This window comes from Zootermopsis nevadensis, unplaced genomic scaffold (assembly GCF_977971745.1).
Source record: "Zootermopsis nevadensis isolate Lab colony 2312 unplaced genomic scaffold, Znev_1.0 Znev_ptg000022l, whole genome shotgun sequence".
NCBI lineage: Eukaryota > Metazoa > Arthropoda > Insecta > Blattodea > Termopsidae > Zootermopsis > Zootermopsis nevadensis.
Window position 1 is genome coordinate 23,683,026 of NW_028259154.1, and position 488,215 is coordinate 24,171,240.

Below are 488,215 nucleotides of genomic sequence, written 5' to 3' on the forward strand. Positions count from 1 at the left end.
GATCATTCTCAAGCAGTTTCACTCGTTTGCCACCCCTTATAACTTTTAAATATCATCCTTCAATTCTGAGCTATTACTTATCAGAACTTATTATTATTGGAGACAAACCATAGACAGCATATTTTTTAGATATACCTTCCCTCTTACTTCAATATTAATGCAACCTTAACAGTTTCCACATCTCACCTTTGCACCTTTCAATAAAATGTTTAAATATTAAAGCTGTTAAGTAGCTATTGGTGTATAAATGCCAATACTTAATAATGAGATTCTCATTCTACTGATACTTCTCAACTCACCATGCACTCGGAAACCACAATGTCAACATAGCAGCAGATTCTTTTTACTCAAAGGTTCCTTAATGTAATATAAGTTTGAAGCCTCCTTTCTTTTTACAAGAATTATGTACAATAAATATTCAGAAATTCAGTTCTAGGCATAATGAGAACATTTATCCAAACTGTTAGACTTAAAAACCAAATTTCACGGCATTTCCTTTGAATTTCTGAATGCTTGTTGGAATTTTCTTAGTAGATTCAATTTCATCATGTTTAAATATTAAATTTATATCAAGAATCTTATATCTTTCAAGGCTCTATAAACAAATGATAAATTACTTACATATACACACTTTGATGTGAGTCTGGACTGAACACTATGCTACAGAAACAAATTCTGTACATAATACTTCACCCCCATGCTTAATTTCTGTGAGAGTATCATGCATTTGCTTGGTTTAACATGAAGGTCCCCATGTTTAAACAAAAACAGCAGAAGTTGAAGATGATGTACCTACACACCATGAGCTGCTTTTAACCTGTTTATCCACAGCTGTCCTATTTACCCGCACTGCATCATCCTCAAGACTTCATATTATTTATAAACGATAAAGGACATGTCTATCGACAACGTTTAGTTGCTTTCTTTTCAACACACAGAAATGTTTTGAAAAGTAAAGGTTCATCAAAACATTAAGTATAGATTCTCACAAACAAAGCATTCCTCTGCTCTGGAATCACTTCACAGAGATTACAACTCCAGCTGTTGCTTCCTCACATTTCTAATGTTACTTGAGCAATTCAAAAGTTGATGTGTCCTGATGTTCACATGTTTTCAAATTGCAGATAAAATGTGTCCAAGTTGCATAAATTTGCATTGCATATTTCTTACACCCCAAGTAAGTCCACTTGCATTAAAATGTACTAGGATCAAAAATCAACACATAACATAAATATTACATAATAAGCCTTATGAGAGAAATCGACACAAGCAGAAGCCTTATTAATTTCTTATCAGATAATTCAAAGTATCAGCTATTCCAAAGTTGTTGCATGTCTTCAACAATTGTTTTTAAATTGACTGCAAGTTTTACTAATATCTGATGAGTTACCTGGAAGAATAGTAAAGAAGGTTCAGTAAGCAGGTCCACTTTTGGGTTTATAATCAATCAAAAGCGATGGAAGAATATAACTGTTCCTTCAACTGTATGAAGACCAAGTTAAGTACCATCTTTATAAATGGAGCTGTGTGAACCTTCGGTGTCTCCAATTTTCTGATGCTTGCAAAGTCAGTAGTTTGTTTAAATAGATACATTTAATTATCTAAACTTTAATCTGTTTCAAAGCAGTAAATGTATGAACATAGAACCACACAGCTACATCAAAACCACAACATTTTTAAACCATCATCAGTCTTGACATGCAGGAATTCAAATTTAGAAACACACTTCCTACACCAATATAATCTTATGGTAGTAAAGCTTATGTCATACACAGAACTTAAGAGAATATGAGCAGTGGGTTAACTCCTTTTAAATACAAAACAAATATACATAATTACATATTTTACGGGCTACAGATTTTATAAACATCATTAACAGATATTGGAAAAGAGCATGTTTGATAATATCCCTTCAAAATAATATTGAACCGGAAGATGGTTAGGATGACCTCAAAAACAGGTGGAAAGGCATATTTTTAATACCTAAAACATTTTAACTAGGCCTACATCCAAGAAGGCTGATGATAATCTAGATTGAAAACTGTCTAAACTTCAGTCACGACTTAAATATTTATAGCCCTCTTATGAAGCATAAGGTCATTGTAAAGATAAGGAAGTTCATTAACACTGAGAATTTACCTACCTCTTCTTTCGGAGGAAACACACTGTTCAGAAATAAAAGAAAATGTTGGAAACTATGGTTTATGATACTTTGAATTTCAAATTAACACGACTTTCCACTAAACATGCTATTCTGACTTATTTGGGGAGTGGAGAAGAAAATTATATCTATTTCTTGCTTGCTGAAAACTATCACAGGACACTGTTATATCTGTGGCACAGAATGCTATAAAATTACATATTAACATAAAGATACCTGAGAGTGAGTGCACACCAATTCTGTTTCTAAACTGCACTTTGTGCATTTCTGTATCAATAATTCATGCAATATTTAACTCTTTGCGGTTCAACACAAAACAGAATTCAACATGCAAACCTGTATTGTGGATTACCATTGAACCGCAAAGGGTTGAAAGGATTGATATTACTTCATGTATGTTCGTTACATTTATGTTCCGAAGTGAGCAAGATACCTAGTTGAGCACATGGCAGTGCATACATTTCATAGTGAGACTAATTTATATGCAAGATTTGTACCTTTCAGGCTGTTCTTATACATTTAAATGTCCAGACTCCATTTCTATTAAAATCCTCTTAGAAGAGAGACTAATTTCTTCTCAAAGATACAATCGTATGCAAGAATTACAGGCATCAATTCTTGTTTTGTCAAAAGCATGTGAACAAATTTTTATGCAAAAGTATACTATAACAGACCTAATAAAACCACAAAATTCAGACTTGATGAGTTTTAGAATATTATGTCTCACAGACATCAACAGGACAACTGTTACCTTACAGTATATATACAAAGTTCCAATTATAATTAGATGATTACTTTTGGTGTTGTATGCATCTAAGCCAGAACTATGAGAAGTATATACGAAATGTATTCTATTAAAAATAATAACTGCTTTCCAAATACAAAACTTAAAAAGAGAGAGAAAAAAAGATTTATCTAGTGACAACACTATTCTGACTGTGAGATAATGCCATGCTTTAGCCCTTTGATAAGAATGAATATACATGAAGATTTCTGTCTTCTGGGTTGTTGCGCTGTGCAGTCTGGTCGATGTTAACCAACATTTCAGAGGTCATACTGCCTCCATCATCATCACCCTGATAACGGAGGCAGTATGACCTCTGAAACGTTGGTTAACATCGACCAGACTACACAGCGCAACAACCCAGAAGACAGAAATCTTCATACTCACCGCTGTGAAAACCTCAAATCTTACATGAATATACATGTACTTCAGCTAGGATGAAAGAACATTTACATTTGCTTGGTTTTCAGTCATTAATCATGTGCCTTTGATAACTTAGTGATATTAATCTGATGTCATGTACTCTAAGACACTGCAGTTATTAAATAATACTCTATATAAAAAAACCATCCATCAATATTATCTGCAGTCATGACGACATGGGAGAATGGGAAAGAATGTAATTGCTGACAGTTTGTAAATTGTGAGAAACATTGAATTACAAATATACTGTTTATCATTTCTAATATTTAAATACCTGTTTTACGCAAACACGGATATAAAAAATTATTGCTTCTATTTTTAATCCACAAAAAGGTATGTGAAGAAATGCCAGATGGAATCGCAAGTTAATACTTGCAGGATAGTAACATCTGGCTTGACAAGAACAGCCAAACAGATTGGGAAGAACAATGACCACAACAAAAGCAGTCCATCTTACACAAGGCGCCTTGATATTTAAATAGAAGGGAAACATACTTCATCAGTAAATATGAAATTGGAACACTAATACTGACTACAGACTAATTCCATAGAAATGGCACTAGATATTTTATATTTTTAATAAGTACAACAGTGACAATACAAGCAAAGAACACAGTATTGATGCACTAGATTTATTGTATGTCATACGTAAAAAAACCATCCTCTGCAGACACTTAGTAACATTATATTCCAACATGGGCATTCTTATTCTTGTGGTCAGTTTTAAAGTTCATGAGAGCAGAGTGGAGTAACTAAAACCATATGTTTACTTATCACCTACTGCATAAAACAGCAATAATGTTCTGTACTCTTTATCACCATTATCTGACGTGAATTAATTTCAAAAAGTAACTGTAATTATTAATTGATTATGCAACCATAAAATATGGTAACAATATTATTATTTCACTGTACAGCATACACACAACTTGCTGGAATTTGTGTAACAGACAAATTTTGTCATGGCATGTTAATTCAGACTTTGCGCTAACATAGAAAATGTTTCTATGATTGCAAATACAATGTTTCTGCTAAGGACAAAACTTTCCAACTAATCCTCTGCCATGCTGCACACAGCAGTAAATGTTCGCTCTACCGCCATTCTCAATGTAATACAGATTGAAAGAGTACTTAATCAATTGGGCTACCACAGCGGGCACCTAGATTTGAATAGCATGGCAAAGGGTTATGTACTGAAAAATAGATTCAATTTATATGAACTAGTCTTGTATTTCCAAATATTTTGTCTCTTTACAGATCCAAGTTTCTGTGAATATAAAATACAATAAAAACAAACCCATAATAACTATACCAAGTGTAGGCTGCCAAAACGACAATTACTCATGTAACAAGGAAGTCAACTATGCATGAAACCACCACTACTTAATGTATTTAAAATTATTTCATTTGGAACTGAAAACAACAAAATTCATATTTTGTATAAATAAATATCACGTCCTGACATTCTGTATTTAATATTCAAATGTGAGATATTATTTATGAATGTCTAATCCATTCCTAAGCAGAAAGAAAGAAAACTTATGATGTCATGTCAACTACAACTTAATTTGATTACGATCATAAGTCAAATTCCTGTCAAACTTTGACCTGTAAACAATAAGACTCACAGACTTCAGTGTAATAACACCACTCGCTGTAGACCGTTTTGGATAGATACCCTTTTCTAACAGAGAACCACATGAGCCAAATAGACAGGTTGTCTGCTTTATGTAAATCATATTTGCTTGAGACAGCCAAACCATAAAAAATACAATTTTCAACACTCCATACTTTAGGCACAGACCAACAGTATGGAAATTCTTCCACAGCACATCAAAAGAGGCTTAGCAGTAATAGGGTTAAATATGAAACCCTTCTTTTTGGGCTCTCAGTTTACTGTTATTCCAACTTTACAATCAATACCAAATTAGCCTGCATAACACCACAACGTTGAATTGGAATATCAAACTATAACCACCATATTCCATTCTTTTTAACTTGCTGTAAATGAATAAACACAAACGAATGAAGATGAATAATCAATTCACTCAATAAGTATAGGAGTTAACATGTATAAAGTAGAGGATAAGAATTCAATTTAAATTTTAAAAAATCAGATCCTACAAGAATGTTATTGAAAATACATACCTATAGCTTGCTTGAAGCATGTTTCTGGGGTACTTCCCGCCTCTCAAGCCTATGTAACATTCTTGTTCACATCTGTTCACCCTTCCCTTATTATAAGATAAAAAATGCAATGACTACATGCTACATATACATTATGAATACATTTTGCAAAGAAATTACTGTGTTACAACTAACTTCTGCAGCCAATCTTCAATACAATCTTCTCTTCCATTCCTTGATGGATGCAATCCTCTTGCTTTACAATCTTCCCTGATAATCTTCACAATGTTGAGAAATACTGCAGACTTGATGACAGATTCAACTGAAGCAACCTACACTAGTACTATCTAGCAACATAGTTTCATGAATCAATATTTCCCGACACAAATATGCTCCCAAATACCACATCTCACTGGTCTCCGATGTTCTACAATGTACTTAAAGTATAAATCCAAATGACACAACTTGCTCAGATATGAAGATGGCTGTCTGAAATGGTGCATTATGTAGTCTGGTACATACAAAGAGGCTTAGTGCATCTACCCATCACATTATGTGGCGGAACATTACGAAAGACATCCATCTTCATACACATTACTGTAAGAATCTAAAATCTCACTTTGTTTAGATATGTTTCATTAAATGGAGTACAAATTTAGATGCTTGAAATATGGTGTTGTGTTGCCGAATTATACATAAATTACTACTCTGACATTTAAATTTACTGTACTATAATGTTTTTGCCAAGGTGGTTAACATTCTCCAATAAGACATCTCCTATGCTTCCCTTAATCTCCTTTATACATCATCTGCCAACATAAGAACAGTATTCTGGATAAATTTATTTTAAAGAAATCTGTTTTTCTGAATCCTTACTATAATGTATGGAGCACATTCTGCCTTCATTCAACAAGACTTCATTGGGTAACACCACTTTAAATAAAGTCTTACAGACAGTTCTGGATATACTAGTTTCCCCATTACTGCATTATCTTTGAAATTAAACCAATTCACAGTCAACTACAGTCTTTCCAAGTTTACGTTAACATTAGGTCAACATGAATTAAGTATTCAAAAACTGACAAACTAGTAAATCCTCTAATTTTTGTAGGGTCATGCCAATTCTTTAGTCAATAAATTCCACAAGAAACTGAAGATAAAATTATCCAAACTGAGCAAAACTCACTACAAAGACATGAGTTGTGCTACTTGGTTTAGAGTTCATATTCACATTGTGTGGGTAGTATTTATGGAGATTATAATTATCTTCAAGGAAGCTTTAATGAAAAGAGAGCAAAAGAGAGAATACCCAACAAATTACATCTCAGTGCCTTTGTCAATACATACACGACATACATAAACATCAATTATATTACTGGGAAATGTGAATTGGTACAAGAAAACATCAGAATGTTAATGAACCTAACACATAATTCTCAAATTAAATTTCACATCATTCAGACTTGTATGACATCCCATAACAATATACTCCTGCAAACACTTACATAGTCATTTCCTACTGTAAATTCACTATTTTAAAACACACTACACCTATATAATATACTATCTAATTCTCAAGATATGAAGGTGGTACAAACTAGAATAATCTGGAAACACAAAGATGAAGCAATCTGAACATTTTTTCACACCATTATAAAGAGAAACAACTTACACGCATTCTGATTCACCTCCAATTACATAAACTGGAACCAGAAGTGGTGTTGCTCTTTCTCCAATGCCCCCACTGTCTAAAGAATGGTAATTAGTGACGTGAGCTGCGATGAGAGGACTCTCTTTCCTCCCTACGTTCACGTTCTCTGTCCCTCTCTCTCTCGCGTTCAGGATCTCGTCGGGTGGTCTCCCGTTCTCTATCCCTCTCACGTTCACGCTCCCGGTCTCTATCATAGTAGTACCTGAAGCAACATTTACATTGCTATTAGAATATAACGAGCTTGAAAATGAAAATGTGTGTTAAAAACTGTCTGAAATAAACTTAGGTTAAACAAACACTGGTCATTACTGTTGAGCTGTTCTGTCCCAGAAAAAATTGATGAAAACCAATGGAAACAAAAATAAACAACAAAGGGCTAACAGAAAACAGCTAACTGAAAATGTCATTATGTATTGATAAAACTGTGTTTCTTGATTTATTTGATGCCACTTTCGAATGTGGGGATTGAATGATAGGATGACTAATAATGAATCAGAAATGGCATGGAAGGAAGCAGTAGTGGCCCAATTTACAATACTATCCTGGAATTTACTTGGGGAAAAAGAAGCTAGAACAGTGGTCTTTGCACTAGGATTAAACACCTGGAATTGCCTTCCTAAACACGAGTGCTAATCACCCAACTATGATCTTCCTTTCAAAATGAAAGAGAGTAGGAAATCCGTACTATACAGTACAAGAAACACATTCACTGGTGTTACTATCTTTGTGACATGGATCATAAATTAAGATACATATTGTTTAATATTTTTACCCACATATAAGAGTTGTTGGATAGCTGTCCAGAGCAGAAATATAATTTTTTGGTCCCTTTGTTTTATATTTTGTTATAAGCAGGTTACTGCAATAAAGTTATCAGACCATATATTTTGTTTCACATAATTATTTTTTGACACATATATAATTCCATCAGGAATCAACAGTTCAGTATTCTGCTACTACAGAATCCAAGGTTTATCATCAGAAAACCCTGGCTCAACACCCTAACCTATGCCACGGCAGCAGAATCACACTGTCAAACTATTTCCCCAAAATAGGTGTTATTAACCTTCCCTTCAGCATCCAACTTATAAGTGATTTTCTCCACTATGTTTCTATACATAAACAGAAACAAATAACCCCTACTGCCACAAACTGTTTTTCAAACAGCATGACAAAACAAAGGAGAAATAAATTAACTTTATATATGGAGTAACTACACGATCCATACTCTTTTCCTGGCATAAAATGTTGTAAGTTAAATATGCAGCCCAAATAGGGGAACAGTAAAAAATATACAGAATTTAGAAGAAGGAATAATAGGGAAAATGTCCACTCAACCATCAGCCAATCATAGCAGTCTGACATAAACATCTACTGTTAAAAAAATATATATATATAAAGCTTTATTCTTGGAGAGAATGTTTCAGGGAATCACAACACACACATTCACTCCTCTGGATAGACAGCTAATGCTGTATATTATTAATACCAAAACATATTTAACTGAATGCCCTATAAATATTCTAAATAACTTAGGACTTCTGCAAATTAAACACAAACTTTTAAAAACCTTATCTGGACAAACTAATAGTTTTACAAGTTATATTAATACCAACTGAAACAGCAATTAAAAGATATTGTATTCTAACGCGGCAAGTTACTTGGTATTAATACACATGTGACACACTTCAAATATAAACAATTCCTGAAAGATGTATTAGCCATGCAAACCATAAACCAAGACCCTTAAATCTCAAGAACCAATTCCTTGTCTTTCTTAATTAATGTTTCCATTAATACTAATATAACTTCTGTAGGACCATTAGGTTATTCATGATGAATTTTTAAAAGTGCTTATTCCTGGTACTAATTAATATATTTGGAAGAAAACTCACTGCATTCCACATGCAATGAGTTGAATCCCAATATGGCCTTTACATTCCTGCACTGCAGGAAAGGACTGATGGGAACATTTACGACTAAGCTGTGCACAGGTGAAAATAAAACAAGTTAGGAAATCTGAGATTTGAGGTTCTCACAGTGGTGAAGATGCTGACTGTGGTCTTCTATGTTATGACACTGTGTGGTCTTGTAGGTGGCTACCAACATTTTAGAGGAATGTATTGCCTCCATCTTCAGGGTGAAGTGACTGAAGGAGACCACTATCAAGAAATTAGAAAATTTATGCACAGTGTTAACAATTCTGACATTTTTGTTCTGTTTCTGTCTTTTGATTTTTAATTTTTGCAAGCATTATAAGTATTCTTGATAAGGTTTTCTTTGTAAAATGTCTTTTATTGCTGCCTGATTTTTTAAAAAAGTTAAAATGTTAACAAAATTTCATATAAAAAAATCCCCACATCAAAATGCATGATATTCCAATCAATGGTCCTTGAACTGTTACACACAGCAGCCAGACATGGTGCAGCTAACAGACACATTTTGTACAACTTAAATATAAACATATCTAAAAATTGTGGGATAGGGGCAATGGTTCATACCTGGACTTGGAGCTCATGACAGCAGCTGTATCAGGTGGCTCAGGTGACTTGGCCCTGGGGCGAACAGCCTGGCGTGTTGAACTGGAATAGATACTGGTACTGAATCAATGGGACACAAGGAAAACACAAAGCATGCCACACCTAACCAAGAGATTATGAGTGCATCTCATACTTCACAAGCACATAAAAATGTTCTCACAAAACCCTGAAATACCACCTCAATTCTTTCAATCTCAGAAAATTACAGTCAATCTAATAAAAGAAAACTACATGTATTTAAAGGAGGACATTAATCTCAAACAAAGAGGCAAATGATTTAATTCTAAAAACAATAATTACCTGTCTTCACGACTACGTTCACGATAATCACGTTCCCTTTCTCTTTCTCTGCTGCGAGACCGGTCTCTAGGATAACTATCAGCGTAGTAGCGGTCACGATCCCTCTCTCTCTCCCTATCCCTCTCTCTCTCTCGACTCCGTTCCCGATACTCTCGATCTCTGCTGCGAGATCGTTCTCTACGCCGGCGATGTGAGCGATCCCGCTCTCGAGAACGAGACCGTTCTACAACAGTAAACCAACATTGTTCAAATTACAAATTAGAAAGAGTAAAAAACAAAAACATGTAAAAAAGAGAGAAATAAAGAGGCAGTGAACGGCATGCTATAGTTCGTAACCACTTCACCTGTTTTATAATATTCCTAACTATCACCAATTTTTTTTTGTACAGGAGGCAAAATATCTTCTTCAACCTTGGAAAGAAACCTAACAAGTAAGATAACCTTCCAGTGAAATACTTGCCTCTACGTGCAGATCCATAGCTTTTTGTCTCAACCCCATGCAGTGTATCTTGGAGTGAACTTATCAGTATCTTGCATCTATCATCATTTGCAACCTTAGACTGTTTTATCAGAGATATTGCCGTCACCAATGTTTCAATAGCACTTGCATATTCACCTGTAAGAATGTTTAATATGGTGTAGGAATGCACATACTTTCTAACACAACTTCTACAAAACAAATATGATAAATTAATTTTGTAATAAAACATGTTTTTAGACAAATTAATTAATTATTTTTGACAATTTAAATTCTTCATCCCAACTCTCAACTAATTTCGTTCATCCTAACACCAAAAACCATACAACTAAAATGCTTATAGAAAAACTTAAGAATCTTTCAATAAATAATACCACACTATGTAAAGACTGAATTCCTGTGTCCTATGTTAGAAATTGATGGATGTACAATTACCTGCAGCAGCATCAGAAACGGCTCGTGCAATAGCAGAACTTGATACAGTTCGATTCCGTCCCATTATCTCTTCAAATTCAGCTTCGCTTAGCGGGGGTGGCCCTTCAGGGCGATGTTCTGGAGGTGGTGCCCCATACTGTGGCTGAGATGAAAGTAAATTATTTACATCTACGCAGACGTAAGGTATATAGCTGCTTAAGCATCTGTCATCACATAGGAGTCTTCTGTTTATATTTTCACCCATAACACATACATATCAAACAAAATAATTTCTACTTGTAATTCACTTGTATTTGAAATAGGAACAACTAGAAAGTGCACAGAAGGTAAAAAACTACAAATGAAAATTAATCTTTAAAGAGTAAATTTTTTTAATGCCAATTCATGACAAAAAAAATCTTTTTATGTAAATCTTCTTCTTCTTCTTCTCCTATGGCTCTCTGGTCCATGGCCTCCTCAATTCTCCTCTTCATGTTTTATGCATGACAGCCCCACAACAAACCATGTAGAAAATATCAGTACTTTTTTTGCACATGCTCCAAAATAGGCTCTGTCCAATTAAACATGTGAATGAGATTTGAGGTTCTTGCAGCAGTGAAGAGAATGAATGTTTTTCTGGGTTTTGGCACCATGTGGACTCACAGGCAGATACCAACATGTATGTTTCTATGAAAAGTTGGTATCTACCTATGAATTCCATAGTGTCATAACACAGGACAAATTGTCATACCTGCATATATATAGTATGAATTCTTAAACAACGTGGAAATCCAAATCAGCACCTCCTCTTATCAAAAATAAACAGATTCCCTGTTCTATTTACATCACACGCTCATATATTTATACCTTAAATATTACTGACCTAAGAAATTAACAACATTACTGTTATGCTTCATTAAAGTGGATAAAACATTAAATAACTATGATACTAGTTCAGGTTAGTCATCTAGGTTGTGACATGTGGATTTACAGGTAGGTACCAATGTCTTGGAATAACATACTGACTCCATCTTCAGGGTTGAAGAAGTTCCCCTGAAATACTTGAACCCACCTGTAAAATCAATAACAAACCTTGACACCTTCACTTCCAACCTCAGATGTCAAAATTCTGTTACCTGAGATGTAGGAGGTGGCCCATAACCATGAGGTGGACCATGTGGGGGCGGTGGACCCTGATGAGGAGGACCTTGGTGTGGTGGGCCACCTCCTTGCTGGAAAAAGGCTGGATTTACATGAGGAGCAGGTGGGCCTTGAGGTGGACCTCCATGTACTGGAGGACCTCCATGTCCTGGTGGAGGACCTCCTGGACCTGAAACAAACAAGTTGTCAAAGAAGAACAATGAAACCTCAACTGCACTGCATCAATTATCTGTGGTGAGGAAAGTTCAGCTATGGTCTACAAGTCTCCTGCACTGTGACAAAATGATGCAACTGCTTTATTTATAAAATCAAGCTCCAATGAAAAGTGCACCGTAAATGTTCGAAGAGTAGCCCAAGCTACTAAACTCCAATACAGGTAAACCTCGATTTACGCCGGGGATGCATTCCTGGACAAACCGGCGTAAACTGAAACTCTTTTTACAATGTAAAACAATGGGAAGTCAATGACATGCGTTCACGGCACCCAAACACTGACAACATAAGTTCCTCAAAAATTGACTTCGCCTTATCCGTGATAGCAATTTCAGTCAAGGGCATGTTTTTTCAATTCATGTCATCTACCCATAACAACAGTAATTTCTCCATTCTTTCTAAAAGTTTACTTCTGCTATAACTCACTTGTGTTGCACTTACTTTCGTAGCCTGTTGCATTGACTGTTTTATTTTATATGAAGTTTTCATTATGGTAGCCACAGTGGAAGGAGGCAACTTCATACTTCTGCACACATTACGACGGGTATCACCATCTTCTATTCTACGAATTATGTCCATCTTAACTTCTAACGCAATAGACCTACGTAACTTTTTAGCAACCCATTTACTTCTCTTACCAGACATGGTGGCTCTTCTACACTTTATAGATATAAAACAGTTACTGCAGAATATTGGTTGAACACAAACACATTTAGCACAGTTTTCAGCACATTCAATGTGTCAATACGCACGTGACTGTTGCGCAACGGCGGATTTTTAAGAGATTATCTCGCAACTACTTAGCAATGAGTGCAGAGGTGACTATATTTATATTTTTTATTCAAAATCAGCTATGTAAGAATTACGATTTAGTAGAAGAATCAGTACGAGAAACATTGTAAAACATTATAAATAATAGTAAAATATATTTTTTCCACTTTGACTTGCTAGTTTCAAAAGCGGTGCAAATCGAGGTTTACTATTATACAAAAATAAATCCTTTGTGGTCCTATGACCTACTATAAAATAAATATGCCAAAAAGGGTAAATACAGGCTTCACAATTATCATATAGTCTCAATTTATGCTTTGAATATAAGACAAATACATATCTATGCTATACTTATTTCATCTTTCCTTCTCTTCTACTTCATTCATCATTTTTATTATTTAACTGATTTTTTGTTCTATTCTTTCCTTTCACATTTATTTTTTTCTACCTCACCTGTTTACAATTTCTGTTACTATTCTAATTCATTGACTCTCTGAGACCAATCCATTACTAACAATGTGTGCACTGCCCATGTCCATTTTCTTGGCACCTTAACTTCACAGCGGGAACTTCGCCTCTGCTCACTCTGACATGGTCTATGCAACTGAACAGCAAATTAGGTACTTACAGACCAAGTAACATTTTGATGGAAGTTTTCATTCCAATGGTGCCTGTAAACATTGTTGACACTGCATACAATTGAGAAATGTTATTTTTGTTGGTAATAATAGAGTACAGAGGGTGTCATATTATCCTACTTCCCTCCCTCCCACACTCCCTTCCTCAAAATGCCAAGATAGATGGCACAGACCATACTAGACCTGGCCACAACCAAAGCCCAGTCCACTATTTTAATACTGGAAAATGAACATTCTAACTAACTAACTAGATGGCTTACCGAACCCGAAGGTTCATCACCGAATTAACCAAAGCCCTCCACCGGACCCTGTCCTGGGCCAAATGTCCTTTTTCAATTGCCATGGTCGTGCCAAAGAGTCCGTCCTGATCCGAGGCTTGGTTGATTTTTTCGTAACACATCTTTTTTTAAAGGTGAAAGGTTGTTAGCCCTACACCCAACCTGGAGGACCAGGGTATCACTCTTAGTCTAGCGCATCTCCTTAGACCTGTCCGGCTTGGGTGACCCTACCATGAGCCGAAGCTCAGGCCGGCATAGCCCTAAGGGTCATTTGAGCACGCAAGCCTCCTCACCCGGCAGATTGTCTTCGACAAGGTGGTGATACCTCATTCACAGTGCATAAATTATGTTATGACCTCATGCCAATCTTTCTATTCCGTCAGTAAGAAACCAAACCAAACCAATATTTAGTTACACCTGTTTGCCTCGGCATGGGAGACGTGCAGACAAACGTACCTCCCATCTGTCCAGGTGGTGGGCCTCTAGGCGGGGGTCCCTGGCCAGGTGGGGGGCCCTGCATAGGCGGTGGCTGATTGTGGGGTGGGAAGCCTGGGCCAGGATGGTGGTGTGGCATGCCTAGAGGTAACATAAAAAACAAGGTAACATGTCAAATACTAGTCACCCAATCCAAAACTTTGTTGTATAACTGGGAAACACATTGTAGATTCATGGAGTATTTTACCAAAATGTTACTCCCTTAAATATGAATTGTGCATACAAACCTATCTGATTTAACAAAGGTTAATAATGTTACTAAAACAAAGTTTTGGATCAGCTGAACTAGAACAGAATGATGTTCCGACTTCTTTGCTCAAATATAATTTAACAATCTTCCACCTACCTGGACCAGGTGGTCTGTTCCAATCTGGTCGAGGTGGAGGGCCTCGAGGATCTGGAGGCATGCTGCCAGGAGGAGGCCCTCTGGGGGGTCCCTGACCAGGAGGTGGGCCTTGGAATGGCTGTGAACGTAACATATGCAGAAAGAGCTAAAATAATGTTTTTATTCTATTAAATGAGACAACAAATATCTGGACACAAATGACGCACAAAACATTTCATTTGCACCTGAACAAAAATAAGATGGTTTCTCTTAATTCGGAATTTGGAAAATGATGGGGTGTCTTATCATGCACCAAAATACTTCACTAAGATAACTGCTTAGGTCTTCTTCTTCTATGGTGCAACAGCCTGAAGTCGAGCCTTGGCCTCCTCCCTTGTGAGAAGTTTCTCTGTCTTTGAAGTGTGCATTAGAGAGTAGTGAGTGACAAGTCCACTGCCTCTGCACAATTTCTACTCAATCCTGATTTGTCTGCTAGAGCCATCTAGTAGTGAATCAGGAGAGACTTGGGTGAGAAATGGTCGCTGAATTTTGCTTACGAAACATCTCGTTCTTGCTCATAAGGTTCTTTTACATGCCATAAATCTACGACATGGGACTGCTGGCTTTACTTCCCTTCCGAAGGTAGTTGTGCTATGGATTTTTATCACCCTTAAAAATCCGTCGACCTCGGCAGGGTTTGAACCCGCGAACCTTGGGTCCAGTGGTGAGCACGCTAACAATTAGTCCACCGAGGCCGACAACTGCTTAGGTCACCTGCAGTATAAGCACTAAGTGCATGTAAAAGTGCTTGTTATAGCATAGGCAAGCCATTATTCATTTCCTGCACACATAATGCATAGCAACACAGTATCGTTACTAAGCAAACACACACAGGAAATGAGCACAGAGTAGAAAGCAGTGATCCTGAATGCTTTCACACCACAAATGAAATTAATAAAGTGTTATCTGACAGTGATAAAAGAAGCAAGTGGGATTAAGGACTACAAACAATAGAACCTGATCAAAGACAAATTATTTCGTACATTAATTCTAATGGTTCCCTGAATATGAATATATAAGTTTTATAACTGCTCTGTGGCATTCTAGACTGTGATACCATGGTCTTGTAGATGTCACTATGTCCGAATGGAGACAAAACAATGCAAACCACAAGACTACAGTGTTATATTTTCAACACTGTGAATGTTACATGTCCCAAATATTAATTCATATTTAGAAGTGATTCTCACACACACACACAAAAGCTTTGTAACCTTTGTGCATGGCAGCTATAGTGCCTAAAAGTTTCTGCACATTATTCTGACAGTTCTGTATTTTTGCTCATGTCCAAATTCAAGCCACACAGTTCTGATACCATCACAAAGGTGACAATTTCAGCAGAGGCAATTAAATGTATGTAAATGTTATTTTCTTTTCTGACATATATATTTTTGAAGGTGGGTCCTAAATTTGTAGGAAATCTGCGCTGGCCTGCAACAATAGACAAAACAAATAACAGCTGAAATGTGCTTAATCTACAAGAATAAGAAAGTGTTTTCCATAAATAGGTGGGTTTTGTGAAGACTGACTATCATATACTCAGTTATACATCATTACAGGTACTCACCATTCCTGGTGGTGGCCTCTGTTGAGGTCCTTGTGGATGAGGGCCTTGTGGAGGAGGACCAGGACGAGGAGGGCCTGTGACAAATTAAGTATTTATTAATACAGTTCTGCCATTCTAAATATTAAATTCTTCTGAAGTCCACAGAAATGCAACACAAATAACTTCTGGGAGACACACACTCTAAGCCTGAATGTTGTGCCAATACTGTGTCTGGAAAGTATGAAAATGCACATACAGATCCTGTAACTGCAGAGAGGAGAAATGGTGGTACAAGGCACGGTGACATTTGACAAATGGTGCAGAGTAAACTTAACATGACGTCTGAACTTATTTATCAGTTCCTGTCCATAATGTAACAAAATAAGAAAATTTCACACAAATTTTCTCATTCGCACATCTTAAGGTGTAAAAACCTGTCCAGCTACATGCCATGTAGGTCATTTGGGGAGAGTGGAGGTATAGCTCCTACTCTTTGACCTCAGCACTAAATGGGGGTGAGTGGTCAGCAAGTCCAAGAGAAGCTTGCCTCTTGAAGTCCAAAAATAAACTCTCTACAAGTTTGTATCTTCAAGACAGTGAACCTAGCACTTTAATGTCAATTTTTCAAATGTCTGAGAAAATATTTTGCCCTTCAGACCACAGCTTGCAATAAACAAATGGATTTCCCAATAAAAACAAAATTCGCACACAAATTGTGAGACAAACAAAGCACTATACTAGAACACTATCACTATTCTCCTTGCAATTGATTCTTGTTTCTAAGACTAAACAATGAAACTAAAGTAACTCACATTGCAGGGCTAAGATTGCTGAGTTAAATGACCAACTAAAAAATGACTTCAAAGTGTCCTTTGAAGAATAGCAACAATGTTGCCAAATATATGACTTTCAGGGGATTATAATGAAGATGACAACAAACAATACAATTTTTCCTTGCTCTAATCTTGGAATTGCAATTTCATCCAAAACTTTTAGTGCACAAAGAAATAAATAACAGAATATCTAAAATGGAGTACACTGCATACCATTGGATCCAGGACCATTCCAATTACCATGTTGGAATCCTGGTGGTGGGTGTCCTTGGTTTGGAGGGCCAGGAGGATGTCCATGACCAGGTGGACCTCCATGTCCCATGGGAGGACCAGGCATTCGAGGTCCTGGACCAGGAGGAGGCATCCCTGGGGGTGGCATCCTTGGTCTCATACCCTGAGGAGGCCCCATCATCATTCTTGGAGGATGGGCATGTGGATGTGGATGAGGATTTCGAGGGCCTGGGTTTGGAGGTGGCACTGGTCGGGTTTTTGACTGCGCTTCAAACTGAAAACAATACAAAATAATGTGATCATGAAATGTGACATGACTGCAATGATTCGCAAAAGCAAATAAAAGCCATATATTCGGAATTGACTCACCTGATTTAATGCCTGCTTTGTTGGAAATGTAACCACTGGACACTGGCCATGCAATTCCTTCTTTGGTAGCCTTTCCATACACATCCTCATGCTTGGTTCTGAGCCCAGTGTGATTACACAAAATCCTTTAGATTGTCCATTTGCACGGTTTTCAAAAAATTTTACTTCCACAAAGTCAGTAACTCCTATTCCAAGAACTGCATCTGTAATGTCTTGGTCTGTAGTCCACTGTAAAATTATCAATATAGGACATACAACATGATTCTCCAAAATACTGGTAACCAAGCCAACATAGTTTTATAGCCCAGAAGACCAACATAAAAATTTTCACTGCCATGAGAAAATCAGATCTCACATGGTAGAAGTATGTCATCTAATACAACTAAAATGAATACAGTCTTACAAAGGCACTCAGATGGAAGCTTTAAAGAACAAAAATCAACAACTTATTGGGAGCTAAACATACAGAGTAAACTATAAAGATCCTCATGACTTTCTTTTTGGAAACCAACCCTAAACCTAATTGACAGCTGAAAATGGGGGCCTACAGTTTATCTAAAATTCTAAATTATTGGGGAGGGGGGGTAATACTACAGCAATCTCAATTACCACCATCATCAAATAAATGCAACATAATGTATGCAGAACAGTAAGAACCAGTAGATGCAAACATGAGGATAATAGTTTATGGAAATAGTTTTGTTTTATGGCAATGAAAATGAAAACAAAAAAGAGAAGTTAAGTTGATTTTGATATACTATATACAGGATTCCTGAAAGCCAAAGCATAAATTTATATCACTTTCAAATTTTTACATCTCATATACTGACAATTAATGTGACTACACGACTTACATGGAACTTTCAAGTAATGAAAGAGCTATGGACAAACCACAGATATATGGAAATAAAGGAACCACAATTGCACATGTCCATCCAGTTAAGATGGTGCAGCAGCCCATAATGTCCATCCTGAATCTTATAAGTTTACAACTTCCTGGAGAAAAAACTGAGAACGCTGTCGTGTCCTCCATAACATCTTATAAATTAGCATTGTCTGTGCACAATACTTACCCATGTTAAGTTGCCAACATACAGCTGATGGCGACGTCCCACTTGATTGGGTTGTATATTGTTACCCATTTGATGATATGGTGGATTGGCATTGTTTGGTGAATGCCCATCAGAGTTTTGGATTGGAGGTCCTGGAGTATGAGGGGGTTGAGAATTCTCATCTCCACCCCCTCCTGTGCTTGGAGGTGCTGCTATTACATCATCATAAAGATCCACACCATCTCCAGCAAATTCATCCTAATGAAATATTTGTGCAAAGTTCTGGATGTCAATGTAAATCAGTAATTATATGTGTGGAGGAAATAACTTCAAACTGATAAATAAGAAAAAAAATGTTCATTTTAAATTCCTTTACTTTAGCTGTGGATTATAAACACAAGAAACTTAGTTTTTCTATCCTTTTAGGAATTTATTCAAACCCTAGTATAACACATCAGCACAGAAAGATATCATTTGGAACAGTACCATATGAGAAATTATGGAGTGGGCAGCAAATTCTACATGTTATTCAACAGCCAAAGAACTGAACTGGATGAATGCTGTTAATACCATTGGGATATGTTAGATAAGTTATTCTAATTTAGTTACTATTGTTTTTGTATTTCCTTTGTGCATGGAGGGTTCAGAAAGCAATGGTCATGAGACATAATGCAGACCAGTACTATACACAAACATGTTTCCAAATTAACACACAAAACAACCCTAATCAAGCAGTTGTCTGCAACCTGCATACAGCACATTCTGTTGATTACAAAAACAAACAAGAGTTTGAAAACCCATTACTAGCAAATGTCTCCACAAGTATTCCATAATCATGTCAAAATATGTTTCAAACATCAGATAATGCTTTATAATAATCTAGCAATTGTTTACATTATAGACGGCCTATCAAACATTTTTAGGGCCACAAGCCCAATTCATATATAGCAATGAAGGGGAAAATAATATACATACACTTTAGTAACATGAATACAGGTGATTTGTTTATTAAAGTTGATGTGGGTAAACATATGATACTTTTCCAGTTATTAGCAAAATGAAATGAGCAGATTCAACCTTACAGTTTCTTAATTTCGCTACACAATATGCCATCACTAAAGTATAAGAATGAGGGAGGATTGGACTGTATGACTTACATCAGGTAGTTCTTTATGCAAATTATGTTAATTTGTTGGTATACAATATAGTTAAACCCCACATTTACTCAACAAACAGCCAAACGATGCATCTAATCTGAAACATGTTTTTGATTAAGAAATTTGTAATAGGTGTAATGGCTAAGAAATCGCACTGCATTGATTTGTTTGTAAAATTTCTGTTTACAGATTGGACAATTTTTTCATTCGGTACAACAAGAACCTCAGAAACAATGTCACTAATATCAAGGTCTTAAAATTGTTTAAAATAAGGGCAACAATATTATCAAGTCTTCTGATATGTTGCATCATAGAGTCTGGTAGATAATGAATGTTTTAAAGGACTTTACTGCTTCCATCATCATCATCATCATCAATATTTACCAGACTCCATCTCATGTCTCATCATAAAGATTTTTTTTTTATTTACAAGTTCCAAGAATCCAATAGTGGATATAGAACACGTCACAAACTCAAGTATAAAAACATAAAATACATACATTAAAAAATTACATCTAGACAAGCAGCGTACTAAATTCAAGACAATATAATTAGTATTTTTATTACAATAGTTATCCAATTAAGTACTCATCCACAGTGTAAAACAAGTGAGTAATTAAGAAATGCCTTAATGCAACCTTAAACTTTTTAAAATTATTTGAGGTATTCTTAACCTCTGTGGGTAATTTATTAAATATCTTTATACCCGCATAGTGAACTCCTTTCTGATAAATAGTTAAATTGGCTTGGGGTAGATACAAATTTTCTCTCTGTCTAGTATCAATAGTATGAGAGTCAATGTTTGATGGAAAAAGAGTTTTGTTTTGTAATACAAACAATAATAAAGAAAATATATATTGTGATGCCAACGGTAAGATATCTAATTCTTTGAATATATTTCTACACGATACTCTATTGCTACATCCCATCATTGTTCTAATTGCCTTTTTCTGAAGGAGAAAAATAGTGTAACTACTAGATGAATTTCCCCAGAAAATGATGCCATAGCTCATTAAGGAATGAAAGAAAGCATAATAAATTGTCTTTAGTACTGAAATAGACATATATGGTTTCATATTTCTAATTACATAGCAAGCCTTGCTCAATTTTTTAATAAGTAGATCAATATGACTCTTCCAAGTTAATGCACCATCAATCATAATTCCCAAGAATTTAGTACAGAAGATATTATTAATGAATTTATTATTATAACTTATTGTGACAGTATCTGACATTTTTCTCTTAATTTTAAAATTAATATGTGTCTTATTAAAGTTTAGTGATAATCTGTTCATTCTAAACCATCTATTTATATTTTCAAATGTTGTATGAATGTGTTTATTAAAATCGTTTGTATTAGAATGAGAAAATAAGATGCTAGTATCATCAGCAAAAATTATAGGTGTAGCAAATTTAGTTATTATACTGGGTAAATCATTTATGTATAAAAGAAACAACAAAGGTCCCAATATAGATCCTTGTGGAACTCCATATCTAACTTTAAGCCAATCCGAGGCTGTATTGTTACTGTCATTAGTATGTAATACTGTTCTAATGTATCTGTTATTTAAGTAAGATTCATAGAGTGCGTGATCTTTCCCATTGATACCATAAAATTTAAGCTTAAATAACAAAATTTCATGAACAACACAATCAAAAGCTTTTTCCAAATCACAGAAGATGCCTCCCACTATTTGTTTGTTATTCATGGCATTTAAAATCTCTGTAGTCAATTTATAGATTGCATTATCTGTTTTTAATCCTTTCCTAAATCCATATTGTTCAGTACTTAAAATATTGTATTTATTGAGATGATCCAAAATTCTTGAGTACATTATAGTTTCAAATATTTTTGAAAAAGATGTTAAAAGTGATATAGGTCTATAATTAGACACATCATATATATCACCATTCTTATATAATGGTTTTATTAATGCATATTTTAATCTATCCGGAAATACTCCTCTCCTTAACATTTTATTGCATATATAATTTATAGGTAAACTTATAAATGACGAGCTTATTTTTAAAATCATAGGTGGTATCTCATCATATCCATGCAAATTTTTTAGTTTAAGGGATTTTATTATTTTTTTTATTTCTTTGTTCGTACAGCATTTGGAATTCATATTTGGGTATGGATTAGAAAAAGCTTGGTTCATGAAATGAATATAATTTTCATCATCATTAATATCATTTGCAATTACGGGATTATTAATATCTTGTAGTTTTATTTTCTCTGCAATGTTAACAAAATAATTATTAAATTTTTCAGCAATAGTTTGTTGGTTATTGAACTTCTTACCATCAATTTTTAGTGTTTTTATTTCAACTCTATTTGTATTTCTACCTGCTTCTTTATTTATAATACCCCAAGTAGTTTTAATTTTATTATCAGAATTTAGAATGCACTTATCATACTCCATTCTTTTTGCCTCTTTTATAACTGTGGTCAATATTTTAGAGTAATTTCTGTAATAAGTTTTAAGAGTAGGATCCTTATTATTCCTTAATTTATTACAAAGTTCTCGTTTATGTTTACAGGACATTAATATTCCTGGTGTAATCCAAGAATTATTTTTCTGTTTACATTTTATCTGTGTCAAAGGGAAGCTGGAATAGTAAATTTTTAAGAAAATATTTAAAAATGTGTTAAAACTATTATTAATATCATTTTCATCAAAAACTAATTCCCATGTTTCCTGACTTAGTTTTAATTGAAAATCTGTTATAGTATCGTTATTTATTAACCGTTTTATATAAGTATGATATCCTTTTCCCTGTTCCTGTGCCTTATGAAGTATTAATACTTGGGCATCATGATCTGATAGACCATTTATAGAGGGGTATATCTCATATTTTCCAATACTGCTTATATCAATGAAAAAATTATCAATTACAGTGCATGAGGAGATGCCAACTCTAGTGGGGAATGTTACAATACTAGTAAGATTATATGATTGTAGGACAGCATCAAGTTGCTTCTTTCTGTTATCATCATTTAAATAATTTACATTTATATCACCACATATAATTATATTATATCTCTCATGATATAATTTCTGTAGAATCATATCTAATCTTTCCAGGAAATTTGTAAAATTACCCATAGGAGATCTGTAAATAGTTAGTATACAATTTTTTTTTGTTCTTGGTAAGTTCTTAGTCAGCTGAATTGCACACGCTTCGATGTCCTTGTCTACAGTAAATTCTTCTAAATTTATGGTCTTAAATTTTAAATTTCTATATACAAATATACTTACACCTCCTTTTTGAAAAAATTTCCTACAATATTTAGCACCTAATGAGTAGTCATTTAAATGTATCAGTTGAAGTTCTGAATCTCCAAGATGATGTTCAGACAAGCACATAATATGTGGTAGATCATGTAGTAAGTACTGGAAGTAGCATGTGATATTCTTGTAAATGAATACTGATATTATTTTGTAATGGTAATATTTTGAATGTAGTGAAATTTTGTCGTTTCAGAGTAAAAAGCAAAAGTGATGAACTGTAGGTGGTCTGTGTGCTATTCCATCTACTGTGGTGTATTTTATTTTAGGAAACATAATGTAATTGTACTGTATTACTGGTTATTTTATAAATGCTATACATTTTTATCTGGTATATCCTACATTCTGCTTTCTTCGAACAGTGTGATGCGTCTGTGTATCATGCAGTCACAACCAGCCACGAGCCACGCTAAGCAGGCGAAGCCAAGTTACAGACACTAAGCAGCGCGATTCCCAAAACGACGTTGTTTTATATCAAAGCCACAAACCTACAATTATACACAAAATAACACAACGCGATTCCCTAAAAGAGCTTCATATGTGGCACTACTATAAGGTTTGATACGCACAAATTTGATGCACCAAACCGGCAAATACATTCGTTACACTTTACAATGGCTCCAAAGAATATTTTCGAAACCTTTTATGCCATGCTTAGTGCACTTCTGTTTAAAAAAACATAATCGTAAGAATACATGTATGTATATATATATATACATTACCTGTGCAAAATCTTGCTCAATATCATCAGCGTACAAATCAATGTCTACTCCATCCGCCATTTTATCTTCAGGCGTCCTCGCAGTAACAAAACACCCCCGTGAGCTTGTATGTGACTGTATTCCATTAGGAATGTAGCATGCTTTGTGAACAGTTGAGTTGGTTGCATATGTCTCTTTTAATATAAGTTTGTTAAAATTGAAAGTCGTGAATCACATTATTTTGTTTGGGTTGAACGAATAAAAGTTTTAGTTTGTTCTATTGCTAAGCAAAAATGTATTTACAAAACGCTGATCGCACAGTCATTTTCTGAACGCACTCCCAGAGGTTTGCAGGTGTCTGCAGTGTATTCAGTAAAATCAAACTTTTTATGTCCATGTATTTCTCTGTAATGACCAAAATTACATTTTAATAAATATCCACCTTTCTTTCCTTAATGCTGTTAATATGTGTCATCCAAATGATTTTAATGTTGATCATGCTTTCAGGTGCTCTTACTGCCTGGAAGTTTATTGTGTTGCCATTTTGGAACAATATCCTTCTTCTTGAGTAGGTGACATTGTTCCATCCTGCACACTTCCCCCCCTGAAGATGGAGGCAAAATATTCCTCCATAACATTGGTAACACCGCCTACTTCCATATCGTGCTGGTGTCCACAAACAGGAACAACTCACCATGACAACTAAAAATCCATCATTTCAATGATTCTTGACATGGTGTTTATTTGGGATTCATCAATGCTTACTCAGTACTCTTCCTAAGTTGGGATTCTCCAATAATCAGATGACAGGTGGTCATTACTGAATGGTAGTGAATTAAAACATGAGTACACTGGAAAACATTCAGGAAATTAAATTATTGTTATACTCCCACATGAGGAAGGATGTTCTTATCACCTAATTTAAGGTACTACCTGGAACATGCCTACAGATAATTGCTCTTGAAACTGGCAATAATAAAGAATAATTCAATAAACTCTAAAATACTTTAAACAAAATAAAAAAATATATAAATCTTAGGCCTGTTTCTCACTATATTTTTGTAACAGATGTCAAAACTGGCAGTCCCTTTTGTGCCTAAGTGATTTCTTATGGCTCTCAAAATCAACATCCTCTTATGAAAAACAGATGGGGCAGTAATACATTACCCAGTAAAAGAAACATATTGTCAATCTCTGCATCAACTGTTTATTCACAATCTGATGGCACAATACTAATGAAATAACAGAGACCAACCAATAAAACCAAAAATACCTTTCAACACAATATGTTTATCTAGTGGATATCCTGTAATTCTGGGACACAAATCAAAACAAGTTTGAAACCACATTTTGCAACTGAGCTATCAGTGTTAGTTACTTCAACACATTTAACTCTTTTGACAAGTTCAAATCCCAGACATCTACATGGCCTTAAAATCTTTTAGTGAGTTATTGTCACTGTATGCGATTGTCCATATAGATGCTTGTATTTCATTCATTTATGAACAGTGCAAACACAATGATTTCAAAATCCCTTCTTCTAACACTCACTCATGGACAGGCAATATTTAATAATGCTGAATTTCACTAATCAGTGGAAAGAATTTCCACATGAAACTTGTATATCACTTAACTTCACCTGTCTGCACTTCCACACAAATGTCTCACTCAACTTAACCCAGTACCTATGATTTTGAGTTCTTTTTTACATACACAGAAATATGGCTGACTGACCCCTCCTTATACATTCTATGCAATAAAATGGTTTTACAATATTCATGAAAATAAAGAAGAAAAAAGTTACACATTTAGAACTTTTCATGGCACTTTAATGCAACTGAAACAGTTTCACCCAGTACCATTAAAACCAATGAACTGTTTCTCTCTCTCACACATGCCCAGCACTCCTATTGGTCCCCACCCACTCCTGATTTGACACCTGCTCCCATTGGTTGGGGGCAGGCTACTCCATTCACTGTCCACCTAGCCCCACCCACCCAATTGGCACATTCATCGCCCTGATGATGGAGGCAGTATGACCTCTGAAATGCTGGTAAACATCTACCATACTACACAGCACAACAACCCAGAAGACAGAAATCTTCAATGAACTGTTGATCTGACATCCATTAGAAATCATATTGTGAGAAAACATTCTATTGCAACACGTGAAAGACCAGCCTTCCCTATGGACCACCAATTTCAATATGTCGGAAAAAAGTATCGTGTGAAATGGGCCTAAGTTTATTGTTAACAGAACAGGAAAACTGTTTATCTCAGACTTTCAACAAAAAATTAGAAGCACATATTGACTTTCCAGATGATAAAAAGAATATTTTTACAAGTTTTGGTTATTAGTGGAAAGCTGAAAAATTGTATGCTAACATTACTGATGAATTACAGTATTATGATATAGGATCAAATGATGCAACAATAACAGACTCATTAATTACATTTCACTGTTAAGTTAAATTGTTTTGAGGACTCCTGACGTAAATACTCAACAATAAACACTATCTACCACAATTCTATTTTTAAAAAATAATACTTTATTTCTTCCTCATAAATCAGATGTGGCAATTTTTGAATTAGGTAAATTATGCAAATAAATATGGTATACAGAAATGGAAAATATGGAAGAATGTTGTCTAAATATACAGAAAACATGTTTGTGATCTGAACTTTATTCTCTACTACTACTCAATCTCTGCAGAGTAAAATCCTCTCTTGGAGGAAATCACATACCAGGTATGAAACAAAAATACATTAGTACTATAATATGTACAAGTAAACTAGAGAATGTAAATAGACATCTGACAAAAGAAAATGCTTACATTCATTTCGCAGTTTCATTGCTGAACAGCAAGCACATACAGAACAACTTCTGCATAATGGATGACTCAGAGAAGTCAGTCACTAAACATGGGTCAATTCCTCCCCCATCTGAATCAGCTCTCTCTCTCTCTCTCTCTCTGACACAAACAAACAGGCACACATACTAAACTTGATTCCGATGATAACAAATATGGTACACCTGAGGCTAGCCAGGATGGGACAAGGGAATAACATACTTCACTGAGTAGTGAAGAAGGAAATGGAGAGGGGTGCATGAAATAGAAGAAAACAACTTATTTCACTTGGACACAAACAGCTAATACTAAACACATGTGAACAATTTTAAGGTACCTGAATTAATCTGTGGTTGATACTAGGAACAAAGTAAATGTCAAAAATTCAATTCATCATTCTATACAAAATTATTAATTCCTGATGACAATGAAGAAGAGGAAATATCATGCAGATGAAAGCACAGTTTAACTGATAATATATCTGTATATATTATAAGTGTATTTATCTTTATAATATTTATGAACTGCATTTTTATAATAAACCAACTTTCCATTCAACAGTTTTCTCTACTTATTTACGACGGACATTTTAACACTGGATTTATTAATTTGCACAGAAGTAGGCCACTATTTTGTCTCATTATTTTTCTTTCTTTAAAAATCATACCAATTTATTTCAGCACTCGTCAGAAGTTCAACCTATCAGTGGAGTTATACACTACTTAAAAATTACTGCCACATTATTTGCCGTGACTTTTTCACCGGATGAAAAAGAAAACAGACCAAACTGATCAGCCTGTTGTAACATTATTCACACAATAAACAAATGCTAGTCTGACCACCTGGACACTGCTGGTATAGTAACTGGGCGATTTCCTGGGAACTTCATTCTGTGCCATACCTAGGCTTCAGTATATTGTGACAATAAACATTATATAATGAAGTAAGCTATGCATAGCATATTCCCAAAATGTCTTCAAATTGCGCAATTATGTTCACCAAAAACAATGCACAATTTTGTATATGCTTGCCAATCATTGACATTTAAAGTTGAGCTATGACAGCTAATTCTAATACCTAGTGCTCTGCCATTAAAATATTTAGAAATGGTGTCAATTAAATCAGTTCAGTAATTAATAACAATAAATTACTTTTTCACTTACATAAAAGATCTTTCTAGATTCAATTGCTGTGTACATATCAAATTAATTTAAAAATGTTCATACTTTACCATGAATTCAATGATGCCAGATGTGACACTGGAACTACAGACCTGAATGTATACATTAATATTATGTGATGAAATATAACATTTTCCAGTCAAAGCAATTTCATAAATAATGAACACTTGTCAATTGGCCAGTTAATCCCACAGTTGATATCACCACACAGACAAAATGAGCAGAAACACATCTGTGTTAAGAGCTATGGACAGACAAAATATAAGAGTATTTTTAACATTTCTTAAAAAATTTCTTCAAGCACAATAAATGTCAAATAATATTATACACATACAATTCATCAAAAAAATGTGTAAAACAAGGATGAAAATAAAAAAAATTAAAACTGTTCCTAGTAAGTAACTGAATCCAAAGAACAATGAAACAATTTCATAGCTCCACGAGGAGTGGAACTACAACCAGATTTTACTCCTCAGCCCCTTGACTGCATGACCAAATACACATTTAAAGTTCTTTAAACTACCTGAATATCACAACAATATGAAAATCTCACAACAAGACTTATGGCAGGCAGGTAGTTCCACAATATAACCCCCCTATTCCTGTCTGCTTGGCAGTCTTGGACTAACGGGCCATCTGAATGCATCATGGGCCATTTGAATGCACTGTGGTACCAGCACACTGCTTATTTGCACATCTGTAATCTTCAGAAGCATAATAATCTCAGAGCAGTCGAAAACATAACATCAATCCAATATAAGTACACTAAGTCCTGCTTTGAACCATATCCTATGCTTCCACTTTATGCAAGCTATGACCACTGTCTTCTTCATTCAGGGATACTTCAGTTCATACTGGATACAGGTTCCTGTGCACTTGTACTGGTGCCCATGGCACTGATTACAGAATACAGCATGATGCAGAGCAGCACGTACTCCCCCCACCCTTGCTCTTCTGCCGTTGGTCTGTAACACAGTATGAGTGAAAACCATTCATAAGAACTGAAATTAAGATTTACCATTAATATAAATTCATTGGAAGTTACAGTATTATCTTTTCTTTGATCTGAATAGGATAAATATTTAATCACAATTCTGAGTTTCCTGTAATACAAGAATAATCTGAAAATCATTAATTACTCAAAAAAGATAAAGGCAAAGTTTCCTCAGAGCTTAGACACCACGGCATGAAGACATACAGGTGGTGTGGGGACAAAGTTCAATAGTAGTCATCAGCTTCATCCTGACTGATTTACCCTCGTGGAATTATCACAGGTACAAGGTGAAGAGAAGAATCCTGCCAGAAATTTACGCACAACATATTACAAAGTCTCTTTAATTATTAAGCTTCTAATGCAGCCCACTGGAGCAAGGATTATATCTGTCTGCAAGTAATATTTTATACTTATATAGTGTAATTCAGGAGAAGTCTATTGAACTTTGTAGATACATTAATCAAGTGATTATAAGTAAAATAATTACTATTAACTTGGGTCAAAGTTGAAAAGTCGTTGCAGTCCGTAAGAAAGAAAAATATTAAACTAAAATTTGTCTAATGATGAAACATGAAAGACAATACAAATTCTACGGTAATTTCAACATTAAAATGCAATAAGTGTTACTTAATAATGGAACAAGTTATAAAGTGTTTAAAGTGTTGGCCCGCAACTTAAATGCACATTTGAGCAATGTGTAACTGAAGTTACATCCTCAAGATCTGAAGGTTGTTTTGAATTTCATTTTCAGCAACCAGAATTGTCTGAAGGAGTGTATTTCTGTCATTTGTTCTTTGCATATAGGCTAGATGCTTTGTGTCACCCAAAGATAAGATATAGGATTAAAACTGGTGAATCATGATGGTGAAGCAGGTGGTTCTCCTTAGCTAATCTAATGATTTGGACACTTATGATAAACATACTCTAACACCAGCTGTTCATTTTGTAAAAAGGCAAAGCAAACACCCTCTGTGAGCATGTCCAGTCAGTACAAATTCAATTCACTACAAAAATGCAAAAATACAGTATTTTCTATGGCTCTCTGGTCCATATTCGGTCCATGACCTCCTCAATTCTCCTCTTCCATTAGGTCCGTCTGTCCGAGGCTTTGATCGAGATTTCGAAACATCTTCCTTTTTACGGTGCAAGGTTGTTAGCCTTGCGACCAACCCCCAACCTGGAGGACCAGGGTACCTGTCTTAGTCTGACCTCTCCCCCCCGACCAATCTGGCTAGGGAGGCCCTACCAGTAGCTATGCTACCGCCAGCATAGCTCGTATCTGTCATGTGAAAATTAAATATCTCCACTGTCATTGTCACACATCTCTTTCAGCACACGTATGCTATCTTGTTTTGCCATCACAGATGTACGTACAGCCCATCGAAAACTCCTATCATTGCTCCTACATCACATTGCCTTTTCACACTGAATGATTAATAACCAGTTACCTTGTGAATTTGGTTCTGGCAGGTTTTCTCGTGGCACCAGATGCATGACAGTGGTCTTGCCAAATGGTAAACCAAGTGCTCCAAGTGTGACATTGCTATGTAAAAAGCGACCCTGGTAGATAAGTCGCAAAATCTCTGCCTTTGCCACAGCTTCCTCGGCCCAATCTGTAGTGTTAACAAAAGAAAAATGTATCAGCTATAACTGAATAACACTGCATTTGTTGATGAAGATGGAGGCCATATGTACTTCCATAATGGTGGTATCTACCTATCTTCACTGTCATTAAGAGCCTTAAATCCTAGAGTAACTGGTGTCTGCCTTGGGTTCTCACCTGTCAACGCTATCAACCGTGTCCAACACATAGTTTTCTGTCAAAGCCTAACTGAATTGTTATGGTTTAATGTAAGTGGATCACCTACATTTTTATGGTAATCAGTTACTTAATATTGGTAATATCAACACAGCAGTCATGCCAACTTCTGAAGTCGAAGTGAGATGTCATTAAATTATACACAGAAACAGAATCATCATCATCAGTGGCTCTACAACCCGTGTGGGTCTTGGCCACCTCTCTACGGAGGTTTCTCGGTCTTTAAATTATACACGGAAATCACTGCTAATCTGTACAATAATCATTTTATTAAGTTTGCCTTTGAGTCACAATTAGATGTCTGTAGAGATGATTTGTGATCTATGGGTCACAGGCTAAATACTAGTTTGATAGTGAAAACCCCACTGGATAGCACGCTGGACTTGGTCATGGTCAAAAACAAAAACAAAAAGTAGTGATTATCTGTTCATATATGTAAGGGGATACTTTTAACAGCAATGGTCATGTGACATACTACAAGCACTAATGGAGTTACCACCCAGAAGACCAACATTGACATGTTCAAAGCTGTCAGAACCTCAAATCTCACCTACAGTCTACATGATGCTACACCTAGAAAACCACAGTCCACAGGATTCTCCCTGATCAACACAATCATAACTCCACTGGAGACGAGAGACACCAAATCAGACAGCTGTTCTGTACATGCTGAATGATGAAATTCATATTTCCATCAACAGGCAAAAGAAGCATGCCAGTCCCCGAAATTTCTATTCCTAACACAATACAACCAAAATGAGTCACAGAATACTATTCCACTTGCAACTGTACAGCACAAATATATTTCACCTTCTGGCCAATTATCAAATACTGTCTGCGCAATGTCCCCTGCAGAATCGCTGGGGCTAAACAGGAACTCTTTCGTCTTCCCGCTGACCAGGATCAACCGCAGGTTGATCTAAAAAAAGAAACAGGATGACATTAATTCAACCCATCACAGTATTGTTTGACACAAAACATACAAGACCAGATGTAAATAAAATCATCACACAAGGATGTAATATAACAAATTTCATATTGATCATATGCTTCTGCCTCCCACACACACCACAGGCAAGACAATAAGTTATAATACCCCACAAATTTTACTGCCGCACACTATACTTTTACCGTTTAGATTACAACCATGGAAGAAGATAGTAGTTTAACACAAAAATGATTCTTCGTTAGTTTCTTTTACTCTGTGCTTGATTTCCCACATCCGTGTTGTTTTACGATGGGTTAGGTTGTCAGGGAGAATTTCTAGCGTGTTCATCGGGTGGTCGTGGGGATGTCCTGGAGAATTGCTGGAGAAGTCCTAGAATAATGTTGGAGACGTCCTGGTGACGATATATGGAAATTTCTTGGAGTATTGCTAGAGAAGTAATGGAAGATTATTTGGAAGTCCTTAAGCGGTGGTGGGTTTGATCCTATGCGGTTCGGTTATTTTGGATTCGTTTAAGTTTGAGTGGGATAGGTTACATTGGCTTAGGTTGCGTTTTGGGTTAGGTTATGTTAAGTTAGGTTAGGTTTGGTTAAGTCAGGTAAGCTGAGGGTAGGTTATATAAGGTTGTTGTTTTACCATGGGTTGGGTTGTCCTGGAGAATTTCTATCGTGTTCATCGGGTGGTCGTGAGGATGTCCTGGAGAATCCTGGTGAATTCCAGGCAAATTCACTACACCAAAGTACCAAGTATCTGAATAGGAGGCATCTTAAAAGCAACCGAATCTTTATCTGTACGTATCGGAACTCGGCAGTGTCAGCAATATAACCTCACGTATCGACAACCAAACCAAACACCGCTTTGCGAAGCAATATCGGAATATGAACTCGCCCAAACTCACAAACGAGAGGTCAGGAATAAAACCACGGGCTGTAGCTACCTCTAAATCTCGGGGAACATTCCAGTATACCGACAGCCGCCGGCGGTTCGAACTGGAGCAGCCAGAGCGCTAGCGTACTAGAACCTGCACCCCACGTCCATTCTGCGCCAGCGCAACATAAAGACAGATTCTGTGCCGTCCTCCTAGTTCGGCCAGCCCTCACCCATTCCCGACGTCGCTCCCATTACTTCTCAGCACTCAAGAGCCGACAGGTCGGCTCAAACTTCTTTATTATGAACACAAACATTTCACATTGTGGCTTATTTTGTATGGCTGTGTTAGCTGTCTGATGCCCTGCGGCGAACAACCCAGAAGACAGCCATAATCTTCCCTTCCCTTCCCTTCTCTTTTGTACTCGAAGTGGCCGTTTCCTAATTTATTCCCCGTCTAAATTCAGTTCCAGTTTGCAGCTTTCACATTTAATCTATATGTTCAGCCTGTCGTAATACCCCGGATTTGATTTCGCAGAAGATTACAGGCGGTAGGCATGAATAACAAAAGTTCCTCATCATAAACAGCAACTTCATGTTAACATTCATAGGATCGCAATGTCCGTGTATAATGTGAAGATGGAAGGGAATTGGTCTAGCCAAGCGACCATCAGCTTTTAACGGGCTCAGCTCCATAGAGTTATGAATCGTGTGTAGGGGGACTTAGCATCAGCGGAGAGGAACCTTGGCATTCCTGTGCCGCCTGTTTGGAGTTGAAAGGTCAGCCCAGCCTCTTCACCACGTCCTGTCGGCCCCAATAACTCCACTCGCTCGGCTCTCCCTTCCGCCAAAAGAATGAAGGAAGAAACTCCCCACACAATGAAAGCAATACGCAGATACGACTGGACACTGCTATCAAAGTTCAGCGCCTTCCATTAGGGGCTATAATAATCACCTGCTCATGCAGGTTCAAGTACCAACACGCCTCAGGTCTTCATGGTCTATTATTGATACTTTAACTCTACATAATTGCGACTGTTGCAATGCTTCAAGCTGTTTTATTTCGATACACGTCCGCTTATAGAGGGCAACTTACTTGATGACCCCACCAAAAAAAAATGTGTGGGCAAATTTAAATTCTTTCTTAGTTAAGACATTCATCGCCTTGAAACCGAACCTTCTTACCTGCATTACATATTTGTGTATCGTTTACTGAAAAAGCATGGCTTGCCACCTCTGAACACATGAAACCAACGATTACGTGAAAAATCCAGCAAAGTGAATTACTTTTACTACGAAAATACAAAATAATAGAATTTGCTGCCGTCGAAATCTTAGCACTGAAATAATTTAAAGATTTGGCGATGAAAGGATCAGCGTTTGCGATAACGCTTATTACGAATCAAGAGTGGAAAAGTGTGGGGGATCGATTGAAGTTCAAGTATCTTCCAAATCCGTTCCTTCTGATATTAAACACCGCATTAGCCTTTAATGCCAACTCACTGCACATCCAAAACTATGCGTTCATGAACAGATTTTCTTTACATTTTGTTAAATGCACAACACACTCTGAAGATCTTAATGAAATCTGCATTTTATGTAGAGCCCACGTGACTATAAAACATAAAATATATAAGAGCCTTTCCCTTGCATATGGCAACGAACCGATTGAACCGATGGCACATGTTCTATCTACTGGGTCTGCCATGATCAGATCTGGCAAGTTCCGAAAGACTGATTTTCTAAATAGTGCAAATAGCGCACGAATACGTCAGAGGGACGGCACAGCCTTACAGCATATTTGTTTTCAAGGCGTTCTGCTGTTTTATCTTTAACCCAGAAAGATATCTCTATTGGTAAATGCCTGGCACCATTCTGGCACATTAACGGGGTCAAAATGTGGCACGGCGACGATAACACCGGCTACATTTACATTAACGTAGTAATTAAAACCCAACGATGTTTCCGATAACTCCAAAGAGTTTATCGCCAACTCCATTACATTATCTGCTCTGGTATTGTTTCACTTCGTTTCTCAACTCCCCTCATTTACAAGGGGGAAAAAAGACGGTGAGATCAGCGGGCATGTTCCCCTTCTAACTTTGTAACCAAAAGACAGAACATCTCAGAAGACAGGCGTCTCTGTATGATTATGATTCTGGTTAGAATTCGAAGGAATTGCTTTCCAGAAAGCCTTGTTTGCATAAAACACGAAATTGCATAGAAAAGAAAGGATAATTTTTCACTCTTCATTCCTTTCTTTCCAAACAAAAGGCGATAAAGAGAGAACAAAAGACAGAAAGAAAGGAAGGGAAAAAGTACGCGCTTACTCTGTCGCGTCACGTTTTGATCGGAAAGAGGGAAGACTACACATTTTGACTTAGACACACTCGAGCTGAGACTTACTTTTTCAGTCGCAAGGGCGTGAAGAATGATAAAGATTAATGGTGAGCATGAGCAGGCCTTTGTGAGAAGCAAAAATGCCACACAAATTCCAGCTCCTTCTACGGTTCACAAACTGAAGTCGGAATCGGCCATCGGATCCGGGAGACGTCGACAGGCGATCAAAACGTCTTAAATTGTAATGGCTTTAGAATGAAGGCGAACCTGGTGGAATTGGAGTGAATATGGTTCTTGAAAGATACGAGAACATTTCTTTGAAAAGAATACTTGTTGGTCATACTATTAAGACTATTTTCGAGACTCCAGTGCTTGGAGAGACAGTTTTCTGGCAATAAGTCGATCGATATGCCTCGGGAAAGAACGCTGTTTTTATTAACGTGTGTGATACTGACTATTTAGTACAGTCACAGCCGAATCTGATGACTGTCCGGATCAAAATAACGCTGGCCCATATACAAGAAATAAGTACAAAACATGAAAACACAAGATTTCTGTCTTCTGCGTTGTTGCGCTGTGTAGTCTGGTCGATGTTAACCAACGTTTCAGAGGTCATACTGCCTCCGTCATCAGGGCGGTGAGTATGAAGATTTCTGTCTTCTGGGTTGTTGCGCTGTGTAGTCTGGTCGATGTCAACCAACGTTTCAGAGGTCATACTGCCTCCGTCATCAGGGCGATGAGTATGAAGATTTCTGTCTTCTGGGTTGTTGCGCTGTGTAGTCTGGTCGATGTCAACCAACGTTTCAGAGGTCATACTGCCTCCGTCATCAGGGCGATTAGTATGAAGATTTCTGTCTTCTGGGTTGTTGCGCTGTGTAGTCTGGTCGATGTTAACCAACGTTTCAGAGGTCATACTGCCTCCGTCATCAGGGCGGTGAGTATGAAGATTTCTGTCTTCTGGGTTGTTGCGCTGTGTAGTCTGGTCGATGTCAACCAACGTTTCAGAGGTCATACTGCCTCCGTCATCAGGGCGATGAGTATGAAGATTTCTGTCTTCTGGGTTGTTGCGCTGTGTAGTCTGGTCGATGTCAACCAACGTTTCAGAGGTCATACTGCCTCCGTCATCAGGGCGATTAGTATGAAGATTTCTGTCTTCTGGGTTGTTGCGCTGTGTAGTCTGGTCGATGTTTACCAACGTTTCAGAGGTCATACTGCCTCCGTCATCAGGGCGATGAGTATGAAGATTTCTGTCTTCTGGGTTGTTGCGCTGTGTAGTCTGGTCGATGTCAACCAACGTTTCAGAGGTCATACTGCCTCCGTCATCATCGCAACAACCCAGAAGACAGAAATCTTCATACTCACCGCTGTGAAAACCTCAAATCTTACATGAAAACACAAGTTATTTGAAAGCTATGCCGTTCCGGTATGGTGAATAGTTCTACACACGCAAACATTTTTGTACACTTAAGTAGCGTGATTAGCTCTGGAACAGCAGATCTGTATCCACAACAGACACCAGATCAACTTCATATCTGTGATTTCTTTTTGTTTTGTGTGCGGTTTCTGGAGTATCTCTCGAAGACGTCATCAGTTCAGCTGTCAAAAGAATTCTAGACTGTTGGTTTGGTAACCACTTTAACGAAATGGGAAAAAAGATGATCTGAGAATTCGTAAACAGCAAAAAGAAGACCAACTTCAGACGCTACAGCAACAAAAGCTGTCTAACCAAAGTGATCTTCTGCTAGCCGACGGATCACCACGCAGTCGGACAGCCTAGAACACTTTTCCGGACGCACAAGCTGAACGAACAATGACGCAAATTCAGTTGCCGGCATACGAGATCCCTGCTCTTGAAAACCATTTCTTCTTTTCCGCTGATGCAAGCATTAATGTGCGGGATCCTTCACTCAAGACCACGTACGGAATACATAAAGCCCTTTCGTTCAGTGTTCCTCCTTTCTCCATCTCCATCTTGGCTGGGTTATAGCGCAAAAGCAATATATGTCCACATCTTTTTCGATGTTTGGTAATCGTGTAACGTACTGCCGTAACAAATATGCCATATACTTATTTCGGTATCGCTTATTTCAAGAAACTCCCACGCAAAACTCGGCGATTTCTAAGTGTATGGGTAACGGAAGGAACTGGAAATGCCCTGGTGATAATTAATAATGAAGCTGCATTTCTCTTACGGACAAATAAATTCAACCTCAAATAAACAATGTCAACAGTCATTTAAGAAGCAGCTGGAAACCGTGTACCGAAACAAGACTTAACTTTCGCATCCAAGTATATCTTGGTTAGAAAGTTAGGTGGGACATAACTCGTTTCTGGCAGGCGGTCTGATCTGACGACACTTTCTGCATCCATACGCACATCACGAACGTTGTCGAAATAGACTGACGGTGTTACATTACTGAACGCAGTCAGTCGGATGTTCAACAGTGATTAATTTTTGTTTGTTTAACACACTTTCAATAGTTCAGATTGCCCTGTATCGTCAAATGATATAATTAGAGCGAATAATGAATTGGAGAGGATGAGGAAGGAAGTGGTTATGGCCTTATTTAAAATACTACTATTCCTTTATTTACCTGTAGGGACCGAGGTAAATCACAAAAATCCTCACAGTCATATCAGCTGATCCCCAGGCCCTAATTTAAACCTGGGACCTCGTCCAAAGCAATGCTAACCATTCAAACGCTACGTTCGGTATCAGTGTCTGAATTTTCGTCTTCGGTGACGAGGATGACGTTGGTTCTCGAAACGTCGGCGTTTTCTTCTTTGAGTCACCTTACACGGCTGGTAGCCCGAGAAGAATTCATTATACTTGTCGCCTTGAAAGCTTCAGATCATATACGATCAATAAATTGCCTACTGGTTTAGGGCCTAAATTTCACAACTGTCATTACAAAATCCCGTAGCTGGACTCTTATCCAAGCCAGTTTAATCCAATTTACATATAGCAACTATTTCTCCAGGCCTATCCATTTTAGTATTGCCCTCCCATCTGTAAGTCTAGGCCCCCAACCGGCCAAAATGTCGAATGCATTTCTTTGTTTCCTCTGCACAACTTATCCTGGAGACCAATCATTCTTGAGAAGCCACCTACTACTGGATGTCTTCCGTGAGAAATACGCCTGTCAGGTGGGCAACAGAGCAGCACACAACACCAAGTCACCTCACTGTGATCGCAACCCTGAGAGAAAGTATCTTCATCTTGGTCATTTCCTTCCTGCTTTCTTCCCGCTGGTCGAATTGAACGTCGTGAGAAGTTAAGAAGGTAGACCGGCGCGGAACGGAATCAAAGTCACGGCCGTATAGAATCAATACCAACTGCTGTGGTATACGTTCTACGTCTACTGAAATTCCACGGTCTCCCAAGCTGTCCCCTCCCGTCTCCACCCAAAGTTATGGAGACCCTGAAAAATGGGCGAATCCACGCCAGTATAGCTAGTAATATGACAGAAAATTATTTGCAGGCGGTTTTTATTCAGAAGTCTCCTCAAGAACTTAATCATGCTTATGTGCTAAAATCTGGATATCGATTAAAACTTCAGTGACTGCAAGTGTATGGAATTAGTTATCCCCCCCCCTCATGTGCTACACAGCAATAAGGTGTTTCTTGGCTTAACAACCATTTCCCAATTGCACCGAGTGGGACGACGACTGTAAATGATGAATGAAAAACAAATTCAACAAAGGGATCGTGGTATATTTTAACGTTACCATTTCAAGCATTTTTCTGGAGCGGCTGAGGAAAGCTACGAAAACCCAAGGCCAGACTGCCAGATTTCGGACTTAAAATCAAATCTGTACCACGAGGAGTGATACTCGTCTGGACGTTCAGTAGCACGTCATATGAGAAGGAGTCAATGTAAATTACGTAACGAGAAGCTTTATAGTTTGCACTTAACACATGTGTTTCCAGGATTATTATAACACAGAGATTATGACAAGCAAAACACACTACTGATACCGTGAGAAACCTCAAGATAGACGGTCTCCGGGCCGAGATTTGAAGTCGGGACCTCCAGAGTACGAAGCGCTAATACAAACCACATGACATCGAAGTTCGGTGGGTGGATATTACTATAACGGGTCTTCAAGAAACAGATATAAGTGAGTGAACTGGATTCAGTTGGCTCATGAGGGAGTCCAATGGCGGGTTCTCGCAAACACTGTAATGAGCCTCCAGGTTCCATGTAAGGCGAAAGATTTCTTGAACCAAGACTTTGCAAGAAAGATTCTGTTCCATCGAGGTAGTTTCAGAATTTTCAATTGCACAAGCTACAGACTAAAAGGACCTGTGTTTGATCGTCGGCAGGACAGAACTTTTCTCTTCAGACCGGTTCTGGGGCTAATCCAGCCTCCTAGGGTTCTTTCCTCGGGAATAAAGCAGCGACCGGCTCACCTCCATCTACTGCCGAAGTTACGAATGCATGCAAGGACGCTTACTTAATCACCTGGGCAACTTAACACGTGTTTTAATGTTAATGTGTGCGTGTTCCGATACATACAACAGGCACTGTCCAAAATAACTCCAGTACACTCTGTATAATTGTGAGAGTCAGAAAGCATCGGTTGTTTGCCAATCAGCAGCCAGGCAAGTAAGTCCCTGCACGTTTAAATTACCATGTAACACGAGAGCAGCAAACCTACGAACCTGAGCCTTTGGGGAGGGGGGGGGGGGGGGTGCCCGGCCGGACAGCCCCTACAGGGATACAAGAAAGGGCTCAATGGGTCGGGTGGGTGGGGCTGGATCGATAGAGTACCATACTGGAGCATGAAACGAGAGTGGGAGGGATAAAATGAGACAGCTAGATGGAACTGCAATTCCTGTCGACCCCAGAGACCGATACGCATGCACGCACAAGCCCTGAACCCGACAATTAATTAGGTCACTTCTTGAACTGCAGGTTAACAACTTTCTGCAAGCAATTAGGCCTAATGTTACCGGGAACATTCTTGTCAGAGACTATATTAGACTTAGGGAGAATTGTAAACGCGAATGAAGCCGGGGGAACACCGAGGGCGAGTTTCAAGCTCTGATGTACGGCGTAGAAGGGCAGCGGTTTTACAACTCCTACTTCGAATATGGACATTTGTAAAAACCGCTCATTCTCGCATTCTAACCGGAGGAGGAGGAGGGCAATGCTTGTGACGCAAGCAGCAGTTAACAAATTAGTGGCTGGTGACAAGTGCCTATGGGAAATCTGGGTCTTACTGGAAATGACCTTTGACATACCGCTGCGTACTGTAACGAACAACACTTCAAGATGAAAATTATAATCTACACTTACAGAAGTCTATCAGATAGGTACGTTAGGTCACACATAAGTGTTGGGTAAGTTTCTCCGATGCTTATCACCACACCATGAAGGCTTATAGGGGATGCAGATAAGGGTTAGACGCGTTCTTGAGCTGGGCATCAGATGGAGGTGAATTATTTACTTCACGTTGAATTAAGACTAGTGTACGTTCGGAATACAGTGACAGGTGAGTGAAAGCGACAAAACAGAGGCGTGAGGAGTCGTCCAGTCTTCTGAATAATCTCCGTCTTATCAACACATGAGTGCGACAAGAACCATGATGTGAACATCCACACATTGCTATGCTACATGTAACCCACAGCGCGAAATACCCAGTCGCACATGTGCGGACAACCACGATTACTCTACAGAGCAGGGAAACTGTGGACGGTAATTGGTAAAGTAAAGTTTGTCCCACTATACGCCATGTAGGCGTTTGGGGTGAGAGGAGGTATAGCTCCTCTCTTCCTTGACCTCGGCACTAGATGGGGGTGAGTGGACAGCATCACGCCCCGGCCGGCTTTACCCCCGGGAAAGGACCCCGGTACCCATTGTAGAGGAGGCTGGGTGGGCCCCAGAGCCGGTCTGGACGCAGAGGCTAGAGGAAAAATCCTCTGCCCCTGTCGGGGATCGAACCCCGGTCGTCCAGCCCGTAGCTAGTCACTATACTTACTGAGTTATCCCGGCTCGGACGGTAAAAGGTACACAATTTATTAAGTTCGGATACGCCAAAGCTGCGGTTCAATAAATAGTGATCATTGTAACGCATGTGGGGACCACTAATATCTAGAGCCAACGAATTTTGTTTTCCTGGCGTGAAAGCAGCCTTGAAAATATTTTACTGCATAAAAGGCAAATGATGATTTACATCATCTGACACTTAACAGATTACGTAATTTACTTATATGCACATATGTAAAAAGTTAACAGCAAACGATCAGAAGTCAATCACAATGGTACAAGTTTAGAAATGTTTAACACGTATAATCACAACACACTACAAGGTCTTCCAGCTGGAACATTTTCACACGAATCGTATGTAAAGCACTGTAAATAATTTGTATACACAAAGACGTGGAAAACCGGCCAATTCCAAGTTATCGCTCCTTAACAAAGCAAACTCTATTAAGCAGGGTATTTCCACAAAAGCTGATAGTAGCATTTGAACGCCGTGCAACAACACGCAAGTCGGCCTGCGCCAGAATTTTTTTCTGCCAAAGGATATACAAACTGGAACAGAAAACTAAGAAGTAACAAAATGTTCTTACAGAAACCCCACATTTTTAACATTTAAAGAATTTATCGTTTCCAAATTAGTTTTTATCATAATCATTTGAATATAACAAGCATGCATGCATACATATACACACACATGCGCGCTCTTTTAAGTGAACTGCTAAAATATTAGAATAGCCGGACGTCACATACAAATGAAAATCCCCTTAGGAACGCAGAACAACTGTAGTTCGATTCTTAGTGTCATAATAAAGCAAATACCGTTTTGTAAGAATAAGAATCGACCTAGACCTGGAATCTGGACGTTTGCCAGCGCCGTCATAATGTGCAAGGTTCTCTGAGAAAGTAGCGGGATGCGTCTCATTCATTGATCGAAGGTTCACTCGCCGATGTTGCTGACGGAGTCTGTCTCATCACATGTAGGTCAGCACGTTTGCAGGTCTGCAGATCTACAAGCCAACGACGGCCCTCTATCGAAGCACCGTGCTAAAACGGCGTATCGAGGCAAAGAAATATCCCTGCTCATGCAGGGAATCGAACCTCAGCCTCACAGCTCACAGCCAGTGAAGTTACAATACGTGGGTATTCCAGTAAGACTGAACTTGAGGCTCTGGATGCATGGATGTATTTATTATTTAGTGTTCTGTCTGACGACAGGTCCATATGAACAGGATCCTTCCATCCTTTTCTCGGACTGGGACCTGTTCATATACGTTCTTGGCAGATGATCCAGAAGTGGTTTGCCATTGCCTTCTTCTGTGTGTGAATGGAGTAATTGTTAGGATGCCACGGAGAAACCGGGGAAGCCCCCGGAGGAAAACTCCGTGTCGCCTACACCATGGCCTTGCCCAATACAAGTTATAAATTCGGGCACCGCCGGGAATCGAACCCGAGACCCCAGGATTGAATGCTCCGGTCTGACTATCATAGCAATGCCTGACCACTAATATACGAGAAATGTAAAAAAAAACAAGTTTTGGTACATAACAAACAGCTTGGGGGGATAATATTGTCTGCGCTCTGCTGGGTCGCAAATATACGATGTTTATATAGCAGATAGCGTGACATGTAGCCTAAATTTCAGGAGGTACTCATTCTTTGCTTGCGTTTAAGACGATTGGGAATGGAACAGAATGGAAAGCTAACGTCTGACGTAATGCTGCAACCGGACAAAGAGCGAGTACCGTTACTTATTTTAAAATGTAATAAAGGTGTAAAGCTGATGCTTTGAAATGTAGGCTACATATACCAAAATATTACGAACTGGGTTCATACGGCCCAGAGATTAAATTTAACTTAGGACATGGATGTTTCTCACCTCTGCCAAACTTCACAATCGTAACCCTTACAGTGGAAGGAGCTAGGATATTCAACACGTGGTGAAGATGAAGCATTTTTCCCCCTGCAGAATCCCGGAAGGTGGAACCCAGGGCTGAGAATATTGGGGGGGGGGGGGGGAGCACTCCGTTTTTGACTATTTCATTAAATAAATTTATACTACTATTATGCCTATCAGGTCTTCTTTGTATAAAAATAATGAACGTTCAATGACGAGGTCGTATCTGTCGACCCTCACTGCTTTTATCCACTTCGATGAAGTACGTACACTAAAAGCACGGATGTATCGGCGATAAAATACGAACAGGTACATGGAAGAGTGCACCTCAGCAAAGAACATGTGATCCACTGCTTAAAGCCAGCCTGCACAACTATTTCCAGAACGAATAAATAGAAGGCCTGCTGATATGTAAGACGTAACAATCTTACGCGATCATTTTATCCCGCATTTAAAATAACACGAGGACTACTTAAATTCGGCATATAAATGACTTCATTTGTACTGAACATCGTTAGTTGATCGATTTTTGTACCAAAAATGCTGCGTTTTCTTCGATGTAGAAACACGATTTAAATGCTGTGTAGATGAGTTTCGTACTTTAAAGGGTTAGCTGAAGTTTTCCTTTATTGAACAAAATACACAATTTACTTGTTCTCCCTTGCAAAATTCATTGCATTATGCCTACACACTTCAGAAGAAAACATATTTTTGAAATAAACCCAGAATCAGTCTATTTCGTGCTGTGATGGAACCTGAAGCATTGAATATGAAATTATCCGACATTCGTCACTGGGTGACATTAATTCTGGTTTCAGTCTGTCCATACATCTGGCAATGATTGCTTTCCTACTATTCCACTGAGATCATATTGGACAAAATGGCAGGCGGGCGGGCGGGCGGACACGGCCCTGTCAATTTACTACGCTCTCGTGAAGGGGCGAAGCACTTTGGAGCGGCAGCTGCAAATTAATCCTACCCGAGATATGGGCTTACAGGTTACTCGTAGGTGAACTTGCTATTCTGACAACCAAGAATGTCAATAACACTAATCCATACTGTTATATAACGTGAAACATAAAAAGTTTTAAGAAATTAAATTCTGTTCCACACTGACGTACATTAATGTTTTATGGTCAATAAAACTAATTTCAGAATAATTCCGAGCCATACAGACATGCCATTAAAGGTTGTCTTACACGTAAACCACACAGAACATTTCACGCGTTGTTCCACAGAGAAAAAAATCACTAACAGACACAGGGCTGAAATATCATTAAAAGTGCCCCGGCTTCGAGCCTCTTCAGAATATTACACCTGACTGACAAAATCATAAAAATTTCAATGTTCCATGTTCTTTCTATTGGATGACAGATGGACTTATTAAATAAACTAAGCCCACTGCATGGATATATCTCGTAAATACATGCAGTATGGTAACAAATTTGCCACCTTTAGAGGCGAGCACGATGGTACCGTTCTCATTGTAATTCACTGCGACGAGGAAAATCGTGATCAAATCATATTTATATAAGCTACCATCACCACAAACAAAATGGCAGATGCTTGTATGTTTTACCAGAAAAAGAAATCACACGTATTTTCCACCTGTCAGGAAGTACTTTCATTCATCACGGATCTGTACAGTAGCATGTACGATCAGGTATACGATGCACACTGCAAGGCACCCGTACGACACTGTAATCTTATGTGTAACAATTTTAATCACAAGCATTCAAACACGCGACAACATGAACATCGAGTGCTAACCGCTACACCAAAACGTTCATCAGAGTCTGCAACCCCCCTCCCAAATATATATTAAATTAAATCCGTGGCGTAACAGCTCCAGAGAGCCACAGCCGACTTCACATACCTAAGCAGAGGTGAACGATCATCCAACGAGATACAGGGTGACGTGTGGTCAACACGACGAACCCCCAGCCATTGCTAGTTTCCAAGACCGGATTGTAGCTCCCCAATTTCCTCACGATGCTGGGTTGGCACCGGTCCCATACACTGGTCGAAATCTCATGAGAAAATTTCTTCTCCCCCGAGACTCGAACCGGCGTGCATTCCGTATCACCGGTCCGAAACATGATTATATATATAAGGCGACCAGGCCGATTTCATGGGGCAGATTAAACAGTCGTAGAGAAATTTGAATCAAATTCAACAAAACTACACTACAGCCTGGGGCAGCTGTGACTCGCGTTGATGTCAATTAGCTTCTTCTGATCGCAGACAATTCTGCAGAAGACGCAACTATGGCAGCAACTGCGAAAAATACGACAAGCACCGTTACATTCGCACATACCCACGGTTATGCCAAGTTTAACGACCTCGACGGAGTCCAACGGCCATTGACGAATTACACAGAAATCGGGTCAGGATTAATAAACCAACCTCATCGCATGCAGTTCATAAACTGATATCAAGTGTTGTACAGTATTTCCTTTTATATCTAGTATTTTTTGACTCCGAAGTCCCAATTAGCCTCAGCCTGGTCTTAACTCATTAACACCGTCTGTCGTGTAATTAGGGATGCCTCCGCCCTCTGATTGCTACTGCAACCTGCCACGCGGATACTCCAGAGAGTTACCCAACTCTAGCCTCCATCTCATCTCGTTCTTTGATCAAAGCGCCATTTTGTAGCGTACAAGCATTAAAATCTATAATAGTCACTTTCTTCTATGCTAAATTTCATGCAGTTTTGGAAACACTGGAAAAACTTTTTCCTTCATACAGCTTCCTGCCTATAACAATTTATTCACAATCAACTTATTACGCCACTCCAGTGTAAATCTACGTTTGTTGTGTACAACTTAGCTCGGCAGTTTTCAGGCAAACATTTTCCGTGTCCCCAGTCAGGAACAGCAACACAAATTTGCAGTTCCAACATTCGGCTTCAAATAACGTAACGTACACGTTACAAAGCGGAGTGATTATATCTCGACACTCTTAAATCGCCGATGCACACCACGCCATAAAGACTTACAAAGGTCGTACAGGTAAACAGTTTGAACCTTCTCGGATTCAATACTAGATAGAGACAGGTGGTTAGGTTCATAATCTGGCCGCCTTTATCTCCGGTAAAAACAGCCTTCGAAATCAAATGAAGAGGCTAGCGAGATAAACTCCCTATGCGAACGAAATTATTGGGGATCATCAGTGTGGATTCAGGCGTAACAGATCAACGATTGATCAGACCTTTTGCATTCGTCAGATACTAGAGAAAAAATGGGAGATTTCAAAAAAGTCTATGACTCTGTTTTGAGAGAAGTGTTATGCAATATTCTCATTGAATTTCGTATACCAAAGAAGATGGTGAGTCTAATAAAAATGTGCTTAAATGAAACCTGTAGCAAAATTCGTATAGGTAAATATTTATCTGAGTCATTTTCCATCATGAACGGTCTGAAACGAGGAGATGCTTTGTCTCCATTGCTCTTTAACTTTGCGCTAGAATACGCCATCAGGAGCACATCAGCTATTGGCATATGCTGACGTGTCAATTTATTGGGTGACAACATAAATACAACAAAGAGGAACACAGAAGTTTTACAAGAGGCTAGTAGACAGGTGAGGCTAGAAGTAAATTCTGAAATAACTAAGTACATGTTAGTATCTCGTCGCCAGCAGACAGGCGGGCAGAATTATCTTAGGGTGGCTAATAAATCCTTTGAAAGTGTGACAAAATTAAAATATTTAGGAACAACAATAACAAATCAAAATGACACTCATGAGGAAGTTAGGAGGAGGCTAAATTCCGAAAATGTTTGCTACTTCTCAGTTCAAAATATTTTGTCTTCCCGTCTGATTTCTAAGAACCTGAAAGTTAAAGTGTACAAAACAATAATTTTGCCTGTTGTTTTGTATGGGTGCGAAACATGGTCCTTCACTCAGAGGGAGGAACACAGATTGCAGGTGTTTGAAAATAGGGTGTTGAGGAGGATATTTGGGCCTAAGAGGGTAGACGATGGGGTCTGGAGAAAACTATATAATGACCAACTTAAAAATTTGTACTCCTCCCCCAGTATTGTCAGGGTGATTAAGTCAAGAAGAATGAGATGGGCGGGGCATGTAGCGCGCATGGATGGGGCAAGAAGAGTACACCGGGTATTGGTTGGGAAGCCTGAGGGGAAGAGACTGCTGGGGAGACCTAGACGTAGATGGGAGGATAATCTCAGACGGGATCTTTGGGAGGTAGGAATTGAAGGAGACTGGATTTTGTTGGCCAGGACAGGGTCCGGTGGAGGGCTTTGGTTAATTCGGTGATGAACCTTCGGGTTCGGTAAGCCATCTAGTTAGTTCAAAGGAGTTAGGTCAAGTAACATCGGCGGCTAAGCAATCGCACCCTGTGCGGCCAATCCAACGGTTTTGAAAACGCTGACTGAGAAATAAAGTCACCTGTTTACCCAGCTAAGTGGGCTCGCCATTTCTGCAAACACAGGTCTCGCCTGGTGTGACGAGGCTCACCTTAACACACTAGCAGTTTATTTTCCAGGAAACGGAGGAAGGGCTTGGATGCCAAGCGCTCTTCAAGTACAAACGGCTCGATTAATTGGTTTCTAATAATAGCACACCACAAGGTCACCAGAAAACAGCTCTGATTATGTTTCCGTGGATGAGTGAGGATTATCGAGAGATCAGATGCGTCAATTCCATGTTTTTTTGATTCCGTCTCCATTGAACGCAGCATCGTCAGTGAATACAATCTTCGTGAGGAGCAGCTGGTTTTCAAAAGCCAGAGGAAAAACACTACACGTGCAAGGTAATCTGTTGGTTGTAGGGCCTGTACAGTTTACACATGAAAGAGGTGCAGACCATACTTCGTGAAGACTTCTCCACACTTACGTCTAGCACCAACTCGATTGAATATCCTTCGAAAACTAGTATTTGGACTGTGCTTAACAGTTTCGAGTATGCTGTCCTCCATCGCAGCAGTCTTTCACGTCTCCATTAGGGAAATTTACCACTTTCTCCAATATTCTGATGCACCAAGGTGGACAGCTACCATACTACATGGCGCAACAACCCCGAAGACAGCAATATTCAGACTCGCTGCTGTGAAACCCTCAGATTCTACAAAACAGCTGTAAATTTGACATGAATACTCTACCCCAAGTAAACACAAATTTTAATTTCCAATTTAAGGGTAAAACATGCACTGGCAGTCTTTTAAACATTTTAATTAACTCTATTAGATGTGAGAGTTGCAACTCATGAAACAGTATCTGTGTTTACCCGTGCGACTGAGAAAAATATGTCACAGAAAAACTGACTTCTGTCAGAACAAACATAATTTCGGTTGAAGTTGCAATGAAAGCATAATACAAATTACAACACAGAATGAGCCAAATCATTTGAAGTAATTTCATAAACAGCTTCATAATGTGTATGCTATGTATTCAGGACATACATACTTCAAGTTCCTACTGGGCAAAGAACATCATTAGATTTGAGGTTTTTCTTCATCCCTTCAGGCAACATTTATTTTCATTTCTCCATTAAAACAATAAATGTGTTCCTGAAAAATGTTGTATAAATGAAAAATATGTAAACCAATAGCTAAATTTCCACAGGAGGCTTATACTCCCAGTTCACAAACAACTTTTTGAAACCAAAAGTGTATAAATAAATGTATGAGCTTAATGAAATAGTACTTTTAAATAGGTTATACCACTTCCATTCCTTCCAGAGTTATAAATTGTACCATCCCACCCTAGAGGGTTAACAAACAATTTAAAAATATATATTTGAAAGAGGAAAAGTACAAAAAGGATTTAAAAATAAACCAAACATAATGTGCCATGATTAAACACAATGCAGGAGCATGTAACTTGGCCAAAATTGCAGGTTGTCGATTAATATGACTTCAGTCACCGAGTAATTCAAATTAAAAATACAGTAAACTTAACATAATCAACAAGCAATAGAAAGTTTGTAGCATAACTTATGTGACCACTTTTCTACACCAGTAAAGATACAGTTGTTAAAAATTATTAAGAGTACCACAACTTGTTATTTCACCCAAATTAAACATAGCTCAAGCAGTCACAAAACAAGATTCTTACTAGTGATAGGATATGGGGCAGGTATTTTCCATAAGTGCTTCGGTCTTGCCCTGCCAATCTTCAACCCATTGACAATCTCTACTGATACATCATACCCAAAGGTCCAACAACCATCAATCACATCACAACTTCAGTCTTAACTTCATGAGTCTCCTCTCACATGGCATTTAGCTGGACTTTGTGAAGGCATAAAAGTTCATATTGCTTTTAGGATTAAAAAAATACAGGTGTCAAATACAACCAGCATCTATTTCACTTATTTGATTTTATGGTGCTTACAAAACAGTACTGTCAGATCACAAAAATAAAGTTTGGGTGGGCCTCAAAACCATTCCAGATGCAGAGGCTAGAGGAAAAATCCTCTGCCCTTGTCGGGGATCGAACCCCGTCATCCAGTCCATAGCCAATCACTATACTAACTGAGCTCATAAAAGATAAGTAATTTGACTACTTCAAGACACTGTGCAAAAAACATACACCTAATGCTTAATACTGTATTTATTATAATTATTAACAATATATTGGCCTTATTTGGCTGTTGTCAAGCACTTAAATAAATGAATTGAATATAAACTACAAATTCAGTATAAATCATCACATACCCCTGGATGAACAAAATTTTACAGGAAATTAATTACACTGAAGTCCAGAATATGGCCACCACTACCACCAAGCTGCTACAATCACTGCTTCTGGTATTTATGTTCAGTACTATTATCTACGCTGGCACCACCGCACACGTTCTATAATATTTTATTGTTCACTAATAACTGGGTTACAGCACAGTTATATTTAGCCAGGGTAGGTTGGTATAAGTTTAATTTTTTTAACTAATAACTGCATTACGAAAGGTTAGATTAGGTAAGGGCAGGCTAGTATATTTATTTTCACGAAGTGCTAAATACTCAGTTCAGGTACTGTGGCTCAACTATGCCTTGTCACCTCTAAAAACTGTATCACTGAACCACTCTAAGAAATTCCACCATGACAAACCACGTTCAACACAATTCAGTAAGTCATGTCTCAGCCACCTAACCATATTTATTATCCACAAAATGTATCAGTTGTCAACAACAAATTGAAATAGGGGCATATGACAACCAACAGGTTCATTCCAATCATAATATTACGTCCAACTCTGTGCTAAAAAAATCGTAACTATTTACTAAACAAGGCTGCAACAAATCTGACAGTTTACTAAACACACTTAACTACATTTAAGTTAGGTTCATTTACTTTCATATACCCTTCAGATACAACTGTTTCAACAAAAGTTTCATCGAAACATATTCTAACAACTTCCACGAAAACAATCTGAAATATGCATTTAAAAAATATTGGCAATGATTCCAAATTTATAACACAGTCGCTTTTGTATAGGAACACTGATCCTGCAAAACTTACTAGAAACTATATATTTTCTAATGCTTAAAAGTGTGTCATTCTCCCATCAAAAGTCCCCTAAAACTAGCAATAATGGTTGAAAAACCATGGAACGAAAATAATCTTATCATGGGTGCGGCTACAATTTCGGTTTCTTACCTTGTCCGTTGGTATGTTTCTAGAACTCATGGTTATCACTGACACGATATTTACACAATAAGCGTACAAGTGGATGGCGAATTAACCAGGAAGATTTTTCTTTTTGGAACACCAAGCAGATGGTGATAGCAGACAACTGAGCAACATTCAACACTGTACACAAAAACTTAATGTTACGCCATTACGACGTACAGTTGAGCGATACATCGCAAATTGGAATTTATCATGTTATCTATCCATACTGTTCACGTGAAAAAACGTAGCATTTTTCATGAAGACAAGAGAACTTTCACTTAAACCTTTAAACACAAAACACAACCACTGACAACCAAAAGGCAAAATGGCGAGACTTTCTGTATCGTATTGTTCCCGTGTTGCATCCCGGGTAATATAACCGTGCCTTCTAAACTCACGTTCCTAATTTTTCAAACGTGAATGCCCAATGTGAAAAATATGCAGAGGAACGTTCATAAAATTCTCATTTTATAGTAATGGCCTATGAACACTTCCAAGCTTGATAGTGATATTTCAGATGTTCTCTCAATTACTAACCTGCATGTTTCTAAGTCACTTAGTACCTTCTTTTTGTATGAAATGCAAACGTTATGTCTTTTCTACAGAGTGGTATTTACTTGTCAGTACTTCAGAATATTTCAACCCGTGTCCTTGGTTATCTGTGACACAAAAAATATTCTGGTTACATTGATATCCCATGAACATACAAAGCCTGTGGATAATTTCCACTTTTCCTTCCATTTACCACCTCTTCGATGACAATCAGCTTTTCTTTGCAGAAGTTTGAACAGACTCCAATTGAATTCGACATCAATCTTTCTCATCCTCATAACTATTCTGATGTCATGGTTCTTCCCCTCTCAACATTATTGTGGAACCCATCCACAAAATTCTCATACATTATGATCAAACAGAACACAAATTAATTAAAACAGAGACAGAATGTACAGTTTTTTCCTTGATACTTTCACTCCAATGCAGAATTAGCTTATTTGTACTAGCATAAAGCATACAACATATTACAGAAAACCTTTTGTTACTAATTACATCTGAGAAAATGAACTAAAATCAGCTGAAATGTGTGAAAGTGAATGAAACATTACACATGTTATAGAAAAAACTTTTCCAGTGTTAACCAGAGCAGTAAACAATTTTGATTATTATTATGATGATGATAACAACAACATTTTGGGTCAAGCTCCCTCCAATATGGCATACACACAAGATCAGCCTTCAACAGTGACATGAAATACTTTGTTTATTATGACATGCCAACCTTCTATATAAATACAACTTTACACAGCATATTATTACAAATTTCTTCTTGACAATCATTTCTTAGTGTTTGGTGTATCACTTACACCATACTGTTTAAGCCCAAGAGAACTAAGAAGAGCTCTGGGTGATGGATCACGTCCTCTAAATCTTCTGAACACTTCTCCAGGATGACAGCTGCCTCCAAGAGCAAGAAATGTGGAACGGAACCTGACAACAAGGACTGGATTTTGGTTCTGCATCTTTACAGATGATTTTAAATATATCTACTACTATATCAATTAATTAATGATTGTATAATATTAGAATAAGTGGCAAGTGTTAATGCTGCTGTTAAGTGGATTTAAAACACAGTGATTATTCTGTGATTTTAAATTAATTTCCTAAGAGAGGTTCAGATGTGTCACATGTTTTTAATAAGAATCTGTAATTTCTCCTAACCTCTCAGCATAGAAATGGGACTGCGGCTGAAAGACTTCATATTATCTATGAAATTTCATCCACCAAGGGCTTCCTATTGTGTAAATGGAACAAAATTCACATAAGATAAAGAAATTCTATTGGAAACATGTTGGTATTTCAAGGTTACACTGTAGTTGCACTCACCTTCTGCCAACAGCAGAACGATCCTCTGTACTATGAAGCTCAGCCTCAAGGAATGTGCTGAACACATCTGCAGCAATAACACGTCCCCACAAGTGGCAATAGTATGCTGCACCCCATTCTTCACAGAAAATTGCTGCGAAAGAGCATGGATGCGAATCCTTGCTATCCAGAGGGAAAGCCAAGTACTGAGGCCAGAGTTTCTTCACCAAGTCCCACCAGAAATCTTTTCTACAAACACAAATAATTCACAAATGACAGCCACATGCAGTCTGGTAGAAGTTAAACAACATTTCAAAGGTACTTGCTGCCTCCATCATCAGGGCATCATCACCCTCATGGGATATATTATAGACAGAACATCATGATTACTATCAGCTACGGTGTATCATAAAGAATGCCTATGCCTTGAATTCTTCAATCTCATTTACTTGTACTTACGAAGTATGGAGCTCAAGGTCCAAAGATGCCAAGTAGAGCTCCCTGCAGAGCTCATAGCCTGCCATGTGTTTCTGGCCAAGACAAAGCTGCTGCATCATGGAGGATGGCAAGGGATCCCCAGTTTCAACATGGCCACTGATAAGATCAATTGTATTCTGGTTGTACAACCTGTAAAGAAGAAACATTTAATTTATGAGTACAGGAAACATGCAGGAACACAAACACAAGTTACAGGTATTTATGTACAACTAACCTGGTCTGGACATATTCTGTACGTATTTCCTATTAAATTTACAGAATTAAAAATAGAATGCCTGTTGTGGATCTTACAGGATGTATGTAAGCTGGAAAGTTTTATTTTAAAATAATTTATAATACATTTTGAAATATGCTACAATGTACATACTGTTTCACTTACCAATGAACCATAAAATTACTGCAGACTTCTATTGCATCCCACTCAACATTGGACAAGCCTGACACTTCCAAATAGGAGGTTCTTGTTAAAAGATGCTGCAAAGCATGGCCAAACTGAAGGCAAACACAATAATTATATTTGTCACTATCCTTTTGTAGAAGATACGAGAGAGAAAAATACATTCTTCCCTATTTTGCAAACCTCATTACTTGTTATGTTCATTTACTATAGATAAAAGTATTATTGTCAAGTCAATAACACTACACGAAGTCAGAAAATATTTTCACTTGTATTTAATTAAATATTCATTTCATAAAAAAGTTTCAATTTAAAGTTGCAGACCTTAATGAGATTTATATTTTATGCTATGTACCAATTTTTGGTGCAATAAACCATTTTTGTGAACATCAATAAAGTCTGATTTGAGATTCAAGCAACTAACACCATGAAGCACTACTCGTCTTGAGAAACTGACAGCTCCTCAGTGGGTCAATATCCAGTCAGGAAAGCTAGCAATGGCTGGGGGTTCGTCGTGCTTACCACACATTACCCTGTATCTGGTTGGATGATCGTTCACCTCTGCTTAGGCATGTGAACGTGAGGCCAGCAGTCAAGCTAGTTGGCTTTGGCTCTCTGGAGCTGCTATGCCACAGATTTATTTATTATTTATTTATTTACATGTTACGTCCGCTCTCTCAGGGCTAAATGTTGTCCTCTTATAGTGGCTTCCAGTTCACAGCAAATATTTTATCTTATTCATTGGAATGATTCAAAAGTTGCAATAGACAGACAGACTGATACTAGTTTCTTACAAGGGGCATGAGGTTAACACACCTTCTTAAATAACAGGCGAAGATCTGAGATGGAGAGTAATGCAGGCTGTCCTTCTTGAGGTTGTGGCAGGTTGAAGATGAGAGATGCCAGTGGAGTAGTATTGACTGCAGAACTGCGGCCACGTAACGCAATCACCCAACCTGCATCTTGGTATGTCCACAGCTTATCATTTCTGTAATAGTGGTGTGAGACTGATGATTTAAAATTGTCTTCTATAATATTAAATAAATAAACAAATAAATTTAGAAATAAAAGACATCCCAGAAACTGAAAGTAAGAGAGAAAAGAAGCTAATATAATTTATAGTAGCCATCAGTAATAAGATACAGACCAGAGTATTAGAGAAGACACAGATTTCTGCCCAGATTCATAATAGAAAAATATATATCAATCAAGGTTTATTATAAATTTATATCAGGTGATAATGTAGTCAGGGCTCTACATATATTTTTATTCACTCCAGTGAGTAATTTAAAAAAATCTGCAGCTAATATAAACATACCTACATACTGTGATTCTATAAACAAACAAATTTTGCCAAATAAATACCAGACTCATGTTATATAAAATCATGCATACAAACAAAACTGTTTATACACTTTGTGTTATTTAATGTGTAAACAGTTTTGTTTGTATGCATGATTTTATATATCAGTACACTGCACGGTATGCAAGGTTTTAAGTGGAGTCATGTTGTATTTCTGAAGCCTTAATTGTGGTTCTTAAGAACAGAGATTTCTTCAACTTACCTTGCATAGGGATCAAAGTAGAATCCTGCAACAGGTTCGGTGCTGTCTGGCTCCAAAATGTCAAAGTACTGGACATCAGGGTGCCATGTGCTCACCCCTTTTCGCTCCTGAATGTGCACACCAAACAGCTGCTCACACAAGGTAAATAGGCCAGCCAGAACTTTGGGTAGTGGGAAGTATTCTCTTAGCTGTTTCTCACTGTAACTTATTTAACAAACGTGAGGATACAGATAAAAGCAACTGAAAGCAAACTATACAAAAGAGTATACATATGTATATTTTAAGGATTCCATTGGAAAACAGGTGTTATATTTCAGTTAATAACAATTCTGAAATTCTTTCTTTTGATGATTTCTTATTCTATATTTAATATTATCATCTGTACATTACAATTGACATGCACTACAGCTGGCAGTGTGTTGTAGTACCATATTACTAAACCATTCAACTTGAAGTTAAATTCTGCCCGGCAGTCCTGCAGTACAGAGTCCCCTAGTTACATACGATAAAAGTTAGGTATTAACACAGTGGGACAGTGAAAGTGAACCCTGCAATACAGGTCTGCTAAACTGCATATAAGATGTAACACACAGTTCAAAAAGGTTAATGTTCTATACACTCAAGTGTTACTGTGTGTATATAGAAATGTAAAAATGCATACCTCCTTTTCAAGTAGGGATATACAGTTCAAATCAGTATGAAACAATTAAATGCAATAAAATCATCAACACTGATTATTTGTGTCACTGCAGAGCAAAACTAAACACTTCAGACACTATCTCCGCTTCCATCATCACAGATGGATGATGACGAAGACATATCATCTAAAAAATCATTGGAATTTACTGTATAATGACTGCTTGACTGCTAAGGGGATTTCATTTCTCCTGTTCAATGAACACATATCTGAACAAAACTGCCTTACCCAAACAGTGATGTGTACTGCTTCCTCTTCCAATATGGAACATCCCAGAGTTGCATTGCACCATCAAAACCCCGTGAAATAGCAAACTCCTGTAGTTCAAGTATCTCACGATCCTGGGATGGACGTGCTAAAACAACAATATAACAATTATTATTGTGGAAATTGTGTGAGAATTAAATAAGGATTATTTTGACATACTCCACCCTTTCTCAATTAATTAACAATATTTACTAGTAGTAGTTCCTCTCTTATCTTTGTCACCAGTTTTTAATCAAGAAAGGACATTTTTCATAAAATGGAAAAGTAGTGATGTTAGTCCTAAGTTCCATACACATTTACAAACAGGAGCATTATTAGGTTCATGTAGGGAAATGCTCATATACATGAAACCACTCTATCAATTCAAGTAACTGCCACAATGCGGACTGCTTGTCCAAGGGTGTACACTAACTACTTATGCTTTTGGATGGAAGCACAAGGAATTCTACAGTCTTATCATGGTTTAGCTTCCAATATGTTCTTGTCACTGATGATTTGAAAGTAAAAGGTGGGAGTTAAGCAAGTCCATGTTTACAGTACACTGTGATAAAGTGGAGATGACATTATATGGTGGTTTAAGAGTAAAATATATATTTTATTTATTTATTTTTAAAATATTTTCATATACTGTCACATAACTATTTTAATGCAAACTGAAATACAGACTGTTTGCCCCAGGTTTCTTACAATAAAATGCACTGACATAATGAAACTACTTATTTATTGTATCATACATGTTTAATTTACCCTACTTAAATTCTTATTAACTATGAGTATGTTAGATTAATCTACTACAGGAAACTTCATAAACAATGTAAGCAGCCAAAAAATACATTAACCTCATGACTGACTTTGAAAGTTTGTACACTGCAAGCAACAAGTACTGAATTATTCTCACTCATCATTAAATCCAATTAAACTGAAAGCAAGTGACATCACTAATATTTGCTAACATTTACCAGCATAGCATCACAACAACATGATGTAAGTCTTTAAGATACCAACATATAAAACTCATCAGCCTGATGACGGAGGCAGTATGACCTCTGAAACGTTGGTTAACATCGACCATACTACACAGCGCAACAACCCAGAAGACAGAAATCCTCATATAAAACTTACTGTGCTTATTTCCAGTGTGCTTACATGTTACAAGGGTAGTTAATCTACGGCTTAATAATATACCTCTATTAAATCGAGTCTGTGGAAACCTGAACACATTCTTGTGATCGTCTCACCTGTGTTTCAGGCCAAGCGTACCTCTGGCTAGAAGACTGGTAATCATTGTCTTGACATTCTCTACACTACCAGCCATCTTGGTTTCCATAGACATGGCTGCAAAACTGTCAAACCCCAGAAGAGATGCTTGGTATCTCCTGAAAAATACAACCACAGTACTTTTACTTCCAAAGAGAAATGACCTGCAAATAACAGCATTTTAAGAAAATAGTGACATATGGTGAAGTAAGGGTTAGGGATCTATGTCCAGTCATCTGAAACTATATGATGATGGACAAATGCCACTTAAGCCTCATAATGGTGTGAGAACAGCTACCACTCACAGTGCACACATGACTATATGTGTGCAATGCTTGACTGCACATACAGTATCATGAACAGAAATTATCACAGAAATAGAAATTTCACCAGCAAGGTTTTCAAGTTCTTTCTGAACATCCAGAGAAGTGAAAGATCTGTGCAAAGCAAATTTTAACAATGATCAGCGCCCCTATTTGCGTTTTTCACTTGAGACGAGTCTTCCTTTATTACAACTTACATCTACACCCAAACGGAACAGTGCATAGTACATATCAAGTGTATTTATGATTAGGTCACAACTGAATGTTTCTGACCAATGCAAATTTTTAATTTTAATTCACTTTTACATTTTCTAGCATTTCATCATAGTTTTATGCACATATTTTCAGTTTCTGTTTCTTACAGTTCCCTACCAATTTGATACTTTTATCTGCAAATCACTATTAGTTGACAGTACCTTCTGAGAAAGCTGGTGTGAAGGAAATTAAATGCCAGGCAGTTTTAACCACAATTTAATGACGAAAGAATAAAGAATCTCCAAATATTCTTAATATGTCAGTCATATATCACCTGTGATATCTCAGCTCCTCCAGATGTGTGCTGTTCTGAAGAGTTGAGTCTGAAAACTTAGAGGCTCGTCTTGTATATGCTTGCCACATGTTCCAACGCAGATCTCGGTCTGGACAATATTCGAGGAACTTGGAGTACACATGTGGGATTAGGGTGACCTTCCATGGACCAAGGTTTGGTTGTGAACTACGCATGTAAATAAAAAGAAGACAACCGGAGTAATTCAAACACTTAAGGGAAAAAATAAAACAAAAATATTTTAAGATCTATAAGTTAGCCCCAATAAACACAATTATCCTGCATGCAGCCTACAACAGGAGATTCATAAGAAGTATTACAACATTCATCAATCTCTGAGTACTTTCAGAATTCTGGAGTATTTCACGTAACTTGAGTACTAGAACTTGCAAAAATAATTATGATGTTGGTGATTATAATTATGATAAGGAATAACAAGAAAAACTGGCACTTCTAATCTAGTCTCTGGGGAGTACAAAGATGCAAAGTGAATTTGGTGACTAATGGACTTGTTTGATTATAACATAAGCCTCACTTCTACTTCAATAGCAGTCAACAAACAACAATAAAATAATTAGTTTTAACTGCACATGTCAACGTTTTTGTTCAGTCTCATCAAAAGCAAAAATTTTCAAGTACGATTAAAGGTTATGGGCACATAACTGACACTTGAGTGAAATAATATTAATGCAAATTTTTAATTTTTAAACTGATTTTCTGTCACGCAATAAAAATATTTTAAGAAACTGAACATTTAATTTAGGAATTTCACAGTACATAAATTTTAATTAATTAATCGCAAGTTAATTTACCTGTCTAATGCCAGCATCTTGAGAACACTCTCAGGAAATTCTCGTACAACTGAGTGATCAAAAATTGTGTGCTGGAATTTCTTTGTAGCCATCTGTAATGATACAAGCAGAAAACTGGGTCTGCGACCCTTTCAGCCTTCTATCCATGGCCAATGAATGCTTTTTCCCTGGGCTAAGTACATGGAATGTGAAACTGACCACCAACCTCATTACTGCATCATCTAGAATGCATGGTGCTTTGACATAGCGTGATACATGACAAGGAACATCTCTGACAGTAGACTAAGTTTTTGTGCTCCATGAACTCTAGCCGTTATTTCTAACTTACATCAATGTTATACTTGAATTTAGTCCTTTGATTAGTGATCTGCTTAATTGTTTGTTGTAGATTGATGTACTGTACGTGATCAAGATCCAAACCATTCAGACGACCCTCCAGGATGTATTTTCCCACCACTCGTTTCTGTTCTTCTGTAAAATCATTATTAAGACTTGCTTCCTACAAAAAATCATGTAAAATATTAGACATTATCCACAAATACAATACAGTACATAACAAAATTCTTCATGGATGTTGATGTGAGAGTTTGGACAGGAATAAGTGATTACTGCAGAAGAAGGCCCAAACACAAATTCTGTTCTTACTGAGAAAGTTAACAGTGGATAAAACAACAAGTGTCCAGTAAGATGCATTATACTGAATATGAAGAATAATTTACCTTGCATGCTGTATATACAGGCTTACTGTTGAACTTGATAGCTCTAAACCGGCGTGCTTTATCATGGATGTTCACATATGTTCTCCCAGGCATAAGATTTTTATTGGTAAAAAATAAGGTCTTCACAAGACCCCATGTTGTGTCCAGAGGGGCACCATGTTTCTCAAGGGGGTCCAACACTTCCGCAAATAAATTCTGTGCTGGATTTCCTGAAACGGCAATGCGCATATGAAGTGAGATATCAAACATGTATACAAGTACGAGTCACAGATATGAAACAGAAATCAGCTGTGCCTCATTAATAATAATCATGAAGTTTAAATAAACAGGAAGCATATGTCATGATACATGGAATGTATAGTTCACAATGAACTTACATCAGAATTCCTAATATTGTAATAAGGTACAGCTGTCTCCATGCTTCATTAAACAACATGAGGACATATGGATGAATGGAAATAAGGCTCCATACTTTGGCAATAAAGTGAAGTATTTTTCACCTTTACACATTGGCCACTTTAGTCCTGGCATAAGACTCTCCAATAGCCACTGAATAGGAGGCTGGAAGTATTTTTAATGATGCACCAACTTTTTTAACTCCTAATCAATGGATATAACAGTATTACTGATGTAAGTATTTACTAATGATAATTTTAACTAACATAATGGACTAATCTGAAAGTTCATTCATTGACCTGTATGGACCCAATGCAAACAAAGTGAGGAATAGGTAATATTACATAATAATAAACTGAAATCTTGGTAATTCTCATTGCATTTTTAAGGACATTAAAAAAGGACTGGTGTTGAAGCTCAAAAGCTGAAGAAATAAGAAATGCATAAAGCATGGGACATGGATATCTCTTGGATAACAATCACTCTAAAGAAAGGATAATTATGAAGATTATAGGGTACAGTACTGAATGTAAACACATGATGTGAACTGAACTGGCCAAGAACAGGGTTTGATAAGGACCTTTTATGACAACAGTAAGGGAACATTTCAGGATAACTACTAACTGTGTTGAAAAGAGCCTGTAACATACAGTAAGTTATAAAATTCATGGCTAGCACCTTTCAACTGGTCCTCAATCTTCCAAATTGCAGACTCAAAGTTTAAAGCATATTTTTTCACAGCATTTGAGCATTTTTCTGTTGACAGGCTGCTGATTTCAGGAATTCCCTGTGTTTTAAGTAGTGGATCATCTGGAACATCAGTGGGTACTTCAGGAAGCCTGAAAATAAAATAATTAATTACAGAACAATAAAGCTCAATGCACAATTATTTTCTTTACCAAATATTTTCATGTACTGGAATTGTGCTGAACATCATAAAGCAGGTGATGCTACATAGGTTTGAATTGGGAGGAGGGGGACTGCAGGGCTTTTTTTTCAGTTCCTCCAGACAAATGTTATATCATACCTTTATCTTCTCCTAGGCTAAATACTCAAAAATACTATATACACACACTTTTTATGACTGTGGGATATTTTTATTCCTTGTGTAATCCATTCATTCATTACTTTTCAGTTGCTTTTGTACTTAATTTGAAAACTAGCTTTAAATATATTTAGAAAAGCATACTGAAGACTTAAAACTTACTGTCAGTATCACTGTCTTTATAAAACAGATTCACAAGTTTCATTTTTTAATAGGAGTTGAAACTGCATGATTGTTTCATTATTTACTTTTCTGGTTCCTTGTTATAAAGGTACTACATTACTAGCTGCAGCAATATTATTAACTGCAAGATACTGGAAATTCATAATCTATAAACAATCTGTGAACTGAGAATGATTTGAGGTTCTGTCAGTGGCAAATATGAAGACTGGAAGACTGTCTTCTGGGTTGTAGCACCACGAAGTCTGGTGGAAGTTTAATAACGTTTCTGAGGTACTTGTTGCATTATCACCCTGATGATGGAAGCAGCAAGCACCTCTGAAACGTTCGTAAACTTCTATCAGACTACACGCCGGTACGACTCAGAAGGCACCGATCTTTGTATCTTGCTTTTCTCAGTCCCTCCGGGAAAATACCAGAATAGTACCTTAAATTAGGCCACGACCGCTTACTTCCGCATCCTTTTCAATTCATTATTCACTAACACCCTCTCATTCGATGATATGTAGTCTGAGGTATTGAAAAAGCGTCATTAAATAAACTATAAATAAATTAATTGTATGTACACTGCTCCCAGCTAACCTTAATGTACAAATCAATAAATGTAAAACGAAACTCACAAAATAATATAGCCACTTCTGCACGGCGTTAAAAGAAAATTATTTTTTATACATATAATTCTTCGACCTGTGAATGAAACTGCCATTATAAAAAATCTTCAAACTTTCTATGTCAAATTCTATTCACCACCAACGTCCAATTCAAAGACACAGATATACGAAGAAGGATGTATCCACAGATGACCTGTCTACTTGGTTCTGTCCTATCCACAACTATGTGCAAAGGAAAACATTCCATTATGTCGACATTCAGTCGTAGTTGTTACTCTTGCGTGTAGATGGCAGTTTCCATCGGCGAGCGAGCGACATAGGACCAGTTTCTTTTTGCAGCTGCCCTGAGGAAGAGACCAGAGATGGCTCTCGAAACGTTGGCGGAGGAAATGGTTCATTCACTATTCAGCCACCTGAAGCGGCCTGTTACCCGAGAGTCTTTCATCAACTTCGGTCGCCGCGAAAGCTTCACTTTATATAGTAGGAACGTCGAAAATATTAAGCATATACATATGTATATTCATTAGACAGAACGAGAGAATGGAATTCCGTTAAAAATTGGGATATTCTTTGACAAGCCAAGTAAACAATCGACTTTTCAATTAATTTCCTGCACCATAGAGTGAGTGAGCGACCGTGGCCTAATTCAAACTATTATCCCTGCATTTGCCTCGAGGAACTGAGGAAAACCAAAAAAAAAAACTCAGTCAGAATATCCAGTCTCCGGCCCGATATTCGAAGCCGGGACGTTCCGAATACGAAGCTAACCACGTGACCACAACATTCAGTCAAGAAATTATATATTTTGGTACATAAGTTTTATTAACTGTTAAGAACATACGAATTTTGTCTGTTTTCGTGGAGGTAACCCCCTAAGTGTTCTCAGCCTTCACACTAGACTGAGGATACATCCATACGCTCCCATTGGACAGGAGAATTGTCTACTTCTACACCTGACAAATACAGTTGTCATGGTGGTACTATTGGTTACAGCGACACTTTCTAAGATTCTGTCTTCACCATTCCAGCACCATGCCCAGACTGCTATAGCCAAGAAAATTTCACTGAGTTAACAGTATTAGTAATGTGGTGTACGATAGAGTACATGCGATAAACATTTATTTTACGTCATTCCAATTTATAACGAGTTGAAATAATTAGCTTTGTCGTCACTGCTCTAGAACATTCCGCCAGGAAAACCCAAGAGAACAGAAAAGAGCTGAAAACATATGGCCTAATGGTGCTAATTTGTTAGAAGGATAATATAAATACCACAACGAAGTTCTCAAGCATTACAGTAAAGAAATTGGTCCAGACGTAAATATAGAAATATAGAAAAAACTAACGTTTTAACATAGCACGAAACGAAAGTTAAAGAGAAAATCGTCTAATAATTTATTTAGAAACTTTAAAAATTTTAAGCAGGCTTATGTGGGAACTACATTAACAAGTAGAAATGAAGTTAACAGAAGTACAGGCTACAGTCTGGAAATTATTGTTATTCAATAAATGAATCTAATTATTATTATTATTAATATGGTACATTTATATATTTAGTTTCATTTGTTTGTTTTACTTTTATTATTATTGAAATAAATTAATTACTTATTATATTTTATCCTGTACTCTGGTTTAGTGTTTGGCTGTTATTGGCCTTTTTGGCTGTTGTCACGCACTTAAATAAATAAATTGAATTGAATTATTATTATTATTACTATTCAGTTCGAACACTTATGTTTCTTCATTCGGAATCTTACTGCATAAATATGCCAGACCCAGATCTTGATTAATCCATGTTTCTCTGGTCACATGTTCTTAAATATAGGGCCCTAAGCTATCTACGATTAATATAATTTTTCTAACCCATAAATTTCCTGAAACATGTTTAATTTGTTCTACATGAATGTTCGAAGCTAATGTAACCAACTCCTAGAGTAATTATCTTGAAGCTGACAGTTGCTCAGCAGCTTACGAAATTCCCCGTTCTTTGTAGAACCCAGGAATCGCATCTAAGTAACATAACTTTAAACACTAAAAACTGTTTTCTCTCCTGCGGGCATGGAGAACAACGGACAGTTTTGATACCTGAATCTTTATGTTCACCTACATTACAAAATCATTCACTCAATGACGTGTGAGGAAATCGTCTCCGCTTGTGGTACTGGGTGCTGTGGTTTAGGGAGTTTAAACTACAAGGGCAGTGATTCAGTGGAGCATGTATTTGGTTATATACAATAACCAGGCAGTTTATAAAATCAGTTCGTCACAGAACAAGAAGTGAAATAAAGAAGTGGTCCTACAGTGATAAAATCTATCCTGTCGTATAATCTCCGGGAATTAAAACTTAGGCCCGCAGAAAATATTTAAAACAAAACTACTATTTCTATCTATGATAATAACGCAATGTCACGTGGAATCCAGGGCTGGCTTCAGACCCTCTCTTATTATGAGTCTCTTTTTATCTTGACAACAGAGTGCCAAGAAGGCAGCAATCTCGCTAATGGCTCTTATTGGTTTCCACAAGATGGAGAAAAAGAGAGAGAACTTGCTCTTGAGAAACGACAACGGCCCCCGGGGGGGGGGGGGGGGGGAATCCACGTGTCCTGGTAGATTTATTTCTTATCCTGACGCACGACAGTTTACTTAGTGTAATGAAACCTCAGAAACAATCACACGGTACCTTACGAGTTCAAACGGTTGCCGCGATTAAGCTATAATAAATTATTGTCAACCAAAAAGGTCGCTACTTTCCACGTGGACAGGTCGAGGGGGGTAACTAACTACGCAGCGCTATAAGCTCATTTGTTTAAAACCTACTTCAAAATGATTCGCAGAAGTATTCCTGGTAAAATACGTGTTATGGCCCAACATCTGTTTCGTGTTCAACAGTCGCTAGTTTGAACCTAGGTCCGGAGATCAATTATCCTAAGTTTTTTGTCTTCAGATTGTTCTCAGAACCTCCAGCAAAGTGATGGGACGGTATATCAGAGAATTCGAAGTAACGATGTTCTCCTTTCTTTAAATGATAGTCAATAATAATTTTTAAGAACGTGACGACGTTGTGACGCTGTGTGGACTCGCAGAGGGATGTCAACGTTTTGCAGAAACATGCTGTTTCCATCTTCAGAGCTGAATTTGGAGACAGTACACAGTGTATGTTTCTCCGAAACACTGGTATGTACCTACGAGTTTACATGTCTCAGTAACCCATAGTAACATCGTCTTCTGAATCTAGGGGTGGAGATGTGTTACCTCATAGCCGTTTTGAAATTCAGAAATTGTGACGTATTAAAGTAACTAATCAGTTTTAACAGTATCCGTGAAGATCGGTCTCAAATGATGAAGATCTTGTACTCTGGTCCTGTTAGACACAGCAATGGTTACCTAACATTTGCTGCGTCCCTACTTCAGCTGCAGCATGAAGCACATTGGCCTCGGGATTATTTCCTCGTGTACAAAGGAAGAAGAGTCTGAGCTTCGTCGCAACAACGAATGGGGCGACCAGGTGCTCGAGGACTTTCGCAGGCCCACCTGGACCGCCTCACGGACATACGGAGCGTGGTCGCCGGCCAAACTTTGAGATTAGTTCCTCGGAGGTCGGAAGCCAGAATCATATATTGCTTATGCAGTTTTTTTGACATGACTGACTGATTGTGAAAAGGAAGGTGGGCGACCTTATGGTTCACTGATTGTACGTATGGCGTCAGCAGAGGTTGACCCAACGGCATGACCTTTTTCAAAGAGACAGCCCTATCACCTCACGCGGAAAAGCGGCGTATGTTACTTTCATTGCACTTTATAGAGGAGACTCATTAGAAGCGATAAAGTTTGTGTAATGGCTCTACAGTTATTATAAAACAAAACGGGCTGATTACTATTATGAAGCACCACAAATTGTTGTCAGAGTTAAGAATTCGTGGAGCTTTACCGCTATTGTCCTTTATACGCGGTGCCTAGTCACACGGAATTCTTTGTCGGATATTTACAAAATTCGTTGTGAGACGCCGTAACTGAATCTTCGGGCTGACTATGAATTTAAAGTCACTGGTTAATTACGACTGGTTAATTACGACTGAATTTAAACGTATGCGTAACTATACACGTGATTTAAGCTGCTAATGACATTACTAGGGCAAATGTTTCTTATTAATAATAATATTTCTCGTACGTAAACCGTTTGTTGAGAACTTCGTAAAATTCTGCTTTAAAGAAAACAGCATCTAACGTATGCTGTAGATGCACAGCCTATCTCTGTGCCCATATTATTCTCGCCTATTTGACCAAAAACAATAAAATAACAAAAAAATATTAACTAATAAGGCCACAGCAGGAGACCATCAGCGGTTGTAGCAGCAACGCTCGGGAGGCAGCCACAGATTTTAATCGTTTTACTCAATATTTACAGCTAAATTCCAGGATAATAAATCAAAACAGGCCATGACCGCTCCTACCAAATCCTTAACTACGAGGTAGTATTCGTATTTCTCTTTTCATTCCATTCAGTATTAACGTCTGCATCTGAAACAGCGTCGTTGACCTATACAATCCATGACTCTATATAAAACAGCTGATTTCTGTAGGAAGATAAGTGTCAAGACAGACCTTAATAGCAATTAGTTTAATCTAGTGCTTCAATACTTTGTTAAATTTCGTTATGTGGGTCACGGCCTGAGTATCATCATAACATAAGCGCAATAATGTCTGGAACAGGGGGAAGGAAATAATTTTAATCTGGCATTTATTAAGCTTCCTTCCATAAACATTGCACCTCAGACTTTTGTAACTAGAATTACTGCAGTAGAAACTTAGTGTATGAAACAACTGCTGTTTCCTTCAACTACACACCAAAGAAGTTTTAATTCAGCCGGAATTAGCGTTTGTTTGAGCTATCATTATGTCTGGGAGTACTTCAAACTACACAGCGCTCTGGAGGGAGTTCGGTGTAACAAGACGAGCTCCACTTTACACTTTCATGTCTCGTGGGAGTTTTTTTTTTTTTTACAATTGGTTTATCTAGATTTTAAGTTCGAAGTTGTACAATGTTCAGAGATTGAAGTTCCCACCGACTCATTCTCATCCCACCATTTCAAAATAAGCCGTTGATGTCACAGAACTTACATACTTAAGTTAAATAAACAAAGCAAGACATAAACTGAATTTCAGACGCTTGATAACTTCATAGCGGCGCCGATGAAATATCCAAACGAAGTTCACGCAGCGGCAATTGATCTGTCTGATCAGATCCGCCACTGCTTATTTCTTGGGGCTGATTAATCACGTGACAAGATTTATGGAGCTTACAGTTGAGAGTCACACATTCTAGATTTCAAAGGCTTATGAAGTAATAATATTTATAACGCGTGTGTACGAAGAAGATTTACACACACATACAAACACACACTCAACATGGTGATATTTATAGCTTTTAGTGGTGTTTCTGCGTTTATATCTGGCTTCCGGAAGTGAAAACAGTGTTATAAAGTAATAAAATCTGTATGTCTCCCTCCTAATAACGTCGGAACCAATTAGAATTTTATTCGATGTACATTTCCCCAAAAATCATCAAAAGCCCTTTTCCGATCTTAAATTAACCCAATATGGTGGCCATGCGAACGACGTAACATGTACGTAGATAATATAAATTTACTGGAACATCTTGAATTTGAGTGAATGTTTGTATTTAAGAAGTATAACATGTTTAATACACTGATAAATAATATAGCTACTGACTGCATAAAGCATATAGTCTACTATAGAATTTCTCTGAAACTAATGAACGAATGTTCTGTGTTAATTCACGAACCCCGAACAGAGGCATAAGTACTTTATAAATAAATTTGAGATAATGTGCTATTGAAAGACTTCAGGAGACACATCTGACTGACTTTGGCAAGTCGGTATAAGATTTTCGTTCGCGTAGTCAATGGACAATTCCGACACTCCATTTCTTAGGAGATTCATTAACTTCTTTCGATAGATCTTAGTTCATTTATAAACTAAAAATTCCACGCTACCTCATGAGATATTATACTTGTTGCATTTCTGCTTACAGAGCTCTATACGTTTGTCCGTTGTATTCCTGTTGCATGTGAAATAAAATAAAAATAAAATAGCTGGAAGAATGAGGAGGTACTTTCAGAAAATGTCACACAATTCGTTGGCTTACACACATATCAGAATTGGCTTCCCGCTATCAGACACAAAAGCTTGAATTCTGAGTCTGAGTGATGATGAAAAGTTCAAGGCACACTTCACGTGCAGAGAGTGGAGGGGCACGGTTCGAAGGCCGGCAGAGGAGGGACAGGACCAACGTGCTTATGTGAGAGAATCATTGTCATAGAATCAGATACACGAAGAAAGAAAGTAAATGAGGAGAGAATGAAGGGATGCAAGAACAATGGAAGGAAAGAGCGAAGAAGGAGAAAAGAAAGAAATTTTGGAAGAAAGGTTCTTCTGAGTCCTAAAATGCACTATGCCAGTTGTCTGTTTGCTTTATCCGGTGCATGATTACGCTTTCGTTCTCTGAATCCGTTTACTGAGAGTAAGCTGCATGCATGCAAGAATGGACTGAAAATTCTAATCATAACTGAATACCGAATCATCGGTTAATTGACCCCAGTATGTAGGAACACAAGATTCCTTAAAATTACATAGAAATAAGCACCACAGCATAGACATAGGATACATTTTCTTTTAATTTCGTTAAATGCAGCTACAGAATATCGGAAAATGTTCCAGACACAAATTGTAAAACTTAATAGGTTTATATTGCAATGAGCAATTTTTGAGAAAAATTATTAAGCTTCATTACAGCTTCAACTACGGCGATGATTCTTTTTAACAAATTTAAGAGAGAAATAAATTAGTTGAAAGAACAAAAAAGATGGATTGTGATAATAAAAAATTGACAAAAAACATGTTATCGACACTTTTCCCATCTACACGAACTTGTCAGTCGTCTCTGCTGTTGTTGTTAACATAATAAAGAGTTCTCATTAGCTCAGTCTATTAAGATTTCATTAAGACGTGCTCAGTGAGTGATCGGGGTATCACAATGACTCTACCTCCACAGGACAACCCTGACTTAATACATGCTCCAAGCGGAATTCGAAGCCGCGAGTGGCCCCAAACACCGCGAAAACAGCCAATTACGCTACATTATGGCATGGTAGGTACTAATTAAAAATTAATGATAAAGATTAAACTTTGTGTTTTAGATGTGTAAATAAGCAGTCACGAAAAGGATGTAACACTGAGATACAAAATGCTATGTTTCTTTGTCTCTCTTTGCACTCTTCTGCAGCAGAGAAATACTACGGCATAGGAAACGAGCGACTCTGAAACGAAAACAAAATACAAAACTTCCGTTAGCTCTGAACTATATACAGTAAAATACACACGCAAAGACCGACTGAAGCAAAAGTTTACACGCACACGTGGAGACGAACAGGAAAGAATTACGAGCAGTTATGTGTGGACTTGTTCTCGCCCCATTCCAGATGACAAACTTTTCTGCAATTAGTCAACTTGCTCTACTCCAATGCTAGAGAAGTTGCCTAACATTCAAGGCGTTCAAATAGCCTTCCTATGGGTAAGCAAAGATACTGCTTTCGCTGAGACCTGTGTTCATTTTCGTTACATTATTCTGTGACGAATAAGAACGTAATGTTGATGTTATTGTGTCCAATTTATTGGTACCTTCAAACTGACATAATATTTCTGATCTGCTTCGTATTCGGATGGCGTGGATTCAATTTCCAGTTCGGTTTTCTTCAGAATATTGTCTTAAATCTACTAAAATCGCTCAGCGAACAGCAGCGACTACAAATGATCGTCATTTACTGTTCTGTGTTACATCAGCAATTAGCCTATTGGAAAATTATACCGATGTTCAGCAGGAAATATATCCTTCAGGGATTTGGGTCTCAGCGATGGGTACTGTAGTTGAGCAAATATTATTTTGACCTGTCCGAACTTAAATTTGAGCTTAGTTACACTTGTTGATAAATGAAGATGTTTACTCCTACCGATATCAAAGGAGCAATCAAACCTCTGTATTACGTATTTAAAATCCTCGGACTCGCTCCCCTTTTACTGGTAGAAATAGTGAAGCATAAACTGAAATTCTATCCCATCCGTGGTCAACTCTGATGATGATGCTCCAAGTAGCAGGCACGGCTGACCTCGTGACTCTACGGGGGCACAAAAGATCTGGGTAAGATGGTGATCATGACGGCAATGTGCCATTGAACCACCTCGGAGGGACAGGGGCTCTCAGAAGTGGTGCAGAAATTACTATTGAGTCAGCTTCTAACGCCCGATGTCAAAACGGAGCAACAATTATTTGCTACGGAACTGGCACACAGTAAAGTGCGGGTCACGGCCTTCGGGTTCTACGTCGACCTTACGCGTCTGTGCGCCATGATAGGTTCAGCTGCAACGCACATTATTGTGTTAGTTTAATTCAGAAGAACCCCCCACCCCATAGAAATTGGGACAAATACAGCGACACAGTGACATTTGCTTCTCCTCTCTGAGATAATGTGCTCGGCCAGGTATGCATTGTTAGTAACATATTCAGGTACTGGAAAGGAAAAATGTTAATGCAAAATGACGCAATATTCTATTCGGTTTCAAAAACAAAGCTCATAGAAAGAAAAATAAGTCTATCGTGTTAATCTACACGTCTGTCAGGACGTTCTCGAAAGCGACTCTCTCTCTCTCTCTCTCTCTCTCTCTCTATATATATATATATATATATATATATAATTTGGTATCGAAGGTTTTTTTTTAAATTCAGATTTGGTCAGCGTTTAATGTGTCCTTACTTCAGAAGAAGGACAAATTGAGTTTTAGGCCTATCACCTGTTTGAAAGAAGTCTATGAATATGATACGAGGCATAGACCTCATTATAGCCTTCAACTTTTATTTGAAACATTCTTCGACACAGCGTTCGCATTAAATAAATACAAGGTAAGTATGTTATGGCACTGCACAGCGTAATATCTTTAGTGTGATTGGCTGCGTAGGAATAAACCTGCAACTTCGGTAAATGAAGCATGATTATCGCAAAGAACAGGTTTGCAAAACATGTTTACACCAAATTGGACTTCAGTGGGCGTCATGTTACTGCCGTCGGAAATCGTAATAATCTTAGCATATAAGCTCGCGCCCTTGCATATTAGCGGAGTATTTATACTGCAAGTGATGGGTAAAAAAATTGTTTACGCAACATTTTTGTATTTGAATCCAACTGAGATCATAAGATAGTGACAAACTAATACTCTACCGCGAATGCTTAAATAGTAACATGAAATGTGTGACTGACCAATATAGGAAAGGACAAATCAGGGAAATATTTCGGCAAATTATGGACTCTTCATAAAAAATAAGAATTACGGAAAATATTAAAAGGCTTTCATGCTGGTGTTACTGTTATAGATTTGAATATCTTATAAAGAATTATTCTGAAACACCATTAGAATTATGTGAGCGGTAAACCGAGGGAATGTAAAACTTACTACACGGAGCAGAAAACACGTGTCTTAGATGCTGGAAATTGCCGTCAAATTACAAAGCAAACAACAAATGCGTGGTATAGAAAATAAAGATCGGCACACAAAGAAGAATATCCAAGCGAGGTTGGTTGACTGCAGCCATTGTTATGGAAATCCCCTTGTGATATCGTCAGTCTCGGACACTTACTTCAACCCCGCGTGGGTGCTGTTGCTGTGGGCAATGCAGCTACACGACACTCGGAACTGTCATGTCTGACGACGCTAATAGACATCAATCAACTTGTCTTACATTACAGTTCACTTGTAATGTTACATTACGGGAGACCTGGCAGCGTTCAGTTTCAATCTCGAAACGGGACCCTCGAAAACACATGTAACCACGAGGCAGGACCCATCGCCTTGGCATGAACACGTGTAATATTTTACAGTTATGTAATCTCTGAGGTTTCGAGGGTTAAACATGTCGATGGTGGTCTTCCGGGTTTATGAAAGGTGAATCACCATCGACATATTCACAGCCATGTGGACATATAACTTCGGTAAATTTTAAGATTATTCTCCTGTCCACACCTTGCTGCTCCAAGCAGTTTTCTCCCCGTGAGGTTTTTGGATTAAATTCTTTTGTGTATTCCTCACCCCTCCCTCCCACCCTGCATCCCTCTCATCTCACCCTTCTTCTTGATTAGATCATCCTAATAATATTTGGTGTGAAGTACCAATTACGAAGCTCCTGACTACGTATTCTCCTCCAGCCTCATTTCACTTCGTTCCTCTTAGGTCCTACCACTCTCAGCAGTATCCTCTTCTCAGGCACCCTCGTATTCTACGCACAAGGCGAGAAACCTGTAGTTCTGATAATTCCGTATGGAAATACCAAACTCGTCATTTTCAGACACTGAGAATTAGGGTTTATACAAAAACTGACTTTTGAAAAAACCGGTTTTCGAATCCCAGTATTTCCAAAAAACCGGTTTTGGAATTTTTACAAAAAAAACTAAAATATAATTAAAACAGTAAAAAAATATTTATACTTATTTTAAAAAATTTCAGTTTATATAATTAGATTTTACAAATATAGCAAAAGTGTTACCAATCCAACTTGTCTTCTTTCTTGAATTCGTACTTCTAAAGCATTTAATAATTTTGAACTAATTTCAGCCTGACTCATGAAGATTAGTTTTACTACAATATGCTTGTGCCCGAGGCGATTTCAAGTCAAAATATTAACGTTTTTAATTACTTTTTACATATTAATTCTAGTATCTAAAACCAGTTTTTTAAATTTCAAAAACCGCTTTTCGAATTTTAAAAAAATTATAAAAAAAACGGTTTTTAAACCCGGTTTTTAAAAACCGACGAACTCTACTGAGAATCACAGCACCTCCTCATGTAGAATAAAAACAGAGTAAGCTGAAATGAATGTCGTATGTGCCTAAAACTGCCCATTGCATGAACATCACAGTTTAATTTTGTTAATCGGTAAAGTACAAATTTATTGTAGTTGCTGTCATTTAATCTATTTCAGGCAGCAGAGGACATTAACAACACTAAACGGCATCGAATAAGGCGCTAAGATGATAGTAAATGGTGAATAGACAGAATTATTTAGGGACAGGGAGAGAATGACGAAAAACTTTTAAAGTCTGCCACGACAGCCTTTGTACTCGCAGATCCCGTTTCTATATATTTTAAGTTTGTTTCGCAAACGATACCTTTGGAAACAAAGGTAGTCTATAAAATGAAGATATTTCCTACAGATAACCACACCATTGGTATTATTATCATATCCGGTTGAAAATTTTGTAGCAGAAATTTGATTTTCAGTGTGCAGCAGACCTCTGGTTTCTCTTCCATAATTTAATTAAAATTGAAACTGCGCACGAAAGAATTATTACAAAAGAATGAAAAAACAAAGTAAACGGAGTGGAGCTAAGTACCGTTACCGGGAAATAGAATATTAATAGGTATATTTTTTCCTTCCCGATCTGCCTGGAGATTGGTTGATGGGGTGGGATGGCGATCGGCGTGAGAGAGGCGGGGACTGAGCCAATGGTCCCGCCCGCGCTGCGCTGGTCGGGCACGCTTTCTCGGTCCGCTGCCGCTCAGTGTGGTTCCGGCCGGCAATCAGTTCGGGCAAGCAAGCAGCATCCCTCTGGCGTTCTCGCTACGCGTCGCGTGACGCGACTCAGTGCACTTCTTCAAGTATTCCCCGGCTCTGTAGGCGAGATGGGACACTTATGAATTAATTCGCATTGACACAAGCCGGTGTGACAGTTTTTCCGCGTAAAGGAGCACCTCGCAATAGCAGTGTGAGGCTGTTGGACGTCAAAACCGTACGATAAAGGTTGGCCACAGAATGTCTAAGTGCGTTTGTAAATACAGGAAGGAGCAGTTCGTTAGGAACAGCTTGTTTTAAACAGCCAGTTTCATTAATAGTACAATCATGGCGGTCGTCGTGTTCCTGGTTTTGCTGTACCCTCTCGTGGCAGAGGCAGGCAGCAGTGACAGCTTCCTCAAGATGTTCGCGGCCCAACAGACGCCTCCAGATCCTTGCTACGACGAACATCGTCCCAGGCGCTGCATCCCAGACTTCGTGAACGCGGCGTTTGGAAATCCTGTTGAAGCCTCTAGCACTTGCGGTTCTACTGTACCGGTGAGGTATTGCGACGTTTCGGAGACTCTTGGCGGAGGTGGCGGTAATGGTGGTATTTGTCACATATGCGACGAGTCTCAGCCGAAACGTCGTCACCCCGCCTCATACCTGACTGACCTGAACAATCCCAATAACGTTACTTGCTGGAGGTCGGAACCAATAGTATCTCCCGCCAGCGCCTCGAGTTTCCCGGACAACGTGACCCTAACGCTATCCCTGGGCAAGAAGTACGAGCTGACGTACGTAAGTCTCCAGTTCTGTCCTCGAGCAACCAAACCAGACTCCATTGCCATTTATAAGAGCATGGACTACGGAAAGACCTGGCAGCCCTTCCAGTTCTACTCGAGTCAGTGTCGCAAGGTGTACGGTCGTCCTAACAGGGCGACCATTACGAAGGCCAACGAACAGGAAGCCCTTTGTACGGATTCACACCGGTTCAATGGGAACGGTGGCGAGGGTGGACCAGTTGCCTCTCGCATCGCCTTTAGCACTCTGGAAGGACGACCCAGCGCCTCAGACTTCGACAACAGTCCTGTGCTGCAAGACTGGGTAACAGCAACTGATATCAAAGTAGTTTTCAACCGCCTGCATCTGCCTAACGGCTTTGAGGACGACGAGGAGGATGGAGGAATAGTTGAAAGTCATCCTCAACAGACGGCGTTAAAGTTGGGCGAGGAAGACAACTACACAAAGAGCCCGCACCAGCAGCAAGAGATAGAGAATCACGCCGCAGCGCCCCTAGAACCCGTGGCCGCCGCGAGCATTTCTGCAGACAGCGGTCCGAACGGTTTGGTTAACAGCTTTGCTCCCACTACGACCACCACGATGTCCTACCACTATGCCGTATCGGACTTCGCTGTCGGCGGCCGATGCAAGTGCAATGGGCATGCCTCCAAATGCGTGCTTGCGGGCCGCGACGGGCAACTGGCCTGCGACTGCAAGCACAACACCGCGGGCAGGGACTGCGAAAGGTGCAAGCCCTTCCACTTTGACAGGCCATGGAGCAGAGCAACGGCCAGGGACTCAAACGAATGCAAAGGTAGGCAACATTCCTCATTCTTAGGTGTTTCGGTAATGCAGTATCAGATTCTCTTCTTCAGATATCGCAAGCGCTTGGTATTCCGGTCTGCAGACAGAACGCTTAACTTGTCAACCCACGCTTTCAGATAGAGGGCTCTACAGCTTTCATTCAGTTTCTACAGCAACTCATAACTTAAATTCTTTCATCCTCATCGGATTCTTCGGGTTGTCAACACGTGACTAATACTTAAACCTATTTATTATGGCAATACTGTATAAGAAAATACAGAAGGTGACCGTATTTGCCTGTTTTTCTTTTAACAAACTTCACTAACATAATAAAATGTCTTATTTATTATGACAGTCACATGAACATATATCTCCGTTGGCAAGTTTATTGTTATTACTGGCCGTGACGCGTTTAGCGATCACGTATTAAACAGTTGCCAAGGAACAAAACAGCATTTGACATATGTCGCTTCTGTATTATAAAGCCGACTGCGTTCGCCCGGAAAACAGGTCACAGAGCGAGAGAAACAGAGAATATTACAAAATATTTTATTATTTTCGCCTATAACGCGTTTTGTACATCATCATCAACGCATCTCTGAAACGTCGGCCAACTTCTACGATACTATAAGACGCAAAATCTCAAAAGGCTGCCATCTTTAACATCTAAATTTTACCTACGCCGAATGCCATATAATTCAGTCTCGTTTAAGGTCACATTCCGCTGAAGGTGTCCTGTAACACGAGTTGGCCTAATTCCATCAGCAAAAATACGATTACAATAAAACCTATGGATCAGTGTCAGTCTTGAGAAGGGAATAAGCGCTCAGCTCGTTTTATGGTGTATAAGTGTTCATTGCCGTGCTTACAAAACCTAGCTAATGGACCCTATCCTGGGCCAGTTGAATGTAGTCCACATTTGCACATCCAAATAGTTTAAGACCCAATACAATATTATCCTTCTATCCACTCATACGTGTCTACCTTTCAAATTGTTTTCCAAAACAAACTGAACTTACATGTGTATTGCATGCATAAATTATCTCGTCTTCCTTGAAATTGTCATCGTGATTACAATTTTCTCCGGCGTCCTGTAACGTTCCCTCTTCTTGTCCAAATATTCTCAGTCTCCTGTAATCAGACACCTTCAATCTAGATTTCCTCTTAGGGCGAGTGTTCAAGTTTCGGATCCTTGAAAAACAACGAGTACAATTAAATGTCACATATGGTCTGTGGCAGACAATTACGATAATAAACTGTGCCTGGTTTTCGGACACATGAAATTTTGTTCATGTGTTTTCTGCATTTACACTGAATTCTGCCTGGCAGGAAACATTGTTCTATACATTTACTACGAAAAATTGTCAAAATAAGCTTAACGTAAAAAGAATTAATTTATTTTTCTGTTTAAATATATATTATTTAATTATTTAAATCTTGTCCGTCTAATCACAATAAATTCTTATTAAGTATTAAAATATTACAATAATTAACATTTAAAATATTTAAAATATTAAATGATGTTCTTTATCGAAATATTCGATTTACATTAGACCATCATTTTTCACGACATGTTTCAGTTCCTAAAAGAACTATCTTCAGGTGTATATAATTATATAAAGATTCAAATCAATAATAACTTAAATACAATTTCTATATATTATTTTAGCGTACATTTTTATCAGATGTTTATCAGATATCAAACGATGTTCTTTTCCAGATTTTTATTCCATTTTAATAACATATTCGATGTTGTTCTGTATATGTATATCATGCTCAATATGACTTTAGTGTGGGTGAACGTTTTTTGTTGTTTTTGTATCAGCCTGTAATGTAAATAATATAAACACTAAATGAATATTAATAAAATAGAAAATAAAATAATATATTGAAATAATGAAATATAATTTTGAAACATACCAGAAAGTAAAATTAAAACAATAAATACGGCCAGTTTTGGTATAAAGGGACTCAAAGCGGTGTAGTGGTTAGTATTCCTGAGCTGTAATCGCGAAATTTCGGCAGTTCGTGTTAATCCATTCACAGACTGATCTAGTCGCTCGCCCAGGTTCTAAACCAATGTCTCATTTACCCATTCATCCGCTGAACCACTCACATCACTTCTTCGCCCATTCCTTCATTCCTTATGTTACCCACTCGCTGAAATGGTCCCCCAATTACCGGAGACTTACTTTAAACTGTTACCTCTTCAAAAATGATTTAATGTTCGTGTAAAGAGGCTCCCTGCCCTGTGATCAAGAACCATTCAAACATTAGTTCAGTGCGTGCTGTATATAAACAAGGCATTATAATTTTGAGAAATAATGAATGTTCGAAAGCCGACTCGAGTACACGTCATGTAAATCGAGGACAGAAAATCATCTTTGCCTTCCGGCATTAACAAATATATCCAGCTTATAAAACATTCAACAGTAGTTAGTGGTAACACTGCAGTAGCATCTATCGTGATGGAAATAAAACATAACAATGGGAAAGGCAGCAAATGCCAGATGGACCAGAAACACAAGAACACGTCTGGGGGGCGTCAGGTAAATAGGAGAGTCTGGAAAAGCTGGACCAACACACAGGGAGATACGGAAAGTTTGTATCAAGAGATAGACAGTTCGCGCTAACCACTGGGAAATCATATACTGTAACCTGTTCACCGAATCGAACGAATTATATGGAGCATAATCCGCTTTGAGAAGTTAACAGTCGCTAAGCTACTCATACGCAACGTTTATGGAACCTGAAGGTCTATTATCGTGTTCACAAGAGCCGCCACTGATCTTTATTCTGAGCCAGATGAATCCAGGTTACAACCTCAACTCTACTTATCCTCCCATCATCCTACAGTACACGTCTAAGTAGTCTATTCATTTTAGGTTTCCCAACTAAAATTTCGTAGGCACTTTTCGCCTGTCCAGTGCGTGCTATATGACCCGTCCATAGCATTTTCCTTGAGCCCATTATGAAATGTGCACCCATACGTCATTTTAGTGTTATGGGCTATCGTACTGAGCTGAATGTGCCCGTCCGTGTCCCACGATTCGATTACTGATATCGGAATTACAGTCACGAAGAAAACACTCTTTGTACCTGGTTCGATTCGCGTTCAGGAATAAGACCATGTTCACTCATGTCACCTGTGTAAAACAGGAGCTGTGTTTTGCTTGTACGAACTCAAAATTAACTTATCTCGACAACTCTGGGTCGAGAGTCTTTCCTAATTCTATAAGTTTAAATACTGCACGCAGTTACAGGCACTGCATAAAACAGGCAAGACACTTCACACCCAGCCAGCAAGGCGTTTTGTTTGCGTAAATAATTATTCACGAGTCAACACCGACATAACAGTTAATCACTGCATTTTCACGGACTCTGAACGTTGGCGGGAGAATAAAAAATAAAAATATTGCCGCAAACACGCAACTAAAAACACGTTCCTTAGGCCTATCACAAGCTACAGGCTGCCTGTGGATTCTTTTCGTTTATTTAAGAATATATTATAGGATTTTAGATAATAGTACTGTGTCGTCTTTGGACACTGTCCTCTCCCAGGACGAGTCAAATTTTGCTGGAACGGATGAAGTAAATCCATAGCGTGCTTTATATGTCCTATTTAAATTAAGACGACAAACAAATCATGACCATGATATTGCCGAGAGACGAGGCATTTTCTTTGTTTGTTTGTATTATTACGCGTTCTTTTCACGAAGTGCACAGCGAGAACGCATTATGGGCTGGTCGTACATATCCTTCTGTCCAGTCGATTCAACTCGAGAACCACAGGACGGATTTTAATTAAATTAAATGTGGAGGTTGTGCTATTCTGAACTACCCCAAGATCGTATTCTTGAATATCCCAAGGGGAGTGATAACAAAATTACGGATGACAAAATTCGTAAAGAAGAACTGAGGTGCTGCGATCAGGTGGCCAAAGTGGTAACTATCGAATAAGGCGGGTTTAATACTTCTAAATGCACGTCGCAAAGAACTCATGAGAATAATATGTCTATTCTGGCACCTTCCAATTTATAAGTACGTACTAACGTATGGAGAGACGCGTTCATAAATTGTTCTAAAACGCGCCTGCTATAAAATCATTCTTACAATTTTTTTAAAATAAATGGGTAATATAAACGAATAATAAGGTATTTTACTGTCGTTAAATTTAATCTTTGATAATACTCGGTGAAATATGGAGTTTCAGGTCTACCATTGAAGTTACCGGGCGGGACAGATACATTTATTTTTCAGGTGCTTTCACAGTCTTCATAATAAACTATCAGTTTCAACAACAGGGACCTGCATGTGCTTGGACACTGACTCTGTTCGTGTGGAGCATTCACGACAGTTGGTCTACCAGGGAACGGGAGTATCCGTCCCTCGTTCCCGCGAATGATCACGCCACGCCGAATTCCCGCGGGGCGCTGCGTCCAAATTTCCATGGCGTCTACATTCTTTTACAAGCAGCAACTTGGCTTCTGCTCCTCGCAGTACAAGCTAGCTTTGTTATTGCAGCTGTCTGTTCCAATCTCGTCACAAAAGGTTCTCAGTCAGTTTATTAGGTAACTTTTGTTTTCTGCTTAATGAATGTTTGGCAGTGGCGTAACTTGGCTCAGATTGTGGCTTGAGATGTCTAGGGCACACGGGGACTCTGAATATCAAACTTCACTGCTGATCTTTGACATAAAACATTGGATAATTTATATATATATATATATATATATGTATATATAAAAAATGCACTTAATGTAGGGTGAATTTCCAATCGTTCATATGTAACTGGCATTGCAGACAATTTTGGATAGGTGTAGCAACAGGCCCATGAAGCCTGTATATTATACATACGAAGTTGTTAAACTTTAATGTAATATCTGAAATCTTGAATAAAATTTTTCTTGGATATTATCCATCGTCTAGTAAATATAAAACGTAAAATGACGTTTCGGAGATGGGACTCTATCTCCGTTTTCAGGTTCCTACTCAGTTGGGCCCACTAGACAAAGTATCATGTCCGGAGATAGGGATTAGCTCTATCTAGTGGGCCCAACTGAGTAGGAACCTGAAGACGGAGATAGAGTCCCATCTCCGAAACGTCGTTTTACGTTTTATATTTACTAGACGATGGATAATATCCAAGAAAAATTTTATTCAATTGACTCTTCACCATCGTCAAGAAGTTTTAGATTTGATAGAAATAGTCTTGTTTCCATTTACTGTGTATCAGTTATCCTACTTGCATCAAGCACAGAAGTTATGTAATGTCAAATCAGATTTGAGGATGACCTTGGATTATAAGCAGAAAGGGATACGGTTAGAATACGTCAGGTTCTACCTGGAGCCTGAATAATCCGACGAAAACTGCGAACAACGCTGTCAAATAACAGATTCTCCGATCGGTATAAGAACACGGTTACAGGAGGAACTGAAGACCCTTCACTGATTCCGGGCTCAGCTCTGTCATTTCGGTTCGCCAGCACCTCTCCGCGTCTACACAAAAATACAAACATGGCAACTTGCTTCACGGTCGGCTACAACACTCACAGAGATATATTTAGAGTTTCAGGGAAATATGAATAGAAGAGCGTTATCTTAAGCTAAAAACTTGTTCAAAAGATCAAAAGCAGACTAGGTTTTATATGAAGGAGCACGTTTATTCTCCAAAGCAGAAGAATTACTAATTTATTATCCTATCTTGGGGCATCTGTCACCATTACCCACTAGAAGCTGTGGCCGATGAAGTCAGAGAACCGTCAGGGTGTGATCCTGGTTTTATACAGTCTGTGTTACTTAATCATAATTACTTGAGTCATGAAAGAAAGAGAAACATCTCTGAGCCTTTATGTTACTGAGTTTATTTATAGAAATGAGCTCAATAATATCACACTTTCCTTATATAACCATTATGTATTTAGCTCTCCTCCGAAGTTGAATAGAGCACCTTTAGACACTGACATGAAATAAGGCAATATAAGATTAACAATTTATAAAATTAGAAGCCACTTTATCAGCTTTTTTCCTTCTATAATTCCAAATCAGTTTCTTCAATATTTCAATTTTCTCTACGGATTCTTTGGATTAACGTTAATTTGTACTGGCTCTTAGGGACTTATAATTAACTTTCAGATATTCTTTTTTTAATAATGATCTCCTGCGATCGAGCATGACTGCGGCTTCTTCAGCTGTTAGCTCGACTCGTACATCTCTTCTACGCCATGAATGACAGCAGAACGATTACGATACGGACAAGTTTGCCTCTTGTCATTATATTCAAGTCGCTTTGCATATTGCATAGCCAAAATGGTGATTATGCTGGCAATGGATTCTGTTTATCATACACTTAAAACTTGAAAATGAATAAGCAATTCATCCGGAGCCACAATATCTTCTATGTGGAACATATGAATGCGACATGTGTTGATACCGAGAATCATAAGTTGCTACGAACGGAACGCAAGTTATCACCATATCTTATTCAAACGACATATAAGAGGAGATGAGTCTGTCAGTCCGCATTCCACATGATTTACTTCAGAAACTACTCAAAGGATTTTGATTACATTCTTACTGAGCGCCTACAGCCTAATAAATTTTGTGGACGAATTATATTTTGGTATAAATAGGTTCGATATAACATCTACTTTGCATGGAATTTTAACATAACTTTATCAGCGTTCTAAGAATAACCCACCATTGAAAAGTTATGCATAATTTTAAATACAGAGCTCATTAAAATCTCCGAGTACGATACATGTAAAATTACCCCAGTGCTTGAGTATTATGCCGTAAAGACGTATAACCGTGTAGAGTGAAGCTCCATGCATCTTTAAACTCGGTATTAGATGAAGGTGAGTGGTCGGCTTCACGTTCTGGCCGTTTAACCCTGGGTCCTTCATTAACCTGCAGCTTAACAAATTATCTGCGGTGGTGAAGAAATGTCTCGAAGTAAGGTCATATAGAAGACGAGGAAGAGATGTAAGGTTAACAGAAAGGCAGATCATAGTTACTGAACGCCAACTCAGGTGGTACATATTAGTTGACCACTGTGATTGGAAGAGATGGACGTCAAATATAATTTCTGCTAATTTCAACTGAGCTCTTTTTCTCTAATTAGTACACCAACATTCTGCCACTCTATAATACCGCACAGCCTGTCATACGGCTTGTTTCTATCCGTATTCCCTTGTTTCATAAAATCCCATGTAGCATATTCCTCGCCACTCCTTGAGACCCAAAATCCCTCCTCATGGCGGTTTCGCAACCCCTAGCCGAGGCCACTGAAATTACAAGGGTAAAGATCCCCTCACAGAACATAAAACAACATACAAACACAAACTCATGTGCATTTGCTCCGGAAGGGGAGGAAACTTGTGACGTACCGCGTTCTCTTTTACGGCAAAATAAAAAGAATTCGAGCCGTGGAACCCCCATTCGGTTACATAATCTTCAACACCTGAAACCTGATGCTCGTTTGTTGCGTTTGATGTTTTAATTAGTCCAAATACGGTTCAACCAAGTGGAAGGCGGTCCATTCGCGACTGTCGGCTTCCAACAGCATGATGGAAATCCTGTTATATCTGCCCGAGGGCTTCCAGAACGGTAGACCACACGAGATTACAATTATTCACGTCGGAGCCCATTACAGGGGCGCCGGATGTCATCAATGCTCTCCTTTTTAAAGGAGAGTTTGCAAAAGGCACGCGCTATTCGTGCGCCTGTCAGCCCGTCTCTCAGTCCGCTTGCAAGCACGAAGCAATTCCGGTCTCGACGAGATTTCAGGTTCTCAAGACGAACGAGTATGATCTGTGATCTTGCGCCATGTAGTCTGCTACCAGACATCAGCGGTTTTGTTGTAAACTGGAGTGTACTTCTTGATATTCCACGCTGAAGAGCCACGAGTCATAACGACTTGTTCAGGCTCGTTTCTAATTGAACACTAATATTATTAAGTTTCTCTTCAGTTAGTACACGCCTTCTTACGATTTCTTTTTATCTTAATCCCGTAGTACGAAACTTCGCCAGTACTCTGTAAATTGTATCTTTGGAAGGCATTACACGTTCAGTAAATTTTCTATGAACCAATTTTCGACGTTTCTTCCACGGCGCTTTAAAAACGTATCTTATATAAATTATCTGTCGAACGCCACATTTCATCACAACACACATGCACAGTCACATACCATGTTATAAGAGCGATTGTGCACTGATCTGGGCCAGCGGAGGTAAAGCGGGCCGAGGCGTGATGCTGACCACTCACTCCCATCTAGTGCCGAGGTCAAGAAAGAGAGGAGCTATACCTCCTCTCACCCCAAGCGCCTGTATGGCACGTAGCGGGACAAACTTTACTTACTTGCCGGGAAGAAGTAGCTAGCCCGCCGACTCAGATTTCAAGGCCGCCGGTCTCATGATAAACTGAAGTCTCTGTAGAACATCCGACAGCGAAAATATGCATCACTAGTCGACATGCTTCACTGAGCAGCTATAGTGTGCAATGATTGTATTTTAACTCCAGAATCAAGGCCACCAAAAATTAATCGCGTCAGAGAAGTCACGATCCTGAATATTACAATTGGGAATGAGAACAACGTTGCACAGTCATAATCACTTGGGACGATGTCGTTAAAATGTGTTTATTACGACTCTTAAATTGAAGCGGTCGTTTTCGTTGTCCGTTTTACTTACCGGTCATAAATGAAATACAGAGGCCGTGAATTTAAATGACTTTGTCTCTTTTGCCCAGGTTTACAATTTCGAATGTGTTGCAAGAGGTTGTGCAAACTTTGAAGCGAAATTCTGTGTGAAATTTTCAAGAGCGAGACTTGCGTAAAAGATTTCATATTACGAGATAAAAAGGGAGTTCTGTGCGTCATATCATCATTCGGTTACTTACATCTAATCGTACTGAAGACGTCTGGAGCAAAACGAGATGTGCCACTAGATGCAAGAGGGCGGGCTGAAGTCTGAGCCCAGCTCAGCGGGTATGTAATAGTTGTGTTCGTGCGCTTGTAATAGGCGCCTATTAGCTTGTTCTCTTGCTCTGAAATCAGCCGTTGAGGGTAAGACTGGAATATATCGCACATAACTTTGTTCGTTCAAAACACATTTGACGCAGGAGACATGATGAGCTGTTTGCCTTGAAATGTTGGTGGCCACGCAGATCCTCCGCGCTTCTACATAACCCGAATGGTCATCACCGTGTTTACAAAAGCTCAGCACTTAATCTATCTTTTTTTTTTAAATTCAATCAGGATACGCCTTTGTGAAAACACTTTTTCAATTTTTAATGCTTTTCTAGTATTTTTCTCACCTCGCCGTCCTAACTTCTTTACTCTGCTGAGTTTCAAGACGTTTTCTCGCTATTCACAAACTCGGAGGCTGTCACCATAAATATCTAATTCCGCCCAAATTTATTTCAATGCAATACAGAAACTGGTTTTAAAATCCTCTAGGTTTAAAATGACACTAAAGTACGAGCATTTCGCAAAAGGTCGACATCAAATTTCAACATGCCAATATTTAATTAATCATCTGAAGACGTGTTACAGTGCAAGTACGTGGAAAGAACTGTCATACATACTGAACAAGTAGATTCGTACAGGTTCAGCAAGTTCATAACCTCTACATTACATGAAGTTCGAGTAGACATTTCCAGTTTTTATGAACAGCTGGTTGTAAAAAAAATTAGCTGGTATATGACATAAAATAGCAGAACTCATTACTATATACAAGTTTCATTTTAGATATTAGTCTCAAACGCAAGTCAGTGTAGCGAGCAATAACTGCACGGCTCAGTGACCTTTTTAAGAAGCTGACTGTTGCTCAACTATTCAAAAAATTCCTCTCCTTTTGTGGAGTCCGAGGGTTTATTCCGTATTTACAGGAACTAGTCGCTTTAACCCAATGTTGAGCCACTCAAATCGAGAAAACATCCATCTTCACTATTAATTACTTTCATTTTGTAAGGCCACGCCTGTATTTAATCCAGATATACCTAGAAAGGGTGGACTGAGCGGTGAAGAACTTACTACATAACACTTCAGCAAAACAATGCATAGAACAGATCACTCATTTGTATAGAAACGAAGATATTTTCAAAAGGAGTTTATTTTTATATAATCATAAACATATTTATTTGTAGTTGATCTTATGGGTCTGTCTCACGATGCGACGTGACGTCACTCACCTACCCACACCTTCTTGTTTGAATCAGACAATAACTGTTGGTGGTGACTTACAGAGGAAAAAATTATCTTTTAGGAGGGAAAGTCTGGCACAGTGGCCTCAGGGGAATAAGATAAGCAAGCTTCTAGGTTACTCTTTTTCGAGAGGACAATGTCTCCTCCTGATGTAGCTGATCACCAACTCTAATGTCTGGATTATATCTCCTCTGACATGGAAATAAGTAAGAATGTTCCTCTTTCTACTCTTGAGTATCATGCTGACATCTGTGACCAAAGAAATGGCCGTAGTTGAGCTTATCACTTCACTAAAATCTTCTTAACGAGATTAACCATCCCACGGAAGTTTATAACAATTATGAAGCGTTATACACACAAACCAACGGGAAGTATATATATATACATAGCACATTGTCGGCTTCAGTTATGATATTATAAGTATAAACACAGCTGACACAACAGAATTCACGACTTCCTTACTACAATTTGTTTTCCTTTAAAATTCACATATTAGGCCCTCTTGTCTCTTCTTATTTCGAATTAGTTCCGAAACAATCCCTCGTTCTTTTCGTAGAAATACCTCGACGGAAAATCGACTCATCGCGAGTAGCGAGTGTTTCGATTTCATTACGCCAACAAAACTTCCTCTGTAGTTTATGACAATCAGGGATCGAACCTCATTCCTCTGGATCCATCACCGTCGTATGTACAAATTTACTGGCGTGTTTACAATCTCAGTTGTTGCCAAATTCCATGCGGGTAGCTGGAGTGTTCTGCCAGTTACCTTCATGGTTAGATTATTGAAAGAATTAAATGGTACGAATAAACACATTTTGCAGCCGAAGAAATGGTTAGTATGGAACGTTTACTGAGAAACAACCCATTTCTAGGCAACAGGAATTTGTTGTGCTTTGGTTCGTTGAATTTAATGGCCATCAAAATATTATGCGGAACAAATAAAGAATTAGACGGGGCAAGTAACACGCGTGGGAGGAGTTTATGTCGCAATCCTTCAAGCCTTAAACATGGCTAGAATGTTGTGAACTCCCTACAAATGTTTAATAATCATTCAGCAAGATTGCTACTGGTAAGTGCGAGACCACTACCACGACGTTCCACTTTCTCGAGGCATGAGAAGTGAAGACAGTAGATCTCCTGCCGAGATTCGAACCCGGTACCAACTGAATGGTACTTAGCCATTTTGCCACTGATCTACTCTTCACAATAGTTCTGCCTTCTTTTCTATACATTCAATAGTCTTAGGTCTACATCGGATAATGAGAAGATATCTTTGCTTTTATCCACCTGTCTTTCAAGAGTGCTAATTTGCATATTCCATTCCTCTGCATTATATCTGCTTTGATAGTCAAGATGTTTCAGTAAACATTGGTTCACTATTGCCAATTCCACTTTCAGCCAATTAAAAGTGCGAAGCTTATAACATCGAAATATTGTATTCAAACTGAAGCTTCCATGTCAACAGACGAATTGAATTTGAAATGCTAGATCTATTTTTTCATGATATTTGGTCATTCTGACATTAAAATGTGACAAAGAACAGGTTTCAGTGTCTGAAATACAACTGCAACACGCAAATAAATACAGCTGGAACAGGATTTTAGGAATTCTAAAGAAACTGACAAATAAAAGAGTCAAAACTAGTTGAAAAGTTATTGAATTGGTGTTGCTCTCTCTCGCTGCTACATGGAACAGCGCAAAGGGCCGTCATGTAGAAATCACGATTCCTGTCAGATTGCGCGATCGGGAGATAACGTCGCACTGAATAACAGATGCTCGTTTGTTCCTTTCTGATCATAAATTTAATCTTGACAAGTGTAAAGCGTAGCGCGTTTTGCGCTAGAGGAAGAAATCAGCAGACTGCATGTCTCTCTCTCTCTCTGTCTGTCGGTGTCGAGCAAGAGCCATGCCTCGTCATGCTAGCCAGCCACTCCGTCAACCCCCATCGCCGTTTGACGCAAGAAACCGTTGCCACCTTGCCAGATGACTGACGAAAAGACAAGTGGCGACGGACGCGGCCAATTCTTCACAGAAAGGGAAATAGAAAAGTATTTCGATTTGGAACAACGCTTTGCTTGTCTTTGATTCTTCAGTATACAGTTCACGAACAAACAAACGGATAAGATATTAATTATAAACACATCCGCGGTTTCAAAACAGAAGTCGGACGTTTCTGATTTGATTCATGAATAATTTAATGCGCTACGCTGACTTTGGCTTTTGAGGGGCCGCAGACCTGCCAGTGTGAAGTGGCCCGCTCTTCAATCAAAACGGTGGTAACAAACATCGGTGGTTTTATGTTGATAGAAACATGTAAATCTGTTCCTAAAAATTTTAACAGAACCCGCGAGCTAACGCCGCAGAGCAAATTTCTCCACAAGCTAACAGTCGCTTGCTAATCAGAAAATTCCTCTCAATTTACGAAACAGGATGGTTTGTTAACGTGTTAACAAGAGCCTGACACTGGCCTCTATCCTTAATCAGATGTGTTCAGTTCATAGCTTCTCATACTACTTCTCGAAATCCATTTAAATATTATCCTCCCAACCATGCCTGGGTCTTTCAAGTTATCTCCTCCCTTCAGGTTTTCCGACCAACATTTTTACGCGCCCATTTCGTACTTGATTTGACGAACCTAAAAATACACGAAGAGTGCGAAGAATTAAACTCGTAATCAAGAAATTGTCTTCGGTCTCCTGTCCCTTCCGTGTCCTTAGGCTTATAATTAGAGAAAAATACACGTTGTAACCTATTCAAATTTGACTTGTAGCAACAACAAATTTCTGTGTTTCTGTATTTTTTTTAGAAACTGACAAAGTATGTAATTGATCAACTGTTACGTTAATTAACGAGACTTTTTTTCAATTCCGTCCAATAAGATAAAGAGACGGCCATGCGATAGTACGATAGCCGGTGGACCTGTGGAGATTAGAATAGGGTACCTCAGGGATTTATTTAGGGTTTAGCATATTTCCATAATAATTTTAATAACTTCCAGGATATCGAACAATTCGTAAAGGGTTATAAGGCCACAAACACAGGCAGATAGATTTCTCTAGTCCTTCTTGGTCCATCCGAGCGGCTGTAATTCCGAACCACCACTTAGAGACAGAACACAGGCTGAAATCGGAATGTCTTTAATCAACAGCGTGAGTAAGGTTTGCGGGTGTTTTCCGCTGGTTCGTCTGAGTGATTCAAATAATTCCGAACAGCCTTAAAACGCTTTGATTTCTTTGCGGCCAACCTCATGAGTGACGAATTACAGAAGCTTCTTCCTGGCAGCGAGATGACTAGATGTTGAATCATGGTTAACGTCCAAGAAAACGAGCAAAATATTGTGAGACGGTTACTGGCTCTCTTAGCTCTTCTAAGAACTGGTTTCCGTAACCAAACACTAAATTCAGAGAGATCCCTTCACTCTTTGACTGTGGGACTTTTTTAAAGTCCCAAATGTTACAGTAAGAGGAGACTCGAATTCTCAACATCGGAGTATTTTATAGAAAACGTAAGTACACATTAAGGATCTTCATAATTTGTAGGTCGTACACTTCAGGAAGTTGTGAAGATGCGACATGTGGCAAGCATGAGCGAAAAACCTCAAGGGATGACCTAGGCACTTATGAAAGAGTAATATTAAAATTTAAGTTAAAGTATCAGGATATTAAGATGTGGACTGGAAGCAATATCTCAAGATATGGGTGGCGGCGGGTTCTTACGGACACAGTAATGAACTTTTGGGTTCAAGAAACGGTTGAGAGGTTTCTGACCAGCTGGCGGCTATCAACTTTTCAATACAGACTCCATTTATTTATACGCAGGCAAACAGAATGAGTCCTTTCTCTGTGTTTTTCTTGTTTCCCTTATTTCATATCAAACTGCTAAAGAATGCGCTGCAGGCGCACTTCATGCAGGTCCTTCTCGCCTGTCGGTAAATGAACGAAATCTGAGAAATTGTACGTTTTTTGTGTTTAAAAAAATCGTCTTCTGAATCTGACTGAAAGGCAGACTGCGTCTGACGTAATAATTCAGTCCGGGGGTGGGGTGGGGTGGGGTGGGGGAGGGTATCACAGACGTAACTTTAGGCTGTTCATCCTCTCATACGCTCGCATATAAAACCCTGTAACGTTTACAGCTTGGACCACAAGTCGAGCAGAAAATTAGTACCGACGTTTTTATACCGCAGAGGAGCGAGACAGATAATAAAAGGGAGAGGAAAAAGCGCGGATTACGGCATACCAACATGCAGTTATAGAAGCCCAAAACATAATACGCCCGACCATACAGAAGCCAGCCTACAGCGAACAGAGCTGAATAGGAAGAATTCATCTTTTGCACATAACGGATTTCGTGTTTTGCAAATAACTCACTCTCTGCGTCCAAAGATTTCTTTTAAAATGGTTTCACTTTCAGAAAACTCTTCAAGACTTTACATTCACTGATGTGAACAGGTCATTCTATTGAACTAACTGTAAATTCGTGATCTGATTTCCGGTAGATCTCCCCTTATCTGTGGTCATGAATGAGTCAAACTAATGTCGCCGCAGGTTGGGCGCGGTTCTGCTTAATTAAGGTGAGTTCGCCCTCATGTCATCGGCGAGCCATCAGCTGAACCCAAAGAATAAGTTCCTGACCAACATCAGGATGAATTATTAATCGGAATTCTGATTTAAGCCAGCCACTCTACGGACACACCAGTAAAACGACTACTTTTGTATAAGAAAATCATCTGGAATTTTAATTTTTATAAGAAGACTGCCATCTTCGTACTCACCACCGTGAGAACCTCAAAACCTATTTAATTTTTACGAGTTAAGAAAACAGTTAATTCTGTTCTGTTTGACTGATGGTCTGCTTGATGCATAAAGCGATCTACACGTATCAGCGCATCGATTATATACAGTTTAATGCATTCAAGGATTTGCTTAGAATTTTATCACTATGGAGTACCAAGTCTTTAAATAAAAGACGTGCGATGTTGAGTATTAATCTTTAGATTATTGATTCGCTGGAAAAAAGAACAATTCAATGAATTTTTTCGGGCCACCGGCCGTGTTGGGTGGTTGAATGGAGAAAACGCCAACGTTTCGAGTACCATCTTCGTACTCGTCCTCGGGTTGTTTCCTCCATTAAACCACCTGACACGGCTGGTAGCCCGAGAAAAAATCATCATACTTAGTCGCCGTGAAAGCTTCAGGTCATACAAGAACAATTCAGTGTTTGCTTTTTACAATGCACTGACATTCTTAAGCCACTTCACATGTTAAAGTGATCGTCACGAAATACAACTGCCAAGGCACAACTGATAATTATTAAACCAATAAAAAAAATCTCTAATTTATCGAACCAGGACGTTCGTTATCGTGTCCATGAAATTCCGCCACTGGGCAATTCTTAAAGAATTCTTCTAATCATATTTTCAAACGCACCGATAAGCATTTCTCTTTTGTCCCATTCATGTGACCCGTCCATTCCATCCTCCTTAATTTTATCAACCTAGAAATATTTAGGAAGGAGTAGAAATTATGAAGCTGCTTGCTGCATAGCTATTTCCATCATCTTGTTACTGCCTGTCTCCTTCTAAATATTCTCTTCAGCACTCTGTTTTCAGACGCCATCGATATATTTTATTTCCTTAACCCACCCGTACAAAATAACGGGATATTTTATACTTTCGTGTATTTTAATCTGTAGTCACTTAACTGAAGATTGGCAAGCTTACCCCGAATTTAATCTCATCTCATTTCTTTTTTCGATGTCAATTAAAATTATTACCGTCTTTCCCATGAATTTCAACTCTACTATGATTCTGTTTTGCATCCTGGTGACAAAAAAAGTGAGTTTAACAGGTACTGAAAGTACTAAAATATCATGATAGAGACTTCCAGCGCCAAATACAGAGATTGGATTGTCGTCAAGAATTCGTTTTCCTCTTGAGACGTCTCTGACAGAAGTGACCTCCCTTATCTCTCGAATAAAACCGGTCCTTCCATATGAGGTTTACACTCTCACAAAACAAAATCATAAGTGACAGAATGAACAAAATGATAAACTCTTTGCTTTCTGTCATCTTGCTTGCGTAATTGAAACAGACAGTGTAATGCATTTAGATTTCAGAAAAACACGGCTCGATGAATAGTCATCAGACACACAAGTGAAGTGTATCAGACAAGTAGTAATTGCATTGCTTAACTGTTCATTAAATTATAAAAGAAACTTTGAATAAGAAGTTCTCGTTTGAACTTGCATCGAACAGGTAAATGTAGCTGTAACGCTCTATACCTGACTTAAGAGACACGCGATTTGAATCTCCGCTGAATTTGTGACCGACATTTTCCATGGTTTTCCTCAGTCTTTCCAGGGTAATGCCAGAGCGATAACTTGAAGTAGCACACGTCCGTATCCTTCTAAATGTTTGCGTACTCATAATTCATTATCATCTTAGCATTTCATTTGAACCGTTGAATGTTGAGCGTAATTTAAACTCACTTTTACAAACAAAGGCTAAAATTTTCTTCCCGGTCACCCAGGATTCGACAAGAAATGTACTAAGTAAATATCTGAAGTAAAAATTACTGAAATGTCAAACTCATATTTAGAATTTTTTCTAGAACTGAATTTATCTGCACATTGTTCGCACGCACGCACGCACACAAGAAATTCTATTCAGCCTTATGTAAATATTTGTCTTCTCCCAGAATAATAAATTCCATAGCTCTAACAAGGCGGTTTATCTGTCATGGTCATGAAATTAAACAATCTGATATAATCTTATATTCTACTTTAGAGAAGTGATCAAAACAAAACTTTGAATGTTTTAAGAATTCTCCGTACCATTTAACAAAACCACAACTGTTTCTGTTAATATGGTGTTAAAAATTCAATGCACTCTTTTCATGAATTTCATGTAACCGACAAATGGGTTACGATCCCTTGGGGTCACTTTTCCCACTTTGGGATAATTGTGTGATTATCAAAACCACATAAATTCATTAAATCTAGGTGCCACCCATTAAACAGATTTGTTCTCCTTTGTTAGATACATTTCAGAGAAGTTCCTGTCCAGTAATAATGTATCCCGTTTCAACGAATGAGCGTACTGACAATAGAATGTCGAAGGGGTATATTTATTTATCTCGTGACATAATCCGTTCTATTCCACAGCCTTCTATACTCGTTGGATTTAATTACGTTTGCAGGATCTGTTGATCATTCACATTGTTGTTTGGATATTGATTCGGAAATGCTTTATTCCAATAATTTTACCTATAAGGCTTGTAATTATTTGAGCATTTAATTGCAACATGATTGTAATTTCCTACTATGCAGTTAGTTCATGTAAAAATGTATTTAAAACGACAGAATTTATCTCGCAAATACAGAAATATTGAATACACAAGAATGGACCAGGTATACTGAAATGCTTTCTCTGAATTTAATTGTATTTTCTCATGATTTCCGTTTGCTACTATTTGTACATTTTATTAGTCGAAGTATCTCACATAATTCGATGGAGCAGAGTCTTTGAGAATAATAGTTTCTCGGCTGACTAAGAATTTATGGAAACCCAAGATTCACTACTGCGTTCAAAACAGCTCGCATCGTGTCGTGTCCTGAGCCAGGTGAATCCATTTCTAAATATTTTATCCTATTTCTATAAGGTACATTTTAATATGAACCTCCCATATGCGCCTAGGTCTCTCAAATAATCTCATCCCTTCAAATTTTGTGACTAAAGATTTGTATGTATTTGTTTTAGCTTCTAAACGTGCTGCATGCCTCGTCAATCTCAATTTGATTTGATCACACTATTAATAGGCCAGTTTTGACAGAAAGTACGAACCATGAATTCTCTCGTTTTGCAATTTTCTCCAGCGTTTTTTTTATTTCTTTCCTCTTAGGTCCAAGCAGATCTATTTTCCTAAGTGCTGCGATCATGTCAAAGAAAGGAATATACGAAATTGGAGTGAATGAAAATTTAACACGTCATATGCTCAATTTTATTGATTCGGTGGTCTAGGATTCTCAGTACAGTGTAACAGCGTTTCTGAATAAAATATCACCACAAACTTGGCGACTTTAACGTTTGAACAACAGAATAGATTTATTGGATAAGGTTACGTAACATCCTGACAGGAAGCGCGCGTCCAAACTCTCACTGTTTCGGAAAAACGAACATGGGTTGCAGGATTCAGCCTCCCAAATTACTATTCACAGTCAATGTGAAAAAATGAATAAAGCAGGGGCCCTTAACTTGGACTTTGTCTGACGTCCTGTGCACTGATTAGGATTAATTATATCATCTTTACGCGGTAAAGTATTTAGGTCTACGTTTTCACAATTCTGGAATATTAAACATTACAAACTACCCTGATGGCAGTGTGCTTAAGCTGTATGCTGGCCTAGACATAGTTATCCTCCTATTGCAACCATCAGATTTATTTATTTTTATTTATTAAGTGTTCTGTCTGACGACAGGTCCATATGAACAGGATCCTTCCATCCTTTTCTCGGACTGGGACCTGTTCATATACGTTCTTGGCAGATGATCCAGAAGTTGTTTGCCATTGCCTTCTTCTGTGTGTGAATGGAGTAATTGTTGGGATGCCACGGAGAAACCGGGGAAGCGCCCGGAGGAAAACTCCGTGTTGCCTAGACCACGGCCTTGCCCAACACAAGTTCATTATCAGAACAAAAAATAGTCAGCACACAGAATATAAAGGCTGTAAGTCGCAGAGCACGTAATAATTGCGTACAGTGATTTTTCTACAAGCAGTAATTCAGCCGACCTTTTCTTGACAATCTAGGACACCTAACACCTACAAGTGTCTTACGTCTTCCCTTCAAACTTCCATCCATAAGTCGTGTGGTGACAAAGGTATAACTGCCCTTGTGCATAATTAAGCACCACGCCGTTAAGACGGAGGTATAGCTCCATGGAGGCGGTACCCGTTGGATAAGAGGCTGGCTCGGCCTCCGAGCTGATCTAGACGCGGCGTCGAAGACAAAATTGACTGTCCCCGCCGGAACTGAACCAGTGTCATCCAGCCAAGGTGTCACAGAAATATAGGAAGGCCGAAAGGAGGCTTGAACGTAATTCGTGGAGGGCAAGAGGGGAAAAAGGAGGAAATTAGGCCTAAATATGAAGACTTGAGAGGAAGCAGCTACGTCCATACATGTCTGAACTGTGCGGACAATGCAAATGTCGTGTTTCCTGCCGATTCTCAACAGACCTGTGACAAAGAATTGTTCAGCACATCAATCTTTTGTTGAGAATTGCCCGAGATCAGAAGCACGAGTAACACACACGAAGTTTTGGGAATTTTTATTCTTCTCTCGTCTCGGAATGTCTGGTTGCCATTATACCGAAATGACAGATCTGTTTTGATGTTCTTTTATTTTAAGACCACGGTGGTGGCCTATTCAAAAGATATCTTGTTCGAAATAAATATTCGCCACTGGTTTTAAAACAAAAAATAAAACTGTATTATAGAATCGACGGGAACGGAGTGAACTCTCGAAACGTAAAATAGGCCTGTAACATATTATCTCTGACAAACATAATAATGGTAGCCAGAGGTATGTTGCTCGAAATTTTTCTCAGATACACCCAGACAATACTCAACACATTCTGCTTGGAAAGACCGACCGTAATTCAAAAGCAGACTATAGTTTTTTATGTTGTCTGACACTTTAAGCAGATCGCCCCTTGAATGGTCTGTTACTAATAGCGGACGGATGAATCAAGATGTGAGTTTCTGTGCGGGGAGTAAAACGACTATAGTGCGGGATCAGAAGGGGGGGGGGGGTTCCAGACAGATCATTTCGGTTGAAGGAATAATATTTCGATGTTGGAACGAAACATTTTCAATAGGCAATTTCGTCCCTGACTGCACGCGCAAGGTTTCTGGAAAGCAATTCATGGGCACTCTACTATCGTCTGCAAAAGCATTAGTTCTCAACACGGAGATGAAATTTCATTTTAAATCCTAGCGCGTCACTTTAACGCCCGGCGTGTATGTCTCTTAGTGATTTATTCACGATACTTCATCAACTACAGTACGGTAATCGCCTTGTGTAGATTATATTACACATAATGTAAAATTTAGAACAAATAGAATTTGTGAAAGTGGAACATTTACAGCCCTATTCACAAGGAAATTAATTTGTTTTTAAATACATGTTAAAACTAATGACTGTCAAGTAATGCATTTCTTTTGTGAAACGAGGAGGTTGTGACGATCCAATTTGTTCTTTCTGAGAAGAAATAACAGATTTCCGCAAATAAAATCCGCACTTAAATACAATTTGTCTCGTTCAAATTGTCTGCATGGCACTTGAATGTTGTGTGCTCCACTGTTCCTATACGGTATGACCATTTATATATATATATATCAAATCTAAAACTTCTTGACGATGGTGAAGAGTCAATTGAATAAAAATTTCCTTGGATATTATCCATCGTCTAGTAAATATAAAACGTAAAACGACGTTTCGGAGATGGGACTCTATCTAGTGGGCCCAACTGTGTAGGAACCTGAAGACGGAGACAGAGTCCCATCTCCGAAACGTCGTTTTACGTTTTATATTTACTAGACGATGGATAATATCCAAGGAAATTTTTATTCATTTATATATAGTTCATGACCTTAAACCACACTGAAACATAAAGCATAAATAAATATGATTTAATGTAGACCCCGACAATGGCCTGAACATCTGAACTCAAAAGACAGTGTACAGTGAGAAACTTAGTAATTTGTACTCCAAAAAATATTTTCGGGTAATCAAATGAATGAAGAAGAGACGGGTTGGGTATGTAACACGCAAGGCGGAGATCATAAATGCATACAAAAATTTGGTCGGTAAGCTGAAAGGATGAGATCACTTGCAATGAGAGGATGATATTACAGTGGGTATTAAAGTAACAGACGAGGATGGTGCAGACTGGACTCATCTGGCTCAGGTCAGCATCCAGCTGGCTCCTGTAAATACGGTAACGACCTTCATGTTCCATTAGCAACTAATGTCTTCTCGAGAAGGATTCCACTCCATGGAGTTGGGCTTATAGTAGCATCACGTCCTACGTGTTTCCATCCTCCACTGAACTTCGAACCAAACGACAGATATTCGTCTTGTTTTGGCCCAATGTGAAAAACAAATGTAGGACTACAGCTTCATTTCTAGCATACTTTCTTAATTTCCTGTCTAGCGAACTAAATGCCGGGTACTATTACTTTTGTGTATGTGGAAACGAACTGTTAAATACTGACAACTATTAACGTAATTTTGCACAGAACTTAAAAGAACATGTTTAATACTCGCTTTCCTTTCGCTCTGATGACAATAACCAACGAAATAGTGTTAATACAGTACAGTTTTGTACAGATATATATCATAAACATACCTTAAATAGTTTATGAAAGATTAGTTTATGTTAACAATTACAAACACTGCAATCGTGCAAAATTTTTATGATATATGTGACCAAATGTACATAATGGGAATTCTTACGAGTTAAAAGTGTGCACGTATATTGGTCCAAAATTAGTTTACAGTCCCACCCAGCCTTTTGATATAGAGCAAAGCAGGGCAACTCAGTAAGTTATTCCCAGAACCAGGCCAGAGAGTCTGTATGTCTAAATCGCCCGTCTGATGATGATTCAGTCACAGACATCCGTGTTCCGCGAAACTCACAAGATCACTGTCATATTCTGGCACAGATCAATGATATCAACTTGATGGCCTACGACGATAACGCTTTCAACTGCAGGATCGTAGCTTTGTACGATCGCCACAGAAAAATTAGTATTTCTGTTGGATTTTGAAAACTATCAAGAACAAAGTTTTTAAAGGGAAAAATACCAATGTTGAAACTTCTAAGGCAGGCACATTCTAACTAATGTTTATTCCAAGCGCATGTTCCAGCTATATTCTGCAGACACTTGTTTATGGTTGTTTCAATATCTGATTTAGTATGTTGCTGCTTCTCCAAACAAGGCATACATAATCTGTAGTCTATTACATACTAAGCAGTTACAAATGACAGCGGTCGTGAAAAAGTTAACATCGAAGGAGATGCATTCTTTGCATACCTTAGACTTGCAAAAGGTATCTGCATTATCAGGCCAGTGGAGACTAGGCATGTCAAACTTAACGACTACTGAGGCCACTTAAAAAATATGACTGTTATGAGGGCTGTCACATGGGCCAGGAAAAACACAAATGTCTACGCATATTTCAACTTAAAATTCTGCATATTTTACGTTACTGTTTTCCCCGAGCACACATAAATGTGAATAACATTGAAACATATTTATACGTCATTTAACAAATGAAATTTTCTGCTGAAGTACGACTACGTAAAGAAAGTATCCCACAGCTTCTGTACGCCCATAATATCATAATATATTATTTTTTCCTTAAATAAGGACGCCCAAATGCTTTTCGCATTTCTGCTCGTTATTGTCTGTAAGTAATTCAGGCATTTATATTTATATTTGCGTGTGTAATATCACATAGGGAAACATGCTACCTCCTTTCGACAGACAAAACAAAAGTGTGAATAAGGTAGTATATTTGCGTCATATTTTGAATTAGGTTAATATTTTAATATTTTCCGTCAAATCACAATTTTAATAAGATAATAAAATATAAAATATTTAAAATATAATTTCACGTTCCGCATCGAATGATCGATTTACAAATTGGAACGTATCTTACGACATGTTTTGGTTATATTTAACCGTCCTCAGGTATAAATTAGATTGGTACTCGTTTACAGTAATACTTCTAGATGTCTTCCTCCAGACACGTCATGTCTCTATCAACTCATCACCGACTAATATTGAACATCAGATGAACCACGCCATATAAAAAACAATACTTTCGTTCTAATATATAAGAGTAATCTGATAAGAACATTTCAATAAACTGCATAACATTGTAAATGATAGTAATTCGAGTTTTAAATTTACCAATCTAATTTATACCTGAGGACGGTTAAATATAACCGAAACATGTCGTAAGAGACGTTCCAATTTGTAAATCGATCATTCGATGCGGAACGTGAAATGATATTTTATATTTTATTATCTTATTAAAAATTGTGATTTGACGGAAAATATTAAAATATAAAAGTGTGAATCTCAAAAACACAATCAGCATTTACTGTTACCATAAATAAAATCCATAATAATACATTCTTTCCATTTTTTTCAATTGACCTGTATCGAAACGTTATAATGTATTTGTCAGGTTTAAACATAAAACATTTCACTAAGCTAGGCCTACATAATTATCCTTTACATACGATAATAATTGTATATAACGTCTTAGGTACCTCCCTCATTCCATTTCTTACCGTCTTTCCAGGCTACCGTAATATATGCTAATGTGCAAGAGCAATCTATGTCCACTATTATTTCTATTTCCTTCTTTATCAACAGTTTGACGCATCAAGATATCACTACGCAGCGTCATAGCGGAAAATATTTGAACATCGGTCAACGGGAATGGAGGTTTATAAATCTGTCATAATAAATAATTATATAAACGTAATTCTTTTAAGGAACGCACGGCGACGAAAGGGCGCTTTCGGTACTCAAGTGTTTCTTCAAAGTTTCACGTTCGACAGGTTATGAAATAATAGGGGATTGACTATAATCAAAAATGTTTACTGCTAGCTTAATTCAGCCAGATGGTTGCCTTTCAGGGTTTCACTGACAGTACCAAACCTGGTGCGAGAATTTATCGTGCAGCATAGCACCGTATTGCCTACCTGTCCCAATGCTTCGTTCGATACATCGATACATCTGTACGTAGCACGCATCTCCCTGTCGGAAATAACAACATCGATTCAATCAGAAGTTGTATGGAATTTTATTTGTATGACTAAGCTCACGCAGCGAAGGAAAAAAGAAGAAATTTATTTCTGTCGGCTGCTGCCATGTTGAGATGGTTTTTGGCTCAATCCGATAAGCTGAATTTTAATTCCACAGCTTCGAAAATGAGTTCTTACGCAAAAACTCATGCCGATATTTAGGTCTATAATGCAAAATAAATTTTGTTCTCAAGTTTTCTTCCCTTGTAACTCAGTAAGGTGGAAACAAGCCATTAACAGGAGATGAATTCTCTAAAGAAAAGGCTTTACAATGATCTGATGTTGTATCATGTCTGGAGCAAAGTTAACCAAGATTCAATTAGGACAACATCGTCTTTGTCATCCGCCCGCGGCCCTTTCATAGGTCAATGATTGTCCTTGAAGGTGGGACGGATCTGCAATTATGTACAAACTAACCGAATCACTCGGACGATAATGTAAAGAGTGGTAGTCTCTGAGACGTTGGACTTCGAGTGCTCACTGACGCGACTGATTGCCCGAGAAGATGCTACTTTCTTCCGTCACAGTGAAAGCTTCGAGTCACACAAGAAGCTAACTTATAATTTGAATTCTAGACATTTCAATTCCAGTTCAGGAGTTCATGACTTGTTTATTTACGTTTCTGTGTATGACTGCAACGCCGTTTGCACTTGTAGGTAGATACCAATGTTTCGGAGAAACATACCACCTCCATCTTCAGGGCGAAGAGTTCTATATAGGAGTATATTTTGTCATATTAAATTTTTGCATACTTAAACGTTTTTGAGAGAATCGCTGAAGTTTAGTTTGTACTTGTAAGTGAAGAGTTAGCCTACAAGAAAATAATAAGTTGTGCTAAGGATAGGGATGTGAGGAATACAGGGAATTTCCTGTATAAAATAATATATATATGGCAGAGTAAAATTAGGAATTTGGAATTGGAATTGGTAGGGAAGGTACAGTGGTAATAAGGGATAGGCGTAGTAAATAAGTAGTGTTAATGGAGCTAGGTATTTGAGGACTGTGGCCGCGAAAACCGGGTGTTAGGCGACCACAGATCACTGTCTGGAGAACTCAACCAAATAAATAAATAAATAAATTCACTTCGTGATAAGAAAATACCAAATTTCACAGATATGAAGCAAAATTATATTTTCTTGATAACATTGTAGTGCAGATCCCTCGGTAGGTAATTCTATCGAAATACATTCAGTAGTTTCGGATTCATAACATGCGGACTGACTTAAATTAGTTTCTCTTTGTTCTGTCTACTAAGTCAGCGTCTCTTTATTTTATGCTATATCTTTCTCTTTAAGTCTTTCTTTCTTTCTTTATTTCTGCCGAAAATCGTGCCCACTAGGTGCTAGATCAGTATTTTCTTTGTGAAACAAACTGACGTCTTCAGAACCAAGTACACGCATTTCGTTGTCAATTTCCGTAAATACAGAAAAGAAAGGGAATTAGTGGAACTGGTGTGTGACAAGCAAGATTTAGAAGACCTGCAGTTCTTTTGTGTGACGGCAGTTTCCAGCGAGTCTGGTAAATCTGCGATTTCTTCCGCTCAGACGATTTAAGTCATCTCGTAATCGCATTACCAGTGTTGAAGGCCAATGCGCAGATGCGAAAGTAAGACTACTCACAACGAGGGCTTTAATGATGCTCAATCCAGATACTGAATGTTTTCGTTCTGGATAAAAACTGATAAAACTAAATATATGAACATGACACGAAACCATAATAAGCAACCAGCCCTCCTATATGTAACTTAATACATCATTTGAGAATGCTTAAAATTGAGTTGAGTATATCTGACTTATTACGACCCTCATCTCAGTATCGAGCATAATGGTCCAGCCGTAACGTTTCTGAAATTTATTCAAGAAATATCAAGTTCGAATTTCCAACATCATCTCTAGTGGTTTTCCTAATTGCTTCCACGTAAATTGCGCCACATTCAAATTGGCAACAACCACTTCATCTCAAGACCCACCTAGCGTTATAACTTCATACAGCAGACTCCTTATTCAGAAGCTAACTGTCGCTCAGTCAGTCAAGAAATGACCGTCTTTTATGGAACCTAAAGGTTTATTGCTGTGTGCCTGGCACTGGACGCCGTCCTAAGCCAGATGAATCCAGTCCACACCATTAGCGTCATTTTAAGACTCATTTTAGTAAGTTATTTACCGTCCCATCTTCGCCACGTGATTCTTCCCCAAATTTCCGACTAAATTTGTATGTGATTTCCATGCGTCCAACATGCCCCGCCAATCTCATCCTTCTTGTTTGATAAAAATCGCGATCTGTGACGCTCTCCATTACTTTTGAATCAGTTACGCTGGCAGTGTCCAACCCATTCGTAGCCCCTAGCGGCTTCCACATCTTCGAGTCACTGAAGAAACGCTTCGAAGGATAACATTTTCGATGAGATGATGAGATAAAAGCCAACGTGTGCCGGAGGAAGCAAACACTGAGCCCTGATTTCTCCTCCGTGGGAACTGAAAATATTTTGCATTGCAAGGAAAAACATTTTCTTTGCCTTCACTAATCAAACAACTTAACGCCTGTTCGAGTTTTAAAATCTCCCTTCTAGCGTTTCCTTGGCCTTGCCCTGTAGGTTACTCGTACGCCTGGTTGGCTTTACAACAAAATAAACATCACAGATTAAGAATAAAACTTAGAGCGAATACGCAGTCGTAACTGAAGAACTTCATGTACCGACGACTGAAATATTTTCGACATACAGTATACGATAAATTTATTAATTTTCGTATCTTGCAAGCAAGTTACATAGACCAACAGACTCACTTTTTTTTTGTTTCACATTATCTTGACAGCAGAACTGTATCAGGAGAATGTTTTAACTTCAGACTTACCACTGCAGTCACTTGGTATATACTTCACTGCGTCGGTCTCGCGCTTAAATTCATGCACGCTTCTTAAACACACTGCTACTTGCATTAAAGTAGTATTAGTAAAATGTTTAAAATTTATCACTCAAACACAAACAGATTCCATTCCTAAGGCATTCGTATACGGAGCAGGTTAGTGTAACGGCGACGTTCTGCACTTGGTCGTTTAACAGGTTAGAGTTTCGACCGATTTAGTGGCTATCCTACATCATAATTTACGCGGTTCACCTCAGTCTCTCCAGGCGAATGTGGGGTCACAGAATACAACAAATTTAGTTAGAAAATCTTAATAGTAGAAAAATGCTTTGGAGACTTACGAGTAAAATGGTGGATAATATTACAAGTGATTTTAAGATATAATATGTGAGGGTGTGGACTGGATTCATCTGACGCGACAGGTACCAGTGGTGGGCTCTTATAAACTCGACATCGGACCCTTGCATTAACTGTTTTTATTTTACATTTTACGAAATAGATAACTTAAAAAGCCGTCTTGTTTCCGAAGTTCTGTTACCACATCATTTTTCGGGGCACAATGGCGATATTAATTGTCCCACCCCAGAAGTCCCTACGGCAGTCGAAAAGGTTCTGGTGATAATAGGCACGTAGGCTCGCCTTCAGTAGCGTGATGGTCATATCGAGTGTCATAAAAGCCCAAGCGGGAAAGACACGCAACCGTGTTGACACCATAAAAGAATACGCTGTAGCCTACATTATCTATTATAAAACAAATAAAGGAGAGTAAGATTGATACAGTCTTTACGAAACTACTATCGATTATCTTAAGTCGTCCGAAATTAACCATACTTTAGCGATAATTTGTCACGTGTAACTTGGCCAATGCCCATACCATAAATGGGCACAGTCAGACATAACAGCATAGAAAATCTTTCTGTTCGTTTCAAAAGGAACTGACTGGGAAAAATCAGTCTTCTTTCATCATTTTCTTAATCGTTTAAACTACATCCTCAAACACTGACCATTCTCCCACGTGTTCCTCATAACAACAAAGTATTCAAATAATGAAAATACTTCAATGTTTAGAACGTTTGAACCGAACAGGCTGAATCACTCTTGTGTTGAACAAGGGGCATGACTGACGTGTAAAGAATAGACCACTGTTGGAATGCTGTAAATGCTAACCTCTGGGAGGATCAGACTGCCTGCCACCCACAGAGGCTCATGGCGACCCGAACCTCGCCACCTGGCCCGGATTATAACGAAGGACCTTCTTGTCGACGGCTAGACTAGGCAGGTCTGCAGGCCGGCCTCAACATTGGTCCTCGGGCTGTGCAGCAAGGCAGAGACTGAGGAGGAATTGCGGATCTGAGGGGAATGCAATAAATAACACCAGGAATGAGAAAGCGATTAAAGCAGAAGCCGGATAACTTGCGCCTTTCGATTTATACTGATACTGGGAGTAATTGAGGAAGGCTGTGGGAGTATTTCACGGATTTACTTAGTTCCTCCAGTCAAATGTTGAGTTAGTACGTTAAAATAGATCACAACCGCCTTTTTACGCACGTCATTAACCATTTATAGTATTCGTTACTTTCAACCTATAGGCCAGTAACGTACGAAGTTGAGGAAACATAATTAAACAGCAGAAACAACATGTGTAAATGTCTTGCAAAGCACATAAATCCCATACGTTTATTAAAGGCAATATGCGATGTGTTTGTAGTTACGTCTTCTTCTAAAATTTCTGGCGTTGAGTTCTTTCCTTTCTTAGTTTATTCAGAATAATAACGAATTAGCGGTAAAGTCCCTTAGACCTGCTATTAGTTAATATAGGCCTATATTTAGCTACCTATAATTATTTCCTGTAATTAGAGAACCTGAAGTTTCGTCATAAGAAAAACCCTCGTTTGGACCGTATCAGTCCAAGTCATTTCGTTGAAACAAATTTTATATTTTAACATTATCCCATAATCTAGTTTTCGTGTTTCCGCCGGGACTCCATTTATTAGGCATTTCAACAAAAATGTTGCGTGCACTTCTTGGTTTTCTACTCCGTGACAATTCCCGCCATCCCAACCTCCCGTGTTCATCATGACATAGAATTTGAATGGCTGGAATTGAATGACGGATATAAAATTTCCGTAACGTCACGACCTGCAGCCAAAGACCCCCGCTGTTCGACCTGACACTTCAGAACGTACACAGAGCTTTCTAATATTTGTAGCCAAGGTATTTGTATCTGTATATAGCGTAAGAATGCCACAAGCGTTTTTTTTTTTTTTACTCTGAAATAATTTGTTCTTAATACAACTTTTACTTTTAGAGATGATGGTGACTTAGATACGATTTTCTTAAAACTAAATGTGCGTTAAAATGAAGATGGCACAATTCTGAAAATTCGAGGTTTTGACATGTTTGGAAGAAAGACCAAAGTTAGCGCAAATGTAAAGCTCCTAACTTGATATCCGGTTCAAGTCCGGCTAGCCTGACGAAGTTGGCTGTCTTCTGTTAGAAGTTTTCCGACGTTTCAGAAGTCCTTGCTGCCTCCACCATCAGGGCCTGATAAAGACAACAAATCTTCAACCTCACTCTTTTTCCTCAGAACTCCATGCGAATATCGGGATCTCAACTTTCAAATCGGCCAACGCGACTTATTTCCTACTCCGTCCCGGCTCCTAGTCACGTCTTTCCTATAAACCCTGCACCTGATACCAAAAAGTAAAGTTTGTCCCGCTACGTGCCATACAGACGTTTGGGGGAAGTGAAGGCATAGCTCCTCTCTTCCTTGACCTCGGCACTAGATGGGGGTGAGTGGTCAGCATCACGCCCCGGCCGGCTTTACCCCCGGGAAAGGACACCGGTATCCATTGTAGAGGAGGCTGGGTGGGCCCCAGAGCCGGTCTGGACGCAGAGACTACACGAAAAATCCTCTGCCCCCGTCGGAGATCGAACCCCGGCCGTCCAGCCCGTAGCTAGTCACTATACTGACTGAGCTTACCAGCAGGTGAATGGCGCGTGGTGCGTGAATTCCACAGTTTCTGACCATGGAAAGAAATGGCTTTACCACTTAGACAGAATCCAGACACTGCGCGCAAATTAATGATGAATACAGACAGACTAGAATAAGACAAAATATGATATAAAAACTGCTTGCTAGATACTCAGATAACACTAATGTTTAATCCACAGATCTCTAACTGCATATTATGTTTATCTCACGAAAACATGGAGTTTTCTAACAATTTCTTTGTAATCATTGCCTACTGATTCTTCACATGCAAAGATTTTCCTTTGTAAATTAATCTGTGATGAAAGTTAAAATACAGAACGCGTAACAATCTGTTCCATTGTATTTAGTTTACACAAATTCTCTGAGGCAGTTCGTCGTTTATTTCTGTTCACAATTACACGCATTCCGAGAGGAACACCTCGGTGCATCTACTGGCAGAACAGAGAACTTTTCTCTCGACTATTCACGTGTATCATCTCCAGCCAGCCGTTCCCCTGCTCCTCTTAGGTAAGTGTTTGAAATGAACGTTTCCGAACACGGAACCAGCAGCAAGCAACCCGATACACGGGAGAGGAGCGAACCGCCCAGCAGACCGTGTTGTTACCGCCTTTGTCTCCATCAAAACCACGTCAGCTCCACGCGGGGCCCCGGGGCACACGTCTCTCGTCGCACTATAACGTTTGGACGACAAAGCGCTTCATTCGCACGTGAATTTTTCTTAGCGAGATTTCAGGTTTTGCGGTGGCGAGTTTGTTGGCAACGCATTGTCTTCTGGAACGCTCCGTGGCGTAGTCTCGTAGAAATTGACCGACGTTTCAGAGTTTATTAATGCATCCATCGGAGATGCTTAACGCCTCCATCATTAGGACGATGCCGATTGCTAAAGGGGATTTTAAGCTGTTTAATGATGTATTAAATTATAAGATTTGAGGTTTTCACAGCAGTGAGTATGAAGATTTCTGTCTTCTGGGTTGTTGCGCTGTGTAGTCTGGTCGATGTTAACCAACGTTTCAGAGGTCATACTGCCTCCGTCATCAGGGCGGTGAGTCTGAAGATTTCTGTCTTCTGGGTTGTTGCGCTGTGTAGTATGGTCGATGTTAACCAACGTTTCAGAGGTCATACTGCCTCCGTCATCAGGGCGATGAGTATGAAGATTTCTGTCTTCTGGGTTGTTGCGCTGTGTAGTATGGTCGATGTATCCAACGTTTCAGAGGTCATACTGCCTCCATCATCAGGGCGATGAGTATGAAGATTTCTGTCTTCTGGGTTGTTGCGCTGTGTAGTCTGGTCGATGTTAACCAACGTTTCAGAGGTCATACTGCCTCCATCATCAGGGCGATGAAGATTTCTGTCTTCTGGGTTGTTGCGCTGTGTAGTCTGGTCGATGTTAACCAACGTTTCAGAGGTCATACTGCCTCCATCATCAGGGCGATGAAGATTTCTGTCTTCTGGGTTGTTGCGCTGTGTAGTCTGGTCAATGTTAACCAACGTTTCAGAGGTCATACTGCCTCCGTCATCAGGGCGATGATCGCCCTGATGACACAGCGCAACAACCCAGAAGACAGAAATCTTCATGTATTAAATTGTTCGTGTTGTTTTATAAAGGATTCTACTTTTGAAAAATATGAATACTCAGAGTTATGAAGGCAACCGCAATATACATAAAGCACAGAATGTTCACAAGAACACGTCATTGAATACTCTCTTTTAAGGATTGTATTTCAACACACAACAAACCTTCTCGCTTTGGATGAGCGAGTCCTTCTGGTCGCTGAAGACAAACTACCATTGTCTTTAGAAGTGTCAGCCCTGACCCAGATTGTTCTAGCAACGCAAGATCAAAAGTGAACAGAAATGTACCAAGTCTTTCCAGATGCATTTTCACAAACGCTGTTATTTGAAGGGTCGTTACGACTACAATGTGTGTTAAACATTTTCGAATATTCAAGAATCCAAGCAAATAACTAACAGCCAATAAGTTATAGAGTCAAACAGTTCTTCTTCAGTACCAGGAACCAACAAATTTTTATTTTATGTAAATCTAAAGCGTGTGTTCTTTCCTCTAAGCTGAATGTTTTGTTGTTTATCAGACAAAAGTTTGTCTCCAAGCACAGATGTTAGCATTTCTGCTCTTGTTCGCCAAATGCAGAAAAGCACTTACGCTCAGACCGTCCTTAGGCTCGTATATGACGAGTAACGAGAAGAGAGCACCACTGCCCTGCAGAAACTCAGAGCTACAGAACTACACAACTACAGAGAGCACTGTCGGTCAGAATTTTGTTCCGTGAACTGTAGTTGGTGAATCGCTGGGCAGAAGCGATTCTCAACCACTGCCCTTAGCGGTTTTTACTAATACGATCAGGGGTAGAACGTTTAAATAAAAACACACAAAAGCAAAGCAAGAAGAAAATTGAAACATAAAAAACACAAAAATACACGTTAAAATACAAATGACATGCGTCTGGCGCACGTGGTGCCACTAGCAGCGGCTCGGATGAAGCTCGCACATGCCTTGCTTCAGGGCATCATACATACATACATGCATATGCACGCTGTTGTACATCAAGAGTTATACTCGTTATAATTTGTTAACTCATGTTAATAAAAGCCGTCAGGTGTAGGTTTATTTTTCACATGGGAAAGATAAAAAATGCAGACTGAAATTGAGGACGAAAACGTTAAGGCACCAGACCAATTGGAAGACCTAGGCATAGATGGGAGAATAATATTAAAATGGATCTTAAAGAGATATGTGAGGATGTAGATTAGATTAATCTGGTTAAGGATACGAACCAGTGGTGAAATTCCGTAAAAATGGCGATGGGTCTTCGAGTTTCACGAGATACGGAGAATTTGTTAACTATTAGTTCTTCGAGAAGGACTCTGTTCCATGGAGTTTGTTACATTTTCTTCTATGATACTTAAGTTGGATCTGCGAATGAGTTTAAGCGTGATGGTTCTTCATATTAGCATCAATTTATGAAGCTGGCGACTTAGTCGCTTTTCCCTCTCAAACCGTGAAGATGTTTTTTCAGGTATTTCGTCACCATCCGTACTAAATGTTCAGCCAATTTTAATATCCTTTACTTCATTATCCCACCAATAGGAAATTTCATCTAAATCAGGAATAGAAAGAAGACCACGGCCTATTTAAAAGAATTGTCGGTTTCTTAAGAGGCTCATAAGCCTGACTGCACCCCAGGGAAGTTTCTACTCCCCTGGAAGGTATGCATCCCTGCCACTAAGTAAACAGTATGACTGTGAATGAACGTGTGACGTTTTGTCTGTAGAAAAATGTTCCTGCGTTGTCCATTCAGGATAGGGCAAATTAGATCGTTTCCCTCCAGACTTCATTTAAAGACTTCAGTATTCAACAAAATGTTATTTAACGAGACAACGGGCGATCCTGGTTGGGTTGACAGGCACATTTTTTTTTAAAAGAATCATTCTGATGTTTCAGTATGACGCTGGAACTAAACTGGAAACAAAGTGACTTAATTTGAAGGAGGCAGTCGCAGTCTGTTTCGAGGTCTTACGCGCGCCTGCGGGGGCTGAGGAAAACTACGTAAAACCTTAATAACAATAGTCGGTTAACATGTGTACATTTTCTAACTTCCGTTTCCATTTTCTGGACCGAATGACTACCTCTTAAGTAGCAACAACATTTCGTCACATAAACAGTGGCGAAGGTAACCATGGCTCAGGTCTGACTGACGGAGCTCAAGCTGCTCCGAAGTCCGGAAAACCAACCACAGATCACTTTTTCACTGTGGGTAGGATTCAATAGGATTCAAGCGCTGTTAAGAAATGGGGGCGGGCCCTAATTACTGACACGGCGACAGTTATGACTCTTCTCTGAAGCCTCTAGAAACGGTGTAACATCCCAACTTCTCTAACCTTCTTAAAATATGGTATGGTAAAACCCATTTCTGAAGACTGTCGCGTACATATAGCCTCTCCCCAACACGCACCACGGATCAAGTCAGGATCTATGTCTGAAGACCGAATTGTCATCATGGCATATCAACGTACGCAACCCATTCACGGTTTTAGTGTTATTGTTAAACGAACGGAAAACACGACACATTTCTTCCAGTGCCGCCTACGACGTTCCATACATAGAAACCATTACTGTATCTCTATTAGAAATAGGTATAAAGATTATAATCTGATAAGCAGTTAGACGTAAATTATAACGACATTAAAGCGTTTAAACTTCTTGAAATAAACCATTGAGCAATAAATCCCTTTTATCTTATCAAGATCCGCGCGCTTCCACTATAAATCGTATTATGTTCCAGGATATACATTATTTCAGATATATAATTATCTTTACACGCTTATGCACGAACAACAAAATGATGTAAAATCCTATCACAATTTTTATAAAATAGAACACAAGTAAAGCCTGAATCATCTAATGTACTTCTTATAACTTACACGAAGATTCACCTTGAAGACGGGAGTAGAGCCAATTCCCGAAACGTCGTGCATATCAAACCTGTCTTATGCAATGTATAGTGTGCAACACGCTGTTTCTATAATTGCGTTAATGACCCACGGTCACGATGACAAAACTAGATCCGGCCCGAGGCTACGAAGAGGTTGCCCATGCCTTCCCAGCGCATTTCGAGTTGAATATCGGATTTACCGTAATCCACGACTCAGGACCTTTTAGCATTTTACTTTCTTTGCATGATTGTACTGCACAAACGAAAGAATATAAATAAAAAGAAGACACTTTTATGGTACAACTTCTGGATTTAAAACCTTTTGCTGTAGATTTGTGTAGTAGTGAAGCATTAGTAAAAGATTCAAAAGCTGTATTTACGGGTGTGGGAACAACAGAACTCCCCGACTAATCCTGCTTCCTGGTAAAAGCTTGAGCCCGCCCGCATAACTGCATTTTGAGATGAAAGTCGACTGTGCTCCTTAGTTTGCTCTCCATGAATTGTCTGGAACCACAGTCAGACATGCGACATCAGGGCGGACGTTTTAGCTCTATGCTATAACACAATAACATTATAATAACAGGTAATGGTAAAGTTGCGTCATATTGTGATATAATAAATGTATATTGTTTAAATCTTGTCCGTCTAATCACAATAAATTCTTATTAAATATTAAAATATTACAAAAATTAACATTTAAAATATTTAAAATATTAAATGATGTTCTTTATCGAAATATTCTATGGTCTAATGTAAATCGAATATTTCGATAAAGAACATCATTTAATATTTTAAATATTCTAAATGTTAATTATTGTAATATTTTAATATTTAATAAGAATTTATTGTGATTAGACGGACAAAATTTAAACAATATATAACAACAGGTAAGTTAGTGCAACGTAAAAGTAAAGTTGTCTCTGATGTTTAATTAAGCACCGAACCATGAAGATGTATGGGGGGAAAGGAGGTACAGTTCCACGTATTTTTAACCTCGACTGGATGGGACCCCAAGACGTGGCGAAGACAAAAATCCAGCCGTGCTGGAAACCGAACCCCGGTCATCCATCCCGTAGCCTAGTCACTATACTGATTGAGCGATCGAGTAGTCTTAACAACCGAGTTGGAATTTGAATATGTGTTAATAGAATGACAGCTTCCCAGACAAAATAATGACTAGTTCACTTGTACATGTACTCGCATTTCTCCTATGCATATTTATGGTCGTGCCATAGCTCGGGCGCTTAGGCGCCGGCTTCTCACCGCGAAGACCCCGGTTCGCTGCCAGGGCAGTCCACGTGGCATCTGTGGTGGACAAAGTGGCATTGGGACAGGCTCCTCCCCGAGTCATTTGGTTTTCTCCCGTCAATATCATTCCAAAGCTGCTCAATATCATCTGAGGGATGCACAACGGGCCTGTTAGCCGCCACAGTTCCAAAGATACATAATCTGACCACATTATATAATAATAAAAACAATAATATGTTCTTTGACAATAATCTCAGGGAAAGTTTAACTTTATTGTCTGTTTTATTTTATTATTAATTATTCTCCACATACTCAGAAGGTTAAGAATGCTGTATAGCTGTATTATATATTATGTTATATTTGCGCAATATTAACCAAATTGTAACAATAATGCGGTCTGAAGGAAGTACTCTTAAATCCAACCGGCACATTACGAATATACGACATTTATAAGAAGAAAATAATAACTACGTTACTTCCACTAATTACATGCAGCAGACCCCTTCCTGAGAAGTTGATATTCCCTCAGTTAATGAAGAAATTCTACGTCTCTAATGGAAACCAGAAATTCATTACCATCTTTACAAGATCTTGAGAGAGATGGATCCAGACAACATAAGAACACGTTATTTTTTTCCAAGATTCACTTTTATATCATTCTCCCATCTACAATTAGATCTCCCAAGTGAACTCTTCTCTTCAGGATTCCTGATGATATAAGTATTTTGTTAATATTTTTCATCTCTCCCATCCGTGCTACATGTCTCGCTCGCTCTATTAAAATCTGGTGTCGAGTGCAGCTCGGAAAGTTTGTCGATGTACAATTTTCTACACGTCCCATTACTTCTGGTCGGTTGCATACGCCGATTTTCATTTTTTTTTTAAAAAGTGCTTGATTAAACGCAAAACGTGTGTCACACATATATAAAATAATTTTCAACAAGTTACAGATCAGATGTTTTAAAAGACGGGTGAGGAGGTCCTTGGCCGGACACACAGGTTCCCGTTCTGAAACAGATGCGAGGGTTTCTGCAGAGACACGGTTGATATTTTTAGGCTTTGCTCCAGTCGAGCAGAGACGATGTTCAATGGTTGTTTCTCTAATTCAACGGACAACATAAAAGAGTAGGGAGGTAAAGCGACACTGAATCTGATGTTCTAAAGTTTTTAATTTTTCAACATGTTTCATATCCTGTTAAGCATAAAATGCCAAAGCACTAATGAACCAGGATGGCTTTCGAGTCATGGTACAGGCAGGGATTTCTCTCATTGCTATTGCTTCGAGATCGGCTTTTGATCAGAGGCACTAGGTCACCCACCTTTATCGCAGGTCAGAGGTCAAGAAAGCGTTGATTCCTTCATTGCGAGACAAATTTTTAACATTTCACGGATGTCCAGTCCCGAAAGACTTCAAGTGAAATTCGTGGTGGACGAAGTGACACTGGGGCAAATTTTTCTCCGAGTTCTTCTGTTTCCCCCCCTGCTTATCATTATTCCACTACTGCCCCATACTCATCTATCATCGCCCCATGAGATGAGGGACAGCGCTGACCAAGCAACACATTATCGTGGATGCCTCGATTCAGAGTAATCCTAAGCGTAGTTACTTACAATATGATGTGTCGCAAAACTTACGGGTGGTAGATCCGTTTTATCTGGTTATTACTTATGAAGCGTTATTTTAATCAGGCACAGACCTAATTGTCATGTCTGCAGTTTAGCTTCTTAGTTGAGTCAGCTCTGTTAATTTACAGATCTAATTATTTATGTGACATTTAACGAACCATCTATTCGGTAGTACTCCTTGGATGTGCGATGGGTTATAAATTGGAACCACTGGTTTAGTTAAAACTTAAACCAAAGTGAAATCACTTCTAATGTAATAAATTTAACCAACTCCATGGAGCATAGTCCTTTATGATAAGCTAAGGATCGTTCAGCCAGTCAAGATGTCATCCGCCTTTGTATAATAAACATACAAATGCTTAATTAGCCACGGCTGCTGACTTGTGAATGGAGCTCACAGACATTACAGCTGGATGACACGCCAAAGAAGACATCTCCATTTTTCCAAGACGCTAACGCTACGAACTCCCACGCGGCAACTGCTCGATCTATTACTTCATTTGTAACGGTGCCATAAATCATTCTTCAAACATGAAACTTGTTGACGGATCAGACAGGATCGTAAACAAATACCGACATGGTTCAGAAATTACATAAGTAGCAATTAATATTGTGACGAACTTAATTCTGTATGCATTTGTCACCACCCACGCGCGTGATACAATTACTGTTTTAATCGGACCCACCTCAGCCTCCAAGCCTGATGATCAAGATATAAAACTACGTGATTCATTACCTGGGCCCTTTCACTCAATAAACATTTTGAATTTGGACACTGTACGAGCACACTATAAATTTCCGACGGATTAAGGGATTTTAAAAAAAAATATATGATTTTTGACCGATTGTAACAACTGGTCGAGACGTCTTTAATTAGATGAACCATCTCCCAACTATTTCTACAAGGTCGAATTTAAATTAAAGCCACAACTTACATTTGGAGAGAAACATCTTAAGAAATAAAAAAGATCTGTAGTTCTAAACGTTTATCAAAATTTGTTGGGACTACACTAGACGCTTCTGAAGCATTTTTCCTACAGTACTGCATTCTTTCTCACCACACAGCGACGCAGATAAATTAGGCTGGTGGTCCACATGTGAAACTGACTTATAATGTACTCCCACCTGCGTCTAAAGGAAATTAGAGACATTTATCTGAAACATGTACCCTAACTAACACTCATGTCTGCAGATTTTGCCATGAGCATTTTGCATTTTGCTACAGACTATCAAGATCTGACATGCAGCAATTTCAAGAACAGCGGTAAGAAATTACGTGAAGTGTGAAAAGAAATACAACGAAAAATCTTCCTATCGATGAAATATTTAACTACCATAATTACTTTCAAACACCAAGTATGTGTTTATATATATATATTCATTTGCTCGTACGTATATGATGAAGATAATGCGGTAGGAGCTTAAATGACAAATTGTGCGTTCTCTCGCTCAGATTAGGAGACGCGTACAAACTTGCTTTAACAGTCGAACCTCTGGAAACACTTTATAAACGGTTACCACGCCTTCTCACTTCCACATACCATAACCATCACGTGACAAGACAAGTAGCAGTCATTTCTTATGGCCTGAGACTTAAGGACACGAAAAAGTCAACATAATATTTTTGTTTTGTTTTGAAATATGAACCAGAAGCACGATTTCTCCTGATTATTAAGTATAAACCGTCTTCACCAATACCACTCATCATAAGCTCTGTATTTGAAAAATACAACTCACCTAATTGGTTTCGTGTCTTGTATTGTAGCCATTACCACGGCTACCGCTGTACTGGCGGGTCCCTGGAGACGAGCGAGTCCTTATTCATCCATATTAACGATTGACTTACCTACGAAAGATAAACAAAACACTGTAGCTGAGATGGTATAAAACAAGTACTTAAACTTCACAATGTTAATTTTCTCACGTCAAGGTACAATTATATTTGTTTAATTTTAACCGTCTAATCACAATAAAATATTTTATTAAATATTAAAATATTAAAATATTATTGTTACAATTAACATTTAATATTTAAAATATTTAAAATATATTAAAATGATGCTCTTTCTATCGAAATGTTCGATTTACAATTAGAGAATCATCTTTTTAAAAATAAATAATAATATTTTAATATTTAATAAAATATTTTATTGTGATTAGACGGTTAAAATTAAACAATTATAATCATCACAATATGACGCAACATTATCATCTAGTACAATTATCTATCACTACAAAATCTACAGTCATGGAATTTGGTACACATGTGGTTCTGTATCAATTGTCCTTGTTCATAGCAATATACTTATAGACAGATTTTTATACGTTTTCTCATCATCATCATCATCAAATGGTCGAGGAGTTGGGTCATTTTGACCCGTTCCGGCCTCGTAGTCTACGAGTCTCTTCTGAGGTCTTCCAGGGTTTCTTCGTCCACATGGCGTCTAATTTTTTAATAATTTGGGAAGTCTGTCTCTCTGACTTCTGTTAACACGTTGAAGTCAATTGTTTTTATATTTCAAAATTATGTCTAAAATGGATTCTGTTCTTAACTCTTCAAGTACGTCTTCGTTTCTTTTATAGTCTTTCCAAGTGTAATTCCGTTTCTGTACTCCTTTTTCAATGTCAAAGTTTTCATTGCCATATAAAATTATGGGTAGTGCCAAAGTATTATATATTTTTATTCTAGTTTGTTTTTAAACTTTTGATGGTTTAAATATCCGCAACTTTCAGAAATTCTGAAAGTTTTACATCTATGTCTTTCTCTGCTTCATATGATAGGGAAAAACCGAGGTAATTGAAAGTATTTATTTAAAAAAAATTATAAATTAAAAACAACAGAAATATAGTACATTTCAAATTCCACAGAAACTTCTGGGCCAACTTGTACTCAAGTTCTAAAGTTTGTATCGGCTTTATGCGTCCTTGGTCAGATTACAACGAAGTGAATTAGCAACAATTGTATTACGAAATTGGTAAGTAAGTTTATTTCAGGGTGTAAGAAGCTTAATGAAAGAAAACGATCTTTAGATAAAAAGAGGAACTTGGAATCACACTCATCGGAGAAGCAAATATCAACGGACTGCCTGGTTAAACACATGGGTGTCACTTAGCGATCGTGTCAAAATAAATACATTAGCTTTGGTTTACATAAACAGAGATCAGCGTACAAAACGAGATCCTGAATCAATAGCAGTCTATTAGCGAATATGTTAAAGCCACTCAGAAGTTACTTCGAGAGATTCCACTCCTCTAGAAGGATAATAAAGCATTAGAGTACTATACAGCATTGTACACTACACTAAATCGCTCGCTAAATTTCCATAGTATAGGTCACAAGGAGAACATACAACTCTTTATTAACTTTCCGTTTTAAAAGAACTAGCACTTTTCAATTATATTTGCAGAGCTATTTAAATCTTCCCAAAGCGTCTTTAACTCTGTTTATTTTATTTCTGATTTCCATCAGTGCCAAACGTGTTTCGACCTCATGAGGTCATCATCAGTGGCAAAAACATTAATTTAATTCAATAGTCTGTCTATTAAATCATACAATTCATAAAACACTGAGCATAAATAGTTTTGTTTGTATTTATATATTTTAGGTAAGTAAGTAAGTGCCTGTCTATCCATTCACTCATCTTTATATCGATCTAACATTTATAATAAAGAAGCTTACACTTGGACACCAACACGAGCCATTTCGACGACTACTCTGTGACGTCTGAGAGTTCGTGTCATTGAACAGTGACGAAAACTAACACAGTATTTTACAGTACAAGAAAGATTATTTGTCAGACCTCGTTTTTTTTACAGTGACAGAATTTACACTGATATTCACGTGTCTGGAATAAATGCATGTTAAGACCAATGAGAGATGCCCATTTCGAAAACAATTGTTCTCTGCTCGACATATCAAGTCTTCGAAGTATCTCGATCTTATGGCAACTCTCTGCACATTTTTCAACAACGAATAAAATCTCAGCATGCCCACATTTTATCTCTTCGCCAGGTAAGCTACATCTCCATGAGTTTAAATATATGATGAACCTGGTAACTGGTGGTATATAGGATTTGGGACTTTCGCGGAGAGTACAGTCAATAAAATCTTCTCTGCAGGCAGTTACACAGGCGACTTCCGAGGATCCAGTCACATCAGAACCCTGAAGATGGGGACAGAGTTTTCTCCCGAAACGTCGGTTGATTGCCCGAGAAGATTTTATTGGTGTTATATAGCTTCCTGTTACAAGTTAAGTGTGAAAGGATGGAATGTACGCGTCGTGTTCGTTGGATATTCAAGTTTACTTCCTTTAAATCCCCCCCCCCCCATTTCAGATGTCGTCTTGTCTGTTTATAGCACGGCTAAATCCCACGCAAGTTCTTGTAGCACAGCCAGGCCAGACCATCGCATCATCAACAGCCTTTTGGCAAGCTAGGGCCTCTGGCGGCTGAGAGCAGCGAAACCAGTAAAAAGTTGTGTGTTGGAGCCAAGCTGTCTGCGCCAAGGACAGTTCAAGGAAACTTCATTGTAAACGCAGACACCACGACCCCGTTCGCGACTCGCGTTATTGTTCCTTGTGTTTCCGGCCGGCTTTTCAAACTCATGTCACAAGTAATTTATCCTGTCTTTTAGGTTGACATAACAATCCTGAACGCGACTCAAAAGCCGGGTTAGATCATACCCCGAAGTAAATGTCATGATGGAGTCTTTGGCGCTCAGCTTTTATTATCAACATCAGAGAAAAGTAATTTATTCGACCTGGTATTAGAAACTGGGCGAGGGCATGATCTGTCATACAGTTTCCCGCGTTTTGTAAGTGCGGTTACCGACTGAATTCGCAGTGCTGATGTGTAGAAATGCGCTGGCAGAGGTTATGAGCGAGAATGTTGATTTCAGAGTGGGATTAATCTTGATCGTGCAGCTTTTCAACAAACAATACCTGCGCAGGAATTAAATAACCAAATTAAACCACATTACCAACGGCCCATGGTCGGAATTAGATCCCGAAACCTCTCAAATAAACGTCCGATACTATGTCGCAATGTAAGGAAAGGCAATGGTATAATAAACGAAAGGAAAATACGAGGGTCCAAGAAATTTGTTACAGTGTATGCGAAAGTTTAAAATCTTATCCCATCCCGTTAAGATATCTGAAGCTGCAGTCTAAAGATTAGCGTTGATTAAAAAAATAAGTTAAAGTCCTATGATTATACACCTTATCGTCTTAATCTTAGGGGTACCTGTACTTCGAAGATGGAGGCGATACGGTCCTCCGAAACGTTGGTAACCACCAACAAGGCTGCATTGCGTCATAACCCAGAGAATCAAAATCTTCATTAGGCTTTTGTACACAGGGGCGGGTTCTCCAATTTTATATTCGCGTCACTAATCCGATTTATTCCTTTAAAACACAGCGGTTACTTTTTGTAAAGTAACATTTTACAGCTCTGAATTCTTCACATGGCATTCTCCAAATATCAGCGATTACTTCCCTAAACATTGGTCTTTGTAATGAACGCGTTGTTTTCTTTGGGGAAGGAACTGATTTTTTGAGTATTACGTAGATGAATTTACTTCAGAGGTTTACGTCATTAGCAACATGACGAAGGAACTTGACATATATCTCTTGTAATTAAGTCATTCGGTTTATCTCAACGCGAAACTGGAACGGGTCATTTCAAAGATCGACTCCGTGACCGACAACAGGTATCGGGTTTTCTCCTTAGTAGTAAAATGGCGAACGCTCATTCACCTCCATCTCAGGCAGAGGTTTCGAATTCATAGAGCTAAATCTCCACTCCCCCATACGTCTGCATGTAGAGGTGCTTAGTTAAACACCGGCGACAGCTTAACCTTCACATTAGTTACGTACATGGACAAAAGAACAGACTGATCCCATAAAGAAATTTGTATGGTAAATGTAATAACGAAGGAGGGCCGATGCTTTAAGTATTTTAAAAATTCACATACAGTGACTCAAACCAGCTTGTAAATAGTATTTTGACGAATTCCTGCGTGGAATCTCAAAAAAACAGAACATATTCATACAAAAAAGATCCTTAAGAGTGCCGTAAGTACACAACCAACGGCTCGCATACCCTGAAGGGATCTGTCGGGATCAATGGCGCGAAGCGGGCTGTGTAACCTTGGCGTTATTCCAGTCGACTGACTGACTGGCTTCGCCCCCTAATTTCATTCAACACCTAACCCTACTGTCGCTTTCTTTTTGACACAATACAACGACTACAAGCAGTTGCAATCTATCCTGAGGAAAACCAGCTTCTGCTAGTCTTCAATAACCCACCGGAATTGCTCGAGTTTGAATCTCGATCGTGTGTTAACGGTTGAGGTTTTCCTCAGACTCCCAAGGTGAATACTGCCTTCAAATAGGCCACTGTTACTTAATTCCATATCCTCATCTACTCTGGATTCATGATCTTCTCATCTTAATCGATCGCCACCAAACAGCGTCGTCCAGAAACATAAGACTTAGCCAATAACGTCCCAAGTTCAAATATAGGAGTGACAATTTTGTACTCATTGACCTAATCACGTTTTTGTATTTTGTCAAAAATGCAAATTACGAAACTCTTGAAGATTTCTGTCTTCTGGGTTGTTGCGCCGTGTAGTCTGGTCGATGTTTACCAACGTTTCAGAGGTCATACTGCATCCATCATCAGGGCGATGAGTATGAAGATTTCTGTCTTCTGGGTTGTTGCGCTGTGTAGTCTGGTCGATGTTAACCAACGTTTCAGAGGTCATACTGCCTCCGTCATCAGGGCGATGAATACTAAACTCTTCGTTACGCAGTTTTCTGTGCTCCCCGTTACTTCCTCTGTCTTAGGTTTCAATGTCGTTTCATCACTCCGTTCACACATTCCCTCATGTTGTATGTTTGCCCTTTAGGGTAATATTAAAACGGATGTCTACATTATTAAATTGTTTCAATATGGAAACGGTTGTACCAGTTTTTGCTTTGTATGTTTACATTTCCCAAAAATAAATGAAAATGTTTACTGAATCTAGAATCTGCGACTGGCTTGTGTGGGTTAAATTGTCGGAGGTAAGAGAGTAGAATTTGCTTTAAAACAGCCCATTGCCATCATCAGGGGGCGGAGGGCATTTCTGCTGCTCCTCAGATGTGATATCATCCGAGGCACTTATCTTTTATTGACAGTCGATAGATTTTCAGCTAAATTAGATTCACTATAATGACAGCTAAACAAATCCTTCGAAAATGTTACAAAGTCAAAATATTTTCGAACGACAGTTACAAATTAAAATTACATTCACGAAGAAACTAAGAGCAGATTAAATTCGAAGAATGCTTACAACCATCAAGTTCAAAATATTTTACCTTTGAGCCTCCTATCTGAAACTTAAATATTAATTTACATCCTACAAAACTATAAATTTACTTTCTTTATATGGGTGTGAAACTTGGTCTCCCACGCTAATGTAAGACCATACATAGACATACTGCGACGTTTCGGGTGTTGGCTCTTATTATCCCGACACTTGACAATGGACTATATCTAGCACACTCTGTAACGAATCAACCACGGCCACAGAATCTGCTCCATGGCGTTGTCGAGGTTCGAATCAAGTAGCTCTAGAATACAAGTCCAGAGTGTTGCTGATACTACAAGTGAATAAGCAAGTGGATAAATGGATTATTCAACTATAAATCCATTCTCTGTTTTCGAAAAGAATTTGTACGCACAATGTGCAGTACGTTTTCCAAGCAAATTAAATTATTTTGAACTACACTGAACTATGTCGTTTCTTGAATACAAATTACTCTTCTTACTTTTTTGTTAGTATTCTCGTTATCGTATCTACTTCATTGCTATGCAATTCCCGCAGAGAACGCAAATCCTTATTTCTCAGTATTTTGACCTCATTTCAAAACGACTGTATACTAAACCTGGAAGATAATGGTTATTTTTAAATGGTACGACCACCAAATGCTCCAATTAATGTAAGAGAACATACCCACAGACCCAACTGTTAATAGTCCTTGGATTAGCTAAGGCAGAACTGCTGTTTGCCAGCCAGCCTTCTGTCAGCCGTGTACCAACTGCTCTTTCCGCTGTGCTGCAATGTCCTTTCCCATCCTACAGAATGGACTTACTTTTGTCCTGGCTTCCTGCTTTCCTGTGTCGCACTGTATTGTGTATACAGAACGTCTCTACAACAAAATCCCTGTTCAACTTCAGAGGGGCAAAACTGCCGGAAATCTCTGTCGTGAATGTTGTTGTACTCTGTCCAGGAATGTGGGACGCAGGAGTGAAATCGTTTAGAAGCCAACAAGGGCAATAAAAATAGCCATTTTTGCTGCAATAATAGCTACAGGGGTTGCTTTTTGAAACGACCGGATAAGGGTGAGAATTATGATACACAAGGGTGTTGAGGAAAAAAAAAATTATAATATTTAGAAGCACATACAAAATATAGAGCGAATGGTTACTTACAGCGTGAAAATGCAGTGCTACCAACATGTGTTACTGTAACGTCAGGACAGGTGCCGTCACTTATTCAACATTTTTTGTTCGCGTACCCCCAGATATAATTTATAAATTATAAGCTGTTGATGTATAATTCAAGTTATACATAGTATATAATCTACATCCAAAATCAATTAAATAAATTACATTACTGATTATTCAGTGTTCATCATAAAATAATAATTTCTTTTAGATTTCACGTATCTCCTAAGATGTCTTTGCGTACCCCCGAGGGTACGCGTACCACTGACTTAGACATTGAAAGAAATGTTCTGCATTCAGCAAGTCTCGAGTTCGATCATATATCGATTGGATATAGATTTTATACTCCCATTGTATTTTTAGAGAAATATTTAATGCTGGTAGTCACATTTATTTACCAAAAGCAATTAAATGTGGCGGGACTGGAAGTAGTAGATTTTAATTCCCTTCACTGACTCCATGGAGCACAGTTCTTACGAAGAAGCTGATAACAAACAAAATATAAAGATCCTACGTACATTGTATGATGAAGTACTGTGTCCTCCTTCAAGACACGTAGGACTGACAAGTTTCAGTCGTTAAAACCTGGGATTAAAGTTACCAGTCACATCAGAACCCTGATAATGGGGACAGAGTTGGTTCCCGAAACGTCGATTTACTACGGTAACCAGTTGAAGCGGCTGATTGCCAGAGAAGATTTTATAAAAATGACTTCTTGATATATTTAAAATTTCATATTTATATTTAAATTAATGTCCATGTTCGCATCATTACACTATTTCTTATTTGAACACACAGTATATGTTTATTAAAGCGGTCGTGTCAGACTTAAGTGAGCTTTGCCACCTGCATTATTTCCTCGACTGCATAGATCACAAGCCTCACTCGGGTCTTCAGGTACGCGTTCTTGTGCCCACAACCATTCTGTATAAATAAATACCCCAGGTCTCTCAAACACACCTGTCCAAATCTTGAGTTCAAAGTTTCGTGCAAGTTTACTGTTTTTCATTGATTGAATTCATCAGTACTTAACCGTAGGCGAAAACTGCCCGCGGTGTGTGTTCCTATCATGGATGTCACACAGACCTTCCCATCTTCGGCCGGGGGAGACCTTGGCGTGTTCTGAGGTCACTGATCTCAGAACGCCGGAAAATATTTCTAGGGTTTAACAGCCCACATTTTAAATAAGTTATGCATCTCGATTCATTCTCGATTTATTTGACAACGAATTTTCAACTGAATAATTCATAATAGAGTGTTGAGCTATGGACTGAAGACGTTTAATTAATATGTCAAGAAACAGTTTTTTTAAAATATCGCACTTAATGGAAGTTACTATTTTTAATCTTTACCATATATTATTAGGATGACAAATTCAAAGAGTACGATGAGTCGGTCATGTAGCACTCAAAGGAAGGTATAGGAGGATAATATTAAAAGTATATTAAAGACGCACTTTGCGAGGAAGTATACTGGACTAAGCCGGCTTAGTTGCGACTTCTTATGAACACTAATGAAATTTAAGTTTATCACAAAAGTCAGGAAATTTATTTATTAAGCGAGTAATTATCACCTTCACAAGAAAGACTCTGTTCCATGGAGTTAACAAGCTATCTACCGACACCTGAATATAACGCAAACCTCTTCACAAAGGAAAATTAATGCAAAGGCGCCACACCCAGTTTTACTTTTAAATCAGTCACTGTAATAACAGATCCAACTGCTTACATCTTCTGGCATAATGATAGTGCCATACCATTGAGTGTAGTACTTGCGACAAAACACTGATCTGAATTATTTTGATTTGCTTCTGAAAATGTGATAAGCCCTCTACAGACAGATTCATTATTACTAGTGTCATCACACTATAGGTATCACACAGTTCAATCGGCATAAATCTTTTTACATAACAGCCTATTTTAAAAATGATACTTTAATCCGGTGTCACGTAAAGCAGATGCTATATTTTATAAAATAACAAATTTGCTCTACAGGACAACCCACATACAAATTTAATTTAATTCGATTTAGTGGTTTCAAAAATGTAATATATATAGACAGACCTACACGACGAGTACATTACATTTTTATGCATTTCGTTCAAAAAACACACACAATTCGTATTACATAAAACATAACCGAAATAACAATTTGCGACTTTCATAAACATATTTCACTGTGTTCTTCAACATAAACCAGGCGAAGGGTACTAATGGAAGAAGGAACGTAAGCAGATGAAATAGAATACAACTAGTAGCTTGCTTTGTTTTTTGTAGCAACAGTGGCAGGCCGACATTAAAGAGTGCTGATGAAACGTTTGGAATCGTTAATGTGTTTTATTTATAGAATATCCATCCTACTCAGTGTCTGAAATACGAGAACTTAAGTGCATTTATACAACGTGCAAAAAAATTAAAACATCAGAGATTACGTAGGAAATCTTGTCAGGTGTGCTAGAATGATACAACGCGAATACATTTATATAAAGCGTTGCTATTGTTCCAATATCCTTCAATTCTGCCGCAAGTCTGATAAAATGTTTGGTGTGATCTGGTATCTTTATGACTTCCAAAGCGTCACTAACTCTTATGAAGGCGGTTCCAGGCTAAACTGAAATTATATTTTTGTGATTAACAAGTTAAGCCCAGTCAGAAATAACCACTACTACACTATTTTATTAAAATTGGCGCAAATTACATTTCCGAATATAGCATTACTTGAAATCATAAGGACCCCTTGATTGTTAAAATAACCAAACTATTGTTGTTCTGTACTTCGATAAAGTATTACGTAACAATTAACATGTTGGCCTAATAACTCAGATACAAACGCTTATGCTCGCCCTTCAATTTTGTATTAATTTTCGAAGAAATACCATAAATAAATATGCTACTTTTGTGCTTCATGTGAAATTACGGTACCCCGTGTTCGGAGCAATTTGGGCTACCTTTTGTTTGACGACATAAATATTTACGTAATTTTAATAATTTTACGCCATTAAATAAGGTGATAAGAAGGAAAGAGTGACACCCCTGGTCCAGAGAGCGTCTACCCACGTCCTCATTCTTCCCTCGTCCTTCCAATTTGGTTCTACATGTTGGAGTGTTCTGTGTTTCACTTGGGTGTAAGAGGGATCCACCCTGAAACGAGGGAATTCTTTAGTATTCATCTGGAGTAGTAAGGTACACAATGTCTAAATAAAACGGGGAGATACGTATATAAATCTCGCTTGTACACTACAGTATGATAATGTTTGTTCTACCTAACGAGCCCACTTTGCTCATTTGGGAGACCTAGTCTCTCTCTCTCCCCTCTCATCTCATCGCTCGTTTGTACACTCCCCAAGTTTTATTGGATTGATGATCTCTCTCTGTGCATCACATAAACTCCAGCGAGAGCTGCTCTATTAACCATGGCTTCTAACTCTCACATTAACCCTCGAATTAACGAAACACAATTTTGTTGGGAGGGTTGTATGTAGTCCGGTAGCTCCAGTGCATCACGTGACACTGTATCCGGATAGAACCCGCCCTAACGAAACCTGTCTCATGTAAGTGCGACGTATTTTATGAAGCTACCCCTCACAATAATTTTACTACGTGAATGAAAAACTTTGCAACTCTTCATGTGTCTGCTTACTTTTAAAAACTGTCTGTACTGTGATGATATCGGAGGGATTTCATGTGTGGGCCAAAGGATGGGTAGATGGACAGCCTAATGGGTGCATGTTTGTGGGCATGGATCGCTAGATTGGTGGATGTTTAGATGGGTAAATGCATGAATGGATGTGTGGGTGAATAAAAAGCAATTGAATAAGCTGCAGTTTGGGTTTTACGTAAATTTAAGGTTAAAATCGAAGACGTCTGTCTTCTGGGCTGTTGCCAAGTGTAAAGTTGAAAGTTTCAGCGGTGCTCAGGTCCTGATAATGGTGGCAGTAAGTACCTGCGAAACGTCGGTAAACTTCTTCCAGACTTAACGGTTCAATATCGCAGAAGACCATCATCTTCATACTCGCCTGCGAGAGAACCTGATATCTCACGTTCACTTTAGGAATTTTAAAGCTATATTATACAGCCGTACCGAAAACAACCGATATAAGCAAACAGAGTAGTTGCACATGAAAATATTGGTGATATAATTTTCACGAAAATCTGCGTATTACATTATGTTGACTTACGTCCCCAACCCTAGAACCAGAACTGATGTGTAGCTGAGCTACCTCTTACGAACAGAAAATGTATTTTGAACTTTAAATAACTCTGGCATGTATCCTATAACATTTTACCAACTTTACATTTCTTCCTCTGTGTTTTATGAGAAAGTAAATCGCTATGAGCTCACCAGATTGTGAGTTGCCACTCAAGCGTGTACACGCTTATATTGCACCCCATCCTCCCTACCAATACTAGATTCATTCCAATCAATGCGCTCGTCTTGTCGTTCTTCTTTATTGAAGATCCTTCCTGTTCGTACTGTGGCGGCTGGTATCTGTCCGCGTCCTCCTAAGTGCGTGGACACCGCAACCAAGGGCATTCGGCTTTGAAACCCGATTGTTTTAGGTCGGGGTCTTCTCGTATAACAATTATCGCAGTCCGTTTTCACTCCTCTCCTTTGTCTCTCCTTTCTTCCTTCGGAGCAGAGGGTGTAGCGACAACGCTCGAGAGGAAAAAGGTTCGAATCTCAGTCGCGATGCCAACTATTCCAGCTGAAGTGTCTCGTAGTTGTAAGATCTTGATTAAGAATGACGAAAGAGTACAAAAGAACTAGTTACTGTTGCCTTTTTCAAATCCACATTTTTAAAGATGATATTCCCGTCACATTCAACGAGACACAACCTCCGTAGTGAAACAGCACAGCTAACACAGATTTTTACATTGTGTAATCACAGATATGGATCGCCAAAGTTTCGTAGGAACGTACTGGTTACATTTAACTTTCACTCTAAAGATGGAGGCAGTATGTTCCTCCAAAACGTTTGCACCACCAACAATAATACACGGTGCTACGACCCAGACGACCAAAATTAGAACTTTCGCCACTGTAATAACCCTGATTGCTTAGTGCCTTTCCTCTGACCGGCTGTCCCCAGGTTGACGAAGAACGAGATCGTTTTGTTGCCTGATTTAATCCATTTTTCTAAGACATTTTTTTCATTTTTGTCCAACTGACATTCCTTCTTCCTGTTATTAACAAAACTACAGAATTATTATTTAATATCGTGAAGGGAAGAGGCCACTCGAGGTATACTTATGGGGAATAATATTAGTTTGGGCCGAAGCCTATCTAAACAGTATTTAAGAAGCCATTCCGTACCGCAAAGAAAACACTTGTCAATTACAAACATCATTTGGTTAATATTGGTTGAGGAAATAATCCCTAATTACACCGATAATCACACAAAATTCAGAAAAAGACAAACTGTAGTGGTACTGATCGTTAAAACAGTTACCACCCGGCTTCAAAGGGAAACAAAAAGATACAGACCTAAGGGTGTGGACAGGATTAATCTGGTTCAGAATGGGGTCAAATAGCGGGCGCATTAAATACATTAAAGGATATCTGGGAATTTCTTTATCGGCTGGGAGACTGGTAGTTTCTGAAGAAAGACTCTGGTCCATGGAATCAGTTCGTAGGTCGGTCTGTCTGTCTTCCAAGAGCCGTCACTGTTTTTATCGAAAGCTGAGGCGGTTTCCCAGCATGTGGACACGCTTCTCGCAGGTAAACTATCCACCCGTACAAGAAGTACTCAGTTCCATCTCTGTCGGAAAAGAGAAGCGATGGGCCTTTTATTGTTTCTTCCTTTATAGTCGTTTGGAAGCAAAGTTATACTGGACGTTTTAAGCCCCCGAGTATTCGAGCTTTGAACGGCTTCATCCAGTTACTGGAACGGTTCTCGTAAATAATCTCTGGGTATTCCATTCCAGTGGGCCTCACCACTAGAGACTAAATTTAATTTTGTACGAAATATGAAAGGTAACTGTCTCCATTGGCGAATTAAAAATTTTAATCGCCTGTTTCTATAACTAAATATTAAGGTGGATTAACGAGTATCATATTTTAACAGTTTGTTGGCTTTTAGAACAAATTGGGATCACAATAATCTATATCGATATGGGAATGTTCTCATATTATTCATCCATCTACTACGCGATCTTAAAAGTGCCTGTTCTCTCCGCATACGTCAAAGTCTAGAAAAGGACTGAAACCCACAAAGCGAGTCCAGTTTTCTTTTATGTGAAGGCATATAATCACTGAAATGTGATTTGATTTTGATTCTGTTAAGGAGATATTTTTGCAAGGAAAGTGTTGGGCTGGTTCTGTACTTCTATTAAATAACACCAAACTTCAATTCAGTATTATTGTAGAAAACCTTACCTTACTCATTCACACGAAGCATATTTGAAAAAAAAGTTGAAAATACAAAGATGTAGTAACCCCTGATGACATCATGTTCATACCGTGTTTTATAGAAATCCGCGAATTGGTTTTGTTGGGGGTGGCTAACGAGGGAAGGAGTAGGAAAATTAAGTTACTGCTTGCCCAAAATTCTATCCCGGTTATGTGGCATTCCTTCACAGGGCGTAAGTATTGCGATCCCTTGATTCACGTTACAGCCCAGTATGCTATGAAGTTTTCTTTATCTTACAAGAAACAGAAGCAGTTTATATAAAATATGAACCATTACAGAACGTTTTCAGTCAGTTGCACATTCATCAAAATTCCCTAAACCACTTTATTTCAATTTTAAACCATCACAAAACATTAACCAGCAATTGGCCTATTAGGGCGACAGGAATTCGACGCAGCGTTCGTCTGGTGCGGTGGTCGTGGTTGTCCTACTGACATGTAGAACAGATAACTAACAATATTTTACGTCTATAGTACTTGAATGTGTTTCCGAGGCCTTACACGGTGAGGCCCTTTCATGAATATCGGGGATTGAAAGTAGTCAAATGGTTTGCCTCCAGGGTGAGTATGCGATGCATGGGTTCAGAGTGATCGACGACCTTCGCCCAGAATTATTCAAAACTCGTTTTTATTACTTAGATATACAAAAAGGAAACCCCAACCTTAAAATTCTAGACATAAGCCTCAATCTCTGATGACCACAGTTCCTTGTGTTTCAGTGAGTATCACACCTTTCATACGTCCTATCACTGGAGTGCTTGCGCGAAGCACAAGTGTAATTAAGTCTAGGGAGCGCAGGCCTTCTACAGTTGCTCAGCTAGTCAAGAAATTCTCTGTCGTTTATGTAACCGGTGCCTGGGTAACAAATGCTTTCTTCGCCATCAAATTTAGACATCAAGTAAGGCGTGCTCACACTCCTGCCTGTGAAATAAAGCTAATCACCTATCTCCATCTAAAGTAGAAGCCTAGAATGCGTGAATCTTTACCGCCACGCCCCCTCTACGTCTTCGTGTCGCGGTGCTTTACTAAAATTCTGATTTTATACTTCAAGACGTTTATGAAGCGGAAATAGCGAGAAACGCGGTTCACAATGAGCCGACATTTGCAGAAAGCAAGCTGCGAAATGTTGAGTACTTCTTATCACTGTTCTAAATACTGTAACGCTTATAAAGGTTCTACCGTAGAAACGCGGCCTAATAATAACGGGTGAACCACGTTTAAGGGGGATTTCCGCGGTTGGTGGCGAAGAGGTACAGTCCACAGATCAGGAGAAAATCCCTGTTAGGAATTCGATATACGCGCATGCGCAAGATTTCGCGGTGAGTGACGACCCATCCTAACAGCATTCGTTCCACAACCACTGAACGAACAACAGGCGACAGGCTTTCATGTGTTCTAATGGGTACAGCCTTAAGATTACCTCACAGTGGCACAGTCATTTAATCTAGAATATTATCGCAACACCCGCAGAACACATTAGAGGTTCACTCACTACACGCTACTCTCAACTGCTTGATGTTTTCAGTCTGTGTGTAGTAGCCTTAAACTCTGACGTATCACACTTGCCACCAATAGCAGCCCTCTAGTCCAGCTGATAAGTAACATTCCCCCAGCAGGGTTTTTCTCGTGATCTGTGGACAGTAGCTTCACTTCCTGAAGTCTGCTTAGTACTTACAGAATCAAAGGAACCATCAGCAGCTCGTCCAAGATTACATGCTGGAACAGGAAGGTCGGTTCATCTTACTATCGATCTATCGATCTCTCCCATACATAAGGAGCGCTGTGTGATTTATTGCAACTTTATGCTCGTTTGTCATTCCCCTACCTATTCTCAAATCGTATCAAAGGTATGCTCCATATCCTACACACAAAATGAAATATAGAAAACAAAATGTATCGACATGAAGTTAAAAAACAACTAATATTTAGGTTTGGCTGTACGGGGTAAAAAAATTATATATACACATGTAGCGATGGAATAAAATAAATAAAACAGACAACAAAAACGATATCAAAGCTAACAACAGAAGGCACTGACATATTCTTTCAACCTTAATGAATATGACATCAATTACATCAGAAGTAGAAGCGGAGTGCAACAACATCTGAATTGAATATCTGGGTAAAAGCAAACCGTACTGAACGAAGGCTCCTTTATACCATCCATCTTGGCAGAATGATCATCGCGATCGATTGGTTAAATTTAACCGGATGTTTCCAAGTAACTAAGCAACCAGCAAACCAAAATCACCCACTTATCCATCAACTCTCTGGTAGCAGAACTCGAAAGATCATCACTGCCGGAGCCTCCAACGGACGCGATTCTGAGACAACTTGATCCGTCATCAATTCTCATGAACTACCTAATGTTCTATATCACGGCCCTGCAACCCGGGTACCAGCATCGACGCCAAACATTCATCCTACGTTCTTATTCTCGGTTTTGCAATTGGACGGGTTGTAAGAGGCTTTCCCCCTGACGTATTTCTTGTGTTCCCTGTTCTAGTCACACGCTAAATTTATTGCAGCGTCCTTGCTACTATTGTTTTATTATTATTATTATTTATTATTATTATTAATATTATTATTTATTATTGACTGCAAATGGGTTTTCACCCACAAAAAACATTAGACACAACAAAAACAATAATACACAACAGAACAACACACCACACTCAAAATACAACAACTCATAAGATCACAAAACCATCTAACCTAAAGTACTTAATTTAAAAATTAATACCAACTAGACATAAGACAATGACAGTAATGAATTTAATTATTTATTTTTAATCCGTCTGATCACAATATAATTTTATTTAAAATTTCTTATAATTAAGATAATAAAATATCATTCATGTTCCTTATCGATAAATCGATTTACATTTGGGAACATGTAAATCGATCAATCGATAAGGAACATGAATGATATTTTATTATCTTAATTATAAGAAATTTTAAATAAAATTATATTGTGATCAGACGGATTAAAAATAAATAATTGATATAATATTCACAATATGACGCAATTACACTATCTTAGTAATGAATTTATAATATTAATTTGCCTATATATGAATTATGAATTTTTGTTATGTGATATTCTAACATCATCCATCTTGCGTCTCAATATTTCTTCACGCAATATATTTTCAAACACTGTAATTCATGTTCTTACCTCGAAATAAAAGACTTCATTTCAAACCGTGTAAGTCAGGCCACGAAAGCTCTGTGTACGTATCGCTCACTGGGTTTTTACAGCGATAATGCTTATGTACGTACAAGGATTAAACAGAAAGTCTCTCTTATTCGCACAATTTCATTCCATAAGTCATGTTAGAATAGAGTTATTGCATGAACAAATATTTACGCACAGATCTGATAGATGTTTTAAAAAATGAATGTGTTAAGTTTTATGTGTCAATCAAAACTGGCGTCTCTTCTTGATTTTGTGGTAAATATTTATAAAATTATTCATGTATACAACCGATGGCAAGCAATCATACAGCCGAAGAACATATGTTGTAATGTTTGTTTGTCATTTTATAAACATGGAGTTTGGAAACATTAGCTTATGGATCGTACACTACAGGATAAATGCATGAATGAATTTGGATTTGTGCTGAACTTCCCGTTTCTAATTTTAAGAAGATGGCTCTAAACCAGATTATCGCAAATGTTTCATAAGGTACAGCTATAATGTCGATGAAGTACACTGGACCTACCTACAACAAATTAGCAAATGGCGAAGAAAGTTTATAATCTTAACACAGTGAACAAGGATAAAGTTTCGTAACATTGTTTAAGAACGGTTATTTTAATTCACTGCCATCAACATTTATTAATAAATTTCTTAATTGTTACCTTACGCAGGACGTTCATTACTTTGGATTTATTGTCGGGATTAATAAGTCCGAAAAGGTAGGACCACGTGTGACTTGTTTCAGTTGAGAAGCCACAGTTTTTGCTTTGAAGACTGAGAACATTTTAAACGGTTTAAACAGTCGGGTCGAGTGTGACCCAGCCCTGCAAATAAATAAATCGATTAGGGCTTCATAAAAATGGATGCTTCATATGACTGATAAGAAAGAGACTGGACACACATCTTTCTAAAATAAAATTTCATCTAAATGTGTGGAAGAGATCTGAAAACGATACAGCAACTCGGAGAACAACATTTTCCCTTCATTGTGTGTTTATTTTACGTCCTTTGTGGAACGAAGGCACAAAACAAATCGATTGTGCCCACATAATTCGTTCTTACACACAATGGTGTTTGACGTCACATAACCTTGTGTAGTGCAGGAATCTGCTACCTATTAAGAATATCCAATTCGAATGTGCTCGAACTCGACCAAATTTGCTAATTATTCAGTTGATAGTGGCCACGAGGCCAGAGTAATGAATACTGGATATACCAAGAAGGGAAATTATATTACGAACCGAGAAAAAAACAGATTATATATCTTATTTGTTCATTGTATATATTACATGATGCTCCACAGATATCAGCATCGGTGGTTCAGTGGTAGAATGCTCGCCTGCCACGCGGGCGGCCCGGGTTCGATTCCCGGCCGATGCAATATTTTTATTAATTATACTAAACAAAAATTATTTGAAAATAGCAAAAATTAAACTAATTATTACGACAATCCTGCCAATGCAGTCTGTAGGAGCATCGACATCTTTAACAAAGATCCTGTTTTGCTTACTGACGTCAGTCAGCTCTTTAAACAATAATCATTGTTCTTTTTATTATTTATTTAGTATAATAATTTATTTTGTATGTTTGTCCAAAATTGAACTGATTTTAATTTAATTTTTAATTTACTTATCCATAACATTTAGCTCATTTACTTATTAATTATTTTGCAATAAATTAATATTGTACTTTATATATTTAGTTCATTGTTTGTTTGCTTTTGTATTGTAAGGTTTGTATTGTTGTTAGTGCTTGGCTGTTATTGGCCGTTTCGGCTGTTGTCAAGCACTTTAATAATTGAATTGAACTGAATTGTACAGACAATGGTGTACGTTAGTGGTTTCAAATCACATCTGAAGTAGGAAATTTTAACCTTCAGCACGAAAAATTGTTCTAGCTACTTTTTTTATTTAAAATGTTTGCATACAAATAAACTTAAAATTTTCTTTCATGAAAAAGTTAATTTGTTACGTACTAAATTCTTGTTCCTGATTCTAAATTGCCTACTTGAACTTCAAATCTGTAAACCAGAAACACAATCTGAAGTATGTTTTGACAGTTAGTCTGTGTTTGTTGCAGGTAGGATGGCAGATAACAGACACAGATGACACATTTTCTACGTCCTGTAAGTACAATTTTGATAGGACGATTAAACAAATGTGAATGAATGCAAAGGGAGATAAATACGGATGGAAGAAATAAGAAACGCGCACAAAATATCTTTCGGAAAATCGCAGGATACGAGACAATTTGGAAATTGTTGCATTACATAAGGGAAAAGCCGCTGGTCTGTTGTAACAAAATCTCTTATTGTCATTAGCCAGAAGAGCTTGGTATTTCGTTTAAACCATCTCCCATGATGTTTTGAACTGGGCTACACTCTTACGAGAGACAATTTTAATGCAATAATATCAACCACTCATGTGGGCTAAACTTTACGTGGAATTTTTACAAGCACCAAGGTCCCTAAAGTAATTACGAGTACAATATTACACAGAGACCAGCGCCTCAGTAGCTATAACACAACGCTCCTGGCTTGACCAACCGCAAACATTCCAATTACGAAATTCTTGTTAAATTCCATGGAAACATTAATTCTCTAGAAATGACTGGAACTATGACGCCCCGAGAAATATTCTGCAACGTTGAATTATTTCGGACCACAACAGAAGATACATTACTAATGCCAAACTTCCGTTTCTAGATACATTAATCTCACTCTCGTACCACCTGCAAATCAGGGAGGTTTCTGTCAATGCAACAACAAGTACGCGACGGGGATATTAAATGTGAGGATAATATTAAAATGCACGGCAAAGTATAACAAGGGCGTGAACTGGCTCAGAATTGTGTCAAATGACGGGCTGTTGTATCAGACATGATAAACGGCAATAGAACTTGAGGTTACACAAAAGGCGAGGAATTTCTTAACCTGCTAAGCATCTACAAGCTCCTCCTCAAACCAGACTGTGCTCGATGTAGATTGCTATCTCAACTAATCCACAGGATTCAACGACGTATTCAACCTTTCTCTGAGATAAATACAAGTAAACGAAAGCAACACTCCTGTATAAAACAGACGGTCTTTGGTAACAGATAATTAAGAAATTAACTATCAGGAATACGAAAGTCAATTGTGCGATAAATTTTACGGCTGTGTTAACAGTCGTTCAAGCGAATAATAGAACGGCTGTGTGTTGCTTCAAGCTGTTCCTTCACGTATTAATTATCAGGGAATGCTACTGTTCACAAATAAGAGACGTCACAGCACTGTAACGACCCATTGAAAAGAAGAACTCAAGCCTGTTCAGAACGTCTAACATACGTGCCTGTTATATTTTAATATAATATTCATTAACTCATACTGCTCCATCCATCAGACTTTTTATTAGAACACTGTCATTAGTCATGCATATTTGGGATTAGATATACAGAACGAAATACCGTAAATTAATTTATAATTAGTTTGTGAGATGGGATGAAAGAAAAACTTTTAAAACCACGCTTGCAATGCTAATATGAGGGCAAATAACAAAATCGAAGGAAATTTAGTTTACCTCGAAAAGTGATACTGGTTGTACTGAAAACGATGATCGATACAAATAACAGAAGCCTTAATTTAATTGAATTTATCAATGATAATATTGCGACGTGTCTAACATAGCTCTATTGACAATGATCTGTGGTCCGTTTTTTTTTTGTGATGAGAATATGAAAACGCGTGAAATTTAAATAAATAATGACAGAATGACAGTACGCATATGACGCAGAGCAACGTTTACGAACGGGAGGAGAGATTCTAAGAAGAACGAATCGATATTGTTGATAAGAAGGCACTGAATGTCAGTGAATTCAAGAAAATTGCTAAACCAGGTATAATTATTTGTAAATCGGCGATCGTAAAGAATCAAACATCATAAAACACAACGAGCAAACTTATTTTAAATTAAAGATATATAGATACTTTAGTACAAGTTGACAATAAAGATTGGAGTGAAGATCATTAACAGGCTAAGAAAAGATTTCACTAGAGCAACTTCACGAAATTATCTGAACTTACGCTGTTGCAGTAACATTTCTCTTACATTCTATTACCGCGGCTACTTCAAACAAGCGATTGTCATTTGTCGTTCATCTGAGCAGGAAGAAGGATCAAAATCTTGGTGACGCAGCGACCTGGGAGTTAACAGGACGGGGACAGAAATTGATGTTCTTATATGTCATCTTCTGACTAGTCGTCGCCATGAATTCATGCATGTCACAAAGGTCATCCTACAATCTTCCAATCTGGAGGTCTGGAATCACAGCCCAGTCAGCGTACGATTGGAACTACATAAGAAATGCGGGTCTCTTGTTTCTTGTCAACCCCTATCCAAGAGTATGAAAATAAAGCAACGAATTGATCAAACTGAAAAAAAAAATCGAAGTTCAAAGATGTATTTCAAGGATATGCAAAATTTTGCCGAACCGTATTCCTAGGAGAGGCCAAAGTCATGCCAAAGTCTCACAAATGTTAGGCCAATGATATGAAGAATATATGCATTTTAAATTTCAAGGTCATTTAAAGGTCATAAGGACATGCGATTTATTGCCGAACTGCAAGTCTGGGAGAGGCCAAGTTCATGTCAAGATAACACCAAGATTGGGTCAATTTCATGCCAATGTCACGTCAATATCAGGTCAAGGGCACGCTCATCATAAGCTCTATGGATATATAACAGTTACAAAAATACTAATATTTGAAGTTGCAAATCTCACGTCCCATTTCCGTGTTTAAGGATTCATCCAAATCCGCGGCTTGAGTAAAATTTCGTGACACGCCAGTATTTGGCGACGAGAAACTTATATTCCCCCTACCAACCCAAAGCTGAAGGAACACTTGTTGGCTGTTCGCAACTACCCTCAGTATCTGGAAGCCATATGTGAAATCCGCAACCTGAGGACGTGCTATGCTTTCGTGAAATGCTACTCACTTCACGCAGTATTGAAGTTATACTAGCTATGTCTATAAAAAAAAATTGAAATAATTATTATAAATCGGCGAGTACTAGTGACATTCTTGTATAATAAACGTAAAACTTCGCAATATAAAATTCACCGTTTCATGATTCAATTGTTCAACTAAAATGTTGCACGCATTTCACACGTCATGCGTCCTAGAGGTCTAGCCCTTTCAATCCTCGTTTTCGTCACTGTAACAACATTTTGTGAAAAGTAAAACCTTATAAGTATCTTCATAATGTAATTGTTGCAAATATTTTACTAAAAGTCCTATTCACACATACCCTTAAATGTGCTTCGTACGTATGCATGTAAATCAGTGTCTTGTCTAATCGCGCCGATTGTGATAAATTTAGCAGATCCAAGAGTGAATTCAGTTTAAAAGACCAACTACTCTAGGAGAGACACTTGTTTCTTGAATCGGACTGTATCGCGAGGCGGAGGAGAAGCAGGGGCAAACCGCTTTACGCTTCGAGCATGATGGCTCCCCTGCTGCTACGCGAACAGCTGGAGGCAGGTAAAAATTCTGCAGCACGGCGGTCTGATAACGATGATGACTTCTTACGAACTGTGTGATGCCTGCCCTCTTGTTACCATCCGACGTAAAGTCTTCAGAAACATCGCATTCCCCACACAGGTACAGCTGTACTTGCGGACGGGAAGGTTATCATTCTGCTTCATGTAGCGTAACCATAGGCAACCGATGCACAGACGTGTTTGATTTCAAGATTGCAAATGCAAGCTTAGGTGTATTTGGTTAGAGAGACTAGAAACATAAACTTACACGTTTTACAAAGCAATTCCGTGGGGGGGGGGCAGTCCTTGAGAACCTAATATTCGCTCATCTGGTCAAGATATTCTCTTGTGAAAACCGACGGTTTATTTCCGAGTACGCGAGCCACACCTTTGAATTCCATTTCTTTCAGATCCATAAAAATATTACCCTCCCATCTGCACCAAAGTCTCCCAAGTGATCTGTTACTTTTACATTTTCCGACTCAAATTATGCATGCATTTCAACTTTCTTATTACTGTCTTAAATCTATCTGGTCTATGGATCCTGGAAGTTCCAAGTTCCAAATCTTATGTCAAAGGACCTGTGTAAATGTTGGCATAACTGATGAGAGACGGAAATACAAACTTAGGCGTACTTTATTACAGGGCTTAAACTATAGGTACGCTTAGGCATGATTAATTAGAAACATTTGTAATCTAAAGGTAGGCATGGCTGTCGATGTAGTCTTCAATGCCGTCATAACCTCGGATGTCAGATGGGCATGACTGATTTGAAACATTCCATCGTACCGTACGTTCACATGTACAGCTAATATAGGCCTAGTTATTAGTTCTAAACCAAACGAATGAATGCTGTCATTTATCTCATAGCCCATTCATACCCACCATTTCACTGCTTTTGTTTTGAAACTTGAATACATTAATTTCTAAACTGGTTCAGCAAAGATATATTTATATTTATCTCTCTCCGATCGAATCGAACAAGTTTCATTCTTCTCATGAAAGACTAATTAGGCTACAATCTGCATTAGTAAATCGGCTTGGGCCAGGGGTGTGCAATTATTTCCAACCGCGGGCCGAAATGGGTTATTCGAACTGTCTATAGATCGAAGAATTTTCGAGAAAAAAGCATTTCTGTTATGTTTTTTAAATATCTAATAATTTTTGCACTCAGTGAACAGATTAAGACCGTACCATAATACGTAAAAATGGCGTAATTAACTCGAAAACGATATTTAATACTCTGGTTGGTGTTCTAAGGTGTAAATATAAATTGGAATGGGCCCCATACAAGATTTGATTACCACTTAGGCTATAGGCTAAGCACAGAAATTAATGCCACATGTACTAGGGTTCGCGAAACTTGAATATTTAAATGATTTTATTTACAGTCACAAATATCTTTCTGCGCTGTGTACTAGAGAGTTACAGCTTCGGAAATGTACGCACAGCGTAAACATACTCTCACGTTTGATCTGTTATTGCCCTCTTTGTCCTGCAACTAGTGCAAAAGTATTTGTTCGGGCTAATAATGACCTTTGACGCCTACAAAAAGTACCAGTGACCCCAGATTTGCCTACGGTCAGTTATGTTTGACTATATTAAGTATCTGGCTGACTAATGACGTCAACACGGGCGATTTCCTAGAGCAGGGATTCTCACCATTTTTCGCCGGCGTACCACTAATTCTAATTTAACACATTAAATATACCACTAACCAAATGCGTTCAGGGAAAACTTATTTATGTTAATATTATCTTTTGATTTTCTAACTTAGTTCGGGTACCATTGAACATTGGCTCGCGTACCATAGGTTGAGAAACGCTTTCCTAGAAGATTCTTCGACATGGTTATGTGAGCGCCTGTCTGGCTGGGGACTCCCCAATTCCCCACCTCGTCACTACGCGCGCAAACACGCGCATATGTCTTCACGTAAACGTCCGTTATCGATGTGCAATTTGAACCAAAATGTACGTGTACCGTTCCTTTGGAACGGATTTTTTTGTCATTGCGTGATCCATCTTCGTTTGCCTCCATCCATGTCACGTATTCAACTATACTTGAATGCATGGTATGTACCTGTGCCTCCAGATAACCCTAACGAGGCACGCTAATGTTATTTTAAGCAAGGAACAAGGCGTTTCTGTACAGTAAAATGTATCCTGAAAATTTACTCTGGGCCCTTAAAATTCCATTAGAAAATAATGCCCATTTGTAGTACATTAGCACGTCTGGTGAAACACAACATTTCAATTCAACGATCTAAAAGAAAGTGGTCGGGGGTAAGAGAGAAGGAAAAGCAACGACCCTGACACTGAAAAGGAAGTATAATATTAAAGTGAATCATGAACTTACTTCAGATTGTCCAGGATAGGGTCCAACGGCGAAGTTTTGTGAACATTCGACTAATCAAGGAGGCCAAACGCCATGCAACCAATTTGTCAACCAAATCTATCCCAATAAAATTTTCTCGGGAGATCAGCCGCGTCAGAAGGCTAAACGATGAAACCGACGTTTCAGGGACCATCTCTGTCCCCATCATCAAGGTTATGATGTAATCGGATTATGTGGTTGTCTCTGCCCGGCCAGAATCCAAATAGGACGCATACCTAAGGCGAACTGATAGATACCAGCTTAAAACGGCGCACTGTTTCAGATAGACACTTAAATAACGTAATATATATTAATGTGATATCGCGAAACAAATACATTTAAAATTATTTGTTATTTAATGAGATTAAAGAAGTCACTCTTGTTTTCCATGCGTTCTTTTCACTGTCCTTACAAGTGGAACTTGCGTGTACGTAAGTCATGTATGAATATGTATTTATATGCGTTTGCTTAATTTTACATTTTTATTTGTTGCCAACATATATAACATAAACTGAACACACAGCTTCTAAAAAACAGTTTTCAGTTGGACTTGGTATTGAGGTCTGCATTAATTTTGTTAATAACAATTTACTTTTATCTGCAGTTAATACAGATCGGATTCAGTGAAAGGGACAATACTAAAATAAGGTACTCGAAAATGTATGTACTCTAATTACACTGAAATTTGAGGTGATGGTGTCAGTTCATTTCGGGCAGTCTTCTACGTTGTTACCAGGGTTTAGGAAGAACACATCGTCTCCATATTCAGAGTCGAAGTTTCCCATAAGACTGCACTCGATAGTCTGACTGCTGTTGTGTCGGTTAGTCAAACTTGGTAATCATCTTAAGTTTACAACGAGTATAGAAAAAGTTGCCTTATACCGCCCGACGTTCGGATCTGCCTGCCCGCTCGCGGTCTTAAGCTAATTTAACAAATGAGTTCTACCAGCCAGCCAGCCAGCCAGCATCGTGTTTGGCGGAGGCAAGTATCGCGGAGACTGGGACGCGCTCTTATGCCTTAATCTCGAGTGTTGGTAATAAATTCATCAAGCGGCAGTAGACTTGTGTCAGGGGGGCGGGTTATTAACTTATTACAGTTGATATTACTCTCGCTTCTCTTCCATCACCAATCTCACCACCCGCTCACCTACGAGCCCAACTGCAACCACGTAAACTTGTTTCATTTGTTATTTTCATGTTGTGGACTTTAAATATAATGATTAGCTAACTAGGAACCTGAAGACGGAGATAGAGTCCCATCTCCGAAACGTCGTTTTACGTTTTATATTTACTAGACGATGGATAATATCCAAGAAAATTTTTATTCAATTGACTCTTCACCATCGTCAAGAAGTTTTAGATTTGATTAGCTAACTAGTTTATTTTATTGGTGATGTTTTCCGGATATTATCTGTTACTATTCTGTGCCTTATTAAAAAAAATAATAAATGAACGAATGATAACAATTCTTATTAAGTCCAAAACTATTTAAAATCCTTCGATGCCATTTAGTGTTGGGAAGTCTACATTACTATTTATATGGCTAATTTAAACTGGTCCATGTCAGCCCAACATAACCACTACTTTTCATTTTGGTCAAGTCAAATTTTTATATTTCGATAAAACCAGCCGTGCAACAACAAGGCACGCAAAATAAAATACCCAGGAATATCTCGTTAAGATTTACAGCATTCATTTGGGGAAATTTTCAATATGGTTTATATTAAAAAACAAGAAAACTAATTTATCGCACTGCAATGTATCTGTAATGTGATTAACTTTGTAAGAATATGGCCTACTTGTATCTGCAAAAAATGAACAACTTATTCAGCGAGGTAAGTGAAATCGGAAGGAACACACGAACAAAACATGTTTACTCCTAAACAGAGTGCACTTTCATAGTCCTGTTCAATTAATCTACTGCGTTAATTGTAATGCTTCGTCTTCTGCTGTTGAACTAAAGACGTGAGAGTGACAATGGGTTAACCTACATTTTATTAATACTGAGAAAAAAAGGAGATAAATTTAAAAGCGACTGCTGAAATTCCACTCTATAAGAATGTGAAAGACCACATTAAAAGGTAACAACCACATGTGACTTAGATCGTACACTTATAAAGAAAGACATGACAATATATGGATATTGTTTTTCCAATATTCCAGATTTCACAAATTTTTGGTTAGTCCACTGTTGCTCTGAGGTCTTCAATTACGAATGACATTCAGATTATTCTATTTTCAGCATGTAATGTTGCCAGGGCGTAATGCTCCTATTCATTTCCTGGTCCCGCTTAAGAGATTTGCTCCTTGCATTCACGAAAAGTGTAGTTTGATTCCATCACTGCAGGGGATCTTTATTTTCTCCCTTTGCGGCAGACATATCGGTTTCAGCATTCTCATCTGGGACCTCACGAAAACCCAATGGAAGCACTTTAGTAACGCTTCATCAAAGCCTCTACACCAAAAGACTGAAGAGAAAAGAGTTGAGTGAAGAGAAGGGGGGGGGGGAGGCATTGCTACAGAATGACTAGCGACAATTGCCCGGTGGTCGGCTGTCAAGGCTTGCACTAGAAGTGAGTGAGGGTGACCAAACACGCAAAACACTTTGAAATGACATTTCAAGTAAAAGCGAAGAATTATAATTATTTAAAATCGCATTCCACATCACGCTTTCACTTGAGGACGGAAAAGAACCAGATTCTGAACAGTTGTTATTTTCAGAACAGGCGTCGACGAACAAAGTTAGAACCCTTTAAACTGATTTGAGGTATTTCATTAACAGTTCGGAATACTCTGCATAGGAGCTATAACTGTTCAACTGTACAGGGAATATTTACTTACACGAAATAATGAAAACTGTCGAATTATTTGCTTTCTTATTTATTAAAATTAAATTATTTGGTTATTCTGTCAAATCACAATGTATTTAAATTAAGATAATTAAAATAATTAAAATATCATTCTGTGTTCCATATCGAATAATCGATTTACAATTGGAACAGTTTTAATTTAATAAATCACAATATGACGCAACTACACTATTTTATTTCTTATTTATGTTTATCACCGATTCAAAATTATTTTCAAGAAACATCCCCTTGGAAGTGGTTTGTTTCCCTTCTTTCGCCACCAAAGGGTGAGAAGCCCGATGTCACGAAGAGGGAAGCTTACAATTTACACTACAATGGCTCTCTCTGATGACCGGGACTGAAAGTTTCCTTGACAAGGTAATAAACTTCATCACGCCAGAGAGAACAGACAGACAGACAGACAGAGAGACAGCCTCAGGCTAGGGTTACAACATGTTAAAGGACCTATCTCTGGCTGACCAGGTGAAAATAGTCTTTTGTCTTGGTGTGACAGACTCTAGGAGCGTAGGCTACAAGTCAAAATCCTTCTATGTGCTTAATACACGCCTGTTACCAGTATTTTCTGTGGGCTTAACGTAAATATTTTCCTTTCTGAGGCGTATTCCTCTGTTTGTAACCTCCTACAGCCAATGTCTCGAGGTTTATTACCTAACCTCCTTTCATCTCGTCCTCACACCAAAAGAAGGAACACCCACTCGAAAATAAATGTCCAACACTAATACTGTATTAGTCACAGGCTCCCACATCACTGGACCTCTGAAGCTTCTCTTTGAAATGTCCAATAACATATCGAAAATACCGCAAAGAATCCACCAGATCCTGTGATCTCTTTGTCTAGAGACAGCTTCTGTGAAAATGGACATTCTTTACTGTGGCGAAAGAGAGATATTGTAACGTCAGCTGTTTCCATACCCTAATCTTACTTCACGTCTCTCACATATGGCATACGAAACAGCAGCAAGACAAAAGTTATACTGTATCGTATTTTGGCATATTTCTATTAAATGATGGGAGTCATGTCCCAAAGAGAATTCTGAATTCTGTACTACTATAAAAGGGAATGGTTGAAGAGTACGTTGAAAGAGTTCGGTTTCAAGTTCACTTTGTAACAGGACAAAAGGTTTTAAAAAAGAATGAGGTGGGCGGGATATCTAACAGGCGTGGATGGGGAGATGATTAAAAACTTCGTCGAAAAATCTAAAGGAAAGAGAGCACTTCACAACCACAGTTATACATAGGAAGAAAAATGTTAAAATAGATATTAAATAAATAACGTAAGCTGTCCCACTATACGCCATGTAGGATCTTGTGGAGACAGGAGGGGAACGTATGCGAATGTAAACAGGATTCAGTTGACTCAGAACAGGGTCCAGTGGCGGGCCGTGGTGTTCGCGGTAATGGAGGAAATCTGATCGGGGATTCCCCACTCAGTCACTTCCGCGCGAAAAGCATGCACGTCTTCTTCAGGTAATTCGCCCGTCATTACTGCTCGATCTATGCCGACAAGGATCAGTATCAAATTTCGTGGAAATCCGTTCTGCCGTTCTTGAGTTGTTACATGGGTACGGCCAGACTGCGCTCCACAGGGTTGCCAACGCGCCCGAAAATTAATTCCAAGTGTCATTCGACTTCACAGCCCGTAGAATCAAAAGGCACGACACGGATGAGTTTTACTGATACTTCAGCAACATTTCATTTGGTTGAACAGATTTTGTGTGAACGATAAATTTTCGCTAATGGGACTATTCTTAAAATAAGAAATACGAATTGTCAGTATAATAAAAACTTAAAGAAAGGAATAAGCCAAGTATCAAAACGTCGCGTATGTAAGTAAATTATTCCTCGATCATTGGTCAATGTCCAGCATAATATTGGCGTGGTGAATCAAACATTGTAACAGACTTCAGAGAATCATCAGAACTTATTTATTTCAAAAGAAAGAATGCATTTGCACGTACGCTTTCCTCTGAAACCCGACTACGAGGTTTTATTTATCTGTTTCTGTGATTTTGACACGCTGACCTTTGGGTTAATTACGAAGGCCTGTGGGGGGCAACAGACATCCTGGCAGTGCGGAGAAGTGCTGTAAAGTCGCGTCTCTCTGTGTGAGAGCACGGCACACACATGGAATAAACCCAGAGAGACGCGTGGATCCTGAAATAAATTTATGCTGCAATACTGAAGAAATTAACCAATGACTACAGAACGTTTCGGCTATATTTACGCTCTACGTAGAACAGAGCCTTATTGGCCCGATAGAATATAAATTAAATTCACACGAATGTTGGTGTAAAGTCCCCAGCATTCTACGACTGTTGAGTAGTACCAGAGGCCGACCAGACAGCCTTCAAAATTATGCGATCATTTTACGCACTTCGTTCAATTAACGCACAATAAAATCACAAACAGCAAGTCATGGAACGGAAAGCAGTCAGACGCGCTAGGTGCGAGGCTATTTGTTTCAGATTCAGAGCTGAGATACTTTGCCTGCAAGTCATCGTGGTATACGATATCGAGCCCCTGCGACTACGCAAAACAGCAACACGCGTGACAAAACACACCATATTATAAATACTTATGAATTACACCATAAGTCCCAGAAACCTTTGGCTTCACGGAGAAATGTGCACTTTAATGGGTTTCATTGGGTTCGTTAAATAACCTGCTACTATTATTCAGTACTGAAGTTTTATTTCATTCTAAACAGCCTCGGAAGAGGATACTGGATACTATAGAAAGGCGCATGATAATTTACCCACCCATATCTGAACAGTATAGAACCACATGTTTATACACACCCGCTTAGCACACGTTTTTGTGATATGTTTAGTGGTACCCCGGTAACATATCTGCAAAACGTTTCTGACACCGACAAACTCTGTATCTACTTCCATTATGCTTAATTGGAATTATTCAACTTAAAAGTCAATGTTTTTATGTGGATAGTGGTGAAAAATCTCCCGTCGGGAGATACTTCTTGATCTAATCACACATACAACTCATAAAAAAGGAGCCTCTTCCTCCAACACGAACTTGAAAGGCCAACCCCTCACGAAATATAAATTATAATAAAATGTTTGCCAGTTGTACGCTGCAAAGAAGTACTGATATGTACGACATCCTAATCCAGACATCGTAAACATTTAAGACAGGTCCACGAAAAATCTACATCCCTCTTCATAATTACCATTCAGCACCTGTTTTTTAAATAAAACTACTATTAATTTTGCAGACATCCTGTTTCTTAAATTACATTTTTTTCTATCGGAGTGTATCTAAATCAAACAACGTTTTGTTCTGTTTACGAGAACGACAATTTCACTTGCCAAATCATTCTACTACACAGTCACTAACCTTGCTTTACCCGTGCTCTCTTTGTCTCACCGGTCAACTTTATTACTGGACGATGATTGTAAATACAAACTCAAGGAGTCTTAAGAAAATAGGGCTGGAAGGGGTGAATTGGACTCATCTGCCACAGGATAGGGACCTGTGGTTAGTCTTTTTGAGTACGGTGATGAACCTTCCAGCAAGCTTCCAGATGCCATTCGAAACAACTCTGGAAAGCCGACGTCAAGCGTCAAGGAGGTTAACGCCTCGCCACGGTCGCCAAGATGGCTCCCCACAGTAACAGAGTAGACACTGCTATTATTTAATTAGTCAGTTCCTATCGCAAAGGAAGCAACACTTCAACATTACGAAGATTTTTTTATTATTCTCAACTAAGATTTATGCACGATGGTACATGAAGTAATTTAAATTGGCGTTAAATTTGGTCACTTGGGTAAAGATGTAATTGTTCATCGTTGTTAAAATACACATCCTTTGTGATATTATGGTAACAGAGTTTTCATAGCAGCGTATCAGAAATAATCAGTCTCTGCGCGCAGTTATAAACCAGGAGTGCCCAGGGGACAGACGGCTGGAGCGTGAAGTGTTTCACTTACCCTGTCTGAAGCTAGTCCAGAATGTTCTCAGATTTAATTTCACTCCCCCAATATACCCTCATGGCTTGACGCTTAGGCGCAAAGCATGAATAGACGTCACAAGCTCGGGAAAACGAATATAATAACGCAACAGGTGACACCGGTGTCAGCGTACCTAACTGTAGTGATCGATAATACAAGCCACGGGTACATCGCGATGCCCTGTCATGTCGTGTATGAAATGCATGAAGAAGGAAGTGTATAAAGCTCATAACTCATTCACTCGTGCAGGACTACGGTCCTTATGCGCTAAAGAGGATTCAGGGGTGACCACTCAACAAACACTCGACATTTGTTCGTTCCTGCGAGAGTTGCGACATTGTGGCAATCAACTTCAAGATCCAGGGTCCTTCATGAAGCCATAAAGACGCAGAGCTGTACAAGAAATTCCCCAACCTGTATATAACCTGAAGATTCATTTGCATGTTTAATAGAGCACGCCACTGAGCGCTGTCCTGGGTCAGTTCAGCCTAATCCAGACACTCACACCTATTTATTTTAAATTCTTATTAATATACACCCATCTACGTTTACATCTTTCAACTGATCTCTTTCTTCAGGTTTTCAGACTAAAATTTTGTATATTTTAAGTATTTCTACAGCTTATCTATTTACTCCTTCTATTTATTCTCATATATTTTGACATACTATACAATGGGCTCCATGATTTTTAAAATTCCTATCGATTGTAAGACCGATATCACACGCCGAATTTTACAGGTTAACAAGATCTATAACCTAAATTAGCGTGCGTTATTTTTTTCAGAATGACTGACAAGAGTTTCTGGCTTGTTCACACTGACCGTCCTTCTTATGATTTGCCTCTGTTTATTAACAACTTCCTGCACTAACGTTTATCAAGTTAAAAGTTTCGATAGACAAGACTACTTGCAAAACTGCGCTGACTTCGTCTTGATGAGTGATATCCTGAACTGTCTATTTCAAGATCTTTATGACTGACATGTTAAAGCTTTTATGACATTTTCGAGACAGGAAATGTATTAACAAAAAGAACACATTTGTGAAATTTAGAGTAAATAAAACTTTGAGTTTTGTCAACACAGAGCCTTGGTATATACACACAGCAGAAGCTAAAAAGTTAAAACACAGGAGTCGGTGACAAGCCGTTTCCTACTACGAAGAACTGACTGACTGCCACCTTCAGCGTGTCACGTCTGAGAGCTACTGTAACAAGACCAGAGAAGTTGACACAAACGGAGTACACATATTTTCTCTCCGTGTTCTTTGCAATTTTTGAGACATTACTGAAATTCATGTTCATATATCGCAGTCTAGCTAAAGCGTCCTTTCTTCGCTGAGGATTTTCTGTAAATAAAGTGTAATGAATTTGCTTGTTTATCATGACAGTGTTGTTTATAATTGTTTAATTTTAACCGTCTAATCACAATAAAATATTTTATTAAATATTAAAATATTATTACTACAATTAACATTCAATATTTAAAATATATTAAAATGATGCTCCTTCTATCGAAATGTTCGATTTACAATTAGAGCATCATCTTTTTCACGACATGTTTCGGTTTTCAATTAACCATCTTCAGGTGTATAATCGATATAAATTCAAATGTAATATTCTAAATGCAATCCTTCGTCAGATGTTTATTAAATATCAGTTATCATTTTAATATATTTTAAATATTTTAAATATTGAATGTTAATTGTAGTAATAATATTTTAATATTTAATAAAATATTTTATTGTGATTAGACGGGTAAAATTAAACAATTATAATCATCACAATATGACGCAACATTATCATCTCATGACAGTGTTATAAATGTTCATTCCCGTTGACCAGTTTTCTATCATTTACCGTCGCAGCGTCGCATAGCGATCGTTGCACGAACTATACTTCCAAATCTAAGAGGGAGAGAAAAGGATTACATTTTATAGAAGAATTGTATACATGAGAGAATACACAGAATAATATTTTATCTTCCTCAACAAACACACAGCAAAACACAAATAACGTGGAACGTTGCCACACATTTTACGCTCACATTTCATTACGAAGCTTTCTTCACCCTTAGTTTCATTCCAACTTTGTTCTGATTTAATATACCGAAGGGAAAGAGTTCTGGAAAAACTCTAAATCTGCACGCTGCTAGAATATTGACAACGGAGTGGGAACTATGCCCCAACCCAAACTTTAGGCACCCGTAATCACAGAAGCCCAGGATTATATATGAATCCCAACAGAGCAATCCTTTTGAGTCCACGCGCGTCGCTCTTCCCCTCTTTGAAATAGAATGCGTTTCACGTTTTGTAACTTTCCTGTATGTAATATGTAACGTAGTCGCATCAAGTAATGACATGCTTTATGGCTACTGAATGCGAGACACAACTCAAAACCACAGCACCCAACACCTTTACACCTAAGAGTGCAGGCCCGTGAACGGTTGGTTTCTGTAAACGCAACTTCATGCCCCTTGTATTGCGATAACAAATGTTGCTGTACTCTATGCCTGGTGCCCTAAGTGACCTCTCCCTTGTAACTTTTCATATAAAACTTTGTATGCATTTCTTATCTCCCTCATGTATGCTAACCCAGTAGTATTCAACCTGGGGTACGCGAAGACATCTTAGGGGGTACGTGAAATTTAAAAAAAAATATTATTTTATGATAAACACTGAATAATCAGTAATGTAATTTATTTAATTTATTTTAGATGTAGATTATATACTACATATAACTTGAATTATACACCAACAATTTTGGGGGGTACAAAGTTGAAGAGAAGTTATATCTGGGGGTACGCGAAGACATTTTAGGGGGTACGTGAAATTTTTAAAAATAATATATATATTTTATGATAAACACTGAAAAATCAGTAATGTAATTTATGTAATTTATTTTAGATGTAGATTATATACTATGTATAACTTGAATTATACACCAACAACTTTGGCAGTACAAAGTTGAAGAGAAATTATATCTGGGGGTACGCGAAGACATTTTAGGGGGTACGTAAAATTTAAAAAGAAAATATATTATTTTATGATAAACACTGAATAATCAGTAATGTAATTTATTTAATTTATTTTAGATGTAGATTATATACTATGTATAACTTGAATTATACACCAACAACTTTGGCAGTACAAAGTTGAGGAGTAATTATATCTGGGGGTACGCGAACAAAAAAAAGTTAAATACCACTCGTTCATCTCAGCCTCCTTCTTTGTCTCACTCTAGTAAAATGACTCTAGAAACTTGCTTTGTGTTATTTGCTGTATTTTCTTACTTTCTGCTTGCAAGTGTTAAATCCAAATCTAAACATATTTCATGATTAACGCAGTAATTAGCAATAATATGTATGCCGCAGTATATACGAGATTATATATAAAACGAAATAATTATATAACACGCAGTTTTACGAATTGCATAAAACACACACAGCAGCGCTCGCAGGCCCAATGTCGGAGAACAAATCAGGCCGCGAGCCTGTACGTAGCTTACAGGTACATACACAGTCATGTCAATTTCAGAACATATGTTCTATATAATTTTCCAATTTTCCTTTGCTGACTGTAAATAGAGATGTGATGATATTGATGTGAAAGGATTTCAATAAATTCTGGGAATTCTAGTATATTTCCAATGCTGCATCCCTTGCTGTTTCCTGCTACTCTTCCGCAAAATTAGTTGCTAAGTGTAGGCCTTTCTACCAAAATAATCAATTGCTAAAATTTTAGGTCCAGATGTAGGCCTTTTTTTATGTCTGCATGTCTACTGTGTGCTTGGCTGCGCTCTCGTGTATGTCGGTCTGTTGTTCTGCCAGAAATTTATGGTAGGAAGGGAGTGACGACGAGGAGTCTTAAGTTAAAGTTAATTAGGTTCGGTGAGACCAACTGCCCGCAGTGTGACCGCAATCGCATGATTTAGTATGCAGGTTACTCTGTTCTCTGGGTTAACTTCCTGTGCGGGTACATTGGACCTTGCATGTCGACTTCAATGGACACAGCGAAACAAGTCACCCTGAGAAATCACCAAGTTCTTCCTTCACTGATTCAGACCTACAGGTGCGAACCTGTTTGAAAATGATTTGCATATCGAACTCGTACTACTGTTACTGACGTCGCTAACTTAGTTATGTCATCGATGTTTGCCATGCTCGATAACAACTGCGTTGTATCACCTTTTTTAACTAAACACGATCTCATAAATTCCCGTTAGCCACTCACAGACTCTGATATCCCCGAATTCTCGGCATGTTAGTTTGGCATACATACTTAGAACATAAAATTACAGATCTAGTTAACAAATACAAAACTCAGGAAATAAATAAATAAGGGTAGAAAAGAGAGGGAGAACTATAAACGAAAACGGAGGTAAAGAGAAAAATACACCCATATAACGTTGAAAATGTTCGTTTCGCGGTGTAGGTATGGAATATCGCGCATTACATGCGAGGATGGCGGTAAAGGACTTTGGGGAAATACGTTCGAATGCTGGAATGACGTTAATTTTCTTTTTCTGGAACAAGAATTGCTTTGTTAGTGACAGTGAGGCACCTTAAGATTCTCATTACCATAACATCAACGGTGGAAATCACTCAGTATCGAGTGTTTATGATGTGCCACGTGTCACGCGAATGTCATGACGCAACCAACTTGTGAGTGAGCCTGTATCACTTCAGCACTCCCAGTGCAACTGATTTATGACGTAGACAGCTCAGATTTTCACATCACGAGCGAGTTCAGCGCTTGCTGGTGGGCAAACACGTAATTCGTTTTCCGTTTATGAACAACATTCCGCGTTGAATTGCATTTTACATATTAATTTGGTGAAACAGCAACTTTAAATTATTTGTACTTGCTTGATGTCCGACATTCTCTTGATACGTGAGCCGAAATGACATAACGAAGAGATGTAGCAAATTATACGGTCCCAAAGAACGATAATTTATCTTTAATTTTATGTTAATGTTTAACGTGTTAAGTTTGTGGCAATTCGCGACTTATTGTTTCTTAGACTGAGGGCCTGTTAGCTTCATATCCAGTGCCCAGACTAGACGACACCCATTCAAATACGGGGCTGTCTTCTCCATCCGAAACCTGAGGGTGTGTACAGGATTAAATTAGATCAAGACGCGGCCCAACTGCGGGCTTGTAAGCATGGCGATGACAGTTTTGGATAAGATTTCTTCGACTGCTCGAAGAAACAATTTTTAACTACTGAGTGAGCTAAAAGATTAATGTGTACAGAAGATGAATTTGTATACTGTCGTGATGCCTTATAATCACACTGAAATAACTAATACTTTTTAAAACGGCAGAAATTAATCTTACCTTAACAGATTTGAATATTATTTATTAATGTGTAAATAGTATACAATCATAGACACTGATATTATTAATAATTCGTTCAAAATGATGCCTGTTACTTGCCCTGAGACATACAAATAACTTGGATAATAAATGGTTATGAACAGCTCCCCGGAACGGGTGTGCGAATTGCTAGTGGGACGCAGGGAATTCCCCTCCCACAGTTTGAAGCGCTTTGTTTATCCCACGGGAAGGGGTTAATTTTCTCTCTTAGTTATGTAAACAGAAGTAGAGTTTCATTTACTCTACAAGTTACAAGAAGTGTGACAATAATACTTGCTCACATGACAGATCACCGGACATTCGTGTCTGGAGGTGGAAAACCAGGTTAAGAAATAAACAAAGATGGTGGGAAGATATAATTGTTTAGTAATATTTTTCTGAGCGACTGTTATGTGGCATATACTGAGCAGAATTAGATTAATTACAAACTTAAAAATCAAGTTTTGAGCCCATTTTGCTTGTAGTGATTCATAATATTAGTCGGAAAACTGTTCAAAACTTGAACCTACTAAGAATACGGCACTAGAGTGAGGAAACAGACCTCGTGTAGTTTTCCTCCTTCCCATTTTAATGATTAACTACAATTAATCACTAAAAATGCCAAGCGTTTTCTACACCGCGCACAGAACAACACGCTAAAACCAATCAGCGTCACTCCGAATCTAAACTACACAAAGATCAACATGAGAAACCTGACGCTCCGGCCAACTTAACCTCGGAAAAAAAGGTTCCGATACCCGGCTGTGTGGGCTCCAGATCAGGTCTGAACGTGGATTTTTACTATTTTGGTATTTGTTCTCCTGCGTGGTGTAGGTACCACCCCATTTCCATTTCTATCTTCTTCAGCATCCAGTTCAAAACGACGCCATCAACTAGACGCGAATACACAAACATTAGAGCTTAGATAATCCATCTTACATTAGGACATTCCAGTGTTCGTCGGTTTTATTACGTCCTGTCAACGTTCCGTTATTAATCAACTGCCAGCCTTCAAGTTGAATGAACTTGGGTCATATTACACAGTGAATCAAAACGTAAGGGAGAATACGGGAGGTTGAGAGTTACTTTATTGAATCAGGAAGTAAGGGTAGAAGGAAAGGAAATATTGTGGGTGAAGGTGAGGGGGGGTTGTTATAAGGGTGGAGGGATATCTAGGAACTAATAACATTAGCCTGGAATCACCCTAGGGATACTTCAGGGAGAGAAAGAGTAGCTAGGGACGCTCTGGAGGGGCGAGCACGACGCAAGTGGTGGCTGAGAGAAGACTCTCTTCAGCATCACCTCTCTACGACTGCAGTCCTTACTGTGATTAATTTTCTGAATCTTTATATAAATGCTGTACACTTTATTCATTGCTGGCCATTATCTTTGTCTTATAAAGTCGTTCTAACGCTCTACAATGATGGCTCTCCGAAGCACAATGCCAAAAGTGATAGCATTAAAGCAAGTTACATCACGAGAAAAATTAAATCGCAGACCTTGTTCTTATTCAAATTCAAGTTAAATCACGCATTTAAAACAGTGTAATGTTTAAAGCAGAGCATGTGTGTACGTGTGTGTGTTTAAACGTTCCTCCTGTTTTATATATCAGTTGCTTATCCTTTGAAAGAAAAAAAACCCAAAATAATCCGCTGTTTTTACGGGAAACACAAATATGCCTGAATATTCTGCTTCAGTCCACAGCACGGACTGAGATTCCTGGTACTCAAACTACAATCAGAAGACTTTGGATATTTTGTTTTTGCTTTGGGAAAGATTAATATTGCAGACACAGTTTCAGACAGAATATCTCAAGAGAAGGAAACATACACGGCAACCAGGAAGACTTTTCTCAATTTATTCGAACCAATTCCGAATGATCCTTATCAAACTTATAAAACCGTGGACATGTGCTGTTTTTATTCTTTCAAGCTGAACGTGAGTACAGTCATTCATCTGTTGCCACCAGTCCAGACCTCACACGGATAGAAGCGTTCTAATTGACCTAGACCATATATAGACGGGGTCTACACGGCATTGTAAATCATGTAAACATAGTAACACTAGCAATCCGTCACAGAAAATCTAATTAACTTTCATTTCACCAGTCTGTAAGCCCATCTCCTTTGGTTTACGATCGATCAGTAGTTCCACTTATTCAAGCCTAATTACCTGAAAATCTACTATTAAACTTATAAACAACCAATTTAAAGACACCGCTTAATCGTGCAATGAAATAATAATTAAATGATCTTAATGATTTCACTAGTTGGAAAGCTAATGTTTAATTAACGGCTGAAGCTGTAGTGTCACAACGAGATGCAGCAGGCAAATGATAAATGGGTGTAATTCTCGTTCAGACGCCGTTAGTACATTACACTGAGTAGTTGCAGTAAAATCTGCTCATAATCGAATAACAAGACACACAGTACAACACACACCCCACGTATTTATGTTACAATTCGTAAGTCTGAAGAAATTCATGCTACATGCGTACATTTCACTGTTACTGGGTAGTACACTCTTTCACTCTTTCGAGTACTGTTCATCGACTCGTTTTCTTCCTTCAGTGTTCCGTTCTGTATCTCTTCTTTCCTATTTCAATTTACTCCCGTTTTTAAATCTGTTCATATAGTATAAGTCAGTGGTATTCAACCTGGGGTACGCGAAGACATCTTAGGGGGTACGCGAAATTTAAAAAGAAATATTATTTTATTATAAACACTGAATAATCAGTAATGTAATTTATTTAATTTATTTTAGATATAGATTATATACTATGTATAACTTGAATTATACACCAACAACTTTGGGGGTAAAAAGTTGAAGAGAAATTATATCTGGGGGTACGCGAACACAAAATGGTTGAATACGACTGGTATAAGCACATTTTAAATACATTCTGCGTCAAATCTTTCTTTCTGCTTTGTGTTACAACGCCAATTTTCCGTTTACCACAAGTAATTTTAAATTGCCTTTCACTCTACATTCGCGGTATTGGACAGGTTGTCAGATAAAAGCAGGATTCCGTTGAATAAAATTATCGTCTTAAACAGACTTTACTGTGTAAACGACTCTTATTTCATTTTGCTGAAGACATGGCTTCTCACTCCACGCTTCAACATACAGTGAATTGAATAGAGGTATTAACTCCGTCAGTAATTAGTGAAGGATTGGTTACTGCACGTAAGACAAATTGTGTACTTTATTTGAAAGAGAACAGTTTTGATTTCAACGACAGGCTATTTACCTGCACGGGTCGTAAAGTCATGAAGATAAAAATGGGTTAGATATGTGATAAGAGTCTGGGATGAATAAAAAAGGCTGATGGAGATAACACGTGACAGAAAAGCCAGAATGAACGACCAATAAGGAAATAGGGACAGGAGACCATTTTATAGGCTATATAACTACGTGGTAGTAAGGTACGCACAGCACGTACTGGCCCTAAGAAACTGGACAACAGGCAAGCTTCGTCATCAAGTAACGTTTTAAACTCGCCATAACCAACTACACAATATTTTGTGCTTAAAATATATAAAAATAGATGGAAAATTGGTATAAAATTTCGGTCGAAAAAAAACAAACAAAGTGACCAACCAAGTGAACGATGCCATTTTCCAGGGTAAACTTGTAACACTTGAAGCCGAAGCTTATCTAAATTATACGTAATCAATAATTCATTCACAAAGGCAAAGAAAATATAACGCGCCTCCATCAAGTCGATCAATTGGTTACTGGTATTTTGGTAAATAGTCCCTGTTAACTTTGATAATCATAATTAACCTATAAACAGAGTTATTGATTGTTAAAGCCAAGGTACATGCAGTTACTCATGGGATTTAAATGGTTAATATTTCTCGAAATCTTTAATTTAAATTTACGCGTAGATCTGACAGTGCTGTCAATTTTCCGGGATGTAGCGTGATAGGACCGTCTTCTGTATTACCTTGAAGATTATAATAATGATGTTAAATATGTAACTGATGACACGCGGAGCCACATGATGGAGTTAAACGGAACTGGCGGCCACTAACAAGCAGAACTACGCAAATAACGTTCATGACTTAGTGGTGCTCTTCATGCAAATGTCTTGTCTATAGTAAAACGTATCTTGTTTAAAGAGATCCTACATTTTAGGCTGACATACAATACTTAGGTCCCGTGACCCCTGAAACGCGGAGGGAGTTAGGGGGCCCAAGTTCGGTCCTGATATCAGCGGACGCGGTTACGTCGTGTCGTCCATTCAAAAAGCAGGTACTATATTCTAAGGCTAAATAAATATTAAGTAATGTATCGGACATAATATTTCCTAATAAACTCGGAGCTGATAAAAAACTGATTTATTTTATGGTTTTATACTTTTTTAGCATACAACAGTGTGTGAGGACGGTAATTTTAATTAATGTGTCAAATATGGAAAGGGGCTCAACTTTAAAAATGTCTGAAAGGTATCGAAGGCGACAATATTTTCCACAGAATATAACTAATTTCTTGTTACATGAAATATCCACATACCTTCTTGTAGCAGCAGTGTTTCAAACAAGAACGGCCTGACTACAGGGAGACATCGGAGGCTGCAACATGTGGATACAAGAACCATCTTCATGTCACTTGCTCCTTCTGCTCTCGTTTCCTTCGCTACTGAATTATTCATGCTGTAGAAAGAGAAGAAGGTTCCAATCAACATTTGGAAAAAAAAAAAAAAAAAAAAAAGCTGAATATGCAAGAAAACATACACAAACTGCATTGAAACGTCAGAGTGTACAGTGCCTAATGTTTATGAACGGTCTGCTCAGAACAATCTGCTAACTAAGAACGACAAATTAAGGTACAAACAAGAGTCTTTTGGGGGAGGGGACAATGCAACATTAAAAATAAACGAAAATACATTTGGAGATCGATGTCGACTGTTTTCAAGGAAATATATGGTGAAACAGGAAATAGGGTTACAAACCAAAGACGTTGAGCACCTTGAAATCGCAAAGAAACTGGCGCAATTAGTTCTTCAAGGAACTTGTTGTTTCCTACATGTTTCTTAGCAGGAGTACTTGCTGCTTGATATTTTGCCAAAGGTCAGCACGAAGGATGGATAAATATATCGGCCAATGCCAGTTATATCCACCACATCGAAAACAAGCCCTGCAAGTTCCTGATATTGCAGACTTTTATTTCTCTTCTTGTTTTAGATGTAATTCGAATCTGTGCATCGATAATTCGCCACTTCAATATGCAAAGCTTCGCAGATCACACACAAAGTAACGAGAAGCCGTTTTCCACTATATGGTATTTTTCTCGACCGTTTTGAAGAAAATCGACAATATCTGATACAGGGACCTCCCGGCGGTCATTTCTGACCTTGACGACCATTAAAAACCTCACACGGTCCGGATCATGTGACCAAGGCAGAACACTTCCTACGGTGCCCAACAATTCATCTTATGGTTAAATTCATTCCATGAATATGTTTTTATATGGCGCATTTTCTAACAGCTTACGACTAGCTCCTACATCATGAATTAGTACAGAGCGCAAACATGTTATTGATAGCAGTATTGAACCACCTCAGAATGCAACACAGCAGCTTCCTATATTTAAAGAAAAAGGAATGAATAGAAGAAAATAAATAAGGTAATAAAGAGCTTCGCCTTCCCTTCAATCTCGAACAAAATCCTCATCCACTTGGCCTTTGGCCTGGGATAACTGCCCCCATTTGCTCTCTGCATAGCCATGTATGCTTAACTCCGTAATTCTACATGATATATCGAGGGAAGTGGAGGGGTGTATTCTTTCTAGTTACAAGCAATCCACTTCTTGAACGTCTTTGTTTCCACCCCTTGCCACTTGGCCTCGGGCTGACATGGGAATCCTCTTCGACTTGCCTTAGGGGTACAAGACCTCGCAGAGCTAATGAGGCACTGGGGTCACGACCCGAGCACGGGTGGGTTCCAGCCCAGCGACATTTCACATCTTCCGAGACATTTCCTGTGATCTTGAAGCTGCGAGTTCAGGTTCCTCCAGTAGTGGACCCTGAACAGCCGCTTCATCTTCCTGACGACAAACATCAAACGCTTGTGTGTCCCAATAAAGTTAAGTGATGCCATTATCCTTCGGTAAAGAAACACGTCACTGTTCGTACAGAAACCTGGGTAGTTATACGCTAATTCTGTGCCAATTTCCTGCTACAAAATCGAACCTTAGCCAGTATTTAATCTCTGGTGCTTCTGCACTGCATAGACAGAAATACAACATTAGTCGTGCCATAACTTGTGCAGCTAAGGGCCGAGGAGGGCCTGATTTACGCCCAGGTTAGTCTTCCTAGGATTTGTGGTGGACACAGTGGCACTGGGATAGGTTTTCCTCTTAGTCCTTCGCCTTTCCTCTGCCAATATCACCGCTGTTTAATATTAACTCATATAAATTCTGGCGGATGGACCGACTTCTACAGAGACATAATTTCACCCCATGGCGACAAGAACAATAGGAGTTATGACGATGGATTCTCAATGTGGAAAACAGAGTTCAATTCCGGTTAGTTTGTGTGGAATTCGTAGTAGATAAAGTAGGACTAGATCGTGTTTATCGCCAAGTACTTCACTCTGAGACTCATTGAACGTATACTCTGTATTCATCGGTGAACCGTCCCTGTGGCGCGCGATGGAACCGACCAGCCAGAATGTCATCACATTCTTGGTCCTCTGTTGCAGCTTCATCTCTGATCCAGCACATCGTTAAACTCGTGTGAAAGAAGGTAATTTAAGTTTATATTTCATATAGCCAAATTTGATAGAAACATAAAAATAACACAACTGAAGTATTTATGGCCGCAGAATGTCGTATTCCGTTTTGTTGTTCAATCACTAGGTTGTAATTGCAAATAGGATTCGGCTTCAGAGACACGTTATGTTATGTTGAGTTTATCTCAAAATGTAGAGGCGTACGTGTATGTCCCGAAAGGTCTTGCTGTGTAATAACACATTAGTGGATGATCAAATAACAAAGTAATTGCTGAATGCTTTATTTAGATTAGTACGTAAGTTTTATGACTTTAAGTTCTCTTGCTTTCAGTTTATGGATACAAAACTTTGCTTTTACTGAAATTGTTATTTTTTCAGCCCCTATTCCCTTTCATCACATTTCTAAACTTTTGAACTTAAACTGTGTTTAACAGACAGCTCCATCCACGTGATTCCGTCTATATCGTATAACTAAAAATATCCCTAACACAACATCATAACCAAAAAAGCCTCACTTTTGTATGCATGGAAATTAAAAAAACAATGCTCAATTTTAATAGCAACAATCTTACACTTATTGAGAATTTATTGGCTATACTGACTGAGCTACTCCAGTTGACAGTGTAAATTAGTCACTTGGCTAAAATACCAATAGATTAACAGCTTAATTAATTATATTTATTCCGGTGTCTGTGCAGTCTGAGACCACACGAAGACTGAGAACGTGAGTTCGAATCTCGACTGAGACTAGGATGTATCCCGCGATTTGCTGTGTTGTCCTTTTACGATCTGAGCAAGTTCAAACTTCTTAAGAAGAACTGTGCTCCATGGAGTCAATCTTCTTACGACAAAGACTTTACAACTGACAGATCCTTCAGTCCAAGGCGACGTACCGTAAAATTTCACGAGACGTCAGAAACTCTCCTTAAGGCTACGCGTTTACTGTGGGTCTTCTGAGCTGGAGCTGCCCCAAGTATAGTAATTTGAAGTCTCGCAAAATTAATCCAGAAATTTACACAGCAGTGAGGGCGCTGTATCTAAAGGTAATCTGAAACCTAGCTAGGGCTGTTCTGCTATGCACTAGTTCAAGGAGCGTAGGAATCAAGAAAAATGGGAAAAGGACAAGGTTCTTGTCAAATATTTCAACTTCATTCTTCAACTCAGTACCTCCTCTTCTAGCAATCCACTTTGTAATAGACACTTTCCCGTCATTTTAATAATGTAATAACAATGGCAGTTTCAGATTAAACTCTTCACACGAGACCTGATGGACTCAGACTTGATCTGTGTTCCTAAGCGATGCATTAAGCAGGTACACGACTTCTAGAGCAATCTGACTAGAGTCACCATACAGTGGTCTAATAAGAGTTAGATTTTGCTCTGCAGAGGTCACGTACCCTAAGAGAGCAGAAACTGTCAAAAATCGGACTGTTGACCGAAAGGAGAAGAATAATTGAGAACTAACAGAACACGCGAACAAGTAAGCAAGATTCGAAATCACAAGCGAGAGAGACAAAGACGATTCTCCTCATTTCAAGCACGTGTATAAGAAATATCATCGGCTTTAGAGTTGACAAACATGTGACTGAGGTCCTTAATTTTAATCCCACGCAAGAATATTTAACATGCAGCAGAAGTATCAGATAAACGCCTTTCTCTCCAGAAACAAAGAAAAATACTCGTACTTCTGAACACACACACACAGACACGTGTTTTATTTCATCTGAGGCCGACAATTGATCGCCACGTTCATAAACACATAGAATCAGTTTGTAACATGTAAATCATTCCATTTCTGCTTTCCTTATGGTCTCGAAAGACCACGTGCAAACTGTGTTAACATTTCTTATATCACCACGAGGGACAGTAGGTTTATTTTGGAAGATGTAACCGCTCCTAAAAGAGTTTACAAGTGGCTCAGCATTCCGCTCCCTTGAATTTCAAACACACTCTACTTTTCTAATAATTTATGGCTAGATATTTAGTTCCTGACGGTATAAATCATAGTTTCTATAGCGAGGATGTAACAGGGAGTGCCGGTGAGGGAAGATGACGCTTGCTGTAGCCTACGTATTCCAGCTCGTGAGTTTTACGAGGTTGGCCACACCAACGCGGCTTCAAACTGCCTAATCTGTCTCATAATCTCAAATCATTATTCATACGTGATATTGTCCTCTTACCCAAATGTCATAAATTAACTTTATAATGCGTCTTTTTTAAAACAGTTGAGTTGAAATAGCTTAATCAGTAAGGTGATACGCTACTGAGTGACCGGTCGCTATAATTCAAGTTAGGGCAGGGATGTTCCCTTTGCCATCAGGTCGAGGTCGGCTCTGAGGCACGGTCTCCTACACAATGCGTAGCGGTGGTAAAGCGGATGGAGCCTGAAGCAGGTCCGTTTTATCACAGTTTTACCACACTCTCCTACGCCTTCATGACTTTGGGCCACGGAAAAGGATTTACTTTTACGTATTATAAAACAAACGTGTGTTCAATAACAACACAACGCGACGGGTCTTCGAAAACTAGATTAAGTGTCCTAAGTCCAAAGTTTAGGCATGTGCCGGGTGTAATGTGATCCTCTAAATAAACATCGAAATTGGTCACATCTCAAAGGAGACTCTCATGACCTCCGTGAGTACACGGACAAATTAAAATAAAATTTCTTTCAGTTGTAAATACTGTCTGTTAACGAATCCAAGTTTCATTAACCCACGCAGTTATGTCCTTAAAATGAAAAAAAGATTAAATGTAAAAGAAAATGTGACACATTTAACACGGTGAAATCAAAACTACTTACCTTGATGATGAATTGAACCTGCGCATGGCCTCAAGGTCACGTATTAATGAGACGGTGAATATTATTTCATATACAATCTCTAAACGGAGACCAAGATACAAGAATCTATGTACGCAAGTCATTCAATCACGATCGCTTACAGTAATAAATACAGGCCTATAAAAATTTTATACAGAACGTTTTAAATTAAATTAATCAATTTTAAAGTTATTTATCAGCAGATTTGGTGTATTCTGGCTGCTATTAATTCATATGTCCCGGCGTTTTGGTATGCTGTTACGATATCCAAAACTTTCAAAAGCTAAATAAGTTACCAATCAAAAGAAAACGATTACAGATTTAGGTGTAAGAAAATTAAATAAGTATTACATATCTTCACTCGAAATGCACGATTACTAAATGGTAGTAGCTCATATATTTCAGTGAGCATTACTCCAGGCTTCAAACGGAATGTTGGAGATCATCATTTCTTCGAAAATGTTTTAAAAGCCATATAGCGGGACAAATAGCACTCATGGAAGTAATAAGTTATGCTTAAAAATTTTGTAAGAAAACCTGAAGTAAACAGAACCGAGGGAAAAATTGTAGGATAGTATTAAAAACATTGGTTTTAAAGAAATCGTATGAGGGCCAAGACAATGCCAATTCCTGTCTCTTCTGAGCACGGTAATGAACATTTAGATTCTACGAAAGGGGAAATTACTGTGATTACTGGTTCTCAAGAAGAACCAATGCGCGCCCATGTTATTTTTCCAATAGAAATATACCTAAATCAGTAATTAATACAATAAAATAAAGCTGATTCTTACTATTTACAACTTATGGATGGAAAAATGTCAATGACTAGCTTGGTGTTACAGCTTTGAAATAAACTGCCTGTCTATTAATTACAATGAGCAATCGATTAATTAAATAGTTGTCACGCCACGTAAGAAATGAAGACACTGATTTCTTTTGCACTATAAAACAGATTTTTGACAGAAAAATGGTGGAAGCAGACTTGATGAAAACATTCTATGTAAGAACATACTTCGGTTATTAATACACATTCATTTAATAACCTACGAGCCACGGAATGTTCTGTGGAAACCATCGCATTAAGTAATATAATTTCTTGAAGTTTTAAAGACTGCTAATGGATCTGTCCAAATTAGACTGAGTGTTGTATTATATTTCAAAACGTCTCTGAGAGATTTTCTCTCTATAGATATTATTGATTTCAGAGCTGAAAACATTTACATTTACGACTGATGTACGTACAGGCACAGGAGTAGTATCGTGTTTCATAAATAAGCCAATTATCTTTAATTTAGTTAACATTCAACCCACTCAGAACGTCTTAGCTGCAGATCGCATGAAACCGGGTTAAAATAACGTCGTCCATTTAAACCTAGCGAATGAAATGTTTTGGCTGTGCAGACTATACATCCCACGTTTTCTTCACGGTTCATATAAAGACAGAAATACGACTCAAGTACCACGACACTCTTCTTACTAATAAACGACAGTGGAGCGGTTTATTTTTCCAAACTCCTTCTGTACCTTTTGTATACCCCATCGACCATGATGTTCATGTATAGTAGATGTAAATGAATCAACTGCTCGAGGCAAATGGCGCTGTCGTATCGCACAGCTTTATCATATCCCTATTTTACACCGTTTACTAATGTTTTATACCATGAGATTTTTTTAAAACTTTTGCGAAGTTCTTGTGTAATGTAAGAGTTATAGCCGACCGGTACGCAGCAGAGGTAAATTCTCGTGACAATTTCTACGTAAATGCTAATACCAAATTTAACAGAGATCCTTTTACGGGTTACGGATATAGAACATTTGCGTGTACTGACGAACATGACAATCGATTTATGCATTTTGCGCAAATTGGTTATAAGATATAACTTTCTATAATCCTTGTTACTTCTTTAAACAAACGAACTATATAGGATTTGAGGTTTTCACGGCGTTGATTCCAAAGATGTCAATTTTCTGGGTTGTAGAGCCGTTAAGTTTGATAGAAGTAGATAAACTTCTACCTGAAGATGAGTATGAAGATTTCTGTCTTCTGGGTTGTTGCGCTGTGTAGTCTGGTCGATGTTAACCAACGTTTCAGAGGTCATACTGCCTCCGTCATCAGAGTATGAAGATTTCCGTCTTCTGGGTTGTTGCGCTGTGTAGTCTGGTCGATGTTAACCAACGTTTCAGAGGTCATACTGCCTCCATCATCAGGGCGATGAAGATTTCTGTCTTCTGGGTTGTTGCGCTGTGTAGTCTGGTCGATGTTAACCAACGTTTCAGAGGTCATACTGCCTCCGTCATCAGGGCGATGAGTATGAAGATTTCTGTCTTCTGGGTTGTTGCGCTGTGTAGTCTGGTCGATGTTAACCAACGTTTCAGAGGTCATACTGCCTCCATCATCAGGGCGATGAGTGTGAAGATTTCTGTCTTCTGGGTCGTTGCGCTGTGTAGTCTGGTCGATGTTAACCAACGTTTCAGAGGTCATACTGCCTCCGTCATCAGGGCGATGAAGATTTCTGTCTTCTGGGTTGTTGCGCTGTGTAGTCTGGTCGATGTTTACCAACGTTTCAGAGGTCATACTGCCTCCGTCATCAGAGTATGAAGATTTCTGTCTTCTGGGTCGTTGCGCTGTGTAGTCTGGTCGATGTTAACCAACGTTTCAGAGGTCATACTGCCTCCGTCATCAGGGCGATGAAGATTTCTGTCTTCTGGGTTGTTGCGCTGTGTAGTCTGGTCGATGTCAACCAACGTTTCAGAGGTCATACTGCCTCCGTCATCAGGGCGATGAGTATGAAGATTTCTGTCTTCTGGGTCGTTGCGCTGTGTAGTCTGGTCGATGTTAACCAACGTTTCAGAGGTCATACTGCCTCCGTCATCAGGGCGATGATCATCTTCATACTCACCGCTGTGAGAATCTGAAGTCTTTCAAACTTCTACGTGACTAAAGGCGCTACAACCCAGAAGACAGCCATTATATGAACCACGCTTTATAAAGTTGGATCTTCATTCGCACAATAGTCATGTATTAATGACGGGGCACACGTAACGTTAGATAAAAGTATTCACGAACAGACTTTAGTGTAAAAGCGGCCGTGGTCTATATTAATCATATGTATGAATCGTAATTGTAATTGTTTATTTTATCACAACTAAACCGTTTATTCTCAGTCCCAAATCCAATGGCATTCTTTCCCACGAGGAAAGGGAGGTGAAATGTAAATCTGATTACGATCTTCGCTTAGTAAAGAGGTTAAGAATGCATGGAACTTAACCTTCACGAACGCATACGCATTCCTATTGTGGTTGACGGGTTAAAAGGTACAAGTAAATCTTTATCGTTTCATCGCACTTATTTTATAAGGACTTTTTTTTTACGGTGATACCATTCTCTCGTATATTTAATGGTTTAGTATGTCCTTCAATGTGTTCTTAATCTCGCAGGGGATTTTTTTCTAGATCGAAAAACGCTCTAAAGAAAGTATTTTTTAAGGAACTCAGTAATTTTAACAAATTAGCTTAGTAATTAGATATTTCATTGGAACCAAACGTTAAACGCCGCCAATAGAAAAGCTTGCAATTTAATCGGTCAATAATACAGTTAAATTCAATCAACATTAATAACTCATACTTAAGAGAGTGTTGTCGAATTGCTAGGCTAATACGACTTTATTAATTACATCGTTAGACTCTGCTTACTTTCTTTAAATACTTGTTCAGTTCCTACATCGGAGTGCTGGATTCTCTGTATAAGATCTGTCGACGTTTGTGCTTATATGACAAATGCTATGCTATAATTGCATTGTATAGTCTGCTTCATATGTAATTACACAATACCACAGTAACTCAAAAAGTCCTCTTCCCTTCCCGAGCCAATGTGTTGTAGTTCAATGACCAAACCAGTTCGGCTGGCCATAGATTACACTTACGTTTAACAGAGCCGCGTCGATGAAAATTGATATTAGGCAGTACGGAAAGAGAAAGGGACTTTGCTTCCTATGGCCTGAACCATTTACATACAATGTGTTGTAAGGTCCATGCGGACAGCCTGTAGAACAAGCAAGTAGCACATAGCCTCTGCATGTCTACAGGGTTACTTGTATGAACTGCCAGTGTCACTTCTGAATGAATTGGGGTTCCTTGTACAGAAGTAATATATATGAGCAAATATAAACTTTTACATCATCATTGATTTGTTTTCTATTATAGGACTATCATTGCTGTGCGAAACTGTGTGTCCCAGCTATAAAATCTTACTGGAATGCTGACTTCGTTGTGATTCTGTTACCAATACTGTATTAATCCATCAGGAAATACACTGAGCTGCAATCTGTACCGTCCGGATTTAACGAAGATTGAAGTGATATTAAAATACAATGTCTCCAAATGAAGCTCTATAACGTTCATGCCTGTTATTGCCACGTGACAGCATTAATCCGACCAGATATAGATCACACTGAGTTCTGTAACGCGAAGCCAGTCAGGCCATTCTTTCGTATTGTTATTCCAAATAAAGAAACATTTCCGAATCGTAAAGTAAAAAAGAATTACTTTCGAACACAGGTCAGGCAGCCGCGGTGTTATTACAAAGATAAAACGTACAACTTATTATGCGTCGCACAGCAATTAATCCATTAGTCAGGCAGCAATAGAGACGTCAGTCACCCTAGTGCTGGCATGCAGTGTGAATTAGGCTCAAATGATGTAACGTCAAAGACTTAGAAAGTCGAACACACTTGATACGTAAAAGCTATCGACGTTCACCAACGCTTGAAACCAGAAAGGTAAAAGAGTAACGCTAAATATCTGTGGCGACTGTAGGTAGCCCGTAAGTCAGTCTGTCCCATGACATCCGTAGAACGATATTTGCCTCGATATCACGTATCATTCTAATAGCGTTCACTGCACGTCCTTGATCCGTGCGAAATTATGAATCGGGATCGAAAATTGATGTATGGTCCTGAAATTAGTGATGATATGAAGATATCCGTCTTCTGGGTTATTGCGCTGTGTAGTCTGGTCGATGTTAACCAACGTTTCAGAGGTCATACTGCCTCCGTCATCAGGGCGGATCGCCCTGATGACGGAGGCAGTATGACCTCTGAAACGTTGGTTAACATCGACCAGACTACACAACGCAACAACCCAGAAGACAGAAATCTTCATACTCATCGCCCTGATGACGGAGGCAGTATGACCTCTGAAACGTTGGTTAACATCGACCAGACTACACAACGCAACAACCCAGAAGACAGAAATCTTCATACTCATCGCCCTGATGACGGAGGCAGTATGACCTCTGAAACGTTGGTTAACATCGACCAGACTACACAGCGCAATAACCCAGAAGACGGATATCTTCATACTCACCGCTGTGAGAACCTCAAGTGTTACATAGTGATGATATGTTTTCGAAAATGTAAGATTTTGATTGGTGTAATTCTTCCTAGCTTCGCCATATAGACTGAAGCATTGGAAGGAAAGTGAGTACTGTAAGTTCTTCTGATAACGTCTTAGTACAGACGACTTGCTTGATTTCTAGAGGCATACACACAACGAGTACCTTCACGGAGGGACAGAAAATTCTGGAAGTCGCATGCGCACAACATTCCTTCTGCCACATTTGTTTGTTAGTATAAAACCGTTTATGATTTAAATAATCGTTCTTGTACTACGTAATTGGCTTCCTATCCTTCCCACTCACGCACACTTTTTACACGCAATTTATTCTTACAACGCATGTTCAGAGGACTAGAGATGAAACAGCCCTGTGTCCTAGAGGAAGAATCTCAACATTTAACATCACGTGACTCGACGACTAGCTCTTCTTTCAACACAAAGCATATATTCTGCCATCTGCAGTCCAAATGTGAGATAAGGGCGTATCTTGCACCCTCCTTTCCCATCACCTCGGACTTTTGTTTCTTTTAGAATTCAGAAACTATTTCTTCCTATCCACCCGTCTTCCTCCGCAGGCCGATTTTAACGCTTTCACGCTAATATAATTAGAGACTCATTGGACGTTCCAGACACGCCCGCAGTGTGGTAGCAACCAACTGTCACTGCCGTATTACTAAGGCTCGTCCATGCACATTAGAGAGTTGTATTTACTCAGAATCAGAGACGCACTGGACCCGGTTTGCAAGAGCATTTTATGTGTGTCGTTCGCAATTATTTCGTTAAAAATGATGGGTGTAAAACTTGACCTCTGAACCTAAGCGAAGAAAGTTTATGATAGCAAAGTGCAGCTGGGAATATTTGACCTAAGAGAGAGAAAGCACATACAAAACTGCATAAGGAGCGTCATAATTCATACTCTTCATCAAATATTATTAGACTGACAGCAGGCATGGGAAATGAGAATTGTGTGTAACATTCTAGTCAGAAAACCTGAAGGAAAGAGGACTTCGGAGACGAAGACGTAGATAGGATGATAATATTAAAATGTGCATTCTTCACCTCTGGTTTATGGCTCGAGTACAGAAGGCCACAATTAAAGTATTCACCTCCGCTAAAACCTTAAATCCCACATGTTAAAATGGACATTTAAGAAACAGAGTACGAGGATTCGGGCTGGATTAAGCTGACTCAGAATAGAGTCGAGTAGCGGCCTCTTGTGAATATGACAATAAAATTTAGGATTCCAGGTCTCGGGTTAAAATATCTGTCCGGATATCGGCTATTAGGGCATATTTTTCGTGGTTTCACCAAGTCCCTTCAATATAATGCCGGGATAGTACGTTAAATTTGGCTACGACTATTATTTTCATATCCTTTCTGAAATTCATCATTCACTAATTAGCCCTTCGCAGAAGCCATATGCTCAGTTACTGGCAAAAATAAACAAAGGTAATACGAATAATATGTATGTTAAAATATCAGTGAACACTAGTCATTAACGTAAAATTCTAGACCAAATTATTCAGCCTGGGGTAAGACTCCATTTATGTGTCACAGGTGGACGAACAAGCACGGCGAAACCAACTCAGTTGTTGCGAAACGTGTCTGACAACTGAAGATACGTATTTATGACCTTTATTTATGTAAACTGTTGATAATGAACATTTCTAATACCCGAAAGTTGCCGTACAATTATTATAATTTCTATACGATGCATTTGAACTTAAAAGCGTTTAGCACAAACGTTGCCAATATGTCTAAAAGAATAAATAGTCTTATTCTTCAGGGAATTTACCTGAAAAAGAAGAAATTCCATCACAGTAAATGTGCCAAGAGCAGCTGTGAGATCAGAAGCATTATAGTTTTAAATTTTACCAATCTAATTTATACCTGAGGACGGTTAAATATAACCGAAACATGTCGTAAGAGACGTTCCAATTTGTAAATCGATCATTCGATGTGGAACGTGAAATATTTTAAATATTTTATATTTTATTATCTTATTAAAATTGTGATTTGATGGAAAATATTAAAATATTAACCTAATTCACAATATGACGCAAATATACTACCGCATTATATTTTTATTATTCTCTTAGTTCAGAAAATTTTCCTGAAATGAAGTAAAACGCTCACTTAAAAAAAACCTATGATAATACCGATAAGTAATCTGAATAATTTTTTGACATCAGTTTATTTCCTCTTTTGTACTAAGATAACTCGGTTAAGACTATTCACAAGAATTAACAGTGACTGTTCTGAGACTGAACAAAAACCAATTAATTCTGCATTTGAAGAAAGCATTTTGTTTGACGAATGTAAGTTATTCAGTGGTACAAATTTTTTACACCCATTTTCTCTGCTCGTGGAGAATGGGCACCTCCTTTTGGAGGAGTGGTACACATAGCCATTCGAAATGTTGGAACCCAATACAATTCCATCCTGCCATTCAGACACAAATTCTTTAATTGTTTCCTTCTTACGCGTAACATTCCAACGACATTTTATAAAGAACATTAATTCAATTAGTTGAACGTTAATTCGAGCATTCATTTACGCCAGCCTTAGGATGGTTGTGAAAAGGAAAACGAGTAAGTGGGAACTGAATAGAGGCAAAGCAAAATATTCACGAGAGAAATTTATTTCGTAAAGGAAACTCCGTGTTCCTCTCAAAGTCGATGTACCGTCATTTAGCACCTCCCTGCCCCACACATAATAGGAACTAATTAGTGACGCTGCGTCGTGTCAGCCCCCCGTCCTTACCCCTTTCCCCGTGAAATAACTGACACATTTAAATGGCAATAAAAAGAAAATATTCCACCGGAGTTTAACATGCCAGTCACGGAATAACCTGGTTATTTCTCGGTAATGACGACATTGTGATTTCACGGTGAACGCAGAACTGTTAATTAATCCCCAGAGATGTTCATTCACTGGCGACTGTTACCGCTACTATCTCATGTGTTATGTGACCGGAATTTCGTATGAATAAATACACAAAGACGAATTAAAGCGTTCACCTATCTTCTGCTTGTTTCAAACTATGTTATTTTATGGCTTCGCATCAACTGCAGAGGTTAGCAGCTTAATATTTTCCGTACCATAAAGGAGATATCACGTTTACAAACATCATCCTGTTCTAAATATGTTTGGTGTTTGTGTAATTTAAGACACTGCTTATGAAATCTGTAACTATTTCTCACTTTTCAAGACTAGAATCTTTTAACATGGATATACAATTACAAAGAAAAAACTATTCTCTTAATAAAAAGAAATCCAGCATAGAAATGGTAAAATATGGAAGAGTTCAACTAACAAAGAACTTGGGCAATTTTACAGGGTTTGACACGTAGGCCTATAGCACGATGATGGAATTATTCCAGTGTCAATTATCTCTATGAAAAATTAAAGAACTCTGCATATAAAGAAGCTTTTTAGACGCGCAATTGCAAATAAACGAGAATGGCCACCCCTAACACCTCGGCCGCGCTTTCCCTGTGCTATTTGGGTGGTGCGTTCAGCTTCCCTTTGTCCCGACATAAGAGGGGCTCCTACAATCATGAATATACTGGTGAAAGAGAACCAAGCCTATTTAATTATGACGTCTATCCAATTAACCCACAAGCCCTCCCGCGGCGGGCGACAAAATACAATAAAAGTAACAGGTAACATGTCTACAAAAGCCTCTTAAAACTAGCTGAAAAGATGTGGCTATTTTACCAAGAATTTTAAGAAGCCAGGCAATTATACAATATTTTAAAACCTGCCTTCATATTGAGCTTATTTATCGCTGGTTGCTAATGAACACATTGTCCGGCAATAATCTTCTCACTGCAAGTATTATTACAGACAATTAAGATCCAAATCACAGCTATTTCTTACCGTCTGCAGTAGCCTGCCCACACCCATCCACTGAGGCACAACTGGGATGTCTGTGAATCCCGTGAAGTTGAATGAGCACATAAATATTGTGGCTATGTGGAAACGTACTATATTATTCTAGTCGTTAAGATGGCCAAGAAATTGTGTTTCCTGGACCCGAGAAGTCCTCTACGGCGTTCACAAGAGCCACACATTGGCCCTGTCCTGAGACAGATGACAGCAACGCGCATTCACACATCCTACTTCTATAGGATAAATTTTTGTGGGTGCCTCAGCTGGTCTCGTTTCTTCATGTTCCCCGACTAATTCACCTCATTCAGGGGAAAATGTAATTTTACCTGTATACTGAGACCACGACGATAGACTAAAGAAAACAGGGATTTTCTTGATGTGGGAATGCACCCGTAGAGTGAGGGTTCACACTGATGAATAACATACCATTCCGGTATAGTTTCAACGGAATGCATCGATTACGATAAGACTTTAAACTTAATTTACTGTCAACGGTGTCAATTACGGATCGTCGATTACGATTATCAGTGATCAGTTTTCCCGAACGAGACAGACAAAATGAACTTTCGAAGGAAGAGGTTGGTAAATAGTATAGTGTAACACGATCTTGTGGGTCCTGTGTGAAGCGATCCCTAATGAAGGGATGGATGTGAGGTCGGTTGGCCAGGTACAGCACCCTTTGAGATGTCCTCCTCCCTCCTCACAACGTCACTTAAGCGGTACTTTTGTTGAAGAAGGGGGTCTCGCTGTTGAATTCAGACTGTGATCTTACCACCACATCTCTTCATTAATCGAGGACAAGTAATTAATTATCTGTTACTAAGCTGCTTGCATGTACCACTGGTCATGGAACTATAATTCTCCGGTTAACGTCACAATGTCCCACTGACGAAGGCTATAAATAACGTAGTTAACGAAATGCAAAATTAAAGTCTTGGCTCTCTGTATTCTTTTAATCTTACTCATTTAGTCTTATTTCGTAGGATTCTGTGAATGTCAGAATTTCTGGCAGCGGATCGAACGTCTGCAAAATAGGGAGAAATTCACTACACTGCAGCGTTCACATGGTGATAGCCTTCGGTTATGGCACACAAGTCTTAAGGTTACGAACAGGGGAGACACGGACTTATTGGGACAGAAGGCAGCTACGAATATACCGATTAGACAATCTCAGGTATCTGACAAGGGGTGGTCCTCCAGCTTGGGAGTTGAGCCGAGCTAACAATCTTTTTTTTTTATATTATAAAAATTTGTGATTTGTCGTCTATCAAAAAATGACGTCATCAAACAATGTTACGTTATATTTGTTTACTCGGCATTGTTGTACCAACACAACAATGCCGAGTAAACAAATGACTTGAGTAAGACACAGGGGGGTTTGGTCAAGTGTTTTAACCCCCCATTCGGGGGGGTGGGGGGTGGGGGTGGTTGGTTTAGTTTCTTACTCAAGATTTTAAAACGCAACCAACCCCCCGAGGAGCTCCGAAAGGAGCGCTCTGTTCTAGTTACCGTAAAAATCTAGTTTGTTACGCAGGATCTCGGAAGGACACTTCTCATAACAGTTAGTTTTTCTTTCTTTTTTTCTTTTCGCTGGTATTTGTGTCTTCTAAATACGGCATTCATTTTCAATCTTCAGATAACTAAAATGATTGGTCTTATTCTACCGACTTATAAACTCCGAGAACCAAACAATTCGTCCTGGGTCTCGGCCTGTTGAAGTGTCGCCCGAGAGGTGAACCCCAGTTACAGAACAGATTGTATTAACCTGTTGGCTGTTCGGGCCAATGACACAACTCTGGAGTGATGACAGGTGAATATGGAACATGAGTGACAGGCGAAAAGCGAAGTATACTCGATCCAGTGCCACTTTGTCCATCACAAATGTCCTGGAATGGAACAGATGTCTCCTCAGTCTGAAACCCCGAAGCTTGGTGATAATGAAAACTGGACAATTTCAGAACTTTATAACAAATGTTATGTCTGCACTCTCGATAGATTCAAGTTGATCCAAATAACAAATCTGATACTATAATTTAAATAAAAATGAAACTTTTCTCTTAATTGATATAGCAATACCAACTGATGGAAATGTAATTAAGAAGGAAGCGGAGATCTTGAAATACAACGAATGTGGAAAGTAGAAACAAAAGCAACTCCAGTAATTATAGGAGCAACTGGAGCTGTCTCCAAGTCACTCAAAAAATATTTGGCCAACATCAGGGAACTTCAGAAAACCGCCATTCTAAGAATATCATACATGAATCGAAAGGGCTGATGTAAAATATATAATAATTCCTCGCACGAAATCTGTATAATACATGTTACACGGAGAGTTGACGAAAAGAGTAGAATGTTGCTGGGAGGTTAGAGTGTGATCGGCCGCCTCTGTGTGCATCTGCTTACTTCATCTGCAACTATCAAAGGGTAGCGAGGAACGCGCACGTTAAAGTCGTGACAGGGAAAGAGCAAACCATCACTACAATCTCTGTCAGGCTATCATTATGCATTACAGAGGCATCACACGGCAGGCAGTGTGTGTGTCTTTTATCGATAACTTACAGCCGTTAATTTCAAAATACTTATGTCAGAAAGTAGGCCTAAAGAACACTCGGGAGAATACGTATATGAGCCCAAGCAGATAAAAGTAACCCAAGAATAAAGTTAATCACACAATGAAGAGCTTCTTAAATCGAAAAACTTTACTAATATTGTTACGGATAACGAGATGCGTCGAATTGTTTCATCAAGATGATGAAAAGGTTAAACAGGCTGCTTCTTGTCATGTCCTCCAGAACACGCAAGTGCGAATCCGATTTCATTCTTAAACTTGTCCTAATAATAGGTTGTTGTCCACAAGGTAATGTCAGATGATAAATGAGATATTTAACTACGATTAAACGTCCCCCTAAACACTTCTGTATCAGTTCATAATTCAATACGGTAAATTCGTGTTCATTTTCGGCGTCCGACAGAGGTGTGATTACATTTAAATTGCTGACACGTGTTCTAATTCTGTCGTTTCAGCTTGTAACTGCAATCTGCACGCCAGGCGCTGTCGCTTCAACATGGAGCTGTACAAACTGTCTGGGCGCTTGAGTGGTGGTGTGTGTCTTAAGTGTCGCCACTTCACGGCGGGGAGACACTGTCATTACTGCAAGGAGGGCTACTACAGGGACCCGACCAAGCCCATCACGCACAGGAAGGCTTGCAAAGGTAGGCCAGGCAGGCACGTGACAAATGCGCTAACACGTCTTTGAAAGTAAGTAAGTGTTTTGGTTAAAGAGTTGCTCCCTGACCTTAGAAGCCTTCTGGTACAGGTCTGCGCAAACATTCCACGTCCCGGGACCATATCACACGAGCGAAAACCTATGAAGACGGCACAAGATATGAGGTCTCCCAATTAAATGATGGATATGACTTTATACAACAAAGCCCTTCCCAAAAAAACTGATAGTCAGTCTATAGAGTAAGCAAACCAACAACTATTAACACTATAATAAGACACTATTGCCATACGCGTTTCGACCTCAAGAGATCATCATCAGTGGCATCAGGGAAATTAATACATTTAGTCAAATGGTTCAAACTGGATTCAGAATTAAAATGAAAAGTTTTAAGATGATTAGTCAGTCGCTAAGGCAGAATTTCGCATTCAGAGAGGTTAGCATTCCTGTTTCGTGTTCTGGAGTTCCCGAGTTGAGACCGGCCAACCCAACTGACGTGGTTTTCCTCTCTCCAAGGAAATACCGGAATATTACCTTAAATTAAGCCACCGCAATATACAACCGTATCCCACTAAGATAGTAGTCTAAAATATAACAATAATAACGACAACACGGCCAGGCTATGTGAAGACAGGCTTCATGTATCTCTTGTACAGCCTGGCGGTGTTACCATTGACTCGAGAAAGTACCTGTCCCTGTTCGAGAATGTCGGATTTAATTATTCCTAAAATCTAAAGGCAATTGAGAACAGTTTTGTCGTGTGTATATTAACAAAAATTACTATCTTTTTACATAACTCGCGTGTACTGCTTGGCTCCAGAATTCCGAAATTAAAGTACTTCCAATGATATACAAATTCAAGGAATCCTACATCATATTTGTTTACGTACTACTAAAGAACACGTGTCTGTATCCAAACAAATACGTGGTTTTATGACTTTCTGTAGTGATCCACGAAAGAATCTAAACCAGTACTTTCGTTCTTCCTGTCAACGACATGTGTATCCGAGGCAGAGAGACGGCACAGAACTGTGTAGCTCATTCAGTTATGTTGAGTTTCACGCAATGAACAGCAAACAAACGACCTAGGAAACAGCAGTCTGCTACAAGAGCAGTACTTTTCATCAAGACAGGATAATATTTAAGGATTGTGACTGAGGGCAGCACTGTGAACAAGATCATCTTGAATTCGGAGCAGCCAAGACACAATAACAGATGTTAGACGCATAAAACAACGCCACGACAGATACTGGATGGGTGAATCAACTGGTTTCCAAGTGACCCTGAGCTGTTTCACGAATCAAGGCAATATATTAGTGTGGACAGCGTTTGGTCTCTGGGTTATGAGGCCGTATAGTCTTGTATATTGTTACCAGCGACTCGTTCCTTCGAAACATTGGTTACCACCTACAATTCCACAATGGCGTCATAAACCACAAGACCACACTCTACATTTTCACCGCTTGAACATCTACATTTCAAGACAACACGTTAAGATCATAGATTTTGAAACAGTGGGTGAGAAAACTACGGTCCTTGACAAAATTCATTCCATCTTGTGACTCTTTTTTGTTATTATTAGCCCAATAACAAGTTTCTGACTAATTTTCATTTCCTTATACATATTATACAAATGTATTGTAATCACAAAGAAAATCGAGATATTTACGTAAATGTAAGCTACTCATTTATTTAATTTGCACACTTTTAATTGGACACAAGTAAGTCGAATGGAGATCACCAGTCAGAGTTCAGGATATCATGCCCGTATTAATTACTGATAAAACAAATTTTATGTATTTTGATAATCTTTAAATTATGGTCAATCAGGCAAACAACTGATAACCCTTTAAGAACTTTTGAAATGCTGATATTTTCTCGCGAGACCCTCCAGCCCGCGGTGTCTTAGAAATAGTAGTTCTGGCCCCCCGAGTAAATAATAGCCCATCTTTGGTTACTGGATCGAAAATATGTACGGCTTTCTGGAGACTCCTTGTGTCTTCATACTCAGGTAAAAGGAACGCTTTCTACCCTGTGCGGTTCGTAAGATAAGGCTGACCCTTATCATCAGGCACTGGGTAAATATTAAATCATTGTCACAAATTCGGGGGCTCTGCCCATTGTATAGACTAACACTTATTTTGAGAAATTTACGGAAATATGTAAGATGCTAGTATGGACAGCATTAAGTGAGATCAACAGTCGCTTATTTAAAATATATTCGACCGTGACTGGCCTATGTCTAAAAAAAAACCACGAAACGCCTCAGCCTTTGGGTGAACATTTCTAAACTCACGACGAGATGAAGTTAATCGCCCCGATGACGCCATCTTTTGCTTCAAGGCTATTTAAAACGACTGCATTTTTATCGGATGATCATAAATTTATCCGTAACTGAATGATTCGAAAATACCGCAACGGTAAACACTTCTGTTCCTCGAATAAATGGCATGCAGCACGCTGTTTCTGAAAATGAAGTCTAAAGCAATAAAACAGAAACTTAGACAAATGTCCGCCATTTTATTCCAATACGCTCACCAATTGTCGTTTAGGGGAGTTCTGAAAAAGAAAGAACTTCCTGCTATATTCCTCAATGTCTTTCCATCAGCCCGTCAGTCACCAACGACGCCCCAACTGCTGGGTTGACGTCAGTCAAATTCTCTATTATGGATTAAATTATTATAACCATTTTAATTTTGTTCAGTTTGTTCCATTTTAATGGACGATTTATTTAAGAACCTAAATAAACTTTATTGCAGTCTATAAGCTTCAGTCCTTTAACAGATTTCGACGAAACTTACTTCGAATACACAGTTCAATGCAACGTCTGCCTTTCTATGCCTATGCCAAGTTTCGTGGCATTTAGACCAGATCTAATAATACTAATCTAAAACAATATATAATATAAAACGTACTTAAATCAAAACAGATGTTGGAACTGATAGTAATTTCATGAGATATAAAATCATTATTGAGATTATTTGTGATTCCCATTTAGTTTACCGGAGGGAAATTCGTACATAAATCTTGTCAAAAATCCTGAAACGAAGAGACTACTTATGAAACCTGTGAAGAATTATTATTTTCATTATTATGATGTATCAAAATTAATCTTAAAAATTTAGCATCTAAAGATGTGGACTAGATTCATCGGGCTCGTTAATGAGCCTTCATTTCTATAAAAGAGTGGAAATTTTGTTACCAGCTGAGTGACTGCCAGGTTCTCCATAAGAAGACCATGAAGTTGGTCTCCTTCGAATTGCGACATGATACGTGCGCTGCTGTTTTGTATACGCAAAATAGACCCGCGTCTGATCCCGTGCGTCAGTACGTTGTGATGCATAGCTCCGCGTTGCCTCCTGAAACCTGCGGTTCTCGCTGAAAAGAAATGTAGACGTGCCAATGATTCGCCTTGACAGGTCTGCATAGTCTGAGAGGGCAGCGAGGTATCTAGGAACAGCGCCTCGTGATGCTGCTGTGGCTTGCCACCTTTTTCTTTACAAGAGGCTGGTTCACAAGCGTCCGAAAATTACCTGCTGCTTCGTAACCGCTCTGACATTTCACGAGTCATGACCACTTCCCCGTTGCTCGTTCCCGCTTCGCAGGACAACCAAATATTTTATTTGTTGGTCTTTGGTCTCCTACCATTTTCGCATCTATTTATGCGTCTATTTTAAGCATATTTAGATGGTCTCAAAACATCTCATTCATCCATTAAGTCTCCGCCAATCGACCATATTATAGGCCACATGAATCTAATCCACACCCTCATACTTTATTTCTGTAAGAACGGTTTAATATTATTCGCCCATCTATGCCTAGGTTTTTCAAGTGGTTTCTTCCCTTCAAATTATTCTACTAACTGTTGTATGTATTTCTCATTATGCATCTTATTAAAATATTTTAATTTCCGTGTTTTAATAAGCTAGCCTTCATATCAACAGAGAGCATTTGCTCTTGGTAATGACGCGACATGCTTCCAGGAACATCTTGTTATTTTAATAAATGTCATGGTCTCCATTCTAAGATTTATCAAGGAATTACTTGTTAAAAATAAATATACATGGGAAGAAATTCTGATATTTCGGAAGATAAACAGCTTTCAACTTTATTCGCCTACAGTTAACTACCAAAATAAGCGAAACGAATGCTATTATTTTGTCAGTAAGACTGGGCATATTCGATAGCGCTTCAGATACAAAAACTTATCTTTATTTGTTCTTCTTATTCTTCCTTCCCTTATACTTGTGTTTACTTCCTTTTTATTTTAATTTTCGTCTATCATCTCCTGTAGTTAATATTATAGGGATTTATCTGTCATTTAACCTGTTAGTCAGTTCGTATTCTTCCTTATGTGGTAGATCGGCTCGTCACAAGACATCTGCCTACACAGTACGGTACATGAAAACTAGGAACACATTCGGAATTCAAATCTGCGATCCCAGCGTTCGAGCGATGCCAGACTGCGCGCTCATGAAAACATCTGCACGCACAAAATCTGTTTCTCTACTAACACTCCTAGTGCTTGGTGCCCACACTGAACAGACATCGTGGGGGTCGTAAGAGCAATGGAGCAATGCCACACGTCTCTCGTTCACGTCTATTCCTTGAAGCTATCAAACAGCATCAAAATAACGCGGCCCTATCTAATACAGTATTTTTAGCTGTTCCCACAGTCAGTGTGCAGCGGAGTCCCTGGCTTGTGTCATTAAAACGCCGTGAATGTCAATGTACAGCTAAATAATGTCTGTATTCCAAGAAATCTTTTCTTCCTCTAGCCTTTACAGATTCTCAACTTCACAGACGTAAAGGCTAAGTAATTCACACGGGGAATTATCAAGGAAGCACTACAGACCCACAACTAAATCTTTGGAACTATTAAACGAATTCCGGGCACAAATTACCAAGAAAAATCCGTCCTCGGCAGATACTTTTGTGTAGTCTATACGAATAAAATTATACTGTCCACTTTTCTACGATTCTTAGTCTCTAGCCTTGTTACCAGTCGACCACAACAGATCTTAAGGTGTCAGAAGGACATATCAGCCACCCTTGTAGCTCGGTAAACATTTAATTCATAAAGCGATTACTATGAGGAATAACGATTTAAATAATAGAATAGGTCTATTTGTCAGCACAAATATTTTGTCGTAATAAATAAGAAATTTCCATTGCAGAATAATTACGCTCCTCGGTATTTGTCAGTGACACACTGCATAGAATAACAGAATATTCTTTATATTTCCTCAGTGGAGACCCGGGTGTAGTCGTGGACGACTTCGTGCGAGATTCGTGATGGACAATGTGGCGTTGGGGCAGGTTTTTATCAAAATTAATCGGTTTTCGCCTGCCAATCAACATTCCACCATTGATCCACGCTCATCTATCACCGACCCAAGAGATGTGCGACAGAACTAACCAAGCAGCATGTTGTCACAACCTCGGTCTTAAGTTAGGGGCTACGTCTGACCCAACACATGACTGATCTTGGAGTGAAGGCAGTTTAATTTAGTATTTTGATAATATTCGACATACCAGATAATTTTTCGAGTAATAATAACTGTCTACATTTTAAGACATAGTCCTTTTGACCAATCAAGTTTTTATGCCATACGTAACGGTGGTCTAGCGGTCAGAACACTAGCCTTGTAAGCCTGGGGTCCCGGGTTCAATTCCCGGCGGTGCTCAAATTTATAACTTGTGTTGGGCAAGGCCGTGGTCTAGGCAACACGGAGTTTCCTTCCGGGGGCTTCCCCGGTTTCTCCGTGGCATCCCAACAATTACTCCACTCACACACAGAAGAAGGCAATGGCAAACCACTTCTGATCATCTCTGCCAAGAATGTATATATGTATGAGCAGGTCTCTGACAACCTGAAGAGGTTGGAAGGATTCTGTTCATAATATATGGACCTGTCGTCAGACAGAACACTACAAATAATAAAACGTATCACCAAGTACTGTCATCAGGAGGATGTTAAGAGAGTGTAGATAAGTGGCAATTAATGTGGAGGTGAAGAATGCGTACGAAACTTCGTTGCGGAAAATTCTTGAAGACCTTAAAGATGATAAGAAAATAATATTAAGATCGATTTAAATAATAAAGGTTCTGAATTCGAGACGTGGTGACAGTCGCTCATAATCGCGTCCTATGGCAGATTTCTGTTTTTAGCCTTGAACTTCCATATTCTGATACGACGGTGTTGTGAAGAAAGCATTCCAGCGATGAAACTAACTGTTCGTGCGCGTGTTAACTGAGGCTCCGGAGGTACACCGCGTCGCCACACCAAACCAAACCTTTCCAGTGGCTTTATATCATCCAGTTTGACGTATTCTTGGAATTCCTCAAACTTTTTTTGTTGCTGTTATCTGGTGTACAGTATTCTTCTCAGTGGCACCCAGACCCGCCGCTTCGTATGGAGAATAAATATACAGGGCGACGGGAAATAAATGCCAGTCTGTAAACAGCTTGACGATTCAGATATTGCAAGCGAATTGATCGGCCGAATGTTCGGGCTCCCGACCAAGACAGACAATCAGTAAATGAACACAGTGATGACACGACAGACTGGCATTCTGAAATTCTGAAGGTACTCGGTTCGAATCCTAGCGAATACTGTCTATCCCGGTCGATGTATTAGTGGGTTATTTAACAGCGTTGTTTCAATTGGAACTGTTATATAGCATCGAATGATATGGGGAAGTCATCCTGAATGGTAAGTAGGGGTCGTTTAGGAATTTTTTTCAGTGTATACGTGGTATATTTTAAGGTACTATTCTGATATTCGCCTGCAGACTCTGACGAAAGCCACTTAAAACAACCCGGACTCCGGTAGCCCTACCGAAATTCGAAGCTCCTATCTTTCCAATACAAGAGAGAGAGAGTTCCAAATTTTAAAACAGATGCAAGAGTGAACCTCACATTCGACTTCCGTTGTGATTTAACCATTTCCATGCTATGTGCAACACATTTCGTGTACTGGTCGGAATTTATTCGGTATATGAGGTCCAAAAGAGCCATCTACTACCATCTCTCAAGAGACAGAACTAAGAGCTAATTATTCGTGGCTCTTCAACAACAGAACTTACATGTTACCGTGGAAATATAGCCTAGAGACATACAGACGGACAGACTGAGAGGATGTTTATATAAAACCGCGAAGAACGTGATAAAGCTCTTCCTTCGTTCAATCCCTTTCAAGACTGAAAGGAATCATTTCTTTCCTGTCACCCTATAGATGTGAAAAAGAGGAGACTGGTGGTGATTCCATTTGGGGAAGGGAAACAGCGCGGCTGAAATTCAGTTATATTCAACTCTGGAGGTTCAGTTCTGTGATTTTTCATGTCTACGGCCTTGGACGTTGACGGACAGATCGAGAGGAGACCAACTTGCGGTTCTATTATTTTCTTACAGAAATTCCTTCTGTTGTATGCTTTTTATTTTCGTACTGCAAACCATCTACAAGAATGCACTTCAAAATAAGAAGTGCACAGCTGTTGGTAGAAGACCACAATATTCCTGCATGTCCTGTGAAAACACTCGTGGAGAGAAACCTTTAAGAATGTAGCAGAAATTGAAGTAAAAATATAACGTTGTGGGCCTATAGACTGGAAGTAGCGTCCTGCCTATTAAACTATGCAAGGACTTACTGTGGCTGAATTCTGTTGTGCCTGGCGGATAGCCCGTTGCCAGCTAGTGGGTGGCAACGGGCTGGATGGTTGGGGTTCGATTCCCCAAAGGGACAGGTATCTTGTTGCCTTCGGATCCGAATCGCCTCTGGAGTCAATCAAGCCTCATGCCCAATGGGACTGGGAGATCTGTCTGAGGGGGTAAATCAGCCGGGGCGACAGCCTAAGCGTATGGAAATTATCTGTATTCCATCCATCATGACTTTCACTTAGTCTAGGAAACACTGGTGAGCTCTTGTGACCATGATTATGAACTTCTGGATTCCTTTACGCACTAGAACAGCGACTATTAGCTTCTCAAGGAGGACTCTGTTTAACTATTATAATTTGGAAACAGTCAAATACTAAAGCCAGCGTGGTGATGTAAGGGGCAGCTTTGTGTATGGAGCAAATCTTGTAACGATCACCGAAATGGAAAAGAAAGGATTTTCACTGAGGCACTGGATAAGCCGCTGAAACTGATTTACGTAATCAAACAAAGGTGAGCGTAATGATATAAAACCGTGTAACATTACAAGATTATTAAAACTATAAGCTGCTTCATTCTCATTTCAATTATGCCTGAAATTTATACGAAAAATGTGTTCAAAAAGAAAGGACAATAAGAAGACTGTTTACAAATAACAGAATACATCGTCTGACACTTTGGGAGGTGCTAAAATGTTTTGAAGTTTTGTTACAATTCGACAGCCAGTCCCACAGTTATGAAGTAAGTTACTTCAAAAGAGAAACTGAGAGCGGGGTAACCTCATAAGAATTTCCTTTGACTTAAAAATCAACCTCCAATATGCAAATATGTAACGGGTGTTCTCTTATAAAACTGAAGCCAACTTCCCATCAAATATCCTTTAAATTAGTTTTTGCTGAGGGAAAATAAATGTATATTTTCTATTAAAATGGATCTTCCGCTCCGTTCCTCCATATGGAAGGAGGGAGGATTCTTTGATCAAGTGATCCCTTTGTGTTCCCGAGAATGGCTGATGACACTGGTGTATCGATTTATTGACAGCGGAAGTTGTTTTTGAAGACGGGAAGTGAACACAAGGAGGAGCGGCCTGTTGAATAATTAGACATGCTTATAACGGAGTACGGCTCCTGCACATGATAAATGAATTGGAAACCAAGTCCTGCTCGCTGTTCATGTTGTGAACTTCAGTTCAAGTCTCGAAGTTATTAGAGGCCTATGTAATTAAATGATTATAGCCCAATCAGATAGGCTTGGTGTGTGTTCTCACGGCAGTGAAGATGTTGATGTTGTTGTTCTGCTGGGCTGCGACGCCGTGTGGACGTGTTAGATACCGACGTTTCAGAGAAGCACAATGTATATTTGTCTGGAATACTGGTGTTTAACCAAGTCATGGTGTTACAACCCCGAAGACCAATATCGACAAATTAGTCTGTCTTCTGTCACTTCACATTTTTCTAGAACATTTCACCTAAATTTTTCAAGAATTATAAATACTAGGATAGTATTTTATCTGCATGATTTGCTGCTCCAAGGCAGAAATAATAATCTGTGGCGATGGGTAGGAAGGGAGGCGATAATTAAAAACGCGCTATATCCCAAGCAAGATTCGAACCCGCGACTTCAGCATACCCTTCACACAGAATCTTGAGGCTTAAGCTACACGGCCACTGAAATCACCACTTAATATTTTAATGCCTTTAACTCACTCTAGTATGCAAAGTGGACAAATAGACAGGGATCGAAGAATCGTCGAGGGCCGCCCTACTTCTAACACTGTATATGACTTTCACGGTTCTCTCGTTAGGCTAATTAATGGCTCCAAAGAAAACAGATTACTTAATACTGCATATCTAGAAATTAATTAAAGTTGCATACTTGCTGGGACAAAGAAAGTCCTCATTTATAGCAGTGTTTGTCCACATGAACTCAGCATCACATCTAACATTCGCTCGTTTATTACGTGGATGCCGCTGTCTGCACCCTACACAAATACACACGGGCTGCGCGGCGGAAGAGTGGCACAAGGCACCATCACGTTCATGAAAGTGTTTGTCACATGCAGACATACTCACAAAAAATGATTCTGAATGGTGAGCTGCAAAGGGGAAAAATCGCAGACTATTTCAAAGGCACAATCATGAAATTAGTCTCGAGTAACCGAAGAAAAACACGGAAAACCCCGACAAAGACAGTCGGTGCCGAGACTCGGATGAGAAGTGTTACCACTTAAGCTAACCTGTTCTTTGTGCACAGCGAGAAAGTTAAACGCCTTGTGCGAAAGTCATAGTCGTCCGTGACTTGGTAATAGGCGCCTGTTCAATTGAACGTCTGCCTTGCAGGGCACGGTCATTTCACTGACTGGATTGTCACGGGACGTACTGTGTTTAGCGTCAACACTTTTCACACTATGGAGTACTTCCTTTTCGATAGGAAATGAGGGAAATTAGAAACACCAAGGTGTAGGATAGTTCCAGGCAAGATTCGAACCGCTGTGCTGACCTGTTTAGTGGCTTCCTAGAACACAGAAAAGGGCACTTGTTCTATTAATGCTCTGAGAGCATCATCCCTCCAGAGCCTCTGGCATTTAGCTGACATCAACAGAGAAACGGAGCTTTATTAAGAAATCCGACCACCGATTACAGCAAGCAATAGCAACAATTTACTCTTTTATATAGTCGAACTGTAATCAGTTTGAGAGTGCACTTCTGGTAACAAAGCCACCGTAGACCTGTCATTGTTTGCCTTGTGCCTGGCAGCTGATACGGGTATTTGTTTGGATGATGGGGTATGATTTAGCAGGCGTCTGCCTGCATCTCCTGTGTACGCTTCCAAGGGGGAACGAATTGCCCGTGTTCCTCTTTGCAGCATGAAGGGGACTACTCCTTTCTACAAAACTGTCGAAGGCTGAATGTGACAATGTTCAAGATTCTTGGAACATGCTGATACCGACCTGGCACTAACGATGAGATGCATTAACCCTACAGACTTAAAATGAAGGGTTATGAGATCGTTTGTGCCGAGCATAGTAACTAAGCTACTAAAATAAAAGGTGAATAAAACAAGCCATATTCTGTTGAATTCTAGCATGTCTACATTTCAAGTAACAATTTGTATTTTTAAGTTACTAATGTATAATCGTATCCTCGTTGTTATGTTTGCAAGCGTAATCAATGCCAGCTACAGGTGTGCATGAGCCAATATGTTCAATACTGTATTCGGATGTACTTGACACAGACTGAGATAAATGCATAATGATCCCCATAGCTTGTAATTACTCTTCAACAAATTTTATTGCGGTATTCAAATCAACGTGAATCAGACTGAACTAACACGTAGCACGCACGCCTGAAGTGATTCTGCCCTATTTACAACAGCACTGCTGTTTCGTCGTTAAAACACCAACTACGTCTACAGAAATATGCCCCAGTTCTTCGTCTCCTCAGCATAAGAACCGCCAACATCTCATGGCTAAAGAAAAGAGATCACTTGAGAAGAATAGGTGCAGATGGAAGGGTATATTAAAACAAATTCTATGGAAATAAACTCCCTTAACTGGTTCAGGCTGACTCGTTTAAAAACACCGATAAAAATTTAGATTTTATACCAGACTGCGAAGATTTGACCAGCTAAACTCCTATTAGTTTCTCAAGAAAGACTCTACTTAATGGTGTTCGTGTTATTATTGTTGTTGTTGTTGTTGTTGTTGTACGGTAATGGAAGATGGAATGAAAACCAAAGTTTCCAAACTGAGTGATATATAATGTCGTTGCTGAGTCTACTCTGATCTTAATTTCATCATGAGTATCAGTTTTATATTTCACTGTTGTTGAACTCTTCGTCACCAGACTTAATTCCTTTGTAAAACGCAGTGTAAATACAGACTGTCACGGCTATGAACTTTACTACGACTCTGTTATACACGTGAGTCAACAGTGACGAGCTGGGACGGAACACTGAAGGGAGTCGCAGGTCCAAGAGTGGAGGGGAACGAGGAATATGTTAATATACAGCTTTAATAAAGTACGGCTCAGAAGAATTAATCAAACACACCCTCATTTCTCCTATACAGCTTACGTCTGCAGAAGTAAATGGTTTCAAGTAACTTCTATCGAACCAGCAGATTAAACATCTAACCACGCTCACATGATTCCGCGAATTGACGCTATCCTGAGTCAGATGGATACAGTTCACAAACTCACATCCTATTTCCTTACGATTCACTTTAATATTATCCTCCCACCTACGCCCATAACTCTGAAGTGTAGCTTTCCTTCAAGTTTTTAATCCGAACTGCCTTAGTACGTTAAAATCCTCAACATGGATGTGTGTATTTCGACAGCTCATACTATGCCACTGAGACAGTTGTGATATTGACTGTAATTTAAATGGTAAATAGAGGCAAAAATGTGTAACCTATTTGAATAGAATGGACAATGAATAACTCCAATAACATTCACTTCAGTACAAACCAAATGGGTATAATAGAGACACAAGAAACCCTACACGATTTGGCTGTGAAGTCGAAACAGGCTTGAACGTAATCCATGGAAGACAGAAAAAGGAGAAGACAAATTGAAATGAAGGTTCAATAGCTGAGCCCCTGAACTGTGGAACCATCACTCCTCATGACAGCAAACGGCTTCATGTACTCAACACTGCCCGGGCTTTGGATGCACTGCTTGGAGGTGCTGGGGTATCCTCCGTGCGAAGTTCGTCACTTGCCTTCGGAAAAGTCATTCAGAAGGAGACTTGAGTGTTAAAAATATGAACATGGTGAGTTTATGGCTGATAACTCTGAGTTAAAAACAAACCAATTACAAGAAATGCTGCACTCATCAACATGACAAGAACAAATGTGTACATAAAAAGTGTCTAGCAAAGTCCATTAAAAGTAACAAAAAAATCCACCACAAGCTGCCGGAAACAGCTTTAAAGAGTTTATGAATTCAAACAATATTAGTTATAACACTGGTTGGGAAGCCTGAGGGGAAGAGACCTCTGGGGAGACCTAGACGTAGATGGGAGGATAATCTCAGGCGGGATCTATGGGAGATAGGAGTTGAAGGTGACTGGATTTTGTTGGCCCAGGACAGGGTCCGGTGGAGGGCTTTGGTTAATTCGGTGATGAACCTTCGGGTTCCGTAAGCCATCTGGTTGGTTGGGTCCACTATTTGGGAAACCTGAAGGGAAGAGACCTCTGGGGAGACCTAGACGTAGATGGGAGGATAATGTCAGGCGGGATCTATGGGAGATAGGAGTTGAAGGAGGCTGGATTTTGTTGGCCCAGGACAGAGTCCGGTGGAGGGCTTTGGTTAGTTCGGTGATGAACCTTCGGGTTCGGTAAGCTATCTAGTTAGTTAGTTAGTTAGTTATAACACACGTGGGCCTAATCTTTTGAGGAGTGACAGTCCTTGAAGACAAAGTGGAACGAATCATGAGTTACAAAGAACCTATACAAAAATGACTTGGGTGCTGTCTATCGTGTAAATAACTATGTCAGCAGAAATAAAAGTTTCTCCATTAATTTGATGCATTATTTGGAATGATTAGGCGACATAAATCACCTCTGAGGCAGTTTATTTCCTAAAATTCGCTATCTGTAATATTTCTTGTGGAAGACTCAGCCATATTTGTGGAGCTTCCCTTCCTGCTTGGAGTCACTGGAGCGTGTCTGTCCGTCCATCTACCTTGACTTAGCATACAAAGCATATTTCCCCCCCTGGCCTTGTGATCATGAGGACCCGAGAAAGGGGGACGATAATCAGCCCTCAGCAAGTCAAGTGACAAGTGAGGACAGAAGCAAGAGGAGCCCTCGACCCCACCCAAGTCTCAAACGATATAAGATGTCATTGTTTAAATTATAGCTATCTGATACATGTAACTAATATCCATCGCAGACAACAATAATGCCAGTGGTCACGATTGAAGTGGGCCCTACATTTCAAGTGGGAGAACAAGTACCTAAATGTTTAATCGTTGCTTGCAGCTGGAACCACAGTCGTCCAGTCAAAGTGTTATACGAGGTAACCAACAAGAAGTTTTGGGAAGAATTTTTGTTGAGTATTATTTTTAATTATTCCTTCCGAATACAGAACCTTTAACAGTTAATAATTTTGTAAATAAGATTCTGTTTACACGACATTTGAAAAATTGCCAGTAACGTAAACTTGCATTGGATCTATTCCGAACCAGATGAATCCTGTAGCTCGCGTCCCAAACCACGAAATTATAACAATTAAATAGAAACATCTTGGGTGTTTTGCCCATTTTTTGGATATATTTCAGAGCCGGATTTTCCAATTTAGATCGTACTATTACAACAAAATTATAGTTCCTCTGCAACCCAGTGTTAGAGTCTACGTCCCCAGTGGTTAGTTACGCCATGAATCACCACTCCATCGACGTGATGTGTTTAGGGAGATTAATCTAGACTGTGGAAAACATAAGCTGGCCCCGAGGGATATGATACCAGTCATATTTCCACAGGCTTGTTGGCATAAAATGACTGGAATTCATTTCAGACAAGTTATAGTCTGTACGATGCGAATGGACACCTAGGCGCATCCCAAAATCATTTGTCATGCGATATTTCTATTTAACTGCCTTACGGGTTTCTGTACGTTAATATCAGTGATAATGAATACCCTTATTTGTTAATATATGGATATGAGAATACAACCTCTCATCATGTCTTTTACTTTGTGTTTGTACACAGAGTTTAATAAAATCTGTCTTGCTGTATTTTTTTCAAAAGTGTTTGTTCTTATAATCTGACAAAACACCAAAACAATTAAACAGATAATCTTTATTTTTAGCTAACAGAAGTCCTTTATGGTTCGCGTGCAAATGATCCGTTACCACCGTCATTATTATTACCATACCATAAGCGAAACGTTAGATTGCACAATCAAGTAATTCACAGATTTTGGTGAGATATTCCCTTGGGAGACATTCACTTGAAAGTCCGAAAAAGATACTCGAGGATAAATTAACATTCAGATGGATCGTAGAAAGACCGGTTGTGGGGATGGGAGACGAATGGAACTAGCTCAAGATCGTGTTCAATGGCGAGCTTTGGTATCACTGATGTTGATTGAACCTTTGGGTTCCCTACTGGTAATCATAGTGTTTGTTACCTTTTCAAGGAAGGCAAAGCTCTCGGATCGGAACACTGAAAAGTAAACTCCACCGGAAAAAAAATATTCTCAAGTGTATGTAAATTGCGATTTTATAATATTCCGTCTTTCTGAATTCCATTCAAATTATCGCAAGATTCTTCGTTCCTTTCTTATCGTTCTTCTCTCTTTCTTTCTTTGCTTTGTTCCTGGATTCCTCGTAATTTCGCACGAATGCTGAATTAGCATCATGAAATAATCTAATACTGCATCTCATATCCCATCCTATTCGCCATTCGTTTTATCACCCACCCCAGTCAAAAGGTTAAAGTACAGTCTGCTCCAATAAGTATCTCCGCGTTTTGAGGGTAGAATACGGGACCACAATACTGGGAGAAGCCACTGGAAACAGACACGAACTAGGTATCAAAGAATATAAGTTAAATCTCTTTCAATCACGGTCACTGGCACGTGAATCCAGAAATGTGCTCTAGAACTCACTCTGGGGGAGAAGGTAAAGTCTGAAACCAATTAAGAAAATCACATTTCATCACAAATGAATTGTAGCATTCAGACAAAATTCCGCCATCACAAAATCCTTTATTTTTCCAAATCGTTTCACTCTTCTCAAGAAAGAAGGTCGCACCGGTACACGCTCTAAATAATTGGGGATGCTATTTTACTTGAAAGAGTACAGAGATAATTAAATACCAAGCAAAGTTTCCGTTTACAAGAGGTCGCAACTGGTTCTATCCCGTGCCATTTGAATCCAGTCTGCAACCCCCACAGCCTTGTTCTTTCAGATGAATTTTAATATTATCCTCCCATTCATGTATATGAGTCCCAAGTCATCTGTCTCTCCTCTCTTCTGGTTTTCCTACCAAAATGTTTTATGCATTTCTCATCTTCCCCATGCGTGCTCAATGCTTCGCCCATTTCAGTCTCCTTCATTTTATTACCCTATTGTCGATCCGATAGATTGGAAACTGGAATTAACAATATTGTAATTCCATAATGTTATTCGATCTCTCAAATCACTTCAATTTATTCAATTCTAATCGAATCACATGAAATAAATTAAACTATGACCGCATCGAATTGGGGAATTCGTCATCTGTGATTCGAAGAAAGGCCAAAACGACCAAACGACCTCACCAGTTGATAGAATATTATAAAGTAATCCCCACAACGTGCACACGCGGAACACTCTCAGATAACCAGGTATTTCCTGATTTTCTTACAGAACTGTACGTAGGGAACAGGCCCGAAGATAATTTGTTTTCCTGATACAATCGTTCTCTTCTCTGTTCCTCCAGCGGCGTCCGCGAAACAAAACACTGGATGGAACCGCATCGCAGATCGTCACATTGGGATCTGTACTGCCCTTATGGGAGGAAGCTGGTTGGTTGGGGGTCTTTACTGCCCCCTAGGGAGTCTGGAGGGTGTTGAAAAGCAGGATGTTGGGGAAGGCAGGCAGGCAGGCAGGCAGGCCTTGTTACCGCAGTGTGCAGTGACCAGCAACATGCTGAGCTTTCAGTTTTAGTGGTTACACGGACGACCACCTTACCTCTGACGAGGTTTATTGGCAACAATATACCCTACCACAAAAGCAGAATTTGGTTCCGGTCTGGCCTGTATTGACCGGAGTAACAAGTAAGAGCAGTTAGATGCCGAACTCCACCGGCAATGTGCTCTTCAGTCGATACTGTCACCAGCTCGAGGTGATATCTACCACTACATATAGTTCGCTATTAATTCACAGTCAGGGCTGGACGACTGGAGTTCGATTCCCAACGGTGGCAGAGGGTTTTTCCTCTAGCCTCTGCGTCCAGACCGGCTCTGGGGCCCCCCAGCCTCCTATCCAATGGGTACCGGGGTCCTTTCCCGGGGGTAAAGTACGGCCGGGGCGCGACGCTGATCACTCAACCCCATCTAGTACCGAGGGCAAGAAAGAGTAGGAAATATATGTCCTTTCCTGCCCAGGTTTGTTTGTTGTAAGAGCCAATAATAGTAATAATAAATCATAATAGTAAGAGGTGTAGCAAGCATGGCGGAGTTAAGATGCGTATAAATGCATCCTGAAAAACCTGAAGGAATAAGAACACTGGAGACTTAACTAGCATCGCTGGGAAGATTAAGATGGAATGGAGGTAATGAAATTTCATCCCATCAAATGCTGAGATATTACCTTAAAATAAGGCCGCGACAGCTTCCTTCCAAATTGCTTCTAACTTATAATTAATTTATTCATCCAATCACTTGACGCTACATTCTGAGCTACTGACAGCGTCGTTAAACAAGTCACAAATAAATAAGGACGCCGTGACGGGTTCCATTAAAGCTGGGAAATTTCTCGACTTGCTGAGCAACTATTAGCTTTTTAGGAGGTCTGAACCATAGAATTAGACAGTTACCGACAGCGTCCGAGACTCACAAATTAAAGCCAAGGAGAACTTTCAGTACCTACAAAGAATTGTGAAAGTTACGTATTTCTTTTATATCTGATTGAAGCATTAACAACTGAACAATGCACATGATCGTCACTAACCTAACCTAACCTAACCTAACCTAACCTAACATAACCTAAACTAACCTAACCTAACCCAATCTATCTCAACAAAATCAAAAGTGTCGCTGTCACTCCCACTTCACAAGTCTGTGTCTGTGTCTTCATATTACCGATTGTATGAAATTAAATGTATGATTTTTGGGGTAGCCTCCAAAGATAAAACGTCCATATCAGATTTTATCGATATCCTTCAAGCTATTCTCGGGTCATGCGGAGAGACGGACGGACGTGGTCGTGTCGAACACATCGTACTAAGAACGCATAATAATAATAATAATAATAATAAATAAAACAAAGAAGACACGGCCCAAAAATGTCTTGCGCCTAAATGTATTCTGCAGTAGAATTACGGTGGAACATCTGGGGGACGTTCATTCGCTTTCCTATCGTTGCTTGCCAGCACGTTCTGTCTTCAGTATGAGGCCGACCGACCGCGGTCTGTTGTAACACCAGTTCCAATTTGTCACTGCGCTCTTTTGTACGAGATAAAGCCCATCCGGTTCCTGTTTTTGCTTCAGTGACAGTCAGGTCTCCCAGCCAGAAAGAAGAAGTTTTCATGGTTCTAAAAGACAGCTCACTAGTACACAATAGTTTTCCACACGCCAGAAAAACGAGATAATTTCAGTCATGACCAATAAATACGTGCTGCATTGTTCCTAGAAGGCAATTTTAAGACCGAGGGACGACGTGTCTAAGAAACTGCGTGTGTCAGTAGATTCACTTTTGTTTTTCTTTATAGGTTTTACAGCTGAAAGGCTGTAAAATAACAATTTATAATATTTACTTTCAGAAATTACTTCCAGTGAATTTTACGATCTGTCACTCAGAAGCTGGTATGAGCTATCTCTTGTTTTAATCCACTATCCAAATATTTTTTCTCTGATAATATCCCTAAAGATATGTACTGGGTATTTTATAAATTTACATTACTGAAAGAAATCGAAACCTAAATGCTGCTATCAACCACGAGATTAAATTATTGGACTCAGAATTTCCCCCGCACTCCATTCCTAAGAGAGTTCCAGGACATAATTTTATGTTCCCCGACTTTACAGCAAAAGGTTCTGCCTTTGAGCCCTGACTGGATACACTTCAATCCAGTACGCATTTTTCAGTTTCTTAACATCCGTTCCAATCATGTGATCTACTTCTTAGTACCCCACATGACGTAAAGGTAAACTTCAGGTGACTTCTTAAAAATTTATCTAACACAGGGATCCTTAAATCAGACCTTTATTTTGATTGGGGGGGGGGGCTGTATTCCTGGTCCTGATTAATATTATCCTGACAGGTTCATCTTATTTTATCTCTGTCCATCCGTAGATGCTGTGGCAGTATATTTATTACCTTGAATCACATCATTAACCAATTCTTGCGCACATCGTCCCCCATTCAGAAATTAACAATAATTCTCCCATTCGAGATACATAGCACGCGCAGTTAAGAACACGCTGGAAAGCAAACCAATGAAACAAGTCATTATGTGAACTGTTTACGATATGAATATGATAATCCAGTATATATAGATAGCCTATTATGTCCTGAAGTAAACCACAAGAACCTTACGACAGCTTGTAGCGGCTTAGAGTATTTCATTTCGAAAATGCCAAAAGCTAGATTACCAAAAATGTCGCATTTCATTACATAAGAGACAAATGTCCCTTTGCTTAACCGCTCTTCAAGAGACGAATTGGGAGCTGAATTAAAGCTCCAAGAATTTTTAACTTCGTCATTAAAGGGAGGTCAGTGGTCGATCTTTCCTCGCTCCTCCTACTTCTCTATTTGCCCTCAATCTCTTTCTCATTTCTTGCTGTACGTATTTCTTACTCCTCGTGTTCTCCGACCTGTTTTATCATTATTCTCCTGTTCCTTCATCTTCGTCCCTACTTACTCTCCTGCATATTCATTCCCTTCTCCTCCACTAATTCCAAGTTCTTCTGTCTCAATGTTTCGCTCGTGCAGCCTCGAGTATTGGTATTTATGAAAATCTACTTCTGGCTTCTGCAATTCCAACATGCGATAATTTGCTTAAAGAGAAGAATTATTCCCAACATGTTTCTTTCTCATTGTTTTTCTTTATTTCTTGTGCAACTGGAGTAACTTACAGAGTCAGTTTCGGATACACGTGCCAGACCGAGGGTCAATTAACACAGTCCAATAAAACATGAAGCCGTCCAAAAGAACACGAACGAACAGACCCCAGTGCGAAATTATTGAATTCCAACGCGTATTCTGAAGGGGCAAGTATTACGTTTATGTGCTTACAAATTACACACAAGGCAATGCACGTTTCTCGAAGGCCCTCTCGCACTGTTTGGATGTCACGGTGTTGAATGCCGAGGCGATGCTGCTGTGCTAATTGGCCGCAATTGGAAAGAAAGATTCTTTTTATTCTTTGCTTATTTCTTTAATGTAACGTTCTTGCTGTGAGGATGTTAATGGAAACGGTGACTGATGTTGGGTGACGGAGCAGGCGTTGATGGAGTGCAGAAAACGTTCGGGATTTTGTTTGAAGCGCATGACGGAACTGACCGACTGAGGAATTCATTATAAAACACCTGAAATTGGGGAATTAGATAAAATTCCAAGCACCACCAGTTAGAAAACTGGCATCGACTTCTGTATTGGTCCCAAGAATAAGATTTATAAAAGGCATTTTTCTTACGCCTAAGGCGCAATGCATTACAGACCTCAACGTAGATGGAAGCGAGTGACCAGAGTCATCTAGCGACATCCTCCGGTTGCTTTGCCCTCAGGGAAAGAATCCCGCCTCCGTACCTAACGCAAAAAAGGTTGATAACCAAACTGCGTGGGTTCAGATTTCGACCTGGAGACCGATTATCCTGACTGAGGTGTTTCGGGGTATTCTTTAGTACCTCCACGCAAATTCCGGGATACTACTTTAATCATCCACGACTGCTTCCTTCCACACCCTTTCCAATTCATTATTCACAATCACCCTGCCATTCTACGTTATTAGCCTAACTTATAATCTGAATTTAATAAACCATAAATAAAAAATGACTTTAAATTCTTTACAGAAAGGGACGTGAGAAGTTGTCTTACAGTTCTTTTAAGTAAAATAATAATAAGCCTCTAGATATTCGATCCCTGGCCAGAATTAGAACTGGGTATCTTCTGAACTACATTCACGATTAGCAATCAGTAACTTACTAGAGGAAGGACACCCCTGAAAGAACTCAGAAGTTATTTCCAAAATATCCCCCATCCCATCAGTACGTAAAAACATCGTCGCGTTCTATAGCGCGGTCGCCAGACGTTCTCAGGTACAGCCTGTACAGCATGGAACCCTTAATGCACTGTGTTTTACTCGTGCACTTTGTTTAGGTTGTTTGATAACAGAGTGCTGAAAGCATATTTAGACGCAAGAAAGAGAAATTAACGTATATTTAGGCCTACAGTTATATTACATGTGTATAAATATGTCATACGATGAGCCGTGAGTGATAAAGTCTATAAAGTTAAATTTGATATTCTTGTAAAGTACACAGATGCGAATCAAAATTAAACAGACTCAACGACGTTCAGAGTAGACCCTTGAATATCGTACCACATTTCGTTGAAATCCGATCAGCATTTTTGTGAAGAAACATATATATGACAGAAATGGCTTTCCTATTATGCTTTCATTTTTGCACTGCGTGCAAAGAATTGATAAAACACTGTTTAAATAGGAAAAAAAACTTTGTGAAAATGTAGGTGAGTGAAATTAATCTCCACACAAAGGCCTACAGGCAAAATTTAATGTAACCTAACATCAAGGTAAAACTTGATATTGCAAGCAAAAATGGAAAGGGAAAACTCACAAATTGCTAGCATAGGTTTCAGTAAACTGTTTATATTTTCCTGTTGGTTTTGAAAGCCTTGCGGGCGTGAAGGTAATCTACAAGTTGCTTTCCCTCGCTGCATGCGTCTATGGAGCTCAGCGCTGTTTTATGGGGAAAGCGAAATACGTTAGGACAAGAATAAACGACTATGATGGAGATGGAAACTGTCGTCTTTTTTCTGCCGAATTTTCCCTTCACTTTGTCCCGGAACCTTTTGCACATTATCCAGTTACTCGAGGTGCGTTCTCGGAACTGTTTTTCTGCATCTCCTTGGATACATTGATCCCGTTCTCTTTGTTTCTTTTGGGAATGACGAGCCCAAGTGTGACGAGGTCGTGAAATACAAATTGCTAGAAGCATATCCTATAATTTCTAACAGGATTCGATACATGTACTCCGTGAAAGTCCTTTAAAAATTGCTTTCTATGCTATTCTGCACACAGCCCATTGCTATCCCACATATTTATTTATTAACCATGCAAGTCTACTGCTGTCTGTACATGATTAACACTGCAGGGCCAGAAATTATTATTCTTGCTTAATTTTCGGCATAACGTAGCAATTCTTAATTAGAAGTTGTAATTATGATTAATTTCGGCATACCACCTTTCATGTACGATGAGCCTTTTTAAACAAACTCTGTATACTTTAAACTACATGCAAATCATGTTGCAATATGCTGAAATGAAAATTGGATTAAATAGGCGAGACATCTTTTAATGTAGACCCTCTATACTAAATTTAATCTAACTTCGTCCAGTATTCTTGAAAATAAAACACACGGACAGACGTCCCATTAACATACGCTTCTCGTGAAATGAGGACCTTGCATTGAGGGCCCTGCGTGTTCGTTCACCAGAAAGGGTAGCTTACAGTGTGTATGAAAGAGATACATGAACTGACTTAAGATTTATGCTACGCTATACATATCTAACCTGGTATACGGTCGCTTAACAAGGCAAATAATTGAAAGACAGCAACATTTATGTTTTCGTTTGTGAAGTGATGCGTGTTTCTTTTCACATTACTAAAACCATTTTACGTCAATAAAAATTAAGTTATTAATCAACATTCTTCATAAAACACTTTGTGCTTACTTCTTACATTAATTTAATGCGACTAAATTAATAAGACCTTTCGTTTCATTATAACAAGTCTGATGAATTACACTCGTTGGCACATAAACTCTAAATTCGTACAAATGTCCGTCTCTCCTCTGTGGATCTGAAGTTTTCAACACATTAAGAATAATAGTTGAACCTAAGTAGAAGCTTATTTTCGAAATTCGGAATTAAAATGAATGGAGTTTGAACCTGACCATTAATCCATCCAATCCAGATGTTTAAAAAAACCTCCATATTATTTCCCCGGCCTCTTTCCTGCCTCGGCAACGTGTTACGCATATGGATAACTTTACCAGCCACAAACCCATTTAAAACACAGAGGACTGAACTTTCTATGCATATATTCAATAACGAAGTAAGACTAATGACTCGAGGTTGGTGGGATACGCGGTGGGTGTCTAGAGCAAGGAGAGATAGAGAGAGAGAGGGGGGGGGGTGCCTCTCCCTAACTTCCCACACTTGTACACAGACGTGAGATGAGTGCCTTATATGTAAGTCCTAGAAGATAGAAGAGGACACAATCACTTTCATTCTGCTGACTCGGAAACGATATTAGAGGGACAGAGAGAGGAACACGTAGAAGCACACGAGTATACTCGTGCTGTCATCACCAGGAAACTTACAAACTCGACTTTAGACGCATCGCCTTCCATTCGTACTACTTTACCAAAACACGTGAGGAGATTTTAATACTGGTGCCTTCCTGAGAGTGGAGCAAAGCATAGCAATGCGGGAAGTGCCGCCCTGAACTAGAGACGAAGTCAATGGCAGGCCTACACCAGACGCCGACATCCTCCGTACCTTATTGTCTCACTCTCTTCAAGTTACGACTTCTGTATCATAAAACACCTTAATTTTTTTTTACATGGTGACAAAACGAGACATAGTTCAATTCAGTTTGGTAGAAACACAGCTGAACAAATATAACCAAATATGATAAATTATCAAGGCAGCAACAATTTTAAAAAAAGAAGCTGAAACAAAGGCCAGGCTTATGACGAAACATGGCAGAAGGAGCCCTAGCTATTACCACGCTTTGCGAAAGAGAATAAAAGAAATGTTCATGACATTCTGCTAAACAGAACAAAATACAGATGCAAATTACAAATTAAGAACAGAACTATCTTCCTACAACAGTCTTTTGTTTGAAATCCTTTCATCTCTCCAGTTTTTCCATTTTAGGCGATCGTAATTGATGTGTGTATAATGCATGAAGTTATCTGCGTCCACCGCTGTTTCGTTGCCTGGGAGCCGTTTAATTTACAAAGGTATCACGAAGCTCAACATCGGTAAATAATAGAACAGTTGTGCAGAGCAGCTCCTGTCATAATACACGAACAATTTCATTGTTTATCTACAGTTTATTTTAAGAAAGACGCGAGCAAGAAAAGAAACATTTCTCTTTAATTTGTAGTTTCTTCGTGTACAGGAGATCACGCACGATACAAGATCCAAGAATTGGATCACGTTCGACAAATGAATATTTTTCGCCATCTTTCTGTGTTTGCTTGTAATTGAAGACTTTGTTTGATTCCCAGTCTAAGGCGTCCAAATGCGAAATGAAGAAGTTTATTGAATAAAAATTTTCTTGGATATTATCCATCGTCTAGTAAATATAAAACGTAAAACGACGTTTCGGAGATGGGACTCTATCTCCGTCTTCAGGTTCCTACACAGTTGAGCCCACTAGATAGAGCTAATCCCTATCTCCGGACCTTTTTAAAACGACGTTTCGGAGATGGGATTCTATCTCCGTCTTCAGGTTCCTACACAGTTGAGCCCACTAGATAGAGCTAATCCCTATCTCCGGACCTTTTTAAAACGACGTTTCGGAGATGGGACTCTATCTCCGTCTTCAGGTTCCTACACAATTGGGTCCACTAGATAGAGCTAATCCCTATCTCCGGACCTTTTTAAAACGACGTTTCGGAGATGGGACTCTATCTCCGTCTTCAGGTTCCTACACAATTGGGCCCACTAGATAGAGCTAATCCCTATCTCCGGACCTTTTTAAAACGACGTTTCGGAGATGGGACTCTATCTCCGTCTTCAGGTTCCTACACAATTGGGCCCACTAGATAGAGCTAATCCCTATCTCCGGACCTTTTTAAAACGACGTTTCGGAGATGGGACTCTATCTCCGTCTTCAGGTTCCTACACAATTGGGCCCACTAGATAGAGCTAATCCCTATCTCCGGACCTTTTTAAAACGACGTTTCGGAGATGGGACTCTATCTCCGTCTTCAGGTTCCTACACAATTGGGCCCACTAGATAGAGCTAATCCCTATCTCCGGACCTTTTTAAAACGACGTTTCTGAGATGGGACTCTATCTCCGTCTTCAGGTTCCTACACAATTGGGCCCACTAGATAGAGCTAATCCCTATCTCCGGACGAAGTTTATATTCGAGAACTGATTCTGATGCGAAGTAGGACAGAGTGGTAATCAGTGAAACATAACGAGAAGAAACGTTAAACGGCCAATCTTACTGTTACTTACGAAAAGTACTTGGTCATATTGTTCAAAATACCTGTCTGTTTAGTAGGCCACTTGAGAAATGAGTAGAAGTTCTTTGTGTAATGTTAGGTCCTGGGTTGCTTGTCCGTGTTGCAGTGGAAGCAGCTTTTGCGTTATCACAAGCGAGCTGGTTCTGTCATGAGAGAGATTAGTGGCTGTTATATGATGCTAAATTATATAAGGCGGTGTTGAAAAGATAAAAGCCAAGTTTTATGTAGACCCTCTGTGTGTATTTTGTCTGTATGTGTAAAAGCTCGCTCCTCTAATACTGTACATTTGATTCAGCCAGGGTAGAACAATGAGACCTGCATTCGTACGTACATAAAGTTCAGGTCGTGTTTATTTTGTTATAAAAGGCAGACCTACCATACATGTTCAGTCACGTCAGTACTTTCAATCCGAATTCTAAGCCCCAGGGTTCAGTTCCCAGTTGAGCTCTTAACAACAGATAACAGAACGTATCTGGTGTCCTGTGCCGTTTTCAAAAAAGGATCGACTCTGTCGCGTGGTGTACGCCAGTGACTAAAAATGTGAATCCGAAATATACATCGGGATGGGGCAAAGATAACGCGTTGAATAGATTAATCGTACAGTAACAGCAATCAAAAGAATATGTCCACGCGTTATTTCAGATATCCAAGAGGATCCTGTGTTCTGCATTGAAAAACCAGTTTAACTTTAAAGTCTAATCTGTTGCGATGAATAATAATCACACGGTCTGATCTGAACAAGTTGTGTCTCTTCTATTGTGTAAGTTCGAAACCTAAAAAAATGAAACAAAAAAGAAAAGTGTCCAGACTCGATTGTAACACCATGAAGCCGACAGAACCAAAATGGGATGTACTGTCTACCAAAGTGTTTATGAATTCTATCCTGACAAAACTTGCGGTAAACTAATCCGTTATAAAATGGCTAGCCATAAGTTGTACATACCAAATTTGGTACAATGGTCGTTTAGATTTCGTACAAACAAGAAACGTTATGTATTCATGAAGGTGGAAAGACGGAAAGACATCTGATTGGAATACTGGTTTTGATATTAAAAGTTTGCTTTGATTCCTATCACTTAATGTATACGCTGCATTCGTGTCTCGATGGCTGTCAGCTGGAAAACCTAATAATTTAAACACGCAATTCTCTGAACATTTTATGTCCTAAAGCACATTTCAGGCATCACGTACCCTCGCCGTTTGTAGACAATTAAGAAATATTTTAGACAGTTTCTTGGTTCGCATCTTGCTTAAGTTACTACGACTTGCTTTCTAAGTCTCTAATTACAAATGACAATATTTGGTTGAATTTAACAACAATATTTGTAATTCGTTTACCTTTTATTTGTATTCTCTTGTAATATTTGCGGCAGTTGTGGTTTCGTCGATTAACTTTTTACGATAACGCGATTAAGACAGTAATTTACCGGCAATGAATAAATTTATAACAGAAGGTCGCGCCTGAGTGGGTAGTACTGCGTTGTAATCGAAAGATCCGGGGTTCACTTTTCAGCTTAGAGGCTTGCTAACCTGATGAGAAACTGGGTGGATTTTCTTTCTTTCTCGAGGCAAACCTTAATACAGACCCGTACTGCATCTTACCTACAATTATATTTATAAAACATACTTTATTGCGGAAGGTGTCTTATTTGTTATTGCACCTATAATAAACATATAATATGGAATATGAGGTCGCGATGCTTGTACTGTTATGCTATATACAGTGTTATCGAAAAGCCCATCAAACGAAGTATATTGGGGATTTATTTACCAAACATGTTTCGCCCCACTACGGCCATCACCAGTAGTGTTACACACATGACTACTATAAAAGTACTGCTGCTTAAAGCATGTAATAGTGTTAGCATGAAGATGGCTGTCTTCTGGGTTGTAACGCCGTGTATTCTGGTAGAAGTTTACCAGCGTTTTAGAAGTCCTTGTTGCCTCAGTGGTCAGGGAGGCAGCAAGGACCTCTGAAACGTCGGTGAACTTCTACCAGACTACACAGCACTCCAACCCAGATGATGGCAAACTTCGTAATCACCGCCACGAGAACCCTCAAATCCTACTTAGTATGAACATGGTAAAATGTACTTAATACAGGTTAAAATCTTGATAGTTAAAAAATAGTATGGATGAAAAACATTAAAATATAACACAGGCTGATGGTGTGAGTTACTTCTTATTGATCATTCATCTGAAGGTAAACATAAACAGTACGAAGCAATCATGCAGTTGATACCAGTTAAATCTTGGCGATCTTTAAAATCGCGTGATTTAAAAAAGCCACCAACACGCGTATCACCAACATGGCTGTATTATATTTTAGTTTCCCTGATAATAGGAACCTTCGGAAAACAGCTACTTGAAACATCACGGCGAAGATAGCAGAACAACGCGAAAATTTAACCTTCGAAATGTTTTATCATATTTATATCGGACTGGCTTCATTCAGGTCTGGGTAAAACGTAATTCCATAGCTCCAGACAGCAGCTCTGTTTGTTAGTCAAGACAGACAAACCTCGAAATATTTTACTTTTCCAGTTCTTTTTCATATGAAACATGAACAAGGATTTATAATATACGGAGCGGGTGAAATATCTGCATCTGGCTTTTTTTTACCCTCCAGCACAAGGCTCAGACTGTATCTAGTTTGTTATGAACAGATTTTATTACGTTCAGAATTAATATGAATAGTAGGGTTAAATTATTGTGCCCAGTATTTATTATTTTTTTTATCTGCGTCATATGGTATGACAGGGTTATTACAGCTCCAGGCAGTGTGTTTGCATACTGTTTCTGTTCGAGCTGAATAACTCTGTATTTCGTTTTAGGTACTCATACCTATTTTATGAACACACAGAAGTTGCATACGTACAATTTCGTGGTTTTAGATACGACAAAATCTGTTTCTACTTTAAACAAATAGCCACACTCGAGTTCTAGTAAAACTGGTCTCACTGATATAATTTCTTTTTATAAAGGTAGAATGTAGAATTTAAAATTTACTTGCACTTTCAAATAGCCTAATTATTTTGAAGCATTTTCGAAAAACGACAAAAATAAGAGAAGCCACTTGCGCAGACCGTCGCCAGCGCCAGAATTCGCTCGGTCGGTCTTGTCGAGCACAGTCTCGTAACTAATATCGTCGTTACCACATGTTCTTCCCCTGGTCAGATACCAGGATACACATCTCTACCTGCTATGAGTTTCAACCGATTCCACACAATAGAATTTTCCTTCAGAAATTGATTTTCACACAAATATTCAAGAAATTAACCCCCCCCCCCCCAAACTTTTATGGAACCTGAAAGTAAGTTACTGTGTACCAAAGCCACACGAATTCAGCACACACAATAACACACTGTTTCCTTAAGATACACTTTAATTCTCTCATCTATGGGTATCTTCCCTCCAAGTTTCTCATCTCCCCCTACGCAGATTACATCCCCGTCAATCGCACCCCACTTTAATTTGTTCACACTAAGAATGCTTGGTGAAAAATGCGTATTATAAAGCCCCTTATGCATTTTCCCCAGCCTTCCTTCACTTCACTTCTCTTAGGTCCGAATTTTCTGCTACGCATCCCGTTCTCGAACACCCTCAGTCTACATGTTCTTCCCCTACAGTAAGACAATTTTACAAAATGTTAAGTTCCCTTATTAGCATATTAGATAATGCAATAGTAGTTAACACAAAGGAGCAGAATGAGGAGAATGGAAGATGAAAGCGGTGACATTTCAAACTTTAATTAAAGTAGACTGATGTAACTATACTGTGATGAAAGCGGTGTCACCATGTCACCATGTCACCTGCTTCCAGCTTTGATGCAATTAAACTCCACTTTGCATTGGGTAGGAACGTGTTACATTATGTCGCGTACTGCATTATCATCGGTTTAAACATTTCATTAATAACGTCAGCTACGTTAGTGCACGAGTACTAGTTTTAAATGGCGACAGTGAAACGTGTTCCACATTACTATAGACTCTAGTGTCTATATTATAGAGCGAGTAATTTACGGCACCCAAATTTCATACATTTTGTATCTGTTCGTCTCCACACATAATTTTATACTTTACCAAAGAATTACTCTGTAAAACTTTAGTATATCACGGTGGTGTATACACAGCGTTGTCAGGCGACAATAAACATTTTTCGGTAATCACAATTTAAAATTTAAAATTTAAAATTAAGATAGTTAAAATACCATGTGATGCTCCTTATCGAAACATTCGATTTACATTTGGAACATCACTTTCTCACTACATGTTTCGGTTCTTAGATAAACCATCTTCAGGTGTGTAAAAATTAAAATTATATAAACTTAAAACTTAATCATAATTTCTTATATGCAACTTTTTTGTAGTTTTTTATCAGTTATTAGTGGTGTTCACTTCCAGATTCCATTTTAATATTATTAAAAAAGTTGCATATAAGAAATTATGATTAATATTATTAAAAAAGTTGCATATAAGAAATTATGATTAAGTTTTAAGTTTATATAATTGTAATTTTTACACACCTGAAGATGGTTCATCTAAGAACCGAAACATGTAGTGAGAAAGTGATGTTCCAAATGTAAATCGAATGTTTCGATAAGGAACATCACATGGTATTTTAACTATCTTAATTTTAAATTTTAAATTGTGATTAGACGGATAAGATTAATTAATTAAATATATATTTTCACAATATGACGCAACTCTATCATCTTATTTTTCGGTAAATCGAATGTTGTATATCTTCTCCCCACCAAAATTAAACTAATAGGCCTATTGTGAAAACATTGGTGCATTATCTAATATATAATAAATCTTATTAAAAACTGCAGCTTCTTACTTCAGAAGCAGTCATTCGGTAGTTTAAAGCCCATACAAAATCAGTGTTGGTCTGTCTGCACGTTCTGCAGTTCAAAAACGATCTATGTCAACTAATGTACTGTTGATTGGCAACCCTTAAATTCAGAAAAAGCGATACATATGAGCGATCGCCGCTGTAAAAAATTGAACATTGATCAACGTACGCACGCACTCACACACACAGGCTATATAAGACATAATCATTAGGCAATATCAGTATTTAAGGTAGTATATTTGCGTCATATTGTGAATTAGGTTAATATTTTCCGTCAAATCACAATTTTAATAAAATAATAAAATATATTATATAAAATTCACGAATGTGAAATGATATTTTAAATATTTTATATTTTATTATCTTATTAAAATTGTGATTTGACGGAAAATATTAAAATATCAGTATTTAAGTACGGTTTTTTAAAGAAGCATTAAAGCGGGCATTTCCGGCAAACTTTTATTTTGTGTATAACGTTAAATAATAAATGTAATTATTTCAGTACAGTTCATCTTAAGAACGGAGGACATCGCCTGTGGGTATAAAATGCAATTTAATAGTTCTTTTACCAAAAACTGTGTCTTTCACCGAGCCACACGCTCATCCCATCCTGACCACCCTCACAATACCAAGTGAAGGGTAAAAAATCAGGAATATTTCGAGTGGAATTTATGGAGCGACTGACACTTAGTTCGAAGAGACAGGCGTATGAACAATTCATAATAGGCTTCCGGGAGCATTTTAGAGAAAATGAGTTGCAGTCGGATAAACCGGGATCCGTACGCAACACAAGCCTGTTTGCCAAGTCATCTTAGAGAACACCTGGGACCCTGTGGGGAGGATCTCGGTCGTTCTATAGAAATCTGGCTACAATAAATACACTCCATATGATAATCCATTAGGTGTATGCGTGGACACGAGACATTTCTACGCACTGCGTGCTCACGCAACTAAACTCTTGACTAACAGCACTGGCGATGTCTCGGGGATGCTTATAATGGACGGCGATGACATTTTGTTACGCACTTCATTCATACCGCTGCATTTACAATGTCAACTGCACTGTCTTCACAGCAGTTTCCATGCTTAATGCAGGGGCAACCATCCTCGCATTTACTTCCATTCCTAAATCCTCCCATGGAAGGCCTAAAGTTCAATGCACAGGTAACAACTCGAGAACCGCTGAATAGATGATTACTTGCTTTGATTACTGTCGGATTTTATTAAAATTTGTTGATACCTCATTTTTGGTTAAGATCGGATAGTAGTAATGCTGATTTTACATGAAGACCTATTCCCGTTTCTTGACCGCAGAATAATTTGACAGGAACTTCTCATCCGGTTATTTTCCGCGTTGGAAATTAACCGGCCATTAACGAAGATCAAAGATCAAACGATCCAAAATTGATACGCCATGCACATATTTCATAACTTCTTCCTTTCAAAAGAAAGTAAATTAAAATTTAAACCTATATCCAAAACAAATTTCCTTGGATATTATCCATCGTCTAGTAAATATAAAACGTAAAAACGACGTTTCGGAGATGGGACTCTATCTCCGTCTTCAGGTTCCTACACAGTTGGGCCCACTAGATAATATCCAAGGAAATTTTTATTCAATTGACTCTTCACCATCGTCAAGAAGTTTTAGATTTGATATATATCCAAAACATTTAGCATGGCATGCTATCATTGTGTACTGTTTGGCCCTTAAAGTTACCCCGAGTTCTAACACTGCCATCTGGACAACTTATCTGTAATGTTCGATAATAAGAAGAGCCCCTTAAAGGCAGTCTACATTCTCTCGTTCAACCACGTACGTTTCAGACTACTTCGGATATTAGTTACAAAAAAAGTAACTTGCTCAAAGTATCCGTCCCGTACGTTACATTTCGTAGACATTCCCGTTTCAATCCTCATATGTTAGACAAAACTGGTCCACATCCAAAATTGATATAACCTGTATACTTTCGTAATAGCTACTGACTGTTTGACTCGTAGCAGGGGAAGAGATTTTATCTGGGGCCCCACCCCTACCATCCAATGGGTATCGGATGCTCTATTTCTCGTGGTAAGGCGGTCGGAGTGTGAAACTGTCATAGTGAAGACGTTAAGAATAGAGTTACAAAAACCTCTAACCCCTTCATCTTCATGGCGTGGCGACTAATTAATTACAGAGATAAATTTATCATTCTTTGCCTTTACTAGGTCAGTCTGAAGCTGTATTAAATGGTATATACCATCAATTTCTAAACACACGCAACGCAATATGTCAAAATAAGGGCAATGCATGTTCTGATTTCTACGATGGACAGATCTGCAGAAATGAAATTATGTGTGCGTTTAATTAATCTTGGCACGAAAACCTCAGTGAACATGCCAAATAAAACACAGACGATTCTGAAATGTAATTGTAAAAATCAGGAGCGATACAGTTAACAATCTTCTTTGTAAAAGACGCTGTCTAAATAGCGTGGACAGGCAGTTCAGAAAAGCAGTTATTATTATACGAGATCGCGTTTGACATCGCCGGATCTCTCCGCCCGAACGCATGTGGGCCTTCCAGTGCATATATCGCTGAAATCACCTACACGTTCACAGCAGTGGTGCAGTTGTGTCCCAAGAAACTCGTTCGTGCTGCTAATTAAAGACGCCACGCGCCGCGCAGGTGCAGGCGACAGAGAGAGAGAGAGAGAGAGAGAGAGTTTGGTTTTGGCGTGTGTCGTTCACGGTTGCACCAAACGAGATATTTTTACGGGTGGGGACGAAAAGACAGATGATGCAACGCGACGTATCATCTGTTGGAAATAAGCTTATGAAGTCACGACTAATTGGAACATTTTCACGCATTTACACACCCCAACGCATTACTTCATGCAAAATTCAAGCCTAAAACTTCTTGACGATGGTGAAGAGTCATTTGAATAAAAATTTCCTTGGATATTATCCATCGTCTAGTAAAATATAAAATATAAAAGGTAAAACGACGTTTCGGAGATGGGACTCTATCTCCGAAACGTCGTTTTAAATTTTATATTTTATATTTTACTAGACGATGGATAATATCCGAGAAAATTTTTATTCAAACAAAATTCAAGCATCTTCTAGTTGACAACAGTTATTATGTAGGACGATTAGTATCGTTTGGATGTATTTACTACTTTCAAATATTTTACTAGGCTTCGCTGTTAAAACCACACTAAAGTTACGAACGAGAAATTCTGGCAATATCTTCTGACGACTCCTTCCTTCAAATCCTCTAGTCTAAATGGAGGGAATGATAAGAAGTTGATAAGAACGCCATTTAAATTATGTCTGTGCCCATAATTTCTGATACTTGGTACTAATTCTTACTGTACAATTTTTTTTTTCAAAAGTAGCACAGTGAATTTTAATAAATTATATTTTAACACAACACTTTACAAATGCAACGTCGTGTATGTAAAATGACAGTGGTGAATATCCGGCATAATATTGGCATACCGAAACAATGAGGCGGGTCTCACACAAGGACTACTAAGCTAGAAAACACCTTTTGTTACTTGTTCCATTATTCCACACACCTCGCATTTTGTTCTAAACTTTTCTCTACCCCATACATTTTTTTATTTGTTGTCCACACTTCAGGTTTCAGAACACTTAGCTATTATCATTTATATGTAAAGAAAGATAAACATAATCAAAAGCAGCAGGGCAAAGATCTGATAACCGTCCTTACACAACAGATTTTATGTCAGCTGTCGGAAGTAAAGTCTCTTCAGACTGGAAGTGTTACGTGTCGTTACGAGCGTGTGAGACTGTCACTCAATGTTCATTCTGCATTTAAATTTGATTACATGTTAAAATTGGAAGTACAGAATATAAAACAGAAATCCTAACAACCTAATTAAGTGCCCTATCTGGACCTATTGAAGTGCCTACATTTTATTTTTTATTTGTAGTGTTCTGTCTGACGACAGGTCCATATGAACAGGATCCTTCCATCCTTTTCTCGGACTGGGACCTGTTCATTTACGTTCTTGGCAGATGATCCAGAAGTGGTTTGCCATTGCCTTCTTCTGTGTTACAGCGATTTCTCCCATGAAGATGAAGAAGCTATTTCGTACCTAAACTTACAGATTAAAACATACAAAACTATAATGTTAAGTTTTATGACCTCAAGGGAAGAATTCAGCTAGAGGATGTCTGCGGTGACTGAATACAGGATTTAGTCTCGATCGAAGGGCGGTAGTTCCTTCCAATTCAGTCTGAATAATATGTAATTAGATGACTGTCTTCTTATGTATTGCGCGGTGTAGTCAGGTAGAAGTTTGCCGACGTTTCAGAGACACCTGCTGCCTCCATCATCGTCCAGATTACAAACAACCGCAAGTACCTCTGAAACGTCGATAAGATTTTAGATGCGTGGCGCAACACCCCAGCAGGTAATCATCTTAACATTCGATTTCGTGAGAACTTGAAATATAATATTCTAATAAATAACTATATCATGGAGCAGAGTTCCTTTTGAATAACAGATAATCACTCGGCTGACCAAGACATTTCTCGACGTCTTTTATTGTGTCCACAAGAACCCGTCACTGGTCCCTATACCGAGCCAGATGAACGCAATGTGCAACCCTCACAACCTGTTTCTGTAAGAACCATCTTAATGCTATCGTTAAATGATAGTATAGGCCTGATATAAATTAGTTACTCAGTGTCCTATAGCAGTTTGCGGATTGTATATGATGGGTAGAAGGCAGACTGCCACAGAACCCACAGCGATATCATACATTTCTCACGAAGGGTGTTGCAACATTAACTGGACCGAAGCAAAGCATCTCATTAGAGCCATGCCGCCGAGTGGGTGGACCACCTTCGGTCCTATTTGCTGATCTTTACCGGCACCCACGCAAGAACGAACACTTTACAACTGGAAAGTATCCAACCGGTTCTTTCCCGTGAGGTTTACATACAGACACTTCACATTTATTAAAGTGTTATTCAGATGGTGAGAATGAAAAGTGGGATTCATAATATTTTAATTTCAGAATAGTCTACCAACTAAACTAGCTTCATGAAACCAATCCTTTTTGAAAACCTGATGGTACTTCAGACAGTCAAGACATTTTCCGTTTTTACAGAACCATTAAGTTTCATTACCGCGTTCAGAACACCCAAGTGGCGTCTACTTCGAGTGTTCCGACTAAAACGTCGTATGAATTTCTCATCTATCTCACGCGTGCTACATGTTCTGATAATCTCATTATGTAATTTTTCCATAAGGATGGAAGGATCCTGTTCATAATACGTCGCCAACCTCCTGTAAAGGAGACGGCCTTAATAAAGAATAAGAAGAATTTTTCCATCATCTTGGTACTTTCCCTCTCTTAGGCCTACACACTCCTCACAGCTCCCCGTTCTTAAAATCATTCAGTCTATTTTCATACCTTAAGGTTTGTTACGTGTGCGAATTACCGCGCTATCATATAAATATTGTCTGAAACACTCGAACTTCTTATGTTAAAAAATACTCGTACACCGAAAAAGTTTAAAATCTGCACGCTGAGAATAATTTCACTATGTATTCGTTTGGTTTGGGATGGAGTTTATGGCATTAAGTACTGCAGTACTAAACCCGTAGATTGTACTTCAAGTTGGAGTACGTCCTTCCAATCTCGATAAGGTACTCGGCGTTCTTAATAGGAGACTGCAACAAATCGACCACGGGAGGCATTTAAAAACTTAAATGATATAATACACACTCAGTGCTATTCTATGATGATATTTTAACAAAACCTCTTGTCCCACTTCTGCTCGCTATAGTACTTGATACAACCGGTACAGGAAAAGATCTAATCTCAGACCTGGGGTCCGGACTTTCAGCCAGTTTTCTCAGCGGTTCCCTGTGTATGACCATTCAATGCCTCAGATGCACCGAGCATTTGTGGTACCACTAGGCGGGGCGGAACCGAAAGAACGAAGTGACCTGTGAATGACGTTAAGATTCACCTAGAATCAGGGAAGATCTATGATGACCAGTCAGTTAGGACTGGGAACAAGGCGGGTTGCCTAGCTAACTAACTACCTACCTACCTGATTTTAAAAATGCAACCAACAAACAAACTAACAGTTCAGCATGTCTAACATCTTTACAATATGTTGAATTTAAGATCTGGATAAGAAGACCTTACTGAATATACCGAACGTAAAAATATTGCGAGATATCAGTTCCACAAACTTTCGGGTCAGTTAGAAGAGGATGGTAGTTGTCTGGGTTGTTGAACCGTGCGGCCATTTTATCAACGTTTTGGAAGACCATAAACTTACTGCGTCCATCCTCATTGCTGAAGATCACATCACTTCGGATCCCAAAAGAAGGAATTTACTGAGCGGCCTAATACGCATGGAAAGTCCATACAAGCGTAGCGTTAAAAGACTTTTCAAACAGTCAATCTGGCACACAATTTTTATCTCTATCCTACACAATTTTATGCCTAATATTAGAAATAACAATGCTGTCAGGCTTGTAAGTCACTTAAACATACATTACTGGACCACACAAAGTGTTCAGGCACTTGTTCCACACCTCACACTTCACACTTAATGTACGTCCATTTCACTGACACATTCGGCTAATTAACTGAACACATGAAGTTTAGGACCCAACCCAGGCCAAGTAAAGCTTCCACACGCAACGAACTTCTATTCTGCATATATTTTGAACATCTCCACAAATTATATCTAAAGTTTCAGAATATTACATATAATATGCAACATCACTGTTGTCTGCGGTTCTTTTATTTCTGAGAACACACGTGGGCACGACTGAGAATGATCTTTTAGAAATGAGAATAAAGCTACATTGTCTGGATAATAAAAGAAGCCTGCACCGACGTAATGAAGGTTAATATGTCTTAATCGCACAAAATGTATAAATAGAAAGCACAATGGCGAGGTCTGTCCGTTCGCAGGTTTCGTCTAAGAAATACCAAACAGATTTCGATTAAATTTGATGTTAGAAATATAATACATAACATTGTAAAATGTACTTAATTTTAGTATGAATCGACCAAATACACCCCACCTGTAGGCGGAGCAAACCGGAGTCATAAAAGTCTAAAAACGGTTAATCGCATAAAATATAAGTGCACGGTATAAAGTGTAGCTCTCATTAAAACCTTCAAATCTTGTTTACAACACTTTCAATTATGTTGCATATTTAATTAAATCCAAGCGAAATTAATTCGTGAGTTCGGCGTGTGATATCTGTAGAGCGATTAACTTTGTAAACAACACATTTGTATGCGCGAAACAATTACATGAAACCCATAGACAATTAAAAATTCGTGAATAAAGAATTTGAAAAATACGTGGCCACTGTGCACATGTTTTTACTCTCGAATTCCTGGGGAAGAACCAGTTTCAATGCAGTTTGTGGGGAAAGTGGACTTGTTGTGACAGTACTAAACACTTGTCCTTAATTTGTAACGTGGAAGTACTGAAGTTATGTCTTCCACCTTGTTTATAAATGTTACGATACCAGTTAAAGAGCTTGCTATTTATGCCATCATAAAATAGCGTCTTGTTAACAGACGAATAATGCAGTCAACGACAGCTCAGGGGCACGAAGGGACGTCGTTATGGTTTTATTATTTTTGAGGGGTGGGGCTAGAAATAACTGCGCGGTGTAATTTTATTTTCCTAACAGAATGCAAAGAACGTTTCTTTTCTCCCCCCCCCCAAAAAAAACAAGCAAACCAACCCCACAGAACACTACCCTTGAACAGATGATATATGCTTACCCAGTCAAGAAATTCGCCGTATGTTATGAAAACCGAAGGTTCAAGCCAGTTGCATACAGCCCACATCTCACATCCTTTTTAAGACTCATTTTAATATTATCTTCCAATTTATGACCAGGTCTTCCCTACCGGCTTCATGGCTGAAGTTTTGTAAATATTTGTCCGGTGTGATACACAGTCTCATCCTTCTGGATTTGATTATCGAAATAACATTTGGTGAAGATACACACTTTCCCTATTTTGTTATTATTATCTGTCTTCTTTGTCGCAAATATTCTCCTCAGCAAACGCCATTAATCCATATTCTGCGCTTAGGGTGAGAATCCAAGTATCACTAACTTAAAACAGGTACAATTATGGTTTTGAAACTTAAATATTTATGCAAAAAGATGGAAGATAAAAATTCTGGCGTGAATGTTGCAATTATTCTCGGAATTAATCTGATATTAACTCCGTAAACGCAAAATTGATTTGTTAATATATTTCTCAAATGTTTACAAATTTTGCTTATTTCCGAACTACTTATTAGCTGTTTTTACATTATGATTTTATCCTGCATTCTGATTGTGAGATATGGACCCAAATAACACCGTAGATGCGTCGAGAACTAAGTAACTTTCTCATTGAAACTTGTAACAGATACAATAAATTTCTTACAGTGTGTTCTGAATCCTTTGCCTTCATCACAAAAGCTGTTTAATTCCTACGCGTGTGTAGTTAATCAGTATATTGAAATAAGTTTCATGTCACAATATTTCCTATGGCTATTATCCTAAGGTTTTGCTACATATATATCCAATACTATTCAAACAAACACAGTTCTTCTGGTTTGCATACTCACAAGAGTGCAGCCATTTCCCATTCATGTTTTAAGGGGCACATGGTCGCTTATTAACAATTTTGAACCATCAATCACGTCAGCGGGGCGTCTAATAGCTACGACTCGGACATTAGAGGATGCGTACAAAAGTAACATTAAGGGCTTCATATAAAATTCCCATCAGGTTTCCGACACATAACAACTTCGAAGGCTAAGGCAGTATAATAAAACGATAGCAGATAATCAGACTGAAACAAATCTAATTCAAGATGACGTCTCTCCTTTAATTAAGGACTGTTCATACTTGCCTAATGTTGACCGTATCTTCTCTCGTCTAAAAGGATTAAGACAGAAGGATTATTCCCTCTTCAAACGTAATATAAGTTCGTCGTTGTCTGTTCATCCCATTCCGGCGACTTTTATACATTTATATTAGGCAAGAATGTGCTAAGAAATATCGCCACACCCAGATCATAGTCTCCTGGCCCAATATCGCTTCATAAGAAAATTCTTAATTGCTGGCTCGGACATATAACAAAATATTTCAATCTTCATGCGAAATACAAAACTACACAACTGAAGTAGTAATTTAAACAACGAATACTTTAAATATTAAATAGCACTTTTAATACTTGAGACATTTTATATATTCAGACTTACCATAATCCGGCAACTGTTCATTCGTTTATGTCGATAATTATGGAACTCTTCTGAAAAAGAGGAAATATTCTATATTCAGATTTATATGAAGGTATTTTAATATGTAAAGATGTCAAAGAAACAGATTATATCGCAATGACGCAAAACATTTTTTTTTTCCGCTCATTTTATGTTTGGCTGCTAAGCATATGCAGTATAAGTTGTTGAAAATTAGGCCCAAATAGGTATAACCCGAATTTAAAGGTTCAGATGTTTGTTAGCCACAGTTTTCGTGACAACACATTGCTCGCGAGCCAGCCAGCCAGCGGTTGTATACTCTCTCAGAACTCAACTGTAAATTTAAGTACGAGACATAGGTCACTCATGATTCTTTTACGATTCTCTTGGTAAGTTGCATGCATGCTAGAGTTCATATTATTTATGAATGATTTAATTGGGAGTTTTTGATTAGAAAGGCATGGAAACGAAGGTGGGAGGGATGCTGAAATACGTGGTCTGAACGTGTAATGCACACAATCTTGCGAGGTCCGGAGAATCCAGTTCATCAGCATCTACAGGCGACTAGTATATGTATTAGAGATTTAACCTAATTAGAGGAACGCTAAACTTTGATATACTGTGACATCAAAACATTTTAAAGGGTTGAAACCCCTCCTTTCACTATATTAAAATATTAACCAAGCTTGTATCATAGTACTGTCAATGTGTGGTAATCTGATCGACCCTTTTCCTTTAAAATTTTGTATTTGTAAGTCCTCTGCAACATTTAATCCAAAAACATGAGTTACACTCGAGAGAGTTCTACACAATCAGTAATAAGATTACCTCAACAGAAAGGTGACGAAATTCTGGATAAAGGATAAAGAATTGTATTCTTCTCCTGGACACACATTTTCCTATTTGTTATAAATAATTTTCAAAATGCATGGGCACAGCTGCGTGGCGATTGTTTCCATAAGGCAACTGGGTGGTTATTTCACAGAAACTAGTGGCAATTACGAGCTACTTACTTTTATTTATTCTGTAAAGTATTTTTCTTTATATTACACTGTTTCTGTGAAGATTAAATGTATAAAGACATATGTTTGTCGATATTTTTGCTTCTTTTGTAAAATAGAGGAAATCCGAGGCCCCTTAAGAATTACGTAAATGGATGGTGCCCTTCGAGGACCGACTGTTGATGCGGACGTCACACCATTCTTCTACATCACTACACCAACACATTTCAGAGTGATTGAATTGTACAAATTTTGGATGCGTTCTAAACTGTTTCATGCCAATCTGTCCTATCCCAGATAACAGCACCCAAGCCAATGTATACGGAAGTTCTGCTTTATAGTTTCACCGTGCGTAGAGTTGGAGTAGGTTTCAGGTTACACGGCAGTTCAGTGTTAAAGTGAATCTTATTTGTTTTTTTTTGTGCAAATTGATGCACTTGTCAGAAGGATTGGAACAAAGCATGTGTAAATTTCATCAGCGTTAATTCATTCAAGACCAAATGCAAAGGACTCATTTTTTGCGTACCTCAGTACTAGCCTGAGATAAAAATTCTTAAAATCAAATTTACATGAATTCACAAGATACGCATGTTTTGTCTTACACAATAATTGCATATGAAGTTCACGGATATATCGAAAATTATTAGTATGACATAAATCGACATTTTGAAGCTGAAGCTCGTATAATAATATTTAAAGATTCAGTCCTTAACGCAAAGAACACATATCACTCCTCCATAACAAAGATAAATGGTTATAATCTCTGTTTATTCTTTTAGTCATAAGAAACCTAGAAATAATAATATAACTTACCATTGGGCTTTAAAGTGTTAATCACAACAGATATGAAGTGTGCGTTATAGGAAGCATAAACAAAACTCAAATTTTAATGTCGCCACAAATGTTGCAGCTGCCTCTTATTATTTCAAGTAGAAACAGTAAATGTCTGCACGATGTTAAGTTGATATCCCCAGGGGGAAGGCCATTTAACCCGCGTGTGTCTGGAACTGCTATTGTTTGTACAAAATATTGATTGTAACGTCACAACACGCAACTCAAGTGTAACTCAGTTTCATAATGTAGTATCTATTTTATTACTAATTTCTTGGTTAAACTTTTAACATTTGATTCCAATGTGTGTTTAGTTTTCCTGTTGTTTTTGTTATTTAGAACGGCGGTTCTTGCATAGTAGTATATAGTTCAAATACAGCCAGAAACAAACACAAAATGCTCGCAGAAGATTATCAAATGCATTTCAACCAAGTACTCAGTGTCACTACACAGAGCTGCCCATTCCGGAAGTGAGACACATTTCCTCTTCTCATTCATTACATGGTCCCAAACACCATGGGCGCTACACAACTCGCTAGCGGAAAAAGGAGTCGCGTTGAATTTCAATGGGTAACGATTTCTTTCGTGTCTTAACCTCCTTTAGAAGTAATTCTTAAAGCTGAATCATTTGAAGAATAAAACATTCTGCATTGCATTCATTTTTAATGGACTATTACACATTAATGTGCCGGGTACACACAGCCTAAATATATTTATATTTACGTTTGCTAGTACGCAGTGGTTTTAGACCTACGTGATTTTACGCAAATACTGTGAATCATCTACATCAGTACTGATAAATTTCTTTAAACATTGCGTAGGCAAGATGACATCTAACGGCATTTCGTTGGTAAGTTTAAAGAAAATGTGTCATTTTAGTTAAAAATTGCTACAAGGGGATAGATACACAAATGCACACTCGAGCATGATAGCAACTATTAGGCCGGGCGCAAACGGAGCCACTAGCCACAGCTACTTGTGGCCGCCACAAGCTGCGATCTGTATTTTGTATGGAGTTTTAATAGCGCAGACACGGCGTTCGTAGTGGCCCGACCGGGCCACTCGCTGCGGTAGTGGCCGTGTCTCGCTACTTGTGGCTGCCTCCGACCACTGTTTATTCCGCTAGTGTTCGTGTTTAGCCACAAGTGGCGGCCACTAGTGGTCGTGTTTAGCCACTAGTGGCTCCGTTTGCGCCCGGCCTTATAAACGACAAACATTTTGATCTAAGCGACCAGAAATAACAGGGGGATTAAGAAAATCATATAATGAGAAAGTTCACTACTTGTATTCTTCGCTATATATCATAAGAGTAATCAAATTACGAATTATGAGAAGGAAAGAGACCAGCTGAAAGACCTAGATTTTAATGTCTCTTTTCGCAGACCATCCAGGCAAATATCGGGACAAATTCTTAAATTAGGCGTTCTTCCACGTCCTTTCAAATTCATTATACGTTAATTAGCATATTAATCGACGCTATGTAGCTGGGCTGTTGATAGTGTCATTAAATACGCACATTAACCAAGTGACCACAGTGACCACAGTGACCACAGTGAAGCACTGTCACAGATACTATGAAGGAAATCTCTTGTGGGATCTAACAGTTACTAATAAAACGTATGTAATGCCTGTGTAGCCTACATTGAGTACTTGAAGCTGTGAGCACATCTTGTGTAAACTGTGGCTGTAATTTGTAAAAGAAAAGAGGTTATTCTTCCCCAAATACTAACATGAGCTCGTGTTTTGTGCGTGTTTGTTTTCTAGCATGCGACTGCCATCCGATCGGTGCGTCGGGAAAGACGTGCAATCAGACTACTGGACAGTGCCCATGCAAGGACGGCGTTACCGGCGTCACGTGTAACCGGTGTGCCAAGGGCTACCAGCAGAGTCGCTCGCACATAGCCCCTTGCATCAGTACGTGTGACACCTCTCTTACTAATGGCATGCCTGCTACCCGCTTGTCGAGTAAAACCTGTTCATGACGGAATGAAGAGACCTGAAAACTAGGCTTCTGCTTTATGGAGGTTGCCAAATTAAAACTGAGGCAGATAAGTTACAAATTAGTAGAAAGCCTGTACACATTTCCAGTTTTATTCTTTTCTCACTCTCTTCAGAAGTTCATAAGTTTCCTGTCCACGATTCGACAGTCCTTATGTCATTCTCAGTTCAACTCAGAGAAGCACAATACTCAAATTAACAAACATTTTCTGATAAATTATTGTTTTTCCTTGCTGTTTCCGCGTTAGTCTCCACTTATCACAAATAATTTTACATTCACTCTATAAAGCCAGGTCTCCATTTCAGACAGGTTTTACTGTGCTGCATTGGTCTATCATTGATGTTTGTTCATATAATTCTGTGCATGTATTTCAGTTGAATGTTCATGCACCTTGTTACCTGTTATCCCCAAAATCTAGATCCGATCTCTACCAAGATGGCTGTCGTCTGGGTTGTAGCGCCATGAAGTCTGATGGAAATTTACCGATGTTTCAGAGGTCCACGCTGCCTCCATCATCAGATTACACGGCGCTACATCTCAGAAGACAGCTATCTTCGTACTCACAGCCGTGATAACGTCAAATCCTATTAATATTTACCAAATTTACCATGCATATTTGCCTTCACGCATTTTGCCATGTTTTACGATCAGATGAGAACATTAAAGAATGTGCAATACAGCATACCTTGAAGTCATCATTCGTAGTAGACTTTCCATTAATTTCACTATGTTTTCTTCAGGGTTGACTATCATCCTGATGCAAAACCAATAGATTTATTATTACCATAAACTTCAAATTTAAAATGTACAGACTTCAGAATTGTATAATAAGGAATGTAATTCTATGTTGAAGCAGACTTAAACGTAACTCAAATCCCTCGAAGGTCTTATCAACAATCTTACCTGGACCCACTTTCCTTGTAATCTGCCACGAGTTCATAGCGTACAAATACGTTTCAAAGATGTGTCAGGTGTCAGTCACCGCCAGCGTAGATTTACCAGTCCCGAAAACAAATTTTAATGAAGTGAACTGAACATGAAAACGATACGTTCCTCCGAAACTTTGATAACCTGCTACAAAAAAACAACCCCGAAGACCACAATTCACAATTTCACTGAAGAAGACTCTAAAAATCTTGTACTCCGCTTTTAAATTTCGTTAACTCTACGAAGTTTCTTGTGGTAGATTATGTAGAATTATGCTAATTCCTATAAATTTAAACTCCTGTATGTTTCGTCCAGGACGATGATAAAACTGACGTAATTATGAAACAGCTAGTGTAAGCTGCACTACGTCATTCTCGTACGTGGTAAAAAAAAATGTTTAAATCGGTAATTTCTATAGCTACTACTTGAAATTATTGCATAAATTCTTGTGCTACGAAAGTTCCAGGAGCCTTCTTTTATGTTCTCATGTGAAGCATGGATGTAGGTGTAGTCCCTTTTTATCACCCAAAAACAAATAAACATAAACACGTTAAGTGAATAGGTGAGGACGAGGTAAGGCCAGAGTGAAAACGATTTTATGGCAGTGGAAGTAGGCACAGTCAAATGTACATTATGCAGTTAATCTTAATGGAAAGTAAATAAATAATTAGGATCACAAAAATACATTACGCACATGAAAACGAATATGGGTTTGGCACAGAGTACTCTTTGTCCTTTATCTATTCATCTCATTCAGAAAATTTTGTCACGTAAATATCCGCTTTGTTCGCTGTACTTTGGAACTGATAAATGACAACTGGGGCCCCAAAAATTACTCTTCAGTGTCATTTTTACTTGTCCCCTGTATAAAATGCAGCTTCACTACTTTGCAGCTAGAGACTCCCGTCTTATGGTCTTCTGTTCAGTGGTACTCGCCTCATGACATGACAGAATTATAATAAATACATTATCATCTCAACACACAATTTCAAATTTTTATTTATATAATAATCATCCTTGTCCACGAAAATAAATTTGCCTTATCCGTATTTTCTTTCGAAATAGCCGTTTTAAATAGTGTACTCGCTCTGAGCGTAACTCAGGTGAATACTTCGTAAATTTTCAACAATCCATTGCTGTTCCGGTACTCACTACAGATTACAGCCTCCCTTTATTCATCTTAACGCTTGTCATGCAAATACATTTCATTGCGCTGTTCGGAGAAGTGCGAAATTATGATCGCGAATGCCACGAAAGTTCGACGAACTACTACGCCCATATTAAAACAGGCTCAAAGCCGAGAAATTACTTCATATTGTAACAAATACGGAGAGTCTGGACTCAACATAACGTCACTTACATCTTATAACCACCTCTCAATATAGTTACAAGGTGAACATTTCACATTAGTAGGCTCTGTAGTACAGCATACACACATTCAAGTCAAGCCCTTCGAGGGAATGGGATTAAGTTTAAATCTACCTTAATCCAATAAAAATATGTCCTATGCAAAATAAAATTTCCAAACCACCAATGAATAATCCCGGAAATGAAATTGAAATCGCTCCAGCACTTATAAGCGCATAAGCTGTAAACTCTTTTCTTTTCCTCCACAGAAATCCCAAAGATTTCAAACACGCAGGCAACAGCAGGGAGTGATGAGGATGGGGGCGGTGCGGGAGGCGGGAGAGGTAAGTAAGTGCAATTGTTCGTACACTTATTTTAACTTAACATTCAACAGGGATAGCTCTCATTAACCGACACTCTCCCAGTACTGGAAGGCTCACCGAAGATCGTCTCCCCAACTTGCGCAGGTAAATGTCGTGGGAGTTAACTACGAATCTGGAACTGAAATATTTCAATCAAATTTGATTTTTAGTGGAGGTGTATAGCTTAGAATTCGGCAGACGTAAATACCGGGATCGAATATCTTAACGAAATAGTCTTCAACCTACAATGCAGCGAGTTTATTCAAGTCGTGCACTTACGTACGAAATACGAACACTAATGTCACAGTTTAAGAAAGATAAAAAAAATGCACTGATTTTACAAACAATTAAATCAATTAATTTTCGCCCCTCGTACGATCGCCATGCTATGTTGTTCACTCGAAAAGAAAACGGAACAAAATGAAATCCGAAGCACCGAACTATTCGAATAAAGACATCTTGAACGTGCAAGAAATGAAGCGACGCCACGTTTGAAGTTCTATCTTCTCGTTACTGCTGTAACAGTAATTGACTCCAATCTCACCCAGGCACTTCATTCAATCCCCCGAAGACGGCGAAATCTATCTGCACCACGGCAATTCACAACTACACTAACGTCACTCTTGCCATCGTCTCCGCGCAGAATACGGTGGTCAACTCACGTCTGGATATAATCATAGCACGCCAGGTTTCTTTATTCCCATCCTCTGCTTGTTACGAGGTTACGGACTTCATGCTCTCGGACCAGGGAAAATGGCTCTAAAAAGGAACGACCATAATAGAACTGCTCCCTAGAGAACAAGCATCTAGTAATATAGCAAAGGATGCAGGACGCAGCCGTGTCGCAACTAATGAAATTTTTCATCCCTCTTCGACCTTTTTTTTTCACACGCAGTTGCTGATGTCTCAAGTGGATTTACTTCTGACACATAAGATACCGCAAAATTCTTCTTCCTTCGAATATTACATTTGCGAAGGGATAAAGAAAATTGGAGGTCAAGCTTAAAAAAAAAACAAGTTATGTAGTCTAGACACGATACCACGTTCCGGTTTCTACGGTTCACACTAAGCTGTCCGCATACCCTTTAAAGTAAGGAATCTCTGTCGTCGGAATCTCTTCATGACAGCAAAATGGCACAGAAGTAAAATTCAAATCAATGTCAATTGCTCACACATTTTATTTATATTTCAGTAGACGGACTTGGAACTACAGATTTATTCGTAGGACGCAAGGCTATTTCCTGCCAAAAAAAAAATTTGTAGCTAATTCAGTTTTAAACGTCCTAGGCACACTTTACGAATTACTGTACTTAGGCCTATTAAAACATAAGTAACAAATTAAAATTAAATTATTTGGTTATTCCGTCAAATCACAATGTATTTAAAATAAGATAATTAAAATAATTAAAATATCATTCTTTGTTCCATATCGAATAATCGATTTACAATTGGATATGGAACAAAGAATGATATTTTAATTATTTTAATTATCTTATTTTAAATACATTGTGATTTAATTATTTTAATTATCTTATTTTAAATACATTGTGATTTGACGGAATAACCAAATAATTTAATAAATCACAATATGACGCAACTACACTATTTTATAAGTAACAAAACAGAACTGAGAACAAGAAACGAAGAACGTGCAACTTGTATTCATAAAAACAAAATTCTTTAGTTCAGTAGTCTCCGTTCCTGTCTGAACTTCTGTCTCTCAGTCCGTAATTGTGTTTCGTTGCATTACGTGAGACGTCAAACTCAATAAAAAAAAGGTGACTGTACCAGGAGCGAACACAAGACAACGGAGGATCATACCCACCTACGTACTTTACCAATTCCAAACGTAAGTTTAATATAGGCCTATATTTTTCGCTCCTGTTTTCCCACATGCATACATAAATGTGAATTTAATTGAAACACACTTTCACTTTATTTAATTATTTAATATTACGCAGCGGTACACAGTCGGCTATTTGACACGAATCTAAAACTTAAAGTTTATTAAAATGTGGACATTTTGAGGCTTACAGCGTCTGTAATTCAAGAACAGAGTATGGCCGCGAGAAATATCGCGAGTGTGATTGCTTTATGTTCATCTGCCGACATTTTGCCGACATTTCATTGGCTTAGAGGGACGATGAGAGTGAAATTATATTCCTGAATGCACGGAGACAATGAATGTGTTGCAAGGTGAAGATACTTTTCCTCATCGACGTGAAAACCTCGGATCTCACATGTTGCAAGATGTTTCATAAATAGTTCCAGTACGAATTCAGATGTCTGCAAATATTAACGTTCCTCATGTTGACTACTCAACTAGCTGACTTTTCTAGTATCTGCTTACTGTTCGGTGCTGACTTAACATTTTAAGCATCTTCAGAATAACTAGGCTTCATAACTTCGACGTTGCAGAAACTATAATTTAATTCAAATCTTTTATATAGGTATAAGTTTTCTCAGCCTTAATAAATCAACAAAGCTTCGTTTTACTTTTTAATCGGTGCGAAAAGTTAGTTACAGCTATGCAAATTGATTAAGAAAAATTAGTTCTCCCCAATCAGGTTATAATTTAAGGTAAAATCTTAAAATGCTGCCTGCCGGTCTGAGCTAATTGAGACTTCCACGTACTTTAAAAAGCGCTTTGCAATATACAATTATTGCACGCGTTATTCTCTGAAACAAGGAAGGATTAATAAAAAGACTTTAGAAATAAAAATAAAAATTAAAACTTTTAAATTGATTTTTTAATTTCTCGTCCCTTCAAGTTAGGTGTAGAACCAGTCTTAGAAAATGTGTAGCACAAAAAAGATCTCCAGTATAAATGTAAAACGAGTGTCGTCTGACATCATTTATAACACATTATGAAAAAAAAAGTTTGCAACCAATTAAACGGCGGTGTGTCCCAACGAGTTAATATTATAACTTAATTAAAATTCCGATCCATTAAAGAAAACGAAAATGACAGATGAAGCAGATATATCCAGGTAGGGCTAGCCAAATCGTCTGGAAAGCGAAAGAGCTTGAAGTGCAATACACAATGTTATATCAGCTGCAAACATGCTTCCAGATCTAAGACGTACTTGTTTTATGGGTGGTAAACAATGTGTCGTGAAGAAGCAACCCTTTAACGACGAAAAATTACGCAATTTCATATCGCAAACATTTTCTTTCGCCAACGACGTCATGGCATGTGGACATGACGGCCTCGACATTGAACGTCATTTATATGGCGGTCACGAACTATCACACACACGTACTAGCGAAAATACATTATGTTTGCCCACGTTTCTCTTTAAATAAACTATAGGTCCCTAAGAAATAGTAAAACTGGCTACTTATAACATTCGTTGCAAAAATACTCTCGCCGACCGAAGAAAAATTTACTTAACCTGGCTCAAAGAATAGGTTTTTCTTAAAAAAAATACTGTAATAACGAAATCGCTTATTGATTTTGGTACTCTTGTAAATGTGATTTTTCCCGTTTAGTTTTGTATTTCGTATTTACCGCCGCGGCGCTGATAAGTGACCGCTTATTAACACCCAAGATTTGCTTACCCCTAGCCTCACACTGTTTACTGTCTCTCGTGTAAGCCATGTTGTAGTCACGCTAATTTATCGTTTTGCAGGAACAGTAGCACGACGGATAAGATGGCAGATTTCAGTGTGGAACTCGGAATAAGTTTAAAGTGCATGAATATAGCAACAATACTCAGGGAAATCAGAACGAACGCTGAACTGATCTCTCGCATTCAAGTCCAAAACTTGCTCATTCCATGTTGCATTTGAGATGTACGAACCAGAGATGATGTTCTGCATGTTCAGTATAACCTCTTCATGTCAATAAACATTGGTTAGTATTAAAAATATATTAAAATTAGCCGTCAATCACAATATAATATTATTAAAAGATTAAAATATCATTTTACGTTCCCTATCGAGTACTCGATTTACATGTGGAACATACACGACATGTTTCGGCTATATATAGCCATCATCAGGTGTTATGTATTAAAACTTTTCACTGAATTACTGATTTTTAATGATTTTTAGTCTTCATTTTTCTTATGATGTTCTTGTCCTTTATATTGTTTCTTCATTCGTTGTAGTATCACAGGTCACTAATATGTTTGTATTTCGTATTTCGTATTGATGTCAATGTTTTGTATATGGACTGTGAAGTAAAGGTTTCAAACTATTAATGAAAATTGAATATAGAAAACAAAATAAATAGTTGAAATTAATCATGTGAACTTACCCAATGATATTTTAATCTTTTAATAATATTATATCGTGATTGACGGCTAATTTTAATATATTTTTAATACTATATAAATCACAATATGACGCATCTACAATATCTTATAAACATTGGTTAGTTTATAATTTATATTTTCAACTGGCTCAGTGTAATAGAGAATTATAATTTTATTATCGAAAGCGTCGTTATTTTTCCCAGTTCTACATAAAATGGATTGCTCCGAAACAATTACATTCCTTATTTTATAACAGTCTTACGACTACTGGCCGGTTGTTAGGCATTATGGACACACCCACTTCGTCCGTTTGTCTCCTGCGTCATTCAGCGGTTGGGATCGTGCTCTTGAGGAACTTCCGATCCAGATATTGTCAAAATCTTAAGTAAACTGTGAGAATTGTCCATTGACGCATAAATATAATTATTGTACGATGACCATAAAACACATTTAATCATAATTACACAATTAAAACTGTTTCAGCCACGCAAAATCCGGATCGACGTCGTCTTCTTCCTTGTCTAGAGGCATGACACCACGGATTCTTCTTATGAAAGTATTACGCCTAGGCTGTGCAAATATACGAGTAACGCCGCCTTCGTCGTAAACACCATGGCTATGCTATTGTAATTTTGTGTGTCATAATGGTTCTCTGACTTCCACGTCACCTCAAGGCAACCTCTAAATCCGCCACTGAGATGCGGACACAGAGGGGGGGGGGGGAGGAATTGGAATGCCCGCTAATGTTCTCAGTTAATTATTCCGTTGCCTTACCCGAGACTACCCTTGTCGTCGTCACCCGGCAGTGATCCAGCGTTGTGTGATTAGCTAACAGCTTTGCGAATTTATCTCAGTCTACCTCCGACTTTATCTGAGCGTTTCAATAATTTTAACACTCCTTGTCCACGGTGTCGCAACCTCACTGCTCCAGTTTCTTACGTGAGAGAACTTGCATAATAATTATTCAGTTTAAATGAGTGGTTCTGATTACTGGATTAACTAATTGCCGAATCAGTGTCAGCTTGTAAGATAATTATTCTTCTATTTGCTAGTTCTTTAAATGCAAAAAAAACACAGGACAAGTCGTTTTAAATATTCTATAAAATATTATCGGGCAACAAGCAGTGACAGTTGCGAAAAGGATCTCAAAGTTTCAAAGATAATGACGGGGAAATGGTCCACGAAACATTGGGCTTTTGCCCAAAACTGGCACGGTTTATCGTCCGAGATTAATTTTTCGACTTCAGTCGCCGCGAAAGCTTCAAGTCCAAGACGCGATATTCCCCCTTTACTTTAAACAGCCCCATGTCCGTTGCTCAATATAATTATCAAATTAAGAAGAATGAGATGGCGGGAGATAATATGACAGATGAGGAACGCATCGGAAAATTTAGTCGAAAACTTTGAAGAGAAGAGAACTCTTTAGATACCTGGGCGTAGCCTACATGAGACGCACGCATCTTCAAAGAACATTATGTGAAGGTTTGATGTAGATTCATCTGGTTCAGAATGGAGTCCAGTGGCTGGGTCCTGTACATACGGTAATAAACCTTTGAGTTCCATTAAACGCAAGAAATTATTTATCCGGATGAAGCGATTATTAGCTTCTTAAAAAGGATTCTACTCTGCAGAGTGAGACAGTTAAAATCTCTCTTACCTAACGGTGTGAAGTGGTTCCAAATAAAAGTAAAACCTTTCCAGTCATCTTTCAAAAAACAGTGCATATCGCGAGTTATCGTAGAAAAATGCAAATAAAAATTGCATCCTACGTTTATTTAACCACTAAACATCAACATGGTGAGGGCTAAAACAGACTCATTTTAATGTTGTATTCTAAAATCACCACTGGTATTGTATTTAATTCGTCATACAGGCCATAAATAAATATTTCCACTAATTAATAACTTCAGATAACAAACGACTGTAAAATATTTAACTAAACGCTGGAAATTATGTCACATAGTTCACAGGCTACACTGTTTCATTCTGTACTAGCAAAAATACTTTATAAAAGCAAACATTGTCATGAAAAAGTTTTATATAAATGGCAGTACTTAATATCTAACAGGCAGAGTAATTTAACAGCTACTTAAAATACAAAGTTATAAATAAAAAAAAATGGCGTGAAATCACCTATTAAGATGCAAAGGAAACCCGGTGGGGATTTTATACTTTATTAAATTGTGGTGTATATGAGAATCCGACAAGATCCATTGTATACATTACATGGAACAACATCTGAAAGCTCCTAAAGCGGCCAATTAGTGGAGTCCATACTACGTAAGCCTGGCTTAGCTCTACCACTACACAATCAAATTAGCATAAAACTTCTCCTTACATTTTATAATACGCACGAGACAAGATGAGAAAGTTTACAACTAATTATGTAATATCAGTAGTAGTATAAACAAGAATCATCTTTTATGTATAAACTGAGGCTTATGCATGTAATGTAATAACTTTTTATCCAAAATCTATATGGATTATAATTAGATAATATCATTTTAATTAGAGTTTAAAAAGTCAAAGCCTATCTATATTTCAAGATAATACTCTGAAACTTGTTTAGTCCTGTGAGATATGTTACAAGTCAGTGAACTGGGTCATTTTAACAGTCATAGACCTACAACGATAATGCTATTTTAACCAGAAATTTTCAAGCAATCCCTTACCTTTGTTGCCTTCAGTTTTCAAATAACATTTTTTAGTAAAACTTCCGACGCAGATAATGAGTTTAAATTATCGGACATTGTACAAAAGAATTTTTGTTCTGGTAGGTTATTATTTAGTGTTCTGTCTGACGACAGGTCCATATGAACAGGATCCTTCCATCCTTTTCTCGGACTGGGACCTGTTCATATACGTTCTTGGCAGATGATCCAGAAGTGGTTTGCCATTGCCTTCTTCTGTGTGTGAATGGAGTAATTGTTGGGATGCCACGGAGGAAAACTCCGTGTTGCCTAGACCACGGCCTTGCCCAACACAAGTTATAAATTCGGGCACCGCCGGGAATCGAACCCGAGACCCCAGAGAGATTAATAATTCAGGTACACATTTAAGTCGGAAAAACTTGAAAGAAAAATTTTGAGATCTTTGTGTAGGTTTCTGATACTTGCATTAATTATTAAAGCAGTTGGTGTTCGCGTTTCATAATCGCTCCTTAAAAAAGTTCCAACATATACCAGGGTACACACGAAGAAAGAATGCTCTACATTCATATTGCAGCATTACGGTCCTGGATTCGAATTTAATTCCGATATTCTACACTGATTATAACTGATGAGAGCAGTAGGTTTCCACTCTTTCGTCGTCAGACCACGAAATTCAAACATCACAATTATGGAATACAATGCAGTGCGACGGACGAACATGGATATTGATTTGAGTTGATTTATCTTAGACGTAAAACTATTTTTTTCTGTGTCTGTGCCACTAACTCATGCCTGCCCAGTCGCCTATAAAAAGTCATTTTAAGTCTCAAATATATTTTACCCTCTAGAATCTTCAATCCAACGAATTTGTAATCGTGAAACTGAAAGGTAAAATATATTCTAGTTTCAAACAGTGTCAAAGTAATGGTGGACGTGAAATAGACTGCGGACAATTATATGAACAAATGCGGCGCACTGTCATGATTGCCCGAATTGTTCTGCTACCATGAAACCATGAAACTAGTGTCTTAAGAAACTGAAATCATAAAATGCATTCTCTCATATCGATTTACATAAGATTTCTTGTCAAAGAGCACTGTCTTGAAAGTCACCCTAGCCAATCCAATCACTATTGAAGAGGTTTGAGGAGAGAAAGCTGTTCTACCCCCTTTCTTCCAAATCACACTTCGGCCTAACATAATTCAATAGGGTTTATACCCATGAAGATAGGACCGGAATTAGAATACAGACTGCAGTGAAATTTGCATTCAAGTTAGAAACAGCAAGAAAGTGGAAAAGAATAAGTTTAGACAAAAGATTGATGCGAATGCAATGAGCATAAAATTTAGTCCCTTTCTAGTCCTCTAGCCCCAACAGGTTTATAAAAGGCAGGACTGAAATCGTGTTTTATTGAATGGATATGTCGACTTGGGCTTGCAAGGAAATTATTCTTGGTAAATCCGTAGGTTGGCAAATCCCCACCCAGCGCTGAATAATTCCACAGTTGGATGTAGAGAGACTGGGATTTGCTTATACGCGTACGTACGGACTATGAGTCAGCAGGCCTACTGCGTTCAGCACAAGAGGCATAACTCACTTCGGCTGATCGCCAAAGCGAACGAGAATCGTAAGGTTTCTATTTCTCTTGCAGCGAAGAATGAAAAGTAGTACCCAGGAAATGGGTCCGAGTCGACGGTGTTTTTACTTATATTCCAACGCTTTCCGTCCCGTTCAGACACCTACCCAATCACCGAGAAGCTTGATTCGACACCACAATAAAAGGAAACTTGAATTCGAGCGTCAGACCGATGCTTCGGAGTGCACAATACAATCTAATATAATGAACGAATAAGCTGAGAGATCTTACGTGTGTATTCTTGCATTTGATTAAATCCTTGGAGCTTATCCTGAACCTCACTGATGTATTTATCGTTTTGGTTTTCAGCCAGGCTAACAGAAATAAATAAATAAACAAGTTCTAGGAAGAACTTATAACGTCGAATTTCCTACAAATGTTTCAAGCCATTTAGCAGGAACTAAAAGGTGGTTCATGAGTCAATCAGCTTCGTTCACCTCCTGAACGCCTGGTCGAGTTGTAATAACATGTAAATATTGTCTTTATGTGAAGCATTACATTCTCTCGGGCAATCGGCCACGTTAAAACTATGTTCAAAATCAACGATCCGATCATCGTCGCTAATGATCGCTTGAGTGACGTTTAGTGCAATTATTCGCTGTAGAAGTTTAAAACATCAGTTACAAGATGATTTAAAAATGTCTTCCTGCGTATTTTCCTAGAATAATGAAACACTCACTACAACATCATTGTGAGGTGCAGTCGTTTGTCACAGAGTGCAGTCAACATTTCGTTTTCCTGTTTCGTCGCAGGAAGTTGCTCTGCGACGTTAGAGATCATAAAATCTTTCACGTCGCTTCCTTACTCCTTTGACCCATGAAATACACCGCAAATTTTAAATGGAATCAAACCAGCGCGATTTTTATTTCGCACTAGGGACTGGAACGAACAGTACATAACTACAGACTGCACTGGCACAATATGTGGAACTGCGCACAGCAAGAGTGGCTTCTGTCACAAGTTTATACTAAGCCATATAATGTAATAGAATATTCACCGTTATTCAAATTAAGATGGAAACTCCTTTCGTATGCACAATATCCGCCAGTTCGACAAATGTCTGCCCATTTTTCTATCTGTTGGACATTTTAATCCCTAAAATACTGTTGGATTTTAAGTCAATTTTGAGTAGGCTGCATTACTAAAACTTTGTTATAAAATGTTTAATTCCCCGCTACGGAATCTGAAAACTAAATACAACTATCACGTTTATTGAGCAGACTATCAAATTGAAGCATTTCAAATAAATTAATAAGATACATAAGTATATTTTTAAAATTTATATTAAGAGCCATTTCTTTATAGATGTTTCGAGTTTAAAACAGTAAGTACAACAGCGTGGTTTTAATTTGATAGAAAATTACACTCATGTCTAAAAAATGTAATATATTTTTTATATTTTCCGTGTTATTAAACTCCGAAAATACTCGACGAATTTCTATTAAATTTTTGTCGAAATGTCCATAACGAAATTTGTCGGGATATTTTAATTAAGTCCCTATGTGCCTTGTAGAAAGGTTACTTTACATAAAGTTCATTTCCCACGAACAAATCGTCACGTAATATAAAATACAGAGCGTATTGCGATCTGAAACGGTTATGTATTAATGTTCATTTAACGAAATGAAATTATACATGATCTGTGGCATATATGTGTTACTTGTCATGGATGAGTATCTAAAATAAATTGACATGAAAATCAATTATACATGCAAAATAGCAAAAGGGTGTTCATAAAATAAGTGTTCAATTTACATCGTCATCCTAACTATTGCGTCCTTAAACCGAACAGTAAAACTGTGAGGTACTTACGAAAAATAAAGAAATAATCTTTACTTTTCAGCTCTAGTCCCTGTTTTTCAAGTCTAGAAGAGGAAAGCAAAAATTTCGACAGTTTAAGAACGGTGGACGTACTTTTGGTTTCAAAAATTAACAGGAGATCTGTTTCGTTATTGTATTGTTTTCAATTTTCCTTCTGCTGTGAGATCATTACGTAAGACCTCCTCTCACCACAAAAAAAAAAAATAGTAACGGATGAACAAAAGTTGCAGACGTTTCAAATTGAATTTAACGACGCGTAGTCACAAAATAAAATACTGTGACTTTACAAATGTCTAGCTGCCCCACTAATAAATCATAATATTTATGTGGCGCCATGTTGTGGTTTAGGGCCCTGCACAATGAAACTGATTCTTCCCACAATTCGAAGGCACCTGTTCGAACACCAGCGGATGCGACTACAACCAATCTCGTCTGTTTTCGAATTCAAGCGTTTGTCCAATAAAGACCAGACAAGTTTATACTGAAAAGAAAAATTAATTAAGATGAAATGAACACAACTTTATTTGCATCCATAAACACGCGGTAACCTGGCTACACCATCACTCCAAGATACAAAACAAGCGTTTGATATGCCAGTCTTGCGGTAACAGAGTCATGGATGATGACATGTAGGATTACACTTCGTATTGAGAACGGAGGTGCAATCTTTCTATACGAATCAGGCACCGAGTCGTAAAATGGGTTATGTGATTTGTCTTGTTTCCTATCCCCGTCTTTTTTTCTTTTTTTTTTACAGTGCCTCTGAAATTATCATCTCCTGTCTATTTTCTATTCTTTCTGTTTTCGTTTCAGATCGGGATCAGTGTGGAAAATGCAGAGCTGGGACAAGACGATTAAATCTCAACAAATACTGCAGAAGAGACTACGGTATGTATTCCGGTAATGTGAGAAAAGTCTGAGCTTCGCAACTCGGTCTGTACAAAAATATTTACGGATAGACAAAGACTTGTCTGACCTTCGTAACAGCTTACATCCCAGTTGATCTGTTTAATTACGCTTGCATACAACGTGTCATACCTCTGAAACACGCTGAACACCTTAACTTCAAACATTATTGTATTTGTATCTTATATGCGTCATGTTTGTGTTTGATTAAATATATTTATTTTGTACAGTCTATACACAAACTTTGAAGTTTATTGGTGTTGTAAAAATTATATAATATTAAAACATTTTGTTGTATAAAATATTATATTAGCGCTCTTAATCGTAAATACGATTTTACATTATATTTTCTAGCGCTTTTTATTAAAACGACATGTTTCGACGGATAATACCGTCGTCTTCAGGTTTTTTATCAATTTAAAATATTTTAAAAAACTATTAGATATTTAATGCAATATATTATAATGATCCGTAGTTCTGTTTGTAGCTATCAATTTTCATGGTAAGTTGCTTATTGTAGTCAGACGTTATATTCATCAAGAGGTGTTGTGTAGAGTAACGTACGTCTGACGGCTGGTGAAGAGAATCTAATATAATATTTTATACAACAAAATGTTTTAATATTATATAATTTTTACAACACCAATAAACGTCAAAGTTTGTGTATAGACTGTACAAAATAAATATATTATTGTATTTACCTTTCGGCTGCTGTATCCTACAACCGTTCCTATGATGTAAAAAGCTGTGTATCTTAAAGAGATGTTTGTGTAAGCCTATTTGATGTTGGCGTACATATTTTTGGCATATTTAGCAGTTCAGTGCACACACCTAACACCAAACTTCCGTTCATTTTATTCAGTTATACAACGAACTGATGAACTAACTAACTCCCTGGTAGCAGAACCCTCAGGTCCAACACCGACAGCCACCGGCCACGATCCTGAGACAACTCCAAAGATCATTATTCAACAACTAATCAATATTATTTTGCTCATTTAACATTGATGGCAAGGTGTCTGTAATTCACTTATACCCGCAAGAAAATCACCGCACTGTTGCGCGGAAAACAGGTTAAAAGTAAAGCCAGACTAGCGCCAGAACGTAAGATAACGCGGCCCATCCTGAATGTGTTTTCTGTCTTAGGAGTTGGCTTCAGACCAACACCATCCCAAAAGAAATTCGGCTCACCGGAGAGAGTCGAGTTCCTGTGACACACACATGAGCTTTAAGTCTACTTCGTTCTCATATTGTGGTTCTTGAGTAGACACTTACATGAAAGTTCTCCCACATACAGAAAAAATAGTGATGTTTGTGTTCCTACCCTAACAACGGTAGTTACAAAAACACACCTTCCCTTACCTGTTGATTCGCTTCATTGTATTCCGTTCCCCAGTACAATCTCCACTAATTTACAGACAGTTTAAACTAGTAACCAAATAAATCATCTCATGGGTCCCTTCACAATAGTAATGTTTAATTAACTAGCAACTGCATCCTCTAGTGACCAATTAATGAAATGTACTAGCTGTCTAGTTGAGCATCAATCTAGTTTACAGTAACCACACCCATTTAAATAAGAAAGAATAAATCCAGTCAAACATATTAGCCACGACAATGTCTAATCGACAGACAAGAGTATAGAGAAGACACTAACAAGTGGTCGAGTTAGCCTTAATTTGGAATTAAAGACATTTCTGTAGTTTTGAAATTTGTTACAGTAAGATAGCAAAGATGTCAAAAAATATAAAAGTGGCATATAGGCCTACAATTAATATCCAAAGTGGTTGAATATGCAAATCACGTGGCTCTAGCATTTGTCTCGGTGTCGAATATAACGACAGGCAGCTTACACTAATCGGGATATTCGTTCCCTGCTGGTGTGCATGTTCTATAATCCCCTAATACAGACCGACAAAGAACATCGTAGTCCACAGCTGGACACAAACCTACGGCAGTTTTATCCATCTCTTCACAAGTATCGCCCTAGGAGTCACCTTAATATTATCATCCCATTTATTATTCGGTCATCAAAGTGTTGTTTCCATATGAAAACCTGTACGTATCTTTTGTTTCCCTCGGCAGAGCTACATATTCGGCCCATGAAAACCTCTTTAATTTCACTATCTTAACAATACAAAGTCACCAGAATAAATGATTGTCCCCATCATCAAGATAACCTTGATACTGGAGGAATTAAGCTACTCATAGACGCCGGTCACCGTCTACCAGAACACACGGTGCAATATCTCAGAAGACAGCCACCTCCACCTGTTGTCGTGTTCACAGGCGCATATTTATGTCTCTTCTAAACTTTTATTTGGAAACTTCTTCTTCTTCTTCGCGTTTTTAAATAATTCAAAATGTTCTTGTAGTAATAAGTTCAATTGAAATCCAGTTGTTTTAAAGATGATCTACAGAAACACCTGCCCTCTTTGCACCAGTATAAAAAAATTGCCAGAAAATAGCTTCTGAGGGACGAATAAAGTAACTTGAGCATTCTGATCGTTAGGAGCGTTTCCATTTCACCTTGCTTCTCTAGCACTGAGACGAGGAGCTGAATATCTCGCAGTAGACGAAGCTAGCAATTTGTCGTGGCAGCCAGAGAATGTTGTTATGCCGATATAAATTAACCCCTTGTCAAGTCGATGAGTGAATTCGGCGAAGAGGCAAGGCTCCCTCCCCCCCCCCCCCCCACGAGACGTTGGATGGCGGTTGCCGTTTCTCTCGCCTCGCAACAACCACGAACCACTCACATCGTTGTTTAGTGCCCCCCAGTAGCAATTTCATTTGTTTGTTCCAGAATCTCTGTGTTTCCTATGTCTTTTCTCACGTCCTTTGTCCCCAAGTATTCCCGCAGGGTTATCCCCTTGCATCAGACAGTTCATACCAATTTCCATATCCCCTCAACATCGTTTTTCTTCCTCATTTTCGGTTTTGTGGATGTGTCCTCTTCTTTTCCGCATTCATTCAATTTTCTTCCACGGTCATTCACATGCTGAGTGTCTGTGCAAGAACGATACGTGTTGTTTGAATACTTTTGGCTCATGGGCAGGCTTTCTGGTGTGTAGAGCTGAGTTCTGGACCGGAAGTTATGAATTCAATCCTTCCTTTCTAGTATAGGGCGTAACACTTTTGGATCAGAATGCGAAATTCAGAAGTAATGGAAGCCACGAAGGCTCATTCGTGACTTTTCCAGTAGACTGTCACATTACCTTGTAATTTTACCGAGCATATTTGTGTTACAGTAACGCTCTAAGAGATGTATTCCGCAGATACCAGGCATAAATTTCCGCCGAATTATGGGCTATCGTAGATTTCCTGTCTCTACAGACTACTGGGTTTGTGACCTCTGCCTGACTACAGCCGTCTTAAAAATGTTTACCTACCCAATATTCTTTGTCATCTGTTCACGTCACCCTCATACAAGATCTGCAATTAGAACAGCGTCGTTAAAAAACCAGGAATCGATCTGTAAATTTCGCTGAAGTTCACCTTTCGACCACTATTTCATGTTCTTTACGTACAGTGACAAAACTTTTGGAACTCAGAGTTCAAAACCAGGGCTCCGAACACGTTATTAACGACTTAAAAAAAATCCTCTCGTCCATAAGTTATTTTACGATCGTCGTCTGTCTGTATTGTCTCGCTCGTGGCGAATAGGAAAGCCAATTTCTGTACCCTGTCGAACATTATCTGTGCTTTGCAGATGCCAAACGTAACGAACATTGTTTTGAGACTGCAAACCTGGGAACTTCCATACAACATCGACAGCAAAAACATCCAACTCCATGCAACATGAGTCGAGTCCTGCTGTGGACCCCGTTCCTTAAACCGCCTTTGCATGACCTTGGTCCAGTAACTTCGAGATACATTTCAATAAGAATTCTATAAGCATAAAGTTATTTTACTATGAAAAAGCCAAAATGTCAGCATCATGGTAGATTTGTGAGCATAGCTAATAATATCTGCGAACACCCTGTCGATAAGCTACACTTACGAAACTCAAAGCCTCGTAAAATGCGTCTATTCTGGTCACTGCCTGCATGTTGAGTGTGGTCTGTTTGTTCACTTAGGCGTACAGTCGTTGTTACTATTTATCCACCCACGACAAGGTCTTCGGAGCAATCGATTTTTGGAGATTTTACAATCAAAATATTTAATTTTATTAACCTATCGTATTTACTATAGCCATCCCGATTTCGTCTATTCACTCTTTATAAAATACTAATTGATCAGGGGCTGATGAAACATTTAATTTCGCGTATGTTCAAATATTTTAACATCCTATTTCTCATACTCACTCTCAGAAAAACATTCACAAACGCGTAAAAATTACAACACTAAGGAGAAGCTCATACCAATTATTTTACTCAAGAGAATGAAAACTTTAAGAATAATTACGAAGATAAGTATCACGAAAATAAAATAAAAAGTAATACAAGAGGATGGCATTTTGTTCTCATACTACCATCTTCATCTACTCTCTACAGTTTACCTTACGTTCAACAGAGAACTAGGCGTTTCAAATTCCCACCTCAAAAAATAAACCAATACCAAGTCTTATTTGAGCCGGGAGCTGCCTTACACTTCGGCAAAGGCTCTTATCTTGGACGTCTGACGACACTCAGTCGTTTCATTCATTCTTGTGCATCACCCATTGTCCTTCCACTCTGTTACTCTAGCTAATCCTGGTTTGATGTCTCCGTTACTTTAACCGCCCGCCTGCAAATTATGTTTCCTTTCGTTATAAGCATTTCCGTATTTCCATTATGGGAATGTCTCTATAAAATATTCCAAGTATCGACGCTAATATTTCCTTATCGCCTGTTGCATACATTTATTTCTTCAGATCACTTCGAGTAAAAACTCTTTGATTTTGGTTTGTATATGGCAGTGATAAAACCTCCGAGACTGACAGAAATCTATTAACAAATACTTGACTGCTACTTGAGATTCCAGTGTCCCAAGACAAGACTTCTGTGCGTAAGATCAAACACGAAAATATTCTTCCATACAGTGGAACATTCCATCAATAATTACATCGAAAATGTTGCTTCTCTTTAGAATGATTTTATGTAAACATATTTTACTAATTACTCCCACACAAACATCTTCTAATAGTATTATTCAGTTGTATTATACTCACTTTTTCAGAACACTTCAGATGCCCACTGTAGTTCGGTTCACTTACACTTCCACACTTTAGTTTATTTACGTCAATAAATAAATTACGTCGTCACAAAGCACTGGGCGTTTAAAAGTACGTGGGGAAAGAATAATCCGCGAATATTCTGTCGTGACCTTCAATCCGGACGTCCAGCACCCGACTGCCTTCCGCTGTCCACTTTGTTACACTCTAAACTTTTGATATTGGACATAGAGTAAATGTCCCCGTCGAACTGTGCCTCTAAGCCCAAACCACCCCGTTTTCTTTTGAATGAACGCTTTCATTCCACAGAAACATCGTCACAAAATAAACAGTACGACCCATTACTGATCGTAGTAGCAAGTCTTTTAAGATTGTTTACAAATGTACCGCCCGTTTGACTGTTTCGTGTTTTTCAGTATCGTATTTATACGGTAGGAGTCATTAAGTAAGTTTTGGCACTTCATCTGCGTATTATTAATCAAGAGCATATACGAGTACATAAATAAAAAGTATATCAAACGCTCAACATTTAAGGAAGACCGGTTAACTTTGACTTTCAAGAAGAATGAGATGGGCGGGGCATGTAGCGCGCATGGATGGGACAAGAGGTGTGCACCGGGTATTGGTTGGGAAGCCTGAGGGGAAGAGATCGCTGGGGAGACCTAGACGTAGATGGGAGGATAATATCAGGCGGGATCTATGGGAGATAGGAGTTGAAGGAGACTGGATTTTCTTGTCATTATGTCGGCTATTGAAACCAGATAAACAGCTTTCATTGAATCCTAACCGTGACTGCTACAAAATCAGGCACATTTTTCAGGGAGACATTTTATTTGAGAGAGCGTTTACGATGATCAAAGCAAAGCAATGATAGGAGTTAAGGTTAGATTCTTTCTTGGGGGATGGGGGGGTTGCGCTTGACGTTTTATGCAGGTTTTAGTTAGCATATTCTGTCATAGAGGTCAGCAGTGCAAGCAACATCTCTGAACACAGATTGATGCCTACACTGAATAAACCTATAACAGTTATGTTGACGATTAATTTAGAAACTATACGATATGTTACTATAACAAGTCGACATGATGAAGACTGTAATCATAATCAAAAATATGCAAAATGCCCAAATAATTTTCGTGAAGGCTAAATAAAATAGTCCTCCAAATGCACGGTACATAGGTTAACCAATGAATAATTACGTTCTATGTATCTTCGAAATATGTTATGTATCATGCGTGTCAGGTGTCTAGTACATTTAATTATAATAAATTATCGAAAAAGTATTTACAATAAACAGAAAATGCAACTTACAATAGTGGCTCGGGATAGACACTGAAATCAAACGGAGGCAGGTGCAAGACGCCAGAAAAGAATTACTCTCCACCTCAGGTTATACTACACATGTTACAATCGAACTCGAAATAACTTTAGTCAATCGACTATAGGTTATTCGCTCTGCTGACGATACAAGGTACTACAATCGAACTCGAAATAACTTGAGTCAGTTAACAACACGTCAGTCATATCGAAACCGGATTCATCATAAATTGCTGGCAGAGAAAATCAATAAATATAACTTCTGAAATCATTTTAAGCTTTTACACCCTTCATGATGCTATGCACTGTCATATCCACCTCTAAACGACCATTTCATACTCCTATTACAATAAACATGTATGTTTCTAGCGGGTTTCATAGTTTCCATTTTCCTTGTCTACAGCATGCAACTATCAGGCCCAATTTCCTTTTAGCGCGTTTCATAATTGACATTACTGTCCTTACAGTAAACATCCAATGCAGGGGTTACCAATGCCTTGTTACTGCGATGCATGCAAATCACAGTACCAGACATTAAACGTAATACTGAATGTTAAATATCTTAGTAATACGTGATTTTATTAAAAAAATATTTAGTAATGTAAACCTGTTTGTAATTAGTAGAAATGTTAATAAACGGGTATGAAGATTCAATACATTGACCTAGACATAGATGGAAGTATAATCTCAGGCAGGATCTGTGGGAGATAGGAGTTGAAGGAGAATGGATTTTGTTGGCCCAGGACAGGTTCCGGTGGAGGGCTTTGGTTAATTCGGTGATGAACCTTCAGGTTCCATAGGCCATCTAGTTAGTTAACAGTATTAGGCAAATATATATAATAATGCTCATTATGCAGTAACTTCCTTCATTTCAGTACATGTTGTATGTTATCGATGCCTGATACATAATATTTCATGTTTGCAGCTATTCTAGGCAAGGTCTTGGAGCGCGAGACAGTAGAAGATTGGGTAAAGTTCTCAATGAGCATCCAGTCAGTATACAAACGAGCACGGGACTCAAGGCTGCGACGAGGAAACACGTACTTGTGGGTGCACATGAATGACTTAGCTTGCAAATGCCCCAAAGTAAAGACTAACAAGTAAGTTTCTGCTGATTAAATAAATAAATATATATCAAACTACTTTATATGTTATTACCACATCAATTTGAGACCACAAAAATCCTTCTATGGGTATAAAATTTATATGTTCCTAAATACATTTTTTATTTTGAAATAGCAAACACTAAATACACAGAACATCTTCTAATTTCAAGTTCAGTTGAAGTTATAACCCCATAAATCTGAAGCTTATACTTATTTCTGTCTATATCGAAGAAACATACCAGTACAAAAATAAAGTATTTTACATCTCATCTGTTCATTTACTCTAAAATTCATTCATTCTAAAAGTCTTAGATGTGAGGATAATAAAGAAGCTGGCATTCAAAAATAGGCTCTGAGGATGAAAACAGGATTTGTCTAGTTGAGGTTATGTTATAATCCAGTAGCAGGCTCTTGTGATAATGGTAATTAATCTGTATGTTCCATGTAAGAGCAAGGAATTTCTTGTTCATTTAAGTAATGTCTTGTTTCACCAAGGCCTGTGCTCCATTGTGTTATTTAAAGTGCCAAATTATATATTATATGAAAACATCACTTATATTATCATTTTTTTTGTAGGTTATATTTGATCTTAGGTAAAGAAAAGGAAGGGAATCACCCAGGACTGACAGCTAGTCGGCGTTCAATTGTCATTGAATGGAAAGATGAATGGCACAGGCGGATGCGTCGCTTCCAACATCGGTCACGCAAGTGCAAATAAATTGTTGCACTCTCAGAGAACATGTGAGGAGGACTTGAAGAGGATTATCGCGTAAAAGGCTGAAATGCCGCAAATAAGTAGCATGAAACCTTTGTAAAATTATCGGCTATCAGAGTCTATGCAAGGATCATGAAAATAACACAGTTTTTATAGACTTATGTTTACGTTGACATCACTGTCATTTTCGAGATTCTGGAGTTTCTTAAACTGTGTGGTGGAAGAGATTGTTGTTGGTAGATGAGAATGAAATGAAAATACTTTTTGAAACATAATAAAGTTATGAGTGTTGTATACCTTTCTCAAGAGGCTAAATAAGAAGATATGAGTATTGGTGATTGTGGTGGATGAAAGTTACCAGGACACGTTTCAAACAGGAGAAGAACAATGCATAGAACAGCCACAGTTGATGCGAGATTGTATTCGGTAGAAGCTTATAATACTGGTTAATAAAGCCTGAGTCAGTTGATTCCATGTCAAGCATTAGAAATAAGTGGGATTATTTATTTGGGTACTCTAACTATATTATACAAAGTCAGTATATTTTTTCTTAAAATAGTTTTATTAGTAATTTATTTTTCAAAATCTGGTTTCCAGGATGTTGGTATAGTTTCTTTGGTTTTGGCAGTGAAGGTTGCGTTAAACAGATGACATAGGCCACAGTCTGGAACTTGGCACAATATTTTTTGACATGTCCCAGTAATATTCTTGAGAGTTTTAAGATTTTAAAAATTGATCCAACCATGAAACAAATACACTACTAATCTGACTTTTCTCACCCACTCTGAATCAACTTCAACCTTAAAAAGATCACAAATATAATAAGGGTTAACACAAGATAAGTTGACTTCTGCTCTTGCAAATTCAATTCCATGCTTTTGTTTCTGATTAGTGTCATCACTGAAATATAATTTATAGGTCATTCATTTCAACAAAGACATACAAAGTAGCAAAGAGCTACATCTTCAAATATTTTGACCATTTACATATAATGACCCAAAATTGTGGTGCAGTGCTACTACCACTGCTTCAGATTCTGAAAGGCCTAAATCTTAATTGAGAGACCATATGTTATAACTAAAGTGTTTGATGTTTTCCTGTGGTCCTTCAGAAAAATGTCAAGGAAATATGCCATACCTGTTTCCACCCAAATCCTCCCTTTTCACAAATCAGAATCAAGCTGCATTTCTCAGTGCTTTTAAACCTTTTCAAATGGAGTTAATAAATTAAGAAATAATAAAATACATACACATGTTGCAAACTAGTGTTTCTTCCTCACCCTCTAGTATAGGGTACTTCCAGTCTTCCTGCTAATAAAAATGTAAACTTTTTAAACTTAAACTACAATATTTAAATCTAAATAAAACAGTGCAGTAATGAAACTTCTAGAAAAAACATAATTATCTTTGTGTTGCAGATTTTGCTTTTTAGAATAATGTATGGGCATTATGCAATTATAGCACAAAATCACATTTCTGAGCTAATAACAATTCAGCATGTAATAAAAACCACCAGTAAGGTTACATTATAAAGCAGTAGTAATTATTTATTGTTGAAAATTAGAAATTTTCAAAATGTAAAATCCATTGTTAGTTGGTTCAAGGCTAAAGTCACATGCTATTAAATGTGGGAGGCAGACAAAAACAGATTTTGATTTCAACTAAAGTGTGTATGTGTGCGCATGCACTTATGTGCATGTAAGCAAATTCCATCTACCTCAATACTAGATAATTTATTCATTTAAAATTAAGTAATAAAGATCTGTCAATTACTATGGTTTGAAGTGTTGAATGATGAATATCAGGGTGACACATAACTTGTAACTAAGCTGTAGAATGGATAAATTTCTCTGTCTCTCTCATGAACAAATTTAACATTTGTAGGTGTAAAGGAAATAAATATTTATTTACATTTATTTTAAAACATTTATAACAGCATTATCTTTTCCACACCAAAACTGGGAACAGTAACAAAAAATAAATTTCCGTATAATGAACTGCCTATAAAGTAATTACGATCACTTCTTTAGCAAGTGGAATTTAATTCTCCTTCATTAAAACTCAAATACTGGAGGAACACTGACAATGTACCACCAATGTTTAAATAATTTTACTTGATTTCAGTACCCATTTTAATAAGCAGTACAATTACTAAAATACTTAATGGGATGATGTAATCTGGATCCCAACAAGTGATAGGTTATGTCAACTTTCTTGTAGTAATCCCACTCCCAATTTTTCCTGACTCACAAATCATAGTCATCTCACCATCCTTCATTTAATGATTTGCAGTTTATATAGCATCATTGAAAAACTTTAAAAAGACACAAACATACAGAGTCATACAATATCAGAAACAATGGAAATTTTATTTAATTTCTTTTCTTCAAATATTCCCTTCATCATTTTGGTTTCAGATCAAGTATACTGTTAGTCCAAAGTAATAAACTATGCTTTGGTAATGGGCTTCAATACAAAACTTCACAAAGAGTTTAAGGACTTGAAAACTGAAAGACTGGCAGGAAAACAGACAAACATGAACAGCTGGTGTTTCAGATGCAGAATGTGTATGCATGTACACACATGGGATCTAAAGACTATGAACCAAAATAAAATATCAGTTTTATCCTTCCACTGCCATGTAAAATAAAGTTTTACAATTTGCCACATAAAAAATTGACAGTATTTTCTGAACATTCCTGACATTTAGGGAACTGGAGGTTATGAGCCCATCACATTTTGCCTAAATTAGTTATGCTACATTTCTTCAGTTTGTGGATGCAAATCCCAATCTAAACTAAAGTAAACTGTTACTCCATAAAAAAGTGGCTTCATACAATTACATGTATGTGTTGTCAAGTACCAGTATAAGGCAGCTTGTTGTAGTCTGCAGAGTGTGGCATATTTATTTATCAACCTTTAATTGGTCTTTGCAAGAAAAAGGTTATACTAAATTTAATGCCCATGATAATGTAATAAGGGCCTATTCAGTCAACTTTACTCAACCAAAGTAAACTAATTAACCCCAAAATTATAAGTCACATAACTCAAAAGTTAAGTTCAACTATTAATACCTCCCTTTAAATTGCATTAGATCCCACTACCTTAATGAACTGTGTGACATTGTATTGGGTGAATGATCAGAAAATAAAAATGTGCTTAGGAAAAGTATGTAATGAATTGAATGAAGAATTATTAATTTTACATCCTGCATTGAACCTATGTTTCTAAATTGAACACAGTATCAGACATTTCTTGGTAATTGAAAGTTCCGTGAATTTAATTTCTAACAAACTGTATGAATGTGTGGATGGTTTTGTAATGTGAATGAGATTGAATGAGTGTAGTAGCCTGTATCATCTGTCTGAACTTTTCATGTGCAAAGAGCAGACCTGTATATTTAATGCAATCCAATTTGAAATATAGAAGTTAACTGTGTAATGGTTGTGATGAAGTATTATATAGCTTAAGAATTAAGACAACATAAAAAAAGCTGAATGTTCATGTTGCTCCAAATGGAATGTAAGGGATGCTCTTGTCTCCTTTACTTGTTCTCTTTCCAAAATAAGAGCCTAAGAAAGCAAATACTAATATCTTGCTATGGAATAAGATCTACAGGTTGTAAAAACATTTGTGCAATGTTCCATAGAAGAAAGTAACACAAAGGCATGTTCTATCTCAAAAAATATTAAAACTGCATCCATAGTCTTCTATAGCTGCCATGGATTGGGTCATCAGGCCTATTCTAAAACCAAGAATTCTTTAGACATTTGATAATGTCTCTTGTATGGGGTATCAACCTACTGTGAGGCTTCTATGTACACATGACAATATAACACAGAGAAACATACAGATACATGAATCAAATGGGATTTGAACTTGTGGTCTCAATGTTCAAGCAGTTAGATATCATGTATGTCTCACACCATGCTGCTTCTGTGATCTGGATATTCATTTTACTATATCACCAGATATTCACATATTGTGTGAAACTTTGAGAGACATTGTTCTCAACTGCTTCATATTATAAAACAATTTTTTTTTTAAATCTCAGACAGAGGACTGGCTATTGTGGATATCTACTCTGTCTAGACATTCATATCACCCTTACATTTTGACACTACATAACCTCTGCAAGTAATAGGCAGATGAAATTACATGGGCACTGTTGTTACAAACTGAGTTTATGGAATACATAAAAACATAAAACTTCTGTATTTTCTTGGAAAGAGAACACTAATTTGTTGTACAATTAAGCTAAATTTTTAAGCTAAAGCTGTCTACATTTATAAAAAAACAGCCAATTATTCAAGAATTAACTCAGCATGTTGCTAAACCTGTCCATGGGAAATGACTTTGTATAAACAACTATTGTAATCCCCGATCTTGGTACACAGCACATATAGTGAAGAACTTGCAAGTCATGAAAGAAATTACCTGCATTCTAAGCAGAGATTGTGGGTTCAATTATCTGCCTAGATAATAAAGCATTCATTCAATCCATAATACTCAGTATGGACTAAGTATCTGTTTTCTGTTACTATGTAAATATTATTCTTTTAACTTTACATTTCACATTGTCATGTACTTTTTTCTTATATTCATTTTTTATTCATCATGCCATCATATACTAATTTACATTTTGAGGACAAAGTTGACTGTATACTTGTAACTGTGGTAATACTAATTTAAACCGTTCAAGCCTCACCCAAAAATTCGAAAGTACAAAGGTGAGGTAGGTCATAAAGATTCCCAAGATACAACTGAATATGTCGCTTTTCTATTGTAGCATGCAAGAATGTATGTGTGAGCATAATATACAGTATTAACATAACATTCTCTCTTCAAAAAATGTCTGAATAATGAGTTCTGCGCCCGAACTCCAAGCAAGTTCCTAAACTGCTACTGCGTTGCCATAATATTAAGTAATGTCACTGTTTTAGATATAGAGCTATTGGTATCTTTTAAAACTTGAAAGCTTGGGTTTTAATTAGGGCTATTATAATTAATCAATTAATTGGTCTGGTTAATCATTTTTTTAATTGACAAGTATATTATTTTGTCAAAATCAACAAGATGGACAACTTACCGCATTCATTGAAACAATTTAAAAAGAAAAATTAATCTAAAATTATTACATGCTGTATACCTGCTGACATTTCCATGCTATAGAGAAGTTGCTTGTTACCAGCTGTAAAGAATTTAAACATTTTAGCCTGAAAATTTGTCATGAGTCACTAACTTCATTTATCAGTGTCTTTTGCATAATAATAAATTGTTCCCATATTTGTGTGACAAAATTATTTTGCAGGATTAATTTACCAATTAATTGATGAATGATTAGCAGTTAATCAGTTAAAAATATTGACTGACAGCCCTAATTTAATATTTAAAGTAAAGTTAAAATTCCTTCATCATTAACCAAGAGAATATATGTGATGTTTCAATGTACTTACTATGTGATTTATAATACTAGGAAAGTCAATGTAAGATTTTTAATCTTTTCTGTGAGTTGATGCATATGTATGTGTAATATACTAAATGTATAGATCCAGGTGTTCCCTTTCAAACAGATCAATGTCATTCTTCTTTAAGTACATATCATAAATTTATTGAAGAAACTATAAAATTATGGTAATTAACCAATAATTTATTTGTCTTCAATTTATGTAAAATATTGGAACACTAATCTAGTGTAATAGGAAAATTCAAACTTACAAGGAAGATTTGAGGTTTCTCATGGTGGTGGGTCTGAAGATGGTTGTCTTCTGGATTATGGTGCTGTGTAGTCTGGTAGACTAACATTTCAGAGGTCTTTCCTGCCTCCATCATCAGAGTGATGAGTAATCTGCATGCATGGAAACAATTTGAGTTATAAGAGACTGATAGTCAAGAGAGAACTTTGGCATGACCAGTGGGGACTGAAGTCAGAACATGAGACAGACAACAAGTAAGAGAGGCACAAGAAAGCAGCCCCTATTAAGGCCCAGCAGGTGGATCACCAAACATACAGTAGGCAGGTGAATGTTATGAGGAACACAGAGAGTGGTTAGGGCCAGACAGTGTCCTGAAAAGTACATTATAGTGGCCTAGTATCCCAGACAGGATTGGCAATGTGGTATCAGAAGCTTCCTATGTCCTTTGAGAAAGTGGATGAGTGGCTCATCCTTCTTCTTCCTATTGGTTCCTGGGCCATCATCCGATTCTGATTCCAGTCCCCACTGGTCAGGCCAACACTCTACCTTGACTGTCAGTCTCCTATAACTCAAACCATTTCCACACCCACTTACTCATTGACTTGATGATGGAAGCATCAAGGACCTCTGAAACATTTGGAAAACTTCTACCACACTACATGGTGCTACAACCCATAAGAATGCCTTCTTCTTATAAGGAAGACTTTTTAAGAACATAAAACTGTATGTATACCAGTTTATACATACCTGTGTGCATTCCACATACAACTGAAATGTTATATCAAGATCATTACAGGTGAATAAATATCTTCTTCCATCATAAGCCATGGGGTTCATCTCTAGCTTCCAATTCTATTGAATTAACACAATACACTGTCACTAATAATGTCATAATTTCAGAGTTTACCAACTATGCTAATACTGCAGAAATACAACTGAAGGCTGATCAGTGTTTTATAATTATTGTATATGTGGCACTAATTAGTGTTATTAGTCTCCCCTGTATTTAGATTCATGGCTAAGTCAAATAATGTATTAACAATGTCCATTTCAATCCATGCTATGAGGACGTGTGTTGTAGCAATATTCATTAACAGTGCATCATGCCCAACATAGTATGTTATCTTTTAATTTATTTTGTGTTATTTCTGCAAAGGAACAAACACAAACAGAGTACTGTAATTTATTTGTAAAATCTATGTAGGATAAAATAATTGTATCAGATCTGTATAATATAAAAATAATGTGAATTTCTTCACACATTTCTTTTAAAAATGAAAGTAAGGAAAAGTACAACCCATTCCTCACCTTCAGAATGATTATGGTATGCTATTAATATACTTTATTTAATGTCAAGGCATTAGAAGTAGACCAGTGATCTTCTTGTAGCATGATTCAATCTTACATAGGATTGATGTTGCTAGTTCCCACACTTCTGATGAACTATGATTCCACCACCCTGAACCACCTTTTATACAATAGTCCTATATAATGATGGAGATAAATACTGCCAGAAGGCTGTGGATCATTGTGACTCCAGAGATGCCACTATACCAATATTACACACAAAAAAACTGTGTACAAGGAATAACTCAAATCCAGGTGAAACAATGCACTCACAAAACTGTTCACCAGCCAGTTACTTAGTAAATTCCAATTAAAATTAATTTAGTTCATCATGAACAACACTTGGTACAGAATCTTGTCTTCTTTCCAAACTACAAAAGATTAAAACCTACAATACTTACTTAATCCATTGTTCTGGTTGGATGCAAAATTCATGTTAAGAACCTGGCATGCACATGATTCCACATGCAAACACATAACCTAATAGAACATAGTTTTGGAGCATGTTTTTCCCAGAACTGTGACCTGGATGCTCTAGTTGGAAACAGAAACCAAATTTGTTTAGATCAGCTGTTTTTGAATGGCCAAACCACTGCCACACTGGATATAATGATGAAGTCCATGAATTTGAGTATATACTGGTCAGTGATATGGAGAAGAGAAGCTAAAGAAATCAAAGATATCTGAAATAAAGTGCTATGGAAGATCTGGAATGAAGAAACAGAAAGGCAAAGAAAATTACATGACATGATTTTACTGCATTCTATACTATATTCATATAGAAGAGCATATGTAGTCGATGTGTAGACTGTAGATACAAATACTTAACCCCTGCCATCTTTTGAAAATAATTTAAACTCTTATTTACACTTTATATAAAACCTGTGCACAAGCCCCTGTCATCTTTTAGGAAGAGTTGAAACTATATTAGCTCTTCTGGAAGCAGCATTTATGGTTGATGTGAGAATCCTGTGCCATCTTTTGAGAATAATTCAAACTATTACATTTTATATAAACTTGAGCATAAGCCTCTACCATATTTTGGTAATAGTTAGAACTATAGTACCTCCATATTATTAGCAATAGCTCAGTTTCAACTAATCCAAAAATGTTTTCACAGGCTTACGTATTCACTTATACATTAATATTGCTGTAACGGCTTAATATTATGATAATGTACTAAATTTTCTTAATATAGTGTCAATACAAACATATCTTTCATGGCCCGGCTAGCTCAGTCGGTAGAGCATGAGACTCTTAATCTCAGGGTCGTGGGTTCGAGCCCCACGTTGGGCGTAATTTTTTTTTATGCTTAATGCATTATTATTGTCATGTGCTTTCTATTCAATCTTACATAACAACCCAAGGATGCGTATCTTTCATCACAGCAGTGTCCTTGGATCACATATTTGCAGCAACAAGATTAATTTTGCTACTATTGTTGTATTTCCCTTTGTTGCCTATTGGTGTCATTGGTCATGATTTGGTGGGAAAAACACCTTGTAATTTTAAAGAACGCCTTTTCAAACACGAGACAATTTATTACCTTTACAAAATTCGTTTTTAAATATCAACCAGTAGCTTAGCGTTCATTAGTAAGTGTGCGATGGTGGTGTAATGGTGAGCATAGTTGCCTTCCAAGCAGTTGATCCGGGTTCGATTCCCGGCCATCGCACTTTTTTTTTTTTTTTTAATCTGGTATATGATATGCACTTATGTGGACAAATGCATACAAGAGACAACCAAAGGTTGATGACAAAAAGTTTTCTGTGCATAATTTGCCACACTAAGGCTTGAAGAGTATGGATGCCATTTTATTTGCACACTAAGCGTTAGTGACCCTCACTGACTTCATGTATTAGTCAAAACTAGCCATATTTTGAAACTATTACACCATGACGAATGGTTTCTTTCATGTTACCAAGTCCTTTTTGTAAACTGCGATTTTGAGGTATTATACTTATTGTGTATACACAAATTCAAATCTTGGTTGAAGCTATCATAAATTCAAGAAATTGCTGCTTCTGTGTCAGGAGACATCCAGTAATTTAATTTTGAACACAATTGTGACAGCACATCAAATTAGCATACAAGTTTATAAGAACAAAACTTTAATGTGTATAAGAACCAAAGACAAACATAAAAAATTGAACACAAGGTACTATAACTTCCAAGAATTCATTATGAGAAAGTAGAACAATAAACAAAATTGTTTAATTAGAAACATCAACAAACTGAAATGACAAAATATTTTAATTATATGATAATCTACAAGTTTTTATAACATTTTTCCCATATTGTGACACCAGTGAACTCATGTAAACAACAATCTGTAATTTACACACTGAGAAACCTTTCGCTATAAATAGATAAACTTCAAAGAACACATCATTCTCAAATAAACTTTCAGTGTTAAACTACACAAAGAAAAGTAATTATACACTGGTGTGTAATAGCTATGAATTGGTATTCATATTATATACACTTTATTAAAGAACAATTAGATCAAGAAAGCAACTCATATTAGAAGGTAATAAATAACCAATCATGAATTAAGTTTAAATCTGGTCTTATTCCAAAACTTGACATTTACACCATGTTGTACAAAATATATCCATGTCTTGTACCACAAAAAGAAAATATTTATGGTTAGCAAGACATTACAGCACCCACAGTGGTTTAGAAATGTCCAGTTCTTGAGCCTACGTCTTCAACTAGAGGTGACTAAACGAACATTTCAGAAACATGGACATTACTATCAGGAAATAGTAAATTCACAGTGTATTTCTGAACTGAATACCATTACTGCTGAAGATAAATGAGAGATGCTTCAACAAATTAAAGAACTGCAAGACTCACTATATTAAAATAGGAGTAGTCAGCCTGGAAGGGAATAAATCTAATCTGCAAGTTCACATTCCCTCTTTAAATCCCAGAGCTGTTTAGCCAAACTTCATATTTTGTATCAGGACAGCAGCTTTCTCATTGCTGGGCTGAGAGAATGCTCTAATATAAAGTAAAATGTTCACCTGGGATTCAAGCGATTTGTTGTTTCATCGCAGTTCAACAATGCCAAATATAAGAGGCCTGACTTAAAATTTCTGGAACAAAAACAAATAAAATGAAATCCTTTACCAATCACAGTTTTCCTACTATAGATTTTAAGTATCTGTGCTTTTCAATTTGTATTTGGCATTCCTAACCATAAATCCTTAAAAATGTGGCAAAGTTGAAATATTTGGGCTCAACAGTAACAAATAAAATTTACATTTATGACAAAGTTAAAAGCAGATTAAATTCAAGAAATGCTTGCTACTATTCACTCCCATCCCCTTGTCACCACTATTAGTCTTCTCTGCTTGCTTATGAATTACATTTGTCTTATTCCGTCTGGAGTTTTGTTTTGATTGTGGGTTGAGATCTGGATTTAAAAAACTTGTTGCGTGGAACTTCCTTGAAGAGGTGCGGTTTGTCAGGAGGTTGTGATAGCTGTTTCTGCAACGATACAAAGGACGTTTTGTGTTTCTTTGTCCAACATTTCAAAAAAGAAACCTTATTTACTCTAAAGAAACTTTAGTACTGGTAAATCACCATTAAATACATGCTTATCAGACAGTCATAACAGGCCACATATACTCTTAGATTCAAGCTCATCATGCCAAAGTAGGAGAAGAATGACATAATACTATGGAATGCTTAGAGAAATTGGTTCAAGTTATGTATGTTCTGAGATTTGGACTTCCAGTAAAAGACTTTTGCCCACTGACAAAAACAAAATCAGATTAAAATTAGCTAACACAATGACATGCCTTTAATTAGATATCATAAGAAATGTTATTATCATAATTCATTTAACTTGGAAAACCTGTACTAAAAGCTTTTTAAAATTGGCTTATATCAGAAACATCACAATGGGATCCTACAGTTCACTATAATAGAGAATTTATATGGACAACAGGCCATGTATTAAACAGATAAAATTCTTAGCTGATACAAATCATAAAACTATCTTACAGTCATATGTGCAAGAGATCTTAACCTTCTGTGCATATAATGTGCAATCATCATTTGATGCAGGTCTTTTCTGCATATTCATTGATGTCACATGTGGTTTGGAAAATATGGGTACATCCAACTGTAAACATCACATATAAAAACATTATTCAACAGGTCTAGTGAGTAATTATTCCTTGCACTAACCCCTCCCCCTTTCCAAAACAAAAAACCTCCATATTTAATCACAACAAAGTCATAGCTTAACTTCATAACATTAACTTATTTACCAAGTAACAAAAAATATAAATTCAGAGGTATGTACAGTTAGACATCTGCTTCTCACCATGTAAGTACAGATTAAAACTCTGATCAGTTTATGTGGCATTAACAGCTGACAAAGTGGATCATATCCTACATGGATCAGAGGAGATTTGCTCTCCATCCATTGTAGGTTCACTTGACAACATTCATTCAATGAAGCTTCATATTCATCTCTCACACCTAATCAGACAGCACATTTATCAGAATCCTTAGTCTGGTGTTCACCTCTGACTTCACACTTGGCTATCCTCAGACTGAAGAATATTTATGCACAACAATGACAGCTGACAGAGAGAGGGCTTTCAGCTTAATGTTAGCTCTGATTCAAAGTGGGTGCTAGGCGTTCTTTACATTCACAAATCTCCACTTTATCTCAGAGGTCTCTATATCGAACATGTCACAGGATGTCAGAAGAATCCTATAAGACACTGCAAGGACTCACATGAGTCCAACATTAGGCGTGCTTACCAGACTAGAGTCACTGCCACTGCTCAATCCAAAAAACTGAACTTGTTTGTTTTTGACAACTGATTCAGCTACTGGTGACTTCAATATGCCTCGCATTAACTGCTGATTACCTAATGAAGGGATCTGAAACGCAAATTACTGAGTTCAGATCATTTTTCAAAGACTTCAAATCAGTAACACCTCGAAAGGCACTATGGGGTTAAGTCTTCAATAGGCATACTGCAAGTCCTCAGCCCAAGTATAGCCAGAAAATTTCAAGGAAAGGAAAAACAAGATATAATCATAGTGTTTAATTTTTAAATTTATTTGTACAAAATTCAATTGTTTTCAGTTTCTAAAATATAAGACCTTGATTTCTAGACTATGTATGTTCTGTAAACCTGGCTCAGTCAGTACAGTGTCTAGGCTATAAGCTGTAAGAAAGAAGATTAATTCCCAATAAGACAGCATTTTTCTCTTTGTCACAATGTTTAAACCAGCCCTGGGGCTCATACAGATCCCTAACTAAATTACATGACTTACTTGCTCTGACTGCGGAAGTATCAAACTAACAGGTGTGCTGGCTGCCTGTGGTTGGTTGTCTGCTTTCTTTTTGGACAACTTCCCCTCAAGCTGGTTCAGTGTGTCCTCTAGGGTCTTCAACTCACCTTTCACCTTAGCTGCAATTCTATCCTACAGGGCATACACAATATGGAAGTCCTAATATGTGCATCAATCATCATAAAATGTACCAGCATTATTAAATTCTTTGAATGAGACTGACAACTTGACCATTTATTTGAATGTATGCATTTCTCCCATGTCAGCCTTCTTGATTTGATCACCTAATAATATTAATCAGTCCCGCGCCGTAGCCGCGCGGTCTGAGGCATCATGCTTCAGACCGGCGATACGGAATGCGCGCTGGTTCGAGTCTCGGGGGAGAAGAAATTTTCTCATGAGCTTTCGACCAGTATATGGGACCAGTGCCAACTCAGCATCGTGAGGAAATTGGGGAGCTACAATGAGTAGCGTAATCCGGTCAGGAAAGCTAGCAATGGCTGGGGGTTCATCGTGCTGACCACACGTCACCCTATATCTGGTTGGATGATCATTCACCTCTGCTTAGGCATGTGAACGTGAGGCCAGCAGTCAAGCTAGTCAGCTTAGGCTCTCTGGAGCTGTTAAGCCACGGATTTAATTTAATAATATTAATTAGGCATACAGAAACTCTGTCATTATTATCTTTCTCAGAAAAATATTATAAAGAATATCCAGAAACATCACATGAAGGTTGGCACAACTGCTGTACAAGAAGTGGCTGGAACTTATCACCTTTTCTGCAGAAGCTCTTTCCACCTGCTTGGTGAGACTGAGAAACTCATTCTTACAGGCTGTCAGAGCAGTTTCCTTCATCTCAATATGCTGCACATAGCTCTGTCTGCTCTCGTTCACCAGTATCATAGTTTCCTGCAATCAGTAACTAAGGTCAGTTATGGAATGACTAACACCATGGGGCCTGCATGTAATTTGAGGAAGTCCATTTTTTTTTGTAATGTTAACTACGCTATATTTTCTGTCAGCATGTCAACACAACTTTATTAATATGTGAATATAATTATCCTTTGGCTCTTCAATGATAACATGCCATTATCAGGTCAAAAACATGTTTTTAGTCATATATTTACAAAAATATAAGCCTACTCTTGTTATTTCTTTTACAAGTTTCTTTAATGGACAAATGTCCAACATGGTATGCAAGTCATGCTCTCAAATTTTTTGTAACAAACAGCATCTATAACACTAACAAACTCTGTATGCAGTATCACAAGTCATTAAATTTCAAATAATACAAAGTCAGGAAACAGCAAAGAATGAACATTATTTGCCTCCCACCCCCAACATTTCTAGAACAAAATTCTGGTGCGTCCTGACAGAGAAAATAAAAGATGTTTTAATTATAACTAACTTTGAACACACCTGTACCATACAATCATAGTTGGCATTACTATTGTGGAGTCGATTCAGAGCATTCTTTAGCTCTTCGTCTGTCTCAGTTTTGTCCTTGGTGACATGCTGGATAAATTCCTCATGCATTTTGTTGTGATCAGCCAGGGAGCTCCTCAGTTCCTGAAGAGATATCTCCACAGCCTTCAGTTCCTTTACTACCATCTCTTTCTGCTCAGTCTCTTCTTTTGCTAGCACCTGCAGTTCCTCAGTTCTGCTTCTGGTACTGGCAATATCTTCCCTCAACACTTCACACTACAGGTAAAAATTCCACATTTACTATATCACAGATTACACTGTATTTGTAGAGTTCCTAGAAAAAAGTGTTCTTAACTTAAACACCAGGAGTAACAAAAAACAAGTTATACCAGAGGATATTAAATTTGGCTAGTGTTTCAGACAAAAAATATAATTAAATTTGTGATCAATGACAGAACATTGGATGAATTAAAATTTCTCTTCTATCAAAAAGGGTTTGCTAAGAAAATAAGTACTAAGAAGTACACCTCATTTAATTTTCAAAACCTTAGATAAACTAATTAAATAAACACAGCAAAATCACAAGTATTGTATTTACTCGTGTACCCTTTGCACACTTTTTTTGAAAATAATTTACCCATAAAATGAGATGCATGGCTTACAAGAGTATGACTCATTGCGTACCTAATTCTATGTCTCTACCTGCTCCTTGTCCTTTAAAAGCAGGGTTGACCATTACCTGCTTCAGCTACTATTTGAAAAATGAGTTCAATGTGTATGAGATTATGGTCTTTCACAGCAAGTGAAAAATTGAAGATAGTTCGAGTGGCTGAGTAAATCGGAAATCGAGCTGCCAGGAGAAGGTTCAAGAGATTGGAGGAATAAGAAGGACCTTCTAATGGAGACTACAAGTAATCAAAGAGCCTTCAGAGGATCAAAACCAAAGTTTGAGGTAATTGAAGAGGAACTAGTGAGCTTTATTTGCGAGAAGCGGCAGTTTGAATATGCTGTATCAATAGAAATGTGCTGGATGAAAGCGCTGGAAATAGCTAGGGCCAAGCATATAACAAATTTTAAGGCAAGTCTAGGGTGGCTGGTGAGATATTTTTCCCATAAGAAGATGGACCCAGATCACACAAAGGCTACCAGATGCATATGAAGAAAAAGTTACAAACTTTTTAAATTTTTTTTACTTCCTCGAAAAATGGGGTGCGTGGCTTACATGAGTTAAATAAGATATCAGAATGTAATGATATCATATTATTGTATTATATTTTTGTAATAATGAGACAAGAATTGACAAATTTTGTGGAATATCTATCAAAGATGTGAGAACACTAGTGCTCTAGCACAGACAATGTTTGATGACGAGTGAAATCATACATAAAGTTAAGGACATACCAAGAAATCCAACCAAGTCTGAAGCCTTGTGTAACATTTTGCAGTAGATCAGTCTTTATTGTGAGAGACTGTTAACTCTTTGCTCAAAACCTAAGCTGGAAGATGTCCCTTATTGGCTGTCTGAAACTGCTTATTTAATCCTGAACATGTGTAATTGTGTAGTGCTATTTCAGTCCACACAGTAATTTTTCCATGTGAACAAATGATTAAGCCAGTCTCTTTATGTCCACAACCAAAGTTTTCTATTGCCAAAGCCTCAGAAATGAGTCCTCCTATAATAGTCCTCAAATAACCATTTGTGCTGGCTGTAATCCTGTATTATATAATTAGCATGCACCTCCTGCTCCATGCTGCTGTTGGAAACTCTGATCTCCTCCAAGCTACATAGCAGCTCACTAGCTGTCTGCTCTTCTCTCTGTAGCTCTGAATCCATATCACATGATTTCTTCTTCTCTGATTCAATCCCTTCTTCCATATCCATTATCTTTGACTTGTACTCAGAGGTAAGGGAGTCCTGCTCCAACCTGCAACACATTAAGGTTCATGATGATGCTGAACTGACAACAGTCCAGTCACTGTCTTAGCATAACATTTCAAACTGTGATTCAAAAGAGAAAAGAATCCTTACGTGCTCTCAATACATTTTCTTGGAGTTGATACATAATATATATACATACATACATGCATGAATACACAATACACATACTGTTTTGCCTGTAGTTGTTCCTGCAGACTGTTTATTTCCTCTTTTTTATTTTCACAGGATTCTTGAAGTTCACAAAGGATTCCTTTCATGTCCTTCAGTTCAAGCTCATATTGCTCAAGCTGGCTTATGAGCTCTGCTTTGAGATTCCCTTTCCTCTCCAGTATACAGTTGAGTTCATGGTTCTCCACTTCCAGAGCCAATGCTCTGGCCTTTGCCTGTCCCAACTCTTCGGAAACAATCTTAAAAGATGACAAAGGACATTATACTTTTTTAATTTTCTATGATCAGTAATAACAACATGGTGAGCATATGAATTTGTGTGAAGGGAGTAACACTGGTGCAACTACGCAATGTCCTGAAACTAAACAGTACCAGATCCTTGAAAAGATGCAATTTGTATTAAATATTTTTTTATGTAACAGCAATACGATGGTCATACATAAATTCTCATTTTACCTTGAGTCTGATTTTGAGAGCTAATAACATTTAAACTAAGAAAATTAAATTTTTCCTGAAGATAGATCACAGCTATAAATTATGTATGATATTGTTATGAGTCTATAAGTACTAATATGGCAATGCTTTAAAATTCTGAGGTTATATTCAAAGCACTTGTAATAAATTCATCCCAAAATGATGCTGTTGATAATTCAATTAAATTCATTTCATTTATTGAAGCCCTTGACAAAATAAAAAAAAACAATAACAGGCAAGCATGAAAAGAAGGCATGATATAAGGCGCATAATACATTTTTACCTGTTTTCTTTCTTCTGCCTTTCCAATTACTTGTTGTAGATGCAACACACTATTCTTTCCCAAATCCTTGTCATTGGTCACATCCTGCAGTGAAGTCTCCAACTTTGTGATGTAACTCCTCTGTCCCTCTGTAACTGCTGTTAGCTCTACATTCATCTGCTGAATTCTACTCACCTTCTCATTAACATCCTGTAGCTCCTACACAAAAATAAGTATTATCTTTATCATCTTTATGTCACTACTTAAACACAGTCCAGTTTTACATGGGGTAAAGTCTGGCTGGCAGCACTGTAGTACAAGGGTTTAAAGTTCAAATTGACTTTTCCAATATAATAAAGGTTACATATAAAATTTCAGTACAGTACAGCTATGCCTACTTTAATAATCCTAAATTTTTTAAACATTTTAATGCCTGGAACCATCAGATACCTGTTCAATTTTAGACACTAAATTCTCCTTCTTGGCAGTTTTCTGTCTAATCCTATCACTCAGTACCACATTTTGCTGTTGTAACGCAATCAATTTGGCCACTACTTCGTCAATCTTCTGATCCATTTCCATTCTCACTTTCTCTGCTAATACCTTGTCCTTCCTTCTCATTTCAATTTTTTCCAGTGCTGTGAACAGATACACAAATTTCAGTAATGTGTAATAGTGCTACTTTAAAAAAAAAACAAAGAAAGAATAATACATTCCACTTAGGCCTGGATATATTCCTTAGTATTTTCTTTTTAATATTTGCAACTGATATTAGTCTCTTGGGGTGAATACCGTCTTCAATAACACTACAAAGTGGCAGACATAATAAATGCTTTATAACAGTATCTTAATATTTCAATTTTGGAAACCAGTAAACATGTTAACAGTTTTTAAGCTAAATAATTATCATTTCCTAAACAGATTCAAATCAATATGACCCACCACTGTATTTGTTAGTGCTGTTCTCATGAATTTAACTTGTTAACAAACTTTGATGGCTGCAAGATGCTCATACATTTCAGTAGCATTAACTACTTTTACAACAGTGCAAAATTAACCAAAGTATAAATACGTTACTTGTTGGGCAAAAGATATACTACAGCTATATTGAAGTTCTGTGATGTACTTGAAATATTTATTTTGACTTAATTTAATTTATTTGAAGTAGACAAAATCAATCAGTATCTCAGTGGTTAAAATAGGAAAATAAAGAGAACAGTATTTGTGTGCACTGCCCACCATGATGTCTCCAGAGCTCCTCCTTGTTCCTTGATTCATCTTTCTGCATCTTATAGAGCTCATCATCAGCCTTCAGCTGCTGCCTAATGTGATCATAATACTGCACAATGCATTCTTTAGCTTGCACACATTTCTCAAGTGTGACAGCTGTAGAGATGCAATGTTGCTGCAGATCAGCACATACATCTTGTATCAGAGCCCCTCTGAAACATACAGAAATGATTCACCTCATATTTATTATTTAAGCTTTCAAATAACTTTGAATATTCTCAGACGTACAGTCTGGCTTAGCTTGAAGTTTGTACACCACTTTATTTGTTACTAATGAGACCAGTGAATAATGCTTTAGAAATATTTAAGTTCATGCATTACTTTCTGCCATGCAATATATATAAAACACCCATGACAGGTTAATGTATGGACAGTCTGTCTTGTATTTCAGAGGAAATTTTAATTTCATACCTTTGTAGGAAAATTAGTTTCATCCATAATAGTCCTATTAATGAAAGTTTTATTGAAAAGTAAAAATAACTTCATTTTATGGAACAAAATAATTATTGGCACTAGATGGAGGTGAATAGTCAAGCTTCTTGATCTGGCAGCTTTAACCCTGGTGAAAGAGTTACTGACATCTAATGAATAAGAGGGCTGGGAACCCAAGGGTGTCTTAACATGATGACAAAGACAGGCGCCCCTACCCCTGCTGGGAATCATAACCAGTCACTACACTCAGTTACCCCAGCTCATGTATAAACTTCAAACAAATACTACCGTGGGTAAAACATATATTACAAAAAAAGAAATCAACATATTGCAAATGTGCAGTAAACATGTGAGTATTTGGTACCAGTTCATTATAAATTGAACATGTTTTAGGCCTAAAGATTGAGGTAGTATGTTTCACCAAAACATTGGTATATACCTACAAGTCCAAACAGTGTTACTACCCAGAAGATCAACAACAGCAGACAGGCAGACAACAGCTCATCAGTTATCTTGAAAACATAACCTCAACGATTTTGTCATTGACATGTTAGGGCTTTCAACAACACATAAAATTTGGTACAAAATTTCTAAAAAAAATATTTAATACACAAAAAATAAAGGGGTGCTTTGCTTCAATGATTTATGAGTTGGCACCAAATTAATATTTCGCGCCGTCGCCATATTGTTATTTACGTTTTCCGACAAAACCATGCCAACCTTATTCAACCATCAATTAAATTTTAATTAAACTGCAAGACAATAAGTCGACTCGTGTAAGGTTATCTGATAAGAGGGTGGCACCGTCGAAAGTTTAGTTTAACCAACGTTTCTGCAGACAATGCAGTTGCCGTCTTCAAAGTGAATATGCAGTGAGTCGAGTTCTGTAAGCCTTTAAGTAACGTCAATTTATTTTACCTGTTAAGAGGGAGGGTGGGCAATAAAATAGTAATAAAAAATCAGTTCAAACAGTAGCATAAGGCTGCACGGACAAAAGCACTGTCAATTGTAGAGTATGAAATCTTACTGAGCCTCCAATTCCTGTAAATTCCTTTGTGAAATCTGTAACTCCAGGCCCATCGCTTCATTCCTATGCTTGGCTTCGGAAACATTCTTCTCTCTTGATTCCTGAACTTCGAGAAATTTTTGGATTTGTTTCTTCTGTTCTTCAGTTGACACAGTCAAATTCTTCAACTCTGCAGCGGTTTTCACACTGCATGTCCAAATGTTGGACCTCAGATTCTCCAGCAGTCCATTTTCATTGTGAAATTGGTCACTTCCACTTTCTTGTGCTTGTAAAATCGATGCGTACTGTGCAGAGATATGGCTTTTGCTTCCTGATGTGTGTTGAATGCCTTGGTTATTTACAAAATTTTCAGCATTTCGAAAAATTCTTTGTCCCTGCTGATAAACAGGCTGAACTTGATGTGTGTTATCATTTTCTCGCTGCATAGTGCAGTTGTTTATACTTACGTACAAATGTATAAAATGGGGTAAACTGGTGTTTTATTGTGCAAAAGAATTAGGAATACTGAAAATACACTTCGCACACTGATTTTTTCTTATCACGATTGTAATTTTGCACATGGATCGTCAACTATTTGCAGTAACAGTATGTCGTATTTTAATGCTTCGACGTATTCTAAGGTTAAAAATAAAATTAGACTTTACAGAGATGTGTTAAAACGCCAAGTGAATATACCGTCTTCTTCAGTAAAAATGAAAGGACTGTAAGTTTATTAATCTATTTCACACAACGCGCACTCTACCAGAAAAGTAAGAGACATTACCCATAATTCCTGTCATTGAACTACGAGAAGAAATGGAATGCGCTTTCACTGTTTGTAAATAACACGTTACCAACACTACACAAAATTTTATGACAAGATGGGGGGAGAGAAATAATTAACATAATATTAAAAATAATCTGTGTATGTAATCCATAAAATCACTTGAATTTTACAACACAGACATCAAAATTGTTATACAGTTATAGAAACTATTCGATTAAAACACAGTCTGATGCAATTAATTAATATTACTTAAAGGTCTTCATTTGAGAGGACAGGTTTCAGAAATTATATTTCCATCATCAGGTCAAAGAAATAAATATTTTTTAAGATCCTCTAAGTTGCAATCTTAATTAGTTAAAAACTAAAAAATACATAAAATTTTTAAGAATTTTTTAACATAAGTCAAAAATGATTCATCCTTGATTAGATAAACTTATATTGCAGTATTAAATTCTCCAATTTACAAATGACATTCGCGTGACCGTGGCCCAACAGAAGAACGAGGACGTCTTACCAGAATATCTTCATAAAATGCAAGTTGTTATAGTGTTCAACTCATATTTCGAAGTGTGATTGAAACATCTGGGAAATTTCCTGTACAAATTGTTTATTTATTTTAATTTCTTTAATAGTTTAAAATCTTAAAATTTGGGGGGAGAAGAGTTATAGCTCCTACTCATTCTTGACCTCAGCACTAGATGGGGGGTGAGTGGTCAGCATCACACCCCGGCTGTGCTTTATCCCCGGGAAAGGACCCCAGTACCCATTGGATAGGAGGCTGGGTGGTACGCAGAGACTAGAGGAAAAATCCTCTGCCCCCCGTTCGGGGATCGAAACCTGATCATCCAGTCCATAGCCAGTCACTATACTGACCGAGTTATGCAGGCTCATACATATACATTTCAAACAGTTAAAATTATATTTAATTTTATTCACACTTGACCTTGCATGTATTGAATGTACTCATGATGACATAGCAAACAACACCAGCTTTTCTAAAAGAAAAACAATATTTAAGAAATTAGTCTGTTTTTCACAGTCACATTTGGTTTACACATTCTTATCACATGTAAAAAACACAATGTTATAACATATTGTGAAGATCATTTTGATGATGGAGATTTGAGGTATGTTATAATTATATCTGAAAATAACCACACAAATACAAAAGAAAATAAAAAATAAATAAATATTTAATATTTTGTGGATGACAGTATATGTCATAGCATTGGTATGGTGTATAAGATGAAAGATTTTATTTTGATTAAAATTACAGATGATTCAAGACTAAAGGGAGGCATGTGTTTATGTAAATAAATATAATTATGTACACGCACCAAAGAAGCAGACTTCTTTTGTTCACAGCTGTTGAAGTTAATGCTTACATGGCATAGGTGGTCTTTTGACCTGAATAAAACATGCGCCATTTGCACCACCCTTTCTGCCACTAAACAAGATCACACATAAACCATTGTATGCCATATGTTCCCAGACTGCTTTACACCAGATATTTACTTGTCTCATAATGCTTGTATCATCATCGGTTTCGGCTAGATCAACCTGAACATGAGAGAGTGTAAATGAATGTTCTCGTGCTATGTTGCATGTCTGCGTCACCACTGTCTCATTTAGAGTTACTATACACTGAACATTTTTATTGATATTCTCATTGCTATCACTAATGCTGAACAATGTCTTTGACATGTAGTTTGAATACCCGTCAACCACTTCCTTGGAACCCACAACAGCAGCTGAAATAAAATAAAGAACTGATTCAGGTTAAAAATAACTTGCAAGCTTCGATCACTCAACTATAATTAAAGAATTAAAAACCTAAGTAATTTGACTTCTCTCTTTATTACTGATGACAACATTGTGTTTCTCCCATCAACATAGCACAATAATGTTACCTACTTAATTATATACTGAGGGACCCCAAAAAATGTACACACGACTTATAGTCATCCTTTGACGTCTGTATAAATTTAGTATTAAAGCTTTTATACAGGTTTTTGTTTTGTTGAAGTGTGTATACATTTTTTTGGGCCCCTCTGTATATATTTGTTTTGTTTTTGTCATAGGACCTCCAGTGACTGAGGTTAACTCATTTTAATAGAGTGAACTGAGTACATACTTTCCAACTTCTCACCTGAGGACTGACCCATCCAGTTTTGAAAATGACGTGGTCTTTTCAGAATACCAGATAACGGAAAAAGTCCAGAAATTCAGTATTAGTAACCGTTACATATCATCATCAGATAGAAAAGATGATGATCCCTGCTCTGACACCACAGCAGTTCATACATTGTAATAAATAATCACCTGATTTATCCAATTTAGTGACATGACTAAACAGGCTAGTGGCAATTTCTTGCTGTGCTGATGTTGGCTGTACCTGCCTCTGTCGTGCAACTGATGCTTTGTGACCAGCAAGGACTGCATCCCCATATTCAATATCTGATAAACAAAACATAAGTTCAGAACTGCCACCAATTCAAGCAAAAGGCACTAGCTACAGTAACAAAAGTAGCCTAGGCATACATAATTTTTAGCATTGTATGACATGTACTGTTACATTACAAAGACCATTTTCAATAAAACTTTACTGCTAATGTGTGATAGAAACAGAAAATCATTCAATTTAGTTTAGACATGCAACTTATTACAATCAGTTCTAAATTTTATCAGCCTTAAGTAGTTGCTTATAACAACAACTCTGAGCCCATGCACCCAGAAACTTCCCTCAATTAATAGTCTGCTAATCGGAGGGACACAGGCTCTTAGTATCCAACTCAGAAGATTAGTACAAGGAATATGGCAAGTCAGCATTCCCTTATAATTGTCTGGCAGAGTTTTACTCCTACAATGTGCACAAGTCCCGCGCCGTAGCCGCGCGGTCTGAGGCATCATGCTTTGGACCGGTGATACGGAATGCGCGCTGGTTCGAGTCTCGGGGGAGAAGAAATTTTCTCACGAGCTTTTGACCAGTGTATGGGACCTGTGCCAACCCAGCATCATGTGGAAATTGGGGAGCTACAATGAGTAGCGTAATCCGGTAAGGAAAGCTAGCAATAGCTAGGGGTTCGTCGTGCTGACCACACGTCACCCTGTATCTGGTTGGATGATCGTTCACCTCTGCTTAGGCATGTGAACATGAGGCCAGCGGTCAAGCTAGTCGGCTTTGGCTCTCTAGAGCTGTTACGTCACAGATTTAATTTTTAATGTGCACAACAGAGATCTGCCTAAATTATATAAAGTTTACTTACAATCATCAGTCTTATTTACTGATATTAGCCCTTAAAACTACTGTTCTCTGAATTTTGCAATTTGGTATACCGTTCTCCTGTGATTACTTATAGATTAGGTTAAAACTCAACATTTCTACTGATAAGATGAACTTGCATAGGTATGTATAACAAGCAGAATATACACCAAATAAAAAAATAAAAACAACAACAACAACACTGTAAGGTCCTGATATTAAAATAACAATTAAATTTCTATCTTCATAAGTTGTCACTCTATACCATTCCAAAGATTCATCATTAAAACTTGCAACTACATATGCTGTATAAAGCAAAACTACAGAAAACAGCCACATCAACATACCGTTAGCAAGTTTTAGTTGGGCAAGTTTCATACATGATGAACTGTCCTCCACAGAACAGTGTCCTTTTTTGCCCTGTTGAATTTCTTCTCCAAGAAATTTTTGTGCAAGCAATGCAAGTTTTGTCTTCCGAAAACGATTACCAGTGATATTGTAGATGACACTTGTGTCAATCACATATGGGTGCATCATCTAACAAATTAAACAACAATAAACCATTACAATTCCATTTATTACAAAAATATTAATTCTTTAACTACCACCTGTCACAAGGAATGTCATATTTCCTGCCTGGTTTATAAATACAGATATAGAAACGCATATTCCTAAGTATGAGATTACCATCAAATGAAGGAAACTGATAATAGCCTTGTTACATATCTGAAAACATTATTTTATTTAAGAAACACATCTGTATAATTTTACATTTATGTAATGTCAAACAATTATTGGCTCATTCCACAAAGGCAACTTGTATTTGAAAAAAAGTCACAATAAATGTTGTAATCACACTATACACCTTACCTTGAGTGCTATTAAGTCAAAGTTGAGTGACTGACCAACCAGAATTGCATTTGGAGGCAATAATGCTCTGATAGCTTCCTGCACATCTTCTAGTCTCACAACAACATCAGCAAGCAACTCTTTTGTGATTCCAGAAAAACGGGTAAGATAGTCTGTGATACGATTGTAAGGTTTCACAAGAGTCTCATACACAACCTGTCAATTAAAATCATACTGATTGAGTCACAAAGTACTTGTAATAAATTCAATTTACCTAGTCCATATTCTACCTAAGTGAAAGAAACAAGACGTAAATACAATCATCACACTTATAGACAACTTTAGTATGGCATAAACCACAAGTAGAAGGAAACTCCTACAGGAAATAAGAGCAAAGGAGTGTCATTCTTAATCCAGCCCAAGAGAAGAACAATCCAAAAGCCAATCAAGTGAGCATCATACGGCTGCAGGACTGCACTTACAGTGTCATGTGTACTCGACCAAGAAGAAGCAGATGACTACCAAATTTCAGTGCTGGAAGTGCAAAGTCAGGCCAGTGTTTTCATATTTACCACATAAAGGTAAATTTATACTGCAAGAAATGACAGAAACTAGAAATGCAAAGTGCTGTGCATTTTGATTTATACACATTATATTTTGCTTTATTTTAGTAATCTATCACTTTTTCACAAACAATTTTTATACTAATGAAGAATAACACAAGAAAATCAGTAATGTACTTCCTTTCAAATAATTTGTACTAGAATATGTTAGCAAGAACAGTTGCCAAGATATACACATTCTTAGTACTCATGCTGTTACTAGATAAATCCACAATTCAAAATACAGCTACCAGACCCGCATACAGCAATTTAAATCCTGCACAACATAAGTTAACGATGTTTTATATGAATTAGGTACTGTAGGTTTTACAGAACAGAAAAGTAAGATGAACATCTTATTAAAAATGGAAAGTGTTTATTTTGCAATGTATATGAGTGTAGGGGAACACTTCCTATTTTCATTTGAAGCATACCTTGATGTGTAATTGCTGTAAAATAATGTGTTAAAATTATTTTTCTGTCCAGGCAACAAAAAACTACTTAAATATTAATATTAACTAAAATTTTGTTTACATAGATGGAAATAATTTTTAACAAATGCTACTTTAGGTATGAGAAAATTTTGGAAATCTGTGGTAAGGTACCTGTACAAGAATTGGTACTTACCTCCAACTGTTCATTAACAATTGATACTCTAGTGACTTCCAAGTCTCCTGAAGTAGTACGACACATTTCACAGTCCAAACCAAACATTGGAGAATCGTGAGTTACTTCATGGTATAAGTCCTTTGTCAGGACAAATTCTTCATATCTATCAACATAATATACGAATACTTAGGAAATTATATTTAATATAAAAATAAACAAGGCAATTAGTATGGCAATGAGTATGTAGTGAATAAATATTCCCCCCCCTCCCAAAAATAATTCAAATGCATCTTATTTAATGACTTAATCACATTATACATCTATCCTTACACTGTTTAAGATCCAAATAAGTGTTCCTTTTTCTGGAATTTCACTGTATTGAAGTTTGTACCAACAAATTAAATAAGTTCACAGCAGAATTCACCTTGCACGAAACGCCCCTTTCAATGGCAGAGGATAGTTCTCTTCAATAAGCTGTGCAGGTGAAAGGAGCAGCTGTGTGCGAGAGTATTTATCAGATACAGGTCGCGGAATTTGATGTGAAATGCACGTCGATTCAACAACAGGGAATATAGCTCTCATCACTTTAATTAAATCTTCTTTGTGCTTCATGGCAACCTCTAAACTGCCAAACTCTGAATAAAAGAAATGATCACAGGTAAAACAAAACATAGCTTAGTAATAAAAATACATGCTTCTCTGCATTCCTTTACTTCTCTGTATTTGAGCTAGCTGTGCAAATATCCAACACATGTCAGTAGTAATCTAAAGCTTACATATATCTACTTCAACCTTGATAAAGTACAGTGAAACCCCTATTTTCATAGTTTTGAAGAGATGATCTAAACTTACTCTGAAATCAAGATATTATAAATTAATTAGGGAAATAAATAAAAATACATGTATTAGGAGTGCATAAACAATATAGGACAATATATTTTATTAACAAAATAAGCTCAGTTATTTTAAAGCTACTGTATTAATTATTTCAGGTTATTACCTCTTGCTCATACCAATTCTACTGGAATCTGATCAATACCATGGCGGCGTATTGGAGTTCTTAATGATAGATTCGACTGGGTTGCAAACGTCCTTGTAATTACATTTGTTGATCCGAACAGCTGGATACAGGAAGGAGATTTTGCTGGGGATGGACTGCATCTGAATGGACGAGGAAGGAGACGATTAGGACAACTGTAAGCTAGGGTTAGTGGACCCGATGGTGGAGGATGAGCATGGAGGAAGACGTGACACGTTTTGGTGGATGGCACTCACAGAACGAGGACAACCAGGGAAACGCGGCATTCATCAACTGGACAACAGAAGGCTTTGCATGAAGTAAGGGGAACAGAGATGAGTAAATTGGTGAGTAGGGAAACTGAAGCTAGGACAGGGGCTGAAACTATAACTACGGTAGCAGCATATAGGGTTGAAGGCAAGTCGCTAGTGGTGCTGCAGGTTAACTCTAGGAGTATCTATAATAAAGCCTTAGAACTTTGGAATTTAGTTGACACGTATAACCCCGATATTGTTATAGGCACAGAGTCTTGGCTTAAAGAAGATATTAGCAATGCTGAAGTTTTTAGGGCAGATTTTACAGCTTTCAGGAGAGATAGGTCTGCCCGTGGTGGTGGGGTTTTCATCTGTGTTAAACATTTCATTGCCTGTACGGAGTTATGGGTAGATGAGGATTTTGAGATGATTGCGGTAGAAGTGAAAGGAATGGATACAAAATATTCGTGGGAAATTATAGGTATATACAGAGCTCCTAACGAGGACATGCGAGTTATTGAAAGATTGGCAGCCCGAACTAGTCATTTAGGAAATTCTACGAAGCGTAGCATCATTGGAGGTGATTTAAATTTGCCCTATGCGTGTTTCAAGCTACTAATTTCGTCTTTCAAGTGTTCCCATTTTTGTTTTTGAGAATTCTGCTAGTTTCATGTCTTTTATTCAGATTATCTCCATTCATTTCATCGAGGTAAACTTACGATTCAGTAACCTATGCTTCTGTGTTCCTGTCAGAGGGACTGCTGCCAGCTCTTCTACAAGGCTGCCATTATATGCAAGGGGAGTTATAACCTCAACTCTGCTCTTGAAGACATCTGTGATTACAGGGAACATACTCTCATGAGCTTGAAAGTCATAAAGGGAAAGCCCTTCAATCAGGAGGACCACTGTATGACTTACGCGGTTGAACTTCTCTAGTTGACACCACCTGCAAGTAAATCAACATATTACAACATAACTGCAAATGTTTTTCTTTGGTTCGGTTTTTGCAGTCATTCCAAACATAAAGAATTGCGCTGTCTTCTGAGTCATGCTGAAAAATGATATGTGACAAATTGCTTAGGCTATACAGTAAAGTTTGAAAATCTGTTAATATGTGAGGATATAGCTCACACCTATGCAGGTAGCAACATCATTGCTATTTTAGAACAATTTATAAAGACTACCTCATTAACTAGAGGAGTCTCTAATTCAGTGGTCCCCAACCTTTTTGTGCCTATGGGCACATTTGAGAGTTTATGAGACCGTGGCAGGCAGCAACCAATTAACAAAGCCAAATTTTCTTTTCTCTGGACAAATAAGATATGGACACCAAATAATACACAAAAAAACACAACGTTTAATGATACAAGAAACCACGCAATCAAAAATACATATTATTATTACTCAAGTGGGAAGTTAGTGTGATGTTTGGCACTGCATTTCACTGGCCAGTTTTTCAAATTTGGGAGTGTAGGATGATGTTGCTGCTCGCAAACAATCGTCAAGATGGGCATCAGTAAGTCGAGATCTGTGCTTTGATTTTATAATGTTCATGGTTGAACAGCCTTCATTATTCAGTATAACCTCTTTCTGTAACAACGCGGGCACCCAAAAAAGCCTTGGCGGGTGCCATGGCACCCGCGGGCACTGCGTTTTGGACCACTGCTCTAACTGATTATACACATTACATCAACAAAGCAATTTTATGCCCAAGGAATACAGATGCTCATGATGAGTTACGAAGCTCTTACACTATTATACATACATATCCAGTGGTCAAATGTGTAAACTTATTGATTTCAGATGTAAGTACTTGAGCATGATTTCACTCAAATGCTCCATGCAAACATCTCCTAGGTGTATGTTTAAAAGAAAATCTTCCAATTACCAAAAAAATTCACATTCCATGATAAATACCAACTAAACATCACAAACCTAAACATACACTCACAAAACAGCAAGAATATATGAAAACAATAAACTTCCCTTGTTGCGACCTACCAGAATAATTTCAGTGCATGAAAACTGGTTGCTACATAATAGCAGTATCTTACTGTAGTACTTCAGCTTCTCCTCCATTAAATACAAATTCTGTAATAATAATTGACATATTGTTCACTCCTCACCTTGATGGCTGATACGGTGAATGATGCCCTAGCATTGAATACATCAACAAGTGTTGAATATCGCTAAGAAACAATGGTGTACGCTCTTCTTCTTTCACTGTGAGTGATGCACTTTCACCCATCTCCTTCAACCGAAATCGAGGTATACACTATAGAAAAAGAAAACAGCTATATAGTCATAATTTGCATTCATGCTTCACAAATTAAGACTCTTCAGAATGTTACCTCATGACTGAAAACATACTTTCAAGCGGTTCTTCCTTTCTCGAAGCTCATCTTTAAGTTGTGCAAACGCTTCCCCATAAAGCTGAACTTTCCCACTCTTTCCTATCACAGCCTGATCAGAAAATCCTGGAGGAAAATTATTTGGACTTGACAACATGAGCTCAGCATCACATTGTTGTTCTGAAGATTCCACTGGAGGAACTGACACATGCTGAGAACTCTCAGACACATTCCTCTCATCTGTATCCTGCTAACATAATACAAAAGTGTACAAATATACTGTAGTGATTACAAAACTCTGCTATGTGGAACACTAGATTTCCATATGTAGTTATTAGGAGATCCACAAGCCTCATTCAAATTAACAAATTGAAATAACTTTGATATTGAAGCTCACAGCATGAGGATGTCTGAGAATAAACTGTTAGCAATATTTGGACCTAAGGCAGAAAAAGTAATAGGATGAAGGAAGTTGCAAAATGAGCAGCTTCATTACTTGCACTCCTCTCCAAATATTATTAGGGCATTAAATCAAGAAGGATAAGCTAACAGGGCATGTAGCATGCACAGGGTATGAGAAATATAGTTGGAAAACTACTTGTAAGACTCAGGCATGAAACAGGAGGATAATATTAAAACAGGTCTTACAGAAAGGAGTGGAGGTATGGATCTGACTGAATCAGCTTAGGATATAGACAAAAGAAAGCTCTTGTGAAATCAAATTACATAAAAGAACTTACATATCTTACAGGAGGCTTATGTTTTCATTTCTTACAACTATTTAAAACACAGCAATAAATGTGGTTCTTTCATGATAAACTGAAGTTATGTTGCAAAACACGTCATCAGTGGTTGTTACTTAATGACAATGTTTCTTCATCTGTTGAGTTATGTAACATCAATGAGATGGTAAGATAGCTGTGATATCCACATGTTCAATGACAGCTATAAGTTTTAAAGTATCATATTTGGTCCAGTATTGCATACCACTACAGTTTCACTGTCCTTCTTATGGCGTTTCCTGCTCGGTTCTTCTTCAAGAACTGTGACACCTGCATAACTGTCAGCATCAGAGCATTCACAGTCCTCTTTGCTTGGATGCTTCAGAGTTTTGACCTGAAGTCACAGAACAAACTTTTTACGATAGAACACCATAGATCTACATTTTAATATATTAAAAAACAAAGGAATTACTTGCATATCTACACATAAGTGAAGTCATCACATCTCACTCACCTCCTTGTCCTTATCATTTAACTTTGCAATTTCCAAATAAGCTGCCAGTTTCTTGTTTTTCTTTTCTAATCGTTGCAACTGCTTTGATGTAAGTGGCTTCATCTTTGTATCTGAGAAAGTTGGCAAACTGTCCAAAATCCACACTCCAGGTAAACTACAGACACAAAGATACAGTTAGAATATTTTTATTTGTTGCTGGTTAAAAATAATGTAAATAGACATTTTATACAAAGTAGATTTAAAATTAAAACATATTTAAAATAACCATTTAATTCAAGAGTTGAATTAAAATAAATTTTACATTACAACCAGAGCTAATGGGGAAAGGTAAAGTAATACCACAGCCTATGTACCACATCATGCAAAGATGCATGGAGGCTAACACACACATATACATACATAGAAATTAAAAATGTAGAAATATGTACAAATGTAAACTGTTTAAACAACCACATCTAAATAATGCAAATTCTTTAAGGGTCATTGTCTCCAGCACCCTACATCAACATCAAGCTGACAATTCTGCCTGATACTGACCATGTAACTTTGATAAAGTTTGAACTATAACAACATAAATTAAGAAGTGACAAAAAAAGTTAAGTTAATAACAACAAATAAATGGAAAACAGAGTGAGATTATATGAGAAATAATGAGTACAACCAAAATCTTAGGTGTAAAAGCAGTTGATAAATCACTGGAAGATGGTACAAGGTGCCAAAGTCTATTGTAACTGTTACATTGCATTTTCATATCTATTTATTTGTGGTTTATTTCATGATGCTGTCAGTAGCGCAGATTACATAGCATCAAACAACAGGATGATTAATGAATGATGAATTGTAAGACATGAAGAAATCTGTCATGAACTACTTCATGATACTATCCTGGCATTTGCCTGGAAACATTGAGGAAAACCACAAACAACCTCAGGATGGCAGGTCTACAGGCCTAGGTATGAACCTGGGATCTCCTAAACATTTAGCAGGAGTGATAACAGCTGCAACAGTTGGCCATTAGATCTGTGTTATATTAAAATTGTCTTGTAGTCCTCAGTAACAACCACCACTTAAGTGATAAATTTTAAAAAATCTGAAGTAGTTCTAGCTTATTTTAATACTCTGTTTTGGTTCTATACTTTAACATGGAAATCGTTTCTATTGGTATTCATAATTTTCCAGCATCTCATGTCCAATAATATATTTGTTAAAAGCCTACTGCTCCAGAATAGAGCTATAGTTCCTATTATAATAACTACATGCATAAAAGTGATTTATCCTTCAGAAATGCTTGCAATAATGCTATTAGAAACAAAGTTATATAAAATGTTATTTCTCAGATAAACCTAATGTTAACCAAGGAATATAAATTACGACAATAATATGTCAAATATTCTACTTGAATAATAATAAATATACCTCTCTACTTTTATAAATCTGTTATAAAAAACATCTTAACACTGGCCGATAAAAGGGATTGAATAAACGTCTTAACATATATAGAGGTTATATTATTACGTAACACTTTCCCCGTACATCAGAATAATAATTTCAGAAATTAAAAAGGACACTAACTTAACATATATAAGCTCACAATCTTAAATAGGAATGCCACTTCCTTCTTCTCGTCGTGTCTTCCAAAACGCAGATTTAATAACCACGATGTTGTTCTTGGGAAATGTGCTTAACCAAACAATTCTCCAGTAGCATTAACGTCACCTAAAATCACGGATCACCTAAATAACACTCAATATTACGTTTCAGCACATGTTAATTTTCTCCAAACTCAATACGATTTAAGAAATCAGTACCTCCAATTACAAACTTAAGCATGTGAACGTCTGCACCACGCGTAAAGCCATCTCCATTCTGACCGGACGTTCATGAACAGCTGACAGTCACCGCGTCCCCTTTCATGAGCACAATAATACCAACATATGAGCCATTTGAATCCACTTCACATTCTATACATATACGATCCATTTCAACTGTAAAGTTCTTTTCAAGTCCAGGTAAATTAAAGTTATCCGCTGTGATTAACTAAGAACTACGACATGCAGACGTATGGGGGAGTGGAGATAAAGATCCACACATTCTTAACCATAGATAATTAGAGTGCTTAGATTTACGCTCCAGATGCTTCACCTGAGTAAAAAATCCCGGTACTTGTTGACTAAAGACTGATTGGGCATCAGAGCCATCTGGACATTAACACTGAGAAAAATTCTGGAATTTTACAAAACAAAAATAAATCCATTTTTTCAAACCCTTTACAATAATCTCAAGAAAAAAAATCAGCCTTTGGCAGCTGCTGGAATGAGCAAAAGGTGCTACAGCACAGAGTCAAATGTCATTGCATCTAGACAACTCTGATGTCACTGACAAGACCACACAGTATCACAATGTAGAAAACCAGAGTGCTGGATATCAGGGAGGTGGATGGAACTGGCTCAGGGTATTGTTTATTCACAAGACTGGCTTTAACTCTTTGAAGCCAAAGCTCATCTAAATAATACTTAAGAATTCAGTCTGTATCTCACCATTACAAAGATCAAGTGGTTAATAGTGTTTATAAAAATAATCTCTATTTACACTGTTAACCATATGAAATCCATAAATACAAAATGCAGTGTTACAGATTATTGCAGGAGATGGTACAAATAGTTACCACTGGGCTTCAAAGGGTTAACAGTGTTGAACCTTTGTGTTCTACTACCAGAGTGTTAGTTACACTTGAGTTCCTGTGACACTTTTGATTAAGTTTACATAAAGAGTCAGTATGTACAACATAAGTAGACTATTACACCATAACATATGTACACAAATATATATTTCTTTCAAATAAACACTTGAACAGACAAGTGCAATAAATTGCAAAGGTGCACACTAATTTAAATATACCCTAAAATAAATACAGCTGTGCATAACTTTATATTTGCTATGAGATGACTCATATCAGTTTCAAACATAATAGCAATCATTTCTTGTCATTAAAGTTTTAATTTTAAATATGCTTTCCTAACATTTATCACACAATAAGTTAAAATAATACTAATATAATGTACAAAACATGACAGAACTTTAAAAATAACTGTATTTAAAATATGCATTGAACATAAAAAATGTCCACAAAAATATAACATGTTTGATGTTGACAATATCTTTAACATATACATAAAAGTAAGAATGTCATGTGAAAAATGTATAATTTAATTATAATTCTACAAAAACTGATAACACTATTGGACAGTATTAAATAACAAAATATTGTCTTTGACACTAGTGTCAGTGGTCTAGAACTCCATATATTAGTGAGAAATTTGTACATTTTTTAAACATATGTGTTAAAAATGAGTACCTTGTATTTTAATTTCAAATCATAAAACAACCACTTTCTATTAATACAATATGCAAAATACTGAAACAGAATTATGAACATACTGAATTGCACTCAAAACTGTATATGAAAACATTTTCAAATTCAAATAGCATTTCAAAACCAATATGGCCTGTCAGGAAAGTACTTAATAAAGCATTACGTACTGCATCATCCAGAACCATGCCTGAGATCAGAATTCTAGTTCCCATGGAATGTTTCTACCACACTTCTAAATTAATATACATCTGAATAATTTTATACAATATAATCTCACAGTTTCACTTATGGTGGGCAAGCATTCAATTCAACAGATTCAAAGTGCACATAACTTCCTTTCTAAAACATTATGTTATACAGAGTTAGGAGTGTCATATTTCAGATATGCTGTAAGTGTATTCAAATTAAGACTACAAATTTGTAACAACTGCTTGTAATCTTCCACAACACATGGCATAATGCTACCAGCCTGGAACTCCATATACTTAAGCATAGTGTTTCCAATTTGAATGCAGTGGCGAGACATTCTGTGAATCCATTCCTAATGTTTTGCAAGGTTGTGACAGCAGCATTGAACCTATTGCTTGTATATCAGGTACATTGTACTTTTGTGTAAAGAAATTCGTTGAAATAAAAACGGAACACTACTGTTCCAAAATATGTAAAGGAAGTTGCTCAATGACAGCAATCAATTATGTGTGATCTTCCTGTCCATGGTTGGGAATAATATGACGGTAGTCTTTTGTTTTGTAATAAGCCTCATAGCAGCAAGTAATGAATTGGAGAGAAAAAATTTACAGTGGAACCAAGGTTCCGGAGAATCTGACGTAAATACGTCTTTGTATTTAAATTATATTTAGGCAATAAATACACGAGTTCACAAATGCAGATGAAAACATTAAATGTGATGAACAATAATAATAAATAGGAATCCCTTACCTCAAACTTACACATTGTTGGTATGGATCTTACACATTTTCCTAAAGCTGTTTTGCTGAATGACCCTTCCGTATAGATGTATTTACGTCAAAATAAGTGCAGCTATGACATGCCAACTTGTTATTGGTATTATTAAAAGAAAAATCTAGTGTTTGATATTTTTAAGCAAGGAACAAACATTGTGTCTAAGAAATTAGCATTCCTGCTTCATGTTCAAAACTTACTGAGATAAAATCTCAGCAAACAGACAGGCTTTCCTGATGTTGAGTTTTTGTGGTTTTCCTCAGTTCCTCCAGGCATATACTGGGTAGTATCATAAATTAGGCCATGATTACACCCTTCTACATCTTTCCAATTCATTATTCACTAATCATCCTATCTTTTCAATGCTATACAACTGAGTTACTGACCACAATGCTTGTTAAATAAACCATGAATAAGGAAAAAATATTTCATCATTAAAACAAAATGACTTCTTCTTTTGACAGACATACATATAACTGTACACAATGAACACCATGACTCACAAAACAAAACTGACCACTATATGCACTTAGAATATGTCAAATATGGCGTATGTACTGAAGCCTGTCCACCCCTAACCTAAAATTCCTTGATTCTGCTGGATCTAGAGGCACTTTCCTCATCCTATATCTTAATTCTACCATGTACAAATACATTCCAACAATATGGCTGTCAAACATATAATCTAAAACTTAAATCTATTCAGACAATATTATCATTTTAATATTGCACTTCAGTAAGGACATTTCTCATCTGCAATTAATATACAATAGATTCTGCCTGTGAATGCATAACATACCATTTCAACTTTTTCAAACAAAACTGTACATAGTGAAAATATGGCTGACCATCATAAGATTCTTATATTAACTAGTTTTTATGTCCTACATTTGATGTCTGATAAATCAACCTCTAGGTATGTTTAAGGGAAAATAATATTAAAATGGATCTTTAGGGTAGGTGAGTGTATACCGCATTCTTGTGGCTCAGGACAAGAACTAGTGGTGGGCTCTTGTAAACATGGTAATGAACCTTCAGGTGCCATAAAAAATGGAAATGTGTTGACTTATAAATGACTATTAGCTTATCAAGAAATATTCCACTCCATGGAGTTAGTTAGGTACATTTAAGAAATATTAAAGCCCTATATCCTTGATTCTTTTTTCTTTGAGTATACATTGACAAAGTCTGAGAGAACAAGTAAAGAGATAAATAAAAGAAACAATTTTATGCACTATAGTTGAGCATTAATTTTATCAGCATGTACAACAATAACAACATAATAAATTTATTTTTAAACCCTGAAGAGACTAGAATATCTAGAAAAGGAAGTACTGAGAATGTTTTTAAAATTTTCTACCTGGTGTATATTTCATACCAGAAAATGTATTTTGATTACATATAAGCAACTAAATTCAACTAGCTCTCAAGAAAACAAGTTACAACATTACATAATATAGGTTAGTCATTTTGTACAGAAGGGAAAGAGGCAACACATCATTAGACAACATGAAACAAACTATATATGACACTATATGAGCTCCAAAAAGTTGAGGTACAGCACACACATAACAAATGCTGGTCACTGAGCTCAAACTATTGCCAACCCATATGTCAGATTTCAGAGGAGTAGATACCTGAATCACTTAACTGATGTTTAACCAATGCATTTGTTTCCTTTACTTGCATGCATATATTTTCAGAGAATAGTAAATGGCAGCCATTCATGTTTCTCTGGATGTAATATTTATGAATACTAAATTACACAACAAAAATGTCTGCCACAAGAATAAAAGTGATTTGGAACTGGAACAGCTAAGTTAAATAGCAAACTCATGTCGGCTAAGAGTTCTACAAAGACCAACACATTTTGAATGCATATAGTTACTGAACATGTAAAAATAAATGAAAGGTTTCATTCAAAGTTGCAAGTCAGGGAAATAAATAGCAAATGCCAATCCATAGATAGTATATGGAATCCTAGAATATGTACATAGGGTTCTTTATATAACACATTTAGTTAGCTTTGTGATAAAGTCTTATGTTCATAATGTCTATCATAAAATCCTCTCCAATATCTTTCTCAGCCTCTTCAGCAAACAGGACATTACCCTGAAAAGTGCTAAGACTGTTTCTTCCCACATTTCAATATCTTGATACGCTAATTATGTAAACATTAATAATTTAATGCTATATAATTCCTTTCAAGTGGTATTAATTAACATTATCCTATTGAACATCACTGTCACGTAGATATCACTTTCGCTTCATATTTGAGAGGTATAATGTTAAATACTGACAAGGAGACAGGCTGTCCTGATAAAGTTTTTTTGGTTTTCCTCAGTCTGTCTACATAAAAGTTGAGGTACTCATCATAAACATTTGTTGTTTGTGATGGACTTGCAACAATGAATGCATTCTATCAAATGTGTTTTGTATCAATTCACTCTTTGCTTCATAATGTGTACATGCTTGAAATAAATTGTATAATGCTATAGATATTCATATGCATATAACTGTTTACACACACAGAAAACTTATTTAATCATGTTGGATCCTCTCAGGTATAATCCTTAAATGATTTTACTGTGTAATATTTTAATGTATTTTGCTTATTCACTTCAATTTTATTTCTGCAATTGTGTGTTACCAGGTGGTTGATAAACATGTAATGGCTTCTTGAGTTATAACATATAGCTAATATTTATTTTTGTAGATGGTAATACATACCTCATCACACTGATCTGTTTAGCTTATAGAAGAACACAGAGTATATGACAGTTGAAGAGAGTATTTTCAGAAATATTTTTTGTTACCCATTTAAAAGTATTTGAAGGAACATTCTTTTTCAACATGTGGTAGGAATTCTTTGCAGAAGGTTGACCCATCACAAGGCCTCTATCTACACAGAACAACACAATACCGAAATATGAGGACAAATATCATAGTCTTGAAAGAGATTTAATCCCATGATCCCAGCAACCAAGCAGCCACTGTGACTGGCAGTATGGCACTTTACAGTTGCTAAATGCATACAAAATGACTTTAATTTATTATAAAAATTAAGGGTAAAACTATTAATTTTAAATGCATGTATATCAGAAGAAACAATTATGAATTTGTTTGCATGTGTTTACTGCATGGACATGTAAAACTCTCATTATTACATTCCCTCATTTGAGCTACTTCCTGGTTCATAGGAATCAGCACCCAAAAGCATAAAACATCAAACTGTCAGTTACCAGTAGGTTTTATTTCTGTGCAATTTTACTTAAATTAAAAGTTGTCTGAATCACTGAGTACTTTAATTAGTGTTAACAATACACACAGTAGTTTAACAGCAGTGGTAGTAATAGTAATAACAGTGTACCACTCTTGACTAACTGTAAAAATATGCATTAATTTATCATGGCAATAATGTACATCCTATAGTTGAGTCAAAATCAAAATTTTGAATAAGGAAATGCTCTATGAAACTGATAACCATGTATATACAATCAAATCATAAGAAGTTTCTTATGGGAATTCTGTAAACAGAAACATATTTGGCCCAAATTTATATATTTTAAAATAATGTACTAACCTGGCTGAGAAACACAGCTGAAGCTTGTTTCACTTCCTGTTTCTAAGAACAATGGTAATGGCATGCATTATTACCATGGTTACCTACAGAAAATGTTATTACATTATTCAATACCATTAGAAAGCAAAAGTGCACGCTATAATATGAAGTTGGTGACAACTAATTTAATATATGTTACAGTAACATATCACTGACTGGTATGCTTGGTTCTGACTTTTTCCTGTCCAAAGTGGCAAAATTTTCCTGTATAACATTTCTGTAAGCATCCTGGCAAACAGGTTTGTTCGACCCATATTACTGAAACTCGTCATCTGAGCTGAGCAGCATTGTTTTCTCATTGTAATTCTGGCTGATGGTAGAGACCCGCTGGTTAGGCAGGGAACTATGTCGTCGTGATGTCCCATGTCCACCTCCTTGACTACCGACACCACCACCACCTCCTCCTCCTCCTTGTGTTGGGTCATCAGGATCATAACTGCTTATTCTCATTCCTCGATGAGAATGTGACCCACCTAATCAACATGATGATAATGCTGACATAAGTCACCTGTGTATCATGAGTTATATGAAACAGGTGATTAAAAAGGAAACACATTTATTCATTCAGTGTCTATCTTATCTTTTTCCTGCTATATGGAAAGCTGTGAGCTTTGGAAATCACAGTTCTAAGGAGAGTCTTGTGTTTTCACACAGATATCAACTCTGACCAGAAACAAACATACATAAATATCTAATTATTTGCATTTTATTCCAATTTTATTGTTGACATTCTATTTATTATCCAGGCTGTGGATTTGGTGTCATTTCCTGTTTCGGTCAAGGATGATAACGTCATAACATATTTCCTGTACAATAACTGAACTACGAAATGACTGAATATGAACTACATTTTCAACATGATACATTTATATTTAGCTGGAGAAGTCTTCTTCCAGTGTTTAAACTACTTATGTGTATTCTGGTAACCAGACTTCTTATTTCCTTTATTATTATTAAATGAAGTTATTCTTTTTACCATAAATAAATACTAAATATTAATTACTTGCGATAAGTCATCTGACGATTCTATTGGTATGCTTCAAGTAGGAAAATGACAAACTTAAAGATGTAAGAACTTCATTATCATGACAACCATCAAATACAAAATGTAAGACGTTTACATATCAATGTGAATATACATGGTGATCTTCTAGGTCACTGCACTGTGCAGTATTTTGCCTGTGTGCCAATGTTTCAGAGGAACATAACGCCCCTATCATCCCTTATGATAGGGGCAGTATGTTCCTTTAAAACACTGGAATACAGCAAAGATATTACATGGTGAATCAACCAACAAAATCATTCTCTATGTTGAATACTTTATAATAAGCTTTTACATAACCCAACATGATACAAGCTAGTCTCAGTGCTAAGGAGATACGCACAAAATAATGAAGAGAAATATACAACAGGTGTTAAGCAGGAAAAATTTACTGAAACACAAAAAGGGAGAAAATACAGAACGATGTAATGTGAGAATAAATGAAATATGAAGTATCAGACACAAAAGGCAAACAAGACACTGCATGAGCAATAAATGAAGAGGATGCAAGGCAATCAATATGTTAACACACTTTTGATTGTCAATGAAGATACGTATCTTCAACATGATGAAGACTAATTATGGATAGATGGGAAGGACAAGGCATGTATCACACATGGTAGAAGTGCAGATAAAATTTTGGTTGCTAAACCTAAGAGACCACTTCTGAATCCATCTACATCATATATTATTACTAAAGAGTGCTGGAAGTAAGATAACTAAATAGTGAAGTACGCTCTCTCCTGATGCAACCAATCATGTAAGGTTTATTGCAGAAAATTTGGGGAAGAGGAGGAGACATTTATATCAAAACTGTTACTTCAGTACTGTCTATGAATTTGTAGAGCCGACAGTGCTTTGAAGTAAATGCAAAAGAAAGAGAGTTAGAAATGACAGGACATCACTCAAGAGTGGTAGCTTGAGTCACAAGTGATTTTGACATTCTTACAATTATGACAGCAGCACATTTGATTCACATCGTGAAGTTTGAAATACATACAACCAAAACTCAGGGAAGTGCACACAAGCTGTGAAAATTGCCAACTTTGTAACACAAGTTCTATAAATTCACACGTTCTTGTGCTCTATGAAGAAATGGGTTTAGCTCACTCTTTTCTGTTGCACAATGAAGTCTGCTGGCTGTCTCAAGGTTAAGTCCTGTTATAATTCTTAGAGCTGAAAACAGAGGCAGAAACAGTTTTCAGACAGAAGTCAAATTTAGGGTTAGTCCTTGATGATGTGTGAGGATTAGAAAAATAAACTTCTCTCTCCAAGGGTGGCTAAGCAACATATGAAACACAAAAGAGAAGGCTTGAGCAAAGGGGCAGTTTTGTGGTTCCAGAGTGACATGGATCCTCTGGTAATGACAAATAATAAATAATAAACTCACTATATTTGATGAAAATAAGACCAATGCTACCACCTAAAACTTTTTAACTAAATTACATTTTAAGGCATTCAAACAACAGCCACAAAATGGTTCAGATCCTAACAGAAAGAAAACAAAATATTAAGATAAGATCTCCTAATGATATTCCAAATTCTTTCTCAAACTGGGGAACAATAGAACATGAGTTCCCCAAGGGTCAATTCTAGGGCCTTTGCTTTTCATAATATACATAAATGACCTTCCAACAATAAATAATACTGGTTATAATGGAAAGTATATAGAACACATGGTCTGATTTAAGGGATGAAATTATCAATATTTTTTTATATATTAATTCTTTCACTTTATTCCTTCATTTTAGTCTTGATTATGTCTTGAGAATGTTTCATTTTCTTCACTTCCCTTCATAAATATTTTTGTAATGGCAGTCAATCAATATTGAACTGGGAAGTTAGTATGTCCCACAATCATTATACTGACTGGTGAAATGATCAAGTCATGATTTATCAAGTCATCACTTCATCTAAAAATCACATAAACTACAGCCGGGTGAAATTAATATTTATTATAGAAATCTGTAAATGTAAATATATGCCAAGATAAATTAATTTAAACGACAGGAGGTTTCAGTTCACAGCAGAATTTTAAAAAGACCTGCAGGAAAAATAAAGAATCTTGCCAATGCTTCAGTGTTTCACTCCGTAGGTATTTTGGAGCTCTCACTCAATCTATGGTAATATCTTGAAAAGGGGAGGGAAGAAAAAAATTGGGTACTGCCTTCATCATCTGTGTAAATTAACTTTCCTTTCTGTTCCACTTGATTTGAATATTATTGTTCCCTTACCAGAAGTTAACATGTAATTAAAACAATGAAGCATATACACTGCTCAACTTTAAATTAAATTAAATCCGTGGCATGACAGCTCCAGAGAGCCAAAGCCGACTAGCTTGACTGCTGGCCTCACGTTCACATGCCTAAGCAGAGGTGAACAATCATCCAACCAGATACAGGATGACGTGTGGTCAGCACGACGATCACCCAGCCATTGCTAGCTTTCCTGACCGGATTACGCTACTCATTGTAGCTCCCCAATTTCCTCACGATGCTGGGTTGGCACCGGTCCCATACACTGGCCGAAAGCTCATGAGAAAATTTCTTCTCCCCCGAGACTCAAACCAGCGCGCATCCGTATCGCCGGTCCGAAGCACAATGCCTCAGACCACGCAGCTACGGCGCGAGACACTGCTCAACTTTTCCTACAAAAAAGTGTCTTTAACAAAAGAAGCATCTCAAAAACACTACTAAAAGAAATTATAAATGGCAAAATACACTATTTAGTGCAAAATAAACACAAAAATACCAAGTTTGAATAATAACATGCATCTCATTCCATGTGTAGAATAGTGCAAGCAGAAAGCAAAATATTATATACACATAACAAGCAAAAGTACAAAATTACTACATTGTCCATTTTATTCCATTCACACACATTATTATTGGAATCAAATAAATGATTAAAACGATTAACTACTACTTCAGTGAAACATAAAAGTTAATTATTTCCAGCATCATTTAAGAAATTGAGAACAGTCCTCACAAGTAAAAAGAAATATATGATAAATACATAATAGGTATAAAAATTATATAATTATTTATTTTATTAATCAGGACATTGTGAACTCAGTGACGAATGTAAAACGATGTCCACTTTAAGAATATATTCTGCATCAAAAATTATTTAAAATTTGTTGCACATTTAAGTAAAATGGATAAATTAATAATGTTCTGTGCACATGCTTTCACAACACTGGCATCATGCAAGGCTCGTGCTTTCTTCTGCAGATGCTAAAACCATCTCAGTATCACTGTCAACATGGTCTGACACTTTTATCTTCCCAGAATCAGCAGACAAAAAGAGGCTCAAAGCTTCTCATAAGGCAGATGTGTACTGACCTCTGAAAAAATGCAAGTTCATACAACTTAGCTTCTAAAGGCTCAAAACAATAGATAAGCATCATATGAGCACACCAATAATAAGGCATATATTAGCAAAGCTAAAAATGCATGTTATTGTTATACCCTCACAAGCATACAATTATTTAATTCGTTCATAGTTTGGCTCTTGCTAACTTGTCCTTCTTAAGAAGATGATTGCTGACTGTCTTTATTGAATGTGAAAGTTCATTACTGTTTCCGCAACAGCTCACACTTCCCTCTAGCTTCAGCCAGATAAAATTAGTCCACAATCTCACACCCTATTTTCTTAAGACACATCTCTGTATTATGTAAGATTTGAGGTTTTCAGGGCCCCGATCACATTCAACCGAACTCCCATGTCCCACCAGACGCACTTCCCGAGGCTCCCCCCCCTCTCCCTCTCTCACACTCGCCCACACACTCCTATTGGTCCACTCCCACTGGCTCGGGGCAGGCTACTCCACTCACATTCCGGCACCTATAAACCTAGCCCCATACACCCTACTGGCATATTCATCACCCTGATGACGGCGGCAGTATGACCTCTGAAACGTTGGTTAACACTGACCAGACTACACAGCGCAACAACCCAAAAAATAGAAATCTTCATCTTTGTATTACCCTTCCACCTGTGCCTTTGCTTTCATTAATACATTCAGTTCTCTTATTGTGATAGACCAGTTCTCACAATTTGTAATACAAAAAATAAAAAAGAATGCTATCAGTTGTGGTCTTCTGGGTTGTAACCCTGTAGGTGTTTATCAATGTTTTCGAGGAACATATCACCTTCATCTTCAAGACTGAAGCAGTGTTCCTCTGAAACACTGGTGACCACCCGCATGATAATGAAAATTTCCATTTTAATTAACTAGATGGACGATGAGCAGGGATAGCTCAGTCAGTATAGTGACTAGCTACTGGCTCGATGACTGGGGTTTGGTCCCTGACAGGGGCAGAGGAACCCTCAAACCTTGGGTCCAGTGGCAAGCACGCTGACCACTAGTCCACCGAGGGCGACATCATTTTATATTAACGCTGGTAAATACACATCATACAATAACTTTTTAACAGTGTCATCATTTGAAAGCCATGATGCAAATGGAGTGAACAAAAAACACATAAAGCAAAAATTAACTTCAAACAATTCCATGTGGCATATCTTCCTCCATGAAAACTAAACAATTTGCATGCTGATAACACGACTTACCAGAACTATATTGGGTGTACTGTTGGTACTGTGGGTGGAAGTTGTGAATGGCATCAGTCATTATGTCTTTAGGGTTCATTGTTTCCTGTAAGAAATAAAACTGCTTTATGAATCAGCATGTAGACACAACTAAAATGTGAATCAACAATAAATTCATGACTGTTGTCTGGGTTCTCCATAATCCTGAGAATTAATTGCAACAGTTGATCTGAAATGGAAATTAGGGTTAGAGAATGCTTCATACCTGACAGTACAAACGCAATTAATTAATTTTACACAAGAATGTATTCCTTGCAAGTAGGCTATGAAGCAAATATTTGCCAAATAAAAATAGATTTGTCACTAATTTGCATGCAGTACATAAAATACCAGGTGATTCAAAAAGGACTATACAAGTTTGAAAGTGTATAGAAATTTAATCAGAAAGCTTACAGAATCAGTTGAGGTGTCATTTTGTAGCAAAACAAATCTAGTTTGACTCACATTGTGCTGTAGTACCGAATTTCGTCACTGTAAGCGCAAGCGGCAGTGCATTTGAAAATGGCTACTTTCACAGGTGCGGAGCGCACTCGCTGTGTGAGAGAACCATCAACGGTATCGTGTATCTGGATATGCTCGAAAATTTTCTCATACCACAGTTAGACGAAGATGACCAAAAAGGACGCATTCACTTCCAGCAAGACGGCACACCACCTCACCACCTCACAGAAGTCCGGGATTTCCTCAATAACCGTTTCCCAGGTCGGTGGATTGGTCGAACAGGGTCGATAGCATGGCCACCTCGTTCTCCAGATTTGACACCTCTCAATTTTTTCTTATGGGGTTTCATTAAAGATCGTGTGTATGTTCCACCCTTACCTGCCAATCTCACTGAGCTCAAAGCTCGAATCACCGCCGCAGTTGCAGAAGTGACACCGGATATGCTGGATCGTGTTTGGCAAGAAATTGATTTCAGGTGGGATATCTGCAGTATCACCAATGGCAATCACATCGAACCAAAATGACTGAGGTAAAACTTGATTTGTTTTGCTACAAAATGACACCTCAACTGATTCTGTAAGCCTTCTGAATAAATTTCTATACACTTTCAAATTTGTAAAGTCCTTTTTGAATCACCCTGTATATTGTGGGATGAGATAATGCAGTGGATGTATAGATACAGAACAGTATATATGCATGTAAAAATATTTTTTTATTGTACATATTTCATTGCAGAAAAGTTCATTATGCAAACTGAAAATGTTTAATGCAAAAAAAGTGTTACTTATAAGGAATGTACAACAAAAATACCTCCACAGTTCACATATATGAACCTGCAGCTGGGTGTGAAAGACTACATATATGATGACCACAAACCCGGACTAGGAAAAGAAAATGGCCGTCTTCTGGTTTGTTGCACCATGTAGTCTGGTAGAAGTTTACCGACATTTCAGAGGTCCTTGCTGCCTCCATGATAAGGACTATGAAGGACCTGATGATGGAGGTAACAAACACCTCTGAAACGTCGGTAAACTTCTACCAGACTACACGGCACAACGACCCAGGAGACAGCCATCTTCAGACTCACTGCCGTGAAACCTCATATCCTACCAGACTAGATATTTTATAAACTTGAAAGAAGGGACATGAAAGTGATGATATCTGCCTAAAATGAGGCATCAAACTTTAATAAACCACTTCATTTACTCTTATCAGCAGAGTCTGGGAAAATAAAGTAATGCAATGTGACAAAAATAATATGTTTACAGCTGCTAGAGAAACACCAATAACTCTATTTTACGTTAACAACCATTAAGCAGTGGGTAACACAAAATAACATGATGCTGTTACATGTACAGCAGAAGAATCATATCTGCAATAGTTATAATACACTGTAACTCTGAATATTACTGTCAAATTCTTAATTAAAAAAAGATTATTTCTATTCAAATCAAACCATGTTCATACCTTAAGGCTACTGGAGATGCTCTGCATTGTAACACTTCGGCCATGTGAATCTGTAATGCATCCTTGGGCATAAACTTGGTATGGGAAAGCGTAACGCAGAGCGATGGCAGCATAAAACATCTCAATACAAATAAGAAAATTCTGGTAACCTGCTGACACTGTTCCTGCACTAGTTGGTTGTCCATTATCTAAAATAGGGTCAATAACCTTTGCTCTTTCAAGAACTGCCAGCAACACTCCTAGAGTAATCAGAAAGAAAGGCACATTTAAATATGAATTGTGATGTTTTACCACAAAAATAAACATATATCTTGTTCTTACGTATTTACATGCTTTTGGAGACAAATACGTACATTTATTACATAACTTATAATGACTGAAAGTAAGTTTATACATCCAAAGCTATTAAGAATAACATGATCATCTATTTATGAAAACAGAATTGGGGATTATCCTTCCTGAAAATATAGACCACATATGCTTTTTTGAAAAACTGTCATTCTGGTAAACTATAACACTACAGAATATTATTGGACTTTTGGTAACATTATGGGACGAAGAAGTATCATTCTGATCTTGCCCGACACTTCAATATTTATATACATAAAACCCCACATAAATAATGAAGCACACTTTCAGATTATAAAATTTGGAGGAGGGGGGATGAACACAATATTCATATTACAAAAGATTCAAGACAATTTACATTTATAACATCAAATTTTAAGTAATACTTACCTTGCCAGAATGAAAGGAAGATAATAGATTTCACAGTGCAGAATTTTAACACTGGTTCAAATGGCATCAAAAGATCTTTCGTAGCAAAGTAGAACAGGAAAAGACCATAAAGAGCGAGGCTGACTGAAATGTTGTAGATGATGGTGATGTACAGATATCCCCCATGGGTGCTGGAAGGAAATAACAGAATTACATTATAACTGTGTCATCATCAAACATGACCACATATGATCAATGCTGTAGAACCACACAATGTGGTAATTAGCACATCAACAGATGCCAAGGTCAATATTTGACGTGTGTGACTTTAAAAACATAAAAGAAAATCACTTTACACAGAGGCAAACAATGCTCAATAACTGAGTAACCAAGTAAACTACTGCACAACTGAGAAACATACGAAGAGTATGAAAGAACAATATTTTTCTGCACTCACCACCTGCTCACAATTTGGCTCAAATACATCAACAACTTGGCAAAACAAAAACCCTCTAAAAAGAAATGTTACAAAAGTTTGAAGCACAATACTGTAAACAACAATGTACTAAGATGTCTCACCTCCAGTTACCATCCTTGTAGTGGCCAAATGACTGCAGAATAATGATTACAAATGCCATGACAGGCTTCACCAAGCAGAACTGCAGAGTCACCTGTTTACAGAACCTCAGAAATCCAATTGTGTACGTCTTCCCAACTAGGCAGCACGTGCCATACATACAGTTTGATCTGGAAATGTGAGAAAGAGAAGATAAAATGCAAATAATGAAACATCTCAAATAAATTTCAAACTGAAGACCTATATTATCAATGTCTCTAACACATAGATGAATTCACTTCATACAGAATGAGTCCAAAAGAGACCATCAGTCTCATACGAACATACTCTGCTACAAATAGCAATGAGGAAGTAATAAAATTGTTATTGTTAGTAATACAACCATAACATGAGCCAGGATAGCTCAGTCAGTATAGTGACTAGCTAAGGGCTGGACGACCGGGGTTCGATCCCCGACGGAGGCAGAGGATTTTTCCTCTAGCCTCTGCGTCCAGACCGTTTCTGAGGCCCACCCAGCCTCCTCTACAATGGGTACCGGGGTCCTTTCCTGGGGGTAAAGCCCGCCAGGGTGTGATGCTGCCCACTCACCCCATCTAGTGCTGAGGTCAAGAATGAGTAGGAGCTACACCTCCACTCCCCCCAAGCGTCTGTATGGCACGTAGCGGGACAAACTTTTAATACAACCATAACAGATTCTGTACTACTTTTTACTCCAGATTTTACTGTAAATTGGTCTTGCCAGACACTTTTTCAATTCTAATGCCAAATTAAATTTGGAAGACAATGTGAATTTCACATCTAATCACACAGACAGAAACATTATAAAACAGTAGTCACAACTATCACACTGATTCCAGAAGACAACATTATGTAGAAACAGACACATGAAGTGGCATTTACAATGAGAGGTTTGCAGTGGGTATTATCAGGATACAGACATTTGTATGTTCTTGCAACTGCCCTAATTGTCACACCCCAATCTGAGGAGTTTTACAGTGGACCACTTACATATGTTAACCCTCTGAAATATATATTAATTTTGGAAAGTAAGTAGATTTGTGTCAAATGCTAACAAAAGCCATGCATTTTACAAGGACACGTAGACATCCCGCTGAAGGTATTTTTACAGACACCATTAACTCTACAAATAGTTAAAAATCAGTAAAGGCAATGTTTACTCTAGCTCGGAAACATAACAAGGCCGTCAGAGTATATACATGACAAACACTTGCAGTCTATATATGTCCACATCAGTATTTGATTGCTGTTGTTATTATTATTTAAAAAAAGAACACTACACAAAGAAAATGTTAAATTATTAAAGTGGTGGACCACAAAACATGATTAAATTCTGTTCATAAGTTTTAGTATGGACCAAAAATACTTCAAACTCACACAAATCATTATTACATTCATATGAAGCCCATGGAGTCACAGGTACTCGCTTAACTGCCACATACTGTGAGTATAAACTGTTCCTTACTGCAATCTACATTATAACACTGTCACAAACCTGATTGGCTTTCCTCTTATTTCACTCATAATGTTTCCTTCTCCACCCAGATACTCATAGCAAAGACTCAAGAAATTGTAGATTACAAAAGCTGAAACAAGTAACAATTACAATTAAAAGAGGCAAATTAAAGTCATCATCATCCACACCAGTAAAAGAAATTTCTACTGGAAGCTGGTATATATACCCAAGTCAAGCAGACAAAGTAAGAAAACCATTACATGTACAAAGACATACAGATTTCATTTCAACTCTAAATTTCTTCCTTCTTTTTCGTATATAGTTGATCAAGAGCACAGTGTATGCATCATAAATTCAAACAGGCTGTTTGATTTTTGTCTCCATGGATGATAAAAGTAACTTTAGTACGAAGACTGTAAAAAATCGATATAAATAATATTGGTTGTGCATGTTTCTTAAACACTTCTTATTAATTTCTACATGTTTTTTGACTTGTACAGTGAAGAAAACAAAAGTAATACTGATGAAGTTACACCCCATATGAAGAAGACAATAATGTATCAACTGCACCATCAATTATTACCTTCATAACAGTCCCTCACAGTAAAGAAATAGACATAGTAACTTTCGCTGTTGAAGAAGAGGAGGCTGACCCATGAATAGAAAGCGTAAATTGGTACAATGAACAGAATACGAACTATCCAGCGTTGCTCTGCGGGGTTTGTGTACCATCGCAAGTGTTGGTATATCTGTAAAAATTTAATACAATTATTACTACCATCATTTAAGAAGCATTCTTTTAAACACAAATCTGACAGCAATATTAGTATAGTGAAGTCTCGGCTTAATAATTCAAATTTCAGAGTGAACCAGAACGTTTTTAAACCAAAAAATTATATTTCCATCCATATGGAACAGGTAAAATTACAGTTTCGTACATTTTAATTTTTACGTCTTTAGACAGGAAGATAAGACCCATGAACTCAATGGTAGTATGATTTTTTCCAAATTTAAATTCAACATGATCTTCAAATTGGTGATTGCTATTCTAATTTTGTGAGATTTGAGGTTCTCATGGCAATAAGTAAGATGATGACCGTATTTGGAATGTACAGCAATGCAATACGGCAGGCAATGTCTGACATTTCAAAGGCGTTTACTGCATATTTTATCATGGCAAAAACGTTGGTCAGTATCTACCAGACTACATGGCACAACATCCCAAAGACGGGCACTGTTATTCTGATTTCTTACTCCATTCCGAATTGAACATTGCAACCGTTTCGAAGGATATACGAGTTTTCTTTATATTATGAATTTGTCTTATACAAAGTCTTCATTCAACCGCACATGCGCTGCAAATCAAATCTATTACCGTATGGAGCCTTAGTTTGATGATTACGAATGGTGGTATGGAGGCTACGTGGGGCAATACGCCTTTGTAATCCGTCAAAGACACCATACCGGTCATGCCTAACGAGTAAGGGAAAAACTAAACTCTTGGCGACAACTGTACCTTGAGATAGGCCATGGCTTAACACAAACTACTTCGGTGCTAACAAGAAACTAAAGACGAACAACTTTCCTATGTGCAAAGGCGTAATTTTGCAGTTGAGGAAATTGGAATTTGCGGACGGACATACACAGACCGAGGTTCGACGACTGTAAAGTTGATAAAGGGACCAACTTCGAAAGCTGTTGAAGAATAAATAAATCAACTGATCGTAACCTCGATAAACCGAAGCAGGCTCAGGTCTTCACCAGGTACTGAGCCCGGCTTTGTTACTTTCACCGTCCTTGTTACGAACCCAGACGGCGCGGCGGCGTCTACAAGTTATTTTATCCAACTGCATCTGCCGATTGCGGGGAGGCACTTTCTAACCCCCTTTCGTATCAATTTGAGTCCAGACTTCAACAACGTAAAGATTATATTCTATTTATAGTTTATTTAACAATGTTTTCAGTAGGTCAGACTATATAGCGTCAAATGCGAGTATAATAGTGAAAAATGAGTTGGAAATTATGTGGAAGGAAGCGGTAGTGGTCTGATTTAAGACACTTCCGACATCTGCCTGGAAGCCGGTCTCTGGGCGGAGACGTATGGGCTAAGATTTATCATCTCACTCTGATGGTAGAACAGGAAGCTGAGGAGAATAGTATATGGACCCAAGAGGCTGAATAAAACAGCATAATGTCAAACTTCGTACTTTGTACTTTCCACCAGACATTATTTGATTAATCAGATCAAGGAGATTTTCACGGTGGTGGAGATGTTTATGGCATCTTCTGGGCTGTAGTACCACGTGGTCTTGTAGGAGGTTACCAACGTTTCGGAGGGACGTATCGCCTTCATATTCAGGGTCAAGTACTCTTACTTGTATCAGGCAGAAATGTGTATCAGACACGTTCAACTGGAATTATGTTCGCTCGTGACTGAGATACGGTTTTGGTAAATCACGCATAGAACAATGCTGTTTAGATTAGCACACAGATGATCAACATTTTAAGGGATTTGGCACAATATGGCAATATACGCCCGAGTGATAAGACAATGATTGTAAGGCATGGTGAGCTCATGAAGCAGGAATTTGCTCCTCAAACGAGCACCTCGTTATCACCGACATCACACATATCAACCGAATTCCTCGCGTCGTCTTAAGAATTGCTGTAGGCTATATGCATCCTACGGTTTTAAAATTCAACCTCATTCACTCACATTCCATGGGGAGATGGCTTCTATAGTACATAATGTAAATGTCACCCGTAACCTAGTTATTGATCTGGAAGCTGTATCCCTACCTGGCCTTAGCAATATCCTTCCAGAACACTTTGGGGGACCTGAGAGACACTAGTAGTCATAAAATGTAACGTGTCAGAGGCATCACAGCGTCTGAGAAAGAACTTGCGGGTTCAGGTTGTTGGAATACTGCTTATGACCAGATAGACGTTTACCTCTACAAGATATAAGGTAACCGTTCAGGCACAATGGTGACGATATTTACCATCCGCTACTTTAGAGGACTATGTATTTCGCTCACCGTGTGGAGCACTGGGTTGAAAACTAAACTTACATGTTGAAGCAGGTGTTTGGAAAGACACAGCACAACCATACCAAAGAATGTCTGAAATGATCGTCACGACTCAAGGACGCTAATCACTAAACAGCAATGTACGATAAATTCAAGAAACAAATATCAGAGTGCACGTTCATTCTTCAATTAAAAGTGTTCCGATGAGGAACTTAAACTGCACTGATGGACGATACTCAACAGCAAGAAATGGTACCGGTAAAGATATGCCTAGTTTAAGGATGTCGCCACGAGGTACAGACCCACGCATTTTTGGCTTCGATAATAGCTGTCGGCTGCAAAGCTCCAACTGTTTTACTCCACGGGAAATATACCCTGTGTCCACCGAACATGAGGTTGACCCAGTCCGGATGTGGCGTTGGACGGCCACTCGCCTGAATCGAACCCACTGACACGCAGACGTGTGTATCGCCTTTCTATCGAATATCTTTGGAATTGTAATACAACACTAGAACTTAGGAAATAAAATTGTGGTTCGCCAGAATCAGACAAGCGCGACTGCTGATTAAACCGTCATTTTATTTAGAGTATGAAGTAACTCTAATGTCCAGCTAATTACACAACTTCACGCATTCCCCGTGGATCTGAAGTAGAATATTAGGTTGTACCGTCGTGCAGTCTGGTAGAAGGTCCTTGCTCATCGCCCTAATGATGGAGGCAGCAAGGACCTCTGAAACTTTGGCAAACTTCTACCAGACTACATGGCGCTACAACCCAGAATGCAGCCATCAACAGTCTGTAAGATCTGTAGTCTTTTGCTAACTCTGGATGCTCTACAGATTCAAGCGTGGACGTGAAGATGGAGAAAGCGAGGGCAAGATCGACAGGACAAATGTGTCGCCCCATACTGTAGGCAAGTACACGTTGTTGATTAAGCAAACTTGCTAACAACTTCTGTGCTAGTTCACAGCTATTGTCTGAGACCAGATCGCTATCTACAATGTCTACAAAACACCTGGCTACAGCTGAGCACAGTTTAGTGCTTTAGCCCCGGCGTTTCGTCGGATAGAGGGCTATATTAATTTTGCCTTGTCTCACTGACTTCGTGAACAGTGACAACATAATACTGCCTCAACACGAGTTGGTGTGCAGTGGTCAGCATCTATTTATCCTACATGTGACTGCGTACTAATCAGATCTTGAGTAAATATTCAAGATATATTTAAAAGGATAAGAAAAATATCTGACACGAAAATTAAGGTGGAAACATGTACAGTGCATTGAAGTAAATATGCACAGCACCCTTAAGATGAAGGCAGAGGGTCCTTCCGAATTATTTGTAACTACGAGCAGGAATAAACAGTGTCATTACCCATCAGACCGCAACCAGTTTCGTTGTCATATCATTTTCAACTAATGTGCGCCAGTAGTATTGTAGGAAATGTGGATATGTTGATCTCTTTAATATCTACGTCCTGATTTACAAACATCCTTGTAATGAAAAGAATTTTACAAGTGGGGGAATGATAAAAAGACTGCACTAAACCGCAATGTTCTGTCTAATGGATAAGAACATAACATTTAAAAGCATTTCTAAGGAGCATATCAAGTAATTTAGCCAACTGTTTCACAATATGAAATATTTCTCACTGGTGTTACAATAGGAAATAGATAAATTTATCACTCTGATGAAGAAATACGGTTCAATTTACATTCAAATAAGTTTAATGTGATCCAGATTTCTGACACGACACACATTAACATTTACGGGTCTATGACTCCATTAGATGGTTATTTTAATTTTCAAAATAATTCAAACCCATGATACATAACTTTAGTTTTAACTACATAAGTTCAACATACAACTTAGACACGACATGCGTTCGGTAACAATACTTTTAGGTGTGAGATAGTAAGGTCACATTTTTGCTTTGACCTCAATGGTAAACAATACAAGGTACACAGATGCATGCAACTATGCAAAAATCTCTTAATCCCTCGAGTATGTAAGCGTAATATGCTACTTTACATAAATGTGTAAACAAATACGTCTACATATCTACCAAACATCTCAACCAAAATTCCAGATGTCAATTAGACAAATATTACAGTACTCTAACAGCAAATTACCCCTCCAATCAATGCTCAGCACAACCAAGGATCATTAAATTGCAATCGATGTGCAATAATACCTGTAGTAGTAGCTGATAGTATGCGTTTAAGGAAATGCAGCGTAATTCCTTTCTGCCCTGAAGTACTGACGTGTTTATTACCAATAAATTCTGCAGTTTCAGCATACATGACATTTACAACAAACTTTACAAATAAATGTCTACCATCAGAAAATAAAGGTGACATTCACGAGACATTAATAATTAAAGGAACAGCAACACTGCTTGAAATAAAGCTACAGTTGCAAAGAGAGGGGTACTTGGCATAGTAAGTGGGTCACCTCTCTCTTTCCTTGAGAGACGTGAGAAATAGCAGCAAACACAGTGCATGTTGCTTAGAAATACATAGTATACAGGGTCATTCTCAATCTCTACAGTGGGTGAATTTTACTCAAAACTTTGGCTAAACAGGAATTATCATTGCCTTAAAAATTCATCTGCAGAATGTCCTACCACATTTCACAACGCTGATTGCCATCAAATACAAAACCAAACCAAGTCCATGGAGTAGTCTTGCTAGAAGTTGACAGTCAATCAGCTAGTCATCGCCCTGATAACGGAGGCAGTATGACCTCTGAAACGTTGGTTAACATCAACCAGACTACACAGCGCAACAACCCAGAAGACAGAAATCTTCTTAGTCAAATTCCCTTACTTCTAAGAAATTATTACCAAGTTGTCAAAGCCTGGGTACAAAATCTTCCAAACTTTAAGGATAATATGTTTTACATTTTCTATGAATAAAGTTGTCATACTAAACTTACAACACAAGACATGTAGAAAATCTTTGTTTTGCTTATATAAAACACTGACAGAGCCAAGCACAGACTGATCTGACCAAGGCCTGAATTACCCTTTCGCTGATAATAATTAACAAGAAAAACATTAATAATAAACTGTAAAATAATGAAGACCTCTAGAAAATTGCTCAGCAGATGGACAAACATTACAGACATCCAAAAAAAATGGACCTAGAATTGGACCATGTTATCCCATGTAGGAAATGAGCAAGCAGTAACTCTTATTATATATATATATACAATAATTTTATTCACCGTCTTTACACAAGCTTATAGATTGTTAAAATCACATAAAATTATAACATTTCAACATTTGATATTGTTACATTTTAAAATGTAAGCTTGTGTAAAGACGGTGAATAAAATTATTGTATTGAAGAACACAAGCATGACGCAATTAAGATATAAGTTATATATATATATGTTTGAGACACCCATTTTGAATTTCAAGTAAGGACCTTGTGATAGTCAGGGTCCTAGATGAAGCTTTAGGATACCAGTTCTGCATCTTACCTGCATGTAATGTGACTACCTCTTGTTTCCACGTCCCTGCAAAAACATGTAAACTTTCCAGCACATTTTACAGGAGTACCTCATGTAATCATTTAGAATAATGTTCTGCTGTTGTGGTTTATGACTTCAGACAGTCTTTAAATCACCTAGTGTCTGGCAGTGTTAAGGATGGGAGTTCATAACATAGATTAAAGAACCCATTTCGGTTGGTTCAGTGGCAGAGATGGTATCCAAGAAATAGTATGTAGACTGTACATCAAACTATCACATTTTCACTTTGTCAGACAACATGCATATGGAAAAACCTGCACCTGTTCAGAACTATCTTAAATTGGACACCTTCTGCATCTTGCCCCTAAACCACAAGGATATATTTTAATACTTAAAGGAAACAGTGATTATTTCCCTAAACAGCGTTAACTAACTGACCTTTGTAAGGAGATGTTTCCTTTACAGTAGGAACGAAGTCTTTAAACATTACTTAGGTGAGCTTTGTCTTTTAAGTACTTGCCACCCAAACTTCAGTATCATCAATAGAAAACCAGTTCCAGTTGTTACCACATAAAGAGTGGAAAATGTTGCTACTGTGATCAAAAAGCTACACTGATATTATGTACTGTACAACACCAAAAAATAATCATAATCTTGGAAGTAAATAGAAACTAATAAAGACAAACATGTATATGTAAATATAATACACTGGTAACATTCTCAAGTAGTAATTAATCTAAATGAGGGCCAGTATTTTACATTCCACAGAACCATTCTGCTTGACACTGAGATATAAAGCACAGAAGAATACAAGGCCAAACTGAAAATCAGGTACAACGCTGTGACATGCAAGGAAGCTGGGTTAAGAATAATTATATCACATTTCATGTAACCAAAAATTGTAGTTTGTTTCCTCCACCTCCTTCCTTCTTCCCTGCTCCATTCAGAATATCAGTTCTCAGCACAGATCATGCACAGACAGATGTAAACCAGATTTTTCAGCTTTTCCCTATAAAATTAAATAAATTATATATAAAATACCTGTTGGCAAGTCAAGAAAAGAGCAACCCATACAAAAGCTCCTGCTATAACCTGGGCTGCAGTAGTCTCCAGAAAAATTGGGTTGGCTTTTGCAGAAGCAGGCAAAATAGTCTGGCCAGCAGTTGTAGTCGAAATAACTTCATGGGCTATGGGGTCACTGGCTGTAGTATTCAATATACCAAGTGTACTGGCAACTGTAGTACCAACAGATCTCGAACTGTGCATTGTCATTCTGGGGGGGGAAAAAATCAATAAAAAATAGCAGAATGCAGTTTAGCCAGAGCATTGTTTCAAAAATAGAAACAATCTGATAATATAACACCAATATTATAAAACAATAATTTCACGGCCGATTTCATTAGAGAGTGGGGAAACACATACTACGCTTTTCATGTGTAAACATATGAGAGGCCTACATTTGTAAGTTCTGAAGTAAAAGGGACATATTGTACTCATCGACCATCATTTCTTCATCGCATAAATTTTTCCAAATAGTCTTGTTAAATCACGTGCACGTAACATAACAAAATGTTGGACCTAATTTACTTGTCAAGCTATATCTCTTACCTACGTAATCTGGCTACTTCCTGTCAAATCGCAAAAATCCAAACAAATGGTACGTTTACACTTAATTAAATGTTACACCACCAAGCTTGATTTTAACGCTCGTATGCACTCAGGTAAAAAGTAAACATATAACCAACATTTTGAAAACAATTAATTTCCAGCATCTTCCACAATTCTCATTTCAACACAACTGATCCAATCACATATGTAACGACAATTGTCACCATTTTTTCGCACTTGTTCTGCGCTTGCGCGACATTACCTTGTACTACGTTCAATAAATTTATGAATTCAGCTATGTTCCTACTGAGCCTTTTCATGCACGTAAACATGTTAGACAGAACTCGTAGTAAATGGAAACAACTCCCGAACAAATGCAAATATGGCGCTTGTGTATGTAGACACTGATCCCTGGTAAGGCTTTTCACTTCATTTCTTATTTTCATATATAGTGAGAACGAAAATAAATTATTTCTTAATTCTGTTGTTGAAATAGTTTTGGTTTAGTAACCACCAGTGAGTGAGGCGAATCACATAGTCAAATTAATAATTTTCATAAATATACAGGTTAAGGTTGAATTATGCTTGAACATTTTACACATTGTTTCGTATGAGAGACCGAAATATTTTAGATTTATAATGACAAAGTGAGTATTGGAAATTCGACAATTGAAACTCGGCCATACCTCCTTTGTATTGAGAGGTTAGATTAATAACATGTGTTACCACTGTGTGTATTGTGTAGGCTGTCAGAACATGAAGCTTGTGAAAAACTCTTCCGAGAGATTATGGCACAGCTCACTCTTCGCGGCACAGAACAGAAGACGTCCCAAGCATATGCTCGTCTTTCATCAGCTATTCGTTTACGGATGAAGCAATATTCATCAGAGGTGCAACAACTGAAAGACAAACTTTCTGAAGCCTCTGCTTCTCGTTCCATGTATCCTTATGAGATTATGAAGACGTAGTTATGTCGTAGAGTTTGATCTGTGATTAGTCATCTTGCATTATTTAGTTCTTTCAGCAGTTCTGACCTGGGTATTAATTCAACTCATCTAAATAAAAGGTGATACATGAGTCTTTATGTTCCCATCTGTGTTTTTGTGCAGTCATGATTCTATAGTAATTCTTGTCTTTAGCATTAAGAATTTGTTAGTGCTAAAGACAGATGTTTATATTCCTCTTTAACAGTATACTAGCACATTTCAAGAAGCAGAGAGGCGATCTAGACAAGTGGAACTGCTGCAGAGCAGAGAGGTCCAGCTTCAGCAGTTATTTAATGATAGAAACACAGTTTATGATGCAAACAGATCAAAACTGATACAGACGAGAAGCACAGTATTCGCAGATGCAGGAACGACTGGTTGGGGCCTGGATGATGATGATGATGATGCTGGATCTTACCAGACACAACACATGAGCATTGCAGAACTTCGTCAACAACAACAGAGGATGGTTCAAGGTTTATTTTGTTAACAATTTGAGTTTATATGTAGTCATTTGAACATTGACAATTTGACATCCGTTTATTTTAGTGTGATATATAAGATGTCTTGGTTTTTTTTATATTGATGTAAATTATAGGTAATTATATATTGTAGAGACTGTATTCTAGTTCCTCAGCTTTACTTCATTGTTAATATGTTATGATGAAGGAACATTAATGCTGAAGTGTATATATCTTGTACAGAAATATATGTTGAAACTGCGTGGTCTGATTAACGTGACTAGTAAATTATACATGCTTAAAAAATAAAATATCTTAATTCCCCATATTAGTTGCTTCCTATCTCCCAATTGGTTTTCAGACCAAAATTTTGAGTGAATTTCTCATCTCGCCCATTTGTGCTGCCCCTCTCATCGTCCTTGATTTGGTTGCCCTAAAAAGAATTCTATTACTCATCCCTCTTAAGTTCAGATATATTCTACAGGTAGGAGACCAAGTTTGTTTAAAACCCATACAGAGAAAATAACAGTAAAATTATAGTTTTATATATTTTAAACTTCACATCTTTAGAAGCAAATGGTAGCAAACATCCCTTGATCTTAATCTGTTATAAATTTCTCAATGAATGCATTTTGTTTGACATACCAAGGACTTTAATTGTGCAATATTTTTAAAGGATTTATTAACTATCCTTAAACTCTAATTTGTCCTCCATTGTGATGGCAAGATATGACCAAATACCGGTACTTGGTGCCTGTGTTTACTTCTAGGTAAGACAAATTTGTCCATTGCTCTTCATTCAAAATTTCTACATTTCAGATCAAGACCAAGGATTAGAAGCTCTGTCAAAAGTGATCTCAAGACAGAAGGAAATTGCAGAGACAATAGGAAATGAAGTTGACACGCAAAATGGTAAGATATTTCTGTGGTAATGCATCAAGTTAATAGTCTTTCTTGGCTTCCATCTGCCTTTGCAGTGAAGTGAGTTGATCTACTCCCCTTAATGATAATGGCTGGTAGAAGGGACTTTTAGGTTGACATGAGCTCTACACCATGATGGGGTTCTAGTATTCTTCAGTCACAAAATGTTGTCTTTGTAGGTATGAGGAAAATAAATATTTACTCTTTCTGCTAGTCTGAAACCCAGACATTTGATCCATTACCAAAATGTGTGTTGGGTGAGGATCACATGCAAGATTAAGGTAGTGTTGCAGATTATTTCAGCAGGGTGAGGACAGCATTTAGTGTTACATTGTTGAGCTCATAGATACTCTTTGTGTTTCAGAAATAATCGATGATTTGGCCGAGCATATGGACCGGACAGACAGCAGGATACGTAATGAAACAAGACAGGTCACAGTAATTGACAGAAAGGATAAGACATGTTGTAAGTTTTGTTATTTAATATGGTATATATTCATCACTTGATAAGTTTGTTTCCTAATCACCATCTACTGATTTTCATTTTCTTGTAGGCTAACTTGAATTATCATAATTTTATTATTAGTGTACACTGGCTGACGATATATAACTTATGATAGCACTTAGGTACAATGCTTTGTTCTCATTATGAAGCAGTTACAGTAAAGCCTGCTTGAAATGTTAAATGGAAATTTGAAGAGATTAAATGTGGATACAAGTAACCTTTCCGTTTGATGCACTTTGCCAAAGAACACAAAAGCCTTGTATTTCTTGCACAGTACTGTCTATGTGGGCTGATACTGAGAGGGTTAATGATATGATAAATGCAAAAAGGGCAATGAAAACATGATCATATGTGAGAGTTGCTCAAGTGAGATTATTCATGGAATTAAAGAAAATGTGAAAGTGATAACTGATAGTATAGAACATTATTTATTTTTGTTTTCTTGTTTGCAGGGTACTGGGTTGTCATTATTTTACTCTTCATTTCCATATTAATAGTTAGTTTTGTGTGAATTATCATTGAAGTATACAACTAGTACTTTATATCTGCGATAAGAAAGAGTCAAAGATTCTTTATCACAGTATGTAAACTGCCTATTTTATTAAGTATTATGTATAAATATTACCATAAAGTAAGTGAAGAGACATCATAATGAAATCTACTTTAAAGGAATTTAATGTATGGTTGTTTGTAAGTACTCTGGATTGTATTCAAGAAACAAAGTGAAGTCGAGAATATGCGAGTGTTTGTACAGTAGGGCCCCGCTTTACGGCAATTCGCTAATATGGCGCTCAACAGCTGAGTCAGAGAAGTGCGTCCGGCGCCATTTTCTCGTCGCTGATTCAGTCTGTTTACAGCTTTTGTGCGCTCCGCGTCTCTCTGTATTTCTGGCAAGTTTTTTAGTTATTACAAACTGTATATTTATATAATATTTTTGTGTTACTACAGTGTAATTACAATGGCGTCAAAGGGTAGTAGCGATAAAAAGAGGAGTCGTAAGCCTCTTACTTTAAATGCCACGTTAGAGATGATTAAACTTCGTGAACAAGGCATGTCTATGGCTTCCAAACCATCACCAAAATGAATAAGATTCGTTGAAGAGTCAGATGATGAAGATGCGCCATCTCCTTCATCCTTCCTACTATAAGCATATCAATTTTCAAATTTATATTCACCAATCACTATAAGCTGAGGACAATGTGTGTATTACTGATATTCATTTAACTTTCATATCATTTTCTTAGGCCTAGCGCTATTGTGCACTTACTATATGATAGTGTAACATCTTATTAGGCTTTGATATGCATTTGCAAGTGAAATAAGGCAAAGATCCGCTTTTCGGCGATTTTCGCTTTACGGCGGGGGTCTGGTCCCTAACCCGCCGTATAAGCGGTGCCCTACTGTACTGCATTTATTTTATAGAGAACTGTTTGAGTATGAATCAGACTCAGTAGCTGTGTGTGAGTGATAGAAGACTTGTTCTTATCAAGACTGATTGTGTATTTGTCAATTTATGAGTTATATACAAGGCCTACTTGATTAATATTGTACATATTATTTCAAAATCCTCAGTGTCAAACAAGATTTATGATGATGAGTGTTAAATACAATGTATGTAAAAATGGTCATGGCCTTTTAAAGCATAAAACTGCAGATACACATGAAAACCCAGTCCCTCATTATCGTTGTGCTTGCACAACAGAAAAATTTCAAGTTATTTACCAGTATTTTGGCAGAGTAACATTACAATTTTCAAATGCAGTCAACACTTACGCTGTTTGGCCTGAAAAAAGTTCTTGACAATATTGTATTTTAAAGTTAAAAATTTATTCATATCAAATATCTTACATAATTAATAGATACCTATTAAATAAATATGAATAGATCCTAAGGGCAATTTAAAAATCACAAACCTCCAAACAAACTGCAGCTGATAATACACACTTGTATTTCTATATATTTAAAGGAAGATACTGTCACGCATGATAATTTTTTGAAAATGCATTGTCTTTAAATGAGAGGAGAAACAATGACAAACATTTAAACTAATCCCTCCAAATAAATATAAAATTTCATCAAAACTCAGATTTTGAAGAAAACAGAAAAATGGAAGAAAAAAAACTTCTGCAATGCTGCACTATTTGATACAAAAAATCAGTTTAGAAATGGAAGACAATTCATTTAATGCTATCTTATATACCGAAATGTTAACAGGTTACACACAATGAAGCATCTTTTGCCAATTATATGAGTAGTTGCTGGAGAAGACACAGCATTTTCACAAATTTACAAAACAGGACTGTGCATTTGTTTCCTTCCAGTTACACTTTGCCTGCATTAAAAAGGTAGAAAATACTGGGGTTATATACAACTTAGGCCTAGAAGGAGATAAATTTAGAAAAATTAAAGAGATAAGTAAAAGAAAGGCCATAGGTAGACTGATATATAGATATAAAAAAGTAAACCTATTAAAACAAATATAAAATACAGGAAATATATACACTTTGGCACTGGTGTTATACTTTTTTATGTTTCATACTACATTTGCTAAATTCAGTTTTCAGTGAAGAATACATCACAACTTAAATTCCAAATCATACACACTCTTCTGATTAAAAAAAAACACAAGGGGGAAAGAAACTCGGTAGAATTGCCTATTCCTCAATCAATATAGACTGATATATTATCAACAAATAATATAAATATGGAACTGCCTAAAATTACAAACCTGTAAGTACAATTTAACATAACACAATAAGCAACAGGTTCAAATATACAGCACTAAAATCAATTATTATTGGAAAGTAGCTTGGGAACTGCCAGAACAGCTTATACCTATGTACCCTCCCCTCACTGGCAATTCCAAGAGAAAATTCAAGCTTGAAAGTTATTACTGTTTGCGTATCTCGCAATTATCACAGATGCAGAATGGATCAGCCACTTTCCTCACAGTTAACAGCCAAGATATCAAATTCATATACAATTAATTACTCTTGTTATAATTATACTACAGTAAAATAATTTCACTTCTTTCATACTGTCCTTTTAACATACTCATAGGTAAATATTCTTAAGTTCAAGTGGCAAGTAATAATGTGGACAGGGAAATAAAGACAATATTCAGAGAATTGAACAACAAAATTATGTCCTGACCTTTGCCCAGCCAAAACAAAATATGACAGGTACATTTTTAATTTCCAAATCCATATTCCCACCTTTATTACAGAAACCATTCCAAAACTTTAAATTACAGGTCCAAAAGTGTTACTGAAACCCATTTTCATAAGTTTGAAATACCTCATGCAGTAAAGTTTAGCCTTTCTTTATTAAATCTGAATGTTTACCAAAAGTGGCAGAATTTACCCACAATTTTAAAATAAATCTGCCGTGTTATATGTGAACTGAACTTCCTGCCAAAAGGTGTCACCAATGATACATATGGGTGTGTGGATTTGGAAAGAATATATTATGTGAAGACAAAATAAGCACACCTACAGAAAATTTGTATCATTTAACCAATGTTTAAATACATGTCCATATTACAACTTTTATGTTAGGAATCTGTAAGTTAAGTGCACTTTTTCCTTTTGCATCCTTGGCATACAGACTTTACACTATCAGTCCATTGAAACAAAAGATATTTTAACAACACACTGCTACACTGTTCTAGCAACACGACGACACACTTCTAACAGTTGTACTGCGATCATAGTATGCTGCAAATGTGCAAATGCATGGAACAGTTCTCCAATCAGGTAGCAATAGTAAAAATCAGAAGACTGTACAGATAAACGCTTTGGGACTGCTGGATCAGAATACTTCAAGTTTCAGCACAAACATACCTATGCGCAAGCTGAAGGAATTTTCAGCATCCACTGCCATTTTTCCATTAGTAAATAAGGCCAAGCAGAAATTGAACATGTTCCAACAATAAACTTCCCTCGTATCAGTGTCATTCACCTCGGCTACAAGTACTTGGCAATTGCAGTCATTATGAACAGGAACTATATACAACTAGTATACAACAAACATATTCACAAAGAATTGAAGAACCCTGCTAGTCTGCAAAATTAAAGAGGCTGAAAGCAGCATTAGTAAGACAACATAAACCAAACTTATTTACCATCACTTAAAGTGCTTCTGAAGTTTTCAAGTCTAGTAATTAATATTGCAGGAACAAATAATGTAATGTAAGTACAAGTCAATGCACTTACCTCGGATTTTTAAAAAATCTATCATTCATAAAATTAAACAATTTATAGTCCTTTATACTTAAAATTTTCCAGTATAGGTAAAACGAACTAGTTAAGGTTTTCCGTTATTGAATCTGGACCACCACTGCTCTAATATTACTGATTTTTTCCAAATTGTACTTTCCTGGCTTATACCATCTCCTCGCAACAGTTTTGAGGAACACAAGTAAGATCAGCACAGAATCAAAAAATTATTGTACATATTTTGCATAAATTTTGATCCTCTCTGGAAGCTTTCTGAATAAAGACTAACCTACAATATACACATACAGCACAAATTTATGCTGCATAAAGATTCCAGCAAGGCAATAATTCATGTTACAGTACATTATGTAACTTTTGTACATCTTTACTTTGCTGTCTCAAGTCCCCTTCAATTCAGTATCTAAAATATCAACAAGTTTACCATCATCTTCAAATCAAACAAGGAGACAACCACCTTAACTATCTTCCCCATATTTACAGTTCAGTGGCCATTTTGCAATCAACACTGATAAAAATGTTTTGCACTTGCACAAAGCATTGTACCACTAATGATTAACAAAGGGCAACATGCAGTCTTTGAATAAGGATAAGTCAACAGACATGTCTTCCCACAATGCTTATCAGCAGCCTTCTAACATAAGTGAACTAGAAGAGTAAAGATAGTTTACGAACAAACTTTTAAAACTACTAGTTTGAAAATTAAAATTACAAAATACTAAATTTAACAACTTCATTCAACACATTTCAAAACTATTACGCCTGGACTCTGATATTAAGTCGTAAATAAAAATGTTAAATTTCAAACACAAATACTGTAAATACTTATGCGACATCTGTTACATTATCACTGTACCTTATTAGTCACAAATGACTACTCACCAAGAACACTTTATCCCACGCACGATCATGAAGTCTATGTGATACTATGTACCTATAAGGGAGTGGCCATTTAATCACTACATACAAAATGTCAGCCTTCTGGCATTACAGGAATATATAAGCTACTCAAACAAAATTACCTGTAATTTACATAATGTTCAAGCATCTTGTAATGAAGTCACACAGCTACACTTACAGTCCATGTTTCAAATGTTCAATGGACCACTCACACCACAAACCTTCAATGTTCAAGCACGAACACAAATATTCAAAACTTATCTTGTTTTGTCAAGTGCAGGGGAAGGGGCAGGCTGAGGATTTCCAATCGTGTCACAGCGGCGATAGTAAAGTAAGTACGGGACACGAGGTCCTCGCGGGCGGAGAACATGACTCTCCTGCACTGCCTTCACGACACTGTCATCATAACGCACCCAACCTCCATAACCCACATGAAAAACATCTGTTATGTAATGCCCTTTGGAAGCTTCTTTTCCATCATGGTATACAACTGAAAGGAAGTAACATATTTTAGCATCACAATGATCTGTTGGACTTAAGGGCATAGTTACACCTTCTTTATTACATCGTATCCTTTACAGGAGGTTGGCGACATATCATGAACAGGATCCTTCCATCCTTTTCTCGGACTGGGACCTGTTCATATACGTTCTTGGCAGATGATCCAGAAGTGGTTTGCCATTGCCTTCTTCTGTGTGTGAATGGAGTAACTGTTGGGATGCCACGGAGAAACCGGGGAAGCCCCCGGAGGAAAACTCCGTGCTGCCTAGACCACGGCCTTGCCCAACACAAGTTATAAATTCGGGTACCGCCGGGAATCAAACCCAGGACCCCAGGATTACAAGGCCAGCATTCTAACTGCTAGACCACCGTGGCAGTCCAGTTACACCTACTTATATATAAAAAGAACTCTTCTGTCTCATTAGTTTTCATCCGCTGGTCATTACAAGGAGACCACACATAATAAAATGCATAAAGCAATCAGTATCCATCGCTATTTCAGCACTTGGCAACATAAATGTTTTAAAGAATAATACCACCACGTACTGCAACATCAAAATAGATGTAACATGTAAAATCCTTTCTCTTTTAGAACCTGAACATGAGAAAGATGAATTAATGAAAATGGGATGGGCACTATAAACTTACCCTTGCAATATGGCCATAACTGATTTTAGCAGGGGGCCCTACTAACAAGCCCTCAGAACGTTCTTGTCCTGAAATGGACTGCACAAGGATAATTCATTGTTGAATTTCTTGTAATGCACTCACTTTCATGTGTTATTCTGTCATAGCACTGATATATTAAAACTTACCTGCAAATAACTTATACTGCCGCTGTTTTGGCCCACACTTCTTATTTGAGGACATTAACTCTGCAAAGAGAAAAAAATTAACATGTCAAGTGACACTTCTTTTATGCATGTAAAACCTGAACCTCAAACTAATTTTAAAGAATAATTCTCTGAAAATAGTTAACTGCTATAAAAAAGCCCATGAGTACGCTCATTTGTTATTGTAATGTATTACATTATACACAGTATCTAACTGTATTAATATTATTAATACAAAATGCAAAAACAACATTTGCTGAAAGTGGAAAATCTCAGTAAGCAGTGTGCCAAACATTGTCTATTACTACGAGGGCAGACAGGGTATCACTTAAGAAGTTTTGAAGGTTAAAAAGCACTTTTCACATACACAATGTCAAAGAGTATATTATGCTTGTCTGTTCCGAAACTATGGCCTTGATACTAGCACAAGACCAACTCTCTGGAACACACCAAGGGGCTCCTATCCTTAACAACCAGAACGGCCGTGACGGAAGAAGACACCACTTGGGTAATTGCTCTACCACAGGTGTAACGCTGATACATTCACAACATAAATGTACCTGCTGACTCCATGTGGATACAAACTTCTACAACATGCAAACAAAAGTCATATTTTGATGAAGGACCTGTGTACACTATACGACAAGTTCTCAAGCTGTATCAAATAATCTTCCTTTTTTGTTGAACACAGCAATATTGCCAAATAAGGTGGTTAGGTTCAGAAAACCCCAAAATTAAGCTGAAATACACTACATTAATAAGACTAACAGTGAAAATGCACATATTATCTCATTTGTTATGTGTAAGCCTTCCAAGTTGTTTAACTTTAAATTCTAATTTTTAAAGTTTCTTATTTTATAAAATGTTTTAATGCTACAGTATTAATTTTATTCTTCTCAAATATATGTAACAAAAACAAGTGAAGATATTATAGCAGTGGCACAAGTAATTTCTGTTCATTAAAAAAGATGATTTATTTACTTACACATATCTTTAAACAAAAACACTTGGTTTGCATCACACTACAAACTGCTGTACTTACTTGGATCCACTTTAAGATCAATTGGAAATTCCACACATTTCATTATCTTAGAGGCTCCATCCAATTTGTAATCAAATAATTTCAGGTGTAAAAGAAGCACCAATGGCAGTTCTTCTAATGTTACTTGCTGCCATGCTTCTACCTCCTGATTAGTGCGTGAACAGGTCACTCCTTCCAGCTGGTCACGACCAACAAGAATTTCCAATGCATCTTTGACTGACTGGGCTTTCTGTTGGAACAATGACACAAGACAGAGTCAAAAACACATGTATTGATGAGAATTTCAACATCAATGCCAGAGCTGAGAAGTATTCTCCTTAGCACCCTGTTCTCAAACATTATGAATGTTCCTTCATCTATCTATAACCACCACACTTCCCATGCCAAGCTATAAATGATCATAAATTACTACTCTCAAATGGAAGAATACATACATTTTTTGCACTCACCAAGCCATTTTACATAAAACAAAATGTTTTTTTTAAAATAAGTGGTAGTGTCCTTTCAGGCTATGATTGATAATTTTAATGTAAACAATACCTTTACTTAAAAATTCTGGAGCACCAATTAAAAGATTCATTCAATTCACCTCAATATCAAGCTGCAAGGTGAAGAATGGCTGCACATTGTCTGTGGACTGATCACCTGCTCGCTGGACTCTAGACCGAAGCTGACCTCTGAAGATATCAGAGATTGGAGTCCGGCCAAAGTCTGCACGACGAGTGATTGATCCTTTGTTCTTCGGACCCATTACCTAAATTTGGCCATCAAAATTAATACACATTTTTCACCCACAAGTACACAAGAAAACAATGGAGTACATACCCATTCGGAAAGGCAGTCTTTCATTTGATAGGTATTCCTAGATTAGGTTATGAGAACCATGTGTTTCCTGGAATTTGCCTCAAGAGACTGAGGCAAACCACAAAACCTGTCACAACAGCTGGTTTCCAGGCCAAAGTTTGAACATGGGACCTCCTGAATATAAATTAAGTGCTAACCACTATACCATGACATGTCATATGTATCATGAGCACATTTTCCTTTAGTTTAATTAAGAACTGGGCACCATCTTATATTTTTGGAAACAATGTACAAAAATCAAACAATTCTGGGAAAGATAACTATTAAATCAATACACATGCACACAGTATATTTAGGTCTGTATTTTTGGAATAGCCTGATTACACCTAGTGGCTCAGGTTTTTAAGTATGTTACATAATGATGCAATATCCATCAAGTCTGACTCCACATTTCCATTTTCATGGAAACAAAACCAACTGGGATGGTTCTTTAGAGAGGGTCAAGTGGGGAAGAAATTGTAATTCTGGTAAAAATCACGTCATATAATTACATGACTGCTCAAAGTTCAAATAAATCAAGAACCCCCAATAAGTCACACACACAACAAAATCTCATGCACTAAGTTCTTCACAGGCCTATATATAAAAATTATAATTAATGAACATCTCTAGAAACTGACTTGAACTGATAGACAATGTTACACTTTAATATCATAATTGTCTCTGAAATTCCTTTGGCTAAAATGCTACCATACATATAGCCATACACTTTTTCAGGCTTGCTGTTCCCACCACGAGCACACCATAGCAACACTCGACATTGACCACGGCCGGCTTACTTGGGTGGGGTATGACCAAAAATCGATTTTAATTACATTTCCATCTTACCGTCCACTCTCTATCATCTTCATCCTGACTTTGAGTTGATGTATCACCATTGGTAGCAATATCACCATTGCTAAGAGTAGATTTTGTTGGAGGTTCTTCCACAAGTTTAATAAGCTGTAAACACAAACAGAAAATTAACATGCCAAAGATATACTGGAATCAAAAGCAGTGTTACAAAAGATGTTCTGCTGCCTAAAAGTCAAGGGTCTTATGACTACACTACCTTCAATAATCCTTTTGAAATTTATAACTCCAAAGACAAGATAAGGTCTGTTTCTAAATAACCGTCAGTATTCCCTAGCAAATGACAGCATTACTCTTCCCACATTGCCTAGCTTACAATTTTTTTCAGCAGTCCATTAACTGACTTACAGATGTTGAAAAATTCATATTATTAATGTGCTGAGTGTATTTATTCATACTTTAAACAAAGTAAAATAATTGTGTATAATATTTATGTATTCTTCAAACATCTGAGAACTCAGGCAACCAAGGTATCCAACATTGTTTTCTCTCCAGATATATCAGTAATGACCACATTCTGCCATCCCCTCCTATGTGCATGCTGAAACAATTACCTCAAGCATTTCATCATTAAGTGCATTCAAAAGACATCCAAGGAACTCCTCAGCATCTTCTTGCCTTCCTTCTACTTTAAAGGTGTCACTCCGAATGCAGTTCAACATCTTGTATATATAACTAGGCTCAAATGGAGTTCCACATTGAACTTCAATACTACCATCATCCTTACGTAAAGCCTTTTCCTTACGATCTCTTAGACGAGATGCAGCAGACAGAGGCATAAACTCGTCGACAAACTGGACCCTTAAAAATAAAATAATTTGTATTACTAACTTCCCTTCAACTCACTTGAAATGAGACAAAAGTTCTTGAACAGCTTATTGTAAAGTAAGGGCATTATATTGTATATTGTTATGATTAAAGTAAATAATTATGATACAAAATTACAAAGACCTCAATACATTTGGAATGCTACTAAATTTCAGTTTCAAACACTTACAGCCTCGCCCACTTACAAATGAAACAAATCCTCCTCAATGCAAATGCCAGAGGACCAAACAATACAATACTTTTACCAACCAATGATTTTTATTCCTGGATTTTATAATCATGGCATAGGAAAATGTGAAACAAAAGTGAAAAACTGAATTTTATACGTGCAATGACACAATTCTTACTACTTTCTATGTTGTCAAATTTTCACTATCAAACCAGCAGAACAACATCTGGATTCCTACACATTCATCACACACACACAACCACAATTCATGAAAATTAGGACTTGCTGTACGTATAATATGGCAGCACGACAGTAAACTGTGCATGTTAAGCCACAGGTCATAATGCTACGCAAAAGTTGGCAAAAAGCACGTAATATTTGAGGTTTTCACAGCGGTGAGTATGAAGATTTCTGTCTTCTGGGTTGTTGCGATGACGGAGGCAGTATGATCTCTGAAACGTTGGTTAACATCGACCAGACTACACAGCGCAACAACCCAGAAGACAGAAATCTTCATACTCATCACCCTGGTGACGGAGGAAGTATGACCTCTGAAACGTTGGTTAACATCGACCAGACTACACAGCGCAACAACCCAGAAATCTTCAATGTATATCACCTCTGAAGATGCATGTTCATAACAGCTAACAATCAACATTATTATTAGTTTGTAAACAAAACACCATATTAACTGGTAACTTCCAGTCATGCATGACAACAAATTATATATGCCAGCATATTCTGATCGATAAGCTACTGTTTGTTCAATGTAGTTGTTCCTGGACTATTAATTTTACTACATTACATTGACTTGCTTTTAGCACAATAGAATAACATTACTATACTAGAAATATACAAAATTATTTCTAATATTAGACTTAATTACAGTGTCTATCAGCAAACATTATTCATAACACAAAACTGATTAGCTTTCTATCATTGTTTGTAGTCATATTTTTTCCCAAAATTATGAGACAATATAAATGCTGTCAATGAAACTTCTGTTTCTAATTTCTCCTGCTCTGAAATAGTCGGGGATCCTAACTTTATGCAGAGTGAACGGAACAGACAGCCTGGCAAGTAGTCATAATTGTTAAGAGCAATAACAACATAAACCAACATGGCAACGGAAAAGACTGGTAACTGGAGCTCATCCAGTATTTAAGTATAAAGATAAAGATAAACATGCTAACATGCTTACATGCTGTCAATGATGGGAGTAGTTGACTTCCCAGAACGCTTTGGAAACAATGACAAAGCCTTCATGAGATTGTAGAAGGGTGGGCATGCCAACAGAGCCTGAAGTGTCGAGTTGATGTAACACCAATTGCTTCTATTTGTCAAACCTCGAGGTTGGAGGCTAAGAGCCTTGTGTTCCAGCTGATACTTCATCAAGAATTCTGTAAAGAAATCAATACACAATATTCAGAAGTTACAGAGCTCCTCGAATGGGGCAAGGACTGTAAAGCGTGCAAACATAGTCAGTATTCACAAATTAAATTTGAATTATGCATGCCAAAAGCTGAGAACCAATTAATAAAAGGGAAAAATTCCAGAAAGGGGGAACAGGGAAACTTTAAAATATGCAATCATAATTTATATTCACATACTACATTACATAATTTTTACAAGAATGAATCATAAAGGCTAGGAACAAATTAAACAATACAAAGAATCTCAAGACATTTAAAAGTTCAAAGCCAAACTAAATTACTAACGTGCATGTTAAACCTGTTCAATATCATGAAAATGAAGATATAACCTCAAGACATAGCTCTGTTGAAGCAGAGCTGCAATAGTGATTACATACTTAATCCTTCTCATGTTTCCATGATACCATTTTTCTGAAGAACTGAATCTTTAATATCTAGTTCTGGATAAAATAACAACCCAGATAGACAAAATTAGAAGATATATCATCATACATAATTTCAGGAATATACACTGTATGGCAGTGGTACCCAACCTTTTTGTGCCTACGGGCACATTTGAGAGTTTATGAGATCGTGGCAGGCACCAACCAATTAACAAAGCCAATTTTTCTTTTCTCTGGACAAATAAGATACAGACACCCAATAATACACAAAACAACACGACGTTTAATGATACAAGAATCATGCAATTAAAAATATGTACTTTTATAAGCACAATTATTGTTACTCAAGTGGGACGTTAGTGTGATGTTTGGCGCTGCATTTCATCGGCCAGTTTTTCAAATTTGGGAGTGTAGGATGATGTTGCTGCTCGCAAACAACCGTCAAGATGGGCGTCAGTAAGTCGAGATCTGTGCTTTGATTTTATAATGTTCATGGTTGAACAGCCTTCATTATTCAGTAAACCTCTTTCCTTATCAACGCGGGCACCCAAAAAAAAGCCTGGGCGGCTGCCATGGCACCTGCAGGCACCGCGTTGGGGACCACTGCTGTATGGTCTTTGTATCATACCAACGTTACAAAGTCAAATGTCTTGTCACACTGTATTACTAACTGCACGAAACACAAGGCTGAGGTGGTCTTCAATTTCATAATGATCATTTGCTACACAATACCATCCAACAGGAAGCTTTATAGAAAATGTTATATGTGGAATTATAAATGTAGCAAATGTCCAAATATACACTCATAAATGATGTATCACTTCAAATACACTGCACTTTCAAACCAAACACATGATCAGTACACTATAGGAGGTGCAAGAAAATCTCCATTTTATATTGCTACTGGGAAAGTAAATGTGAACGCACAGACCATTAAAACAAAGACTAAACTCCACAATGTAATTGCTAACATACAGAAGAATTCCAATGTGTGGCAAAACTTGGTTCTTTTTCATAACACTTATTTTTCAGAGAAAACCTAACATGAAGTTCACCTTCTATTAATGACCTTGCAGAGGCACAAGAACATGCAACTATTTTCCAATTAACTTTATCTTAAACTACCAAATTCTTTTTGCTCAAAAGTAAAACTGATCGGAGATGAAGAAAACCCACCTCCTAGTTGGTATAAATGTGGGTCATCAGTTGAAGAGAGGGAGTGCAACTGAGGAAAACTTTTAACATTGTCCCCTGTTGCAATGCTGACTCCATGATTTGCAGCTGGTGACTGTGGTGCTGAAGATCCCTCAGGAACTCTGAGAGATGCATCAGGAGTAACAGGAACAGCATTCTGGAATGGTTTCACACATGCTAGGGGCTTGTTGCCAGATTGAGTCCTACTTGCTGGAGATCCAGTTATCATTCCCCCAGCTGTTTTTGAATTTGGCTTGAACAGACTTGCCCATGTTTTACCAACAGGCGTTGCCACCTGAGCGTTCTGCAAGTCAATAGGATTACTACCTGGGGGCAATACAGTTACATTCTGGTGCTGAACAGCAACGGAAGTACTTGCAGGTTGGGGGCTGCTAGTAAAGGGGATAACTCCATCTACAAGAGGTCCATGTGCTGACTTTGGTGATGTTACTGCTGGCACAGGAGTATCAACATGAGATAAAGGATATTTTACATCTGTAATTTGAGACTTTTCAACAGCTGATGGAAGATCAACGCCAACAATTGTCTTCTCTCTTTTCAAATCTAATTCGCTCACTACAGCATTCCCATTAGCACTAGCCTCACTGTTTATTGTAGGTTCTTGGTTCAATGCTACATTATCATCCATAACAACACCCACAGTTGAAACGTTATCTTTTTCTGTCACAAATTTAGGCTGCACATCACTTTTTATAAAATTCTGATGTACAGTTGACTGCAGTAAGTTCCTACTTATAGAATCCACAACACCACTTTGCTTATTTTCAATAAATGGGGGAGGTTCTGTTACAATATTACTATTATTTACAACTACAGTATTCACTAGGTTTGATTGAGTGAAATCTTCTTCCTCACTCTGCTGCTGCTGGTATCTTATAGGATTTGAGTTGTCAACACCATCACTTTCCACTGCCTCAGTGTTTGAATTCAGAGACGTATGACACACTTCTGGCAGTGGCTGCGGCTGATACGAGGTCGCACAAACAGATGATGGTGGCAGCTTCTGCTGATGCATACTTGCTTCTCCAAGTTCAATATCCATATTTCCTGTAGGAAGCGGCAATCTTTCTTCAGCCCCACTGCCTTCCACTTGGTAACTTCTGAGAACAGAGGTCTCTGTGGTAGGCACTGGAGCAGTTTGTATGGCTGTAAAGGGCATGATAGGAGGGCCTCCAGGAGCCTGGTGATGTGGTGCATATGCTCTATACATATGTGGTGGTGGATATATTGGATGGCCAGGCATATAGATGGGAGGTCCAGTTGCATGCTGAGCAGATGGATGAGGGGGAAGATGTGATGCAGGATGCGCGGGTGTCGAAGGATTATAGTATGGCGTCTGAAACGGGTGAGGCAATGAATTAATGGGAAAAAATTGGGGATAGCCTTGTTGTGCTAAGCTTGAGTTTGCAGTAGATGTCTCAACAAGTGGAGATTGCTGAACTTGTATGGCTTCCTGAGTGTGTCTGCCTGAAGAGTTCCTGTCACCATACTGAACATCCATACGTTTGTTACCCAGCTTACTAGAACGTCCACGTCGTGCTTCTCGTCCACCATTCCTGACAGAAGGATTAACAGTTTCATGAGGGCCCTCAGAAGGGTAAACTTGCTGTGGAGAGATGTGTGGATATGTACTCAAATAGCCATGAACATTCACATTGGCAGTCACATTGCCAACATAAACATTAGGGAGAGGTAAACCAGATACAATCTGATGGTGATACATTGTCGTCATCACTGATGGTGGAACTGGTGCTGGAACTGATGTTGGAATTGACATAACAGATGCATCAGGATAGATTGAATTTGTAGCATGGGGACCAGCCATGGTTTGAGGCTCCTGAGAGACATCTGGAATCTGATGAGCTGCAGAGGGAGTATTTTGCTGGGCCACAGAATCACAATCACTCCCATCCAACACTGCAGTCACTGCACTTGAACTATTTACAGGCTCCCCTGGTGCTGAAAAGAAATAATTTTACAATCTACAACATAGGAAAATCTTTCGATGTCTGTAATCCATACTTTTTGGGTAACTCAAGAAACTAATTTTGATTCTCCTCATTATGCAGTGTTTTTCATCCTTCTGTTAATTCCTCTCTTAGGATCATATATTTTCCTCTTCCATTTCTATCACATCAGTCAAAATACTCATCAAGCAGATATCACAAAATTCCAAACTGTTAGCATACAATATGGGTACACAACATCCTACTTTTATCCCTATTTAGAACTGTTACAGTAACCAACAGATTACTTCAACACCTAAATAACATAATTTTGATTCAAAACGGCTATGAAATGAAAGTGTCAAAACATTTCCACATAAAGATGATTAGTGCAGCATTCCTGCTCAAGAAACAGCATACATTTGGCAGGAAAAAGTCAAATTACACTCAAAAGCAGGTTAAATAGGTAAAAAATCAGCTTAATAAAGGTCATGTACTGTAGCTGCCATTGTTCATGCACCAACATTTTTCAGAAGTAGGCAAACCAGTAACAACAGAAAACACAAAATAGTTAAAATAAACAAACGGCTCATTCCATTAAAAACAGCCAAATATTTTACAAAATCTTTGTGAGAGAGAGAGAAAGAGTTCAAAACAGGGCTGTGGAGTTGGTACTAAAACCTCCAACTCCTTCATAAAAGCTCAATATGTATTAATAATGGTAAACCTACTAAAATGGTAAATGGTACCATAAGAGATTTCATCACATATATTTAAATATAAGTCTAACGGTAATTGCAGAAATTGGTTGATTTGTAGATGGTTTGCATTCATAAGGTACTGGAGCCAAAGTTACAAAGCATTATTACCACACAATGTGGCTCAACGCATCATTGAATCTCGCTAAGCGTGAGGCCGCCGGCAGCTCACATGGTAGTGAAAGTGTTAAAATAGTATTTTCTTAAAATTTTACATCGAGGTCGGAGTCAGTACATTTTTACCGACTCGGACTCCACCTAAAACTGCTTCTGACTCCACAGCCCTGGTTCAAAACTGTACAGCTATTACATAGTTTACCCACAACTCAAATGCACAATCACAAATGTTCAGCAATTAAATAAAACACACTACAGGGTTATATCAATGTATTTTACCTGGAACTGTAGGCACAAGCCCCAGAGCCGGAGGACCTGGGGCATACATTGGTGGGGGGAGAAAGACACCCCTCAGAGTAGGGTGGGGGATGGGGGCCACAGCTATTGAGAATCAAGAAAAATCCTCTGCTCAGATATTTATTCAGACAATCATTCACTGATTGAGGAAAAATTGACTACAAATATCTATGAGTAAAACAGCTAATTTTCATAAAGATAATTTATTGAGATCTGACAAGTATATTCAGGGCTGGAAAAATTTATATGCCTGTGTGTAAGAAACAGCATGTCACAAAAAATAAAAATAACGGGTTTAAGAATGTAACATAAAAATGATTACACATCTGTCTTAAGACCAATCCAACACTAACATCTTCAAGATCAAAAAGTCATTTAACAAGTTACAGGCACAGGCCAGAGATCATGCACAAGGAAATTTTAATGTACTACTCCAATGACAAAAACTTATCCAAGAAAATGAGTGTGCTGTGTAAGTGGAAGAAGCCTGATCCCTTGAAACATATTTTAAAAGGCAGAGGCATACTATGACTACTGGCTCATAAGTTACGAAAAACCAAGACCATCTAGAAAAGTTGATCACGTCTGACTTGTGAGGTAGCCATTGGGGGCCATTCTGTTACATTAATCATCGACAGTGGATTAAAATGTTCCTTGTGACAAACGGATTGCTAACCATATTGGTGAAAATGACACGAGAAATGGATAACTTCAATAAAACCCAACCAATAGAACTTAAATTCTACACAAAACAAGCCTCAAATACAGGCTTTATGTACATTAATCAGAAAGCCAACAGCACAACCACAACCAATTTTATGACGGAAACAATATTAGAAATACACCTATTATTAACTATACCATGTTTTTTTTATCTGCTTTTAGGTAGCCCACAGTCATTGTTCAAATTGCATAACTGCATTTCATAAATAGTTGTTCAGCTTTAGCTCAGACTCTTCCAAGTACACTACGATCAAAGTCTGATGTAACCATTCACAACTGTAAAGATCCCTTCAGCAAAAATAAGTGCATATGCCATCCTTTCACAAAATAATTACTTAGAGTTTGTTTAAGTTAACAGATACAATAAAGCAGTATGAGACTGCTACTATTAGAAATAAACATTTCCCAAATTTTAGCCACAAACTCTCAGGGCACATATGCACAAACAAACATCCAGGGTCAGAAAAGTATTGTGCATGAACATATCTCTTGAACAATTTAAAGAAAAACAGCACTTTAAATCTCTTTGAAAAGGTCAGTTTATAATCCAGATGATATAACACTGACAATTTTAAATTACTAAAACCTAATATGCATCATAAAAAATATTTAAAATTTCATGTATGTCACGAATACAACTACATTTTTGCAGCCCTGAATAAAAAGCAGTATGTTAAATTTGTTTGAACATACTGAGAAATCCTTAACAGTTTGAACATATAATGCAGTTAATAAGTTAAAAAATATTTAAAAACTAAAAGAAAATAGTTGCAAACCACCTTGTACATGTAAATGTCCATCCTCATTGTACACAAGATTTAAGCCTGTATTGTACAGCTGTTCTGCTTGATAATTTGAATATTTTTGTAATATGGATCAGGATGACACCACTGGGTTAAGCAAAAGAATACCTTATTTAAACCACATCTTTAAATTGAACCCTCAATATAGCAAGTTATCATTAATATTACCAGTTAATATGATGGCAAATAACTTACGATGTCTGAAATACTGTGAATAAAGCAGAACGTGATACTTGGCATAATCATAGTACATAAAAATTACAACATGGTATGAAGAATGTGAAATACATTTAAAGCTCTTTACCGTAAGGAGCAGGTCTCCATTCTGCAGGTGTGCATGAGGAATCAGAATGTGTCACCCATGGCAATTCTGGGGAAAGCAAGTTTGGATTCCTTGGGAAAAGTGTAGTCTGAAGGAAATTACATTCTTCTTCATCAGCATCCGATAGATCAAGGAACTGGAGCTCCTGAAAGAGGAGAAACATAACAATGCCACATTAATAACTCAGTTTCTGTGAATAATCTTTTGGTTGAAAGCATTGGAGACAACAGTGGATAAATGCCAAGGTGGCACTATTTATGAAATGAAGTTCTACCACCATACTCATGGAAACATATTTGAAAACATCGAATTGCCACAGAGCAGCCAATCACTGATGAATTCATACTGGATATCCAATTAGAAACAAAATTTAATGTTCTGAGTGTGAACAAAGACATAACATTCAGACAGGGGTCACTAGTGGCTACCCAATTGAATTTCTCTCACTCAGTCCTGAGCAAGGCATATAAAATAAAGCAACTACCAATATTTCCTTGTACCACAAATTTGAAGTTCAGTAAAGTTATTTACTTGTGTTTATTAATCATATGTATTTCATAGAGATCCGACTCATAATAAGTGGTGTGACAATGAACCCAAATGCCAAAATCATTCAAGTCATCTCACTATTTCACCATATAATCCCCCAATGCTATACCCACCTACCCTAAGATGACACGAAGCAAAAACAGGTGCTGTAGCGAGCACGAACAGGAGTAGAAGTGTAAATGAGGGATATAGTGACAGCATGGCAGAATGAGGAACAGGTATATTGCAAAGAAATGTAAACTACTGCACAAACATTTAACAACGCTGTTCTGGTTTTTAGTTTCGCAGGTGGATACTTGGGCCAAATAAATTGTTCATTAAATAAGCACGTCTTCCTCTCAACTTTTAAAAAAAATACACAAATGAAAATTCCAAAAGAAAGACTTACTGACAGCCACATGGTTCACAGAATGATACCAATTGTAACTACTACACCTGAGTTTACTAAATAAGCATGGGATGCAATCAGTCACCAAAAGTCTGTTTCCTGCAATGGTGAATCAATGAAAGAATAAATTTTGCAAAAAAATCAAAAAGTTATAATGAATCAAAAATCTACATTTCACTGCAAGCACTTCTGAACACATTAACATACATTTTGGTTCCATATAAGACAGGATATTATCTTCTCAAGTACTCTCTTCTCCATGGAGTTATTTACATTTCAAAGATGGCTGTCTTTTGGGTTGTAGTACCTTGTAGTCTGGTAGAAGTTTACCGTTTCAGAGATCCTTGCTGCCTCCATCACCCTGATAATGGAGGCAGCAAGGACCTCTGAAATGTCGGTAAACTTCTACCAGACTAAAAGTCACTACAACCCAGAAGACAGACATCTTCAAAATAACTGCAATGAAAACCTCAAATCCTACTAATTACATTTCAGTCACACATACAAAGAATGATCCTAAGTAATAATGCTGAGATGAAACTAACTCTACAATGTAATTTCATTCTCTTTCTTGGTAAGCGCAACAGATAGGAAGTTTGTGGTATTTTGGTAACAATGACTGCAGAACAAAATGCCATTGTATACAGTTGAAATCCTGTATATTTTAAATATTTATAATTATTTTTATATCTATTACATGATGATTACTATATTATTAAATGATAAAGGAACAAAGAACCCCATGAACATTCATGAAAAATCCTAACACAGCACAATTCCATGGGTGATGAATCTCCAAGTATTGACTGTGACCACACAGCAGGAGGGCTATGCTTCAAAAGACAACCAACATCGTAACATATGGCTAAAATAAAAGATAAATCTGCCATAATGATTAGAACCATGCAGTAAAATTGGATAGGGAATACAGCAATAAAGATTAATACATTCTTGACCTTGACACTAGATCAGGTAAAGTTGTCATCATCAGGCTCTGGCCACTTTACCCCCAGTACCCACTGGTTAGGCACCAGGTGGATACTAGAACCAGTCTCAAATTGGTGGCAAAAATAAAAACCTCAATCCCCACTAGATTCAAACACTGGGTGTAAATACCATAGCTGAACACTTTATTTAAGCTAAACCTATAACTTATAAACCACTGAACATTACAAAAAAATACAGCATACTACCTTTACTGTGATGTCCTTTCATAATTTTAGAAAAAAATTGTCTATTTTCACATAAGTCAGTATGTATTTCACAAGTCATAATGCACATTTCTGGTACAGAAACTATTCTTCACATTTTTTTGGAATATGTAGAAAGTTCGACCAAAAATCATAAGCCTAAAATAAGTTCTTTACATAATTGAATATAAGACTTGCATGCATTTCTGAGATAGCAAACCTTTCCAACAGTCAAAACCATCTACAAATGTTGTACACAACTTCTTTTGTGCCTAGGTTTAAATATACAGGAACCATACATTGTACAATGCCAGTGACAAGTATGCTTCATACATGTAACAGCTAGCCACCTTTTTATCATAAATTGCATAGCAGTCTTTCCCCAAACTTTCCATTTTTTGAAAGGAAAAGGAATTATGGCCACCCAAAAAATCAACTCACTGGACATAAGAAATTATTTAGCATCAGTGAGGTACTAGTGGTCAAACCACATTATGATTTAGGTACAAATTAAAAAAGGATATGAGGTGAGTTACAAGTTTTACCAGTATTAATAAATTTATTAAATGTTGTTTAGATCAGAGTTCATCTGACAAGCAGAACAATTTTAAATTTATCCCCTTACTTTTCTTTATGTACCACACTTTGGGGGACTGCCTCCAATGGCACTACTGGGAAAGTAGAAGTTATATGAAAGTAATATTCTATTGGTTGTATCTATACACTAAGAGTGAGGATATACAGAAGCTGTGCTGGTGGCATGCAAGCAAAGCATTTTGTTATTGCATTAAAAATGTAGTACCTTACAAAAACCAAAGGCACAACTGCACAACAAATTTAATTTCAGGCAGTTTCATGTTAATAATACCTTTACTGTGAATCAAACTCCTCTGCATGAATAGGTTAGGTTAGTGATGTACATTCCAAGTCTTTTCCAAACAACGAAACCGCTTTACAATTTACCACGATCAGCTTATATGAATGTGGATAAAGTTCTTGGAACATGATTACAAACTTTAACAGCTCTATTTTGTAACTGAATGTCCCACAACCTATATCCTGTATCTGCAAAGTGTGTATGACTTATAGACAGCTCACCTTTACAATATCCTAACATCATTTTCCGGCGACCTTGTTCATCTAGGATAGACTGTTTTATAAGAGAACTTTACACATGAAACTGATAATCACTCTACTCACTTCAGCATATTTCTTTGAAGCATACTTGGAAGGATTATAAAATTTATACATATACTTGTAAAGTACCAGAAATATTGCCACCACGTGCGCCGACATATTTCGTCCTGCGACATTTTGAAGACTGCATGGTGACGAATCATCTTCAAGATTCAGTCTAAAATATTATAAAGTACTTACCCACTCGACAAAGAAATTGAAAATAATACATATTGAAGTTTAGGTGCGATCACCATGTAAACTTCATGTAATATTACCTGAATTGGGTAATCCATGATCCTTATTTTTAAGTCAAGTCATAACTACACGTCTGTAGCCATGTTTTACACCGTGAAGAGGAACTTCCTGTGGCTTCTATGCGCACGCGTAACAGGAAACTCAGGAAAACGAGAAGTGATTGGTAATACTGGAGGGATGCCGACTTAATTTTATCCAATCACAAAACACTGTACAACCATTAAACGATAAACTTGCCGGCATTGCAGGGGCCCTAACAGCAACCCGCTCACCTTACAGGTTTCTTGAACTGCCCCCCCCCCCTATTTTTGTTACAAAAATTAGCGGCAAAAACTTGGGGATAAATATCACAGAGATGTTTTTCAGGTGATGACTAATCAACCATTTTATCAACCGAAATGTACTTGGTGTCCAGATTTTGCAACATAAGTAATGTCCACAGCAACAAAGTATTTGCAGGAATGGAACAGATCAGAATTTACATTCCACATACAACTCACAGGCTCAAGCCAAAGATGTTATAGCTCAGACACAATTATTGGTTCTAACACATATATAAATGACAAGGTTATGACAGTCTACTACAGTATTAACACAAAAATAATGATAAAAGAAAGCATAGTCACCAATCTTTACATGTATTTTTATAGCTGAGAATTTTTGTTTGAGGTACATTCTTCTATGGAGTATAATTAGTGAGTTACGCCACACTCTTTTAGTGTTGGCTTAAACTACTCTGCAATGTGATTCAAACATTTTATAGAGGAGGGAAGATTACTGAATAGCTCAATTCCAGTATAGTAAATTCCTTTTTGATATTTTGATTATTTTGGCATATGAAGGTTAGATCTGTATCTTGTATTGTATCTGTGTTTGTTTGAAATGCTTTCTGTTGTCCTCTACAAATGATAATGAGAGCAAAAATTCATTGGCTAGTGGCTGGGAAACAAATAATAATAGCAAACAGAAGGAAGAGACCTCAAAATTTTCATTGTAGAGTGAGAGTGTCTCATATCTCCGTCAAACTCTCCAACCTGCAAATTTGTAATGCCATTGCAGAAATCATTATTACGAACTGAGAATTACAAAGAGAGTGACCATTGACACCCAATTTGTTCAGTACTCCACGTCTCCTCTGAATGGTACCTGTATAGTGGCGTGCTCTATAGAGGTATCAGGGAACTACGTCGTCGACGATGGTGCTTGTTGTTACAAGACACAACACCGTAGCGCTACCTACCACAACGGAGTCTCCTTTTTAAAACAATGTAGAGTCTATGTACCAAAACACTTTCCTTGCTTTTTATTGTATTTATCAGACTTGTGTGGCTGACAGCTCATTATCCTCTCAGATGTGATAAGTAACAGCCACCAGGATATAAACATGAAAAAACTCAGAAAAAATATGTTGGGGCATGTACAAATAAACGCGACAGACTGAAAGAATGTCGGAGGAATTATCGACAATGCTGAATCTCTTAGCAAAATGTCCAAAAACCTTTCAAGGACTACAAGTTGATCAGGTTTGGCCGTACGGAACACAACTCTAACAAATTAAAGTATAATATTCAGTCATTTAATTACAGTTATTTGGACAGGTAATAGGAATAATTCCATGTTATGTTGTAGGGTTAATTCAGCAGTGTTCTAATCGAATCTAAACCCGAACCGGTTCTGTCTACAGATTTTACTTAACTCCTTGCATGAAAATTGCAATATATTACATTAAAATAAGAAATAAAAAATCCACTTCCGTTTACAAAGAAAAGGCGTCTTGTGAAGACGTTTACTGGAGTTGAAAGTACGATCGAATCAGTGTTTAAGATTCTATATAACATCTGTTGTCCTCTCTCTCTCTCCTTTCCTTCTCTCTTACTCATTGTTTTTTCTGTTTTTTTTTATTTGTAAAACATTTTTGTCATAATTTTATTTCCTAATATAAGTGATGAAAATTCTATTGCCATCATTTGTATTTAGATTCCGCTTAGTGCAATATTATATATGATTATATGTGTTATTCGGCAAGTAAACCGATCCGTTCAACATCGTGGAAGCACTTTTTAACGCGTACAAGAAACCACGATTTGCTACTGAGTTTGTAATTTTAACTACGACAACACAAAAAGGAGGTGGTCTTGTTAGAACAAAGTAACCAAAATTTCCACTAACGCCAAACATGGACCTAGTTGTATTCTCTAAATCCACAAAATGTAACAAACCATTCTTCGCTTGTAAATACGTTAAACAGATGTAATAATTCGCCTTATAAAATAATAAAAACATTTGTAAGATATTGTAGGTGCGTCATATTGTGATTTTATTTAAATAGTATTAAAATATATTAAAATTGTCCGTCAATCACAATAAAGTAATATAAGATAATTAGATGGTTTAAATATTATCCTTTGTTCCGTATCGAGTACTCGAGTATTACTTTATTGTGATTGACGGACAATTTTAATATATTTTAATACTATTTAAAAATATTTGTGTAATATTAGTTTAATTTAATGAGAAGAAAATATTCGAATTATGTTTCACTATCGAAGATCTCAGAACCTGAAACGTCTCTCGTTTGTGACAGTTTCACGGCTCGCTATCACACCGCGTCTCACTGGTTGGGAAACACTGGTGTACCACAATTCCTGGGGCATGTGAGATACCATATCCTTCACAACCACATGCTACATTAATGTTCTAATGGTTACAATTTCATTCGACACCACCCACTGACGACGTGATGGCTGCCCCGGAAATAAGGCGGCAAAGGAAAGAGTTTAAACTTATTTTTCACATGCCTATATTCCGTGTGAAAGTCAGATTAAACGATGAAAAAACTGGTTATATGATTCAATCTGGAGACACGATTTCATCAACGTTGGTGTAAACTACCCATAATTCTGTTTACTTAATCTACAACTTTCTGTCGGAAAGAGGAAAAATCTTACTGTAATTTACACCGTACGTCTAACTGATCGATAGAAGGGTACAACCCCTCACAACGCAAAGAGAGGATCAAATTTTCAGGCAACAAAAAAGAAATCGAAGTCGGGGAGTACAAGTTGCAAAGCTCGGAGTAGCCATTCTGAAACGAGGACTCTCTCTGTATGTCTTGACGGAATAATACCAAAAAAGACCGAATCAACCATATATAAAGGTACAATTTGGCTGCACGCGACAGAGACAAGCGACCGAGGCAGGCGACAGAGTTACGAGACCGAGACTGGTCGCTTCCTGTCTGCTCTCTGTACAATCGTATGAAGTACAATTACGAGCGCGAGACAAAGACAGGCGACAGAGACAAAGCACAGGAGACCGCTCTCGGACCAGTAGTGTCTCGCGACGGGCTCAGGCAGCACGTCAGTACGTAACCAAACTGCTTATGATTCAATCTGAAATAACTCGTGAAATTATCTTCTTCTAATGATAAATGATTCTTTATTAACAGACAGAAAGATCCTTCTTCACGTCTGGTTTTGAATATTGAACTCATAGGTTTTCTTTGTTTCTTTCGCAACACATCATCTTCTTCTTATTCTTCGAGTAACCTTTTTAGAATAATTTTTATACTCATTTTTCACAGAATATGTGCACGTATGTCTCAACAAAACAAAGAAAACAAACACTTTGCCGCATGTCTCGGTCGTCACCTCAAAAGTGTGTGGCGACAAGCTGCGATGTGTCCGTCTCCCGTCTCTGTCGCTTGTCTCTGTCGCGTGAAGCCAAATTGTACCTTTAGGGAGTTACCAAATTTCGTTTTATCCGCGTGAAAACTTTACGTAAACCTAAAAGACATGTTCTTGCTACATGACTGATGGCTTAGAACGCATTAAGACCCGTTATAATCTATTTGTCAAGAAATAAGCCGCGAAAACGTTACATTTCTCTGTTAAATGCAAAGCAGAAGTGCCCTTAAGAAATTTCTCCCACTCGTCACTAAGAGAACTGAAATCCCTTGACAAATGCCGATGAAATCAGACGTCTTGAGAGAACGTGTCTCATGAAGGTATTTGGTGTCACTGTAAAAGTCTCGAAACATGTGATGAATAATCAGTATTTAATTGGAATTCCTTAAACATCTTAAAAGACCCCACTCACTCGGATTCTCAAAGGTTTATTCTGACTTACGTTCCTGTGAACAAATACGATTGACGAGGAACGACTGTAGAAAGATTTGAAAACGTCTGAGTAAATGCAATAAAACTGTAATATTCTGACGTCCAACGCAGTTGGCGTATTTGTAGTTTCTATAAAGTGTGTCATTTGTATGAAAGTTAAGTGAAACAACGAATACAGTTTCCTTGTTTCGAAAAATAAAACACCATTAACTTACTTAAGATCCATTTCAATATCACCCATTCTGTATATCTCCCAAACGAACTCTTTCCTTTAAGATTTTTAAGACTAAAATTTTGTTTGTATTTCTCATCAACCCCCCCCCCCCCCCGTTTGCGTCACATTTCCCACCAATTTCTTTCATCCCCTAATAAAATTTGGTGAACAGTACAAATTACGGAGGTTCCCATTATAAATCCTTCTGTTACCTCTGAAGTCGAAATAATCTCTTCTCGAGTACTATTTCCGTCTCGCCGTCAGAGGAATGATTTCCCCATCAAATTATTGTAATGATTTCGTGTTTATCCGATCCAAGCCGCGTGTACAGCATATTAAGACGACTGAAATCGATTAAAACAACCACTTCGTAACTTCTTCCTTTTGAAATTCACTTCGTGGTCATCGCTTCATCCGGTAAATACTTCTCACTGCTCTATAGCCTTCAGCATCATCGCCTTCGTGTCTTTTCGGAGAACCACTAGTTGTCCTTTTAGGCTTGTAAACTTTGCAAGAAATGTATTATGAACATATTTTGCAAATTGTTCACTTTGTTTTCTTGTCGCCATGAAGTGCATCGTCATTATTTCTCACCATTTCAACATGTTTGATGGGTTTTTTGTGTTTTAATCTCATGGATGGTTCCTCCAGCTGGAATATGTTTGATTTTCAAATATGGTATCTGTGGGGTTAATTAATCCCAGCATGCCCCTCCTACGCGAACTAAATTGTTGCGTTGGTTTTCGCGTGGGTCTAAGCACAGGACATGTATTGCAAGATTAGTGCATGAAGGGCATAACTCCTACCTAATCACTGAGACTGATTTTTGGTTGTTTAGGAATGACGTTTCATCTGAAGACGTGTAATAGCGGACAAACATAGGATTCACACATTATTGTAGCGACGTTACGACATGTGGTTTGTCGTAAAAAAAAAAAAAAACATATCAGGACTTCATTATAAGATAGGGAAATCTTACGAAAGTATCAAAGTAAAACCTCATAATTCCACAACTTCAGAAAACGTCTCATAAACTTTCATCCCGTGTTGGTTCAAATTATGTTTCCAGATATTTACATCTTTCTGTGAATTTTGGAATGAGAAAGAAATTAAATATCATGTCGTTACCTCCTCCAAGTGTTGCCAGCAGGGCTCAGTGCCCTGATGATGGAGGTAGCAGGAGCCTCTGAAACGTCGGTAAACTTCTACCAGACGTTACGGCGCTACAACCCAGAAGACAACCATCATCGTAATCACCGCTGTGAGAATTTTAAATCATACTTAACAGCAACAACAACAACAACCATATGTCATTAAATCAAACTTATCAGGGACAAAAGATAATTACAAATAAATAGATCGAGACTTCTACCAAATTTAAAATACGGAATGAAAGTGATGGCCCAAATTGAGACGAGTGTTGTCAGGTGTGAGAGGCTGTTTGAAAGTGAACTCTGCGTTGCTCATTTCCGTGCGTTGTTCTTGTGAAGACACAGGTAGAAATTTCGGTTTCGCACACATACGAGGGTGTGAGAACACTGTAAAATTCAAAACATTCTATCCATTAAATTTGCCTTTCCTGCGAAATGGGAAAATATCGTCGTTACTCGATGTCGGTGGCGGAAAATTTCAGCCCAGCTCGTGTAACGTCCGGTTCCGTATCTGACCAACACCGTACAGTACAGTCAAGTCTATAGATCTAATCACTAACAACACGTCTAAAGATGTCTAATTACAGCATAAAAATAATACCCTTGATATTAATTAAAGATGTGTCATAATCGTCCACACTAAATATTCCCAATTATATTTATGCAGGATGGAGAACAAAATATTTCAACTTGCAACACACAAGGATTTGCGGTCGTGACACAGCTACAGTCCACAGATCAGGAGAAAATTCCTGCTAGGAATTCGATATACGCGCATGCGCAAGATTTCGCGGTGAGTGACGACCCATCCTAAAAGCATTCGTTCCACAACCATTTAACGAACAACAGACGACAGGCTTTCATGTGTTCAAATGGGTACAGCTTTAAGATTACCTCACAGCGGCACAGCGATTTAATCTAGAATATTATCGCAACACCCACAGAACACATTAGAGGTGCACAGTCCACAGATCAGGAGAAAATTCCTGCTAGGAATTCGATATACGCGCATGCGCAAGATTTCGCGGTGAGTGACGACCCATCCTAAAAGCATTCGTTCCACAACCATTTAACGAACAACAGACGACAGGCTTTCATGTGTTCTAATGGGTACAGCTTTAAGATTACCTCACAGCGGCACAGCGATTTAATCTAGAATATTATCGCAACACCCACAGAACACATTAGAGGTGCACTACACGCTACTCTTAACGGCTTGATGTTTTCAGTCTGTGTGCAGTAGAGTAAAACTCTGACGTATCACACTTCCCACCAATAGCAGCCCTCTAGTCCAGCTGATAAGTAACATTCCCCCCGCACCGCACCACAAACGACTTCCCTCAGCAGGGCTTTTCTCGTGATCTGTGGACAGTAGCTTCCTCGTTTCATTTTCTTGTAGCGACGAATATGTATATATGACCTTATCCTGAGCCAGATAAATTCATAACTCTTACTTCTTATATTTTAATATTATCTCAATTCCTTGAAGCGGACTTGTCATGTTTAGAATATGAGATCGAATCTCTGCATTCCTTTAAAAAGAAGCACTTTTTATAACTCTTCCACGGAGTATCTGAGAGTCCTGGCAAAAGAAAGGGAGTACAGCAACCAATGAGAATATCCGAAATCACAGTAAGACCCAGTGTTTCATTTTATACAATTCAGAGTCGGACGAAAGACTCCCAACACACAAAAAGACGACTGGCTACTCGGTTGAGAAGTTAATTACACCCATTCAGAGGTTCTAGTTTATAAAATTCTAATCTGGAAAAAATCCGCTCGTTGTGGTCACATGGTTTCCGTACTCTAAGCACACACACACATGTTTGGAAAATCTTCATCATTTGCCCAACGCAATTCTGAAACTGCGTCTTTTTTTAGTCTCCCCTAAGGAATTAATTTCTGCTGAACATTTGACTCTATACGTTCTAACAGCAAACCCAGTGCAGAAAAGTAAATATTGCGACGTCATATTGGAAAAGTTGCTAAAACAATGAGTGTTGTGTGCCAGGAAGGCAAATTATTGGCTCTCCATGTGCTCTGTTTTCTGTTCCAAGAATTGTAAGAGTGAATTTTCATTATTTTCGTTATTATGGCGTTAGTTGTCCATCTCACCAAAATTAACTTCACTTTTCACAGATACAATATTTTCCATAAACCTACGGTTAGATCGCAAAAGTGAATTAAATGTTTTATATCAGTCAAACAAACTTTCAAAACCTGGGGAAATTTTAAATAGCTGTTTGACCATTGAGCGCAGATGCAATTCCATTGTACAGCATATAAATTCAGAAAATGTTTAAATGATGATGATGATTATAATAATATTTCAATTCTTTATTATTAAATATAATAATAATAATAATAATAAACCCTTTGAACCACCAAAAATATAAACATTCAACTTAAAACGTCAGTGATAATTAACTGTCCATAACCTGCAACTTGTTTTATACCAATGCATCCAGTTAGTAAGCTTAAAGTTTCATTTTTTCGGAATAAATTCAGCACATTTAACAATTATTTGAATCAGATAACATTTCCATGGATCCGTGTGATTGTTTTACAATTATTCATAATACGTATGTACCTGAAAACATAGGTAGTTTGACGCGAATGTTATGTTTTAAATATGTACATGAACAATTTAACAGTCATATCTACAACCTTTGAGCACCTAAAGAGAGCCACCTGAAGATGACTAATTAAGGTCGAAACATGAAATTGTTGTGTAGACGGACCGTCATCCGAATGATCAACACGCAACATGACGCACGGCTTAAAACTACTATTTTTCATGATTGAACAACGCGAGTTGGAATTTTTATGTTATTTTTATGAGTATGGATCTTGGTCTTTCACGGAGAGGGAGGAGCACAGATTGAGGGAGTATGAGAAGAAGCCGCAGAGGACGAAGCTAATAGGAGGTTGGGAGAAACTACATAATGAGTTTCACAATTTCTCATCTCCCGCACGCGTACGTTACATCCCATTTTTCCCTCTTTGATTTCGTCACGCTAACAATATTTGGCGAGGAGGTTACACATCATGTAATTTGCTGTACTGTCCTGTTAAGTCGAAACATTCTCCTCAGCACACTGTTCTTAAACACTCAAACTGATCTTCCCTTACCACGAGAAATCAAGATTAACACCCACATAAAACTACAGGTAAAATTACATTATATAGTATAACATACTTTATCTACGGGCTGGACGACCGGGGTTCGATCCCCGACGGGTGCAGAGGATTTTTCCTCTAGACTCTGCGTCCAGACCGGCTCTGGGGCCCACCCAGCCTCCTCTACAATGGGTACCGGGGTTCTTTCCCGGGGGTAAAGCCGGCCGGGGCGTGATGCTGACCACTCACCCCCATCTAGTGCCGAGGTCAAGGAAGAGAGGAGCTATACCTTCACTCCCCCCAAACGCCTACATGGCGTATAGTGGGACAAACTTTACTTTACTTTACTTATAATTTATCTTAATTCCTTAGTGAATATAAATTTATTTATATTTTGCTATTTTTATAAATATTAAAATTTGCTACATTTTTAAAGGAATTAGCTGTCTTTACAATATGATTGTCTGCTCTCCAGTAATGAGATACAGGTAATCAAAAAACTTATCGGATTAATCACGAATTTTAACCTGAAACATTAGTAACTAATATAAGTAATGATTATGCAATCCATTAGCTGGCCAGAATTAATTGTATTATTTCAATGTGTAGAATCACGAGCTGCAGGAATGATAAGAATTATTCATAAGCAAATTGTATTTGAATATCATTAAATAAGGTATGTTCGTATAAGTTCTTAATTTTTTCAATGAATTCCAAAAGGGGTTTTCTTCAACTGGTGGTTAGTCTATGAGATATTCTCCAGTCCGTGATGACAGAGAATACTATGTAATGTTTGCTTTACGTTTTTTTAATGCACTTGAGGCAATTTCAAAATCATACTTAATGCGTTTCCTGCTTAGCAGCGTAGCGAAAAATATTTACAAACCAGAGGCGTTTCTGTATTCCACGAAACTGGAAAAGTTTGTTTGATGGAAGAAACATGTTTTAGTATTTTTAAAACAAGGAGGCAGCCTTTATGAGTAGCAACTCTTTCTATGGAGACATTTGTAACAAAAACATGAAGAGTAGAATAAAAAATTAAAATTAAGAATCACCGAAACTACTAGACCAAATAGCGGCACTTAACCGAGGGAGAGAAGTCTGTTGCACATTTTCAAACGTTACACTGTAAGTTAGGGAACTTTGTTATATTAGGTAACGTTTTGAAAACATTCACCACGTTTCGACACTTATGGACACATCTCGTCAGGCCGTCAGGCTTGATCAAGCTTTTAAAATCTTGGTGATTTTGTAACACTTATGGTGAACTCTCTTCACGCTTTCAATGGAAGTCACGCCCAGTCACGCTTGGTCACGCGTTGTCACGCTTTTAAAATCTTGGTGATTTTGTAACACTTATGGTGAACTCTCTTCACGCTTTCAATGGAAGTCACGCCTAGTCACGCTTGGTCACGCGTTGTCACGCTTTTAAAATCTTGGTGATTTTGTAATAATTATGGTGACCTCCTGTCACGCTTTCAAAGGAAGTGACGCCGAGTCACGATTTGTCACGCTTTTAAAATCTTGGTGTTTTTGTAACACTTCTGGTGATCTCTTGTCATGCTTTCAATGGAAATAACTCCTAGTCACGCTTGGTCACGCGTGTTCACTCAGTCACGCTTCGGCACGCTTAAGTTATGGTACGTAATCCTCGGTTAATTTTGTTGCTTTGCTATACGTTAGATGAGGTTACGACAGGTTATGTTAGGTTATGTTAGGTTAGGTTAAGTTAGTTTAGGTTAGGTTGGGTTGGGTTAGGTTAGTTTGTTTCATTACGCAACGTTTTTAAAATATTAGTGACGTTTCGACACTTATGGCCATATCTCGCAATGGTGTTACAGTACGTCACGCTTGGTCACGCTTTTAAAATATTGGGTAATTTGTATCACTTATGGCGACCTCTCGTCACGCTTTCGGTGGATGTCACACCTAGTCACTTCTAGTTACGCTTTGACACGCGTGTTCACTAAGTCACGCTTCGGCACGATTACGTTATTTTACGTAATCCTCGGTTATTAATTTTTATCACATAATAAACAGGCAATTTGACTGTTAGAATGTATTTTATTTTGTGGAAAACCCGAGCGAATAACGGACGCCAGAGCTGGTAAATCAATAAATTAATTCAGTATAGTTGTTCCACTAATTTTCTCAAGATACAGACCGCCAGGCCGAAGTTGGACGCGAGCACATGGAACAGGTTTTCACGGCAATTGAACGAGGAATTTCTGCTTTACTACAGGCAGATGTAAAGTAAGACTTACCTTGAAAGGGAATCATTCAATTGTACATCCGTTACATCCGTTCCTCGATTGAACATACCTTATAATTTCCAATGGGTAATTACAGCAGGTTGTCGGCAATAGAATGCATTTTGTTTTAGCTCACTGGAGTGTCCTTGTCCTTAAGCTTCGGTGAATTACAAGGTGCCTTAAAAACAGGTCTACCCATCATCGTTTCACATGACCAGATTTGCCTTCATGAGAACACTTGCCAAATTTAAAAAAAAGCGTATACAAAATTCTGAAGAGAATATTTGGACGTAATTGAAAGAAACAAACATAAAAATTAAAGAAGATGATCCAAAATTTGCACTCATCTTCAGTGGCTGGGAAGTTCCTGTTAAGATCGAATTCTGCAACAATTCTTCATACTTCTTATCGATCTAATTTCATACTCTCTACTCTGGTTTATTGCTTGTTGATTATCCAAGACTGTGAAAGGAGAGTCTGATGGAATATGTAGTTCGCATTGGATAAATGCACCAGAAACTTTTAATTTTGAAAAACTTTGTCGGAAGAGACTATCTGGAAGAACAAAGCACAGATGGGAAAGGATCGTGACCATCGGTTTGTATGCAGTCTTAATTTCCGGTTGCAGGTTACAGCATCGTGTTGGGTTAAGTGGTTTATTTCAAGGTGGGAAAAGCACGATTCTCCGAAACATCGATAAATCAGCCCATCATGACTTGGTGTCATAACACACAAAGAGAAAGGAAATATTTTAAGACACGCTAATAAATTCAAAGAATTCCTTTAAAAATGAAATTCGACGTGAGTCAGTCAGTAAAGTGACTAGCCTACGGGTCACAATACCGGGCTTATATTCCCACTCGGCAGGGAAATGCACTTTTCTGTTCTCAACCAAGTCCTGACAGGCTCGTAAGCCACCCAGATTCCTACTCGGTCCGTACCAGGGGCTCTTTTCTCGGGAGTGAAACGGGTTGCCCGTCAATTTAACCTCAGATCTCTGTCTAGTGGTCACTGACCTCCATTTACCCGCCGACTTTAAAACTGCTTTGTGTTTAAGACCTTTGCCCTCTCAGTATGACAGTTTTGTTTCATAAGGTAAGACGTATATTATAGTTAGTCAATCAAACTCTGGAACTGAATGTTCAAATCCATAAATAAATGAATAAATACACATGCTCCCTCACGTTCTGTTGTCACGTGTAGAAAGAAACCTCTAAAGAAATCATACTAAATGTTCGATAGATTAAATGAAACATTCTGGATTGTGTTTATACATGCAATTAATCGCATTCAATCGATCGACGCTGTATTCTGTTTAGATGTCAAAAAAAAATGAATACATAACGTCGGAATGAAGAAACAACCCAGACTATACATAATTTTAATGTGACTGATTTCGGGAATGTCTCATTCAATTATTCAACTTATATTATAGCTAGGGAAATTTCAATATTTGTAACTAATTGCTTGGGTCGAAATAATTTGTTCACTAGATCAGACAGGAGGGCGCACTTTGGATCTTAAAATTGTCTTGGTCATGTAATGGAGGAATTATTTTAATGGAGAGGCCTGCGAATTTAAAGTTGTAATCAGACCTTACATTCAACGTTTAACCTGAACTGTATTTACTTCTAGAAATATAAATAAAATTTGGACACATTATAATATAATTTACACAGATTTTAATGATAACGGTAAAATAAGCACTACACAGAGTACTCTATCGAAACGGCTGGCATTGCCAAAAAGAAGATAAACTTGCCACAAAATGTCTCCAGGGACTATTAAGAACAAACTTAACTCATGATAAAGAATACCGAACCGAACATCCACTGAAGTCAGTAGAATACAATAGAATCAAGGATACAGTTCTGAAAGCGTTTTAAAGCTCAATCTACTTGCCTTGCACGTTACTCGAATTTCGCTAAATGTAGTAACGTTCTATAGAAGTGTCCCATTTACAGAGAACTAAAGATTACTCCCGAAGCAGTTCCTGTTCTTACGTAAATCACAAAATGTACTCTATTCACTAAAATGGAACTTAATATAAATTGACCAAACCTCCTCAAAAATAACTTTGTAAAATTTCTCGTCATGCAATAGTAGAACTGCTTAATCTTGTAATTCCAATTCAACAGACGTGACTACCTCAAAGTGAATTAAGTATAAGTTGCACATAAGTAAATCACTTAAAATAATTACGTCTGTAAAATGCAGTGTTTTATTATGAGTTTTTTTTTTTACAGAATTATGTTCATCTGTACTCAAATTTAATATCTCAAAGACTCCTAATCTACTCACTTTTCTGAGGTCCTCCTAGGTTAATTAGAATATCCAAGGCCCATGATAATTCTACAAAAGTTACTTAATTTGGAAGTAGGCACAGCAGACAACCTACAAAATGGATGATTTATGACAATGAATGTGATAATTAAGAGAGATGAAAGCACACATTCATATCCTTATCGCGATTTGAACACGCGGTTACGTGTTTGTCAGGGTCTTCAGTGCAACATTGAACTAACAGTAATGCATTTCAATACCAAAATATAATTGATATTTAACTGAGTAGGTCCACGGTATACGATACTCATCAGACAGCTGACAGGATTAAAGAGAGCCTCTAACTTCACGAAGCGGATTCATTCTTGAGAAGCTTATAATCGCTAAGCTAGTCAAGAAATTCTCTGCCCTTTATAGAACAAGAGAGTACACTACCATGGCATGGCTGTTCATTACATTACTATTTTGATTTTAATACAAGTAATTCATGTTGTTAGAAATTAATACGCCCGTTAGAGAACTGAACGTCAGATTCTAATGATGAAAATGAAGTAAACTACTTGATACGATATCGACCAATAGCGCGAAAGAATCGTTCCGACCGATTGGGACCAGAAGTGCCATTTCTTGCCGCAAAAGCCGATACGTGAGTTGGTGAAGAACAAATTCTGACTGGATTCCAATTTAAAGCCAAACGCGTTGTTGTTGCACGTCCGTATAATATTCAATTAAAATTTTCTAATACGTATTTTAAAAAAACAGATTTAGCCTATTTCATTTCCCTGATGAAAACAAATATAAACCATGCTTTTAAAATGTACGCACTTTCATTCATACAAATCTTGACTTTTCAATGTTATAGAAATGCAACTGCATAATACAAGTTTTTCATCGGATAATGAAACGCAGTTTAGCTCGTAGATGGTCCTTTAATCTAATAATACTTGTTATTTCTCTTTGGAAAGAAAACCAATTCTTAAATAGGCCTATAGATTTACGTTTAATTTGTCGGATATAACCTCAAACCTTCGCCTTGCATTCGCCTTTACACATTAATACAATTTATCTTCGTATCTTTTATACTTTTAGCATCAATTCCCCTCAAATCGCTGCCAAATTGAAACCCTCACCGTCCCCACCTCACAAGTACATACGTCCGCCATGTTGTTATTATCGATAGCAGGAAAGTTAATAGTAGAGACAGGTGGTATCTAATATCGTACGGTGGTACCACTCTTCAATGAAGAAATCTACTCCAGCAGGTAATTACTCTGAAAGATATTTACGGGATCTCATGATACAGCAATTACCTTTCCAGATTCTCCACAGTGTGTCAAATAAACAACTTTACAGCTGAACTTTCATTTCTCTTCAGTTTGTTTTTGTTCTTACTTCTTTTATTATTTCTTTCTCCTTTTTATTGCTATATCCGTTTCCTTCTTTCTTTCTTTCTTTCTCACATAGTTCCATGAGATTAGACATAATTTGGACAATCATAAACAATTTCCAGGAACGGGATTTTCATTGTTTCAAAGTGGATTTGCAACAAAACAAAATGTTGATTACTTAGTCCTTCATGACAAAAAGCATTATTAATAAAAAAGTTCTACGTGGCAAAGGGCGTGGAAGATCCATATGGCAAGCTCTAATTAGCTAAATAATATTGGCATTTTCATTTGTATCTATCAGTTATTACAGAAGTTATACTTTGCTGAATAAAACCTAACACCACAAAGCTGAAATTTAAACATGAAGCTAACATAAAATCCTCCGGAATAAGAAATAATGGATACTGAAATGTGTGAAAACGTCAACATTCTCTGGAGTTGATTGTAACATGCCGTAAGTTAGAAGCCACTGACTTGGAATACGTATTGTAGCTTCATTGTCGACAAAGACTGGTTGAAGTCTGAACTTTGTAGCTCATATTCTCGAATTCTCGTCATTCTGCGGCAAAGCGTGGGCATACCTCAGTTCTGACGTCACACGAGCCGTGAAACCCACGCAGAGAGAAATACACCCCTAACGCGCGAGTAGAAAATGTAAAGCCAACTGTTTAATTATCGCATTAATTCCAAAACCTTTCCCCTCAATGCACACAGATTATATAAAGAAATAAAAAACTGTGATGGAGTATGTTACTTTAGAACATACGTTTATAAATCACAGAAATAGTATTAAACACATCGACTTCGTGAGCAATGATAGTCATACATATTCGAATAAGGTATTCGAATAACAAACATTACCCGAAAATACAGTACAATTACAATAAAAAATGTTGGAATTAGTTTTCGGTATTCGACTTTACAAAGTATATCTACAGAAAATATGCGACGAAGTATCCATACATACAGCCTCTCGTTATCTTCATCAAAGATACGGCATATTCATGTTATTAATAAATACACAAATAAATAATCAGTTCGAAAATGTGTATACGACTTCAAAAAAGGACGCAATTGCTCTACTTTAACTAAAATAAACTTTAAAGAATAAAATAGAACTTAATAGTATCTGTTCTTCCCAGACTACGTAAAAGTACACAGCATGAGATGGTATTGGCAAGGAAAATGCTGATTTAGAAAGGTACATATCAGTATAACAACAATTCTTCGAGAAATATGCGACTTTGTAAATGAATTTTTTTGTAGACTGTGAAGAAACAAGATGTAGGGTTTGCGAAATCTACATTTAAATAACGATTTCATAATAAATAACTGTTGGAATATATGAACTCAGCATGCGAGATACTATATGGACGCATACCACAAACGTTCCCACCATATCAATATAGAAACATGTATTTAAAGTGAACAATTACAAACAAGGCGAAGACAATTTTTATCGGGCAATTTCAACGTCGAAGGAATCTAGTAGCGGAAATAGTCCTTGTTCTTTGGCAAGGATAACAACATTACACAAGTACTAGCTTATTGTTCTTGTTAGCAGAACCATATGGTTTTCAAGGTACATAAGCGCAATAAGTTATCCCGATAAATTATTTATTTACTTATTGTCTGCGTTAATTTACCTGGCGCCTCCATAGCAGGGATTTTGGTTCAGTTCGTTACAATTTGTTTTATGCAACGGCAATGTAAGTATTCTCAGGTCAGAACCACACTGTTCAAACTGTGCTTAAAAAGAGGACATGCTATTTTGGACTATAGTACCAAGCAGAGGCTACCACACAAATGGTCCTTCCTTGCGACCCTCTTTTTACTAAAAGCAAAGATAAAAATGACGCAAAACAGTAATAATACTGTGTTAAATACAAAGCTGAATGAGAATTTTTGAGATCGTTATGAATGGTGAGTCATGGGGAAGTATTTTTCTCAACTGATCTATTTTAAAAGGATTAGCATGAGAAAAATAGATTGTGGACCTAAGCGAATGTGGAGGGGAAACGTGACCTATTTTATTTTAAGATATTTCAAGCATTGCCTGAGAAGTCTGAGGAAAAACACGAAAAATATACCAAGACAAACTGTCATGTTAAACGTTTTCTGTTCCAGAGAACATTTGCAAGACCAGGAATATTTGTTTGCTTTCTTCCATCAAGATATAACATGACGTGTTTGCTAAACAATAGCAAGAACTAGTAATTCCGGAATTCTTCTTTTCTTACGTCACAGTATTTCACAACTCAACATTCCGATACCAGTCAAGGAAATTACGCTTGAGTGAAGACAATAAATACGTCGGGAGAACTTCGAATTACTGAGAGACACATCTGCAGAAGGAACACAAAGCACTGTATCGACTGTGCCTGTGACGGTGAGCGAGGAACACGTTCTGCTTACTAGCAGTGTCATTTAGGCCTGCTTTATATTTCATCTCCTCGTATTCCTTGGAGAGGACCAAAATGTATCATTCGTAAGCATCACTATAGCTTTTCCTGTCTGCAAACAGCGGTAAAGGACACAGGTATATTTAAAAAAACATAGAAATAAATATATAAATAAGGGAATTGAGTAAGTTTTATAATAGTATACTTGTTCGCTCTTAGCGTGGGTTTATTTTTCTCCTCGAATACTTGAAAGGACCGACCCCACCCTCATTTTTCACTGTAAAGTATCGGAATATTCCATTCCAGAAACGATGCATATGTACAGTGTTACAGACCATACCGATCTGACTCTGTGACTGATTATGAGATGGACGACGGGGGTTCGATACCCGGCAGGGACATGAATTTCTCTCTTTGCCAAGACTGCCTCGGGGGCGCACACATTCTCCTATCCAGTGGGTAGGCCTCCACGGAGATAGCTTCCCGAGGGTTAAAAGGACAGGACGTGAAACTTACCGCATAACAAAGACAAGATATATGTTATATATAGGTAAATTCTGTTTTTTTTAAATAGGAAGTCATCACTAAATATGACGCATTCTTCGCACGCAGAACATAACATAAACATACCATGGAAAAGTAGTTTACGTCTGCACTCGTGTCTTGTCTATGAGATTACTGAACAGATTTCGATTACATTCCGTCCGTAGCGAAAAAAAACAGCTGTGACTATAAATCGATATATGCATTATAAACCTTGCAACCACCAGACGGACAGGACGGAAGAAAACAGACAAGACAGAATGCATATTAATAAACAAAAGTCCATTAAATCCAATTAATTACTCTACAGATATCAGGGTCAGAAATGATTTTCATTACTGTTTTTATAAGTTTTGGCTACACGACACCGAAAAAAAAAATTAAATAAAATTTAAAGGTTTCAATGGATTCTACATTTCATTATCCCGCATAAAATTCCCCCATATTATAATCCGCGTATTAGTAAATCGTAAAATTTAATTTGAGTTTACTGTATAAGTAGGTTTTAGACTGCATGTACACGAATCACAACCTCACGCGAAATCTTGCAGTTTGAGACCCCCGACTACCAAAATTTAATTAAAATCTATCGATTGCATTTAAGAGTTAAACACAAGGATGGATGGACAGACGGGAAGACACCATATTTCCGGTATACCTTCAATTAGCGCACCACATGAAAAACCCAAGTTTTCAAACAGCAATAGTTCAATTGCCTCATTTGTATTTTCACAACTCTGAGTTAGCTGAGTTTAAAAACTGTGAGTTAGTTCGCTTCGTTTGTTTCGTGTGCTAGCGGTCACGCCCCAGAGGATGTTAATATCCGCTGTACTGAAGAAGTAATCTAATTATGTTTTAGCCTGACTTCATGTGGCTGTACGCTTGGGATTTACGGAAATTTAAAATTCTAAATCGGTTTTTGGAAATGAGGCTAAATGATCTTATCAATAGGTACACTGACCACATTATTACACTTCAAATTTGGTACCCAATTTAATTTCCTGATAACCATATTTTATAAAAATTCTTGAAAACTTTCTATATAATCTGTGTTTAAAAAGAATATTTTATAGTGAAGAAATTTACAGTTTATCTGCGTATTATTATGAATAGATCTTGCTTACTTCTTGTTTTTAGGATTTCGCGACTGGAGTTCAATGCAAAAATTGAGAATTATCTAACGTTTCGGTAAACACGGCATTTCATTACACAGAAATTATGCTGTCTAGTGAGAAACTTCTTTCGGACTTGATGTTTCTCAAACTGTGTTCCGAGGAATCATGTTGATGCATGCGATAAGACGACGGGTTCCGCAGACAAGTGCGACAAATTTCCTAATTAAAATATTAGAAACTGTATTTAAAGCAAACTAACTTAAACTGCTTGTTACTTTCTATTAATTGTTTTGTCTTGAAACACTTTTATAAGAAGTATTTAAAAAAGCAAACTTTATTTTCCTAGTTTAGTTAATTTATGTGGGTACCAATCATAAAACATTAATATATTCTATTTCTAACTTTGAAAAGCCATAAGAATATTTCTGACAAATTCCTGTATACAAATTTTTATAATCAGTTTACTTCGTGGCTCATGTCATATCATGTGGAGGGTCATAGGACCAGAAAGGGTTAAGGGTTTTATTGGTACTTTAGGAACTTAAATTGGTTCCGTGGTCAAATATCAGTTAGGAAACGTAATTCTTAGGGCGGGAAATGTCCGGGAGCTTTCGAACGAAAGGATGCATTTCCCGTGCAGAATACAAGCAAACCATCGCCAACCTATTATTCTTCACTTCTGTTGACTGTTATGCACGACTTATCTTCAAGAATTCTCCTTTCAGATCGCTGAAACTTTACTTCACAAGCATCGGTGGTTCAGTGGTAGAATGCTCGCCTGCCACGCGGGCGACCCGGGTTCGATTCCCGGCCGATGCAAATAATTTTACACTTTGTTACATTTAAGGCTCCTTCAGAACGAAATTAGGAGTTTTTATGTAAATATTTACCTTGATTCGAACACATCAATTTTATAAGAAACGAACAGACAATTTTTTTTGTGGAAGTCGGTATGATCATGCCACTGGTCAGCTGTATTTGCTGGTTCTTCGTGTGAAATTTTGAAGCCGAAGCAACAAAGCGACATTGAACAGAGGGCCATTAACCTTGTTTGGGTACGAATCTTCGAAAAGTGTGCAATTTTTAATAACGTACTTGGAAAATAACCACACTGCTGCTACACAAATTATTTTGAAGGCTGTAATCGACTACCCATTTTAACTCGCGATCTAAGATAATATAAACATGGGTGGTGTGGTCTGGATTCTTGTGGATTGGGAAATGTTCCAGTGGGAAGATTCTGTGAACACGATAATGAAGCTTCGGTTTTCATCAAATACAGAAATTTCTTAGCCACCTTCTCAAAGACTATGGTCTATGCAGTTACAAAATTAGTTATCATTAACTTCACAACAAATCTAAGACGTTTATGGGCAAATAAAAAATTGATTGGAGGAAAACTATTCCCGGGAAAATTTGCCCTTAATCGCCATTCTGTTCAGAACGGACTCGTTCCTAGCCAGCATCCTACCAACTTCTTCAGCTCAGGTTAAGTGGTCGGAACTTGAAGCTCGCTACTCGTCTCCGTCCAGCGAGAGATCGACAAGCAAAACATCGAAAATATCCTGTTGGACGGTATGCATGCCTGCTTCATTTTCGTGAAGTACCGGGTTCGATTCTTATTCCATAATCTCAATGGGTCCTGTGACCTGCAGGCATATTTATAACCTATCAGCCGAAATACTCTGCCCTGGTTTCGGTTTTACGCCATATACAGCGCGTTTATTCCTGATGAGAAGATTATCTTGTTTCCTTATGGAATTAACAAGCATATGTGCCAAACAGATTCTAGTGGAAGTGAGTGTGAACAACTCATTACTAGATATACGCCATTGTTTCTTACTTCTTAATTTCCTGACATTAATCATTCCAACATTCCGGCCTTCAGAACTTCTAAAACAGCAGAAACTAAAGTACCAGCTAACGAAGGATCCTTTTGTGATAAGATTAATAATTCTTCGAAAATTGTGTAACTTTTGTAAAGGTAAAATTCCTGTAGACTGCAAGAAGAAAGAAAGGAAGAAGAAATTATGGCTTCGTAAAATCTATAGTCAATAGTTTCCGGTCTGATGGCGATAATTAATGAGCGAATTAATGAGTGAAATTGTATATGGAGAGACAACATACACATGAAAAAATGCATGATAATAATTATAAACATGACAAAAATGCCAAACTTCGATTATCTGTAAAAATATAACGCGAAGGAAATCTTAACATATAGGATTTATGTACTAAAGTGGATCACTAAGTACTATAACTATGAATTTATAATTTTTACTGGCATTATACAAGTTTATTTAGTAAAAGTAGGCGTTATAAATCGTTTTATCAGACATGCTGTTAAGAAATATTACACAGTCGTATACAAACTTATCCGCGTTGAAGGCACACGTCATTCCACGCTTTTTCTTTATAAAATCCGATATTATTCGTCTGAATAACTCCATTGTTAGTACTCGCTCAATCGTGTATCCGGAATAAGGCAAGGAAGTAATTTGCAAGCAATTGCATTGAGACAGCATTCCTCGTCTTCTTCAGTGCTGTGTCAATATTTGATTTTCCTTAACAATAGATGAATTGAATCTGAACGTTCTATTTTTACGACAGAAACAATGTGTTAAAATGAAGAAAAATGGAGCAACTCACGCGTAAAGTTTAGTCGGGTGACCGCTCCGTCATTCTTAGCCTCATCTCCTACTTCGACTCACTTATCTGAATTACTCTATTTACATCTCGTAGAGTTTCTATTTTTTTGTGACAAATTTGTTTATTACTAAATACTGAAACAAACCACGCTATTGTCTTATAATATCGAATTGCATAAATAATTTCTAATAAACAAAGAACTATCATTAGCTTAGGTCAATAAACTTTCAATTTTGAGGTTCCTGGAGAATTTTGGTTTATTTGGAACTCTTTGTCATGTGGTCTCACGTGCCCAGCTACGACTTCTGGAGAATGAACAGCTGTTGATTATCATCATAATCACACGATATTATAACATCAGAGGTTTAGCTGATTATTCGCAGAAAAAAGCAATTACTTTAAACATTTCAGTCAGCAGAACTGCACAGCCTGCACTTAAGTACTTAATTTTTCACGCTGACATTATATAAAAAATAATACATTTATCCATGAGCATGTTGTTTAAAATACGCTGCTTAAACCTTCTCATATCAGTCACAATTGCCAATAAAATCTAAAGTACTTGAAGTTATTTGAGTCAACAGAGAAGAGTGATGACACTTCTGTGGACAGGCAAGACACAGGACTGACAGATCTTAACACATTTTAAAGTATGTTACATGAAAGCATTTCCATGCGTAAACTAAGACAAAGCTACTAAATACATGTAAGACTTGTCAGGTCAGGTTCTAACTCTGTTATCAGGAGTAAGAATAAGAAGAATTTTACAAATTTCCGTAGTAAAAGGAGAACCTACAGTCGCGCAACGTTGTCTGAAGGAAGCTTTGCGAGAACACGACAGGACTGTTTGCTACCGTAGAGGCTGAAACATTACCTCGGCACTAATTACTTCAGCCTGTGTTGATTGAATTCATTTGTTAACTGAATACACGATGCAGTACTTGAAATGGGATCTGCACACTTATGTGAAACATAGGCTGTATTACCAGCCAACGCAAAGCTCTAAGAAAATCAGGATCAGTCTCCCTTTGGGGGCACTGAGAAGCAATAAACGCGCTGTAACTGAAAATATACACGAGGAAAGAGAGGGAATAGATAAAGGAAGAGAGACAAAGATAAGAAATGAAAAAGATGAGAAAAGAATAAATACGGAAATATGTAACGACAGGAAGAGACCAAGGAAGACAAAAAGAGAGATGGAAGGCTAAACAAAAAAGAAAAAGACGGAGTACAGAGGTGAGAAGAAATAAACATAACAGAAAACATCGCTTAATAAATGAAGGATTAAAGAAATGTACAAAAATTATTAGTCTGAAAACATATAAGAAAGACAGAACATAAGAAACGAAACCGCAATTGGGAGGAAAATATCAAAACGTGTCTGAAATAAATGACGTGGGTGGGCGTTGGATAGATTAATCCAGATATGATTCAGGAAAACGTCCGTTCGCGGGCTTTTGTGAACACGGTAATGAACCTCAGTGTTCCTGTAACGAAATTTCTTGGCTACCTGAGCTACTACTAGCTTGCCAAGAAAGACCTTGCTATAAGATTTTGCCAATAAGACGGATGCGGGACATTGCAAATGTTCCTAAGACCTCGCACATGAGAAGTTCATAATGGACAAGCCAAGCGACGCCGATTGTACTGAAGTTCCCTTTTCAATAATATATCACCTTGAGTCAGAAGATAATGAACATAGCAACAGAGATAGAATAGTTCGTTCATACGGACCACCTCCCCCGCCTACTCTCTGTTACTCTAAATCTGTCTTGCTCTGAAAGTGTGAAGGGTGAAGTCAGCAACTTGGACTACGCAATTGCTTACAACTTGCGAAATAAGAAGTTGAACACCTTCCAGTGTCTTTCAACCATTAACAAGAACGTATTAAAAGAAAAGATTAAATTTTCATAAAGTGTCAATGTCAATTTCCGCCAAGTTTTTAGCCGTCTTTCCAGAGAAAATGATACGGAAATTTTGAAAATAATGTTACCAAGCCTCTTATCGTTGTTTGTAGACAGATTCAGAAAGAACTAATATGTTCGATAATCCTTACTTTTTACTACCGGAATTTTTACAAGGAATATTTGATCCTCCTCTAATTACCATTCCATAAATACACGCGTGTATAAAAATCCATTTTAAATAGTCTTTATACCGATCATTTCACAGGGTCAGTAGAATGAAAAACAAAAAAATATCCAAATTTTTACAGATGTTGGTTTTAAATGTTCGCAGTTTGTCTTAAAATTTGCGGATGTGCTAATCTAATTTCCGTTCTAATTACACTGAAGGATTTCGTGTAATAGCTTTAGTAATTATGTTCATTAAATTAATAACCATGCGTGAACGATGTACAATTCGAGGAGAGAAAACAGACCTGGAACATTTACATCAGAAAATCGCAAGGATAGAGACCGATTTGAAAGCCTAAGCGTAGAAGGAAGATAATATTAAAACTTTTCCTTAATAAACTAGCTTAGAACAAAGTCAAATAATAGGGCTTGTCTCTTCTTACAGATGGACACAATTTAAAACAAACTGGTTCCATAATTTTCCACAGAAACGTTTATAAACATGCATTAACTCTCACAGCTACAAAATAGCAACAAGTCTCGAGACGGGAAAATGTATGTTCAAACTTCGACAATACCGTTCCCCAGTGCACATTGCAAAATAAGTTTCCATGACAACGTGTGACCAATTTAATGTTTCATCAATAAACAACGGAAAAACCTAACTCAGTCTATAAAAAAACAAATACAAACTTTATTTCTATACGTGTATATGGAACGACTGATAATTATCGTACGGAATTCCAAAGAACTCAAAAACAGTTGAGTCCATTCAATGGGGAGTAAAAAAACTATTGTTTGTAATTCTTCTATTGACTCAGTAGAGACTGCCCCGTCATAGGAAAGTGAGTGTACAGGACCGATTTGGTAACGTCTAAACCAAGTAACGAATTTTAAACAAAAGTGATACAAATATAATTCCACTAAAAACCACGCCACCTTTTCACTTTATAATTCCAAATCAACACTAATACCAACATGGCGGCCGATCTAGCATCACAAGTGGGAGAGACAAGAGCAATGCCTGATGTAAAATAGTGTAAAGTTCTTATTTTTAGAAAAATTACTAATTTTTGTTGTGTTTATTTCTGTAACGTAGATGTAAGGTGATACCCCAGTATTTGCGTCGAGGGGCTGACAAAAACAGAAAGAGTTGGACACTTTTAAGCACGTGGTACAGAACGTAGTAATGTGGAAACCCCTACAGTCAGCAGGCAATGAGAAGACGCTCACTTCCACCGCCGGATAAAGTGACTCTGGGTATTTATTTTTTATTTAGTGTTCTGTCTGACGACAGGTCCATTAGAACAGGATCCTTCCATCCTTTTCTCGGACTGGGACCTGTTCATATACGTTCTTGGCAGATGATCCAGAAGTGGTTTGCCATTGCCTTCTTCTGTGTGTGAATGGAGTAATTGTTGGGATGCCACGGAGAAACCGGGGAAGCCCCCGGAGGAAAACTCCGTGTTGCCTAGACCACGGCCTGGGTATACGGCATGTAAATTTTATGTGCAACTTTAAAAGCCTTCGTAAATCCTACTTATTTAAAAAGCTGAGTGACCGCATTCATCATAATATGACGCGTAGGGAATACATACAAAGAATTGGGATTTGTCATCAGTTAGGTAATCGTACAACATTGCGTGATAGGTCCAGAGGCAGCCATCTTGAATAGAAGCGCCAGGCCGGCTGGACCTGATGGTGCCGTGACTGGGCCCCTAGGGGGTAGTGAACCGAAGAGGAGAAAGGATTTGAATGCTAAAATATAAGGAACAAGCACACACAGTCCATTTCCTCTACTGCATCACGCAATAAGTAGAATTCTTTGATTCACTTTCTTATTGCACGTTGTTTCATGAAGAACAAACACATCCGAGGTTACTTAAAAATTATTTAACATAATCTGGATTAATATAAGTATTATCCAAAATGGCTGACACCACTGACAAATGCTCTTCATTCCAAAACACAGCATTTTGCGAGAGAAGAACCTTTCAATGCTACGAGGTGCGATCGGAAAGTTTTAAGACTGTGTCAATAGAGGACGAACCGGATGTAGTACGAGCTTCTGCCGCTAGGGGGTGCGGCCTACATTCATAGTGAATCAGTGTGCCAGCCGGCATCATCAAATTAGCATTTGTTTCTTAGTTACGGGAGTTTTGGTAGGGCATTACACCGACCCTCCTGCGATTTCGGAATGGCGAATTTTCATGAACAAATCAAATTTTGCCAAAGACTCGCCAAAACGGCTACGGAAACCTATGAAATGCTAAAGCAAGCATTTGGGGAGTCCGCAATGGGTCGTGCACAAACTTTTGTGTGGCATTCACGTTTTAAAAATTGCCGAACCTCTGTCGATGATGACGAGCGTTCTGGACGACCATCTTCGAGCACAACGCCCGAAAATGTTACGAAGATTCGGCAGGCCATTCACGAAGATCGACGTCGTACCATCAACGACTTGTGCGACATTGATGGGATAGGCTATGGGACCTGTCAGCTGATTCTAAAGGAAGAACTCCACATGCGACGCATCCTGTCTGAGGACCAGAAGCAGAATCGACTTCTCGTTTGTCAGGAGCTCAAAGATCTTGCAAGAACCGACCCCAACTTCCTTTCTAAGCTCCGTGTGACTTCTTCCTCTTCCCAAAGATGAAAATTCAGCTAAAGGGAATGAGATTTGAGACGATAGAAGAGATTCAGGCAGAATCGCAGATGGTGCTTGACAGGCTGACAAAGAAAGATTTCCAGGGATGCTTCCAGGCTTGGCAGCGGCGCTGGGATCGTTTTGTTCATTCCCAGGGGAACTACTTCGAGGGTGATGGATGAATTTAATACCTGAGATAAGTGTACGGGTTTTTATAGGCGCAGTCTGGAAACTTTCCGATCGCACCTCGTATATTGTTTCTGCGTATGCGATAGTACGCAACGCTGGAGGTGGGGAAATGAACAGAAGGTAGCTTACCATAAGCTTGTTTCTTTAGCCGGATACACTGGATCATATCTACTCTCAGTAAGGTATGGAAACCTAAAGTTACTTTCCTAAATTCAACCGAGAAAGATTCACATAAGTACGAAGAGCACTCAACTTTACATTTCAATAGCATTCTCTTGAACGTGAATAAAGGATGAAGAATTTATTCGAAGGTAAATATGTCTCTTCCGCTGCTCTCGGACGAAAATCGTAGACGATGTAAAATAACGAATATAGTGTTTCATAAATAAATATCCGAAGTGGGCGAGTCCACACTGAATCGAATACTTCACTAGGACACAGAAGTTTTTAATACGCTTATATCATACACCGACATCTGAAATATTCGCTGATGATGGTCGTTTGTGTCGTGGGCACTACATTTCCTCGAATTTAAAGTCATTCCAGCTTCTGTGTTTGACTTCACATCCGTGTGATTAGATCTGTCGTGCGCTAATGCAATGATGACGTAAGGGTTCTGAGTAACGTTAGAGTAATTAATTCGTAGTTAATGAAATGATAAGGGAATGTGGATGTGATAGGATGTCTGTCATAAATTTCACCTTTTTGTACACCCTCTGTTCAAGGTACTGAAGAAGTATGTAGGTAGTACACCCGTTGGAAAAGGATACTGTGACTGTTGACTGGCTATTAATTTCTAATGATCATTCACGAAAGACAATGAACAGTGGAAAGGTGTAATTCCTGAAGAGTATGTCGTTACACAAATGTTTTCACTGAGATTCGGTCGTATATTGATTTCCCTGGATTTATATATATAGCAGCTACAAATATAACTATTAATAACAATATTGCTATTATTATGAAGCAAATATCACTACAGAGATCACATTCCTGACAGCCAGATATTATTTTTCATCATATTTTGTTAGATACTCACCATATAAAAGCAAGTTTCAAATAAATATTGTTTATTTTAGTAGGCTCTATACGATGATTCGCCTCTGAGAAAATCAAAATACTTTGATTTCAGCCCAAATTAAATTCGCCTGACAGCTATTAACACCTAATAAGATAATTAATCACATTTTGTTAATACATTTCGGAGATTAAACATGTGTACGGATAGAAGATACAGTCTCCCCATTTTGTCTTCACTTTATCCGCTTGACAAAGACAGCACAAATCTGTAGTAGGAAGATGCATAATCCTTTTAGTAATGAGATAGCCTGCCTAACTCTATGGAGCACAATCCTTGAGAAACTCGTATTTGCTCAGATAAACAAAAAAAATTCTGTCTTTTATGTAACCAAAAATTCACTGTCACCTTTATAACAGCAAAACACTAGACTATATCCTGAACCAGATGAATCTGGCCCATACCCACTCACGTTTCTTCTTCAAGATCCAGTCTAATATTACCTAATAGATCTCTGAAACAGTCTCTTCCCTCTTGAGGTTTTTCGACCATAATTTTGTATGTACATCTCATCTCCCCCTACGTATAACACATCCCACTGTTGAAAAAAACTGAGAATTCATATAGCCATTCAGAGCCAGGCCAACCGAAGCCATGTCTTCAGTACTTTAGAAAACAAATTGTACTGAAATGGTAAAGTTTTATCTATTTTTATTTATTGTGCACAAATCTATTATTATTCACCGTGGAGCGGAATACTGATCGTTATATGCATTGAGCGATAGTCAAGGAACGAAACGGTGGTCGAAATGGATCGTTTTCATATTATAAACTATGATCGCCTAGCAGATGGGGAAAGGAGAAAAGTGGATAATACCGACTATTATTCACGACAAGACTACGGCTATGAGAAGTGAAGGAAATCCAACTATGGGTTGCTTTCCTAGATACACATACGGAAAAGTTATCCAGCGAAATATTATTGATGTTATTTGTAACGATGGAAGCATAAACAAAGGCTGAAAAATCACTCCTAGGTAGCTCGGAAATAACACATATTACTTTCAAATATAGAACCAATATCAACAATAACAGTAAAATAAAAACGAAGAAAATATTCACAGTGAACCTTCAATATAGACTCTTGGAACTTCATCCAACTCTACCACCAGGTCCGAAATGTGTTCAATGAAAGTCAATTCTGCGATTCTGACGACAAGGAAATTTTTCCTTAGGCAGTTCGAACACACTAAAAATGTAAATTGTTGTGAAGTGTTTCGAAGGAAAAATATAGGCCTAAGTGAACGTATTCCTGCATTTTGAATGACGTGAAATTCTATTTCCTTCGTCATTTCCTCGTTTCTGTCTCTTTATGTCGTTCAGTTTTTGAAACGTGCAGAACGAAATATATTGGAGGAATAAACTACAGATTACCGACACTTGTTACACTGAACAGTTTTCATTAAAATCCAACTTTCCAAATATAAATAATTTCGATAATAACGTCCATGATGGCGATACATAAATGAAATTATGAACTATATTTCGGAAGTTCTTTTGCCCCCCTTTCGGTGTGAGATACGCTTTTGCGTCTAATTTCTTTGAAGCTCAAAACATGAGAAAATATAGTTAATTCGCAAACTGACTTCAGCAAACAAGGCGTGTCACACGAGCATATCGCCAAACCTCGTCTGCACTTCAGAAAGGATAAATTCGTGCCTACACAGTGTTAAGAAATTTTCCAGAATTTTTATGTTTGAAGTCTGTATCCCTGAAGACAAACTCGGTTTGGTAAAGACTTTCCAGAGACTGGATAGCAATTACTGAACCATACGCATCGTGTTTGTCCTGCCACTCACGTGCCATTCTTTCAACGACACTATCTTCGATTCTTTGTACCTCTACTCTACAGCGTCTACTCTAATTACACACAAACCATCGAGCCAAGTTACAAGAGTGCAGATGTGGCCGTATACTGGAACATGAAGAACATCAAAAGACTAGTTTATTGCGTAAATTCTACGATCAAGATTTTCGAAAAGGAAGTCTGCTCGCCACCTCAACTCGTTTTTAAACCAAAACTAGAAAGCCATCTTGTCCAGAGGAATTTTATTATGCCTGTCCTTAAGTTCCTGCGTCTAGAGTTTACCAAACAACTTCGGCTTTAGGCGATAAGCCGCATCAACTGTTGAAGGTATTTCAAAAGTTTCGACAAACATTGGAGTTGCCATCTACAGGCCTCGTCCCGGAATCCGAAATTTGACAGTAGCTTTATTACTGTTTACTAGTAGGCCGATATTTTAACAACTGGCAATTTTTCATTGACACGAAAACTAATCATAAAATCGCGCTATAAATATTCTATCTTTTGTTCTCTCGTTGATTTCACTTTCACTCTAAGCGACTATTGTAACAACAAGCTTCGATTTGTTTATACTTTATCTTCGCTTACGTAAGGCATCCTTCAGGAAGCTGGTGATAAAGAAAACAGGAACTGGATGCTTCTGTTACTTACAACACATACCCAATACTTCATGTGCTCAGTTTACGCCTAGCTCTGAATAATGTATTTAGTATAAAACTCTGACAAAATATATAAAAGGAAATTTATCCGTTGGATTTACCATTCTACTCTGGAATTCTGTACTCATCTCCGAAATATGTATTACACGTGTTAAAAGCAGGCCCTATGATGTATTTCTCTAGTTCAAATGAACTAAGATTGTTTCATATTTATTTCATTATAAGCTTTCATATACATTTCTGCTTTTCATGTCGGTTTTGATAGACTTAACATCAATTACAAAGATAATGCAGAATCGGAAAAGAATATAAAACAAATTACAAAGGTAAATTTATAATAATACAGAAGAACGTCACATAGGTTAATTTCAAGTTACTACCCCCATTACCTTACAACGAATTAAGAAACCTACAAATTTACTTAATCTTTAAGGTACAAGTTTCAATCTTTTACTGAAAGTATAAACTAGGAAGAGCGAATTTAAAATTATGATAATTTTCTTTCACCTCAAACAGCGAAGCACTCAAGAAGGATGGCAAATATAAACAATATAAACCCTCCCTGATTCACACGTACGTATTTTATTTATATTGAATTTCCATAGCGAAAATATTGTGACATTAACATGATTGCTCTGTTAACCGGATGCAACAAACAACAAAAACTTCATCTGATTTCCGTAGTCAAAGGGATTTACAAGTGCAATTTACATCTCATCATGTTTATTCATGTCTACTCTATGAAATAGGAGCAAGCTAAGGTTTTTATCACATTTAGTAATTATACAATTAATTAGCAAATAATTAAGTCATGTATTCAGAAATTATTTTACGTACATCATCCGTAGTGACACGTACAATATTTTATAAAAGTGTAAATTGAATAAAGTAATTACATAATGCTTTTTACTCAGAACTCAACTCATTAAAACTCGCTCTGGTACGACAGCAACAAATTTTAATCGCCGTTTTTACCAGACACAGCAAAAAATTCTTGATCGATCCTAATTTTTTCGTCAAAGCAGCCCCTGATGCAGTAGCAACGTGATTGTTGACAATTAAATTTATCTAATTCAGATCGCATTGGCCTGTGTGATTTTCATAAATGCTTGTTTCAACTGATTAACAATAGTTCTGCTAATTTATACGACAAATCACACACATCTATTGTAACACACAATTTAAGCTACGAACTTGATACACGATGGACATGATAAACGTCATAAATAGTGAATACCGTTCCTTTGCAAGCAATTAATAGATTGTGATTGACAGAATGATGAATGAGTTAGGAGACGAGACATCTGAATGGGTGACTATACAATGAATGAAGTGACAAATCAATGACTGAGCGAACAGGTTAAATGAATGGGTAGTATGGAAAGGAACAGAACGGTCGATCGACTTAAAGAGGGAGATTCAAAAGACAGAATGTTTCTATATTAGAGAAAGAATATTTCATCAAAATAAAATTTAAATCGCTTAACTATTAACAGAAGTTGAAAAAAAAATCCTTTAATCTTTTGATCGGACATTTCATAACATAACTAAGTTTGCTTTAGAATGAAATTAATTTGCATGCCTTATAATATAACGCCCACAGTTATAATTCCAGTATGCTTTGTGAATGCCATATTATTGTTAATACAAGAGATAAAATATGAGAGATCAGCAAGTGGACTACATGTTGCATTTCTCTGTGCTAACACAAGGCTTGGGTTGGCTTGCCACTGGTGGAGCACGTCGCCAGAGGGATTCCCGCCCAAATAAATTAATTAGGCACAAAACAGAGGCCAAGCAGAGCCACTCCCACTTCATCCTACATAGACACGGCAGGAGTAGAGAGGGAGTACACGTATTTTACACTTGCCTTCCTTGATATTTTGTGCATTGCAATAGCCTTAATGCAAATTATCTATTGACGTAAAACTATTTACATTGTACATGCCACGCACAGAGCCAGAAATTAGTTTTCTTTAAATTTTGTTAGAACTTTAACATATCAAAAAGCATTTCAAACGGACGTTGTAGAACTTAACATGCTGGTAAAATAATTCAATTTATCTGTAGTTACAGTAGCTGCATACAGATGATTTTCATAAACACGCTGCCTCCATCTTCAGGACTGAATATAACCTTCGACATATTCACCTCCATGAGAACCCCAGATCTGATTCAATTATTTAGATATTGATCCCGCTGTCTTTTACAGCAAAACGGCAGACGATCTGTCAAAATCTGCTGTTGTGTTTTGTTAATTATTCCTCCATTTCTATGGGTACCAGGAGGCATAATCTGACCCATCGCCCTGATGATGGTGGCAGGAAGAACTTCTTAAACTTTTATAAAAGTCTACCAGACTACACGTCGCAAAACCCAAGAAGACGTCATCTTCAAAGTCATAATAATTTGTTCCATTCGCTTAACGTTAAATAATGTAATTGAGATTCGCGAGACAGCCGATGTTGGAGTTGACAAATGTGTAACTTCAGCTATTCGTAAACTTTCCTCTCGCTCTTAGAGGGCAACATCGAACGGTGTGATTAATAGGTCGTGTCTTTCAAAACTGAGTTACAAAACGAACGGAGCTGAATGTATGGGTCATTCCAGGGACTAGGAAAGTTTGGTTAGGAGTAATGCAATTGTCTCACAGACTGATTCTCAGGTGTGTTGTAAAGATAAAACCTTATCTCCTGACACATATCGAATTAGCGTTTTGTCTGTTCAATAAATGACCCGATTCTAGACAAATTAATAGAGTGTTGGAAGCTTGCTGCTTAGAATCTCGATTCTCTTCTTCAAGGTGTTCTTAAATTGCTTCAATGTGGCCTACGATTTGTGCATGAAAATGGTTCGGTTAGCGCTTAGAAATCCGCGAGAGTTATATAAAAGGTGAGTAAAATTGTGTGTGACCTGACCTATTTCCTTTATTGCTGACCGTTACTTAGCAACGGCGATCTCTGTACAAATGTTTTACTAAACGAACTTACTGCGTGGTTCTAGAACCTGAACCTTCAATTCTGCTAACAATACCCCCACATGTGAATCGAGCTCGAATTACTTCAGTCAAATTCATACCACAAAAATGTATTTTCATAACGTCCAGTCAGGTATAATGCTCCCATTTCAGCCTTGATCTTATAAGATGTCTTCTCCGAAGTAAAATCATTCATCCGTTCCCACATAAAACACCAAGTACAGTTTCGCGTTTGCTGTTCAGGGAATCCAGATACTTAAATTACAGACTTCGCTGTCTGGACTCACGTTAAGTTAAAGTAGGAAACATAAAATAATTAATTTGATCAATGAAGTATGGGATAATGCTTAATGATATATTTTAGTTATTTAATAAATTTTACCTGTAATTTTGTACACGTGTGAAACTTGGTTTTTCGCCATATAGGAAGAATACATTCTGAGATAGCATAAGAACTTCCTGTAGAGGTTGTACATAATATAAAGGTAGTAAGAGAAGGCTAGAAAGAAGTTGCATATGAAGGAGCTTAACAAGAATCCTTTTGTGAAGGATTCCGTTGTTGGGAACAGTATGCAGACAAATGAATAAACGACACAACATTTTGATTTTTATTATTCAGGAGTTAATAAAACGCGAGTGATTATTACATATTAATCTCACTGAATTATTTATCATTGCTTGTGTTTGAAATATTTACGCGCTGGTTAAATATTTAATAAGCTATAGAAACCTCCAGATTCGGAAATGTACTGTCGGCTGTATTCAGTGACTCACATAAGTGGCGCTTGGTTGAGTTTTAAACTTTACGTTCAAAGTAAATTTAACTTAAGCGTGTATGCTGTTTTACCTTTCACGATTACGGCTGTATCTTAACATAATACAGTAAATTTCAGTAACAGTGTGCACATATCTAAGGATTCAGCTTTACGCAGATAACTACCACCGAATCACGAAATTCGTCTTTCAACTTAATATAGTAACAAGTTAATTAAACCCTAACAGCTTCAAGCCATAGTTATCTTGAGCACAGCCATGGGAGGGGCTTCTAACTAACTAATTAACTAACTGTGTAACTGACTGACTCCATGAAGCAGAGGCTATTTTGACATGCTGATAGTCGCTCAGGTAGTCAAGAAATTCTATTCCCTTATGGAATAAGAAAATCGGCGGTTGGACCTTATCATAAGTCAAAATAATTTATTATTGTGGAATAAAAAACCTGTGGACCACTGGATCAAACATTATCAATTAATGTTTATTCTGTTAAAACTGCCTGTAATATTGTTTCATGTTGGTCACCTTATTATCATGGTGGCATGTAAGTAAAATGTCGTGCGACTGCGTAACTTTATGAAGAAATGAACGCCTAAGGAGAAAAACACTTTTAATACGACTACTAAAAGAATTTAACTTACCCTTTGCTGTTTCTGTTGCATTCCTCACTATCGAATTCGCGATCAAGCCGGCCGCAGGTAACCCTGCAACAGAATGTTCGTAAACTGCTTGTTATACCGTCTCCCCCCCCCCCAAGCGCCTACATGGCGTACAGTGGGACAGATTTACTTTCACATATGTAGAATAACTTTTTGAATTTGTTAAAATTTTGCAAAAACCCTCTTCTATTTCACACATCAATCCTTCATTTAGTTCGTGTATACTAGTCCTAATTATAATTCGGTTTCAAAAGTTGGTACCATACCTTTGCCTCTCTAACATTGGTACACTAAATTATGTTCGGGATATAACATGATGGCACGACATGCCTTTTTTAGACGCGCCACAACCACTAACACGAACAAATCACTGCACATTACTGTGATTCTGAAATTTCACCAAAATTTATCAGATCAATGGACACTAGTCATTAATTGGTGCAGCAATTACTGGCAGTCAAAGCCAGACCACTACATTTCTAATCAGAGGTGTGACGGACAGAATGATCAGCCTTAAATCACAAGGTTCCTCACCTATTCATTCAATTACCTAACTTACCCCGTACAGTGTCTAAGCTGGCCAAGCAGTCTACTGCCGGATCCAGACCACACCCTCACACCGTATTCATTAATAACAATTTTAATAATATCCTCCCACCTGGGCCTATGTCTTCCAAGTGATTTCTTCCATGCCATTCAGGATTACCAACAAACATTTTGACTGAATTTCTCATCACATCATCCGTGCTACATGCACTGCCTAGTTCGCTATCCATGGTTCAAAAACGACAGTACTTCGTGACTTGTAAAACCTACAAAGCTTCTTATTACATGTTTTTCTTATTATGCTGTTAGACATATATATTATGTTCCAGGTCTAAATAACCATATATCAGAGTCTCCCTTTGGGAAACCAGGTATCACGCTCTCGTTGAAGGCAGATTAAATTATAGTTTCGTACATTTTAACCTATGACGGAGGAATAAATGTTCTGAACTAAGTAGTACTATGCATTCCCATATGAAATGTGCTCTTAATTTCTTCGTGAATGTATTTTTGATTTACTGGTAAAATTAAGCACACTTGGAATTTTGGCTTTAAGGGTTATTGCTATGAATACGTAAGAATCTTTCTTACGTAATCTTAATTTCTTACAGATCTATCGGTATTATCACGTTTATTACCGTGCTCACATAAGTCATTCATCGGTTCCTATCCGAAGCCAGATTAATCCATTCCACCTTCTCATATCCTGTTTTTCAAGACCCGTTTTCATATTATCATTCTCCATGCGCCTGTCTCCCAACTGGTCTCTTCCCTTCAGAAGCCTTGCGGGAAAGTTACAAGAAATTTACATTAGACAAACGGCCATGTTTCGAGGCCCAGCAGTGCGCAAAGTTGACCTCAAAATGGCCAGGGCAAAATGTGATGTTGCCCTTTAATGAGATGAAAGCAATACGAGATTCTGCACCCAGACGTGCGTCGTAAACAGGCGACCATCCCCTATTACTCAACTACCAAAGAATTCAGGTAACTGTTATTATTTCTACTTCATGACTTTCGTAAGGACCTTTCATATCACTATGAAGGAGCGTAATGTTAAAACGTAGAACTAAAATGACGTATCAGACATTATTCTCTTCACTTCATTGCTCCAGGCAAATAGCTCTACGACCCCGCTTTTACCACATAAAAACCTACGCATTAAACCTAAGACTGTGTTGAAATAAACTCACTCCACGGGACAGAGTCCTTCTTCATAAGTTTATAGTTATTCAGCTGATCAAGACAGTACCCTTTTTTATGGAACCCCAAGTTTCATTACCGTGAAAATTACTGTCTTCTGGGACTATGGGCCTTGTCGTCAGGTAGAAGTTCGCCGACGTTTCAGAGCTGCTTGCTGAATCCGTCATCAGGTCCCCGATGGTGAAAGCAGTAAGCACCTCTGAAACGTCGGAGAACTTCCATCAAACTACACGTCACACATCCCAGAAGACACCTTCATACTTGTCACCGTGAGAACCTGAAATATAATTTTTCGTCGTCATTTTCACGACAGCCTTCCACTTATATCGTAAGTACAGATTCTGACGTAAAATACACGTCACATACAAACCAGAAGCTTTGTACTGCCTCCAGATTGCAATTGTTGATTTACAAATAATATTTCTATCCGCGTACAGCACTGTATATCCCTCACTCTTGCATTTCAATATTTATCTCTATCGACACGAAAGCTAAATTAAACTTCCCGACAGGCGACAATATATTATTTTACATTCTACAAAAAAACTGCCTTTAGAATAGCTACATATTTCTCAAATATCTATTATGACGCATAATTTTAAAGTGATCTAATGTAGTCACAACCTCAGAAGTTCGTATTTACGCCATATTGTTATCAATAATTTTATGAAATTAAGACATACGAGGTTGGGGTGACCTCCAATGGCGTAAATTTCGCATAAAATTTCGTAAAAAACCAGGCAAATTAATTCAAAAGCTGAGCAAACGGTTGCATTTCATACATCTACTTTTCCTTCCTTGTGGAACGAAATTAGACTAATACAATTTTGTACTTATTACGGATATAGCTGCTTGGTGTAGCCTGCAGTTCACTGAAGAAACATCTCCCTTCCTACAGTATTTATGAAACGTTTAGTAATTTGTCTCTGCTTTGTTGTAACTCTTTTACAGTTCTGGAATTTAATTTATTCTTTCAATTTACTTTTAATATAACGATGTTGAGAAAACGTAGGGAAACCTTTCTCCTATCTTGGTGTACATCCTTGCGCGTTTTTCCGTGTTCTAAAGCAAAGTTATTTGTTAATCCGCACGTGAACAGTAATTGTATTAGTAACATTACAGACTATAATCGTTATAGTAGTGCCAATGCATACAATCAGATATGGAATAAAGCGGCCATGCCTTAATTTGAGGCACTACACCAGCATTTTGGAGGGACTGGGGGAAATCATGACGAACCTCAGTCATGACAGCTGGTTTCTGGGCCGAGATATGAACACGAGACCTCCCGAATAAGAAGCATCAGCCAGTCACACGTCCTCATCTTTCGTCCAATCAACGCCTCACGCATGACACGTATGTCGAAAAAGAAATGTTTATGAAAGTTACTCGCTGATCGTGAAGCTAAGGGACCATATATCCACAAATTCTGTGAGTGCAATGATTACAAATATTGTGACGGACTGCCACAGTCCGTTCAGAATCACAGCTTTCCGTATTTCGAACAAGATAAACGCAAAGTTAAATATTTCTGCGTAGAAAATTCATGCAATGTACGAGACACGTTATAAAGCAAATGTTTCTAAAACATTCAAAGTGAAATCTGGTCCACTTTTACCTTTCTCAGGATGGTGCTATGTGCTATGGGAAGTGCACGGCGTTAATGTAAAAATAGTGAACTGGATAAACTCTCCTGTTACATAACACAAATTGGAATGCCCACGAAGAACCAGACACGGTCAATAACGTGCACAGAAATAGGAATAAGAGAGAAGTGTCTCATTTTTTTAAAAAAAGGTTACGGGTGGGATGAGAGGGTGCCAGGAGTTTATCATTCACCCTAATTCTATCCGCCCACTATCTGAAACAAGATCATTTTTCATAACATCCTAATAACTTCAAGGATGTACGTTGTCATAAGTTTCCATGTGACATTTTGTAGTTCCAACCCACATAAACTTTAACAACTCAACTATATCCACGAAATACAATAACTAATTATAAGATAAAACAAGAAAAAATAAATATAATTTACTTGTGGAATACATTATCTCTGTTATAAGTTTTCATTCTAATATTTCCAACGTAGAGCACAGCATATTGAAATTGTTAACAACTGACAGAGAATCATTACATGGTCTTCCAAAAACCTTACCAAATTTTTAAGTGATTCGAGATTAAAGGTGTGGTAACCACTGACTCACATTTTTTAAGCATAAAATTGTTTTAAAATCCTATCTTTCTAAAAAAAAAATTCATAACGGCAGATTAGAATTGAATGTAATGCAGGTGGTATGTAGGAATTTTACGGAACAAAACGAAATTCGTTACAAATGTTTCAGTATAGATCCTCCCCAACATAAATAACATTTCACAGAAATCCGTAGAGTATTTCCGATGATATGAACTGTGCACTTACACAACTAATGAGTCGAAATAATTAATTAAATCGGCGTCACCGGAATAACAGGAAAGATACATTAAAATGACAAGCCAAACACAAAATCAGGCCGGAGCCAGCCGACAATCAGTCATACTTTTGACTCGGCAGGCCTAATCGATGAAGCAAATTGATTTGTGATAAAATCTTAACGAGTACCTTTGCTAATGTAACGTACAACAGAGAGCAGGAAATTACGTTTCATTTAATGGAAAATGATCCAGCATTTATAAAGTTCTTTGAAAATCGACAATTAGTTACCACTTCCAGCTCATGTTTTTAGGATTTCAGTTCTTTTTGCCCTGTCGCAATTAAACCGTGTGTGAAGCCGCTGTCACCATGGTAACCAGTAAATGATACATAGGCACGGTGTAACGTCGATTTCCGTGTTTCCACAGCAACTAACAAAGAGTAGGACAACGATCTGTTGTAAACAACGGGGCATATACATAAAAATATTTGTCTCATATAAGTGATATATCATCTCAGAGAGTCATCCCTACTCTAAACAGTATAAATGCAACTCAGAATAAAATAATAGCCCAGAGGTTCACAGTCTGTACATTTGTTTTGTGAGTTACATATATATTTTTGTAAAATTGTATCGCGGTGAACAAAGGCAAAATGTACGAAAATAATAAATAAAAAGAATAAAATGTGTGACTGATAAAGAGATATAGAAAATAACGCCCCTCGTTTAATTACAACGGTTCGTTTCAAGTTAATGATATTATAGAAACAAATTGATGCATGTGTAAGAACCACAAGGACGCAAGTTTTATGATAAAGAAATTAATCTAGTACCTACAGGACACAGTATTTGAAGGGAGTAAAGTGAGGGAAATAATTATCAGTTTTGAAGTAGAAAACATTAAAACAAATAAGATGGTAAAGTTGCGTCATATTGTGATATAATAAGTATATATTAAATTTTGTCCGTCGAATCACAATAAATTCTTATTAAATATTAAAATATTACAATAATTAACATTTAAAATATTTAAAATATTAAATGATGTTCTTTATCGAAATATTCGATTTACATTAGACCATCATTTTTCATGTTTCATTTAATATTTTAAATATTTTAAATGTTAATTATTGTAATATTTTAATATTTAATAAGAATTTATTGTGATTAGACGGACAAGATTTAATATATATTAAAACAAATTTCGAATCAAGAAGAAAGTAAAAATGTATCCAAAAATGACTCGTGATAAAACTGAACCATGAAGATAGCACAATTACTACTGCTATCATTATTACCACTGAGCCATTACAACACACAGAATAATAAACATTTGACTATTCTATATCGTACCCACGAGAAAGTCCTATTATTACCACCGCAACAATGAAAACCTCCGAACCATTCCAACCATCACAATCACATGGGGAAAATTAAATTCTATATTAGTAAGCAAAAACCTGGAAATAAGAGCACAGGACGCATATAAACAATAATCTGATGAGTGCTATATCAGCACAGGGCCACTGTTATTTAATCCCTGAAGATACACGTTTGGAATGTATTTTAATCTTTCTATTTTGAAACGGCGAACATATAACAAAATCACTACTTCATTGTCCCACTTCACTTCTCCAATTCTGCTAAACAAAAGTGGAAAAATCTACGTCAGAAAGAGAGGGAAAAGAGGAAATATCTGACTCTTCCCCGACTAGAAACAAACCGTGCAGGTAGACCCAAATAATTTCAAACAAACAGTTACATAGATTACGCTGTAGTCCTCCAAGTGACCTTGTTCTTCACATCGCCGGTCTGAACTATAGCGTGTAGATTTCTCTTCGTAAAATGAAGATTTTGAATAATAAAAACCTATGAAGAACCTCCATTCTCCTGCAACTTCCTCCCTCCTGATTACGAAAACAATTCAAACATGTTTACTTCCTTCTTTCCCGCATTTCTCATGTTATCTGAGAGAGGGAGCTATCGTTAAAATTAGAACACTATCACGCTATTAAAATTCTTTATATTTTCCGCCAACAATAATTAAATTACATTGTCCGTTGCAAATGAGAAATCTAAACAACTCAGTAACTTCGGTTTAGCAGACAATTTAGTTAAGCGCATTATCGTCAGATATATACATATATATGACGCTCGTTTCTTCTGCAAAAAAAAAAAAATACATATACATACACAAAACGGGTATTAACGTTTAGATGAGAACCGTTCAACAAGAAATTGTTAGAATTAAATCAACTTTATTGTGTGCGTGGTATAATATTACCAACGTAACGGCTTACATGACCTTTGGGTAGTCCTACGAGAATTTATACAATAAATAATTAAAAAATAAATCAATTTATATGTCCTTTAGTCCTTTATTTGCAAGGCACGTGGATAAAATTAATAGTGACTTCTGTTTCGCCTAATCTTTCCTCATAAAGCAAAATGGTAAGTCATGTATTTTTTATTCCAGAATTACTCAAAGGATTTATATTAAGTGAGACGTGAGGTTTCCTGGAAGACAGCCTCCATCGATTTGGATTAAATTTAATTTAGAGACAACTGCGTCGTAACAGGTATATGTGCCAACCCATCATCACCATGATTTTTGAGGGAAGAAGAATCTCTGAAATTTCGAAAAAAAATTTTATGAGACTACACGGCGCTATAACCCAGAATACAATCGTCCACAAAACAGGTTATTTACATTAACTGAACGTGCACCGCGTAGATAGTTTTACGTGCACGCATTTAATATTTATATTTTCCAACGCATAGACAGGATTATATAAACCAAATTCATGATGTCAAAAAACAAATAAGCTTGAATTGATCTGTGGCTGTGGTACTTCTTCATTTATTTCAAAGCCTTCATTTCAGGAGGGTAAATTATTTCGATACAAACAAGAGACATCCTGTGAAGCACATGCACGTGACGTTAAAATCACATTACCCTGGGCCACATCGCCATTTATTTTCCCCCTAAGCACTCAATAATAAATGGTTAACATGTTAATTAGAATAAAGCATGCCACGGAAAGTAAAAGGTAAACTTTAGATTATCTCGAAAATTATTATGACAACACTAATACATATGGCGGATATAAACATTTTGAAGTATTTTCGACGATCTTCTGGGTTGTTGCGCGGTGTACAGACTCGATAATCGAAATTATGTTTATGCATCCACTTTGACCGTTCCACATGGCCACCGACCATAAATTTAATCCGTTTAAAAGACGACTGACTGACACGTTGACCCTCATATTGATTGAATTATTATAAAATAATGAAATTGTAGTATAAAAGGAAAGGAATATAAAGAAGCATACCAAAACGCTCAAGAAGGATCATCGTAGAAGTGGCCGACGTACCACCACAGAAATTCGAACGTCACGAAACAGCGTAGGTCAGGTATGAAATAATTATGAGTACAACGGTATTGTAAAGAATTTCGAGTTACCGGAAACACACGACATTGGATAGGGAGACGGTACAAAGATTCGGAAATCGAAAACTAATCTGTTATCCAATTCGAGTTTACGTCACCAAATGCATGCCTTCAATATCAGAATTTAAACGGATCTGACAATCAAAAGATTGAATTATAAATCTGAATTACAATTTGCGTTACGTTATTAAATTTCTCCAATTAATTGTCGCACTGAGATAAACAACGACTATCTACAACTCGTCTTGTTTCATACTTTATATTTTCGTAAAACACGTTTAAGATTTACAAGTGAGGCGGAAACTATTTCTTTCTGTTTGTTCAGTTATTATTACATCTCAGCAGAAAACAGATGAATGAAATCAGTAACTACAGATCCTTAATTCTGTTTAATATATTTCGTTCTAAGATCATTTAAGACTGACTACTCAACCGTATAGATTATGCAATGTTTAATTGAGTTATGAGGAATTGGGAATGAAGTTGAGATAAGTTGTCGTTGGATATTTCAACTACTATTCCAGCATTCGCCTGATATAACCGAGTAAAACTATTATCTGTAGATCATCACAAGCTAATTTCTGATACTAAAAGCTATCTTGTTTCGTTACTTAGAATCGCTTCAGTGCTTTCTTTATTAAATACGCCACTTTCACATTATTATCAATAATACCTTTCTTCAGAAAGTCTAGATTAAATACAGATTTTGTGTTAAGATTGTTAGGTACATATCCATATGCCGGCATAATCATGTCCGTAACTGTTGCTTTATAAAGCATTTTAACAGATAATTTTAATTTATCTTAATTTGAAATTTCATATTCCTAGTTCCAGTGGTTCATTAATTATCGCTGTCAAATTGAAAGTTAAATGGCAATTTTCGCAAGACCCATTATCGTGTCGTTTCACATTTAAGATAACAGTTACCGTAACGAAAGTTACGTTCCTTCAGACGACCTATTACAGTACGTAAGTTCGAGGTCGTACATTAGGACGTAAGCCCTTCATGTCGTTAATATTGATTATAGGAAATTAGGAAGTACAAGGATGTGCTGGCGTCCAGTGACAAATCGTGGAAGTGGTCAATTGGTTGAGAAAGGGGACACACAGTTAGTGATTTCATGAGCCCACATTTCCCTTTTATAAATGAAAATATGCTAACAATAAAAATGAAAATGTGAAATCACGGGTAAGGAGAGAATTAACTGACAGAAGATTATTGAAGTCGTGTGTTAGAATCAACATCTTTATCAGCGGTAAACTTTACGGCTAAGAATTCGGTCGCGGATAATTTTAGGAATATTATGGTGTGTGGGCAATACGCAAACAAGATAAAATTCGATCAAAAAACTTGTGGGATGAAAATCTGTTGTTACACTTTATTGCATGAATAAGGACTGTCAACAGAATGAGAAAACAAATAAGCCAGAGCTTGTAATACTTTGCGAACAATACTCATTCAGAGTGACCACACAACTTTGTCGAATTCCCTATGAGGGAATTCCATTACTTACAATGCCAAAATGTAGGTGTAAATCATTAGATGCTTATTTGGAAGGTACTTGGTCCAAATCTTGTCGGGTTACCGGCTATCATAAGGTTTCATTGAACACGTCCAGGAAAATATTGAAACACGCCACGACCGCATCCTTCCACATACTTACCTACTTACAATTCATAACCACCTTCCCCTTCCCATCTGATTTGAGGTCTATAATTACTAAATTTGAAACAGCGTCGTTAAATAATAATAATAATAAACCCCAAACATTTCTTGCGATAGCTTAAAGAAATAGCCTATTTGTACTTTTTTGGGGGCGATAGGCTGACAACCTGTCCTTGTAAAAGAAAGTGCACTAGATGATGATGATTTGTACTAGGACATTCCATTAGAGCAAAGTTTTCTCTGCTACTCATTGAGCACTACGCAATGAAATCTTATGGGGAAGTGAAGGGATAACTCCATTCATCACCAGCGGGTAATACTGCTGTTGTAAGACTTGAGGTTCTCACAGCGGTGAGTATGAAGATTTCCGTCTTCTGGGTTGTTGCGCTGTGTAGTCTGGTCGATGTTAACCAACGTTTCAGAGGTCATACTGCCTCCGTCATCAGGGCGATGACAGTATCTTCATACTCATCGCCCTGATGACGGAGGCAGTATGACCTCTGAAACGTTGGTTAACATCGACCAGACTACACAGCGCAACAACCCAGAAGACAGAAATCTTCATACTCATCGCCCTGATGACGGAGGCAATATGACCTCTGAAACGTTGGTTAACATCGACCAGACTACACAGCGCAACAACCCAGAAGACGGAAATCTTCATACTCATCGCCCTGATGACGGAGGCAGTATGACCTCTGAAACGTTGGTTAACATCGACCAGACTACACAGCGCAACAACCCAGAAGACAGAAATCTTCAATACTGCTGTTCATTAAGTGCCAGGATTGAAGCCGACAATGAATTGCTATACAATCGTTAAGAATTTCTGAAGCCAGAAAATTAGCGTTTGTGTGTAATACTTCGAAGCGACCACACACCTACGTGCAGTTAGGTTATGGTTTCCGCAGTATGGTCAATTAATTACGCGCATGAGTTCAAAATCCAATGAGCAATAATCTCTCTGATATGAGAAAATTGGTCAATGAACAGAGATAATATGCATTTCAGTCAATAAAACATCAACAGATTTATCGCGCGAGCTTTACCATTAATTAAGAATCACCGAGGCTTAACTGTTTGTATACTGTGCCCCCACTTTCACTTACTAAGAAACTTGTGAAAACGACGAACGTATTCTATTATTTATATCCCAAGCAACATTTCTTGATGGGAAATAAGAAAAAATACTGTGGATGTCTTCGATAAGTGTGTGTCATTTCAATATTATAAAAAATCTTCTTCTGAGGGAATTAAATACGTATTGCATGAACAGGATGGCGTACAATTTCCATATTCTAATCACCATTTGTCAGAATACATGAAAAATGTTCGTAAACAATTTAGGGAAAGTGCCCCCTTCTAAAATTCCGTCCAACCTTCTGCTAAAAGGAGTTAAATAAAAACTTTCGGAAGATTAGAGAAGAAAATAATTAGCAAGATTAATGTCAAGTTTCTTCGTTAAAATTTTGCTTCAGAATATACCATAACAGAATTAGAAACGGCTGGAATTGAACAGCCTGAATAAGCTGCTGTTTAGACTCAAAATATTACATTTTTTATTCGGCGTTCGAGAATAATTAAACATTTATATTTATGGAAATTACATTGAGAAACAAAAATAAAACTCTTTACAAAATTAGGAGACGAACAGGTTCTGTAAAGCTTATTATTCAGTTCGAGCAATATTATCGTTTCGTATACTTTACTAAACAGATATTTCGCCTGCTGGCTTGTGTGGGTGTAAGACAATTGTTTCGTAATTTCAGGGAAAAATATAAATCACAAGTGTCTGAAAACAAACTATTCAGGAAAATATCTGATACCGAAAGAGATTAAGTAGGACTTAATTTACATAGTACAGAAATACGTGATTTGTACATAAAACGACGATAGTGAAAGAAGAATGCAAGGGGCAGAGAGTGTGGTTAGGTTTGGACAGGAAGGAAATGCGTTTAGGATTTCGGCAATGGCCATGTCGAATACAATGAAGGTGATAGGATGATAACATTAAGATGGGCCTTATGAAGATACGAGGTTATCAAGAATGGAGGTATAGAGAACCGGCTCAGAATCACGTCCGATGATGGGCTTTAGTTTCGGTGATGACAGATCTTCAGGCTTTGCTATCATTGAGTTAGTGAAAGACTTTAAAAAGTATTGGGAGGAGGAGACTCACACAAACTTGATAAATCTAATCATGATAGTCGATACAAAGAGAAAATCCATTCGTTTGAGCAATTTCAAGGCAGATAAAGCAGGTTTCTGTATGCATGGCTGTTACAAAGGACTTGGTCAGCGGCAATTTGTAACTAATGATGTACTGCTGATGCAAGCAAAGGCTTGGCTATTCATTATTCTTGTACAGGAATTCATGTGGGATTAATCATCATGGAATCTTGCACATTTGAGCCCTGTCACAATTACGCCAATTAGGTGCATTCGATACCTGCGCGAATAGATCTACATAGCGTTCTTTGACTCGAGCTACACAAGTTGAAAAAATTTCTATATGATACCACAAAAAAAATATATATATATTAATTTTAACAAGCCTGCCCCCGCATTAACGCCATTCTTATCATATATATGTAAACATTTTTATATTTTCTTTCTCTATCTCAGGTCTCGATACTACAAAGAGTTTTATAGTGCAACAGCACGTGACAAGCATGGAAGCGATACGAGCATATACAATTCTGGTCCGAAAACCTAATCCGGAAAGCGCCAGCTACTTCGCCCTAACCCGAGCCAGTTGAATCCAGTCCGTTCACTTTGATTTCGTCTACATTTATATGTTTCCCATACGTGTACGTCTCCCACGCAGTATTTAACATCCAATTTTTCAGAATAAAACGTTTATATATTTGTGAGCAAAATTATATATATATAAGTTATAATTATGCTCATACATATATGATTACGCTCAGAAATGCATGAAATGTAAAGGGGGATAAGAAATTTATGCAAGTTTCAAAACAATAACTATACATCATAACCTGAAAAAGAAACTTATAAGGAAGTTTGAAGATGAATACGCCTAGAAGTTATTATTTTGAGGCGTTTGTTTGGAATAATGTACAAGATTACGAGCCAGTGACACAAGTCGGCGTCTTTCTACAGCGTTACTTCCTTCTTAATTCTACGTAATTTCTCTTGGGACTGTATTTAAAAAAATCCGCCGAAGTATTTCCAGGACTCTAAAATATAAGCTCTCACGTAAACAAGCGTATCTGAATGAATGCGCTACTGTTTTCTGTTTTTTCGTTGCTGTTAGCCTCGAGTATAAAAAATACCTAAAATACTTATTTTTAAACAACTCTGCTAGTAATTAAGGCATTGTACCAAAGTACAAACAAATTTAATGGCAAACAGACATATTACTGTATAAAACGTAATGAACAAGGAGATACAACTCGAATACTTTTTCTCAAAACTATACAGACTTTTAAGACCATCGTTGTTTTCATTTCTATAAAAGTAAATAGTTTATTATAAATATTATATACTATTTTGTTAAATTATACATGACAAATTTTATTAAGATTATTAATTGTACGTAATTCAATAAGCCCTTATTTTGGCTCTAGAACATTAAATATAAAATAAAAAAACAATTTAAATGTTATTTTCATCATGTGGAATCTGAAGGCCTTATTAACTAACTACGGTGCAGAGTCCTTCTCGGAAAGTTGATAATCGTTCACTTAATCACAAAATTTTCCATCTTTCATTAAATCCAAAAGTTTAGAGCAAAATCTTAATCCCCTTCTAGGCTAACGTAATAATATTTGGTGATGTGTACAGATTGTGAAACTCCTCAGTGTGTAATTTTATCCAGCGTGGTTTGCGAAGCCATAAGTTAAATAAACAGGGAAGGGTTCCTACATATTACTTGACACTGAAGAAAAAATAATGAATAGACATGTGGATGTGAAATTAGTAGACCATAAACACGAAGATAGATGAAACAAGAAAATAAAATAACACAAGAGGACGACATGATATGTATGTAGAAAGGGTGAGGGGGTGAGGTGGGGGTGGAAAGAGTTGGATCGTGGGTGAGAGGCGTCGAGGTGGAGCAAGGGAGACAGAGAGAGGACAATTCTCAGCCACACGACGCATACAACACTGGGGCCACAAGTACATAACGTGAGGTAAAATCTGCTTGGGGTTCACTCCACAACTCACCACCATCCCGTGCGCTCACGACCTCTGACACAACACTTCGACGTCTCTGGTGAGTACCAAAGAATCCTCTAGCCTGGCACTCTGAGTGCTTACTTAGTTCATTTTATACGAAGTTGCTGTGGCGAACTGAATCAAGCTCTCATACTACGGAGTCTAAATTTTACAGAAAAACACTGGACATTTTTAATAATTCACAAAGTTTTTTACGTAATACTAAACACTTCTTATCAAACTATTTATCTACAGTAATTAACAACAGCTCCTGATTACTATAAATTGTAAGAGAAAGAGAGAAGTGTTATATCTGAAAAAAGTCCGGTAACGAACCGGAATATTCTCGAGGGAGGGGTACAGTCTTTTTTGTAAGCAGAAGTATAATAATTTAATGCTAAGAACTTCATGGCTATTTTAACAACGTATTTTAATGTCTCGCCGAACAAAGTTTTCTCTTCAAATGAATACATTTTGGGGGAAATATTGGGTAACAATACAATTCCTGATACATACAAAGTTGGAGTGAACAGTTACATATTTAATGCTTCAAAACAGATTAAAGCACGTATAAAATTATTTAAGATCCGTCTTTGCCTAGTCAAATTTAAAAATGTACTTCTTGTGGATACGTTCGCGACTAAGGTTACAATTATAAGCCGTGTTGAGAAAGAAACAGTTTTTGGCACTTTTAAGTAACACGAAAACAGATCGAATGAAAATTTTTAAAGGAATTAGCGTTGATTCTTGTCAGGGTCCATTAATAACAATGCATTAGATGTATATTCCTTGATCATCATTTTTTATTAAGTTTCACATTTATACTTATCAATTGGAAATGTATTCATCCAGTTGCCTTGACAAGTTTTCCTTTTGTACGAAATATATATTTAAAAATCCTCCCTTTTTATTTGTCGCATTTGTTTCACAACACAGAATTTCACACACGATTTAGTAATCCGGCTCAATTTATTTTTCATCCAATATTGGCAATGATTTAAAATTACAAACGACGAAAATAAAGACTTACCACGTCTGTGAAATGGAATAATGACGAACAACTGTGCACTACATTTTAACCGATAAAACCATTATTAAATGAAACAGCGTTAATAGATAGGCCACAAATTATAGAATGTGCAATGTTTTTCGATATCCATAAGTGTTCTAATAAACATGAAATTGTTTATATACCAACAAACACACTCAGACCAATGGCCACCAGTGCTACAGAAAATTAATGATACTTGTGACTTTCTATAGAGAGTACAGATCAAATATTAGTTGGATTAACACAGTTTAGTTTGATTAATAATCACGAGAATATATTTGGTCAAATATTAATGTCCCTTAGATACATATTATGTTAACATAAATCAAATCTTGTTCAGGTGTGTCGCAAATACGACAGCTATTACGAAGTATTTTAATTAAGACTGCATTACCGCACTTAAATCGGACAGACGCGAATTACTTTAAGCTTTCTAATGACCCCAAAGGCAAAAAGCGTGGCCCTGATATACGATTTAACATGTTACAATGAAGTACGAGAAACAGTGATTCATTTTGGAATACAAACCAAATAAACAATATAAATAATTTATTTTAGGTCTGTGGTTATATATTTCTAGTATAACTTTTATCGTCATAGCGAGTTCAGCTAGAAAGGCATCAGTCAAATATCATTCTATTCAAAATATTATAATTTCGGAAGAAACCATTCAATGACACATTCAGAACGTACTTGACAGCTGTGGAGAAAACAAAAATGTCTACTAACTTTTAAAAATTAGCGTACAGCTCGTTTTATTAACAAACTTCTTATAATGCCTAACTAGATAGGCAAATTCTGATTTATTTCCTTGAACTATAAGATTGGGCTGCTGAAATGACTGTTTTCGATATTCCGTACTGGAAAATGCGTGTAAAATGGTAAACAGGTTTCTACGCGTACGTGTCTACTGCGCTGTTTTTACGAAAGAACTTCTCAATCAAAATTTCTTTTTGTTTGGACAGGAAAGCTTTCTATGAAATACACTTTTAGAATGATCAGATTTCCTGTTTGAATAAACTAAAACCTCTGCTTATTTTTCAATACCTCTTACGGTCATGCAACGTAACCGGCTAAGATTCGTATTGGCAATTGTGTTACGTTGTCAATTGTAGTGAATTTCACACAAGCAAAGTTTCGTTTTAACATAAAGAGGGAAAATGTGAGCATGTCCTTAATAAACTACAAGATTTTTGTGAAAATAATCTTTTAAAGTGTGCATTTATAAATTAAAATTTAAAATAGGTTCTATTTTACATGTGATTTTTATAGCAGACTGAATCTAACAGATAAGACGCCTCAAACATACCATCATTTGGGGAGCACTTCTATGTGGTACATGGAAATACAGGACATTTATTTCAATATATTTATGTATTATGACAAAACTCATATTCAGCACAATTTTATATATAGTTCCTTTTTATACAAACAACTGAATATCTTACTTTTAATACGTCTACGTTGCATCTAGCTCTTGAGTCAATTAAAAGCACCAAACGTCAATGGATTCCTTCCCTATAAAACTGTGTATCGCATTTTGTGTCATTCTTTTTCTAAATAATAAAATCTCTCACATTATATCCAGCCTTTGCACAATTAGAAGTTCCAACTATCAAAATTCCCTTCCCGTTACTAATTTTATAATCACGAAATCTTTAACACCAATCTAAATAATTTCATACTTCATAACACCTTGATATCTAGTGGCCTCACTATAAATAGATTTTTCAAAATCCTGAAACAGTGTTGGTAGATCCTACATTATTTAGCAACAGTCTATATATTCTGGTTTATGAATTATTTAACGACGTTATGCCAATGTCATAAGTCAAGTTTTACAGACAGAAGCAAAGTAAGGAATGACATGTTAAAGCGTCATTAAAGTACAAACTATACAAGCGATAAAATCTTACAAATAGACATTTTTATTTATTAGCTGATAATCTTAATTAAATCTAAGTTTTGCAAAACAAATTTAAAATATTTATTTAACAACAATTCATAGCGTATGCAAGTAACATAACGTTTGTAAAGAATTCCTAAATATACGTAATAAAAAGAAAATTTTAATTCTTATATTTATTCTTAAATAGGGAAAAATTAACAATAAATTCGATCAGAAACAACAATTTTTCCACAAGAAGTAACAAAAATAATGCCAGTAATAATTGTAAGATGAATAAGAATAATTAATGACACGCATCAGCCAACAGATAAAAACAGGTCTATTAGTATATTTTACAACTACATGAAATTATCAAACCTATTATAAATTATTGTTTTATTCATTACAGACCGCTGTGTAATGTATAATTTTCGCTGATCTGTAAAAATGTCAATTTCGTGACCAATTTTGAATGTAAATTAATCTAAGTGAGATTTCTGGTTCCTGCGACGACGAGTATGACAGTGACTGTGCTTGCTGCCTCCATCATCAGGTAGATGTAGGCGATGATGGTGGCAGTAATCATCTCTGAAACTCCGGTAAACATTCACCAGATTACACGGCGCTACAACCCAGAAGACAACCAGTTCTATACTCGCCGTCGTGGGAACGAGATATCTCACAACTACTCGGAACTGTCTACCCCGTTAATGGTACATGTAGGCTACTGTTATTGACACTATCCACGGAATAAGCAAGCAAGTGAGGGTAATACGTAACGAGAAACTATATGATTTATACAGGACACTTCCTGAAACTTTAAACTGCAATGTGCTAGGCACGTGGGCAGACAATGAATGCTGAATTTTCGTGGGGAAAGTACCTAGGAAACCCCCAGTAGAAATTTGGAAGAGAAGACAAAGAACATCATGTGGAGGTAAATTTTGAGAATGGAAGGCGAAGGGATCGTGTTCAGTTGCGGGATTTGTTATTAGTGGCAGAGAACCTTCGGGTTATGCTAACGCAATGTTGGTTACTAATAACAAAATCTTTTGCGTGTTTATATTCGCCGTGGGGACCCTGCAGGTTTGAAGTTGACGCGAGGATAAAAACGTGGCAAATATTTAGGTTATGATCTGATCAGCACACACAAACGAATTTAAAAATTTACATCCCTTGTTTCTTCAATAATATAAAAGTATTACCATATATTTATAGTAACTGCTGTTCAATTATTACCTTTCAACGATTGCTGCACAAATATACACGCACAGAATATCATTTATTTGTAGCAAATATAAGTTTTCACACATGATTGCACTCAACTGTTTTCACATATGATTGTGCTCAACTGAACGCTGTCGTAACCTGCCGGGTGGTTGCCGAACTACTACAATTGGAAAGTTGACATACGAAGTGCGAAGTGGTACTTTTTGCGTATTCGAATGCAATTCCCGCGAATATTTTTCTGTAATTATATTTCAGTGATAACTGTCCGTCCTCAGAACACATTGAACTTCAAACAAACGCTCCTAGTCTGAAGAACATTTCGGGATAATTTCTGTATAGGTATGAATATGTGTAAAATACTTGAAGTCTACTTTCCTTGTTAACAGATAGGTTATGGTAGTTAGTTTTAAGATCGACTTGTTGATGGTACATACTGGCTATCTGCTTGTACGACAGCCCATCGACCAAATAATCTGTCGTCTGACTGTCCACTTGTATTTTATTTCAACTACAGAACTCATTTCGGAAAATACATCGCTAAACCTTAATAAACATGGGTATTAATCTGGGCTAATCAGCAAATTTTCGTTTCGAAAATTCGGCGAAGTCAACTACAGGAACAAATCAAAGATATTCATAGAAGAATTAAAGAAGAATACATTTTAGAAAATTATATTAACTTTTATTTCAGGATTTTTTTAGTCCTTCCTCGTTTCTAAAAAAATAATATTAAAAGACTGGAAGCTAATTTTACCTATTATTTTGTATGGTTAGGTAAACTGGTCTTTCACAACAAGGGAATAAATAGGAATAATTTTAGGGCCACTGAAAACAAAAAGGAATTATCTGCGGTAAGAGGGGGATAGAAAGAAATATGCACTGAAAAAACCCATATTATGTACCCTTCAATATAATTAGGACGACAATATTAAGAATGATAAAATTCGTAACACTGCATATACAAAAATTCATTCAAAACTTTCGGAAAATAACAAGGGTCCGTTTGGACGACCTGTTCTTGGATAGAATGATAACATTAAGACGGATCTTGAATAGGAGTTTTGTGAAAATATGAACTGAGTGGAAATGACTCATGATTTGTCAAATTGCTGGCTTCTGTGAACGTGGCGATTACCCACCGAATCCCGTAAATTCAGGGAATTTCATAACCAGCTGAAAAAGTATCAGCTCGTAAAAGAAGCTCACTAGTACTGTAACGATGTTACCATACTTTACTTAAGTCGGTCAACTAGCATTGACCTTACTTAAAGCAATTAATGCACTTCTATTAGAAAGGCGTGTAATCACGGAACAGAGGACGTTGATGTAAATGTCGAGAAGTGACTGAATGAATGTTTTGTTGCTGGAAAACAGAACAAATGGACAACACTGGATTAAATGCAGACTGTATACGTAAACATTTCTCTGATGAATTCCCTATTCAGAATAGTCTGAAAAAAAAGTCCTTTATCAACATTGCTTTTCAACTTCAGTTTGGAACACGCCACTAAAAGACCCTCAAAAAATCAGGAAGAATTAGAACCAAATGAAAAATTCCAGCTTTTGATCTGTGCTGTCGAGTTAATTTGTTCGGTATAAATATAACCCGTACACAGATTCTGTACGACGTTGGTAAGATAGATTAGTACATAAATTAATTCACAGAAAACTATGTACGGTATAAACTGATATTTTATCACCAGAATGCAGTACAAAACAATTAAATAAATAATATTAATACGCAAATCTAAAATCTGCGGAGTCCAAATTTTTGATAAATGCAGTAATAATTTAAGATTTCACTCACAAAGAAATTAAGAAAAGTTTGAATTCTAAAATGGTTTCTACCCTTCAGTTCAGAATCTTTCGTCTTCACGTCTTTTACGTAGAAAAATTGAATATCAAAAGAAATAAACCTACAGTTTAGCTTTACATTCGCAGTTGTAGTTCGTACAAACTTTGGAGGCTATTGACATCTTTTGTGTGTCGGTACAGTTTTCTGTTACATTCGTGGTATTGGAGAAAAGAAGACAGAAAAGTGTGAAAGAGTTCGACTGCTTTCTTGTTGCTATCGAGTTACTGCGGAAAGTGTTGTGCGAAATGAAAAGGAATTGACTGAATCTCGATACGAGAATGTGGCCGGCAACTTTTATCTCACGAAACAGGTTATAGCACTTACAATTAAGCTCAGATGATGGAATTGCACAACGCTTATTAAAGTAGCGGGCAAAAAAATGAGGAAGTAGCTTGAGGAAACACAACAAAGGAATTGAAACTTGATTACTGGGCAGAATTCTGTCCCTTTTACACACAATAAAAAGTTTTCTCTTGTTTTGAATGAACAAACTCTTGATATTACATTTCGTAATTTCACTTAAACTCCATAACATTGATACCGTTTTGCATCTTAGATAATGAAGGGAAAACGACACACACATTTAAAATCATCGATGATATTTTGTAAAACGCTAAACCGATTACTATTTTTACTGGGAAGAATAAAGTAACATTAAAAGAGCTTTAAAGTTAATTTGTCTTGTTCGTTGAATTTTATTTCATTCTTTCATCGTTAGGTTTTATATCATGTGTAATAAATCTATCTTGTGTTATGCATAAATACATCCGCTTGTGTTGTTATTAAAGTATGGGAGGAATATATAAGAAAATAAAGTTACACATTGATATACTCGTTTTATTATTGGTAATAAGCATCATAATATAACTACAATATAATGTCTGGTATAGTGCAGCCGAATGGATAATGTCCAGTACTTATTCTCAAATAACGTTTGCAGATGTTCTTAATTTAAGTTGCAAGATTTCCTACTTATCTAAAATAGTGATATGCAGCAAAATGTTTTTTTCCCACGCTTTACGTCTTCAAATACACGGATTTTTCAGACTCAGAAGTTGAGTGGTAATTCCCACTATTATAATCAGCAGGAGATAAATTTTTATACGACATTCTTACATTTTGTATCCTGTTGAACATAATTTAAAAATTAGCATATTTGTAGAACAAAAATGCATGTACATAGAAATTTCTAAACAAGTGGTTTTAAAAATCTGATAGTTCATCCACCTGCGTATAACTAGGTCTATCATACTGCAAACATGTTTCATCACCTATTATAACTATTAAAGCTCCAATCACGAAACATATTAATGCTGAAATAGGTCTCGTCTCATTTGTCACTAGGTGGGTAAGTTAACATGTATACTAGACCTACTATTTAGACGGCCAAAGATGGAAATGGTGTTCAATTTAACGCGTTCTTTCACTGAAATACAACATAAAAGCATTATGTTGTATCGTACTTGTCTGTCCGTCTGCACATTTCAATACAAAGGAAAATAAATTATTCATATGTATTGTGATGCCCTTCTGTTTATTGACTCTGTTATGAATGTATGTTTTCAAGCAATGTTGTGTCTTTAAGTTTGATTTCAGTCCCGTCAGTCTTATTTCATATGAAATAAATTAACATCAAGTATGACTTGTTTTATATGTTTTTACGTTTGCGAGGAAAAGAAGTTTCTAGAGACGTTAATTTCCTCAAACAAATTTACGAAACATTGTCGGTATAGAACAAGAATAAATAGCATTCGGAAAAGAGGAAGTCTGCAATTAAAACCCATATCGAAGTTCTTAAATTAGACGCGCGCTGATTGTTTAATGACCTTTGACGGCAAGTTTCTAACTAATACTGAACTTAGTTGCTTTTCCACACGCAATCGTCATAGGAACGGAAATCCTGGGGCTGTATTTCTCTGTAACAGAGACGGTGAGAATGCAATTACAGCTTCAAATCCTCGTTCAGCACATTCTCTCTCTCTTTTGATGTCACCTCGAAATGCCATGACGCTTTTCATTTACACCGGAAATGTAAACTTCATAGTCGTATCAAAGTACTCAGATTCGCTGTATGTAAGTATACTTAAATTACCGACGCGGATTATATATATTTTAACAATTATTTATTTTAATTCGTCTGATCACAATATTTAAAATTTCTTATAATTAAGATAATAAAATATCATTCATGTTCCATATCGATTGATCGATTTACATTTCGGAACATTTACACAACATGTTTCGGTTTTTATAAAACCAATGTTATTAGATGTACATATCGGCCAAAGATGTAGGAGTGAGTGTCCCGATATGTCCAGAAGTACTAGTGTCTTCGAATAGGTGTGGGTCAATACTCAGTACATCTAATAACATTTAAGAAAAACAACACCTTCGTCCAAAAATGGAAAAACAAACGTAATGAAACATCACCAAAAAACTACAGAAATCATAATTGAGTTTTAAGTTCTTAGATATATTTTACACGTGATGATGGTTTTATAAAAACCGAAACATGTTGTGTAAATGTTCCGAAATGTAAATCGATCAATCGATATGGAACATGAATGATATTTTATTATCTTAATTATAAGAAATTTTAAATATTGTGATCAGACGGATTAAAATAAATAATTGTTATAATATTCACAATATGACGCAATTACACTATCTTATATATATTTGTTCCTTTCATATAAAATATCAGTATCATTATTACACACATATGATGACAATATTAGACATGTTTTTAAGGAAGCGGGATATGGAAGTGGATTTTCTCTTGCAGGATAGGGCCCAGCGACGGATTCGTGTAAAAATCGTAATACTCTTTCAGACTCCATAAAATATGGGAGATTTCTTTATTTATGAGCGGTAATCAGCTTCTCAAGTACGACTCAACTAAATGGAGTTAGTTATATCTGATATAGGCCCACACGCTGTAATGCCTTACTTGTTAGCTACATTTTCCTTTCAATCAACAGTTCTGGATTAAAAACTTCTCGTTTAAATACACTTATAGCCCATAATAATCCGTTGGAACTGCGTATCACGTGAGCAGAAGAAAAATAAGACTTTGAAGAATGAAATATATCGGCAGTTCTTATGGAAATTAAAGGTTTGCAAAAACCGGCACAGAATTCTGTTAGTGGACTCTTTGTAAAGAATAATTAAATTCAGTTTATAAATATGTAATCTGTTTATTTTACTTTTCTCCGTACGTCTTCTGACTAGAATCTGTTCGTAATTTTCGTTTATAATATGCGTATTGGATGGTTTGGCTACTCAGTTGATCAAAGCACGTATACAGAACTCTATTACTTATAGTTTATAGTTTAAATGCGTCATGTTTGTGTTTTAAAATTCAAATATATAATATAATTCAAGTCTATACACACGAACAGACATTCAACCTGATCAGACGAGGATATACTGTACATCACGACTCTTGGTATGTTATTGTGTTCTTACTTTTACAAAAATCTATACGACACAAATCTATACGACGATATCCAAACTCATTTACATATAAATAAATAACTCATATGTTAATTAATTGTTTCACAGTATAATGAAAAACAAAACATAAGATGCAAATAATAAGAAGATCAACGGAACACCTACTATAATAATCTACAAAACAAATATAATAAATGAAAAACTTGCATTAAAAATATAGAGTAGTTTTAAAGATAAAAAAAACCTGAAGATGATGCTATGCATTGAAACATGTAGTAGTATAAAGCGCAATACTGTAACATCGTAATAACGATGAATAGCGCAAAATATCAATATTAATTTTAAATTTTAACATCAACAATTTAAAGTTTGTGTATAGACTTGAATTATATTACATATTTGAAGTCTATTACTTAATGTATAATCTAGATTTTCTTGTCACAAGTTTAGTTACATACACTTCCCTCTTGGAGAACAGATATTTTGTATCCATAGAACAATGCGTTATTAAAATGAGAATTGATATGTTCACGGCTGTGGTATTTTGGTTTCTCACAACGTGTAATTTTGTAGATTGTTACTAATGTTTCGGTGTAAAAATATACTGCCTTCATGTTGAGGTTATAGATTATATCGCATTTCACAGTAGCCCATCTAATAGTATCTACTATCATTTCATAGATCATGGTTTTTCTCAATTTCGGCGAAGTGGAATTAAATTATTCTTAGATTTTATACATTTCGTTCTATCAAAATAAATTCCACGTTATTCCGTATAATCCTACGTTTTGCTTTAAACTATATAGACATTTTAAAAATGTACATTAGACGTTATAGATATGAAAAGTCTGTTCAACAGGTTATAATTCGTAATATCGACCAGTGTTTGTAACGAATGTACAGAATCGTTCAGAATTGAAGCGAAAACAAAACAAAGTTTCTCAAGGGCCCTTGAGTTAATGGCCCGATCCTGAGAGTGGAGTTCGGTAGTGATTACTGCCACTCACATATAGAAACTTAGGATTTGAGCCAGTGTATGTATTTTAGTGCCGTGTACTTGTCGATATTAACTAGGACGTACATTGTACTTCATTTTGGAGTACACAGATTTTAAAAATTATTTGTTTCCAGTTCTACACTCCTTACTTGTCTCGATATTAATTTATTGCACATAAAAACTGTATAGTTATAAACTAATTAACAGCAAATACATCTCTACTTTTAGAAATTTTTATTACTTCTACTTCGTATCCGGGAGGTCCCAGGTTCAAATCTCGTTCCGCAGAACGGCTCATGTTGACTGAGGAATTTTGTAATATCCCTCGGCTCATCCAGACTAATCTTGTACAGCACTTTAAATTAGACCACGCCCACTACTTTCTGTATTTTTCCAATTCATTATAATCGGGTTTATCGAAGCTAAGTAGCATAAGCTACTGATAGCGGAGCTAAAAATTATAAATAAAACTCATGTACAAATAAACGTAATTTATTGTCGACAGAATCCATGCACGGTAGAAATATTACGTGGTACATGCGCTCATATTATTTGCCTTTATATTTTTCTGAACAGCACCACGATTTATCATAGCGATTGCAGAAAGCATAATGACTAGTCATCAAAAATGGTAATAAGAGATAAAGATATATCTGTAAATTTTATATTTTACACTTTTTACTAAAAATATGTGGATAGATAAAATCGTGTATGAGGAGTTGTAATAATTATACTTTGCAGGGACGTTCTTTCTCAATTCATGTGAATGCATAAATCTCGACGAGAACTTAAGCTAATTAGTTACAGTAATAGAAACTTAAATTACGTCACCATTGCCAAGTTTCGTTAAAATGCCTTTATATTTCGTTGTTCAGCAAGGGACAAAGTACAGAAGAACAAAGAAAATAAAAAGGAATTTTATATCAAATATAGTTCCAAAAGTCATGCAAAAGTCAAAATTTGCAAGAGTAAATGCGCAGAAGAACGTAAAATGAAAAGATTTATTGGTATGGAAAATTGGTCCTCTATGTCTGTAAAATAGTGGAATTTCTCAACCATTTGCCAGAATAACTGAACGGAAACTAGGAAGAGGAATGTAAAAATTAGTTTTGTCTGAAGTTCCCAGTTGTGATTCCCGAGGCAACAGAGACGAAACTACGAGAGAAGTTTATCTGAAAGTCAATATTGAACATATTTAACTTTACCTACGGTACTAAAGCGTTGTGTCTTGACAACTTTCTTCGGAGACAGTAGTTACGAAGAACACAGGAAGTGCGGTAATTTCCTTCCATATTACTTGCTAGTTTACAACTTACTTCAACGGAATCAATCCCAAACTCATACTAGAAGAGACTACTCTTGTCTGTGCGTCTCGGAGGACGTGAAGGTCCATATGCAAAAGTTCCCAAGCCTACTGTGTGTTCAGAAACAAATGGTTGTCATAGAATGCATATAAGGAATTTTGAAACTATATGAAAATATATGTTTGTTCTTCGCAAGTATTTTTATTACATCAAACTTTGCCAAATAAATTAATTCATTCAGTTCAACCAGTGTGCAGATGAATCATTTCTTAAGAACCCTTACGGTAGAATCCAAAGATTGAAAGTGTTCGGAAAATCCGGAAAAAGTAGTTGATAACAAAATATATTCCAATCAACAACAACAAAAACCTTTGCAGCAACTATTTCCCGAAATCAAACGTTGTACATAAAGTTTCAATAGCAAAAGTACAAGGGCAAGACGATTAGCATATCTCCATCACCTTTGTGATAAGATTTATACGATAAGATAATAACTTTCAAATAAACTTACCGGAATGTAAGTGTATATAACCCCAAACGCAATCCAGTTTAAATATAATTGACTATTTGGTTTACGTTTTGAAGATATCCATGAAATTAAATTAGTAAAAGGGGTAAGTAACCCCAACACACAAACAAGAGATTACTTCGTCAGTACCTTCCAAGTTCGTGGACAGCTGACAGCATCAATGTCGCTGTATGAGAAGGGCCTAATACACTTAAAGTGACGGAAGATTCTTGCTTTTTCGAGAGGATTGCAAGGGCGGCCAATGGGACTGAATCGGTTTGATGTAACTGGGGCGAGTGAGGGGATTAAAGGGACATGATGACAAGTAGAAAGTGGACTCCCTTCCATATCCCTTACGTAATCCTATGTTCTCTCCAGCTGATGGATCAAGATGCCAGATCTTTCGTCTTAAGGTTCGAACGTGGAAAACACAAGCTTACTGTTTTATGTACTAGTAATATATCGCTCTTGTGAACACGGTAATGGACCTTCTGGTTACATAAGAGGCGGACTTCTTGATTAAGTAAGCTCCGTGAAATTGTGATGCAATCTAAACGAATAAATTGCGCTGAAGCGATTGCCCTGATGATGGAGGCAAATACACGAAACACGAAGATGCATGTTACATGGTACTGATTTGGAGCGCCCAGTGGCATAATACAAAGTATTTAATATTCTGACTTGGTTCCTGCTTGTGACAGTATGCATCTTGTGGATGTACGGAGTTCTGCCGACGTTTCGAACATCTTCACTATCTGCACCTTTAAGGCCTATATTTACACGGTGCCAACATACAGAAGCAGAAATTCTGTATGCTCTTATTGTCTCCCCATCCTAGTCAAATATCTTGCTTTCCAAGAGTTCACTGTCCTAACAATATCATGCGAACTCATGCAGTTTCTCGTTACCTCATATCCTAATTTTCTGCATATTTCATCTTCTGAGGCCTGCGTAATGTTAAGAGAATTTTGGTTTCATACACTTTTAATTTATATTCTTTCCTCAGGGTAAGAGATCACGTTTCATATCCTTATATGCCATAAATAAATGACAAAATTATTGTTCTATATCGTAATATTCAGCGTTTTGGAGAGAAGAATTATTACGATTTTTAACTGAATGATAACATGTGCATATATGATATTCTTAACTGCTGAATCCGCTTTGAAATGGTTATAATCATTGGCGTTTCATTGAACAGTACACATTTTGAAATAACAACGCTCAAGCACTGTGATGTTACTGTTAGTAACATTTCATATGCAACTTTGGAAAAGTGATACCTTTATTAATGTTGTTAATTAAAAGCACTGGCAGCATAGCACAGGACGCGGGTAAAAAACATTTCACTGATAAAGAATGCAAGCAAAATACAGTTCAAAATAGCATATGGTCACTATTGTTTTTCTGTATTTTACATAGATATAAAAAGGCCGTCACATGCAACTTTATATATACGTAAAACTTTATGTTTCTAAGTGGTTTTACAGATAAAGACACAGCCTTATATTAATGTTTTTCCTTCGCAAATTTATTTGATAATTTTTAAACTTACTTGACGTTGTCTGAAAGTAAAGATGTATAATGTACATATTTAATTATAGTCTGAGGTTTGGGAGGTACATACTTGGCACTACAGACACGCCCTCGAGAAAAAAAATGAGAGATAATTATATTATACTCTTAATTATATTTCCACCTGTGAATGCTTTAAAATATTCTTATTTTTGATAGAGTTTAGGACGTTGTTCTCTTAATCAGTTTACTCTGTGCTTTATGGAGGAAAATAAACGTACATATATGAACTGTGTGCTCTGCAATTTAATAAAAGTTCAGTGTGTGTAATCAGGTAAGAAGGTTTAAGTGTATGTCATTAGATGGGTTCTAACACTAATTGTATTTTGCCTGGATTTAGTATGCTTCTTTAAAAAGCTGCCTGTATTTTTTTGTATGGGTGGTACAACCTTTGTTCTTGAATACATTAAAACAGAACATAGATTTGTAGTAACAAACCATATTATTAATGTTAACATTATAGAGGATTTCTGTCTTGCTTAATTAATTCTGTGGATTTATATAAATCACACAAACGAAAAGGTATATAAAGTGGGAGTACATATTAGTTACTTGTCATTTGCTAGCTTTCAATGGCTAACTTTCTTCCATGGTTCATACTTTGAACCTATAACCAAATACACGTATAATTTGGTTGAACATGAAGCACGAATGAGGAATATTAGATATTAAAACAACAGTTTAGTAGAAAATTTAAAGCTAAAGCTTGATAGACTTAGGCGTATGTTGAACTTAATCTGTATTGTAAAAATATTTAAGAAGGCTCGGGTTGAAATCAAACGAAGCTACGACCCTAAAGAACTAAAACTGGGAGGTAGTTAACCGTTTAAGTGAAGAATGTATAGTCACTTGCATAAAAACATTAAATGTGTATTCGATCACAGATCAATTACGTTCTCGGATCATTCGACCACAGACAACGCGGGATCGAATACTGTATTTGTCCTGTATAGATCCAGATCTTACCACACGCTGGTCTTCGGTGAATAAATGGACACGTACAGGATATTATCTAAAGTGGGTGTTTGAAATATTTACTACGAAGCCACGGATTAGAAATTAGACGTATATTTTAAAGTAAATAATTAAACCCATGAAACAGAGTTCTTCTTGAGAAGGTGATATTCGCTCAGGCTTTCAGTACCTTCTCCGCCTTGTTTGCAACTCGAACTTTTATTATTATGTTTACCAGAGTGACTATTTGACCCAAACCTTAGTCAGAAAAATCCAGTCCAGTCCTCTCGCCCTATTGTCTGAATTTTCAGAAATTATAAAGATGCAGATAAGCTATTGTGGTGTTGCAAAATCCGCATTACGTGACAGCCATTATTTTATCTTCCTCATGAATATGAGAGCCGGTTTGGAGAGTGACCGGACCCTTATTTATATTGTAAGCTACCTACTTATCGGTATGCGTGAATACTTTAATTACAAAAACCTCCCCTATCCATATGTTTACATACACTTGGGCTTTGCGTTATCCATCAATGTCTAATTTCAAATTTATACCACACACATAAGGTCCGCATGAACTGTATAATTCGTTTACATACTAGCGTTGTTTTTCGTCGTAAGTGGCTTGTAACCCTGAAGCCCTCTCTTCGATCTACAGGAAGGTTATCACACAGAACCAAAATTTGTATATGAATTCTAAATATGGAAACAACTAAGACTGACACACTTCTGAAAGCAGAGTCCTTGCTCAGCTGACAGTAGTTGGAATTCTGTCTACGACAATATTTACTGTGATTTTACGTGAGTTCTTCTGACTAGATAGGGCCGATAAACAATGCTACATCGAATAATATTTATTAAAAATTATTAACATGACGAAATTTCTAGAGTACTTACTTCTTTACTTCTGATCGTTAAATTCAAACTCATGGTAACTACCTCCATGGTTGAGAGTTGTTCTTAAGAAACTGATAGTCATTCATCATGTCAGTAAGTTCTAATCTTTTAATGGAAACTTCATCTTCATCGCCACGTTTACAGCATTCTTCTGTACCGTATCCTAGGCGAATGAATACAGTCGACCTCAGATCACATTTGTATTGTCCATTTTAATATTATCCTTCCGCTTAAGCCTAGGCGTTCCAAGCTGTTCCTGATTAATTTATTTTCGTCTCTGTTCTTTTAACATGCGCTTTATCCTGTCAGACCTATTACCCGCAGTTCTTTTAACTTATTTTTATGTATGTATGATTCTCATTTGTCGGCAACTGCCTTAGGGAAGCAATTAGTACACCTACGTTTCCTGCTGTTTGAGTGTTTATCGTGGAAGTAATTTATCTCAAACACTTGCTGTTATCTGTCTGCCTACTGTAATTACACTAAAATATACGGACCATTCCTTCCCAGTGTTCGTTCTTGTATTTGTTTGCTTACGAAGACTAATAACACAGAAACATCTTGACAGCAGTATTTGAATCTTGTCGCTTATTACACAGCACAACAGTGTTTACACAAATATCACACAGAAACTGATGGCAATTGTCACCTGAAACGCTAACCTCCAGGACAGATTTCCAGAGTGCAGGTTGCACAAGGGAATTCTTTGACCTAACATACAGAAGGTAACAGGATAGGGGAAAAGAGAAATACACGATGAACAGTTTCATAATTCTTCCTCGTCTCACAATTCTATTTTAGTGACCAAGACACGGATAGTGCGATGGGGCGTGGCATGTAGCATATTTTTTCTAAATATCTGAAGATAAGTGACCACTGGGGATACCTAGGGGTAGGTGATAGAATAATATTAAAATGGATTTTAAAATATTAAAAAGGAGGGTACGGTCTGAATCAAGCCGGCTGAAGATACAGGCCAGTCATGGGCTGTTGTGAGCACGATAATTACATTTCTTAGTGATTATCAGATTTTCTGCTCTACGGAGTAAGTTAGCCACTTCCTTAGTTCGATATCTAAGTTTCTTCTTGAATGAGGAAGGAAAGACAATTCGTTTAAATTTCTGGAATCTAATTGTTTATTCCTGACTTCAGTTTACTTTTGTGTGTGAAAGATGAGTAGACTACTTTATAAGCTCGATTTCTTTAGAAAAATCCTTTGAGATAGAGGTGTGAGAATATGAATCTCAACAGGGATTTCACATTCAAAGTATTTCGCTCACTTTGACACGTAGAGGTACTAAATTAATTGTCATTCCTCAGGTGCAAAGTAGCACTGCCTACACAAAATTAAACGCAGATTTTACTCTGAGAAATATACCAGTAAATTACCTCAAAAGCAATTAATTATTGTACCATAGCTTTGAAACAGAAACAAACTGGTACAGTATAAATTGAATACTGTCTGTATTAACCTGTGTCCCCTGGCCCAAGGCAATGGTAGACACTCCTGTTTACTGGAAGTTAGATCGAAACTTTCCATTCCTATGTGTGTTTATGTTTATATGTAGGAGTAAAAATTGCTGCAGCTCTAAATAAAATGTAGGTACAGAAATAATTCTGATGTCGACAGAAAGTTCTTGAAATTTTCACTCTAATAACATTAGACTGGATGGTTCTTCATCACATAAACCTTAAAATCGAAACATGATGGTTTATACGTTCGTCAAGTCCTCCACCCTTCCTCAATAAACAGTAAAACGAAAAGAACAGCTCCTTTACCCTAGAACGGGAAGTGAAAATATTATTATAACTGACCAGGAGATTTCAAGGGAACTTTAAAAGTTAACTAGTCATAACTTAGTATATTTGCGTCATATTTTGAATTAGGTTAATATTTTAATATTTTCCGTCAAATCACAATTTTTAATAAGAATAAAATATTTAAAATATTATTTCACGTTCCGCATCGAATGATCGATTTACAAATTGGAACAATTTTTACGACATGTTTCGGTTATATTTAACCGTCCTCAGGTATAAATTAGATTGGTAAATTTAAAACTCGAATTACAATCCTTTACAATGTTATGCAGTTTATTGAAGATGTTCTTATCAGATTACTCTTATATATTAGAATGAAGGTAATTGTATTTTATATGGCATGGTTTATCTGATGTTCAATATTAGTCTGTAAAGCAATGATTTAAAGAAAAATATTAATAAATATGGATTAATATAGAAAACAAAATGATTGCGGAACGTGAAATGATATTTTAAATATTTTACATTTTGTTATCTTATTAAAAATTGTGATTTGACGGAAAATATTAAAATATTAGTCATAACTTGTGCATATCGATTGAGCGAAATGTTAGGTTTGCCAAGAGACAAAATATCGATAATAATAATAATTCAATTCATTTATTAGAGTGCTTGGCAACAGCCAGAAGGGGCCAATAACAGCCAAGCACTAAGAATAACAATACAAAAAAACCCAATGAACTAAATAAATGTACAATATAATAATAATATATGAATAATAATAATAACTTTCGGACATTATATCCTAATCTCTTGTTAGAGTTTTCGAAACGTTGAGAAAACGTATTAAACCGTATTTGGTGTGGGTTTTACTCGATCTTCTGAACCCAAGTTCAGGTACAATAAATTTAAAGAGTAAATATGTGACTTGGGGTTCCAACTTTTGTATTTTAGTCAAGATATGTTTTTTTTCCATATCATTACTTTTCCCTCTATGGTATTTCACGAAGTAAACGCTGATAACCTGTTAAATATCAGAATATCGCTACAGATCAAACTGATATTTTTCAGATCACAGTTTTTACAACGCTTTAGACTATTCTCATTTTAGAATAACAGAAGTCAAACCGGACTATAACTATAGTTGCTAAATTTGTAGGGTTTCATTGTGTTCATCCGACAATGCACTGTCAAGTTAATGACTGTCGTCATCTCAGTAATTACGAAGAGTGGTAAAAGCAAGCACACATATAAAATGTTTCGATTTTTATGAAAAGCTTCTGTCAGCGAATCGTGAATTTAGAAAATTATAAAAATGGAGTGAGGAATAAGGGGTCAGGGGAGAGAACAGGCATTGTTTTAATGTGACGGTTCCAAAGTTCAGAGAGGCCGCGGCATCTATGGATGTGTCGGTGATTACTGAAAAGTACGTGACGATATTATAATTGTTTTCCATTTGAATCATTTATATTTTTACCGTCGTAGCGTCTTCGTACTAAATTTATTTCTCGTATCCCGATTATTCGTTCCACTCTGTTTATAAATGAAATTTGAGTACTGCCACAGACTCAGGAACGCGTTTTGCTTTGTCGAGTAATTTAGTTTGGGTTTACATTCTGACAACAAAGTGCAAAAAAATTCCTTCCCGGAATTCAAACCAGACACCTCCTAAATGGCAGCAGAAATTGTAAAAAAATTCACAAACAGAATATACAAAAACGATATGCTCATTGTTAATGAAATTTACCCTGACACGCTCTAGATTAGTCACACAAAATAAAACTTAATTTAAATGTTAAGGGCTTTAAACACGATGAAACGAGTGTTGATTTATGTTTTACACACATCTGTCTGCCTGTAACACAGACATCAGCTGGAATGTTTATACAATCTAATTACTTTATCTAATTTAATAGCTCCAACACAGCTAACAATGACAAATGTGTTTCGACGTTACGTAGTCTGAGCTACTGAGAGCATCGTTAAATAAGCCATAAATAAACAAGCAAATAAATTTATAGGCCTGCGTGTTTTCATTTAAAGCATTTGGAGATTGAACATAATGTTTTAAATTTATGAAGTCTGGCCGAAAAATTGTAACAAGCAGATGAGTTGCAGTCCAATAAAGACCTTTACAATGTTAGCGTATCATCATTTGAGTTAGAGAATATGCATAAAAGTTCAAATAAATTTCAACGTAAAGGAAACTGAAACCATTACATAAAGAGGAGCTTAAGAATTTTTGCTGTTCATAGGATATTATTAAAGTGGCCAAATTAAGGAGGATAAGTCAAGCAGGGCACCAGGATGTGGAGTGTTTTGAGAGTCACTCACCTAGTCGAGAAATTACCCGCCTTTTTATGGAATCCGAAGGTCTGTTACCATATTTACAACGGCAGGTCCCTGGACCCTGTCATGAGTCAGGAGAATCGAGTCCATACCAAATGCCATTAGAATCTCTGCAGACATTCTGGAGTCTTTTATCGTTATGGAACGTGACGACAAAGCACAGAGGACAAAGGAAACTGCATAATGATGAGCTGAATCATTTTTACACTTGACTAAATATTAATAGGGGATCATATCGAGTACGACGCTAAGGACAAAAAAGAAATGCACACATAATTTTAGCATTTGTTTCGTCTTGTTTTATGTCCTTTCTCTTTTTAGTTTTTCCTATATTATGATATGAAAGTGGCAACGAATTACGAATAGATGTCGGTAAAGTCCCCGTCTTATTTCGTATCAATAAAAATAACTGACGAAGACAGGTGAAAGCAATATCGCAGACATCCTTTGCCACAGAGTCGGGGCTCTTCTGTCGGTACATGAGACGACGTGACATACTAGTGATGACGAAATATCCATCCCAATTCCAGGATCACAAGCGAACGCCCTAGAGAGTCAAGAAGCTAGAAGCTGCTTTACTTACACTTACGAAACAAAGTCGACTAATTCTTTTATGAAGTTGGAAACTAAGACTGTTCTCTGGAGGACGTACTTACAGAACGACAAAGAACAAAACAAGTGGCTGAGACGCTACACTGGAGTTTGATGAAAGGTCATACAGTTACATCTTCAGCTGTCGGAAAATGAACCCACACAACTGTGCAGTTGTGGTCTCCAGTAGGTCTACACCCCACAGAGGCAACATGACTATATTTGAAGAATGCGTACGCACAAAGGAGTTACAGTTCCCTGTTATTGTTATTCTACATTTATTACGCCTGTATAGAAGACGTCACTGTACCCAGTTTTTGACCTGTTCTCCTGCGGTTGCTAGGAAACTGCAAGCAAGATGTATGTCAACTGCTTTTTAGTCGATGCACAACTGTTTATAACGCACAAAACGATCTCCGATCTGCTCCGCGCGGTACGTGAAAGAAAATATCTACGATGTCACATTGCGTCATTTTTAAAACCTGAATTTTATGATATAAATAAAAATAATCCATTGTTTAACTTATGCAGGCCTAAGATACGTATTCATTTTGGTAGATTCGTGGCACGGTTAAATATTATAATTTCGACTTTATGAAATAGGCATTTTATTTATAATTCCATGCTGAAAGAGTGTCTGTTTTCTTGGATTACGATTAAAACCCGTCACTTCCACTGGTCGATGTGATACGAGAGCCTACGCTAAGAACGTTAGTGTACAGAATCCTAACAGAAGCGTTTCAGACCCTAAAATAGTTCTACTGCAACAAATATCTTAAAATATAAGGTTCGTAGAGAAGAAGGTTCGAGCTGTGTCAAAAGAAACGGTGTACTATTTAGCATATATTCCGATAAAAATGTGATTAAGTAAAAATAAAACATTTATTTTTTAATATTTGAAAATGGAAGACTTTTCGGTGTAACGAATTAACCAAACTGTACAAATCGTTTTGTACACAAATTTAGTCATAATCTTTACAACTTATGATTTCATTCAAGTACCTTATTTTTAAATCTTTAAAGTTTGATAATAATTGTAGACCAGCTGATGTAACGTTCAATACCTACTTCTGCATTTTGTGATTTTTTTATGATTCTCAGTTTAAACAGTGTTTCTTTCCTTGAACATCATTAACGAGTTGAGCTTTGTAATGGTGAAGAATTGTGTTTTATTCGAGGTACGGACTTAATTCTTAAATGTTATTTAGAGGAGTTTCGGCTTCAAAAGGTCAAAGATTTATTTTTTACTCCTCACGGTATATACTTACAAAATTGAGGTGGTTCACAAGAGTGTGTGACAGTTTTGTGAATGATTATATATACTCGCAATATAGCAAAAAAAATGTTATTATTGCAGTAAAACTTTTAAAATAAATTAAAGTGAAGAACGTGGGCTTTCGCCAGTGTCATGATTCTTTCATTAAGCTGACAATTGCCAAATGTGGTCGTGGGATAACCCAACATTCCTTTCGATGGAATGATAAAATACAGATACATAAAGGAAGTAGAGTGAGTCTCGGGGGAAATTAAACAGTCACAAGAGTGCAAAATAAACCTATCATATTTGGTTTTTCCCTGTGACTTTTTGCCTTTAAATAACACAATACTTTGTAATAAAAATACATTAAAAACATTTGTAAGCACCAACGTGATTTTAATTAAATTTATCATAATTCAGCTCAGTTGATTGAAATTGCCTTTATGGTCTTATTTTCCGAAGGAAAACAATCGTTCGGAATCTTTCTTCCCTGTTTGTTTAGTATTTCAGTGTAGCGAAGGATTAGTAAACCTGCCTCGGAAGCCTTGACAAAGCTGCAGACGAGCAACGTTATTAATCTACGCCACTGAAATCATTTGTGTTACGCATCGCATGAAATAAATCCATCCATATTTCATTTTAAGACTTTCGTATTTGAGAGTAAACGCCACATGACGAGGAACTCTGAAGTTTCTATCTTCCCGGTGGTATTATCTGTTTATTTAACGACGCTGTACCAACTTCTATATAAACCGGTATGGCCAGGACTTTAAAGTAACTGCCCACGTGACGGACGATTGGGATTTGATTTTTAGGCAGCAACCGGAAATTTTTCTGTCGCCACTGCGTTCAGGCTAGTTCTGGAATCCACCCTGGAAGTAAAGTGCCAGAGCTTAAAAGTGGCCACTCACCTTTACCTTTGATCCCTCATACTTTTACGCGGAGTGGTGGTCAGATATAGAGAGCATTTTCTTTCAGCCTTGCAAACCACTGAGTTCATTTCTCGTTGTGTGATATCATAAATTGTTCACGTTGTAAAATTCATTTCAGTTCTTGTTTCCGGTCTACCCTAGCAACTTCACGTTTCTGTTACGAAGTGGCTTCCAACTTCCGGCCGATCGAGTTTCCTGTCCTCTTTTTCCTTCTTTCCTTCCTTCGAAGCAAGAGCTTCGTCCAAGGATCACACTTAAACTTGACGCTGGTGCTATGGTAACACAGGCATGCAAAGTAATTTACTAAACTGAATTCACTGAGCCATTTTATTAATATCCATTCGCTTTATTTCCCTCACATTACTGTATCAAAGAAACCACATTAATGCCTCGTCTAACTTTGTACATATACCTACTAAGCGTTGTGTATCAGAACTGGTAATTGAAGTGTGTAATTACAGAGGTAGAAATATACAATTTCAAGGGAATACAAGCTGTATCAGCTTTGTGGACATTTACTACGTAACGTCTTTGTTCGCTTTAATGACTTTTGAAATTTTAGTCGTAAAATGTGAATGGAAATGACCTAAGCGTAGATGGGAGAATAGTATTGAAGTGAATCTTAAGGCAACAGCTAATGAGGGTATGGACTGACTTCATCTTTAGGAGTAGCCTGCACTTGAACCAAAAAGATACGAAGTAAAAAGGGCGTGTTGAGAAGTTTCATAATTTTTGACATTGTTAAATCAAGATGAGACTGTCGATACATGTATCACATAGGGGAAAAGGAGAATTTCATTCAAAACTTTAGTCGGAAAAGCTGATATGAAGAGACCATTTGGAAGGTATATCATAGATGAGAAGATAATATTAAAGTAGATCTTACGAAAGTAGATTAGGATAGGGTCCTGTGGTACCGTCTTGTTAACACTACACTTAACTCTGGGGCCTTACAGAAGGCAGGGAATTCATTTAACACTTCAGTGACTGTCAGTTTCTCATGAAGGATTCTGCTACTTGGAGTTAATTATGGACGTGAAACTTGGTCTCTAACTGTGGGCTAAGAACATGGATTGAGGGTATTTGAAAACAAAATACACAGAAGAGTGTCTGTGTCTAACAAAGGTAAAGTTGCCGCGGGATGGCGGGGCCTACATAATGAGAATCATCTTTTGTACTCTTAAAGTAATAGACCTGTTATTAACATAATCAATTAAAAAATACAAGATGAGTCAGAAATGTATGATGCATGGGTAAATGAAAACTGAATTATATATTTTTTTAGGAAGTCTCAAGAGAAAGAGTTCACTTAATAGACCTAGGTGTAGATGTCAGGGAAGTATTAAAATATATTTTATAAATATGGTAAAATATGTTGACCAGACTCTACTGGCTGAAGGAAAAAATCCAGTTCGCATTGCATATTTGAGATAAGGCGTGTTTGTAATTAATATTTTAAGTCTAAAGTTTGGTTTCCTGTGTAAGCCTTGCAGTCCTTCAACTTATTAAACATATCAGAAAGATCCTATGTAGTCTCCATGTGCCAAGTTTGCTCCAAAAACTAATATCATCAATGTACAATGGATTCTCCGTAATTAATTTATCATGTTATGAAATTCTGATCCTAACGTTTACTTTGCCCTGGCGTGGGATTACAAACATCCGTGCTAGAAGTCTGGAAAGTGAAAACATGCTCTTCGTTCGTGGTTGCGCAAACAGCTGGGCGATGAAATGCTATAGCCGATCGCCTCCAGTACATGAGCCCTGAATGCAGTAGGCTTTCGTCCTGTACTAAGGATTTGGTGTATTAATTACTGTCGCCATGGAATTGGCTCATGTATACCATTAGCAAAATGACTTCGTATCCAGTTACTGCACAGAACAGCTCAGTGTTCTTTTGAGTTACAACGTAGCACTCCTGCTATTATGACTGAGATTTCCGTTGTTTTCTTCAGTACAGCCACACAAATGTAGAGCACTTATTTTAAATTAAGCCATTTCCACTTCCTGCCATATCCTTACGAGTACTTTATTTATCAATAATATTATAATTTGACGCTGTATAGTCTGACCTGCTGACAGCGTCGCTAAATAACCCCAAAACAAAACAGATTTATAATTCGTCGAAACATGTGCAAGATATTGAATCTTATTCAAATGTTACTGGCAGATGTAGGAGGAAGAACGTTGGGGAGCGTAAGAACAGCATCTTGTGCTTCTCGTTACGAAAATCAAATTTCTGATAGCACATTTAGAAATGTTCGATAATTGAGACATGTTTTTTTCTACTTATTAACTGTGACATTTGAAGAACTTTCAGAAAGTACAGAAAACATATCAATGTTATTAAACGAGTTGTGGTTCTATAAATCAGTCGTACAATTCTCAGGTTACAAGTTACGTAACAAATTGTTACAAAATAATTATTCAATTTACTGTCTTCACTCAATTTCCTTTGGCATGTTAAAGAGTTTCCGTCGAAGAAATAAATGTGACTCGGGGTATGTTAACCGGTGTAAAGCTTCCCGCCAAACTTCTTTACAGTCAACATCTCCTCTGGCAGTTCCGAAGTTTGCCAAGAGCAAGCCGGCAGTTGGTTTCACTTACACAAGATTACACTATAATCACTGTAAATTTGTTTTCATTGTAACACGTAACTCGTGCGTATAAAACAAAAGGCCGTTTTTAGCTTATGAAAATTACTTACTCAGAAATTCCTCTCGCAGTGCACAAATAAGAGTGAGTTTCTCAGAATACGATAAATGCGTGTAGGGCCAGAAGTATTTCCCATAAATCAAACCGTATATTGTATGGTCTCTTCCTTCCTTTCAGAAATAACAAAGTCAATTACTACTCTAGCCTCTAATTATTTTAAGCTAATATTTATTTTTCAAACGCCTTTGAACCGTCAGATATTTTGTCTTCAAATGAAATCAAATGTTCTATCCCATAAGGAAATAATAAAGCAACTAGGATATATCCCAATGACAAAAATTAATATTTTTCTTATTAAATTTAATTTATCCGTTAGAAAATAATATTTGTATGACCACTATCTGCTGTTAATTTAATTAAACGATGGAGGGTAAACGTCTGAGCAATTTTAGTTGACTGCGGAAGAGATGTTGGAAACACCAAGAAAATTATGGTATAAAAATATGAAGCTTCAATCATGTGCATCTATTTATAGTTTTCACTATATTTTCAGTAATGATGACACTGAAAATATTTGGTAACTGTTACACTTTTTAAATCGTTTGGACCTTTCCGATATCAAGGAACACATCTGAAGCTAAGCCAAGCTGCAGTTCATATTACACTTATGCAGTATACCTAGTCACGTAATATATCATGACAGCTGTGACAGTGTGCTAAACCCAAAGAGATGCTGCCTGGCTGGACATGGGTTGACGCTTCACCAAGGGTTGAGAGATAGAGGAGAGAGGGTCTCCCCCTTCCATAAGTGCGGAGGGCAGCTCTCTGTAGAATCAACACTGAGTGGCAACCTTACCAAGAAGGTCCTAACTATGTTTACGTCATAACACATAACGCTTTGTTAGAAATGTTGAAAGGAAAGGAAAATCTATGTGAAACGAGGAAACGATATAACGGGATGAGAGATCGATTGAACGTCTTTCAATCTCATTATAAATGTGAAATCTCTGCACTTCTGAGCAGCGTTAGTATGTAACCAAAACTTCGATTAAGTAATGTTGTGTTCCGGTACCAGATTCCAGATTCCAAAGGATGAACATCGCTATTACCAATCTCCGCCATTGGACACGATCCTTATCCAGATGCCACCTCAATTTCTTACGACCTGTCACCCTGAGACCTATTCTAATGTTTCCCATCTCATTCTTAGTCGTGCAAGTGAACCTTTGCTAAGAATTATGCGTGTCTCTTACCTGTCCTATTCTGGCCTCATGCTCAGTCCTTCGCAATCTACAATTTTTACTATCCAAATAATAAGAGTTGGCATGTGTAAATCACGAAATTTCACAATACGTGATATTCTGCCTTGCTCACTCCATCCACTTGTTCGAATATTTTTCTGAACACTTTATTTTAAAACATTTGTGTTTTATGTTGCTCCTTTAAATTAAGAGAGATTTATATTTATAATTTTGCTTTCGTATATGCAAATCTCCTTCTACACAAATGTATTTACTAGCCTGTAGGTGAATTTATGCTCTGTTTCTTTGCTGTGTTTATATTCTCAAAAAACAAATTAATAAGCGTTTCTTTCGTCGAAAAATAGGTTTCCTCACGGCGATCACAATGCACGTATGTTTTTTTTCTCCCTTCGTGGTTATTGGAAGGATAAGGGAAAGGTATACATGTAGCGCCTAAGGGCAGGTTCAGAACTCGAAAACAAAGTCCCCTGCACTTAAAACTTTCATTATTGCATGAAGTATGCATGAAGGCTTAATGGATACATCAACTTCGTCTTGGAACTTAGCTCATTATCCATAACATGCATAGATGCAAGAGAAGTTAATGGACTGAATACATAGCGTAAGGTTAACAGTAACACATTTCGCATATTTCTAGATGTGAACGTTGTTTTGACGCAAGTGCTGGCAACTTAAAGGCGTGATTATATTGGGCATTGTCCCATCTGAAATATATTTACGACACTCCCGTTTTCAGGTGACTGATTGTCATTTAAGTGACAATCCACTCATCTTAAATCTTGAAACAACAGCCAAGATCGAAACTTATATTATCGGTTAATCATCTAATATGCTAATCGATCTGCCCCTCCGGTGGGTATCACATTGAGTCGCTGAATTTCTGAAATAAGTGGTTAGTTAGTTAGTTAGACTAGTTGTCGATTTCCGGAGATAGGTGCTCTTCGCCAATGCTTCCATATCGGTGCTGGGACCCATCCAGTCTCGTAGCCAATCGGTACCTGAGACTCTTTCCCAGCTTAAGCCGACCACTAATCTCCAAAACGTGTCAATATTAACACTACACGATTTACCTCCCTTACGTGTTAATAGCATGGAGCTTAGCACAGCAACAACTGTACGTTCAGCTTCTAAAGTTCACGGAAATACTCGTAACATACTTCCAACCATATCATGAAATATGTTTGTAAATTCATCGTTATGACTTAGACTACAGTTCTTATTTATTTATTTATTTGTAAATTTATATAAATAATTATAATTCATAAACATAGATTCCTTAATTTGTTTCCTTCATTCACTACCCACACAATACCGTTAAAATAATTAATATTTGGATGTTTACGCAAACTGAAAATGAAGCTAATGTCATTACAAACAATGAAATACGATTATGAATCCTTTCCACAAGAAACTTCAAATGTCAAGTACCTTCTTGTCAGATTACTATGTTTTGTGTCATATTAGCATGCGAGATACGGATCGGTTGCATACGGAAACATGATTCTCTGAACTGTAGGCGGGTACAAACAATGGCTGACATAGTAGCTGGGCATACGCCATTGTAACCTCGGTGCTTTACGATGCTTCTAGCATGGTATTTGAACCTACGGGTTATATACTGTACAGTGTCAGACATGTACTCACTTCCGTAGCTTCGCTGTCGACTTTGTCGGATATTAAACAGGTCGCCCGTAATTCAGTTCTTCATCCTGTTCACTGAATGATTAGCCATTCACGTTAAGAATGCCGTGTTGTCACCACTGCAAACACGTTCATTGCAGATCAGGGAACATTTTTAAGTATCTCACCGCTAAGATTTATCTTAAGGCTTTTTACGAAGTTGTGGTGTTAAACTCATACATATTCCTAGATATGTTCAATTTGCATAAAAATATCTAATAATTTTAAAATATTATAAAATTGATATAAACCTGAAGATGAGGTCTTATCCATCGAAACATGTCGTAAAAAAGCGCTAAATAATGTAAAATCGTATTAGCGATAAAAAGCGCCAAAATATAATATTTTATACTACATAATGTTTTAATATTATATAATTTTAACAACATCATTTAATTACAACGTTTGTGTATAGACTGTGAAAATAAATATATACTAGATATGTTCGTTCGTAAATTAATTCAAACCTCTTTTAAAAATCGTAACCATACAACCTGATCAGTCATTCAGACTTATGAACTAGAAATAGGTTTTGATCATGTAAAACCGAGACTGTCGTACAAAGTCGAACAGAGAACATAGATAGCCAATTTAAAAAGTATTACAGAGGCTACACAGATAGCAGAACCCGCACTTTGTTTTAAAACTAAGCTCACAGCGAAATGATGTAACACAAACAATTACGTGTGTTCCATTTTTGTGTTTGAAATAAAAAGTGTGTTCTTGGAAAATATTCTCTCTTCAGGTTGAAGATCACGTTATGATATATCTTAGTCAGTCTTTAACATTTCTTTAAAATATCCACTTACGGTGCACATTCTTCCAAATACTTCTAAGGAATTTGTAACGTCGTGGTTGCTACGTAATAAAATTTCCAATTTAATAACAGCAAATAAGACCCGGAAGAGGCTTTTCATTTGTCTCGAAAATTCAAAATACGTTTCGAGTTCCATGAAAACAAATGCAACTAGTCTGAAACTCTTTGACGAACAAATTTTAAAATAAGATCTAAAGAAAATATTTTATATATAACTATTAACATAGTCTTAAAATACTTCACATTCTACAATCGCATTATTGAATTCATGGAATAAAGTAGACACTGAAAAACAAAATCTCATTTTCCCTCATCGGTAAATTAAAATACAATGCAGTCTCAAATATACACCCCCATAATTTTGTATGCTTGCTTTATGTATCTTTGTCCGTTTTGTGTCATTAATATCAAAAGAGTCGGTTATTTTGACGTTAGTTCTAACTAAACTGCAATTGCCTACTTATTTTCCTTATTTATTATTACAATAGTACAAAATACATAAATTAGTAATATTTGTGGTCCTGGTGCCATATAGAGATTACTTTCTTATTCTAAAGTAATCTCTATGTGGCACCAGGACGATAAATATTACTAATTTATGTATTTTGCAACAAATCAATTATTATCACTTATCAGTGTGATCAGAGGCATAGAGAAACGGAGAATAATGCATGACCAAAATTATATGCGCATTTTTCATTTCCCCCGTATGTCTTCACGCAGCGATGCTTAATAAAGTACCAGGGGGAATTTTACCATCTTGATTCCTGAAAGGAAGACAGGTCCAAGTAGACATAATCTTCAGTGAGAGGATAATATTAAAATGGACTTTACATAAATACGTCGAGTAATTGTGGGTTACATTTCTCTGGCTCAGGGTAGGGTCCAGGAACGTCCTCTTGTGAGAATGGTAATGAACCTTCCTGTTCTGCAGAGGACGCAGAATTTATTAACCAGCTGAATTAATGTCAGCTCCTCAAGAAAGACTATGCTACAAGCAGTTCGTTAAGAGAATCTTAATTATTGAACAAATTCAAGAACTGATATATATGCAAATGCTGAAGAACAGAACAACGCCCTCAAGGTTGAATCATGCAAAAATGTCACAAGCTTTTGTTATTATATACAATTAAAATTGGTGCATGCCTACACTAATTATGTTCATCCTACGTTGATATCAGCGTTCACTCGTCATACGCTGTCTGAAACCAGCAAAAGTGCGTAGATCATAGAAACGTTTGTTGTATGTTGAGTTGGCTGAAACTAATAATTACATTCCAGTAAATAATAATTTGATTACTAAAATTCTGAAATTAATTTGATTATTTGTATTTGTAACAAGTATATTAAAATATAGCATAATCAAGGTTCTCTCTTGTAGATAAATAGTGATTGTAGGTTCTTTGTTGAAATGTTTTATTTGCATTTCTCATCTTCAGTGCGGTCCACATGTCCGCCCACCTCATCTCTCTTGATTCAATCACTCTAATATTATATGGAGAAAGGTCTCGTGTAAAATCTGTCTCCTTGCTTTACCAACTGAATTACTCGTATTTTTGTAGCCTCGAATAATGTATTGAACATTGACCATAAATTATGAATATCCATGGATGATGGCACGAAAATCGCAGATAGGACTGCAATCTCTCCGAAGGCTTCTCATCGTGCCAGTGCACAATCACACCGCGTTAATTCCTTTCACAGTGCGCCGTGCGGTAACTTGTGCACTTCAGCTGTGCATTGCATGCAACATGCCTCGCAGGCGCCGAATGCTGGAGTATTAGCAGAATAAACCCACTGGAACTTACGGTGGTATTTAAGAAATTTCTTTAACAGAATGTTGAGAAATTTGTGCAAGTTAAACCCTTTGATCGTTTGGTATATTGTGACGAACCTGCAAACTGGTAAGCTAAATTCGACGTGCACATTGTAAGAAGAACTGTGTAATGTTGTATGGGCAAGCATGCGACTAGTTTATAGGATAAGCTTTTGATGTTTGTAATTAAATAAGTCCATGCTCAGAAAAGATGAATGGTTCAAAGAAGATCGGGTACAGGGGGGAAACAAGATTAAGGATTCTGCTCAGCCAACGAAAATCATTTAAATCCCATAATCTTCCACAGCTAGAATTCTAGATCCTTCGTAACGTTTTCTATATATCGTTAGAATTGGAGTACGTCTATGTCCAATGTCCACGTGCAACTTTAAGATTACTCAAAGTTTACTATTTATTTTGAATAAAATTCGTAGATCTGCAAAGACAAGGAAATATTTAATTGTCTGTAGCAGTAATGTATCTTCTCAAGGACTCTGCTCCATGGAGTATATTCCTCCGGTAATTTATTCTATTTATTACATTATGTTACCAAAGTGGTTTTAAATGTAATATTTGAACTTTGTATTAATTACTTTATTAAAATTTATAAAACCACTACTCCAAAGCCCTAAATGTCTCTCCTTCATGTGCTGAACGCTAGAAAAACAATACTAACTGATTAACGAAACACGTCATAGCTTTTTTGCCAAGAGGAAATAGGTTCTTTCTCTGAATACCGTACGCCCTTTACCCCTTAAAATCCAGTGACCTTGACATTTTCACAAAATAATATATAATTTGTATGTTCTATACTTATGACATACCATACTCCCTGATTTCTCATATTACAAGTAGCTTCATCTGTCAATATGCGGTGTACCATAAATCAAGATTCTGACAGCTATTTCCTTAGAGACCGACTAGAACTTGGGCATTAAATATGGCGAAACATGAATGATGAATTATTTACCTTATTATAATAACGTTAATATTGCTTTTATCGCGTAAGTATGAACACAGGAAGAATCGATACAAAATATTTAATATGTTGGACAGCAGTTACTTAGAATGCCAGGAAGTACAAGGAATAAAAGGTGATATATGTCTTAGAAATGTCGGCTGAGAAGGATGGGCGGTTGATACAACTGGCTTAAGATAGTATATGTTGAACGTTGGCATCAGCAGTGTTGAAATTTCAGGATTTGCTACTAGAGAATCTACTAGTTTGTCACCTCATATCCCACGCCACAATTAGGACATACGGTTTCACAGCTAAACAATAAAAAATCACTGAAAATAATACAGACTTCAGTTTATTGGTCAATTGTCTTCAAGAACAGATATTTATTTCTTTACAAGGACCAATGTACAAGATGCTCGACCAAAGTGGAGCACATAAAAGCTGCTTCTACTATCCTTATTACAGACAGATAATTCGTGAAACCATTTACAACACTTACAATGCTGAGAGAAAGCAACATAACGTCATATCTAAATTCAAGCCACTCAATTATAATTTATCAGATTATCTCGCTCTCTGATTTATTTTAAATAAGTATTAGTGCGAGATAATGTATCGCAAATCCTACATCTGACGTCTCTTTGCCCCAGTCTCAAGATCTCTGAATTCTAGAGAGCTCACATCTCAAACGAGAAGAGTTTTGGCGTTCTCTTTAAGCCGATTGTAATGAAACACGAACTTTTGTCGTAATGAGGAAAACGACAGCACCAAGTGCCTGCCAGCTGTAATATTAGTTAGGTGTGCTTAAGTAAGGGTATTAAATTCTAAAACGATACTATAAAGGAACAGAATATAAAGGTATGCAAAATTATAAACTGGGAGTGGATTGTTTGGGCTGAGGCATACGTCAGTAAAGAGAAGTCTCTTTAACCTTGCAACTGACACATGAAAGTTGGTGCACTATAAGAGATAAACACCAAATTATTCTTACTTTCATTAAATTCAGTTTCTGAAAACAAAAGGCTGTCACATGACACGTCAGTTCTCTTATTTGCCTTCGTGGCACAGAATAGTGATAAGTCATGCAAATACCAAATGGATGTTATGCATTAAATCGTTGCCTAGCGACGAAACAGCAGTGTTTTGGAGTTGGCTGTCCTCTGGAATATTCACAAAAGCCAGCCACTGTTTTCTACCCCCGTGCCTATTTAACTGATTCTACAATTATATAGTATCGATTTTAATATTATCCTCCTGTCTAGGCCTCGGTCACACAAATGTTATTTTCCCTTTCAGATTTATCTACTAAAATTGTGTTTGTATCTTAATCTCATGCGTCCTACATTACCTTCCCCTGCAAATGATGCCAATAGTAATATCTCTTTGTGAAGCCAAGGCCAAACTTAAAAAGCTGTAGCACTACAGTAAGGAAGGAAAGAAGAATGATATCTGAAAATTATTGAAGCTCCTTGTTGCAACCCCCTATTACTCACTTCTTGAGTTTAAATGCAGATAATCGTAAAGCACACCACCAATTCCGACCGTCGGCTGCTTTTAACATCTCAAGTATCTGAGTATTTTTTATAAATTTTAAAAATCCCAGAGAATATCAAATTCCTTCTCGTGCCACATACGACACAAGCCTACTAGCATTTCCTAACTATTGATCTCTTAGTCACACAGTATCTCTTCTTTCGATTTTTTTTCTGTCATGGAAAGGAACCTTTGATATCATGAGATTAACGATGACTTCTCTCAGATACTTTATCATCATTTGCCAACACCCATCGCATTGTCTCGTGTTTCAGAAAATAAAACGCAAAGACAGTAGCAAGAATCTGTACTATGAACGTATCTAGCTACCCATTCGAACAGAACATCTGCATTAAACTTATTAGCCCACCTTCTGTGGCACGAAAATATTGCCACTGGATGTCTCACCTCCGCTGCATTTCTTGTTAACTTATTACCACAGTTAATACCAACATGGTAGCCATACGTCCTTGTGAGATAAGACTATTCCACTTCTAGCATGTCGGCGATGAACCAAAAATTGTGTGCGGTATATTAAAAAAAAAATTGTTACAGAATTTTGTTTATAGAATGTGAAGCAACATGACATACAGTTTACGAATTTTTCCAACACACTAGTAAGAGATTTTCAGTATAAACATTTTGTAAATACTGTAAGCTCTGTATACCCCAGGGAACAGAGAAGTAAGTTTTCCGTTCTACGTAAACTACCGCGCTGATCTTGAGTGCAGTGTTCAGCTGTCAATAGACTGTCTGCTTCTGATACCAGAAGATTATCTTTCACCTAGCAGCAAAAGAAAGATGTCTACACTTAGCAGCACTCTTGCCTGCTAGAATTTTGTGTATAACCACTTTCCGATCATTTATCATGATTGCAGTAACAATGCATTTTAAATAATTTTCAGAATAAGCGGGCCTTATATCGAGATAGAACCGGATAACTCCAAACAGGACTTCTGGCTACCACAGCGTGACACTCAGGTTCACAGCTTCATAATAAGTCAATATCTTGCAGGGAACAGAGGATTGATCTGATCTCCGCTTTATAATTAAATCATTAACAGGCTTGAGTACTCTACATTATTATCTAGAGCAGTGATATTCAACCTTTTTTGTTCGCGTACCCCCAGATATAATTTCTCTTCAACTCTGTACCCCCAAATTTGTTGGTGTATAATTCAAGTTATACAGAATATATAATCTACATCTAAAATAAATTAAATAAATTACATTACTGATTTTTCAGTGTTTATCATAAAATATATATATTATTTTTAAAATTTTCACGTACCCCCTAAAATGTCTTCGCGTACCCCCGGGGGTACGTGTACCCCAAGTTGAAAACCACTGATCTACAACGTCCACATACCTGTATTTCTATAATGATTTACTATGGTCTATTGCATAAGAGCGCTGGATTATACAAAAAGCCACTCAACTGCCATAAATATTATTCACCTGTCAACAAAAAACTAAAAGAAAATATTTGGGGATGGTTCTTAGGGCAGAATGGCGTTCTAATTCAATTATCCGTATGAAATTAATTATGGACCGTCTCGATTATGATGAAGCGCTGTTTTCATAACTTAACGATGTAGGCCTGTCATTGGGAAATTAATCGTACGTATACAACCACAATGGAAACTTCGCCCTTATGATCTCTGAAATTTTGGCATGAGATTATTCAAGAATGTTTGTCCTTCCGCACTCGAAACCGTTTGCATTTGAGCTCCTTTTCAAAATTTTAGAGATTGTATCTGCAATTGAAACATTTGGTTGCTGATACATCAATTTAAAATAAGGAATTTATTTGCATTAAATTATTAATATGTCTTAATTGTCTCCTGCACCAGTTGAGTTAGTACGTTAAAACAAAGAACTTAACTGAATTAATTTGAATAGAATTAAAGTTTATTTATTTATTATTATTATTATTTAACTATAAAAGTAAATTTCATCAGCATGAACGTATTAAATATTAATATAATTCCCTTATTGCAATTCTGTGATGATACGGAACAGAGGTACTTGAAATACCGATTGTCTGTCTTATTCAAAACTGAAAGTCCTTCTCCTCTATCTGAACTTTTTTGTTCATGTTCGTGATTTCCCTGGGGTCATTGAATAGGAGACAGGGCAAGAAGCGGCGGCGGCGGCCGTCGGGGAGACACTTTTCAGCAATTTGATGCCGTCACTCGTTGGAAAACATGTCCTTCCATCCTTCCTGTTTCAATTCAAACCGTTCTGAAAGTCGTCCCTTTTGTCCTGTAAGTGATAGTCATTTCTTCCAAAAATTTCAATTTTCTACGTCTGTATGTTATCAAACAGCTTAATTTCATTCAGGAAAATAAATATATATTTTCATGCTAGGTGATGATGTTGTAATACCTACATTATGATTTTTTTTATAAATTAGCAAGATGGTTGAAGGAGTCTGTTTTATATTACTGCCCCGACTTTTGTCTCCAAATAAATGACAGAATAATATTCTGATCAACGGAAGTGCAAAGCTATGAAAAAAAACTGCATTAACTTCGAGAACAGGCAACAGTCGGGTCAGTGGAAAGCCCTTAAGTCAGGACTGAAGGTAGAACAGAGTGCTGCTTCGTCAGGATGGTCGCACATCTCGTGGGGCGGTGATACATGAGTATGAAAAATGGTGGAATGGTAATTAACAGGGGAGATCACTACCTTATACGCCTAAATGATATGATGATTATCCATAGTGAAAATTTTATCTTTACCTTTTAAATCATTGTATCTAAAATTATTTAAAAACAATTATATTTCTCAATAAAATCGTATCTAGAAATGTTAAGTCGAATATTAACGATAATTTTTATATAATTTCTGACAACAACATAGGTCATATTACTTATTTGTGTCTCTTGCTTTAATTGTCTAAGAGTCATTTCTATATAGAAAAATTTCTAGAGCTACCACTTTTAAATATTTCCCGTGAGTTGATTGATTTAGTTTGTAATATATCTTCTACTGAAATTTCATAACATGTGACGTTAAGTATTGAAACTACCCTCTCTTATATCACCCCGTGGCGTAGTCTGTAGACACAGGGACAATTTTACCTTTATTCCACAAGTTTAGTCAGCCATTATAAACAAATATGACTATGAACTGGTTCAGAGACCCTACCATGAATAGTCTCCACGATTCTTAAAGAGCTCACTGCTCTGTATAAATGTACATCTATCTGAAATATATTTGACATATAGTAGACTACACTGTTCTAGTGAGGTAGCAATTATTTCTACAAGCGTACATATATTGAAGTAAAATAAGTTTTTAAAGTAAATATGATTTGATTCACATTAAATACTTCAGCTGTGCTATTGTAAATATTTTAGCTTCAAAGGCTGCAAAACGAATGAGAGTTATAACGCAAATCAATTTACATTGTTTACATCGGTTTTTGTTATAATGTACACATGGGGATACAAGGACGATCGGTTGAGTCATCCACTCCATATAATTAAAGTATGGCTCTCGTTTCATGAAACCGCTGGTTAACGCGGATGGTTCAATGAAAATCTAATATAACTCCAAAATTAATTTTAGCAGTTCGTAATTTTACGAGCTGCTGCGATAGGACCTCTTATCATTAATCAACACATGCATGTGTAAATGGGTTCTATATATTTGCTTTTAATCGATATTTCGACAGAAGTGTTGACATTAAAATTTATGGAGATGAAGAAGCTGCAAAGAAGATAGTGTGTGTGTGCGTCCACTTGTGACATTCATTAAAATAAACCACTTTATTCCTTTGAAATAATGAATAATGCGTCGATACCAGGACATATTGAAATTCGACACAAATATTGAAACTGGCCCGTAACAATTTTATCGATATAGTTATTATAAACAAAGAGTTTAATAATTCTGACCGCTGACCGCTATAATATTTCTACAGGATAACAGCAGATGTACGTACGGTAGGCTTTATCTTACGTGCGGACTTTATAAAATTTAAAACGCCACTGTCTCATATACATTTTGATGACTTTTCAACACCTTCAATGATTCAGACTACATATAAATTGAGAATTATAAACACACGATAGGAAATTTCTTCAACGTGTCCATGCAGTACTGAGTTCAAATGTTACCACCGCGCTTTGTATTGGACATATGGGGGGAAGTTAATTTCACAGATCATACCACAGCTATGACATTCATTTCGCATTGTAGGTATTGTCCTGTGAGATTTTAAAGCTCTATTTTCTGGTTGATTTGGTTGAGAGTGCATCTAGGGCACGGCCTGTTAACGTATCGTCAGGGGAATGAATTGCATGCGCTTTGTGAAATCAAATGGTAAACTGGCAGCAGGAATTGATACTATTTCACGTGCTTACAGTAGCGTTACAATTAATTTGCACCATCTGTTTACTGAAAACGTTAAGTTGAATGACATTAATTGGGAATAACTCACTCGTTTACACGCTGACTCATTCATGGAACAGTCTCTCTTAGAGAAGCTAATCGTAACTAAGTTGTTGAAAAATTTTCTCTCCGTACAAAGAAGCACGCAGATCCTGGGAATAAAATTACGTGTACTTTTCTTCCTATACGCGCTAAATAGCTCACCCATCTCTTCCACAACCATTATAACACGCTGTTAACAGAAAACAACTTACAACAGATTCAAAAAATGGCTGACAGCATTATATATTTTAAAACTGATACTCTTTATCGCTAAAATTAACGGTCATTTGTTTCTGATGTAGTATTTAGTTTGATAACGAACTTCAAACAAATTCCAATATTATTCCAAAGACAATTTCAAACGAGTTAAAAGTATTTACACGTAATGTAAGTACACTTAAAATATGCCATAAACAACTTAAAACTGGTTTATAACTAATTTTACGAGGGTCGCTCATTAAGTAATGCCCCACATTTTTTCCCTCAGAATATATTTATTCAAGATGGCTGAAATTTAGTGACAATATAAATCAATGTTTCCTTTACACATACTATTTTTCCACATAGTCCCCATCAACTTGTACGGTTTTACGCCAGCGTGGAACAAGTGCATGCATGCCTTGCCGGTACCAGCTCTTGTCCTGTGCACGCAGCCATGTCCTCACTGCTTGAATAACGCTCTCGTCATCTTCAAACCTTGTTCCGCGGATAGCATCTTTAAGTGGCCCAAAGAGATGGAGTCGGAGGGTGGATGGGGCAGCACCGTTCAACCAAATTTGGTGATTTCTTCCCGGGTTCTCGGACTTGTGTGAGGGCGTGCATTGTCATGCAGGAGCAAAATTTCTGCTGGATGCTTGTGAGGCCGAACTCGTCGGAAACGCTTCTTGAGGGTTTCCAGGGTCATAATGTACGCGTCTGAATTGATGGTCGCACCTCTTGGCATCACATCCACAAGAATGACCCCATCACTGTCCCAAAAGACAGTCATCATGACTTTTCCGGCGGAGGGAGTTGACTTGAATTTCTTCTTTCTCGGTGATAGAGGATGATGCCACTCCATTGACTGCCTTTTTGTCTCCGGCTCAAAGAGGTGTATCCAGGTTTCGTCACCTGTAATGATCCGGGACAGAAAGATCTCTCCCTCAGCATCAAAACGCTCCAACAATTCAGAAGAAATCGTTTTCCTTTGAATCCTGTGGTCTGCTGTGAGACTTCGTGGAACCCATCTTGCGCACACCTTCGAATATGCAAGAGCCCGGATAACTGCAATTACACTTCCATTGCTGACTGAAAGCTGTTGGGCCAATTGTCGAGTTGTGATGCGCCGATCCTCACGAATAATGGCATCCGCGCGGTTCAACATGTCTGGAGTGGTGGCTGTGGCAGGACGCCCAGAGCGCCGCAGATGACGGAGCACGGTTTCTTCACTTCCTGAAGCTTTAACTCTCTTAGCCCAGCGACCAACGGTGCTCCTATCGACTGCACAGCTTCCATACACAGCACACAAACGTTTATGAATGTTCACCACCGTTTCTTTTTCAGCAACAAAGAATTCAATTACAGCTCGTTGTTTGTAACGAGAGTCGTTCACAGACGCCATTTTAACAGTTCACTACAGCTCGGCTATCGGTTGGAATCATTTGAAACTCCGTACACGAACGCGGGAAACATCAAATCTCAAGCATGTAAAAGTGCACTTTTCTATCTTCATTATTGGCTGAGAAAAAAAATGTGGGGCATTACTTAATGAGCGACCCTCGTATAATGCAGTGATCAGCGTATACAGCTTTTTCATTGCTTGACAATCGATTAACATACAAAGAAATCTCTGTGCTATATCACGGCGTTAAATGGGATTCTGGCCAACAAATATGTATTATATAGGCCTATACATTCATATACAGAGGCGAGTCGAGAGTTGATCTTGAAACAGCTAAAAATTCAGTTTGTCTTCTGATGGAGACAGCAAGCTATCTACCTTTCTGTTAGATTGTTCCTCCTAGTGTAGCTTAAGTATTTCCTTGTTTAAACATATGAGTATTTATTATCTGCTCGCTTTAATATTATATATTGCTTGCATGATGCATTATTAGTGTTCCTCGCTTCTTGATCCACGAGCAGAAGGACGCTTCTGAGGCCTTCAAACCTGCGTGCCAGCCTTTGTGTCAGAAGATTAACAAGTCTCCGTCTGCTAAACTCTATGTCCCCATCTGTAACCCTTCAAACATTTCCACCAAGAGCACGCATTTGAATCCAGCCAATCTGTAAACTCTAGTGGCTCTGACTAAAGCAAATTAGACGATGCGAGCATTCTACCAGTAAAGCGTGTCTCTAATGGACGCAGTTCCTCTTCAGGGACTTTAAGCGACAAGCTCATCCCTTTTAAGTACAGCTTTAGTGTCTGCTGCCCAACAGTAGCACTCCAGTGTCCATATACCATACACCAAAGTAGTCAACTAGCTGGTTAACCAACAGGTCAAGACGCGAACCTCATTTCCTCACATTTAATGTAACTTGGAAGTGTAAAAATTAAGCATTTTGATTATAATCCCACTTCCTGTAAATTGACAAACATTGTTTTATATATATATATATATCTATCAAATTGTGCACTTAACGATCTAATAGACATAATAACATTTCCTACTATTATGTTAATTTTTTCAAGTACAACTTCAGGGGTATCCCCACCTTGTTTTAAAACACTCTAAAATTAAATATATATTTATTATCACAGTCTATACACAAACGTATTTAAAATGTTGTTGTTAAAATTTATATAACACTATAACATCTGTAGTATAAAATATCACAATAAGTTATATTATGTTATATTATGGCGCTTTTATCGTAGTATGATGTTACATTTATTATGGCGCTTATTATTAATTGTACGATATGTTTCGATGTTTTATACTACAGATGTTATAGTGTTATATAAATTTTAACAACAACATTTTAAATACGTTTGTGTATAGACTGTGATAATAAATATGTATTTGGTTTCAACACAAACATGACGCACTTAAGCTACAAACTCTAAAATTAATTACGTTTAAAACCATTAAATAATTACAGTAACCGTAGGAGAATATTGTAGTTCATAAATCCATCAGATTAATTTTTGTATACTTTTTATAATTGTAATTTATAATTTTTGTATAATTTTTGAGTACTATAAAAAGGCGGAATTATCTTCAGCCGTGATGCTAAAGAAATGTCATCCCCTTACTCAGAAAGAGATAATATATTAAAATAACTCTTAATCCAAGAGTTATTTTATTATTCCTACTGGGAGACATATAATAATAAAAACTACGCTCAGAGATACTAAATGTAATTCTGTTCTTGTTGGATTAATTGAATGGCACGCCCTCTCAGAGTCGAAATGTGAGAGGCAAGTGACAGAAGATTAATCATTTACAAGATACCACATACACAAAACAATTTGGTGATTGTGCTTACATAAACATTTATTCCAAAGACGAAGTAAAATTAAAAACGTTGAAAGCTTCCAGTACTAGACAAAATTGTTATAGCTGAAATTACTCGAGACTATCTGAACTTATAGAGAAAGTAAGAGGGGTGGAGGTAACTGTGCACGAGGACTTTCGTAGTTTGTTTTCTCCGTCAAATATTATTACAGTGCTCAGCTCGATTGGTGACAGACGGAGAATGTATCATGAATAAGACAAGTGAAACATTCATACGTTCGATTAGTTTAAAACTTGAAGAGAGGAGAGCGCTTGTAAAACCTAGGCTTAGATAGGAGAACAACACTGAAAAGTGTCTTTAAACATAGGGCACAAAAATGTGGATTTGATTCACAGGATGTGAATCAGTTGCTGATTTCTTTAATACAGTTATAAATCATGGGTTTCTACAAAAAGCGGGGAATTCACTGGCCGATTGAACAATTATCAGCTTCTTAAAGGACTCTGCTCCATGGAGTTATTTATAATATTTCCTGTCTTCTTAATCACAATCTTTGCACTTTTTCCACGAACCCACGCCAGCACTTATAATAATCTGTTCTGGATTGTTATCACACATTATTCAACATGGCTCGCTCCTTGAATTGAAGACTAGATTTATGAAGTGCGAGAGATAATGAATGAAAAACGATATGAGTGTAGGGAGTCCCAGTTAAGACATTATCAGAGAGCTGCTAGTAACAATTGTGAACTTTTTCCTCGTGGTAACAATTTTTTTTACGTTACTTATATACTCGTTACAGCAATGTTCTTCCGGTGCCAGTCACGTACACCATTGTTCTTACTGCACGTGCGAGTGAATTAATCATTTTACAACTTTTTCCACGTGAGTGGCAACAAATTCGTGAAGCATTGTTATGTTACAGACAGTCTGTGACTAAATTTCAACCTCTAGTTCTTTACCCACTCACCATTCACGACTTTATTATAATCTTAAATAAATTCTATTCAGCGGTTAGAACGCTGGTCTTGTAATCTTGGGGTCTCGGGTTCGATTCCCGGCGGTGCCCGAATTTATAACTTGTGTTGGGCAAGGCCGTGGTCTACGCAACACGGAGTTTTCCTCCGGGGGCTTACCCGGTTTCTCCGTGGCATCCCAACAATTACTCCATTCACACACAGAAGAAGGCAATGGCAAACCACTTCTGGATCATCTGCCAAGAACGTATATGAACAGGTCCCAGTCCGAGAAAAGGATGGAAGGATCCTGTTCATATGGACCTGTCGTCAGACAGAACACTAAATAATAAAATAGTCCAGTGGTTAGAACGCTGGCCTTGTAATCCTGGGGTCTCGGGTTCGATTCCCGGCGGTGCCCGAATTTATAACTTGTGTTGGGCAAGGCCGTGGTCTACGCAACACGGAGTTTTCCTCCGGGGGCTTCCCCGGTTTCTCCGTGGCATCCCAACAATTACTCCATTCACACACAGAAGAAGGCAATGGCAAACCACTTCTGGATCATCTGCCAAGAACGTATATGAACAGGTCCCAGTCCGAGAAAAGGATGGAAGGATCCTGTTCATATGGACCTGTCGTCAGACAGAACACTAAATAATAAAATAGTCCAGTGGTTAGAACGCTGGCCTTGTAATCCTGGGGTCTCGGGTTCGATTCCCGGCGGTGCCCGAATTTATAACTTGTGTTGGGCAAGGCCGTGGTCTACGCAACACGGAGTTTTCCTCCGGGGGCTTCCCCGGTTTCTCCGTGGCATCCTATTCACACACAGAAGAAGGCAATGGCAAACCACTTCTGGATCATCTGCCAAGAACGTATATGAACAGGTCCCAGTCCGAGAAAAGGATGGAAGGATCTTGTTCATATGGACCTGTCGTCAGACAGAACACTAAATAATAATAATATAATAATAGTTGAAACAGTACGGCTAAATGATTTGAGAATGAATAATATCCCTGCAGTTTGGCACCCATTTCTACAATGTAAGTCCAAAATCTTGGTGTTCATACACTCGGTGATCGCGAATCAGCATACTGACATGTGCCCTTTTCATCCCCACGCATTCATTTCCAATAAATTCTACTACATTGGACAATGTCAAACAAACCTACATAACACAGAGAATCTGAAATTCGCTTTCTTCTACCTCTCACGAGTAATATAAAAACGTACGACCTAATATGAACGTACAGTTCCATCTCACGCCCTTCACGCAACAAGCTTTCACGTCTGCAAACAGTCCGTGTAGGTGAACAAATAAGGTAAACAGCCCGTCAGATGGGTGACTTTACGTCCGGGACATTTTACTATGTTCGCCCTTGTAGTTTACTATGCAAATACATTTACACAACGCGGGTTGGTAACCTTGTGATGAAGCGTGCAAGAAATATAAAAACAGACCAGCAACCAACAGTTTCACTTTCACAGTTTCAAGTTATTTTACAGTTCATTATTATCACGTGCCTAGAAAAATTTCTTTAGATTAGGTAGCACCTTGAAAAGTTTCTGTGTTTTAACAGTGCATTTGTTAATATGCTAAAATCGTATGGTGTAGAACTTCGAACGATATGTCTTGGTGCAATTCGTGGTTTTGGTACGACCTCTGCACACATTCGCCATCCTCAGACAATCACACAAATCAGTCGGCAAGAAATCAAGCAGTCCATAAGGTCAATGACAGCTGACAGGTGATAATGGGTCATGGTGGGTATGAAGGACTGAACAATCTTGTAAAGGAGCAATTTAGCATGGGTATAAATGGTTTCCTGAGTCACTTCAATCCACTTTCCATTTATTTAACATCCATTTTCGTATAATATCAGAACTCATCGTTTCTTGTGCTGCTAAGTCTTAGAATATCAGAATGCAGACAAATGAAGCACGGCGAGCGCTGTACCACGATAGACAATGGCTGAATACAAAATCAGTTGTTTGTTTTCGATGTAAATTTTGCTCAGAAGTCGTCACGACAGAAAGACTTAAAGAAACATAACACTGTGGTAGCAGGACCCGTAGGTTCAACGCCGCTGACATCAGAGTACGATCCTAACCCAGTTTCTTCCGCCTACTCGTCTTTCAACTTACTTCCTTAATTCTCATCTTAATGTTATTCTTCCATCCATTAGGTCATCCAAGTTGACATTTGACATTTCTATCAAGTTCTTCTTTATTGTGAAACACTCTGAGCCAGAGACAAAGTTCGTAAATTGTTCGTTAATTAATATTCTAAAATGATCACGTACTTCATTCTTCTTAGGTATAAATGTTTTAGTAAGCAACGTATTTTCAGACACTTGTAATTTGTGTTCATCCTTCAAAGTATGAGAAACGTTTCACAAACACAGAAAATAACAGTCATTTTATATGCTGATTTTCGCGGTTTGGAAGGCAGTTTCCGAACTCCCGTCTTTGTCAAAAGTTTAGTTATTAACCCTAGATAGACAGAAACCTGGTTCACTTTTAACCCATTTGGGATTTCCTCAGGGAATCGTCATCTAACGTGCACTGCGACATGGTTTCCCACTTATACAAGATTCCCTCTCAGTTTGCTCGCAGTTTCAATGCCAGATGATGTTTGGATACGCTTAGGTTATTTATTACAACGATGGCGTGTTCCATATAAACTGAAATCACTGATTCTTACAAACAGCAGTATTATAAAGACTTTAAAGTAAAAAATAAAATTTGTTTCTGACGCTTCCCCCCCCCACCCCCCACTCCACCCCACCCCCTCACTTGTGCAGAAACAAATTCTATAGCAAAGTTGGTTAGACTCTTCCAATTTTAAGTTATTTAAGAACGTTTATTTAACTACATAGTTTTAAATGATGGGTTGACGTCGTGGACTATTTATGATATCCTCCAAGGTTTTCCCTTGAGGGACTGAGGAGTACCAGAAGAAGTTTCAGTAATGATGGCATGCCTTCGGACAAAGATTCGATTCCTGGAACTCTTGATAAGGAATCAGAAATGGCAATCACTGTACATCGACGTTCATAACAAGATTAGAGACAGGCGCCTTCCGTGAGACACGTCATTGCCTAGCCACCGTACTCTTGCAAAACTGAACGTTCTTACGCCATATTCTTAACATAGTTTTAAGTTTAAAGAAATTAAGAACTGTACGCAATTCTGGCCGGGGCATTCGTAGGGAAAATCTGTCATAGATAACGACAATGGTAAAATTATTTTAACTGACCTGAGATCTCATGGAAGTTTACAATATTAATTAGGCTGTTAAGTTACATGGTACAGGTTATATATTCGAATTTAGTTTGGTAATATTCGTTTACAATAAAAGTATTAAAAGGAAACTATATTCATACGTATAATTAATTTCGGTATTACCGTGCGTGCGTGATAGTTGAGTCGGTGTTAAGTACATGAACAAACAGCTTATTGGAATCTCAATACGGGATAGATGGCTGAGTGGTGACTTAGTGGCTGAATGAGGGAGTCAAACGAGCCAAAATAGAAATTTTGTGTACAACTCTTAACGCAGAGCCAACTAATATAAAGTTTAATGTAAATCCATTCGGTATTTTAAAGCTGGAAGAGAGAGAGAGAGATAAAACTACGTACTATATGTTGATCTTAGGCACGTGAAGTGAAAGCAACTAGGTTCGATGCTCGAGTAGTGATATCCCCTGTCAGTATAGAAGGAAGAACAGTTGAAATTTCACCTGAAAATAATTTCGTGTCCATTGTAATTTAGTCAACGGCAAATATTTCCATGTATCGGAAACTCTGTGTTTTATTTGGAAGTGTAAATATAACTTTTCATTTTAATGTCCATACAGAGAAAGTCAATTAAAATTCCGAGCACGATACGCAACCTCATATCATTTCTGTCAATCTTTCTAACACCTACGGAAACACTCTGTCTAGTTAGACTCGTTTTTCATAATGTGGGTTTAATACAGGAGTGTCTCCATTTAGCTGGAAAAGGATTTTATGTAATGTGGTGGGCCCACTTAAGAAGATTAGGTTTAGAAAATGGCTGTCTTCTAAGTTGTTGGGCAATGTGGTCTGTCGAACAATCTGATGATGCAGGCAGCAAGGACCTCTGAAACGTCGGTAAACTTCTACCAGACTACACGGCGCAACAACCCAGAAGACTGCCATCTTCAGACTCACCGCCATGAAAATCTCAAATCCTACAAAGATTATCTTTATGTAACTGTCTCACTGACTAGGTACCTTTTTAACTGAAGACGGTTGGTGTTTCATAAGAAATATCTAAAACAGTGTGGATATACGAAGGGGGAATTAACAACACGTCGCTATTAGGCACCTCAAATGACATGCAGGTCACTCACCATCGTCAGGATAGCGAGTTAGCCCAGAACCATGTGCAGTAGCGAATTTTAACTTTTATGTCGATCTACCACTGAAGAGCGAGATAAAATCTAGAAAAGACCGGAACAAAGACTTTAAAACAGTGTTTCTTGGTGTTACAGGTCTGCAAGATGAGAGCATCACTGAGCGTGAACTGCATGATTGCTGCGACAGTCCTAGTTGTGCTGGTTCTGTGCGACTGCGTAAGTTCGGGGCCTTCATACCAGAACGCGCGAAACAAACCGAGGACAATACGCGGCTTCAAGAACGTAGCTCTCTCCACCGCTAGAGGTTTCGGAAAACGGGACGGAGCCCTCTCGTACCTAGCTGACAACGCTAACACGGCATCTGAACCAACACTCGAGAGGTAGGCAAACATGTTCTGTAGAAGTAACTCTGAAACCACAGATTTTTTCAGTCTCTTGGTAGACTCCTTTGAAGGAATATCGGTCCACAGCAAAGCCTCTGTGCAGACCGCAGTTGATTCAAGAAGGTTAAAATCAGAATTCACAAATTTTAATCATATCTGAATTTTTAGCCATGTACCACATTTTCGTAAGATGGAACTCTTCTTAAAGCATTATTTGAGCTTGTTGCAAAACATATTGGGGAAGCCACAAATACAAAGTACCCATTCAGCTTACAGTTTCGAAGATAATTATGCTGCCAGACAGAAGGACTAACACGGTTCGAAAACTGTGTTTAAGTAAATAGCTCCTCTGAGCACAGTCCATCTTAAGAAATTACAGTTGCTCAGTTGGGTTAGAAATTCTTGGCATTTTATGGTGCCTGAAGGTCCATTATTGTGCACATAAGAGTCACCCTTTGCAACATGTTATTAACAGGCTGGGTACCTGCTGTAAAGTACGCTAATCTCAGATATCCTCGCTCTCTGTGCTTTCCTTAGGCCTAGTATGAGAGACCAAGTTCCTTACCCACACAAAAAGGCAACTCTATAGTTTGTACGATTTCATATTAATGTGTAAACAAGAAATAATAATTGTGGACATACTGGTTCCGAGATAAGATACCTGCGATATGTATGCCATCATTATGTCACAATAGTTCTCGACACATTATCATTCCTATTTATATAACTTCCACATCTGATTTGCTTCAAATTCTAAAGTCTAATAATAGAATTGAACTGTTCACTTTTCCCATAGAGTTGATAAAACACTTACTCGTATAATCGCTCAGCTAGTTAATAAACCCCCACCTCTTTAAGACAGTCCTTAATATTATCCTTCCATTTACCTATAATTTTATGTGCATCAAAATGAGACTCACTTAACATGGCTTTGTTTGTTTTCTATAATTAAACTCACAAATAATTCAAGTAATTTATCGCCTCAGGGTACGACACAGTTAAGCCCAGCCGTGGAAACAAATTACATGAGACGCTAGAACTTGGAGGGAAAACTTGAAGGAGTGGTATCTCATAGTATAATATTATTATAATGTGAAATTATTTCCTTAAGGAAATAAACTTACTTTCTTTACATTTGAAATATAACTATTGGTTTTTTGTGATATAAAACAAATCATACTACAACCGTATCTGTAGCTTGGACAATGGGGGCGGAACAAAAATGCCCTTCTTTTCACATCATGGTGAAAGCGTGACGGTAAAACCCCCAATCGCTGTAATCACGAACTAACAAGTAACATTGAAAGCCAATTGGTCGATTTCCTATCAGTTGTCGAAATTTATATTTATAAGCTGTTGCGACGTACTGTATGTGAATATCATTATCTTTAGTTTAATCTTAAGTGTTTATGCATTATATAGGATTTTCCAGTAGAAGCATCTGGTAACACAGCATATTTCAATCAGTCCCACCCACTGGTTTAAACCGGTTGTATCAGAATTGCGAAAGTGTGATTTTTCTCTTGCCGAATTTTAAAACAAATCATTAAGTTCTTTTACCAAAGCACTGGACCCACGACCACCAGATGGAAGGAAAATAATAAAATGTACAATACGAAGTACTTTGTATAGGCACGGATTGAATTCACTTAATTTACGATAAGGGCTATTTTGGACACTTTAATGAAGGTCCGAGTTCTCTAAAATTCAAGGGAATGTTTTGACCAGATGAGCAACTATCCTATTCCCAAAACGGATCCTGCTCCTGGAGTTTTTAATGGCGTAACATGATACAACCAGAAGCACTCTGACTGAAATTGTGTTGTCCTGAAATAATGTTAAGCCAGAGAAACGTAAAGAAAATTAGTTTCTGTGTTTGTACATGCCTTTTTATTAAGATGTACTTGAATATCAAGATGGCTGTCTTCTAGGTTGTTACGTCGTGTAGCCTGGCAAAAGTTTACTGACCTTTCAGAGGTGATTGCTGCCTCCATTATCAAGGCGATGAGTGCGGTCATACCAATATTCGCCAATAAATGATATTACAACTCCAATTTTTAGTAAAGCAAGAATTCCCCATCTTCTGCTTCTATTACATGGAATTCTTATGCCTCCCCTGCATTCTTCCTCCCGTCATGTGCTGGGATACCAAATGCAATTTTCAGTGACCCCAGACATAGTGTCGAGAATATAAATTCGTGTCCGCCGCGGAAACTAACCCCAGCCTACCAACCCATGGCAAGTCACATGGAAGTCGGTATTGTATTATTTCCGTAACATTTACAATTGAAAGGCTATAAACATACTGTTGCCAGTTTTTAAAACAACAAAGCACCATAGTGACTCAGTTGATGGGATGTCGCTAAACTTACTTGTGATGTGTTTACAGTTTGCCTGTAGAGTGGTTTGTGGAGGAGCTGCGAACTAACCCAGAACTGGCGAGGATCATAGTGCACAAATTCGTTGACGCTGATCAAGACGGCGAACTGTCTGCAGAGGAGCTCCTGAGACCGATGTATTAAGTCAACTAAAAACATTCGCTCCTGCCGTACAATTTTAAGGTCCAGAAAAAAAAAATACAGTTACCTCTTCTGTGTAGATTCAAAACGTACATGAGCGTCATTAAAATAACAGGAATAAACAAACACAAAATCCATGTAAAACTAACTAAATTCATAAGAGTATGTTAGCAGTCTTATAAAATAGTAATACTCTTTATTTTTTAGAAACCCAGTTGATAAATACAACCTTAGAGAGTAAATCCATTCGGGAGATAGGTAACATATTAAATGACGCCATTGCTGAATCTCAACCATAACAATAAAATGTACCCCTAGTCTTAGATTACACTGATTGTCACTTTTCTGGAATTACTACCCTGATGGTAATTAATGTACGGCATCAGTGAAATAAATATGAAATATAGAACTCTCTTTATAATATGTTTATGATTTGTCTTGTAGATTTTGCTTGTTTCTCGCGGTAAGGGCTCTTTGTTGTTGGGTGAACTTTCTTTCTGTATATAAATGTGAGCCCTCGCTCAACGACGATCTGTTATCACGAGGAGCAGAGCAAAGCAAAGCGTCTGTGAAACAGTCAACTCAGATAATTACCCTGTCCCAACATTACAACGTTTTTAATTTAATTACTACTTATTATAGGCCAGTATGTTTACAATATTAATTCCAACGTGAAATGAAGAATTAGTGAAAGTATTCGTCACATATGCATTTGTGAATTTGTAATCCTAAAAAAAGGGTAACGCTGTGTCTTTAGATGAGTCTAATAATAAATCTGTGTAGTTAGACTTAAATTTTATATTTGTTCTGTAAATCAGTGTGTATCTTCGAGGTTATATATTAGAGTTGACTGCAATACTTCACCATCACGATCCAACACCGTTTAGACAGGTAGATATAAGTTTGAAACGTGTAATCAAGTAAAAATGTTGTGTTGTGTACAGACAACAAAATAAAACCCAAATTGATATGCAGCTGTTACGTAAGAAGGAATTTCTTTTTGGGTTAAAAATTCACCCCTCCCACTTCCTACGTTCAAGAAATATGAAATAAACTCCAAGTAGAAATATGACAATTTCGCCCGAAGTATGAAGAGAAGCCCCAGGGAACCTGCTTCTCCCCTCCAAACATTTCTTCTTGTAAATAACTAAACTAGTGACGTAACATTTTCTTCTATCTTTTTTTGAGATATTGTTGCAGTTCTATATTTTAAAATTAAATTTAAAGACTTTTTTCAGAGACGGAGACACAAAGACACAAATGTGAATTTTACTACCATATCCCTGAAGTTAAAGTTTGGCTCTTCCGTAAAACAAGAACAGATATGAAGACAAGTTTGTGAAGAGGAAATCTTGCAATTGCCTACAAATATCATAACTCAAAGTACGAAGACAGTGGTGTCAACCTGACTCCATAGAACACAGTCCTTCTCGATAACCTAACAGTTGCTCAGCTGGTAATGAAATTCCCCGCATTCTTGCATTTCTTTTAGAATAATTTTAATATTACCCTCCCATAAAAGCCTAATTTCTCAAGTGGTCTGTTCTCTTCAGTTTATCCTATTTTTAATGTGTTTGTATTTAAAGCTAAAAACATATTTACAAAAAGTACCAAGAGGGAAATTTAAACCACACTGCCCTTTCCATTAGATTTGAGATTATTTAAAAGTGTTATATTTCTACTAATTTTATTTCCATACTCTTGAAAGGCAATCAATAATTTTCTGGCCTGATATTTAATAAATTAGGCATAGCTTTTAGAAACTTCATTAAATTAATTAACGCAATATACGTATCCTGGCGTTATTTAATTAGCATAATGGCTTCAGTTTCCCTGCGTAATACGGTATGAAAGAAAGTTGAGCAACTAATGCACTGCGTAATGCCTACCCCGCCCCAAATGATCCTCAATCACGAGACTCCCCCGTGTAACTAGACAGTTCGAGCAAAGCCCACTGGAATATGACTGTATCTACCTAAACAGTATACAAACCCTGTTCTGGGTTAAGAGAAACCTGTAATTATGATCATAAATTAAAGAATATTAAATTTTGTAATAGAAGAATGCAAACTAGCTACAGACAGAGATAGGTTTACCTAGCAGATAACAATAAAAATCCATAAGAAATTTTAGCAAAAATTAATTATATGGAACAAATATTCGTTTGTTTCTCCTGTTTCCTTCGTTGGCAGGCGACAATTCATGGTTTATACACAACATAAAGTAATCTCTGTCCACTATATGTCGTCGCTTCACAACCATTGCATGTTCTATGTAGTGTCTCGACGGAATATAATATAAGAGGGGTAAGAAGTCATATCATTACTTTTCTTTAGAGTAAAATAAATAAATAAGTAAGTAAGAATAATTCAGCGCTGATTTCTTGCAGTGAGTTAAATTTAATGTGTTTGTTAATGCGCAAAGAAGTAGCAGGTGTGTAAAAGACTGAAGCAGTTTCGTTACTACAGTACAGTTCATTTTTAACAAGTTTCAAGAACAAAAACTACATCTTTCGGGACCATTCTCCTTTAAGGTCATATATATTCATAAGACTGTCATAATAAAAGAGCACTTTCATTGTTTCAGTACAGTTCATTTCAATAATTCCACGGAAGGCCGTCTGAAAGAGGAATGAATTTATATATTTATATGTTTTTCGTAATAAATAAACGACTTTTTATTTCAATAGAATTTGTTAGTCTCGGGTTCGATTCCCGGCGGTGCCCGAATTTATAACTTGTGTTGGGCAAGGCCGTGGTCTAGGCAACACGGAGTTTTCCTCCGGGGGCTTCCCCGGTTTCTCCGTGGCATCCCAACAATTACTCCATTCACACACAGAAGAAGGCAATGGCAAACCACTTCTGGATGATCTGCCAAGAACGTATATGAACAGGTCCCAGTCCGAGAAAAGGATGGAAGGATCCTGTTCATATGGACCTGTCGTCAGACAGAACACTGAATAAATATAAATAGAGTTTGTTATAAGAATACCTTTGAGGTGAAACGGGTGCTTCGGCAAGGAGTACGGAATGTAACGACACATTTCTTCCTGTTCTAAGCATTACGCCGACAAGGCGCATGGAGGAGCGGAGGTAGAACTTAACGCGTCTTAAAATCGACAGGAAGTGGAAATATCAGCTTCACTCTCCAGCCAAAAGATAAATTAAGCGAGAATATAGGAAGCTAATAGACCTATCCGAATGGTAGAAATAATGTGGAGAGCGACGAGAAAATGAAACAAATGAAGAAGAAGGAGGCGAATTATTTAAACACTCCTCTATACTTTAAATCACAACAATAAATTCGAAAAATCACTGGTGGCTTAGTTCACATAAAAAGTTGAACCCGCAGAAAACTACTTGAACAAGGATTCATTTAAGTTTACAAAATAACTTACCTAATCACGAGGAATATATGATATTTACAATAAGCACCGATAAAGGGGAACGAACGTTAGCAACATAACTTATTACTGCAAAATATTACTAATAATTACTCAATACTTCAAAATCTTCACGAACAGCACATTCATTCTATAGAATCTTGCAAACCTGCAAAGTTATGTTAACTAAATAAATGAGAGGTAAAATAAAAGTAATTCCATTAAACTTGCCCTTATAACAACCTCATCAAGACCACAAATATAGAAGCTACTCTACTCAGTATCAATTAATAAGAACCGACTCGCTTTCTAGACTTTTTAACCAGATTTCAAACTTCTAAACATAATCTGGAAGTTAGACTTCTTTCCCGGGGAACAGAAGCAGAGACAAATTTCACTTCTCTTATCTCCAGAGCCGTTTCGTACACAAATGGGAAATTTAACAACAAAGCATCTCCCCCTATTAATTCCTCCCGAAACGACTCAAACACAGACCCTGACTACATTTTGCAGGTCATGGATGAAGAATTACAACATTCAGTAAGAGTATATTCCCATTTTACGAAACTAAATGCAACTGTATTAATTTTGTCAAAACATTCACAGAGCAACTGTGTGTGTGTCTTGTGTTTTACGTAACCATCCTGGTCCTCAAATGCATTTGGCCAAACCGACCACGAGTTTTCTGATTCCGTAACAATGTTTTCGGCTGGGCCTTAAGTCTGTCTTGCCTTCCATTACACATTCTATTTTCTATACTTCTCACCAAATATTAGTAGACTGATTAAACAAACAAGGTTGAGGGGAGAAATTCGTAATTTGTTTCGATTACAAGATTTTAAGGGAAGAAACAACTCAGAAGAGCTAGGGGTAGATGTAAGAATAATATTAAATTTTATATTAAGGAATAGAATGGGAGGGTCTGTACTATATTGACGTGGCTCAGAAAAGGCACGCACTTTTGATTGATTTTGTTTACCCACTAACTAAACAACTATCAGCTTCGCAATGAGGACAGTTTTCATGAATTTTTTTAGACCTACTTAAATCATTTTTACCTTTTACACTTCAACATACAATTGAAACCTGCGTGAGAGTATAGCCCAGGGGAGTTGATTTGTGTAATGCACATGTTAAGTCTTAGATTACATCGAGTGGACGTTGAAATGAAACCTGCTGATTTAAATTAGTTCCTTTCAAAAATTCTAAAGAACTCTTCAGGCCTGCATTTTGGATACTCTCCAAAAACCCGATAACCTTTCACCCTTTTGTTATGCCCCTATAGTCTATGGGATAATCTTATTGTTTCGTTCTATGTACGTAGTAAACTGAGACTAGACACGCCTGGAGAAAGTGACAGATGTATTAAATATTTTAGAAGCAAAACTTCGAAATATATGACATACCATATAAAGAGACTGTCTTCTGGGAAGTTGTGCAAAATTCCGTAAGACAGTTATCTTCATACTCGTCGCCTTGAGAGCCTGAAGTATCACACAGGATGTGAATATGATTGAACTGAGTCAAGATAAGATCTAGAGGCGGGAGATTGTGATGACAGTAATAAATCATCGGATTTCTTACATGCAGGAAAATTTTTGACTGGCCACGTAATTATCAGTCATGCAGCAAGAAAGTTGTTGCCACTGTTGAATCGAGAAAGAGAACATGGGTCTTGGAACACACAGTGGCATTCAGAAGTCCCAGTGAACAGTAAAAGCTTTCTGTTTGTAACATGAATATACAAGACAAAACTACCTAAGCAAAATATACAGAAAGCATGCACTGTAATGTCCTGTATAATAAGCTGCTTCACAGAGAAGGTTTCTGCAGTTACAATGTACATTTCATGTGACTGCTGAAACCATGATAAAGGACCAGGGTGTGGGTACTGTGTGCTCCTTTAGCAAACTGGCAAAATACTGTGCATCGCCTCGCCCCCTTATATTTACTCGTGGCCCTTGTATCAGGTTTAATTTGTAGTTATTGACTACAAGATGAATTGTAATAACTTCCCGAACTTTACTAAGGAAAATTTGTTACATTTAAGCTTAATAATGTCTGATGTTTTGGAGTTGCGAGGTATGAGAAGAAATATGTCTCAGAGGATCCAGTAGTAAGAATTCAGACTAACGTTCCTCTGCCCTACCATATACAAAGATTACCAGAGTCGGAAAGTTTATAAATTTTAACACATAAATGTTTCATACAGAATTATAATAGTTAAGCACTAATTCATTAAGACGTATGAGGGTCTAGTTCTGAAGTCCTTCACATTCTTAATCTACGTATTAAATGGATTTAAAGTCAGATTCAGCCTCCGACTCTGACTTGCCTATCCTTGATCAGTTTGAATACTACTTCTATAACATAGTTTACAATTCGAAAACTACATTAATACATGAAAAATAAGCACGAACTACAAAGAGAGCGTAGTTATGCTTACACTTATAAATATTTTATATTTAAAGTAATTCACTGAATAAAAAAAAATTACTTCTACAGTTTCAGAATGTGTATTTTAAGCTCTTTAAAGCCGACCATCTTCTAAAAAAAATAACACTTTACCGTTGCAAATATCAAGTGGTTAAAGCTGTTGAAGGAAATAATCTCTATTTAATATGTGAATCACACGAAACTCTTGAGTACAAAAAAAAAATGGCAGAGATATTTGATGTTGAAACAGGTGGCACGTACACTCACAACTGGACTTTAAATGGTTAAGTAACGAACTCTCAGATAATTAGAACATACAAGCAACTATACATTATAAATTCATACATTGATATTGTGCATAAGAATATTGCGTTATGAACCCCAGAGGCAAAATATCGGCTGTGATGTGATGGCTTAGCGTGTGTATGTACTTATATTTATAGAAACGGCAAATCACTTAATCATCTTGGAACACGATACTCCCATAATTGGAACCATAACACCTTACCCTTTGTTCCCGATGATTAAAGGATTAAACGATTCCCATTTGAATTAAAATCGTCGTGCCTTTCCGATGAGACTTTTCAATTAGTAACGTTATTCTCGATGTTTTTAAATTCCCTTTGCCAATCAAAATATAGGAGCAATAAAAACGCCCTCAATTTCCTCTGGTAGAAGAGAATAAGAGAATCAAGCTCAAAATGATTGACAACGCAGAGGCAAATAGACGCAGGAAACATCAGGATAAAATCCTGCTTAATGTGAAGTACTTCCCCTGACGAAAAACTAATATTCGTTTAATCTTCAAGCTCTTCAACAATCCCCTTATAAGTTTCCCTACCACAATTCTGTATGCATTCTTAAGATCCCTTATCATAGCCCGTCCCAGCGTAATCTTCTACATGTCGCTATCTCACGTGCATTAGGTGGTCTGTGTAATCACCGAGTCCCTCGTTGTGTAATATCCTAAATTAATCATGGAAGTCCACGTCATCCTCCTTAGCTCCTGACCACTTTCTTAGATATTACATGTTACGTTTTGTTAACTTTCTTTATCCATCGTATATATCTGATTTGACAAGCTGTTAACACTCTCCGAAAGATAGGACATGTTCAATGTCAGATTTGATTTCTTTCAGTTCCATATTATACATTATCACCTTTTCAATGAAAAGTTTATTAAATATTATGTTACCTCTATCATCATTGGAAGATATCAAACACTTAACATGATAATACCTTAATTAAAATTACACCGCAATTGGAACGTAATGAAACAGGGAAAATGAACTTATATGAAATTATACTGGACTGACAGGAACAAAAATCTAATTTTCTCTACAACTTTTAGGGCACACCTAGAAAACACGAATAAATTAAAATCCATTTGATAGTTTCGTAGATGAAACGCGAGACAGACAGACAGACGAACCGACAAAAACACTCGTGCACGCGTTCACGTCGTGCGAAAAACACGAACAATGTAACGCGTGCGAGATAACACCACCACAAAACACTGATGTATCAGAAAACAGGCTCGCTCCCCTAAAAAAAATAATCCATCTTCACAGCGAATATGTTTCCGAAAGGACGAGTGCAAAATTCGCGTCACGATGTGTTAATTTGCGTACGGAACCTCGCAGTAGACACAACAAACACGGAAGTAATTTGATGATTAAAAATTATTTAATAAATTTTAACGTGGCGTTACTTCGCTTCAAGTCACAGACAAAAAGTGACAGTATAACTATAACTATTTTAAATTACTTCATTTAAATGTAGCCCATTTGTAAATGAAATGTGAATTCAGAACTGCAGGGGTATTAAAGAATTTACGTCTTCCAGCTGAAATTACACGATTCCTTGTTCAACTTTCTTCTTAAAGAACGAAATGCTTATAGCTGGTCAGAAAATGTCGTCAAAATACACACTGTCCAAAAAAATTAATTCATCAATACGTTTCTAGTAAACTAGTTTACACTACATTAAAAGACAAGTAATAAAATGCGTGTCTTCGTCACTCCGGAAGGAATATGCTTCCGGTTCTTATAGTTAATGTGCTAGTGAGGAAGATAATCAAATCCGCACCATCCATAATACGACAAAGAATTTGTAACTACTGAACTGCTACGACCGGTTATAATCGAATATGACAGCCGAGGAACAAACAAGCCTGTGGCCAGTTCCTATTCTTGTTCAGTTTTCTGCCTGTTCAGAACATAATTTTTAAGTACAGATCAACCGGTGATCTACATGAAATAGCTCATCCGCTCCTCGAGCAGACAAATTGTTCACTCCTGACCTAGTGAACTATTTTTGTACAAAATATCCGCTATTAAATCCTATTCCAGCGCAATTTATAACTTCTGCACCTGGCACCAGAAACGGATCAGCACACAAAGAATTTATATTAAATCGTGAGGAGAAGAAAATGAGAAAGGATGACTAACAAAAAGGAAAGTAAAGAAAGAAGACAACTTTTTTCTTTCTTTTTCCATGTTTTATTTCTTTAATATAATCTTGCCTGTTGTTTTGTATGGGTGCGAAACATGGTCTCTCACTCAGAGGGAGGAACGCAGATTGCAGGTGTTTGAGAACAGGGTGTTGAGGAGGATATTTGGGCCTAAGAGGGAAGATGATGGGGGCGTGGAGAAAACTGCACAATGACGAGCTTAAAAATCTGTACTCCTCCCCCAGTATTGTGAGGGTGATTAAGTCGAGAATAATGAGATGGGCCGGGCATGTAGCGCGCATGGATGGGACAAGAGGTGTGCACCGGGTACTGGTTGGGAAACCTGAAGGGAAGAGACTTCTGGGGAGACCTAGACGTAGATGGGAGGATAATCTCAGGCGGGATCTATGGGAGATAGGAGTTGAAGGAGACTGGATTTCGTTGGCCCAGGACAGGGTCCGGTGGAGGGCTTTGGTTAATTCGGTGATGAACCTTCGGGTTCGGTAAGCCATCTAGTTAGTTAGTTAGTTAGTTAATGCAGCACATTACATGTTCAAAACGCTGTTATCAGCAAACAAGTTGCCGAAAGAGGTCAGCACTCCTGCTATATTTTCGGGTTCAAATCTCGGACAGGAAACTGGCTGTCATGACCGAGATTTTTCGTGCTTTCCCTCAGTCTCTCCGCTTAAACCCGTAATACGCCTTAAATGGACCATGGTAATTCCCCTCCACTACTTTTCAAATTTTGTACTCATTTGTCATCCTTTTTTGGTACTACATATTCTGAGTCACTGACAACGTCGTTAAATAAGCCATATATAAACAATTAAATCACTATTTTATAATCAAACAGGCACAGTAAATAATGGTCTTTATGAATATTCGGACTCGAGTTTCACATTACACTTTCAGAACGTCACAATTTACTTCATCTTTAAACAAGAAATCCATAACTGACTTTAAAGAGAACACCTCACCCCAAAGTGGGCGCACGAATCAACAAAATATTGATAAGTGGGATCCCAGTATACGTTAATTAAATTAGACAACACAAGTATCATATTACAGTGGTGCATCCGATATGACATCTGAAATAATTGCACCTGTAAATATATTAACATTCAACACTTCAGGATCCACAAGTCGTAAAATTACTTAATCAAGTTTCATGATTCACGGTAGGGACAATCGAAAATTATTGACACAAAGATCAAAACTTAAATTCCATTCCGCTGAGCAGAGTCCAACTTGATAAGCTGAAGTCACTTAGTTTCTCAAGACATTTCAAGCACGTTATGAAACTCGAATGGCCATTATAATATTCGCAAAATCCTGCGATGGCTTCAGTCCACATCCTTACACCTTGTTTTTGCAAGTTGTATCTCAATATTATCCTCCAGTTTTCAAACTGGTCGGATCCCTTTATGCTTCTCGATTTAAATTTTCTACGCATTTGTCATCTTCTCCCCATGCCTGCTACATATTCCACCGCACATTATCATCCTTTGTTTCGCTTGAATTAATATTTATTAAAGATCTCAACAACACGTAACCAAGTGGGCCTACACTGACATATGCAAAATTAGCTTTGAAAACAGAGTATGTTTAACAAATAACAAAATTCCTCATAATGCAATTCTCTCCGTATTTCTTGTATGAACACACAATTCTCAGCATTTATTCTCTCTTTTTACCTATGTTTTATCTGTTAAATTTAAAAACCAGTATTCACATGCGCATAAAATATGTCCAACTGAAGTTTTTATATCCCAGTATTTATTTTTGTAGCTGGGAAAAACGAAAAATATTCTAAACTAAACGGCAACAACCACATCCCGAATTTATCCGATTTAACTTCTTCGTGGACGTAATTTTTATTTGATAAACCAGATCACCGCACTCACATCCTATTTACTAATTGTAATATTATCCTCCCAATTACGCCTATGTTTACTTATCGTCCATTTCCTTCATGTTTTCCTCGTCTGTCAAATCCTCCCTGACCAGATCATCGCAATAATATATTTGGTGAAGACTACAGACTAGCTCCAGTCTCATTCCACTTAATTCCTCTCAGATCTAAATATTTTCCTGAGTACCCTTTTTCAAACACCTTCAATCTGTGTTTTCTCTTAACTTGAGTGGTCAATTTTCACACTCATGTAAGAAAGAGATACATTTATCGTTTTGTATATTTTAATTTTTGTGAGGCATTAGGAGGAAAGACAGAAGATTCTGAACTATCCATTCCCCGAAATTAACTTGATCTTAATTTCTTTGTTGTCCCGAAACTGTTTAATTGCACCAAATTAACACAACGGATGTGTCCTGTAGTCGAGTTATGAGACACGAAGCCAATTACCTCTGAATTTTCTTCAGTACCAACTTCCGTACAGTCATCTAACATATTTCCTGAGATATTTTTTCACGCAAGAAATTTAACATTGTCAGCATAGACCAGAAGCTGGTGAATTTGTAGTAAATGTAATTTCCATTAAACTACTTGAAAAATTACGAGTTATTTTATCAAGGTCACAAAACTTCAGGCAGATTTTATCTTCACCGTTTCCTGTTATCTAGCGGAATGTCCTAGATACTTCTCGATCTTGTTACAAAACGCATAAAACACTGTTGACTTTAATTACAGATAAGTCATGTAATGATTAGGCATCATTTTCGTCAGTAATCAACAATCCATTTTTTTTTTGCCGTTGTCTTGCCTTTAAATACCGCAGACAATAAGATACAGCATCAATTCAAGCATCAGCGTCTTGTGAAACTAAGCAGAAGAACTCTTAACAATGAAAGGTAAGTTTCCTCAAAAAGTTTCTTATTTTTAGTCACAGTAATGGACATTTTTAATAAAATTGGCTGAATTGCTGGTCTGTAAATTAATTCTATAGAGCATAATCATTAAAAAAAAGCCGATAGCAGCTCAGCTTTTTATGTACCCGGAAGGTGTATTACCACGTTCACCGCCATTGTGCCAGTTCTGCCTCCATCTTCAACCTATCTCTCTACGAGCCATCTTAATGTTACTGTTACCCCTCCATGTCCTTCTCGGACATCTCTTTGTAAACGTAAATGTATAATTATCGCAGGTACAAGATTAACACATTTGTTGTGTAATGTATTAACTATTTCCACGTTCATCAGAAGACCTTATAACCTTTAAAATAACAACTGTAAAGGCCGACGTCTGAAACTTGTCAAAATATTCGAATAGTTAAATTAAAGCACGGTTTTACAGACCTTACAGAGGGAATATTTACAACAACATTAAAGTTTTATAATAAAAACGGTGTAAATGTTATTAAAATTTATTGTGTTTTTTCTTGTGAATCCAGGTTTGTACGCTGTAGCTGTTACGTGCTTCGTGGTGTTTTCTGTGCAAACAGTCAGGAGCCACCCTCATAATTCACCAAGAGCTGACCTACCAATTTGCCCAGAGGACGAAAATAATGAAATAATACTATTCCCTAAACCAGAAAACTGCAGCGAATTTTACCAGTGTGCTAATGGATATCTGTACACGCAGCATTGCAATAAAGATCTCTACTACTGTGCGGAGAAGGAATACTGTGATTACATTGACAATTGTGACTACAGCGGATGCAAGCTGAATCCTGATAACAAAATTCTGCACAAGCCACTTATCGGCGATAATATTTATATTCCAGCCGCAGTACCACAATGTCCTGAACAGGTTGATGGGAATTTGACTCTGTTGGCAAATCCTGACAATTGTAGTTCGTATTATGAATGTGACAATGGAGAAGCTGTCCTAATGGACTGCCCGCCTACAACGTATTTCTGCAGCGAAAAGGATATCTGCACTTGGATCTGGGAGCCAGAATGCATATTTAATTGTCAGATCTTGAACAAAAAGACCTCATTCGTTGACGACCATAATATTGAAGTATCGCGCACTAAAGAAATGCAATTTAAAATTAGAAACAAGAAATCTTTCGATTAAAAATCGAGAGAAAAGATCATTAATTTCAGAAGAAATTATATAATTTTTGGTAACGATTAGTCACTGCATAATAATTCGCTTCGTTTTGGCGTTACATATATGGAAGATTGTCGTTAAGTAGACTGGAAAGCTAAGCCATAAATTTTGAAATCCTTATGCAATAATTAATATTTACAAATACCTAAAATACATTCAATAAAACGCTGTGGAATTCGAGCCCTTGCCTTATTTTGTATGGTAGAAGATGGTAAATGAAGGACAAACTATAGATTCATAGTGCTGAATAATGTATGCATATGCTGTTTATGTTAAGTTCCTAACAAACGCTGTACAGATTTTGTGTAAGTTGTAATGTGAATATAATTGTCTTAAGATATACCAGTAATTACATTTGTTTCCTTTCATACAACTACTTATGTCATAAATTCCTAGGCTATAACGACCTTAAGTTGTTCCCTAGATGACATTACTGACAATTTTTAATTATATATGTACGTATGTCTTTATCAGTACAAAAGACGTATTAAATATAAATATTATTATTAAAAATCAGATTGTATTTTATTCATGTTTGTTTGGAAATAATTGCTTTTGAACTCTTATGGATATTCTGTTATCCCCAACGTATTTATACGAAATAAAGTAACGTCTACAACTACGATTTACCGAAGTTCATCGCTGCTATAACAAAAGCCTGCCATCAGACCTCGTACTGAGTAAAGATCACCCAAACTGTATCACCATGACCTCATTCTTAGATATCTACTGCCAATGTTCTATACAGGAAGCGCGTATTAGATGATGTCTCTCTATGGTGTATTTCGTAAATTGGTTTTGATTGCATTACTTTCTGAGAAAATTTGTTAAAACAAAAGCCGAATATAAGATACTGGGCATTACAGACCTCTTTAAATAGTGGTAGGTTTGAAATAGAAATGTATAAGGCAACGGAAAAACACATTCTGCTATGAGAACCATAATTTTTACAAATAAGAAACAAGATAGACTAGAGGTGCTGAAACGTTCTTTAACAACATTTGCAGGAATTATACTTCAATGTCAAAAGGAGATTAGAATATTACACAGACGTAATAGATTAATAATATTTTAGACAGAACATCAAACCACATATTGAAACATACGTATAATGGAAGCATGCTGAAAGATTGAAAGAAAACGTTCTGCCAAAACTGTTGTTCAGTAATTTAAAAAAATATTTGATCACCGTTTAGAGGATTTATGGCAAAATAAAAATCGAATGGGGGGAAAATAATTCATTGGGCCTATAATCTCAGTAATGATAAATATGGACTATTTCGGCCACAGGCATTACAAAATTATTTCAAGGCCTAAATTAATTCAGGTGTTAATCTCGATAAATATTAAGCAACATTTTGATTTAATGTGAACATTTATTTACAACGAGCCTCTTTTAAAAACTAATGTAACTTGAAGTCAGTTAAAGTGTCTACATGTAAGCTCTAAGTAGGCGCATTTAAAATTCGTATCCTCTCTAAGTTACTTTATTCCATCAGATTGCACATTTCCTCATAAAAATTGTATGTATAAGTCACAGTTTATCCTACGGTGTTAAATAATCAGCTCATATTAACTTGTCTGATTTTCATAACCTAGCAATAAAAACATATTTCAATCCTTTTACATATGTTGGTGAGGAAGAGAGGTAATGTATCTCATGTGACCTCTTCAACCTACACGTAAGTTTAAAATACTGCTTAACCAAAATTAACACAAATAATTAATACAATATTTTATTTTCCGTCTATACACAAACTTAAAATAATGTTGTTTAAAACACAAACATGACGCAATTAAGATATAAATTACAAATAATTAACTTCAGGTCTCATTCCTTTCTACATAATTCCTACCGTCCATAATGTCCTATCTGTGATTATTTAACGATGCTATCTGTATATTAGATTATACAACGTAGAATGATAGGATGGTTTATGAATAATTAACTGAAAGTGTAGGGGAGAAGGGGGCAAGTTGTTATATTTTAGTTTAAAAATCACTCATTTTCAGCAGAATCTTAAGAGTCTCGTATCGATTGCGTCTCCCCTGTGCGCAGTTCTACACGAGGTATGGTATTTGTAGCTTGTGTATTACGTGAGCTAGGTTGATTTAAGTGTTTTTACCAATAAAAAGTAAAATTTTTCTTCTGATTTTGAATTCATTTCCACGACCGTGTGGTAAAGGCAAGTTCTTTAAAGTTTCCTTACCTAAAGCTCTTTATATTAAGAGCAATGCGTGTACTTCGTTCTTCACTTCAGTCGAACATTGACACTGCTTTGACCGTTAAATCAAAATGACGTACTTTGTTATAGTGTATCAGCGTGACCCGTGTCTTTTGCAATAAACTTGCGTTTGCAAATTATTACATTTTATTGTTTTATCGGGGAAGATGGTACGAAAGTACAAAAGGAAGACTAATAGAGGTAATACAAGTTTGGAAACGCTTAAGTTAGCAGCTGATGAAGTCTCTTCTGGAAGAATCTCGTTAAGTCAAGCTGCTAATATATGATGAAAATGTTTCATATGTTTGAAGTTAATTTCTGTAATTAATTGTTAATTGGTATATTGTCTGTAACTTATTACTTAATAAAGGTTAGAATTGTTCCTTCTGTTTACTAATACAATTTGTTGTAACAAATTTTCCCCTTCACTGTAACAACTATCACCTTAACAGGGCACTTTGTTACAAACCGCCTTCTCTTAAATAAACAAGTTTAGTGATGAAACAAAAATGAATAGTCCATTGAAAAAATGTTATTAATATAGCCGAATAGTAGTAGTACCTGAATCCATAATTGCTAACTTTGTAAATTTTAATAATAAAAATATTAACAAAGTTTATCAAAGAGCTATTTGCCTACAAAAATTAACAAGAAATTTGTTCACTCTTGGTTAAATTCCAATCCCCACTGAAGAGGATAAATAACTCGTGAATCTGAGTTGAGTTTTCCATCTGAGACAGCTGCTTATCATTCAATGATTTGTAAAATAAAGGAAACAAATCACAGATGCGAGTACGTCATACGGCAGATTATTACGATACTTGATAATAAAATATTCCATCAATATGTGATAAAACGTCCTAAGACTTAGAACGTAGAATCAAATCTCTGAAGCAGACACATCTACATCTACACTGGATATAATGACGGGTAAATATCTTTTTTATCCAGGTGAGTAATGTGAAACTAAATACGAATCTTTGCAAGAAGTAAATGTCCCTGTGATCAATCTTTGAAGTGTCACAAACACTACTGCATTATCGAAGTAGTTAGTGCAACATCAGACCAACTCGCGAAATAATTCGATAAAATTAACAATAATAATTTCATCTCTACTCCATATTTGTTATAAAAAATAGGTTTGTGAAACCAGCGTTTTCGTGTGTCTTCTGAACCAGTTGATGGATTTAGACAAAACTTTAGTTATACGAATAAATGCCACTAGGGGCTACCACATTTTTGTATGTTTTAATACACTAACGTCAAAGGTAAGGTTTATAACGTATCATAATTTGTGAGGATGACAGACGTTTCAGAGATCCTTGCTGCCTCCATCATAAGGAAGATGATGGAGGCAGCAAGCACCCGTGAAAACCCAGCGAACTTCTTCCAGACTACACGACGCAACAAACCAGAAGACAGCCATCATCATACTCGCTGCCTTATGAAACTGAAGTTTTACAAAACTAATTTGTATTTTAATTTCGGATTTATGATGATAAATGATGAACAACTTTAACTAGGTTTGTGAATTTTTTATGGAGATATAGTTACATATATTTGGGCTTAAGAGGGAAGATGATGGGGCGTGGAGAAAACTGCACAATGACGAGCTTAAAAATCTGTACTGCTCCCCCAGCATTGTCAGGGTGATTAAGTCGAGAAGATTGAGATGGGCCGGACATGTAGCGCGCATGGATGGGACAAGAGGTGTGCACCGGGTACTGGTTGGGAAACCTGAAGGGAAGAGACCGCTGGGGAGACCTAGACGTAGATGGGAGATAATCTCAGGCGGGATCTATGGGAGATAGGAGTTGAAGGAAACTGGATTTTGTTGGCCCAGGACAGGGTCCGGTGGAGGGCTTTGGTTAATTCGGTGATGAACCTTCGGGTTCGGTAAGCCATCTGGTTAGTTAGTCAGTTATAGTTACATAAACTATTTAAATCCGCCTATTACCTCATAACTTATTAAAAGGTACAGATACTGTAACGTGATGGTATCATACACCTCATTTCTTATAAAATGAATGCGAACTATATAAATAATAATAATACTTTATATACAAGGTTAGGACACTAACCGAAATAAATTGTGGCACTGATAATATCATCAATATTTCACTAAATTAGTTTGTGATTTAGTTCACTGTTTCACTGACTACTTCGATTCTGAAACAGTGACTGACACTTCAAAGATTGATCACAGCCATTGTGTTTATGGGATCCAGTTTTACAGATGAAAACCTTCAACAATTGGCAAATTACGTATATTTTCTGTGGTAAAACAATTGGCAGAGAGACAGCATCTGGCAGCATTTCTTACACTAAGAGTAGAAAAGTCTGTGATTTTCATGGCGTGCGCCTGGAAAACTCATTTTGACCTTGAAGTTATTAATAAAAGATCAAGAATTGAGATTACGTCGCCAGTAATAAAGATAAGATTATGATGATGTTGATTGGACACGCGCAATATCACAATGTAATATTTATCTTGTGAATAAATTGATAAGTATTCTTTAAGAAGTATCAAGTATATGATACAAAACTATAAAACATGCAAATAAATAACGATAATGATAATGATGATAATATGTGTTCTGTTTAGAGGTGAATAGATTTATAGATCAGGCCGATCACTACTAAAACCATGGAACAGTCTTTGGTGAAATCAACAGTCGCTCATGTTGTCGTGACACTCCTTGAATTTTATGGAACCCAAAGGTTAATTATCGTGTTCACAAAAGCTTTCCGCTGGATTCTATCCTGATCCAGTCGATTATAGTCCACATTTTCGAAGAATATTTTATATTAGGCTTATTATTTAGATTTATCTGCGTTTAATTATTAGCCAACCTATTTACTAGTAAGAGTTTTTTTTTAAAAAAATATTATACAAACATATATAAACTAGCCTGGGGATCACATGAGGCCTGCGGGCAGCAGCTTGCCTACCTCTGGAAAACAGTTATACATTAATGTGTTCAAGAGACGAGAGTTATGATTTCAGAGAAACATAACTGAAACAAATAAATATTTATTATCTCAGTCTATACACAAACGTATTTAAAATGTTGTTATTAAAATTTATATAACACTATAACATCTGTAGTATAAAATATTACAATAAGTTATATTATGTTATATTATGGCGTTTTTATCGTAGTATGATGTTACATTTATTATGGCGCTTATTAATTATTGTACGACATGTTTCGATGTTTTAGACATCATCTTCAGGTTTATATCGTCGTTTTTTATCTTTTTAAAACTATTATATATTTCAATGCAATGCATTTATTGATTTATAGGTATATTTGTAGATTTTTCTGTCTTCAATAATGCTCTTAATGTTTGTAGTTAATATAACATAATATAACTTATTGTAATATTTTATACTACAGATGTTATAGTGTTATATAAATTTTAACAACAACATTTTAAATACGTTTGTGTATAGACTGAGATAATAAATATATATTCGATTTCAACACAAACATGACGCACTTAAGCTACAAATTACATAACTGAAACAGTGTGGTCACAACTGCTCAACATTCTAGGTCCACAAACACTGGCTTTGATGCTCGTGTTGCTAATACCAGAATTTGGGACAGCTTCCGAGCTGTCGCCTGCAGTGGCCTGCCCGTTGTCGAGAACTTCTTTGGTATCGCATCAGTTCGAATGCAGCTTCTCTTTCCAATGCAACCAGAATGACACGGTACCAGCTCTACTTCTGCGGTGCCCTAACGAAATGCACTTCAATGCTACTTCACCAACAGGGTGTGAACGTCCTGAAGAAGCTCTTTGCACTCCGTTTATAACAACAACAAGGCTGCCAACATCTGATAATCCCCCAGCCTGTCCATCTGAGAGTGCCCTCAACTACGTATATCTGCTTCGAAATCCAAAAAACTGTTCGCAGTTCTTTAGATGCTACCAAGGTGAAGCCCAGCTTTTCGAATGCCCTTCAAACTGGTATTTTGATCCGGTTTATGAGGTTTGCAAACAATCGAGGGAACCAGAATGTCCTGCTTCAAGCGATAAGTTAATTCTCCTGCCACACCCAACAAAATGTAACGTCTTTTATAAATGCAACTGGGGAACGCCAGTGCCGTTATACTGTCCAGATGGTTTGTTCTTCAATAATATAAATAAAGTGTGCGATCTGCAACAAAACGTTGACTGTAATCGTTGCCATATATAAAAACAGCGGGTAGATGTAGCCGATCTGGACTGATGCTTCTTAAACTGGAATTTTATTTAAAGGGGCCCAAAATAAATTACAAAATGCACTGGCAACAGCAACTGACCAGTGGGAAAGTACTCCCACCAAAAAGGTTCTTAAAACTTTAAATACGCGGGTTTCAAACAGATTATGATGAAAAGTAAACAAGATTTTAGACCTCTGTTTTCAATAATACTTTTAATTTATAATAACATGACTCAAATAAATATAAAAAATAGATGAACATAATAGCTGTTTGTGAAAATTACACGAACTTCAGAAACATTTTAAAATAATTTAAATTTTCAATTCTAAATTCAGCCAAGTACCAGGCCAGAAGTGAAGCCTCAACTGAGATTCGAGATTATGATAGCGTGCAGGCCCGGCAAATCACACAAGTCGGAAGGGGGGGGGGGCAGTAACGTACGAATATGTGTCGTCAGATACGTAAGTACGGTTTTATTTCAGCATTAGTAATGGTTTCGCATTCCTAGTTAAATGAACAGCTGCATTACACACGTATCATACCTGCATATTACGAACGAGAAACTTGGTTAATGTTTATATGCACCTTTCGTACGAATAAATAGAAAATATCCGTGTTTACAACAAATAACACATGATTTCACAACACTTCTGAACACCAAATAATTAATTACGTAAAATAATTTTAAATTTACTTTAAATATAAAATTCTGACTGGTAATAAATGTATCAAATGAGTGTTAACATAACATAGTAGTCGTATCATTTATATATTTAACATACTTAAAATAAAACTTAAAATACATCAAACCTATTAATTTAATTGTATTATTTAATTTTGATTTTTGATCCAAGCCTGAACTGGTTAGAGGGGGCACACGCGGAGTTTGCTCATAAACATTTAGCATACGTACCAGCGTTCCATACATCAACACATCCCACGAGGCACATTTTAAAATAGAATATGAAAGGACGAATGATCAGGCACATATGTTACCATAATCATATATCATAACAGAAGACATAATACATAAATAATAATAATACAGGATGCAAGTTACATACCCGAGCTTGAAGAATTATAAAAGAACGAGTGCATGACAACGCTAATAATACCACTAAAGACGGTTAAATAGGAATGTCATATAATATTTATATCTTTTATTTATTTATTATCTTAAAATGCAAGAATGAGAAACACAAAAGTTTCATTTCACTAAAGCCCAAGAGAAAAGGTTTAATGGGTAGAAAACCTTTTTACATATCCAACCTTCATTCAACATTCTCAAACCTGAGGTTCATGAAATGTCAACCCGCCCTCTATCTAAAAGCACTTCGGACGTCATGGCTGAAAATGTCACATTCGCGAGGTTCCCCGTTCGATTTCCTGCCCAGCTATCCTGTCTGATGCTTGTTATGGGCTTCCTCTGTCCCTCCACACAAATGTTGGAATCGACAAGTGCCTCTCGTCTCTCCTCCTAGCCGACACTGAATACCGTCTGTTGAAAATTTTCGTCAAGCAAACTCAGAAACACAATATTAAAAACACGTGTCAATCTAATCAAGATTTCTGTGACCATAAATCGACAGCATTTCACTTGCTTTCGGAATCAAAGTACAGACAGCAGGTCCGAAAATATCGCTGTTTGATATAATAGTAGCAAACGAACTTAATACCTAAACACCATGTGCTTTAAAACGATAACACAATACACCGAAGTCCGCGACAGAGCAGTAATCATTCCGTAGTTTTCTCAGTCCGTCCAGGAAAATTTCGTAACAGTACCTTAACCCAGGCTACAACCTAACCGTCCTAACCTCACTTCCAATTCATCATTAAATCGCCCTAGCAGCATTAAGTGAGCGATGTAATCTGAGCTGATGAGTAAGCCAAAAGTAAACATGTAACGCGGTAGATGAGATGCGAGGTTTCTCACGGGGTTTAAAATGTGGGTTGTGTTCTTTTATTGTGAGTTGTGACGATGTATGTTCTTTTAGGTGGTTGCCCACTTAAACCTTCAGTGTCTACTTATAATCACGGCGTCACAGTTTAGAAGACCACAATATAAATAATAATGCAATACGTTTTCTTTGCTTATTAAAATAGTGGACTTAATAAGGGAAACTGTTCCTTTCTAAGTGCAAGATGTAAGTTGTAATAACTTTGGATTTGAGACTTTCGCGACGAGTACAATCAATAAAATCTTCTCGGGCAATCATCCGAGTTAGCTGGTTACCGTAGTAAACCCACGTTTCGGGAACAAACTCTGGCTGGTCCGGACATGTGCATTGGTCCCGAGCAGGCAGTTACACAGGCGACTTCCGAGGATCCAGTCACATCAGAACCCTGATGATGGGGACAGAGTTTGTTCTCGAAACGTCGGTTTACTACGGTAACCAGCTAACGCGGCTGATTGCCTGAGAAGATTTTATTGATTGTAATACCTTTGTGATCATGAACGTTTTACAGTTTCTGCAGCCTCAGTTCTAGCAAGACCATATTGTAACTAATAGTGTGGTTATGTAACTAGCATTAGATATGATTCTGACTTACATAAATCCACCTCTCAGCCTTAAAATTCGTCTCCCGAATACTCATGTTGGTCACCAAACAGTTCTGTTCGCATTCTGCTTTCAGTATTCACTTAAATCACTCACTTATATGCACCAAGAAGAGGAAATACGAATTCATTACTTGTATTACTCCACAATAAACTGTCCGCTCTTGACTGAGGTGGATCTGGTGACAGTCGTGCAAACTACCGCCAGTTACTTCTTCTTCTTCTTCTTCCTTGTAAAATATAGGCCCACATACCCGTTCCGAAGTAAACAAACTGTTCAAATCATCTACTTCGTGATCTTTCTAAATCCCGCTCTCCTCTTTTTCTGCGATCGAAAACTCTTTCCGACAATCTCGCCTCTAAAAGTTACTCCTCCCAACCGTGTAAACTCCGATCCTATGTTTATCCCTAGTTATAAAGATCCAATATTCGCTTGTTTTGAGACCACATTATGAAACTCGACTGGCTGCACTACACTTTCGATTCATGGAACTGAACTTCGTATCGTTATTTTAAATTTTGTAACATATTTTCGATCAGCACTGTAATCTTAAAAAGAAAATGCTACAGCGATCTAACTTGTCTTGCCATACTGAAAGAAATGGGAATAAATAACGAAGGGTTTCTGCGCCGTATAGCGTGGTAGACGTTTACCGACGTTTCAAAGATGCTTGCTGCCTCCATCATCGCAATAACCCAGAAGACATCCATCTTCATACTCATCACTGTGAGAACCTCAAATATCACAGCATAAATCATAACACGAGGCAATTTTTGTTGTTAATTCACACAGAACAGTTATATAATTAATTGTACGACAATCAACAGCAGCGTAATTACTTATTCTGGCTCTTGCATATTGCCATTTTTGCAAGTTTCCGAATCTGATACTTTAAGCACGAGGTGGGGCACTCACCCTTCTTCCTCCCAGCCTCAGGCTATGAGGCCTACCTTTGACAAACGTAGTGCCAGGGCGGGGCCCCACTCTGCATTGTTTTAGAACCAGGGCGCCACCCTGGCTTGACTGCACCCCTACTTCCGATATGAAACGTGTATGGGGGTGGGGGGGAGGTTTGTGATGGTCTGAAGTACGTGATTACATTGCTTTTTACTCAGACCATAGCCTAGAGTTAAGCATTAAATGTTCAACCTGTAGCCTCTGGAGAATCCTCACGAATCGATCAGGAAGAAACGAGTATATACATAACACAGGGCAGCAATATAATTAACTGTATATTTTCTGCGAAAGAATACTTCACTGACAAAATATACCTACCTATGTACGTCTTTGACTCCACTGCTGTCAACTATGACCTAAACCAATAGCTTTATATAAGTGCAAAGTTTTATCTGTATCTGGATCAGGAAAACTCTGCACTTTCCCATGAAAATTGATTCACTATCAACATCACAAGGCACGTTAATCACCTAATAATAATAATAATAATAATAATAATCCGTGGCATAACAGCTCCAGAGAGCCACAGCCGACTTCACATGCCTAAGCAGAGGTGAACGATCATCCAACGAGATACAGAGTGACGTGTGGTCAACACGACGAACCCCCAGCCATTGCTAGTTTCCAAGACCAGATTACACTACTCATTGTAGCTCCCCAATTTCCTCACGATTCTGGGTTGGCACCGGTCCCACACACTGGTCGAAAGCTCATGAGAAATTTCTTCTCCCCCGAGACTCGAACCAGCGCACATTCGCCGGTCCGAAACATGATGCCTCAGACCGAGCGGCATGTTAATCACCTGCTAACATAATATACTGTCATCTATACTTAAGAACAAAACTTATCATAATTTCTCCATTTTATTTCAGTACACTTTACTTTAATCAGTCAGGAACATTTCCTTTCACACTTCAACGTTCTACTTGATTAAAACAGCTGACAGCAAATGTATAATTTACTAAAAAATTTACAAAAAAATTCTTCAGCTTCTGTATAATAAAACAAACATTTGTTTTTCTTTCCTGACTCCAAACTACATTTAGATACTGTAATTAAGGGAACATAAACAAAAATGTAACCTCTTTCAGCTCAATGCAATGTCAAGATGGACGTCACATGAAGATTTCAGCGGACCCTAAGACTGAGTCAGCCTTAGATTCAGTTCACCAAACAAGTTCTTGTTGAGCCTCTTGCCATCTGACATCAGTTTTCATAAAATCCTTGTAACTTCAAAACAAAGAAATTTTGAGTTGCCCTTATTTTTTTAAAAAAAACAATTAGTATACACTTTAGATATACAAAACATTGTTAGAAAAATAAGTTTAAAGACTTCTAGACATTTCAGGAATTACTGAGAATGTTTTATCAGAAATGCAATGCATTTACAAAACAATTCTAAAAAAAGCTAAATCTAATGGTGGGTACAGCATCCACTATTTTGTTATTTCATTTCAAAGGCAACATAGTCAAAATCAAACATTATGTGGGAAACATACGAACTTCCAAACCAAACTGTTTTTAACTATCTGTTCCTTTGAATCACACTAACCCAGAAACAAACACAGTAATAATAGCCTCATTAAATCACTGTTTTAGTATAAGCTTAATAATCTCACAACATAACCTAGCATGGCATGAGAACACCTAAAAGCACTTAAGATACCGGTATCATTATCTTGAGAACATAAAAAGAGGATAACGTAAAAATAATTATCTTCAGCTTCTGGTCTGCATTCATCCAAAAGTGGAATGAATTAAAAATTCTTGTACCCCACACTTTTCAGAATTCTACAGACAGAACAAAGTTTCAAATTTATAATTTTAAAAGAAAATTACACAAGTCTGATTTCAAGTCAAGAAGTTTACCTGCAAAACCCCTGAGAACACCATTTGGGAATCACTGGTGAAAGGCATTTACACAAAGAACAGAAGATTTCTGGAAGAAAAAATGGATTTAATTTTTTTTAGTGTACTAATTTAAATGGTCTTTATTTAGACCATAACCTATAAATGCATACAACACACAATAATATCCTTCCCACCAAAGTTCCACATATATGACACCACGCCACACACTCCATAACCTGCTACACAAAATACTATGCACAGCACTTACACATTAAAAAAACATAAATAATGTTGATAATTTTCAGTCTCCAAAATAAAAATCCGCAGTAACTGGTTTGTGTCACAAATCAAAGTCATAAAAATTCCACAGTAGTTAACCCTTCAGGCTGGTGCACTGAGCACTACATGACCCTGGATTAGAGACGAGCAATCGTTCAACAGCAGTTGTTCCAGCGAACATTACCTTCGGAAAACCAGTTTTAAGCAGTGACCATGATCTCTGGTATAATTAGGTTACCAGCTGCCTTCATAGTCCTACAAGTATGGGAAAAAAGTGCGATATAAACAGTACTTTTATTCATGGCAAAAACATTTATACTGTTTTGCTGCATATGGGGTGATGAATTAGATAATAAATAGTGCTATTTAATTCATAATTTATGATTTAATGCTCTTCAAACTTCCAGGCCCACACTCATTTTATTGGGCAAAAACATAAATAGCAAATAACACAGAAGCTCTATTAGATACTAGTACGGAAAATAGTCTCGACTTAAAAGGAGAAAAAACTAAATGTTCATGTCTCGTCACCAAGCAATGAGACAAAAGTCACTAGAAGATTCTCTGAAAATGTGAAAAGTTTAATTATCCGGAGAATAGGTTTCGAGACTTTTGCGGCAAGTACAATCACTAAAATCTTCTCAGTCAATCAGCCGCGTCAACCGTAGTAAACCAACGTTTCGGGAACCAACTCTTTCCCATCATCAGAGTTCTGATGTAACTGGATACCTCGAAAGTCGCCCGTGTATATACTGCATTGAACAGTCCTTGAAACTCCAGATGCCTTGCAGAGGAGAACGGAAACATTTTATGGGAGTGCAAGGAATGTGTGTGTGGAACAAAAGATATCAATTCAACAAAGGCCATAACTTTAATTTTTAATGTATTCTGATTGTAGGTTTGCCAGTTTTGCTAGAAGTCCAAAACTTTTTTAGGCTGACATGAGGAAAAGTAGCATCCAATTCTTAAGCCTGAGACATTAATCAATTAGTGAGGATGCTAAATTATATCACTGTACATACACAGATGAATTATATGGAATATCATATCAGGTTTCAAGAAATAATTTTATTAGTTTGGCTTATAAGTCTAGCACACAATATTGTGAAATTTTCTTTTCTTAGAGACACTGTTGCTGGAAGTAATGTCCCAATAACAATCAATGTTCAAGACAAAGTGAAGAGTTTAAAAAGAGTTCTGAAACTTTTATAACCTTGCCTAACAAAGGTTATATTTTGTAAGTAGATAATTTTGTATGTCTCCATATTTGAACTCAGTACCTGATAAACCAGAATCAAATATTACAGGAACATTTACACTGTACGGAAAAACTAAAATAACAGTACAGTGTGCTGTAGCAACATGTGATAAGATTATTGCACTCAAATGGGAGGATAAGAATGGCATGTTCGTATCATCCAACTTCAATAACACGAAACATGCGGTAAAGAAGAAGAGCTCATATCCTAATATGTACGACAGTCTGCAACTACTACCAAGCTACACGAGTTAAATTAAAATTAAACTACGATCAAATTTTTTTACGTCATTCCTAAATGTGACGGTTCACAACGCAGTCATAATTCACCGCACACAAACACAAACACACCACCATTTGTCATAAGACTTAATATAGTAAAGGCCATCAACACTTACAAGCACCAACATTTCTGGAAGTTGGAAAACCAATAAAACGACAAATCAAAAGTATGGTTGAAAGGCCTTTCTCTGAAAAAACTGCCCCCCCCCCCCCAAAAAAAGGCAAAGTTTCTAAGGTGTTTTTCCACCAAACATGGTACAAGGTCAAAGACTATCCAACGGTACCCTGCCTGTTGTGTGCTAAGGTATGTTGATTTTTTTAGGACATGCCATACCACGAAAAAGTTGGAGTTGATCCAAAGGTCACATTACATTTTAGGTTTAGAAAAACATTTTGGAATTACACTATAAACACACAAAATCTGGTTATGTAAACTTAAATTGTTTATATACTTCAGAATTTAATTCCAACTTTAAGGAAAGGTTTAAGATACTTTTAACACCGACTTGAAGGGTTAACAACAAAGAGTTGTACAAAAATAACAAGTAATACAAAAGGCTGAATAAATGAAAACAAATAAGAATCACAACCCCTCCCCCTTTTCTTTCCCATTTGTGCTGAAATGTCAACTGCAGGAATTTTTTTCTCATTCGGAATGCATTCGACAACATAAATAACACAATAAAAAGCAATTCTTCACAGCAAACAGGACAGAATATAATTTAATCAACTGTACATTTCAAACACTGACTGCAAAGTAAAGGAAGAATAATTCTTATATTTTATAATGGTAGGAAGAAGTCATCACACATGCAGTACAACGTAATTTAAGAAAAACCAATATCCTGTCCTGTAAGCCAAGAAAATTACAGTGGAGTATAACAACACAGTCCAGTATCCTGCTATATTGTCTGGTCCTAAATGCATCAGAATATTCAGTTTTGGAGGACTCTGCCACTGTACACAAATATCCAGACTTCTGGCTAACATGCAAACGGTCCACTCTGATCATCCGAAACATTTACAACTCATCCTTTCGAGGAAGATCATCATCTTCATCCTCCTCCTCAGACTGAAAATAAAAGACAGTATTAAGTGACTTTCACATCACAAAAAATGTTTCTTCTTAATTATGAGTTCGTTTCACCCAATCCCCATCATCGTTACACAACAGGATGCCTTTGCACCAAAGAGTGGTGAGAGAGAATAGGTGAAAGTGAGAGAATTTAAACGTGCATTAAATTAAAAAGACTGCAATGGGCGGGGCATATTCAAAGGATGGATGGCACAAGAACCCCTAAGAAAGTCCTAAATGCTAAGCATGAAGGGACAAGAACGGTGGGAAGACCTAGAGGAAGATGGGAAGATGCTGTGAGACGGCATGCTGCCGGTCTGATCAAAAGTCAAAATTTGGAAATGGCCGCAAATAATAGATCTTCATGGAGGCAGAAAATTGAGGAGGCCAAGGCCTGATATGGGCTGTAGAGCCATTGGATGGATGGAGAGAATTTAAAGACAAATTACCAAATAAAAAACATCACATTGACACATTTTAAGAATAAAAGAAAACAGAGTCCCAGGTGTCACAATTTCAGATCAATGTCAACGGAACATTGATTTAGATTATTTTGCAACAAAAATCTAAACGCTCACATGAAAACAAAGTGTTCAGCGGTTCAACTTTTAAAAAAGGTACACTTTCACTGCTTTAGCCAGCATAGTTGTAACAAGTTTTCATCTTTATAAATGTTCTTAAGTGAAAAAAATTAACATATAATCGGAGGTCCAGTCTGCCCATGTCACATGCCTGCAAACTATTCTTTGAATTTAAATTTGGTATACGTATTAGCAGAACATCAATAAATTTATACAGCTGTTGAAATTTTCACCGTGAGACCAGATTTCAATATTGTCACTGCCACATCCAACGGGATAAAAAAAAATCATATACACATCAAACAAATGTTCTGTCTCATACTCATTCCATCCTGTCAAGCTACATCACACACCAGCCAGGAGGATAGAAGTATGAATATTTCTATCCCAACTTTGTTAGGAAAAAACCAGCCACGTACTAGCTAATTTTCAACGAGAAGTTGGGAAACTATAATTCGGTTAGAAGTTCCATACCTCATCTGGAACTGCCTCCCCATATTCTCCACCAGATTCCAAGAACTTAGAGAGCCCTTCAAATGTCCTTTCTCCATTATATTCAATAACCTGTCGAGATAGAAAGTAATTAGTAAAAGTAACAAACCTGATGACTTTCCAAGTAACATACATTCACTGACAATATAGTATAGTGCCATAATGAGATTCTAAGAATAAAGATAACTGAGAATTCCTTATTAAATCAATATACTGTGGATTTCAGACTAAAACTCACAAACCATTCATTAACTTGATAGTAAAATACAGAGTAAATAATTATATTTATTCTCAGGAACCATAAGTTTACCCAAGTATACTAGCACACATACAATTCAAACATGGTTAAATTTTTTAAAACCATTCAGCGAGGTTTAAGGAAAACAATCTATAGAGGACAATGTTCCTCACCTTATTATCACCCTTTGCATACAGTTTTATGGTTGGATAGGTCATAATCTTGGTGTGCTCCAGTTCATTTGCTGTAGCATCCATCTTTGCTACTACAATAGTGTCACTGTCTTTGAACTTCTCTCCCAGCTGTGAACAATATCCATATCCATTACCATATAATACAAATGAAAAGAAAGACATATTACAAGAAGACAACTTATTTATTTAAGATTTGAGGTTTTCACAGCGGTGAGTATGAAGATTTCTGAAGATTCATCGCCTGACGACGGAGGCAGTATGACCTCTGAAACGTTGGTTAACATCGACCAGACTACACAGCGCAACAACCCAGAAGACAGAAATATTCATACAACATATTTACATAAAAGAAATGTGCAAACATTAATAAAGTTAAGATTTTCAACACTGAGGCCTTTCACCTACTTTAAATGTACCAACTTCTACAAACATTTCACACAACATTCTGAAAGCATTCAGAAACACAATTCATGAAACTAAAATTCCCTTTAACTTGATAATGTTCACTATTAAAATTAAAATCTTGCAGAAAACAATCTATGCTTGTATCTGCTCAGTTCTTCTTAGAGGATAATGTATGTCAAATGTCACAGCACAATCATATTACATTATCATCATTGCAGATTAGAAGCATAAATTACAGACTCTGATTCAGACAGTTCTGCCGATACAGATGCTCTACAATGGGTCGAAGTGAAAAAACACAGGTCTACCGCATGGCTCAAAAAAATTAAGCACAACACACAATAACTTGGGATAATAATGGAGCTGTTTATATGAAGGAAATGTGTTCAAAAGTATTTTGAAAAAAATATGCACATTACTTATGTCCAAGATCACAAAACCGAACAAAACACTTTTTTCCCCACCACAATAAGAACAAAATATGTATGAAATGAAGACGATCAGACCAAGTAGGGCAATTACTTTTTGTGATGCAGTACATCATAAACAACGACAAAAGTGGTATTCTGGCAAGTGAAAAATGCACCTACCCAGTCAGACCAACTTGTACAGAAATTCTCAGCTGAACACAGTAATCGATAAACAAGACAGTCTCCATATTAACCAGATATGGTTCCCTGTGACATTTTCATTCCGAAAGCTTAAAAAATAAAAATTCTTGCTTCATCTTTAGATGAATATTTTTTTAAAAATTGCCTAGCAATGACAATGACATGTCTGCCAACTGAAAATAAAATCCTCTAACCTGATCATATATGGGAGCTAATTGCTTGCAGTGTCCGCACCAAGGTGCATAGAACTCGACCAACACATCCTTATCTTTGTTAAATGCCACTTCATCAAAGTTGCTGGAGACCAAAACCTTCACTGGTGTTTTATCCCAGTCATCTGGCAGAACTTGTGACAGCATGTGTTGCTGCAAAGAGAAATGATTCCATCACTAACCAAGGAACTTCTAATATCATCCCTGTATTCCCTACCTCACCAGTCTAATAGAACATTCAGTGAAATAACCAAACTTCATTTCTCCCATTACTGAATAAATAACATATTATCTTTTTTACTAATTACTACAACATAATTTCTTCACAATGTACACATACCAACTAAACCTGCTCAGTTCTTCTTAGAGGATAAAACACATATTTTCATTAAGCATCAATATAGCATTTCATCATGGCAGGTTATACACGCATTTCTGTCAGTATTAGCAACTATTATGTACAAACAATGCCTATATAATCATCATTCCTATGCATACCACAAGCTACATTCTACCTAGGTTAAATTTATGTACAGTTCAGTCATTATTAAATTTTACTTAAAAAATTAATTACCTCCACAGTGTGGATTTCAGTATCAGAGAACTCGATTCTTGTATGGTAAAAATAATCATGAATGCTTTACAATCTTAATTAGAGCAGACCCTTGTAATACCAAACATGTAGCGAGAGAATTTCAGCGCTGTTATAAGTTAAAATATTATCTAATTTTCGTCTTGGGGGACACGATCTCACCAGTGGTATGACCAACCCTACAGTACAACAAGGGTCTATCATACATTCTCAAAATAATTTTCACTGCAATTAGTCCTATTTAACACAAACTAAAATTGTTCCCATAACTCACTTTAAGTTTCCCATCAACGTAATCTTGTACAAATGAATTTATATTATCTTTAGAAATATCAGGCTTTTCAGGCTTATATTTAGCCATGTCCTCCTCCAGACGAATCAGCCTCATTGCAGGAACCTCATCCTTCCTCATTCCAAAGAATTCAAGGATTCGTTGATGATCCTCTTCATCAGAATTGATGGATACAAACAAAACCTGAAAAATATACATCAATGTATGACACTACTATGTAGCGTATTTACTTCTCCATGTTCAGAGTATTAAGTTATTTTTTTGGAATTCCAGCCATCAACCAAGTCCCCTGTTTTGCAAAGGACATAAAATTCAAGCACATGAGCTTACATCTTTCCACATATGCAAGCAAATTCAGACCAACTAGTTGTATAACAATTTTCACACAGGTACCACGGGTTGCAATAACCCATAATTAAGATAATATATAGCACACATGGAATAAATAATACTAGAAAACACCACCATTGTAATAACAGTAATTAAACAAAACACAAAAATAAATAAAATTAACAATTATTTCTTCTATTACAAACTTCGGGTTGCCCTCGGTAGTCTAGCGGTACCGTGCTTGCCACTGGACCCAATGTTTGCAGGTTCAAACCTGGCCAAGGTCAATGGATTTTTAAGGGTAATAAAAATCCGTAGCACGGTTTCTTTCAGAGGGGAAGCAAAGCTAGTGGTCCAATGTTGTAGACTTACAGCATGCAAAATAACTTTATGAGCATGAATGAGATGTTTCATAAGGAAAATTCAGTGGCCGCTTCTCACCCATGTCTCTTCTGATTCGCTAATAGAGGGCTCTGGCAGACAAATCAGGAAAGAGTACAAACTGTTCAGAAGCAGCAGCCTTGTCACCTGCTACTCTACGGAACTAAAACGACTAATAAGACTGCCCTTGATAGATGATGATGATTATTAACTTCAATGCTGTGTACTGTCTTCCTTACTGTAAGTGCAGTTACCTGAGGAGAAACACTCACATAAAAGTCCTACAAGTAGTGCCTGAAAAATGATGACTGGCTAGTATTGTATAATTGGAATTTCTATGTGTTTATTAATATTTTATGGTATGTCTGTCTGAACAGATGTTTATAAATTGGGAAGCTCTTGTTTCTTGTTTCAGTACTATTCCATCCTGACAAGTTACCTTATACGCAAGCCAGGAGGATAAGTACGACTTTATTTTCCCACTGACTATTTGAACATCAACTAAAGAATTCAAGTTGATACTATTTGTCTTGGGATAAATAATAATTTCTCACATACAAAGTAAAGTCACCTATAATAAGAAACCAAAACTAAAGAGCAATGTATGGTTACTAGTACGATTTACGGTTTTCATGGCTACGAGTCCAAAGACTGGGTTGCAGCACCATGAAGTCCTCAGAGGATCTCCGAAATGTCAGTAAACTCCTACCAGACTACAAGCGCTACAACCCAGAAGACAGCCATCTTCACAGTGTAAAAAGTTCCCTTTGTTCTGATATTGCTCTTTCAGTCCAAATTGTCCTGCAGACATTCAGATCATCATACTTCATTTAAGCCAGTGGTATTCAACCTGGGGTAAGCGAAGACATCTTAGGGGGTATGTAACATTAAAAAAATATATTATTTTATGATAAACACTGAATAATCAGTAATGCAATTTATTTTAGATGTAGATTATATACTATGTATAACTTGAATTATACACCAACAACTTTGGGGGCACAGAATCGAAGAGAAATTATATCTGGGGGTACGCGAACAAAAAAGGTTGAATACCACTGATCTAAGCCACTTCTTACCCTGCATCTCTTGTGTAAGTCAGACTCAATATCTAGTATTCCAATGGATCTTACACTGGAACCAACCCACCTCTAATTTTACATCAACTTTCTAAAAGTTACACTATTATCAGCAAAACATTTCAAAATATTAAAATCCCCACAGTTGACCACAGTAGTTCAAATTGTTAAATCCTGTGACCACTTCTATAAACATTTTAAAGTAACTACCTCAGCACTTCCAGTGTTTTAGGACTTGTACTGAGATGCAGATAATTTCATCTTTAAGTACCTAGAAAGGCATGTTGAATGATGTATGACAATCTTTACACTTTATCACCACAAAGCCAGTCACAATAGCATAACACACAAATAACCAAGAAAATACATAAATAAATACCTGTCCCCTGAAGCCCTTAGCTACTTCACGGGCATCATCTAAGTATTTATCTATGTGGCCTTCCTGTTGGGACAGGAACATGAGTAGATGACTTTTGACCTCACCACCAAAGATTTTCTGAGCTGTTTCATGATTGAAGTCAATAACGAGTGGAAGAGACTGTGATGTCACAAAATTCTTAATATTCTTTTCAGTAATTTCACCCTCCAAGTCAGCACGGCCTTCATCAAACTGAAATAGAAGAGTACAAATTTTTTATTCACTACCAACAGCATATCAGCAGGAAATACACCATAATTTATAGATATGCACATCCAAAAACTACCTACCTAATATCACAGCCAAATGGTTAGCACACCTGCTTCAGGTAGTCACAGGTTCAAATGTCAGCCCAGAGACTGGCTACCTGACTGATATTTCTTAGTTTTCTTCAGTCCCTCCAAGAAAATGCCGTGATATACCTTAAATTATGCAGCGACTGCTTCCTTCCGCATCCTTTCTAATCCACCATCACTTGAGGCAAACTAAAATTGCCCTCCCTTTTTTTTTACTTTCCCTTGTACATTTCAGATTTACACTACCTTATTTGTATATTTTAGATTTACATTACCTTTTTAAAGAGGACAACTGTCTCACCATCAATATTATACTCGCTAAAGACAGCATCAGTTGATGTGATGCCAAATGGATGGTCATCAATTGTATTAGCTGCAGCAAGAAAGTTCTTTGCAGCTGATGAAGATGTATCCTGAAACAATGTAACAAATCCCTTGCACAGTGAATAGTCATGAACCACTTTCTAAATAGCCAAAAAAAAGTTAAAAAGTACCTGAGAAAACAATGAACCAGACTAGTGGAGGTGGTTCTTTACAAATACAAAACTTGAAACATTTACAATTACTGAGACATTTCTATTTACGTTGTTACATCCCAGTAGCATACAGCAGTGAGGTCTGTCTGTCTGTCAGTCACTGCAGCTGTTGTTCCCTCTCAAGCTCTTCTGTCATCTTCATTTGTTAACGTGTATCCCAGCAACAGCAATGATTTTAGAAATGGCGCCACATTACAGTATATAACTATCCACAAACTAAATTGTGGATCAAAAATGCAGAATCATATTTCAACTACATTGACCCAGGACAGTGACACTGTCAATCACATACCCACTAATGAGTGATCATTCTTTATACCAATCTATGAGACTTCAAATAAAAAGGTGTAAACACACAATATTTAGGTAATAATTCAAAGGGGCATGAAACACTGACAACTTTATCAATCATTCATCTAGAGTCCTCTCTGATCGCTGCTCAAGCACAGATTGATGAAAAAGATAATTTTTATTCTATCGCATCTTACAGGAATATCAAAAGCATATTTTCATAAGTTTATATAAAATCATGCATTCAAACAAAACTGTTCACACTTGAAAAGTCACTTAGTGCCAAATGTGTTTCGACCTCAAGAGGTCATCATCAGTGGCAAACAAATTCATTCATATTAAATCATACAATTCATAAGACACTAAAGAATTCGAATTAGGCACCTACAGGAAATCTACATTCTCAGACATAGTAATACGTAAAACAACAAACCATCCTAATTCTAATTTCCTTGTAAACAGATTGTACAAAATACCAATTGCCAAAGAAGAGTTTGAGAAAGAGGCTGAGCTTATCCACAAAATAGGACACAATAACACTAACCAAACCATTCAAAAACATAAATGTTAAAGTAGCCTATAAGGTCAATAATACCGTAAAGTACCGATGTAATTTAAGAAGACAAGATAATAAATACAATAAAAGTGGTGTATATCAGTTAAAATGCGGTAGCTTAGAGCAGATCTATATTGGCCAAACCGGTAGGAAATTTAAAACCAGATTTAAAGAGCAAAGTCCACGACATTAGATTCAACGTAACAAAATCAAAATATGCTCAACACATCCTTGAAAACAAACACGAATACAATCCTATAGAATATATCACAGATGTATTAAAAATAGCCTCAAAAGGCAAAATTCTCGACATTTTAGGAACATTCCACATCTATAAAATTAGCAAAAAGCAAAACATCATAAATGAGCAGAACACCCAAGACTCCAATGTTATTTGACCTGGCAATAAACAGCAACAAAGTAAAATTTTGTTTGCAATAGATGGCCACACAGGTTGGTCAGAACATGACAGTAATACCCACACAAATTTGAAGTCCACAGGCACAGGCACAGGCAATGCAACCACAGCTCACCGCAGACCAACAACAGAAATCAGGCCAGTGGACATAAAGCTAAGTAACTCACTTTAGATAATACATCAACTCTTGTGCAATTATCATCCAGTGACGTATGGTACTGTAAAGTGCAACCTTTTATGCATTATAACAAACCATCGTCTTATGAGATGTATGATTTAATACGAATTAATTTGTTTGCCACTGATGATGACCTCTTGATGCAAGGCTTCAAGATTATCGTAAGTTTATTCTTGCAGAGAAAATGTTTACAATACCAAATTACCTTAAAGAAGCCAATGATTGCAACATTGCTTGCATCAATAAATCCTTTAACATCATCAACAGAAATCAGCTCTTTTGCAACAGGGCCAGTTTTTTTCAACAGCCAATTCACAATTTCATCAGCTGTTCGGCCACCTGTAATTAAATTGTTCCAAATCTTCAAATATAATACTTCACCAGCACATAACACTTTTAGTATAACAAAAGCAATGTCAATCTACAGTTAACTTATATAAAATCTACTGACAATTAATTATATATGCCTCATGAATACAAAATCCTTAGTTACACATTTACTTACCAACCATTAAAGTAATTTATTTAAGGTGAAACTGTTCACATATCAAAGTTTCTTCATTCTCATTCCAACTCAATGCCATGTTAAGTTCATGGTGTGAAAATTTTTGGGCAAAATAGAGGAAATACAAAAATTAATTTTTATCAAAATGATAAATTAGGTAAATATATAATTTTTCAAGCAGACAACATAAGCATACCAGAATATTCAATCGGAGATCCACTGCGGAAGAACTTGATTGTAGGATAGCCCTTCACACCATGCTCTTCTGCAAGTTCAGTTTCTTCGGTTGCATCTACTTTCGCTAGTCTGATTGCAGACTCCTGGTCAGCTAATTTCTTTGCTGCCTTTATATATTCAGGAGCCAGAGATTTGCAATGGCCACACCATGGTGCATCTGTAACACATTTTGAAAACCTATTCTAATGAACACATAAGTAGTGAAATGTACATAAGAAACAACTCAATTTGCCACAACCACTGAACCTTACCTTCAGTTAATTTGGCATCTTCAACTCCAAAGTACACATATTTTGGATATTATGACAACAGGATTTCCTTACTTAACTGACCTTATTTATATGTCCAAGAAGTTCTAATCCATCTTGCAATTATGTTACAAAATATTCATTAGATGTTGATATTGCTAACATTTGGATATATAAACATGCACTTCTTAAGAAGTTCACAGTGAACTGAGCTAGTCAAGAAATTTCCAGGCTTTTACGGAACCTGAAAGTCTATTATCACATTCAAAAGAGTCCACCACTGGTCCCTATCAACACAATACACAATCAACCACCTTCTTTTCCTAAGATCCACTTCAATATTATAATCCCAACTATGCCTAGGTCTTTCAAGTGTTTAGTTCCCTCCAGGTTTTCCAATCAATATTTTGTATACATTCATAACCCTGAATGTGCATTCCTTTCACACCCATCTCATTCTCATTGATAAGATCCAAATAATATTTGGTGAAGAGTACAAATTATGGAATTTCTAATTACACATTTGTCTCCAGCCTCCTGTCACTTCATCCCTCTTAGGTCCAAGTATTCTCCTCAGCACCCTGTTCTCAAACACCTTCAATCTGTATTCTTTCCTGAACATGAGATACCAACTTTCATACCACGCAAAACAAGAAACATGGGACACTATTAGGGCAGATGGTAGCCTTTTAGCATATTCCATATTTCTGTACCGATTTATAATTTTTATTTCATAGTTTGACAAAGGGAAAATGGAAAAAATTGGATTTGTTTCTATTTCTACAACTATATCAAACCATTTGGTTCACATTTTATATTGCAATGTCTTTGCTAGTCGGAGCCTTCCAAGCTAGAATAAAAGGAAAGGTTATTGCGACTACGAATGAAAAACCTGCTATTACACTACGAAACCAACTGAGGAGCATAACACCCCTAGAACCAAGCCAGAGATAAGTCACACTTAAATTCAGGATATGTAACTATAATGACTTGAACAATAGGTCTAACAGAACAGGATTTTTCCTGATTTGCTTCAATTCCACAAAATATAATTTACCCTCATATATTATCTCAATCTGTCAGAATTAAGGACCACATAGCATAATCTATTCCAATTACACCTTACCCCCACCCCCACACACAATTCTTCGTACAACACAAAGGTCATTAACCATCACAAGACAATTTGTATAATCAGGTATAAGTCTTTTCCGTTATATTTCGCTATAACTGTTTTAAGCCCATGTAATAAATTATAAATATTAATTATCTTCGGTTCTCGTACCTGAAACATCTATTCACTACACCTACGCTTATGCATGGACACATGTGCAATATGTTGTAAATATACTGTGGTAAGACTTCGGCCCAACTCTACTGTAAATTTTATGAACACAAATTGGGACATTACGTGAATGAAAATAAGTGGTGCAAAATTAATATGATCGTATGTCCTAGTACTTACAAAATTCAACGAGCACGAATTCGTTATCCGTTATACCCGTTTTGAAATTATCTTTTGTAAAAACAAGTACACCTTCATCACTTTTAATTTCATCACAAAACCCAATACTTGAAACGGCTACAAGAAAGCACACTTTAATAAACATCATGATCAGACCTTCACCACAGCCACTAATTTTAACCTTACACTCGCACCGCGGAAACGACAATGCTCTGATATAAACGTGGCAGCATCTAAGCGTGTTGAAATGTTATTGGTCTACGCATTCTAGAGGGAGACAAATTACGTCTAACATTGATGATTCAAATATTAATTACGTCTTTTTCAATAAGTACCTCCAACTGTTTCGTGTAAACTAGAAACTTATTTTTAATTACAGCTAAACATTTACATAAATTTTACAACTTTTCTATTTGTTTTAAAATAACAGTCATACAGTATATGTCCTACTATTGCTTCTGCCTAGGTTGGTAATCCGTTATGTCATTGGTTATATGACGCGTACATGGATGACCTACGCACCAGAAAAACTTCAACCAGAGACTAAAATACAAAGATGAGCGGAGCCAACCTAATTCCGCTCACAGCTAACTTACTGGTAGTCTGCATAATATATATTCGCTAATCGGCTAATCAGTTTCAAATATGACAGAGCCAGTCAACGTAAGACCAGAAACATGATTTTGTAAATGTCAAGACTGCAATCAGTAGAAGACTCATTTTGTGGTAAACCTGACCACATTTCAAATTACCTGTTCCCAATGCAAATTTACTTTTTAATATTAAACTTTTGAATCTGCTCCAACATCTGATCATATGAGAATGTGGGTATTAGACATGAGTGGTATTAATGGCCAATAAAATGAAAATTCACATAAATACTGTTCTGCTGTTCAATATTTATACAGACACCAAATAAAGATAACTGAATCAGTTAGCAGAAGGGCTCAACATCACTGTCTAAGCCAGCATACATTTTTGGCATGAGCATGTACTGTTTGAGAAGGTGGATCTATTCAGAAAAAAAAACAGTTTGTGGCATTAATAAGAACTGACAACATGTCTTCTAGGCCTTCTATTTATATTAAAACATCAATATTTTCCTGTACATCGTATACAGTGTTTTCATATAAATGTGCGTTAAAAATTAATAAATTTTTGTATAACTATAATAAAGTTATTTGCCATTATTAATGTTTAAGTACAGGCCACTCATATAATTCATCAAGAGATGAGCCCAAATCCACCATCTAAATTAATATCACTTAAACAGTACTGATGTAACTCTAAAACAGCTTTAATGACATACAAAATGTATTAAGACACACATTGTACTCTGTGAGAGACAGTTCCTTGCATCTCCTGAAAACTTTTAAATCATCTTATATTAACTGTTTCAAACTCTTTTTGCAATAGGTTTATTACAAAACACATTTCACAGGGACCCAAATGGTTAGTCAATTTTAAACATTTATGAATAGACAACACTAGCATTTTATTTCTAATCCTAAACGTCTGCTTTCAGTTGCTGATCACTTAGTTGAATTTTCTCTCCTGGTTTAAATGCAGGCATGCCAAGGTACGGGCAACTTGCGCAGCGGAAAGCATCTCCCAAGTAGCACTAGAAAGACAAATTGGGTTTCAGAAGACATTGTCTCTATAAACACTTGTTTGTTCAACACACTTTGCTGTTTAAATCAAGCCTCAGGACTCTGAAATAACAAAGTATCTTAACAAATTACACATTTACATTGTTACATACATGAAAAGATTAAGACTACTAAAATGAAATTGATTATTTCATTTGGACCCATACAAAACCATACCTAAATTAATGTTAATAAAAAAAGAAATGGGGATATGGATATGGCAAAAGTGTTTCCTAAGAATGGCTACAGGATACACAATGCCTGATCATAAACCACAATTCAATCCTTGTAACCAGAACAGGCCATGATACCAATGTTTCAATGAAACATACTCCTTGTCTCCTCTGAAATGTTGGAATCTATCTATCAGTCCACAACTCAGGACACTAACGTCAAAATATTCACTGCCATGAAAATCAGAAATCTGATGATTTTCCCTCTCCTCCACCAAAGAGAAGTACAAAGTGCAGTCACTGACCACACAAAATGTGCATCATCATCACCTGACAATTATCCTTTGAATCTTTCCATAAACAGCAATTAAGTTAACGTTAGAGATATTTAAACCACTGGAAACGAATCTCACATATCACAGTGATGTACGTACCAAGATACATTTCACCTAACAACTTGAGGTGACAAGCATCAAAATTTCTGTTTAGGCACAAGCTACAACTAAACATGAGGAAAGTGAAATCTCTGGTACTGGTAATTTCCCAGTGAATGTGTTATACTCATCATAGCTGACATTACATTGCCACACGCTGAAGTTTTAGTCTGTGTTGGCTGTACAGCTACTGCTTTCCCTTCGGCAGACAATTCCTCCGCAAGGCCACAGGAACAGTTTTTGCAAGCTCTCCTTTTGCCTGTCGTCCCGCATACTTTAAAAAAAGAAAATAATTGCTAACTTCTGTATTCTAAAAAACTCTACTGAGCAGAGTCCTCCTTGAGAAACTATCAATCACATAATTGGTCATGAAATTCCCCGACTTTTACGGAACCAAAAGGCACACTGCAGCCCAACACTGAGACATCTATCTATGTCTATCTCCCAAGTGGTTTCATTCCTAGAAGTTTCCCAAATAAGATGTTTCATGAATTTCTCATCTTATCTCTGCATGTTACTTGTACCGCCCATCTCATCATCTTTATTTTGTTAACTCTAATAATGCATAGAGTAGGGTACACAATATTAAGTTTCTAATTATGCAGTTTTGCACCCTCTTGTCATTTCGTAGGTCCAATTATTCCTCATCTAAAACACCAGCAACCTGTGTTCATTCCCTAGAATAAGAGATCAAGTTTCATTCACTCATTCTTAGTCTTCCAGATAAGAGGGCTTTTAAGATGTTTAAACAACAAAATTCTGTATGCATTCGTCTCCCCCACCAAACTCAGACTGCCACAGATATTAACCAAATACCATGAAACACTTAAAATCACAAAGTTTCTCATCATGTAAGGCAGTGGTCTCCAACGCGGTGACCGCGGGCACCATAGCGCCCGCCAAGGCTTTTTTTGGGTGCCCGCGTTGATACGGAAGGAGGTTATACTGAATAATGAAGGCCATTCAACCATGAACATTATAAAATCAAAGCGCAGATCTCGACTTACTGACGACTGTTTGCGAGCAGCAACATTATCCTACACTCCCAAATTGAAAAACTGACTGATGAAATGCAGCGCCAAACATCACACTAACTTCCCACTTGAGTAATAATAATTGTACTTATAAAACTACGTATTTTTGATTGCATGGTTTCTTGTATCATTAAACGTCGTGTTGTTTTGTGTATTATTTGGTGTCCATATCTTATTTGTCCAGAGAAAAGAAAATTTGGCTTTGTTAATTGGTTGGTGCCCGCTACGATCTCATAAACTCTCAAATGTGCCCGTAGGCACAAAAAGGTTGGGGACCACTGATGTAAGATATTAAAATGCTGAATAAACAACCATGGATAGCTGACAAGGGGTGTTCTCCGCCTTGAGGGTTGGATGTAGGGTTAACTAGTCAAAGACAATCAACAAGGGATGGTTCTCCATGTTAAGGGTTAAATGTAGGGTCAACTACCTGTACTATAAAATGTCGTCTGATATGAAAAACAACAAGTTTCTTCATTAGTAACTCAAGTTTTAACTACAAACTAACCTCTGAGAGAAGCTGGGTCTGGCTTTTTGATATCTTCTTCATCCAATAAATTATTTTCATCAATTGTCTCTATATCATCATCTATAGTGTCATCCAGTTTCCATACAGCAGCTATGTTGGCTGAAGGTTTTACTTGACGTTTCTGTTCAGTAAATAATAACTTTGATGATGAACCCACCTGTGAAGCATAAATACTTTATATGTGATGTTTATAAAGTCTAATGGGTTTTTCTTTTACACAATTGCGATTCACACATACATTACACCTAACAATGACAATTTTCAGACACTAAATACACACTACAGATGAGTCATCTTTGAGCAAGAGACAAGTATGAAACTGTTCAATAATTTCCTCACAAGACCAGTAATTCATCACTGTTACTCTTGGTCCGGAGATAAGGATTAGCTCTATCGATTGGTACCTGATAGATAGATATAGATATATATATATTAGCATGTAAACTTTGTGTTACTTCATTAAACTGGATTGAAATTAGTTGTGGCAGGTTCTTGTATACACAGCAACATCTTGAAATTCCAAATTATCTTGAAAAACATTACAATTCATGACACAAATATACACAGGTTTCTTGTTACTAAAATTATGACATTACCTCAAAATTTGGCTTTTGGCACTGAATTTCGACAACATTAACATTTATAGCTATGTTAAGTAAATCCTTTAGTGTTTGCATCTCCACATCTGTCAGTGAAACACGTTTGGCTTCTTGTATATTTATCAAACCAGTAATTTTTAAATCAGATTGTAATTTTTCTACTGTTCTCAGGTGTGTTCCATTTGTGTTTCGTACTGTTGCTTCTTGCAAGATAATTCTTCCCCCTTGTTTCACCAATCTTAAAAACTCTCCAAGCAATTCTGTGGTGTGACTTATTGACTGGGGGAAAATCACTCCAGATAACACTACATCAAAAGATGAAGTTGGATGAGATCCTGGAAAATAAATACTCGCATAAATACATTTTTCAAATATGGCTTGAGCCTGCAAACGCACCATTTCCTAACCTCTTAAAACATAATTCCTTAAGTATTATATACATAAAAGAGGCGAGTCATATAACTGTAACACGTTCATTATGCAATTAATACATACCCATTGTTAGTCTGTCAACATTTTCAACACAGACCTTTCCTAACGAACCGGTCAGTTGTTGCAATTCTCCTACAATATCATGAAATTTTTCAGCAGGAGGAGCCGCACCCCATACAACCAAAACTTTCTGCCCACTCTGGATAGAAAACATCATTTAAAACACCTTATTTACGTATTGCCTACCATACTAACGCAATTCACTTTCCAGAGAGTCCATGAACACATAAACAGCTGATGGCTACATATCCACATATTAACAAAGACTCCGAGTACTTCAGGGCTACCAACGGTATGATATTAACGGATTACCAAATGTAAGAACAGTGTACCTATTACAGAGATGATACCAGGAGCTTTAAATGTTACACATAATATCAAACAATAAATTACACAGTGTTTAGTAGAGCAGAAAATAAAACATTAAAAATAATTAATAAACAAAAATCGCAAAAAATCCAACAAGTGAAAGACAGGTCTATGCACACTTAACACAGAAAATTATATTTTTAGTTGTCATGAATGATGCTAGTTGATTACACAGTAATAGATAACTTTGATTACGTGCCATCACAGAGACAGCAGAAATTAAATCAGTGCATTGCAAGAATTTTCGAAGGTAAACGTTGCAACCATATGCGTTATGAAACGATTCTATGATAATTCCGGTAGATAGCGCACGAATTCAAAGATTGCACGTCGTAGATGTATTGAATTCCTGTAATATCGATAAAGACACGTAGCACCACGCCATCTTACGAACACGACTACAAATTTAATATAAGCCATTTGCAAGTTTCGGTAATGTGTTATATTTGTTTGAAAACATCAAATTAATAGCGTACAAGTGCAAGGATAACATTATAATTTCATTGCTTTAATCTTTCCAAGTTCTTACTTTTAAGATAAAGAAATGCATTATTTTTTCTGTGCCTTTCAACGAACGTATGAATAGCCCATTGGCGGAACGCGGTGATGAAAATGTTAACGACCCCTGCCTTACGTGGTCTGTATTTTGAAAAGAGTACTTATTTTTTGGAAAATCTTGTTTGGTTGAGTTTGTTATTTTTAGTGGTTGGCTGTAACTAGCTGTGACTGGTGTGAAGCATATAAATAAATCCATTGTCGCCAATTTTTTACTCTTAATCCCGAAACAAAGAGAAAAATATTTTTTTTATTTATCCACTTATAACAGTAAAGTAATAAAACAACTTAAGAAGTGAAATTGTTCATCCTTCACCAGCTTCGCTTAATTTGCAGAGTTCATGAAGACTGGAAGCAGAGACGGGGAGGGGAAATCGTGGTGAATTCACGAGACGGGAAACATGTTGTGGTCACGGTATCCTTGATCACCGCTGTACTCGAGTAACCCAGTCACCGTAGTGTCCCACACAGGGCAAGATGCTCGTTAGTGTATGTGTTTTTCTGGCTGCCAGCTTCCCTGCTACATCTGCCAAAGCCGATTACATCGTACCTGATGCCAAATTTGAGGCTCTGAAGCCCAAGGGTCTCCGTGTTTCTATACCAGGTATGAGAAATAAATCTCTACCTTAATTTATTTTTGTTCCAACTGTTAGTTTTTTTTTTAAATACTTTCCAAATATATCCATTAATAGGCTACTGGCGATAAGCATGCACTTACTGTTATCCAAAAGTGTATAGTTGACAGCTGACATGTCGTAGCTTCATAATTCGAAATATATAATCCACTGCGCACCTTTAGTGCGCATTGAATTTCTATCTAGAGTAATTTTAGGTAATAATTTTTACTTCTGAAGTGATCACTTTAGCAGAAAATTTTTGCAGTTAAAAATCAATAAATTGTTAAGATATAAAACATGTAAGAACGGAATTTTTAATAATTAATTCGGTTACGATATCGTGAGTTGTTTCCTTAATCGTTTTATGACAAGTTTCTGCATCTGTAGTGGACTCTGACCCATCTGTAGATTAAATTAAATAATAAGAGTATTGTCGACCCCATAACATGGATTTCCGCCAAATATCATCGTAATTATTTATTTTAAGAAGCCAGACATCTGAACATCGCGGACCGCTTCAGACCTACATACCATATAGTTTGCACGCTGACCTATAGGCATTAGGCCCGGACCTCCGCTGTCAGAATTAGGCCCAACACTCTTTCCGACCAAAACATATTAAAATATTTTGAATTGTTAATCTAAATTAATTCTTATAAGTTAAACTGTTTGAACGTATTCTGAGCTATTCAGTGATTACATCCAGATTATAAAAGCTTGAGAAGTGTGAGTGGAAAGAAAAGGATTCAAATCTCATGTCCTACAAGGTCATTGCTGCCACGACACGCAAATTACACTAACTACGTAATACAAACATAATCATCCTCTGCCAAACCTCATCCTTCCGTCGAAAACAACGATATGTTTCAGAACGTATTACTTCAAGCACGTATTATGTATAGTGAACGTTGAGGTTGAGTGACAGAAAAAGCCTACCTTACGGTTTGTCGAGGATTCCCCTATCCCCTCCAGAAAATGCTAGTATAGTGCGTCACAATAAACCAATGTCACTGTATCAGGGCTTAGTTATGTCACCGGATAAGCTATATAACCTAACTAACTAACTAGATGGCTTACCGAACCCGAAGGTTCATCACCGAATTAACCAAAGCCCTCCACCGGACCCTGTCCTGGGCCAACAAAATCCACTCTCCTTCAACTCCTATCTCCCATAGATCCCACCTGACATTATCCTCCCATCTACGTCTAGGTCTCCCCAGCGGTCTCTTCCCCTCAGGTTTCCCAAATAGTGGACCCAACCAAGCAGATGGCTTACGGAACCCTAAGGTTCATCACCGAATTAACCAAAGCCCTCCACCAGACCCTGTCCTGGGCCAACAAAATCCAGTCTCCTTCAACTCCTATCTCCCATAGATCCCGCCTGAGATTATCCTCCCATCTACGTCTAGGTCTCCCCAGCGGTCTCTTCCCTTCAGGTTTCCCAACCAGTACCCGGTGCACACCTCTTGTCCCATCCATGCGCGCTACATGTCCCGCCCATCTCACTCTTCTCGACTTAATCACCCTCACAATACTGGGGGAGCAGTACAGAATTTTAAGCTCGTCATTGTGCAGTTTTCTCCACGCCCCATCGTCTTCCCTCTTAGGCCCAAATATCCTCCTCAACACCCGATTCTCAAACACCTGCAATCTGAAGCTATATAACCAGAGATGTAAAATTTCCAGAAATTTCGAATCATGGAAAGAAATAACGAAAAAATGGTAAAAACAGAACATTTTGGATTTCAGCGATGAAAGAGTTGATACTACGAAATACGTAACTCTGTAAAAAAAAATGGTAGAATTGTCAGATTATTTCTGATCTAAGTAAAAGTAATTTCCACGGCGTTCACATCCCGTAGTTCAATGGTGGCTACAGAATTATAGTAATACAAATCAACTCAGAAATATCCGTTGAACATAACATTAATGCAGGTACAGTTTGTTCTAAGAACTCGGTTGTGTGGACTGGCAGAGTTGAATGTAAACAGCGAATTTGCTAATATGAAATTCGACAAAATTCATAATATTTCCAGCTTCATCTCTCGGTTTATTCCGCCTCAAAATTCAGGGTATCATTTCTCTCACATTTCTACGCACTTAAACCAGGCAGTTCGATAAGTACCACTGTTATAAAACGCGACTCCTTCCTCAGGGTCGTAGCAGCCGGAATCTGAAGGTAATAACTCATCTCCGTCCAATGCCAAAGTTCGGAATGCGTGCCAGGGGTGAACAATAATTTTTATTCTAAAAGGCGTCTGGATATGTTTTAGCACGATCGCGGTCCAGAGAGCTTCTTTGATCAACTCATCGTTAAATACACGTCATTCATCATGCACGATTTTACACGGGTAAAGGAGATACGAAGTACAGCTCCACGAGTTCTTGATCTCGACACTGTAACGAGGCGAGTTGCCAGCTGTTTACAACCCTGGGACTTTACGCCCGGGGAAATGTCCACCGGTACTCACAATGGGATGCTGTTTGAGCTCCGGAGGCGGTCTGGACGGGGAGCCTAAAAGAAAAGTCTTTCTCTCATGTCAGGAATCGAACGCTGGTCGTCCAGACTCTAGTAACTTATTACTAACTGAGCTACTCATGTTTTACGGCTATGAATTCCGAAAGGTAAAAATTGCGAAAACCGACAGAATGTAATTTATTATTTGCAATTATAACACTTTAATATGATATGCGATGAATAACAATTAATAATAATTAATAATGTAATATCTGACATTGTCGGGGGCTGGACTGAAATTTTTCAGAGGCCGTACGTAGTCTTTCAATCTCTGAATTCTGTAACATTGGACAGAATCGTTCCTATCTCCGTTTTCATGACCGGTTAAATTTCTTAGAAATGAAGTCGTATGTGCATTTCGCTTGCGGCAGGAACTAGTTTCAAGGCTAACAGCATCTGCTGAGCGAGGTGAAGTCCCGGTGTTCTTCACAGACGCGCAGTTTGCGCCGTGTATGTGTCACATTCCTAGATGTTATCCTTTATGTTTAGGTGGAAATTTCGTGTTTACGTTTAGTTTCCAAATATCAGCTTCTCAGAAAGAACTATTCATCGTGGAATCAATTTGAAAAATGTTGCAAAACGACCCATTAACATCATATTACTCTGAACTATATACACACGCACGCACGCACGCACGGCACACACCACGTGAACATTTATTAGTCACGGATTATTATTATTATTATTATTATTATTATTATTATTATTGTTGCTGCAAATGACGTACGTACATTTTTGGACGTGTTTGGTATAGGCATTGTTTCTTTTGAGGGCACTTTCTTAATAAGAGAAATGATTTAGAGAGTGGCCTTGATTGGTTCTAGCTTGGTTATTTGTTTTAATTTGATTTTTGTTTTTATTTTGTTCCTCGTATTTTATTAGTGTTTTACATTTATACTATACCTAGGTAGATTATTTTCTTTTTATCAAATTTCTATCTTTGTATTAGTGTTTGCCTGTCATAGGTTCTTTGCTGTTGGCAAACACTCAGCAAAGGAATTGAACTATTATTATTATTATTATTATTTAGTATTATTTATTTTATTTAGAATTATTAAATTGAATTATATTACTTAGGTATCGTATTCAGCCCATTTATTTGTGAAATATTATTCAATAAATGAATCGAATTATTATTATAATTAATATGGTACATTTATATATTTAGTTTCATTTGTTTGTTTTATTTTTATTATTATTGAAATAAATTAATTACTTATTATATTTTATCCTGTACTCTGGTTTAGTGCTTGGCTGTTGTCACGCACTTAAATAAATGAATTGAATTGAATTATTCTACTGTAATGGCACTGTTCAAATTGGATGACAGATAACAGGACATATGAGGGCCCGTCGGTAATTTCAGAATCTTAGAAATTTTAAATATACGAGGCGTGCAGAAAACTTAATTGTTCGCAATACATCAAATGAGAACAGAGATTTGATCTTTCTGGTGTTTCAGATGAGCCGGGCGTACAACTGTTCGCCTTCCATGCGAACGTGAACAAGGAACTGGACGGCGTAGCGGCTGGTCAGTTATCACGAGATATAACCAAATCGAAGAACGGCCGCTGGATATTCCAAGATGACCGACTGAGACTAAATATTGGCGACGTAATCAACTATTGGTTGTACGTTCAATATGAAGGGGTTGGGTACCAGAGGCTGGACCAGAGCTGGACGGTTACTGGTAAGTATAAAATACTTCACTTCTCGATTTACGTCATTTCTAAATTCTGACATAAAAAATAAATACTCAAAACAGACCTGTTTGTGACTAGGCTACGGGTTAGACCAGTGGTATTCAACCTGGGGTACGCGAAGACATCTTAGGGGGTACGTAAAATTTAAAATATATATATATATTATTTTATGATAAACACTGAATAATCAGTAATGTAATTTATTTAATTTATTTTAGATGTAGATTATATACTATGTATAACTTGAATTATACACCAACAAATTTGGGGGTACAAAGTTGAAGAGAAATTATATCTGGGGGTACGCGAACAAAAAAGGTTGAATACCACTGGGTTAGACAACTGGGGTGTGACTGCCGGATGCAGCATGTTTTATTTATCTGTGGCTTATTTAACGACGTTGTGAGACCATACATACAGTGTCGAATAATTAATGAACTGGAAAGTTTATGGAAATAAACTTTTGTGGCCTAATTTAAGGTAATATCCCAGGAATTGGCTAGAGAGACTGAGGAAAACCAGAAATGTCAGTCAGGATGGCCATCTTGGTGGAAGGGGCAGAGGATTTTGATTTCCACCTCGTACAGACCGACTCTGGGGCCCTCTTAGCCCAATCTCCATTTGGCTGGTTCCCAGGCGTAAATGTCAAGTGTCAGCCGCCATGCGATATTTTACGACTCTAGACTGAAACGGGCAAAGACTTAATAATGAATATAGCAGTAAGATTCGAATGGAATGTTTTCCTCAATGCTTCATTCCCAAAGGCCTCACTTGCATTTTGTGTTTCCTGTCGAAGTAAGACAGGATGCGACACAATTACGCAAAGAGACTGAAGAATTGTTGTCTCTTGTATGCCGATCTTCAGCTTTTTGGGAAGTGAATCAGTTCCAGAACCGATTTGTCTCTAATTTAATATTGGACCTCTTAATTTTGTTCCCAGATGCTCGCACGTTAAGGTGGTTTGAGACGATGAACGAAGTAACTGTCTTTTGTTAACACAGAATTAGTGGATCCTGGTGATGAAGATACGTCGAAGGGCACCCCGAAACCGCCCGTCACCCCACCCCCCACGAGATGCGACAAGTCGCCTACTCTGGTGAACGGGAAGCCCGCATGCCAGGGTCAGCTCATCTTCGAGGAGAACTTCGTAACCCTGGACTCGGCGAAATGGGAACATGACATTCGAATAGCCGGCAGTCCGGTACGTACGTTGCAAGAATATGACGAAGTGATTCGACGTAGGAATCTGCGTGTGTCACATGCAACTAGAAACATGTCTTTTAAATGTCTAGCGCTTTTAAAATGGTAGTTCTTGAAATAATTCTTGCTGACTGTTGGAATAACTGAGAAATTTATATTTATCTGGTATTCTAAATCAGTGGTATTCAACCTGGGGTACGCGAAGACATCTTAGGGGGTACGTGAAATTTAAAAAAATATATATTATTTTATGATAACACTGATTAACCAGTAATGTAATTTATTTAATTTATTTTAGATGTAATTATATAATATGTATAACTTGAATTATACACCAACAAGTTTGGGGGTACAAAATTGAAGAGAAATTATATCTGGGGGTACGCGAACAAAAAATGTTGAATACCACTGTTCTAAATCACAGTTTCAAATTTAGCAAAACCGAAACATTTGGACACTGCAGTGAGACAGTTTACAATTATAGGATTGGTGAGTGGGGTGGATGGAGTAACGCAGGGGTTTGCAATATACTGCCACTGGGCAGCATGTGGCCCATGTACATTTATTATATATTATAAAATAACTGTGATTGCGTTTCAACAAATTGAAGTAATTTGTAAACTTGCGGTTCGCGAGACGATAGGACGCGGTGAGTGTGGACTGTAAAACGTTGAGAACCCCTGGGATAATGGGCGAGAGAGTCGATGTAATGCGAGATTTCGATTCCTCACGGCGGCGAGTATGAAGACGACTGAGACGTTGCGCCGTGTAGTCTGCTAGGATTATACAGACGTTTCGGAGGTTGTGGAACGTCGGTGTAATTCTACCAGACTACACGGTGAAACATCTCGGAAGACAGTCTTATTGAACATTTGTAATTGTTTCAATATGTCTGTAAGTGGCAGTATCTGTGGGTAAGATTTCTACGGTTTAAATTATATTAGGTGACTAGAACAGCTTATGGAGCTTCTTGGTGTGTAATTTTATCAATTATTCTGCTGCGTTCTCTCTGTTAAGTCTAAATATTATACTTAGTCGGCGTTCGTCACGCATAATGACCGACCAGATTTCGCAGTGTAATGAGTTGGTAATAAATGTTTTCAGGATTTTGAATTTGTCGCCTACACTTCCGAGAAGGGCAACAGTTATGTAAGTGACGGAATCCTGTACGTCTCTCCAACTCTGGTTTCGGAAGTTCGCGGCGCGGATTTCGTCACACAAGGAAAACTCGAGCTGCCTGGGTACGTGAACGCGAAACTCAAAGTATAATAAAGGGAGGTTGTGTATTTGTTCATTTGGTTCAGGATGACAGAATTTTTCCCTCCACGTATCAGGCAACAGGTCTTTTATAGCCCTAAATTCGTGACCACAAGAAGAAAAGGTTTTAACGCGTGGATGATTGAAACGAGGGCCACACAAGAAACATTGATTGTTTTTGATTGACGTCTCAGGTGTACAGGCGTCGCGGGCTCTGAGGAGTGCTCGAAGCAGGCGCAGGGATGGGACATCGTTCCACCAATTTTCTCCGCTCGTCTTTGGACACGTCAACATTTCAGTTTCTGTTACGGCCACGTGGAAGTCAGGGCAAGGCTTCCAGCAGGCGACTGGTTATTCCCAGGTACGGAAAATGACTTGAACGTGCCAAAGTCACAGGCCTCGACTAGATTCAAACTTACTAGTATGATAAATGAAACTAATCTTATAATTTAGTTTTATTCTTATAACATAGGAATAATAAGGCACACTTATCGACTATTAAAGAAAGTGTACTAACAACGAGTTTCCTGAATCAGAATTGTGGCTGGAACCGAAAGAAAATTGGTATGGGAGGGATTACCTATCAGGAAGAATACGGATCGCCATGGCGAGGGGAAACAGGGAGCTTTTCTTAAATGACCAGAAGCAGAGTCACATCGGGGAACGCCGCCTGGAAGCTGGATGCTTCTTGGGTCTGGACCAGACGGTTCACAGCGAGGCGAAGAGCTGGGAGGGCGGATTTGGCTGGTGTGAAAACTTCCATGTCTACAGCCTCACCTGGACACCAGGTACTGATGGAATGCGAGCTATAAAAGAGTCAGGTAGCAAATTGTTTATGATGTGAAACGAATTTTGCAGGTAAGCAATGTTTTGACAATAATAATATTTTAATAGCGCTTTAATAAAATTTTGATTTCATGAAAGGCAGTAATGTGGAACTAAACTTTCAAACACTTTTGAAAATGATATCGTCATTTTCGCATGAGACACTGAGAGCAACTACGAGGATCCTCAGTCGGGGCAGCCATTTAGCTTCTAGGGTTCCAAACGGGCGTAATTCTAAGCACCGCCCCTTTCACAGTGCGCAGGTAAATGCAGTATTAATTTGCTTACTGTGTGTTGTAGGTGATATGACGTTCAAAGTTGATGGACAGACAGTCGGTGTCTTAGTTCCTCCTCCAGGGGGATACAGATATTTATCCGCCTTCGCCGGAAGCCAAGATAATCCCTGGGGACGGGGTTCAAAATTGGCACCATTTGACAGAGAGGTAAAGTAAACAGCTGTCCCGATAACCACTGTTATTATTTAGGAACAGTTTTTCCCGTTTTGTATGGGTGTCAAACTTGGTCGTTTACATAAAGGGGAGTAGAATATTAAAGAATTCTGAGAACAGGGTACTGAAGAGAATATTTTATCGTAAGAGGGTAGAAGTTACTGGAGAAAATTGCATAATGAACAGATCCATAATTTGTATTTTTCGCCATATGATTAAATCAACGATGATAAGATTGCAAGTAGCACGCATGGCGGTGATGAGAAATGCGTACATAATTTTGGTTGGGAAATCTGAAGGGAAGATACCAGTTGAAAATTACAGTTTTCCGTGCTATCTTAATATCTCGATAAGATTAACAGGGATACTTAACGTTCCTCGAACACTTAATTTTGCATAAACAATCTTCTGTAGAATACGCTGTGTCAGATACTCTACACAGACTGTGAGATATCGCCGTAAATAAATTTGAGGTTCGTCTATTTTGTGCGTCAGTTCTACTTGAGTCTCGGAGTCGGAGCCGGTGGAATCCGCGACTTTCCTGACAATTGCACGAACGGTCTGCAGCAAGACGGCCTACGTCCAAAGCCGTGGAAAAACAGCAATCCCAAGGTACGTCGGGTCACAACACTCTCCTCGCTTATTTATTTTTTCAACTCTTTACTTCTCTTATCATTTCCTGCTTTTAATTGATTTTTCCCACCTGTAGTGCATCTCAATCACCGATTATATTTTCCTAACCAACACTTTGTAACTGTCCGAACATACGCCTCTGGCTATTGGTTCATGCGAAGTACATTCATGTAATTACCATAAAGTACTAAATTAATATTACAAACTTGTCGTCTCAGTTATGCAATATTTTAATTCTCTGTTAACTTATCTCTTTCAAAAGCACGTATTCTCTTCATCACTTCATTTTCAAATGGCGACGTGCCACGAGCGCAAAAGTCAAACTTCAAAAAGTCTGTATCACATATTCAATCAATGTATTTGCATGTTTTTCCTCAGGCTATGCTCAATTTCTGGCTGGATAAAGATTATTGGAGACCGACCTGGTCAGGTGACAACTCAGCCCTCCAAGTGGACTACGTTAAAGTGTGGGCACTGTAGAATGGCTTGTGTTCAACATATTCTCTGTATTTCAATAAAAAGTGCCATCTTCGTGGTAAAACATTCCTGACCTAATCAGACTGACGGAAACTTTATATCGCGGAATTAAAGAGCTTGTTTTTTTGTATATGCTTTCATCAGTACAGAAACGTAAGCTGTAATTTAAAATCCACAGTCGTACATTGCAATGGCACGCATCTGTTTGTAATGTGTGTATTCACTACCTGGAAGTTGGCAGATATGACCCCAGAGTTTGATACTAGTGCCATATTTTAAATTTGTGTAACACAATAAATGATCTATACAATATTCGATTTGTGTTTTTTTTTTTATTCTCATGTTCTCAGATTTTGTGTAACTGGCTGTAGAAGTTCCGTTGTGGCTATCGATTGTTAGGCTAGGCCTAATATAGAGTTCAATCAGCCACTTTAATTACTGCACATGCTATGAAAATTATTTGCATGGCTGTTTAAGCAACACCACGTAATACTGTGGGCTCTGCATTAAATTATGCTGGTGTTCATTTCACCTCAGAAGTTTACATGATTATCACGTTGGCATGTGCGATAGTTGTGTGGGTCTCAAATACTTGCTGTCCATACCACGTTTCTTCAAAATCCGTCCATATGTCAATGTTTCATTATTTTTGACTTTTTTAAATCAGAAATGCTTGTCACAATACTAGGTATACGAAATTCATTATTAAGTTACAGTTACGGAGTTTACCAAGGACTGACGAAGTCAAGACATTCGTCAATGGCTGAGATACGAACAAAAGACCTTTCAAGTACAAATCAAACTTTGTTAACGCCTTCACAAAAACTGAAGCCTAGAACTATTAATAGAAATCAATTTGAAGTGATAAGGCATCAGAATTATATTCTGTATGCATGTCATATATATCGACATTCACGTAAATTTAGAGGTCGTCTCTCAATAAACGTAATGACCGAATGAGGCGGCGAAGTGTTAAGCACTCCGGCCTCGTATTCGGGAAGTTCAGGGTTAAATCTCTTAGGTTTTATATCTATCATGACTGAGGTTTCTCGTGTTTCTGATCACATCATCCACGCAAATAGCACGATATTGGCTTAACACAAGTAACGAACACTTCCTTCTACACTCTTTCCCGTCCACACGCTACACGAGCGTATACGAGATGACACATAAGAATTAACACTGCTGAAATTCCATTTAAAAGGAGCATAAGTCACGAAATATTCAGTAGAAAAATATTTTGATGGAAAAACATATTTTAAAAAGCTCTACGATTACGTAGAAAATAAGATATGTCTAAATTCTGTGTCGTTGCTTTTTAAAACACGGTTTTTTGGTTGTTTTTATTTTTTTTATTTTCCTTCATATTTTAATCGTGATAAAATGTAAGAAAACTGAAGAAACCTAACGCCAAGCAGTGCGGCAACTTCATCAATAAGAGCGTAATGCGGATAGCCGAGCATTTAGGCGTTTATAGCCATCGTCTGAATCTATGGACATTTAATTAAAAACGACTGGTTTTCGCCAGAATACGTGGTCTTGGCGTGTCAGCTCGAGTTGAATGGCTTACATCAGAACGAAAGGAAATAAATGAATAGCAGCAGGATGCATTAGCTTCACAGTTCAGATGTTTTCCCGGAAGTCAGATTTTTCTTTTTTTTATTAGTTTTCCGGACGCAACCTTGTACTCTCATGAGCTGTATTGCTGCTTTTGATTTGTGGCCAGAAAATACAAAGCTCACAATCACCAGTTCGCTCTTCACCTCCCAAAGAATACAGTGTAGCAGACTTTGCTGTGTCATGACTTCGGAGTTAGTATGAAAACAGCCAGCAATCAAAATAAATAAGTTTAAATGCGTTTTAACAAATTATCGTAGCTACTTCAAATTTTTGGACACAATGGGAGGAAGAATAATAATAATTTGTTACGTTCTGCGAACCGTAAATTGCAAACAGCCAAGGGCATTAATAAATGTTTGTTGATGTGATTTAGCATTGCTTCAGAGTTTATATTTTAGGCTTCGAATTATGGGACACATTAACCGGGGACCTAGGTAACTAAGCTAATTACGCCTAGAAGAACCCGGAGGATTAACATCAACAATACCAAAGCCTGCCATTTAACGCGGTCGTAAGTCAAATTCATTTACTTGTCACTGTCAAAACCTATTCTCCTCAAGACGCCACTTAACGTGGTCCGCCGATCATTTGCCTGCATTTATCCCACCCCCCTCTCCCAATTGACCTTGACATTTGTGACGTAACTCATTGATTTCAGCGTATTAAAAATATTATGTGATAAATCAAGTAGTATCTATTTGATAACTGGAATCCATATTCTTTTCCGAAAGTAAAAGACGATATTTCGCATCTATACAATTAAAGTGAAACCCCAAAAACTTCCCAAAACCGCCGACACAAAAGCCTGTAAATGGACTCCATTCTAAACCATTTCTCAAAACATATTTTGGGACAACCGTAGAATCTTGAAGAAATGATTGAAGCATCTGATTAAACTCGCAGACTCAGACGACCAAACAGGAATGAATAAGTGAAGACAAATTGACACCGTCGAAGAAAACTAACAAAGTTTCAATTAATTGCAGACACATTTCGTGGTCTTTGCAAGAGGTACCATCGAAATGAAACGGATTGTATTATAAGTTTTGGAGACCCTGAACATGTAGGTTGATTTTCTGCATATAACAGAACGAAATATTTAGGTTCGCCTGCACAGCAGTGGTACATACACGACAGGCAGCTAATGTGACAATAAAAATAAATCTATTAACCCTATAAAGACCAATTGATCTTTGGCATTGAGAACTGTTGTGTTTTCCTTCAGGCACGGCCTGAATTCTTACGTAATATTTCGATGAACTTCAATTTCAAACACTGAATACACAAATGTAGCGCCTAATAACTTTGTTTAGGGCGCGGTCTGCGAATAGTTACACCGAAAATTAATCATGCTTCGTATTGTCGGAAAGATGCTAACCACGTTATTTCCACTCACACCAATTCGCTGCTGTGAACCCCCGACAGATTCGTGATCAACATAACCGACGCGCGCTGTGAGGCCAGCGCAGAAACTGGTAACTCCCCTTCGTACTGCAGTCTGTTGGCGGTGACAGGTCATCGCACGAGAAAATGAATGCGCAATTAAACACACAGAGCAGACTCCTCGTTCAAAAGACGATAGTCGTTCAGATGATCGATAAATATTCTAAATCTTAAACAATCCAAAGTTCTGTGATGTGTCCATAACAGCCCAGCTCAGTTGGATCTAGTCCTTTGTCCTGAAGGATCATTTTAAAATTGCCCTTTCTCGATTTATATAGTTTGAGGTCTGGCAGCGTCGTTAAACAAGACACAAACAAATAAAACTGCCCTTACATTATTCATAGTTCTCACAAGTGGTCTACTCCGTCATCCTCCTTGACTTAATCGCCCTAATTACATTTAATGAAGGATAAGCTCCTCATTATACGAGGGTCGCTCATTAAGTAATGCCCCACATTTTTTTTCTCAGCCAATAATGAAGATAGAAAAGTGTACTTTTACATGCTTGAGATTTGATGTTTCCCGCGTTCGTGTACGGAGTTTCAAATGTTTCCAACCAATAGCGGAGCTGTAGTGAACTGTAAAAATGGCGTCTGTGAACGACTCTCGTTACAAGCAACGAGCTGTAATTGAATTCCTTGTTGCTGAAAAAGAAACGGTGGTGAACATTCATAAACGTTTGTGTGCTGTGTATGGAAGCTGTGCAGTCGATTGGAGCACCGTTGGTCGCTGGGCTAAGAGAGTTAAAGCTTCAGGAAGTGAAGAAACCGAGCTCCGTGATCTGCCGCGCTCTGGGCGTCCTGCCACAGCCACCACTCCAGACATGTTGAACCGCGCGGATGCCATTATTCGTGAGGATCGGCGCATCACAACTCGACAATTGGCCCAACAGCTTTCAGTCAGCAATGGAAGTGTGATTGCAATTATCCAGGCTCTCGCATATTCGAAGGTGTGCGCAAGATGGGTTCCACGAAGTCTCACAGCAGACCACAGGATTCAAAGGAAAACGATTTCTTCTGAATTGTTGGAGCGTTTTGATGCTGAGGGAGAGGTCTTTCTGTCCCGGATCATTACAGGTGACGAAACCTGGATACAGCACTTTGAGCCAGAGACAAAAAGGCAGTCAATGGAGTGGCATCATCCTCAATCACCGAGAAAGAAGAAATTCAAGACAACTCCCTCCGCCGGAAAAGTCATGATGACTGTCTTTTGGGACAGTGATGGGGTCATTCTTGTGGATGTGATGCCAAGAGGTGCGACCATCAATTCAGACGCGTACATCAGGACCCTGAAACCCTCAAGAAGCGTTTTCGACGAGTTCGGCCTCACAAGCATCCAGCAGAAATTTTGCTCCTGCACGACAATGCACGCCCTCACACAAGTCTGAGAACCCGGGAAGAAATCACCAAATTGGGTTGGACGGTGCTACCCCATCCACCCTACAGTCCAGATCTGGCACCCTCCGACTTCCATCTCTTTGGGCCACTTAAAGATGCTATCCGCGGAACAAGATTTGAAGATGACGAGAGCGTGATTCAAGCAGTGAGGACATGGCTACGTGCACAGGACAAGAGCTGGTACCGGCAAGGCATGCATGCACTTGTTCCACGCTGGCGTAAAACCGTACAAGTTGATGGGGACTATGTGGAAAAATAGTATGTGTAAAGGAAACATTGATTTATATTGTCACTAAATTTGAGCCATCTTGAATAAATATGTTCTGAGGAAAAAAATGTGGGGCATTACTTAATGAGCGACCCTCGTACAATTTTCTCCATTCTCCTATTACTCCCTCCCAGAAAAATATTCTCCATAATACTTTATTTACCAACATCCTCCTCACTTATATTCTTCATTTAGACCATGTTCCACACCCATTAGTAAAGAACACAGTGCGCTAAAATGTAAGCCACAGGTTGCATTTATGCCCGTACTATCGAATTTCTTCGAGAGGAAGTTTGAGAAGGAAAGAAAGCTTATTCGCTTTAAGTCGGTTTCAGATATTCCAAGGTTAGACCCGTTTAAGGTCAAGGTTACTGGGTAGGAATGTACATTTAGTCATCGGCTAACGTAAGCGTGCAGAAACGAGTGCTACAGAGGGTAAGGGATATTTCAGTCGGCAAAAATGGAGTGAAGGGATTTTTTTTTTAAAAAAACGGTAAGATAAGTAAATAAAGAAACATCGAAAAATGAAGACAAATAGAGTGAATTAAAAAGACAAAAATATATTGTAGGGCATCAGGGCTATGAATACTTAGTCATCGTCCTGATGATGGAGGCAGCAACGACCTCTGAAACGTTGGTAAACTTCTACGAGACTACGCGGCGCTACAATCAAGAAGACAGCCATATTATTAAGACATCGTAACTGTCCACGTCAATTGCAAATATTGAAGTAAAATGCCAAACCTTCAATTGTCTTAGTACAGAAAACAGGCATATTTATTGAAATTTTACAAGGTCAGTTCTTTTGTTTTTTTAACAGTATCTGTATCAACACAAAGCTCTTCCAACGTACTGACGTTATTTCTTGTCTGAACATTCTTAGGACCGTCCTTACACCACATGAGGTGTCTTGTCTTGCCTGTCTGTGTGCATTATCAGTCCTTTCAAAGTTACTGCCTGCATGAATCAATTATCACCCGCATGGGCTTTCGGAATTTCCAAACCAGTACTTTGCAAACACTCAAACTCAAGGTTCAATTTATAACGCAAATAAAGACACTACACAAAGTACTAGACATTTTTCATTATTGAAACCACATACAGGTTGATAATATGAATGAATAAATAAATAAATAACGTATCAGATATTTTAAGGTAAGAACACGTAAAAAGTAAAGTAAAGTTTGTCCCACTATACGCCATGTAGGCGTTTGGGGTGAGAGGCGGTATAGCTCGTCTCTTCCTTGACCTCGGCACTAGATGGGGGTGGGAGGTCAGCATCACGCCCCGGCCGGCTTTACACCCCGGGAAAGGACCCCGGCACCCATTGTAGAGGAGGCTGGGTGGGCCCCAGAGCCGGTCTGGACGCAGACGCTAGAGGAAAAATCCTCTGCCCCCGTCGGGGATAGAACCATGGTCGTCCAGCCCGTAGCTAGTCACTATACTGACTGAGCTATCCATGTAGTTCCTTTAAATACGGTAACAAACTGAAATTGGTTTAGAAGTAGTTTTGGTCCATTTGCTAACAGTTTAATTAATTTATTTTGTTTACCGCAACACGTACACAGATGTACTCCGGTGCAAATCCATGCTTCTGTTCATAAAATGGATATGACCTTCCAGCGGATAAGTTCCCTGATAAAACGGTATTCGGGGTGAAGCACAAGCCTGCCTGCCTGCGTCATCCTCTCTGCCGCAATAAAACCACCGTCGCATCTCGAACACCAACATTTCGCATAGAGGAGGGCACACGTCATGAAATCACTTCTGTTGCTGCTATGCGCAGTCGCCACCGACGCGTCGGCTTGTGGCACCTCAATTACCACTGCCAGTGGCACCAAGGCACCATCACAAATCTGCAGCGGAGAACTCATCTTTAACGAAGAGTTCGACACCTTCGATTTTCAGACATGGAACCACGAGAAAACTGCAGCAGGAGGTGGGGTACGTACCATTAACACCTTCGACTTCAAAAACCTTCCCAAGCAAACAAAATTTTCGTCATTGTGTCCTAATTATTATCATTTCTCAACAGAAATTATGAATGAAATAGCTGTGATATCTGTCAATGCATCTGCGTGCCAGTTGGTCGGTCGATTTTCATGGAATTTCGTATTAAAGTTAAGCCAATAGGGCTTCACATATCACGTAGTATTAATTTTCTGGTATAAGCAGTAAGGACACGCGGATGTACGAATTTGATTGGTGGGAGCGATCTCCATTCTCCGGTCACTCAATGGCGCTTAAGCAGAACGAACACTGTTTTCTGTCTGACATTTTAAGCGTACGGTTTGTGCAAATTCACTGCACGGATATAAAACAATGAAATAGCTAACTGCATGGGGCAGAGGCCTCCTCGAGAAACTGATAATCGCTCAGCTAGTCAAGAAATTCCTCATCAATTTTTTGACCTCCAAGATTCATCGTCGTCTTCAGAAGAACCTGTTAGTGGAACTTAGCCGAACCAATTCACATCAAAGTCCTTACACCACATTTCGATCCATTTTAATATTACCCTCTTCATCTAAGCCTGTATTTCTCAAATAATGTCTTCCATTTGCGTTTCCGACTAAAATTTAGTCTGTATTTCTCCACATCTCATTTTCCTTCATTTCGTGGTCCTAGTAACATCTGAAGCAGGCCTTGCCCTATTCCATACGCCCTATATAAGTTTCGTACTCTGAAGTGTCCTTAAGCGAGGGATGATAGAATGGTCATGGAAAATGACTCGAGTCGTCGTCTGGTTGTGAAATATTTTAACTCATCATGAGGCCTTTAACTGGAAGGTCCTGAGGAGTCCCAAGAGAGTCTCAGTGTATCTGATTTGGCTCGGACTCATACCAAACACGGTCTTGCAATATCATCACTGTGTTAACCTGCTCGGTAAAGTCGCTTGGAGTGTTCGCAACGTTAATTTGGTGTGGCGATCTGTTTCAGAACTGGGAATTCCAGATCTACCTTAACAATCGTTCCAACAGCTTCGTGAGGGACGGTAAGCTGTTCATCAAACCGACCTTAACAGCAGACAAACACGGAGAACGTTTCCTTTCGTCCGGAACACTCAAGCTGTACGGAGGGGCTCCAGCAGACGAGTAAGTGTGCACGGCAATCTTTTTCAGACTCTACTCATTTTTTTCTTATTCTCTTGTGCTCATTGTTTATCGCAATCTTCTTTTCGAAAACAACTAATTATTCTCGTCATATCCATCGAAATGACCGATCGATCAAACTCGGTGTTACAGACCCTAAATTTTTTGGGCATATTCTGGTTTTGGCGCTTTGTTTAGAGATTTTAAGGATCTCCTGGGTCTGTCAACAGAATCTGATAAGACTCGTTTCACGTCACCAAATAAAATGGGAATATTAAATACCACGTAGAGCTAGACTTCAAATGTTTCGTTTACTTTAATTTATTTCAAAGGCCACATTACTTAAGGGTTTAATTTACGTTGTATGTGTATCGTTTGAATCCTTCGGCAGATATTGTGGATTAGGTCGTATGTGAGCCCCCTTGTTTCATCTTTAAAGCAAATCTAAGGACCATAACAAATATGAAACGTGCTCTACACCTATTTTCGGCCTAATTACATTTTGGTCTTTACTGCCCAAATATAGGCCATTCCTATTTTACACGAAACCCAAAAATTTCTACGTAACAAAAAATATAATCCTGTTACTCGTTAAGATCCAATATTTCTGTTTAAAATATTTTTTCGGTTACACCATAAAGTTACCTAACAATAAAAACAAAAATTATTTGCTCAGTAAAATATCAAACTTTGTTCCATGGTCTCTCTGTGTACTAATTGATTATTAAGTTATTTAATGATGCTGTTTCGACTGAAACGGTTATGAATTTTCGAAAAAGCTGGAAAGGTGGCTGAATAGTACGAATTTGGGTGGAGATAGTCGTGCGCTGCTTCAAAGTCATTTTCTTTTATACGTGTGAACGCAAGAAACCTCTGCAGCCAGGACCGTCGGTCACTTGGTCCAGGTCTCTCAGCGATAAAATTCCAGAGCATCACGTATCGCTATACTAATTTGCCTGCATTTGATCTTGTGTTCCTGCAGATGTACAAACCCGTCGGACTGGGGGTGTGAGAGAAGAGGAACAAGTGTACATGTCCTGAACCCGATCACATCTGCAAGAATACGAACGGTCGAATCTTTCAGCTTCTGTTTCGGAAAAGTTGAAGTGCGGGCAAAACTGCCGACTGGGGACTGGTTATGGCCGGGTAAGGGACTTCACGTACACTCAGTGACTGACTGTTCAATGAGCAGGGACGTTTCATAATCCCTGTCTTCACGACATGAAAATGGGAACGAACCGGACAATGATAGTCCCAACGATATTCTAGTTAACGCTACTGAATTAATTATTTTCTTATCGTCGTTAAGCAATCTGGCTGTTGCCACGCTACAACGAGTATGGATCTTGGCCGGCCTCAGGAGAGATCGATTTGTCCGAGGGCCGCGGGAACAAGAATCTGACCGTGCACGATCTGAACATTGGCACTGAACTGAGTTCGTCGACGCTGCATTTTGGTCCGTTCTGGCCCATAAGCGGGTGGCACAAGGCGCATTTCGAGAAACGTTTGGAAACGGACCAGGGTTTCAACCACGATTTCCATCGCTTTCAACTGGAATGGACCGCAGGTGAGATCTACTGTAGTGTAGTAGCAGTTAACACTTTTACTGGCATCCATCTTCTAAGTACTCAAACAATTTATGGAAACGGTTATGCCATTATGTTTCATTTGCAATAGCAGCATACAGAACCCGACTATAATAAATTTTCCAATACACCATCGATATTTTGCATAGTCACGTCTTTCGGAACTGTAAATGTTAACTGCTTAAAACAGTTATTTACAGGTAATCATAACACGTACCTCCATATAAAGATTCACATATTCCTAACGCCGACACTCAAAAAGAAATGCATAATGTTCGAAAATGCTCCCACACAAAACGTCAGTATCTTGTGCTTACAGCAGGCCAAAGATTCACCGTGGCTACTTTCATAAATAAAACGCAAACAAAGAATCGCGACTAGATTCAGTTTTAAATAACACCTTAGCGTGAATGTTCTAAAATACATAAAGAAGTTCAGCCCCTGATAAGAGACTTATTTTTACTTGGAAATTGCATTTAATTCCGAATATTTTCCCCGGTCTATTAACGGTTAATATCAAAGTTCGTTTAATTATTTGCCTTGTAATTACAGTACGTGATGGATAAAATTTATCATAGTATACTTAATTACTTCCAGATTTCTTAAAATTCGCTATTGATGATGAGGAACTTGGCAGAATCACTCCACCAGAAGGTGGATTTTGGGATCTTGCTGAGTTTAATTCAACCATTGGGACTGCTGATAATCCATGGAAATACGGAACGAAAATGGCGCCTTTCGACAAACAGGTAAGCTAGGAGAACTGGAAATAAATGGTGAAATATATGTTTCGAAAGTACTATTAAGTATCAATTATAATTCTTGTGTTGTCAACGCAAGAAGATTATCTGATTAAATAAATAATACATGTATGAGTAACCCTGGCATTAGGATTGTGATGCCCGGCCAATATTCATTTTGCCTTCGCCGTGTCAGTTCCAAAATCAATAACTAACGAAGAAGGTAGGTACTGAATTTCACATTCTTGAATTATTAGTGCATTTCGTGTTTCAGTTAGTATCATAAATTTTTTTTGCATGCATTAAGAGAAGTTTCTATGCTATTTCAGTTCTATTTGATCCTGAACTTGGCAGTGGGTGGAGTCAACGGATACTTTCCAGACAATGCAGACAATCCAGGGGGTAAACCATGGAGTAATAATTCGCCCCAGGTAAGAAAGAAGAATTCACCACCGTCAGCAATGTCCTGTCTATTCCAACAGGGCGAATTTAGATTTGGTTTTGTTTTGGAGGTCCATATTACACGTTATGTGATAAATTTCATTTCGGTTCACGTAGGTCCAATGATATGAATATCGAATTATTCGTGTTTTTTTTTCCGTCTAATCACAATTGTATATAAATAAAATTATACATAAGATATTAAAATATCATTTACATATTTGGTACATCCTTTTACTACATGTTTCGGTTACATTGAACCATCTTCAGGTGTAAAGTTAAAAGTTAAAAATTATAATCTTATAAACTAAAACTTAATTACTGTTGTTGTGTAACTTCTGATGATGTTTACATCCAAATTCATTGGAGTGAGGGTATATTTTGAAGTGATAGTGGTTTAACATTGGCCTGTAACGTAAATAATTTAAAATATTTTTAATTATTACTGAACTTGAAAGAACGAGTATAGAAGACAAAATGTAATAAGGTAAAAATAAATAAAAATGTGATTAGATGGGGGAAAAACACGAATAATTAAATTTTAATTCACAATATGACGCAATTATATCAACTTCGAATATCGAGTATAAATATCCTGATAAAAACGCATTCTGTCCCAGGGGATATCGGAATTACATCTTGAAGTAGGCCAATGCAGTCTGTTTAAAATTCAATGTTTATTACCCATGACTGCCCTTCCATTTCATTATACGATATACATACATTTCCTACACTTGAAATAGCGTCGGTCGTCAGGAGATTTAGAGACACTATTTCGTCTTGAGAATTAAATATGTCAGCCGTATCAAGTTATATCTTACCGACCTCAGGGTCTAATATAAATTCTCCACTCGCCTGCTCTTCCTAATTCGATGAAATTCACTACAGGCTTCAACAGACTTCTGGAATGGTCGACGTCAGTGGCTCTCCTCTTGGCAGCTCGGCGTAGATGAAGACAGCGCTGCTATGCAGGTGGACTATATCAAGGTGTGGGCCATTTAAGTGAGGTCGCTGGTCCACGACCTGAAACGAGAGACCTGACTAAGAAGCCGCTAGTGTGTCTGGGCAGCGAGCAGTGCAGTAAATGAGGACATGCTACCAGTCAACACAACTTGTACAAGACCTGAATATACAACCCAAAAGTGGCAGCTCGTGAGTCTGAGAAGTGGTAGTTCTGCGCAAAAGGAGAAAAATCAGAATAGTTTTTCAACACAAAACAATGTAAATAAATGAAAAGTAAATTTACATCAGGAGAAAACCCATACGTGATCGACGATGTTTTAACTATTTCTAAGTTCGGAAGAGGGCGGCCATGAGTTTTTACATCACTTTTTTCACTCAAAGACAATTTATAAAAAGTAATTTGCCGTAACTATGATACACTTCCTTTGCTCATTATCATTTTATTTATTTATTTAGTGTTCTGTCTGACGACAGGTCCATATGAACAGGATCCTTCCATCCTTTTCTCGGACTAGGACCTGTTCATATACGTTCTTGGCAGATGATCCAGAAGTGGTTTGCCATTGCCTTCTTCTGTGTGTGAATGGAGTAATTGTTGGGATGCCACGGAGAAACCGGGGAAGCCCCCGGAGGAAAACTCCGTGTTTTCTAGACCACGGCCTTGCCCAACACAAGTTCATTATCAGAACAAGAAATAGTCAGCACACAGAATTATTCAACACTCATTAACAATAACCACGAAAAAGTTTGTGATACAGAAACCAGTCTAATACACGTGGTAACGGACAAGGGTGTTTACTATAAGCCGGCTACGGGGACTGCAGCTCCTATACGCGCTGTACCAGTGAACTGCCCCTCACTCCACAGCCAAACGCGTTCGATGCTTTTGACCGGCTAGCCGCGCTAAAATCCTTGCAGTCGGAAGATAGCCCCGTTCTGCTTCGCAATCCTCACCCGTGGACTTTCTATCAGTTCAGCCAATTCGTGGATAATGACAACGTAAGGGGAAATATTTAAATAATGATATAGATGAAATAAAGTGTTACGAATTATATAAACACAAACATAAATTTTTAATTTTTTTAAAAAAATTATAGGGGTTGCTACAGCTCTGGAGCTCTCTGCAACCCTCACGAAACTGTATTAAGCACTGCAGATACGTGGTGTAATATGAAATGTCCTCCCACACAACACACAAGAAACTATTTCCAAAAAAAAAACAATATATTCTACAATCCGCACATTTATGCCTCATTTTATTGGCAATTGAAACTAACTCAAACTTCTCACATTCCTCTTCACGAAGCAGATTTGTTCTGCTCATTATTTTCTGAACTTGTCTTCCATCATCGACATGTCATCCTGATGACAGCTCACGCCTTAACAAAGGAGCGCTGTTTTAGAGAAAATCGCCTCCTTCCATAACAGGGCTGTCCAAATTCCGGTCCGTGCAGTACCTATTAGCCACGTCGCTTGAAGCAAAACGCTGTGTATTTATCACCAGTCTCTGTACTCCGTATCTAAGCGCTGTACGTAACCTGGAAAAATAATCGTAGCAACAGAGGAGCAAGTCCTAAGGGACCAGGAACCACCAACGTCAGACCTAAAGTGGTATAAATCAAATTCCTCTTAATTCCATATAGAATTAGGATTCTCGTTAATAGGAAAGTAAAATGTCGTGCTATTTGGTGTGTTACCTAACTATATGGCTTACCGAAACCGAAGGTTCATCACCGAATTAACCAAAGCCCTCCACCGGACCCTGTCCTGGGCCAACAAAATCCAGTCTCCTTCAACTCCTATCTCCCATAGATCCCGCCTGAGATTATCCTCCCATCTACTTCTAGGTCTCCCCACGCCTGAGATTATCCTCCCATCTACTCCTAGGTCTCCCCACGCCTGAGATTATCCTCCCATCTACTTCTAGGTCTCCCCACGCCTGAGATTATCCTCCCATCTACTCCTAGGTCTCCCCACGCCTGAGATTATCCTCCCATCTACGTCTAGGTCTCCCCAGCGCTCTCTTCCCGTCAGGCTTCCCAGCCAATACCCGGTGCACACTTCTTGTCCCATCCATATTTAGTGTTTTGCTAGGAAATTTTATTAGCTGTAATATAAATGGGTTTTTTTATTTATGAAAGTGATTAAATTTAAAACCTACACCTAAAAAACTCCCTCTATACCTTTGTTAACTTCCACCACGTTAGCTCTACTCAGCTCATTGACAACGTGTTATAACCAATTCCACGCTGATTCTAGCCTAAGGGTAGTTTTCCATCGACGTTTTTTCTACTAGTTTTAGCGCTGGATAGATGTATATGAGCGAAACGTCAGGAGCAGATGCATGGTGTATTCACGAGCAGAATGAAAGTGCATGAACATAATCGGTAGCTTTATAAACAGCCAGCTATTAACGTAATCATTTAAAAGATATTGTAATTGCGTCATATTGTGAATATTATAATAATTATTTATTTTAATCCGTCTTATCACAATATTTTAAATTTCTTATAATTAAGATAATAAAATATCATTGATGTTCCATATCGATTGATCGATTTACATTTCGGAACATTTACATATTATATGTTATATATTATACAATATTTTAAATTTCTTATAATTAAGATAATAAAATATCATTGATGTTCCATATCAATTGATCGATTTACATTTCGGAACATTTACATATTATATGTAAATGTTAAAATATTGTGATAAGACGGATTAAAATAAATAATTATTGTAATCATTTAAGTAAATAGCCTTCTTGTGTACTTACTTATTACACTCACGATGTAATAATCAGGCAGTACTTTATACAATAAGAACGTGAAGATTCTGTTTAGAAGTATGGAGTTATTACGCGCCACGCTAGCCGAACTTGCATCTTACAGCTTAAAACAGCAAACAGCGTAGACTGGCAAACAGACGTCAACACGTGACATAAACACATAAGTTCTCTTTTTGGGTTTTCTTTATTAATGTGTCTACAATGAAATCATTAGCATACAAATTGAAGCAAATATGTTATTGTACAATAAACATAAAAGTTGATTTTATTGTTAATTAAAAGCCAAGTGTCTGGAAGTATAGCTCCACGTTTCTTAAGACCGACACTAGATGGAAGTGAGTGGTCTGTTTCACCCTCTGACCCGTTTTGCACGTTGCATCCGTTGGAGAGGATGCTGAGACGTGGCGAAGATAAGAGATGAACCCCACCAGCCCATATCCTAACCATCCTACTGACACAAGTATTATTATAATTCCGTTTTCTGTTGAACCGGTTGCATAAGTCGCTCCTTATTTCTCCGTTATTGGATTCAGTTTATCAGCAATGACAAAAAATTGGTCCATTAAATATCCTCCTCCAGTAGTCATTTTGGACAAATTGGCAATGACGATCCTGGAATTCGTGCCAAAATTTCGCAATCCATTGGCGATCGCCACTTTCTCGCCCCCAGTTAAAGTTCGAGCTGAAACATTGATAAACTTGCAGTCTCACAACATAGCTGCTCCCAATTCATGCACCGATACTTATGTTAATTTTATAACATAGACATTTACAGGGACCGAATATAAACAAGACGTGTTAGGGTTTTCATTGCTGGCAGTTTACAGGCCAATATTATTCTGCGAGCCCAGGAACCATGATTGTCATAACAAGTTTGAACTCAGAACACGTACTCTAACTCCAAACACATTTTCACAAAGTTTCGTGTGTTAATCCTTCTAAGCTTTATCTTTAAACTATGAAGGTCCTGAGGATATTGGAATATCTGATGTACAGTATGTCCCATAACAGAACTCTGTAATTTTATAAAATACAAAGCTAGAAAATTTGTTCCAAATCTCTTGTTTTCTGTATCAGAAGTTGGAATTTTTTGGGGGGGCCAAGGACGAGATGGCTCGTCCTAGGTAAAAATCCAACAATTCAGACAGGAAACATGTCACGTTCTACAAATCGTATCTCTTCGAATTGTCCAATATTTTGCCAAATAACAGAGTTATTCCATGGCTCCCAGACTTTTGGAACATATTGGAATATTATTGACTTTTGCTAGAATGATGATTTTCTTTCTGGCAGTGAATATGTTAATCTCGAAATCATTGTTTAATCTGTTGAGCTTTTATCCACACACTTAAGTACATTTCTTTGAATTGTGTTCTACCTTTTAACTTCCTGCAGTCGTCTCGCAGCTGCTTGACGAATACCTCAGCACCACTCCCAGCATCATTTACCTCAGTCGCGAGCTGATGCGACCAAGGCGCGAAAGGTTCTAAATCATGCGAAAGTTTGCACAGTTGGTTTGTCAGTGCGATGCCTGAGAATAAAACAGAGTGCTTTAGGAAAATTTTGCGTGTCGAACAGAATTAATCTGTGTGTTGTTAGTCGATTCTTTACACATTTATTAGCATAATGAAGGTTGTATGGGTTTGAAACTTGGTCTGTCAGTAGGAGATACACCGAAGGCATTTCAGAAAAACAATTCTTGAGAAGAATACTATTTCTTGTATTTAGGATTGAAGTCTCGAACCCAAAAGAAAGGAAGTGACGAAATTATTAGAAAATTACATAATGAGGGGATTCATATTTGTGGAAGGTGAAATCGAGGATATAAGATGGGCAGAATATGTAGTACGCAAAGAGGTGAAAAATGTATTAAGGCTTCTGACGGAAAATCTGAAAGAAAGACACTATTCGAGAGCGAATGATGTAAATGGGAAAATACAATGTAATGAATTAAATAAATAGTAGGTGAGGTAAGATATGGATTGGATTTATATGGCTCAGAATAGGCTCAAGCGTCAGGTTCTTGTGGTTTAATAAGACGCGGAGATTTTCTTGATCTGTTAAGCGTGTATCAGCGTTTTAAGAAGAACTCTGCCGCGTGGAGTTAATACAAACGTAATGTACTTTGGAAAAATAATAATAATAATAATAATAATAATGTTTCAAATTCAGAGGTTATATAACTTCGAATTAAATGAGACAGTGTTTATGAAAGGTAAGTCGTTAAGGATTTCGAAGGCGGCTGCTGAAGCGTGTTTCAAAAATCATATCCCGACGTTTACCCGAAGAGACTGAGAACAATCACGAAAAACATGTAATTCTAGCTGACAACCCAGTCGATATTAGAACTAGTTATCACCGTAATGTTTTATAGTCCAAGAATTTTGAAACGAATATGAATTCTTATCCATTCACATCCTTCCCAATTAACTCACAAGGCTATATAACTTCTGTATTTGACACGGTGTCGTCAAACACGCACGAAGCACGATGGTCTATAACAGGTAACTCTATCTTGAATTTCTCAGTCTCATCCGTGGTTATGTACGAAAATAAGTAATTTATATATGATCTGTGTTAACAAATTTATGCACTTGGCGGCTTCAAGAAACATCTGTGTGTTTCCAGACAACGTACAGCTGATAAATTGCATATAGCGGCCCCCTTTGCGTCATTTTACGCCTCAAGAACCTAAGTACCGATGAAAATAAACAATAGTGTCCTCTAGTAAATATGCACTCCCTGCTCAAACAACAATAAATCTATCAACGACCAATGGTTATGTAGGTAGCCTGAGAGAGCACGAACAGAAGAGTGAAATTCACAAGACTCAATCTCCCAAGCCTAATCCTTGCAAAAATTACTTACTGGAGTCTGATGTCTTATCTGCACATTTAGCCATACATAACACCTGAAATGCAAAGAACCAGAGTAATTACAAGAAGTTCGAAAGAAATCAAACATTGTTTCCCCATTCTTCTTAAACGTTCGCTTGCCGTAATTACAAACACTGTTCGTATTGAAAGTACCTGATAATTGAATTGTACGCAAGAAATTGAGTCAGCTGACACCGTCATAGCAGAACTGAAAGGTGCCAATACCAAAACAGACCACTGATGAAGTTCACTAATGGCGTCATGGAACATCCGAAACATATGTCATACAGATACGTGCCAGAACACGAGCTGATACGTGCAATAGTGTACAAATTTACAGGACTCGATTTTGTGTGGAGGCGATTATTTAATAGTTTCTCCTACAACGTGACGTTCCAATACAATTTTATATCAATTCGCTTAATTAAAGAATATAATACGATTTACTACGCCATAATCTCAAATATGACCTTATGTCGACGTTATAATGAGTGCGCTGCATTGTACAGAGTACATTTACATGGTACGTATCCCTGAACAGGGTTACTATGGGAACGGCTGCCATACCATTCCACAAAACCCGAATCCGTCAACAGAAAATAATCACCATATCATGGAAACTGTTATGACAAAACACACATTAATAAATAGTATTACATAAAACCTTTAAGAATAGTAAATGATCACCAACCACTCTTAAATGTCTCAGAGTTAAATTATAAGATGGATTAAAACTTTCAATATAGATCCCAACACCAAATTTGGTCGAAATCTGATAACTATTTTTTGCAATACTGAACATTAGAATGGCCAGACGTGTCCTTTATAATTTACGTTAAATGTATTAAATTTGTTCAAAAAAATGCACAACACCAAGTGAAAATCTTATACAAATCATTAACAGTGCAGTAATTTAACAAGGCGACTGTGTATAATTTTCTGATCTTCTGCATTGTTTTAAGTAATCTCTACTTTACATATTATACATTCGATTCAAGCAGGTAAAAGTATAAGTGAAATAATTCGACTTACATATACAAATATGAAGGTGGCCAGTGCCCAATACAGCGGTTTATAAATCATGGTCCTCTAAATAAAACGTGTGTTTGAATGTATCTTGTACGTTTCGCTGTCAAGCAGGAAGGTTCAGCGAAAACAGATCAGAGGTAAGTGTATCTGAAGACAATATGAGGCGTATTATATGGCGTAAACGTTAAGACGCTTAAGACGACTCCCCACTCCTCAGACGACAGCCGTGACATCTAAATCACCTTTTACTACAAGTTTCTTCGATTTCGAAACGACCATTTCGAAGGTCACAACATAGGCAGTAAAAATGAAAACCGGTCACTCTGTCCAAGTTTTCATAGCCTCTGGTCCTGGGATGCTTAACTACTTATTTAGGATACTTAGGCCTTCAGTGCCTTGAGCATCTGCGGGTCCCAACTTTCGTTGGCTTTGCTCTATTAGATAGTTGGTAAGTCTCCTTTATTTTTTTTATTTGTAGTGTTCTGTCTGACGAACAGGATCCTTCCAACCTCTTCAGGTTGTCAGGGACCTGCTCATATATATATATATATATACATTCTTGGCAGAGATGATCAGAAGTGGTTTGCCATTGCCTTCTTCTGTGTGTGAGTGGAGTAATTGTTGGGATGCCACGGAGAAACCGGGGAAGCCCCCGGAGGAAAACTCCGTGATGCCTAGACCACGGCCTCGCCCAACACAAGTTATAAATTTGAGCACCACCGGGAATTGAACCCGGAACCCCAGGCTTACAAGGCTAGTGTTCTGACCGCTAGACCACCGTGGCGAACTCGTCTAAGTCTCCTTAGACGAGTACAAATGGGATATTTGTATAATTTAAAAAGTTAATTCGGGTCGCATAAGACATCTAAAAGGAACGCTGATTTGACACAACTTCCCTTCTCGTTTTCAATAACTCTTATCGGACTATTTGCATTAAAAGGAAATTATTCTGAATTTTGCGCACAGATTGCGAGTCTCAGAATAAACAGCTACTATGTCGTTACACGATATTAATTTATTGGTCTTTTAATGGAGAAGTTGTATTTTGTTTGAGGTAGGAAGTGAATACTTCAACAATACCTAGACAAATTGCGGCTTT

General features: G+C 37.4%; 17 protein-coding genes, 1 long non-coding RNA gene and 4 other non-coding genes across 48 annotated transcripts; 11 read left to right on the top strand and 11 right to left on the bottom strand.

Annotated features, from left to right (window-relative positions):
* Nucleotides 1–3,922: 3,922 nt before the first annotated feature.
* On the bottom strand, nt 3,923–24,215 carry Cpsf6 (cleavage and polyadenylation specificity factor subunit 6). Of its 2 annotated transcripts, XR_002542620.2 has the most exons (14): nt 24,083–24,215; nt 18,932–19,168; nt 17,859–18,086; nt 17,472–17,763; nt 16,447–16,520; nt 14,841–14,958; nt 14,456–14,575; nt 12,075–12,268; nt 10,960–11,101; nt 10,507–10,662; nt 10,047–10,269; nt 9,708–9,788; nt 9,246–9,368; nt 7,268–7,408 (listed from the first exon to the last, which is right to left on the bottom strand). XR_002542620.2 is itself a non-coding variant. In XM_022060879.2 (13 exons), the coding sequence occupies exons 1-13, from the start codon at nt 24,140–24,142 to the stop codon at nt 7,258–7,260; spliced, it is 2,076 nt and encodes a 691-aa protein (XP_021916571.1). In that variant the 5' UTR covers nt 24,143–24,215; the 3' UTR covers nt 3,923–7,257. The 2 variants fall into 2 exon arrangements, 1 of the variants encoding a protein (XP_021916571.1); XM_022060879.2 differs by lacking the exon at nt 9,246–9,368 and having other exon boundaries at nt 3,923–7,408.
* A 2,512-nt stretch (nt 24,216–26,727) lies between these two features.
* On the bottom strand, nt 26,728–50,929 carry UBL3 (ubiquitin like 3). 2 transcript variants are annotated; one of them, XM_022060899.2, is made up of 4 exons: nt 50,561–50,929; nt 31,715–31,823; nt 30,534–30,698; nt 26,728–29,056 (listed from the first exon to the last, which is right to left on the bottom strand). In XM_022060899.2, the coding sequence occupies exons 1-4, from the start codon at nt 50,588–50,590 to the stop codon at nt 28,992–28,994; spliced, it is 369 nt and encodes a 122-aa protein (XP_021916591.1). In that variant the 5' UTR covers nt 50,591–50,929; the 3' UTR covers nt 26,728–28,991. The 2 variants fall into 2 exon arrangements, with proteins under 2 accessions (XP_021916591.1, XP_021916592.1); XM_022060900.2 differs by lacking the exon at nt 50,561–50,929 and adding an exon at nt 32,487–32,763.
* Nucleotides 50,930–51,807: 878 nt separating this feature from the next.
* On the bottom strand, nt 51,808–234,831 carry LOC110828294 (uncharacterized). Of its 5 annotated transcripts, XM_022060874.2 has the most exons (17): nt 234,292–234,831; nt 211,406–211,455; nt 154,914–155,053; nt 113,953–114,061; nt 60,592–60,752; nt 59,518–59,726; nt 59,127–59,297; nt 58,799–58,890; nt 57,969–58,154; nt 57,120–57,235; nt 55,821–55,947; nt 54,896–55,099; nt 54,147–54,318; nt 53,313–53,425; nt 52,895–53,062; nt 52,457–52,684; nt 51,808–52,060 (listed from the first exon to the last, which is right to left on the bottom strand). In XM_022060874.2, the coding sequence occupies exons 4-17, from the start codon at nt 113,982–113,984 to the stop codon at nt 51,907–51,909; spliced, it is 2,133 nt and encodes a 710-aa protein (XP_021916566.2). In that variant the 5' UTR covers nt 113,985–114,061; nt 154,914–155,053; nt 211,406–211,455; nt 234,292–234,831; the 3' UTR covers nt 51,808–51,906. The 5 variants fall into 5 exon arrangements, with proteins under 5 accessions (XP_021916566.2, XP_021916569.2, XP_021916570.2 ...); XM_022060877.2 differs by lacking the exon at nt 211,406–211,455; XM_022060878.2 differs by lacking the exon at nt 113,953–114,061 and having other exon boundaries at nt 234,292–234,807.
* LOC110828296 (netrin-3) lies at nt 73,357–244,374 on the top strand. 4 transcript variants are annotated; one of them, XM_022060883.2, is made up of 7 exons: nt 73,357–74,960; nt 172,263–172,451; nt 214,999–215,148; nt 217,777–217,855; nt 229,050–229,124; nt 236,534–236,708; nt 237,291–237,427. In XM_022060883.2, the coding sequence occupies exons 1-6, from the start codon at nt 73,712–73,714 to the stop codon at nt 236,670–236,672; spliced, it is 1,881 nt and encodes a 626-aa protein (XP_021916575.1). In that variant the 5' UTR covers nt 73,357–73,711; the 3' UTR covers nt 236,673–236,708; nt 237,291–237,427. The 4 variants fall into 4 exon arrangements, with proteins under 4 accessions (XP_021916575.1, XP_021916574.1, XP_021916577.1 ...); XM_022060881.2 differs by having other exon boundaries at nt 73,358–74,960; nt 217,777–217,851; nt 237,291–244,374; XM_022060882.2 differs by lacking the exon at nt 214,999–215,148 and having other exon boundaries at nt 217,777–217,851; nt 237,291–244,374.
* TRNAG-GCC (transfer RNA glycine (anticodon GCC)) lies at nt 131,625–131,695 on the top strand. The gene has a single exon. It is a non-coding gene; the product is annotated as a tRNA-Gly (tRNA).
* Nucleotides 242,450–245,604, bottom strand: LOC147873051 (uncharacterized). Its single transcript, XR_015536465.1, has 2 exons — nt 244,873–245,604; nt 242,450–243,976 (listed from the first exon to the last, which is right to left on the bottom strand). It is a non-coding gene; the product is annotated as an uncharacterized LOC147873051 (long non-coding RNA).
* Nucleotides 245,605–245,694: 90 nt separating this feature from the next.
* Nucleotides 245,695–245,767, top strand: TRNAK-CUU (transfer RNA lysine (anticodon CUU)). The gene has a single exon. It is a non-coding gene; the product is annotated as a tRNA-Lys (tRNA).
* Nucleotides 245,768–246,074: 307 nt separating this feature from the next.
* On the top strand, nt 246,075–246,146 carry TRNAG-UCC (transfer RNA glycine (anticodon UCC)). Its single transcript has one exon. It is a non-coding gene; the product is annotated as a tRNA-Gly (tRNA).
* A 560-nt stretch (nt 246,147–246,706) lies between these two features.
* On the bottom strand, nt 246,707–257,605 carry LOC110828293 (uncharacterized). 5 transcript variants are annotated; one of them, XM_022060866.2, is made up of 12 exons: nt 256,814–257,602; nt 255,304–255,506; nt 254,515–254,702; nt 254,086–254,283; nt 253,329–253,567; nt 252,960–253,146; nt 251,216–251,497; nt 250,571–250,705; nt 249,779–249,928; nt 249,257–249,379; nt 248,511–248,606; nt 246,707–247,966 (listed from the first exon to the last, which is right to left on the bottom strand). In XM_022060866.2, exons 1-12 carry the CDS (start codon nt 257,236–257,238, stop codon nt 247,853–247,855), a joined length of 2,340 nt encoding a protein of 779 aa, XP_021916558.2. In that variant the 5' UTR covers nt 257,239–257,602; the 3' UTR covers nt 246,707–247,852. The 5 variants fall into 5 exon arrangements, with proteins under 5 accessions (XP_021916558.2, XP_021916562.2, XP_021916563.2 ...); XM_022060870.2 differs by lacking the exon at nt 256,814–257,602 and adding an exon at nt 256,230–256,449; XM_022060871.2 differs by lacking the exon at nt 256,814–257,602 and adding an exon at nt 256,226–256,449.
* An 884-nt stretch (nt 257,606–258,489) lies between these two features.
* On the bottom strand, nt 258,490–270,426 carry Rexo5 (RNA exonuclease 5). Of its 6 annotated transcripts, XM_087353232.1 has the most exons (13): nt 269,569–270,426; nt 269,352–269,476; nt 267,761–267,914; nt 267,512–267,640; nt 266,544–266,774; nt 266,300–266,448; nt 264,893–265,119; nt 263,326–263,536; nt 262,920–263,064; nt 261,712–261,906; nt 261,189–261,378; nt 259,902–260,036; nt 258,490–259,330 (listed from the first exon to the last, which is right to left on the bottom strand). In XM_087353232.1, the coding sequence occupies exons 3-13, from the start codon at nt 267,860–267,862 to the stop codon at nt 258,954–258,956; spliced, it is 2,091 nt and encodes a 696-aa protein (XP_087209358.1). In that variant the 5' UTR covers nt 267,863–267,914; nt 269,352–269,476; nt 269,569–270,426; the 3' UTR covers nt 258,490–258,953. The 6 variants fall into 6 exon arrangements, with proteins under 6 accessions (XP_087209358.1, XP_087209361.1, XP_087209363.1 ...); XM_087353235.1 differs by lacking the exon at nt 269,352–269,476; XM_087353237.1 differs by having other exon boundaries at nt 266,544–266,771; nt 269,352–270,426.
* A 144-nt stretch (nt 270,427–270,570) lies between these two features.
* On the bottom strand, nt 270,571–294,386 carry Tmep (Transmembrane endosomal protein). Of its 2 annotated transcripts, none has more exons than XM_022060940.2 (9): nt 294,163–294,386; nt 293,596–293,827; nt 286,634–286,799; nt 286,090–286,180; nt 284,579–284,746; nt 284,021–284,190; nt 283,283–283,521; nt 281,336–281,420; nt 270,571–276,191 (listed from the first exon to the last, which is right to left on the bottom strand). In XM_022060940.2, the coding sequence occupies exons 2-9, from the start codon at nt 293,824–293,826 to the stop codon at nt 275,974–275,976; spliced, it is 1,368 nt and encodes a 455-aa protein (XP_021916632.1). In that variant the 5' UTR covers nt 293,827; nt 294,163–294,386; the 3' UTR covers nt 270,571–275,973. The 2 variants fall into 2 exon arrangements, with proteins under 2 accessions (XP_021916632.1, XP_021916633.1); XM_022060941.2 differs by lacking the exon at nt 270,571–276,191 and adding an exon at nt 279,607–280,106 and having other exon boundaries at nt 294,163–294,381.
* Nucleotides 294,387–294,461: 75 nt separating this feature from the next.
* Syx8 (syntaxin 8) lies at nt 294,462–303,491 on the top strand. Of its 2 annotated transcripts, none has more exons than XM_022060943.2 (6): nt 294,462–294,576; nt 294,908–295,102; nt 295,362–295,624; nt 296,429–296,521; nt 296,895–296,996; nt 297,488–298,661. In XM_022060943.2, the coding sequence occupies exons 1-6, from the start codon at nt 294,545–294,547 to the stop codon at nt 297,544–297,546; spliced, it is 744 nt and encodes a 247-aa protein (XP_021916635.1). In that variant the 5' UTR covers nt 294,462–294,544; the 3' UTR covers nt 297,547–298,661. The 2 variants fall into 2 exon arrangements, with proteins under 2 accessions (XP_021916635.1, XP_087209366.1); XM_087353240.1 differs by lacking the exon at nt 297,488–298,661 and adding an exon at nt 302,752–303,491 and having other exon boundaries at nt 294,463–294,576.
* Nucleotides 298,841–437,281, bottom strand: LOC110828317 (ubiquitin specific protease 10). Of its 5 annotated transcripts, XM_022060935.2 has the most exons (12): nt 437,093–437,281; nt 352,897–352,959; nt 315,239–315,401; nt 313,391–313,492; nt 310,252–312,249; nt 308,461–308,659; nt 306,817–307,063; nt 306,239–306,352; nt 305,136–305,300; nt 304,547–304,775; nt 303,487–303,546; nt 298,841–302,660 (listed from the first exon to the last, which is right to left on the bottom strand). In XM_022060935.2, exons 2-12 carry the CDS (start codon nt 352,915–352,917, stop codon nt 302,428–302,430), a joined length of 3,531 nt encoding a protein of 1,176 aa, XP_021916627.1. In that variant the 5' UTR covers nt 352,918–352,959; nt 437,093–437,281; the 3' UTR covers nt 298,841–302,427. The 5 variants fall into 5 exon arrangements, with proteins under 5 accessions (XP_021916627.1, XP_021916628.1, XP_021916626.1 ...); XM_022060936.1 differs by lacking the exons at nt 352,897–352,959; nt 437,093–437,281 and adding an exon at nt 318,838–318,965; XM_022060934.2 differs by lacking the exons at nt 352,897–352,959; nt 437,093–437,281 and adding an exon at nt 318,584–318,710.
* Nucleotides 338,152–338,222, top strand: TRNAG-GCC (transfer RNA glycine (anticodon GCC)). Its single transcript has one exon. It is a non-coding gene; the product is annotated as a tRNA-Gly (tRNA).
* LOC110828320 (allatotropins-like) lies at nt 366,289–416,802 on the top strand. The gene is made up of 3 exons (XM_022060944.2): nt 366,289–366,431; nt 413,055–413,299; nt 415,692–416,802. The coding sequence occupies exons 2-3, from the start codon at nt 413,064–413,066 to the stop codon at nt 415,822–415,824; spliced, it is 369 nt and encodes a 122-aa protein (XP_021916636.1). The 5' UTR covers nt 366,289–366,431; nt 413,055–413,063; the 3' UTR covers nt 415,825–416,802.
* LOC110828302 (uncharacterized) lies at nt 426,791–428,619 on the top strand. The gene is made up of 2 exons (XM_022060902.2): nt 426,791–426,899; nt 427,439–428,619. Exons 1-2 carry the CDS (start codon nt 426,893–426,895, stop codon nt 428,065–428,067), a joined length of 636 nt encoding a protein of 211 aa, XP_021916594.2. The 5' UTR covers nt 426,791–426,892; the 3' UTR covers nt 428,068–428,619.
* Nucleotides 431,157–435,356, top strand: LOC147873052 (putative chitinase 10). 2 transcript variants are annotated; one of them, XM_087353412.1, is made up of 2 exons: nt 431,157–431,258; nt 433,889–435,356. In XM_087353412.1, the coding sequence occupies exons 1-2, from the start codon at nt 431,252–431,254 to the stop codon at nt 434,530–434,532; spliced, it is 651 nt and encodes a 216-aa protein (XP_087209538.1). In that variant the 5' UTR covers nt 431,157–431,251; the 3' UTR covers nt 434,533–435,356. The 2 variants fall into 2 exon arrangements, with proteins under 2 accessions (XP_087209538.1, XP_087209537.1); XM_087353411.1 differs by having other exon boundaries at nt 431,166–431,279.
* Nucleotides 437,282–441,039: 3,758 nt separating the features above from the next.
* Pdi (protein disulfide isomerase) lies at nt 441,040–453,599 on the bottom strand. Its single transcript, XM_022060858.2, has 10 exons — nt 453,358–453,599; nt 451,604–451,801; nt 451,108–451,241; nt 449,199–449,336; nt 448,589–448,819; nt 446,402–446,602; nt 445,518–445,688; nt 444,287–444,415; nt 443,858–443,947; nt 441,040–442,799 (listed from the first exon to the last, which is right to left on the bottom strand). Exons 1-10 carry the CDS (start codon nt 453,503–453,505, stop codon nt 442,749–442,751), a joined length of 1,491 nt encoding a protein of 496 aa, XP_021916550.2. The 5' UTR covers nt 453,506–453,599; the 3' UTR covers nt 441,040–442,748.
* A 637-nt stretch (nt 453,600–454,236) lies between these two features.
* On the bottom strand, nt 454,237–458,545 carry CIAPIN1 (cytokine induced apoptosis inhibitor 1). Of its 2 annotated transcripts, XM_022060862.2 has the most exons (5): nt 458,271–458,540; nt 457,773–458,110; nt 457,156–457,333; nt 455,760–455,887; nt 454,418–454,978 (listed from the first exon to the last, which is right to left on the bottom strand). In XM_022060862.2, exons 1-5 carry the CDS (start codon nt 458,422–458,424, stop codon nt 454,865–454,867), a joined length of 912 nt encoding a protein of 303 aa, XP_021916554.2. In that variant the 5' UTR covers nt 458,425–458,540; the 3' UTR covers nt 454,418–454,864. The 2 variants fall into 2 exon arrangements, with proteins under 2 accessions (XP_021916555.2, XP_021916554.2); XM_022060863.2 differs by lacking the exon at nt 455,760–455,887 and having other exon boundaries at nt 454,237–454,978; nt 458,271–458,545.
* A 473-nt stretch (nt 458,546–459,018) lies between these two features.
* On the top strand, nt 459,019–469,182 carry LOC110828286 (beta-1,3-glucan-binding protein 1). The gene is made up of 10 exons (XM_022060859.2): nt 459,019–459,068; nt 459,528–459,795; nt 463,789–464,016; nt 465,031–465,230; nt 466,334–466,470; nt 466,681–466,847; nt 467,023–467,274; nt 467,612–467,754; nt 468,256–468,372; nt 468,772–469,182. Exons 2-10 carry the CDS (start codon nt 459,669–459,671, stop codon nt 468,871–468,873), a joined length of 1,473 nt encoding a protein of 490 aa, XP_021916551.1. The 5' UTR covers nt 459,019–459,068; nt 459,528–459,668; the 3' UTR covers nt 468,874–469,182.
* A 6,106-nt stretch (nt 469,183–475,288) lies between these two features.
* Nucleotides 475,289–480,718, top strand: LOC110828287 (beta-1,3-glucan-binding protein). Its single transcript, XM_022060860.2, has 7 exons — nt 475,289–475,542; nt 476,536–476,690; nt 477,670–477,833; nt 477,997–478,254; nt 478,871–479,022; nt 479,343–479,444; nt 480,343–480,718. The coding sequence occupies exons 1-7, from the start codon at nt 475,354–475,356 to the stop codon at nt 480,454–480,456; spliced, it is 1,134 nt and encodes a 377-aa protein (XP_021916552.1). The 5' UTR covers nt 475,289–475,353; the 3' UTR covers nt 480,457–480,718.
* Nucleotides 480,719–483,376: 2,658 nt separating this feature from the next.
* On the bottom strand, nt 483,377–487,291 carry LOC110828291 (uncharacterized). The gene is made up of 4 exons (XM_022060864.2): nt 487,120–487,291; nt 486,080–486,122; nt 484,590–484,742; nt 483,377–483,893 (listed from the first exon to the last, which is right to left on the bottom strand). The coding sequence occupies exons 1-4, from the start codon at nt 487,168–487,170 to the stop codon at nt 483,721–483,723; spliced, it is 420 nt and encodes a 139-aa protein (XP_021916556.1). The 5' UTR covers nt 487,171–487,291; the 3' UTR covers nt 483,377–483,720.
* Between the last annotated feature and the right edge of the window lie 924 nt (nt 487,292–488,215).

Excerpts from the sequence above, each read along its gene's own strand:
- LOC110828296 (XM_022060881.2), top strand. The coding sequence starts at position 73,712 with ATGGCGGTCGTCGTGTTCCTGGTTTTGCTGTACCCTCTCGTGGCAGAG. Across the intron at positions 172,452-214,998 it reads GCACAGGAAGGCTTGCAAAG|CATGCGACTGCCATCCGATC; the intron begins GTAGGCCAGGCA and ends TTTGTTTTCTAG. Across the intron at positions 215,149-217,776 it reads GCACATAGCCCCTTGCATCA|AAATCCCAAAGATTTCAAAC; the intron begins GTACGTGTGACA and ends TTTCCTCCACAG.
- LOC110828291 (XM_022060864.2), bottom strand. The coding sequence starts at position 487,170 with ATGATTTATAAACCGCTGTATTGGGCACTGGCCACCTTCATATTTGTA. Across the intron at positions 484,743-486,079 it reads AGATAAGACATCAGACTCCA|GCATCGCACTGACAAACCAA; the intron begins GTAAGTAATTTT and ends TTTTATTCTCAG. Across the intron at positions 483,894-484,589 it reads CGACTGCAGGAAGTTAAAAG|CTCGAACTTTAACTGGGGGC; the intron begins GTAGAACACAAT and ends TCAATGTTTCAG.
- Tmep (XM_022060940.2), bottom strand. The coding sequence starts at position 293,826 with ATGACAATGCACAGTTCGAGATCTGTTGGTACTACAGTTGCCAGTACA. Across the intron at positions 286,181-286,633 it reads TGTGAGGGACTGTTATGAAG|CTTTTGTAATCTACAATTTC; the intron begins GTAATAATTGAT and ends TACTTGTTTCAG. Across the intron at positions 283,522-284,020 it reads CTTCCTTTCATTCTGGCAAG|GAGTGTTGCTGGCAGTTCTT; the intron begins GTAAGTATTACT and ends TGATTACTCTAG.
- Syx8 (XM_022060943.2), top strand. The coding sequence starts at position 294,545 with ATGGCGCTTGTGTATGTAGACACTGATCCCTG. Across the intron at positions 294,577-294,907 it reads TATGTAGACACTGATCCCTG|GCTGTCAGAACATGAAGCTT; the intron begins GTAAGGCTTTTC and ends TGTATTGTGTAG. Across the intron at positions 296,522-296,894 it reads TGAAGTTGACACGCAAAATG|AAATAATCGATGATTTGGCC; the intron begins GTAAGATATTTC and ends TTTGTGTTTCAG.
- LOC147873052 (XM_087353411.1), top strand. The coding sequence starts at position 431,252 with ATGACGGGTAAATATCTTTTTTATCCAG. Across the intron at positions 431,280-433,888 it reads TAAATATCTTTTTTATCCAG|GTCCACAAACACTGGCTTTG; the intron begins GTGAGTAATGTG and ends TCAACATTCTAG.
- Pdi (XM_022060858.2), bottom strand. The coding sequence starts at position 453,505 with ATGATGTTTATTAAAGTGTGCTTTCTTGTAGCCGTTTCAAGTATTGGG. Across the intron at positions 449,337-451,107 it reads CAATCATTGGCTTCTTTAAG|GATACATCTTCATCAGCTGC; the intron begins GTAATTTGGTAT and ends ACATTGTTTCAG. Across the intron at positions 444,416-445,517 it reads TAGCTCCCATATATGATCAG|CTGGGAGAGAAGTTCAAAGA; the intron begins GTTAGAGGATTT and ends TATTGTTCACAG.
- LOC110828317 (XM_022060934.2), bottom strand. The coding sequence starts at position 318,679 with ATGTCGGCGCACGTGGTGGCAATATTTCTGGTACTTTACAAGTATATG. Across the intron at positions 305,301-306,238 it reads AAGATGATAGAGAGTGGACG|GTAATGGGTCCGAAGAACAA; the intron begins GTAAGATGGAAA and ends GGCCAAATTTAG. Across the intron at positions 303,547-304,546 it reads TGATCTTAAAGTGGATCCAA|AGTTAATGTCCTCAAATAAG; the intron begins GTAAGTACAGCA and ends TTCTCTTTGCAG.
- LOC110828320 (XM_022060944.2), top strand. The coding sequence starts at position 413,064 with ATGAGAGCATCACTGAGCGTGAACTGCATGATTGCTGCGACAGTCCTA. Across the intron at positions 413,300-415,691 it reads TCTGAACCAACACTCGAGAG|TTTGCCTGTAGAGTGGTTTG; the intron begins GTAGGCAAACAT and ends ATGTGTTTACAG.
- Rexo5 (XM_087353235.1), bottom strand. The coding sequence starts at position 267,862 with ATGAAGCCACTTACATCAAAGCAGTTGCAACGATTAGAAAAGAAAAAC. Across the intron at positions 267,641-267,760 it reads TAAATGATAAGGACAAGGAG|GTCAAAACTCTGAAGCATCC; the intron begins GTGAGTGAGATG and ends CTGTGACTTCAG. Across the intron at positions 261,907-262,919 it reads TTGTTAATGAACAGTTGGAG|GTTGTGTATGAGACTCTTGT; the intron begins GTAAGTACCAAT and ends TTTAATTGACAG.
- LOC110828293 (XM_022060866.2), bottom strand. The coding sequence starts at position 257,238 with ATGCAGCGAGAAAATGATAACACACATCAAGTTCAGCCTGTTTATCAG. Across the intron at positions 255,507-256,813 it reads TTACAGGAATTGGAGGCTCA|AGGGGCTCTGATACAAGATG; the intron begins GTAAGATTTCAT and ends TGTATGTTTCAG. Across the intron at positions 248,607-249,256 it reads GTGGCAGTGACTCTAGTCTG|TTGGATGTACCCATATTTTC; the intron begins GTAAGCACGCCT and ends TGATGTTTACAG.
- UBL3 (XM_022060899.2), bottom strand. The coding sequence starts at position 50,590 with ATGAGTTCTAGAAACATACCAACGGACAAG. Across the intron at positions 31,824-50,560 it reads GAAACATACCAACGGACAAG|ATCAACCTGCGGTTGATCCT; the intron begins GTAAGAAACCGA and ends TTCTTTTTTTAG. Across the intron at positions 30,699-31,714 it reads ATTTGATAATTGGCCAGAAG|ATTGGGCCGAGGAAGCTGTG; the intron begins GTGAAATATATT and ends TTAACACTACAG.
- CIAPIN1 (XM_022060862.2), bottom strand. The coding sequence starts at position 458,424 with ATGATGTTTTCTATCCAGAGTGGGCAGAAAGTTTTGGTTGTATGGGGT. Across the intron at positions 455,888-457,155 it reads AGACCCAGCTTCTCTCAGAG|TATGCGGGACGACAGGCAAA; the intron begins GTTAGTTTGTAG and ends CTTTTTTTAAAG. Across the intron at positions 454,979-455,759 it reads AAACTTCAGCGTGTGGCAAT|TGCTACTTGGGAGATGCTTT; the intron begins GTAATGTCAGCT and ends TTGTCTTTCTAG.
- Cpsf6 (XM_022060879.2), bottom strand. The coding sequence starts at position 24,142 with ATGGCGGATGGAGTAGACATTGATTTGTACGCTGATGATATTGAGCAA. Across the intron at positions 14,959-16,446 it reads AGAGGCCACCACCAGGAATG|CCATTCCAAGGCCCACCTCC; the intron begins GTGAGTACCTGT and ends TTACGTTCACAG. Across the intron at positions 9,789-10,046 it reads GAACGTAGTCGTGAAGACAG|TTCAACACGCCAGGCTGTTC; the intron begins GTAATTATTGTT and ends TATCTATTCCAG.
- LOC110828286 (XM_022060859.2), top strand. The coding sequence starts at position 459,669 with ATGCTCGTTAGTGTATGTGTTTTTCTGGCTGCCAGCTTCCCTGCTACA. Across the intron at positions 467,755-468,255 it reads TGGCACCATTTGACAGAGAG|TTCTACTTGAGTCTCGGAGT; the intron begins GTAAAGTAAACA and ends TTTGTGCGTCAG. Across the intron at positions 468,373-468,771 it reads GGAAAAACAGCAATCCCAAG|GCTATGCTCAATTTCTGGCT; the intron begins GTACGTCGGGTC and ends GTTTTTCCTCAG.
- LOC110828294 (XM_022060872.2), bottom strand. The coding sequence starts at position 61,844 with ATGGCAGTTTCATTCACAGGTCGAAGAATTATATGTATAAAAAATAAT. Across the intron at positions 57,236-57,968 it reads GAGGAGCTGAGATATCACAG|GAGATACCAAGCATCTCTTC; the intron begins GTGATATATGAC and ends TGTATTTTTCAG. Across the intron at positions 53,426-54,146 it reads TTCGCCTGTTATTTAAGAAG|TTTGGCCATGCTTTGCAGCA; the intron begins GTGTGTTAACCT and ends GTTTGCCTTCAG.
- LOC110828287 (XM_022060860.2), top strand. The coding sequence starts at position 475,354 with ATGAAATCACTTCTGTTGCTGCTATGCGCAGTCGCCACCGACGCGTCG. Across the intron at positions 475,543-476,535 it reads AAACTGCAGCAGGAGGTGGG|AACTGGGAATTCCAGATCTA; the intron begins GTACGTACCATT and ends GATCTGTTTCAG. Across the intron at positions 479,023-479,342 it reads TGGCGCCTTTCGACAAACAG|TTCTATTTGATCCTGAACTT; the intron begins GTAAGCTAGGAG and ends ATGCTATTTCAG.